At 43.8% G+C, this 403953-nt stretch overlaps 1 protein-coding gene across 8 annotated transcripts; it reads right to left on the bottom strand.

The window, feature by feature from the left end:
- Positions 1–7018: 7018 nt before the first annotated feature.
- Positions 7019–277572, bottom strand: fbrsl1 (fibrosin-like 1). 8 transcript variants are annotated; one of them, XM_070964090.1, is made up of 20 exons: positions 276398–277572; positions 201881–202105; positions 159523–159624; positions 155227–155262; positions 109131–109160; positions 95730–95759; positions 42195–42243; positions 23361–23778; positions 22551–22810; positions 21049–21209; positions 16957–17007; positions 16661–16756; positions 14830–14901; positions 14482–14511; positions 14128–14199; positions 13251–13383; positions 12472–12555; positions 11300–11383; positions 10214–10490; positions 7019–9514 (listed from the first exon to the last, which is right to left on the bottom strand). In XM_070964090.1, the coding sequence occupies exons 1-20, from the start codon at positions 276689–276691 to the stop codon at positions 8215–8217; spliced, it is 3804 nt and encodes a 1267-aa protein (XP_070820191.1). In that variant the 5' UTR covers positions 276692–277572; the 3' UTR covers positions 7019–8214. The 8 variants fall into 8 exon arrangements, with proteins under 8 accessions (XP_070820191.1, XP_070820184.1, XP_070820185.1 ...); XM_070964083.1 differs by lacking the exon at positions 21049–21209 and adding an exon at positions 20634–20884; XM_070964084.1 differs by lacking the exon at positions 21049–21209 and adding an exon at positions 20634–20884 and having other exon boundaries at positions 12478–12555.
- Between the last annotated feature and the right edge of the window lie 126381 nt (positions 277573–403953).

Raw genomic sequence — 403953 nt, 5'->3', positions numbered from 1 at the left:
GGAATCTGCGAAATCAATGTCAGGCAATTGTGTGCTTCGTGGAGCAGTTGAGTGCAACGTAATGAAGATTGACTGGATGGTGATTGCATCCTATATCACCCCACTAGACAAATATGAATACATACAAAACATGAGCCGTCACTGATTGTTGGGAAATATAAAATGTAAACCATTTGCCACTTCTACAACAAGCAGCATAGATTTTTGAATTAGTATTTAAACGTGCCTTTAAAAATGCGGTGAATGCTATAAGGATTTAAAGTGTGTTTTGGTCTATTTTTTTGCAACATCTCACTGAACAATGAGCTGTGTGTAATGCACAAAGGTATGTGCACTTTTTGAGTCATCGTATGCCAAATGACCTGCATGTGTGTAGATTAAAGGTCATTTCTGGCAGCAGTTTGGTCCTGTGCCCTGACTTCATTACCAGCAGCTCCAGCGTAGTCTCATCAGGATTCCAGCAGGGCAGAGAAGCCGTACCTCCAGCAGCCTTGCCAAAGGCGCTCATTTGTCAGAGAGGCATGGAGATCACAGGCCGACAAATCTCCCACGTCTCCCAGACTGTCAAGCTCTTTGCCTGCATATCAAAGACAAAAGAACAGAGCTGGAGAGCAGGAGAGCAGAGCAGCCATTCTATTTCGAGATGGTCTGCCGTTTAAACCCCCCGAGCGTGCCCTTTGAAAACGCCTATTAGCCTGGGTGAGAGAGATTACAAGCAAATAAAATTACATTCATTGTGATATTTGATTTCATAATACCCCCAGAATTATAATTACACCGCACTCACACTTTTCATTTAAAAACCATTCGGCGACAACAAAGAATCAGAGATGGGAATGAGCAGGTTGTGCATCTCGCGAGTGAGTGCACATTATCAGACCTGTTTCAAGAAGTAACAATAATGGGAGAAGAATGGAGGCACTAATAAGAATGTAATCAGGTGAGAGAGCCGGATTTAATGATATGGAACACAGGGCTTTATTTTCACCTGTCAGTCTTTTGGTGCAAACCCAGGAGTGCAGCTTTGGAAGAACATTCCTGCTCTCTGGTTTTATATTACTCACAGTGGCTGCAATGTGGAAGCACGTTTTATTTTTTAAAGGCCCACTTCTCATCAACCAATGCAAAGGGTTACATCCCCCATCAGATCTCAGTTGCAACCTGCGTGTCTGTCAGGGTTGCACCAAAAGCACAACGGTGTATTACATGGGGAATGCAGCCATATGCTGTCTGGCTTAAACCAACAAGTAGAAGAGAAGAGATAAGAGACATTCTTGGGCGGCACAGAAACGAGGCATGAGAAGGGCCAGCTTGATAGCAGTACTTGTTGTTCTGATGTGCTAAATAGCTGGCCTTCAACACCCCAATCAATCGCTGAGTGAGCCACTGTGTAGCCAAGGGTTGTGTGAGATAGCCAGATGGCTGAAGTCAATGGAGCTTTGCCTGGTCTCTTGTGTCACAAAGGGATGATCATGAATCTGGCCACACAGACTGGACAGGATACATAAAATAATGCAGGGTGAATGCTTTGTGAGGTTGATAAGCTCAAATGGACGTTCTTTCAAGATGTATCACTGATTAAGGCTCTGGGCTAATCAGCAAGTCATCCCCAAAACATTTAACAACATAGTTGGCCTTGGGTGCACGGCTATCATGCACATTTTTGTTTTGGCCTGCACGACTGGCTTGTCTGATGTGATAAGTATTACTGTAGATCCACTGTGTGTAATGATGCCTACCAACCATTGCGTGGTACTCCTGCCATTTGACACAGGAAAGCGGGAGGGAGCCAGTATGCCAATGTGCGCATACAAGAACGTCTGTGGGACAAGACAAGCATTTTGAACGTGCTCCAAGACCTCCAGAGGCCTGTGTTGACTAATCTGCAAACAATCCGCTCTGCAAGCCCCATTGCAAGTGGAAGAACAAGCCCCTTAAGCTGTGACATTAATGAACACAGAGAGATAAGATAGGGTTTGTTATCATGGTGCATGGAACTCCTGCCCAGATAGGAGATAAGAGCCTTTCAAAGCATGTTTGCTGCCAGACAAATTTCCAAAGAAGCATGGGAGGCAGGCAAAGCCAGGCCTGGAATGCTGAGAAACCCTGTCGAAGCCAGTCTCATGAAGAATATGATCCCTCTGCCCTTTTCCACCTTATGATAGCTGCCTTTGGTATTTTGGTGATTGAGGTTTATAACTCATCGATGACATAAATGCAGTGTTAAAGCGGTGGCCACTCTGTGCACAGAAGCGTGGACCTTCCTGCACTGAAAGAAGCAAAACAGAATTCAATATGCATCAAGAGAACAACCTCTCAGGGACTTTGAGTGTCCAAATACCAAACTGAATGAAATGGGAAGTGCGGATGTAGTCTGTATTAGAGCATTATTTTGATTGTTTCACATCTCACTCACACGGTCAGGGCCAGTGAACTGCCTTTAACAGTGTCTCCCTGTGTTTAATGATGCCACACGGACTGACAGAAATATCATGTTTCACATAAACATGGTATGAATCAACATATGACATTGTTTGTTGGCCAGCTTGGATTTATGCTTTATTGTCACTGAGTAACCTGGATGTTGTTGACATAACTTCACTGGCCCTGTATGACCTACATTTCATGAGGACAACATGGACTTTCCATTGAAAGATCCTCAGATATCAAGTATGGCTTTGTTTATGCCCACAACACTGCACACAGAAAAAAAGTCATTCTGGTATTGTGAAATCATAAAATCAAAGAATTCCTGCTCAAGTTGAATGAAAGAAATGAACTTGTCATCTTCCATATCATCAACGGGAGACTTAAAATTCAATAGCCTTTAGCTGAAATGGAGTAGGACAGTGAGAGATAATGTAAGTGGGAATGCAGCCTGTATTTGTCCATTATTAATCCTAGAACTTGCGGATCTGTTTGTGGGTTTGAAATATCATTCACTGTCTAATGTGTTTGAAGCCAGCTAAAGAATCATTTCATCACTGTTTTTTTACTGAGAAAATTGACCTTTTCAATGATTTCTCGAACAATTTCAAGATAGCTAAAACTTAGAAATTAGCTGTAAAGTCTTTCAATATAAGCCAAGACCTTTATTGAGTTAAAGCATTTCAGTTAGATGAGTTGGTTTTTGATTATGCTTCCTGAGTGAAATAGTGCGTTCACCTCATACTAACTGAAATGTGCCCCCCCTCGCATTTTATTCGTGACTGTGTAAACAGATTTATGTTCCTACAACATGAGTAATGCATGGCCAAGAAAGTGGGACTACATTTGTTGTGCAGATCCCTGAAGCTATCGTGGCATTCCCAGAACATTTGGAGTAAACAGTCCTAACAATGAAAGTAACTGTATCTGCTATCTACCTCTAACCAAAGCCTGCCCAAACCCTTATCAAGCAATTAAAAAAAAGCTCAATTAGTTGGTACTTAATCAAATTAAAGACAACAAAAAACACCCATTACTCACCAAAGCTGAAAACAGATGCCGTGCTGTTGCTGGTTGAGAGTGCTGGTGGTCGTATTCCAACTTGAGCCCTGGCTCTGCTGGAACACTGACAGTTTAATATTTAAGCTCTGTGTTTTCAGTGGAGGCCTTGCATGGTTTTATGTGGAAAGATAGGATGTTTTATTTTTAAATGTGTTATTAATTCATAGGCTGTAAAAACAACCTTTTTGTCAATTTCATAATTTCATATTGGAAAGGAAATCCTCACACATGGACGCCAAGAACTAGGTGTTGCGTTTCTGCCAGCATCAAAACTGAATAAATACTTATGAATATGCCCACACCACCAGAGGGGATGGACTAAATCGTAATTCTCATTCTGCGGCTTGGAAAAACTTCCGCCTTCCCGGATGCCAAGCGGCTCTGAGGCGATCCCAGTGATGAGCCAAGGAACGCTCTGCTAACTGAGCTCTGGAGAAATACGGTCACGGCAAGATCCATATTCAAATAAACTTCACTCTTGGCCCGTGCACACAAGCCATGTTGTCACCAGCTGGCAGTGCCTCTCACCGCCCCTTCAAATACTGAGCCACTTTTGATTAACGTCTCCACGGCTAATCATGTGCATTGGCTGTGCCAAATTGGACGAGCCACGTATGGCCTCCGTTTGCCTTGAAATCTCTTATTTTTTTAAACTTATTCGAGGCATTTGAGAGCCCCCCTTTGCACCACCCACCCCTCCCCCAAGTCTTCGCTTGTCTAGTGCCCATACAGAGAACAGAGAGGGTGGTGTGGCGGCACGGTGCCATCCTGTGGGTCCCTGAATGAGAGGACTATGGCTGCCAGATGCACCCAGCTGCATAAATGTTATTCATTTTTATGGCTTGTGTACATAATATGGCCAGTGTGGGAGATTGTGAGGTTCCACTAAAGGCTGGAAAAATCCTCAAAATTGAATCAAAGTGGAAAACTTATTTTGGCCGGTGGCTGTTCTGGACCTCCTCCTTTTCCATCTCCCTTAACTCCCTTCTACTCCTCCCTGTCTCACATCGTGCTCTCTGAGGTTCCTCTGAGTGATTTACAGGATATACTTTCTCCTAGGCTGCACTGGCTGGTCTTGCGCAGCCATCGTCGTGGTGGAGTGAGACAGCCGGAATCTTTGTCATAGGTCCAGAGGTGCAGAGACATTAGACAGCACTTTGTCACCACGGTCCGGAATTCACACCATTTGGCTGTTTCCAAGTCAGCTCCTTAACCGCTGACTGGCCTGGTTTCTGTCAGCTGCTGCTCTGTTGACATTGAGGGCTAAAAAAAGATGGCAACATGGAGGGATGTAGCTGCTAGCCTTTTTAGGTGGTCAGAACAACATGCAGTCTACAAAGAGTGCTGTGACAGGGATCCACAGCCAAAGCTCTTAACTTGGTGCTCTCTCCCTCAGCTCACAGTTCAGATATAGTTTAGTGTTTAAGAATGGCTCTCGTCAGGGTTTGCTAACCCCTGCAGAGATGGGCTTGAACTCAGAGCCGAGCCACGGTCTCCCAAATCACCAGGCCCAGCTGAGGCCCCAGCAATCCAAATGTGATCATGGCGGGGGCCTCCCGTCTCATTACCAATCTCCATTTCAAAACAGCCTTTAAATGGGAACTAATGCATTAGCTCTCGCTGGGGGAAAAGTCTAGGGAGACTACACAGCGACTCAAAAACGCTTTCATACATGTTTTATCAGCGGGGGAAGAGTGAGCAAGAGAGAAAAGGAGCTTGGACTGAACCATTCATTTGTTGCCCATCTTATTAGCTTGGCACTGTGTTATTAGCTGCCATTGTGCTATATGAAAGCCCCTTAGGCCTGTCCTACTGTTCACCGAATCTGGGGTGAGCTCTGTGCCAAGTACTTTTTGGAGGTATTTGAGACCATGAAAATTCAATCCCAAACCCTCAGCATTGAGGTTTCTCACAGATAAATGAAGAGGATTAGTGGAACAATAAAACAATGTCTTACCTCAGATACCACCGTATCCTATTAATTGGGATTATAGTGGAGAAATGTGTAAAAAAAACCCCCCGCACAATCTTATATCAGTCGCTTTTTTGTGACAAGCTGTTATAAGAAGCCCTGTCACTATAACAATGTTCCATCAAATAGGAAATGTGTTCCAAATTATGAACAAGTAAATACAGAAAATCATAAACAATCCAAGGAAGAAAAAAAAAAGGAAAAAAAGCCTGGACGCGTGAAGAATGGCTCTGGAAAAGAGCTGACAATTGCAGAAGCTGTAATAACCCACCTTGGGTTGGATATGCTAGGCAATGTGTCAATTGATTCCTATCTGATGATGGACTGTGTGCCGAAATAAATTGACCTTGCCAGACGATGAGTGAAATTGATGGAGCTTTTCATCTCCGGAGGGCCGTTCCACACTCAGCCGTAAAATGGATAGAGCACAGGACAGTGATTGAGTCGGGGGAAAATGTACGGTGTGTGTTTTTCTTCTACCAAAGCTTGCTTGGTAAATAATAGTTACAGGAAAAATCACTATGCGGTAACAAGTACAGAGGTTAAGTACCAGTTGTTGACTAGACGATTAGGACTAAAAGCACACGGGGCTAAAGTGAAGCTGGTCACTGACAGATGCTACCCGTCGGAGGAATATGTTGCTCAATTACTGGGAGCCTAAATTGAAAGTGATAGTGATTTAAGTCTTCCCAATACGCCAGGCCCATTCTGGCAAACAGTCTTTTCAAGGAGCCCTTTTAAAAACCCTGCTGGAGTGTGTGAGACACAGGAGCGCCATTGATTTTCAATAACATCCCCTAATGACCTGGCCACCGTTTGATCCACGCTGTCATTATGGGCTGATATCATGGGACAGGATTGGTGGGCCTCACGGCACACAGCAGCGAGATGAGTAGTCAGAGCATTATCAGGATGAATTGGCCGTCTCTGGACAGGCGGCAAGTGCAGCCGAGGTCTTGTCGATAACAGGATGGGGCGCCTCAGGGCTCCCTCCGCGGCCCACTCCAGAGCGCCTTCCGGCCTCATTAGAAAAGCAGATGAGTGGTGTGCATGAGGAGAGGAGGCGCATGAGAAGAAAGAGGAGCCTCTCCTCCACCATCCGATAGCCTGCCTCCCAGGCATTGCTCCTCTTAATGAGTCCAGACCGCGGGTCAATATGCCGCTGGGCTGCCAGTCAATACCGGTTACCTGCAACACAAACACTCAAAACCTGCTTTCATACAAAATCAATGTCCTATTAGTCCCTCCCTGTATTGCCGTGGCCCAATCTCATCGATCCCCTCTGAAGAGCTCTGCAGCCCATGTTTGACAGATTACGGTCAAATGATCTGATGGCTTAGGCTACTCTGCCAGCCAAGTCTGTTGCCTTTATGATTTTAAAGTAATAGCTTGATATCAGATGAGCAAATACTCTAAATGCTGAAAACTGAGGCACAAGCAATATCGGCAAACCCATCAGCCTCACATCAACATTCCACTCAGCAGGTCTGGCTTACAGACAGATTCAGTTTGTGCGGTCAACACTGACAACAGGATGAAAGACAAGCAACAAATGTATGACATTAGGTCCAAACTTTATTCCGTACATTTTAAACCATGAATGTTCATTTTCATTTTTTTGCACGCCTAAAACTCTACTTGTTTTGTATACAAGAGTCTAAGAAAAACAACTGCACAACACCACAAGGTTGACAGAGAAAGTCCTTTCACCGCCCACTAAAAAGTGTCCTTCTTTTCTGTCTGGGGCTGGTCCAGTTTGTGACTTGGAAGTCTTTTAAAAATTCCATCATTTTTTCATTGATAATATAAACATGTGTTAATCCAAGTTTCTCTCCATTTCACCAGTATCGTCTGCTCCCTCCATGTGATCTCTTCATTAGGGTGTTGTGTGCTGCTTTGCATAGATTGCAGATGATCCTTGTAGGGCCCCTTACAACACCCTTCTGTCATACTTCCCATCAATTGGCCAGGCTTGTCTGTTGCCTTGATATTCAACTAGGAAGTGATTCCCCATGTTTCATTTAATTTTGTTTTTCTAGAAATGGTTAAAAAGACTAATAAATTTACACAGTCATTTTGCAGAGAAGGAATATCAACAAGTTATTTACATCAGTTTTCTTTACAGAGACTGAACAAAGACCTCATAATATATATTTATCTGCATATCTCAAAGGCAAAACAAATGAACAAAACAAATTGGTAATGTAACATTGTACATTGTCATTGTTGAGGATATCCTGGTACCATGAGGTTAAATTACTGAAGGTTGAAACCAAAATCCAGTCTTTACAGTGGGTCATAATGGATATGTCTCACAATCAACTGGGATAAATATTGTAAAAGGCGTGACTAATGCACAAAATACATAAAATTCATAGAAATGATATCTATACATGGAACAAGGATAGGAAATGTACAAACTCATTTCAGGACCTCTCTTTTCGCACAAAGCTGAAAAAAGGTATTGGATTAATATATTAATAATTATCAAATATTTAAATTGGATATAAACATACACATTTTTGTGTTCTCTTTACCGACATTATTCAACCTCCAGTCCGCTAAAAATAAAGTCATGGCATGTGCTTAATCAGCCTTACACACCTTTACTTTGTACAATCATACCCTTTCCCTTAGGGAGATTTGCTCTTCTCTGATGAAGAGCAGTGCATTTTGTTCAGAAAAACATTTCAGATTGGGGGAGTGGGGCTTGTGAGTGCGTCTATTAAGATTTTGTGCACGTTTCTAAGAAGCTACCGAGCTTCTACCTCTTTGGGGTTGCGAGATGGGGAGTAGTCCCGTGGGTCCTGGGTGGTGGTGAGGGGGGTAGTCCTCCTGGGTGAGGCTGGCCTGGCACTGCCGGCTGGCACGAGGGGCGGAGGCGCACTGAGTGCAGCAGTAGGGGGTGTTCTGTTCAGAGGGCCATTGTGTCCTGTGGAGGGGCTGAGTCTAGGATATGGCATGCCACCTAGGTGGGGCATAAAGGGGGGCATGTGGGGTAGATGGCCCTCCATGGGGGACTGGTGCAGCTGATGGAGGCGCGCTCTGTCCAGCTCCTCCCTCAGGTGGAGGCGCTCTCGCTCCTCTGCTTGCTGTCTCATCCTCTCGTGCTCCCTGCGCACCTCCAACAGGTGCTCGTGGTGAGAGTAGTCATGAGCCTCCCTCTCACGGTAGGCTCGCTCCTGTTCGTACACACTCGGGAAACGATGTCCTTGCTCGGCCCGGAGCTGGAAGTCCATGCGTCGCTGCAGGTCCAGGCTGCGGTAGGCCTCTCTAAGTGGGTCCCACGGGAAGGCGGGGTGGGGCAGGCGCTCTCTTCCCGCCAGGGGGCTCACTCCCATGAAAGGAGCCATGCGAGCCCGGTCTAACACATTGAGGCTGCCCATCTGGGGCATGGCGCTCATGGAGAGGGGCAGGGAGTGCGCCATGGGGACACCGTGCAGGCCAGGTGCAGGGATGTCACTGCCACGAGGTGAGGGAAGAGGGTGCTGCTGGGACAAAGGTGGGTGGTGGTGGTGCGGGTTTCCAGGTTGGCTGATGTGAGGAGGAAGAGCTTGGGCTGGTGGTTGGGGGGCAGGCTCGGAACTCACCACCATGACCTCCTGTTCCTCCTTCCTCTCCTCCTTAATCTTCATGTCATTTTTAACCTTGTGGAGGAGCTCTGTAGGTGGAGGCTCTTTCCTTTCGCTGTCCTTGAGTGTAGGTGGGGGCCCACCTGCCATCTTCATGCCCTGCTCATTGATCACCGCCTTGGAGTACGGGGAAGGGGAACGTTGAGCGGGTTTGATGGAGTCTTCCGAGGATCTCCTCTCGAGCATCTCCTTGCCAGGCGAGCGGCTCTCCTTCACCTTCACATCAGCCAGTGTGGAAGACTCTCTGTGGCGCTCCAGCAGCTCCTTCTCCTCACGGATCCGGTCTACACTGCCACTGTGATGTCGACCCGAATCACTCGAGTTCTGGCTGTTCGAGCGAATCAGGCTGCTGATCTGGTAGCTGACTGGTGCAGAGGCTGGAGATGAACGGTTAGAGTGGCGATTGCGATCCACAGAATCCCTGGAATGACACAATAAAACAGTTCAGTCGGTGCCAGTTAAAACAAGCATCCTATGGATGGATTGTATTTAGCTATATGATTTACTTGGATTAGATTGTGTGTGATTCTCTTTCAAAAAATATTGGTTACCATGCTGTTTTCTCCGGATAATGTTTACTGCCTTTACATTTGACAGTGACCTGTACATTTTGTAAGAATATCAGCCGCAGAGATCCTTCCAGTTTTTGTCAGATGACTTATCTCACAGCAGCTTGCTGTCTGTTTGATTTCTATCTGTTTCATTATTGGATCAATGAATTCTATCTATTTCAGTTTTGGATACACGGATACTACATATGAACTGGAGAATTACCACTGTTTCCATTTTGTCCAAAGATAATTCGATCATCTTGTATATGTGCTAATGCTGGCTGGAAAAGGGATCACTACTGTGGCTGTGTCTTTAGAGTTGGCATCATGTGTTTGTGTGGTTATGCGGATAGTTTTGTTTTGTGTATGCAAATATTCACAATTTCTGTGCTTTACATTTGTTATGCGCAAGATACCTTACACACAACAAATGGAGAGAAGTTACCCTGTTGGGAGACTGACATAATGCTTTGGAAGAATACAGTGAAGTGTTGAGCTGTGATGAAACCGAGAGCTGATATCCTCAAAATAATACCTAAATGACAGGACATTAAAATATTCAAACTGACCTGTCTTTATCCTTCTCCTCTTTACCAATGGACGGGTCTCTTTTCTCTCGTTCCCTCTCCCTCTCCCTTTCTCTCTCTCTTTCCCGTTCTCTCTCTCTCTCTCTCTCATGGCTGTTGGCTGAGCTGCTCCTCTCAGCGTCTGCGGTTTTGGGCCACTGCGGCGGGGTGGGGAAGGACGGCGGGGTGCGTCGAAGTCTGTTCCAGGTGTCGTGGTGGGGGCTGCCAAACGTGGGCAGTCCTCCTGGTCCCTCCTTGGTGCCAAACATATTGTTGGACCCTGGAGGGAAAGGGGGAGACATGCATGGGACCCACTGTAAGTTAATTGGGCACAAAACCTTCTTGAGGACACGTAAGATGAGAAAGACTCAACAACAAAAGCTGCTTTTGTCTTTGTCTCTGGAGGTTCTCTCACTAAAGCTGTTTGAAAGAGTTAGAGGTTAATGGCTCCCCCCACCAGAGAAAAAAACTCTACTCATTTGCTTTTGGACTTAAGGGCTTCCCCCCTCCCTCCCTTTTTTGAGCTGGATGAACAGGGGAGACTCACTTGCCCTCTAGACTTGAGAGCTGTGAAAAGCCAAGGGAGACCTTCGCATTCCACAGCATGTCTATTCCAATCACATCCATTTTCACAACAGGGTGACCGATTTGGCGCACAAAAATAGGAGGGATGAAGAGAAAAACAGAAAGGCATAGAGAGAAGGATGCAGGGGGGAAGAGAAAGCCCTCCATGGTGGTGCAGAAGGGGCTTGTCAAATAATTAATTGATGAACTGCCACCAAACAGCGGACCTGAGAGTGCCTGTTGGCAGCAGCACAGCCAGATTAAAGCCAGGCTGTTGGGGACATGGTTGGTGGATGAGGTGGAGGCAGGGAGGAGGTTTGCTGTGGTGTGTTGTACTGCCTAGTTGGGCTTCCCTGGGCTATGGCTGTTTTGACACAGAAACTAGAGCTAAGTGTCTTGATTTTTTTTTCCTCCCCTCCTGGCTCTCCCTGTGGTCTAACGCTGCCCTGCTCTGTTCTGTTACTGGCCACAGGGGCCAGATTGAAGGGGGGAGCGGTGGAGGAGGAGAGGGGGGCCAGCGCTTACCAAGCGAGGGGTTGCCTAATCCTCCGAAGGCACTGCTTGAAAGGTTGCCGAGGCCGCCAAAGGAACTGGAGCGACTGAAAGGATCTGTAAAATGCCAAACAGGGATTAGCAAAAGGGGGGGCTGGCTAGCGGTGCTCACCCCAACACCAACCCGTTCCACTCGGCTTTTCTCTTACAAGCGAGCTGTGGTTTTTTTTTTTTAGCGCTGCCGCCCTAGCTCTCTGCCTGGTAATCCTACAGCAGCCAGGTCGCTCAGATGCTGGATTCACTGCTACTAACTGGAGTATCTCTGACCCTGCTGGGGCTAGTGGAACAGCACTGCTTGATGGGGAAATTAGTTTTGAGTTGCTGGAGCTGAGATGAAAATAGACTGCGGTAGGGCAGGGGTTACTCAAGGCTGTAAAAATTAGGCTAGACAGACCACGATGATTTAACTGGAGAAACTGCGTCTGATGGGCTCCACCGGCTCCGCAGACTCGAGCCTCCAAATTTATCGGAATAGCACAAATATTTACCCGGAGAAGTCAGTGAACAACATTCATCAACTGTTAATTTGAAGTCCCATTTTAATTCAGCAAAATCCATCAGGAAATGCAGAACTTATCAACAGATTAGGGTTTAAGGATTTTCAGCTCTGGGGCTTGTTAATATATCAGAAAAGACAACAATTGAGAAATCTCCTCTGCCTCATGCATGAATTCCCCGGACAGGAAAAAAATTGTTTGCTAAATCTTCCTCCTCACTGCACCATGTATTCATAAGCACAAAATGGATTGACTCAAGGGCTTATTCCATGAAATCAACTTACCACTCTGAACCCAAACAGTGTCTCAGATGGAAAATAAATGAATGCATCATGAAATAATCAAATGCACAAATAAATCCAACAACATGAACTCCCTTCCATTACTCCGAAGAATTAAAAATCAACTTTGCAAGCATATAGAAAATACTGTCATATATGCTGCACTGTGTATAGACTGACTACAGCGGTCAGCTGGACTCCATGTTAACCTTCGAATGAACCTGAGATGAACACTAGAAATATCTGAGCTTCAAATCACACCCTGGTGGCTGGTAATGTGCTTAAAACATGAGCGCAAAAGAGAGAGAGAGTGAGAGACAGAGGAGGAGATAAATGTATAAAAAAATTCGAGCATGGGGTTACTTACACTTACCTGCCAAATGGCTAGGAGGCAGGAAGCCGCTGGGGTGGGGGGCGGGGCCATACGGAGAGGGGGCCGGGTGGCCGGAGCCTATCAGAGGAGAGGGCATAGAGTTATTATTATCCAATTCTGACCCCTGTGGTTAGCCAGGACTTGAAATGTAAATGTGAGCAAATGAAGTTATTTTTCTGCAACAGCATCACAAACCTGTTGAATATTCATGCGGGCTAGAGGTGGCTGAGTAATGTCAATGAGCGAATTAGCAACTGACAATTTGCTTTTATTTCAGCTATTGCATGTTTGTGTTTGAATCTATAGTTGCTTGTTGAGGTTTCTCTTTCACAAAACACTGCTGCCATCATCCATATTCCATGAATTGTTAATGAAAGAACCAATTACAGGAGTGCCTCTGACACACCACCGCATAATTACCAGTCAAAGGCCGTTCGCCTCTCTGTTGCCCTCCAACGCAGGGCAAATCAGTCAATTACCTAACTGAGAGTCATCCATATTCATAGACATATCTGACTCCATTTACTGGCAAAACATTTGCTACAAAAGCACTATAATTAAGTGAACATTACATGAGAGGAGAGAAAAAATTATGCCATTTCATTACAGTAGTGGAGGAACAATTTGGAAATGTGGCTATAAATGCTCATTTGCATAAAGACAAAACTGGCACTGCACAGCTTTGAGAATGGGATCATTTGAGTGTTTTGAATGATCTGTCTTGCAGGGTGCAGTTCACCCCCCTGCGCTGGGCACTGGGAGACCCCACTGACCTGTGGAAGAGAAGAGGGGTCGTGCCAGGTCATGAGGGTACGGGAACCCTGGGAAGACTCCTGGAGCCGGGGGTCGACTGAACAGGTCCAGCTTCCCATTCATGTCTAGTTTGTGAGGATCCAGCTGCATTTGCTATGGGTTGAGAGAGGTGGAGAAAGGGAGAGGGAGACAGACAAAGAAAATTAGGTCGATAGACAACAGTACCAAACATTTCCAACGGCAGAGCGAGAGGGGTTTATCCTCGGCTAGACTGGGTGAGAGATCAGAGGAAGACAGATACATCGACAAAGGCTCCATGTCGCCAATTCTGGCCAACTGTGTTATAACAAATATACGTAAGCTGATTAGGGACACAAAATCCTTGGTAACGGGGTTCAGGGCCAAGGAAGAATAGACACCACTAGGCCACTGGCATTAGCAGAGGATCTCAATGGTGAGGCCACACCATCCTCTGTCAGTGAGAGGAGTTTGCAGACAAGGATTTGTTTTGTCTTGTCACATGTTGCATTTTGATCCACACAACTATGACTTGAACTACAAATTCATTCACCGAGTGCTATGAATGTTATGATCTGCTACTCATGGCCTCAAGGACTCATGTTTAAGGAAGTGTAACCTTCTCCGTGAACAAGAGGCGACAATTTTTGTTGGATTTCTTATCACTATTAACTTCTACAGCCTTCTGTTTCTTTTCTGTAATCTGCCTTTGCCTACCCACATGGACTCTGTGAATCCAGCAACATGATTATAGATTATTTTACTGGTAAAGATCTAACGATGACATAACCAGCCCAACCTACGCCATTACCAATACACCGTATCTGGTTTTACATGACAGCAAAATTCCTGTAAGACATCATTATCCATCTCACGCACCTTCATTTTCTGCTGGTGGTGGTAGATCTGCCATGCGATCTGGACATGCACTGCGCACCACTTGCCAGGTTTCTAAAAATTTAGAGAGAAACTGAGGTTAGCCTGCTGGCTTTGATATAGGGAGCTAAAAATGGATTCTGGCATTGAGATTTTCTGGCCAAACTACAAAGTGGGAACTCGTCAGAATTTTCAACCAGGCAACGGATGAAGAAAATCTAACCCTGACTTTAGCCCAATAGAGACCTCAAAGCTAACCTTAAATGCAGCCAAAACCCTGCAATTCCTTGATCAGGAATTAATGAAGAATTTGCAGTTTGAGACTTTGTGGCCTGGCCAGAGGGAGGAACTACTTACCCTAACAGATGTCCTGAACGGATCTGTTATCTGTATGGACAAACAGACAATCATTATCACCAACAACAAACATAAGTAGCCAAAATGTGCAGTTCTGCAGAGCTAAGGAATGGCCGGTGGTGTGTGGCTCAGCTCACGCTGGGACTTTCCATTCTAATAAAGAATGCATGTCCTTACTTCTGTGACCTTAGAGATGCATGAGGACACATGCTTTGCCTGAAAAGATGCTAATGCAAATACTTGCATTCGCATCTCTCTCAGATGAATACTATATGTGAGGCACGTGTGGCTTTCACCAGAAGGAACAGAACAGGGGCAGACAGGTTCGGATGCTATTGGCCGGCTTACCCGCGGATCCTTCTGCAGGAGCGTGTGAGGTACTGCTCCAGGACGTGCCGCTACGTCGATGGGATTAGATGCCTGACAGAGACAGAGACAAAGGGAAAGAGATGCGTGGTGATCAACCAGAGCTAGTTGCATTTACAGATTACAGGAAGAAAAAAACTACAGCATCCACAACACTTTGGGGGGTATTTTGGCCTCATATACCTCAGTATAAAAAGGAATAGCTTTGTGTAATTGGAATTTTGTACCTTGCATTATAATAACTCTTATATTCCTTGATGTCATGCCCTCACGATGTCCTCACATACAACGCAGATACACACTATTACAAATCAATGCTGGTGTGATGGAAACATGAGAAACTGTTTTAAAACCACTCAAAGATCCTCAAGCTAGTGATGCCAGCATCACTCCAATCTTATATTCTCCTTCACGAGCACTATAGCTCACAAATCCTCGACGACTGCTACTACATGGCTGACGTCAGTAGATAAAACTGCAGTGACGCTGCAGACGCTGCAGGCGCTGAGCCATGCCAGAGTAAAACATCTCTGATCTCTCCCATCTCCTGAGTAAGTCCTTGGAGTGCGAGTGCCTAGATCAGCCTTATTAATCCGTCCCTACTGTACATCAGTGATAGGAAGATCCTGCAGCATGACCTGGGTCACCAGGCCTTATAAACAAACACACATCCCGAGCCGTCCCCCACAAGATCCTCTCCAAGAATACTTAGTAGGGGCTTTGGAGGCAAAAGAGTGTTCCTTGAACCATCTGGAGGGGCCTTTGACAAAAGGGTCCGTCCATGACAGAGCCCCCTGGGAATAGGGCCAGAGGATTTAGGCCAGCTTTGATTGGTGGCTTACACCGGGTCACAGCCGCTGGGCATCTGCCAGACAGACTCACATCCTCCCACCCCCTTCACGTCCCTCACATCCCCAAAGGCCCTGCGTCTTCTCTCCTTCGCTCTCCTAAGCAGACAGACGTCACTTTCTTATCTTTGGCATGGCCTGTCACGGCTCGGGTCAGCACGCAGCTCTGACCCCAGTTCTGGTCCACTCAAGTCTGACAGAGTATAATAGATGGATTTATGGATTTAAATGGGATGGGGTGATGTTTATGTTTATGACTGTTTGGGATCGTGTTTCACATACTTAGTGTACGGACCTCAGAGGAATTTTGTGTGGTAAAATACTGAATGTACTGCAGTACTATAAGTGTTGTGTGTTGACTAAAATTTATTTTATTTCTTCTTCCTCTTCCTTTTGATAATTTCTTTTATGACACACATACAATGCATGCAGTGTCCTTCATCCAAACCAAAGATTACAGCACTGTGTCTGTGGTTACTAGTCACATAAATAAATGAACTGCATTAGCTATGGTGTGAGAGAACCAACAACAACTTGGCTCATTGCAGCATGTGACCTAGAGTCATTTTTCAGATCAAATTATCAGTACTATCTTGGTGCACTACAGAATTATTACTCTCTTAGTTTAAGTATTTATGTGTAGAAAGAACTGTATATATGTTTTATTTTATTATTTTAATTCTATACTTAAATGACCTTGATGCATTGATACACTGTAGTACACATCTGATTCTACTACTTCCAAGCAGAGCTATTCATTATTCCTTTCATTAGTTTCCTGTGGTGAGTGTGTGTATAGGCGATAGGCGACTCTTCTTGAGTACATTTTACAAAGAGCAAAAAAGTCAACTTGCAATGGGTTTTTTCAATTGTATCTATTTGTATGATGTATTTTGTGCTGCTGCCTCCGTAGTTTCTCTGCCTGTTTGTAGATCGTGGTTTGAGGGTATGGAGGTGGGGCTGACCTTGGGCTGGAAGGCTCCTTGCAGCGAGCTGAAGGGTCCTGAGTGTGGGAGCAGCGGGGGCATGCCTGGCATGGTGGGGGGATAGGAGGGGAAGAACTGGGGAGAAAAGAGGAGGATGGGAGACACAAAAAGACACAAAACAAATTCATACAGAGATACACGTACAGGACTCAAGCATACGCACACAAAACCACAGCCACAGTAAATGCTCTCATGGCAACATTCAAATATGTCAAATATTTGATTTGCCAAATGCAAATAGCAAATTTAAATTCAAATGACAAAAAGAAACTCACGTTTGAATGTCTGATGAATGGATTGTCCAGTTTGGGGGTGTATTTGTCGAACTGGAAGAGATAAGAGGGAAAAGAATTAGGACACAAAAGTCAACAAAATGATAAACTTTATCAAAATCCTTCACGAAAAAAACCTTCTTTTAAAATAACATCTCATTATTTTTACATCACAAAAACAAAACACATGATTAACATCTGCAACTGGTAATAAGCAGGGGTTTGATCCAGAATAATAAGCCCTGAAGTAAAGCAGCTGGCTTGCACCGGTCATGGGTTTACTTAAACTGCATGGTCAGATAGGCAGTTAAATTACTAACAATACGACCGCTTTAGCAGCCTGCCAAGATGAAGACAGCCTGCATGATTTTCCAATTGAGCATACAGACGTTGGGCGTGGAGGCCCAGCTTGGGAATCAGAGCGTTTTAAAACCAGACCAGTTGTTTCTATTCACTGGAAAATCTGTAGAAATGTGAATCTAATTGCTTTTGACTGCTATGGTTTTATTTCTTTTCTTTTTTTTTTTTAAAACAAGCCCTGATGGTATAGATGAGAGGGGAGTGCGTGGAGACATAAAGCTTGTTTTGGGTGATAGAAAACCAGGCTTCAAAAGAGATTTTGTTTAAAAAAACGGGCCAATTCTCTGCGCATAAAATCAAAGGACGAATACATGGAGCCTTGTGCGTCTGTCTTTTATGATTGAATCTGAATGGAGAAGATGACATTTGCGACGGTTAGGAGCTAATTCAGGACATCTCAGCATGAAACTGATATAACTCTGACATGCTGAACTGATGAGAGGAAACCTTTTCTGTGGTGGAGCTTCTGCCTACCAGAACGATCGGAGTTATAAAAACTATGTCTGAAAAAATGTTTCTGATCACGTCCTGAACACATGGGAATTTAGTGAGTAAGCTGAGAGGGAGCAGAGGGAGCAGAGGGAGGGAGAGAACGGAGAAAGTTGCCCCGTGTATGAATGGGGACTTTGTATGTGTGTTCGCAAGCCAATACTGGCCCTCTATTTTGAAACAGGCTAATTACAAGCGACAGTAACTTATTCCTATTCCGCAAATACACAAACCATTTGCAGGTACTTTTTGCGAGTGTTTTCACAAAGCTATCTTGGCAGGCGCAGACGTTTTGGGTTTACATAAAACAGGAAAATGAGTGGGTATGAATCAGTGTTTCTGTGTGCGCGCGTGTGCAGCGACACGGGTGGTTGAGGGGGGAGCTGGCTGCAGGGTCGGCTGAGCTGCTGGTGGAGATGCAGGGTTTGGGTCAGGGGCCCTACAGTGAAGCAGGGCCATTCACATCTGCGCACAAAATGGCCGCAGCGGCAGCGATGGTGTCGGCGGCCCTGTTTGTGGGCGATAATGGGCCCAAATCAAAGACAGACAGCCTACTGAGAGGAAACGCCGAACTAGCTTCCGAGCTCATTAAACAGCTCCTCTGCATTTTTGAAGGCGCTGCCTGTTTAATGTCTGACACTGGGAGAGGGAATTTGGCTGTTTTACGGCCTTGTAAAAAAAAAAAAAAAAAAAGGAACAAGAAAAAACAAAAACTCTTCCCCTTATAATTTATGATGCCTGTCACAGTTTTATAGTTAACAGCTTTGGCTAATTAAAGCTTAATATTTCATCTTATAACAATTAAGGATATTCCTTGTCCAAAGACATGGCAGGGGCAAGGGGGCGGGGTAGGAGAGACACTCAGTGCTGCCATTTGGCAAGCCAGCTGCTTGAGGGCGTTGAACAATAAACAAAAATAGAGGCTTCATAATTTCATTAATTGCAGCCATTAGCCATGTACTGTTACATAGCTGAGATGAGATGGTGTGTCTAGAGAGCAGGAGAAAATATGAGAGAGAGAGACAGACAGAGAGAGAGAGAGAGAGAGAGAGAGAGAGAGAGAGAGAGAGAGAGAGAGAGAGAGAGAGGCTGCACGACTGGGCCATACTTGGTTTGCCTTTTCATGACAGTACAGTAAAAACAACCACAACATCATCATTACTCTTGCCTCTCTAAGCAAGCACCAAAGAGAAGAAAAACAGCATTGTTACTGCGGGGAGGAAGGGAGGGGAAAAGGCATAAGTTAAGTAACAACACAGTTTCAATTAAAAGGAAAAAACACAGCAGAAGACATTAATGGCAGTCTCAAATTCCATTGTAACAACACAACAGATGGGGGTATGCACATCACGGGCTACATAATGCCAGCATTAGCGAGATGAGGAAAATCACCTCTTTCATCTTCAAAGACAGGACTGTGCACTGTATATAATTCCTTCCATGTCAGGAATGAACAGCAGGCCAGATAACGGCACGGACTCTATTCTTATCTGAGACTGTGCCGTAAATACCAGAGCTTTGATTCCTAATGTTCAGGAGGGGGATAATCTTGGAGCAGGGCCTTAATGGGACCACAGGCTTTTAATCAGAGGTCAAGATGGATCAGATCTATTAGACAAAACGCTGAAAAGCTACAAAGGTCTGAATCGAATGTTAGAGATTGCCGTGCATTTGGAATGACGGATGAATAGTCATAACTTTTTTTTCCTCCACACTAATCTGAGAGCTGCCAGTGTTTGACCCCACCACCCACCCCCTTCCCCCAGACTAATGGCAGTCAAAGCACGGAAGCAATTACAAACATTATCAAAACAGTTCTGCTGTGATGTCATCCCCCTTCATCTGCAATGAAGTCACTTGACCGACTGCAAGGCTTTGAAATTGTCATTGGCAAGTACAGTTGCCGTTGAGTTGTGCGCACGCACACACACACACACACACACACACACACACACACACACACACACACACACACACACACACACACACACACACACACACACACACACACACACACACACACACACACACACATATGGCAAGGAACTTGCACACAAACACACACAAGTCTGCAGGAATGCATTCACACACAGATCTGTTTGACGGCGCCTTTGTTGCTCTGAAGAGGCAAATGAAAACATTCAAAACCATTTAAAACACATCCATATGCAAACAATTGAAAAGCCTGCCTTCAGGCAAATCCCCGTTTTTTGATCCTCAGCAAACACTGAACAGCAAAATCTATGTTGAAGTTTAGAAGAAGGTGAATAATTTGAGAGAAATTTGGTTAACATTGGCCTGTTTTGCAGACGTGTCACGAGTCGGAAAACGGCCTCTATGAAAAGTGATGCATACTGTGGATGTACGGCTTTTGAAATAACTCCGCAATGGATGCAGAAGTTGCGAGGATTAAAGTATGTACGTGCTTGGTCAGGTTTGAGCAACCAGAGCAGTGACTAGCAACATATCTGGAAGAACTAGCAGATGTGCTAGTGTGTGTGTGTGTGTTTGTGTGTGTGAAAAGGGGGGGTTGGCAGCCAGTGGGCCATATCTGCCCAGTATTTGTCCTTATATTACTGATGTGATGCTCCCGCCTTCTCAGCTCTCACGCTTTAGCAGCAGAACAGTATACAGAAATCAAAAGAGCAAAATTCAAACTGAGCCAGTGTCACATTTTTTGAAGGGAGGGGTTCCTGCAGCTACAGGATGTATTTGGTGTATTTTGGGGTAAAGGGAAAAAAAAAAAAGAGGAACTGACTGAAGAGGAGATCGGGAAGGGCGACAGGTGGGTGGGTGGGAAGTTACGGGAGCTTTTTGTTACTTATCCTCACATTTCTGGCTTGGGTACGCACCATGGGGGGTGCGGTGGGCGGGGTGAGGATGGCGGCCGGGGGCAGACTGGCGGGGAAGGGCGTGAAGGTGTGCTGGTGGGTGTGTTGGTGCTGGTGCATGTGCTGGTGTTGGTGAAACTCGGCCCTCAGGAGCGACACGGGGGCCAGCGGCGAGGCGGACGGCCCCCGGCCCCGCTCTGAACTCTGAACCAGGAAGCGGTTGTTCAGCTCCTGCCTCAGGAGGTCATGCTCTGCAAGAAAGGAGAGCGGGGAAAACCAAAAAAAGACGAAAAAAAAGAAAAGAAAGAAAAAAAAAAGGGTTGGGGAGAGGGAAGGGGGGGACACAAGAAAAAAAGGCACGGACGCCCAGTCAGTCTTCACAACAAGGGTAGAAGAGAGGAAAGAAAATAGTCACCTGGCATTCTCTGTTTCTCCAGCTCATGCTGTGAGGGTTTTCTACGTGGGGACTCATTGGTGGTGGTAAGAGAGTTGCCTGTGACAATGTGCCAATCAGAATCCCCGAATGAGGCTGGCAATACATGATTGGTTGGTTGAATGATATCAACAGGCTGGTATCTAAAGACAAGAGAGAACCAAGAGTCATCCCAGCAGAAAACACACACACTCTTGCCCTCTATTAGAAAGTCAACGCACAACTGGCATATTTATTACATATTTTGGAGACACCCATCATCGCTGGAGACAATTGTTTCCTTGTATTGCAGCATGAAATCGCTTGTTTTGATTAAATCACTGAAGATATTACCAAATCTTTACAAATCACACGCTGTTGGCAGGAGGAAACAGAATTCTGGTTGCATCAGATTGCTGACTGAGTGCACCATTTTTCAACACGTGACTGCTACAGTGCTGCTTTCAGTACGCTGAAGATATCTCCAGCTGTGATGGCTGTCCAGTTGTTAGCTGACATTTTCCAGTGGGGCATCCAAGTGACCTCATCACCCTTTTAAAATCTAAGCTACTATGAATACAGTCCATGTTATGTTCTCCACCAGTGAAAATAAGACCTGACATTAAAGCTTGCGAGTTGTGGGAGAGGCAGCGTAGTATTGCTTTTTCTAATTGAATTAGATTTATTTCCAGTCTGTGCTGCACCACGGTGATTGGCTTGTGTTTCAGATTATTGAAGGGTATTCGTGGCATTTGTAGCTGCAGCACTAACTGGACTGCATTAATGATATTTACAGACTTAAGCAATATGCTGACTTTTAGGAGAGAGCTCTTTAATTGGCTTCTGTGCTTCATTATCTCATGCTGCTTTTAACATGCCAAATGATCATTTACTATTTACTATACATACTCACGCCCTTATTTACCTAAATGTTTTCCTTTAGCAATAAAGTACATCAGTAACTATGCAGTAAATCAGGAAAGGAGGAAATAAACCATTCAGCTAATGCATCTTTAGGAGTACGCTTAAATATATACTTGGATATACAGTACTATGCAGTATCAAAGAAAATACAACACAAATGTAATAAATCAACACTTACCAGATCAGCAAATCACACCTGAACACTAGTGATATTAGTTGAAACATTTTCAACTAATTATTCCAGGTTCTGCAGTTAGCATGCACTGCTACTGCAGCATTCGATGCTCATTTAAATATTTTTTTCTTATAACTGTAACGATTAGAGTAGAACTGTGCAGCCAAGTCTAGTATAACTGAACATAAAACACAGCCTGGAATATAAAATCAGTCAGTATGCAAACTGTTACACAGCCTGCAGCTGAATGTGTTAGTACAATACATACTACCACTGTTTGCAATCATTTTGAATAACTAACTACAAAAAGGACACTTAAAGTTTGTGCCTCTACAAGCTACAGTGTATACTAAGAGCTTGTGTCTGCACTGAAGCTAACATTAGCAAGTGAGGTGCGCGGCTTTACCTGGGTAAGGGGTGCCGGCGGGGTGCCCAGGCACCACTAAACTGTTGGTCGGTAAGGTCGGTGGTGGAGGCAGTGTGGCTGGGGTTGCAAACATGGCCGGATGGCGATGGGCCGGGCTCCGTAGAGAGGAATAGTGCGAGGTAGAGAGATTAGCTATGGACAGAGGCAAGGCGGGGGCTGAGGATGGGAGCCCGCTGAGGTGGTGGTGAGGGGATGGAGGCAAGTGCTGTTTGGGAAGAGCCACTGGACTGCTGCTGTGGCTGAAGATTTAATGGCAGACAAGATATAATTCTCCATTAAAAGAATAATGATTTGATAGTACAAATGAACAGAGTGCATTTTATACTTATTCATAGAGTGTTCAGTCAGAAGGCAGCAGCATGACACATTCAGGGAGAGTACTTTGTGCTTTCTATGCAATAACTGTGTGTAGATTTGTTGTATTTATGTGTTCACTTGCTTTGTTTCTGGCTCAGCTCTGCTTGACACTTTGCTTTGACATCATAAGAATGATTTTCCAATAAAACTTCTTACACCGAAATAAAAAAGGTGAAGGCAGACTCTGAGAGGATGAGGTGAAGTGGGAGAGAGTTGAAGTGCTCTATGTACCAGAGCATTGCTCAATTAAAAACAGTAAATCTGACAGCTGGTTATTGCAAGTTTGTGTGGCGGAAAATCAATAGCCGTGTGAAAACAGTCAATAGTGTGTCGAGTAACGTACTGTACAGTACCATGTCGCACTGGACTACATTACATTCATTTGGAAATTGCAATTTATTTTATTGCAAAAAGGCCCATGCAACAACCTACCTGATGTCGTGGAGGCTGTTGTACAATGGGTGATGCACCTGGTGGCTGATTACTGGCCGTGCGTGGTGCTGCGGGGGCGGAAGGACGCGGGGCTCCTGGTGCGAGTGTGGGTGAGGAGGGTGGGGCTGGGGGTGGGGTGGCGCCCTCAACAGGGGAGGGGTGGGGACAGGGGGTGGAGGATGCTGTTCCTTCTTGACACTGAGAGGAGGCGGGGTGGGGAGGCGCGACCTAGGGGCCTCGAGGGGGGCCGCCGCTGCAGCGGGGGCAGGGGAGCCCGTCGGTGCCGAAGCCGGGGTGGGGCTTGGCACGGGAGGTGTGAAGGGCACCTCACTGTTGCTCTGCTCCTGGCTGCGCTGAAGCCCGGATACTTTGGCTGAGCTACAAGTCTTGGACTCGGGACTCTCATTCGTTGGCACACCTGAGAAGAAAATGAAACAGCACAATGTTAGAGGAAAAATGTGTCTGAAAAAGCTCATCTGACAGTTTAAATTACGTTGAGGCCATCTCAGATGTCAAGCTGTTTCCTGATTTGATTCAAAAACACATGATGCCCAAATCAGATAACAGGAGTCGCTGTTTGCCACTGTGTCTTTCAGAGGAGTGTACATGATCAATGGAATGTTAGACAGGGCCCCCTTTCCTCCTTTATAGTGTTGTCCCAGTGTCTTCTGCCCAAGGTTCCCCTTGTTTCCCTCTCCCTGGCTTCCTTTAAGTGTTTAATCAGGTCATTTTCATGCTTGACTATAATCAGATGATCCAATTTCTTCCCGCAATCCAGTCAGTATGAATAAATCACAGCTAATTAAAGTTAAATGTCGGCCCCTATTCAGGGCTTTGCTGAGCACACACTCTGGCATGAAATAATTATGTTTCAATTGTGCTGTGAAGGGAGATCGTGGCCCCTTATCTTGGCCCCTCTGCCGCTGCGCCTTTCTATCCTCCCTTCCTGATCTTTCAGGGGATTTGGGAAACCACAGCAAAGCACTCTGAACTCGACCACTTTGTCTTTACCATTCATCAGGGGTCTTTTCAACAGACGAGAAGCTTTTATAATCGGCATTCCACTGAACAACGACTTTTCATACTTAGGCTGTTGCAATTTAATGACTGTAATTATATGCTGTTGTAGCAGGAAAATGAAAGTGGCAGAAAATGCAGCATCTCGACACCTTTCACATACAAAGACTCTCAAAGCACTTATGAATCTTAATGAAAAAGAAACGACATTTGACGATCTCCTGCTTCTCTCAGAGTTCAAAGGAAAGCAAAATGGGCCACAAAGAAATCGAGTTTGAGGAGATGGCAGCGCTGAAACTACAACAGCTAAAACACTACTATAGCCCCTCAACTCATTAAAGCCGCTCACGGTCTAATTTGTTTTAAGCACAGAAACATCACACGCATAGAAAAATCAGAGCAGGAAAGTGTTCACACGTGGAAAGAGAAAGATAGAGACGGAGGAAGAGAGAAGACAGCCTGGTGGAGATGAGGCTCTCTAAGCGGCTCTAATCTACGGCTCTGATGCAGCAGTACTTCAGTCAGAAGGCTTACTAGCGCCTCAATTAAAAAAGCTCCATGGGCACTCTCAACGGTACCAAAAAAATGAGAAGAGCCGGGAGCTGCTGTCAAGCCAGTGAGAACTCGACATGCAGCCCTCTAATGGAATATCCAGTCCCTATTAACAGCCTGCTTAATCTTTCAAGGATCCTAACACCCATAAAAAGACCAATAAAAAGGCAGGGCAGAGCTTTTATTTTTTTATTTGTCGAGCTCCCCCTCCCTCACTCCTTGCGTTTTATGGGAGAACTGGGGCTGGCTAAGGTATCACGATTTTCTAATGAATTCCGGGGTCCAAGCGTATATAGACCTCCCGATTTATAGGGGTCTGGGATTTGGATTAAACTGTCAAGCTCTCGCTCCTGCAAGCGAAAGAGAAAGAGGAAGACTGAAGGCAAAGACAGAGATACGGGTGCAGACAGACAAACAGGCAAAGAAGCAAATATCCACAGTTGAAATGTCGCCGCTGGGTGATGTTGCCGTGGCAACCTGTTCTCCCAGACACAATGCGAGGCAAGTGATACTGAAGAAAGTCTCACTACGACCACTAGAAGACAGAGAGGGGTTTCTAATACTAATGCTGGGAAGCCAGGGCCACAGTGAGCGCTGGGTTATCTTAATGATGATTCTAATGGGCTCTAATGGAGGCAGGGAGGTATCAGCTCAGACCAACCCATCCCTCATTAAAATCTCTGCAAGCTAAGACACGCACGCACACGCACAAACGCACACAACGTTTGCACAGCTTTTCAAGAGTAAAATTCAAGCACCTTCAAGATACCTAAACCAAAACTTTCCAGATTCGCAAAGCCTGTATTGTCTAAAGTGTCACCATTAAATTGAACTGCAAAAAAAGGAGTTTCCAGAATTCTTTTATTCCCACAGCAATCAATGGATATTGTCATTCTGTCGCTATTACAAGTAGCTCATATCAACTGTGATTGTATTTTTTGATCATGGTTATTCAATGCGTCCTAATTTCAAGGTCAGGAGACAACAAACAAATATGACGACAAGATTTCTGGATTACATGAGTGATTGTGCAGATGAAACACCAGATTATGTTGATATCAAGCATCTTTCATGGACTGTATTTGAATTCAAGCCTATTCCTTTCCTTAAAAACATTTAAGGAATGAAGCACTTTCCAAACTTTGTGCAAACCCTGAGCACTCAACAGACCACTATAGGCCCAGCGTCTTCATTAAAGTGCAGGGCAGCACGGAGTGAGAAAAATCAGACCAGTGGGTATATAATTTCAATTACGTGTTTGCTTCAGAGCTGATGGCATCATGCCAGGATGTGTTCCTGTTATATACGTACAAAAGCAGATTGATTGTGTGACAGCCCTTTAAACTGCAGGTGCTCCAGCTTCTTCAGCAACAAACAGCAAACAATTGATGGCAGAAAACACTGTTACTCTGAACACACTTACCTAATAAATTACATTTCTTTTCCAGCAGCAGCCTTTCTGAGTGGAAACTAACACGCAGTGTTAACAAGATGACAGGAATGCCTCTCTGACACATGTCACCTAAGGGCTATACGGAGCAAAATCACGGCTGTTTCTCAATAAACAGCGTCCCCTCGCCGCAGAACCGCACAACTGTCAAGCATTTCAACAAACTGCCAAATTCTGCAATGTTTTGTTCTTCTTTTCCTCGGGACATGGAACACGCTTTGCCTGCAATCACGTACTGGGGGAAGCAGTAGGCAAGCCACAGGCAGTCATGTGAAGCAAATGCCATACAAAAAATGTGCTGTCCTGAAGCCCTGTCCCGCAAACCTGAGCAGATGGTTTGCGGGGTTAGTGCACCGGGGGGACAGGGACATTCCCTAGGGGGGTGTTGGCAGGTCTGCTCACCAGATGACATCTCATCCCAGTATTGATCTTTTTATAGTTGTTCCTGTGGCCCTGCTCGCTCAGGGGAATTGGGCCTTGCCCAGAGCACACGTGCATGGGTGTGCAGTGATACAGGTTTGGTGGTTGGAGGGGTGGACAGAAGAGGGTAACATGGACTAAGGTAGCAGACGGAAAAACAGTCTGCTGGGATTGGCTGGTCATGACTGATGTGTCCAGCGGGGAGTCTGGGGTGTGCACAGTGTCGCTACACAGCTGTTCCCGCTTCCAATATCCTTCACTTGTGACCCTGTTTGCCCCTGTGGAACATCTGGAGAGCTGGCACCGATCTGGTCCTATGTGGCTTTTACGCAGCCAGATGGCTCAGTTTGAAATGGCTTGGACCAGCCCGGAATGGCTTGGCCCTGAGCTGGACTAGTTTGGGCTGATTGTCATTATCCAAGAGACGTCAATGAAGGATGACGTGGCTCCTCGCTGTGACCGGGGTATCCCTCTAAAGCACGGCCTGACACATGTCATGTCAAGACCAGAATGTAGAAGCCCTGAAGGACAGAGAGCTTTTAAAAGCCATTCACTTTGAAGCTTTTTTTTTTCCAACCACTTCATTTTAAACACACACCTGGCTTCCTGCAAATGGACCCAACGACCTCATGAGTGAGACGGGGGCCGTAGAGGATATTCTCATTCTGCTTCCAACTAAAACCCTCAATAAACTAGTGCTGTGAATGTAAATAAGTGTGTTACATAAATTACCTGCTCACTGCTGACACAATGCCAGTGCATACAACAGCCAGGGAAATATAACCTGTATGCAAAAAGCCTTTTCAGATTAGATATGAGGGTATGCAAATTCTCGCTGTGACGAGGGGGGTCGGGGCTAAGAGAAGCTTAAGGCCACTGGGTGTTCTCATTTACCAGGCAAACACGGCGGTTCACTCCCTTCATGGCTTTGCCAAAGCATAAACAGTCAGGGAACTGATAAAATAAGGACATGAACAGACAGATATTTAAATAAAGCGGCATATCGGCTGAGAGACGTTGGAAGATGCATAAGGTATGTGAGACTGTACGCTGCCTTGATCTGCCTCCCGCTGGCTCTGGCTGACAGAATATTCTGCTGCTCTTGACGGTTGAGCTCACAATGATTTGGTTTTTGTACCTCTCTAGACAAGCAATCTGCACAGAGCCAAGGCTTAGCTCACGAGTGAGTGACTGTGGAAGATGGCTATAACAGATATTGGCAGAAGGCAGGAAACCGCAGTCTTGCCAATCAACACTTCATTGCCGTGAGGTATTCAGTCATAAAAAAAAAAGGTGGGGTGATTTCAACAAAATGATTTTGTATGAGAGGAACAGAAGGGCTGAGCAGTGTTGAATCATTGTGCTAATAATAAAATCATAGGAGAAATTTGCAATGGCTTGCTTTCCCTCACACTATTTAATCTGCCTCGAGCATCTCCAAGCTGGTAACGAGGGGAGCCAAGGCAACATTTTTGCAAATCACTCATAGATGTTAATGGGGGAGTGGACGAGGAGAAAGCTGGCCAAGAGAGCTAAAGAGTGGGGACAGCTGGCACGTTTCAATTTGTCTCTGTCTCTTCGCTGCAGCTGACAAAAGGAGTGGATGGCAGCAGAATGGGGATGGGTGTTAAGCTGTAACACGTTTACAGTCAAAACCCAGGCATAAATTGAGAACCTAATGTTCATTTCAGAGAGCTGGCAGCTCAAGCTGCGAGAATGAATCAGTTTTTCCTGTGCATATCGGATCCCAATTCAAACACCAGCCATATGGTGCAGGACACATATGCCGTTCACCTCTCATGGCACATATGGCAATGTTGTGGATGGGACGTGGAGCACATCTTCAAATCGGAAAGAAAGAGAGAGACACGCGGAGGAATATTGACCGTCTACATTCTTTTCTCATACACGGTCCAGCGGTGCTCCACCAGCAATGTTAAACCTTCATTAACCCCTGGCTATAATGTGCTGCAGAGAAGTGAGATGCCTCCACAGTTCTTCCCTGAACCTCCATCACGGCCCATCCCCCTGTCGGGCTGCTTCTAGCAGAGCTCATGTGCTCTGGGACTGCCATCAGTCTCGGCTTCTTATGAACACAGCTGGGTCATCTAAGGTCAGTGCCACTGGGCTCTCCTAAATAAAAGGGTGGACATCTTGGAACTTTCAACAGAAAAGCTCAAGTCTAATGGCTCCTCTGACACGGCCCACCCTGCCAGCCTGGAATCTGACCCCTTCCACTGTCACTGACCCATCACCGACCCTGGTGACCAGTCTTACCCTGAGGCAGCAGCGGACAGACTGCCAACAGGCAGGGAGAGGGAGGGCTGATCTGAACTTTAGGGATGAGTTTTGTAGTGAAAAGAATGGGAGCCTTCAGGAGTTATTTGTGCAATGCTGCGAGCACTAGCCTTATCATTTCATTAATTAGCATGACACGCCTGCCTGATGGACTTGAACGCCACAGCAGCAGCTGTCTCAATTGATTACGGCGGTGGACGTGGTGCTGCAATTATCGAGGTGACTGGAGACAACGCCTGCCACATCTAATAAAGGACTTAACTCCTGCTTCCCACATCACAGCACAGTGGTGGGAGGACAGTGGCAGCCTCCCTGTGTCTCCCATACCTTTAAGACCTTTTCAGAGTCTCTCCACGGGCTGCTGTGGAGCTCAGTGTGGGCTGTAGTTCTTGAGCAGCGTGTCAGCTTTACTTAAGCTCGCATAACGCCTGAACAGCATCACTTTGGTGCCCCACAGGAAAGCATCCTCTATTAGCCCACCAACTGGCTCACAATCCACGGAGAATGGAAGGACAGGCGGTAGGGAAGAAAGAGAGAGGGAGAAAGAATGAGATGTAAGAAACACAAAGACAGGGTAGCCAGGAAGCAGAAATGGAGGGAGTGAGCGCTTAACAATGTAAACAGAGGCACTGCTTTCCAGCCTCATTTCATGTATGAACATGCATGAAGCCCACAAGCCTCTAAGTGGATATAATATTATCTTTCAGTGCCGTACTGATTACTTCTCAATGGAAGGGAAATGGCTGGGTGAAAATCCTTCAACAAATCCTAAGTGGCATGACAGTGGGCTGAAAGAGCCTGCATGTTTTTCTTTTCCTCCTCCTCCATCTCCATTTTCACTCCCCACTCTGAGAGTAAAGCAACAATTGGGAGCTGACAGCTCCAAACTGTTCGCCATAGCTCATTCACTGTTTTGACATATGCAGCCGTTGTTATTTAGTGCCATAAAAGGGGTGGAATCTTTGCAGACATATCATATTTCCTCAAGTGTTTTCCAGATACACGGGTCTGTCGGTACCACGAGCTGTGGCTTAGACTTACAAGTTGCCTGAGCAACTCACCTGCTTCATGCAAATATGGCAGCCATTGTCATGATGTCAAATAATATCCTCTGACAGCCAAGAATGCTGAGGCAGCTCGCTTTTCCAAGAGGCGGCGTTCTATAGGTGACAGCGGTTAAAAACAAATATCTCTTTATCAACAACTGCCAGAGAGCTGGATCGTCAATCAAGCACCACATTTCTTCTGCTTGTCGTGTTTACTTGTTGAAGCATCCTGTTATTACAGTCTGGGGCCGCTGAGCTGCACTAGGCAGATCAAAGTTTATGGTTCGCAGTCATTCAAAAGATTACATTACAGCATGCCACAGGGCACAACAAATAAAAAGCTAAAAACAAGCAATGTTACCAGCTCGCAACCACAGCTACACCAAAAATGCATTTCAAAATGTATTCATGTTTCATGTTGATGACACTTTTCAGATCCACTGTTGAAAACATTCTCTGTTAGGGCTTTAAGTACGAATTTTTGTTATTGAGTTATTTAATGTCGATATCTTTATAACGTTGAAAATAGTGAAAAAGGCCCGTTATAATTTCACGGAGCTCGGTTGAAAAACCAAAGATGTTCAATTTACAGTTACATAAAACACTAAATCCTCACTTTGGAGATGCAAGAACCAGCGGACATTTGCAGTGTTTCACCAAATAAATAACTCACCCGATGAACTGAAATTCACTGAATTGATCAAAACCAGCGCTGATGAATGTTTTTATGTTTTTTTATGTGCACGCTTATCAAAACCACTAAAAATCTCTTTTGAATTTTCTTACCATTTTATATAGATTGTAGCAAATTCATCTTTAAATCTCAGTCTAGAGAGCATGTGAGATTTCCCTTTCAGGGAGGATGGATGGGGTCTAGTAAGTTCTATTTGTCTAAAGATAGCACCCCAGTGTGCATTAAAGTGCTTGCGCTTAAGTTTCACATACTATCTACAGGCTCCCGAGGGAAACACGTGGTATAGACACACTGATGTAATCAATGCCTCTTCTATAGGAGGATCCTGCTGCTGAGCTGCTCCTGGGGTGCTGCTGGGTAATTAGGCTTACAGATGGAGACCCAGCAGCTGTTGAAGACTAGACTAGAGCTGCCATATTCCCCCACTAATGGCTACACGCCAAAAGAGCTGTGTTCTTATGAGTTACAAGCCTTTTTTCTGCAGCAGTCGGAGCTTGTGATATCTGAAAGTAGACTTAGAAAAAATATCTTGCACTAGTTTTTTTTTTTTTTTAGGAGGTTGGGATGAATTACATGTCAAGGCTGGTGACACACTTAAGAGGGTCGAGGTAGACGTGTTTGAAATAGCTTTCATACAGAGCTTAGTTAGACAAACACACACCTCGTCAAGCTCACTCCCCTCCCTCTCCCAACCACCATGTTCTCTGCCGCCACAGGAGAAGAGTGACAATCGAGGGTGTATCAGGTTTGCAAACGTTTGCTGTCCTTGCTTGCACCGCATTCATCATTCTTGATTAGAGTGAGAAGACATGACAGGGAAAGAGGGATAAAGTGACCCAGACTGGGGCAGAGAGAGGGGCTGGTTAATAAGGCAGAGGAGAGAAGGAGCAGAGGGCAGGAAGTTGTGTCAGGTAAACTAATGGAGGCGAGGCCCGGATCCTGACCTCTGGGACTGCTGCTGACCTAAGCCCACCACTGTCTGCCCCCATCTCCTCTAAGCCCAGCCCACACCTCTTCGAGACATAGTGGGTAAGGAACATTAACAACAGCCTGCACATTTTCAGGCCTGCAATGAGCTACCGCATTTCACTGAGGCGCTCCAAGTGAAGAATTGATTTGTTTGGAGTGTGAAGGCGGCGTGTCAGTTTGGGGAAATGTGTGAATGCGAGTATGTCTGCGAGTGGAGGGGGATGCACGGTGAAACAGGAGCGAAATTGGACTCTGAAACGAGCCAAATCACTTGTGAGATGAAACAGACTACACCAGAAAAAAAAACAAACAAAACAAAACAAAAAAAAAAACAAAACACAAGGCCCCGGAAAAGTGTCGCGCAAGACGGGCTGGCACCAAAGCAAGAAACGGCAACAAAACAAAACAAACACACTTTTCTTTCTGCTCGACATGTTTCAGACTGCAGATGACAAAACAACACTGAAAGAGTTCGAGAAATCAAAATCAAACCGCCGAGTGTGTCTGACTGTTTCATGAATCCGTGTCGAAGCGGAGGCTCCACACCACATCAAACCCTGTAAATTCTCCTGAAAGCCTCCTCTCTCCCTTTAGCAGCCAGCGCTTAGATTATTGTGTGCAGCTAAAAGGTAAGTGCTGGGAGTGTCACACTTGAGAGTGTGTTTTAAGCACCATAAAGTATCAAGACCCAGATGGCTCATCCTCCCTGAAAAACATGTCCACTCTACCTCGGCTCCAGTAGCACCTGCTACCAGGATTAGGTCAGTGCTACGCCAACCCGGCACACTAATACAGTGTACCGCAGCTGATAAGGAGCCCTGGGCACTTCAGCACTTGCCACACACTTAACAGTTGAAGAGTCAATACCTGTATCATTAGTGATAGCAATAACCGTATATAGATCTTTTCCAAAAACACAGGGAGCCACAATTTCGATGTAATTTGTCACTGTTAGGCTTCAACAGATGTGGTCTTTCGAAGGTCGATATCAATGCTGATGGTTTTGGACTGAAGGGGACTGGTTTTGGTTACCCTCCCTGATATGTTGCGTTAAAAATAAAGAAGCTTAGACATATTTTGGAACACTGAAACTGACCCCACTCCTAGTACTAATAGCAATATTAATGACAAAGTGCATTGATATACTACAATATACAACCCTGATTCCAAAAACAAGACAGAATATGGTCATTTGCTAATTTTTCTGACAACACATACTCAGTTTAAAACAGTATAAAGACAATATATTTAATGTTTGACCTGTAAATCTGTGTTTATCCTGAATCTGATGGCAGCAACACGTTTCAAACATTGGGAAAGGAGCAGCTAAAGACTGGGAAAGCTGAGGAACGCTCTAAAAAAACCCCTGTTTGGAATGTTTCACAGGTAACAGGTTCATTGGTAACAGGTGAGAGTATCATGGTTGGGTATGAAAGGGGCATCCTGGAAAGAACAGACATTCACAAGTAAGGATGGAGCGAGGTTCACCACTTTGTGAACACATGATTTTATACAGGATATGACTAAATGGGCTCAGGAACACTAAAACTAAGTGCACTGTAGAGGTGAAAACAAATATCTTATGAATAGACCATATATCAGTCTAACCCTGGCTGATACTGCTGATAGTGCTCTGTACACACTTCTGCGTGGGTTGTGTGGCATTGGAGCGATTTCCCTCACTACTTCCCAAAGCAAACAGCAGTGAAATCCCAGTCCTGCTGCTCACCCCTCAACACAGCAGCACTAACCCAACAGCCAGGGAGGTTGGAGCCCATGCTCTGCTGAATGGGGTATTACAGTCAGTCAGAGGCCATTAGGGGCCCCACCACCAGGGCCCAGTGCAGGGAATTCACCGGTAGCCAAAAACAACAGCCAAACAGATGACCGCTTGAATATTGGAGCAGACCACACTGTGCATGTTCTTTTTTTTTTTTCAAACCTTCCCTGAAATGGCCAAAATGCAGGCCCCTGTGTCTCAGCGAATTACCGCCTGTCTGTTAACAAACACTGGGACGATTAATGGGACTCATGGCCAGTGAAATACAGAGCAGCACCAAACCAAGCCCTGTCTCAGCAGTGTGTGTCGGGTTACTGCTTTCACCATGCGTTGACTTCAAGGCTAATAACTAGGCTCTGAGACAAACCCCTCCAAACTCAGCCCTCTGTCAAACACACTGACATACTGTACTAGTCCAAACCTGTGGTCTTGCCTCTAGACAGAGTGACTCTGATAAGCCACTGACAGAAACACGGATAATAATATGCTACCACTGGAAAGGTATGGAGCTCACAAATACTGTACAAACAGGAGAAGGGGACCACCCATCTGGAAATACTTGGAAAATACTTTATATGGCTGGCTGACATTTCTGTTTGATTTGGGATCTTGTTTCCTGGGTTCATCTCCTTTCTCCCAGGAATCCTCTCTGGCACATTCTTCCAATGCATGAATGTCCTTGTCCGTCATGGAATCTGAGGCATTTTACATCCGTTCTGTTCCTGGCGATGGCTTTCCCATCTTTATAAGCCTGTGTGAACTGCTTCCCAAAATGTCCAATCCATTACAAGCATGTTTGTAATATCCATCTAGGCTGATGACTGTCCCCTTGCCAGCGATTGTACATTATCCAAGCGTCGTGTTTGGCCACAATCGCCTACCATCTGGCTTTGTCAATGAGCGTTACAGCCTCATCTGCAAACAACATTGGCTCTGAACCGCTCAACACAGATGAGCTTAAAACGCACATAGCAGGGAACTGGGATCTTCAAACAAACGCAGGGCGGGGGAAAACCCACTCTCGCTGGCAGAATGACTGGAGCTTGGAATAAAGGATTAAAAACAAGAAAACCTGCAAGTGATCACAGGCGACACGCTTTACATTTCAGGCCTGACAGTCGTGATAAGACGCTGGTCATGTATTCTCCCAAGTAAACAATGAAAATGCCTTCCACGCTGCAGCTGGCTGCATCTCCATTGGAGGAGGAGGAGGAGGAGGATTAAGATTAGACAGAAGATGTGATGAGAGCTACTGCTCTCTAGAGTTATCCTTTCTAAATTCTTCCCTTTATCCCCTCTTAAAACAACAACAAAAAAAACAAAAAAAACAAGGAGCCTACATATATTTTAGCCAATGGTGCTTCCCCGTTGAGATGGGAGTCAACCTGTGTTTCACAAGCTGGTCAGCTAACTGCAGGGGGATGCAGCTTATCCGCCAAAAAGCTTTTCCCTTGTCGGGGAGTCTCTGATTTCCTCACTTACTGGTGATGCATCAGCTCCATACACAGACCCTGGCTTGGAGGGGGGCAGTGAGTGAACTGGACCACAGTACGACCACTGCTCAGACAGTTAGTGTTCAGCATGCAGATTTGCTGTCAATGGGATGTCTTTGTTTGTAAAAGAGGTTTATCAAATGATCCTTTTCCTTGAATGCTTTAACTGTAGAAATGTTTCAGAACAGCATTCTACTGTCAAACTCTGCACATGCATCATTCTGCACAGCGAAGCTCAAACATCCAGCTGTAGGCTCAAGAAGAAAAACAATTTTTTGAGCGGAGGGAGACTTTAACCTTTTAAATAACAGTAAACCTGGAGAAGTGTTGGTTTCAACACTTCTCCAGGCTGCAAGCTTGGAATTGATGGCTGCACCAATAGATATGACAGCTGAGGTGTAAATGTCACCTCAGGGTCAAAGCCAGAGTTAAAAGTCTCATGTGCTGATGGAATAATAGCTGAACAGAATCGTGGCACTAAGCTTAAATTTGATCATTTAACCTGAACTGAAGAGACAGCAGTGAAAAGCCTCAGGGGCACACTGGCCTCTGTTGTGTATGGGAGATGGCTTTGAGGCTGCACACTAATGTTCAGTACTGAAATGATTCAATATATTCACTTTGACTTATACAGTGACGCTCTGAACAGTAAGATGGGAAGCACAGCTCACAGATGACACACCCCTGGCCTTACACATTGAAGACGCATTGTGAAAGTGCAGCAGCCAAAATGCTGCTCATGCCCCTGACAACTCCCCCATGGCCTTTAGTGATTTTGTAATTGCTCCCTCTCCACAGCTAAAGCTGAATCCATATTCAGTCAATGAACAGAGAGCCACACAATGGAGCCTAATCACACAGCTTTCAATGTGACTCCCATTTTCTGTCACAATAGCTGATCACCACCCATGGGCTCGCTGGCATAGATGACAGGGACTGATAGCACTGACTGACAGGTGTCAAGCGGCCTGACATGTAATGCCAAACATTGACAAAAGGGAGAAATACACTGACTATCCAGCAGAGCTTCTGCCTCATGATTGAAGCTCAACCAGCAGTGACCCAATACTCTAAACAGGGACTAAGTTAATATTTCATGCACACTGGGCTCTCCGCACAGAGCAGACACTTTTCTAATGGACATAATAGTGCTCTAAAGGGGCCACCGAGTGCACACGGGGATAGCATGACATATTAGCAATGACTTTACAAGGCAGCTAATTGCTGTGCATAGACAATCAGGAGTGTTGTTTTTTTCTTTTAAACAGGCACTTGTAAGAGCTGCTGCAGTTTGACATCACTTCCTGAATCATGCAAAACCAAACAATTCCCTTCAGTTAGCTTTTCAAGGTGCTGGGCCTTAGAGGGATTGTGGGTAATGTGGCTTAGTCCCTTTGACTGCCTGCCACTCTACATAAATAATACAGGACGATGTAATCGTACTTTAAAACGCTATAAATATTGAAGAAGAATTAAAATAATTTATGGAACACCGCAGTGTAACAGGATGTGTGTGAGTGTATGTGTGTGGGAGTGTTTTGTCTCCTTTCACTCCTCTCGCTGCGAACGGTGAAACGATGGGCAGCGGCGGTGCAAGCTGGGAATTCTGTAATTGCTTTTTCTGTCCCCGAAGCAGGCCTTCCTGCTTTAAATCAAAAAAGGCAATCTCTGTCAGTAATGGCTCAATTAATAATTAAACACGTGTCTTATCTCCGCTGAGCTCCCCCTATTTATTTTCATCTCTCCGACAGGGATGGCTGCACAAACAGCATTAGCACTATCAATAAAGGGAGCATTAATATCAGCCCCTTTCTCCAAAAACAAATCACCCAGCTCATAAACTGGTCTATGTCTGTGAACAGTAATAACCCAAAGATTAATAAAGAAACAAGCCATAGTGTTTGGTTCTCTCCCTGAACTGAGAACGTTAGCTAACCCATCCACCTTCTGCTTGGGGTTTGTACCTTTTAATATTTTAATTAAATCAAGGGAACACATGAGCTGCTGTTCCAGCTCAGTAACAAGTGAGATGGTGCAAGAAGCAAGAGGGATGTTTTCTTTTACGCATCCAAAACTACCAACCACCAGCTCCATTTTGCACATAGTGTGACTCTCAAATATGAGTGCCCAAAACCCCAAAACACCAGAGCCTGACCATAAGTGCTATGTCAATACAGGAACATTGGCCTTCTTGATAAAGAAAGCACATCTTGCAAGCTGCCTGGACTTTGTCAAACAAATCGCAGTAGGCACTGGAGGTGAGCTTCACCAGGCTTAGATTCCACAGCGGTGATGGCTGCCCTCAATTCCAGCGCCTGCTAATCTGGCTGTGTGAAGCTTCTGCAGCCCTTGTGATTTTCCAAAAACATGTCTGCCCTCCAGTCATCCAGCCTGCCTGCTAGCCAGTCAGCCAGCCAGCCACACACTCCATCTTCCTCCACTCCATCCTGATTCAGCGACGGCGAAAAGCTGATTTGTTGGTCAGAGGGTCAACCTCCATTCATTATTTAATGGGTGAGAGGCTGCAAACAGTCAGGCCGGCCACCGAGGTTAGTGATACATTACACTGACCTGGCCAGAGGAGAACTGCCTGGCTGAATACAAACATGCTCTCTCATCTACTTCACTATGCCTGAGTTGCCCTCAATCCCCCCCGCCCCTGACCTTGCTGCTCCCTCTCCAATCACCACCCGTCCTCCCTTCTCTGGCATTCAGAATCTGGCAGGTGAGACTGTCTTTCATTTTCCTGAAGCTTGCAGTGCAGGAGCAGGCCTGTAGCCATGGCTGGCCCAGGTAACGGAGGATGAGGAGGAGGAAGTGGAGGAGGAGGAGGAGGAGAAGGAGGCCATAGCTCTTTTATTGACATGCAGCAAACAGCAGTGGCGGAACAAAGGCCACTCAGCACCTATTGAGAGAGCAGGCCTGCAGACAGGGTGGTTGATTAGTGATTCGACACGGGGACCCTGGATTGTGTAGCACATAATGAGAGCTTAGGGAGCAAGCCATGAGCCGATGGGGGAAGGAGGTACGGCGGAGGCGGGCTGAGGATAGAAGAGGGGAGGGGTGGGGTTCTACCATAAGGAATTGATTTCCCACAATAGCAGATTGATATATGAGTAAAAGAGCTCCACAGAAAAAAAAGCAACGGTATGGGCAGATCCTAAATCCTTAAGCTACAGCATTGGTAATGTGTTTATATATAAACAGTTAGAGGATAAGCCCTAAATCCACTGCCAAGCTAAATGGTTTATGCATCTTTTTTTGTTTGTTTACTTCTGTGTCAATTAAGCAAATTGGTCCAACATCCCTGACGAGCAAGAGAACTAAAGTGAGTGCATTTTGCATTCATGTCCAAAAGCTTCTATCTCCCTGAACACCACAGTAACCCTGTCTTCACCTTTCATGCGGCCTCAGAGAGATGTTAACAGAGTCAGATGTGCATGATGGGAGTTGTGTGTGTGCTTTTTTGCTCTTCTTCGTCTGCACGCTCTCTCCTTCCTTTGTTCCACTGGTCTAATCCAGTATGTGTGGGCCGGTAAGTTTAATGGAAACAATTTATTAAGTCCGGCTTAAAATGCCATCTGCAGCTAAGCCTCCCAAAGCCGCTAAGCTCCTGGTTTCGCCCCGGAGCTTGCTGTGTTCACGCTTACTGTAATGCTCTGTTTAAAATGAGCACAACGGGTCAAAATTAATCAGGATTACAAGGCCACAAATCCACTTCAGAAATGGGTTTTCTACCAATCTTTCTCCTGCTATCCCAAGATGCCCCAGGTTTGTCTGGTGGACTGCGCACCACACGGCTTTATCCTAACACCATGGCAGGTAGCACCTAGCTAGGACAACCGGACCTCAGAGACACAAAGGGGCAGGGAAAGACCTTGCCCAGACAATACCCTCTGCTCTAAAACCCACAAATGCAACATTCAACAGAGTTACAGCAGATTCCAAAGTGTTTTTCTCAGATATTTCTAGCTGGTGACAGCTAGGTGATAACTCCCCACCACTTCCACAGGCACAGCATTGTGAAATGTTATAAGAAAGCCTAGCAGTGAAGTGTTTATCTGTGCTCTGTGGAGGTGCCCCGTACATGCTCAGCAGCTACATTTAGCTTCTCATTCGCCTTCAAGCAAGTGACAACAGTAAACTCTGACCTGCAATTCAATAAGAGTAGCCCTGAGTGGAGGACAAGTCTTCATAGCGCTTTTACTTAAACATGCCATCCTCCAGGAAATCAATAATTTGCAGGAGGCTTAAGACAGGAAATAAACAAAAAACCAATAACTGTTAGATAATGCTTGCCCTTTGCTGTGCCTTCCTACCTCACAACCACCAACACAGACAGACATTGTGGAGAACTTGTGCTAGCTCTTGGGTAACAGCATCCAAAAGGAATTGCACAGTGTGTGGTATTACAGATACAATTAACTTGTGCTATTATCGGTGCTGCTGGCTTGAATCTATAATAGGGTGTCAACAGACAAGCAACGCAGAGATGACGAAAAGCAAAATATGAGAGAAAGAAGGCAAGGGTGTCTGGGTTTTGCCCAAAGCCATGTTCAGTATGCATAATTACAGCGCTCTGCCTTCGCTGATTACAATGTTGGTCTTTCCTCTCCTCTATTAATCCTGAACCGTTTCATTAACATGACAGACTGCGGGCCTGTGTGCAATTTGGTCTTAACCTCAACTGTTTGTACCCATAACTGCTCACCAAAATAAAGTTCAGAGAGGAGCACAATGTTGAAAAGCAAGGAAGTGGTGAAAGAAACAACAGTCATTACCTAGAGAGATGTACAAGCCCAACATCATCAGAGCATTATAAATTTATGTGTGCCATGTTTGTGTGCGTGTGTGTGTGCATGTGTGTGTGCATGTGTGTGTGTGTGTGCATTTGTCTCGCGAGTGTCTCGCAGCCAACAACTCAACAGGCCTGGTGATCAGAGGAAAGCGGGCTTTTCATTGGTCCCACAGGACCGTGAGCGAGACCGGTAATGGGACACATACGCCACATTTTAAACCAGAGGAAAACAGCCTGTGGGCTGCTCTGTATTACACATACACACATTACACACAGAGAAGCAAGTCCAGGCCAAAAACAAACATGTCCTAGAACCCATTACAGCACAAAACATCAACACTGGAATGGGAGAAGAGAGCCGGCTGGTGGCAGCTCTGCAATTGTAGCACGATAGCATGATAACGTCTTCCTCGTCATCATCAAATCACTTCATCACACTACTGATTTCTTTGCTGTTTCACCCTTTCTAACCCTTCATTCTAATCCGGTGCCCTTCTTCTACATTACTGCTTCTTCCAAACAGGATCTGCTTGATCTGTGTGACAATCAGGAGAGACGCTGATTGGATTATCTGGATGTAATTCCACGGTCCTAATCCTCAGCCCTGTGTGCACATTAGCAAGATCTACAGAGGCCTTCATTCGCCATCTGACATAAAAGGGGTGTTGGAGAGTGTGGATGCGTGTAAAAGGCAACAGCTATGTCTGTGCATGTGCCGATGCTAGTTCTCCACGGCAGAGTGTGTTTATCTGCAGCCATGTTCTGTACGGGCATGCAAAGAGAATAAGTCAACACCCTGACAGCTGACAACAGCAGTAGTCCAGCTGCCTGGTGCAGAATAGATGGAGTTGGACGTGGTCTAGTTGTTTCCTAAAGCATGCAAGTCTGGAAGTCATTGTCATTGTGAACGCTAGTTTCACGAGGCCGACGACGGTCACAGGTCATCTACATCACACTGCCGGCAGGCCTGCTTTCTCTCCTCCTTGTCAGCCAGGCTTTTCCACTAAGCAGTCAAAGCTACTGTGCTAAACCAAGCAACACCTTCATATGTTGTTGAGAGGGAATCCAGCGCTCACAGTGCAGGCTCGACGTGGAGGTAAACAAAAACCTCTAATTTGTGATTGTCAAAAGACAGGAGCTAGAGTTACACTGATGCTGCAAATTTCATTCCGCTGTGGCTAAAATTCAGAAGAGCGGTGAACCAAATTAAAACCAAGACGAAAAACAAAACAAAAGTGGTGAAAAGCTGTTTTTACAACGACCACAGGACAATGATCTCTAGCTTTGCCATACTAACACATAATCTATGTGAAGCTGAGTTTGACCATGAGACTCAACCTCGGAAAGTTTTCAACACGTTTTCAACAAATATTGGACAAATAAAAAGCTAAGAAAAGCCAAATATGTCCAAGTGACATCCTAGTTTACACTAACATGGCGTCTATCATGATGACATTCTCAACAGTCCACTTGAGGCAAGCTGATCTGTTTGTCCTGTCTGCCTTGCAGACAACAACCCCCAACCCCCCAATATTCCTCTTATGGCCACAGTTTACACTGTTGTGCACTTGCACCTCCTTCCTCCTCTGCTTGTGTTAATGGTCGTGCTTCCTGGCTCCTGCCCTGGGGGGACGTGGTCTGCATGCTGCTATCTGTCACTAGTAGGCTGATTGCACCTACTTCCCCTTCCCCAGCTCCCTGCATCCACAACTTGTCACCTTTCTCCCTGCTCTGACCTGGCAGGCATCATTGCATTTAGTGAATAAACAGGTGCAGCTGACATTCCATCTGCACACGGTATACACTGACACATGTATGTGATTGGACATGGACACACAAAAGCACAAAAACACGTGAAATCATGCATAAACATGCAGAAGCAAAGGCCTTATAATCCACATATGTGCATATGTGAACGCACACACAGAATTTGTGTTGTCTGGGGGGCTGACAAAGCTCTTTCTCTCTTTCCTTTGGCATCCATTATGGTCCAGGCCTGCTGTCAGAGAGCTTGTATTGCCTGAGGGAAGTTCCCATTTGTGGGAGCATGTGGCAGAGAGGCTCTAAATCCCCTCTAATGAACCAATATGTAGGAGGGCTAAGCCTTTGGCGGGGTCGTCCAAGAAATGCTATTCCACACCCCAGCAAAAATGTATGCATATGTAGTCACCAGACCTTGTTAATGTCTGCTGACATTTAAATCTGAATGGAAGCTGCAGGATTAGAGCAGAGGAGATTTGGACTCATTCGCAACACCCAGTTGTTGTTATGAGTATGAATGAGGCAGAGGCTGAAAGAAAACAGAGCGGGCTCTTACCTTTGGGTGTGGTAGGGGAAAAGAGCTTCTCTGATCCTACATCAGACACCTGGAAAAACAAGAAGGCAGAGCTTTAGTGGGTTTGTCTGATGAGCTGAATCAGCGGCAACGTCAATCCCAATAAAAGAAAAAAAAAAAAAAAAAGACTCACATAATTTAAAATTATTGACCAAAACTAATGCAAGCACTGACGCACATTTGTCTGCCCAGTAAAAGGTTTATTCAGCAACAAATGTGGCCACAAGTGCCTGGAATAAAAGTCCAGCTGCCACACACAGCATCACACAGTCCATCAAAAGACTCAAACGAGCCAATGAGAAGAGCTCCCTCTGCACCTGATGGTCCCTGTCTGGTTTTTCCTGTTGAGGTAACATTAGGTGGCACTGTTGTGCCACCTGACAACCCTCACAAGAAAGGCTGTCAAAGACGGAGGAAGTCAGTAAGGTGGCTATGCAGCATTAGAACACAAAGGCTCCTGCGTACATGCTGCCGCTCAGAAATCACATTTTGTTCTGCAATATTTTGAATCAAGCCAAATATTTCATGAATAGAATGCGGTTCCACTCTAAAAGCAACATCCTTATTGCACAAATCCAATATCAAAGACAATATCAGCACATACTGTAAGTAAATACATGCAAATGATGACGTTAACACTGCATGTTTTGTTTTTGTGTTATTTTTAACACTTGTGTGTATGTGGTTTGTGTATCTTGGCCAGGGCTCCCTTGAAAAGATATTTTGTGATCTTAATGGGCCTTAACTGGTTGAATAAAGGTTTAATAAAAAAAAACAAAACAAAAAACAGTTGTTATTGAGGTTGAGCCACATGAGGCAGAAAGGCATTTTTCACTGTGAAGTGATAGTGGAGACTTCTAGACTAAACACTGCAGGATATTCTCCTCTGCTTTAGATGGATGTGTAGATTCTGGCAAGCACCACCTAAATCAAAACACACCATACATTTTTACAAAAATACATGTTTGCGTGCCAGATGGGAAATTTTTAAACACTATCATAGTCATAGTCTATGACAGAAAAGCAGTAAATCCATAGAAAATCTGGTACTGCGCAAAACGGCTGGATGATATTATTAACAATGAAAATCCTCCTCAGCCTGTAATATCAGCCCATATAGGGGCTTTGTTTGAAGCCATGGTTTCACTTTGCGTTAGATCCTCTCATCTGGGTTGTGCACACTTGTAAAAAGCTGCAAGAGCTGAACATATGTTCCAACCAAAGGGCCCGAGTGTCCTTAACTGCCATGCTTGTATTTCATGCGGCACAAAGGGAGCATATGTAAAGAATGAACAGTGAATCAGAGTGAGTGCAAGAGAGACGGAGACAAATAGAGAAAGCAAATGATTTTGTAAACACAGATGGCTGTCCTTGGCATCCGTGTTAGTTCTTTCACAAGTGTTTTGAGGGCGTCCTCTTCTTCCAAGACCTCCCAATTTCTCCTTCACTGCCACTGTGTTACTGTTCTCCACAGTGTTTGTCTGTCTCCGCCTGATGTCTCGTCTCAGCGCTAACCACAACAGTGTTGAGGGAAAGCCCTGATTCCTTCAACAATTTCCTTTATTCACACGGCGGCCATATAAAGCACAGGTAGGAACCATGACGAAAGACAGCAAAGCAGATGTAAAGTAAAAACATGACAATAAATCTGTTGATAATTGTGGAGGGATATCGGCGAAGTCAAGTCAAATTCTGCAGCGACTACGCTGCAAGGTTGATCAACAATGGTGATACATGATATCAACGAGTCAGCCGCTCTATGGAATCTTTGCCCTGAGGGGTCTCTCAATCAATACAGGAACAAAAGATGTAGTTTGATGACCTTGTGAAGCAACATGGGGCTTGTTGTCTTAATTGCTAAACATCCACCATTGACAATGAAAATCTATGTGATGTGACTCAGGCAGAAATATTTACAATGAGGAGATGTATTAAATTTTGATTCACTGTCACATTTACTGACTTCCTTCCTCACTATTTGAAGTATCACCTGGTGTACTGCGTGATTCCCCGCAAGGTATAGCAACTGGAGAGGTATATGATGCCGCTGACAGGTGATAAAATTAAACACACAGCCACCTTGAATAAAAGCACGTGTATTCACGCATCAGCTTCTGATGATACATTTGCTCTCAGAGTCAGTATTAACAGACTTGAGGTTTGAATTTGAATCATGCAAACAACATGATTCCTCACCAGTGTCACTTGTAGCGATGGCCTTCAGCTACTGCGACGATGTGAGATTGAACAACTACAGTACTTACACAAAGACTGGCCAACCAGTGTGTTTGAGGAAGTTCAATAACCTGATGCAAATGCAAGAAGAGGTCAATAACACCTCTTCAGTTTTGTCTTGATAAGCAGGACATTTAAAGGAGGGCCAACACTCAGCTGAATGGAGTTGTTTCCTGTTTCCTCTTACAGCAGACTATAGAGGCAAGACGGAGTTTTGTGCATTGCCCTCTTTCAGTCTCCCAGAACCAGGGCGCCAGGCTACAACACAGGCTCTTTGTTAGCTTTGGACGACATTAAACGCTTCAGTACCAAGCCTCAGCGCTGCAGCAGCACAACCTCAGCCTTGAATCACGGCCCCGGAGGCCCTGGAAGAAAAATATGGGCTCAGAATGAAATGAAGCTTGTCAAATGGACACGGGAGCTGGCTCAGGGACTTGCTTAGTGTGGCACGGGGTCACAAAAGCAAAAAAGACAGGGTAGGTCATGTCATAACTCACTGTAACTGTTAAAACAATTCTTATGACCAGAGTGGTTATCCAGAGAGCAAGGCAGACATAACGTTCCCGAGAAGGAGAACAGAAAATGCTGTGTTTACCATTCGCCAAGACGACCTACTTCCCTTTATTCCTATTCTGGCTATTCTGAGAGCACAGTGAGCCGTTTTATATTCCTAACGTATTCCAAGTAACATCAACAACCAATATTTAGGTTTTAATGCTGTGTTTTGCACCTGCCAAGTCCGCATGAGTCAGTTGTATAATCCACAATTACAAGGCCGGCTTACAAAAACACTTCTTAAAAAGGCATGTCAAAGCAGAGCCCTGATTTGGCTAGCTGTTGTTTTTGTAGAACTTTCTGGGTTTCGCTGGTCAAGTTGACATTTTTTCACGGGGCTGTGCTGCCGGCAGTCTGAGCTGCCTGCGGTTGTGGTGTGCAGAGGTCATGTATAACAAATTCTTCACACTCTCTTTGTTGAGGCAGCTCCGGCTGCCATTAAAAACAGAGAGGGAAAGACGAGACAGAGGGAAAATATATAGAGAGAAAAAGAGACAGACAAAGAAAAAAAAGAGGAGCAAAGGCCAGGTTTTCCAAAGGAAATAGGGAAATTTAACCATTTAAAAAAAAAAAAGAAAAAAGAAAAAAAAAAGGGGAAATTCAAGCCACATTGCCTGGAAGCCAAAAGCCCTTGGAGCGGGCCGCAGGAAGCCTGACCTTTGAGGGGGCCGTCTGCTATCTGAGCCTGGGGCTTCAGGGGCCTGGCCTCCTCTCTGGAGGGCCGTCAGCAGGCCTCAGCTTTCCTTCCCTATTCTATTCATTAGCCATGCTTTATGATTCAGCTTCCTCTGAGCCACACAAGAGCTCCCTGAGGAAAGAGACTGCTGGAGAGAGAGAGAAAAAAGGGAGTGAGACTGAGGGAGGGGGAAAAAAGCAAGAGGGAGGTCATAGGGCCCAGCCGGGGCCCAGCTCTCAGCAGCTGTGAAATCCTTCCGTTTCCTCGGCAGGCGTAAAAGGAATGAGGGGGAGAAAGAAAAAGGAGGAGGCCGGGGAGGGAGCTGGGCCAGTAAACCCACCATCAGAGTGCTAACTCCCCGAAGAGCCACACGCAGAACCATAATTCCCAGATTTAGGGAATGCCAAATTACAAATTACACTGCTGTTTGTTTTAAAAAGTCCCCAACTTCCCTGAACACCGATGACTTATTGGCTGCATAAATCTCCAGATAATAGCAGAGCCGCAGAGGGAGAGCAGAGAGGCAGAAACCCTCGCTAGCAATAAGTGAGACATTTACTGCAAGGCGAAATTGCATTTGCTGTCACAGCAAAGAAGCAAGGGGGGAAAAAAAATCTTTGCAAATTTTCCATGTCCACATCGCTTTTACTTAACAACACAGCAAGCTAATTAATTTAGTAAATCTCAGACAAGCTTAATTGCACTTTTTTTCAACGCTTCCCTGCTTAATTTAAGCACAATGGGCCGACTGAACGAGGCGATGCAGGCAGCAAGGGAGGGCGGTATAATCAACTGAATGACCTTCAGGCATAAATTTATGAAAGGCATTGATCAGTTAAGGCTGTGATTTCACCGAGACAGGAAGGTCAGCAATTACCCAGATTCAATTAACCTCATTTAGTAAAGACTGCTGAGAGACCAATTTCTCTCCCCATAACCCCACACCCACCAGGCCCCCTGCTTTATATCAAACAATCCCCAGGCCGTCCATCTACCTTTGATCTGAGAGCTCCTATTGCGTGGCCTGCATTCCTTGGAGCTGAGCAAATTATCTCCAAAAGGGAAGAAATCTTGCAGCCAGAGGTTAGGTAAACCCAGACTAAATAAAACCAAATCAGGTTTCCCCTATCCCATCAGAGCAGGTAAAGCCATTCCCCTCCCTGGTGGAGATAATTTTTACACAGGCTGGCAGTGCTATCACAACAACTGTAGCGAGAAAACAAAGAAACCTGTCAAAAGGCTTTGTTGTGGGCTCATGCCTGCAAAGACTGTAATTACAATTTAGCTCTCAGTCATTTGGCGCATGTAAGTTCTTGACAGACTGCTGTAGGCCGAGTGGTAAGGTGGCTAATCTTAACACTTAAATACCACAAACCGAAAACGAGCCAACAAATTTCCTAAATGACATTTTGCTCCTTGAAAAGAAACTAAAAGCACCGGCAGCTCAATATCAAAACCAATTTAACGGGCAGACCAAAGGATAATCAATCATACAAAATGACACATACAAGCAGATGAAAATCAACTCAACTCCCCTCCGTACAGCTGCAGCTCGAAGCATGCTGTCCTACACTATGATCATGGGCAATAAAGCAAAAGAAACACACTGAGCACATTGTTGTGCATGCGTCACCAGTGGGTCAAATGGCCTGTTTAAGAGTACACGGCTACTCTGAGCTGTACTGATGCGACAGGACGTGGCACTAAGAGACTTATCAGGTGGCATGAAAGAAAGATAAAAAAAACCTAGAGAGAGTGAGAAAGAGGAGAAGGGAAGCGGGCGAGAGGGCACATATCTTGGCATGGGCGATCGGGCTCTCAATTACCCTGGCCGAACCTGTCTGTCCACAGATCCACACTCAACACACACACACACGCACCCACAAACACAGTTAATTTGCTTCCCTGCGTGGTGGTTCATCACTGTCACCTTCTTCCTTCACTGCCCTCTCGTCCAATTTTACATTTACTGTCACCTGAAGTCCAATGTTCCCTCTCTTTTCAGGGTTGATGCGACATATTTTTTTCTTTCAAGCAAAAATCTTTCAGCCAGCTCCACTGTGATGAAGGCAATGCCGTTTGTTCTGGTCATAATTATTGTTGAATTGACTAAAGCAACAGTGGTTGTCTTAAGGAAACCCTTGAATGATTCCAATGTCACATTCTGATTTATGATTTGTGTTTTCTGTGCAGAAAAGACAGTTTTAAGCTCACACAATGATCCTGAACACTGACATAAAGAAGCTTATCAGTACTGACATGGTAAAAACACCTATCAGTCAAGCTTTAGCAGGGGCTTGATTTTCCTCTATTCATGTGGGAGTAGCTCGGTGCTTTGATAAACGCTTCTATCAGCACCCACTCAGGGCCCTCAACTACTGCCACCCTTTCATCCCAGACATCCGCTGCTACTTTAAGAATAAATGCTGCATTAGCCGTGAACAGTGGGCCTACAGCTCCCAGGCTGCAATGGGAGACACCAAATTAATTATCTCCCCTGCATTTGTCCTCGCACCGTTCCAGAAACTTAATGACCTCCCGAGCGGTCGTTTATTATAAGCCGCAGCAGTGCTACGCATTCCCAGGGCAGGGAACAGGCAGCATCTACCTTAGCTCCAATTCCCACCCACCACTGCCACCACCGCCTGCTTGTCAGAACAGGTGTGGGCCAGCAAGACTGCAAACCCCCAGCGAGCATGATGGGATATACAGCATGAACGGAAAAGAGAGAAGAAACCTCCCACGCAACTGTCAACCAACAGTTACTCGCCTCAACTGGAGCATCATTAAGATGATAATGAATTCCATAGTGACCGTGTAGAATGGAGTGGTCTCTCCTTGCACGCACCCAAAACACACACAAACCTCTTAATACTTAGCCCCGAGTGCCATTTTCATAGGCACGTATAATGCGTGCGTGTATGTGTGTGTGTACGACAGAGGCTGACAACTCCTGCTCTCTCTCCCCCTAGCAACAGACGCAGGGAAATGAATGCCGAGAGAGGAGCAGGGGGGCTTGAGCTTTGTGTAAAATATTACCCTTCGTCTCGCTTACCGCACCCCACACCACCTCTCCCCCCTCCCCTGGCTGTGCAGCAGTTGCTAGCCCTTATCACGGCTGCCTGTCAGTTTAGTATACAAATTAGCAGTCTATCAGGGGAATGCAGGGGCCTGTTTCATCAGTAGGGAGAAGGGCAGAGGCACGCATTGCATTAAAGTCTCTCGCTGCTGCAGACAGAGAGGGTCACAAATCAACGCCTCAGCAGGCCCACAGCCAGCACTAACCAGATAAGGAGAAATGAAGGAAAAAGGACAAGGCATATTTCACCGGAGAGGATCCAGACCGCCTCAAACTCCCTGCTAGGGCTGTGATGAAGGATGGAGGTGAGCTGGCACGCGGGGTGTAAAGATGGAGGAGGTCAAAAATCACAATTTCAACCTCACAGATTACAGTTACAAAAAGGACAGGAGAAACAGGTATGGAATAATAAAAAAAAAAAAAAAGTTAAGAAATACCATTTAGAAAATGTCAACTACAGAGCCAGAGCAAGTGCTATTAGTTGATTATCAACTAAATTTTGCAGGAAATTAGGGCCGGCGCATTCCCACTTTCTCCTGTGAAGTGAACCTGTGCATGTTAATACCAGCAGAGACAAAATGACTGCGAAGGGCTCTCATTAAGTGGCATAATGCAATGAGGCACAGTCTAAATTGTAGCAATAAACGGCGACAGACAAATCATCTCAACCATCGCAATCCATTTAACTCAATTAATGCAACACCAGATCTGAGCTCAGTGGTTTAAAAGCATGCGTGGCTCTCATCCCTTGTCAGGCTTCGGGGAGGTGGGGGGCACCAGGAGAGGGAGTTAATAGTATCTCTTTTAGGGTGAGATAACGGTCAGTTGTGGCACAAACATTGTACTTTGATTAAGTCCTGTCTGAGACCATGGAAATGGGGAAAGAGGGAGAAAGACAGAGATAAAGGAAGCGGGAGAGGGAAAAACAGAAGCTGGAGATGGCAGTGGCTCTGTTCGGCAGGGCACAGCTGACTCTGGAAAGGGTGTGGCCTCCTTTATTTTTTAATGTCAAAATGTGTGCTGGTAGCGATAAGAACCGCAGGTAATCTCCCTGTGGAATCAGGGGGCTGTTCGTCATTACTCTCTGGCCCTGATATAGATCAGAGCACCGGTGGCTTCTTCTGGCTCTCCAGGCTTCCGAGATGGCAGATAGCCCTTTAAGACATGGCTCGCTGCTCCCTGATTGGCTGGTCAACAGCCACAACCAAATCCCGGCTCCCTCGGGGCTGCCGCGAGGAGGTATGATAGGACGGGTCACGGAAACTCACTGTCCCCATATCCACATCATCCTTTTGTTGTAAAGCCTTTACCCCATTGTCAGTGTGGGTGGTGGAAAGTAAAAAAAGCCTTTCAGGATGTTATTGTCTGAGAGGCAGGATAACAGACAGGCGGATTATTTCAAAAACAGCTTTCTCCAGAGCTCTCACAATGCGGCACCGTTGTTGCTGTGGAGAGGATCCTGGAGGAGATAATAATAATATTCCTAGTCAGAGCCTTTGCTGCAGTAGAGCTGCCTTCTAACAGAGAGATACACATCATTCTGACTGGCCCGCCGTGACATAATCGCCCTGCGGAGAGCTGCAGGCAAGCTTGGTAGGCAAACCACCTCTCACTGCAGCTTGTTAAGAGAAAGGTGGCTTTAAGCACAGCTCAATAGAAACTCCGATTGAACTTGTTTTCTCTTCACTCCATCTGAACAATGTCTAGGTGAGTCATAGCCCACCTCGGGCTACACAAGTTGCATTCTTCCTTTCTTCCTCTCTCTTAAGCTTGTACTGCGCTTTTGACTTGGATGAATTTGCTAAGAGGGGGAAAAAAAAACAAAACAAACTCGACAGGATCTTAAATAATGCAGCGATAAAAAAGCTGTGACCCTTTCTCTTGCCTCAACCCACACACAACGAATATCTTCTGCAGTGAAAGACAGCACACAAAGAGACGAAAAGGCAGAGCTGGCACCACATGGAAATGTGTGGTAGGCATTGGTTTGCTCCTCTGGGCACGGACACCTTTAATGAGAGGAAAAAATGCGCAGCAAGAGGCAGATCTCACCCGTACTATGCCAGTGATTTTTGAGTAATATGAATCACCTCCCCTCTAACACAAATAAATATTGTTCTAATGCTAGTGGGAGTTAAGGGCTGACTGTGGGTTCAGGCAACGATGGGTGATCCAGGCAGAACACCAGCCTCCACACCGGTCATTCTGCATCCCACAGACTCCTGAACCCTACACCATGCACACACTAGATGCCCGTGATCCCTGACCTTTCAGCTTGGCTCTCTGCTGAGCTCACAGTTTATCGGTGCGATGGGGGGTGTGAAGTCGTTGATGCCGGTTTAAGTAACAGCGTCTCTCCTAAACTACAACAGCAGGTGAAATGAGGCAAAGGGAATTCAGGAATTCATCTCAGCATCTTTCTCATATGTCTGCTGGAACCACAAAAGTCAGCCAGGCTCTCAGGATCAATAGAGCCACTTGCCCTGCAGAATGGGGGTGGGGGCAGGAGGTGGCAAGTGGGGGAGTGGAAAAAGAAATGGAGCAGGGGAGACTGGCAGCCATTGCCAAATGTCTCCTTGGTCTCACGCCACCACCCGTTGCCACTTTAAGGCACACTATCCACAGTGCTAGCACAAACAAACACGGTATGCACTATATAAAGGAGCGTCAGACCTCCAAAGCCCCCAGGTCATGTTGGAAAGGGATGTGGCACGTTAAGTGGAATTTACTTTTGATGCAGACATCAGGCCTCAGGTTTCTGGCAGCTGCAACCCAAACTTCTCCCCGAGGCCTCACTGCAGGGTTGGACAGGACACCCAATGCCCAGGAAGTCACCTTTAGAAATACCTCCACTGCTCAGCTGCCCTTATAAAAGGGGGAGACTGGCAGTGGTGGCTGTTGGAGGTCACTGTTTCCAGCATAAGGAGCTGTTTACAATGGACAGACTTTCATTTCATTACCAAACACAGAGGTGAGATTGCTATTGGAAGAAAAGCGGACATGTTTTTTTTTCTTTTTTTTTCTACCCGCTGGATATAAGCTGCTGCTGAGCTCCGCTCTGTTCGTGGGTTGAGTGTGTTGTGTTCTGAGGTTACAGAAGGAATTTAATATAGAACGTGGACCCCAGCTGTCCACAGCACGCCCACTGCTTCGTCACACCAGTGCATCCTTTAGACTTCGATGTCGCCCTTTCATTGACATCTTTATTTCTCTACTTCAATACACGACAGGGTTTTGACTCTAAACTGAGCTACGACCCCCCTCCCACCCACACACACACCTCTATGGTGACATGGCATAGAGCTCTTCTGTCACTGACTGTCCAGATGTGTGGCTTAATGTGGGATGGATGGGAGTGTATAAATAATCATGATGACATATCAGTGGGATATGCCAGGAGGTTTGCTCTGTACGGGAGGAGGTGATGGAGGGGGTGCTGAGCTAACTGTGCACCTCTAGGGAGTCCAGCACAAGCTAGTTTAACGCCAACACGACAACTGCAGAGACCTTGTGAGAGAGCTTATGGCTTTAGACTTCACACTTACTGTGTAACATCATTCTAGCGCACCACACTGTGACCTGACCTTGACAGCGGCCATGTTACTAGTGGTTTTCAGTTACAATGATCAGTCACTGGTGCAACTGCATGGGAAATAGCTATGAACTGCATCGACTTCTAGTGTCATGCACAGTGACACTATGACAGCTCGTCTATACTTGACTGCTGGTCAGCTTTATGTACCTTAAGGTGAGTTCAGATCATCACGGCACACTCACAGCAAGCGACATTTCCAATAACTGCACAATAGTAACAAACTAATGTGTTGTACAGTAATTGTCTATTCTGTGAGCTCAGCTTCTTTCATGAGCCTTGGTGAACTCTGTGCAAACCCACCGGCTGTTATCTCTGATAATAACATAACACCTGAGGAGGAATTTGATCTGGCATCCCTCTGAACACAAATCCCTGGACAGAAGAGAAGGGCGGGGTGAGGAGGATATATTTGATGTGTTTGCATTGCTAGAGCAGATTTATGAGTAATCACAGCAGAGAGGACGATTAAAAGTTGTTGGCCATGCCAAGTGTACGCACAGGATCATTTGCTCTGGATTAAAATATAATGAAGCAAGTGAACGCAACTTTGTCTTACATGCAACTCCGTAAATAATTCAAGTGGAAAGAAAAAACAACAGGCAGAGAATATTCCCCGGAGCACTAATACCCTTTTCTGGGCTTGTTCGTGATGGCAACAATGAATATCTTAGCGCTTGTTAAAAGCTTTGTTTTCCTTGGGAGTATGGGCGGACTAAATGAGAAAAAAGGACGCCAAGTCACATGCAGGGGCCACTCATTTTCACTTCCAGTATGTTGCACTGGTGACAATGTTGGAGTGTGCCCATAATGTATTGGATTGATTTTCTTTTTTTCTTTTCAGAGTAGTGAGGTTAAACAGCTCATTATCACAGCACTGGATCGCCTTAACAAACCAGTTTCCTGTCAATAAAACAAACCTGATAATTACACCCTTAAACTACCTCCTAAATGTTGAGTTGTGTGCATTTCTAAAAGGATGCTGGCTCCAGCCTCTGATTGTCTAAGTCGTGTTGATAAGAGGTTTAATTAGCCATGTCATTTAAAAACTTGTGCTTGTCTTTCTATGGCAACCTCAATTTCCTTGAATTTCATTTCAACATCTGCACGTCCAGAAACATTCAGCCTGGCTCAGGTGGCTCCTGTCTGTATTTGAATAAGAGATATGCAAACAAATGAAGTCAAGGCAGCAGCTTGTGTGCTCAAGCAGCCTTTTCTCACATTTGAGAGAATCTTTGGATTAGCTGGTCCAGGCTCCAGGGCCTTTATACTGCATGCTATTCATCCAGCAGAAAAAAAAAAAAAAAAAAAAAGAGTGTTTGCATTTCATATCTGTCAGTGGTAAAGATGTGTGTGGTTGGACAGTAGAGGCCACGGTACACAGAATTCCAATGAAGAAGGTGAGCATTATAGCCAGTAGAAGTCAGCTGACCTGTTACGTTGTGTTCACAGCAGAAACTGTCATGAGTATCTTTTCCTTACACTTTTTATGTCAGTACAATTAAGGATTTAGTTGAGATAAGAGGGTTTAATCCAGTGTTTAAAGCTGTGAGACTTGCACAGTAGGTTGATGAAGGATGTGGGGTGTTAGCTCAAGTCATGCCTTATTCAGTCTATTCTTGCTAGTTCCCAGCATACTGGTTGGAGCACAGTCAGTGAAGGAGTCAAAGCCACTGATAGAGGAACAGGGGCTCACATTTTACCAGCCCTGTTCACTCTTACTATTGTTACTGTTTTTTAAACATGCTCAGGTGCACTGCAGCAGGGGCCGCCCAGCTGGCCTTGCGAACCTGCATGGCATCCCACCCCATGCCACACACCAACGTGTAACTGGAGACAGAGTACGCCTCGCTGCACCCCTGTAATGGCTCTCTGAATACTCTGATCCCCGCCTAGGCCGTCACCCACATCCAAGATTGACAGGACCTTGGCGGGATGCCAGAGTGGGGAGGCAAGAACTTCTGGTACAGTGCCCTTGCACCTACCACAGATCAATACCTCCATACACAATTAGAGTAGCTGAAACAGATGTGCTTACAGGCTTCAGCACTCTACCTACACAACTGACATATTCTACTTTCAGCTGTTGGTGCTAGCATAGCAGTGCTCCCACAGTGCTGGGTCACAGTAGGTGGATGCAGGGTGCATGTGTGGGCCAGTGTGGTGGTGATGGGCCAGTGGAAACAGCTCCCCGGTCTCCCTCTACCTCCTGCTGGGAAACACTTCAACCTGCTTCTCTGACAGTTACACTTGTTCTGTCAGCTCAGCCCACACCCCGTCACTAACAGGTGGCCTGTCCCTCACAGCAAAGTCATTTGCCTTGCACAGCAGTAGTCATGGGTAGCCTCAGCCAAGCAGCATTCAGGTTTCCAGCATTACAACTCAGGCCAAAGAGAGAGGCAGTGGCAGAATGCAGAGGAAAGGGCTGGGGGGAGGAAAGAAGAAAAACCTCCTCCGATCAAATAAATGCCACTGTAAGCACAAGTGACAAGTCTTGTTTGGGGTTGTCCCCGCTCAGGGCCTGAAAGGCCAGCACTGCCTCATCTCCTCAGCTATGTCTGCAAGCAACAGGGGTGGGTGAGAGGGGGAGGAAGAAATGTCTGATTGGTGCCATAGCCAAGAGTGAGAGCAGCCCAATTATATTTCCTATCTCTCAAGCGTGGGCCAGCCCCCTCTGGTAGAGCGAAGCCTCTGCCATCTCTCCTCTCCTCACCTCACCTCTCAAGACGCTGCAGATAGATAAATAAATGACAACCCCGCTGGGGCTTGGCCCAGCCGCCCAGAATACATTGCAGAGGCTGGCTGCCTGCCTGTCCGTTTGCCTTCACCTGGCATTACTGCAGATAGACATTTTTCACATTATTATTGTTGCATTGTCTCCGTTGCCCTGTTCACTCGCTGAGTTGTGGTTGATGATGGCGGCAGAGGACCTGAGGAGATTGGAAGGAAATGTCTCTTGTCAAAGTCAGCATAGCCTAGCTTAGCAGAAATTTAACAAGTTCCCTGGGCTCTCTCCATTCACTCTCTGACGGAGCACGGAGCCAGGACATGGCCTGCTGACAGCCCTGGGCATGTCACTGTCACTGACACTTGATAGGCCAGAGAGAGGAGAGGAGAGACGAGAGGCAACAGGGCTCAAGTCCACAAGGCTCACGCTTAACGACACAGCTCCATATTGTGACTTTGCTCTAGCTGTAAAAAACCCATTGTTTGGAAATCTGACTTTATCTAACCTGACACAAATGTATACGGGCCTTAATCATATATAGACAAGTTCCCTGCATTACTCTGCAAATTACTGTCTTTGGGCTGTCACTGTAAAATGCTCACAACTTGACAGAAAGCCAAATATCCCAGGATGTTTGTGTTTTTGCAGTAATTATCAGGTAGAAGCCGGCAGAGAAATACTCGAGCTTAAACTGCATGTGTACCAGCATTTTTCCCCCCACACTCTCACCACTCCCCGACAGTTAAACCCAAAACCAGATGTTGCGGATCAGTGGGGATAAAAAACAAGGCGAATAAAAGTGGAGGACGGAATGGTACGCATTAACTATAATCAAAAAGAAACAAAAAGGAGACCATGATGCTTTAATTACTTCTCACATATAATTTGGTTTTGTGGGGGCAAGCCACGCACTGCCAGGAAAAGAAAGATGAAAAGCAACTTAAATTACATGGAGAGAAAGTGCAGAGGGTTTTTTTTTGTTTTTTTTTTTTACACATGATCCATCTATTCTCTACAACTGTAGACAAGGCTGATGACTAGCCCCAAAACCTTGCTGTAAATTGTCCATGGAAACAGAACTTAGATGCAGCCACGCTGGATCCAAGTTGTTCCGCATGGCCATGACTTGAAGAAAGGTGTTGAAACACAGTGACAGCAGACGGACAAAAAAAGTCTCAACTGTTTCTCCTTATAAAAAAAAGTCTCTTTTATGAGCACATACGGTCTGTGAGCATCCACATTATAATAATAGCTTTCTGTTGTTTTGCTTAAGTATTCATCATCTGAAATTCCCTTAAATAGTGTGATTTTAATAATTTGTCATGCCGTTCTGCCAAGTAGCTGAGGATATGCGTTATGTTTGGTCACTGGAGAGGGACTGGATGAGGCCTGAGCGAGGTGCTCTATGAATCTACTTCATAGCCGTCCTCTGTTTGCAGAGTCTCTCTTGACTCGCTGGTGTTGCCACAGTGCTAAATTGCACAGCTGTTCCACAATCTGTGGCGGTGTTAATTACCCAAATGTGAGCGGCAGCTCGTCAGTTCCTCACTAACGAAGGGGCCTGCTTTCCAGCAAGGGTGCCGTATGTTTGGCATGTAGGCCCATTTCCACCCAACGCTCCCCAGGCTGTGCACGGACCACCCGACACATCCGCATCCTGGAGAAGACGCATCTAATTAAAGCTCCCGACTCAAATCTGCTTACTAAGGGGGAAAAACACGCGGGCTGGATTAAAAAGATGGGGAGAGGGGTGGAGTGGGATGTGGGGCTTTAATGCACTGCGAGTGAAAGGGCTTAGGAGGAAATATGAGAACTTTCAATAGTAAGATCCCAGGCAAGGCTGGAAGGAAACACTGTGTGAATGTGAGCCGATCAGTCAGCGTTTGTCAGTCTGATCCCTTAGCACTCCCAAAGCCCCAGGCAGAGACAGACAAGCAGGTTGTTTTCTAGAAAAGTGGCTTCTTAACTCTGCTGGTTGGCCCCACTTCCAAGGACATGCACATCAATTCTCAACTATTCGAACACGGACTGACAGAACTCAACAGCCTCTGCACTTAATGATCCAGCCAAAACTGAATACAAGTATGAATGCAACTTGGGTGATGTTTAACAGCAGCTGCATATAGAAATTTGCCTTTTATCCCTCTCACAGTCACACAGGATGACAGTGCATGACAATGAAACCCTCTCCAGTCAGACACTGAAAACTGTTAATGCATCGCATTGCACACTATATCACCCCACTTCTTGCGTGCAATGTTCAAAACAAAGGTGTTAAGATCTCCCCTCATGAATCATACTTGCTGGCTAAAAGCCTAGCTGCAGTGTACCACCCACCTCTGGTTATACATGGAACACCACAGCCTGAAGTAGCACTGGGAGACTACATAATGAATGCATGAAGCTAGGTGTCATGGGGACTCGTATGGTGCACAAAACGATGGGGCAATTAGGCCCACACGACACCTCGGGATGGCGTGATGAAGGACTCCTGGGCTCGTCTCCTCCGCCTCTGTTCCTCTATCATTAAGGATTGAGCAGCCACATCTGGCTAATGGCACGCCTGGGGTTCCTGCTCAAACACTGTGCCACGCCGTGCACATTTAATTACGCCTCATAAAGGTAACAAAAGACACGACCTGCACTTGGGGAAGCACTGTTTGGAAATCGTGAGGGGAGACAGAGAGAGAGAGATGAGGGGAAGACGAGGAACTGGCCAGCTGCCAGAATTACAGGTTGACCTAGGTCGGCAGCTTCAAAAGAGGGGGAATTCACTCAAGTGTCTCCACCTCTCCTTGAGATGGGTCCCAATGAGCAGGCTGAGAGCAGGAGATGCTCAGTAGCTGAGAATCAAAGGACCTCTAGTTTGTCTCCGCTTCTTCTATTAGATCATGAACTGCACTAGGCACTGCTGTCAATGGATAATTGCAGAAGGACTGGGGGGATTAAAGGGAGAGTGCTTTTGAAATATGTATAGGATTTAGAAGCTGTTTGAAGTAAGGATGGACTTCTTTGTCAACAATAACAACATCATAGGAGAAAGCCTGTAACAGCGCTGTGGCCTAGCGCTGTGACCCGCTCCACTTCCACCATGCCTCTCAGGCACCGTGTTGCTCAGCAGCCTCCGCAAAGAGCTCGCCACATTCAGCCGAGAGCATGAAACACACATTACCCACTGACTGAGTGACTGGCTGACATATGACTTTCGGTAGCACCTGGAGGTATTCAAAAGACCTTGGATGGCTGCTTTGTGCAGCACACAGTTGACATTTGGAGCTGAGAGAGATTTTTTTTTTTAAGAGAAAAAACATGAACAGAGGCACAAGCCTCAGGTCTCTCTCTCTCTCAGTGAGCAGATGCCCACATTTAGGAAATACCATCACCTATGAAGAGATGAGGGACAAAGAGCCGCGGCTCATTGTCGAAGCAGTCCATTGTCTGGCAGTTTGAGAGCTGGCTAACGCCACAGGAAAGGTCACTGGTCACTTCCATTTGGACCTGCACATAAATCCCCCGCTGTCCGGCACAGTTAATAACACAGCCAGCTCAGCCATGCAATAAAATGGGGAGAAAAAATGTATTTTGTTTTGACAACACCTCCCTGTCCCTTTACAGCCACAAGCCTTGTGCAGCCGTTTGCGTTATTTATAACTTAAATGTTAAAACCAGAGACATCTCTGCAGATTGCATTAAAAGACAAGCCTGCCAAACGCCTCGCTCCACAGCGGCTTCCTCTTCTGAGTCTCCCTCTGCTTTTGGTGTAGAGAGTGTTTTATGGCAAGTCCCTTGTCAGGATTAAGACGTAGATCCAAGTGCCACAGGGACAAGCATAAATTCTCCATCTCCCACTGTGGACCCACAAGTGGTGGAGCTCGGGGAGTGTCCTTGAAGTATGAATAACATCACATGCTATGTGTCATCTGTTATACAGTAATGACATGTCCTCGGAACAATCCACATCTCCTGTGGCCCATAAGTCTGTGAATGAGAGAACTACTTGCTTCCCTGGCAGTGAATTTTGTGAAAGGCAACATACATTACAACAAATGCAGTTCATGTATCCTTCTAGTTTTACGATGATCACTGTATTTGCACCAAGAAATTAATGCTACATGTAACGTGCACCATGGGTGAAGCTGTGTCCGTGGACAGACAGAAATCAGATTCAGCACCGGGGAAACATTCATCACTTTTAATGCTGTGGAGAGGCTATATTCAAGGACCAGGGCTGAACCTGCTCCCTGTCCAGTAAATCAGAGGGGAACACCAGGTGGACGCGGGGACAAAAAATGTCTAGAGTACTATTCTAGCACTGCTGACCTGAAGTGGTCAGCGGAATGAACGGTACGTTGTTTTGTGATTCTACAACACAGCTCACTTCCATATTTCTTGGAGTTTCTTGCAGAGGGCAGCTTAAGTCTCAGAGTCTAAGCCAATTTGGATTAGCTCCACATTTTAGACAGGTTCCAGTTGGGATTTACAATACTTTCAGAAGATGTTCCTCCCTAAGCACAGATTTAACCCTAAATGCATCAACAGTATATTTAACTGACATTTTTTCCTTATTTCCCCTATTTTATTTCACAGATTGTTGCATATTATAAGCTCAACAACACTCCCTTCAAAATAACTCAGCAGCCTGAAGCATTACTTTACAATACGGACTGATAATATTCGGAGGTTTTAGGCACTGTCGTCACTACTGAGAACATGGTGTTGCATCCAAATGCTTGGCTGTTTTCTTGACTGTCTTTTTAGTTTTTTTTTCTCCTTCATTTCTGAGTTCATGCACAGATCCAGAATAAATCTCCATTTCTTCTTCTATCTCGTACCCAGGCTTCAGGGGGCACAAGGCATTAGTCTCATGATGCTGGGTTTGTCATGTCTTCCCCAGCTGTGATCTGCCTGAACTCTTACATTACAAATAGCTGGAGGATTTTTCACCCTCTTATCACATTTGCCAAGCAGGCCTGTCTCTTATCAGCTTTCCGCTAGAGATAAATGGGCTTTTGAAGATAGGAGTAAGAGAGGTTTTTGCAAGCTAATTCCAGAGCCCCATCTGCAGTAGATTACAGATAGGTGCTGGGGAGCAGAGAAAGATACATATTTTAGTATGTAGGTGGTGGAAGTATCAGGTTGAGGAGTGATTGGTGTTACAATGTCATATACTCTACAAGCCAAAGACATGCAGAACTAACAGGCAATAAGAAGAGATAATGGACTGAGAATATTTTATTGAGACTTCATCACTGACCGCATCAGTTACACTGCTGATTTTGCGCCAGCCCTGATGAGAACAAAATGACATTTCCAACATAGCTAATCTGGAGCCGCAGCACGGTAAAAGACTGGTGATTGGCAAGCATAACAATGAGCGCAAAGACACATTTCTCTGTGTGCCTTATCAGGGGAAAAGGTTTGGGACGTTTAGCAAATAGAGACGGGAATAATTCAAAAATTACTCAGCCACATTTCCCACCCAAATGGAAGTCAATTTTGGTATTAAAGCTATCTCCATCTATCTCACTGATAAGATTTCTGCAATGTATAAATCAAATGTAATATATTGAGCAAAGGATAGACTGAATCACAGCAATAACGTGCCCTGAAAAACACACTATTCAGTCAATGGAGCAAGAGACTATAATAAATAAACCGTATTCTACAACATACTTTAAAACAGAACAAGCGCTTTCAACCAGCGACTGCTTTAAATACTGTGAAATAGATGAGCTTCCACTGAATCCAAAAGAGAAAAGTGCCAGTGATTGTGACATGAGAAGACACAGAAAATGCCACCGTGTTTGGACATTTCTGCTCTTCACAGACACGCTGTTCAGCCCAGTAGGAATATTAAATATAGCACAGATTAACGGAGGATAGTGTCACTATTGAACACAACATTTGGAGGTCCCTATGGAAATATTACAGTAATACCCAGGGAGAGCGTAAAGTAGGGCAAATCACTATAAGCTCACAATTGCGACGCGCGTCTGAGCCCCTATAGGATTATTATGGGAGCGTTTTAGCGCGTTCCTCTTAAAGGCATGAGCGAACTGATTTCTGGGAGAGCCGTGACAAAGTGGCAGACTTGTGTCATAAGAGTCATAAGTGTTGAACTAATATTAACAGGCGACATGTGATCCAGCCTGACCTTGATGCCTGAGATTCTTGGGCGCGATGGGATAGGAAAACCTAATTAAACAGCTCCTCCCGTGGTTGTGTAAGTCAGACACGGGACAGACTCATCTTGTGTTAATGTCCTGCGTGGTGGATTTAAGAGTGCGTGATGATAGTGTATAGAAGCAATTACAAGACGCCGACCTGTAAAACGGCAGATGATTTGAGTTTTAATAAAAGGGGATATAAGCAACCAGTGTGGTAAATTAAAATCTACCTCAGATTTGTTCTGCTCGCGTATTAAAAACCACAGTGCAACAGAATGTTGATAATATTTTCAGCCATTATCTGTTCTTTTTTCCAAAACACCCGCTGGTCTTTACGTTAACTTCATCCATTTCTACCGATCAGCGTGATGGGACGTCCACGCAGAATTATGGCAAAGCTTGCAAATGTGACTTAAAGCTATTTTGAAATTAAAAACGGGTAAAGTAAGTTTGGATGTTATTCAAGCCTCCGCTACATCGTCGCGTAGCCGACAGTACGTGCGGGGCGCCTCGCTGGAAAGGAAAATGCGCTTGCCACCGGCGGGGACGAGCTAAAGAGAAAAATCCGAACAACAATGAACATCTTATTAAAATGATTCCTTTTCGCGTGTTTTTTAATCGTCGTGGGCGAATATTACACCTGAAAAAGCATTGAAAGCAACAAAAGCATTGGAGGAATTTCGTGAAACCTTACCGAGTCCAAATGCGCTGAGAACGGTCGCGGAGGATATCCAAATCCACCACACTGGAACACGCATTCATAAAGATATTTAAGAGAGCCTTGTTGGGGTTAAATCCAATTGTTTTTTGGAACAAAAAAAGATTGTTCAAAGGTTACACGATGAGAAAACTCTCAACACAATAACCTGCCGGAACAATAAATCTTCACTAAGGCGATTTTCCCTCCGTCTCTCGAAAGAAAAAGCAGCAGAGCTTGAGGAAACAGCAGGAAAATTCAGTTTCTCTTACTTCATTAAAGTTCTGCCGACAATAATTCGGGATCCTTCGGAGAACACACTGGATCTTTGTCAAGCCAGAGCCGCTCATACGATTCCAAGTCGGGTGGTGAAAGCGCCGATGACAGATCGTCCACAATAGATTCCCCAAAGTATTTGTCGATCTCAAGCAGAAAACGCGACGAAATACATATCCAAGAGCCGTGCGGATGCTTTGTCGTTCATTAGAGAGATCATTTGACGGTTATCCACAAGATCCCGGCGCTTTTAGCACGACGGGAAGTCCGAAAAAACGCAGTGCGCTCCGCTCCTGTCCGACCTACTCTCCGTGCGCAACAGAGAGAGAGACTGGGCTGCGCTGCGCGTCAGCCAGGGTGTGTGTGTGTGTGCGTGTGTGTGTGTGTGTGTGTGGCAGCAGCTGTTGAAAATGAGGACAGGACTAGACCAGAGCAATCAATGTACGAGGGCTTGATCTGATTTGTTAACACTATTCCCGATAATGGACCCAGGATTTTTTTTATTTTTTTTTCATCCATTTCTACCCCTTTGTACTCTTCGAGCGTGTTAGTCTGTTCTATTTTTCGGTAGGCTGAACTGCATTTCTAGGAGAACTGATTCTTCATGCATCCCCTTTTACACAGATTATACATCACCTCAGCATGTAAAAATAGGCTATTTTTACACTGCATGTTTCAGTACAGTGTGTGTGTGGTGCCGTACAGTATGTTCAATAATAGAACTGAAAATGTTCTTCAATTGCCTGCCTGACTGAGGTAGTTTCATTAAACCTCTCAGAAATGTATTGTGCAATAGAGCATTACACTTTGATAGCCAAATGAGGAATACGTCACAGTAGGATTGAATCGCCTGTATCACACGCAGGATCTTTCAAAGGAAAAGAAAAATAGATTATTTGGAGCATTTCTTTTTGTTCAATTCTTACATTTTAATTTGTGAAGGTGCTAACTAAGTGGAAATGCTTCAACCGTGCACGCAGAGAAGTTAAGTGGGCAAAAAGAATCTAAAAAATCTGAAATCCCCCTATTGACCCCTACAGTCTGCAAGGACTCCCTAAAACTCTCAGTAGCCTGGGGAGTATGGATTGGCATCAGTCCTGACCAAGCAAGGCAATCCATCTGCTCCTTCTCCACAGTGAAGATGTTATTCTTAAAATGTACTTTAGAGGAGAACTCTTGGAGGCTAAAGAGGAGGAGGATGGAGCTTTGACGTCTCCTACAAAGTCAGCCCTGTGGTTATCCTGTTCACTCTTATGACCTGCTTAACTTAGCCATGATTGAAGTCAGGTTGAAAGAGGCTTATGCTTGCACAATGCCAAGGCAGAGTGAGGGGCTCCTTTACAACTCCACCTCCCTGTGGAGTTTTCTGGAGACAATGGGAAGATTGGTGTTTACTTTCTGCCATGCTGTGTTATACTCCACAGATACCCCTGAGAGAATGGTAGCTCTGTTATGTGAAACAAATCCTTTCTATAAAGAATGATAAAAACAGTATTTTGGATGGGTAAACAGTGCTCTATGATACCCACCCCAAACTGGGCATTTTCACATTTTTGCCTGGAGGTTAGGCACTGTCTCGCATGCAACAACAATAAGAGTTATGGCCTACTCTGCGGGTTTGTGTCAGGAATGCAAGACTTGTAATTATTTCCCAGCTGACTGTGATTAAGGGTCATCCCCAAGCCTTCAGACTTCCCTTAAAAACATAGGGCACATACACACACAAACACGTCGACCCTCCAACCCACACACACACACAGGTCAGAGTAAAAGGCCCAGGAGCATTTGGAATTGGACAGGGAAAAGTTGGACGCCACTAAATTGGACTTTGGTCAATCAAACAACTGGCTGTGATTTTGTTTGTCCTCGAAAATAACAGCTTACCCAAAGCAGCTGAAAAGAGGGAGAACATACATGACGCTAAACCCTGGGACACATTCCAGGACAAGGTATGGAACAGAAAAGCAGATGTTGGACCAGCAGGGCATCCTGGGAAAATGGCCTCATAGAAGCGAGGAAAGGAGACAATAAATGTTTGAGCCACAAAGGCACCGTCGCCCTGAAGAGTCATATTGTATCTACGTTCCCCATCGCTCTTCCATCCTGACAGAGAAAAACTGGAACAAACATGCAGTTTGCTGCACTGTAGCTGCGCTGTAAGGACAGTATGCAGTCTTTTCTTTCAAAGGAAAACTTCAATAGCACTTTTCTAGTTATCAAAGGAGAAAATATGCCTTTTAATGGCTCCAAAAGTGTCTTATTTTCAGGCCATGTCCCGCTATCAACAAAGCAATGAGAGATACATCTACGATGCACTGGGGTTTTGCTCAGCGTTGCAACATTCATGAAATGTCACGATGTGCTGTGGTCATTTTTATGCTTCAAATATATACCGTTCATGCAGCTTGCGGCGTCTCATTGAGGACGACCACCAGAAGACATTCTCAAAAACGAGTGTCCTCTTGTATTCTTTCTGTAGACAGCTGAAATGGACACATGAGCGAAGCTCTAGTAGGATTCTTAAGGAGTCTTAAGCTAGCAAGGCCACATATAGCTCCCAAGGTAAAGTAGGGGGCTAACCACTACATCACCTCTGGGAGAAAGGTTGGGTGTATTTTCTGTCCTTCAGCACTTTAACAGCCAGCTTTTCAGCTTCACATCCATTCAGCAGTGGGCCGCCAGCCTCGGCTAGGAGAACAGTTAATCTCAGGTAAGCCAGCGCTGACTGAGTGGATCAAGAGGCCTGGTCCAAATATCTGCCTTGTGGAAACAGCATCTGGCATACAATACCCCCCTCCTCAACAGCTTCCTAAAATAGGTGCGTGTACAGTAAAAGCTGTTGTGTAAAGACAGAAGCCAGGAGTGTAGGCACAAATATGTTGAGTCCAGATCGGATGTTGACGGGAAGTGTTAATATCGACCGCAATGAGCAAATTTAACATGAAGTTATTCGCCAAATATTTCTTGGAGGATGGTGTTCTGCTGCGAACAGTCCATCACCCTGTTTATGAAACTGAGACTTTATCAAGAGGCGAAAGATATCACAGCCCGAAGACACTGGCAGATAAACCACAAATTAGCTCAGTGTCTGATGGCAGAATTCAAGGAGCAGGGATTTAGTGTATGCTTCTAATGTAACTAAATCTATATTTTATTTACAGCATCTATGTTTATTTCTTGGAGGGATGCCTCATATGATAATACAGCATTTAAAGGCTCAGATGATTTGGCCTATATCATAATTTCTAGTTTTTTTTGTTCTATTACACAGCAGCGCTGGACACTTCCTCTAACTAGAGCTAGAAAACTACACTGTAAGTTTTAATCACAGCTATGTCTACTTTGAATCCTCACCATTACTAGTAATGATGGTGGAGAGGCACAACATAGGCTGTCACCACCAAAATGGAACACAGTCATGTTTTATTCCATTTTATTTCTGCAGCTGTACATTGTAATTTCTTTCTGGAGAGTGCCTTGCAGAATCCATGATTTATTCATTACGGGGGCTCGAGTAGCATAGACCAACTATGTGAGAATGAGCACCTTATTCAATGACTCCCATCTTTCAATACGGACAACATTTCTAGGTCATCCATTTGGAGCATGGGTGTACTCCAGAATACAAGTAGTGCTACTGAGAACAGAGGCCAGAGGATGTCAGACACTTTGAATGACTCTCAGGAGACCCAAATAAAAGTAAAGGACTTTACAGTAATAGAGGAGCTCTAGAGATGTACAAGCGACTGAAAAGCACAGAAACTCTACAGGACTACATGTAGGAACAAATAGATTTTCACTTATATGCAGTCTGAAACACTTTGAAATCACATTTCTGACTCTATTGCATATATGAGGCTTGTCAGGCAGCTCCTTTTTAAGCATCTCCAAAGTTGTGCTCATCAAGCCCTCGTGGCAAATGTTTCTGGAGGTTGCTGTTCGACATGAAAAGTCGTCCTGATTGATCGAGGCGATGTAGAACAAAAAGCGCCCTCCGCCAGGCACATTAAAAATGAATTTTCTCTGGGATTCAAAGGGCTGCGCTGCTAGGGCAGAGAGAGATGAGAGCTGGTAACTCTGCTAGTTTGCCTCGGGAGCCCCTCAAGCAGATAGTCCCAGCTGATCCATCCATCAGCCTTCAAGCCCACAGAGGTGAGTGACTGTTTGAAGGCTCTGCCGGCTACCTTATCCTGAGGCTTAACAATCCAATATTGGTTGTTGCCAAAGATAATTACTCTCCATTGATGGTAGAATACCCAGGGCTAGCTGCAGCCATTTGCATTGCCCAACACCACAAATCGATCAGGGAGGAAAAGCAGTTGGGAGCTGATAACAGTGTTGCGTTAGACTAGCATTTCTAGGAGGGATGTTATGCTCTCTCTGGCTTTTATTCTCCTAAACCCCCACCCTCTTATGGCCTTCCTCCCCCCACTCCCTCCTCTTTCAATGAACAAGGTAAAGAATGGCTCCCACTGATAGAATCAGCAAGGACACTGCTGTCTTTATTCTCCCTCCAAAAGCACGCACATGTCACCTTGACATTCTTTATCTTCTTCACAGTGCTGGCAGGAGAAAATGTGCAAACTAGATCCTGCATTTGATACATGATTGTTTATGGACCCACAGCTTTCATTTTCCATCCTCCTGAGCCGTTTGGAAGATTGACAGAAGCAAAAACTACATTTTGCTGCTCTTGTCTAGAAAACATGAAAACAGAAGGCGCAGCCTTGTGTGGTCTTGTTGCTGATTTGTCTCCACCAGGGTATAATTTACAAGAAGAAAAAAAAGATGGAAATTGGAGAAGTGAGATTAGCAAGTAATTTATGGGCACTTAGCAGGGTGCCTGCAGTAACAGCCTCTGATATGCCTCACTGCAGCGTTGCATTTTGAGAGGACAGTCATGTCACTTGCTCCAGAGTTACAGAGCCCACATGCCGGACAACCAAACCTCACCAAATCATGTGAGAGCACCACAAGTGTTCACAGTAATCAGAGCCGTCACACGTCTAAACCACTGCTTGGGATGAGAAATGGAAAATGACAAACAAGTAGTTCTAGTCCCTTGTAATGAAATTTCCACTCCTTTAATAAGATAAAAGTGAATTGTGCTCTGACTCAGAAAGTATGAAAGACGTTTGGAGATGAATTTTTCACGCACATTGATAATTTAATACAGACTGCTACGACTTTATTAACATTCCATGACTTCTCTTGCTCTCCGAGAATAATAATCTTATAATCTGTGGCACTTTGGAGGGAACCACCATTACCACCTGATCAGGTGGTCAAAGGTTGTTGTTGTCAAATAAAATACTAAAAGTTTGAAGGCAACACTGTACATGAATCTGATATCATACTAACATAGAAAAGGCATGAATTACAGCTTTTCAAATTGTTTTTGAAGAGAACAATTGACCACAATGTCTGACCACCCGTGATGGAATATGAACAAGCTCTTGACCACATGGCAAACATGCAGAAAATGACTAGCAAGTAGACACTGAGCTGTTGGGGGCAAATGGATAATGTGTGAGCCAACGAGAACTCATACAAAGCGATAAGGCGGAGCAAGGAGAGCGATGGCGTCCAGGTGCTGGCTAAAAACAACACACACAACCAGACAAGCTGTTTCTAATGCACGTCTGACATTCACGGCCAAGTGCCACAGATAACGGACACTCTCAAGATAAGTATTTGACTCTCCATTCCTCTTGTATTAGAAAACAACAGATAATCAAGAGCAAACAAAAACTGCAGTAGTTCAGGTGCAACAAGCGTTAAGGAGGAGAAAATGACAGAATATTTGTTACCATGAGAAACACAGAGTTGCCGGCAGAGACTGGAGTGAGATTAAATATGGGGTTACCAGAGCAAAGACCTAATCCATTCAGAGACAAATGCAGGGTCTCTGAAGCACATTTGTTGTGCGGCCTGAGGTTTAACAACTGGCATTATAACTCCATTTCTCATCATTACCTCCCTGTACGATAGTACTGCAGAGATAGGGTCAGCCAGGGAAAAGAGCAGAGAGTGGGAGTGAGACGGAGTGCGAATAAGAGAGATGATGGAAACCACACAGGGCGCACAGCACATACAGTATAAATTCCTGTATATATATCCTGCGAATTCCAGCTTCAGATTGAGATCGGGCGTGCGTAACTTTGTCCCCATGTGTAAGAAAAAAAAGGAATTGAAAGAGTGTGTGTGCAAGACTGTTCATGGTCCATGCTGGAGGTGTGCACAGTTGTGCGCATGCAACATCTCCATGGTCACCATATGTTGCCGCATTTCTCGGTGGAGGATTGAATGTGGGCACAAGTGCTCCCAGCAGTAAGTCAGCGTAGTGTCAGATATGGAAATCCACCAGTATTCATGAATGATACAAGGCCTGCTCTCTAGCCTCACACGTCAAAGGATTTGCCAGGGTGGATGAGGCAGATGCTTTGACAGATTTAAGGGAGCTGGGGGAGGGTCTTTTGGCTTCCCACTGCGTTGCACACTAACTCTCTAGTGTTACAGAAGTGTATAATAAGACCCCTTGAGGAAAAGTGTTAAGGGAAAAAAAAGCACGCAGGCTTAAAAAAGGACAAAAACAACAAAATCTGATTGCATTCGAGGCCTTATTAACATATCCTTTCACCAGCAGAGGATGCCACTGGTTTTAATTCAGTAAGACACAGCTGCTGGGGCCCCGCAATTTCTATTTTGACTCTATGATTTAATCAATTATGGCTCTAAAACTATGGCTTAATTAACTTCATGCACAGGCGGCTGCTTTTCACAGGAGCCATTCAGGAAAACAGGAAAACAAAATGGCTGCCGGCTTCCCTCATGCTCAAAATAGAAGCTAAAATGGTGGTGGGTAGATTAACTACGCCCCGTGCAGTTTTATTGATTCACAGTTTTCTCTCATAGGGGATATAGAACAGGAACATTGTGCTCTTCTTTCTTTGTGTGCGGCCTATTCCTTCCTCAAAAAAAGGATATGCTGCAGCTTTTCCGGATAGCTGTGACCTTGGCCCATTTTCAGACTTCGAAAGGAGTGTTTCTAATAAAGCAGCTCAAAGACAAGGACGGTTGATAAAGTTAGGGGGTCTTACAAAGTGATTACAAAATGTTGTTTTCAACTTATTATAGCGTGTATGGACTGTTGCCCAATAATGCCGCTTCAATGACTTTCTCATGATAGAATCCATGATGCTGTCTAGTTTCTGAATGTGGCATAGACGACACAAAGAGAAGCTGAGTAATCTAATATTAACTCAAGTCAGGCCAGGAAACAGGCCTCCATCAAATAGGAAAATCGTCAAAAAAGTCCCCCTCACAAAACACAAGTCAACAGTAAGTAAATGAGTTTAAATTAAATTAGGAATATCACATTATCATCCAAATAAAAATTCCAACGGTAGATTTCAAATTGAATTATGGACTAAGACGCCAGCTGTTTACACAAATCTCCTCACTGAACTGGTGGCAAACTTCATAGCTGCTCAAACCAGCAGTCCACTTGGAAACCTTGAGGTCAACAAAACACCAGTCAAGTAATTGCAGTCAGGTGAACTGTGGACACCAACGCCACCAAACCAAGGGCCGAAGATGGAACCAGTGTGACGACTTCAAAGGGGTTAGGCTGCAGTGTCGGGTGTTCGACACCGCACACATGAACTTTTTTCACTTGAGTCAACTGACAAATCAAGCTTATGAATCCCTCTTTTCATCATGCCACTCTTCATACACTACCCTTGTTGTACTCTTGTTTGGCATTTCACTGAAGAATACCCCCTTTTGTACTGGAAGCATGAGGAGTATTCAGGAATAACATCCAGCTAATGACAAATTAATGATGAAGAGACGAAGTAAATTACTGAAATTAGATTTCAACCGTTTACAGCACATCAACAGTAAATTGCCTTGATTCAATCACATCTCATTATTATATAAAGTACAGTCCAAATGAGGCCATGCCTAGGGCCATATTATTACTCAACATTGAGTTCGTATGTCAGGACAAGGCAAGACACCCATTTGGCAAGAGTTTCTGTGAAGACCGCATCTATAGTGCATTATGGGAACATTCATAATGTATTATAAGGCATTCAAGATCTATGATGCATCTGTAACATTGCATGGTCCACCATAACGTTTCATTGTTGGGGGTAATTAAAGTGTGATGCATTTAAAAGAATCCATGCTGCATCATAAACCACTATTATGTAAGTTGCCAAAATGTTAAGAAATAAAAAACTGTCTTCTTTTGGAATCAAACTGCCGTTTCGTTTACTATTGCTTTGGTGGGGGCGGCCCACCGCCCCATGGAGCCCTCCTAGCCCGTGAAAGAAGCTAAATATTTTATCTTTATTATGTTGTAATTTTTAAGCACAGTTGACTGCTGAGGTGAGTATAGGTAGTCATAGCGTGTTATAAGCCCCATCAGTCAACCTCGAGTTTATAACTAGTCAAGTCACTTGTGTAACGTTTCATGACTATTAATACAGTGCATCAGAATGCACTATGAGTGTTTATGAATGTAGTCATGAAGCACTATGGATGTGTTATAATTCACGATGGATGCCCATATAATGCGCAATAGATGTGGTCTCATAGAAAGTGTTGCTACACATTGTACTGCTAGCCCAGTTATCAGACCTCAGCCAGTGTGGAAAAAAAGTCTCTGTAAATGAGTTAAGACATTAACACCAGTCAGGTGGTTTCCATTTTAGGCCATAATTGGGTCTGTCAGTACCCTAAATCCGATATTCTAAGCCAGAAGACCCTTACCCTCCAAACTAATGGCTTCCACGTCAGAGGTGAAGGTTCTCAACCTGAATATCTTAACCTATAAAGAACCTTAGAGGGAAATGTCTTTTCAGCAGTTCTCGGTAAAAGCCCATTTTCTCTCTAGAATCATACACCCAATTGATAAGTTTTAATTCATTTTGATGAAGATTTCAGCTAATCTGTGGGGCCTTTGTGTATGTAATATGGATTAGGCTCTTTAGCTCTGGGAGCTCAGTCATGATGCCAGAAAAGCCTCTTTGCATCACAGCTCCCTCATTCATCTGGCCACAGGCCTGCTGTGACTTCTAACCCTGTCCTCCCTCGGGACATACCCCAAACGACCACTCCTTCCATTACCCCAAGTGAGCTGCCCTGGACCTCCTCATGCTAGACCGCAGCAGGGATGGGGGGGTGATAGAAGACCGGCGCAAGGGCAAGGGCCTTCCTCGCTAATTACACCAATACAGCTCCTGGGACAGAAGCCGAGAGCCTTTGACATCAGCTTCATATTGGTCTTTTGTTCCTTTGTTCCATTGCGCCTTTGTAAACTCGCTGCAGGGGCGTCGATCATAACTTCCTGCTTCCCTGAGCTTCATTTCATGCCCTGAAAAGTGAGTGGATGCAAAAGCCCAAGAATTCCACTGTGCTTGGTGTTCAAACATGAAATGAATGCAATTTATTTGAGCTTATTATTTCCTTTCCCTCACACATAGGCAGAAGATGATAATGCATCTCTGTCCAGCAAGACTGAGCAGGTTATCTAAATTCAATAACACAGAAGTCCCCAAACTAAGTGCATGCGTGCTGCGCTGCATTAGAGCGAAGTGACGTACACAGCAAGGGCGGAAAGTGCAAGAGCACATACTTCTTTACATAGAATAGGTCACTAAAATCACTATGAAAGACTAAAGAGAGAGATCGAACCACAACAACTGCATTAAAAGTACAAAATCTTTGGTTGGATTTTGTGTGGGAGTATTTAAGAGAGGCAGCTGGGACCTAATTTTTCCTCCAACTTAAAGCTCTACTACTCTCTGCCTAAAAGCCTGTTTAACTCGACAAAGGCATTTAAAGTTCTGGGATTTCTGAAAAGGCTTGATTCATTAAACAAAACCTTCAAACATCAGGATGTCTCATGGCTCATCATGAGACATCTATCAGGGAAGCCTTTTGGTTTGCAAATGCATTCTGATTGGCAAAATCACTTAAACAGCACAGACAGTGTACTTATTACAGACTGCGGATGTTCACAGAGGTAAGCTGTTTACTACCTCCAAAGTCTACAAAATCTGGACTTCCTGCCCTCCAACAGTATGTATTTCAGCAATAAAAAACGGTTGTTTATATAGCAATCAAGCCACAAGTTGGAAAGCAGGAGAAAGATTGTAGAAGGGGCAGGGAAAAAACTCGACACAAAACCACTCGATCCCTCTTTAATAGAAAGCAGAGCGATGGCAGCTGACTGGGGTTCCATCGTAAAGACAAACAAGCATTAACTGGCCTGTTTTAAAGGCAACAACAGAGGGTTTTTATTTAATGTCTTAAAGCTTTAATTGGCGCCTCTGTTATTTCCTCTTCAAGGGACTGAGGGTAACAGTAAACCCAGTGTCAAGGAGGAGGGCCTCACTGGCTGTGGCGACCCAGCAACTGGCTGCCCTCATTGGGCCTCTACATATGTGATCTTTACCAATTGAGCTCAAGAGGCTATGCTCCCCTGGCCCCCAGCTGCCAACAAGGCAGGCCTCTCAGCTTGGGCTCTGGAGCCTAATCGGCCTGGAAGGGCCCTGTCAACCGCTCACCCTCCGGGTCACATATGGAAGTGACTAGAGCTGTTCTAAGTCACCTGGGGATTTTCATAAATCTCTAGACTGTTTCCTTAAGCTAATAATTGAGGAGAGCCACCTCTCCCCGTGAGTTCTGTCCCGCGATATTATGGCACCAATTTTGCACTTTCCACTTACTGTCTCTCTCTCCCCGCCAAACAGGAAGTACATATCTATGGTAACAGCGGTAACTAAATTGCTCTCTAAACAGCCCCAGGTTTAGGTCCCCTGGAGATTTCATTTTAGAGCTGTAGGGGAGGGCTAGCTATTGAGTTCCAGAAAACGTAGACCATCACCTCATGCAGAGGTTCAAAGATGAATGTCAAAGCAGAGCTACTTCTCCCGGGCTTTGGTTTGATACATCACAAAAACCTTTCAGTCAATGAACCTTATGTACAATAACTGTGTCTTGCATGTCTTCCCGTGTTAATGTGCTGAGGGTGGAATCTAGTCGACAGACTGTGGAGCCAGAAAATCTGATACTCTCTTTGAGGAGAACAAGTGCTCCTTTATGCAACGGTTTACAGCTCCATATGTATTTTCGATTCAGATTTATTTAGTGAGGGGCTCAGCAAGACCCCTGAGGGATCCATAAGCCTTAGTGCTCGATCTCCACCTCTCGTTAGATTTACGTCCTTTAACAACACAAACAAAAGTCTTGTTTCTTTCCTAGGAGGCCAGCTGTGAATCAGAGCAGCTTCTAGCAGCTCCACACGCAAACCAGGAAGAGGGAAAGAAAGAGAAAAGCTAGCCAAATTCATACTGTCTGGACTAAAGAAAGCAGGGGGAGGTACAAGAGTTGGAGGATTCACTGCGACATGCGTAGATAGTTTTATGGCGGCGATACATGCAAGCCAGTACGTAATCATTTTCAGAGAGGACACAACTGAGGCAGTTTGGCCAAGTGAGGCTAAGTGGAACTGATGGAGCAAAGCTTAGGAACTCGCCCAGACTGAAGACACATTGAGGTCTACGGTGAATACTGAGCTCCAGCCCGGGCTCACATACAACATGATCTGAGCTTTACACAGTCAAAGCCCTCCATCCTTCCTTGCATTGTCTTGTCTGACACGTTGAAGGATGTGAGGGAGTCGGGTGCAGACAAAGGCCTCTCCCGGCTGGCCCATTAGGTGGAGAGAGCGATGTCCAGAGCATTGGAGCATGTCCCTTGCTCTCAGGTGGGGGCTGTTTTATTAATGAGCCAATCGAATGAGTGTAGGCTGGGGGCTGGTCACTGCTGACTGTAGGAAGCACCTTGGGCGGCCAGCCTGGTGAGTGAGTGTGGCTGGGAGTCAGAGGACTGATCCCTGCAGGGGCCCCAGCCAGTAATGTACTCCCTGGCGGGCCTCGGTGGAGGCACATTTGACAAATGGACTCCTTTAGCTAGAGCTGTGCCGGGGGGATCTGGGTTCTGGTGTTGGCTCATGGCTGGTTTACCTGCCCACCGCCATGCTCGCTTCTTCATCTGCACTGCCTCCCCTGAGCTCCGACAGCTACTGACTGATAATGAGGCCATGTACACATGAATGGATGAGCCAGGCTTCCAAAGACACACAAACGTGCAAGCACACATACATACACACAGACACTGAGCCTGACTGTGCTGAGATAGGCAGGGCTCGCAGGCTTATGTTGTTAGTAGCATGGAATTGTGTAGTTGGAACTGCTACTATGACGTCTGTGATGGATTACAGTGGAAAACTGGCAAACAAAACCTTGCACTATCTTTGGAAAAATAGGGTAACAAAATGGAGCTTAACGTAATATGCAGCGATTAGCACTGGTCATTAGTCAACATTTGGACAAATGTTTGATTAAGCAAAATAACTTACAATAACAACAATTTAAAAAGATTTGATTTGGCTTTTGGAAAACATGTTAATATTTTGTTTTGACAGACACATTAATTTACTCTTGAATTCCATGTGTCATATCTAAATCAGACAGAGACAGGAAGTCGGTGCTTTGGCATTTGCAGCACACTCCCTTTCCACAGATTAAACTTTTGTTGACATTTATCTAGCACAAAAAATCAAATCTTTAACGGACTTTCTTTTTTTTTTGGGCAAACAATCTCTTGTTTTCTAGTGTGGTGGCAGATGCTGAGGTGGGAGACAAGCATTGCGACAGATCTGGATGTGTGTAAACAAGGAGCTCAGTGCATTTGTGTTTTCCTCATGTGGTGCAGGATTGTGACAAATTCCAGAGCAAGTCTCTAGTGAGTCCCACTGCTTTGGTGTCAGCACCGAACGGCTGTCTGCGCGTGATGGAGCCGAGAAGCGCTGAGCACCGCGGCCTCCCTTGGGATGCGTGCCGAACAAGATGTCGCCTGTCAAGCGGGGAACATTTGAAAATAAATAACATCAATGATGATTTCAGTTTACTTGTCACGAGCGTGTGCGCTTTTTAGAAGTGATGCCATCACTCTGCTGGGGATGCAATCGCTCCCCCCCCCCTTCTGAGACAGGCCTCGGCTGCTAGACGCACTCCATTTCCTCTTCTGATTCAACATCAATCTGTTGGAAGGCTCCAGATATCAGTCTTAACAAGCTGCTGGGTGAGACATGTGCAGTGATCATCCTAATAACAATGCTGAATTACTCATTAGCCCATCTCCAGATCTTTGAAAATATCTGGCAAATATATGGCAAAGACATACATTACACTGGATAACCTTGATGCATAGGATAAAAATATCCTTACATGTGCGCTATTACACACAATTAGACCGGAGCATTTTCGACTACTTGCAGCAATATGAATGACATTGAATTGTTAAGGAAAATTCATAGTCCCGATACAGCAATCTAAAATGTCAAATGACAAGAGACTGATTGCGGAACAATTCCAAGGCTAATTTACTAGCCTTGACTGGAACTCAGTTTGTTCAATAACTCAAAGCGGGAAGACAGGTGAGACCATTCATCAGATACCCAAGAGTGTGTGTATGTGTATGCATGGCTATGCACTCATTTGGCCTCAGCACGTTGGAACAAAGCCCAGCAGAGGAGCCTGAACCGATTGGAGTCTCAAAAAAGACCAAAGAGCACTTGTAACACAAAGAGTTTCATCTCAGCTCCTTAAGGAGAACCATCTGTTGTAAGGCAGCCTTTCTCTTGCTCGCTCTCTCTCTCTGCAGCTCTACAGTCGATCGTAGGTCAAGAGCAGGAAAACAAATGTGCACTGTGCACATGTGTCTGTCTGTCTGCCATTCCTCCAGCCAGAGATTACATATCAGAATGTTCTTTTGGCAGCGCCGCAAAAGGGAGAGGGGGAGAAAAAAGGTCCCCAAGGTATGGAGAAAAGATCTGACTTCCTTAGAAAGGCATCATAAATTGTTTGCAGTGTGTTCATCTCTTAAAGACCGGGGCTCATCTCAAGTGTATGGAGACTGTGAGGAGGGGAGGTGTTGGAGAAAATGCAGAGGGACTGGATGAGGTGAAGGAAAATGTGGGGAACTGAAGGATGGGGAGTTTAAGCATCTGGGTTTGGCGGTCAGATAGAGACTGCTTCTTGTTGTTTGGACGCATGATCTGCACTGTTAAGGCCAGCAATCCCACCTGCCAACGACCGCTCTGGCAACACACACACACACACAACAGACAGGAAGAGCTGAGGGAGCTCAGGTTTATCTGTGACTGTAGCTGTGCATGTACTGACGGGCAGTACAGACACGCATTTCCACCGTTAGCGTGTTAGTGTCTGCCATGGGCTTTCATCACCCCACGACCCACTCCGCGCCGTCCTATTTCCTAGCTGGCCTGCACAAAGTGAATCAACCTCTTGCTGTGCACCTCAGAGCCACAGGCTTCTAATGCCTCCACGTGTTTCCCTCTCCCTCAGCACATACGGTATCTGCCTTTGATTTGAGGCTGGTCTGAGGGCCGATCGATCATAGTTTAAAGGCCCCTAATCAGGAACAGGAGAGATGAGGATGAATAAAATCATACATCATGGCTCTCTGGCTGCTGGCCTCCTGCTATTCTGTCTGTCTTGCTTTCTCTCTCTTGCCCCTGTCACTCACATGGCTGTGTTTGATGTCTAAAAACAGCAAGAACTCACAACTCTGCACTGAGGGAGAAGAGGTGGGGGGTCAAAAATGAAGCACCCACAACTCACCAACAAAAAAAAAAAGTACAAAATAACAAGCATGAAAGAAAAGATGAAAGGAAAATCTACAAATGGCTCTCATGCAAAAGATGGGGTCACTTTCGAACACAATCTGTAACAAATATGTCACCTTGCTTTGGCCTCATATAGTGCCATCAATGGCAGCTACCAAATGTAACATAACCTGCGAGGCGGACCCGCTCCCCAAGGTAGAGATGGACCATGATCCATGGCAAGCAGGCCAGGGCTTAAGACATTGGTTACCAAAATAAAAATGGATAAAAGGAGAAAGAAAAGAGAGTATTAGTGGGAATATGGAGCAGAAACCCAGAAGCCCTCCTGTCATTTGTGACCTGGCTGAGCTTTTTATCTATGCCTTCTCAGATGGAGTCATGTCGAGAGTGGAGAGCGGGAGGGAGGGTTAATGAGCGGCATTGACTACTATCAGCCTCAACAGTGCCCAGGCCTGTGGCCTTTATAAAAGAATCATATCCTTTCACCCTAATTAAAAGGAAGTGCTTTTACCTGGAGGGTGACCCCTCTGAACCGTCTTCCTCTCTCTCTTTAACAACCAACCCCCCCCCCCATCACTTTTAATCTGTCCATCTGGTGATTTCTTTTCCCCTCTGTCTAAATCTCAAGAGAACAGTGGGCTGGAACCGGTGTAATTTATATTTCCAGCCAAAAATGGAGAAAAGCAGTGGCTGCAAAGAACATAGTCATAGCTAGGTGGAGTAGATGGGGCTTTTGGATGCGTCTATGTCATCCCCTCCCTTGTCTTGTCACCAATCCTTCCAATCGTTCTCACTGGTTGTGGGATTAATTGACTCTGTTCTGTGGTACTGGGGACTCATTGCTAAATTGGAAGACCGTCCTATTGGATTGCCAAAGAGAGCAGAGCAGTGAGGCCCTGTTTCCCTGAATTCCCCTTCCTCATGCTCCATCTCTCCAAACATCCTCCTCTCCTCCCTTCATAGTACGATGCAACAAAATAGCCAGAGCAGGCATTATTAATGAACTAGAATGGGCGAGGAGGGAGGAGCTCATTTCTTATTTATGAGACGCTAACCAACTGGCAACCTCCCTGACAGTCCTATTAATGATCTTTAGTGGCCCTCAGGCCATTCCATCTCCCTCTCTCTTTCCCACTACCTGTCTCCTTCCCCTGCTCACGTCCTGCGAACCTGTCTGCCTCTCTTTGCGAACCCCCATTTCGGCCTTCGTCTCTTATCGTGGCAGGACTGAAGCAGAGAGGGGAGTGGAGGGGTGGGGATGGGAGGTGGTGCAGGCCTGTAATTTGTGCAGGGGATTTAGACATTACAGGGGGAAAAAGGGCTCTCCTGGGACCAGGCAGTTGATCAGCCGTGGCCTCAGTGGAGCAAGCCAGACAAATAACAAATGACAGCTCTGTGATTAAATCAAACCTTCTACTTTAAGTGTTGAAGTATCTGCCTGTCACTAACAATCTAGGGCTTGTTAAAGCCCCCCCCCCACTTAAGAGCCCTGCCTCCCTCCTGCCGCGGAGTCCCATCAAGCTCCCATCCCCTCCTCATCCTCAAAACTACCCCCCCCTTCGCTCTACCTTCTTCTACCCCAGAAACACATCAATCAAACAGCTCCCTCCGGACACCCTCCCACCCCCTCCCTCCACACTCCTGGCTAGCCATCTACTCTCAGGAGAATGTACAAAATGACACACACACACACACACACACACACACACACACACACACACACACACACACACACACACACACACACACACACACACACACAACCCTGTATGTGAAAAATCTCCACATACAGATAAAGTAAGTGGTTTGACATTAAGAAATTCATGCAAAATGGATTTGATGTCTAATGCAGTGGAATAACATCGTGGAATTTTCACAATATATTTGAATGTACAGTCAAGCTTTACTGCACCACAGAGAGCCATACAATGTGAACCAATACAGTATGGTTATAGTTCAATAGCAGCATCTTCTATTAGCTCATAATGGCTTTTTTATTGACAAACCAATGTGAATATTCATCGGTCTAAGTGCTCATTAGGGACAACCGGCAAAACAAGGCTTGATTCAAAACCTTCGCCTATAATTATTGGGGTACATTTCAGTAATTTTTAATGACACTGTACTGATGAGCTGCTGTATCTTCACTTGCCTGGCTGACTTTCCTGTTTTTATACTCTTCACTTTAGGGTGCAGTGCCACTTAAAGCAAAATAGCTTGTACACGTGCATGTCTGTATACAGCATCTGCTCATTCTCAAACCTTTTCAGAATCTTTCAAATGTCTAGAAATAAAGTATTAATGTTGAAAACGACACCAATAAGACAACTCTACTTTACATGACGTGGCAACAAAAACAAAACGTCGCTGAAAACAAGTGCTGCCTTGGTTTGCTGATTTGAATACGTCCACCTTTAACTGTGAATTGCCTCATCATCCACCTGATGTCAGGTGATCAATTCTACACTGATTGTCTGTGGAAAACACTTAACAAACTGATTCTGGTATTGTTTTTTATGTTTTATTTAGTTCAGCATCCTGGGAATGCTTTATTCTTCCAAAAATACAAATCTTGATTTAATTCAAAGGCTCTGAATATTTTGGCAAAATATTACACAACATATAAATTTCAGCGTCCCAGGATCCCAACCATCACATATTCACATCAAATCAGCCTTAACAGCAACAGACAGCAGCCTCCATTTTCACTTCACTTTGGTTTCAAATCTCCTTCAAACCTAACAGATAAAAAAAACAAATGCGAAAAACAGGCTAAACGCTTTGAAGTGGCCAGCAGGTTTCAGGACACTCACGGAGCATCACTAGCACTGTGTTGGTTTTTGGTTCCTTTATTCAGAGTCCACATCCTCCCCGTCGTTTTAGTGCACAGTCTGTTGGGGTGAGTCAAAACACTCTCTGATGACATTAAAACACTGCATGATGCTCGGCTTTCCTACCTTTTTTCCCTCTCTGGAGCTTTTTCACACAACATTAACATCATTGCGCCTTGCGGCCACAAAAGCTGCCTGCACGACAGACCAACACGCTGGGAGTCAAACTGGGGCCATTTGGGGGAGGGGCCGGGGCAGCACAACATTTATGATTTTCATCAGACCCAGCTTTGCCATTCCTCCTGGACTGACTCTATCAGCAGATTTTATTGTCTGCTTGGGTAAATGGAGACAGCATTAACCCCTGTGGTGGGCTCATATATCCTTAACCGAAAAGCCAACAGTCCAGGAATAGCAAACATTTACAACAATGTCATTCGACGAACGAATGAGGAACAGGAAGAGCTCGGCTAGGGAAGTTAGCTGACCTTATAAAATGTCTGGCTGCTTAGCTGCTCTGCTGCCTGTTGGGCAGGCTGGTGATGTCTGAACAGTGACATGATTTAAGGCTAAATTAGTATTCATCACACCAGTCACAAGCCATTAATCTAATATCCCCAACATGAAATGATATGCAAATTGTTACCCATTGTAATGCTGCACCATGCGTCAGTGCTTCAAAATGGCCACTGCTGCAACTACATCACACGTTCTGCATGATGAAAAAATATAGGTGCCCTGCCTTGTCTCCACATAAAAATGTAGCCGATCTTCAACTCGCCTATAATATATGAAATTTGTTTTGGCCGAGGCCAATATGTTCAGCATCAAGAGCCAGGCTATATAATGTAGCTGCCCAGAAGCAATGTGTCAATTACAAAGGTAAAACACTGGTAAAATGTTTGCACATACAAGTGGTATGACAGTTAAGGTGATGCTGTGTGTGAAGGATGAGTGTTAAGTGTAACGCTCATCAGATTCTGGGTGGAATATACCAAGTGAAGTACACTAACTGCCCATATCTGCAGTCTTTACCATGATTTTGAGACCAAATGTAGTCCCTATGGTCTGACTACTGTGTGAATACTGGCATATTTTTATATGTGCAGCATAGTGTATGTTGACTGACAGTTGATGGTTCAGAGGAAAATTATTTCTGATGAGCACAGACTTGATTTATCCAAAACTAAATAAATTTCTGAAAATATTAACAGCTGGAAAGTGTGATTTGTGCGGCAGGTTTCAAAATGTGCTAAACTAAACCTGTTTAATGAACAGCCACGGAACAATGGAAACATTTCAGATGAAACTGGACCACCACATGTCAATCATCTGCACCTGCTCCACAGCCCTGATACCTGTGCAAATTACAGCACCTGTGTGCACAGAGCAGCCTCTCACTAACCACCGTCACTGTCTGTCACTCACAGCATGACAGCACAGAAACCTCTGTGCCAAAGGGGTGAAGTATAGAATTTTGTCATATTATAGACATTAATGAATGAAGAGCAAATGTGGAAACACATTACTATTATGTGATTTTACTTTTCAAATTCACCATAACATTAATGTACTGTAAATAAGTGTACCATTTACTTTATGGTAAAACATAACGATGTGACGATGTGGTCATCACAGTAGCGACTGCCTGCTATGCAGGTGTCCTCCTTTTTTGGGTCATGCTGATAGCCACCCTGTATGTCTATATATCTACCCATCTGCACCACAATGTCTTACTGTTGGGCAGAATTGGCTAGCTACCAGCCCCTGACGCAGTATTAGTACTGGGCACTTCACCAGAATTCAGTACAGGATTTAGTCCAGTGCATGTTTGATACACTCATCAACTTGTTTATACGGTTGCCAGACATTTAGTGTTTCACTAAATTGTCCAGAATGTTTGCCTGTCCAGTTGATGTCTATTCAAAATCATTTTGTAAATCATATCCAAATCATCCTGATATATTCCACCAGGTTGGCCTTTGTCGCTCTCACAGGTTAAAACATTTCAAGTAGACATATTCCTCACTGGGTGCTTATATTTTATTAATCCTTTACTGCAAACAGAAAAATACATATGTGGAAAAACTCATTTCCAGATACTTTAAGTTAAATACCGGAAGAAGGTTTACACATCTGTTCATGTTTAAGTGTTATTATTGGTATTCTTCTTTGTGACTTCATATTATCACTACATTCACTAAGCCAAGTAATACATGTATGCTTTTTGCTATTGATTCGATTGACTGATGTGCTTAAGCTGAGGGCACATGCCTACAGCTGAAAGCATAAAAGAATGCATGGTCTCCTGAGGTTACAGATGAAGTCAACATCAACTTCAATAATTATTATGGACAGACAGTGTGTTGTTGATTTCCATTTATCTAGGTTTGAGCACATCATCCACAGATGGACACGTCCAGGTTCACCAAGACGTAAATCTAGCAAAACAAACAACATACCTAGAGAATGTTTTTTTTACACCTCACCGCAGTGAAAGGACACCAGAGGACAATTGTTTCTGGCGGTGTGCCCGGCTTTGAGGCTGAGGCCAGGGTCTGAGCTGTGTCAGGGAATATGCCTGGTGACAGATGCTCGGGAGACACGGGCCACGGTGGAGGTCCAGGGAGAGCAATTAGCACAAACGAAGCAACTACGTCGTTAGCTGGTCTTTATTAGCCTCAGTGATCAGTTCAGAGGCCATTAGTCTCCTGTGATCAGAGTTCCCCGGTTGGCTCGTCCACATTACTGGCGTTTGTGATCGCGCGTGTACAGAGTTTCAAGGTGGTGAGACCCATGTAGTGCTTTCCGGTCATGAAAATTAGAAATGAGCTAGCTGCTGATGCGTATATCTGTTATCATGGATGTGAGGCTGTTTGGTGATTACACGTCAAAAGACAAAACAGTAAAGGGTGGCCAACAGAACTGAGAAGAAATAAATTCAGGATTTGTATCTTTAGTAGTTACTCTTCTAAAGATAAAGATGTGGCAAACTGCATTAGCATAATTACCAGATTGACTGCATAAAAATACTATTTTCATCTCTTTCTACTGATTCATTGTTATTATCCTGTGTTTCTGTGGATGGATTTTAGAACGCCATGCTTTAAATTCTGTTAAAAAGACTTTTTCAATTCAATTTTAGACACAACAATGTCAAATTTGCAGCAGTGGGAATGTTTTCTATCAGCCGCTTTAATCTGTCAACACTGGTCCTGGCAGTAGCTTTAAAAATCCAAAGATGGTCAAGGGTGATGTGTGTGTCCATGTGTCTGAAGAGATGAGAGGGAGTCACAGTGAATGTCATAATGTGAACGACTGCTAAAGTAACCAGCAGTCACTGCCGTGCGCTCATATGGTTCTGCTTTGTGTTATTTATTTTCACAACTATTTGAAGTACCTTGTCTGCTGAAACATGCCTAATGTGGTGGGAATCATAGCACAGAATGTCTCGCTCTGCGCGTCATGTGACATCACTGGCTGGTGGGGGGCTACGGGACATCTTCTTGTACACCTCTCATCTCTGTCCTGTGTTGCATGCTGGGAAAGAGCTGCCCTACGTGTTGTTCCTCTTCTTTGCCCGGGCCCTGAGAGACTTCCCTGCTAATGTTCCCCTCCTGTTTTACAGCACTACTTCCTGGAACAGCCCCCCTACTAGTCATCAGATGCTACATTAAGGGAGCACTCTGAAGTCTTCCTCTACCACTAAGGGCCCCTGATAAATAACTTATGGGGGAGAGGATTCAAAACATCTCTCCTATTACTAGCCTCGATTCATTTTTTACAGTCCCTCGAGCCTCCCATCTGTCCTGCACTTCAAACGCATCTGAATGCTCTGAGATACTTTCCCTATTCTATCCTATGGGATCCCTGTGAAGGTAGAGAGGGAGGGGAGGCAGGGATGAGAGGGGGGCTGGGTAAAAAGAAAAGGAATATGACAGAGCCAGGAGCTTTGAGCAGCAGAATGTGCCGAAAGCATCTCTGCCATCACCTTCCTTTCTGACTATTCTCCACGGAAGGGAAGAAAGAAAGCATTTGAAGGAGAAGGAGAGGCAGGAGGAGGGAGGGGAAGATCTGCGGTTGAAGCGTCATTGTCCAGCTCAGAGCTGCCACTCTCCGTCAAATTATAACACGTCCAACAACTCAGCTTTTTCTCATTCGCAATTACAAATTAGTCCATTAGGCTGTCGGCTGGCTGTCCCTCTTCTCTGTGCTGGAAGGCGATGTGTGTGCGTGTGTGTGTATGTGCGTGTATAAACCCATAAGGGTGGGCAGATGGGAGGGAACCTTCCCTGGCTGGGAGATGGCAGTTTTAAGTCACATAACGAGGCAAACAAGCAAACCAACAGTTGTAAGCTGATGTGATGTCGACAGTAATTGTCTTTGATGGGCTCGGGTGGATTGGGGGCGCAGCGGGTTGGCCTTCCAGTGGTAGTTATGGAATATAAAATGGGGCTGCCTGTTTTCTGAAGGTACGAAAAAATACAGGCACCCATTTTTGCGAGGCCATCACCACAGTCTTTTAGTCAACCACCCTATCAGCTTAAATGGATTTTAAATTAGCAGTGAGAGCATGGCTAACAACATATCTCAGCTGAAAGGAGCCCACTCTGCGGAGAGAAAAGCATACATGTCACATGTATGGATTTTGATGGAGTCAAGATTGCTTTCACTGATCCCTTTTATTGAGACCATGATTTTTTTTTCCTTCCTCCAGCTTTTGAATCAGGCCTATTCACATTTCAAGCAAATTCAATTTGAGCTCCGGATCAAAGATGTGCATGAGACCCATTTAGTGTCAGGTAATACCAACCGGGAGTGACTTATTCAAAAGGTGACAATCTAACCAATCAACATCACTGTAAATCACATAAAAATGTAATTATTATGCCTTTTCCCTAAATGAATCCTCATGACTTTTATCCAACCTGTGCATTTTTAAAGCCTCAAGGTGGCACCTCTGAAAGGGAATTCATTACTGAACAACCCTTGTCTTTCCACTATCCACTATACTTTCTCCTTCTCCAGTGAACCTAATAGGACCTCTCTTATTTAACTATATTCTGAATTACTATTCATGCAATCTGGGCTTTAACTTGCAAGCTTATTCACAAGAAAGTCCAACTCTATCTCCCTTCTGGCCACTACTGCAGCCAGTTGCTAAATGTCAATGCCTAGATGACTATTTCTGCCTTCAACAGCACACCGTGGGTCGAGGTGGAGAGCACAACTACAGTGTCTTGAATTCATAAGGCTGGTCTCATTTAATCACTAAGAGAGTGAAACTAATGAAATCATGCAGGAATTAAGTTGTTTAAGGGCTAAACTCTGGTTCTTGGTGGACGATAATGAGCATGCTATGTGGGAATCTCCCCCCCCCCCCCCGGTCTGCAACCACCTCAGTCTATGCTGAGCTACTAACACAGCTTTAATCATCCAGCCGGTCAAAACAAAAAAAAAAAAAAAAACAAAAAAAACACAAGCAACTCTTTCAAAGGACAAATACAGTGTGGGGGATTTTGGTGAGCCAGGGTGAACTTAACAAGCAGGGATCTTACAGATTTAAAGGTACTGCTAAAAATTTATTGAGGCATGTTTGGACGGGGGCCACGGTGAACAGCTTGGCCAGCTGAGCAACATCACAGTGGGATGCCTAATAAGCTCTGCGCAATTTTTCACCCCATATTTTATCAATAAAAAAGCAGTTTAAACAGCCTCCCTCCGAACCGCAGCCGCTGCACTGCCTGCCATCTGGAGCCCTCTTTCATTTTATAATCCAACTGTCATTAAAATGCTTCTTGGCAGTTTACAGCTCGTTCCCCCTGTGCAGATGTGGAAGCGATCTTCAGACGGGGCCCTCTGATCAAAGTGTTCGCTGCTGTCAGACATAACACTTACCACCCTCAGGCTACCTTCCAGTCCTATCTGGACTTAATGCCTCCCATTATTTATTTATTTTCACATTTATCAGGTGCACCACTCCCTGCAGCAGTTGCCCAGAGGTTACAGAAGCAGGTTTGGGACTGAAAGGTTGCAGGTTACGAGTGCTGTTAAGGTGCGGGTAAGCAAAGCATGTAACCTCCCTAAATGAACTGGTGGTGTTCACATTAGCGGGGAGTAGACGGCTGTAAAAGGGTAAGAAGAATGCCAAGTCGCTCAATCTGTCCCCTACTGCAGTGGTATTATGTTTGGGGGCCGGGCTGAAAAGACTTTAGAGCCATACACAATCACACTGATTGAGATCAACTTTCAACTCAAAAGCAGTTGTTTATTTTCAATACTTGGTCCATCAGTTCAAGAAGAACTATATTATGCTCGCAATCATACAAAGAAATCTCCCGTACTGTGTCACCAAATGGCACTAATTACGCCCATTATGATGAGACTATTCCAGTCCTGCTTATGACCAGTCATACCAGGAATACCAGTGAAGTACAAACACAACACTGTGACAATGTGCATGAGTAAGGTACAAAACCTCACTTAACATAATGACAAGATGACAAGAAGTATCACTTTACTTCATTACAAGATATAAATGTGAGCTTTGTAACCTAATAACATGAGCGTTTCTGGCAGCAGACACAAAGGTGATGGCAGTAGGTCACCCCGCTGGCAGTGTCTCTGTATCATATCACGCTGCCATATTCACGGTGTGCACATGCATGACTAGCAGGCTGCCCAGCGACCCGCGGCCTCCTAACTGATGTGGCGCGGTGTGCTCGGCGTTAATGCTCCGACCGGGTGTTGATTGAGCTCCCCTAAAGCCAGTGACGCATGTTGCCTTTGTTTGGCAGCCGTCCCGGTGTAAGAACTGGGGCCATATTCCGCCTGTCAGTGCCATGTGTTCGCTCTCCTCAGAGCACAGCGGCTGATGCCACTCAACCACCACCCCCCCTACCTCCCACCCCCTGGCATCTCTATGGGCACCCCAGGCCTAGCAGGTCTGCACTAATGAAGTCAAATTAATTTAATGGATGCCCATGCCGCCTGCGTCTGTAGTGCTTGGCAGGGGGACAGTTTTAATGCCGGTCTCTGTCTGTGGCTCTAAACCTCATACATATCCAAGAGCTGCTGTACCTCTGTGCCCAAAACTGACAAGCATATCGGCTTCAGTTGTGCCAATGTGCCCTGCATGACTCAGAATTGATCTTCAGTACCCATAAAAACTAAAGTGGCAGGGAGAGTTCTACAGTTAACTTCAGAGAGGGGCCAGGTGTGTCCACTAATTAAAGCTTACTGAAAAGGCGAGGGGAAAATAACTAGCAAATGAACATGATTGACAGCCATCTTTAATACCTGCGTCTCCCTTCCCCGAGCCTAAAAATCCCCCCGTTAACTTTTATGGAGCACCCTTTGATACAATAATTATTTTTTTTCCTGTAATCTTTCAAGCCATGTACCTTTTCCCTTAGCTGCTCCAGATCAAAGCAGGCTGGTTTTGTGCATAAGGGACTGCAGTGGCTGGGGCTTAATTGAAGGCAGCTGGCCCCTGTGTGTGTTTGGGCCTGATCTCAGCGTGCTCTCCGGGGTTCTCGGCTTTCCACATCACATACACATTCGCCCACGGAAAGTTCCCTTCAGAGCCCAAGCGACGCAAGGGCCTGCAGGGCTTGAGGTCTGGCAGTCGCCAGCCCATCCACAGGCATCTGAGTGTTTAGATTGACTTGGAGATGCTCAAGTGGTTAGCAAAAGAAAGATGGAATATGTTTCTCTCAGTGGGTGGGAGAGAGGCTCAGACTCAGAGCTCACTTCCTTTACTGTCCATCATCACCATTATGAGGGCTGCAGATGATCCTTCCCATAATGAGGCAAGGTCGTGAAACTGGCTTCAGTAGGAAATATTTGGTAAATGAAGAGAAAATACAGACTCTCATGAAATAACAATGACCTATGAGTTCATGATTAATGTGTGTTGATTTTCCTTGTAAAATTTTGACAAAAAAATATGGCTAGTGTACTACTTAGCTGACTGGCCTCTTTGTCTGAGAAGGGAATTGATGCTCTCTAAACATTCTTTTCACAGCCACAGTGGAGCTAAGCTCCATTTACTGATGTATTCCTGGCCTAAGAGGAAGCAACACTTCTTCAGGGAAACATTATCCACGATGGCACTGATTCCTAATAACAACAGGGAATTCTATATTTATCCTTGATTGCATATGCCATTTGTTGTGGAGGAAAAGCGAGTCCTCTTGCATTAGGAAGTCTTGTGCAGACAAGCCAAGGCTGGGACAGACACGAGTCTTGGTGCGCCAGCTCTAAACGCACACAAAGTCTGTCTTGCATTTCTAGCCAGGAGAAATGTGTAAGTAATTACAGTCCAACTATGTTTATTGAATAAAAACCCACTTAGACATTATGTTTATGCACGATCAGAAACACTCAAATCTTACATCCACGTACACAGAAACATTTGTGTCTTTTTTCTCTTTCCACAGAACATCTGCACTCAATATGGAGTCAATTTTACTTTTATTACTCATGTGGAAAATGTATATTGTGCTTGGATTGTTATTCAAACACAGAGCAATTGAAAAACAATGAATTCTGTGCAACGCTGCTTTGGAGCACGGTGGACACAGTGAACACAAGGTTAGCCAGTGTAGCTGCCTGTTAAACCACTGCATTGAGATGACTGTGTTGGGCTCTACTCGTGCGGACGTGCATTAACTACTGGAAGACTGCATCAGTCAAAACATATCACACATAAACTGACTTCATGTTATTTCCATTCAACAGGTTTTATATTTGATATCTTGTTATGTTAGTAATTACTTGGAAAGGTCAATGAAGTTATGCAAAAAAAAAAAAGCTGCGGCCCTCTCAATGTGACACAGTAATCTTATTTTATTGGAAATATTGATAGATTGCAAGAAATAAAGCACATGTGTACTTTCATTTGGATTACTAAAAATGATTTGTTAACAGCAGGACCATCAAACAAAGATGTGGCCTCAAATTAACGCAGTGTGCTGAACATGTGCAGTTCTTTTCCCCGGTGCTACGAATGCTCCACACAGTGCCGGACAGATGTGTGTGGCACCACAGCCGGGGTAATACTTCACCACTTGTCCTGCTTGATATGGCGTGCCATGCTTTCTCTGTCACTGTATCATTGAACTGACGAGATCTCAGGCAGAAAATTGTGCAACCGAGCGTTTCACCGGGCCATCGCTGAAAAGTCTCCTATTACAGAACCAGGGCTCTCAGGTGGGGGAAAAAAACAGTGTTTGAGGAAAACCACCTCTAAAAATGGATCTGGTTGAGGTGGAGGGAAAACACATACCAAAACCTGGTGTTCATCGAGGCAACAATAACTCCTCCAATAACAATGATCACGAGCTGTTGAACATGGCTGAACGATGACAAGATTTTCTCGGAGAGTTAGCAGAGCGCTGGTGTTTCAAAGACAGCGGGGCAGGGTGTGCGTTACGGTTTTAACAGAACAAAGGGGCGACTATTTGTTCTATTAACACTCTCTGCCAACACAAACAGCTTCACGGAGAGGAGGCAGTAAGTGAAAGAAGATTACAGTCTTGATGCCATGTTATGTTTTCACACCTCCCCTGTTCTGAGTGGCTAGCGCGGCTTTGCTTGCCACAACCCTTCTATTTTCATCCGCAGTGCCAACATCAGCGCTAACCTTTAAGAAAGAATCTGGCTATTGGGTGCCACATCAATGACGCCACAGCCGTGTTGACTGTCCCTGCATGGCTGCATGACGTGCATTGCTAGTGACAAGCCGTCTTTGCTGATGTCAGTGCGCTGTGTCTGCTGGCTGGCCCTGCAGAAGCTTCAAGTTTTTCTCTGTCATCGCGCCTCCTCTTCCCAACATGCACTGGGGCTGGGTTTCACCGCTGAGTGTGCCCTTACACTCACTTCCCTCCAAGCTTGTACACAAAAACAGACACACACACACACACACCATACCGCTCAGACTAAGGGCGTCCTTCTTCACTTCAGAGACAAATCCAAATGTGCTCCCTGATCACCGCATACTTGTGCGCTGAATGCACAACAGATGTATCGCTCGACAACCACGAAATGGAAAAAAAAAAAAAAAAAAAAAAAAAAAGCCTGCAGAGCGCACATGATTTGGAGCTGAACAGGAATGCATGTTGCAAACAGCTCCATATAAATTAAAGAGATAAATGTTTCCAGGTTCATGGTAATAGCTACATGTGAGGAACATCAGGAGATGTTTATTTCTGGCCAGCCTACAAAGCTGGAAGTCATCATTATTTTCTTCTAAAAAGTTGATTATGGCATAACTCTAATCTTAACCTTAACCCTTCAACTTACTGGAGGCCTTACATCCAAACATCACTGGAAATTAGGGTGGAATGGTTAATCTATCAAGTTCCCCCCTCCCTGTTTTGTTTTACTTCCAGCCTCAGCCAGAAAGTGAAAACTGAAGTGAACAGAGGAAGGAAGAGGGAGGGAGAGAGAAAGACAAAAGCAAGAGGAGAAAAATGACATCTCCATATTAAGGCCTGTGTTGCCGGTGTCAGGTCTAATTTCACAGTGCCTGTGGGGAGCTGAATGCAACCAGTCAGCTCTGGTCTCATCTCGTTCCTCCTCCATTTTGAATCAGGGCCGGCGAATCCCAAGCTGGGGGGAAAGGAATATTACTGGCAAATTGGTTTTAGATTAAAGGAGGTGGCGAGGCATTCTGCTTTCTCAGCTCTTTCCCAGGTGCACTTAATCTAATTTCATTAAAGAGATGAGGACGGATGATCACTTGTGTCGACGCATTAAGCCGGTCCATTTTTCCCGTCCATAAAGAAACGTTAAGGTTGTCAGCGGCCTGGTGGGTGGCCTGTTTGTTATTGAATATGATGACTCTCAGAGACCAATCTGGATCTCGCAAAGCAGCGGGGGTTGGGTAGGGGTATGTAGGAGGGGCAACATGCCTACATGAATATATATCACTGTTGCCATTTTCCTTTTTCAAGATGGCGGCAGAGGGGATGTCTGGTAATGAGAGATAGAGCGCAGGCGGTAAATAAAAAGAGAAAAGACCAGAGGAGGTTGAGATTTAGAGAAAAAAAACGAGAGGTGAGGGGAGCGGTGGTGTTAACGGATATGTTTGAAATCCCCACAGCACGCTTGTTTTTCGATGCACTGCTAACTTCACAGGGCGTACCCCCCCCCCCCCCCAAATACATCAGCTGGGAGGATACCATTAGCTGACGAGCCATTACTGATAAGCCGGTAGAGACGCTCCAATGCGGTGATATTGCATTCATTCTGCACACAGCAGGAAGATAAGGGGGTAGAAGAGGAATTAATGTGTCAATCAGAGCCAGTGCTCTGCCCTGGCAGATGAGTACACCGGAGCCATAAAAGAGCTCATAGACAGGATGTGGTAATGGTCCTTGGAGACTCCCCCGGAGACAGATACACTTTCTGCTGAGTGACTGCTCGGCAAATAGGACCAAATAGAATTAGCCGACCCGGGTGTCCTCCACTGTGGCTATGGTGATGCGGCGGTGGCGGCGGTAACGCACCTGACACGAGGCCACTGTGTTGAGGGCTGCAGAGAATATAAGCGGCTCATGCTAACGTTTGGCACACAGACAGACGGCCACTGTATTATTTGCACAGGAGAAAGAACACAGAGGAAATTGAAGGAGCCAGCGAGGATCGTAAAGTGGGGCCTAACGGAGATAGGATGACACTTCAGGAGAGTGTGCGAACAAACTGAGAAGGGATAAATCCCACTCTATTTCTTTCTCAGGCCCTCCAATGACAGACAATGACCGTCTTGACTTGGAGTATCTCAGACATGTCAGAGATTGACAGGTTTGGCTGGCTGACAGATTAAAGGTGGGGCGGGGAGACGTTCGTTCCAACATCGTTTTGCAGTTGAAAGGACACTTTGAACGTGTTTTGTGTTGGAAACTGATTATGAAACTGATTTTTCAGTTGCTTGCCGTAAAGTCATCTGAGCAGCTTTAAGCATGTTACAGCAATCAGTAAGTAATAAACCAAAAAGAGGATACAATACTTTATTCAAAATGAGCCAAATAAAAATACATAGCTGGATTTGATATTAAATATTAGATCTCGTTCACAGTCATCAATGCTGTCCTTGTGATATGTTGTTATCACAGATGTCACCACTATCACAAGCACAACCATTCATTCAGCACAATTTGTTGTGAAGCACCAAACAGCTAACACGTGTTCGGGGGCACGTAAGTACATTTTAATCAACTGACAGTCACACAGAGACATTAAGTGGCTCAAAGTATTTGGTTCAAGAGGAATAAAGAATGAATGACGTTCCCAGTTCCATAACACGGCCTCAGACTTGAATACAAATAGCCCCTGCACTGCCAAGCGAGTTATCCGATGTGGTTTCATGAGCATCGAATTTAGCAAGGCTACGCACAAACATGTTGCTCTAATAACAGCGACGGCAGGGAAAACAGCATTTTCCATAAGGAATCCTTAATTATGTGGGTTTTAGCCCTGGGGTGCAGACATTAGAAAGGCAATTCAAGGTCAAGGCTGTTATTGTTTTTAAAAGAACGCTGAATACTAAACATCATGTAATCTCAGACATCAGACGACAGGCCTCCGAAGAAGAAACGCCAGTGATGAGAACGTAACACCCAGCTTGTGATTGCTTGTTTCTTCCAGCCTGGGCCAATCTACATAAAGATCCCCCTCACAGCAGCCTCGCGCTGAACTGGGGGTGACCTGGCAATCTCCGAAAAATTCAAGTCTGACACGTTCTGGAAACACATCCCTGCATGCTATTTGAAGCATTGCTTTGATACGAGCAGGCTTCACAAGGTGCAGCAATCTAAACTGACTTTGCTGTGACAGCAACTCGTCAGTTTTATTCAAATACAGTGTAACTGATTGCACCCTGGGGGCACACCTGGAAGCAATATTCTAATTAAGTTAATCTGTGAAATCCTGACAATGTGGGTGTTCAGGTGGCTGGTAATCTGATGTGAAAGGACTCTTTGTTATCGTTGGAAAGATACGGGAGGAGCTGGCACCTGTTTCAGCAAAACGCTGCAGAAAATTATCGCTGTTGAGTTATCCTGAGTGCGGGCAATTACAAATGACAGTGTTTGTCTTTCTCCTCATGAAACCCAATTTTTACGCCATTTTTTTTCCTCCTGCTTTTGGTGACGGCCTGTCAAAGCATTTCTTTTCCCCCGTCTTCTTCTTTTTCGTCAGCAATTTGCCACGGATGATTCGCAGCTCTCATCAGCGTGATTATGATAATACGAGTGTCTGAAGAGATGAAAAGGTCAGTCCTGCTTTAGCCTTTATCCAGATGTTCTTTTCTTCTTTGGCTCCTGGCAAACCCGTGTACACCAACAGTGCATTTTTAAAGATTCCACAACACCGAAACTTGTTTTGAAATATGCTGCCATTCACTTCCGTTTCCTGTTGGCCCCAAATAAAAGCTTGTCTTGTCAACATGTCTGGTCATGGGCATGGAACATCTTCAGAACAATGGAAAATATCAGCACTTACCTTTCAGCCTCTTTTCTGACTTTGATAATAAGCATTCAACTAGGACGTCCACGCTGCATGTGACGATGCTGATAAGTCGCCATGTTGGACGTGGCACAGGTTCTTATTGCTCTATGTGATGACAAGTTGACTGAAAAACTTCCAGTTTTAGCTTTAAAAGATTTAGAGGATGGCTTTTCTGAAGTCTGCTCTGATTTTACACTCATATTTGGATTTTTGTGCTCCAACATCGCTGTTCCATCACTTGCTGGCTGCTGATACAAAGCTAATATTAGCTTTCAACTCTTCAGGAGGAATATTCAGGGATACGCGTCGTCTCTTTGTTAGTGATATTACACATATCAAAACAAGCCCTGTTTGAGATGTGTCACAGGCCTGTCTTTGTTACTTCTTCAGTGGCCTTTCAAGAGATTTGTTCAAGTTTCCAAGTCAGTCTTAAAACAACGCTGACGTGCCCAAATGTACACTGAAAGCGACCAAGAATTAGAACTTCAGAAGTGAGAGTGAAAACGAAGAAGTGAAACCAAAGCTTAAAGAGACATGAAAAAGCAAGTGAAGGATCTAGGAGTGAAAATCAATACTGTTACACAAGCAAGGCAACATAAGTGATTAGGCGACTACAGCCTTGGATGCAACTTTCATGCAGGCGATTATTCATTTGCAGGATTACTCTGTTGCCTCCTCACATTAATGATTTATGGATCATGTTTAGATTATAATATATATATTTTAATAGACTGCATTCAGTATCCATTTTTATGAACCAGTAATACGTTTACGAATTCCGTTTCACAAGCTAAAAAAACACTTTATGACTATAGATGAAAAGAGAAAAGTCTGTTCAAGCCAAGCTGCAGTCTGGCTCTTGACAGCAATAATTGGTACAAAATTCAACAGACAGTTGAAAACTTGGCAGCGATGTGTAACAGTCTACCATATCTTGAACTGTATCCCAGTCCACCTAAACTGGCTGACACAAGTGGTGCCAAACGCCAAATACGGAACAGACAGAGGCTGACACTTAACCAACAACACGCCGCTGAGTTTCTACACAGCATCGCTTGTTTTTCTTTTGGTCGTGTTGCTTAGTATCGTGGTATCAAACTTTTATAGATTAAATGTAAAAATTTGTGACACTACATAGAACTGTTACAAGTCTCAAGTAGCTGACAGAGCAGGAAGGAAAAGGAAACACTGAGAGCTTCCCTCCGACTCTGCTTCCCTCTCTACCCCCCACAGTGATGCCAGGGAGCCGTATGGAGACTGACAGGCCTGCTACGTCTCTCTGTCGTGTCAACTAGCTAGCGCCCTCGGTTCCTTCTCGCTTCAATGAAGAGATAAAAGCCTATTGACTTGCCAGGCTACAGTTAATGCAAATTGGGCCTGCTATCAATGTATTATTTATAGGGAGAGCAGCAGACATTTCCACAGAACTGGGAGCTAAGCTTACAGGAGATTAGGCATGCTATCTCATTCATTTACCAGGGAGTAATTGCTAAACTGTGGAGGAATTAGAATGCGCAAGGTTCCCCAAAGGCGTTTCATCTTGTAACCAGGTGGCTGCCATCAGACAACCACCTCCAAGTCTGGGATAAACAAATACACAAAAGTGAAACTGATAGACTACATCTGTCAAACTGTCAAACGGTTAAAACTTGATGATGTCACTGCTAAAACTGTTTTTTTCAAGCACACCAAGCTGCTGATAGCTCTAGCTCCACTGTTCAGGTTTTCACATTTGAGACTTTTGAAGGAAAGTGGAGCCACTGTTAGCAACACCAACGAACACTCTTTCAGGAAGAAACGGACAATTTGTGAACCAAAGTGGAATTCACTTTGTTAAACGTTCCTTTTTGACTTCAGCGGCTCAACGGTGGCTCCGCTTTTTTTCATTTGTGAGAAGAAGGAATGCATTTCTGTGACTTGAACATGATCGTCGTCATAAAACTCCCAGATGTTAAACTAAAATGACTACATAAGAGGCACAAAGTGTCGCTATGATATTGCCATGTCGTACATTAGACAAACAAGAGGACAGTGGTGATATGTGCCATGCCATAAGATTAAATGCACGCACACTAAAGCTTGTTGCATGTAGCATATGCTATGGTCTAGACTCGAAGGCATATTTAAAACATATGCAGGCACAGCTCTCCACACATTACACATGTCATATCTTTTTACACCGCAACAGAAAACAAACACTGCAAAGCAGCTCCTTCCTGTACTGCGTTTTCTTTATCATTCTTGCTCTGGAAGATGTTAGTGATGAACAGTGATGAGACCGGCAGAGTACCCCTTTAACCCCTCACCCTTTTTTTTTTTTTTTTTTTCTTGCTAACAACATGCTATGACTGTCTCGGTCCTTTAGTTGAGAGCTCAAATTTATTATTCACAACTCTCAGCGACTTCATGTGGTGGGTGAATAAACACAGGAAATGCAGTCTTACCTTGTCGTCAATGTCACTCTCGCTGTCACACTGTAACAGAAAAGAGACAGACACACAAAGTATAAGGAATAATTCATTTGGCTCCCCCCAGTAGCCCATAATCAGTGCAGATGTTATTTTTGTGTGCAACCTCTCATTCACTGACAGCTTTCAGTGCAAACGGCAGAGGATGAAGAAGGAAAGGAGAGTGCGGTAATCTGAGAGAGTTTTTCACGTTTCAAAAGCAGCACAGCCGCACAGACTGCCATTCTAGTGTTTCTATTGCAAATTCAATGCTATAAATTTAAAAAAGATGAAAAAGTGAATAATGCCATACACTGGGTTCTATTATAAAGAGCCTGTTCAATGACTTTGCATTCAGCTGCAGCTTGTCATTTAGCCTTTTAAGAGTGCTTTAAAATTGGACGATAGTATCTCAAGGACAGAGGGAGCTTAGGCTCTCTGAATACTCAAGCACAGCACCTATTAAGTTTGGTATTTCAAATCCACCTTGTGACAAACCCGTCTTTAATTTGTATGTCAGACTTCTACAGGGATAAAGGAACTAAATAACAAAAGACGTTTTACTCTGAAATATGTCTCGTCTATCACAGCCAAAGGCCAAATCACCGTCTGTTTAGTCAAGAAGTGAAATGGGTTTTTTCTTCAACACTTCAAATTTCACCAGTCAAGGCAATTCACCATTAAAATGTGAAATGATCAGGCTCAAATGTCTTGAGAAGAGTTTTAGCTTTGAAAAAAACAAAACAAAACAAAACAAGAAAAAGAGGAAAAAAGTCGGACCTTGTAACTGACAGAGGGCCGCAGCCTTTCATTCCTGACATGCTCACAGGCACAAAACTCTTGATTAAACTCCGACGAAAGCTGGAATTTCTATTCGCTTTTACCCTAAAAAGAATGTGTGAAGTTAAAATTTAGCCAATAACCCTTACATGAGATGCTTGATCTGTGTTCAGATGCTTTGTTCAATCCTGTCGCTAAAATACTGTAACAAATTTCTTTGGTAAACATAAGCACATTCCTCATCTTAAAGCCGACCCACAAAGTCCTCGCTTGCGTTTCTCACATTCAGCTGCCTTGAAGTGTTCTTGGTTGGTAACTCTCTCCCCCTGGACAATAGATAGTGAAGTTGTGGAAACAGGAGTGGCCGAGCTGCAGGCCAGTCCCGCTGGACCTCACAGCAGGATACATGAGGAGCAGAGCAATTCAAGCGAGAGAGCCACATAGAGAGGGAGAGGGCCCCCAGTGAAAAACTGCCATCAATCTGTCAATTAAGTTCCTGTGGCAACATATTTAAGTGGAGCCTCTTTATTTTGTCTGACTCCCTTTCAGAGCTGGGCACAATGAGGAGGGAGCTGGGTCAATGGAGGCACAGCGGCCCTTTGTTGCGAGTGCGGTGGGTCCAAATGTATAATTAAGTAACGAGAGTAATCAGTGCAAGGGCTCAGTGGCCAAGATCTCTCAGAAGGTGGGGGGAGAAGGGGGGTGGGAGGGCGGTTAAGGGGATGGCTTCCATGCACCGTGATCCCACTCTGACAAGGAATACAGCAGGAGACCTTGCTGACAGAAGCCTTAAGTGAAAAACATTGTGGCGCAACCCCTGAGGAGGGTTTATTGTTCTGTTTGCATCTCTATCTGCAGAATAAAAACTCCGAGAAACGCCTGAGCTCCTTTTGTTCACACTGAAGCATTCTTACACAAGTCACAGAACAAGAACGCAGACCTGCTGGAGCATAAATACAGTAAAAGGATAGGGTGAATCTGAGGCTTTGTTCTCACTGAAGTGACGGTTGTTCATCATTCCAAAGCATGTCAGAGGCATCAAGAAAGTAAGTGCGAAAGCAAAGGAGGGGTGCCTCACAATGCTGCAGAAAATGTCCCTGACTGGATGCAAAACTGGTCTGACACCCATACTCTGCCTGTGGAAATATGTTTGGAAGTGTTGTTATTTATATTAAGTGTTGTTGTTTATATATATGTGTGTGCATGTGTTGATTACTTGCTCTAAAATAATATAAAATAGCCCATACTAGGTAATAGCCACTATGAACAAAATGAGGGAATGAAACTCTTTAGTATAAATCCATAAGTACATACCGCCATGCGAATGGCAAATGACATCTAGGGGCTACATTTTGATGTCTGGCATGTCTGCGTTTCTCTTGGGGAATGTTTGCAAACCTTAATTTCTGGGCTTTTGCTTGTCAAGAGACCTTCATTACAGAGTGCAGGGCATTAAGAAGGGAAAGTGGCTTAGGCTTCTTGTCAATCAAGTCCCCATTCAGACTAAGCGTTTGGGACAAATTAATTGTCAGCCATTTCTGTTCGGGGCACATCACAACCTGTAATCACCACCCATTTGTTCCCCTACCACTGTGACATTTTATCTGAAAGGAATCACATTCAAACCGTGTTTTCCTCCATCTTGATCCATCTGTGCATTAAAAAAAAAAAAAAGGTGAATTGATCCAATCTGCAACTTCACCATACCCCAGGAAACCAGTGCAAATGCATTCTTAGCATGCAGCTGAACAGATGACTTCCACCTCACAGCGGCTGTGAGTCCCTCTCTATTACTGAGGATGAGTTTAAACCCTAGGTGACGGAGATGAACAACTGGCTCGGCCTATTCCCTGGGTGCATGCTTGGCCTTGTTGTTGCAGCAGTAGCCATGACACTAGAGATGAGGCCTCACAAGGCTGGAGCTGGCGAGGAGGAAAAATAATATCAAAAGAGCACAGCATGGTGCTTATCCTTTTACAAGAAGCATGCACTGCAGCAGAGCGTAAAGAGGAATACTAGCTACGGCTCAGACAGAGACAGAGAGAGACACAGCACAGCAGGGGAGAGAGAGGCAGGTGGAAAAGGGGAACAAAACAACAGTAAGAACAGGCAGGGGGGATGCTATAGAGATGAAGGGATGGACGGATGGAGGTAGTGTTAGCACAGTTTTTGTCAGTATTGTATGTGATTGTCCTGTTGAGCTATTACACGTGGTTGAGTCAAAGAAAAGAATAACACGAACCAATAAAAGCTGAAGATTGGCTCATGTTTCTGAGTGTGTGGGTGTGAGAAGAGGACCACCTCATTTAGCACCCGATGCCTCTTTTAGTATCTACGCCGGTTAAAAGGTTTTCAGCTAAGCTACACAAGAAAACCAAATGGTGAAAATGCAAATCCACAACCCCAAACAGAAAGCTCCCATAACAGCACGTCTGGTGGTCAGTGGGGACTTTGTTAAAATCGGAGAGATATGCAGCTCACTAAGCTGTCTGACAGGAGCCAAGCCCCTAGTGGTTTGTGTCTTTCATAGATGTTCACAAACCAAACAACCCCCCCACCCCCCAAAAAAAAGGGAAAAAAATGGAGAACAAAAAAAAAAAAAACCTGGCTGGCTCTTCAGAGCAGGGAGCAAGCAGCAACATCTGCACCTGGCAACCGCCAGCTATACGAAAGGTAACGGGGGACCAGCTTCAGTGGATGGCTCATCCACAACCCTCCCTCCCAGCATCCCACCTCCTCTCCAACCCTCCCTCCCCTCAGCCAGCACATCAGACGGATGCGTTTGACATTTACACAGCTTTCAACACTTCAGAGACGGGAGATTTATTCCGCCAGCGGCCCTGGCTGGAGCCAGGCCTCGACCTGGGCTGGCCCCCATGACGACCCTGTAGCTCAGCCCTGAAATGAGGCAGGGCCGAGGAGAAGAGGAGCAAGAGGGGAAAAAACAGAGAGAGGGAAGCAGGGATGGATGTCTCGATTCTCCTGGACATTTTCTCTGGCAGATTCCGATAGACGTGCAAAGGGAAGACAATAAGCGTTGCGCATCCCGGAGCACATTAAAACGACTGGCCAAATTAATCACACAGTTCCACTTGTCACACTTGGAGGACAGTCTGCCATGAATTCTGCCTCAGAGATAGAGAGAAGAACAGAGGAGGAACTTGCCCAGCTCCACAAATGCTGGCACAGTGTCAACGACTGTCTGCCTGAATACTGATCGCAACCCTGTACACTGAAAAAAAGGCAAGATGGTGGATTGTTCAATTTACAAATATGCAGTCAGTCGAAGTTGGCCAATAGTGGATTTTTAAAGGCTGATACAGCAACGATAATTCAAAGCTGATTAATTGGCCGGCATCAAACGCCTTTTAAAACCTTATCTGTTAATGTTTATGGTTCATGAAAGTACTATTGGAGTTAAGGGAACAGTATTACACTACATTTCTTCCCAGAGAGACATGGATCAGCTTTGTTTCTCCTGACCGGCAAGTTTTTACAAGTTAGGAAAATTCAGCAGTCACTCACAATCATTTGGAGATGTGCGAGGACAAATGAGTGTTTCATTTCAGGTGACAGCAGCAGTTTAAATGACACACCTTTTCTCAACATTTGATTTTTTTCTTAATAGATATCTGCTGCTCCCCCAGCCAAGGGCATTGACTGATTTCTGCTTTGCTTTGAGTGATGCTCCAAAGTCTTCACGGTGGTCGCACTCAATTTGAGATGTGTGAGGAAAAAGGAGTGTTTCATTTCATTTATGTTGAGTGGCACTCCAAAAGCTCTGTGGTGCTAGGCTAAGCTTCAAGAAGTTGGGAAAATAAGATAATAAAAAAATAACATTTTTCTTGCTATTACACAGATAGTGAAATGAATGGAGTCAAAGATTGCAGAAATGATGATGTAGAGCTTTATGACTCAATAGCCTGAGACCTACTTGAATGAAAGCTGAATAGGTTGACTGAACCTACACGAAAACAGTGCACATACGATACATAAGGATGTCCTCTTCCTTTAACGGACTGATTGAATGTGCTGAACAGAACATATATTCTGAGAATTTAGAATATTGAACAAAAAATAAAGCATTGTCAGTAAACATGATTTTAATGGGTGTATTTGCTGCAAGAAATCTAGAAAAAAATAAGAGCTGCCTGAGCTGCTGGCATTTAAGTGTCACAGTCGGTTCCTTTTCAAAATAAATAATCAAAAGGATGTATAAAAGCCACAAAAGAGAATAAGGATAAAAGCACTTGTGCGCTGACAATTCAATTTGTGAAGAAAGTTTGCCTGGCTGGATCAAAGTCAGTGCAAGAAGCAACGCCACCAGATTATGTTGTAAAGTACGCGAGGAAAAGCGCTTGATAAGTGAGAAGAAAAACATGCTGCATATAAAAACTGAGGAAGCACCAAAGAGACTCTGCCTGAACAGTGAAACAGCAGCGACACTTGATCCCTTGTCCAGGCGAATAAGGTGACAAGCCAACAATGCACTGACGAGTGAAATGGCTTCAGTTTAGCAGACATCTCTCTGGGGACGTATACTGAGATACCCCTGATTGTAAGGGAGAGAGCACAGCCAAACCCAGATCTCCTGGAGTGCGAGCACACAGAGGGGGTAATGGTCCATTTTGATAGTCGAGGACCAAAGCAGTGTCGGATACTGGTGGAACAACACCAATTTCCTCCCGCAATTTCCCTCCTGCGGGTGCTGGGATGAGGTATGGGGACGCAGGTGCTGTGACCACTCTGATGGGGCGTGGAAGCAGAGCCCCGCGTCTCGCTGAGGGACCTCCTGCCAGGCCCGAAACATCGGGGGAATAACTGAAGGTCTCTTTGGCCTTGTGGCGAAGGGTAAAGCCTTACTTCAACTCAGCTTTAATTTATCAACAGATGTTTTCTCACCCTTCCCTGAAACAAACTTAGAAAGCCATGAATGGCTACTTGATGGGTACTTAATGAGCTTACTTACATGCAAACATGTAGGTGCGGAACGTGGGTGGTGGTGCCTCATATTACTATATGAGGCTTTACACGGCTGAGCATCTCTGCATTTAACTCTCTCGACTGCAGAGAGAGAGAAAAAAATCAAGTGATTGCTCTTGACCCAAACAAGCTGTATCTGAAAGCACCACCTAGCAAAGTGATTTGATCACAGGATCAAATCTATACAGCCATTTGACCCTTGACCTCCCCAGCAGGCAGCCAGGGAAGTCAGCTGATTACCCTGGGTCAGCCTAGGATCTCTGGATTAGGAAAGTATTGATCCCAGTGAAGACGTAAGGTCCCGAGGGAATGAGATTGAGAGAAAAAGCTCTGCCGGGTAGAAATGATATCGACCAGCAGAAGAGGCCTATACAGGCTCTCACGTAAAACCATATTTGAGCTTGGGACCTCGGAGTTGGCTGTGCAAACAGAAAGACGGCTTCAGCAAAAGCTCCTTTCACAGAGGCCCATTGGAAGAGGACAGAGAGAGAATGAGCGAAGGAGGATTGAAGAAGACAAGCTCAGAGAAATGCTCTTTGCATTAGCCAGACACACAGAGGCCTCTAGTTCAGAGCTGACACACTTAAGGGAAGAGTCAGCGGGGGCCATGTAAATCAAGCCGGGGTGAGGAAAGATATAGTCCTGACCTGGGGCCAAACTAAGCAGACTTTAACATTACCCAGAGTCCATGTAAACAGCACTGAGACCTGGCAGCGCTCTATTTCACTTCCATGCAAAGTATGTGGTGCGGTCGAGGAGGAAAGGGGGGCGGAATGCATGGACAGATTGATGGTGATAGTAGTGGGGATAAACTTGAAGAGCTGTCCCCCTTCTTCACTAAATTAAAGGACCGCCTTGTCCTTTCCAAAAAGAAATCCCTCAACCTTTGCTTTCAGCACTCGCTGGGGGAGTGACACAGCCGGCTGGGCTGCTGGTGTGATCCTTGGAGTAGTTTGGCGAGGGAAAAACAGACAGTAATGGCAGATGTATGAGGGAACAGGGAGCATTTATTCAGCTCAGAGAGAAAGAAGAAAACTGCCAGAAACCTGAAGGGACAGGGAATACGCAACTGTGTTATGAATATAGCCGTGGAAGAAAAATGGGGACGTAGGTAAGAGAGAACGAGAGAAAAACACTGATTTATGTTTTTTTGGGGGTATTTTTTTTGCACCTCGTCTTTCATAAGACTCCCTTCGGCTTCGTCTTGTCTCTGCTGACCGTGCGACTGTAACCAGCTCGCTATCTTGCCTTCAGAGGTGAACGCGCGCACATACATCCACGCATGTACAGCCCTCACCACCTCCCAGTGTTTTGACATGGCCCCGGGCCCCGTGCTGCTGAGCTGCAGCGGCAGACACTGGGCATTGGAAATTTAAGTCGGGGCGTAGGAGAAATTAGGCGAGGAGGCAAGGAAATGGGATGTTGACTTGAACTGGCCCCGGGGGCAGCTGAGAGTCTCCCTGTGCAGCTCCGCTGGCTGCCTGACAGTTTGATGGAGCGAGTGGAGGCTTCCCCGCGGCCCGAGCCGCCGTCTCTAACACTGATGTAGCTCAGTGAGGAACAGATTGAGCCTCCAGGCATCGCTCTGTACTGCTACTCCCCTCCTCTCTCACTCTTCCTCACTCTCTGTACTGCTACTACTCGCTCTCTCTCTCTCTCACTAATCCTGCCAAGCCAACACACAGAAACACAGTATCTACGTGCTATACGCATTCGCACAGAATCACGTACTGTATGCACACATTAAGACACTTAGATACACAGAAATAACAGCAACACCCACAGCGAGCCTGGCTCCCTCCTTCCTTCTTGTCCCCACGACAGTAATGTGATGAGCACTACAGATGCTGTTTACTGAGCTCTGGCCAACGCACAGGGAGAAGGAGGAGGAGAGTGAGGGTGGGATGGAGGAAGAGGCAGAAGGAGGAAGAGTAAGGGGGCTGGCAGGCCTTAGCCATAATGAAAAGAATCTGGCGGCGGCCCACTGTGTGCTGGTCATGAGAAGCATGTGCCGCCGGGGGGCTCTACTGCTAATTTCAGGGGGCAGCCAAGCGTTTCACGCTAGACTTGTCATCGGGCCAGAGGGGGCATTCATACTGGGTGACAGCAATTGCGAGAGGGCGAGCAGGGGGTTTGGGGAGGGGGACTGAAGAGAGAGGGAGAAAGCTCCGGCTCCCTTCCCCCTCTCTGTACCTCCTGTCCCCGCGTCTGCAATGATCAAACGTTATTGTAGGCAGGGTACAGAATTACAAATGAGTGTCCCGTGGAAACGGCTGGAACTGGATTCAGCTGCTCTCCTCTCTCTCTTCAGGTGGCCACGAGGGACACACCTCATCCTCCAACCCCTGCTGTCCAAACAGGATTTATAGTTGCATCTTACACGATGATAATAATCGTTTCAGAAGGAGGCGGTTTATAAGCCCACGCATTAGGACACAGAGGGACTGCTTGTGTGTCTGGCTGCACTCGACCTCGGGATGGGCAGTGTGGATAAAATCTAGAGATGTAAATGTTACTTCACATCACAGTAGCAATTCGTATGTTGTGATAAAGTAAATATTCTGTAAACTCAAGTGTGAAAAACAAGCAGACAGGACTGCCCAATTCTGGATTGGTCAGCAGCTTAAATAGCTTCTTCCTCTGTCTGCACCCACAAACGATAAAGGGATGGATAACCTCAGCAGAAACACTATGACATGATCGCTGATGGCTGACAAACTCTGATCGTCCTACAGTATATATCATCCTATCGGTGTGGTCCCACACTGTCCTTGGTTTCTAGCAGCTCCCTCCATCTTCAGGACTGGCCGTGTGTTAAAGGTGAAATGACCGACGGACACATCTTTAATCAGTGCCATCGACTGGCCTGAGGATTTGGTGCGCACTTGGGGTTTATCTCTCAACTCAGCTCGATAAAATGAGCACAAAGTCACTTAACATTAAAGAGTTGAGATGAGAGGGGGAAACAGAGGGGAAAAACACCCTGTCAGTCCAACCCAGACATGATGGATCCCATGAAATGAGGGAGAGGTAGGGTAGGGTTAGGTAGGGGGGGAGCAGGCGCTACCATGGAGTTGATGCTAACAGCTGGCAGCCTCCCCCTGAAAAAAGAAGCGGCTGGCTCTAGTCTGGCAGCCAGGAGAGGCAAGCGAGGGACGAGCAGGGATGAAAGGAGGAGTGTGAGAGATGGAGTCAGTGATGAAAGGTGGGTGGTTGATGGTAGATGAGTGGATGTGGGATAGGGTGGGTGGGGGGGGGGGGGGTTTAACCAGCTCGCAAGGAGAAACTTCTGTTCATTGCCTCTGAAACAAGCCGTCACATGAGAGAAAAAGGAAGGGATGGGAAACGGAGACAGAGAGCAACGTAGAGTGAAGGAGGCGAGAGGAAGGGAGGAGGCAGCCACATTGCACATCTTCAGGCTGTGAATAATTTAGAGGAGCACTGGGGAGACGAGACAAAGATGAACACAAAACACTGGCAGCGTTTGACCTAGAGCTGCAGCTACATCAGTGCACATCACAGAGTGGAGAGCTCTCTCTCGCTCTCCCTCTTCCTCCCTCCCTCTCTCTCTCTTTCCTCTCTTTTGCTCTTCATCTGCCTCCCTCTGTGTCAGGGAGGAAACAGCTGTACGCTATTCTTGTTTTGCCTCACATTCTATGAAACTCAACAGAATGGCTGACAACTCCGTTTCATAAGGATCGCTCATACTCCAGAAGAGAGTCAGAAGAGCGTCGCACAAAATGGATGCGAGTACATGCAGGCCATACGAGGCTGTAAAGGCGGATCCATGTCCCCTGGCACGTACACGACGACTGCTACCATCACATCATTTTAGAAAAAACGTTTTCAAAGCATCAAATTCAGAGTTCAAACTTGATTGTAGCCACCTTGTTGTCAACTTTTACATTCTGCTAACGCTGAAACAATTTGCTCATGTTAATAATTTCTTATCATTATTGGTTTTGGATTGTTGATCATTTTAGGGCTCGAACAAATTGCGACAGACATTTTTCTGTCAATTCTCACAATAAATGATAGATTGATTACGAGATAAGTAGATTATTCAGTAATTAAAATAACCATCAGTTCTACGTTCTTGGCAATTAAAACATCTGAGCTCAAAAAACTGTTCCCCAAACATTGTGCCCGCTGCATTTTAAGAGCCGTAATCGCAAAACTACTTACAAGATATAAATTATTCACATCATCAATCCTATTTTTAATGAATATATAATCAATGTAATATTTACCACCCATAAACGGACATTTCCAGAGAAAAATGTCTTGCAGAATGCTCACATCACACCCTCGGACTTGTGAGAGCGGGGCAGTGCTGCGAGCGGCCAAGCAGTGCAAACTGCCGACAGCCGCAGTAAATAACAGCTGCCCTGCGATTAGGCACAGAAGAGGTTAAACAGAGCTCGTTCGCGCCGCCTTTGTCAAGGTGCCATGAATCACCTCACCTGCTGAAGTGTGTGTGTGATGAAAGGACCACTGGGCATCTGTGGTGGGAGTGACAGTTGGGCGGACAGAGGGCGGTCTCATCAACCCAGAAGGGAGGGGCCATTTATTACTGTAATTAAGGAAACGTGGGAGTGGAGGAGCAGCGATTGTAAATGCTTACTGATATGCACAGGGAGTAAAACCCCTCATTTTGTAGGAATAGTATGAGTGGATAAATAGCCATTAAAAAGAAAAGAGGACTAAAGATATCAACCAAACAATACATGAGGTTACTCGGCTCCCTCTCTTTATTTTCTCACCCCATGCCTACCTCCGACACCCTCTCACACCCTCTCCCGCTGTCTCCTGCTCGGTCTGCGTGGCTGATATTAATGGGACGTCCCTTGTTTGTAAATGTGCCAAGTTGCGTGCACCGCTGCAGGCTGTCTATTATAGCAGGCCTCTGGGGCAGCTTTTCCATATGGCGTCACATATGGCACTCAGCAGCATCAATTAATGTTGTTATAATACTGATTTTTATGAGCTCGGGTTTCACTCCTTTCCTCTCGTCTCTAGCCTTCCAACTCCTCCCCTGTCTCCCCCCCCCCCCCCCCCCCCCCCCCCACTGTCGCTGATACTTTGATTCTTCAAACTGCCTCTCTCCGTTTCCTCAAACCTTCGACAACCTGGCTTCTGAGCGGCAGAGGATGTGGAAAGTTTTCCGTGCCAAATTCTGAGAGCTCCTACCAGCACTACTGAATGCCGCTCAAAGACCTTGAACACGACTTTGTTCCTGCTGCACTGCAGAAGAAGGGTAACACTATTGCCAATGTGTCAGAATCTTTGCATCTTTTCTGAAGCTGAGAGACTTCGCTCAATGAAATATGAAAGAGTGTAAGAGCGACGAAGACGGCAATTATACAGACTGAGTTAGATAATATCACGTATCTGCAACCAAACACAGCATTTCCAGCACCTATTGTAGTTTTGGTCACATTAGGGCAGCATCAGAGCCCGTTAGTGTGTTAAATTAAGCCTGTATTTATGCACAAAGCAATAGGCAGATGGATGTAAGAACAGAATCTGAGGGGCCTTTTTGTTCCCTGGTGCCTTTGGTGGTGGATCTGACAGGAAGGGAACAAGAGCGAAGCAAAAAGCCCCGCTTAAAAAGCTCCCAGCCACACCAGCCTTGTCAGCGACGCCACAATTAGAGACTAGATCACTGGCGCTTCCCAGCGAGAAACATCTCACCACCACTCCTCAATGGAACTCTTTCGTTTGAGGAACACACTCAAAGTGGGGTTTTAAAACGTTTCGGATGGCTAATCACTCTCAGGATGAAAGGCCCCGGCGTGTTCGTTTGTCTCAGCGTGGGGAGCTTCCCTTGCCGTTTCTCTGTCTCTGATTCTGATTGTTTTTGTTCGTTTCTTTTTCAGCAGGCAGGCGAGGCAGGCGAGCTGGCAGGCAGCGCTGTTTGAAGGTGCAGTCAGACCCGAGTGCAGGCCTGATGCTTTGTAGTGATATTTCCAGCAGCACAATCTCATTACTTTTTGACGTGGGAGATGCGTGCAGGGGCGGATTGTCATTTCATGCTGTCAAAAGTTACGTGAGGGAACGGAGACGGGAATGGAACTTCAATGACCTGCATGCCTCTGGCTCATCAAGACTGAATATATTAAACCAAATAACACAGATAAAATCCAATGAACCAGATCCTTGAAGACGCTTGTAAACTTAAAGTCCAGTCCCCAGGGGTACTGAAGGAATCTCTCTCCTTATCTGCAATCTTCATAATTGGATCTATTTCATAGCCTCCTAAACTACACTAACCTACACATCCCCTGAACCTAATTAACCTACATACAGCAGTGCACATGCACTAAGACAGCACACGTACAGACTAAGACAAACAGATCTTTGTATCTTGACAGGGAAAGTCCTCACGGCAGCGGCACACACCTCTCAAAGCTGGTGAGAGCTCCTGGACGTTTTCACATGGGACAATCATTGGCAGCTTCCCCCTCAAAAAAAACTGGGGGGTGTCCCTCGAAGTTGATTTCACACAGAGTTCTTTCAATGCCGAGAAAAACTTTGCTCTGTTTAAGAAGCTGCCAGGCACTGATTGAAGCGCCTGGTTACTATGCGCACCCCAGCCTGTTGCTGGGGTGACTGTCCCAAAGTGCTTCCTGGGTAATTTTCGAGGTCACTGGTTTGTGCACGCCTATGTGCTGCAGATGGGCCCACCCTCATTCAGGGCCCAGCAGGAACTCTTTCATTAGGCCCAGTGAATGGCCTCATTCATCCCCTTCACCTCAATTGGTCACGCTGCGTCTCTGCAGAGGGTCCAGGACAAACTTTTCTCTCTTTCCACTCCCTGATCCTCCACGCACCACCCACCTTAGTCATGCTTCACTTTTGTTCAGGGGCATGTGGTGGCTGGGGCTTCAGGGCTCATCTTTGGCTGCAAAGTGCCAAAACCGCCAAATAGGTGGAACATAACAGACGACTGACATTTCTGTCTTTGTTTAGCTGGATGAATGCTCCACAGAAAGCTGTGCATGACACGTTACTGACCAGTAGACCAAGGTGAATGTAGACATAGACTGCATTTTTTCATATTTGAAAAATGCCATCTTCCTTTTTGAATCTGGCAACATCAATCCAACACATGCAAATAAAAAGAATAATAATTTATATTCAGTATACTTTCAAGGTGCCATATTTTGTACAGATCTTTATGACTTATTAGTGCATTAATCCCATGTTCCATATTTGTCTTTCTATCTCAGTGTTGCACATAAGGCCCCAAGGAGCTGTTCCAGCAGTACTCCAGCAGAGCCATTTCATCTCTACGTTGCCTCTCTCTCCACTTGCTCCTGTAACTGCTATGCTCAGCCATGCTAGTAGGTCCTCTCCTCCCTGCCTCCGTTTGGCCCTCAAGTGAGTCTCAGGTCTGGCCTAGTGAGAAGTGACTAATTGTCTTGAGTTGTTAGTGTGCCTGGAATGAGATCCACTTCAATTGGCGACAGGGTGCACAATAATTTTGTTTCTCCCTTCCTCCTCCCCTCTCTCTCTCTCTTTCTCCTTCTTGCCGCAGATTTACCCCCTCTGCTTCTCAAGCTACTGAGCTGTAAAATTGAGTGGACGGCAGGCAGGATAAAGAATGAGACCTGGCATCGTGGATGCACTAACCTTGAGGAGGGCCACTGCTGCTGGCTGCACCTAAAAAGATGGAGAGAGAACGTCAGCCATATTGGACTGAGGAAGGTTAAAATGAGTGGGGAGGAAAGACCAAAGGTAGAGAGAAAGGTGGAGACCCTTGCTGATGATACAATATGACAGCTTGGCAAAGCAGATCTCAATCATGACAAGGATGGGCACACACACTAGAGACAGATGATAGAGTGTCAAAGACAAGAGAGAGAGAAAGGAGAAAGTATTAGCTATCATTTAAACTGATCTGTCCTCTTAAAGTCCTTGCTCTTTCCCAGCTCCTTCTTTTTTTTTATAGCAAGTCCATGCAATGTCTAGCCCAATTAATCCCTCGGCTGCTGCAGTGTATGTACAGCTAGTGTACTTATCAACCTTTGCAATTAGACAAATCTCACTGAAAGCCTAAAATGTCTTGACAAAATGAACATATTTTGTGAAAACAGCTAATCCTAAAAATGACCCCGGAGCATATTTCCTAGCAGTTCTAACAAAACTGTCCTTCATAATGAAATCAATCTGTATAGCTACTCTTGGAACAAATCTGAGCAATCAATTACTATGAATCACAAATAGCTGCAGTTTAGATGTGAACAAATGGAGCCTCGGTCGCTTACAGATGATATTAGTGCTCTGAGCTGCTCTCTCTCCACGAGAGATTAAGCAGGTTTGTACTCTCCTAGGCGGGCAGCGCTCCCCCCTCCGGGGTGCTGCACTATCATTTGCAGGAAAATTACTTCAGTAATGAAGAATCCAGGCCCATAAATCCTCATGGCCTCACCTTCCTTCGCCTCCCAAGTCTCGCTGAACAGCTAGTAAAAATTCCCTTTAAAAAATTCATAGTGCAATTTTGCTCAAATCCCTCCCAGCAAGCACAATTATGGAACTTTCATCTCAATTGATTTATGTCCTGAGCTAAGAGAGGGGGGGCACGGGTTGGAGAGGGGTGGGGGGTTCTAAAGGGGGAGAAAAAAAAACAAGTGGTAAATCATTGTTTTTAAAGGGGAGGGCGTAAGGCCTTTTGTCACTTTCACGGCGTGTGTGTTGTAGTGCAGACGATAGAGCGGCGCACGGATGAGGGGAGGAGGAAGAGGGAAGGGAGCGTCTGAAGGGTTTGAGAGCAGGAGTGAAATGGCAAAAAGGAAGAGGAGGAGGAGGAGGAGGAGGAGGAGGAGGAGGAGGAGGAGGAGGAGGGAGATGGGGGCGAAAGGAGCGGTATTCCACTTGATTAATAACACTAATCAAATTATACAGTGTTCCACTGTGCCCTGAAATCTGGGGCCATAATGTCCTCTAATGGCGAGGTTCATGGAGCTAAACTTCAGAGGGAAAACACGGTGCTGACTGCTGCATGCCTTAATGAAGGCAGTAAAACATCCATTTCCAGAAGCCATGAAATGAAAGGCAAGATTGTAGATGTGCACCCAGTGGCTCTCCCACTGCAAAAAAAAAAAGAAAAAAAAAAGGGGCTGTTAACACAAAAGACAGTGTCGGAGAAAGAGAGAGAGAGAGACAGACAGAAAGACACAGGACCTTAAGAAGAGAAATGAGGACAGAATAATACAAGAGAAGAGATTTAAAGGGCAAGAACACCAAGAGTAAGGGGATATAAAAAGAAAAGGGATGATGAAGTGAGGATTGAAAGACAGATTGGTAGATGCTCTCAGTGCTTTATTTCCAGAGAAGTTCTCTTCTGGCATGAAGACAATGCTGATTATGGATGAGCCAGGCTGCTTTACTATGTCTGTTATACTTAGTGCTGCTGACAGCGGCCACAATTCATCTCTATTTAGTTGCTGATGCACCTAACCACAGCATCCTCCCCCTCATCTATCTCAATACCACTCCATTAGAATATTCCCTCTGTCCATCCAGGCATGCATTCTGTTGATCCATCCATCCATCCGCATTTCCATTCGTCCCTCGGTCCACGTATGCATTTGTCTCTCTATCCGTCCTTCTGTCAATCTGTCCGTGCATCCATTGGTCCAAGCATCCATGTGTACATTCATCCATTTGTATATCCATCAATCTGTCCATCCATCTAACCATCTATCAAGCCATCCAATCTTCTGTAAATAAAATCCCGCTCTGAAATATCTGACACATACGACAATATCGCCCTGACCTTAGCTGTCAGCTACTTGCTGCAGGTAAGAGGTTAGCTTGTTATTTCTAGGCATTACGCCAAAAGACGGTTTGACTTTTGGCAGCCGTACGCTATATATCTGACAAAACGTAAGCACAACATGTAAAGATCACTATGACTCTAGTCACAAAGCGTCGCCCTGCAGAGAAATGGTCTGCTGCACTAAAACTAAATGAGACTCCAGATACTTAAATTTATACGAAAGCATTATGGTCTGCATTTAATCTACTAAATTGCACATGCTACAAACAATCAAATCAGCCTTTGCATCTTGAGTACAGCAAATGTTCGTAGTCCTTGGGGCAAAATTTCATCTGGAGAGCAAGGGGAAAAAAACAAAAAAAAAAAAGCCAAAACAAAGCTGAGAAACACAGATTGCTATTGTTATTATTATCATAATTACAGTTGTGCTTATCATGCAAGCAGCCTCAATCACGATGAAATACAATTTCATTTGATGAAGCTTCCTGTTTTGACTGGCTTGAGTTTGGGAACCACACACTTGGCTGGCATGCCAAAAACTCAATCAGGCACAATTACATAGCCATCAGATAGAAATGTAATTGATTTGAAAGCTGACATGAGATATAACTACATTACAGTGGAGGCACAGTGGGGAGGCTCCTTGGGGACAGGGCCTACGGGGAGCTCATTACCGCCAAGCTTTGAATTATTGAGCGCCAAGGCAGTGACATTGAGGAACAGAGGCGGGCGATTGGCTGTTACAACTCGGCAAGTGTTTATCTCAACTTACAGCAACCCAAGACATCTGAAGGAGTGATCTGCCCGTGCATGAATATTGCAGGGGAAGAAGTTGTAATGGTTCATAATTGAAAGGGTTCAGACCAAGGTAGAGTCTGCAGGTGCATATCATGCCTGCTCTTTCCACATTGTATTTGTCATGAGTTAAAATGAGGCTAATACGATATGATGTCCTGTTTGCGGGTCTTTTTTATTGTAATAATGTTGCCCTGTCTTTGGGTCTCATATTTAGCACTTTGGTTAGCATTTGGCTTGTGGGAGCATCACGTGTAATGCCTCGCTCTGCAAGGACAGCTGTGTTGTTAAAGCATGGTGCTTTACCAAATCGGCTTCCACTTCAGTAAAATCTCCTTGGTTGGTTTTTGTGTTGTCTAGTTTGGTTGTTATGGAGCTTGCTGGCTAGATTCATAGCAAGCAGACACGGTCCTATCTGTGTGTTAATATATCTGTGTCTCAATTTTACCCACAATTCCATTGTGTTATCAGACACATTTCCAGGATTTCCACTTCTAAGCTTTACAGACACAACGAGCTTAAATTAGGTGTCAACCTCCCTTGGGCTTGGGTGTAAAGAAGCATGTCTGCCTGACCCTAACGACCAGCCTATGGGTCTTCCCTGAAGTGCTGAGAGGGGACTGTTGAGAGGATAAAGATATAAGTCACTGCAGAGGGGCCACACTGTCCCTCAGGAAACTGGTGAGTGCCTTCCTCTGGGAGAGCTATGCCCCCTAGGCTTCTGCCACTGATCTCTCTCTGTCTCTCATATTCTTTCTATCAGTCTTCTCTCTCTTCACACAGCCCTCCTGTGAGCTTTCTCACAAAAATGAGAACTCAATTAATTCAGGCGAAATGAGGACGAAGGAGGAGGAGGCCCAGGGAGCCCAGGGAGACAGAGAACAAGCAAGAGAAGCCTGACGGAGCAGCTTGTCGATGTGCGGCCTGGAAACAGCAAACAGAGCATGGGGTGACTGTGCATGTGCATTAAGTCTTTAGCCAAGTTAATCCTGTCTGCAGTTTAAACATGGCTGATGAACGAATGCTCCTTGTTACAGGAGGGGATGCTGGGTAAATAGGCAGGTCAGAGACGGGCGGACAAAAGAAAAAGAAAGGCCTGAGAGACAGAGTTGATGGAAGACATGCTGACACTGGATCCTCTGCATGTTGTTTATTTACATGGACGCTGAGAGGGTCTCACAGGCTGATCAGTGATGACTTGAACTGACATTCTATCGACTATGACACAATCGTGACAGACAATGCAGATGTAAAAGTACAGTGGCTGCACTACATTACATTCTCTTACAATGACATGTGCTATTACCACTGTTACTATTATTATAACAAAATACCTTAGCCTCTTATTAGCCTTGGGGAATGAACAAACTGCGCTGAGAAAAAGGTTGCATGTAGGTCAGTTTATGAATGTGACCTGTGACCTATGACCTTGAGAAAAAGGTCCTCGTGCTAAAGAGTGCTTAAGTGTAGTCAGATAGCCAACAGTCATCAATCTTGAGTGAGCCCGGTCACACTGCTTAATGCTATATTAGGGTGCTACAAGCCTCCACACAGCTCAGCTAATTTTCTCATGGCCTTGCAGAAAAACTGGCAGAAAACCAGCTGTTAGCAGGGGCTGTCGCCAGGTTTGAGGTCACTAGCGCATGCACACAAGCACACACAGGCGCAGGCACGCAGGCACGCACACGCACACGCACACACACACACACACACACACACACACACACACACACACACACACACACACACACACGCACACAGCGTGATGATCTACGCACATGTGAAATGTGTGATATGAGGTGGTGCACTGCAGTATTTCCAGCAGCTACACATGCTAAGTAGGCTAAAACAAATTGACATTGCAGGCACTTTTTTTCATCCGGATTGCTGTGTTGTGTTTGTCACTAAGAACTAAAAAAAAGGCCCAAAACAAAATAACAAATAAAATCAAATGACCCATTTTTACCGTTAGACTACTTGTAAGCTGTGAGATGTTATCTCCAGCGCAATGGTGTTATAAAAGTAACCACTTCCCCTTGACAGAGTGTAAATCTCATGGTATTCTGTGATATTTTTATGTTCAATTCTGACAGCAGTGCATATATTACAATGTTTTACCAGTCCCAGCTCTAGGACAAGGCTAGTAAAATAGGCGAGTCAGATACTTCCAAATTTTCTTATGATAAATACCTTGCAGGTAAGGAGCCAGGGGCGAATGTGGCAAATGTGTTTCCAAGAAAATCAGTCTGCCACTAGTACTTAGAGTGATTGAATAGCCTGTAAACAGAAGCAGCAGACTAGCTTGACACTCTCTGGGAGATACTAATATAGTTGTGCTTCCAGGAGCTGAAGGGAAGGAAGGAGGTGGGGCACTGAAGTTCATGAACTAAATAGCGAGTGCAGGAGCTTTTAAAATTACCCTGTCTGTACACTTGGCCTGGTCTCTGAACTGAAACTGCAGAGTAAAAGCACAAGACTGTTGAGCAAAGTACGTCAAGTCAGTCATAAGACACCCTTGGTCAATGGCTGATAGTGTTCCTCGCATTAGGCCAAATTAAAATTAGATCTATTTTAAACAGTTTCATTTAAAAAAAGCCATATGATGACACTTTGCCTCATTTATACTTCAAATCTTCTCCTCTGCAAACCCCTGAAGAGAATAACTTCTCCTTTGTTCATGGTGCTTGTAAAAGGACCTTTTTGCTAGCAAGTTGGCATCTTTCCCCTCTACAAAATTTATCACAGTCAAGAGATCTTTTTTTTCCAGATCCATGTCCAATCAAGAAAGTGTGGAGAGTGCAGACAGTCTTGTTGATGTTGCAGGTCGAATTAGAGGCAAGATGAGCATGGAAATGAATTAACCACACAATTCAGCACTTCAGTTGAAGGCATGTCCTTGTGTCTTCACCACACATCAGCTGACATTGATACTACATTGGGCCTCAGGATATTACACTAATAATAACCTAAAAAGAAGGATTGGTACTTCCCTGGCTGACTTTGAGGCCTGGTTCTAATGAACAGTCACATATCTTTTCACTGCAAAGCAAACAAACAGACATGTTTATTGTTTGGTCAAAGATATATCCAGTGTCTTCCAAAGGCCTGGCAGCAAAATGTGTGCCGACAAAACATGTATGAGACACATTTTAAAAGTTGTTTCGCTCTTGATGTCAGCTCTCGGGTGAATAATTGCTATTTTTTGAGACAGTGTTAATTTCTGCAGAACTCAAACAGGAAGGAGAGGCAGTGAGAGTTCAGAGTCTGCAGCTACAGCAGTTTCGTTGGTGGTGAGCCGTTGTGAAAATGTGAGAAAACCACAACCTATGTGCCTATTGTGCAAACATAAAAAACCACAAAGGGTGCTGTGAGTTGCTAAAAGAGCAGGTTATCTATATATGGGTAAAGCCACAACCCAACACAAACTGAAGCCTAGTCCTGTGAAATAAACACAGCTTCTCACAGTGGCACATATACAGTGGAAAAACTAAATGAGCAGAGAAACATAATGAATGCAGATGCCTCCAGAGTGCCTGAAAAGTCACTAATAAGTAAGGCCTTCATAATCACCAGACTTCAACTCGACTGAACACTTTGTCAAGGAGCACTGATGCTGTTCTGGAGGATTGTGGTGACATAACATCCTGCTGAGACACTTTCTGTGAAATGAAATCACTCCTTTATCCCCAAAAGCCCCAAAACAAACAATTTGAGAGACAACAGACATGCACATCATGTGTCTGACAACAAAGCTCTTCGCCCATTCTGTAGCTACACACCTGAATCCCCAGACACCTGCACCACAGCTCCTCTGACCCGAACATGAAACCGGGACAAGAAACACTATGCAACCATTTGGTTTTGTTTGTCCTCCTGGGGCCGTCTTGGCTCTCGGAAACCCTACCCAGGCATTCGCTCTAATCCCCAGAGAATGAAATGCCAGGCAAGCAGCATACAGATAAAGCACCAGGTGATTGCATATCTGTGACAGACCACCATGGAAGTCTCCAAATGTGGTCCCTGTGACACTGCTAATTTGACCGCCCTTCTCCTGTTCTGCACTTGGCCTCAAGGGTAGCCCCATATCAACTTACATCTAGCTGTTTACCATCGAATAACAAGAGCTGCATCAACTTCAACTGATTCAATTGAGCAGAATTGCACACAGTTCATTGGCTTTTGGCTGGCGCTGGCGGAGTAGATGACTGCGGTGTGGAGCCGGAGAGTATCAGTTGACCCAGACTAATTATTCATAAGGCCTTGTTGTGATGGCTGCTGCTCCGGTGAGGTCAGGCAGGAGCAGCTATGGGGAAAACAAAACCATTTCCGACTAAAACGGAGCTGACACCGCTGGGTCTACAGGAACGTATGAAAGAAAATCTGATGCCCCAAAAGGAAAAAAAAATATTACTAAGAGCAGTGAGCTCTCTCTGCGTGCCGCTGTGAGCGGAGAGCAGCGTGACAGCTATACATTCCCAACTGAAGGCTGTGTTTGATGCAATGGAGGGTATGATTTGAGAAAGGCGCTCATGCATGGTGGAAAGGAGAATGGTGCATCTCCTTAAATAATAGTACACTCTGTGTCCTCACAACCACAGGCAGGCATTGCCTTGAAATTTGTAATTACAGTAATTGTGATTTCGACAAATGGGCCTTCAATACGCTCTTCAACGGTAAAAATACAGGTTGCGTTACCCCGACGGAGTCTACTAAAAGCATCCATCGACAAAGCTTTAATTTTCGAGCCTCTTGGATAGAAGGTATTTAAAATGTCCGCGTGTATTCAAAAATATTCCAAAAAATGCTAGTTAGAAGAGTCTTTGACTGAGGCATAAACTCAATGGCAAGCCCATGCAAAGGAAACCGAGAGAACGCTTTTAAGCTATAAGCTCAGATGAACTGCTTTCTCACCTCTATTTACAACCAAAATGAAACACAGAAATGTGTACCCACAAGTACATACACAAAAGGCCCACTTATGAGCAAGCAGAATAGTGTGGCAATTAGCGGCTAGAGGGGAAGAATGCTGGATCGGTTACAGTTGTTGAATGTTAATTACAGCGTTTTACGGCGTTGAGGAGATAACGAGTTAGCGCCTGGTGACAGCAGCGACACGTCCTTTAACGACAGCCGTGGAAATTTATGAAACTTGAGATCAGGGACAATGAGGCGTTACTGGCTTGTCAGATGCTCTCCTGCTCACCCTCCCTTTGTCCTAATGAAGGCAGACACTCGTTTCTTTCTCTTCTCTGCTTGTTCCAGCGCTCTTACCCTGGAATGATTATTGTTCATCGAGGAAAGGTAAAAATCAGCGACTGGGATTCTGTCCTTGTTCACTCTAAATGCCTTATCATCTCACATCACATTGCCTAATCAGCTTCTGTTCAAGTTATAGGGTAGGAAAAAATAGCCAGAAAACATGCGGACACATAAAGGTCAAAGATAAACATGGGGGTCGTATTACAGATAATTCCCTGTCTGAGGCGGGAAACGTAGCTGGTAGCCAGACAAATGCGAGTGGCCATTCATTCCCCTCTATCTAAACAGCGAGGGATCAAGAGCTTGGCGAAATCCGTGGGGTTAATATGGGTATGTTGTGAAACCTGGTTTGGAATTTAGGTTAATGGAATCATTGATGGGGCTCAGCTCTAATGCCAGCTACGCTTAAGAGGATCCATACCTCCTGATTTAGACAAATCCTTGGACATTCTTCAAAGTTTCCCCCACTGACCTGGCAAGACTTTTTGAAACAGACACACACATAAGTCTGAGGATTTCTCTGAGTCTACACAGACACTGCTAACAAGAATCCCCCCCCGCTGTATCAACAGCGTCAATGGATTTTATAGAATATTACATCAGTTATAATGCCAGAGACGGGAAATATTAAGACTAATAAACAAATAAAGAGAGCCTGTTTTCTTTTTGGTGGGAAATTACTCTGAAACATGTGAGCAAGAATGTGATTCTTGAAACTGTAGCTCATGTCTAGACTTGGACCTGGCAAAAAATATAACGACATGACTCTGAGCTCACCATGCCTAGCCCTAGACAAGTGATTTCTATCTGCATCAAAGCATCATGACTTACCTCTAATATACGGAGCATATTACAAATTAAGAACGTTTATGAGAATGTAAATGTACTCCCATATGCACAGTGAAGCTGCTGACCTGCTACTAATACTTGTGGGAAAAACAGTCATCCATATGGGCTGCAGCCTGGATGAGGAGGAGTGACTGGCCTACTGGAGAGAGCAAAAGACGATTTTTTTTTTTAAACCATGGAAGACGAGGCGCCTCGGATGGTGCTCAGATGTCAATAAAAACAGGTGTTAACCAGCTTAGCTAAGATGTTAAGAGCTTGGATAATCCTAGCCTGGATCCAAGAAGAATCCAGCTCTGGAATACTAATGCTTAGGATGCACCGTTAAATCACATAGAGTCGATTAGGAGGTTGGGTTTGAGTGGTACTGCGGCTACAGCTTGTTAAAGCTCAATTTGCATCTGCTGGCAATTACCAAGGACTGAAGAAGAAGAGATGCTCACATATGGAGAATGCTTGGTTGTGCAAGGTGCTATCCAGGTCTGCAACTGATTCTCTTTAGAAACCAACTACAGCTGTTACTTTAACAACTACAATTGTAAACAACTACCATTATATGCCATATAGAAGTATTAAGTGTAGTTTTGGTGAAATGGAAGTTTTCACTAAATTGACATGTATGATTCCAGTGAATAATTTCGAGCTTCATCACATGGTGCAACAACAATCACCTGAAGCTCAAGATCAGCAGAACCAATGAACTTGTGGTGGACTACAATGCTTCAAATATCAACGTTTCTGCAAAGAGGCTACAAATTGTAAAATGTGGAAGCTTCACACACATCTTCAATCCGGCAGCACAGAAGCTCTCCACAATAAGTGTCACCAATTCAGTTCATTTGTGAAATTTTGTCAGAATTAGCTCAAGAATTCTTGAGTTATGGTCAAAAAAGTGCTTTGTCTCGTCACAGTGACCTTTGACCACCAAAATCTAATCAGGTCATTCACTTGGACAAGTCAACGTTTGTGCCAAACTTCTCTGAAGGTGTTCATGAGATGTGATGTTGAAGAGAATGGGACAGACGGACAGAGAGCCAGCACGGGAACATAATGCCTGGAGGCAAAAACAAAACACCAGTCATTTGCAAATGAACCTAGTTTTTGGAGCATTCCACAACTTTCCCAGTCTTGTTTGACCCTTGCTGGCATCAAATTTAGAATAAGCATATATTTAAAAGCAGTCCAATCAAAGCCCCCTACAGGCAAGAAGAGTAAAAGCAGCACATTTCACCATGCCAGTAGGTGCCACCCTCAGGTAAGCATTGCTAAACATGAGACGGTTAATTACAAGCCAGTTTCATGAGGCGCTTTACACATTAAGTAACTCATCTGTTCTCGACAAAAGCAACAGGACTTTCTTGAAAGTTCTCTAAAAGTGATAAATAGTTTCAAAGAACCGCAGCTGCAGAACTGCAAAAAACCTTTTTAAGACACAGAGGGGAAGAAACATACATTAAAGCACTGAATTTGTGAAAGTGCTAATTTTCTGCAAAAACGATCTCAACACAAGCTGTGGCACTTAAAGTAAATCTGCAATCACACCGTAAGCACAAAGAGGAGCACATGGAGGAATGTACACCTAGAAGAATCAGCCAAAAAATACCTTACAAATATAACTCCAGAGTGAGAAAGCACCCCACCTCACCCTGAAACCAGCCGTGTCCTGAAAGCTTTGTCAGTCTCAAAGATGACACCTCCATTTAGACAAAATACAAATATCATAAATATCAAATATCACTCATCTTTGTTTCACTTAATTGACTTTGAATATACCACCTCACCTGCTCCATACATTCATACACTCTCCTACATACCACCCCATAATCAAATCAGCAGCTGGTGTCAGGACGGCGTGCAGTTTGGGGTATTCTCATTTACAAACACCACCTGCCAGTTCTCACTCCTCTTCACTTGCCGGATGACATTAGCGCAAGCGTGAAATGTGATTTTGCGTTGAGCAAACCTCTGCATTGAGCACATCTGAGTCTGGCCACCTGGAAAGCAGGCGTGAATAATCTACGGTCACCTAAGTCGGAGGGAGTTGTCATGCATAAGACACTAGCCAGACAGCGGCAGCAACACAGTCCTGCAGGATAAACGGTGGTAAGTCCAGTCAATTTCAACCCCGCTTATGTGGGGGGAATGACTCTGTTTGGTTAATTCTGTTATTTCCTAACTTCAGTGTATTTCCTGTCAGTCTCGACCATTCAAGTTAACTCCTACACTGGTCACATACAGCCTTAAACACAGAGAGCACTAACATAAGCTGCAAGTCTCCTGCTGTCCCCTTAAAACTAGGATAGATCAGCATTCATGTATTTCCCCCTGCTGACCACCACAAAGCTGTGACAAGATCCTTGTTAATCGGCCAAATTCAGCTGGTGATGCAAAGCCACAAAGCACTGAGTTTCCAAATCCAAGAAGATCAATCATAAGACAATTTATGCTCGTTGGTCAGGTTTGGTTAATACGACGCCGCTTCACGTCTTCGACATGATCGCACATAATGCAATCAGATTTCCATTGACATAGTACCTGAGTTGTGATTAGATTTTCCTGTCAGGGGAAAAAGACACAACGATATTCACTGCTCAGCACTCTACGCCTGCTATACAGCTGGGGAACTTATCTAGCGTATGCCACGTATACTGTAACATGGAAGACCAGACCAATCACCTATAAATTGCCAGTGTCTTGCCTTTTGATGAATGTCAACAAAGCAGTTAGCAGGGAGGAAATTAGAAAAAGAGAGAGAGGACAGGAGAGGAGAGAAAGGGGTGGGGGGGGTGGGAGAACACACAATTATAAAAGCTTCATTTCTTCAGAGAACCATAAAGTCTCGTCCCAGAAGGGCAGCTGAGCACAAATCAATTTCTTTCAGTCGATTACAAGCACTGAGGTTCTAACCTTCATTTGTGAGTCTAATACTCCAACAGTTATGTAGAACACATACCAATTAAGCAATTCTGCTGGAATAAGAGGGCCGTGAACTGACGCGATTATGGAGGCCGGGCCCCTGGGGAGGTCGGGTTATCGGCTCAGGAGCAGGGAAGACGAGGGGTGCAGGGCAGGAGAGAACAGGGGAGAAAGACGGCGAGGGGAGAGGAGAGAAGGAAGCCAAGGAAAAAGTCATTTATTAAGTCTAATACTCTGTGAAATGTTCCCATGGTAATAAGGCAAAGATTGCGTTAATATCAGGGAGCCATGCGGAAAAGGTCACTCGATAGCTGCACCGCCCACCGGGGTCGTGCTGATGGGAGCTGCTCAAACACATCTGATAATGCTCTCAGCGTCGTCACTCGGCGCCAGAGGTCGAGAGGATGGGAGCTTCGGAAAAGATGCCATTTGTAGAAAATTGCACCGATGCACCGCTGTGCTCTGACACAATTCTGACTGCTGGCTTTTTATGTGCAGACAGCTGTACGGCGAGTGAACGGAAAAAGCGTGATGACACCCAGTCAAAGATTATCAGGCATGAACGTATAGCTCTGCGGCGCATTATGCTTTCCACTAAGTTTTGATTTCGCAATCATTCATCTCCACAGTGACGTGAATGCGCAGCAAAGGCAGCCAGCATCCTCTTTCTGCTTTTCAATATCTGTTTGCACACAGGCTCGTGAAAGGAAACGCATTAGAGGCGCTCTCCATCTTTCTATTGTCACAAGCTAAATCTGAAGCCATTTTCCTCTTGATTTAAAGAGCCTGGATGCATCTCTCCAGATATGTGGAGATCAACGCATTGTCATTCACTGCTGAGGCGCACCTTAACCACCGCCCTCGCTGCCAGAAGATTTATGGTAATTGATAGCATGTGATAGGATGCAGCCCATAAACCCATGTGAGGTATGTGTTTCTATGGTAACCCTTCCCTCTATTCGCTAGCCCTATGAGCCTTGGTGTTTTACTTTCTTCCCTGCATTGTAGGCGCTGTCTATTTGGATGCCAATGGTAAGAATGAGATGCAGATTTGTGGCAAAGCAGAGACACAGATGTTTCCTCATTGCCTTTTAATCTCTTATTCCCTCAGCGCCTGGCAAGAAACACTCCCCCTTTAGAATGCTAATTGGACGAGATGAATAATAAACAAAACGAAAACAGACCGATGTTTATAAGGAGCATTTTAACACTTTGGAATGATCATACTTTATGGCTATTATTAGCACCGAGACAAAAGCAAGTGCTGCTTCTCCTGGGAATAATAAAGGACTGAGCTTTAACTTGTCTAATCAGTGGGAGACCTATCAGGGTCTGGCAGAGGACGACAATGCTTTTCTCATTAAGGCAGAGCAGTTCACAGTCTAACACAAAATTTCCCTTTGCACTGATTCTCTCCCTGTTCCCCAAAGTCTGCATTTATACAACACAGCAGCCATCTGAGAGCGCACAGTGCATTCATAGCCTTGACATTCCAAAGCTGACGTATGATTTGACGCTTCTTCATCCACATCTTCTCTCCATATGTGTGCCACATGTGCAATAAAAGCACACTGAACTCAAACTGCAGCTGGGTAGATTGATTGCTTGTAAATTTAAGATCGTCATTTCATTAAGTGCTGCCTGGCCCCGTGTCGTATGGTGAACACTTTTCCTCTGTCTCCCATCCAGCCAAACATCAACCGCCATATCAGTAGGTGCTCTGTGTGTTTGTTGACAGCACTGAGATAAATGTGGATATTTCGACACGGTGTGATATCAGAAAACCGGCTATTTGCATGAAAAGCCTGTCCCTCTTTCTCCCCGGAGAGCTTTATTACAGGAGGATATTTCAAACGCTATCAAATGTGCCAAACATTTACTTTGATAACTCCATCAGATGGCTCCCTGGGTTTAATGGTAGCAATCTGAGAGTGCTGAGGCACACGCCTAAAGCACAGACAATAATGGCGGGGAGAAATACGAGGAAGGGATGAATAAAATCTCTTTAAAAAGTTCATAAATAATGCACCTTGCGCACTAGAGAGTTGTTGCCTATTTAACTATGCATGCCTCTTCCTGGTTTCTGTGCTGGCGGAGACACAAACACAGCATGTATTGTGGGTCAACATGACAGCGCAGGAGGAGGACAACCTAGGGCTCCATCAATCCTCTCAGCCTTGTCTTCCCACCCACGTGGAGCAACCCCTCCCCGCGGCAAATCTCCAGCCACAGGATGAACGCTCCACCTTCTGTATTTTCTCGTCGCGCTGAAAAACATAATGACAAAAGGGAAATCTAGCGAATGACCGACCGCTTGCCAAAATGAGGGAGAAGATTTGAGAAAATGGGAGAAAAACAAAGTGCAGGACTAATTATCCAATTAATGTGCAATTAAGCCCATGCGGCCTAATGGTCTGTGTTGGATTTGGTAATAGCTCTACCAGACTGAGGAGCCTATTAAACTCACTGCAGACTGTTGTGCGGAGCAGACAGACTCAAACACTATCTCAATGAAGGGGCCTGATAGCAGGATGTTACAATTACAGCAGCTGTCTACATTACGTATGACTCAATACAAAACATGTACATACTATACTGCATTTTGGTCTCTGGCATGCTGACTGCAAATCTGAGGGAAAAAAAAAAATCAAACCCCCCTGACATAAAATTCAACAAAGCATTTCATTAAGATTTTCATTATCTGCCATAGCAGAGTTTGCTAATAAATGCTAATTATATTCAAGCTAATATTTAATCACCCACAATTTCTCCAGTCAACTCAGTTTGAGGGAATACTAATTCTAATGAACGCATTCACAGCGCAGTTTATGAACTTGGCAAAATGAGAGAGGAAACGTGGATGATGTTTAAAAATGCTTTTTCAACTATGAGCGTTATTTGCTTTGACTAATTTCCTACCCTAATGAGATCCTCTTGGAGGGATATTTTGGTGCAATTAATAATGCACATAGAATAATTAGTCGCATAAATATTTATCATGTTGTGTTTCTGTCTAGTATAGGGTGTGGTGAGTACAGGCAAACCTATTGACTGTGCACTGTAGAAATGTTAGATTATATGCTTGCTGTCGTTATACTGTAGCACATGTGATTTATCAAAATAAGGTACACATTTAGATGAACTTACGCAATCATTTTTAGCTACAATTCAGTTTCACTTCAACTGTTCTATGTGTTTAAACTAGGAGCGATCTCATCACCAAAAATGAGTGAACGTTACATAAATACAGTGTATTCACTGTATTTCTCCACTGTTTGTTTTTTCTATATTTGCTATCTTTTTTGATCTGACAGGTCAAGCCAAGAACACATCATATGATTTAAAACTGACTATAACCCCCGACTTAAGCCATGGAGGTGGATGATGTCATCTTTATGGACATCTGGCACAAAATCTGAACTTCTTCCTCGCCGTCCATCTAGAGCGCAGCTCTGCAGACATGCCTTCACTGCTGCCACTGGTGGGAAAAGGCTATATAAACAAGACAGCACTTTTCAAACATATTGCTGCAATGTAGCATCTCTCACAAGTACACTAGTCCTGCGCCATTGTTGATTTGGCATGTTTTACACCGACTATAATGACAGGCATTCCCTGTTGGTTGATGTAAGGCATGGTCTTAGTCACCAAGAGGACTGCCTTCCATCTGGCCACTCATTATTTTCAATGCAAATCCTACATATACTGAGGATATCTACAAGTTCCTCTAGTGTTAAGGCCATTATTGAAAATAAACCTGCTCCGTGTTCACTTCTCTGACGAATACGTTGCAGTATTTCTGGGTATCACATCTGTGCAAAACTGCTGCATGCAGCTGTAACCTCACAGAGACAGTTCTTCCACAGACAAGCAGGAATTCATCTCAGAGGTGGTTCAACTGAACATGCCATCCCTTCTGGTTACAGACCAAACATACAGTATGTGCAACAACAATTAGTGGCTTCACTGTCACGCTGCATTAAAAAACAAACTTCAGTAAGGGTTCCATATACTGGCCATCAACTTGGACATACAGCTCGAATTGTGGCCATCACTCCAGCGAAACAGACCAGCAGGAAAAAGTACAAGGTACATCTGGGACAAGGGTGAACTCTCTTTGCCCCTGAACACCAACACAAAAAGTAAATACTGCTAGAGAAAACTCCAACATGAAAATGTAAACAAATAAGAGTATAATGTGTAGCCAAACCCAGATAAGACACTCATATACGCAAAACATTACTCAACATACCTGGGCTGATTACGAGCCTTCCCAATTTTTATCACTAGGCTGGGTCAACTGTGCAAATACACTTAGAGCAGCCAGGCTTTGGTGCAATCATCTTCCCCTTGGCCCACTTTTGGCTCACTCTGGCTAATCCTCCAGGACCCAGCAGGCCTGGCTGTGACTCAGCATGACCCATCAGCTAGAGCTGCCTCCTCAGCCCGCGGAGGCCAATGTCAACAGGACGGAGTAGAGGTGGAAAGACAATCAGGGTTGGGAAGGGATTTAATCCAGGTTCAGAGCCAGCGTAATGGAGTGTCTGTGTCTGGGTGAGCGATGGATTGTGAGGCACTGGAGTCCCCTGAGCCTCAAGCTCTCTGACTGCAGCCATTTGAGGTTGATCTTTATCTTGTTCACCTCAAAACCAGACAGAAAATGGCAGTCATTTCTCTCTCTCTTTCCCTCTCTCCCTCCCAGTCCCAGGTATGTAAACAATCAGACACACTTTGTCTGGCCATGTTTCATTGATTTCTTGTCTCGCTGCCTCTAATCAGCCCTTCACCGGTTTAATTATCTGTAACTTGTGGTATTTGGCCTGCTTGGATTACACCCCCATAGGTCAAGTCAGCCTTCTGTGAGGACTTTTTATCTTTAAGTTGCATTCAGCCAAACATCCAACACAGAAAGTGAACTTTTATCCAATATGTACGGCAAAAACACTGCTCGTAAATGTCAAATTGGAATGAGTTAATGGCGCGTTTAAGTGCCCCAAAAGGAGGAACCCGCAGCGGAAAAGGAGGTGAAAGACCTCTGAACCCACTGTGACTGACATATTTCTTGTAATAATGTTCCCTGAGGTTAAAAGGGAGCTGCTTGACATAGCTGTGCTCTGCTGGAGCAGGGCTAGACCAATAAAGGTGACTGGGTCACAAAATGCCCCACAAAAGCCAGCAGCTTGTGTTAGTTATCAGACTGTTTTAAATACCTCTCTCAATGTGAATCCAATTACCGGCAGCCTTTGTTTGTTCAGACAAAAGCAGCTATGTTCAAGGCCTGTCTCTCTCTGATTTTAATCAATTCTCTGGGGAAGTGTGTGCAGGAGATACAGATCAGGACTTGCCATGCGTCAGTGAAAGATGTGTGTGTGTGTGTGTGTGTGTGTGTGTGTGTGTGTGTGTGTGTGTGTGTGTGTGTGTGTGTGTGTGTGTGTGTGTGTGTGTGTGTGTGTGTGTGTGTTGGACGCTTGTGCACAGGCTTGTTTGTGAGAATGTCAGAATAACTGAGTGATAGAAACTGTCAAAGAATGAGAAAGCATAAAAGCTTTTCATAACAGGGTTCATCTCAAAAGAAAACCGATTCCCTGCCAAACTCCTTAACTTTTTAATTAAGTTCCATCTAGTTTTTGCTGCGGCTTGGAGCTCCAGTTCGGAGTCAAACACAGAGGCAACGGCTGCAAGAGACAACATTCCTATTAGATAATTATGACAGATCATATTGTTATCATAATCCCAGCGTCTGCCTCTCATACCTAGAGGGGTTCGTGTGTTACTTGGCTTCTTGGCAGATGCTCTCGTATGCTGCAGCATCAGTGCAGCGGGGGACGATCCACCTGCTCCATGAGGGGACTTTGCAGCGAGACAGCCCGTGAATGATAGCTGTCTTCACGTCAACTTTCACAGGATAAATTAGAGGCAGCGGCATTGTAGCAAAATAACGAAGTCAGAAGGTCGGACTCATTTCTTTCCATTCCCTCTCAGAGAAAGAATCTGAAAGAAATGACCCCCCCCCCCCCCCCCCCCCCCCCCACACACACACACACACAACAATGCACGCTTATTTTTTTTTGTTGTTGTTCCAAGGGGCCGTGTCAACCCTAATGAATTCCAAAATGTTAAGATTTGCATTTCAATTTGGTAACCTCCCTCTCAAAGGCGATAAAGTCCTCCGCTCTAAATCACATTAAGCATACAGCTATCTTTTGTGAGGCCCTGCAACAATGTCACTGCGGTTCTGCCTCTCCATCATTATGCCCGCTGCTTTTTGTCGGCCTGTTCACAAGCTAAATAAATAGCTACACAAAACATCTGGAGCTACAAAAGAGGCCTTAAGTGGGACTCTTAAAAAGAACCGCCAGGGCAGACTCAGGCCTGCTTTAACCCTTCTTACTGAGCTTGAACCACTGCAGCTTCAGAGAAAACACAACTTTGAATATTTCTTGGGGTCTGTTTGCAATTTGTGAGAGAAATGCAGCCTCAAAGACACTCATGACTTTTCTCTCTTATTTTGCTTATGTCATGTTTAATCAAGGAGTAAATCACACTCTGGCTTTACACAAACATATTGTAACTGACAAACAGTCTCTATGGACGTTCGTGTTTGTCTTTACATTTGCAGCACTGCACTCCATCTGGTCACAGTGTGGGCAGTCAATCTTTGCAGAACATCAGCAGGGTGTGATGAGTGTCCATAAAAACTTTTGTCTGCTCTCTGTTGCTATTTCTGTGGAAATGCATACAAACTGTTGCCCTGTTATTTACCTCTACTTGACTCCCTGCACTTTTCATACTCACTTATAGTTCACTCTGTATATCTCAGCTGTGAGCTAGTAAGGTCTCTTCAGGACTCTAAAACAATGTCAATAAAAACTGTTCTCAACTATTAAATTCACATGGCTTTGGTCAGCGGTGCAGGCTATTGATTTGGTGACTTTTCAAACTGCCTCTGGTTCTGACTATATACAGTTTAAGCATCGAAATCTAATCCTGATGGCGTCTGTGAACTTAATGGTGCGTGGCCCATTCAGCCTCAGCCTAGAGGTCAAGCGCACATTTTATGGGGTCACCGTCCGTCGATTTACAACCTAAATTTCCCGTGGCAGCGGCCGTTACTTTGTGCAACCAGACCAGGAGGCTGTGAGAAATGTGTGCTTTCTGTTGGTCAGATTGTGACCTGGTTCTCAGAGCCAAAGAGGAGGAAGAGAGGAATATGGGTTGTGTAAACATGCCGTCAGCTCCAAGGGCACACGGCACAATAACTTATGGAATGTCTTGCATCTCCATCTACACAGGAGGATAAGTCATGTTGAGAGGAGGTGCTGGTGTAATTTGTTATGGGTGTGCTGCTTGCGTAAGCCATGCTTCACATGGAAGAGTCCTGCAGAGATCAAGTAAGAAAAACACGCCATCCAGCAGACTGATCAGTGTTGATGGTCATGTTCCAGTGCGTTCTCTGAAGACATGATTTGAAGCTCCGAATTAGGACAACAAAGGCAATCTGTAGCAGATTACCACAGAGCACTGCAGTTAATGTCTGTCCTTTTTTATGCCGCACAACATTAAATGAGTGGGAAGCAGAAAACAAGAAGCATGGAAAAGTTAAACCCCTCTACAAAAGCCTGCCTCTAATAAGCTGTTTGCGTAGGAGTGTGAAATGTTTTCAACCCTGACCCTCTATGCCTCATTTTTACATCTCTGAGATGCAGAAATCTGAAGTGAAAACAACTTCCAGTCACTTCAGCTCAGCTTTTGTGCTGTAAACCCCATGGAATAGATTCTGAACAGAAAAAAGGAATGCAGTAATACTTTCACGAGCCTTTAGGAAAATGGTCAAAGTTCAAAAATGTGTATGCACAAGGGCAGCAACAGAATTCTGGATCCAATTCATAACTTCATCTTCAGTAAAACAAGACCACAAGTACCTACTTTCTCCAGATTAGACATCACTTTTCAAACAGGCATGCACAGATGAAGGAGAAAAACATAATAAAGTACAGACCAGACTGCAGATAGGAAATCTCTCTGCATGAGGCACAGACATCATCTTTCATGTCCAAAACAAAAGGTCAAAGTCTCATGCAACCCACGTTTAGATCCAACAGCTAATCGCCTCACTTCTCCACCCCATCTGAGAGAATTACAGTGGCTGTTAAGTGTGCATAATGAATGCCGTAAAGCTGGCCTATAAAGCAAGCTTTTGGCCAGCCCCTGGCAGTGAGTGGGAGCAGGTCTAAGCACAGATCTGACTCTGCACACCCTCATGTACAGAATGATTGCTGATGGGTTTCTGCGAGGCAGGGAGGGGCGAGGCGGGGAAGCTTCCACATCATTAATGAGTGCTAATATTTCAAAGGAGGACGCAGGGCCCGAGCACTGACCGTTATATTAAAAATCAAACGGTGTGACCTTGTTAAGATGGATGCCTGGTTGCTCAGTCCCCTTGGTGCAGCTGAGCTGCAGACGGTGCACCGCATTAAAGGTGGCTCTTTGCTTTTTAAAGCATCAGCTACGGCCGCAGATATACGGGGTGCACAGGGAGCATTACGAGTGGCATTTAATTAAAGAAAAGTAAGCTGTGGGATTTTATAGACTGGCCGGGGATTGCTTGATCTGGTAAGTAAGTGGAAATGAAGGATGCTTGAAAGGCGGCATAAATCTAACACAGTGCTAACCTAACCTTCCTATCATTGTAAAAGTCAGGGCGAGGACACTTTAAGCCCCGTCTGCTGCAGAGAATGTTATCTCATTCAGCTTCTTTCAGTTTTAAATGAGTTCGTGGTATAATAAAATGAAAAAGGGCAGAAGCCCCCAATGCATACAGTAAATTACACTGTTAGCTTATTGCTAATCATGTAACAAAATCATGAAACTGATCAAAATAGTTGATGATAACACAGCAAATGTTTATTGCTGTGATAGACAGAAAAACCCATTTCACAAGAGAATCTATGCAAGAAGAATGAGGTTCTGATCCACCTTAACAAAGCCTGGTTACTTTCAGTCATGGCTGGTCCAGGTCAGACGAGTGATTTATAGGCTGGTAATTAGCCCCAGATGACAATGATGAATGCGCTACACTAACACCTTTGTAGGCTGCCTTGTTAGGTAACATCTGAGAAACCTGACAAAGCTATCATTTTACAGAAAGCTCTTAATTAGCCTGGCACAATTACGAATGGACCACAAACAGACACCCAGCTGTTTTGATGCACTGCAGTGGGAGGAGGTACAGAGCAATGTGAAGGAATGAAGGCTTGGCTGACAGTGCTTAGTGCAGATGTGCTGTGAGACCAAAGCGGCAAGACAAATAGCTCAAGGACGTTTTTCGTTCCTGCGCTCTCTGGGAGTCAAAGAAGCCATTTTTCTCAGGGATAATCAAAGATCGGTTGGGTCAAAAGGTGGGAGATAGAGGAGAGGGAGGGAGGAACAAGTAGGTGCAAAATAAATGTTCCTCTGTTGCAAAGACAGAATGGGGGAAATAACTTATCCCACAGCTGCACTGCAATCCCATGGCACTAAGCTAACAGTTGTCCAAACTTTAAGCATTTGGAGCACTATCTTACACAGATAGTGTTTTATCAGAAGGTAAATATGATGTCTGTCCAGCCCTGGACAAGGAACAAGAAATGACATATACTGGATTGCCTCCCTATCCATCAAAGGCCATCTGGCAAACACGGCGTTGGCAGTTGCACTGCAAAGTGCCATAAAGGAGACACTTCCTCCTCTTTGAGGCCCCAGGTCCTTGTTTGACACATGGCATCCTGTGCAGAGAGCAAGCCCTGCTCTAAAATCAAAGAACACACTTCCACAATGGCCGCCGCTGTCTCGCCTGCCGTGTCACCGAGGTCAACAACGAGGCCGTCTCCTCACCGCCACACGTTTATTTTCCTTTTCCAGCTTTGTTTAAATCCCAAATTAGAGTTCCCGTGCGGGAAGCCAGCGAAGAGGAGGAGGTCTCAATTTATCCCGTTCCCTAAATATTTGGATGGCTGGTAATTTGCTTTTGTGATATGAAATTATTTACTTTCGAGTTAAGAATCAAATAATGGCTTCCATTTGTCTGGGGGCTGTGAAATGGGGCTGCTGTGTTTGTCTGAGTATGTCAATGTCTTCATACGTGTGCATGTGGGTGTCTGGCAGCGTGTGAATATGCGGATGGAGTCAGGGGGAGGGCAATGTGACCTGCAACTCTGTGAACGGGCCTGAAACAGACACAACATGGAGCGAATGGAAAAACACTAAGAGGGGCTTCTGAATAGGTGAGTCTTCAACTGCTGCTGCAGCAGCTGCTATAATCTCTTCACTGCAACTTCTGATTTACTAAACCTATGTCAAATGTGATGGCACTTGACACAATAAAATCAATCCATGAATCCAATGAGTGTCCATGTCAAAGCAACTGTTCCCCTGAAAGACGCTAAAAGAAGGATTAACTACAGATTAATGTTCTCTTAAGGTCACATTTGATGCAGTACATCCAATGCATTTGCATTACCTCTAAATTCTGTGATGGAATCCAGTAATTTTCATCAATAATGAGCTACAGCTTTGTCAAGCTATACAATTACGATGGCGTCTGTGTACAGTGATGGCTCTTTCTGTGGAGCGCTCTGGGGAATACTGCAACGATATACAAATAATCAAAAAATGGTGCTTGCATTATGTTTGACAAGCATTTAAAGCCATATGTTGGCCACAGAAATGTAAATGTATGGTAATACGGCTATTCATGACCCACCATACATGCATGCTAGAGCCTGTGATTGTCATGGGTAATAAAACTGCTGCTGTTTGATCTCAAGATGAAGAGATAAATCCATGTGCAAGCCCACGTCCAGCCATCCATATGTGCAAGGCTAAGAGGCCATAAACAGACTTCCTCATAATGTGTTTCTGCTTTATCAGACAGCTACATAAAACAGACACGCACAAGAGAAATGGCTGAGAGAGAAACTGTGACACATGACAAAGGTTATTAGGTGGACTCAATTATGTGGTGTCGAGTCACAAATCCACGCTGTGTCCATTAGTCTCCTGAGCTACCAGGACACCCTTGGTAAGGATTAACTTAGAGGTCATCAGGCACTTTGAAATTCACTCAACATACCGCCTGTACACAACCCAGACGTATTTCCCTTGAGTGTGTTCCAGTTGAAATTCATCTTCATCTCTTCCTGTGTGAGGTATGCTTATAAAGATATAACCTACAACAGCCTCTATATGCTGCCATCGCCAACTTCATCTCTTTGTGCTGTGGGACAAACTATCGATGAGCTGTTGCAGGCTGTTAAATTAAACTGAACCCCATTCACAGGAGAGGGATTGCTCCGCCAACGAAAAATGACACATCCCAGGACTAGTTCAATAAGTCGCATCTGTGAATTAAACCACCACAAGGCACAATTTTAAAACACAATCCCAAACTTGTATGTGAAAGTTCAAGGCTGGGAATTATGGGAAGTCATGCGCACAGTTTATGTCGTGATAACAGAGCAGGTAGAAGTACTTTATTGATTCAAGGGGCTTCCCAGTGTGGAACATTTCTTAACAGTGAACACTAAACACTACAGCTAAATCAATAGCAGGTTAAATGGGGAAAAACAATAGAAATTACATAGATGGTAACAGAATATATTACCAAGATAAAAACAAACAAACATATGAAATAGTTAATAAGGTGAAACGAGGCCATCTAGATGACAACTCTCTTATTAAATATTGTTGGCTGCTTATGAAGACGCTGAGGAGTGTTCACACATTCATCTGCCAAATCTTCATTTAAAAACCGCACATACAGACACGATTATATGATATCACAGCTAATCTGGAAGCCAATCATGGTTGAATACGTGGACGCTACAAAAACACTCAGTCCACACGCACAGCTGTACAGTGATACAGAGTGGAGCCACTGGCTGCATGGCCTGCCATCCCATTACTCATGGAATTAGCTTAAATTAGCAACAGCCAATATGACCTGCTATCTGCGATGTTTATCGTAGGCAAGCCTGTGGATTTTGCCAACCGCAGTGTGGTGAAGGAGAGCAGCGGTGCAGGCTGAGGTGGAGAGAACACAGCAGAATGCAGTGAAGGAAGGATCACATTTTGATCAGCTGTATTTCAGCCAATGCCGATCTGTTCAAGTATGAACTGAAATTACTGACTGAAAAAGTACCACATACATGAGGAACACTGGCAGGCCTCTCAGTGGAAGACTCAAACTCGACTCATATATATGAATATTTTAGTCTTACATGGTCTTCGGTCAAATATAAGACATGAAGACAAACAGATTTTTTCTGACTGTTGGCACCACCACAGTGTTTCAACCATCATATACTTCACTCTGAAATTCCATCTGTCCAGAGATTAACACGCACGTAAACACCAAGCGATGGATTTACTCCTTCCTGCCACGGTTTTTTAAATCTCACTCCCATTATTGCTGATAATTTGTGGCTGCCTAATGCCAGACAGAAACATACCTGTTCTTACGCACACACACACACCAACAGCTCAATGTCAACCGCGCGAGCATGCTGGGAGAAAATGCACAACGCAGACATGTTGGAGCAAGAAAACCACATGGAATAAACAGCAAGAAACCTGCAAGTCCTGTCACAAGCAGTCACAACACAGAGCTGAGAGAGAGAGAGAGAGAGAGAGAGAGAGAGAGAGAGAGAGAGAGAGAGAGAGAGAGAGAGAGAGAGAGAGAGGTAGAGTGGGTGCGTGTGGGGGTTATTAGATGGAGGGAGGCTCCCGTCTCTAACCTGCCCGGTGGCAGTAGCTGAACTGTCATCGCCTGGCCCTGTCATTTGGAAACTTTGCTGTTTAGAGGTGACAGCCGCCCACGGACACACGCTGTACACACTCCACAGCTCTGTGCACACACACACCCTCACACAACGCATGCACACAAACACACACAGAGAATGAAGAAAGGTTTGCAGTGGTGAGTGGGCACTGTTTGACACTTCCATGTTTGACACCTCCACATCCCTCCGCATGTCGTGGCCTCCGCAGGCTTTTCTCGCTGTGTTGATGTGTCCCTCGTCCATTTTAGAGGACGATGGATCTGTATGAGAGTGTGTGTGTGTGTGTGTGTGTGTGTGTGTGTGTGTGTGTGTGTGTGTGTGTGTGAGTGTGTGTGCGTGTGAGAGAGTGTGTGTGTGCAAGCAAAGGATGACAGACCTGTTAGTGTACGTTAACGACAAGATGTGTTTACTTTGCAATTCAGCTACTTTATTTATTGACTATTCATTGCAAAGACGTTTGGCCTCAAGTGTTTGCTATGAATAATAAATGGAAATGTCAACACAGTTTATCCATCCAAACTGATTTTTGTAGAGTTGAACTTTCTCTAATAATGTAAGACACTTCTACATTTGTTGCAAGTGCTTCCAGAGCCCCTTGGAGATATCTGTTGGACATTGTTGTAACCATTAGGTGAACATTTGTGTGACACTTAACTGCCTAATTACAGGTGTCCTGGTGTGTGTGTGTGTGTGTGTGTGTGTGTGTGTGTGTGTGTGTGTGTGTGTGTGTGTGTGTGTGGAAGACTGCATGTGTTTGGGGCGTGTTGAAGGAGACAGACGAGGTGGAAGGGGTGATGTGGAGAACAGCAGGGTTTCTCATCAGTAAGCTGTAAATGGTCCCACCAACAACAACCCCCTCCAGCCCCCACCCAGCTAACACACCCACCCACCCACACACGCACGCACACACACAGGTCCACATTTATTCGCACTGTGGTAATTGCTGCGCCGGCTCATTTGAGCTTGTCATTTCTCCCGATAAGACTGCAGTATTAAAAATGACAAAAGATTGATACACACTCTCTTTCACACACACACACACACACACACACACACACATCACACACGCGTCGCACACCGCATCTCCCAGCGTCCACGAGGCAGGCGAGGGTGGGGCTGTTATTGCAGATTCTACAGGCGAGATAGAGGGGAAATGTGATTTCACACTTTTTGTTTTTCAGAGCTGGAACAACGAGATGTTGCATAAAACAAAAGAAAAAAGTTTTGGCTGAGAGATGTTTGGGTGCAAACAATGCTGTGAAACTGAAAATAATTATTGCCTTGCTTGGAGGAGATAAATGTAAAACAAAACACACTCTGCCTAACAGCCTAAAACAATGTAATATCTATCTATCTATCCATCTATCTATCCTTGTTACACATTCAGCCTTAATGGTCTACAGCGACTAGTTACAAAAACTTTCATCGGCAAACATCAACAACACAATCAGCCGAACACTTTGGGGATAAGAGCAGCAGGCGTCATAATGTCACAGCTCATTCATAACCAGGCATATCATCATCACCAATGTGCTGAAAATGAATCAAATAGTCATTCTTACATTGAATATCAACAAAGGGGGACAAGAGAGATGCCAGAGTTAATTGGGAGCGGTGTATGGACAGAATAGCAATACCGTGTTTGGGCGGGCAGAGCGGAGGAACAAGCTGATGTCTGGTCTCCAAATGGAGGGAAGCAGCGCGTTCACAGTTCATTACCACTTCCCTTCTCACACTAATCAGAACGCAAAGCACTACAACGTGTCAACAAGGAAGTGTTCTCATTTTTATCTGAGAATATATAGACGCCGTGTGTGCGCGTGCGTGTGTGTGTTTGTGTGGAGAGGCGTGGGCTTTGACCGTGTTATATTTGTACATGTACGTGTGTAACTGTGTGTGAGGGTGCGGACTGTATGTGGTTAGGAGCTTGTGTCGGCGTTGCATGTGTGCAGCAGTGTACAGCTGTTTGTTGTGTACCTGCGAAATCTATCTATACTATCACGTCATTCACACCACTGAATGACATTTAACCAAGCAACTAAAAATTGTCCTGTCAAGCAGAGAGCTTTAGAACAGGTTAGTTCATTAGAGAAACCAACTGAAAAACTGAAAAAGACATTAGATCTTCGAGGGCAAAAATGAGGAAAGGCTGACAGTGAATCTGCAGGAAATACAGATTAATCCTTGGCAATAAAGATAGGTTTTGCAGTTGAACTATAAGGTTTTCTTGTTCCGGCATCATCCTCTAGGAGAACATATGTATCTGGACCCTTACGACACAATCAGCCTCCATCCAGAGCGCTGATTGGCTGAGAGCTTTCAGTCGACCACACTTCACACAGGCAGCAGGAGGAGCCCAGGGAGGACACAACTCATTTGTGCCTTTCTCTGGGCTAACTCAAGTTATTAGCTGGAATCAAATGATCCAACACGTCTTGTGCCAAAGGCAGGCCCAGCACACAGAAGCTCAGTGTGTGTGTGTGACATGAGAGAAGTGTGTGTGTGTGTGTGTGTGTGTGTGGGGGGGGGGGGGGGGGGGGGCTGAAAGAAAGAGAGCTACAAAACTCCATTAGAGGAATCTAAAGGCATCAAGCATAATGGATGGGCCACGATCCATGCCTGAGAAACTGTGACGCTCAAAATTAAAAGTATTTTTCAACTCAGATTGTGCCCTCAAAGCATCTTCATATGGCGCTCGTGAGACAGCCACTTCCTTTTACGATGGCGGCTGATTAATTCTAACTGACCCTGCGACTGATTAGTGCTTGTTGTATCTTGGTATGAAGTCATTCTCTGAAGGCCCACTTATAGGCTAGTGAGACACAGCACAATATATCATACGTAGAATCAAAGCCCAGGACATTTTACTGCAATCTCACACACAGGCCAAAAACAGGATGGCAAGCAGTGCAAAAGTACAGTTTCAATTTGGAAAACAGACCTGGGGAAAAACAGCGAAGAGAATCCACAGCTGTGTGAGACAGTGCTGTGAGCGGTAGCCATTACCTAAGCAAAACACAAGAATCTGAAGGTATTATCTGAGAAAACCACACACTGTCCACTCTGAAATCACACTGAGTCTATAGAAATGCTCCCAACAACAATGCCAAAATGCTGATGCTGTAAGTAGGTATAATGATGAGCATTTTAGTGCAGTGTGTTAGCATGCTAACACTGGCTGATTAGCACTAAACAACAACAAGAAGAAAAACACAGCTGAGTTGGGTTTTGTCATTTGTTTCGCTGGTATTTGGCAAATATGAATTTTCACCTGATGATGGTGCTAAAGGAAAAGACAGCCATTAGGATACATTGTCTGAGAACAATGCATGTCTATCAAAATTACATGGTAGTCCGACCGACAGCCAGATGTTGTCATCCTGAGAGATACGGCTAAATGGATGGACTGAAGAAATTTTGGTGGTCAAAGGTCACTGTGAACACAAACAACTAATTTTTGACTGTAACTCAGGAGTTTCTTCACTAATAACAACAAGATTTTGCAGAATTGTCTCACAGGATAAAATGATGAAGTGATGACATTTTATATCCAAAAGGTCAAAGGTCAACTTCACTGTGACTGTGTAAAACTCTTTTCTGGCCGTTATTCAACACCATAACTCAGGAACAGAAGGAGAGATTGTGACCATATTTCACATTTGGTCAGATGCTGAATTCTTCAAACTGTGCTGATTGTACAGATCTTCTGTGCTGCCGGGCTGAAGATGCGAGCGAAGCATCCACATTTTACAGTTTGTAGCTTCTTTGCAGCAACATTGATATTTGAAGCATTGTAGTCAACCACAAACTGCTGGTTCTGCTGACATTGAGCTTCAGGTGATCGTTGTTGCACCATGTGATGAAGCTCTCCAGCAGTCCTCTGTACTCCTCTGGAAAAATAGTCTCTAAATGAAGACAGCATGTTACCTTTTATTAAATTCCCTCAAAGTCTTCACTATATATATTATTTGAGACTCTGGACAGACATGGATGAAAACACAACTTGACTGGTTGGTGGAGGGACCCAACTGCAAGGCAGGGATTCTTGGATTTCATTTTTTTTGCCACAGGGGGTCCACGTTTTAAGTTAATATGGTTAACTTGTTAGTAACAGTTGCTTACATTCATTTGGAGTCTTGTTTCTGGCCATCTGGCTATAATAAGTCAAACATATACCATCTTTTAGCTCTGTGTTTGGTCTCCACCAACTCTGAGGGAAAGGTTCTTTAGCTGCTAAATGCTCCACTATGTTCACCAGCTAGCTGCTAACTTTATCTGCTTGAGGTTGGTGCTCAGTAAGGCATGTACAGTGCACAGTTTTTAGAACTTTTTTTGCTGAAAACAGTGGCCTCCTGCGGGCAAAAAAAAATGATGCTATGAGAGTGAACCCAAACAATGAGCTGAAACATGCAGTAAAGGTCCTTAAAGTCGACTGGAGCTGCAGATTCAGCTAATTCTCTGCAGGTTCACTGCGTGACATATATTTTGTGACTACAAAAACGCAGACTGTGAAGTTCATGCATTCCAATCTGGTGTTAATGTAATTGTGCCTGTCCTGACAGGGGGCAGATTCCTGCACCTGGAATCAAAGCCACCTTCAAATTTGTTCCTTGTCATTTGTGCCTCTTGCCTTCTGTTTCCACATTCTACTATGTCAGCTACTATGGCAAGGCAACTAATTTGCCCTCCAAGGTTGTTATTCCACCACCTCCCCCACCCCCTATGGTGGTTTGGGCTGTATCCTCGTGCAGGGCTGGCCCTCATTACTCTCTGCTGAGTCTTTTGGCCCTAAGGCTGCAGTCTCTTGTCCTCCATTCCCCAGTCCTGGTCTCCCTGTCATGCTGTGGGCTCCAGCCTTATCTCCCTGGTCCACAAAGCTCCTGTGGATGTGTGCCTCTATCCACTCACAGCACGTTGTTCCCAATCATCTCCTTCCCACGTCGGTGAAGGCAGAACATTGCACCGACTTGCCCCCACAATTAGGACAGAAAGACAGCATGTGGTACGAAGCCGCTGGGACTGTGAGGGGTTAAGGCAAACGGCAGTTCTACACAAGCAGCAGCTAACAGGGTTACTTTAGCTTCAGTAAGTCTGCTTTATTTTGATTTATTTCCATGTTAAATATGAATTGATTCTAATTATGAAACACAAGACTTAAATGTTAATATTCTAAGTACCCTCTTTCAAAACATATTTTTGCCTGCTTTCTCTGCATGCCGTACTGTGCATGGAGCGATCAACAGATATTTAGAAGCAGAGATGATCACAACAGACTAAATGTGGGGAATTCTTCTGAATGAAGTGAACTATCATACATTCAGTGCACCTACTGAGAGCAGCTGAATTTGATATCTTTTCGGATAATGATAAATGTTTTGAAATATGCAAGTGCAAAGACATGCCATAGTGCTTGAGTTTGTACACACATGAATGGAAAATTGAGAGAAAATCAATATCTTGCTGCATGTGACGACCGAACATCATTGTAACAACAGTGAAAAGCTTGCAGCAAAGTCATATTTGTGATGAACACAGTGCCACAGATTTAATATGGACACATACAGTAAATAGACAAATAAATTCCCTCACAAGTTAATCTGCATTTTGCTAGGTCATTTCCGATTTGGCATTCAGCCCCCTCGATCCAATTTAAAGAGAATGTCTAGTGTCAGAGAGAAGGGGAATTTATTCCGAGCCAATAAAAAACAGGCGGTTGGTGAAAATCACCATCGGCAAGTCATTAAAAGTGGGAGAGGAGCTGGGTGTGTGGAAATGGCTCATCGGCTCCCCGGGTGCTACTCACAACAAGAGACCTGGACACGTAGACCAAGGCCCTGATGAATTGAGCCATAAAGGTGATTGGCTCAAATGAAAGTCTGCGCCTCTGAGGCAAAAACACATCCGTTTGATTTGAATACATCACCGTGCCGAAAAGGACAGCATGCTCAACCTGGAAGAAAATGATACATGGGCATAAACAACAGATTTGCACAGTGGCTCAGCGTGAATTCCACATCAAACCTGGCTGGCAAGTGAGACAAACCAAGCCTGTGGGATACATAAGCCTTCATTACCGCGCTGCTACTGGTTGTCAGGTTACGGATGCAAGGCCTCGGGTGCAATGTGTGATTTTGGAGCAGTGGCTGCCTGCTAATTACCAACCTAGGCAACACGCAGCCATTAAAAACGCAACCCCGAGTGTCTGCTGAGCTAATTTGTCTAATTACATCTTTGTAACTTATGAAAAGACCTAACATTACCCTGAAGGCTTGCTTTTGGAGTGGGAGCTGCGTAGATGGTAAATGAAAACTTTGCTGTCTTACTACAGCCATACAAGTGCCTCGATGGCTGCAAGGCACTGGGAGTAAAGGAAGGAGTGTGAGGGGGAGGTAGCGGAACCCCTGTTGGGTGATGCTGTAACTATTTCTATATCCCCGAGATTCCTCTCCCATGGGAGAGCCACCCACATTCTGCCGACAAGCCTCTTGATTATTTTTCTCATCATTAATGTGGCATTTTTTCAGAATTTATCAGCAAAACCAATATTTGGTGCCAGTTATGAGACGCGTAGGCTCCCAGTCAGTGTAATAGATTGTGACTGAGCCGTCACAGCAATGAGGGCCTATGGCAGCTCTGCTAACAAGCCTCTCTAAAGGGAGGAGGGAAGGGGAGTTGGGCGGACCCTTCCTGACATGTGTCAATTTACTGAAATTTGAAAGCCTTAAACAAAAAAAATGTTCCAATTATCGTGATTGTGAAATGGGAATATGTTTCTGAGTTGAGTGCCGTGTTTGGGAACAATTTTCAGTCAAAGCATCTGGGTCACATCTCGCGTACGTGGTTGAGCAAGTCAAATCGCTGTGTTTGTTAGTTAATAACTTAGACACTCCATCATATCACCTCAGCTTGAATGACAGCAGTGAAATGGAGCACATTAAATCAGGGATGATCAGAGATAAAGAGAATAATCATGGCAGATGAAGTCAGAAAAAGAACAAACAGGATGACGCCGTCCTCCGCCTTCCTTCCTTCTTCCTCTTCTTAACAAGAAGAGCGGCTGGTTGACTGCGATAGCATCTCTGAGTTTCAGCATAGCAGCTCCCAGGAGCCGTGCAGCTTGGCTATTTTGGGGCCAGATCTCCTGCCTACGTGGGGCCAGGCTCATCTTTCGTCCCCTGGAGTACCCACTCCTCTCCAAAGTCCCACATGGCTGACCTTAGTGCCAGTGATTCACCACCATGCAGTCAAACGGAGGATACAACTGTCAAGGTGGCACACGTAACAGTGACGTGTATGTGTGTGTGTATGTGTGTGTTTGCCTTTAAAAGGCTTAGAGATAGTTACAGTTAGATAAGATTCAAAAAGTGGTGACCTGGTTTGCTCTGACCAAATCTGAAAGGGAAAATAATCATAACTGAACAATCTCTGTCTCAAATTTGCAATCAGAAGATAAAGCAATGCCAGTGCGGTTTGTAAAGCGTCAGTTTTGACTCAACCCACTCATTTGTGGAGAGCGTGGTGCACTCCGGGCCAGCCGGAGATGTGTCAACTGAAACCTAGACACAACCTCAGAGATCTGATGAGGCCCGCTATCTCTTCTAGTTTTTACTCGCCTTGCCTCAGCTCTTTCTCACTGCCTCTCATGCTCTCTTTTTTCTAATCAGGTGAGATTTTATCAGGCCCCCCCTGTCAGTAACCGCTATCGGTTGTGAAATTTCACAAGGCAAAACGTGTGGGAACCACAGTATCAGTTGTGCTCATCTCGCCCAGCACCTTTACAGACGCGCGGGCGGTTTCTGAAAAGGCGAGAAAAGCTTCACAAAGAGCATATCGGAGGCCGGTTTAACACAAACTGACAGTGGAAACATTTCATACGACGTTCAACCTCTTCTCTTTGCTTCCTCCCTTTTATGTGCTTGTTTTCTTTGTGCAAACCTCTGCCAGACTGTACTGGCTCATTGCAAGATCGATTTACAACATCGAGAAACAACATTTGGGAAGAGGTCTCCATTTGCATGAATCTGCCAAACAGATATGAAGAAATGTGAGAAGCAATAGTCTGCTGGCTTAGAAATCCCCATCAAGCAGACCATTCTTAGCCATGAATACAAGCACCTGAAGGACAAAAAATGAAGCTGAATGATGGCCTCTCCCTGTGGGCCCACATTATGTGTACTATAGCACCATTCAGTGCAAGTGTATTCTTCCACAAGCTAAACTGATGCTCTACATTCAACATCACCATCAAAGTTGATTCTTTGCGCTTACAATTGAGCTAGCTTATTGAGTTTCAGGGTTCCGATAAATACATCACGAGCTCAGAGCACAGATGCACACTAACCAAACTAATCCCCTGGGTCCGACTGAGATGCACTCTCCCATTGAGCAGAAAGGCAATCCATCTGAGAAGTGAGGCTGGGATCAAAAACAAAAAGGAGTGAGTGAAACTTATTCGCTTGTGAAAGATTAAAAAAACAACCTTGTCCTCTGTAAGTGGAAAACATTCTTAACAGACAAATGAGTCATGCAGGTGGAGGTTCTCTCAATAGCAGAACTGCTTGCGTTACGCTGCATCAGTCACTTTTAACAGCGCTGACATTACACATGACCAAGAGACGAGTGATAAAGTTAGAGCAACAGCATACTGTTTGATAAGAGCAAACAGTATGCTGTTGTAGCAGTGCTGGGAGAAGTAAACAGCACTCTTGATACTTTTCTAATTCATGACTTAATCAAAGAATAAAAACCACTCTTTTAGAAGTAGTAGTGAAATGACCCAGCAAAACGTTAGCTGTAATTTTGACATCAGATTGAACCTGAAACAGATTTTTTGGGAAGCCTCTAATTGTTCATTTACTGAGCCATCTCTTGGGCATTTTATGCCATGTATTTTATGCTAGTATTACACACTGACAGCATGTCCTGCTAACTTTAATGCCTCATCCACGCATACATGGCTATCTTTCAAAATGTAGCTTTTTCTATGTGTTTTGTCTACACAAAAATGCAGATCGCTGAAAATGGAGGTTTTGAAAGACTCCGTCCAGGGTAAAGATATTCAGAAACCTGCAGTGTTGACATGTGGGGAGGGAAAACCCCCTGAATCTTCTGACTTGTGATGATGCGGTCAAATGGAATTTTTTTTAAGAACAAAGTGGGAAGAACCCCGTCTTAAAGAACACCCATGCACGTGTGGAATCGTGAAGGCTGACTGATCGATTCACTGGAAGGCCTGGACCAGTAACAATGTTTGGTTTCCTCATTCGAATGATTTTAAGGTAAGGGATCATTTGCAACTTAGATTTTCAAGTACTAATTTCAAATAGGTGATCTGTTCCTGTCCTCCTGATCCCTAGAGGTGCTGCCAACTCTTTTCTTTCCTCATTCCAAATGCATTAGCATAGCTAGCAGTGTGGGGGCGTCGGTGGCTCCATCAGTAATGTCATGGGCACTTTAACATGATGAAGCACGCCGTGGCCCCGCTGGCATGAATAATTCACATTACCACGCACCCAGAGAGACAGAGAGAGAGAGAGAGAGAGAGGAATTGACTTTGCAACAATGAATTGTGGGAACAGATGTGTGATTTTTAAGGCGCACAGGCCTCTGTTTTGGGTGAGCGAGCAATTTTAATTCAATTTGATATTTCTCTTTTAAAGTGAGGCGAGACCTTGAGCTAGGCCAGGGAAAACGAATAAGGGGGGATCAGAAGAGGGAGCCATGGTTATGGGGTGGGAGGGAAGAGGGGTGGAGGTCCTCCTCACCATCCATCACAGTGGCACTTCAATGATTGTCAAATAAGTAGCCCTGTCCAAACCCATCTTTTATCATTATGTATGAATGAATCTATCTGGGGATCACATCATCCAGCACATGGGAGGGCTCCATCTCATATACATGATAGGGAGACGATATGGAAATGGGATACATGATAGCAGAATGGCTTGGATGGGGAGATGGATTCACATCACTGGCTAGGAGAATGGACCACTATTTGATCTGAGCACTCTGTCTATTCTGTCACTCTTGGAAATAGAAAATGTACAAGCTACTGCTCTCATTACAATAGACACAGTCTCTCCGAACTTAATGCAACACCGTATTTCTTGTCTACTAATACCTACAGAATAGCTCCTCAAGTGGCACCGACAAAACTCTGTCTTTGCAAACCATGTTCCATTAAAAGTCTTGGAAATACTTAACATAATATTTTCCACGCTTCCATGCTTCTGATGCCTAGTGCCTCCAGGACCTTGGCTCCAAAGCTGGTGCGAGAACTTTAATGTAAATAATTCAGCAAAGGTGGGTGAAAACTCGTGGCACTGGATTAAGGAGGCTGTGCTTCCAAAAGCTGCTCTCAATCCATTTCCAAATTGTCACAGGGCCTTCTAAGAGGCAAAACAAACCCACCTTAATCTCTGCTAATCACACTTAAGCATGAATGTTTCATGTGGAAATGCCTGGTTACAATTTAGAGGCTTTTTCCTCATTCCTGGGGTAACCCTGTTAAAATCCAGAAATCCTTTTGGCCACAACAAAGACAAAATGTGATGTAGAGACATCAGATGCGGTGCACTGCACACAGCATGTAAGTAGGAGGAAGCAGAAGCCCACATTACAGACACCATGTTTGTTGACTACATGAAACACTGCAGATAATGAATTCAGGCTGCCAAATTTCAAGATGTGCCGAAAGATAAAGCTGTTATAAACAAGGAAAAAAACAACAACGATAACATCAGTGATTGGTTGTGATTAACATCAGCCTTCTTACTTGTGTCTCAGAAATTCAAATTACAAGCCTGATGTAGGCAATGGCGGGGACACAACCTAATATTATTATTATTCGAGACGGAGCATAACCCAACGGCGGGATGATTACATTTGACTTGCAATGATTTTCCCCCCTGCATGAGAAAACAACAGCTTGGAAAAACTAATAGACGTATTCCCCAAAGTAGCTTTGTTGCTCCTGCCTTGCTTTAAATAAATCTCATCGCCGCAGCGAAAAATGTTTTGATTTCTCCTGCATTTAGAAAGCGGAGATAAAAGTCCAACCCATCTGTCCCTCAACTTTGCGGGGTGCAGTGCAGAGGAGAGAAGGATTTATCACACACAGCACGGTAAAGTGCATCTGCATCCGCCACACTGCTCCCACTCGCATCATTATCCTCATCGCCTATCACTTCCCCAGCTGAGCCCCCTTTTGGAAACAGGGGCTGACACATCGACGGCGGATAAACACCTTTAAAAGGATCTGACGCCCCGTAATGGAAGAAAAAACACTTCCGTATTGTTCGGGACCCTTGGCACTGTGCTGGGTTTATGGAGGAGTAAGCCATTGTCTGGTGTCACCTAATTGGATCAAGTTTGTGTGGACAACAGATGTGTATTGCTGGCAGAGGTAAACACTGGACCAGAAGATGCCAGGGTTGAAATTGCTTTGAAAATCGTTTCTGCCTACATAGATCAAGAGAGAATAGCAGAGAAAAATACAGTATAAAGGAACATTTGTGGCTCCGTCTGAAAAGTAATAAACACTTTCCCTTCGGTGTGGATTCCAAAAGGTCCCTATTTAATTTGGTTCATCCAGGGGCCCATGCATCTGTGTGAAAGGGGCTGCGTGGCGCACAAGGCTTCAGATCGAGGCTGAGGCAGTGAGCATGGCGGCGCTCGTGGCACAAGTGATGATCCTTGGCAAAGGACGAATTATACCTTGGAAAGCGAGTATTGCTGATCTAATTAAGAGCTGGCCAAGGGTGTGCACAGGGTCTGACAGATTTCAGCCCTGAGTCTTCTCTGCTTGCAGTGAGCTGCCACAAAAGTGAGAAACACTGGCATAAACAGAGTGAGATGAAAAGAGACGCAGAGAGACAAGGAAGTGCTATTTCCAATCAAGCGTGTGCCTCCACTCCGACACAGCTCGATTTAACCTTGAAGAGTAATGAGATCTGACTTGCTTAAATGTTAGCATTCTTAAATCATCAGGAAGTGCCTCCAAGGAGCCGATAATCACTGTGCCAAATTGCTGCGCTCGCTAATTTCATTTCTCCCTAGCATTTGCTTGCAGTTAGTGTCGATTATTCAAGAACAGGCATTTAATGTTGCCAGGTCCCAGGGGTGTTACATTAAAATGTAATAACTTGCAACATAAATGAAAACAAAAACCATTACTTTCTTCCCCCCACAAATTTCCTCCCTCCTCCGTTTTCCTCCGCCACCTCGCTCCCTTCCTCCCTCCTCAATCTCTCTCCACTCCCTCCCTCCATGGTGGGAGTTCGAATCTAATTCTCAGCCCATCTGGCAGGCGTAATGAAGGCGGGCCGGGCTTGCGGTGCCCTGCTGCCATGGCTCGGTGGAGCAGGAGGCTAGCTGGCAGATTGGGCCGGGATGAGTGGAGGGGAGTCGGGGAACCTGCTGAGTGAGTAAGCCGGCCCAGTTAATCTCCCATGTGCCCTGGTGTGATCGGGGCCAAGGCCAACCACATACTGAGGGCACAGTGGATGGGGTCTGGAGTGTGGATTGTCGTGGGCAGAAGACCGGTGGGTGAGTCTGGCATTCATTTACATTTCCTGGCATTTAGCTGACTCCTCTCTCCAAAACGACTTTCGCTGAGTGAAACAGTGAAATAACCTTCACGTTGAAGACCGCCAAAAACATAAACCTTCACCAGTCAGTGAGAGGGTCCCAGTGAGAGGGAGTTTTGTAACGTGAACCCACCCAGCAGCCATAAAACGGAGTGAAACACATGAAACAACTGCATTCGGATGTGACACTGAAAACACTGAATACACATATGCTCCTCATTAACACTTTAATCTGCCGCTTCTGTAAGATTTGTGTGATGGTGAAGAGAAGGTGAATGATAGCTTCACAATCACAGGACAGCTCAACAGTCAGAGGTAGACTCAACCCCAACAGGTGAAGCCTCAGAGGAAACAAAAGACAAACAGTGTCTAAGCACCATCTGGCACAGACAGGAGAGCGTGAGGATTTACATATGGTCAAACAGCAAATAACAACTGTGAGTTAGCGCTGCACAAAACATTTAGATGTGTATCTTTTACTTAAATCTATTTGATACACAAACTCATTTGTTCTCTCTGTTTTGCTTTCCCCTTTGCTGTACATGGAATCTGCGGTGCTGTTGAGATATATTTCCACTGTCCCTCTCAGGACTGCTGCAACCTCATGCTGCAAGCCAGGAACAGCTACTGGGAGAGTGCCACTGCTCGACACTGGAAAGCCCATGCAATTATGATTAAGCTCCTTTATCTAAACACAAACTCCTCCAATCGCAGCGATCTGCTTGCCGTGTGTGAAGGCACGTAGGGGGGAAGCAGCAAGGCGGCCAAAACCATGCTGAGAGACCTGCATTTGCAAACACTGGGCTGTATGTGCGTGTTTACCAATATTCTTTACCAAGCCATGCTGCTATGACCTTAAGAAGCCTGCTTTCTTTTTTTTTTTGCAATCCAGCCAACACTGAAATGTTGAGAATGCTACAGGAAACCTGTGCCTGCCTGGTGCCTGTTTGCCCAAAAGGCAAAATCACAGCATAGGCAGGGCATCACAGAGGCATAGCAGCCCAAACTGAAGCCTCTCAGTGTCGGTGAGGCATAAAAGAGAGAAAGAGAAAGAACAAAAATCAGACGGGCAGACAGAAAAAACTCATTTACAACAACATAGCAGCAAGCCAGGCAGACAAAAACAATAGGTTTCCCTAAGCTGTGCTCTGGCCTCTGGAGAAACCACAACACTGTCATTAACAGTTACTCTCCTCATAAACACACCAGCATCAGCTGGAGGTATAATTGCCCCTGCTTCTCCTGTAATCTTATACCTTACCTGCTGTTACTGTCAGACACCTTCTCCACTGAGAGAGACAGAGAGACAGCGATAGAGACAGAGAGAGACATGGGGGAGGAAGAGGGGCTATGGTGCATGTGTGTGTGTGTGGTGAAGTTCGAGGCTGGATAAGCGTTGCTTGTGTACTGTCAGATACAAGGTAAGGGAAGTAGAAAGAGGGGTGTAGAGAGAGAAAGGAAAAGCAGAAAACACATGCCAGAAAATCAAATGAGTGTATGTTGCTCACTGAAATCCCAGGAGCAAGGCTCAGGGGCTCCGATGGAGGGGAATCGTGTTCTTTTCATTGAGTGATTAGAAGACGAGTGGCAGAACATGACCTACTTAGTGCAACTTTTTTGTAGAGGTTTTGGAAAAGGTACTCATGCGGGTAGAGTTAGAGAGGTGGGTGGGGGCTTTAACCCGAATAGATTCATAGAAACATTAAAGACAGGAGGAATAATTGCCAGCGGGTGTTTGTGAATATGGAATAAAGTCTCTTCATCTCATGACCTCTCCAACTCAAACAAGGGCTCGCAGTTATCCTGTGTGCTCTGGCTTTGCGGCCAAAAAAGCACAGATGGATGCGTTTGATCCTACAGATATGCAAGGTTAAAATGCAAAACAAGACATGAATTAAACATCATCCGACACCCTCTAAAGGCTACAAGAGGAGGTTTTAGTATCTTTAAAATTAGCCCAGAAAGTGTGGTGGGAGGTGTGAACGTTGAGAGAGCCCAAAACGACGACAGAGAGCGAGAGAGAGAAAAAAGAGGATGAGAATCTCGCTTTCTCAAAATCTGTGGCTGAAAATGGCAAAGCGTCGTTTCTTTTCTCTTCCCTATTACAATCCCATACTGGAAATCCACCGGGGCCATGAAAAAGGAACACTTTAGCTTTGCTGTAGAAATGGGCCTGCCTCTGGCTCCTCTTAATTTCAGGCTTTGTTTGTGCAGCGTCGGGGAGCTTGTGTGTTTGTGGGAGACCCGCAGGCCTTTTGTCTCATCAGTAGAGGTGGTTTCTGCTTGGCGCCTGAAGCGATCTGTTGGCGTACGCCTTTTGTTCTACCTCTCCATGAGAGATTTGGTCACAGGTCGCGGATTACAGGCAACACAGCCATCATAGGTGCACCGCTGTTTGTTTCCCCTACAACAACTAGTAGCGCTCAACAGAGAGGCAGGCGCTGAATCCCTGTATTAGTCAGAGAAAGTCAAGTGTGTTATGAAGAAGAAAGAGTGAAGAACAACCAAGACATGTGCTGGGATATGAAAAGTCTTGCAAAATATGCTCTCTTTTTTTCATTAGGGTCTGCCCAAACTAAAATGGCTTCCTCTGGATTCCTTGGGGGACGCTGGCAATGCTGCAATGCCTGCTTCTTTAAATGACACAGACTAATATTACACTTGTGGCGCTGAATTAATAAGCTGGAGCATGATAAATCTCTTTGATTTATTATGTTCCCTCCAGTGTATAATCAAGTTGAATGAGAGAGGGGGAGCGAGGCAGACAGAGGGAGACTGGAAGAGACGGAGACATAGCTGGGTCTGAATTGAGACGCAGCAGACGAGGCCCCTTCCTCTGCACAGCTGAACGGACAGGCTTACATAGCTTTGAATGAGATGTGTGAAACAGTCAGCCACCGAAAGCAGTGGGTGCTGTGTTTAGCAGAAGGAAAACGATTAAAATACCAAAAAGTTCAATGTGCAGCGCGCCGTGAAATATGACATATGGAACTGCCAAAACACAACTAGCAGACGTTCTTTCCCCCCAAAATGGTCTAATTCTTCTGGAAGCATGATTTCCCCATAAGGGAGGTTTATGAGAATATGACACCTCTATGGAAGTCTCATCCCACAATCCACAGGAGGTTTTCTCTCCCTCCTGCTTGCTTCTGGTGGGCTGCCATCATATTCATTCTCTGTTCCCAGATAGATGTTTGTAATTGGAGCTCTAATTTATGATCGGGCCTTGGTGCAGGATAATGATATGGAGCATTGTAATTTGCTGATGCAAATTGTACGTTATAATGGGGAGCCATAAAAGCCCCAGCAACATCTCGGAGACTTGCCAAACACCCTGAGCGTTCATTACAGCCCTCATTAAAACATCCACGTCGGCATCGGGAGCTCTTACAAATGGAAGGAGCATGTAATTGCTGCTTGATTGTGGTATATGTAACATATGATAAAGTGGAATTACCACTTTATTTGTCTACAGTGTCCGTGAAACTTAATGGGGAGAAAGCCTGCAGTAAACAAATCCTCAGAGCATTATTTGATTGTTACATTATAGGGCTATTTGTTTAAAGTGGGGCAAATGTGAGTTTGGGGACAGTGCATCCAGGACAAACTAAGAGTGATGATTATCAAGGCTGGGCTTAGGGGGATAAAACTAATGCTTTTACCCATGAGAGGCTGTGTTTCATTTGGACTAACTCCAACATGGGTGATAGCATAGAGCTTCGTCTGGGAATACATTAACTGGATTTAATATAAGAAAAGATCAGTATTGTTCTTTTTCATTACCAGGCACCAAAGTCATCACCATACATTTGCTTTAAGGATGGTGGAACTAGATTGAAAAAGGTTAGAATGAACCATTGAAGTCAGCCCTGATGAAGAAATATTTTGTACTAATGCCAATTTGGGCCTTTGGAGAACAGCTCCTGGCCTTTTCAAATCGTTGATCTCAATTCAGTCCTTATGAACGGGGTATGTGGAACGCGGTGGAGCTGAACGTCCCAGCTTTTAAGCAGCCTTATGAGCAAAGCCAAGTGGCAAAAGCAATTAAGAGTTCATTTAGAACAACTGAACTATGCTGGGGCTGTTTTTTTCTGAGGCCCGGTCAACACTAATTCACAGTGTTGCCTTTTTATTCAAATGACCTCTCCCAGAGTCCCCTTTGTGTTGCTGTGTTCTAATGCACCTCCAGTAGAACAAAACCTGAGCTGCATTGCTGAAAATGAAGTTTCCCTCCTCAACTCTGAATGATAGCAGGCCTCTACCGCCGGAGCTGTGTGTGCTCAGCCACTGGAAAAGGATTTTCAACCGTGCCATTCAGCCGGGGCCCCAGAAGCCTGCAGCCTTTATCTGCACAACCGTTGATTGATGTGTTGTGGGCCCTGCTGTGGTTAACAGCAATTTTTATCTGTTGCCAGCGGCAACAGCCCAGGTCCCTGGTGCGCGGAGAGCAGCAGGGCCCAGGATCTGAAGCCGGACCGCACACGGGGATAAACAAATAGGTTTTTCAAGGCGTACAGCCCTCATAGAGAGGCCCCTGACAGGCAGCGCCCCACCCCAAGGCCAGGACAATGTCAGGGCCCCAGCCCACTCCTGCTGGGCTCTTGGTTTCCTTCACTAATTTTCACCATGTGCAGAGCCGGTGGTACGGAGACACCTGCACAGTAAGCAGAACACAAGAGACTGATAAAAGGCAGACAGAGTGATATACAGCCAGAGAGAGAGAGAGAAGAGAGAGAGAGAGAGAGAGAGAGAGAGAGAGAGAGAGTCACAGAGATGCTAACAAAGAGGCAGCTAAGAGATTCATGCAGTATACTGTCGGGGAAGAAGCCACGACGTCCTGTTCAAGCTCTGAGTGCCGACACTGGTGTAGAGACCAAAAAAAAATCTCCCACAAATTATTCTTAAATATAATTTACACTCAATTTCCTTTCAATCGCTGTGTTTAGCATTTAATCCAGTGAATCTGTGTCGTTTTGTTAAATAAAGCGTGAAGCTTTTAATGGCTTCTATTATAATTAAGTGACATAATCCTTGTATTCGATAGAGATCTTGTAAAAAGCCTCGTCACTCAGACAGGGAAGTGTATTTGCCACAATGTGGAGGTCGTGAATGCCAAATCAATTAAAACGAGGCTGTTTAAGAATGCACAAATGGCTGAGACTGCTCTGTTTAGAGTGTAGACTCATTTAGCGTTAAATATGATTATGACAACCCGAGCAGGGAAATGAAGAACGGGTGTGTCTGAAAGCTCCGAGCACTCTCACTCAACCCAAACACTTCAGCTAAGGTTTTACTCCCTGACATCGCAGAGATAAACCCTCCCAAAACAGACTAGTCAGATTATACTGTCACAGACAAAGCTCTGTGCTTTTATCGTGCGTGAAAACATGAGCCGTGGCTCGGCCTTGGGGTGGTTTTAAAAGATGGGGGGTGGGAGACTGAAGCACAATCACTTCATCTGAAAGGAAAGGGAGGTGTGTCTTTTCTCTTAGCTAAAACGTCTCCTCCTCTATACAGTATATGCAGCCCAGGGGTAGCGAGTGGATGGGCAGATAGTTGCAGTGAGATTCTTTGACATTTTCCCTGTCTCTCGCAGCCCGTATCTCCCCGGCACAGAGGGGGATGTTGGGTTCTTTATCAAGGAGCCCCTCAGAGGGGATGATAAATCGCCAGAGCCCAGGCCCATCTCCAGTGGAACAACAAGCAGGTAGCAGCGCAGGAAACAAGGGACAGATATTGTCTCCCAAACATAGCAGAGGCTATAATGAAGCCAGCACAAAGCAGACAGGAGAGAGTCGGCCTGATAAACAATTCCATTTCCAGTCTTCCACAGAGAGCGAGATAGCGAGTCTCAGTCCTGCTGCTCCATATCGCTGCTGGACTCAACGGTCCAGAGATTAGCCCTCGGCCCTGACTGGGGAATGAAGGGCGGGTGGGGGGCGGACAGGTGGTGGGTAGGGATTTCACGTCTAGTGATGTCACCACGTGGAAAAACACATTATGTCTACATGAATACGTCACTCGAGGTAGTTTGTTGTTAACCCTACCAATTAAAATAAGCTTGTTTGTTTGTAGAGAGACACAGGATAAGAGTCGCCCCCCCCACCGCTGGGAACTGAACCATGGACATTGTGATTATATGGTATCCACCTTAACCATAAGGCTACCCAATTAACTGTTAAACACAAATACTGGAACGAGTTTGCCATGACTGTATGTGCTGTATATGGAGAACGTTGAGGCTTTTAGTGTTCACCTTCGCAAGAATTAACATCAGCAAGAATCTTTAGAAATGCCCGCCATCTTATGTTCATGCCTTTTTACTGCAATCCTTTCCCATTAAAACCAAAATGATCAGCTTTAGCTTCATTTTCACAGAGATCTGCACCAGCTTGCAGAAAAGTCTTTGCAATCCACTATCAATGCTGGAAATCTTGCATTCAATTAGCAGCAAGTTAGCAAATTTGTAGCTGTCACTCAGTGATGAAATGTTGGTTAGTTGTTTTTGTTAACTTTTTTCAGATTTTTGTTAGATTTGTCTTTTAACAAAGAATGAAATGGAGGAAATGAGATGAGACAAAGTCAGACACACTGACAAGGAGACGTGTCATATTCTGTTGTGCAGAATGCGTGCAGACCATCGACTGCATGTGCCGCATTTTCGATGAGCAAAAACACATTTGGATGAATTAAACCTGCAGAATTGGTCTAACAGAATAAATGCATTTGCTGTGTCCAAAACACTAATGGTTCCAAATTCCTCTTTTCATGAGCCTGGCACTGATGCCCAGAAACTTCCTTTACATTCTTGTGTAAACCATTCAAATGAGGCCATTTCAGCCTGGCAGGCAACATAAGAAGAGAGGCATATGGACGCATAAACAAGAAGAGGCGTTATCTCCCATAGAAGTAGAAAACAAACTGTCAGGAGAGATTGCCTTTTTGTGCCTCTTAGAGCCTTGTGACAGATAACCAGCCCCCATCCACCAGCTTGATTTTTTGAGTGTTTGTGGAGAGGCAAAGCAGCAGATTGCGATCAGTGCCACGGGCCAACCAGTAGATGTGTCCATGCTATTGGTGGCCGGTGGCACTGCCTGTGCCGGTGTGCCCACCTCGTTGACCCTCTCACACCCCCTCCCCCCTCACAAACAGCCCTCCGCCCACATACATAGCCTCTCTCTTCCTCCTCTTCCAGCCATAACACTCTATTCAGCCTCTGGCCTTCTCCTCGTCCAACTCCTCCTCCCATACCCACTCAGCCTCTGCCTGGCAGTTCCCTAGAGCCCCCCGACCCAACTCCCCATGCCCACCCCCACCCCCTCCCGATTTGAAACCATCATACTGTAAAGCCTGAAGCACTTACAGATAAGGAGACCCCAGAAATCAAGCTGGCCCGGCAGCAGAGCAGATTGAGAGTCAGAGCTCAGGACCCAGGAGGTGCCCAGAGGCTACAAACGCTGCAGATAGCACCATTGGATAGCCAGAGAGGGGAGGCAGACAACGTAAAACTTCCTGCCCTCGTTACTGGACTTTCCTTCGCTTAAACAATGCCCCCGCCCCCTCACACTACCACCACCGAGCCCCCTCCACTTCCTTCTCTGCCCTCTCTCTCTGAAACCTCCTCCTTTCAGATAAAGAGAAGGCCTCATTCCCTGCTGACTCAAACTGACAGCTCGAGCCAAAGGGCTTCACAAGCTTTTTTGGAAGGTCTTGTTTGTTTTCATCCATCTGTGAGTATGCGGCCGCTGGGGAATCGGAATGTGACATGTTCTATTAAAATAAAAAAAAAGCAAAAAAAAAAAAAAAAGATTGCACAGAGATCAAGGTCTTTTGAAGTTAAGCTTTGTTCAGCGCTTTAACTGCAGTCCTTTGAGGCAGATTAACGATGACAAACCATTTATAGTTGTTTTGTTTGTCGGGATGATTGCTTCCAAGCTGCAATAAGAACTGCCATATGCCACTCATCAGCTAAAAGTAGCACACTTTAAAGAATGTTCCTCTTATGAATTCCCCTTTAAGCAAAGGACATAAAGGACGGCCACTGTCTCTATTACCCAGAGACTAGACACATCATTGAAACAATGGGAGGGGAAGAGTACAAATTTACGGCACGGAAACGCACTGGGGCAAGGCAACAGATGCTTTCAAGGGATAAAAATAGTCCTGCTCTGACAATTTGAGAACTAGTGTATGTTTGAAAGCACTGGGTTGATGTTTTCCAAGGCACTGCTAAATATTCCTCCCTGGCACATTTACCTTGAGCAACAGCAACAAATTTCCAACAATCATAAGACACGTTTAACTGCTATGGATCATCCCGAAGGTGTGAACGTACATGCATTTCTGCGGTGGTAAGAAATAGTATTTATTGCATAGGTATGGAGGCCATTAAAAGGCTTTTAGGCATATTGTCATATATGTATGTGAGCAAAAGGATCCTCCACTGACAGTCGCTGGAGGAAGACATAAAACTCTGACAGCCAAATTGCAGCACCGGCGAGCAGCGCTGATCGATGCCAATAAAACGAGGCTCTTTTCGCCAAGGTAGCGCAGGACACCTTCCCACAATTTAATCAGTCAGTCAGCCAGAATTAATGTTCCTAATATCATGATTTCTCCATTACTCTATTTAACATAATTAAAATGTCGAGCGCCGGGGCCATAAAGCGGGTCGTTGGAGATTGTAATTCTGCCGTAAAGCTATGAAGCATGAAAATGCCACTTACCGAGTAGCCACGGCCTGACAGCGAGTGAGTGGAACTCTGTAGGGAGAGAGAGGAGAACAGGGATGACCTTTAAGAAGCGTTTCACTCGCTGACACAGACATGATGAAGCAGCGCCGCTTTAATATCAATATTCACGTTAACCTTTTACCCACCCCGCCATGTACCCCGTGCCCACACACATCACTTCCATGCATTCTGGCCTCCACCGCGGGCGTAGCATCGCTTTAAAAACAACCACGCACGTCCTGCTGACAGACTTAATTGCTGTCAGTTGTCAGAGAAATATGCTGAGGAAAACCTTAATCAGTTGGGAAAATTATAATTAAAATGTGCACGATTGTCATTGTCTGGCAGTAGAAATGCATTTTAAGCACGGTGTGACTTGTACTTAAAAAATATTTGGAGACTCTGGGATACGTAGGATACTCAGGTACCCTGCTTGCCAAAGGTGTTGGCTTCTCTTTTTTTTTCCACCTTATAACTATCCAAATATTTGCTTTGCACTCAAAGCAAACAGTATTGAATAAGAGTAGCATCAACAGGCATTTTTAGATAACGAGGCAGATATTTCAATATATATATATAACCTGCAAATATAGTGCATATTGAGATCATTTCCAAAATGGGTTAGAGTGTTTACAGACAAAAACACACATTGACTACAAAAACACTGAAAACTGTAACAGCCTAACTTTGTGCATCAGGACTTAGACTACAAACTGCCCTTCAGCAGATGTTGTGTTTGGATGTTGCATTAACTTGGGGGATCTGTTTTTAAAGTGGTGTCTGTCACATTTTGGAGCCAAATCAAACGTTCTTCATTATGTTACATCAGCCCCTTTTATACTCTGGATAAATATCTCTTCACGCATTAAGGGAGATGTTTTGGCCCATCAAACTCCTCCTGTGTTTCCTAATGCGGTCCACTAAATGCTGAACAAGAGCAGGATGGAGACAGAAAGAGCTGGGTTTTGTTCTGTTCTCTGGCTCTGTCTGTCAGCGCCCAGCACGAATACCAATCCCCAAATCCCTCCCTCCACTTCCACTTTTCACTTCTTTTATTCCTCTGTCTAGATTGGCAATTTCTCCCCCCCTAGTCTCTGGAGGGGACTTTTCTGCTAGACCAATTTCATCCATAGGTCCACCTTCAATCCAAACGACCTCCCCCACACCTTCACCACCACTGCCTCCCTTGTTTTGCACCCTCCCAAAACCCCTCATCCATTCTCCCGCACCTGCTCTTGGCTTCAGCCCTCATCAACGCCTGTGTGCCCCTGTGATTCGCAGGACGGCTCCTGTGGTGACGATTAGGGAGGAGTCCCGCCGCGAACCGGAAAGCAGGCTCTGCAGGAATCAAAAAGGCTATTCCCGCTCTGCTCAACCTCTCTGCTCCCTTCACTACCACGACCAGAGAGGAGGCCAGAGGAGAGGGGAGGAAGAACTGAACAGAAGGCAAAGTCTGTGGATACAAAAGTGTGTTCCAGTGAGAACGTGCTCTGTCGTCTGTGTTAGCGCATGTTCTGAGTGCACTTAAATATGTGTGTATATGCATGTGTTTGTGTGTGCGAGGGCATATGTGCATAGGTGGTGGGAGGCCAAGGCCATTTGGAATTAGCCTTACTGTGTAGAGTTCATTCAACTTGGAGCATTCTGAGTAGAAAGAGAGGCTTATTTAAATGATAATGAGGGACAATCCATTGGATTTAGTGCCAGTGAAGGGAGAAAAAGAGGGGAGGGAACGGGGGATCCATTAAAACGCCAGCGGTTCATAAGCCATAGGGTCGGCATCCAGCTAAACACTCTCTCTTAAAAGCCATTATACATGGCTCTCAATGGATTTCTGCAGCGCTTAGGACTTCAAAAGGATTTAAGAACCCGCCCCAGAGAGGGAGTGTGGGGGAGGGAGGATGATGAGTGTGTGTGTGTGTGTGTGTGTGTGTGTGTGTGTGTGTGTGTGTGTGTGTGTGTGTGTGTGTGTGTGTGTGTGTGTGTGTGTGTGTGTGTGTGGTTATGGTGGTTGGTGGCGAGAGGGATGGGGCGGATGCTGGCGGCATTTAAGGGTTAACTAAACAGCCCCGGAGAAGAGAAATGTTGCTAAATCCGCCCCCTAATCCTCTCCCCATTTCCATGCCCCCTCCTCCACTCTCCTGCAGAAAAAAGAAAAACATGGCGACAAGAGGGGAGGCTCCGGTGCATCTTCTCCCAACCCAAACTATTGGTTTTGGGCGTTGCAGGGGGGCCAAGGGGAGGGCCAATCGGAGTTCGTTGGAGCATGATGGGGAAGGGGATGCGAGCATGTGTGCCCTCTGTGGCAGGAGGATCAGGTAGCTGGGTGGGTTTGGGTGCATGTGGGTAGGTGTGGGTGGATACAGGAGGGTGTTAGAGACCCTGACAGCACCACCACAACTGCCGCCCTCTCCTCCGCAGGACACAGATGCAGTGGAAACCACCCCCTCCGCTACCTCATATTTCCCTAATCCCTGTGTGGCTTAGTGCCGGGGCCCCGCTGCACTGCAGGCACAATTACCTAGTCAAAATAAACAGATAAAGACCCAACCATGGCAGTGAACAAACAGCATCCCCTGCAAATTTTTTTTTTTTACCCCCCGCTCCCAAATTGATGCATGACTGTTTTTACAGGCGGGCGCGTCCACATGTCGCATTTGTCTCTATTTCCTTTGGCGGTAAGACAAGAGAAATCCATTTTACTCGTTGCAGACGAAGCATCATTAGTTAAGAGCTCTTAAAGCTGGGGAGCCACTTTGATGTGGTGGAGCGTGTTTTGCGAAAATTAGCAGCGCTCTCAATGCGGTGGCGGAGATTTCATGGAGCTGAGAAAATAAGAAATATAGGGGAGACTGTGAAACGGCGTTGGTGACGAATCTCACTGTGTGTGTGATGTCCAGGCCTTTACTGAGTGCAATGCAACAGCCAGCAGAGGGGAGGGCAGACAGACAGACAGACAGACAGACAGACAGACAGACAGACAGACAGACAGACAGACAGACAGACAGACAGACAGACAGACAGAAAGGTAAAGACAGGCAGAGGGGGAGAGATGGAGAGATATGGATGCCGTGGCTACAACGATCAGCATCTGTGCACCATCTATTTGGCAGCAGATTAGAGAGACATGCCACATCTAACACCGTCGGCGATTACAGCGTGCAATTTTCAACAGCGCGCTCCCCCACCACCACCATCCCTGCAACCACCACCACTTCCACCCTCACTCTACTACCCCTCCTCATTCATGCCACCCCCCCTTCTCGGTGCTTGTCGTATATCCCTGTCAGAGCTGTCAACCGGCTTCGGTCTTTTATCTGACAAGCCCGCCTCTTCCTCCTGACTTTTTCATTAAAAGACAGCCTTTTACACAAATACAAGAGAAACAGTACGCGGCAGAGGGGGGACAGCGCACAAGAGAAACAGCAGCGAGGCTTAGAGAAAAGAGGATGAAGATGGGAAAAATTAGGCTGGGTAATTTTTTTTTTTTTTTTTATAAGGCTGGATTTTCAATTGGAATGCTGAATAGCTTAAAACAATGTATTTAATAAGTTCATTAACATCTTTTTCTTTCCATCATTTTCCGCCTGCTGGAAAAAAGAAGCCGCATATTTTCCTTCCTCCTCTTTCTCTCTCTCACTCTCCTCCTGCTTTCGTCAGCTAAATGAGCAGTCTGATTGAATTTAGTTAGGTTTGGGAGGCCTGCTTGACAGGCATTAGTTAGGAAGCATATTTCTACATTCATTTAAAATGAGCCGCTTGGGATTTTGCATAAATTCTCATTACTTGCCCTGTATCTAAATTGCATTATTTCATCCCTTATGCTGAACCAGTGCCTGGCCTCCATTTTCCTTTGCCACCTACTCATCCTCTAAATGGGCTGGCATATGGACGTCGGCGCAGCGATAATTGGAACAGTTTCTTTAACTCATTCCATTCTGGGGTCGACAAGGTTAGCCCACACCTGGCTGAACTAGCGTTAGGTCATGTCTACAGTTAAACGCGCCATGCTTTAAATAATGCCAGGCCAACTAGGTGATGCTGTGTTACCAACATAATCATTTCCTGTCTACGTGCTGCCAGCCAGCCAGTCTTTTCCCCAAACGCACCGGGGATTTATGAGGTGATAGCTGGAAACAGCAGGAGCTATTGCACCAGCTGCCCTCTGATCTCAGCCTAAATGTTGCTGCTGAACGCCTGCTCTCTATATCCCACCTCAGGGGTCCCCTGCCTTGGCCTGTGAAAGTGGATAGCCTGGTTCTCTGTAGGAGGTCTCGTCCAAGGACTCACCTCGCTGAGCTGCTCCTTGGAGTTGCTCCTGTGCGGTCGGCTGAGCTCCTGCACCGTCTCGTCCTCGCTGACTTTGACCGGACGTAGCGCCAAAGGTTTGATCTGCAGGAGAAACAAGAAAAGAGGACATCTACTAATCATGTATTTACCTCATGAAACAAACAACGATGTTCACAATTAAGCACTATACCCTAACAGGCAGTGATTTATGGTTACTTCTCAGACATTTGAGAGACAGAGAGTATAATAATAAAAGCAGCTCTGGTATAACTGTAAATCACTGCACAGTGGCTTATTACTTTTAGAAAATGTCAAGGAGAAAGATGTAAATTGTTATATATTAAAAGACCAGTGTGACAGTGTTGTATTGCCAGTTTAATCAAAATGACTTTACATCACTGAACCTTTTCCAAAGCCTTATTTTGATTTTTGTATATTTGTACATCTTTCATTTTTCTCTTTTTTCTTTCAGTGTTGAAAACCATCTTGGCGAGAGCAAAATGTGTTTCATAGCGTTGCTGAACACAATGTCTGCTATTATCTTTGCCATAGTTTGGTTATCATTACATTGTGATGTGAATGAAAGGTGGGAATGATTAAAAAATCTCCTCACATGATGTGTTCAGGTTCTACTACATAAATCTATTCAGAAGTTACCAAAATATCTTAGTTTTATTATGTTATGCAACAAACTGTGGACATTTCTATTGTCCGTGTCATCTGAGAATGTTTCTCACACAGCACACACTGGCTTATGAACAGCTGTAGTTTACCACCAGCTCACATGAATGCACTAAATCAGCAAGCTTTTCAATACAGCGTGAACCCATACAACAAGATAACATTAATAAACCTTTAATAAAACTGAGAATAATGTCAGTTGTGGTGCATTGCCTAAGTTGATTTCAGACCATACTGAAAGAAAGAAAAAAAAAAGCCACACAGTGATATCAATGAAAAGAACAGCAGAAATGTCTATGTACAAACTCAAAAACAGTACAGTTGTTTGGGTCGTTAATGAGTAGAATCCAAATGATCTATAATTGAATAACTGTATGCTATTATAAAAACTGAATAATTCCATCTTCCTCCATCCTCCAACATATTGTTTCAAATATGGGTAATCTCTTGGATTCCTGTTAAAACAAGAGCAGCAGCTGAAGTGGTGCTTTTTAGATTGCGCATTGATCTTTGAAGCAATCAAAACCTCTGACGCATTAACAAGTCCGTGTTAATTGGGGAAATGATAAAGGCTTCAAACCTGACACAGCCACTGAGGACCAGAACTATTCATTTTATATCTATCAAAAGGGTCAGACCAGAAACAAAAGTAGGACAACAATGCTTGAACAAGGGGACTCAAATGAAAGCTCCAGGAGGTATCTTATTTCCTGTCACTCACTGGGATCTATAACCAAGTCCACATGTTAGGCAGCTATGCATAACAATTCAACGTAACTACAATGGCTTCAACTGACTTTCAATGGGCCATGGTGCTGCTATTCTGAGGGAAAAGCAAAGTCGGTGTGGTGTCTCAAAGCTCAGTGTTCGTTTGTGCTTTGGCTACATGCAAAGCAGAACTGGCTGTAGCAAAAACACCTGCAACCCCAAACCTCAACCCACTGTTGTTTGCCCTACCTGGCAGCAACAGGAACCCAGCAGCAACAATGTCGTAAACCCAATTGTGACTGTAGACTACAGTACTGATGCGGGTACACGATATTACTGCAAATTCAGTTGACTGATTTAAAGGACAGATCATTCTAAATTCTAATATTAGTCTAGAATTCGGTCAATCAGTATTGTCCAATTTCCTTCCTGACCATTTTTTGCACATACAATAAGGTAATCACAGGACATGAACACATACAATCAAGCATCAGGTAGGCAACATTAGCTTAAATTTGTATTATGTGCTAACCTTAGCCTTGGTCTACATACAATATTGAAAAAACATAACGTCGCTTTACAGGTAGAATTAGCATAATGTCAGGATTCACTGCTGAATTCTGTCTGAAATCCCCGTCCACTCCACTCCTTTACATACAGAAACAGCTCCTCAAGGTCAATAAAAAAGGGAACACTCAATACTGTACATACCTTCACCTTCATCAAAATGACCAACACAGAATTACCAGGATCAAATATTGTCACAAACATGTGCAAATGCCAGCATCTGCATTCAGCCACCCAGATCATACATCATGGTAACCCTAACACAAACATGGATGGCTTATTTTATTGCCATCAAGACCTGCAGTTGGCACGCACCCAAAGTCCCAGCCAGATGGGAGGTTGGCGAGCTCAGCAAGAAAGACTGTGCCGGTGGAGCACCAGCCAATCGCAATGTCCCGTGCTGCTTCCCTACATTGGAGTACAGTGGCGATGGCCGCGGGGTGTAATCCATTTGACTAGCAGTTTGTGTGGAGCAGCTCCCCTGGTGGCGTGCGTGCTGGCTGGCCCCGTTCTCCTGATCTCCACTGTAATTTAAGCAGATCACTGCTACAATTAACCTTTCCCGGTAAATATCAATTATGGCCCCCGGCTGGGCTAGAATTAAAAGGGTCATCAGCTAATCTGACAGGTCCTGTACGCTGCCACCTGGCTGGGAGAGAGGGAGGGAGGCAAGGCGGCAGAGAGAGTGTTTGTCTACCCTCATGCCCACCAGCTCACATGCCAAGTAGACACAATTCCCTTTTAATTACCCTGCCGCCGCCAGGGCAAGCATGCTGATTGGCCAAGGGGCATTAGCAGCGCACTGAGGTCAACAGTGACAGGACAGGGGTGGGGTGGGGTGAGTGTGGCAAAGAAAAGGAGGGAGCTGCCACCAAGCAAAAGCAATCAGGGTGTAGAGATGGAAGGAAGAGAAACCTGCAGGTGGGCCTAATCAGGTTTGACTTCCACCTCTTCCCGCCTCTCCCTCTGCCTCCCTCGCTCTCTCTCGACTAGCTGTCAGCCTAATCACTCCTTGAATCTCAAAATAGATGGTGGCCTTTTTGATTTCCTTCTCTCAAGGAGAGCACAAAGAGAGCAATCCTCCTTGGCAGGCAGGCGGGCGTGGAGGCTGAGACAGAGCGTCAAGGTACAGTCGGCATCAAGTGCGCCCGTTGATTACTTTGTTTACCCAGCACCAGTGTTGCTGACAAATTCCTGAAGGCGCCCAAAGTGTTTGCGTCTCCTCCGGGGCCAGCGGCTACATTACCCAGTCAGCAGTCAACTTGGCTATTGATCAGAGCACAGTGTCTAATTAGCCGCCTAGGTTAATGATGCAGCGTGCAAAGACTGTTCCCCGAGCCACTGTTCAACGGGACAGGAGAGCAATTGATCTAGGCAGGAATTCACCAAGTCTGACAAAAGATTGGCAACCCTGACTGCCTGTGATTAAGGCAGGGACTAATTTCCTGTCTGGGGAGGTGCGTAATTGGCCCTAAGCGCCCGACTGTACAGCTTTCATGTGTTGTTATTTTCTTTTTTGTGTACTCATTAATGTTAAAGGACAAGTTCAAGAGCTTGAGGGTGGGGCCAATGGTCTGTGCTGAGATGTGATCAGTTGCAAGTGGTGACACAGTTCAAGGTCATAATGTCTTTGCACTATGCTTGAGGTAATGCCTTTGTAATGCATTCTGGGAAGCCCAGAGGGAGCAGCTCTTGGCCACCTGGAGGTTTTACAGACTATTTGAATTTTTTGTGTGTGTGGATTAAGTTTGTTTACATTGAAGGTTTGACCCATGCAGCACTGGGACAAGGTTAATCAGGCTGACACACCAAGAGAATGTAGTTAATCTGCATGTGTGCGGGGGGCAGTTTGGCTTAAGACGATAGACAGATGAGATGCAGAAAAAACATAGCTAAGTAAGGGTCTGTGTTTTACATGAATAATGTACTGGAAATTAGCTCCATTAGTCTCGGTATTGAACATGTCTGCAGTCCCTCTCTGGAGGCTGCCGCTCTGTGCTCTTTAATTATCTTCAAAGGGCCCTCCAGCATCTTAATTTCCCCCCAAGTTGAGTAGTGCCGACTTGGGTCCGCTCATTTTTACTACTCTAACCCTGGGTGAAGTCACAAAGCCTCCCTGCTTAGAACCGGCTAGTCAAGGCATCGATGGAGACAGTAGTGGTTCACGTCAGTTCACATAAGGCTTGGCTAACTTTCCCGTTCCTTTCACTCTTCCTCACTCTCCTTGCAGTGTCAATCAATCTGCAGCCTGTCAGCAGGGAGCTGGCTAGATGTTGGCGGGTGGTGCTTTGTTGTCCTGCTCCTTTGATCCTCCCTCCGTCACCTTGCAGGGGGCTTTAGGGGGGCATCGGATGGCTGCGTGGTCTCCCACCTTTTTCCTTCTTGAACAAGAGTAGCTGTTAGTCCTGACCTCGCTTTTCCTCTCCTTGCTCCAGCTCCTCTCACTCTGCCTCGTCTTCCCTATCCTGCCGTCACCTGTCAACAGCGCTCAGGGAGGCTGTGCCTCAGCCTTGTCCCAGTGTCAATCCTCATTACCCTAGGATCTTGGACCTTGCCCCCCGCCCGCCCCTTTCTTTCTAGCCACCTTGATGCTGCTCCGCTATACCATACTTCAATCTGCTCTTCTGGCTCCCCATACACAGAGCAGGGAGGAGACGAGGGGCAATACAGAGTAGGGAGGGCTGAAGAGGACGGATACAGATCCTTCCTCTAATTTGCTCTGAAAAGTGTCCTGCGCAAAGGACCCTCACCCCCATTAACCCAGCGACAGGCTGCTACCGCTGCTCAGGGAGGAATCAGCACTGTGTGTATGTATGTGTGTGTGTATCTGAGGGGGCCCGGTGGTGCAGCAGGCAAAGGCATCTCGGCACTCAGTGCCGGGCTCCGGCACCGGCTCAATCTATCGGCTCATTATCCCCCCCACCCAGGCTGGGGTGCAGACAAGTGCACTTTAGGGCCACAGGCCAAATTGATTCATCTGCCTTCATTTTCTTCAGGCTCAGAAGTGGCAGCTGCTCGGAGGCAGGGGGAAGGAGCTCGAAGATGGTGAAAGACAGAGACGGGAGACAGGGAAGGAGAGAAAGAGAGAGTCAGGAATAGAGTGAGATGAAGGAGGGAGGAATCATGAGAAAGAGGTGTTCCTGGCTTTGTTCCTCATCCATGTCTCATTTCACTTTTCCTCCTCCTCCCTCTTCTCTGTCTCTCTCTCACTTTACAGAACAACCAACACCTCCCTCCCTTGAAACTGCTATCAAGACATGCACTCACTCCCCCACCAAGTCCCAAGTTGGAAATTAGCCCAAGGACAAGCCAGTGGATTTACTACAGGGAGAGCAAATGGATTTTTGCTTTTATTTTGACGAGTCCCAGTGTATCCATTATGCCTTTTAATCATACATTATTCATAGCGTTCGCCTTATAATAAATGACCACATAAAAGAGGTACACATATTATACAAGGCCTAAAATGCCCCCATAACTCTTCTCCTAGTGCACTCAGAACTACATCACATTTGTAAGCTGGTTCACAAATATGAGCCTGTGAAATCACAGTAAGATGGCATTTCTATTTCAAGCAATGACACCAGGACACGACAACAGTCGACAGATTAAAAGCAGCTTTGTGTACAAATGAGGTATAGCCCAAACAAATTAGAGGGTGTGACCTATTAGCCATTCGGCATGTGTCCTGCGCGCAAAATTGCAGTGTACTATTTTGCACTGTGTAAAGCCAACTGGGGTGGCCACTGCGACCGCCCAACACTATAACAAAGCAGTCAACCTGAAAGCGAAGCCGCTTACTCGGCCTGATTCCCAGCCAGCGGGGACCTCAGGAGAGCCTGAGAGTCCCACAAGGCCCTGTCTGGAACAGATGAACTGGGGAGAGGAGCACTCCCCGCGGGGCTCCGAGTCTCTCCAATCACTCTCACCATATGCCTCCTGGGGGAAAGGGAGAACAAGGCGAAAGTGGAGGAAGGGGGGCAGGGGAGGTGCACCTGCTCCCAAATACGAACCCATCCCTCAACACCTGTCCCGGGGGTTCACTGACAACCACAACCACCAGACACGCACACACCTCACCTGTCAGCCACGATCATAGGAACAGTATCTGCCCTGCACTGATAAGCACAAGGCCTTACAGCAGAAACACTCCAGCCCCTTTCTCTCCCTCCTGACTCCCACTCCAAGGCAAGCTTTTCTCAGAGCTACCAACAACAATTAGACCGATGATGTCAAAATGCTAATGATGTTATTGGAAGGAAAGCAAGCGAGCAATGCTGTGGATCTGTGTTTTGCTCTTCATTGCTGGAGCCAACATTATGCAGATCTTACTCCTCTCTTGTTGCTCTGCAAGAAACGCACAGCTTTGATTTCTGTGTACACTATTAGCGTTGAAAGCAGTGAGAGCATTTTTCAAAAGATTTATGCATGCTAACAAGGAAAAAATTCAAATGCTGTACACTTTGGAGATTGTAAATTTTCTAACTTGACATGACTATTAGCAAGACAAAGTTCACTTCAGCTTTCAAAAAAAAGAGAGGGCGCATTCAAAGCAGCAGTAAAATTACTTCAGGTTGTGGAACATGCCGATGGAAATGCCACATTAGCACTTAGTGGTCAGCAAAGCCTTTTGGGTAAGAGAGCGAATGATACACTCGTTCATTTTCAAGTGTGGGCTGCTGTATCTCTCAGTGCTGTAATAATCTCAACAGACCTTTCAGTCACCAAGAATATTTTCAAGGTAATGGGGAGGTATAGAAAGAATATACATATGTGTGTGTGTGTGTGTGTGTGTGTGTGTGTGTGTGTCTATATACACAGTATATGTATAGAGAGAGAGCTGCTGCAGAAAACGAGTGCTTCAGTGTTAACTTTAAAAACCCTGAAAATGCAATCAAACAATTTCATGTATTGAATACATACTGTGTTCATTTCAGTTCACTTGCTTATGCATGATTGCGTTTTGCATAGACCAAAAACCACATTCTTTCATAATTAATGTTGTTTACACACAACTTCATGACCTCATTGGCATTCCATATGCATGTCTCTCAAACAAAGAAGTGCCACTGATGAACGCTGATAATAAATGCTGCCGAATAAAAACTGGGATTAACGCCTTGCGGCTGTCTGCCTCCGCCACCTAGCCAAGCTGCAGTTTACATGCATGTCTGTCCAGACTCATGCTGAAGACTTTGAGGGAATTTAATAAAAGGTATGAACTGTGATATCTAGAATTAACCTATTTTTATTGTTTTTCAAACAAAACAAAACCACACAGAACATGGACATCACAACCAGAAAACACATACATATGTATGACCACCCCTCATATATATTGGAAATACCTTACTGAGCTAATCATCATCTTCATCTTCATTCATCATCTTCATTACTGTTATCATAAAGTTATTACTCAAATGTCACAATGTAAGAAAAAATATTGAGCAGATATTGCTGTGATTTACTGCATTTCTATTACTTACATACATCAGCAGTGTCCGTCCCAGTCAAGCCATCGTTTGTCTCTTGATGTCAGACACATATCATAATAATAACAGCCTGTGATACAATGGAGGCCAGCTCTCACAACACATGATAATAACATTAAAAATACAACAACCTTGTCAGCTTCTCCCTCTTTAGCCATGCAACTGTATTCATATAGGGGGTCCATATTTTCATTTTCAATTACATCTTTGTTGTTCAATTTAGAACTTAATTGTTCATAATTGGCAGTCTCAGTCATTTCACTCAGCCATTCTTTGTTGTTTTCCAGTGTCTGAGCACAATCCTACAACCTGAGCACAACCGATACTCCTCCTTTGTTATCATACCTAATAGAGCTCAGGGCTGTGTAGTAACTCTGTTCCAAGTACTTTGTTGAGAAATGTTTCCCCATAAATTGACATGAGTGTGTCTCTGCTCTTATCACGTCTCCAACACATCTCAGAATCCAATAGTCTTAATCTAGCCATTTTACAGAGAGTCCAATAACCAATATGAATAATCCTATATGTTACTAACCGAGCCTGTACGTCCCCAGATTTCTTACACCAGGACCTGACGATTTCCTTCCACGTCTCGTTAGTTATCTTCCCTTCTATATATACCTCCCAGGTTCTCTTGAGATCATCAAGTTTCATGAAGTGTATTTTCTGGTGAAGTGGAAGTTATCACTCTATTGACATGTCGGATTCCAGTTAATAATTTCCAGTGAGAAACATGCTGTCTTCACCTAGAGACTATTTTCCAGAGGAGTACAGAGAACTGACAGAAAACTTCATCATATGGTGCAACAACTATCACCTGAAGCTCAATATCAGCAGAACCAATGAGCTTGTGGGGGACTACAATGCTTCAAAGATGGATGAGTCATGGTCAAAAATGTTTTGTGTGGTCAAAGTGAACTTTGACCACCAGATCTGAATCAATGTATCCCTCAACCCAAGTGGACATTTGTCAAATTTCAAGAAATTCCCTGAAGGGGACACAGCCAGATGGGCGTATGTATGGACGGATAGACACACAACCTGAAAATGGTCATGGCTGTCACTGGCACGGTTGCGCAATAGTTAAATGTCGGTACTTTACTAGTTTAGGTCCAAATGAGTGACCAAATGAGTGTGTGTGGTGCTCCCTATCATCACCACCACTCTAATCGTTTTACAGTAATTACAAAGATGAGTCATTGTGAAATACTTCCACCAAATAAATAACGATGCAGTCTTTCAAAAAACAACACAACACATGATCACTAAAGCATTACAACGGAACTAGGCCTTTTTTTTCACGACTGTAGCCATATTTTAACCAAACTGATCGCATCTCTCAGACGTCTGAAAGTGCGAGATAAAATTTGCCTCCTGCATGCAGTGTTATGCACTGCTCACACCGTGACCGTAATAACTGCAGGGATGCTGCATCAATCACAGACCCTGCAACAGTTTCACATGGAAAGGATTTATCAGTTACGACTCTCAACTCCATAACCCTTAAATGGACAGAGATAACGCTGGCATAAACACTCTTATCAGCTGACAAGAGTCTGCTGGTGAGACAGATCAGTGGTCCAGACAGATTTCGAAATGACAGAATGTCTGACTACACACAGAGATTCGAACTCACAAGTTAGCTAAATATCAGAGAAAATACTGCTCTCTGCAAATAATAAGCAAATCCACATGTAGGTCATATAACACATCACATCACATATGCATTCGGGTCATTACTAAATAAGTGTGACCATTGCTTAATCAGGATAGTTGTATAAATGATAAAGAATATTTTTCTTGTTCATTTTCATACTTTTCACCACCAATTCACGCTCATCATTGACCACCGTGTACCACTGCTCCATGTGCTGAAGACTGCAGCCGTGCTCAACTGCTGTAACACCATTAATTATTTTTTTAACACTTGAAAATGATCTTATTAGCAGTCGAAAAAAAAATTGGGGAAGTGCAACATTCACACTCTCTTCTGCGACTGCACTTGATAACTTTGTCACCCTCACACGTACGTTCAGAAATGTTTAATTTCCTCTAATGTAATCTGAAATAATTATCAGCTGGAGCCGACGCACACGCTGCAAAAAGGCCCCTTTTAACAAGTCCACCGAATACACACACCTTAAAACTAGCTGTCATTCACCATGACATAATTAAAACACTGAAGATGAGATTGTGAAGGAAAGGAAATGAGCAAGTGATTAAAAAAAATGCTAGACGAAGAACTGTCTGAAACTTCCAATCAGTCTAACTTTAGACCGTGTTCTTCAATCAGGTAAGAAAAAGGCTCTTTAATGGAACGTCAGAGTGAAATTGTGCTGTGTTAACTTAATTAATATGCTATTGCTTTAGTACTGACCAATGAGCAACTGACCTATGACCAACAGCAACTGAAACAGAGTCTTTCTTCTAAAAAAAATAGAAAAAATTATATAAAAACTAGCTATAATGAATGTGGTTTCAATTATTATGGTGGTTAGCACAAGTATAACAATTGAGATCCAACCAACAATTAATTTATTGTTTATTCTGATCCCATTAGCTGCTATCTTGGCAACAAGCTCTCTTCCTGGGGTCCATATGGCCAATAAAAGACAGAACTGTGTCAGTTTATGAGGGCTTTTAAATCTGCTATTGCTGGAAACATTCATTGGCAAACAGGAAATGATGCGTTTTACACCTGTACCAACAGAAGCAGCATTTAGAACAAAAGGCAGAAATGGGTTGTTAGAGCCAGACACTGGAAACTGAAACTGATAAGAAAACAATACTAAAATACCAGAGAAACAATCACATAACCATATTATGGCTGATAGGTGTTTGTTTTAGCATAAACACGTTTTTAGAAGGATCCGTTCAGTTTGATATGCACTGTGCAGGACATTTTACATGGGAAAAACAAATGTCAACACTCTGATGGAAAAACTATGTAATGGCAAATCTAGTTTTAAATGATCTTTGCCATGTTCTTTCATGAAATTCCCTTTAATTAAAAAAGTGAAAAACGACCACTTCCATCGTCTAATGATGCCACGTTGCTTTCCATGCTGGCAAGAAAAGAATCCTAGGTTATACACTGAATCGGTGTTAAAATTTAGGATTTGTGGCACAGAATGGAAAAGAAAAATTCCACATAGGTACAATCATGCATGTATGGACAGCTTTGATCCTAAAATATTCATATCCACTCATATTGATTAAACTTGCTCGAGCTAATCTGTAAGACTTAGTGAGGAGCTGAGGCGTGTCATCAGAGGAGAGGGAGAGTTTAGAAGAAAGAGACAGAGAGAGGGAGGTTTTTTGGAGAGATGAGGTCTCGGCAAGGAGTCAGGAGGTAGTTTGCAGTCAGAGAGTGAGAAAGAGAGACCGGGAGAGACAGCCAGAGTGCTCTGGGCTTTTTAATAGGAGGCAGATGCAACACATGTAATGAATCAGCTTCGGCTCGACGCGGCTTCCCTCTGATGTCTGAGCACCCGTCCTGCCCTTGAAAAACTTCTGGGACGTTATCTCATGCCTGCACAGCACACACTGCCAGCGATTTTCGGAGGAAGTGTTATGTGTTGGATGAAGGAGGGGAGGGAGAGGTAGGGAGTTGAAACGTGTGTGTGTGTGTGTGTGTGTGTGTGTGTGTGTGTGTGTGTGTGTGTGTCTACTAGCATTCTCATATGCATTTATCTCTGCATGTATGTGCTGGAATATAACAATATATGTGCTAAAATACTTGAATACTTGTGTTTGGATTGGCATATGCTCAAACGCTTACATATATCTGAGTATGTACTATTATGTCTGCATCTATATATATTGTACATCATTGTCCATTAATCTGTTGATTATTTTGTTGAAGAATCGATTAGTTTTTTGGTCCACAAATTGTCAGAAAGCGGTGAAAAACATCAACCAGTGTTTCTGTCACCAAGCTGTGACAGAAAACAGATAAAATAATAAGTCAATAATATATCGATAAGTTCCACACAGGACATGATCCCCAGTCTCCAAGGTCAAGGTCCTGTGCTTGACCCATTCATCCACCATGAGCTGCTCCATGTGCTGGAGCTACATGACTTCTGATGTTGTCGGAACAACAAGACAACGATATCAGATACACCACTGGATGTTGAGACGCTGCTGTTAGCATGTCATATAGCACAAACGCTAGCATATGAACCTATATGCTGGATGTTAACAACCTCTCTTACAGTCTTCGGCTTAGGAAGTGATGAAATCTGACCTTGATTAAGGTGCTGGTGTTGAGGTGAAAAAGTCTGGTTCACATCAAATGCCACCCAGTTTAAGAAGGAATAACCAATGATGCCATTATCTCCTCCCTCCCATGTGGCTCAAAGCTACAAACTTTTTTCAATCACCCAAACAACAATGACACAGGCCTGCTTCTTCTTCTGTCATTTTGGCATGTTTTGGCAGAAAAAGCACAGGTGTAATTGATAACATTAACAATGATTATATTCTTTTTATGTGTTTCAGTTCCCGGGCTCTGGAATTGAGCATACTGGCTTATAAGAATGGCTCACAGGGACACTTAATGGATCAGAGCCATTATTCATATTTTTAATTCCTGCTTTGAAAAGTCAAAATATCTGCTGTGAAAAACATGTATTGAAATGGGTGTTGTTTTTTTGACTTAAACTCTGTAAACAACATAATTTTGCAGCACAGCTTTGAGGGAAAATGATCAAAACTGAATAATGCCACCACCTTTTACAGTCAAACATTTTAGCTGCCTGAAGGATGAGAAAACTTAAGACGTAATGTCAGAAATATGATGATTTAGTTTCTTTCATTTTCACATTTTCATGATGTATGTTGTTTTTTGCATATTGTACTTCCATTTAAAAAATGAAATTAATAAAAACAGGAGGGAGAAAATAATCAAATGCAAAGATGAATACATTTCTAACAACCATCTGTCATCGTTGTGAACATTTTTGTCCTATCTAATTTTGTAATTCTCCTTTTTCCACCATGTTGTTGATAATATTTTATACCTCAGTTGAGGAATGCAACGTAAAAAATGTGGCTGTGACTACAAATCAGGTGGTTTACATATGCAAGTGGATGTAACAATCAACTCAATCATAGTAATGAGCACAAGGGGGGAAAAAAAAAGTCTTGGCACACTCCTCCTCACAACCCCTTCGAGCCAAGTCCTTTTTTCCGAGCAAAGGATCATTGCTTTTTGACTTGCAGCAAATTGGTAGATTGGTAGCGCATCACACTGCCGTCACACTGGCTTTTATCTATCTCCATATGCAGGCCTGCATAAGGAATGTTTTAAATCCCTATAAGCCCAGATGTAGAGAGCATGCAGCTCGTGCACCTGACAGGCAAAAAATATGAAGGCTGCTGAGAATAATGTGAGGTCAGGAGAGGCAGTGAGACCACAGAGAGGGAAAATTCAGGAAGAAGGCTAGACCCACAGAGGAGACTGAAAGTAGACAGTTTGTACATGTCAGATATGGAAGAAGCCAGGCGAGGATGGCTGGAACCTTCAGAAGAGGAGAGGGGAAGGAAGGAGAGAAGGGAAGAGGAGAAGAGAAACTACCCAGGGGGGCTCCTCCCTGTCATTCGGCTGTGACACCTGCCTCTCTGCTGTCATTTCCATCACTCCTGCTTGGACCAGAGGAGATGGGTTGGTGGAGGAGATCGAGGAGGAGGAAGGAAGAACAGGAGGAGGCAGGGAAGGAAGAATGAGAGGATTCTAAACCGCTGCGTTGGTATGGAAATGAGGTCTTGGAAAAAAAAAAGAAAAAAGAAGAAAGGATGAAAAGCAGATGGAATCAGCCGCTGACATGACAGCATCCAGCCCCGAGAGCGCAGATCTACTGCTTGTACAATTACATGGCTGCATTTGCATCTATATGATCCCTCAAAACGCTGTCATGTGCTGGGATTTGAGCCTCGCTATCTGCGAACGTGTGTGTGCGTGTGTTTATGCGAGCACATTCACAACATTAGATGATCTGACAGGCGCCACTTGTCATGATGTACACTACATGAAATGAGGATGCAGTAGGTAGAAGAGGATCATGTCCATTGTGTTAATAGGGATAATAGTGATTTAATAAGCTTACGGGCGGATTCACTGTGCATTCTAATTGGCAAGGCCCCTCGGATGAAGCTGCCTCCTGTATCCCCTCATGACTGGGAACACATGGAACGGTCCAGAGGATCAGCAAAGTCTAAATCTGTGCCACTTTAAAGTGTAGGAAGTTAACGTGACTTAATGAAACGCTGGCTTAATCTCAGATGGGATGAGTGGGACAGTTCTTGCCAATAGCTGTTTTGGTTAAATCATACAGTGTCTTGTCATACCTGAATGATACTGTGCCATTAGAAATAAATGATGTGTTAAATAACTATTGTTGCCTTTACAGGAATATAAACATGTCTCAGGGATAGGGTCTCTAAAAACTGAATTATTTGTTTGATTTGTTTGGCTTTTGTTATTTCCACTGGGTAGAAAAAACGGTTCCAAAGAGAATATTTGGCGACCGCTGGAGTGGAAAAATTGAAGGTATTTCCTCTGTATTTATACATTACATCTGTTTTGTGTCTAGCTGTTCCATTTGGATAGCCCTGGATGATTGATTTTTAAGCTCTCTGTTGTCCTGCAGATTTTGTGTTGTTCGACAATAACCTCGACATGGAAAGATATTCTTATATCCACCTTTATTTTGAATACCCAAATGTGTTACGCTAACTGCTCCCCACTTTTTCTGTAACACAGCACAGGCCTACCTCTAAATGATGCTAAGGATATCCTGTTTTGGGCATGATGAAAACCAAAGATGACCCATATTCACAACTCGCTGTCTCACTGTTGTGTTTGTTCCCTGTTTGTGCTTGTCGGGCCCCCCCCCCGCAGCAGCGAACACTCAGAAGTTACAGTATGCAGTCTGACACTCTGCCACTTCCAGAACCCAAGAAAACACAATGTGTCATTTCTGCCTCCTTCATGTATGCAGGTTTTGTTTGGGCTTGTGTGTGTGTGTGTGTGTGTGTGTGTTGGGGATATTACGTATGTGCGCATGAGCCACTGTCACAGCACCGCTTGATGGCAGTAAAGCATACACACAAACGTACACATGTGCAGCAGCAGCTGTAGGAAAGCACGTCTCCAGCATGGAAAGGATAGCATCTGAACTACCTTGCAGAACAGGAGGAGGAGGAGGAGGAGGGAGGTGAGCGGTGAATGTGGAAATGACAGGAGGATATTGGGAAGCTAATTGTCTTTAGGAGCAGCCCGGGCGACCTTGGCAGGGTGAGAAGTCAGGGGCTTTGGCCTCCCAGGGCACAGCGCTGCCAGGGTAATTGTGCCACGATCTTGACCTCGCATTGCTTAAACCCAGCCTGCATTCTTCCCCTCTCCATCCCTCTCTCTTTCTTTAACTCTCCCTTTCCCTCACTGCAGCTGTAGAGGAGCTGGGATCTGCTCTCCTCTCTAATGATGTCAGCTCCCCAGAGAAGGTGTCTGTCTGCTGCATCTCAACAGCTAGCCTTCAAAGTCTCAGCCCGACCCAGGAGGTGGAGCAGGCCTGGAGGATGGTGGAGGAGGATCTGTCCACTAGACGGTACAACCACAACCCAAACAACCAGCATGACCAGCACTGCTGAAGAGGGCCACAAAGGTCCTGATCCTCTTACTCTGCTACTGTCAATGGAGCCCTCAAATAGTCAGAACACAAGAGTAGGGAGGTAGCAGGAGGCAGGGTGAATTCATCATCATCAAGTCAAAGAAGAATGTGTGCATATTAAAGATCACAAACTTAACAACAGTATTTAAAATAATCAGAATTTGAAACCCTCAGCAACTCATTTGTTTCACTAAAGTGTGCTGATATCCATCTTGCTAGTGATTCTGATACAGCTTCACTAGATGGTGTAGTGGGCACAGCTTTACATGCAGTTGGACCATGCAATACTGAGAATTCTGGGGAAAAAAAAATAAATAAAAATTAAGTGCATGACTATATGACCTCATAGTATTTTCACATAGGCTTCTGAGTACCCTTACTGTCTGCCTGTCTGCATCCCCCAAACAGTTGGGAAACTGGACTGGTTGTGGAATGCTCCAAAAACCTGTTTGGAACATTCTACTGGTAAACATGTTCATTGCTAACAGGTGAGAGGATCATGATTGGGTATGAAAGGGGCATCTTAAAAGATTACAAATCGAGGATGGAGTGAGGTTCATCACTTTGTGAAACATGATTGTATAAAGGATATTTTTACATGGACTTCATGAAACCGTTGTCAGTGAACACAGTGTGTTTGCTAATGACTGAATTCTGTTTTTATACATGTTTTTACAACTTTTTCTACCCAGGGTTGTACAGTACATTCCATGTTTACATACACACATCCAGTACTTACTGTCACGATATTGGTTTGTTTCCCATCTTGCTTTTCTGTTTACGATTTGACTGCACTCCACTCTCTTCAGTCTTCTCCTGGACAGCTGTTTTATAATTTAGCATGGTTTGGATTTTTGTTTTACAAATAAAAAAAGTAATAGTGAGGCACATAGCAACTTCTCTCAGGATTCATTTCCATTGCTATGCTGATGACACAACTGTATTCATCTGTTAAATTCAATAAATATTCCAACCTCCTTGAATTTATACATGTACACATCAGTCAATACATGTCAGTAACTGTGTTTTAAAGGTCTTTGGTCTGGTTTGACTTAAACAAGGCAAGAAGAAGATCAGCAGAGGTAGAACAAAGGAGATCCTCAAATGTAAATGGGAATGTTTTTGGACCAAAACAAATGCCTCTAGAAACATCATCCATTATGCAGACTTCAGCCGTCATGTACATATGGCTCCTGTGAACATGTATGGATGATTGTGTCTCAGATGGAGGAGCGTGATTGATCTGCCCCAGGGCTTGTCTGCTGCTGCTGAACTCGGATTATCTTTTATTCAAATCACAGCTAACTGCACCTGCTGGCTGGCCGGGCCTCTATCTACAGAGACCACATTTGGCCTTAAATCAATACCGAAGCAGTGGTGAAAGGAACGGATGGAGCGAGGGAGGGAGCAACAGATGAGGAAGTCTGATTCTGCTTGACATTTACCTGGGCTGTGCTCTGTCAACAATCAAGCAAAACCTGGGTCAGGTACCCCCAACCCTGGATTGTTGCTTAACACTTCACAGCCTTAATACTGGCACTAGTCACACTATGGATATGTATCTTTATTAGTCTATTGATGATGATTATGCACTGATGATGCATCAGAACACTCCAGAAAATGTGTTATTATGGGTATACTTTTCAACAACTGTATTGCCCCAGGTATGACACAGATGCTCTCTCATGACTTCTTGTTTGTTTGTCGATACTTATCAACTTTTGGAGACACCCAGCAATCACCTTTGAGATTATAAACACTTAACCACACATCTATGTATGGAATTTCATCAAAGGGAGCAAGACAGTGGGGCCAATTGCATAAACCCATAGGCCAGCAGCAGCAGTGTGAAGAAAACAGCTCCCATAAGACACACACACACACACACACACACACACACACACACACACACACACACACACACACACACACACACACACACACACACACACACACACACACACACACACACACACACACACACACACACACACACACACACACACACACCAGGCTGTGATTTCTATCGCACTGCTGTTCAGTGAATTTCTGCTTGAACCATTGTCACAGAGACAGGAGATATAGTAAAATTGCCTGTCTACTTGACCTTCCAGGGTTGGAAAGGCTTTTTATCCGACACTCTCTTTCATTCTTTCTCCATCCTTTCATATTGCAGCAGCTACAAGGCCAGAGACCACGTCTGCCTTGCATTTCACTCTTGAGCAAAGTTACTTTGACTGTGACATCTTGTGGCAATCATCTGCAAGGCTGTTTTCCAGGCCACCATATAGGCACAAATGCCTGCAATTGTGTTCCGTTTAGCAAAACAATGCCTGAGTGTTCACTGAAGATGCATCTGTATGATTACTGTAAGTGAATGTTTGCCTCAGGTGCTGCAAGAGTGTACAGCCTGCGCAGGTGCTTTCTATTGAGGACACTGGGGGTATTTCCTGCCTATCTAATGAACCACTATAGACCTGTGCTGAATCATTAACGAAAATGCACCTTTTCAATTTAGTCATATAAACAATACTGAATGGTATAGGATTCAAAATGAAGATGTCGTGCATGTTCTGGATGTATGCTAATGGTGCACACCGACTGTTTACTGGTTTAGTGTTGAGCTTTGTGTAACCCTGCATATATAAAGGAAGTGGTGCAAAGTGGAATAGACATCTTCACCTCATCTTTGTGCTGAAGAGCAGCAGTGGTGTCGGCAGGCAGTGTATTAAAACAAGATCGGATAATTGGCAAAATAAAGCGAGTCATGCTTGCTAACATAGTACTTGGTACTGTATACACACCGACTGTGAACACGCCACAGAATACAGCTCGGATTAGAGTGAATTTGATTAAGTGACACTGTAGAGCACCTTGCAGGCCAGCTTCATCGTCTACATGGGTCTTACCTTAACATTTACAACATTCTCTCTTCAAGGACAAATGTCTGGATTCACTTTGACCATCTGGTGAAGTGCCACATAGTGAAGTGCTAAATGGAAAAGCAAGGCCAGTTAAGGTCCATTCAATGTTATACAGCATCTCAAACATTTCTAACTAGCAGAGTGGAGAGCTGTATATCCAGACATAAACCTAATAGTTTTCAATGGTGTACACTTAGCTGTTGTTTAGTGTTTTCCTTCTTGCCAGTCGGCCCGCTGATCTTACACTTGCTCACTGCGTTCCTTTATAACCAAAGACCTTCCTTTTCAGTGAAGCATTTTCTTCAGAAAACAGACCATATATATTACTGTATGTGTGATTGTATGTGGATATGCATATGTGTGTTCATGTGTATGAACTATTTTTGTTGTTTTATTGTGTTTTTTTCATGTAAAGCACATTGCACTGCTATTGTATGAGACGCTGCTATACAAATAAAATGTGTGCAATGTCTGGCATAATGTTGGTGCTGCCAGGAGACCATGTGACATGGAAGTATTGTACTCCACATTGTTAAAGAAGAATATTACATCTGCATTATGTTACTGGAGTGACTTGAGAAATTTGAAATATGAAAGCTTTGATACATTATGAGCGTCCAATGAGCAAGCTATTTGTGAGTCCGTGCGGTTTTTACTCATAAGCCCTTCCTTTCCTGTAACTGGACAGTGCAAACCTAAACAAACCAAATGGAATAATGCTGTGAAATAAAACTTCCACTACAGTTTGGCCCAATGAAAACAAACTGCTGATCTCCTTCCTACCCTTTGTCCCACTGCTCTATCTCCAAAGCCCTGAGCGAATATTACAAATTACCCCCTTGTGCAAACACTCCTGATAAATGGAGCTGGGAGACCAGGCCTTAGAGAGCTAACAAAGCAAACATGACATGCCGCATTGCTATACATCTTCATCCCCAGTGTGTTTTTACAGGGATGTGAACGCCTGGTCGTCCGGGTCAGATCGATGGCACGCTGAGGCCTGCTTAGCAGCATTAACAGTGCAGTGAGAGGCAAAATGTCAAGAGATTGGCCTCTCTGGTCTCTGACGTGTTGGTCCATGCAGAGCAGATTCCCTGTCCAGTATATATCAGCATGTGGCTTTGCGGTTTGGTTTTGATTTTGGTCTTGTCAGGTGATTTGTTGATATAAATAAAAAAATAAAAAGAATACCAGCCTTATCTAGTTTGGCTTTATGTACATTGCATTTATGATTTCGTGTCAGCAAAGTATGATTAAATATTTTTTCATGTCAAGTAGTATTCATATCATCTCACAAGTGAAATCCACCCTTTTGAACTACAGGCTCCTCTGGCAAAAACAGACCGGACATAAAGGGAGGAGCAGTGCAAAGAGCCATAACAGACATAAGCGAGTCACTCTGCTCACGCATCTGATGCATGATGCGACAGCTGGAATGTGATGCAAGTATGAAAATGAATAAGGTGTAAACCAATGCATTCACAAGCTAAACCCAGTGGACAAACACTGTCAGCACATGTCTGTATTCTGTTTGAGTGCTATTATAAAAGATTACAGGAGAGTGAGGATTGAGGTAACCATGAATTCACCGTTCTGCTAAAACAAAGTGCTGAGCAATATCAGAGAGGAGTAGCTTTTTGTGAAAAACAACTGTAAGCAGAGTAAGGAGACCTTCCACTGCTCCACCACATCAGCAGGCAACACAAATATTTGCTTCTGCTTATGTCTGTTTCTCCCAGAAAATTACAACCCTATGCAGCAGATTGGCTCTAGGCATTCGCCAAGATGTTGGCTCACTTCAACTTAGTAAGGAAAACTTAAGGAAAATCAGCTGTTAGCTATTTGAGTTAGCTGTAGTTATAACACGTGAGCAGTGACATCAGTTCGGTCATGTCATGACAAGATCATCTGACAACATCAACGTACAGCAAAGGCAAGTTTTAAACCTTTGGCCATCACAGTAAATCTATGACGATGTGACACTAACACAAATGTGACATTGTGAAATGCTATTAAATCTCTCCAGATAAATGAATTCATATCATACTGTGTGGTCTTTAGATGCTTTGTTGTGATTTATCATTTGAACATTTTTTAATTGTCAGTCAACTAATCCGCTATACAGGCAAGCAGGTAAGATTATGACATATACAGTGAGTGGGCATATGACAGTGAGTCAGTCAGTAACATTACAATTACACGCACTACGGTTACCAGTGTATATGCTGTGCAGGGGACACTGGATTCATTCCTGTGAGGCTACCAAACAGGTTATAAACAGAAAGGATGTGATAGTGATCATTTTATCATAGTCCTGTTTAAGGTTACGGTCTAATCTCTGTTAGGATGTTTACCTCTATCTCCATCTATCTGACAGACATCTACTTGTGTGACCACCATGACCAGCTGACGCCATAAAAACAATGACTTCAATAAATACAGTCTGCTGTGTTCTGGCTTGATCTTATCTAGTCTGGTATGGACCCACACGCCTTGGTCTGATGGACCTTATCTGATCTGGTCTATACTGGTTTCCCCACATGAGATGCTGCAGATTGCATCACGTACGAGGTGACCAACTTCTGCATCTGTTTGGCCCCAAGTTCACAAAATAATGACAGTAGCTGTGATTTACTACAGATGCCAACAGTGTTTCCAAAGTTGGTGGGTGCAAAGCTTCACATAAGTATCCATTTAATGTAATCATGGTTAGTGAGTTTTGAGTTCTAAATTTAACAATCTTATCATATCTGTGAACAATTGACCTCTTGTGTCTCTTGTAAATTCATACCGAGCATTCTTGAGTCTCCTCTGGCCTGGGCTGACTTTCTGGTGGAGCATGTGATGAGTGACAGCATGGGGCCTGCCAATGTCAACTCCATGAGATAACACTAACAGCAGTATAAGAGCGGTTCAGAGTGTGAGGAAGGATACATCATACCTTTAAGATGTGGAGAAAGAGGCTTTTCCAAGCTTACAGAGAGGCTTCTGTAGGCTTATAGCTGCCAGCTGAGTGCTTTCTTCTAGAGTACTACTGGTAAGTCAACAGTTAACAGAAAAATAAACAAAAAGGTAGACTAAATCTTTTACAACGCATAAATAAACACACACTAGTTTGCCGGAGACAATCTAAACGTAAAAACCTGGTTACGGTTCTACAAATAGTCCAGATCCTTTCAGATATGGCAGCAGCCACTCAGGGGATTTCCGTGCTTATTGAACAGCTATTTCTGGTATGTGGTGTGCTTTGTAAATGCATGACATGCTTGCTTTGTTTTACCAAAAACAGTTCCTACGTGTTTCCTCTGCCATACACTATCTCCTCATCACATGCTACGCTTTTTGATAGTGGAGAGGCTTTGTGTTATCTTGACTGCTGTTCCATTTGTATTACGACCATAATTATCTGCGTGTATCTGATACGCATTGTAATCAGCTTTATCTGGGTGACAGGCATTTTTCCCTCTCTCTTGTGATTTAACTTGTTAAACAAGAAAAGCAACTCCTACCCAGCATGGTGGCAAACACGCATGCTTGGCTTGTCAGATACAGAGCAGGACTCCAGATTGTCCGCTAGTAGCACTGGTGCTCCCTGCTGAAGATTTTAGGCGCGCCAGCACAACATTTAGGAGCACCACTTAAATAGACGTGCAGTGTAACATTCCTTTTTTTTCCCATCTTTACTGTATTATTGATAAATGCTTTGGTAATAACTAGACAATTTACAGAAATAACAATGTCCTGTTTGTGTGTTACAGTGTGCTGTAATTTTAAATCAAAACGTTGCAAAGTGAAGAAATGCTTTGAGACGAAGTCATTTTTCATCACTTGTGTGCTGTTTGGACAATAAAATGTGTAATTTGGTTAGAGGATGGGGTCTCGTGTGTAGAGTAACAGAGGCGCGTTTGAGAAGTGGATCAGATGATTGATCACAGAATGTTTGGTTTTCTGTTTTTTTTTATTGCTGTGGCAGACCGTCATGGCAAAAGTTACCAGCAGAAACGCTGCTCCAAGTGTTTCATGTGATATATGATAATGAATTTAAAAAAACAAAACAAAACAAAAAAACCCCAGTGAATTATTTACAATTCACACTAGTAGCAAGAGTCACACTGTCTCCAAAAATGGTTGCAAAATGTGACTGTTTGCAGTGTGAAGCCCTGCAGAGACAAAGGAAGACCACACGTTATGAAATTAACAGGACTAAAAAAAAAAAAAAAAATTTACTTGAATGTAAATTCAGGGCCAGCACAGGGCAAGAGAGGACTCAACTATTTTCACATAAAGCTAGCATGCAGGCACAGTGTGAAACAAAGTGAAAACACCTGCTGATGTGGTTCTGGTGGTAATCCGAGAGTTGATCTAAGTCATGGGGACTTTGCATCAGAAGGAAAGGTAAGCTCCCCAGAGCTTCCAGGCTCCTAAATAACGAAACACACTTTTGCTTTCGTTGAAACAGCAGATGAGCACACGCATAAATCCAAAGAGCTCAGCTCCATCAGCAGTCAAGATGACCCCTTTCATCATGCCATGCACCATGCATCCACTCCTAATAAAATGAGAAACGGCTGCTGATGCTCTGGTACGCTCACTTGCAGTTTTGAACACAAGTGTCCTTACACATATGCATATTCATTTGCATATGCATTTGTGAATACATACAATACATGCACGTCTGCACATTTGCACATGCATGTATGCAATCACTCCAAATCACATACATCAAAAGCACACACACATGCAGTCAATATCCCGAGTCAGGCATCTGGAAAATATCTAAGCTCGTAAAAGGCCTGTATAAGGGCAGCTACACACCAACTGTGTAGGCATGTCAGGGAGACTAAAGAACAGCAGGGAGCCAGAAGGATGAGGTGAGAGGTGTAGCGAGCGCCATGTTGAAAGAAATCAGTACTACCTGGGGAGAGAGAGCTGGTACAATATGTCCTACCACTTAGCTCCCATGATGTTATTTCTGTAATACTTATTGCCTTCTTTACGGACACTGTGTTAACTGAGCTGATGCTAAACACTAAAAATAATTTTTAGATGATGCTAAATCTTAATCTTGATTTTTACAAATGAGCAAATGAAAATCATTCACCAGTTATGAGCAAACAAACTACAACTGTGGCGTCACGGACCAAACTTTTTTTTAAATTTTTTTTTTAAAGGACTGTGCAACAAACATATTCCCTGTTTTATGGAGCTTCATCTATGCTGCAAAATGCTTTACGAAGGTACAGGTCTGCAAAATATAACCTAAATCACAGCACAGCATTGCAGAGTTATCACTTCAGGTTAAGACAAGAGAAAAGAACAGCAGCGTACAGTTGACTACATGTATGTATGCTTTAAAAGGGCTGTTGATCCACATCGACCTTACCAAATCATCACTGATGACTGCTTGAGGATATCATTACTACTTTTATGATACTTCCAATGCTGTCAATATATCATAGCAGTTTCAGTGCCATCCTAAACCTGGAGGTGATGGTGCTCATATGCTGTGCAGATATCTGAAAACATGGCCTCATTCAGCAAATGAAATGGACAAACACAGAAACATATTCCTGAACCAAGATAGTGGTGACATCCAATGAAGGTAAAAAGAATCTGCTGTAGCTTATAACACACCCTCTACTGTTGCAAATGACCACACCCACACTCCACCGGTGGGGGTTTAGGTGGGGCCTATCTTTTGAAATGACTGATGTCTGGGGGACGAAAGGTGTCAAGGGGGACTTTGGTAAATGGCAGCATGTGGCAAGGTCGCCTCTCCATTTGTCTGCCACTGGGATGGCAAAGGGGCGATGCATAGCAGGGCTATAGCTCTGTGACTGCCTGACAACCTCCTGCGGCTCTGCAAGCAATGGGAGCCCTCCATCTTGTGTCACTACGGGGATGTCTAGGACTGGCGTGATGCAGAGCAAAGCGCCCTCCCCTCCCTTTCAGCGCCTCTCTCCACCTCCCGGCAGCATCCATCACAGCATTCCCCAGTGGGGCGTGGGTAACGGATCGACTTTCCTCCGGAGCGCTAATCAATCCGACTCTCGCTGCTTCTCCCTGGGAACATTTATGGCCTGCCATAAAGCAGGCCTTTGGGGCATTACGGCACCCAGTAATCCTGCTAAGTGAGCAATATTTCCCATCTCTGGGGCTGCAGTTAGACGGGCTCAGGCCATAAATAGCTGAGTTAATCTGTGGCCATGACTTCTCGGCCAACCCTCAGCAGTCACAACCCCACTGGGGCCAGGTGGGAGCCACCCGGCGGCCAAGGTAAAACAACTTGTGAGACGAAATGATGAGATGGCCTTCTCCAGTGAAGTTGCCTCCCCCTTTTTTCTGTGGCTGTCTGTAGTTTGCTCTAGCGGAAAGAGCCACTAACAGAGCAAACATCTATCATTACAGGGCCCAGTTTGTACTGATTCACCACTGTAGTGGACTGCAAGTTCATGAAGTATCTATGAAGAAAACACTTTGTCACTGCGCACTCCAGAGGCTGGAGTTCATAAGCAGCTAGCTACCAACAACAGAATGGATTAAACTAAAGCAGAGAATTAAAAAAGGATAGACAAGGCAAGAGTAGGAGTTAATGGCATAAGCTGATCAATGCTGATCAACTGACCTGATTTCTACAACTGTCTTAGAATATACAGTTATAATAACTTTATGAGATACGAAGTGAAAGCCAACGACCAAAAAACCTAACACGCATGTTAAAAATAAGCCACAAAAGGAAAACACTAAAGCCAAGAATCCGGCTGTATTCTTTCAGACTTCCTGCCAAGGTCAGTGAGTTCTCCTCAAAGGGGAGCCACTTCCCCATTTTATGCCCAGCTGAGTTAAAACGGATATGTCGATGTGCTAGTATTTCTTCAGAACATCTTAAAACAGGCCGTTTTCTCTCAGGGCACCAGTGGGAGTTCCATATAGTAAAACATAGAAGACAGAAGGCAAAGCTAGCCTTAGGTTGAGCGTTGCCAGAGGGCTACAGAAACCACCGGCCCTTCACCAATAACTGCTGCTGCTAGGGTTGATCCCATTTTATTTTATTCCGCCCATCATGCATCAAAATGTCTCCCTGAGGTACCTCAGCTTTGAGCAGAGGCCTCCGTCTCTTTTTTGCTGGAAGGCCAAGGCTCTCCATCACACCACGAGTGCAGGAGTCAAGGTCTTCAACCCTCGGCCCTCAGCAGCCCTGCTCGGCTCAGCCAACCCCCCAGGCTGCCTGCTTGTCAGTCAGAAAAGCTTGCTGACTTTTTTAGTCTTTGGTTCAGGTCAGAAGCCCGACATTGTTTTCCCATTCAGAGCTAGGCAGAAACATGACAGGTGTCCATGGAAACAACATTTGTACAGATGTTTCCGGTTCTTTGAAGATTTCAGAGTATTTTTTTTAACAAGTAAGGTCAGTTTTCACCGTGCTGCCATATCTCTCGGGAGGAAAAGGAAGGATAGAAGCATGATTTAATTGAACAGAAGACAGATGATGGATATTGCAGAAAGAAAATATCCATCTATTAATGATATTTAACATCAACCTCAAGCAGTGCTATAATGTATTAGATACAAATAAAGACAGGTTAATCAATGATGATTGAAAAGAAAGGGATGAAATACAAAATATGCAATTTAATTCAATGCAGAATGGCAGGGGCTGAGATCAATACATGTAAAATACAAAGAACCTAAGGCAGCTTACCCTTTCGAGAAGAATGCTATGGAAACAATCATACCTCACATTTTTTGTTGACGAGGGTCTTTGCTGCACATACTTCACTTCAAACAGTGAACACATGTTTTGAATACTGGCCAATTATTGAAACCTTCAAAAGAATTTAAGACTATCTTTCAGTTTCAAGACCATCTTTCATCACCTGTTATTTTTCCAGAGAATCCAATTCCTGCCTTGTCAAACTGTGATACCATGGAGTGTGAGGCATAGACTCTGAAAGCCTCTGACATGTTCTTTGATTCCTCCATTTGCTGTTTTTCATCTTATCTTCTCATGTCATATTTATAGTAGCAGCTAGCATGCAGCCGTTTGTGGTTAACCTCTGCTGATGAATCTTGTCAAGAGTATTGTTCTTCTCTCCCGGCTTTAAAGCAGTCTATGGAGGCCCCCTCTCTGTTTGAGACCTGGGCATCATCCAAGAGGACTCTGTCAGAGCCCAGCTCCAGCTCGGTGAGTTTCTGGGATGGTGATGGGCCCTGAGTGATACTGCGTTCTGAGTCCCACAAGTCACTGCTGTTGTTGCTGCCGATGGTCCTGGCCAAGCCTGAGTAATGCTCTGGGACTCCCAAATCATTTCCACTTGGAGCAGGAATGAACCCCAGCTACAATTGGATTCGTATGGTCTGGACGGCTGACAAGAACCCCTCTCATCATCTAGATGTATGGTAGCTCCCCCATCAGGCAGAGGACTCTGGTGCTCTTTTGTATTTGAAGAAGATTGGACTGTTCCCCTGAAGAGATGTTATCACTGCAAGGCTCAGTAACCATGAACCTGTGATCCACTCTTACCCTGTGAGCAGGGATTTCAACTCCCTTACAGCTAAAAGAGGAATAAGGAGCATTAACTTTGTACAGGGGACTATGCCACAGAGGGGGAATTGGAAAGAAGGAGGAGGAAGAGAGATGATATTCTTAGCACTGTCAATGCTGCTGCACTCATAAAACCTTTGCTTTATCTCTCCCAACAATCAGTCTAATTATGTTCATTGGAGGAGTCCAATTAATCCTCCATTGTCAGCCGGTGGCTAAGTGTTTCTCAACCCCTCACACTGCCACACACAGACACAGTGGAATCTGCAATTAACACTACCCAAATTTATTTAGCGCCACTTGCCTCAGCTTCTGACTCCCTCCAATTATGCCTAATCAATTCCACTAGGAGGTGGCGGGGGAGCGGGGCACTGGGGAGGTCACTGTCATTTGCTGCGACAAACCCCTCTGCGCCACCCAAAGGCCAGACATGTCAGTGAGGTTGTCATGTGGCAAGACATGCAAGCGATCCTCACTGAATAGCTAACTAATACCCCAGCTACCCTGCCCATGGTGCCTCCTCTTGCTCCATTGTTGGTTTTAATTGAAAGACTTGCGATATAGATTAAAGGTGGCAGCACTTGGCTTTCAAAGCCCTCTGGACAAACATGCCAGGACCTGTCCAAGCCTGGACACAGACTGCAATGTGCCACTAGAGCCTGCCTGATGAAACTAGTCCTGTCTCATCTATGAACATTGTTCTAAGTACATAGTGGGTTCAAGCAAAGGCTACACATGAAGACGAAGTAAGAAAAACAAAGGTACTGCAACGAGTACTAATGGAAATGTTTACAGGTAAGTGCATAAGTGTCTTTGGAGAATACATTTTAGCAATTTCAAAATCGCCTAGCATTTGGACACAACAATTTTCTTCTTTACTTAATCACCAACTTTGGCAATAATTTCTGCTTCAACTGAAAATGCTTGTGAAGAGCCAGTGGCAAAATATACATTTATGTCTCCTACATTTCTCTTTACGCCATCTGCTTAACCTAAATACTGTACCTGTCGCAGGAAATATAAACACCCAGTTCCCCCACCAAAATAAGCAAACATGAATCAATAATGCCATATTACACTGAACTATGACCCACTGTTTATGTTATTTCTCTCTCCACTTAATGTATAAATGTGGACAGAATGAACAGTGAGTAGTATGGTACAATCATACACAAAGAGACAGTTTCAAAATGACCCAAATGGAACAGTCTGAAATGTAGTGCCTCATTGGACTGAATCTGACTGTGGAGATTTTCTTGTTATTGTGCTCACCTTCCGTACATCCTGTATGGTACATAAGAGACATGTGCTTCCGCGTCTTTGCAGCATGTGGGTTAGCATATTCAGTAGCTGTATGTTCATGTCTCATGTGTCATCTGTATGTATATATACATGCACCATTTTTGCAGCATGTCAATGTATGAAATTTTATTTGGTCACTCATGCAAACATTTCCACATTGTGTCTGTGTGAGTGTGCATGTGTTCACTGCCCAAGGCTAGCAGGCAGGTTGGCCTCCCTCAAGGTAGCTTTTTGCCCCAGTGCTGTCAAACCAAAGCCCCGCAGTGAGCAAAGACACTGGGAAGTCAAGCCCACTGACTGGAATAACCATGTTACAAACCCGCCGTAAAACGCCACTAATATTTAATGCCTTGCTGTCAGGTCTGAAGGGCACAGGCACATGGAGGGACTGTGCAGCCAAGTGTGTGTTCCTCTGCAAGGCTCACTGAATCTGACTGAGCAGAGAGAAAGTCTGAACAAGGGTGTGTGCGTCTGTGTGTTTACATGTGTGCTTCTAGCTGGCAAAAAAAAAAAAAAAAATCTTGATTTGCCAGATATGCAAACCTCACAACCTGCTTTTTTTTAGCTCACAGCATTAATATTTTCACTGAGCCATGTCAGCTTCTGCAGACACAGAGCAATGCTTCCTCACCACAGAACAGCCGGTGGCAAGTCCCGTACTAATCCATGGGGTGTATCAGGTGATGGAGGCATCACCGGACCTGATAACATCGCAATGTCTCTGGCAGGATAAGGTTGAAGAGGCACCTAGTGGGTGAGGCCAGGCTAATGGCAGCAGATATCAGATCATGGCCTGTCACTTCATAAACCCTGGGCTTGTGTAATCCCCTGATAATAGACACATTTAGAGCCAACGATGCTGGTGAAACTGTCAACATGCCAGGCATTGTTTAATCTAATGAAAATCAATGTCAGAGGTGACGTGTGTGTACGCAGTGTCTGTATGTGAGATAGATGCTGTGTGTACTGTATACGTGCGTGCATGCATATCGATGTGCAAGTGTATACCTGCATCTGTGAGAACATGCAGGTCCATATGTATCTGCATCACGTGTGTGCAGGTTTTAGTATATGTGTCTACAAGTGTTGCTTTTGTGTGTGTGTGTGTGTGTGTGTGTGCCTACGTGCGTGCGTGGGTGTATGTGTGCATGCCCGTCTTGACCTGAGTGCCTGGCTGTGGTAATCCTCCAGTGTAGCGTATTACTTTCATGCCGACAGCAGTTTAAGCACAGAGCCCCCTGCACCGGTGCAGTCCAAACACAGGCACCTTGGGATGCCTTCCACTTAAAACAAGCAGTGGGAGCGCATTAACATTTCAAGGTATTATTTCAAACGTTGGGGGAAATTGCTGCTGAATATTTCATGTGCTCCAGTACCAATCGCATGTATCCCTCTGTGACTGCAGCAGTGTCGGAGGTCGGGGGTTGGCAGTTTAGGGGATGCTGGTGAAAACGAGACCCGTGGCAGGTGACCTGGGCATTCGAAGTGAGATTGTTGTGTACAATGCTGCTCTACATCAGTGTCAGAAGAGACTCCACTTTGAAGAGCAATTATACCACTATTACCAGCTCATTAATTAAACTGAGAGCGGCCAGGCTAATTCAGCCTTGTGACCCTGTAGAACGTGCTCACAGCTCGCTGCACCACTCACATATTATCCAATCAGTAGTGCAACAACACCCTGCTAATTGGTGATGCTGTTATGTGTACGGCTCAGTGTCCAGATCGAGTCTGGCCTTTGACTTCAATAACACGTCACGCCTTACAATTACTTTCTGATATTTCCCACTGTGTGCTAACCAAGACAGTCAAAATACTGCAAAATGCTTTTGAAAGACTCTTTGGAGTATCAGTCTGAGTCAAACAAAAGTTTCATTTCAATATGAATAATGTAGCCTTTGAAAAACTGACAGCTGCTACTACACACTAGAGGTCTTCACAGGTCTACCTGAACCTGACCCGACCCGGGGCCCATACGGGTTCAGATCCATGTTTTATATGGTCAATCCGGTCCGGGTTGGGTCCCATCCTATTACTGCAGGTCCCGGTCTGTTTAACACATGTAATACCCACGGGGATCTGAGAAGACCCAGCTGTGATCAGGCAACACTGATCACGATAGGAGCACTGTGTGTGTGTGTGTGTGTGTGTGTGTGTGTGTGTGTGTGTGTGTGTGTGTGTGTGTGTGTGTGTGTTGCACATCAATGACAAGAGCCACAACAGACTCTTCTTTAAGAGCTCAGATTGAGAGTGATGCTAACGTTAGCAGCCGTGGCAATGAGCGAGCGTCAATGAACAGTCAAAGTTATCCTTATTATACTTGAATTAACAAAACTGCAAAGCTGATTCTAAATGAGTTGCATTTGTCATCCGTCACCGTGACAGTATCTGGACTTTAAAGCTGAAATAATGTGTGGATAAGCCATGCCATTTCAATCAGCGAGAGAGCAATAACAGAAAGCCTGGATGTATTTTAGGTGCTTGCCAGCTTTCAAATTATAAACAGGTCTGGTTCAGGTCCAAGTAGTACATTTATGGGTGTTTTTGTGTTCCGGCGTGAATTTATGGACAATGAGACCTCTACTGCACACATAAAATAATAACATAACACAAGTCCTGAGCTATGTTACACAAACTATTTTCTGAATATCCAAATTTTGAGCCTGATAATAAATAGATTAGATCAACTGTGCTGCCCCACTAAGTGAACCTGTGACTTAAAACTGAACATACTGCACGCTTCATACCCATATGTACTGAGAGTTCCACCCCTTGGGCCATCTCCTCCCCTCAGGGCCTTGGGACAAACCCTGACCCTCTTCTCTACAAGGGGTCAACCAGGAGAACCATACCCCCTTCTGGATCCAGTTCCTCAGGGACAGCTAGGGGGCGTGTCAACTCCCAGTCTGCCACTTCAAACCCCCCACCCCCACCCCCCGCCTCGGGGTGTACATGCTCTAATGTGCAAAAGCAATCATTCTTACCTGCCCCCACACCCCCACCTCCTCTCTCTTTGTTTTGCAAATAACCTCTCCCACATCATTTTACATACACACTCCAACCACTGAGCTCTGGGGACAGTCCAGGAAGTAATTGTGGCTTTTGTGCTTGTAGCACCCCCCTCCCACCCCAAAAGGAGCCGCACCCCCTTGTCAGCTGTCATCATATAACTGCCTGCAGACCCAGGGGCCTAATGACAGGATCTATAGTACATGAAAACACAATTATAGCCCTTGGTTCAATTGCTACTGTGTGAATGGCCTTTAAAAGAGGAAAAAGGAACCAAACACATGCTGCCTGCTCAAAGGCATATAAGTCTGAACAATGTCCCCTAAATCACTACCCATTAAAATGTACGGAGCGTCATTCTGACGCTGAAATTTTTATATGCCTGTTTAAGCTACTCCCCCTACATGATATGCTTATTACAGCACATGCTTGGCGCGAGGAGATTTTTGACTGATATGGATACATCTGACCTTGTGTAGCAGCGCGACTTGCTGTTTTAATGAGCTATGAGCGACGGCGCTGGTACATGCAACCCACATGAGGTGTTCCAGCGGCATTTCATTATCTCTGACGATGTTGTTTTCATAGCAATATTTTGCAGCCACATTAAGCATGCATTACAAGGCGCTGCAGGAAACATGTTGATGGAACCTGCATAAGATCCACCGCCTGGGCTCAATATTGCAAACCCTGACATACTTTACATTAAGCAGTCAAAATGGCAGAAGAGGAGAGGAAAGGTCTCCCACCATATTTTTCAAATGGGAACAGTGACCCCCAATGGATGATGCGATGCAATCGCAAAGGGTTAACGCAGCATCATCCACCACCGCCTCATGCAAATGGGTGCAATGTCTCTCTAATGCAGCAGGGGTCAGTGTTGTATCATGGCAAAACTCAGGAGTGAGAAAGAAAGTGAAAGCTGTGGCTGCAAAGATCACATCTGTCTCAGTGACACGACTAATCCCATTTAATCCGTCTCAGTTAATGTCCAGCTTTGCTAGTTGCCAACCCCCCCAGGCACAGGGCTATGACAACAGGAGCAGGGGCCTCAACAGATCCCATTAATGTAGTGACCCTAATGGACTAAAGTGACAAAGATGACACTTAGTGTCTAAAACATACAGATGCCACCAAGCAGGCAAGCACTTATACAGACACACACAATAATCTACACACACAAAGAAGCTCCTGTGCTTAAACATACAGATGTACATATGTGTATATACAAGAGAAACCATAAACCTCACTGAAAAACACACACAGACACGACATGTAAATGAGATGCACACACGTTGGAACACACATGCAAAAACACATTCTTCAAGCAAAACAACAATTAAACAGAATCTAATTAAACAGGTGCTAATTGAAGCATTAATTAACTAAACCAAATTGATACAGCTTTGACAAGGGGAGAATGAGGCATTTGTAAATAACTGTGGAGAACAATACAAGAGGAGCACAGCAGCCTGGTGCAGGATCGCATCAGGGCACTGCCTGGCCCCTCTATTGTCTTCCCCCCTCTCAGGCCTGTCAAAACACACAGGCCTCCAAACAAAAGACCTCTCACAACTACAGGAGGCTTCTCTTTTCAGTAAAGGCTCTAGGCTGCCACCCACTTCCATTCTACCTAACAAACACCAGATCCCTTCATCCTTAAAGCCTCCCATGTAGCCTCCCACAGCACAGTGCACCAAACGGCTGTCAGCCTCTGGACACAGAGCCAGTCAGGAAACCTGACCCTGACAGTGCCGAGGTACAGTCCTGCTTCTGGGGTTGAACTGATACATGATTTCAAAGGCCAATACATGATCTTGTACTGAGGTTAGAATTTTGCTCTGATATTCAGGATTATACATCAAGTGTTCCTCTTGAAACCAAAAAGCTACAAGAATTCAGTGTGTTGCCAGATTTTTTGATAACAGTTAAAACAGCAGAAACACTAACAGCACATTCATCTCTCACAGATCACATTTGTGACTCACTGTGTCTATCTGAGGCTTGAATGAAAGGCAAGCACAGATTGTTTTTGATTTGTTTCCATTTTAGTAAATGTCCCACTGCAACAGTGATTCAACACACTTCATGACAGCTTTCAGATCTGCAGACACCTGCTGCCCTTTTGATGTTTCCAGGGATGATTTCTCTGGTACACAGGAAGTAAACAAGGAAAAGAACGCCACCTATAGAACTTTTATATATACAAGGAAACATAATGTCATATTAATAATCACGCTGCACAAAAGACAAGCGGTCGTTTCAAAAACACCACAGCACCGGAACAATCTCACACTTCAAAATGTCAAATGAAAGGATGAAAAGCTTACTGCACTGTGATGCAAAGACATATCAAGTACTATTTCTAAGGAAAAAAATCTGATATCAGCCACTATCGGCCGGCTTCTTCTTCATATCGGTCTGAAGTGACATGAAAGGCAGCACAATCTGAGGATCTGGGCTGAGCGACCTCATTTCTAACACTTTGTTCTCTGTTCCCCTGAACTGTGGTGCTCAGTGTCTGTTAAAGGTTCCTCTGGTTCAAAGCCACAGCGCGCCTCGTATGACACCTCAAGTCAGAAGAACATTCTGAAAGGACTTTTATTGTTAAAAGCCATTTTGATGCAGGTGTACAAACTGCGCACGTCCTCAGACACACACACAGTTATGGCTTTATGACCTACTGTGCGTGATAGTCTTTCTTTTTATATCTGTTTAAGACCTCTGTGATTGGCCTGATTGTTAAAAGCATTTCCCAATAAATCTGACTTCACACGACTTGCAGCTCATGACTTGTGCTTATAGAAAGCTCTTGCAGGCTCCAGAGATTTCCTGGGACACACATTTCTGAACCGCTCCCTAAACATTACTGTAATATAAAACACAATGATACTGTAAATCATAAAGCACAAGGTGTAATAAAGTGTCTCTCCCTGCTGTCTGCTCTAGTTAAACATCTACCAGGGGCAATACATCTGTTGCTATAGCTACAGATTCTCCAGTAGGTGCAAAACTGGAATATGATGTAGCCTGGGAGGTCCCACTTTAATAAATTACATAAAAAAGAAAGTAATCACAACTAGCCAGCTACCAGGCACAGAGAAATAATAATGCCCTAACAAATTTATTATGGCTAACACCTGCCTCCTGAGTCCAAAACCTAATGACTGCACTGAACAAAATTCTGCACCGAAATGTAAGTCCAAAATTTGAAACTGCTCTAAAATAATGCTCTTACCTCTTACAGCAATATCAAATAGGCAGACTGAGTATATCCGGGAGGAGTCTCTCCTTGCCTAGTCCAATCCCAGCATGCAATAGTCCCACCTCCAACAGAGCATGACTTTAGATCCCTGCTAATTTAATGTTCCCAGAGCTAATTGTCCCCAGAGTCGTTGCTCTGAAGCAGCCCTGCTGTATCTCAATGACTATGGCTTGTTAAAAGTGATAGGACGTGTGTGTGTGTGTGTGTGTGTGTGTGTGTGTGTGTGTGTGTGTGTGTGTGTGTGCGCGCGTGTGCGTGGATCTGCAGTACACCAACCAGGCCAAGCACCTTACATGGCCTGACATTAATCACTGTGCACTGTCCCATGCAATATTCACCTGGCTAAGCACAGCGGGCGCAGGGGTTGTCTGGGTTCGGCCGGTCTTTGTCATTCTCTTCCCTTTATTTCCACTTCTATTTCGGTCTCTCTCTGCTTGTCTAAGCTGCGGCTGTGGTCGTGAGCGACGAGGAGGAGAAACCCTGAGAGGGCTAAATATTTCTGGAGGTAATCTATTGTTGTTCCCATTGAATTCTGAGATTGCTCCTGTTGATCACTGCTGCATTTACAGTGTAAACAGGGAGCTTTTAATGCATCAATCTGTCCATCTGCGGAGCCTGGATCCATCTCGACAGAGCAGTCATAAGTTAAGAAGGAATACCTGCCACCTCTGAGTTTACCGGCTCACCAAATCCCACCCTCTGGGCCCAGTTCAGATTGGGACCTTGTTCCAACTCCAAACAGTCCCCTGGGACGTGAAATCCTTCTATGCCCTCCCCTACTTCCATTGCAACACCGGTGGGACTGTTCCCTCATCCTTTCCCAGCCTTCCTCTGGCATGCCAGGCAAAGTCAACAGGACCAGCCCCAGTGGAAACCCATGGGGACAAGTTTGGCTCCTCACACTAAATTCTCTGTGGTCAGGCCGTCTGCTGAGCAAAAATAGACAGCATTTAGGAAACTTAAAAACACACAGAGAGAAAGGTGCACACTCCCAGACCCTTATTCATAGAGGAAAATCATCTCAGGGAAGGTGAGATACATGTGTACCAAAAATCTGATATTTTGGATTTCAAAAATTCTCTTTTCAAAAGATATTCTTCGAATACAAACACGACTGTTTGCACTTGCGTTTGACAATTTGAGCAAACACTTCATGCACTTCGTGTTTGTAAGCCAGAAATGAATAGAGCTGTATTACTAATATTTCAGCATTTATTATAGTGATATATTAGCTCAGCGCTAAACATTCTCTGTCTGATCTCTGTTCTAATTAGCCAGCCTTACTGTTCTCTGCTGGGAAAATATTTCTTATTTATGTCATTTTCATGCTACCACTGTATACGCTGTGCTGGAGACTCGTCAAATGTTCCTGTTACTCTTTGGTTGCCATTGAAGTTAATGAAGACATAAATAACTCATTTCAAACATTCCTAATTTGTAGTTTTTCTGTATATTTAAAGCAAGTCCATCTAAAATAAGACGTCTTTGATTTAAAAAAATTGCCTTTTACTTGAGTCATGATTAGCACTGGCTTGTTAAAAGCACATGACAAAAATAATATGGTCTTCATAAGGTTAGTGGTTCAAGTCCCTGGTACGCTGAGTAGTACTTTTGTAGGGTAAGTAATTGTCTTCATTACATAAACCACTGCTGTTGCGGTGCCCTGCAGCAAGGCTAAAGTGGTCTGATGGACATATATGAGAGTGTGCTGGAAAAAAAGGACCTTTTCCTCAATTAAAAAACATGATAATATTGAAATTATGAAGCACAGAGAAAAGAACAAGTTGAGCTTGAAAGCCTACTCGAGCTGCAGTCAATGCTTATGCAGTCCACTTTGCCTTTTCTGTGCATTTTCTAGTGCTTCATATAATATGCTACACAATCACAAAGGGTTTCAAGTCAAGAAAGGCCTTTTTGAAACAGAAAATGCACTCTGCTTAAAAGGCAGCGATCATATTTCATCCACTATCTGGAATTTCTACTGTCAGCAGTCAATTTATCAGTGTGCGTGTGTGTGTGTGTGTGTGTGTGTGTGTGTGTGTGTGTGTGTGTGTGACATCTATTTTCCTTTTCAATAATCAGGTGCCTAATTTTTTGAATGAAACCATTTGTACTGTCATTCATCTCTCTCTCTCTCTCGCACAGGTATGTGTGTTCATCTGCTAACTTGTCTTTGATGTGCTGAGGACAATTACCTGCCGTGTGATCATGCATACATGTTCAACTTACAAGCAGCTAATTAATTGATCTGTCAAGGTCTATTACAAGTCATGTTCCTCCACTCGTCTGTCTTTTCTCCTCTGCCTGCACTCTCACATGCGATGCGGCTGCAGACGCCGCTGCAGCGTACCTCATCATCCACTCATCTAATAATGCTCTTAGTTAAATTGCAGCGTTAACCTGGTAACAGGAGTGAAGGCCTACCATTTACAAGCTTTCCAACTCCATAATTACATCAAGGAATTCACATTTTAGGGCTGATCTCATTACAAGTGCAACATCAGATGGTGTTTCAGTTCCTCGATCAACCACAACATCATAAGCAGATGATCATAAAGTGAACAAAAGGTTTGAGTCACAGGATTTGAAAAAAGTCACATGCAACTTTGCATTGTGGTGGTACTGATGTTGTTTTAATATACCCAGCACAATCGGACTTCTGCTGCAACAACAAGAAATAGACATTTTTGACTTAAGATAAGTCAGCAATACTAAACCGCAGCTCAGCGACGAGCCCAGAATGACTCAGGTGGAGAGGATTCACCTTGATCTCCAGTTTAAATGGGCTGGAAGCAGGGTTAGCCGGGAGAGATATTGTCTGCCGGGCGTCTCCTGAGCCGAGCTGCAACCGCTCAGCGTCGCTGCTCCCCAGATAACAGCCAGCCTACCGTTATCAGTCATCCTGATCGCCCGCCTGTTACTACTGCCCCATTGCCGATGGGCAGCGGTGCTCTTGTGTCTATCGCAGCTCTTAGGCTACCCCTGAACTGTGTTCAGTGCACTGTTAATGCCCTGGCTAATCTGATCTGTCTCCAGCTGGCTTACTGCTCATAAACACACGTAGATATAAAGAAGGGGAAGTAATCCTGAAGCAACTACAGTATGACAGGGGCATACAGGAGCCCGGCTTCATGTCCACAGGCTGGCCTCATAGCGAGGGGTTCCCCTGAGGGTGAGGAGGGCTGGAGTACAGTGTCCAGAGACATCTTCCTGTATGACATTGTTAGTAGGGAGTGTGCAGCGCAGGGCAAAGCACTGCACTAATGGACAGGGATGGTGATGTGATGTGCATGTGTAGCTATCAGCGTGTTGTTTGAGCAAGTCAGCATTATGTGTTATTCATGATCCCCATTTGAAGCATATTGAAGGTCAGAGCCTTGTTGGTGCTTGCTGGGTATCTTCCAGCAGGGAATGACTGATAAAAACAACCACGCAGGTCAGACTGCTGTATTGGTTTATGAACATTGGCCTTGATAGAAATAATGAGCTACAAGGTTAATGGCCTGTTGTATGAGTAAGGGAGCTAACTTACTGTGTTTTTGGTGGTGCAATGAATTTACCTGGAGCTTCAGCTGACAAGGAGGTGAGATGACAAAGATTGATCCTTTAAGGGTTTACTCATGCATTTAAAAGAATTTTAACAGTATGATTGTCAGTGCTGTTTCTTAATCAAGCTTGCCAGAAATAAAATCAAATAAACTCGTGTAACATTTGCTTCACTTTGGCACATCATTTTGGTACAGTCTCCTGGGCCCAATTCAAACAACAGAAGTACTGGCCTTCAAAAACAACACACACACACACACACACACGCACGCACGCACACACACACACACACACACACACACACACACACACACACACACACACACACACACACACACACACACACACACACACACACACACACACACACACACACACACACACACACACACACACACACACGATGCTCGATCACACCTGAAGTCCTGTTGAGTCCTCTAATTAGATCAAGTGCTGCATCCCTGTGACAAACTCTGCTCTAACACCGCCTCACCTATCCTCCAGCGAGCGTCTGGCACCCCGGGGTGCCCCGAGGAGACAACACATCACCTCGCCTGTGGATCATAGCGTGCGACATACACTCCGGATGCCTCCTCTGGCTGGAGACCCAGAAAAATGGGAAGAAATATGGATGGGGAAAACTAAGCAGGACACATGAGACACACGAGCTGCTCATTTTGGAGGAGAGCATCCTAAAAGTATCCACATAGTGCATATTAGTGTATTCTATCAATTGGATCAGTCACGCTGTGTAAACATCTGCTTCAAAGCCCAGATGGCTGCTCTGTGCTGCCCTTTTCTCACAGTTACGACAAAACTTTTTATTTATGTGTTCATCCATCTGCTTAGTGTTTGTAAGATAAAAGGATCTTCAGTACGTTCTCATTGAGGCAAGTAGGAGCAAATGTGTACATGGTATTCTTCAGTTAACTTGCCAGCAACGAGAACTGTGAATACTCAACAACCACATGACTGCGATAGAATCCGTGGGCGTTGTTGCCAAGGACGTTTTCTGTGGCAGATAAAATCCACAGAGGGCTGCTCATCGAAGCCCCATCCTTCTGAAAGCGGATGTGTTTTATATGCACAGGATCGCATCTATCAGAGACACTTAGCGCATGAAAATATCACAGCGGTTGAGGATAAAGTCAGAACAGAAAACTCGATTTATTGCTCTCTCCTTTGCTTTTCGACTGCGTGCGTTTGCTCTTACGTCGTCGCTCCAGAGCCACAAAAACAAAATGAAGCGTTGACGTTAAACTTTCACTGCTGCTGTGATCATTGCAAACCACGCAGGGAAACAGGGCTGCACTTCCTTGATATGTTCAGGACGGAACACATAAACACACGAAAAGTGGTAAACAGCAGCAAGTGAGCAAGCATTCAATCCAGAGAGACTGGACTCAAAAACAGTGAATCCATCAACACCTTCGTCCCACAGCACAATAACCAGAGGAATGTGCCTGTATTTGTAAGGATAAACAGGAATGAAGGCGATCGCTCCCACAAAATGTTTTCATGGGGCAGGTTGGCCCGCAGGCTCGGCAACATGTTGGTTTGGTGGTGCTGTAATGTAAGTTTTCTTACCACACATGCACAAATTCCTATTTGGCAACAAGTTATAAATAATATGGTGGAAGCAGTTGGGTGTGGGATAAAAAGCAGTGGGAGTGGGCATGTGTGGTCTAAAGAAACAGGCCTGCTCAAACACAAACTCCACTTAGAACTAAAGCAGTGAGGATCCATTAAGCTTTCTAAATGTTTATGAAAAGGTGCAGATCGACTGTTTCATATTTCATAGTGTTATCCAGAATTTAATTAGTTATGCAACACGATCATGCCACCACTCTCATCCGCACTGTGATTACGACTGAAAATGGGTGTTTCCCACAACATGTGAACACAGCATAATAGCTAGTTCGCAAAACAGTAATAATGCAGCAGGGAACTGGGAGTTTTCGTTGTGTATCAAAGGCTTTAATTCTCAGCTTGCAGGGCAGGTTAAGAGATATTTTAGCTGCTTGATCTCAGACGAGACAGTCAAACATTGCTCCAGCCAGATACTGAGATTAAAGCAAGCAGCTGGTACAAGAAAAGGGGGAGAGGATTGGAAAGTTTAGAATTTAAGGAAGGGCAACGGGGAACCTCCCGGCAAAGGTAACCAGCGGCACTGTATGCTGAGATAATGAGATCAGTCCAGCTGGAAAGGGAGACATCGCCAATTATCTGTGGACCAATGAGGTGTTTTTTTTAGACTTGAGAAAATACACGGGGTCATTGTGTCTTAACCACTCCAGTAAGCCATAGACAAACTCTCCCTGTAAGCTGCTGCAAGGTGCATTCATGGCAACGGCTCGCTGACACATAAGCCTCTGCTGATAAACACCACATCACTGTAGTTTCAGCGTCGACTGTCACATCTGTGAGAAAATAAACATTTTGCTCCGCTTTGCTCAAAATACACTCAGATTTGTGGTTTGGCTGCGGGCAGTAAATTCACTACAAACTGACGGTAGGTGCATTATTGATGTACCTCCAAGACGTTCTTTCAAATTGCACCAAGGATGCACAAATGACAAATAAAAACACGTAAGATGTAGCTATGCACTTATTCAATATGCAGTAATATCACTTGGGAAGCGCAGGAGACACAGGATCAAGTGTTTCAAATTAAAAATACGACTTTTTTAGGGATTGCTTGTTATGCATTCCAGGGACAAACAAATATCTCACTGCTGATGGGTAGAAACATTAAAAAATAAGAAAAAAAAAAGAAAATGAAAAAAGCTTTAGATCTCCTGTGGTTCGGAGCTGCTTTCATAATCTCTTATATTAATCTCCTTGGGAGCGTGAGTAGTAACTCTTTAGATGCAGTTACTGGAAAGCATGAAATCCAGCTTCGGTCTTCACAGGACAGCAGCAGTTTGTTGATATTATGGAGTTATTATCTGGACTGGAATGTAGATCGGGTTCAGTAATTGCAGCCAATTGCACTTACGCTCTGGATAAGAGCATCAGCTAAATACATATTTCTAACTGTCTCTTAGCAAACTAAATATCACAGCCAAACTCATTTTCAGCCATGTTAACTTCCTCAGGAAATCTTATCTAAGAGAGATATTTTTGTCTGTGGAGGAGGCCTCCGGGCTACATAGCCTCATTATTTAGTTTGGCTTCCTGACTACATTTCCCCTCTTATCCTCAACAGCACTATGGTGGATCTTGGCCTCGGACAGGAGCATAAAAACATCCGCCCATTTAAACAAACTGTTAACACGTAGATGGGCTATCTCACTGGGACAGACTCGGAGTCTGTGGGCTCAGCAGTGTGCTTCGAGCCGGGGATATTGGCAGTTCTCTATCTGCATAAACAAACAGAAAACCACTTCTGCAGTCATGAAGGAAAACAAGAAAAGGATGGCAGGGTAAACCCACCTGAGGGCAGCAGGGCTCATCGCGGCTCATGTATACAAGTCACATATATCGCCCTTCAATGGGGTCCAAACGCTGTTTGACTGACACGGCACAATTCTTCCCCTATACACTGTTTGAACTACTTCTCTCTTTTCTTTCACCAAGCGAACAACATAAAACACCATGATCTCAAACAAGGACAAATCTTCCATCGTGCACCTACAGTGCAGTCTGTGCATCAATGTCCTCACCTCTAAGCTGCTCAGATGTCCCGCAGTGTCATCGCTGTGCCAAACATCCTGCAGTTTCCATTCAAAACTGCTTTTGCTTAAAAAAGCAAACAAGTTGCACTCGCCTTCAAGCAAACACGTTTGCAATTAGACTCATGTATGTGGTATCAAAAAGTGATTGCATGATAAGTGGTTGTCCATAGTGACGGTCAGCAGCATCATGGGAAAACACCACAGTTTTCACTTGCAACACTCAGGCAGGAAAAGTTCCTCGCCGACAATCCAAAAACACAGCAAGCATAAAATCAGCATGTTAAATGTCACTACTAATGCAGAAGCCAAAATGCAGAAGATGAGTCCCTCAATGACTGTCACCCACTGAAATACAGGAAGATAAAACCATCAAAAAGTCACTTCAGACAGCAGCAGGAGGAAGGAAGTTAATGCCAAAGTCACCACCAACCACAATGTGACAAACATCATTACTGACTACAAAAGCCTGGACTTAAAGGATAACAATGAAATGAGGCAAATGTTCCCAAACATAAATAGACGCACCATTTTCAAAACAACTGGGACAATAAAAAGTCAGATTCAGACCGCTCGAACTGGGATAAAACTCCTCATGACAGCCTTCAGCAGATGGTGCTCACAAAAGAAGCGAGAGCTATAAGAAGATGCTGAACAGCGAGATGTGATTTGATGATGCACTGACAGAAAGGACCGAAGTGATGACAAGCTCAGCGATGTGGGACAAAGTCCCTGCCAGCACAAGAAGAAGCAAGGTCACTTTTGACATGCTGGAAAGGAAACTACCTGTTAGATGGATGGAAAGTATATATCCGTCCTGATTTTTAGTTAGAGAAGAGATCACAGCAAAGAAGTGGAACCAGATGCTACCTGAGCAGCTGATTGGCTCCTCTGCCTTTATGGCCAAGACAGCAGACATATCCTACATTTGCATATTTCTTTACAAATTAAAGCCGTGGCGGCAGACGCACTGACCATTTTGTTCTTCTTGGAGTACGTCTTCTTCAGCAGCCTCTCGTTCATCCTCTCCTGCTCCCGCTGGGCGTGATGGAGGAAGCCATTTTCCAGGGGATCCACCACGGGCTGGACGTTCTCCTCTTCCTCCACCGCCTCCTCGTCTTCCCTCTTCTGCCGCTTCGCTACCTTTTTCTCCTTCCAGCGCTCTTTCTTCTCCTGTGTCTTCACCACTCCAGACTTCTTCTGTGGGGAGAAAAACAGTGTTAGGAAAAATGCTGGAAATGGAAAAAATGAGAATGTGTGCCTGATATGAACAGTTTGGGTGGTCCATGGGGACATAAATAAAACCCTGCTACAGTACACCAAGGCAGTTTTAGAAAATGCCATATAATCTGTTTCACACAGCCATGACATGCATCCTTCTTTGAAATTTTTACTTTGCATACGTGCTCTGCAGTGACACAGATAACACTCAATGCCACGCAGACAAGGGAGATTTACTGCCTTTCATGTCTCAAGGATTCCCTTAAAATCCTTGAAGCAATTGTACACGAGGTATTGACAAGTGTATGAAAAAGGACACTTCAAGCTGCCTTTGAACGAGAACGAGGCAGACAGATATCTAGACGGATAGACAGAGCGGTGGGAGACGGATGCGGAAAAGGACGGCGGGAGGGTGTGCCGCAGCTGGCGAGCAGTCCAGCGCGCAGCCACTTTCACTGGTGGCTTATACAGAGCAAGCAAACACTCGAGCAGAGAGCGCCGACGCTCACTCTCTCTCTCTCTAAAGTCATCTTTAATCCTGTCAACAGCAGAACAATGCCTTACTGGAGCCCATAATCACTTTATGGCTCAGATATAATGAGCTTATGATATGAAGTGCTGCTTTAACACACACTGGAGAAAATACAGTTGCTCTACACTTACACTATGACCAAGCAATTTCCCCCTTTAACTAATCATTCCTTTCATGCTTCCGTTACGGCCTGTATGGAATTGGTGTTTGTTTATTGGAATTCAAACACCATTTGTTGCTGCCTGGGATCTTAACTCAATGGCTTTTCGTTGGCCCCTCCCAAAGCTCACCTCCTGACTAGTATTTCACACACAGACCAAAACGACATCAGGTTACTAATACTAGTGACCGCTGTTTGCTTCATTCCAGCTGCTGTGAGGACACAAAACACTAACAATTAATGATTTCGAGTACCAGGAGAGCATGTTTGCATGTGCAAGCGCCCATAATTCCCTGTGTTATGGCACATCACATTGCCTTAGGCAGCTTTCATGTCATATTGGAGTTACCATAATTAACAATGTGACATAAATGCCAGTCTGTTGTAATAAAGATTCAATATTTTTAATAACGAATGATTCAACAACGGAACACTGATGCCTAACGTCAGCCAGAGTGTCACTGAATGTAATTAAACCCTCACCTTAAAAAACCTTAAAACCTCAAATTACACTCCTGGGCATTCATGGAGTATAACTTTATGTCAGTTTTAAGGTTTTAGGCCCTACAAATGATCAGCAGGAGAATTACTTTGTGCTGGGGTTTTTTTTCTATCAAGAGAATTAAGACACCAAATCTAGCACAACCTGCACAACCCAGACATGACACAAGCAATCTGTGTCCGACTTCAGAACACCACTGCACTGCATTAAAATCATGCCAAAAGGAAAACTATAGCATGGCTGGACATCAGTCACTTTGTGACTTTCATGCGCGGTACTGTACAATATAACTGGCTGGCACCGTCTTGATGTGAAATCCTGAAAGTGGTAAAAATCTTTCCCAGTGCTACCTTCCATCCATCCTCCCATCTTACATGACATGACATGAACACAGCATTAGTCAGAGCTGAGCTCAGACTGAGCTCTACATGCACTGGCAGTGTGGGCAAAGTTAAGGACGTGGCAAACATAATACGGTGAGCAGGCACATCTGCCTGACGCACATCTGCCACTGTGTGGAAAACACTGCCATCAGCCTGCCAGCCTGCCTGCTTGTGTGTCTAGTGATTGAATTGTATCCTCCTCCTGGGCTTCTGCTACCTCTTACTTCCAGATCTCATCAGGCCCGAATGGAGCAGTGACTCGCTGCTGCTTGGTAAAGCCTGTCGGTGGAGATCGCTGTGCGTTTGAACAGCACAGGACGACATGCCGCTGCTTGAAGCGGCGTGGAGTTTAAGGCCGAGGGCCGCAAGCTCACATTTCAACATCTGTTCACAGCCAGCAGCGCCCAGGCCGACTGCAGTCAGCTCAGCGCTCCATATGAATAATCAAATTATTGGCTCCAAGGGTGGGAGGTTAGCAGATGGCTCGAGCATTAGCCCCATAACTGCTAATGAATGACACCTTCCGTGACAAAAGGTGTTCATGTGTTAGGCTCTGCAAGAAACTGCCCATGGAAAGGAGGAAGGCTTCATGACAAAAAGCAAAGTCCGGGGAAAACTGAACTAAAAGTTCAATAGTGATGGCAACAATCCTAAAAACACCCACACAAACACCTCTGTTTTTGTTCTAGTCCAGGAGTCTTTGCATGAATTATTTTGTGCTGCGCTGCACGTGTTTGCAGCTGAATTGTTTCTTTTATTACTTGCTGGAGCAACCTCCTAGGAGACGCTGTTAGGAAACACATGCAGGCTTTCTAGTTATGAGATTTTTTTCCTCTTTAGTTCAGAGGGAAAAAAAATACCTTCACACTTAACAACCCTGGGTAGGAAGATTTGTGGGAAGACTAATTTTGTTTATTGTGATTTATTGTGAAAGGAAAAACAGTTACCTCCTGACTGTGCAGTATACTTAACACAGCAGGCTCAATCAGAATATGGATCAACTGGATGTAACTGGCCTCAATTTAAACCAGAGCAGCCAGTGAAGACATTAAGACCTCTATCAAGCTATCAACTTAAAATGCCCTTCACCATTCATGGCCACTGTGTGAAGCTCAGAATAGTGACAATGTTTCCCACAACACTGAATTTTGCATCACATCCTCTGTGATACTGTATTCTTTTTACAGCGTGACGTGTGACACCGCTTTGACAGAGGGATTTAATGTCATCAGACATCAGCTCAAAGCAGCCCCTCTCACCTCACAAGGCAGCGCATTAATTTCTCATGAGGGACCAGACGGTATTAGCAGGCCGCTTGTCGTGCAATTCATTACCTGGAGAACCATCTTTAAAGAGCTGTTACGAAGACAAAGCAGCTAAACTCTGACAACAAAGGATGCTGAGAAACGAGACCGGGGCTTTTTCCTCCTTTAAGGCAGAGCTGAAGCTGCAGTTCATCTGTCAATGTCCATCAATAAATGGCAAGTCGGGGAGACACGCTGCAATTTAAAATTTCCCATCTCCTTAAGTTATTAATAGAAGCATGCCTTTGTGAACTAACCAGCAGCGAGTGGTGTGATCAATTAAGCATCAACTTGCAGAAACATGAAGTTTAATTAGCATTCTGGAGGATTTCCCTGTGGTTATCGTCTGCTTCGCTCAGCCAAGGTACAAAACGCAGAGATTTACATAAGGATGATATTTGACAGTTTGACACCTTCATCTTTAATTGGATATAATATCTGAAAAGAGGATTACTGTGGGTTTTTTTTTTTTTTTTTTGGAAGCTGAGGTCTTGAATTGTACAAGACAAATCTAACCTGTGGTGCCACAACTCCAATTACAAATTGGGTGAAATCACCAATAAACTATTTTAATGCATCACCTTTCAAATCAGCGGCATGCACAGACCCTGAAAGGGTCAGGGGAAGAGCTCTCTTTAAAGCCACTTTTGTGAGTGGCCTTAATTGGCTTGGAGCATGTGTTGCCTGCTAAGTTCTCCTACTCACATCCTTTTCATGTCTTCACCCTGTGAAAAGCACGGCTAATGGTGCAGCATTGTGGTTGAAAAACGATTTCTGAAAGGGCAAAACTCTGGGTCATCTCAGTATCTCAGGCCAAGTGCAAAATCCAGTCAAGCCAGTCCAGCAAGTTCAAATCCATGTGAATCATGTGACCTTTCATTCCTGTCATCCTCTCTCTGTGTTTCCCCAAAATGTTTAAACTGTTTTATAAAGCACAACCGTTAGTCGTGTCATGAAAGTGGCCCGCAGGGAAACGTATAAAAATCAGCTGTTTGTGACTCATGTGCAGTGACAGGTTGTGGAGCAGCCTCTAGGGTGGCACTGGGTGTAGCTGCCACTCGAACAGAGCTACAGTATGTCAACACATTTTTGAGACTTCAACACAAACGCCTCAAATAATAAGATTTCATAAACATCATTAAATAAAAATAAGGGTTTCAGATCCTCCGCATTGCTCACTCAAGTTCAATTCAGCATCAGCATTACACTGTTTAACTTCCAGATAACACTGCCTCCAGGCTTTGACGTGGGCTCACTCAGGCAGTGGGTTTTCTTAAACACCTTTAATTCCTCTCTCGTGTTTCAGGGAATCGAAGTGTTCAATGAACAACTGCATCTCCTCACATTTGAGCAATAAATAAACTAAGTACAAGCTAGTAACCTCATTTCAGGACAGCACTTATCTTATCTAAGAAAATCAGATGAGAAGCCATCCATACAGCGCATACCTCTGTGTTCCCCTTATCTGACCCCATGTTTAAATGTCAAGACAAAGGAATGGTGGCATGCAGAGTTCACATCAGTTGAAGAGAACGAACGTAGCACAGACTACTGAGGTTCTAATAATGATAATACAATCTGAATATATTTCATCTGGATAGTACCTTTCATGCAAGAAAGTGCTTTACAACAAGGAAATCACAAATGTTTTGCATAAAGAGACAGAAAACAGAGCAAGAAAATGAGACGGGGAAAGGTTAGTGAAACAGATGTGGGTCTAGGTGTAAAAATGTGTGTCATGCTTCTCGGTTTCTTTTGCAGGTGCCAGGATTTCGGCTGCCGTTAATTGTAACATCTACGCTGGAGCACCACGGAGCGATTAGACTTTGTTTAGCACATTTGCACCTGCTCTCATTGCTGTCTCATGTCTACTGTGTTCCATCAGGAATAAACTGATTCCAATCTGTGTCGTTTCTATTTATTCACAGTCCACCACTCTGACAATAGATCTATAATAGCTGCAGGAGAAGAAGGGTAATCCATCACTGTGCGTCTGCCAGCAATGGCTTAGTTGTGATATAATTTCCATATGCCAATGGCCTAAAGTGGGGTTTTGCTTTTATAAAACGGTTACTAAATTATTTCTCCACATAATGGAGCAGCCTTATCACACTCTGTATTATTAAAAACTCATTTACAAATGAAAAGAGTAAAATACTGATGCAAATAATTGCAAAGTAAAAGCTTTGCAGGCTGTAAAAATGGCACATGTGTATTCAGACTCAGTTTAGTTCAGGAATAGGCCTTTTGAAAGGGAAATGCAGGATGTTATCTGTTTGCCCTCAGTGCCACTGCAACCTGCACGGTCAACAAAACACAACCAGTCAGTCTTTCTTCATCGTTTCCCAGGTGCCTCTTTTACTTCACTGGTCCACAAATAAGAGAACTGTCATTTCTGCAGACCTCCATTAGACAAAGTGGTGAATCTCCGTGACATTGTCCATGAAGAAGCAGTAGCTTATGATATGATGAGCGGGGGGGGGGGGGGGGGGGGGGGGGGGGGGGGGATGAAGAGGATGGACAGAGAAATAGTGCAAGTGAGTGGATGGGGTGCGGTGGGGGCTCAGCCTGGAACAAGAGAGACCGCTCGACTGGTCTGACCCGACCACGTTACCCTGGCAACAGTACGGGTGAGCTTTGTTGCTGTTCCAGGCTGCATGGGGGCTGGAGCATGTATATGTGTGTGAGACGGTGTGCGTGTGTGTGAGAGTATGGGTGCATAAAATCCAACACAGGTTTCCATGCCGGCAACAATAAAGTGCATGGCTGTACGCCGCTATGCTGGGGCCTTGAGATCCACCGTGGAAGCACATTCAGCTCCCAAAGGAAGGTTTATGCATTCTGCTCAGAGGAATGTCAGCAACCCTGAAGTTGCCTGCAAAGGGTAAGGGGGGGGGGGGGGGGGTCTTCATGAGGCATGCATAAACCAGAAGGCAAAGGAGTCTTACAAATGGAGCCTGGAGTGCAGAAGAATAGACAGGGTGTGTAAAGAGAGAGGGAGATAAAGAGAGATGGTGGTGTCTAATGCACATCATCATGCTTTCTCCACTGCGCTCTCTTCTTTCTGAGGCCAGTAATTATTCAGACACAAAGAGCTCTGCAGGGTACACCTCCCTCGACATAAAGCAGTGCCACAAGAGACGACAGGGCCCTCTTAAAATTCACCGCTGTACAACTATGTGCTGCTCAGCACAGGAGCTGTGGCATAACTGTCAATTAAACACAGAGGGTGCATTCAGATGTAACACGAGCAGGAGTGGGCACATGATCTTCTGTGTGTTATTCTGTGTTGATACTCCGAATGTCCATCTTACAGTGTGCATTAAACATTAAAGGTCCCCTGGGGAGCAATGGTTTCACAGGGTGCCCCTGTTTCGTTGGTATCACGCGTGCACATGAAGATGAACAGGCACGTACGTAAGCACACGTGCAGCATCCTGGTGTTGTCCAACGCTACTCCACTTGCGGACAACCGACAGAGCAATCTGTCAAAGATTCTGGCTGCAAGCGAGCACACACAGAACTAAACCACGGACGATTTAAAGTAATACCAATGACAGCGTGGCAAATGCTTTCTGTGGAATGAAACGCATGCAACGTGTCGATTAGACCTCAGGGATGCACACACAGTGTCCTAAAGTATCCTAAAAAGACATCTGAATTTCCTAAAAACAACAACAACAACAGCAACAAAAAAAACATCTTTGATGATGACCTCATGCTGCCTTTCTCTGCCTGTCTCTTCAAATCTATACATCAGAACCAGAACCAGAACTGATTGGCTATTGATTATCATTGTCCTGCCCTAATAACAATAATATTAATGATAGAGAATTATTGAGAAAATAATGTACAGTTTTGTAGGACGAGCATTATACGGTGTGCAGGGAAGGAATCTGACATGCTGAGGTAAACTGTGTTTCTGAGTTATATTTAGCATCTGGTAATGAAACAGGTGGTGTTTTCGGGATGCGAAAGGTATCCAAGGAGGTCAAAATTCAAATAAGCTCACCTCTTTCATCTTTCCAAACGATATAACACGGTAAACCGCAGCAGAGCAGAGTCATTTGTTGCACCACTTCAGCAGTGTTTAGCTCCTTTTAAACTGGCTGAGGTGTGCCTGTGTAGATTTATTGCTCGGTTGTTGGACTGATTCTGTACGCATTACCGCAGCTCTCGGCATGTCAGATAAATCACTCTGACTTGTCATGATTTAGACGGGATTGATTTAATCACGCAGCGCTTGCTAGCTTTTATAGTCCTGCACATGTGAAGCTCTGCAGAGACAGCGGAGCATGCACCTTCCGTCTAATGCTGCTGTCAGCTACATCAAATACACCTTTGATTAACTTAGCGCATACGCTCATTTACCTGGCCTCCCTGTGTCTCTATGTAATCAGAAGGTTATTGCCTCAAAGAGAGAAAGGAGAGCGCGCTGTGTGCCAAGACGCTTATCAGGCAGCGAACAAGAGAAAGCACATTTCTACAGTGATCGATGTTGCATAATTTGCTCGCACAAGGATTAAATGAACCGCATCCTTTTTACCTTTTGTTAATCAATGTGGTGTATTTTTCCTGTTCATTTGACTTCACGCTTAAGAGGCCTAATCCTTTGTGAGCACGAGGTAGTTTTCTGGGAGTGTTGCTGTACGCGCTGTTATGTGAGAGCGGGGGAATGAACAGGAGATGTGAGGTGTTAATCCCTGGCAGGTCAGCCTGCTGCTACACACGCCCGGCTAACGGGAGCCAACCTTCCAGCAGGCCTCCTCTCTCGCTTTGTCACTTCCTTCTCTCTCTGCTTCAAACGCTGTCATTTCCCTCCATTGCTGTGCTTGCTCTCTCCGTTTTGCAGCGGTGCACATAATGCTGAATTTGAATCATGTGGGAATAACTGTCAGGATGATTTGCGGGTGAAAGCATCAACATGAAAGCAGTGACACTTCTCTGAAGCTGTGAGATTTTCTGTAGACTTTGCTCTGTCACAATAATTATTCTCACATCTCATTAACCAAACACTTGAGTGCTTCATGAGATATTAGTCTGTGTTTTGCTCCAAACATTGTTGTCAACAAAGGACCAAGCATCTGATGCCAATCCAAGAGATAAACTAACACTTTCAGTTTGGTCTTGAGTGCTCATGCAGACACAAAGTTAGCAACTAACTGCTTTCAACACAGGCTGATAAACATTCAAGACCTTAAGAAGCACTTCATAAAAATCTAAAAATGTACATGGCATGAGTCATGAGTTAATACAACATGCCTTCCCAGAAATAGCCACAGGTGAAACAAGGTCTAGGTGAAGACTATGTTTATTACAGTACGAAGTCTAACGTTCACACCATATTCAGAAACGATACCAATTCAAAGCTGTAATTCAGAAGGCCACAGCAAATACAGCAGGAAGAAAAGTGGAGTAAAGAGGTGACATCTGCTCACATGGTCTTGCCTGGGTTGAAAACCAAGCTGTTCCTCTGAGTGCTCCCCCTAAAGGCCTGGAGAACTTCCATCATGTTGACTGCATATGCAGCAGTTCTCTGTTGCATTTGTTTTTGCATGGTTTCTGTATTTGCAGCATGTTTGCTGTTAATGTATTTGTTTTGGCTTTCTGCAGCGCGCTCTGTCAGCTGCAGCACATTTCCGCCGTTTGTTTAGGATTATGTGTGTGTCTCTGTGCTGGCGTTGTTTCTGCGGCGGCAGCGTGTTTCTCACAGTGGAAATGCTGCAGTGCGTTTGCCTCTGCTGGCCACCGTACATAAGGCTCTTAAAAACTAGTTCCATGGGTAAAAGTTGTGCTTTTCCATCCAAATGGGCTACTTTTAAGACAAAAGTAGAAAGATGTCTTACTGATGAATCTGTGGCAGCGAGCAGGTAGTACTTTGTTAGATGGAAATCAGCTGCACTCAGAATTGGAAACAGGAAAGGCTGCAGGACAGCAGGAACAGGGATCTCCAGTATTTGGATGTTTTTATGGTTTTGGAGCCTGTTGGGTGGTTTTCCAGTGGCTGTTGGCCTGGAGATTTTCTCTTGACCTGGCAATGCTGCTGTAGTACGTGTGCAGGTGGTGATAGTCCCCCCTCCTCTCTCTCCCTTTCATTCCCCTCCCTCTCTATTATTACTCTCTGCACCCACTGGATTGTATTTTTTTAAGCTAGTGAAATGGAACTGTTTTATGACCCTTTAAGTGATCTTATGGCTGTGTAAACTGCTGCTTGTTTGCATGTACTGTATGTAAATATGCACAGTTAACGCGCGCGTGTACAGGTTTGTGTTAATGCGTGCACGCTGCTACTTCACGTATAGCAAAGTATGTTACAGTCAGAGTGTGTGTGTAAGCGTGCACACGTGCAGCTAAGCAAATCCTAAATTGTGTGCTTTGCGATGAGTGTGTTTGCGTGATTGTGAGCGTTGGTGTTGCACACATGTGGGAGGGCTGAATTGGCTCCTGGAGTGACACCATCTGGCTGGCGGGTGATGAGGGGAGAAGAATGGGGGGAATGCAGCGATAACAGGGCGGTGCAGCACAACAATAAACACCAGCTTTAAATCTGTTTAACGGCTCCGACAAGCACCCGAGAAACAAGTGCGCAGAGACACACAGTCCACACAGCAAGAATAAAAAGGCACAAGAGGCGAGATAAAGGAAGGCAGGGGGAGTCTAATCAGGATTCCTTCACATTTCCACACACAGAGTGCGTTGTGGCGGCATGTGACCTCTTTGTGTGGTGCAAATGCTGTCTCAGATATTTATAGCTACCACCAGGGGCTTACAGTACATGTGGTAACTATGTATCTTTCTTTCACTACACTTGTAGTACTTGTAAGAGTTTATTAGTGATCGTTGTTTTTCTTTTACTCACTTCAAGACGACATGATAGTCATTAAATACTGAGTGTAGTACTACACCACTATAGCCAATTTAATGGAATATGCTGATTTATTACTGCCAAATCAATGTTTGGATTTTTTTTTCTAATGAGATTCTTAACAGCGTGTTAATGCACCACTACTCAGTTATATATACACATTAACAACTTGTACTGCAACATTTACTATTTGAGATACATGTGGAAAATGCTTGTGACTAACGTGCCACCTATGCTGACGTCGCCAGCCTCTTTTTGAAAATGTAACCCCGGTGATGACTTCTGCCATGTTGACATTACATCAGACGAGTCTCAAGTGTCGTGGCTGTCTTTGGCTAAGTGTCGGCTGAGTTGAGCAGTTTATTTTAGCTGTCAAACTCACTTCTCCACTGCCGGCAACTGTGCTGCTGCTGCAGCTGATGCATCTCTCGTCCAACTGCCATCCCAGCATGCACCTGTGGGCTCTGATGCTTTGTGACTCCTCACAGCTGTGCGTATTGATCTCTGCTAGTTTCAGCTGTGGCGTACTTTGGGTGTCAGGCTTTCAATGAAAAAGGCTAATTTTTGTTTGTGAGTTATTGGACTGTGGATAATACAAAAGGCAGACTTTTTTTTTTTTTTTTACAGCGTAACCAGTTTTTGGACAATTGCCGGTCCTGCCAAACATCCTCAGCAAAGTGAGAATGGTGATTATCCCAAACCGTCCGATTCTTAAAGTAGAGACCACAACATATCACAGGTCTCACCTCCCACAGGCTTTTCCACAGACTATTAAGTTGACTGTCTGACAGGAAATAGGCTTTCAGCAGAGGCCAATGTGGCCTGTGAACCTCCCACCCATTGTCACAGGAAGCTCCCTGCTTTCTGCTGCTCAGCCCAAACACTGCAGCCCAAAATACAGCCGGGTGTCATTCCTCGGAATTCTCCTTTCCTCACACACACACATGCAAGGAGAGGAAGTGTTGCCTCGGCAACAGCTATTCCCATTGGTGGAGCAGAATAACAAATAAACTCCTATGAATGTGTAATGTTGGTCTCACACTGTCAACATATCAGCTCAGCATATTTCCGTACCAACTGTTGAGTACGTTTTGCATGGGCAAAACTACTAAAAGCACACCAGGGATGTTAACGGCAAGCCTGTTCAAGAACAATAAACCCAACACCGACAAACACATTTTTCTGTCTGCGTTACTGAACGCTCCCCATCTGACAGCCACTCTCTCTGTCTTTTGACTACAAAGTCAAATCAAAACACAAATTACAAAAGCGACTTTCCTTCCCACCGCTGACTAACGGAGAAGATGGCAGAGGTCTTTTGACGTCAGCCGAATTTCTGAGCGCGTCCTGCTGCGAGCTGAACCGGTGCGAGGAGTCGACTTTGTTCACACAGCAGGAGGCTGACAGGGCAGAGGAATCCCAGCCGGAGCCGACAGACGAGGGAGGAGAAAGCTCAGATCTGCCTGCAGCCTCATATCGCTGCAAGTCAGAGCAACACTTATCTCCAAAAAAGTAATACCCTTTCTTCAACACATCCACACATATTCTCTCAATCCATTTCTCCGCCTGGTCATGATGAATCTTCCTGAACCTACACACACTTAAGCAGAGCTGAAGGTTTCAGCAAAAAGCACGAAAACTAAAAAATTCAAGTTACAAGATTTTTCCAGCCTAACCCTAAGGTAAACCCCTGCACCGTCAAAAAACTGTGTCTGCCCTCAAGGAACAATGTGGGGATTAAAAAGAAATGTGTGACTGGTATAAATAATACAGCGAACACCATGCAAAGCCTTTTAAGTCTCTAAACCGAGCCATTATGAAACTTTTCAATATTTCAGAGTTGGTGGCTGTGGGTTGAAGAGGCAGTACTGTGACCTGAAGACTGATGAACTCAGCCTGCAAACGGACGAGTTGCATGTGCTTCTAAAGCGAGACGGACTTTGTGTAGTGTCAGTGGTTTGTGGGACCTGCTGTTTAAATCAAGCTGACGTGAAATTCGATCTATATATAGATCTATTATGTTACCCCCAAAGTATCTAGTGCACTTGCACAAAACACTGTTTTCACTGTGTCATTTGAAGAAGAGATCCACGTGTCTGCCACGCATAACCATAAATCTGTGCAATCTGCCCGGTCAGCAGAAGACAGACATGACAGGGCTGTAAAAACTTGGATTATTACCCCTTTAGCTCTCTGAGCTACAGGAAATATTGACTTCTTGAGTAATCTATCACCCCCCGTTGTGTCATTTCCCTCAGAAACCCCTTGTTAAAACAGCCACAACCTGTCATCTGAACGGGTGCGAAACATTTGAATATTCAGACTGTTACCAAAAGAGAAATCATGGTGATTTTGTTTGACAGGGAGGAAAACGAGCTGCCACGGAGAGAATGAGGCATCGTGTCAGAGGCAACAAAAACAAGCGCTCCTGTTGCTGGTGCTAAAAGCCGCCCCAGAGGGCTCCCGAACCACTGAGTCAGCCCTGAACTGACGCTGTCACACTGTTTGCTAAATGAATGAGCCTGACATGCTGTTTGCATACGCACTCACACACAAACACACACACACATATGTGTGGTGTTTACATGAACCTCCTTTTGTGTGTGTGTGTGCGCTTCCAACCAGTTCCATGTCTATTAACAGTTTGCAGTTATTTCACTCATTCATTTTTTGTGTGCATGCATGCACACACGCGGACATGCACACACGCGGACATGCACACACGCGGGCATGCATGTGTGCAAAGAACGATCTCTGCATTATCTCAACAGTTCACGTTCTTGCTTTTCCTTTCAGTTTAGCTTAAAAGTCTTGTTTTTCGTTGAAATACACTGTGTGGATTGTGCACTTGCTTCACTTCCACTTAAATCCTCCTCTCACTCCACACACCCATGCACACACACGAACACACAGTGCAGTGGCCTCATTCTTTCCCACACAATACAAAAAGTGAAAAAGCACTCACATGCACACACACAACAGAGCTCTCTTTTCCTCATTGTTTCTCACTGTCACGCACATGCACACACACACACACACACACACACACACACACACACACACACACACACGTCCACACGTCCACTTAACACACTGGACTCTCTCTCGCACCTCTATCTCTGCCTTCCTCAGCTGTCAACCTGGCATTTCTCCCACATCACCTCCTACTCCACCCCTTGACTGCTTCAGGTGGTCGACCTTGCCACCTCAGTGTGTGCATGTGTGTGTGTCACATGTAACTGCAGACAAAGGCCATGCTGCAGAGCACGCTCTTGTTCTTTTATCAAAGAAGAGTTGGAGGCATGAAGCAGGGCTGTGATTGTGATTTAAAATGTGTTGATCAAGGGTCTTTACCAAGAATTAGCATACAATTATACATGTGTGTCATATATGTATATACATACAGTCATGTGAAAAAATTAGGACACCCCATTACATATTCAGTTATTCATTAAGAAATGTTCACATATCGATGTCTAATCTTGTTTTTATAAATCTCTGGAAAAGAAAGTGATCTAATTGCAGGTAAACAACCAAAAATAACACTGTTTTACTCATTAAGCAAAAGACATCACCATAAATGCATATTCTAACTGAGGAAAAAGTTAGGACACCCTACCCCCTAATGCCTAGTGTTACCCCCTTTGGGTGAAATAACTTCAGTGAGACGTGTCTTGTAACCCTCTACCAGCCTCTGACATCAGTCTGAGGAAAGTTTTCCCCACTCCTCAATGCAGAATGCTTTAACCTGTGTGATGTTTCAGGGGTTTCTTGAATGCACGGCCGTTTCACCCCACAGTATTTCAATGGGATTAAGACCCGGGCTTTGACTGGGCCATTCCAGGACTCTCCACTTCTTAGTTTTCAGCCAGTCCTTGGTGGATTTACTGGTATGTTTAGGGTCATTGTCATGTTGCAGGGTTCAGTTCTGCTTCAGTTTCAATTTTCTTACTGATGGCCTCACATGTTCTTCAAGCACCCTCTGATACACTGTAGAATTCACGGTAGATTCTATGATGGTGAGCTGGCCAGGTCCTGTTGCAGCAAAGCATCCCCAAACCATGACACTTCCACCTCCATGCTTCACAGTTGGTATGAGGTTCTTTCCCTGGAACGCAGTATTTGGTGTGTGACAAACATGTCCTCTGTTCTAGTGTCCAAATAATTCAATTTTACACTCATCTGTCCAAAGAACATTATTCTTGAAGGCCTGTACTTTGTCTATGTTCTCTCTGGCAAACTTCAGTCTGGCCTTAATGTTTCTCTTAGACAGCAAAGGCTTCCTCCTTGCACACCTCTCTTGAAAGTTAAACTTGTGCAGTCTCTTTCTGATTGTAGAGGCATGCACTTTCACATCAACAGTCGCCAGTGGCAGCTGTAGGTCCTGTGATGAGATTTTAGGGTTTTTGGAGACTTCTTTAAGCATCTTGCGGTCTGCTCTCGGGGTGAACTTGCTTGGACGGCCAGACCTGGGCATGTTGGCAGTTGTTTTGAATGTCCTCCATTTGTACACTATTTTCCGGACAGCAGATTGGCTGATTTCAAAATCTTTTGAGATCTTTTTAAATCCCTTACCAGACTCATACGCTGCAACAATCTTCTTTCTGAAGGCCTCAGACAGGTCTTTTGATCTCACCATGGTGTTCACTCAGCAAACTGAATGACTCAGGTTTAAAATGGGGCAAGTCTCCTTCAAAATGCTGAGTGACAATGTTGTAATCATGTGCACCTGATGTGATACACCTGTGTGTGATTTCAGCCAATTTAAGAGGGAAAAAATGTGGGGGTGTCCTAATTTACATTTACAGAAAGTTTTAAAAATACAAGTTTTACTTGTTTAGTTATATTACTTGAATCTCTCAGTATTGTTAAAATAGATATTAAATATCCATATGTTTAAATTTGTCAAAAAACACGTTTTCATAGGGTGTCCTAATTTTTTCACATGACTGTATATAATACATATAATTGTTTCTGTTTGGCAATAATTCAACAAAATGATTTAGAATTAAGGTTATATAACTTTAGCAAACTTTAATTTAAATGATAATGCTAACAGCTCTATATCCATCTGCGCAAATGTTAGCTTCACAGACCAACAAGCTGAATTGTTTCACTACTACTGAAATTCAGGGCTTTTAGAGCCGCACTAATCGTTTTTTGTCAACAATGAATGAAAGTGCATCAGATAAACATATTGTACCCAGCCCCAAACGTTAGCGGCTGGCTGGCTAGCATTGTGGAGCATTTAGTTGCTAAAGAGGCAGGAGACCAAAACAGAGCAAAATGAAGAGTGAATATTAATGTTAATAATAATATTGTTCACCAGTTGAGCAGAAACACACTCCGGTCTGCTGGATTCAAGTGCAACCAAGTGCAAGTCTCATGCACTGGATGTGAGACACAGGCATTTCAACCCGTTCACACACACACGCCACACCTTGTACTTCCCACGCAGAGAAATTACCAGGATGCCGTCCACCAAGTTGTGTTGATATTTTTTATAACAGTGGAACAGGTTGATGAATCAAGTGAGTTTCCCGTAGAGTTCAGAAGGCGCTTCCCACACACCAGTTAATCAAATAAAAAAAATATAGCTACCAAACAGCCAATCTGAAATTAGCATTGTTGTATCCGGGTAAGATTTAGATATTCCCACTACAACAACGTTACATTCTGATTCCAACGACGACAATGACACATTGATTCACCAATCGCTGAAGAAGCTACAGAAGACCTACAATAAACAACACTAACCATTATATCTCTCTCTCGCACACACATACACACCTGCACTAAGAAATGCTGAATTCAATAAATATTTTTATATGTATGAATGTATGTATCATTTATCAGATCAGACCCCCGTCCCCACTCCAACCTCCACCCCCGCCGCCAAAATCTCACTCTGAGTTCAGTTCAAAACTTGAGAGCCTTGCAAGTGTTTTGGTTCCACTGCCCCAAAAAAATCTGTTTGCTGTATTACGATGGTTAACATATCCAATGTGCCTAAAGGTTTAACTGGGAGATTAAGAAACGACTGATTTGATGAATTAACTGTGGCAGGTAGAGAGCATATTTACCCACAATGGAGAAGATTCTCACTTGTAATCTGATCAACTCATTTTGATTAGTGACAGCTTTGAGATGTTACAGCGTCAGGGATTCTAATTCTACCACACCCTACAGCTTGTTAAGACATTGTTAATACTGTGCATCCCAGTCCAACTCACACCTGCGATGTGGATATTGTAAAAAACGAGTTAGCATTCATCCCTGGGTTGGAGTGATGATTAAGGAGAGAAAAACACACAGTAACCTTTGTATGCAAGTGAATTGCTTTAGTTCAGAAGGCAATTCCAACATGATGATTGCTTTGTCTTCTAGTTCAAATGACAAATTGCAAATTGGTAAATTCTGATCCTGTTTATTTTGGCACAAGAGCAGCAGCAGAAGATGAAAATACCATGTTAAGAATAACATGTCAGGAGATAAATATAGTGTAATGTGCACAGCATCTGGCACTATGGCTGCGCTGCGAGTCATGTCCTGTTGTCCTTGAACCGCATATATCAGTATGTAGCGCTATCACTGTGCCTCTGCACCAATGTCACCAAGACAAATCCCTGTGCATCTAATATACCGAACAATTCAATTGACTCACATGCTGACTTTAAAGTGAGGCAGGGAAGTGCACTTTAAGAATACCAGAAGGCACAGGGGCAACACGGGGCATTACAGGACTGATATATTTATCCTGCCTCCATCAACCACAAACACACACACACACACACACACACACACACACACACACACACACACACACACACACACACACACACACACACACACACACACACACACACACAAGCAGAAACGCATGCATACACAAGCCGTCCTCTTATCCCTCATACACCCAGTGCAGATCCTTGACCAGGGCGCTTGTTTGAAAAACCAGAGGTCAAACCGTAAAGCAATTACCCCGGCAACTCATCAACCAAGGGCTGACAGCAATACAATTACCTTCAGGCTGCAGCGGCCTGCAGCAGACAAGTGAGCGGAGAGAGAGGGCTGTGTTTAACTCTGGATGTAACAGTGCTGGCTGTATAATTGCACCTTGCCCAGTGCACTTTAATCCTGTGTTTAACAGGTACAGAGCAGTGCTGAAGGGAAGATAGAGAGCGAGAGACAGAGAGACAGAGAGAGAGAGAGAGAGAGAGAGAGAGAGGTCTATTAGGTGTTACCGGAGGCCTTGGCATCAGGCCACTTCACCAGGAGGAAGATAGAGAGATATGAAAATGGTGTCAGGAGAAAAGAGACCACTGAGCGATCTCCCTGCAGTCAAGGCTGGCAATACAGCAGCCTGACAACTCACTCCTGAGGGATGTAAATAATTACTGGAGAGGATGGAAAGGGAGAGCGAGGGAGGGTCACTACAGTGCTGGCTGCAAGCACATTTTCTGTGTTTCTCAAGAACATTTACTGTAGGCTGAACCTGAAAGATTTATCACATAATGTGGCTATGAAACATATTCGCCCACCGTGAATTTTTTCCATACTGCTGCTAATTTTATATGGATGGAATTCTAATGTAGATTTTCTTAAAGGGATATCGGTATGCCGCTGGTTTAAGGTGGTTAATCATCATCTTGTTGCACATTCACATACAACCAAAACATGTCTTTCCTGTTTTCCAGTTGAGTGTTATTTCAAAATGAGGCAAGAAATGCAAAAGTGCTGCTGATCCTGCTGCAGATGCACCGTTGCCCTGCGAAGTCATAAAAATAACAGTAATAAACAGTAGCTCTGCAGAATGTTTGCACTGCAGATGGTCTGATTATAACGAGATCTTCACCAAGGTTCTCGCACATCGATTTTTTTCCTGTTTCAATTTTCCCTTACTTTTCACCTGTGGCAGTCCACACACACATGCTGTCCAAGCAGCTCATTGGGATAAAAGAATTAGTGTGTTGACCACAGATAAATAAAGGGACAATTTACAGTGTCACATTGTCACTTTGTCATACTTTAACAGCTTGTAATCCACATGTGTAGATCTGCAGATCCTCTACATTTGCATATGTGCACATAAATTACTTGATATTACAAGGCTCAATGAATTAATAGAGTGAAACTGTACAGTACATAAGCCCCCAGATCTGAATGAAATTAATTCCAATCTGTGCATATGCTTATGCTGTATGTTCTGCCGTTACTTCACACAGGGCATAAATGTTGCTATTCATATATTTAATTTTCATTATTTCCCTTCTAATATCCTCTAATAAGTCCTAAAATCACAGCCCTGTTATGTTTAATCCCCCTCATCCGTTTAACTTTCATTTACATTCTTTCCTTCTTCACTATCCGAGTTATTTAAATGATTTTGGTGCTCCAATGACCCATTTTCCCAATAGGGATCATTAAAGTTTCATCTTCATCTATGTGAAAGCCTCTCCCTTCACTGTGGAGCAGAAAGTGAGCACTTTTAAAGTTTCTTTAAAGCACAAAGTTCCAATTACAGACAAATCTAGCAGTTACAAATATGAAATGGTGACTTTTTTTTTTCATGGAATTTTACCCCGTTTTTCTCCTGATTGGGATAGTAGAGAACAGACTGAATACTGGATCTGTCACGAACGTGTGGCATATCAGGCATGAACAGGCTTGTCTGTAAGTTGTATTTGATGGTGTAAAGTTCTCCATTTATGAACCTGAACAGATTCAAGAGGAAGCTTGACCATGCAAAACCTCATGCCAGGGCCCAGACTATACGCTGGAAGAAGCAATAAGGAACAAGTTAGCAGCAGCGAACGGGAATCATGGGAATGAATTAAAGCCGATGTCTGGTTGAAGTGGCACATTTAAACCTCAGCTGTTGGCAGAAGCTCCATACTCGAGTCTAAAGCCTGCTCCTCCACAAGCTGCCTCCCTGTAGGAACCAGCCTGTCAGTCATGCAGTGGGGCATGTAAAAGCACAGCGTCGGTGGCCCAGTCTGAGGAGTCCAGTGGGTCTGAATGATGTCTCATCAGTTACTGTAGTGTCAGAGCAGCCGTGCGAGACCAAGGTGTTGGCGGGTTACCACGGCACCTGCTCAGGTGCTGCGCTCTCGGGTGTGGCGAGACGGGACCGAGATGGGTAACGTGCCTCCGAGCCAAGACAGTAGAGGACAGGCTGCGGTGGAAATAGGTCTGTGAACAGGACCTAATGTTTTGGAAGCTGTACGGCTGACAGCAGCTTGCGGCACACGGATGAAGAAATAAAACCTGACCGCTCAAGTTTCTTTTCTCGGGATCCAGTTGTTATCCACCTTACTTTAGATGCTACACCGCCTGCCAGGTATGCCGCTGCGTGTGCTTGTGAGTACGCACGTATATATGGTACACGTGTGCCTGCGTCAGGCCTGCTTCCACTCAGAGAGAGCAGACAGCAGCAGTGGCTGCGCCTCTCGTCTCCCTGCCTTCCCTGTAATGAGGAGTGATCCATTCGCCTCCCATGGAGGAAGGACATGTTTATACAGCTCCTGCTCACAGGCAGCGAGAGGAGAAAAACAGATTACAGAAGCACTCTGGTCAAATGTCAACACAACACCGCACAAGTAGCAAAGAGACACATCAAACGCCGCAGCAAGAGTGTGAACAGACGGCTAGCGCTTAGTGAATCAGCTAAAAACAAACAAACCTTTGAGTTTACAAACACAGGAATTTCCTCCGTGTTGACCCTTGCTCAGCGTCGGGAGAGGATCTGGATTTCCTGCCCTGTGGCACTTTAAAATGGGGAGCTGCGTCGAGCCCCACGAACGGTGGAAATGAACCAGCTGCCAACTCATCAAGCAGCCCCCATGAAGCCCTGCGTGACCGAGGAGCAGGTTTGTTGCAGGGGCAGCGATTCATTACAGGAGCCCCCCTCTGTGAAAATTAAGAGTTGAACCAGAGTGGAGGGCTAACTGTGATTCATCTTGCTCAACTGCTAGCCCGATGAAATCATCACAGTGAATAGGCACTCCTGCACAGCGGGACATCAGGGGATCTGTATGCTGGAGGCAAAGAGCAGTAATTGGCAACCATAAGCAGGACGGGAGATTCGGCCCACCACTTCATAACCCGGGTCAGAGTGAAACACGCTGCCTGGCCGTCAATAAGTACATGTGGCATTTGCAACATGTGTGACTGCAACGCCGGTGAATAGCCACTAATGCTAACTGTCCTCAGTCAACGCTGGTCCTGCGGCACACATCTACTGCTGCGGAAGGAAGTTCCTCCATGAGATCCTGCAGAGCACCAAGAGAGAAGTATATGAGGACAGGACAGGAAAGGAAGAGGGGAGCAAGTGAAGACAGAGCAGAGGTGTACTAGAGTCAGCCCAGCCAAAGGTGGAGTGTCTGGGCAGATGCCAGATCACAGACAAACTAGGCACAGTGACAGATCTATTCCCCCTGCTGCCTCCAGCCAGCTGTCACCGCAGATAAACACAATGGGCTCCTCTCTCCAACAACAGCACGCCGTAATCTGGAATTGACAGCTGACTCTGCCTCACAACTCGGAGGGAGCCGAGGGAAAGACGCTGTGAGTCAATTAACTGAAAGAAATGAATTTTCATTTGGATGGCTCTGAATGCGGGATGAGTAGACAGAAGAGAATGGAGGATGAGCGACAGCAGGAACCTCAGCTCAGGTGCAGGCGAAAAGACTGACTGCAGAGAGGACAGAATAAGTGCAACTTTCACAGTATGGTGTTACAAAGCCAGGCTTTGCTTTTAAATGCTTGAGATGTAAAGCTTACTGCGAGCAAGAGCGAGCATATGGGTATTGACAAAATCCCTCAAAATACTAAGATGAAATCCCTTAACTCCTCTGCAGCTCACATATTTGCCTGCACGTGTATTGTCTGATCCGGCTCGGCTCTCAGGCCCAGCACAATCCACATGAGATGGCCCCCACCCAAAAACTCCTTCACCACTGGGGTGTGACACCCATCCGGTGACACATTCCCTCCATCAACACGAGCTGCCAGGAGTTTGATGCTTTGCATGAAAACACTGCCCGCGCAATCACTTTATATGGAGGAAAATGCGTCCTTAGCCTCCAAAAGGCTCGCGCTGCCAGGTTTCGCTTCAGTCTTTCCACGGGGCATTATGCACAGAGCAGTGGATCAGCGTGCTTGCTGTGACTGTCTGTTTACGTTTTCACAGGGAAAGTTGGCAGCCGCAGTGTGTCTGGGCCTGCCAATACAAGCCTAGGCCTCAGCTGACCCGGATTTGTGTCTCTTTACACAACAAAACTTTTTACAGCCTCTATAAAAAGGAATATCACACACACACTTAAGTTCAAAGAGTATCAAATGAAGTGAAACATATATCTTCACTGACTCTCTGGGGAACTGCTCTTACCCTCATGCATTCAGCCTCTCCCAGCCTCCTTCGACCTGGTTAATGACTTCAGGGCATTGACTTTTAAGAGGTCTATTCCCCTCATGTCCGGCAACTTAATATTCAACTGCCTTATAAAACCGGCGCTGCCAATCCTGTCCCCATTTTTCAGCCGACTAGCACCTCATTTTATCCCTATTACATTCTGCTGGAGTGATGTAACCCCGCCTCCCATCCCCGGAGTCCCTCTCACAGCCAAGGAAGTCATCCATTCATAGCAATCTGCTGCATGTATCATAAATACCTGGATAGTTGACCCCTGCCAGACCTATTGCTGCAGATTCAGGCCCACAAATCAATGCTGCACAGCTGGATCTAGATCAAGTCAAAGCTGCCATGCACCATTATCGTGTAGTGAAGCCAGAGAAGTCAGTTTTCCATATGTAGCTGCTGTCTCCGCAGGCCTGGGTCAAATCATTGGAGTGTTTGTTAAGGACCGCTTGGAGTGCATGATGGGTAGGCTCTGCCACACATGGAGCAATAAATCTAACAGTATATTGAATGTGCTCATGATCTGAACCATCCTGATGTGGTAAAGCCAAAGTTTACAGATTGTTAAGGCTGACTTCAAAACATTAATATATATAACTGATATTTATGTGTAATATATTTTAGCTTTTTAAAGACAAGAAACTCTTGATGGGCTGAGAGTAAATTTTAATATGCAATAGGCTGAATTACAAACAACTAGAGGTCAACCAGAAGTGGATTTTTGAAGGGTACTGTGAAAAAAACTGATGCTGTTATAAATGAACAATCTTTGACTATTAGAAACTGGATAAGTGTTGAACTGAACATTAAACTCAAAGTAAATAAGAAATACATTTGGAACCGAAGCTCAAACTAAGTATACAAACTCTAGATGGGAGCGATTTGGATGTGTTGAGGTATTAGTATTTTCCCTCAAAGTCAGTACTTCCAGTTGAGAAGCCTGATATTATAATGGAGGAAACAGATCTTGTCTGCAGTCTCTCCAGAAAAGCGTCCGACCTCTACAAACAACATAACAAACTTTGTACAGCGCAGGTCTGCTGATGCATAACTGCTCATTACACACATCAGTGTGAACTCTTAAATACACACCCATCATCTTCTGTATAATAAACAATTAGTGCACTTGATGTTCATTAAATTCATCCATCTCCATCCATCCATTCTCGCTGCTCTGAGCCCAGAAATCACAGGCGGCCTCTCTGCCAATGATGAGTCTGTGTGTCAATTTACAAATCTTTACGAAATTGAATCATGACTGTGTATCAAACAGAACAACAGAGAATTTAAATGTCAATATCTTTGTTCAGTTGAAATGTATTTGGCCCTGTTTAAGCCCCAGCCGAGCACTGCAAACACTGACTATATTAAGGTGATATTTGAGCCAGCGCTGTTTTTCTGTGATGTTTTTTTTTTCCATTCTGCACGCTGAAAAATGTGTTAGAGAAGCTTTATACTGAATACATACAGTAAACAAAAGACTGATCCGCCGCTGAGGATATCGGGATGCACAACAGCCGTGTAACAAAGGCAGCATCTCAACAGCGAAAAGTGCAAATGTGTAATATTGATCGCGCACTGCCGACGTAAGATGTGCGAAAGGATGACCTTCCTAAAAGTTAAGAGCGAAAACACAAACTCCCTCTTCACCACAGCTAAATCCTGCTGATAATTCAGAGCTCATACAAATCACCATGTCGACAAACTTCCTTTTCTTGGCTTGTAAAAAAAAAAAATAATGACAATAATAATCACATCCATCCTGATAGTTCATTCCCACTTGCCAACCAACCCCCAAACAAAAACAACTTAACCTTCCTCTCGTCTTTTCATGGATTGGACGCAGTTGACATTACTGTGACATTTACCTCAAGTCAAAACACGGCAGCTTTCTGACTGTCCTTTAAGCAAGCGCTCCTCTATCCTCCAGACTCGCTCTCTTTAAATGTTACCTGCTTTTTCTGGGGGAGGTTATACACACAATAGCTTTTTATCATTTCCTCTGAGTGTTGATGTGTGGACAGGCTGCATCACTTAAAGCTGGGAGTCTCTGTGAGCCTTGTTAAACCTGACTTTAAGAGGCATACTGCATGACTGGATCCTATTTGGACTGAGCAAGAACCATAAAAAGCACATAAAATCCAGTAGTAGATGCACATGAGATTTACTGAGGTCGTGAGGGATGAATTGGCTTCACGAAATATCTGAGAAACATTGGCCACATTATTAACAAAAGGGTAAATGCAGGCCAAACAATTATAAATCTTCATCTACAGTGTGTTCCTTTCAGCTTGTTTCGTGCCAGACCAGAATCCAGTATCATGTTTTCTTTATTCAAGTGCAGCGACTTGACTTATTCTGTGTTATTTTCCGGTAACAGGTTCATTTTTATTGGAAACTAGTTGAAATATTCATACTGAGCTGTCACTTCTTTTACAGAAAATAAGGCTTTGAGAACTCAATTAAAGACAGAAATGGCATGATATGTTTTTTCCATTATAAAATCCAAGCAAAGATGCCCTGAAATCATCAGAATCTAAATAACTTCCATGACAGGTCCAGAGAGAAAAGGAGTGTGTCTGGATGAATGTAAATATTGACTTGGATCTGAAGCCTTACAGAATCAAATCTGATTTCTGTAAATATAGCGGAGATGCGTGTTTATTTCAGGTGTAAATGCAATCCATCTGAGTCATGACCCAATCAGGACTGAAGATGATATCGATGGCAGGTGGGGGGGGGCGGCGCACGGTGAGGGGGGGCAGACACAGGCTTTGGCTGGCTGCTCTGCACATAATGAGGTCTGATCCAGGAAGAGAATCAATGGTGATGTGACAACAGGGGTTAAAGGTCAACATGACCCCCGCTCCATCATGAGACGTGTGCTCTTGTTTGTGTGTGAGCATACGGCCGTGTGTGCGCGTGTGTGTGTGCAAGTGTGTCTACTGGTATGCTACTATTCTTGTCATTTGTCAAGCGGTCGAAAAGGTAATTACTGTTTCGAAACATTGACTCATTACAATATAGAGACAAATGACTTGTCTGTTCTACCTGAATCATTGACAGCATAATAACAGACCATCTGCCCCCCCGAAGCACTAAATAGTATACATTCATCATACCGTGCAGAGGGAGTGTATGTAATTACACGACACTGGCTGTATGTTATTGTGCTAACAAATGAAATAGATTGTGATGTCTCTATTACTGGAGGCAGCCACAGCGAGTGAGCTCGCAGGACGGCCTCTGACATCGACAGGAAGCCAAACAGCACACAGCTGGCCCTCCTCCAATGATATTGGAATCTCTGCATGTCAGGATGAACTGGTATCATGCACTGAAACTGCATTTAAAAACAACGTTCAAAAGTGTGATTGGAGTAAAAATACATCAAAGCGTAGCGCTGAGCAAAACTGCGCAAGACACAACGAAGAGAAAACTATCTCTGTCAGCACGCTGCACGCTGTCACAGACCTGTCCCCCTGCCATCACTCCACGTGAATGTGCTGCTTGTCTGAAACGCCGTGGCTGTGTTGCCGAAGTTGCACGTCGGGTGAGGAAAAACGACTGCCAAGCAGAAAAGGTGCTGAATGCAATAACATGATGTATAAAAATCCACGTGCGGAGCTCGCCATTCTTCAGCTCCAAGAAAAATATGGCAGGAATGCGGGCACACAGTGCTGTTGTGTGGGAGTGTGGTATGCATGCGTGTGTGTGCTTGTGTGCGCGCACAATTGCGTCGACGTATCTTCACGTGTGCTACATGCATATGTCAGCTTTCTGTCTGCCTTCATCTCCATCTTGCCTGCCAATCTGTCAGTCAGTGTATGTGTAGAAAGAGCCCAGCACTTCTCTGTGTGGGTTGCAGGCATCTGTCTGTCAATAGCTCTTGCTTTCTCTCTGTATTTTTATGTTTGTCTGTCTGCCAAGCTGCCAGTCAGAAGTGTTTGCAGAGAGGCAGAAGCCATCTTTCTCAGCTGAAGGGCTCCCCACAGAGAGAACTGAGGAGCCCATCTATCTCAGTGGGTATTTGTGATTGCCAGCGGAGTGATAAGATGCCCCCGGGGCTGCGCTCTGTGCTCCGGCAGGCAGGGATCTTACACTGCACTGATGAGTGCTGTCTAGAAGCTTTATCTGGGACAAAAGCGGCCTTGTTAAAGCTCAACACCAGCGTTTAAACTAGCCGTGGAGAAACAGAGAGAGGAACTGTAGAGGAGAGGGAGGAGAAATGTCTCTGGCTGAATATAATTACCTAGTTCAAACGACGCTGAATATGGTAAGTAGTACTTATCTCTTCTTCGACCTTCCCGGCCTGCACATTCCACTGTCATGGAAACTTAATGGAGAGAAAGCTGGGAAATCACACTGTTCTATGAGGTAATGTGCTCCATCTGTAATGTACAGTACATGCTGGAAGAAGTGCAGTCCAGACAGAGACAAAATAGTGGTAAAATAATATCAACTTCAGGATGTCACACATTCTCTCTAAAGGCACAAATAATTATAGCGGGAAATGCGGTGTGAGGAGTCACAAAGAGGGCAAGATGTGCTCTGCTGCCTGGCAGCTGAGTGACTTTAATCAAATGACTGGTTCAGTGCCGGTTCACACGTCCATTAGCTGCCTGAGTCGAGTACTGCACAAGTACATTTCTGGCACTGAAAGGCGCCTCAGAAGAACATGTTCGCTGCATGCATGTAGCAGAGGAATAGTGTGGGTCGAAATGAGAACAGCCATATTATCTGCTCATCCTCACAACAGTCAAAACAGAGAGTATATGTGAACTTAACGCACAGCGGGTCAGCAGACGTATGTGTCAGGGTTCATCAAAGCACTGTAGATGAGAGGAAGTTTTCCGACACTGCAGCTGTGTGGCCACTTGGTATTCTCCGCAATGCCTGAACCTCACTACATATCTCAGAATATATCTAACACATCATTTCCTTCGCAGTGTCGAGATTCAAACACTTCTGTGGCACCAAATCATGTCAAAAACGCTAACAGGCTGAATGCAAGCCAAGACACTCCATACTTCATTTAACCTTTACTTAAGCAGGAAAAATCCCATTGAGATTAAAAAAAAACCCTCTTCTGCGAGTGAGACCTGAAATACTTGGCTACATGCCCTGCAGCTAGTCCAACAATGAAAATATTTTCCTTTTCTGCAAAAGGATCTTATCTAAAAATAACAGCAATAAAGCAACAGCACAAATACTTAAACGATGAGGTTTTCAAACGCAAGGCCATGAAACAAGGGGATTTACACAAGCACTCATCAGTAATATAATCTGCAGATTTAGCCAATGATAGGCCGTGAGTTGTATGCAAGGTCTGCGCTCCCTTGGGTTTAGGGTGAATAAAAACTCTGCAAGCCCTCATTTTGACAACTCGAGCGTCACAAATGTACTCGTCTTGGCAAAGTGGAGCGCTTCAGTGCAGCGCAGAGACGCTGCAGAACACGATGAAGTGAATTTTAGACTTGTGGATCCTCGGCGCTGTCATTTGGGTTTAGAAAACATATGCTGCATGAGCTGTTTGCTGTAATTTATACAGCACTGTGGTCTGTTACATAGACATGGAAAACAATCTGTATAACAATGACCATCAAGGTGAGGTTACATAATGACAGCAATTTTATTTATGAGTCGCTGTGCCTTAATAATGAGTCTATTCCTCGTTGTTTTAATTGTATCTTTGGATGGCTTTATTTCTTGGAGCAGGTCAATGACCCACTAACCCCTGATCCCACAGGTTGTCACCCGTCAGTGATGCTCGGTTATTTTTTCTACCGCTCTTCACAAACCAAGCTCTTGCTCTGGAAAGCAAGCAATACAAGCAAATCAGAAACCTTAAAGTGGAAGCAGACAACTTTCCAACCAGCCGTAGTGTTTCCACCTGATATGTCTGTCAACGCTGTTTCCTCGGAGCCCAGCATCTACCAAAATACAGCACACACTGCATTTGTTTCCAAATTTCTGCAAAGAAACGACCACTTTAGAAAAAAGAAAGAAGTAGGTTCACTGAGGAGCTGAAAGCGAGGCTTACGGTGGTCCAAACATCGACGCAATCAATATGTCTCACCTAATGTCATTTGCCAGTTTAAATACATCACTTCCTGTGCTGCACCTGTTCAGAGCAGCAAATGCAGAAGCTTTCCTGAACGTGCTGATTCTTACAGAGCACAACGTGCACATTTGTTCGTATGGAAAGGCAAGAGACGCCTTTAATTCTTGTTTGAGTGTTCTATGGAAAAGCATGACCTGGAAATAGGAGATGAGATGCTTTTTATAGACGGCGCAAAGCCAACAGGCATATTCAATAAAAAGGAAAGAATGAACGGATGTCGGTCAGGACCGACACAGAAAATGTCTCATGTTTTATATGAGAAATACACCTCTGCACTGATGGGCCAGTCACATCTACAGCATGACAGACTGACAGCAGCACGTGTCACATGTATATTTCATATCTACTGAGTGGCTTGAGCTGAGGTTAACTGACTTTTTTCTGTCACTGACTGAATCTTTTTTAACGATGACGGTAAAACCTGAAGGCTGTCTGGCATTTTCACAGATTAGAACACTGGTGGCAATCTACTCCCAGTGTTAGGTAATGCACAGGCAACCCAACCAAATAACCTCATGTGGACCACCTGTAGGTGGTAAGTGTGCACATTTAACAGCTTATGCTCACATGCATGACCTCCAATCTTGTTGGCTTTTGCCATGGCATTGCTAGGCTATATTGCTAGATAGCCTAGCTATTGCAAAATGTACACAGCAGCTGAGTGCCCCAAGTTTCTTTAGAAAGGATGGAGTGCGTCTGAGACCACTACGAAAGGGTGCAGCTGCGCCCCTGGTGGAGCGAATGCTTGCAAGATGGGGAAATTCCACATTCAGAGAGCCTTGCAGACGTCCAATCACTTCCCTTTGACAGGTGTCGGTGAGGTGCATCTTTTCTCTCGATGCTCTCATAAATGCATACGCCTTGTTCAGTTTAAAGTTATTGTGAGCAACCTGTTGTTGAAAATTAAATGCTATTAAAGAGGCTTTGTCCCATTCTAATTAAAAAATGAAAATGACAGCTAATAAGAGATTAGAACTGGATGTTTACGACCCCGTCTGTCAAAATGATGGACAATGAGGGGCATTCAAGCCGTCATCAGTGTCTGATGACTTACAGTTATTGTTATAGCACAGTGTATATCTGGCTGTGTGTGTTGTGTTGCGTGTGCATGCGCTCACAGGCAGCTGGCAGGTTAATGAGCTCAGTAACAGGTCTGCTCACTGCCATTCACCCCTTATTAATCGGAGAGTCGCCATTTGTCCACACAGCTCAGTGGGCCCCAAAATGCAAAAAGCCAATCACAGGTAGTCTAAATACTGACATGCAGCCAACAAAAGCTTCTCCAGACAACACGCTGACAACAGAGGCTCAAGGCTCAGAGCAGCGATGGTCAACTGGCGGCGCTTGGGCCACACTCGGTCCGCCGAAGCTTCCCATCCGGCCTCAGGGTATTAATGAATGCTGCACACCACTGGAAGAGGCCCAGTCTGCACTGAGAGTGAGCGTTAAGTAGCTTGCCAATCCCTGGCAATGAGCAAAAATCGTACCGTAGCTCGACCCATTTGGATTATTCCTCGTTGGCTATTCTCTGAAGCCGACGGCAGCACGCTAGCCGGGAAGTAACTGACTGAGTTTGTCTATTAGATACAAGATGTATCACTTTGGTTCATTTTCATTATTGAGTCTCAAACTGAGTCTTTTTGCTAGCTTCTGGAATCCCGAAGCAGACTTTTCAGTTGAGAGAAGGACTCATTGACATTAGCAGTTGAACTGTGGGTTTTCTATTAAGCGCTGAGTGTCTCCTTGGTGAAGGTCTGAGAGCATTCTACTGATCTTTATGAATTTTCCATATTTTTTGGAGTCTGTTCACACTGATATATCAAGCTCGTGAAAATAACATTAATTTTGTAAGGAAGTGAAAATATTAAGCTATAATAGGCTATTTTTTTATTTGAAAGTCCATGGGGACTATAGGAGCCAGTGTCTGAACAATTCTGGAGGATCTCTGTCTTAGAGGATGTACTGTATGCTCTAACACTGGGTACAGTAATTATTAACTGTATTAATTGTGCAGACACGTTTCAATACTGACTTATTGTGAAAGGAAAGTGGATAAAGCGTAGCCTGTAATCAAGAACACAGCACACATTGTTCTTTACAAATTGCACATAGCGTTGAACACATTGTCCAATTTCCAAGTAGAGATCAATAAACTTCATCTTAACACGAAACCTATACAAATCCAGATAGAACCATCTATCTGAGCCTAAGTGGCCCCACATGGCTGTGGAACATGAGCATATTTTCCTGCGCACTGACAGCAAAGAAAGCACACAAAGCCCGACGCCGAAAGTGAGACGAGCCATACTGCATCAGCGCCGCGGTCGGCCCATTCTGAACGACTATCATCAGTTTTTACCGCTGATTACATCATTGAAGTTGGGGAGATTACACTGTTGTTTATGCTCCCATCGCGGCACTACAAATGAGAGCCTTGCAAGCTTCCAGCTGTGTACCTAATAATGCAGTCTGTTTAGGATGCTCATCTCCTCCATCAGCCAGCCTCTTACATGTTTCAGCGGTTAACAGCACACGGCTGGCAGTTTACATCAGGCACATAATAGGGGAAGTGGAGCCAATATGTTAACTGATGGTTCAGATATTGGCAGAGTGAAAAGCTTGGCACAGTAGACATGCCTTAAGAGTTGTCTCCTTCCAGGTTGAGGTGCACTGTGGGTCTTTTCTTTGTGTTGATATCAAGCAAAGTGGATTGCCATGACAGCAGATCATGCAGACAGAGTGGAAGCAGTATAATCGGAGCAAAAGGCTGTGTAACTAAAAAGATTGTCTACAGGAAACACAATAGGCCTCCAGTACCCGAGAGTACATTAGCTGAAAATAGGCCACAGGCGTTTTAGTCCATAAAAGAAGAAGAGAAATGAAAATCTTCCTGCAGCAAGGCAATAACACAGCTTTTAATGACAACAAAAGGAATCAACAAAGCACAAAGCTCTCTTTCTGAGTGTGCTCTAATCAGCGTCTCGTTGACATTGTTTAGATCACACGAGAACACTGGGATGCTTTATTTGACACAACTTAAAAAGCACGGTATTTTGGATTTAATATAATTTAATTACAGTGCTGCCAGCACAGAGCTGGCATAACAGCTCCCCGTCTTGGCAAAAAACAGACAGTAGCTTAATGTGATTAATTGGTGCTTTTCGTATTTCTATATGGGAACTGTCATTCAGCAATCAGGATGGGAAATTGAGTCAATGGTAGAGTGGCATTGCTCAAAAAGCTGCCATTAGGGACTGGATTAATAGCCCTCAATTGATGTGATTTGCTCTAAAAAAAAAAAATCATACTCCTTCTCAGAGTCATAGGTTAGTCTCCTATGTCTGCTGTAAATAAACATTGAAAAATCCCCCAGTAAAAGGCCTTTACTAAGGCTCAGGACGTCACATCAACACTGTCCTCATGGTCCTCACACGCTCCTTTATCCATCCATATTCATATACTAATGTTTATTTGTTGGAACACATTTCATTTCTAAGAAGACAGGACTGACGAGCTCCGCTGATAAAGCCGCAGAGAAACCGAGATGTTGCCGGTGTCACGCTGAGGATCTACACGGCCTGCTCACGGCAAGGCAAGAGTCAAACAAATCGCCCCACACCCTAAATATGTAGCGGATGTCTTCACACAAATCCTCCCTTTGAAGATTTGCTACAGCTCGGCTGGTGAACATGCCCTTGTCTCCAGCAGCCTGGTGTTTCCGGCTTTCCGTGCCTGCCTGAGCTCGGCAGTGCGAACAGAGGCACAGCGACAGCTTAAAGTTAGCTAGATCCCTGTCAGCCCTGTCACTACACACCTCTCTGTGACCAGGCTGCTGCTGCTCCCGCTCTGCCTCTCCCATAACAACATCTTTACAACTTCACGATGCTGAATGTCATTGCACCGGGCAGCTGCAGCTTGTTTTGGCCTCTTTGTGAATAGTGCTGCACATAAAATTGATTTAAGACTGTGCATAAAAATAACAAATGATTGCAATGGGGCAAAGTTTACTCAGATAGTAGAAGACATATTAGGTTAAAAAAAAAAAGTAAGCCAGTAAACTCCACAAAGACGGACTAAAAGGAATAGTAAAAATGTAGTAAAATATGCCTATTTTAGAAGATTGATACCACTCACATACTGTATCTGTCCATCAAGAATGGATGCCTAGTTTAGCATCTCAGCTAGCCCACTCAAAAGTAAACCAAGAAATCTGCCTACTAGCACCTTTAAAGCTCACTAATTAACATGTATATATTTTCTACGCTTTGCTTTCGCACACACAGAGCCAGGCTAGCCCCTGTTCCCAGTCTTTATGCTATGCTAACCTGGTTTCTAAGCTTGGCCAAGTTTCACCTTTGACAGATATAAGAGGGGTATCAATCTACTCATCTCATTCTTGGCAAGAAAGCAAATAAGTGTATTCCCCAAAATGTTGAACTATTCCTGTTCCAGGAATTCACTATTGTGGAATAAGACATCATATCAAAACTGAACGACTTAATAGTGGCAGCTTCCTTAATCTCTTTTAGGTCCATGCTGACTTTCTGATAAGCTGTTTAAAGACTGTGGAACAGTATAAACTGGATTAGTTTGACTAACAGTAACATGCTGTAATCTTTTAACAATTACTTTTCTTTTTTCTTTTTTTAAATTTCCATTCAATTGTAAATACAACTCTGAAATCACAGCTGGAAGGCAGAGTGATTCATGAAGCCGTGAAGAACAGATCAACTGCCCTACAAAACAGCTGCGGCTCCCTCGACATGTAGTCTGCCTTCTGTCGGCTGAGTTTCCTGAACAGACCTTTCAATTCCCCTTTCCCTCTGCAAGCTGGGTAATGAAAGGCCGTGGCAGGCCAGAGGTAGTTGTGGGGTTCATACATTCCTCTTCCTCTCTTCCCACACACTGAAAAGCACGGCAAGCTTGATCCTCTTTGAAAAAACAAAAAAACAAAAAAAAAAGCACCACGCTCCCAGCAGCCACATTCATCAACAGGAATGTTTGGTTTCAGACTGAAGGGTCTGGTGCTACAGTGGAAGCAATGCTGTTTCCCTTGTGGTGAGAAAATGAGTTTTTTCTTACATTGTTGCTGATGCACAGCAAGCTGCTGCTGGGTTCATAACCCACTGACTCATGGAAGATGGGCTTGACAGGGGGCGACAGACAGAATACTCTTAGATATGTTTGATGTATTTCATTGAATTATCAAAGCCAGTGTGAATTACATAAAACAAAGCAGAGCCTCGCAGAGAGGCGTCATCATCTCTTAGATATCAAAGAAAACAAATCGTGTTTGCCCCACATATCCTCATGCTGTTTGGGGATTTTTAATATGAAATCACGCCCCTGCAAGCCTGAAAGCTTCATACGCGCTACGTGGGCGTGATTCTGGGAACAATGCAATCTGTCCATTGATCCTGCAACTAGCAAGTTTACAGAGCAACCTACATGTTCTCTGTGGCGATCTTAACCGTTTGATGCGGGTCATGAGGCTTTCATGATGCTCCTGCAGCACCGAGAACTGACAGGCTTTCTCTAGAACAAGAAAAAGGCAGGAAATTGGGCGGCATCACCTTTGAAGGTCTGAGATGTAAACTCAAACCAACAAACTGCATGTGATGTAACGGCTGTTCAGCACAGAGAGGGTAGAGCCTGGCAAAAAAAGGTTCAAAGCATACCGCCTCTAAAATCACACATTCTCCTCTGGTTATCAATAAAGGGATGTCAAAAAATGGAATTGAAGCATCTGAGGATAAGATATCTTGTCCAATTTTAATGGTGAAAGCCAAAAGCAGAAATGATGTGCGAGCGGTGCTGTGTACGTCGCTCCCTGTGCCTGGAGCTCTTGGTGTTCTCAGTGCGGTGTGGAGCCTCAGCTGTGAGATGTTTCAACAAGCTCTGCATCCTCCTCTCAAAGAGGCCTCAATCACGGTTACAACAATGGCAGCCGAAAGTCATCCCCACCCCTACAATAGCCCTCTTTGAAAGGAGGCTGCCATTAATTGGCGCACAGCACATTCCACCCTGGCAATTACACTCTTGTCTCTTGTCTCTTGCACCGCCTGGTTCAAAGAGCCGGGAAACGGAAGTCCTTCTGGTGCTAAAAGCAGAGCAATATCCTGACAATGTCTGGCCTCGACTGGCAAAAGGCTGCAATATTTATCACAGGAGGGAGAGGCAGCCGTTCAGTGCCAGAGAGATGGTAACCTCCCAGTATGAGAACGTATTGGAGGAGGGAGCGAGGATATCACCAGGCTGTGGTCTGGAGAAATGGGCTCCAGCTGCTAAAGCCACTCCTAGAGGGTCGACATCTGGGCTATTTGGATGGGGTGAAGCAAGAAACGAAACAAAAAGGCGATCAAAGAAAGAGATGAGCAAAAATGTAATATACACACCAATGATATAACACTGCAAGGTTGAAAACTGGCCAGTTCTCACCAGTGCTTCGAAGTTTTCGCCCTCTCACATTCAGGCTGCTCTACTGCTTGCCTGCAGGGCATCTGCCTTTCCCTCCCACTGAAATTCCCCAGCAAACTAAATAAAAAGAAATACCAGAGAATTTGTTCACAGTGGTTGTCTTTTGCCTCTGGCTACAACATCCTCTGCAGCTACAGGTCAGCATGGGGTCAATGCTACTGAATGACAGCTGACATGATCACCGGGAGCAAAAACGTTTCTTTATTCAGAGAGCACTTTCCCGTATTGACTATGGACATGAGCTAAATAGGCTAAATAGCATGAACGTATGGACTGTATCCTTTCCAAACGAGAAGGTTAATCTGTCCTTTTCATTACTTCTCCCTGACTGTTATTTCTTTATCTACACTATTCTGTCTTATCTAACAACAGAATACTTGGGCCCGGAATCAAACCTCTTGAGCGTGTGATAAATCCACAGAGAATTATAAACTGACCTTGCAGTTCCCCTCAGCTCCACGGAGGCGTTTTACCATCTTTCAGTGAACTCTTTTGGTTTCACGGCCCACAGCATTACTGTTTTGGTTCACCCTGTCTACTCTAATCAGTGTCATTTCCAGACAGCTGTTTTCAGTGAAAAAGCTCTGATAAACCCACTGTAAACTACCTGTCCAGCACCAAACGCAGACAGACAAACAGCTGGCGAGTGAACACAGCACAGCATTCAGACAGATATTGCCCTCAGGAGTTGGCAGAGACAAAAAAAAAGAACTAAAAAGGGAGTAAGTATTGCAGTTTTGTTTACTAGGTCACCAGAAATATGACTCCAACATTGTGTGAATATGTTGAAAGTGTAAACTTTTTTACATTTCTGCATATAGATCCCCTAAATCCTACACACTGGACCTTTAAGTCATACCTTTTTGGAAATTAATGAGGACAAGGTTAAAAAAAAGCTTATATAAGTTATCGAAAAAGATCTTTTTTGGTGTCTGTGCTGTGTCAGCTAAATGCGCTTGATCGGCTAATACCGTGGCTTTGGATGTAGGCAGCTCTCTGCTGCTGTAAAATACCAGACATCTTCTGATGTTTCCTGCCTTTGTTACAGACAGGACAAAGAGGTGATCATGGAAAAATGTGCTTTGCAGATCACTTGGGTCTTTTCAACCCACTGTAAACTCTGTTCCGTTTCCTCTGCCATTCAAATCTCTAAGCCTTACCACATGTACTCTCATACCATGCAAACCACGAAAGGCTTCTCTCATACTTGTCCAGCTCCAGCTAATTCAATCTGGTCCTAATCTGTGCAGGGTGCAGCTCCTGTGCCCTAGCAGCTTGCCATGTACCATTAAATTGAGGAACAAGCATCTTGTTGATCTGCCTAATGTCAGAGTCCAGTGGTTCACTGCTAATTCCTATCATTAGTGCATATTGATGGCGTGCAGCTCAGGGAGAGCTCCGTCCAAAACAAGCAGCTAGGGATCAGAGCGGAGGAAATGAGGAAGGACTGATGGTCACTTCCTGCATCGTTCACTCTGCTCCCAAGGCAGCTGACAGCGGCTTCCTGTGGGTTTCTGTCAGGCGCTGGGAGACAGGGACAAACAGACAGAAAAGGAGAGAGAGAGAGAGAGAGAGAGAGAGAGAGAGAGAGAGAGAGAGAGAGAGAGAGAGAGAGAGAGAGAGAGAGAGAGAGAGAGATGGCTGCTCCTGGGTGTTAAGCAGTCCAAATCCACTAACAACACACCAAAACTGACTTTTAGGTGTTGTTGTCCTGTCAATCTGCAGCTGGTGTCTGTATTCAACCAAAGACTGTTTGATCATGAAAGAAGCACCGCTCTGTAAAACCACCATGACTGTGAATGAACTGTGTTTTGGCAGGGGCTAACAGGGAGTCTTCTCCAGTGAAAGGATCTGCCTCATCATGTCAGACGCTCCACATGAAACTAAGTTTATCACCGTCATTATTCTGAATCAGGACCTCCAGAATCTGGAGCAAGCAGCTTGGGAAAAACAAAGTGTGCAACATAAAGTTTCCATCAACTCCACCATTGAGCAAATCCCCAGCAGTTTCTAGTTGGTCAGACTTTGAACTTGAATGCTATTGAATTGGCTTCATGGTGTGGCATGATCAGGTACAGCAGCAAGCAAAGCTGTGACAACCACGGTGCAGTCATAACAGTAGAACTACCAGAGGAAATGACTTAAAAAAGGGTTCTGCAGCAAACCTCAAAATGCAGCAGACCTGATCTGTTCAAAACAACTCAGAATTGTCTATCAAGGATGGAAACAGAAGGGCAGAGAAGCCACATGCAGCTGGCATGTAAACTGTGAGAAAACTAGGCAGCTAGCCAGGTTGCAGTTTGCAGCTTTAGCCTCTCTGGTGCTAGCGTGGCTCATGTGGTTATTCATCAAAAAGCAATTAGAAGTGATTATGTCTGCACAAAGTTTAGACTGTCTGTGGAGAAAATAAATTCAGATCCGCTAAACTCTCCATACAGAATATTTTCTCTTTTATTCAGTGCACTCATTTTTATTCGGTGAAATGAGATGAAAGACGGGAAACAGAGGCGATGACACATCCAAAGCTCATATTCAAACACTTAACTACTCTAAATGCTTGGTCTATTAAGCCATCAACATACCGCTGAGTATTTTCTCTTGTCATCTCACGAACTGAACTCTAAGCCGAATGATTCTACCTCTCCTCACACCCTCTTTTCCGATTTTGTCTCAGTTTCAACAATCCAATGCAATATCATATCTTATTCACATCAAGGGACATGATATCCTGGGCAACGCATCTTTGCTAAAGGAGATGAGAGCCTTTCCCAATGTAAGCAATCAAGGCTCATGTTTAAAATTTAATGTGGTGGAGTTAAATATAGAGCGCAGGGAGGAAACCATCTCAAAGAGCATGCTAAGCAGACCTGAACCTGTGGCTATTCTCCCCACACAATGCAGACAGATTTGAATGAAAGTTATTTTTGGTTATTGTGGGCTTTTTGCACTAACCTCATATGTTCCATGACATGTGAAAAACAAACCATGTTAAACATAAATCCTGTGCATGCGATAACAGGTGGGGAAAAAACACTATTAACTATTTTGCTGTGGATTTATTCATTGATCTAAGTCATTATTTCCTTCTGAATCTAAACACTGTTCACCGGAATTTCTACAATCCACAGCTAACAACAGGATTTAAGTGTCTCCCCTCAAAGAAGAGACGCTTCTCTGTGGTCTCCCACATTGAGCCTCTCTTTTGTTACCACAGCTGCAGAAAACTAACTGGCAGATCCGATGATTATCAGCTGAAATGAGAGTGATAAGAAATTGAAGCAGATAAGATCTTATCAAAACATACTGTACATGCATTTCTTGAGGCAATATGCCAGAGAGGGCAAAGTCATTCCTCATTAGTCTCCCTGTCAAAGCCACTCGCAGCAATGGTATGCTGTAAAACACAGCGCTGAATGCAGAGCGCTGCTTCAATGGATGCATCAGTCACATGTTGGAGTGGTGTTATACAAAGTAGGCGTTTAATGATATATTAAGTGTTTTATTCTGCAAAACCAGTGATGCCAATATCTAATAATTACATGGTATATAATATATATGCATACATGCATAGAACATCTACTACTACTGCTGTTAATACAACCATAGTTATGATCCAAAGCATTTACTATGCTGACTACTGACTGCTGTGCTACATGTTGCTGCAGCTGTACTACTGCACACTGAGGGTGTCATGAAACTGTGCGACTTCTTCCAATCTAATAATTTTGTTCATTAAGGTGGCACGTTGCAAAAATGTTGATACTGAATGAATCATGTAATACATTGACTGACAATGTGATTCATTCGTTTTCCAGCTCAATATCTGACCTTGCAATATCCACTCTCAGTGATTACTGCATTATTCAACTTTTTATGGTTATGTTAGAGCATTCACAGCTTGGTTGAGATTAGAGAGATGAATAAGTAAGTAAGTAAAGCTTTATTTATATAGCACTTCTTAAAACACACAGGCACAAAGTGCTTCACACACACAAAGAGATAAAAATGAATAAACAATTACAGTAAAAATATGATATAAAACACAGCACAATGAGAGACCAGACAACAGAAATAACGAAAAACAAAGGCCAGAATGGAGATCTATAAAAAGGCTTGCCTATAAAAATGTTTTTTTTAGAAGCTGCTCGAAACCTTTGCTTTTGCACTTGGAGCGGGGGATGGATAAAAGGCTGAGATTAGAGGACCGGAGTGGTCGGTAAGTGGAAGACGGAACAAAGAGAAACCTTGCCCCCAGTTACATTTCTGTAACATGCAGAGCCTTATTAGTAATCATCAAGATTTTGTAGTTTATTCTGAATTTTACAGAGAGCCAGTGGAGGGAAATAAGAGCAGGGCTAATGTGGAACATCAGCTCGTTCTAGTTAATAGCCTTGCAGCTGCTTTCTGAACTAACTGTAAAAGGCTCAGAGCAGCTTGACAGAGACATGTGTAGAGGGAATTACAACAACCAAGACGGGAGAAAATCAAAGAGTCAACTGAAAAAAACAGGACAGAGAAGACTTTGTAACATGTCATAAGGTCACAAACTAATAAAACATGATAGCACGATTCTTAGCAGTGCATGTGTGATCAAAGTGAAATGGACCAATAAACTGATCAACTGCAGAGGAAAGTTATCAGGACCAATTAAATACATTTCTGGTTTGTCAGGGTTTTAGCTGGAGGAAGTTCAGAGACGTCCATTCTTTAGGTAGGTTTGGCTAAGGAATAGATGTGTGTATCATCGGCATAATGGTGATGTGACGCATTCTGACAGTAGCTGCATTGTTTGATACAGAAAAAGTCCACAGTAACTTCAATTACGAAACACAAAGTGTTTATTAATTCTAAGGAAACCACGACCCTTTCCTGACCTGAACCAAAGCACAGTTGGTGCCTAAACCTAACCACAGATGGGTGGAGGAAAAATGTAACGCTTCACTCAGCAGCAGTGGCTGCCTTTGAGAGCCACCAGTTGCAGCCAGCGGTTCTAACTTGTCAAACAAATCTGCATATTGCAACTTTCAAAGTGACACGAACAGCAACAGAGCACAAACTAGTGGGTTTTTGGGTCCTCAATCCCAGAACAGCCTTTTGTTTTCATACAACAACACCATGGCTGCATCCCAGAGAGAAGGAAGGATGATTCACTGTCCTGGAGGTAGTGAAGTACTAAAGCCAGTCAGCTGCAGCCAGAGGACTGGAACATAGCCTCAAACTGAATTGAACTATATTTTGGGTTTGTCATCATTTCCGACATTGCCCTATACTGCAATACTGCCTCTGAAATGTCTGCAGTGCTGTTGTGATGTTGATTTTCAGTGTATGAGGAGCCGTTCCCATGTTGTCTTCCAATAATCATTTTTTGTGCAAAAGAAATTGTCAGAAGTCAAATATCTCCCCTCTGTGTCACACTCTACTGCAGCATCTTCTTTCACTTGGAAATATGTCAAACCCTTGAACCACAATGGAATGCCATTACCTTGAGGCATACATAAAACCAATATCATAAGGATTACACACTCAGATTTGGAACTTCAGCAGTTTTCATTCCTATCTTGATGTTATCTGAAATACCCATTTCTTTCCAGCACATGAAGTCTGTAACAACTATGCATGAAGTTCAACCCAATGCTGCAAACCACTACAGCCCTTAACAGCTTCAAAAAAGACAATGCCAGCAATCAGGCCAATACAACAACCTGGCATAGGTGGGTCAAGAGGTCATGGACATTTCTGTGAGTGACAGCTGTAGAAGCTCAGCTGGACGAGGCCATATGCTGCAGTGCAACCAGCAGCAGCTCGCTCCATCTCACTGTATCTGTGGAGCCCCAGAAAAGCCAGGCCTTAGGAATAGCCCACTGTGACTCACCCAGTTAATGGCTGTAAAGGTTTTATTATCCCAACCCAGCCTGCTCCGAGACAAGATCAGAGCCGCCACAGGAGTCCCCGGGGACTACTCCTTACCCCCTCCTCTCCACCTTCCCCTCCGCCACCCACAACCATGATAAATGACTTCACACTTTCCACCCAACAGCTGTCTTCTTTTTCTTCCTCTTCTTCTTCTCCTCTATGAGGCTTACTGGAGCTGATATTTTACCTGGAAGATTGAGATTTGTATAGACACAGTATACTGTGCTATACACGTGGCGCTGGAACTAAGAGCAAGGATCACTCAGAAATGAAGAAGAACTGGTAAACAACCATTTCCTTCCTGGAATGGACTGGTGATGGAATGGTGTTCACGTCAGACAGATTTCAGTCGTCTGTTTGACAAAAGCTGAATTTGATCCGATTCAGAAGACGAGTGCTCAGTTCTGTGACCTGAAGTCCATGTTTTTGCACTTAAGCATGCAGATTATCCAGTTTGATCCATTGCTCTTCCTCAACAACACTATTTCAGCCACACAATTCAACACTTCTTTCCATCATTACCAGAGTTAATTAAGCCTCTCAAGAGTTTCTGAGCCCTTGTCCCTGTGCCGCCCTCTTTAGCCCTGTCCTTTTATATCACAAAGTATGATCCTGTTCTTATTTCTAAGTGACTCATAAGTTTCCAAAGAGAAAAGACAAGCACCTACACCTGTTCACTCAGTGAAAAAGATATGACGGTATCTTTTCCTTTCCAGTGACTGTCAAGACTGTGTTCTTGGTCAAGTACCAAAAAAGCCTCTGGTCTTTAGGTAAGGTTAAACACTGTCTACAAATACACTGTGTATATTATAAGAGTCATTTTAAACCATTTTACAATAACTAAATGGCATTCTGGTGGCACGGTGGAATGGTGGCAACACTGTGCCTCACAGAAAGAAGGTCCCGGTTCGATTCCCGCTGTGGGTGCTGGGGGCGTGTCCTCCACCATGCATTCGGTGCCTGCTGCTGGAGGAAAAAGGGCCTTTCTGTGTGGAGTTAGCATGTTCTCTCCGTGCTTACCTGGGATATCCTCCATAAAAAACCCCCACTAAAAACAAGCAAGAAGATCACCACCTTGTGACAACATGGAACTGGTCCCCGGGCGCCGGTCGGATGGCAGCCCACCGCTCCAGGTTTCCTTCCGCAGAGGAAGGAATGACCAAGGATGGGTAAAAAGTGGAGAAAGAATTTCACATATGCATGGCGTGTGCAGTTTCCCCCCCTAACTCCACATGTTGTGTTAATTGTAACTAATGAAGGATTTTCACTGTGCACCAGGGTTTCAGCGCCTGTCAACGTGTCCTGCAAGATTTCAATGTCTTGGATAAATGGGAGAAATTTCGGTCAAATGTTACCTGTGTTTATGGACCCTATTTCCTCATGTTTTTGCGTGTAAGTGACAAATGGGGACACCAATTTTTGGAATTGGTTCAGGCTCGAGTGAGAGCGCAGCAGCCAGCTGCCAGCAGCTGCAGAACTTGCTGCAATGCTTGCTGTCCGTCAAAGCACGTCCACTATAAGTGCTTGTTTTTGCCACTGACAGGCTCTGGCTGTTATTCCAAGAGTCTGACAACATTATGGAAAGGATCCCTACAGAGTCTACTAATCACATCCAGGCCAGAGAATGTGTGGTATTTTTCCTCAATTTTGGCTTGAAAACTGGCTGTGACAATTAATCGACTATCAGCCGCCAAATATTTTTTCATTATCATTGACAAATCGACTAATCAACTAATTGTTTCAACACTAATGTGTATGAATGGTGGCAGCTTTGCGATTCCATGGTTTAATGTGCATGCGCTGATAATTCAATTATTACAAAACATCAGCTGAATATTAAATTGTAATTTGACTGCCGGCAATGTTGGTGACACACAGCTTTAACTCCGACTGAGGCTACTGTTGCACCTGCTCTAATTCCCCCTGGACAAAGGCATCTGCTAAATATCTAAGGCAGCAAGGTCTTTCATTTTACATAAATGACTGCAGCAGACCTGGATCTGCGAGCTGTTCAGTTTAACCCAAGCCTTGGAGTTTCTATTTCAGGAAAGGGAACACAAAACACAGCAACACCAATTGTACATCAGCACAACAGCATTTGTCACTGCAGGTGATTACAGTCCTGTAGCTGAAGTGTGCTGGGTCTTATAAACAGATCAATGACACAAGACAAACTCTGCCTTGTTAAACCGATACAACAGTACTAATAACAACACATAATTAAGTATGACAGACAAATAGTAAAGGGGGAAGATGGAAATGGTCCTGCACAACACGTTCTGCTCTCTCTGACAGAATACCAGTATTTCCTGTTGCCAGTTCACTCAATGCTGACTCATTCAGTAGAAAACAGAGTCCCATAATTCCTTTTAATGCTTACCTACACAAGCTCTGGAGAAAGACTGTAATTTTCCAACAGCCCAGTGAGCATGCTGCGTTGTGCACAAACAGCTCCTCCGTTATTTTTTCTAGAGTTAACCATTTTATAGAGATAGAAAATGCATCACTGGTGAGGCTAATAACTGACTTTGTATAAACTGCAAATGGGCCAATCACTCTATGCCACCAACATGATTCAGTTACTCGTGCCTATACATATACTGACAATTGAAATGAGTGTATCAAGCATGGGAATTCGCTACATCTCACAAAACTGTACACAAGAGACTCAGTTGTGTACAAAAACACAAAAATACGCAAAAAGGAAAAGAGAAATACAAAATTTTACATCTGACCAAAGGCTGAATGCCTTAAAGAACAGTGAATCTCAGCACGTGCACTACACTACACAACTAGAAAAAAGAGCATTCAACTTATAAGATGCAATCTGTCGAATAGGAAAGAGAAGGTAGTTATGAGCTGACTGGAGTTACCCACATCCCAGATTTAACACTTAATAAATCTGGTGCGGGTGTTGTTTGTATCTATGTGATAATGCTGTCACTGGAGGCCTGTGCAGAGGTAAAGGTAATTCAGAGGAGAAACATGATCAAATACATCCTGGGATGACGATGAAATATGGTACAAGGGAGGACATGGCATTAAAAACAGCGTAATACAAGACAACAAACACTTTCTTTGTAAATCTGATAACAAAACAACACGTTCTGTTGAGACCGTGCCAGGAAAGTGTTGACTGAACACTGGTTATTTTTGAGAGTGTAGGTTGTCTTACGGAGCCTCTACAAAAACAACAATATAAATTTCACAATGTGCTTCTTGCAGGTCTATTGTAAAAGACTGTGCTATCCTGTACTGTACAGGTGTTCGTGGCATTGCATTCACCCCCTCTAGCTATTAAGTGTGTGGGATAGATGCGCAGTCTTAGATAACCAGACCAAAATACCATTTGAAGTGCTGGATTCAGCCAAAAAGGGGAAATCTGCACAATTTCACAACTACAACTACAGAAATAAAGACTGTGGGGCAAAGCATAAGCAACTTCTAAATGTTTCCCCAAATATGGATATGATAACAGCCTTGGATCCTTTGAACTATAATATAAAGACAAACTTGCTCCACTATGTTTCAAGCACACAGAGTTATTCCCAACAAGGAGGATGGTAGAAATGAAAAGAGCAGGGTAAAAAATATTATTTAGATCCAGCCGGAGTAAAGCTGCCTTTGGTTTATAAAAAGGTCAACTCAGCAGGTAGGGGATTAGCAGAATCACTGAGCAGGACCAGCTGAGCCTCTGAACCTGACGAGGGATGGCTAACTCATTCAAGGCACGACATTAAATATGCATTTCACTAACTCAGCAGTGGGCAAAAGGAGTCAAAAGCAAAGGCCGATATATTTATATTTCAAGGCTTGCTTTTGATAGTCCACAGGCAGTGCAGTGATTCAGCAGGTTTGGGTGGGTTGGTAGCCTCTGCTGTGCAAGACTAAATATGTAAACTGAAAATAAAAACTCAGCGAAGTGAACTGCATTGTGTGATTCAATGGAAACATGTCCGCCTACATGTCCAAAAAAACAGTCTGCTCACCGAAACAAGAAAGCCTGCCAATAATGGATGAGAGGAAGTGAAGGTAAGGGGGGGACAGAGTCACAAGCTTTCATTAAATAGCTTTTGAAAATAGCACTCTCACAGAGAAGCTGAAAACAAGTAGAGGTCTGCGAGGCGGCATTTGTTCTTGGCCAACAGATCCATTTTTCAAAAGGAGCATGCACTACAGGAAAAAACATGGTTCGCAATCTCAACATTTTCCACTGCTCCCCCTCTCTCAATTACTACATTCCGAAGAGGCTTCCTCAGAGCCCATCATATTGAGCACGGCAGAGCTTTATTGTACATGGCACATCCTGGAATGGAGCCATTGTGGGTTGCCGAGCGTATTCTCATTCCGTCCCGCTAAGAGGAAATCTTCAGGGCCGAGGCAGCCGAGCACAATCTCGGCTATCTCCCGGGGCACTGCAGCGGGGCGAGGAGGTCGTGCTGCGTGTTAATTGAACCCATCGCAAGTGTTATTGAGGCAAAGAGAGTGAAGGAGCGAAACGAGAGGAAGGGTGTGCATGACATAGCAAAGGAGGTAGGGCACATGTCTGGAGTGGAGGAGGGGAGAAACCTTCGCTGAGACACTGACCTACGTGATCCCGCTCATGCTCCCTGGGGAACGCCGTGTCATTAAGCCAAAGACACCCAGCATGTGTGATCACAGTAATTAAATAGAAGCAATTGGTCATGGGTCAATGAACACTTCACAGCCACATGTGGACACAAAAAGGGGAAAGCCAACATGAACACAGACACAGACACAGGTCATTAAAAAGGCTTCCATCTTGTCTGGATAGTAGTACTGAAACTGGTAATTAATTAGCCGATCCACACAAAATTGAAAAAATGATGATGGCTGCTTTATCTTTACAGTCATTTATCAAACAACAATGCCTCACATTTGCTGGTTGCAGCTTTGGAACTGTGAGCATTTATGCTTTATCTGTTTTAGATAATTGGAAGTTGAATATTCATTAGTTTGCACTGTTAGTTGAGAAGTAAAGGATTAATCAAAGGACATTAACTTGATCAATCAAGAATGGAAACAATTAGCGCTGCAGTTTCTGCAGCTGCATAAATGCAATTTTGCAATTTAATCAAACAGTATGTTACAGCTGAAAGAGTCATTGTTTTGTGTCAAATACCACTGGCATTTGAAAGAGTGCAACTTTTAAATATTTTAATTACAACTGAGTACTACACTGCAACAACTGACCTCTGCTGATTTCACCGGCTGTAACTCCAACTGGCATCGGTACCTTAGCTCAACTGTTGCTAATTTAAGCAATGTTTTTGTCAAAGAATATCTTCATAGGAGACAAACAAATCTTCATAGTATTCTACAACATTTTGAGGATTGGGTCATGTAAGGAATCATTAGCACAGCATAGATTAAAGAAGCCATCGTTAGCACTGACACTGCTTTTATGTTTTTTGTGGTATTTTTGCCTGTTGTGCTGGACACAGAAACTGTAGCTAAGTGGTCCTACTTTGGAAAAAAACATCACCAGGCTCTGAGTGGGAACCCCTCTTCAGAGCACTCGACCTTAAGACAGACTAGCAGACATATATGGAGGAGGTCAGGTAAGCAAATGCATCTGTTTGGTATGTACCGGCCTCGTGAAGCACAAGACAGTCCCTCTGAGCTCCCAGACACTATCCTCAGCCTATAAACAATGTGTCAGGGAAACAGAAAAGCTGTGTTCCACCCCGTCTTACTCACTGCAGCCAGCAGCGGCAGCGCTTGAGTGATGCTCTCCTGGCTCCGACAAAAGACTTTAAAGCCAGTATGAAAATCACCCCGACCCCCCTGCTCCGTGTTTGCCAACAAAAGCTAATTGTGGCAGCCATAAATACTTACAGATACCAGCTAAACAAAAGAGCTTTGGTTTCTGTCTGCCGCCCCACTGAAAATCTATGCTGTGAGAGTGTCAAAGTGCATTCAGTTCCAGGCGAGTTTCTTCTTCAGTGTTTTAACCTGGAAGACTGGGTGGTACACAAACCACTTTTCTGACGACCCAAAAAAGCTGAAGGCTATAATGTGACTGCAAATTTAGAGTTCTCAAATGCGCTGTGATCATACAGCAATACAACAATGGACTTTCATGCAAGGCAGCATGGGGTTCTGGACAATAGAGCGCAGTGTATTCCATTAAAACGACAAACGCCACTGCTGTCCTCTTGGTCCTAAATCGCCAGGCCTGCAGAACAAAACAAGCCTTTCAGAGGATAACTCTGCAAAATTGATTATTGCTTTCTCTTTCAAGTGGCGCTGCTGCTATGTGACTTGCACATGACTTGGCAGGAAAAGGACAGCTGGCTCTCCATTCTAGGCCCTATTCACATGACTGGTGTCCCACAAAGGAGGCAGGCTGTAGGGCTGCAGGCTGGGCTAGACTTCACTCACAGGGCTGGACCGAGGATTACAGCGCAACTGGATGATCCAAAGTTTTAAGGGAGAACGGTTAACAAGACGAAGAGAGAAAACGACTAAGAAAATAAATAAGGAGCATCTCTTCGAGCTGACAAACTGGGTGAATTTTCACAAAGGAATGGCTGCAGAAAAATGGCCAACATCCAATAAATGGTTTCAGCTTTCAAGAGTTGCAGGAAGTGATATGTAACCCTCTTTACAACCGCCCTCTAAAAATTAAATCAGAGTTTTATGCCTCCTCTTAATATTGCTGTTTGCTCGGAAGACAAAGCATAGCCTTGAGCCTTTGGTGAACCAGACTATATTAACATCTCAGTTCGAGCCAGCACTTCAGACTCACACCCGCTCATTATTGCCATCCAGGCAAGATCATTACAGGTGATGTGATATTTCACTTCTCCCTTGTCTCAAATCATGTGCTAACAGCCTCTTTAAAGCAATGGAGAGCTTTATTGAGTATCTCCTTGAAAGGACCTATTGAGGGATAAAGAATGCACATCTTTGCCGCCTTCCGTGAGCTACAGCTGGCTTCACAGACCACTAAGCTCGGGTTCACAAATCAAGCCCGAGTCAACTGCATGTTTGGAGCGAGCTAAACAAGAGAGCAGTGTTCCCGCTGTCCTATAAAATAACACAGGCTTCACATTGACCTCTATAGGTTGGTGACTAATCAGACCCACCAACAAGAAAAAAAAAAAATTCAAACATCTGCTATCACTGGAACGAGAACACATCCGCTTGTTGCACACATTTGATATTTATATTCCTGCGTTCTCTTCTTAATTCCCAAAATAATTGCAGTTCTTGTTGTTGAGCAGCATGTTGCTGCTTAGCCATGGGAGGCGGGAAATGAGTTGGAAGCCAGTCCTTTTAATTATCCTTCATATGCTTCCTGCGCTCAGCAGATGTTGGGCTGTGGGGCAGGCAGCCGAGCAGCAGGGCTCCCTAAAGCTGTGTTTCCACTGCATGGTAAGGCTCGACTCGAATCGCTTTTTTTGGTTGCATGCAAAGTTGTGGACAGTACCTGGTATGGTTTTTTTTTGGTGTTACCTCTGCAGCCTTTTGCCTGCAATGAGCCTTTTCTGAAACAAACTTTGTCCCCTTGCTGTGGCAAACAGCCATCCCTTCAATATCCTCCATCGCTCCTGTGTTTGTGTCACACTGGAGATGATGTCACGGCAGTTTCTCGAGGCGTCGCTATGACGACCAGCTAAGAATCCCTCCTACAATGAGGAGCTACTATCTGCAGTGGAAAACGAAATCAAGAAAAGTTGAGCAGAGCCGAGTCGTATCATGCAGTGGAAACACGGGTTCAGACACAGAGCAGGACTTTGATGCTCACTCCCCTGCTCCTCTAGCTGGGTGGCATGCTGTAGTTTAAAGTATATTGTATAGTATAAGGATATTAAATTACAAATTGCAGCAGTGTTGGAAGACAGTAAAAAACTAGTGAGCAAACCATTAAACTTAATGTGGTAAAAACACTGTCTTTTTTTACACTGCTGAACTGGTTATTTCAGATTCATAAAAAGGAAATATTTCCTGTCCTCACTGTGGCTTTGTCATCTTCTCGGGGCCTTTTTGTGTTCTCTGTGTACTCATCTCCTCCTACATGCAGCTCTCACCTCTCTTTGTTTGACACTGTCCACAGCCTCTGAGTCACCCTTGGCCCTCAGCGCAAGTCTACCTCCTCATCGCTAATGAGCTCCTTGAGCCTTCTGATGGTGGCATCCAGTGTGGAGATATCAAGTATGGGAAAAGGTGAGCGGAGCAAATTGCATAAGAATATAGAGCAGGGGCGTCTAGAGTGAATTGTATATATTCAAATATCCAGTGTGACAGTATAACAGGATGGGTTACCCCGCAGCAATAGACAGATAATGGACATGTAACTTAGCACAATTACTACAGTAAATCAAATACAGAAATGTCTAGTCCCCATTTAGTCCAAGATACTTTTTCCACAAGATGCACTGCATTTTTTTTTCCTTTTAAGGAGACATTACAGTCCAATATGGCAAACACACTGACATATGCTATGAGAGCTCCTCAATGCACCCGCTCAAGTCTGACAAGCCGTTGTGACCTCAACTCTAGCAACCGAATCCAAACACGATCTCGCAGCACAGCCAAGTTCTGACATCCCCTCTAAAAGCTGACTCTAATTTCCATTCAAGTTGTAGAAAATGAGGCTTGCGTTGGCAGCATTTATATCCCCATGGGGGCGCCGCTTCCAAACATTAGCAACTTACCAGCGACTGAGAGGCGCACCAATTTTATCTGCAACAGCTCAGCTGCCAAGTAGGCTACTCGTGGCGGAGATGGTAAACGAAGCTGTCCTGACATCCACACTTTAGCTTGTGTGCTCTGTGTGCTTTGGCAAAACCTTTTCAGCTGGAGGAAAAATATCTCCAGACGTTGGAGAATGCTGAAATGCTGCCAGTTGTGAAGTTCATCGGTAACGAATGCATCATTCCAGATAAGCCTTGAAAATGACGAAGAAATACCACAGGCCGCGCCTCCCGCACTGCTCACGAACTGTTAATCCATTCTCACTGGGCAGGTTTTACTCGTTGACCCACTGATAGCGAGCTGGTTTCATCTCCTGACATGTCCAATTTAAGACAGTAGTCTTTAAAATGTGAAGCTTTACAGTCTTCTGGATGCAGCCTATTTTTTTCTTATTGTCTCATGTATTTATCTGGAGATTCTATCTGAGGATTGTCACATAATGTCCGGTTCATAATCAGAGTGAACAAATGGCTGAAGGCAACTAACGCTAACGTTTCTGTGCTGTTTCATAATTAGACTGAGAACTGAGCAGAATGTGGGTTAATGTTTCTATCAGCCAATCTACTGAATAATACACTCCTATTAGCAGAAGAATGCTCCTCTCTTCTGCATGCATGAAGTGTACTCAGCAGAAGGTTTCAGTGGTGACAGATCAGTTTAATCTAGCTTTAAAATCAGACAAGTTCTTTCTTACTTTCTGAGTGAAGGGGCATCAGATAAGAAGAACTGATTGATTCAGAGTCTTTGAAAGGCTGCTTTGACTGAGCTGCTGCAGGCTCCCGATGACAAATTGAGACACGTGTTTTATCCACCCTGCTGTGAATACATGACACAGTCGTCGCTAACGATCTGACGGCGTCTCAAAAGCCATCGGGCTTAGCTTAATCTGAGAACAAACATCACCCCAAGTGCAGGAACATCAAATGCAGCGAAGCAACTCCACCGCAGAGCGGAATGGGGGAAGAGCGAGCGACTCAAAGGCACAATCCGAACACGCATACTGTATCTTTACTGCGAAGCCAACGCGCTGGCATTTGGCTGAGATGCTTTAACTGCTCTGCTGACATGTGTTGCTATGTAATAATTAATCCTAATCAGGCCATTTTTTTAAAAACCCATTCACAAACTGACACCATCTCCGCTGCTTTGACTCAATGCTTGCTTACGGTTTCCAGAGGGTGACGCAGACAGGCAAAGGTGCCACTTGTATTTGACACCTGCTTTGTTGAGGACTGCGTGTGTGTGTGTGTGTGTGTGTGTGTGTGTGTGTGTGTGTGTGTGTGTGTGTGTGTGTGTGCGCGCGTGTGCACGTGTAGCCACAGAGTCAGCCAGGCAAGCAGTCGTAGCTCCCTGGAGCAGTGGGGAAGTTAGGCAGCAGTATGTAGGTAAATCAGTCTATTACTAACACTCCGCCTGCCTGGAGCGAGTCTCCTGGGACGCCGCTGACAATACACACGCCTGCTGCCTGCTGGAGCATTCATCCATGGCTAAACATACATACACACATAACACAGTCAGTACATGCATGCACATATGCTTAGAAATATACAGTGGGGAGCAGGCATACACAACACAGATCATTCCCACATTTGACAGAATAGAATAGCGGCTCTGAAATGATCTGAGCGACGACAACAGACATAACGAAGAAAAAAAAATCCCTTTGTTCTTAAATCTGAGGATCTGATGCTTTTCTGCGCAAATGTACATATTTTCTCTATTTTCTGAGATTTTATAGACAACAGATTAATCAATAATGAAAAGAACTGTCCGTTCCAATCCTAGTATGGAACATGATGGAAAGAACAGCTAAACTTCAGAGAATAAAGGGCTGGACAATTAAAACTGCATAGAAAACACTGAGGCCTCATGCATGAATGCATGCTTTGGTGTCTTTATGCATGTCAGCCTGCAGGTGACCATCCTCCACTGTACCTGACACTGTAACATTATCTGCTGCGTAATTTTCTCTTGGCCATGTTCATGACTCAAGTCCACTTTGACCAACTCTTTCTGTCTGTCACAGAGCAGCCACGCTCTGACACGTCATTCGCAGTTGTACTGAAATGAATTATTCCAGGTCCCCTGATAAGACTACTGGCACGGCAAAAAATTTGTTACAGTTTGTTTTCGTCTGGTGATTTCTAACAGCAGAACTTGAAGCTCTGCGCTGTGAAATTCTACGTTTGACTTTTTTCCCCACACATGGAGCGGAACGTGCTGCCTTACGTAATGACTGAGGGGCATACGCTAATAATAAAACCTCATGAACAGGTGGCATTGAGCCAGTTGAAATGACAGATTTATGACAGGTTTGCACAGTTAAGAGACATCAGTGAGTCTTTCGTGGAACATTCATACAAGCAGGCGTCACAGGAAAAAGAAAGATTTGGATCGACGCACAAAAATATTCTTGCATGCTGCCCATTGTACCCGCTGTGTGTCCCGCATGAGCGCATGAGTTTGTCCGACTGCTGTGCTAGCAGGGAGAAATCAAACATGAACAGGAAAATGCTAAAACAGCAACCCTGGCAGCGGCTGCCAGTATGAAGTCCCAAGCAAAGTGCACACAAAGTTGTAATTACACTGAGTGGGGAGCAATTAGATGGATCAGGGCTAGCCCATTTAAATCACACTTTGGACCATTCATTATGCTGGGAGCCATAAACAGAGGCTCTGTCGGATGTCCTGGAAACCACCGTAGAGCCTCATGAACTGCATGGTCATCAGATCTGCCTCTGACCCCCTTTTTCTGGCGCCTGTAATCAAATGAGGCACTGTGTGAATCATGCAATGTGATACACACTGTGCAGCCCGAACAGGAGCCAGCAGTTACAAGCTGGAAATATATTACCATAAAAATAATGGGAATCCATACTGTAGCAAAGATCATGATTAGAGGCTCAGGCTGCTCCTGTGAGGCCACTGACACTGTGAGCAGCACCACAATCCAGTCCCACTGCTGAGCACTACAGGGACGTGGTGACATTACCTGCAATGTCACTTAAAAAATAAAGCTTTTCATTAAGCAACATGAGAAGAGATGAAAATAACACATATAATTTGCTCCACTAAAGCAATTTCTATTTTCCAGGGTCCAGGCAGCGAGCGCGCCTCACGACTCTCTCCCTTCAGCCTAATGCTGAATGACAGATAGTAAAAGCGGAGGAACCCTGAAGAGTCAATTTGGAGCTGGAGAGGCATTTCAAACCCCGCTGCTAAAATGTAAGAGAGAGAGGCAAGGAAAAAAAAAAAAAAACGTTCAATCAGACACCAGACTCGGCTCTGAGAGCTCTTCCCTCAGAAAAGCAAAGCAGCTTTCCCTGAGATGGTGTTCAGAGGCTGAGGATGATGATATGCCTGACAGAACTGCTGTTGAATGAGACCGCCACTGAGGCCTTTTTTTAGATTGATGACAAAGATTGAATTTGAATAGTGTGTGTGCATAAATGTAAATGCATTTGCACATTTATTCATTCATTCATGTGTTTATGTATTCATGGGTCTTTGAACATAAACACATTTTTGGCACTGTACGCCTGTGTGCATGCTTTGAATTTGCATTTATTTATGCACATGCATTTGGAGGTTAAACCAGTGGTTGATCTGCGAGTGCATCGTTTCTGTCATTTTTAATGCGACCACCCCAAACACTGTCTGCTTTTAACTTTTCAAAGGTGAGGATCTGCTGCTTTTTACACCTTTTGAGAAGTTCTGACAAGTTTTACTGGCCCAGTCCTTTTCTCAGCAGATAAAAACTCCAATCCCATTCCTCTATTTACATAAATGTTGTTAAAATATGCAGCTGAAACACTGAAAAAAGAGCTCCAGACCACTAAATCTGGCACATCTTGTCTCTCACGTTTTGTAGATTTTAACTGGTGAAAGCACTGGTGAGTTGCAACCTGAGTGTTTTTCACACCACTCTTTAAATAAGAAAGCAAAGGGACAGTTAATGGATTTTTGAGGGGTTTTGCAAATCCGTGTCTCTTGCCAACCTCTCTTTCTGCACTCAGAAAAAATAAATTAAATTAATCACATTTACACACTCTAATGTTACTTGGATATGCAGTGAAATGCTGCACTGCAGAGCCACGGCTGTGGTAAAGGTGAGAATGGCTGCACAGCACAATAGAGTACGGAATGTGTTAGAGTTTGATTGGCTTTATTACGGCTGACCCATTAAAATATGTCCGCATTGGCCCTGATACAGATCCCGAGAATCAGCTTGGAGTATCGTTAATGTTCTTACATTTTATAGACAACCAGATTTATAAATCAATCAAGAAAACCATCAGCAGGCTAACTGTTAGTTTAGCCCTGTGTGAATGATATGTGCACAGGTGCACAGACGGCTGCGTGGATGTGTGTGTGCGTGCATGCATCGCCGTTTGCAGCTTCCTGTGCTTGAGTGTTCCTTCTGGAAATGAATGCAAAGGCAGAATCACTGCTGAACGAATGTGCAGCACCTCGTTCACAACCGCCACACTAAGCTGTAACCCAACGCTTGACACCGGCGTTCACCCCGAGCAGCATGGGCAACACAGGAAATCTCCACCCCCGCCCTCCACCGTTCCCCCTCCCCTGAGCTGCTCAGTTACAGCACGGCAGAGCTCTCCTGGGCCCCTGCTGTAGCAGCTAGCAGTGGACTGTAACACTCAAATCCCAATGGAGCGTGTGCACCCAGTGGCATCGGTAAACACAAACACTTGCGGACATGTTCATGCGTGTACGCACAAAAAGTCAACACGTAAGCAATGAGCACATGTGCACACACCCGCCCTGACTGTTTCAAACACACGGAACAGTAAAGTGCATTGCTGTCTGTGTGTGTGTGTGTGTGTGTGTGTGTGTGTGTGTGTGTGTGTGTGTGTGTGTGTGTGTGTAATCCTACTGCATTGAAATTCTCAGCCCACACAGTGCACACACACACACACACACACACACACACACACACACACACACACACACACACACACACACACACACACACACACACACACACACACACACACACACACACTTTGACTTTCTAAACCAAAACACATGTGGAGGGTAATGCGATTACATGGCTCTTTGACAAGAAAACACTTCCTTGCTCGGCTAAAGCGCCAGCAGTGACGCAGGAGAAGAAGGAGAAAAACAACAACAAACAGAAAAGAAATGCCGCACCAAGGTCAGACAAGTATTCGTCACCTAGATTAAACAAGTCAAGCTGGAGAGTGAGGGGGTAATGGTGGTGGCGGTGGCGGTGAAGAAAATATTCCAGCCATTTTATCCCTGCTGCCGCCATCCAAACTCACTCTGTCAGCCTCTGAGTCACATTATTTATAAGGCCGGGAGACAAACTATTGACCTCGCCTTTTTTCTCCATAGCATCAGCTGACTCTGACACTGACAAGGACGCTCGAGGGAAGAGCGCAAGATGGGAGTGTGGGGGAGAGAGTGCATGTGAAGAGGGGGAAGAGGGAAAAGTGGCAAAGGTGAGAGAGAGGGAGAGAGGGAGCGGGGAAAGGACGAGGATGAGGAGGGGAACATCTTGTTAAGATTTCAACTAGAGTTTCTGGCTCCTCTCAGCAGATTTTGTTGAAAATATTGATGTCGTACAACCAGAGTGGCTGGGATCGTGTTTCTTCCTGCTTTCTCTGGGGGTGATTAGAGATTTCTAATAATGCCACCAAGGATCGGGTTTGCGTAATGAACTAGTGGATGAACTCAAAGAAAACACGAGTCCTTGATCCTGTTGGATTCTCAGTGTAATTCACCTCTGATGTCCAGCAAAAAGGGTACTTTCATGGTACATCGCGGAGCCACTGATCCATCCACAGAGGGATAACATCCTAGATGTTAAATCCGCTAAATCTTTGCAGCTGGCTTTATCTATTTTAAGCAGCTTTATTCACAAAATATTAGTTTCAAAAAGCCGGCTGGGTATTGTAATTTCACAGTATGTACCACTGTTGATACTGTTCAACATGAAATGATGCTGAGAAATATCAACATGTTTTTTCATGAGCCTTATCATTTAACAAAAGAGGCTGTCAAAGCACACGCAGCTGTTCAAGAACTTTTCCTGAATAACATACAGTCTCCAAACAGCAGAGGCATTAGTTAAATGAGCAAATATTTAACTAAAGAATGAGTAAACAAGACTGGGAATCTGACCAGGCATTATGCCATATTGGAATTATTCCAAAATGATTCCTGATAGATATTTCCTGTTATTTTTATGGGTTTTTAGCCTGAGTGATTTCAAAGGCACCCAAGCAACAAAGCATGCTGAGTAGACATGTTTGTTGTGTAGGTATACTGACCAAGCTGATTTTGAACTGACCACTTTTTAGCTGTCAGTCAACCAGACAGACAGACACAAGCCTGTCACCAGTTCAACCACTGAAGCCACAAACCCACATTACCAGCATGGGTCTGGAATCTGATCCCCAGCCAGATGAGCTCTTCCTCCAAAATAGCACTGCTAACAACCGACAGCGCTCCAGACCGTGGGAAACAAAAGCAACAGCTACAACAATAACGACATTCGAGTCGGTACAGCCTCACTCATGAGCACAAAAGAGGTGAAATAATGACATGAAGCGATTATCATGATGATGTCGAAATGAAAGTGTGCAGTAAAGCCACAACTGAACATAGAACCTAAGCCTTAAATTACCCAGAACCACCCATGCCATGAAGCAAACTTGAGTGTCAGCCTGTTGTGATGATTCAGTGACAGAGCTGAGCAAACTTTAACTGAGCTGCTTTCTATCCAGTTGATACCATCACATATTAAAGACACACTGAAACTGAACTCACCGCTGTCCCAGAGGCGGGTCAGTGGACAGAACGGTCCCAGCCACGCAGACTATGGAGTCTTCAGCTGAAATGTTTCACTCGGTAAACATCTTAAAGCCTCAATAGTTGGAACAAGCCAATAGAAAACATATACAGACAGCGTGGAACAAACAAGGTCATCTCTAAACTAATGACTCTTTAAAGCCAATCTTCACCGAGCACAGTAACGGTCTACCAGGAAGCTTCAAGGACATCACTTTCTCTTCTTAACTACCAACAAGCGCAGAGCAAAATTGAAAGACCAGATCAGCATCAGTTCTGTACGAGTAACCTGCAGTGTACCAATGTGACGTTTAATTATACCACCATCCCACAATCATGTAATATTCCCACAGTTCTTACCACAGAGGCTGACTGCAACACATTTCATGTCACACACTCCTGGGTTTGTGTGTTGAGGTGTATTCTACCTGTTCTGTCTCGGCTGCATGTTAATGACTGGTTGGTGTAAAGCAAACTGCCCTTCAGGGATAATAAAGATTTACACAGGGCTGTTCTGTACTATCAGCACTGCTCTTCATCTCCTGTATATCTGAGGAGGCGATCGCAGCAGTGACATAAAGCAATATGACCCTCTCACCGCATCACATCCAGCAGCCATCAGTCCACAGACACCCTGAGACAGCAACAGAGGCTGCTCTCAGTACGTTCAACGTCATCTTCTAGATTCTTAAAACACACACAGGCTTTTAGAAAAGTTTTCATTGGTTTTATCTGATGACGCTGTCTGACTTTTTAATGTGGCCTTCACCTCAACATGGACGATTTGTCCAATTAATACTCATATCTCTGCTGCTCCATATTTTCCTTCTTCTCATCTGTATCCTGTTCTCTGCGGCTGTCATGGCCCAATTTCCCCACAAGGATCATTAAAGCTCCATCTAATCTAATGGGCTTTTATTTTTATCATTTCATTCTCTGTAAATCACTGTGTGACAGTTTTGAAAGGCGCTACACAAATTGTTATTGATACGATTATCAGGGCTCAAGTGAAATTTCACACATTGATGCATGTAGTTATCTTGCTGGATTGAAGCTTTGGATAACTGACACTATTTGTTGCCTTTAAATGTGACAATTTACATACCAAAGCAGGAAATGTTTCATTGTCTTTGTCTGTTTGAAACAGCATTTACATGTGTCACAGGCTTGAGAAACTGAAACGGATAACCTGCCTGGCTGTATTATGATATCATAATGGGAATCAATGGAGATTTCATTCAGATTGAGGGATTCCCACTGACAAAAAGTGGTAACCAATTACACAGTAATGATGCAAGCAAACACAACAGACCAAATCAATTGCAGGTAACGAGACATCCTTACAGCCTGCTAGCAGTGGGGTTTAATGTTTGCAGCATCCATCAGACCAACACTTTGCATCCACTGCCCAGATTGCTGTGTAATTTGGTGTGGATATTTGTGGCACCAAGAGGACGATTCATTTTATGATCATTAGCAATATCATCAGCACAACTTTTCCCCAAGACCGACCCTTTGGTCCATAGCCAGATATCTCAAAAACTAATGGCCAGACATTCAGAATAATAATGTAGATGCTCATCATCCCCCGAAGATGAATCATCATGTAGGAAGTCTAATTGAGATTAAGATTTATTATACAAGGCAAGTGTATAAATCACAGCAAGACTGGTTACATTAAGTATTATCAAAAAAGCCTCTTAAAGGTACCTTATAGATGTATTGTGGTCGTTCACTTTCAACTCAACGAAGGATGTCAGTTGTATCTATCTTCAATAACAATGAATGAAACAAAATTTAATGGCACTGAATAAGCCCCAGTTGTTTATGGGCAGTAACTGTAGCATAAGCATACAGGATATTCCACTCATCCGGCGTAGACCAAGGATGGATTTTACAAAAATCCCATTTGAATTATCTGTTTTTGAGCAACTTGTTCAACATGAGTTCAGAGATGGAAGCTCAAAGCACCGTGCTCCGGTGAGATGCCTTTCATTTTGTACTTTTTTTTACAGTTAAGAGCAGGCTTTAAAGAAGTAAGAGAGGTCTAAAGGTCACCAAAAGCAGACTGTAACCTGGAGAAGGCCTGGTTTGCAGTATCCGATACAAAAAAGATGGTATCGTTGGCATAACAATGAAATAAATATTAGTGATGTAGTCAGTAGCGGGGGGGCAACGACTGATCCTTGTGGGGCACCTTTACCAACCATGTAGGGACTTGATTTGAAACCATCACAACAATCTGAATTCTATTAAAATCTATGTCTATACAATACATCTGTAAACTCTAATCAGCTGCTCCAAGAAAGCTGGAAAGACTTGACCCAAAAGTATTTATTGTGACAATACATACCTAAAATTTTTGCCATTATACAAATCATGGTTCCTTTTGGCGTGACTAGGGAAATCCACTATCAAAGATACTTTATAAACAGCTTGGAATTCATGCTTATATTTTGTTGGACAATGAAATACAGATGACAAATAATAAACAAGCACACTGTAATTATTCAGCCTTGACAGAGGTTTGATTGTCCGCAGAGTGACTCCTAGCTATTATTATGATGCTTCTCATTATTGGTTTCATTATTACTGGCTCTGCATCTGCATATTGCATTGGCCCACCATATCTCCTCTGCTGGTATTTCTATACAGGTGCAATTCTCTGTTATGCCCCTACGTGCGTGGGCTGATGCCAGCGTTCCCCCTGCCTGTCCTGCATACCAATTAGAGGCTGATTAACAGCAGCGCAAGGAGACATTTCATATATTGGGGAATGGTTGTTTTTCTGGAGCTGAGGGTGTCCTCATGGAGAAGGTCTATTACATGCCCAAACATTCACACAGATACTGTACAAACACACTTGGTCCCAGGTTACAAGTATTTAGAAACTTTTTCGATTTGGAACTAAAGATGTAAACACATTTTTTGTTTCCATACTTGTTAATACAGATCATGCGTCAAATATGCTTGGAGAGAGGTTTCCAGCTGGGTTTGAGGGGTGTTGTTACCCTTTAGCAGCTCTGTGAGGCTGCATTAAAGCACAGCTGTGCTAAATGCTAACACTACCAGGGCAACATGCTCAGGCTTTTTTGCATGTTAGCATACTTACATTTCCTCATTAGCACAAAATACACAAAGTACAGTAAAGCCATTAGAATCCATCCCAGGCCATAGATATCTGCACTAAATTTCATGGCAATCAGCTCAAAGCCAAAAAATAACAACTTGATGGTGGTGCTAAAGGTAAAGTCCGGGATCACCAAAATCATTGAGATCTGGGTGCTGCAATATCCAATGCCAATTAGTTATAGACTCCACTTCCCAAGAACCTTGACTTTGCCGAAGAAGACAAATTTGTTCAATGTCCCTCCTTTCATTATCCAGACTTACTAGAAAGCTTTATTCTAGTTTGTAGTAGAATCCAATTTAGTACGTTCTGGTAGGCACAGTAAGTAATAAGAGCCAGGCAGGAAAAATTTTTCCTTCTCTCTCTTCCCCCTCTACTAGCGACACTGCACTACAGAGAGGAACCGGGGGGAAGTGAGGAGGATCAACAGTTCATCTTTTTTGAATAAATGTCTTCAGGCATCCAATCCCATTGAAGCTCGAGCTCAAAGACTGTAGCTCAGCATTGCATATACGCAGGTTCAGTCAGAGTCACCATTAACCAAGCCTCCATTAATGACTTGCCGGCGGAAGGAAATTCTTTTCACAGCACTTTTTTTTCTTTTATACACATGTGGTATATGAGCATCAACATATACTTGAGAGGCTACATGTTTGTCTGCCTCTTTGTGTGTGTGTATGTATGTGTGTGTGTGTGTGTGTGTGTGTGTGTGTGTGTGTCTGTGTCTGTGTGAACCACATTACAGCCAGGATGTCTGTTTTTAGCCGCTCGTTGTAGGCTGATTAACTTTGACAGGCTGCCTCTCAGACCCACCGCAAACACAAGCAGTAAAGAAACCAGGCAGCATTTCCACCACAGGAGAGTCTGCTCATGCAGCCTCGGCTGGTTCCTGTCCAGATTTTGGTCATTCTAAGAATTAATCCACTAAAGCTAAACTGAAATCACTATATTTACTACAACTGCCCAACTGCTTGAATCAGGATTTCCTTATTTTACATAGCTTCCAGAAACACACACACACAAAGATACTGTGATGCCGTGCTAAATTCCTGCCCGATGAATCAGTAAACTGTTTGTATTTTTCATACCAAGTAGAACTGAACGCAAATGAGGCAACTTTGCATGCTCATGGGTGGCCAAAAACTGTTGACGATAAAAGCAGACACCATTTAACGTGACGCCAGTTTTACCAACCCAGCCGCTCTGTGACGATTTATACCAAAGAGCAAGACATAAAAGGTCTGAGGCCTGAGAGTCGAGCATTTTGTGTCACTACTTGTTAATGTTGCCCAATGTTTTCATGTGTTCAAAATGTTCTTTTCAAGGGAACGAAGAAGGGGAATAGGATTTGTCATCAGTCTTCTAACAAAGTCACTACAAGAGTTGGTGTTGGAGCCTGGGCAAAACAGATGGAGCAGCAGGTGAGCTAACAGTAGCAGTGGTCTGGTCTCTTTCTGAACAAAGTGGAAAGTATAATATGATGGTGCAGCGAACAGCAGCGTCCTGTTCGGACATTGTTGAGACATGAAAAGGCTGAAGTGTAGCAGAGGTGGCTTAAAGTCTGCACTGATGGCAGTGCAAGACGAACTGTATCCTGTAACTGAAAACATTTTGCTGGACTGACCACTATTCATGTGCCAACGTCTGGAAAATATGGGCCAGTATGTTATATGAGCAGTAAAAGACTGCGGCCGCAAGAAAAACTGATGAAAAGGCCAAAAGTAACAGGGTCTATGTACCTTCAGTGGACAGAAGAAAAGAGGCAAGCTTAATGCAAAGTTGTGTGGAATCTGTTCAAATGCCACATAAGGATCCAATTTCATGAAGGGCTTCCCACAGCCAGCTGGTGAACTGAACAGTGCAGCACAGACAATCTTTAGTGAAAGGTCAACAGAAGTCCAAAAAACCCATTAGAACAAACTATGATTTCAGGGTTCTTTTTCCATTAAGAACAAGAAGAAAGACACAAAGAAAGGGAACTAGAAAGTTACAGAAACGAGTGCCGACAACTGCCCAAACTCCACACTGTTGACTCGACAGCAGTGCCTCGCAGGTTAAATAAGCAGAGCCAGCACTCTAACAGGTTGCTTTTGTGAGCACGTGCTTTTCTCTCCCCCTCTGTCTTTCACCCTCACTTTCCTCAGCTCTGACAAGCTTTCACTTGTGCTGCTTTTGAACAGAAACACCATTGTGCCTTCTACTGCAAACAATGCCTGCAGTTTTTGCTGAAGGTCCAAAAAACACACATTAGCTCACTTTGCCCCTTTTGTCTGCTGGAGATTCCTGTCTTGGATCTGGTTGCAAGGCCAATAAGTAAGACTGGAGCTGTTAAAGACAGCACAGAGCATGTCACAATGTCAAGTGGGGAGCTTGCTGCTGAAGTGCTCTTAGGAACCCTGAATCCCTCCCAGCTTCTGCAGGTGTTAGCCCACACTTTGACCTTTCTGTCAACAACCTGAGGCAGGGCAAAAGGATACACCTTCACCCTAACAAGGTCAACAAGATTAACATTTTCGTCTTACTACCCCTCAAATAAATCAATAAATCAACACAATATGATGACACAACAATGTGTTCAAAAACAATATATGGGCATGCCTCTTCTCATAACTAAAGTGCTGCAGGGAGGCATGCTGTACCTTTGCATGCCTCCCTGCAGCAGTATATCTCTATTCAACGACAGCACAGACACAACTGAGCCTGCCCTTGGTTTTAACATTCCTGCCTGCAGCTACAGAGGCTTGGAGAGGCCTCCAGAGATATGTGACCCTCAGTTACATTTATAGGCTTCAGAACTGATAAAGGCAATGCCACAGGCTACCAAAATGACTGGCAGCTACTAGAAATACGGGCTTGTTCCGCCAGTCATAAAATACAGCTTTATGCCATATCAGTCAACAGAAGCGGAGAGAATGATGGGGAGAGGCAGGTGCAACACACAAATCAAGAGTTTCGTGCTCAAAGCACTGATTGGCTTCTTCTGTGTTATCTGAGCGGGTTTATAAAGGGAAAAAAGTCACATGATGGAGTCATAAATGTAGAGCTTTCCTTTTGCGCTGCTCTCCTCGTAAAATTCTGATCAAATCTTTCAACCATTATTTTCCTCTGCAGAGAGCATGTGATGACGATGCTCGCTGTCTGACTTCATAACTTTCTCATTAACTGACTGATTTACGAACTAGCGAGCAGACTGGCTGATTGGTGTCTTCCTGAGCGACTGATTGATAAGCTGGCTTTGCACGCTTCCTGATTGGCTGACTTACTCATTACATGTATGACAAATTAACAAGTTACTCTGTTCTGGGTGGCACCACCTTTCACATACATGTATACACACACGGTGACACCCACCACCCCTTTGGTGTAGCCTGTCAGTGTGTGTATCCATTTTCCACCTCTTGTATTATTGTGCAAATTGAAACGCCAAGGAGAGCAATTCACACACATACACAGAGGCCTCATGGTGTGTGTGAGAGTTAGTGTGTGCGATGGGTAGGGGGGGGAGGGGGGCAGGTTGCCTCCATCTCCCTCTCAGCGTCTTGGCAGGCGGCAAGGAGAAATATGATTATCCAGTGGGGGAATTGTTTCATCAACACCTGGAGCAGATAAATGAAAATAGGAGGATTTATGTACTGAGAACAAGCTTGCCACTGCTGCCAGGAAGCAATTAAGCAGGAAGCTAGAATACAACCCCCCATACTCGCTTCACACCAGTGGCACATTTGGAGAACTGATAGTGAGCCTTGGGGAAGGCCGACTGGAAGACAGGGAAGGTATTCATTCCCACAAAGTGTCCCATTAATGGCTGATAACAAAGTGTCTGTGAAGTGTTGGGATCTCATTTGACTCCATGTTGGGGGAGATGCGATGGACGCTCATCTCCTCTGTAGCTGCAGATAGGCAACGCTCGTCCCGCCTCCATGCTGTGACCCGGTGGAAATTTTAAATGTGGTTCAATCTTCTTAAATGGTGTCGTTTAATTCTAAGAAAGAACGCTTCTACATTCACTGAGAGGGTGATGACCAATGACAGTGCAGAGAGCAGTATGCTTATGAACTATGTAGGGCGTTAGATGTGTGAGACAGACACGATAATGAGACACTAGCATATAAAAGCTAACATTCGTTGTATAACAGCGAGTGGCATGTTGCAGACAGTGCTTCGTTGTTCAGTTTAAGGTCGGACATCAGCTCATTATCCACATATAGTGAAATCGTTGATGAAATATTATGGGATGTTTTTTTGTTTTTTTTTTAGTGCAGCCGTTGTGCTTCCTGAGCTGCGGGCGTCGGATCACAGCACACAGCGAGCACAGAGGTGAGTGGGTGTGTGTACGTATGAGAGAGTGAGTGTGTCGGTAAACTCAAGTGTCGGTTATACTCTGGAAGTGTGCGTGTGTGTGTGCTGTAGCAGTATGAACTGTATGGGAAATGCTGATGTTTCAGCTAGATTGCGTGTTTATTTAAAGCGGCAGTAGAGGCTTCAGTCTAAAACTGGCGAGCTAACTATCTAAAGCCAGACACCCTGTAGTCATGAACAGCACCGGGGCTGCTAACTTGCTAACTGATATATTTTGGCATGTATCTGGTGACATCTAAAAATGTGGTTTGTATTCAAAATGAATGTGGATGTGTTCCTTTAACAGATATCATCAGACCACCAGACCAGACGAGCTGCACTCTCGGTACACAGGTATCATTCAACCTGTGTTTCTCACCAGATAAGGATGAGATAAAATCTTATGCAAGTTTGAAAAAAAAAAACTTATTGGTTTTGGCGAGACGAGCTCACCTGAAAAATTGACTGAAAAGTTCGATAGAATCTGATGACTATAAGAGAACACAGTGTCAACAAGACTACAATAGTTCAGGTTTTCTTTGACTAAGATAAGACTACCATGCCCAGGCTGCTTTTTTTTTACTCAATTGAAACTTGACTAAAGAACAGGATGAGGTTAACTAAATGTGACTAAGACTAAGGCTTAGAAAAAAAGCAACAGTCAGTGTGCCACATAACAAGCCAGACGCTGAAAAACAGTTGCCCTCTTCGTGTTTTTTTTTTCTTTTCAAATCAATCATCAAAATCATCTTATGGTCTCCCGTCCACACAGCAGAGCAGCTCTATGTGGTGCTGGTATCACCCTCAATGCAAGGAAACACTGGTATCCCCTCTGAGGCTGAACAGTTCATTAATAATAATGACCTCTTGTCAGGCTATAAAGGATATCCGACAAAACAAAGCTTTCAGTGGCTGAGCGTTTAAAACAGCAGATGGGTAACGAATTTCAGCCACAGATTCAAGAAACGAGCGCAGTTCGCTTTGAGTGGTATTCTTGCAGCTTTCACAATGAGTGAACATTTAGTCTGGGCATGATGTGAAGCTACGGGCCGCCAAGCGACACAATGACCACAAAAATCCAACAGAGAGCGAAGATGATGTTCATGCCAGACCTCTCAGAGAGCTGACGCATGTGCCACACATCAACCTTTAATGAGGATTAGACATTAGGGGCAAGTACAGACTCAGTGCACTCCCTCTGAACCTGGCTGAAAGTCAGACTGGAGCCCTGGCCTGAACCTGTTATGCTTTTAAATAATAAGACATTATACGGTGGACATTATGTTGAGTGCAGGTTTCCTTGATTCACAACACCAAAAACTGAATTCAATAAGCCACATAACTGTTTTTTCTTTTACTGCAACAATCAATTGCCTCCATCAATCACCAGCTGTATCAGTAGAAATGATTCCTTGCAAAGCTAATGCGATAAAAACATGTGGGGTTGAACCGCTAATATATAATATCCTGTGCCAATATTCAATATATTACAACTTCACATCCAGGATCCCACTCATCACTCTTACTACTTAACACAACCAGATTCAAACTTGCATCAAATGTTCTCTGTAGAGTGTAAAACAAACTGCATGATGACAGTGACTGGCCCGTATCCACCTCTAAATTGCAGACCATATCTGCAAATCATAATATTAGCGTGGCTATGAATAGCGCGGCGTTTGAACTGCACCCGGCTAAAGGAGCTGCTACGCTACAAAGCCGAGAGATGTGGAATGCAAACAGTAGCTTGGCAGAGTTCTGTTTATGCTCTCTCCCTCTCATACGCTGCCTGTTTTTTTTTATTGACTCAACAACTGCCCTTGTGCTCAGGCCCCAAATGTGTGTTTGTGTAATTTTGATCTCATTCCACGCCTTGGGTAAAGCCCTCCTGGCTCTATGGTGCCTGTCCTGGTTTCAGACGCACTGACAAAGTGGCCTCTCTGAAATGAGCTCTGTGGCCTGTTTGCAAGAAGGGAGCAGATGCATTTTACTACCTTTGATCTACGGGTAAACAAACTGCAGACTAAAGAGACAAAGAGGGAGAAGGCGTCGGTGCCCGAACAGCGTGGACTGTCTGCACAGCACACGAGGACAGAGGAGTGAGGACATGGACGGGGGCAGAGAGTAGAGGACACAAAGTCTGATAATACTTTTCTTTGGCAGATCTGCAGCCAGATCTCACTGCAGGTGACGGAGGGTGTCTTGCCCTTGCAGGTTTTACTGTGGAGGCAATGTTACACATGCCTTATTATATATCCCATTATATTTCAAACACATTCTCCCTCCCTCCCTCACTCTGCTGAGCACACAGCCGGCCGCAACACTGACTTTCATGGACACTAGGAGGGTTCATAATGTGACGAGTGTCTGAGCCGGCAACAGGTCGAGCCTGTTAAAAACGGATGCATACATGCAGATCACGTGTGGGCAGACTGACACAAATCTGCTTCCTGAACAGAGGTTTGACCAATGCGGAGACCTGAACACAATGCTCGTGTTTATGGAAGCACTCAGCGCACTATATTCACATTAAGTCAAAAATTTACATTTGTCATGCCAAGTAAATAGATAATAAAGAATCCAGACGGGTTTAGTGTTTCCCCTATAATTTAATCTTGGCAGGGTCAAAGCCTCTGAAACAGCATGCAGACCGCAAGACATTCTCCACTGAAACCCAGAGTGAAATCATCGCTGCAACTGCTTCTAATGCTCTGAGAAAAATAAGAGTAAGGAGCTTAAAACAATGGATTTGGATCTTTTTTTTTGGCTTGATCTTAATACAATTCTCACATATATGGTTTGCTATAATCATTCCTTCTCTGTCTCCATTTAAACTATGAGGTGATACTTCCTTGAGTTAGCCAATAATGATGATATGATGATATACGTTTATGTTATGACCACCAGTTCATGCAGATGTCCCAGAATACCCATGAGCCTTGCATCAGAATCAAAACTGTAGCAAAAAGAAGCTTTGTCATTGCAGTTGCACACATACTACAGCACCTTCGTAGCTGAATTCATCTAAAATTGACCGAGAATCCAGATTGCACATCATATTATCAGTTTTCCCATAAGGTTACTATTTAGCCTTCACCCTCTGCTGGAGTAGCTCAGTGACTGGATTACTTTTTCTTTACAAAAGAGTGTGCATGCCATTGACCACACACTTTCTAAGATAGCTGTTCACTAATGATTCAACAAGGAGAGTTTCAAGTTTCCACTTCGTAACTCTATTGCTGCCGTTTCATTCCGGAAAATAAAGAAACAAATACATTTGTTTAGAGAGACATGTGGAGTACATTTTTGCACAGGGCTGTCCAGGATGTCCCGCAGTGTAGCCCCTGTATGGTGAGACTGCATCACGGCCAGCATGGAGACGAGGGGCGAGTACAGATACATCCTCCTCTGTCAGTGCACTGATGGCATGAGGGTAATATAATAACATACACTGGAAGAAATCAGAATCTATCCTTTAATATTCACGACACTACTGTGTGAGACCAGCTGAAATGTCTCTTTCAAAGACAAATCGTACATTTTCTGGTTAGAATGAATGCCCTGTAAGAATCAAACCACTTAAAAGGATCTCACCCTGCACTGCAGCTATCACAAAGTGGATAACATTAACCAGCTGATTTACTCACTGGACTGAGAGGGCGATAATCAGCATGATACAGTGATGTACTGTAGGTGAAAGGAGGTTACTTTATCAACAATGACAAACTCCTCCAGCGGCCAAACAAAGCCATTCAGATTCCATCAGCAAAGTGTGGATGGCCGACAAGGTGCTTCATTTCAACTGAGGAAAACTGAGTGTGGCAGCTCAGCCCAGAGTTGTCAGGCAAATGTCATCCAGACAGTGAATAGAGCAGAAGTGGCAGCGGGAAAGAGAGAAATTCCACATTGCATAACCACCCTCTTATCTAAGCTCTATTATCTTGGCCACAGTTTGTTATACGGCTGCCAAAGCTATCACACAAAAACTGAAGCAGTCCTTTTTTGGCTTTGCCTGAACCCACACATAAACACACAGACGCATATAAAGGGCTAAATGCTGCAAATACAATCAACATATCAACAAACAATGAGCTGTAATAAATTGCAGACTAACATATCACTGTATCTTATTCCAGACGGGGAGCTGAGTGCTGAGCAATTATTGTCAGCATCACTTGGCCTATAAAGACTATTCCCCTCAGAGCTGGTGTTGGTAGCAAGCGTCGGTAACAGAAGAGCATGTCAACAACTGTTAACGCTAATTGCTTTCACACCAAGAGCGATCTATGAAGAAAACATGCGGCAAGACTGCGCGCGATGTCACGACTGCATGACTCATGCCTTTTAAAACGAGGCACTCCTTGAAAACATGACCACATGGGCTGAGGGCCGATCTGCACGCTGTTTTGATGACTTGAAATTTATTCCTCCCAGGGCCTATAAAAGTCTTAAACTGTGTTATGTAAAGTCAGATCTTCAATACAGTTACATATTGCATTCCGCTCTCAGATGTAGAGGTTTTAAAAGCGCGGTTCTGTCCTAATTTGCCTAATTTTGTCAGATGTTTTTTAATGCTGAACGTGTATTTTATTCTACCTGTCCTTAAACTTGTTGAAATTTGACTTCATTCAATGACTTTGAGTGCGACAAGAAAATATTAAGATATTATTGCAATGCCGAGCCCTGCCTCAAACCAGTGTGTGCGGCAAATTGAATGCCAGCGACACACAAGGACTGCAAGTATCGCCAGAAGATTTTTTTTTATTTTTTTTCCCCTTTTTTGATAAGTAACATGGCCAAGCAAATGACTTTACTGTTAAGTATTCACCTTGGCTTGCAGGAGAGCATTGTTAAGATCAGTGTTATTACTTTGCCCCACGTGCACTCGACTCAGGCGGACCAGTCAACGGACCTTTGTGCTGAATGAGTCTGCAAGGCTGGAAAAAATGACCTGGAAAAGGGATTCAAGTGATGTGAAGGTTGAAGCAAGCCAGGCTTTCTTTCTCTGTCAGCGAAGGACACGGCTGAAAAGGAAAACAGCCATTACTTAATGAGCCACTTAAAGAGTGCCCTCTCTATTTAGGTTTCATTATTTTTATTGTAAATCCTTCACAGCCCTCGTCTGCTAGTCATTCATAGGGAGCTTCTGCAGCCAAGTTCGGCATTATATATTAACCAAAATCACAGGGCTGGAAAATACCTTGGCTGAATGACAAATATGATTACTATATAGTTATCTCCAAATAATTTCTTTTTCTCAAACTGCTCAAATGAAATGTCTTTTGTTAACATTGTTTAATAACATGCATTAATCAAGCAGTCGAGGAATCAGAGAGGGGTTGTGAAAGGCAAAGAGGGGGGACAAATCAGCAGTGGATAATTACCGGGGAACCTTCTAACAGTGCAGCTCCTAATCCATCGCAGGCTCGGAGACAGCATCTTAATCACAGCATAATTACATCCTGTCATTCACCGCAATGAAAACACCGAGACAGGAAGATGGAAGACAGCTCGGGACGACAAGCAGGAAATGGATATATGTGCCTACAACAAGCTACCCACGTGCTTTCATATGCCACTTATCATGTGTCAGCTATGTTGTTCTGTCTGCAAATTTCCGCAATTCCTCACTAGTCATGCTACCTGAAAACAAAGAGACTCGTTCTGAGGTTTTGTCGTGCTGGTGCATTAAGACTGTGGAGTGATACCTCAAAATAGACAAGTGACAGCTCTTCAAAAAGGGCCCTTCAGGGCCAGTATGCATTTATGCCACTACCCTCCAGAAAATGTACCCGTTCTGCAGGCTGAAAGAAGCAGAAATTAAGAAAACACACACACAGATGCATCTCTTTTCTGCCTGGCGCCTGCTGAGGATGGTTATAGACTAAAATGTCTGTACCACTGACTTTGAAAACTGTCAATAACCAAAAGCTGGGATCAAATGCACGAATTTTTTTACCCCCTATTTTTGTTCACTTATGCTGTCTTTGCTGAATTTTAATACCACAGGGCTCTTATGCTGCTGCTCGTGTTTAGATATTCCATCAAAAATTGCAGTCGCATCAGCGCTCGTCTACGAATTCTAAAGCCTGAAGTTGAAAAATTTGATATGATAACAGCCCGAATGCCTTTGCATGTTAGAGTACACTCTACATTCACATCCTCAGAGTAGAGTTGATACAATTAGCTGCTCAATCAATAAGTCCATCACTGGTTCCAGCCTCTCAAATATGAGCATTTGCTTGGTGATCCAAACCGAATAAACTTGGATTTTGAATTATTTGAAGACATCAACTTGGGCTCTGGGAAACTGTGATGTGTCACACTTTACTAACATTTTACAGGCCGAACAATCAATCAAGTATTCAGGAAATACTGAGCACCAGTAATAAAAATAATAGCTTGCTAATCATCCTACAATGTGTGTTACAGCTGTTGTCTGAGCAGGCCTCCAACTCCTCTTTAAAGTTTGACTTCTTGGAAATCTGTGAACTGACGCATTTGCTTCAGTTGCCTTTTACACGGTGTCACGGAAATTCTTCAAACAAGCGTATATTTGTAGTCACAGACGAGGCAGAGAAAGTGATTGCCATGCCTCCAGATTCACATGAACACACTTCCCCAGCACACGAGAACCGTCCTTTGGTGGATATATTTAGGTCAGCGGTTGATGGCTCGGACAGATGCACTGTGGAGGTTCAAGCCTGTGTCTGAGTGTGGGAGAGAGAGCAGGCTTGTGAACGTGACCGTGCATTTATCAGCCATGCTGTCGCCTACAGTGTGTGACAGTAAGAGAGAGCCTGGGCCGGGGGGACATCCCACTGGCATTAAGAAAGCTCTCTCCGTGGGATGTGTCAGCCAATGAGCAGCGGAGCCTCAGGGGGCTGCCTTGTTAATTAAAGCCAGAGTTGTTTGTCAGTGCCGGCATATGATGCACAGCGCTATCACCGTCAGGGGAGAGACAAAACTCGAAGCAAGATAGCTGCAACCCCTGCAACAAATCTCCTGCCTCACCATGGAAGCAAGACGCCTTACTACAGCAACAACTGCCGTGGCTTCGAAAGTGAGGATCAGCGCTACACACCCGACAATCAGAGTCCACACCTCCAGAGCAGAAGCGCACAGCTGATCACGTGGAAAAAAACGGGAAAAGATGGGATTTGCAAACTACCAAACATTTCTGTATCGCCCATTAAAGCACCAGCTCAAGCTCAGAAGACATCAAAAGCGACTCTGCACAGGCGCTACCAGGGTGTTTATTAATTAACTGTCTTTGGCAAGTATTGTTCTGACTTGAAGTGTCATCACTTGACAGAGGAAAGCTCCTGAGTGTCAGCTGTACTAATGACTGCTAATAAGGAACACATGGTGCTATCTGGGAGCTAACAATGAGATGGCCAGTAATGAATGTGGTGGAACTCGAGCTCTAGAGGTGCGAGTGTGGTTATTTATTATGAGGATAGAAAAAATAGTTATTTCTACAGGGTGCTCAGTTTGGGGCCTTCATCAGAGCCCTTGATGAAACACAAAGGCACTTACTTGTGGCTGACTTGGATCCACACACCAGCTTGGAAAATGTGGGTGGAGAAAGTGAAGCAGCAACTCACAGCTTCCCCAACAACTACTGTCAAGCTCCCCTCAGGCAAGGGACTTCATTTCCCCATATTGCTATGGTGGAGCTGCTCAGTGGCCAACGGCAGAGGATGAGAAGTATACAGGAACTGCGCAAAAGAGGGCCATCAAGGAAAAAAGCAAGCAGCACAGACTGGAGTTCTCATCAAGAGCTTCTATATATGAAAGCCATTTTTGTCCCAGCGTCTGGCCTTTCGGCTTCCGGCCCTTGACATTGTTGTAATATCGCTAAATCAACTAAACCTAAATCCCCATTTGAATGAATTTAGAAACTCATGCTGCGGAACGAAAAACCCAAACAAATCTGTAAATTCGTGTTAAAGCAGATGAACAGAAGGATTGTGGATTAACGAGAGGGGATTTGCCACTCCGACGTCACTCACAGAGCAAATGGAGCAAATCAAACATCTTATTAATACAGTGACAGAAGGATAATTGTGTCATTTTATTATCTGCTCGCTTGTTCGATACCCACAGGGAGACTTCTGGAGGGTTTAAGCCGCAGTGGGTAATTGTTTTATGGCACCGCTGTCAGGTGAAAACCTTCTATCTCCAGGAGGTCAGCTTTCGGGCATTTGAGGGTTTTAATCATTCTCATATTTATTCTAAGGATTTTTAGGCAGTATCTCTAGAAGTAGCAATTGATGACTTGAATTTTCATTCCAGGAAAGAAATATTAAAACCACCCTTACCGGACATACTAGGTTTTCCTTTTCGCCTTGCAAAAGCCCACAATAGTGCATTGACTGTGCTCCCTCTCTTTGAATCATCACTGAATCACCCCTAACATTTCTCTAATCACAATGAGGCCCCCGTGACAAAACAGCATGGCTGTGTTTGCACAGTCGATTTGCACAGGTAAGTAAACGTCTTTCCTATGAGAAACGGGGGGATTCAAAGCAAATAAACACGCCGTAATCAAATGCAGCCATGGCTACAAATTGCTTTCGGCTGTAGTGAACCAGGTTACGGGAGAGGGCGAGACCACCGTACAGCCTAAGCCTTCATCAAGGGAGCTTGATCCTATCAGCGCGGAGCAGGAATACCAACAACACCACCCAGCTGATTGTGTTCAAAGTCAAAAGTGCTCTGGGGGACTCTCATAACCTCAGGCGCTTGCAAACAGCAACTGTGCACACGTCACTGCCTGAAATTGGACAATCCAAATGATGGTGACAGCAACCAAAAGGTGACAGGGATTTTATGAAACATCCTGAAGTGCTTGAGAGAACAGTGACAGGCTTAGATAGAGATTAAAAGGAACAAGATAGAGTAAATATTGGTATGAGCCATGTGGGCTCGTTGAACCCGTGGAGGATGGGATATTGATGTTGGCAGAATGCTAATGAGACAGCAGCCTGACTGGAAACCTGACATAAACAGTAGCATGCTGGCCATCAGTCACTTCGAAGAGGTCAGGAGGACCGCACACACCCTCTGCCAAGCCTTACTGGAACATGATGCAATAGGTCAGAGCTATTCCCTGGCCAAACGCTGCTGTGTCCTCCTCATAATTGATGAGCAATTAGCACAGGTGGCATAGGTCACGAGCTCCACTCAAGCATACAGTAAGTAGGTGAACACATGAGTCACAACCGATCATGTGACGCTTCCAGTGGGAACAGAGTTCAAGAGACTGCATTCCACCCACAGTGATGCGACTCGTCAACCGAAAGCAAATGTTATTATTGCTGTCACTTACAGTAAACAGAGTATGCAGGGAAATCAAAGGGAAGAGCACAAAAAAAAAAATCTGTGCATATCCCCTCATGTATTTGTACCAGATCCACCAACATCATTTAATAAGCGCAGTCCATTTGCATGCAAATCAGACCAATTACCAACAAGTAGCTGGCATGTGAGTATCATTTCACATAGAGCTGTATCATACCTCATTTGCTTAGCCTTGAAACATAAGCTCCTATGTAGAACACATTGTTTCCTCTGTGTTCATTCAACATTGATTTAGCACTTGAGTCAGTGCACTATTACTGCTCTGGAATGTGTAAAACAAAAAAATTGGATAATTATTTAACTTGATTTCCCAGTCAAACACAAAGAGGCAGCATTTTTTTAGTACGCGAAAGCATCAAAAGAAAAGCTCTTTAGGAACACAACCTGCTCTGCAACAACAAAACAGACGGCGGAGAGGACAAACGCGAAACTCGTGAACTAACATTACCTCCAACTGCATCAAACGCACACACACACGCACATGACATCATTCCTAGAAGTCAATCGGGCAGGGCATCGCTTTGACAGCAGAGGAGACACCAGCGTGCAAGCAGAAGATGCCAGTGAGAGGCACTTTGCTGCTGTGACATCCTCAAAGTCTCTCACAGTCAGCAGCTGTCAGAAGTGGCAGCCACGCAGCACAAAGGGCGGAAAAACTCCCACAAAACACATCACAGCACGCTGCGCTCATACAAATCAACGAGGATGGGCGCAGACACACATCTGATGCACTTTTGATGACATGTAACAAGTTTATCTTAGGGAAGCAGCGCTGTGGCCTCACTGTGGCACGAAAACGGGCGTTTATCCTACAACCTCCTACTTTATGGTGTCATAACAGGAGTTTATGAGGTTTATTATTTCCACAGTTGTCTGTAGTGGCTGTTATTCATCTTATATTAATTACACTTGCTTCACACTGACACTCTTCCTCTTATTCCTCCCTCTGCTTTCAGGGGCCAAGCTAAATGGAGCAGCAGTATAGCCACCAATGGCCCGCACAGGTTAAACCTGTCAACAGATGGCAGGTGGTGAACTGATGATCAGCTCAAAGTGAGTGACTCTTCCACTCTACATACGAGGGTGGTTTATATTACATGCAGTTATTTTGCTGCAAATCTGCATTCAATACTGACTAAGCACTGTGTAGGAGGCAAGAGTCAATCACGACTGATTAATACCACTGCTAAGCCTGCACGGGAAGTTGTCATTGAAATGAGGTGGCCTGTGGTATGATCCATGGGCTTTCAAATGAGGTCATCATCTTAAAATACACTGACCTCAGTGGGCATGTAATATGTTTGCTATGTGTATTAAAGCTACTGATTTATATTTCAACTACAGAAGTGCTAGCATTCTCAGAATGAGCCATGAAAAAAAGAAGCAAAAAAACAGGCCTGCCTGCTTTGTCAGTCAGCATAAAGTCCCTCAGGGAGCAATGTTTTATTTGTCATTTGCAACGTAATGAGATAAAAGAGATAAGAGGGTGTCACAGGAGAACCTGCTTTCTTCCTGAAAGCCTTCCTCCGACACCACACTACCACACGGCAGTGACAGAAAGTTATCAGCACACAGTGTATTGGCCCATGACAGCTGAGGGGCGCAATAAATAAAGGATTAAATAAATAAAGAGTAAAATGTCAAGTGCACGGGTGACTCATTGTGCATCAGAATACAAAACAATAAGACATTAGTGACACAGCAGCAGCACCTGTTTGTTTTCCTCAACACACCATATGCTGCCAATGATTAACATCTCACTCACAAAGCCTTGAACTTGTAATATTCTGCACACAGAGCTGTGTGCTGCAGTGGATGTCAGACACTTTCATGTCAAGGACTCCACACAGACACCCGCTCAGCTCCACCAGCAGGTACCACAACAGGCTGCTCGTGATTTAGCACTGAGATGACACCCAAACCAAGAAGTGATCAGGACACCTTGGGATGGGGGGGTCCGGGAGGGAGGGGGGCTCTGCTCTACACTATCAGCTGATTAGAAGAGTCATCCTTATCCAGTCTGTAATTGGCATCATCTTAAGTAAATTAGAGACAAATTAGACTAGTCGTCACGTTACTGGGGGGGCTCAAGGACCCCACTTTGAGAACCACTCCACTGATGAAGAATGCAGCACACACGCGCGCACGCACGGACGCACGCACACGCACACACACAGGTAATGATCCGGTTCCTCCTTACCTCCAGACGGTCCAGGCTGATGAAACTGGTGATAGCAAATCCATCAATAATATCCTCCTCCTGCGAGCTGGACTCCCGTCTCTTCCGCCGGGGGGGACGCGGAGCTCTGGCGGCGGCTGCGGGGTGCGGCGCCTTTTTACCGGGCAGGGAGGCGGCGTCCCTCCCCGGACTGTGTCCCTCCCTGTCGGAGCAGGAGGAGTTGGGGTCGGGGCTGCGGGCGTCTGCCTCCCGCAACCTCCGCACCCTCTCCCGCTTGGACCGGCATCTCCGACCCTGCTTCAATTTCCCATCCATGTCGTTGGAGGAAGCTTGCGGCGTCAGAACAGAGAAATGTAACTCCACACAGCCTGAACGCTCGCTGCACCGCGTTAATAACAAATCACACTCACTGGACTGAGAACTGTAGGCTGCGCTATAACGTGCGGATTGCGCTGTGTGTGTGTAAATAACAACGCAAATAAATCCTTCTAACACTCAATGACCTTGAGTACAAACCTCCCCAATCTCCATTACGATAAGCAAATGTTCAAGTATCCCACTCAGGCGGCAGAGAGGGCGCAAAGCGACGCGGATCCACACGTTTATTTTGTCACGAATCTGCACTATGTCGACGCGGTCTCCGTTAAAGCAGGTGCAAAACGGTGTAATAGTTCAAATCCACGCATTACACTCGCTTTGTAACTTTTGTTGCATCGGAATAATAACAAGCAACGTTGGAGCCTAACCTCGCTGCATACCGCAGACAGCGCAGGGAAATCATGTCGCTGCCCGTTGTTGTTTTCCACCACCCCGATCCATGATCCAAGGCTGTCAAACACGGAGCTCGGGATACTATCCGTCCGAAACAAAACGCCTGGCGAACAAGTACGTGTCGATCGTTGCTGTCGGGTGAGCGAATAATCCCAAACGCGTTGAGTTTTAAGCCATATTCCTCTCTGCGCTTCAGGGGCAAAGGATCCCAAGTCTGAGAGCTACTTATGCGCAATATTTCCTAAATGATCCGAACCGTCCGAATAAGACAAGCATCCAGTGTGCGACCAAACTCCATGAGGCGATGAAGCGGTCTATTCCAGTTCAGATCATGTAGAGTTTCCTATAAATCCACTCCAGTCCGTCCCTTGGCTGCTCAGTTGCTCACTGGCTCGTGGTATTTTCTATTCGCATAAGAAGGCTTTGATAAGTGTCCTTAAAGCGACAGGAGTGATTAAAATCTCCTCCCCCCCTTCTCATTCCCTTCATCCGAAATTAAGAGACACAGTCAAGCTTCAGAGGACCCACATGACTGACGTATTTCCGCCACCTCTGGCTCACAATTTACCCTAGTAAGAAGGATGGTGTTGGAAAAAAAAAAAAAAAAGGAGGGGGTGGGGGTGGTGGTGGTGGGGATCATCCTCTCTCACTGTTGGGCACACTTTGTCACACAAGACACTATTTTAGTCTGTCTGTCTGCCTTAGTTGATGCCACATCATGTATCCCTCTGACAGTTTGTGCTGTCACTGATAGAAAATGCAGGGCGCGCACACACACACACACACACACACACACACACACACACACACACACACACACACACACACACACACACACACACACACACACACATCTATCAGGACTTGACAACTTCTCCATTTGGACCATGTTGGCCCTGGCCATCATCCCCCCACTCGCTGAGTTCACCAGCAGACAACTCAAAGCAGAAAGTTACATCTCACTGTCAGACTGTACAGTAAATAGTTGTTGTTGTTGTTTTGCAGTATACATGTAAACATGGGTTGCCACACTCTGCCCTGTGCCAAAGCCTTTTAAAACCTCCAGCGTGAGCTTGGTGTCTTTCCCAATCCACACTGTGGGGACTTCCAGGGGTCCCTCTGGGAGCTCCAGGGAGTCCTCTGCAAAGTAACACACAGCTTCATTTATCTGCTTTCCATCAGCAGAAAGGAGGGAAATGACATAATCTCTGTATTGTGTAACAATTACTTCCATTATAGGCTTCACTGCACCTACTGTATTATAACTCCACCTACACTTACAGAGACACTTCTCCAAGTCTTCATAAACCTAAAAAAAAGTGTTCTGAATGGGGCCATGATGTGGTGAGGTGTACACTGCATTGCTTTGGGAGGTCTTTAATGTGCAAAAGTGTGGAGACCACTACGCTGGAATACATTCATACTGTATGCTGCAGTATGTGACTCAGTATTTTTTGTGGAAGGAAAATACGCAATTATTAAATGATTGGAGACGTGTCTACTGTAAATGATACAACACTCACTTCTCCTGTCTGTCATCTTTAAAATACTCTTATTCAACCTATTCGATGCAGCATCAGTCCCACATTAAAACAAAACCCCAGACACTAGTATTCAAACTGATTATCATACTGCCTACTCCACTGATTACAGGTCAAGTAAAATTTCATAAGGAGCTTATAAAATACGATATCAAGTGACAGATGTCAGGTAAGTGGTGCCTCCTTTGTAAATACCTGGTTAGTATTTGCATAATGCTTTGCTTAGCTGGACCTTTGCTTTCTCTCTCCAAGCTTGAATAATGGAAGTTTGCAATTTTTTTATGAGTATTCCCACTCAGATTATTCCAACTTTCTGAGCGAATATGGAATAAACTGTCGTGCTGTGTGTAGTTTACTGAGTAGAACATACTGTAGCAGAACCTCAGGGCCACCTTTGCTCGACAACATACTGTACGCATTCTCAATGCATTTTGGATTGAAATATGCTGCAAAAACACAACTGGAAATGACAGAAGCGATGAAAAAGTGTGACATACAATTAAGATGAAGTGGTTTTACACCTTCAGTGCACTGAGCCAGCAGCTCATCCTGTTGGCTGTCTGATAAGAAGACGTCCATGAACGACACTGTGACTATTTGCAGCTCTCATTAGCAGATGGGGACATGTGGGGAGAGACGCTGATGATGAACACTTAATATCAGAGGCTTGCTGGTAATGATCTCACACAAATTTGTGTGAACTGAGGAAACATTACAGTCTTCAGCCAGTGTGAAATGTTGCATGTAAGAAACCTCTAGCTCATTATCTGATCTTCACAGCGCAGGAAGCATTGAAAGCAAAGCTGCGAAAGCCAGACTGAAATATTTAGGCAGTTAGTACAGCGGTTCAGGTGTGGGAATTTTCTTTTATGGCGAGAATCTTCAGTGAAACTGCAAGGCAATGCATCAAAATGCAAAACGAAAGTACTTTTATGTAAATGCAGTGTGCTGCGGGGTAAATTATCCAGAGCACTGTGGGTGATTAAACCAGAGACTGCACTGAGTGAGTGAGTATGATGAAGTTTTTATGACACACTGCTGCGTCAGGTTACATTGTGTAAGCTATACGCAAATATCAAAATGTTATACTTAGCTGCTGCTTACAACTGGTTGCAGTTTGAGGTCTGTGGCTAAGAGCGCCCTCGTGTACTTTTCATCCAAGCAGCAAATTTGGCAGCAAGTGTATTCTACCTGTATGTTTCTTTGGAGAACAATAACCAGGTGAGTAGCACATCAATCTCTGAGCAAATGCACCTTTCGGGAACTTGAGACACTATCATTTTCATGTTGCTTTAACCTCTGTAACCACTGTGAATAAACCCTTCTCTGTTTGAGCAGCTTTGCAAGAACTAATTCAGTAAGGAGATTAAAAAAGGGGGAACAGGTATGGTGAGAGGGCCGTGGAGGAGAGGGAAGAGATTACCTCTGTTTCTTCCATGCTACTATTTGCTGTGAGCTTAATCCATAGCTACAGACTCTGAGCTCCCACATCGCAGTCATTCAAACACTAGTCTCTTTGAAACGCTTAGCCCCGGCTGTGCTGGAAGCTACGGGGAGGGAGCCTGTCATGCTTTTATGATGTTTAAACAGTAGAATTGTTTTTCTTTGCCTCCGCCGCCATGATAAGGATTCATTTCATGTTGCTGGGGTCAAGGTGCTTCTTGCTTAAAGTAGTTTTCCACTGAGAAAGTTTCAAGAGTGAGCTTTCTTGTGTCGAGATGGGATTGAGAGGTGAGGGATCTGAATCAAGCGGTGAAAAAAATAAAAATAAAAAATCTCTCCTAAAGTACACACCGAATCCTCTGTAAGAATATAGCACCGCAGAAATCAATAAGCATTTCACACTACTTTTCACACAATTTCACACTAGAACACTGGACAGCTGTAAGACGCAAATCCGAACTCTGTTGTCAAGACAATAAATTCTGTCGGTCTTACAAAATCCGTTGTGCACAGTCAGTATATCAGGACTGCATTCATAAACTGTGGAAGCCATGTCACAGCTTTCCAAAGGCATGAGACAGTTCAACAGGCAGACTTTGCAGTATCTGTGCATGGTGCGTTCATGGTATGTATGGTAAGCCCAGTCTCCTGCACTGAAGCCAGACGTGCTATACGACCACCACCGCCCAGACACTGGATGTACATCAAAAGGTGCAGAATCATCCTATGTAGACTCATGCTGTTGTGTGTAGCCATGTTAGTGGTATGACTCTGGGGATGGCATTGTCAGTCTGTCAGTCTGCCACCTTGATCCAGACTGAAATATCTCAACAGAAATTCATGATTCCCAGAGGATGTATCCTACAGATGTTAGTGATTCCATGACTTTTCCTGTGGTGTCACAGGCAGGTTGACACTCCTGGCAAACATGAGTTAATCAGGAATGACTGATGATCCCTGCCCTTTTCTCTAGCACCATCATGATGTAGACATGTTATTTTTATGCGTCAAAAACTGTATGATGGCTTACAGTGAAATTTGCTGCAGACATTCATGTCCCCCTCAGGATGAAATGTAATCACTCTGGTGATCCCTTAACTTTTCATCTAGTTCATCATCAGGCCCAAATTTTAATTGGTCCAATATTTTTGGTTTATGACCAAAAATCTGCAAAACTAATGACATTCCCACCAGCCTTAGCTATAATTTATTAAGTGCTAATTAGCATATGTTTGCATGCTTACACCCTAGACTAAGACGGTTATCGTGCCAAGTTAGCATTTAGCTCAAAGTGCCACTGTGAATATGTTCACCCCTGCAGAGCCACAGACACGGCTGCAGACTCTTGGTCTTCATCTTGTGAGAAAAGTCTCAAATTTGCCGTTTTCCTGACAAATTATCCCAGTGTTTTCACAAAAATGATTTGAGCACACTAATGTATTGAATCCATCAGAAACAGTAGCAGCAAATGCAACCAGCTGTTTTAAATATGGAGCTGCTCGGCTCTCACTGAGACATCTCAATTTGCTGCCCTGGCTGTCACTGAGGAATTACTATGAGGGAAAACATAAGTCCACGGCTTTATGCCTATAGGGCTTTCGGCTGCCTCTGTGACACATCATGGAGTAATTCACTAGTTTGGTGGCAATTTACAGGCAGACTCAACAAGAAACCCGCCCGGGGGCCTCGAGCAACAAGCTCTCTCTCGGGAAAGCGTGGCCAGCTATAGGATTGCCTGGGCCGGGGCCTGCAAACCGCCGCATGAAAAATTAACCTGCTCACTCCACAGACAGAGCTTACACATCCTCCCTGCCTGAGAGCCTCCTCTTCATCTCTTGCCCTTTATTCTCTCCCACCCTCTCTCTCTTTCTCAGCTTTTCTTCCTTCCCTCCTCTCTTCATCTCTCTTGTTTCCTCTCCCTGCATGGTATCTGCACAGCTCCTGGTACTTAGATCTATCGCAGAGCCGGCGCTCCGTATCTTTGCTTCAAAGACAACAGCTGTTTGTTTCATGTTGAAAACAGACAATTATTTATAGACCGGCATACTTAACATCAGATATTGCATGTGTAATGTAAACATGCACATAGCCACTGCCATCAAGTCGTAATGAATCATTCCGGAGTAGTTTATCACTGAAAGTCAAATGGAAGTCACCAACTTAAATAAGTGAGGTAACAACACGGGATTACTCGAGAAACAAGATAGCAAACGCAGCGAAGTGTCAATAATTTAACGGAGTAGGCTGTAAATCTAAGTGCCTTTGGATATTTCATACCACTGGGGAGCAAAGTTTAATCAAACAGAAAGATTGGCCCCAGAGCTGTGTGGGAGAGAGCGCTGAATTTATTGGCAGCCCTTGAACAGGCAGTATGGTTTTTATTACAGGCATCATTCAGGGCGAAATTAGCAATGTGACCTGCTATTTTAGTGAAATAAATTGAGCTAAGAGATTGATGTGGATAAATGTCACATTAAATGTCAACATAAAAAGCTAGGTTTTTTGAACCATTGTAAGCCACGAGGGGAAACAGCCATGACCCAAAACACTGGCACCCTTGCACATCTAACAAAAAATAACTAAATAAATAGATAAAAACCACAGCTGTCTTTAAAATAAGATGAAACTGACAGAATTATTTCGTCTCTACCGTTCCTTTTTTCACTGTTAATAGCACAGTAAATCCTTTTGAATAATACACAGACATGACATTGACAGAATTACTGATACCCCAGATTTGTCTGTCTTCAAAGAGAATCCTGCGCCTCTCCACCGGCAGATTGGCCCACTCTTATTTCACAAACTGCTCCATTTCTCTCAGAAGGGGGCCTTCTGGCAACTGCTGTTTTCAGATCTCTCCACAGGTGTTCAATGGGAATTAGATCTGGACTCAGCGCTGGCCACCTGAGAACAGTCCAGCCTTTTCTTTTGAACCATTCCTGGCTGCATTTTGATGCGTGCTTTGGGTCATTGTCCTGCTGGAGGACCCATGACCATCGGCAGAGACACGGCCTTGTGACACTGGGTGGAACCCTGCGTTCTAAAATACCTTAGTAATCTCCTGATTCCATGATGTCATGCACAGATTCAAGGCACCCAGTACAGAGGCAGCAAAGCATCACCAGAACTTCAGCGAACCTCCTTCATGTTGGACTGCTGGCACAGTGTTACTTTCTTTGAAGGCTTCATTAGAGTTTATGCAATTTACCAAGAAGCTTTAATTTGTCCACAAGACATTCTCTCAGGAGGATTTTGGATTATGAATCTCTCCTTAAGTGGTGAGGCTGCCCTGGGTCTCCTACCATTAAAGCATCTTTCACTGAGTTGGCAACAGGTTGTACCTTGCGCACACAGAGTTACAAAAAAACAGCAGAATGAATACTTTGCTCCATTCAAGCAGAACTGGTTGAAGGAGTAATTATCGTAGGCACTTGAACTCATCACAGGTGGGTTCAAGGTGAATTACCTACTTGAAATTATTTCTTACAACTTCCATAAAGGTGCCATTTATGGATTTCTGTAGATCGAGCAATTATTCTGTTTCAACTTTTGTGATTGTGTTGTGTCTGGATACCAAAAGATGTTTTAGCCTCACAATTTTCTCAAAGAAATGGTGTTCAATTTGAAAAAAACTTGCAAAGGTGCCAATATTTTTGCCAACGGCTATATGTCTCTGTCATCTCACTCCCCCCCCCCCCTCTTTTTTTCCTTTTTTTTTGCAGAATTCCCACTTTTCATATTTCAGTTCTGGCCATTGCTCAACATTTTGAGAGGAATGCCATAATGGTTTTTATTGATCCTTGATGTCTGGTGCCCTCCCTCATGCTAAAGTAACAATGCTCTCTGCCTCTCAACAGATGTTGTGACAGCAGAGCTTTAATAAAAGACCCAAAGTCGGTTGATATTTCCCAGGAATCGTGCTTCGATTTCCATCTGTTGGAGGGATAAAGGGAGGCTATCATGAGTGTGATGACTGTACTCACTGCACACTCCAACAGCACCAACAGTTCGCCACTATTTTCCTCTCATATCTTGTATTCAGGGTGCAGGGAAAACAAAAATAGACAAATCATTTCAAGCTATAAATTGCAGAGTTAGATGAGAATATCTATAACACTCTCTTATCTGTCTGTTGAAATGGCTTAGCTTAGCAAGAAGACTGGAAATTGGGGGGAAACAGCAAGCCAAGAAAAAGTCTGACAAATAACCAATATCCACAAATTGTAGTTTTTGTCGTGTTTTACACTTTATGTTGTGTACAGATCAAACAAACATGATAAGATGTGTTATTTAGTGAGCTTTAGAGGGGCTGGTGGGTACAGTTTTGGCCATCTAAATGTCACCTAGAAAGTGAATTAGAGCTTATTCCAAACTATTTCTTCCACTATGCAGTTCTGTAGTTTTCATCCTGAAACCGCTGGTGCACCAAACACTTAACACACAGGTGAGAATCTGCAAGTCTTTTCATCAAACAGCTTAGTTAATTAAAAGCTTATTTGCTCAAAGGTCAGTGCATTACTTGAAGCAAAATGGAGTGGATTATGTAACATATAAATTTTTAAAGTACTTTGTAATATATTTTGCATGATTTGCATGACAGGGCATGCCAGTGATTAGACTGGAGTGTGACCTATGGCTCAGCAGAGGAGGGAAGGCAAAGAAAAAAGGTTGAATTACTTGCTTAGGGATCAGTATCAAAGTCTAATAAAAAGATTTAAGGAGAGACTGTAACTGTCGCAGCTTTTCTGTTCACGTCTGACCCTGATTTGAATTCACAGAACTTGGTAAATAAGTTGAGTATGGGCGAAGATTGGCGGGGTGTGAGTGGCGCCTCGTCGTTCTGCTTTGCGACAGACAGAAAAGTATTCCCACTGGTCACGCTGCAATTAGCACTCGAGCCACTAAACCCCAGAAGCTGCAGTGATCACTTGTGCCAAATCCCCAAACAATCACCTCTCCAACCTCCCCCAAACGCTCGCACAAAGCCCGTTCTCCCCCTCTCGCTTTTGCTCGGGTCTCACTCGGGGCTTTCTCCAACATGGGGCCATGTGGTAATGTACCCAGTAACTGTTCACAAGTGGCAGATTTTTCAACCTCGAAGGCCGTGTCACACAATGCCACATTAGCAGAGGTGATGTTTTCTCAGTGGCACTCAACGGGCTGACACAATGTGACAAAACCGTCACAGGGGAGGGCTTCCCCACCCAGGACCTCGCTTGTTAGAATGCGTGAATAAGTGAGCGAGCGACACAGATAGAGAGTAACAGAGAGAGAGAGGGAGACAGACTTCTCTCAGCTTGTTTTCCACGCATATCTGCAGCTACGCAGCATAATGAGCACAATGTTAACAGAGAGGGTAAACATAGAAGGCAGCATAAACAAGCTGACGACAGGCAGCAGTGAGGACTGTCTGCGTCTGTGTAATGAGAGAGCTGCACAGATGAGCCTGGATCCATCCTCGTGGTCTGAAGTGCGTGTGGTTGGAGAGCCGCGGCCACTTCATAGAGGACGTTATGAGAAATCATGATAGATCTTTCATTTCATTCAGCCAGAGGAGAGAGTTCGCTGGCCAGTTTTTATCACGGGTGCTGCTTCACATTCCTGACCGCTAAGCAGTTGTTCAATAGCTGTGTATGCTGAAGGAAAATACATCTAGTTTTATATTCTAGCTACATTTTAATATGAGCCTATAAATAAAGAATGTCAAAGTAATCATAAATATTCAATAACAGATGTATGTAAAGGAACATCCACATGTTCCATATATGAGATCCGCTGTCCAATAAAACTCCTTTCAGTCACAAGTTATGGACATTAAACCCTAAATATGAGTTATAAACAATTAACCGATGGCATGTCAGCAGTACTTGTTGAGGGAAACTCATTCTTTCATGTCTGCTGTGTTTTCTCTTTGACGCTGTCAAGGACCTTGTGAAGTGGTGGATGAATTTTTAGTTAGGACATAAATCTTGTCACAGATGGTACATCGTTTCTCTTTGATGCCAATCACTGGCGCTGTGCAGAGTGTACAACAAGATGTGATTGTTTGGCGTCCCTACAGAGAACCGACCCCCCCCCCCCCAACAACAACCAAAAAAACTTGCCATAGTGTTCTGTCCCTTTGAGCATTGCTGATACGCATTATCTCAAGTGTTAATACAGTGCATACATTCAAAGAGCAACTGAGAGTGTTGCTGAATAACAAACGAGTGGGAAGAATAGAAAATCAACGACGGGCAGATTGAAAGTTAAAAGGCTGTAAAATGAGCGTGTGTTCAAATAGAGAGAGAGGGCTGTGAGCGGGCGTATTATACTCAGCTTCTTATAACGCTCCCCTGGCTTTCACAAGGCTCTTGATTAGCAAACAGCAGCCCCCGAGATAAAACACACTCATAGACACAGACTGGATTTGCATGTAAAGAGACTTGGAGCTTTTCATGCATGCATCTACTCCTGGCAAATGAGAGAACATGATGCTTTAGATGCTGCTGCTTCTTGCAGGGAGGTTTCTTCTTTTGTTGTGTGTCCTTACGGGTCAACTTCTCCTCTTCCTCTTACTTCAAGCCACCACTAACAAGTAACTTTAACTGGGACAATTTGTGTGTATACAAGGTATTGATATACTGCATGTAGTTTAAATGTGTCTTCATGATGTGACCTTGCAGGTTAACTTTGTGGGGAACTGGTGTCCTTCACATGCTTGTTATAGACATGTTGCATTAACAACACTAGCGTCTTTTTTTGTGCTGACAATTTCAGGTCACGTTGGATCCCGCATACATTTGCCACACAAGCGATAAGCGTATATTAAATTAACAATTGAGTGATTAAGAATGTGCTTTATAAGCTTGTGAAACGAAGGTTTGCACAAGCAGCATTTGCATTCATACATAATGCACCTCCTAAACGTTTTCATGCAAGGCCAGACACATTCACCGGTCTCATGCAAACTGGAACAACAGGACATCACGTACAAGGCAAACAGACACCGCAAGACACACAGTGCGGCAGCTGCACACGTCGCTCCACTCCACAGCCTTTTGCATGCTCAGACAAGATGTTTATATAGTAAAACAGAGGAGATGATTAAAAAGTACCTCAAGAAGATTCGTACAAACTGTGAGACATTGAGAGCGAACGCATGTATGGATAATTTGGTTTAGAAATGAAGACACGCTGAGGCAATCCAGTGTAGTACTTTCATGTCAGAAAAGCAATCTCGTCTTGAGTTCACCCCTTGTAATGACTTGGCTAAATATAATTTATGACGCGGATCATAAGTTATTCACTGACTTGTTGATTAATTATGTAGGCTTGAAATGTAATATCTCTGATTATGTGTGACAGCAGATTTTCATCGTTGCAGATGGAGGGAGTTTCTAACAGCGGGTTTATGCTAAGCAGCTTTCTTTTGTAAATTGATACACATTTGAGCAAATGTGAAAAAGTGTTTATCCTCTTGCTTGATTGTATAACACTGGAGGATTTTCTTCTGCAATATTATGCATGCATCCATTAAAAATCATTACTTTTAGGTCATCATTTAATCCCTCTAAAATATAGAGGCTCCGGTCTGTAGAAGCTAAGCTGATTTTGTTCTACTCTCATTTTTAAGAGTAAATGCCACTTCTTTGCAAATGATTGAATCTCATGTTTGAATAGAGCTGAATTTATAGCCCTGGAGCAAAGAACAGTCATTCTCTAATGATACCAAATACAGGGAAGGATATGGTCAAAACCTTTCATCCATTTTTCATGCTTGTTTAACTTTTCCTGCACACCACACCAAATCCATTTTCCGCACGAATTTTGAGGAGCCTTAGCTCAAGATTGGTGCAGGCAGCTGGTTAAATATGTATCGAGTTAGCGGCGGGCAACCTGCTGAAATGGCAATGTACCTCACCTCCAGTTGAACAGAGTGAGAGCAAGAATGATAGATCCTGCAGTGAATCAGGACCTCAGCTTCAGCAGCCGTGCAGAAAAGGCTGGTGTGACACTTCTCGTCATGCACTGGATTGTGGAAGAAAATGCACTGAAGTCGCACAACATCGCACTGATGAGATCCAGGCATGGCAGCCAGAGCAGCCAGGCTGCACATGCTAGCAATTTACGATTATTCAATCTCATTGCAGCAAAATTTACAAACGTAAGCATGATAAAACTGGGAAAGCTGATCATGTCTTCATGAGTTTGAATATGTCGAGTGCTCTGCAAGAAGAAAGCATACCTTTTTGTTCCTGTGCAGTCTGCTTCCATGATCATGTGGAGTGGCAAAGTTGAGCTTTGTCCAGTGATAAGCAGTCTGTCAGCTGGAGGAGGCACACCTGAAAATACAAAGTTTTCTTTTTCAGACATGGTTTTTCAACTCCTAAGTCTAACTGAGTGTCAAAGTTGAGTTCCCTAAATCCAAAAAGGCATTGTGTGTGTATTTCCTTAATCCAATGATATGTATGGTCCCTGAATGCAATGAAATTTGTGCATTTCCTGAATTAAACAAGGCATAATGGCATCAACCCAACAAGAAAAATATGCATTTCCTGAATTCAACAACACATTGTCTGTGTTCCCTCAATACAGCCGACCTTACACTCCTAAATCTGGCATGATATGTACATATGCTGCCTACCTCCAACACAGAATCGAGTGTGCGTTCCCTATATCGAATTGTGATCGTGTGTGTTCCCTAAATCCAACCAGAAAAAAACGTGCATATCCTAAATCCACCAAGCCATGGTGTGTGTCGCCTAAATCCAACAAGGCATCTTTTGTGTGTATCCTAAACCCATTTGCTCTATCATGTGATACCTTGTCTAACACACAAACACACATACGGAGCACGTCATCCACAGTGTGCCTCGTCTGTTGCTGTTTAGTGAGTCACTGTGTCTGCAGTGCTATCTCCCAGCTGATCTGCAGCTAATCTCTCAGAGGTCTCCGGTGGGAGGAAACGATGACGGGAGGAAGAGAAAGGCAGAGAAATAGAGTTACTCTCTCCTCTGCAGCCCGATGAGCTTCCCTAAGCTAAGGCTCCCCAGGGAGTGCTCATATGTCCAAAGTCCAAGCGAAACTTCACCGACTCAAGTGATTATGGTGTAGTGTGTGTTTACGTGCTCAGGCTCATGTTCAATGTTTGCTTACAAACTGAAATATACTCCAAGCTTTTTCATATTTCAGCCTCAATATCTTGCAGACTACCCACAGAGCTGTGGGGAGTTAATGGGCTTCATTAAATCTGACTGATTTAAAGCATCTGCTGTAAAATCTGCAGAATATGAGGAATCACAAGTTAGCAAATCCACGTTTTAGTTTCCTCCAGGCTTGAAGTTGAGATCCTTTTCTGCTTTCACGTACACGCTGTCTTCGTGATTGAAGTTGACTGAGACAGAAAAATCAATAACCGGTCTGCTTTTAGTGAGTGTGTTTCACAGAAAGACGACTGATTTTCAGCTGCTCAGATACAGAAAAGACCTGCAGTCTGGCTGTGGGTCCGTCAAACACAGAAATCCTCAAAGTAAGTCAAGTACAATCCAACAGATTGGGGACAGGGCTCTGTTTCTGGTGATGCCTCCATTTGGTGGGCTTCCAGGTGGCGCCCAGGCTGACGGTGCTGGGCCGTTCCGCTGCAGGCTCTGCTCGCTGATTTCCTCTCTCTCCTGAGATGCGGTTCATCTGCCACAGAGAAGACGGAGAAATCGTTTTCTCCACTTTCTCCCCCCCCCCACGACTTTAAAAGAAGCTCCTGTTTGTCTGTGATACAGCGAGCAAGATGAAGATCAAACTTTCATCCAAGAGAAAACAGGTAGACACACATTCATAGACGGAGCAAATGCTTTCACGCTTCCTGTCCCAGCAATGCATACTTTGCACCGCTGTGCCTAAAGGAGTTCTTAGAATTTGTACAAGATGAGAGGCAGAGGAGAGAAAGGGGGAGACAAACTGCCTGGGAGAGAGAGAGGCAGAGAGATACTGGATGTATTCTCTACCTTGCTTCACTTCTCCCTGGCACCCAGAGGCTTCTCCAAAGCTTTTAGTAAAAAAACAAGCGGCTGTGTGATGGATCAAACAGCAGCAGCAGCCACTTCCCAGCCTACCCAGCAGACTACTGCCTTTGATATTTCAGTCACTATCAGTCCCCGCGTTGTGTCTGTTTTATACACCGCCGGCTAAATGAAGCTTTTCCTTTTCGTCCATTTTTCCTCCCCTCACCCACCTCCCTCAGTTACCCCCCGTCCCTGTCTACAGTTTGTTCCAGGCTTCCCTCTCTCTGACTCAGAGCGACGCTCGCCGTGTCCTGGTGCTTAGGCCCTGGCTAAAGTTGAATGATGCATTTGCCATTGTAATTACTGCCAACCCTGTGGGCAGAAGGCGGGCTTTCAGTCACTTTAAGTCTGTCTGAATGTGAAGAAGCAGAGACGTGTCATTGAACCCACTCACTCCCTCCGACCCGCTTTCCCATCGGGTCAAGCCTGTTGTGACACGCATGGGCTTCATTGCCCACGGCTCAGGATGCACTCCGCGACCTTTGATTTTCATTATCAGATTAAGGGCCGTAGTCTCTTGCCAATCAAGATTTTTTCCCCCAGTGCAACCTTTGACTATTACAGCTTGAGTCTTGACATCCTCTTGTAATTTGCTAAAGATCAACAGAAGACACATCTGATGCGCAGGAGCCAACTGGAGCAGAGTAGCACAGGGAAGGAAAAATGATTGAGGCATTTGTCCAGCCTTCATGTTTGTCTTGGTTGGGAGCTCATATTTTCATTGGACTGGGAGGTGGCGTGGTGTTGAAATTCAGAGATTTGGTGTGAAACTCGTCTCTCAATCTTGTCGTGAAGTGTGAATCTGTTTAGCCTGTGCATTTTGAGCAGTGTGTTCAAAACCTAAATGAAAAGAGCCAAATAAACATAAAGACAGAAATTTAGCATTGGGTTGTTAGTTATATTCAGAGATCAGAGCAATAGGAACAAAATGATCCCACCATCGTGCCTGCTCTCATGTAACACCTTAGCGTATGCTAGAGCTGTAACTCAGCTTGAAACTGTGCAGAAATTTGAAGCCAAGCCACTAAAAACAAACACTTTTTCCTACAACACTCTGATTTTAGCTTCTTTGGACTGGTTGCCATTTTCTCTTAGAATCCCTTTTAACCCCTCACTCACCACAAACAAGGCTTAACATGGCCAGGTGCTGGATTACATCAGTGGGCTTTTAAGTCCCCACCGTCCCAACAGACCAAGCGAGAGCCATGCCAGAGTCCTGCTAAAATCAAGCGGTGGCTCAGCTTTTGATGCACCTCGGTTTTGGAGCAGATTAACATGAAGTATTCAGTTTGCTGGCAGTATTTAAATCCCCCAAACACATTTTGTAAAGTTTTCCTCCTGACGAGCGATAGACATCTTGTTGTTTGTGTAATATCACTCTGAATGTTACCATCAGTGTTTATATTACCTCTTCATCATTTTCATCTTGTTTTTTATCAGTTTGAAATGATTAGTCTGTTGGACTGTTTGGCAGTTTTATCCTTTTATTGATCCTTTTTATTACGTTATGTCTGAATTATTGTGGATTTTACTCCTTTTATTTTGTTGTTATCTTTCCATGTATCTTCATAGTGCTGTTTGTTTTCCGAGTGTTTGGGTTTTCCCTCCAGAATCATATATTTTCATGTTCAAAAGATGTGTGCATGTAGGATCCCATGCAAGCATTTGCTTTAAATATTACCCTTATTTTAATACATTATTTACCCAGGGATTTTGAACATGCTGAGCAGGCATACCAACTGTATATAAGGTGCATACATCTTTACGTGCAATGCCCTACGCTCACTGACTCACACAGCTGGAAGCTGTCCGACACAAACACCACCAGTCGCCTCTGATCCCCTTATTTTGTTTAACTGACACCGAGCGAGGCACAACTACTGGACTGTCACAGCTGGGACTTCCTTATAAATTACAGGATAGTGTACGACCTGTGTGCTGACACACTGTGAGCACACAGCGTTATTTAGTGATACTCAAGACTTGATGTTTTTATTTACTTTGGTTATAAATCTCACAGCTACTGGGGGCTGGATCCCTGCATTTGTAATGTAGCAAATTATTGTTTTGTTCTTTGAATCCCATTCGTTTTCTCTAATAAGCATTGATTTTAAGAGTGGTATATTGACTTGTTCCTGGAGGACGCAAAGACAACGCATACATGGTTCCTCAGCTGGCATCTTACGGAGAAAATTATGCGCAAGTAATTGATCGTTTCCATACAAATGGGTCTTTGATTAAATATTGAACTGCACGGTGATATTGAAAGAGAGTAATCACAGCCCTGACGTTCCTGACAGGAGACAAGTGGCATCAATGTCATGGGGACTGACGAATCAGATGTGATTCACGCAGCACAAGTGGCGTGCTGAATAGGCAATAAGCTTGTATAAACCTAATTACAGCAAATGTCTCTCCATCAATGATCCCCCTTCACATAAATAGATTAGCTACAAGGTAACAATTGGAGAATAATGACCCGCTGAAATTTGCCTTGTATTGTCAGAACCTCTTGCTCTTTTTATTGCTCGCTCTCTCGACTCTCTTTGAGTCAGGAGGCACATTTGCACTCAGGGTCAGCCTTTCCACATCCTGCATTTCCAGAGAGCTAAATGAGACTCTCGCTGTGGCCCCTGCCATTCTATTGATCCCCCTCTCTAGCTCTCCGAGTGGAGTTTATGCACTAAATTTAGTTTAGTGCTAAGGGCCCTCATTAATAATAGATCCATCAGTAGGGGGTGAAGCGACCATCACTGATTGATTTCAAAGAGAGAGAGAGAGAGAGAGAGAGAGAGAGAGAGAGAGAGAGAGAGAGAGAGAGAGAGAGAGAGAGAGAGAGAGAGACAAAAGAGAAGAACAGGTTTATTTACGTGAGTCAAATCTCCTTAGTGGTCTGAGTCAGCTGTCCTAAAAGCCACATCCTACAATGTAGGTATAAGTTCCACACACACACACACACACACACACACACACACACACACACACACACACACACACACACACACACACACACACACACACACACACACACACACACACACACACACACGCGTATCAGCAGTGCTGTCATCCATCAGCATTTGGAGAGTAGGAACAGAGACGGGCATAAAAGCAGCAAAATGAGATGAACAGCGAACTGAGGTCTGTGAGATGCTGCATGGCCAACAGGGTTATGTAACGCTACATGGAAACACACCATGTTTGAATCTACAATTTGCTAACAGATGGGATGCAGCTCCAGTCGTTAAACAGGCATATTTCCATCCTACAGCAATCACATGGTTCCAGCAAACCTGTTGACCATCAGTCGCAAACAGGCGACGCGTGACGGAGTGGCAGAACACCCGAGCAAGGACAAGAGGAAATACGCATGCATGGTATGAAAATGTACACATGAAAAATTTAAATATAGGAAAAAAACATGTGACAGATGCTATAAATATGGAAATATCAATTTATTTTTAAGCATACAGATATACTGTATGTACAGAAAATATCTAGTGCACATATCTTGTGAGCCACTCAAGCAGTCCCATACCGTACGCATATTAAGCTCATATAACCAGTATCAAGTATGACAGCCCAGATCATATAGGAGAAAACATATTCGTCGTCCATCAACAATATATCACACATAACCAAAACATGCAGTGTTGGATGGATGAATGTATGTGACCTACAACAGGATGACAACAATGACAATAATACTAACAATATCAATGGAATCCAAAATCAAAATTCCATTCAGAAACAGCCCAAAGGTGATGAGTTAAATGCTCGACTGAATCACATCTATAATTTAAACACAGGCAGTGCTATAGGCTGATGTTAGATTTCTAATAAAAGGTCAAGTGCAGTAAAGGCTGTGGGTAAAGTACAGCCTAATATATATAGCTACAATTACAGACATTAATCAAATCCAGTCGAAAGATATCAACCAAATCCTCCATCCTGATAAGTGGGTTTAGGTGGGACAGCTAGTTTTCAGAGGGGATCTTATTTGGATTGGATCTGACTGCCTTGCCACAGGGTGCAGCTGTAATGACAGGCCTTTCAGCAGCCACACAACCACACTGAGCATGGCTCATCACAGACAGCAGCCCTACAGGGGAATTATGTGGACCGACCTGGCACCATAGCACTAGATTTTCCAGCAGACTGCCTCTTGGGTTGTGTTGACAGTGAGTAAGCCTTGAATTTACTCTGCCAGTCAATAAATCCCCCTCTCACCAAACCAATGGGAATTGATGGATCATTGGAGGTGCTCTTTTCTTCCTGTATGTTGCACTTGTTTTATGTGATGTGCAGCTGTGGTGACTGTGCTGTGTGGGTGTGCGTGCACGTGAGATTGATGCAAACATGCATACGTTTGGAAATGCACAGCACACAGCATGCATATGCATGCAGCTTTCAGTTTCAGATAAATAATGTGCATATACTGAGATACATAGAAATAAACATACAGTGGGTATAGCAAAGATATCTGCACATAGCGCTTGCAGAGAATGCCACTTCTGTGGTTGGTATTTGTTTTTGAAATGAAGCACCACTTTGATTCCCATGAAACCATCAGCCATCGCAAAGGTGTCCCCCGCGACGTGTGTGTGTGTGTACGCCTGTGTGTATGTGTGTTTGTGCATCCGTGTTGGAGAAAGCTCACGGATCAAAGTGTCAAACCAATCCCCAGTGCAGCGCAGCGAGAGGCGAGAGGTGTTTGTGCTTCCTAATCAGCCTCCTGCGCAAAAAGCCACTGGCTTTGTCTCATGTCCCCTCTGCTTCTGGAGATAATATGACACATACAGTTGTGCTGGTTTAATTCATAATAATGGGCTGACTTGTCAGGATTATTAATCAAAGGAACTCCCGGAAACTGGAGGCTTCTGTGAGCCTTGTGGGGAGTCGCACATTCAAGAGCCGCATATCTGATTAAAGTACTGCCGGCAGTATGAGCCGAGGCCCCCGAGATCAGATAGTTAAGCAATTATGCCTGCTTGAACACTACGAAGTAATTGAGAGACTGGTGCATGTTCCAGCTGTTCTGTCTTTGAGTGTGACAGGCGTCAGCACAGCCAGCACTTGACCTCGCAGATCTGAAACAGCTTGCTTACCCACCATTTAGCAACACATCACGCCACCCACTGCAGTTTCCCTTTGAAAAGAGAAGGATTGGGTAAGAGGAGAGAGGAGAGGGTCGTACAGTACAGAAGTCAGCTGATGTGTGTAGAATATGGATCTTAAAGTGTATTTTCTTATAAGCTGTTGACAGCATAGTATGAGAGCAATAAAATGTATTTCAGGATAGGAGACAGAGCTGCAAGCAAACTGACAATGCTTATTTACTATTTGGTAAATTATACATATAATACAAAAATCACACTGAGGTACTATTTACTCTAACATGACAGTTACTTTGTTATGTTGGGTTTTGTTGGCATACAGTATATCAAAAGGACTGAGATGCTACATGAGCGGTTACCCAAAATGCCCCAAAACACTTCGGCTATAGCTAAAGCCAGGTGTTAAAATATTCATTGCATAAAATATTCGGTGCTCATATTAGCCTGGAGTGGCAGAGTTACATGTAACACTCCAAACTGACTAATTTAAAAGAGTAACTATTCTTCGTTCCAGACTCCCTGCGGAGTGCATTCATGCTGAATGATTCGACAGTACATGATCTACATCCGACGCCAACGTTCAGTGCCAGTTCAGGAAATAGTGTGATGTTCATATAAGCGAAGCAAAAAGTAAGGATATGAACATGCCTTAGGCAGCAGAGGCTGTGCTTTTTGTCAACATCCTGTTTAGTGAGTGGGTTGCCCACCCCCTCCCCCCATGAGGTTATTCCAGTTCTTGTATTGATGATGCTGTAGTTTCTCCTGTGTACACACTTGCCTTCTCTCTGCAGTTTGCAGCATGTACTGTGAGTCACCTTTGTGACAGTTGTGCCGACAAATTTAACTGGTAGCATCATTTTTTTTCCTCCTTTCCTTATTTGACCTGTTCTGTCACATCCAATGACTTTTTGACAATTTATCCCCATCTTTGTCAACATTTAGCTGTAACTCCATCGTGCTGGCAGACAAAAACAAAGCTAAACCAAATACATTCCAGGAGACTTTTATGCAAGCGGCACCCCGACATCCTGTTTCAGCAGGAAACACATTAACCACATTAAGATGTTGTCTTTGTGATTTTATTTCTGTTAGATGCACAACCTGTAACGTGTTATTCTGTTACCTAACATGATCTTAAACTCATGCTTATCCTCTCTATTACAATTCATCTCATTTTAATTTCATCTCACATGCGTGGTATATCGTGTAATTACATTCTGATTCTAATTTATGTGTAACTGCACAGTTGAGATTGCTGCCTAATTCTTAAACATGGCAAAATTGGTATTTTGGATAAATTCCTATGTATTATAGAGATAGAGGAATTCTTTGGATTCCACTGACAATTAGAGGCAGTCCCAGCCCATGCTGTTGAAATAAGAGCATCCCCACTGAGATCTTAGAACAATGCACCAAAATTTCCATTTTTCTAATTTGGATTCTGACTCATAATCTTTAACTGATAAATCGTATACGGGCCGTTACTCTCGTTTCATTGCGTCATCTGTCTCTACACTGACGGCTAATGAACCAATGCAAACCCCACATGTCCCTGGGTTGGGGGTGGGTGGGCGGGGGTTGTCTCTGCAGAAGAACTGCAACAGGGCTGGCTGGTCTTGTCAGCTGGTTGTGTTCAAGTGTCAGCTCGGCTCTCTGGATCAGCTTGCTTTTCAATGGCACCACCTCCCCTCTAATCCCTGCCTGTCATTCCTCTGCATTCACAGCTCAGGCCCTCCCCTGCACAAGCCCAAAGCATAACAGACTTCTCAGTGTATTCACACGTCTCTCTGCCTCTCTCCTTCTCTCTCTCTCTCTTCCACTCAGTTCAATTCAGTTCATTTCATTTAAATTCTATTTAAGTATGCTTCAATTGCTGCATATTTGAACAGAAACCTGTGCTACCAAAGCAAGCGGTCTTGTAAACAAAAGGCTACTAAACAACCTCAATGATAAAATTAACAAATTAATTCAATGATCAATCCCACTATTAATCCTAGTGTTTCTTATTATGTCATGTTCCTTTCTTCCTTTCTCATTTAACTTAAAAGTCTGAATTTACTCCTGAATGTGATTTAATGTCATGCCAATAAAAGCTCAAAGCAGCTCTGGTTGCAGCAAAATGATATCATTTGACTCCACTTCTCTCCCTCTCTGTCTCTCTCCCTCTCTCTACTATGGTAATGTGCATTCCTGCCTCAGTTCAGCTACCATGACAACTCCTGGGTTTTTCTCCTCATGCAGGATTGTGGGACCGCAGGGACTTTACAGAGTACGTCCTGTACTGTAAAAGACAGCACGGACACCTCAACCGAGGGAAAAGGCTACTCACGCGTCAGACGCGGAGGCCATTATGGAATAAGTGCAGCGGTGTCTTGTCATGCAATATGGTGAAACGCTCAGAGTGTCATGGGTTGATCTCTGTCATGCTGGCGGAGTGGAAGGTTCATCAGTGCAGCGTCAGGGTTTTTGGATGTTCTGAAAACTGTCAGTGTCGTATATGTACAGATCTTCTTGAAAGACTATTTATTGCACTTTACTGCACCTCAAACGCACACACTGGTAAACTAGATCCTTCCTCCGTCTTACCATGAGTCAAACTCATGGAAGGCTTGTTGCTCTGAAGGAATGTTGGACCCTTCCTGTACCACAATTACTGTCTAATGGATGAAATAAAGCTCCTCTCAAAGCTTAATGTTTTTCCAATAATGCTGGTTTGATACTTATGACAGTTCTTGGTCAGAAGAGACATTAGTGATTGCATAAATGCACGTATAATATTGTGTAGTTTAATTAGACCAGCCAGCATGCTGTAACGCTGCGTGGTGGACATGCTACTTGTTATCATAGAGTAGGGTATTCTTACCGTTCAGTGTGCCTTCAAAGTGCACGCCGCCTTAATGAACGCTATGAGTGTACAGACAAGGTAGCAGCTTAATTAGGCTATAGACTGAAACGAAGGTAAACATCAGCAGGAAAATATGGTAACATGCAGATTTTAGCAGTTATGTTATTAACCATGTTCACCACCTTAATTTAACGTGTTAGCATGAGCAGAGGCTAATTAACACTCAGCACATTCATTCTCTGAGTGGTTGATCAGAGCGACTGGCCAACCCGCTGACACAGTCATCTATAGAGTCACACTGCCACTGAAAAGTCGCAGTTTGGTTAAAATTTGTTGTTTCTTGCATACTGAAAAGGACATCACAACGTATGTGAACACACTGAAAATTGCTCATGCAGACCACGGTGTAAAAACAGCATGTAAAGTTTGTATTGCTGGCAGTGCTGTATGCTGAATGCTCAATAAATCCATTGGTTTGTATTCCCAGCTGCTCTGGCGGCTCCATTAGCCATTTAAGAGCTTGTGCAGTGTTGGCTGATGGCTGATTCTGTCAATGTTGCTTTAGATAGCTGTGTCAGTATGGCAAGGTGACTGTGGCTGAAAGCAGAATGGGATTGACCTTTGAACCTCCAGCTACTCAGCTGTGATAAAATGCTGACACAATGGACTTCCACACCCCCTGAGTGTGTCTCTCTGTCTCTGTGCCTTCCTCTCTGTCTTCTCACTCTCTCTCTCTCTCTCTCTCTCTCTCTCCAAAGTCCAACCCCATGTATTATCTACTCACTTTAAAAGCCAGCTAATTAAATCACACATCATAAATACACCACTCCTGACTTCTGTGCTTCTGCACGTGTTGATGCGTATGTATCTACAAAATCCACCCAGCAGCACTGGAGAAATGCCTACTGTTGCTTTCCAAAGACGTGAAGCAGTTAATCTAAACTTTGCGTCTAAGTACAAATGCACTCGCAACCTGAATATTTGAATATCTTTAACCTGAATATTTGCAGCTTGCGCGCTGCAATTTGAATAAGGCAACTGGAAATTCTTGGCGGGGCGATTTCTCTGTGATTAACAGCAGTGCAGATGGTTTACAGCTGCCTTTTACCGAGGGAATTAACTCTTAATATTTACAATGAGGCCAACGCAGAGCCCTTGGCAGCTGTTCTGCAGTCCCCACTGCCAGAAACAAGTATGAAACCCTGGGCTATTCTCAGGGCACAGATCACACCCCTGCCTGCTGTCCAACCTTATATATATATATCAATGGTGTACTGGGTGGACTGCTGTGATCAGATGTGCTTTTAGCTGTTTAGTTACAAAGCACAGCTGTGAGCAACAGTGAAAGCAAGAGATTACAGGTGTTGCTGCTGTAACTACCTAATTAGAATTAAATCTTACAGAATGGAAGTGTCAAACTTGGTGCATATGTGGAAGAGAGAGTGAGAAATGGGGTATTTCGCTCTTAAAAGAAGCTGAAGAGATGAAGAGACGTTAAAGTAAACATCGCTTCCCTCCACTCATCATTCATTTTTTATCACCATCCTCTCTCCACATATTGACATAATGTGCAGCCTAATGATGAGATATGCTCAGTGTAGAGACATCTGGGCAGCCCCGCAGCACACTAAATGTGAAGTGGATTGCTGCAGAGATTTGTCAGTAAACGCTTCTGGAATGAACACATTGATAATATACTGTTGCTTCTCATAAAAGACTTACTACTTACTGTCAGAGTCTGTAAAATCATTAAAATCAAGCATCCAACTCTCCAAGCTGGCAAAAGTGGCTACAGCTGTGTTCAAAAAGCCACCCTGTTTCATCACAGCCTAATGCTGAGCTCACACTGTGGAGCTTTGTTTTCGGGGGCAGAACAAACTCAAGCAAAAAGCGTTCCTTACTGCAGTTTTATGTGAGTGTGCTGCTGAAGACATCAAGGAGTTAACAAGAGGCTGCAGCCATGCTAGCGGCTCTGGGAGGCTGTAGACACAGAGGTGCTAACGTCAGCACACTAATGTGCTCATAATGACAATGCTAACATGCTGATGTTTAGAGGGTACAACATTTACCATCTTCTCCATCTGTCTTAGCATGCTAGCATTTGTTTATTAAACACAAAGTACAGCTGATGCTGATGGGAATGTCATTAGCTTTCAGGTTCATCTCAGGAAATAACCTATCAAACATTCTTGACCTGACAATGGCGATAGAGAAAAAGCCAGAGGATCCCCAGTGATGACAATTCATTTTGAGGGCAATGCTGATGTCTGTACCAAATTTTACGGCAATCCATGCAATAGTTTTTGAGATGTGTTGGTTTGAACTCCAAACCACAAAAGCCAGCCACTAGAGGAAAAGTCAGAGGATCACCAAAGTCATCATGATTCATCCTTTCAGGACCACAAATGTCTGTATAACATTTAATGGCAATCCACAGAATAGTTGTCAAGATGTGTCACTAATACTTTAACCTCATGGTGGGGCTGGAGGAAAAGTCAGGGGATCATCAAAGTCAGTAAGCTACATCTTGTGGCGACGCTGATTGCCCTCAGAGGACGGTGTGAATTTCATGGTAATCCATCCAATAGTAGTTGAGATATTTCACACACCACAAGCATGTTTATGTGCCTTCCCTTCACGCTCATCTTCCCCCACTGAACAAAGCAGTGAATAAGCAGAAGCTCTCTAAGGAGACAGGATGTACCATTACTCCGAGGTATTCCAACCCCCTGCTCGACTTCCACCTCATTTGCAGTGTGAAGTACATCTAACCGTGACTCCAGCATCTAAAACATTTGAACATTAAATAAAACAGTCATAAAATGATCCTGGAGGAGTTTTTATTGCACGCAGTCCAACTACTACATCCTGCAGTTTGCTGCTGCGGTTGAGCAACATCCCAGTGTGGGCTTTTCTTCACACCACAATGGGAACATAGAATAACATACACAAATGCAGCAGGAATGACCGCAGACCAGAATGCCCTTATTTTAATCTAGTAGCACACAGCATCCCAATGTACACAGCGCTGATCACCGCTGGTTCTGAAAAATAGCACACTGTGGGCGTATTATAGCCACACTGGACCCATTGTGTATGAGCTGCATAAAACGTCAGCTTGAGATCCATTAAAATGCAGGCCGGCCTGCTGACCAGCCTGCTCTTAATTCACAGCAAAAAGGGAACATGAGGTTAAACGTGCAGTGCGAAGGCATGCGTGTCTCTCTCGCTGCTCTTCTCGTGCTTCCCCACGTTCAAAGGCGGAGTCCGGAAAACAGCTACTGCTGACAACTCACCAACACTTCATTAGAGCTGCAACGATTAGTCATTCAATTGATTAGTCAATCCAAAGAAAATGAATTGCCAGCTATTGTGATAATTGATCACCTACTGCTTCCAGCTTCTTAAATGTCAGGATTTGCTGCTTTTCTTTGTCATTTATGAACATCACGTTAGGCTGTGGGAAATTGTGATGTGCATTTTTCACAATCTTACAAAACAAGTGATGAATCGATTACTTGTGCAAATAAATGGCAGATAAATCACTAATGAAAATGATTGTTAGTTGTAGCCCTGGACCTCATCGTTCATGCCTTTGGGCTGGTGTAATTGGAGTGTGTGTGTGTGTGTGTGTGTGTGTGTGTGTGTGTGTGTGTGTGTGTGTGTGTGTGTGTGTGTGTGTGTGTGTGTGTGTGTGTGTGTGTGTGTGTGTGTGTGTGTGTGTGTGTGCACTGAATGCATCGTCATTGCATTGCAACCATATGGCTTCATGTTAAAGGTACACTATGCAGGAACTACGCAACACTCAAACCTGTCCCCTCCTGGCTGACTCAGCCCCGGACCACACAGCCCGGTGCACCACCTGCAGCATCACATCCCTGCATAATAAAGTGAGTGATGAGGCATCTTGCAAATATCTTGTAAAATAATATATTTATCGTGTGTTGATGGCATTGTTTGTCTACATGAGCCAACAATGCCATGAACAGCTGCCTTTAATTAGCCAGCAAGTTTAGCAGTCTTCACTCTGGCTCGCTCATAGGCCTAGTAGCAATTAACACAGTAACATAATTACAATGCCTCATAATATGTCGAGTTACAAAGAGCAGTCAACACGCCAACAGCAACATTAGCTAATTGTGTCAGCACGGTAGCTACCTTTTTATAAAGTCCTAACCTCACCTATCTGTTATTGGCTGGGGGCTACACAGCAGGGTCTCTGCAGATCAATACACCACCACACACTGCTGGTGGGTCATGAGTGATTGAGAGGGATTACTTTTGTATGAATCTATACCTTGTTTTTTTTTTTAAGGAAAATCCTGCACAGTAGTAGTAGAGTGTGCATGTGCACATGTGATGCATTGTGTTGTTTATAACACAATTTAGTGCTGTAACAGACTGTCTAAATGTATGAGAAAAATTTTTTTTAATGGTTTCTATGACATTTATTTCTTGTTTTAAGACAGAGCATCTTTTTGTATTTGAGAAAGCATTGCAGTATAAAGTATAAAGGTCAGAGCTAAATATTTTGACCGGTGCAGAAGTCAGTTTTAGGTAGGAATAAGGCTGGTTATTAAACGCATGATTCCAGGAACCATTAGTTTAAGCTTTCTTTGGGTTAGACAGCAAGCAGCTACTGTAATAAATCTAACCAGAAAATGGGCCAGCTAAAGTGTAACAGATCAGATCAGAAGAGTTGCAGGCCAGTATAAAGACGGTATGTGGCTTTGTTTTACATCAGCAATACATCTTATTTTTTGGGGGGGAGCAAAGCAAAAGAAAGATGGATGAAATAAATATTTACAACTTAGTTGTAACTAAGACCCCATCTGTTCATATATCCCAATTTTTATGTTTTAAGACATTTCGACTTTTTAAAGAACTGTACAAAGACAAACAATTCTGCAGTGACATGTTTTCCTTTTTCACAAACATTTATAAACTGAGACATTGTCACAAATCGTTGTTAGACATAAATAACCTCCATCAACATTGCCCAAGACTAGAATAAAGGAACAGACTTCAAAAATGTAAACCTATCCCCTAGTGCTTGCCTCTCAATGGCGTTAGCTGGCGAGCATGGTAGCTATCAGCATTTGTACTACTGTCCTTCATGAAGCCATCAATAAAATCCTCAGTCTTGAGGTTTCTTATCAGCATCACGTTATATGACATTTTCTTATATCCTGTCTTCTTTGCCTACTGTCACTGAACAATGACAGCAGAACCTGATTGGTCCTTGTGTGCATTCAAAGTGCCACTAACTGTGGAAGTGTGTGTACATGTGCATGCTTGCATTTCATTGTGTGTATCTGAGTGTGTTCTCTTATAAATGGCTCACAGGATGGAGCATGTAGGTGTTCATTCTCCTAATCTATTGCACTCCTATGTTATTATCAGGGACATCCTCATGGTCTTCCTCCTAAAACATCCTCCCACAGCCACTCACACAAAACATCTGACAACACTGTGCAGATTACCGGTCTTTCATCCAACTTATCCTTTGCTAAGTTGTTTGTGTAAATTGCAGCAAACACACTGAAGTGTGACAAAGTCCTTCCAGGGAGGGAGCAGATAAAAAAGTTTCACATTAAACTGTGACATGTAAATCATTGTTGAATACTGTTTTAGGTTTTATGGACAATAAAGCCATCATTCCAGCCCCCAATTTATGAACTGTCAAAGAACATTAGTCCTCAAGCGAATGGAGTGTTTTAATGGCAGAAAAATTGAGAGAGAGTGGGCTAGAGTTTCCAGATAAGCCCTTAGAGTGTGTGAGAAAGACCTCTTCCTTATCTCCCACTCTTTTATTCATACACTGCTGTATTTCCGCAGCTCGTCATAGAGACAAGCTGAGACTGCAGAGAGAAATGGGGGACTTTGAAACGTCACTTGTGAGATGGAGAGAGGAGAAACTGAGGTCAGTAGTTCTTTCTCCTCTCTGCCTGTGCTTCCTATCAATTTCTTGGCGTGATGGTTCATGAGAAACAGTATTACCAAAGCTGCATGTAAAATGTAGCCTTTTACATGCTCAGTCCCCACTGATATGGTGGAATATGTAATGTGAAGTGATCTTGCAGTCATTTTGACCTGCACTTATTTCACGGTAACTCTGCCTCAAGCCGTGTGAGCTATCAGAGGGCACGGAACTGAGCGACCAATAGCTGTCAGACTTTCAGTCAATGGCAGACGCTGGAAGGAATGAAATTCAGCATACCTCCGTAGCGCCACAGCCCTGCGTTCAGCTGCACGCTAAGCGCCAGCTCAATGTGACATGTAGAGTCTTCTGCCCAGTAATCAGCTGGAGACCTCCAGCCTGCAGAGTTCTGGCACTCCGAGGCCGCGAATGAGAAAGAGAGCCATGAGGAATCTTCCTCAGCTCAGTCAGAGCAGAGTGGTGATGATAGCGATAATGATGATGATTGAGATGATGAATCAGAGGGCTTCAAGAGCCCAAGCGACAGCGAGGAGTTTAGCACATCTATTATTCCTGGCAATCAGAACACCAGCTTGCACTGTTCCATCTCCTTCTGATACTGTGGTGAGTCTCTTCTTCCCTCGCTCTCAAGCCCACTTCCTTTATGCGACTTCTGAAAACTGGGAACCTGGACTGCTCGAGGGCTGCAATCCATCCATCCATTGTCTATACCCAACTATCCCTTTCGGGGTTGCAGGTGGGCTGGAGCTTATCCCAGCTGTCACTGGGCAAAAGGTGGGGTACACCCTGAACCGGTTTCCAGTCGATTGCAGGGCAACACACAAGACAAACAACCATTCACGCTCACACTCACAAGTAAGGACAATTTAGAGTCACCAATTAACCTAATGAGCATGTTTTTGGTCTGTGGGAGGAAGCGGGAGTGCCCGGAGAGAACCCACACATGCACGGGAAGAACATGCAAACTTCACACAGAAAGGCCCTGCCCGACCCAGGGATGGAACCGGCGACCTTCTTGCTGTGAGGCACGCGCACTACCTGTGTGCCACCGTGCCACACAGGGCTGCAATCTTAAGGTGCATTTGCCCTCAAACATTGTCCGGCAGCTAATCAGGATTTCGGTATTCAGTTCTAATTCATGACAAGAGCGAGGCAAACTGTCATATAGCTAAATATTTTGAGTAAAGTACAGTTTTGGTCACGCTGAGCTGAACATTAGATATGTGGAGAAAATGAGTCAGTAGTCAAAAAAAATCCCAGCAAGAACAAACTTGAATACTCTTATTTCAGGCATGATGAGCATGAGAGCATCATCATGCACACACCAAACAGCAAAAAAACAAAAGGGGAAAAAAAAAGCAATCCATGTGGTGAATTCAAAATAATGCAAATAAGGTCTAAAATGAAAATGGGAAAAGCAACAACACAAGCAGATTACACAGATAGCATGAAATATTAGGAATGTATAAATTTCATTCATAACTTGCCACATGTAGCACCAGTGGTGAGCAGCAGCAGTGGCAGCATGACAACTTCCTCCAGACAACAGAGACAAGAGCAGCAGCACAAGTCTGCATGATGATCTTTGAGATGACATTTGAAATTTGAAATAGGTGACATTAATATTGAACTGTGCTGCTTCTCACTAAAGAGTATTGTTACTTATTCATAGTGAATCTAGCTACCTGCCTGCTGCAGCTCCATGCTGTGAAACACGCGCTGTGAGTACATACTGGATCAAACAGATATGAAAATGATTTTAGCTCCTCTTTCCTGGCATTACAGCTACCTTTCGAACTCATTTTGACTGTTTTTTTAATGTAACATGGCCCTTCATGGTCTGACACATGCTGCGGTTCTGTTGGATTAGTTTTTATCACCTTAACACATTGTGATGCTTTTGAATTCCGTTCCTATATCATTTTTCCTTTTTATTACATTCCCTCAGTTGCCTCTCTGCCTTTATTTTCATTCTCTTTTATCTGTTCTTGACATTTTACTGAATGTAATGTTATTGGAAAGCACTTTTATTACGAAGCGCTTTGAAAGATGGGAAAGTACTTATCGCGTCGAAAAAGTTGTGTTACAGTCAATCTTGTCCAAATGCAACCAATGTAATAAAAATAGAGAAGCCTTTCCAAAGCTAGGCATTAAATATGCTGCTCGACGTTAGCCTGAGCCTTGTGGACTCATATCCAAACTCTGGAACTGTTACGGTCTATTGAACTGTGTTGTAAATGGATGCAGACACTTGTTTGTCTTTTGTAGCGTTCTTATCGCATTCATGATGTGGAGCTGTCACCAGCTCATGCTTGAGTGGGCCTCGTGTGGTTGAAAGTGTCTGATTTCTCAACAAAAGGCCGAGCCATCGCTTCAAACGAAGATCTCACCAATTTATTTCTGACATTCCCATCATTGGAAGCAGATTCCCAATCAGGAGGCCATTGGTTCGATTCCTCCAGTCTGGTTCCAAAATGTAATTGTAGAAAATGAAACGGTCATTTTCCTCAGCAGCTTCTGTGGAGATGTCCTTAATCCAGTTAGAGACCCTGTCCCCCCTCAACATGCTGGTATTGGTAGCTTGCAGGCACCAGTGTGTGAATAGATGTTTTTTTCTGCAGGTAAATAGACCAAACAGGCCTCCTTGAAATGCGGAGCTGGAGAAAGCATAGCAGTAAACACAAAATATTCTGCCCCAACCTCCTCTGAGATAACAATCTACAGAAGAATACTTAACCCGAGCGCTGCAGGCATCATTCACAGCTACTTCTGCAGTGTTTTGCCTTTTGAAGAGTCCTTTGTAAATTCTTTCGACGAGCACCATGAATAAATGCTAACCCTCACATGCACACATCATACAGGTTATACATAGGGTACGGTTCAGCTGTCTCTTTTAACTGAAAGATCTTGTATTTATTCTGTTTCGCTCTGTTATTCTCTTTTTTCAACAACAACACAATTGCAAGAGACCTCTCAAAACAGCAGAAGCAAAGAGCTGTCAAGGTTTCCCAGATTTTTCTACACCCTGTTATCTCACCATCACAACTTAATTATCTTGTAATCTCAAGATAACAAGCTCTTTTTTCGTGATCACATATTAATTATCTTGTCATCCCTAGATAACAAACTTTGTTTTCTTGCTAAAAAAAAAAACGGGTACTGCTCCACAGAAACGCAGAGCTTTATTGTTTTTAGCTTAAACTGGCAGCACGCTGGTTTCTAAAGCCCTGAAGTTGGTCAGATATTGTAACACCCACATTTCAATAGAGCTGGGCCAGCCACACTGTCAATCAATTCCTCATTACTTCTAAAAACAATAATTAGATTACTAATTACTCATCATAAAGATGAGATATATTCAGAATAAGCACAAGTGGTATTTTAACAAATGGACTGATTGATTGATTGATTGCTTGCACATTATAGTTAGCTTGAGTCCAGGGTTTCACAGTGGGAAGCTGTGGAGTTCCACCTCATCGTTTACCTGTGAATGAGCAAATGCTGAATGCTAGCTAAGGCTAGTTGGTACTTCTCCTCATTTGCCTCCTTTGACTGCTCGGGCAAGCTAACACCAGCAAGCAGCTGATGTCTGCAGACGGACAGCGAATTAGTTTGCAATCTGCTCTGCTTTATGTCTGCTGAAACTGATCAACGACGGAGCAGGGGATTTCCCCTGACTGGACCAGCAAATGAGGGGAGCTAAAGTTCTACTACTGGGCGAAGCTTGCTAACTAGCTAACTAACTAGCTATTGAACTACGGACATAACAAAGCTTTTCATGAGTCAACAGGTGCAGACGTAAGAGAAAAAGAAATGCATTTAATTACTTTTTTGCATCTGAAATTCTTAAGAGTGGAACTGAGTGAGAGGAGTTGAGAAGAAAAGAGCAGGAAAGAAAACAGGACTGACCTGGAGTAGATCCAGTAAAATACAACAAGATAATAATGTATGAGCTTGCTGTCTATCCTACTATTCACCTGATATTCAATTCAAAGTATTGAAGACTTGGCATTGTAGGGGATCCTTGATGCAGTTAGAGCAGTCCAGATTATTATGGCATGGATTCAAATGGAGTAGATTTGTCATTCTGTGAACTCCAGCAGAGCACGACAAAAACAGGTCTCAAGATTAGTAACACTGTTTATGCCAAACTTCTACACTACCTACATGATGTCACTTAAAAATAGTAACATGAGGTAATTTTTTGCCTCTTTTAAGGGGGCAGGAGTGAAAATGAGTCATCCTCAACATTTGCTGTATAATGGTTTCAGAATGATGAAGTCCTTAGGAGAACAAAATAGGATGTAGGCTCTATAGGATGACTTTTTTCCCTGGAAACTACCATATTTTTCCCAAATGATGTTAAGATTTTAAGGCATTCTATCATCTCAAATAGTTTTAAAAATAGTGCATACAGCTAAAAAAAACAAAAAAAACATGAAAAACACAAGTTGTCGTTCCCAGATGTCAAGATTTTATTTTCATGCTTTTTGTCAGTGTTAACAAGTTCAGTATTGTCATTTTACAGACAGATTTCAGGGGCTCAGTGTATCGAATATCTTTGATAGAGCAAGAATGACACCTTTTGCATATTTAATATTGCGAGTCACCGGATGAGACAGCTTTCTGCTCATGATCCTGTGTTGACAGAGCTCTGTGCATAATTGGCTGATTGATCAACTCGTTGATACTTCATTAACTGCAAAGCATCGCTCTCTTTGAGTGACACAGACAGGCATCCAGATATCTATAAGAGGACACAGTTTCAGCAGGGACAGAGCTGTCCCTCGTCTCCCTGCTATGCGAACACCTCACTACAAATGACTCTGGCTGTGAGGGCAAACGGCTCTCTGCCTGTCGCTGCCGCCTCTCTGAAAACCACCCCCTTCAGAGGGGCCATTCCTAGGAGGGGCCCCCATGCACAAGCTGCTGAGGCTGCAACAATGAAGCAGCAGGACCTCTGACAGCAGCAGCCAGCGGCCATTATCTCAGTGCATTGTGTGATCACGTCTGAGAGGACTGAGAGAGTTTGTGTATGTTTTGGTGTGTATTTTACCTTGGTGAGCACTTAGAAAAATGTCTTTGCATGTGTGCAACTGTCCTTCTTTATGTTCTTGTGGTTGTGTTCATGTTTGTGTTCATTTGAAGTGTCCGGCTGACCGTCTTGTCCTTACAAAAGACCAGCTCCCAGGCCTTTTACCTCCTATAGAAACGGCCTAAATGGGCACTTACAGCTGCCTTGCTGGTGCATAGGAACTTGATTAATGGTGTTTAGATAGACTGCCTTTGTGGGTTTGCTCCACTAAATCATATGGCAGAGCAGGGTTTATTAAGCAAACTAGACAAAAATAGTCTAACAGCCCCATTGCACATCCACGCACACAACAATATGTTCTTCGTGTTAATCTGCACCAGGGCCAAAACTGAAAATGCAGGTTTAATGGGTGTCATTAAAAATGAAGTAGGGATGCATAGTTTCAAGTTACCTCAAATAAAGACATTTCCATCAGCAGCTCAGTTGATGCCCTTAAAGGATTTCTTTGCACAGATGTCCTGAAATTTAAACTTTTTTTTCAATCTTTTCGAGCCTCCTACGTGAAAAAATTGCTTGCAGTGCAGTTATACAGCATCTGATAAACTAATCAAAGTAAGACAAATCAAAGACATGAGCCTTTGGAATCCTTTCTCCCTCTGGGTTTCGGTGCATCTCGAGTTGTCAGCAATACATTTGAAATTACAAGCCAGTGATTCAGCTCTACACAGACAGACGTTGTTATAAGTCTGAAGCCATAATCCATCAAATATGAACTGCACTGTGTCCATTACTTTTTCAGCAATAGTGTCCGTTCTCGACTTAGGCAATAAGTCATGACTGACAGCGAGTTCACTGATAAGAAGCTTTGAGATCCAGTGTTCTTTTGCTCAGCGGGAATAGTAAAGTTCAGACTAGAGTTCATATGAGGACGTATCTGGAGTGTTGTGCAGCTACTGTGCTACACATACTCAGTAGTGCAAACATTCAGTTGAGGGCTTTCATTCTCTCTAGGACCTGAATACTACCAATAGGCCCTGAAATGTTTGTATACTTGTGAGTACATCTGCCCACATGAAACATTGGGACTAATTAAGACTACAATCTAATGCTTGGTTCATCAATCACACGCCTGTTTTCAACAATTGCGTGTGTTTCTGAATCCAAACCACTCATAAATGTTACATGCTCTAAGTGGATCTTAACTGTCATTAATCAATATAATGGTAACAGTATCCACAACTGCACCGCCTCAGAAATTTCCCTGCCTGTTGAGAAGTATGAAATAAGACACTAATAAGAATATCTATAGGAGACCGTAGAGCAGCTGAATGTATCTTCAGAGAAAGCTGTGCTCAAAGTTACTAGAAAGCAGGTGCATCTACACCTGTGGCCAACCATTGGGACATGTAAACCACAGAGCATGTCTCTGGGATCACTGGGGATGTGTTGGTGGCATTGTTCCAAGTGCACAGAGAGAATAGAGAAATCTTGCTCAGTGCTGAAGCTACTCGCTGAGCTGAAGGGGCAGGACCCTGTCAGACTGTGGGTTTACCACGAGGAAAGTTCTGAGTCACTGCTGACTCAGGTATAAATTGTGTTTCCAGAGAGCAGAGCAGAGCTCCTCCTCTGGTTTGATGAACACCCCCAAAGTGTGGAAATTTCTCTCTACTAATGATTTACATGCAAATGTGTTTGAATCATGAATGAGGCTCAGTGTTGTGCAGCTCTCAGAGGTGCCAGATGAAATCATCACCGAAATAGCATAAAAGTGCATTTGTAAAAACATGCAAACTAGGAACTGCTTAATGAGAGCCAGTGAACGCTTATATTTGCAGAGGGATGTCAATGGTTAACTGGCAATTGGTTAACCACCGAGAATATTTTTGACCCATTACGCAAGTCTGTCTTTCGGTCAATTTGCATACACACACATACACACAGTGTGACGCACGACGGGCTGAGGCCCAGTTGGTGCGCTTCAAGATTGATACCCACATGCTGCCAATCAGTGAGGTAGAGGGCAACAGATTACCAGGGAGTACGCCATGCCATCGAAAGGAAAGCTCCATCACATCTACTCACTTCATCAGTGCTGACCGAGAGCAGGGTTTCTGTTACCTCGCAATAATCATCGTTTTTTTACCAGGAAAATCTTTTGAAGTCAAACATATTGAAGCGTCTCTGATCATAATGTCCAGTGAAATTGGTTCCAGAGTTAGATGTGAAAACATTCCAGCTGTACACGCTGCTCCCCCGCTGCTTCTCTGATGTCCGTCCCCTTTCTCGCTCCTCTCATGATTTAGTGAATTTAGGGTTTAACAGCTCTAGCATGGGAAAATAGTGTCCATAAACCCTAACAATATTTGACCATAATTTCCCCCATTTGTCCAGGATGTTAAAATCTTACAGGACATGTGGACCAAAACTCTTACTGGGGGATGCAGTGCAGCGTGCACCTCAGCTAAACATTAACCAGTTTGTTCCCGGTTAACGGATGTCAGACGAAATTAACTAAAACTAAAACTAAAACTTCCATCCCTACTTAAAAGACTACTCAAAATTGCATTAGTATGTGATCCTTATTAAGCTACCATGTCCTTCATAGACAAGCTAGCCAGATATGACATTTCCTGTTGATTCTATTTTTTTTTTATATCATTTCATACCCAACTTTCATTTGATGTGAATTTGTTCTTTGGTTCTCTGATTCCTTGAATCTATTGTCAAGATAAATTCCTGGACACATACTATAATTCTCAACTAAAATTACCTGACTGTGATTCTGATAGTGTAATTTAGATAATGTTCATTATTCCATCAACAATAGCAGTGTAAAGTGTATAATTACCCTTTTGTCACAATGTCCCTGGAGTTGTGAATCATTTTTCTTATGGCAGATTCTTGGCACTTGATACCTGTTCTGCAAGTGGTGCACAATGCCAGCCGTGACAAAGATGGAGATACAAAGTTATTCCAGGACACTGAGAATATGTAGGCCTATTATACTGTGGAGCAATAGGCCGACTGCTCCACTCATCTCCTTTCGCTTCCATTATTCTCCACTGATAAATGACTCTCACAGCTGCCCTTGATAAGAGCCTTCCCTGCCAATTCATCAGCCCACAATTCAAGGCTTTACACTTGCAGCAGAAAGATCTACAGTTGCAGTGTTAGTGACTCATGGCTTCCTATCAAGGAAAGGCCTAACAACACATGTGGCAGCCACATTGTTTAGCAGGGTGTCAATATACCAGCTGCATGTAAACAGGTGCACACACTCAGATAGATAGATCTATGTTCATTCTTAACTATTGTTTTTGTATTAAACATATCATATAAACTGACTGTTGCAGTATTTTAGTAAGTTTTTTCTAGCCAAACTAGCAGCAAGGCTATGTTAGTTGGTCTGTCAACCACTTTGGTCCAGATCGACATATCACAACAACTATTTGGTGGACTGCCATGGAATTTTGTTCAGACAATCATGGTCCCTGCAGGAGGAATCCTAATGATGCTGGCCCTTTTTATCCAGCCCCACCATGAGGTCAGCGTTTTAATTTGTCTTTTACTTTGGTTTAGGACCAAATATCTGCTGAGACCAATGGCATTTCCATCAACTACAAGTTTTACTTGACAATGCTTGCATGCTAACACCCTAAACTAAGCGAACCTGCTAAATATTACCTTCTAACCACTGGTGTATTTGCATTCAAATGGTGGATGTCCTGGTCACAAGAAGTGCACCTTAGTCCGCTCACTCAAGAGGTCATCCTTTAAACTTTCAGTTCTTTTTTCTTTCCAGAGGAAAAGGTGTTTTATGTGCATCAAAGTAAAGCTGCTGTTTTTACAAGATGAATCCATGATGAGCATCACCCAGCATTTTAAGGAGCCCTGGCACTAACTTTCATGCTTTCCAAGAAAACCTTTTAATGTACAAACACCTTAACTGCAAGGGGAAAGGAGCCTTCCCCTATTTATGACTCCAAATGCAAGTACACACAATGAGTGAAGTACATTGTAGGGGTGGGAATGTGCAGGGTGGGACAACTTATTTAAGCTTGGCTTGCTTCCAGAGGCACAGCAAAGGAGCAAACTCCTTGCAGTCTGATGCACTGGTAATCCAGGATGGAAGGCACGTCAGCGACAGTCTGTGTCTGCGCTGTCACTTCCCATCGCTCAGACAATGTATCACTCCATTCATAGCACAACCGGGCTTTGATGTGCCTGAATACACGCAGTAACACTGTCCTCTTTTAAGCCGGTAAGTGGGTGGATGTTGCTGACTCTTAATCTGTGTATCTACATGGTTCCCTTCTCTATGATCAAACTCGCAAACTTCAAATTAGAGCCGCAGGGCCCCTAAGTGTATTTGGCGAGGGAAGGGCATGGGTTTCATGAAGCATAATTACCGTTCATAACCTGAGGGCTTGCACGGTTTCTTTTCAACATTGCTTATGTAAATATTATCTTAAGGCCCTTGGTAAATTAAACAGTTCCACTCTCTGGCATAGCCTTGTGCAGATGTGTGAAGAACCAGGAAAGAAAGCCTCAAGGAGCCAGATTATTGTACAACAAAGATACGCTGACTGTGGACAGAAAGAAAAGATACTCCATTGTTGTACTTGGGTATGACAGTGCTAATGCTTTGAGACTGGAAGCCCTATATTTTAGGGCTAAAACATAATGAACTTCAAGTAATGCTTTTCTCCCACAGCATTTTCAAAATGAAGTCTTCCTGTTCACTGATAACAAAGAGAGATATTTGTGCCTTCCTTGTTTGGCTCTGTGCTTGCAAAGTCATCTGCATGCTATTTTGAGAACACAAACAAGATCTAAATTATGGCCTTTCCAAATTTCTAAACCCATTGTAGAGTAATGTGAATGCTTCTTTTCCCCTGAGTTATGCAAATCATTTCAGTGCATGAGGTGGAGGTTTCTAGATTGTAGCCAGTATTAGAATCAACCAAGCTTGCAGATGATGCAAAATGCATTACTGTGTTTCGATGGAACATTTAGAGAGGGTCATTATGTGTTTTTGTGCTTTTTTATACTGAAAATACAGACTCGCTGTGTTGTCTGGCCAAACGCCAGAGGAAGATCAATAGCCTTCCTGTTCCTCTTATTCTGACTCAAGCATCTGGGATGTATGAAGATTGAATTAATGAGCACTACATGCAACACTCTCCCCCTGCCCACCATTGATTTGAGCTCATCAAAACCTCATTGTGTGAAAGTGTGGTTAGCTTCGAATGGTCTCAACTGGCTTCAGTCAATTAGGCTGCGAATAAGGCTTCCTGCGGCTGACGCCTCTTCTTGTTAAGATGACAGTGATGACAGGGGACATCGAATAAGGGATATTGATGAAAAATGCGTTGATTAATATGTCAACAGCAGGCTGATAAATGATGAATGCTCAGTGTTGTTGATGCGAGGCATGAGTCTATTGTGAGAAATGCAATGAAGCACCACAATTTGATTTAACATCAGCACAGCAGAAGCTGCAACATGTGACAATAGCGCATATTTAATCAGATTTTTGATTTTCCACCATTACTGAAACTGGTTTCATCCTGCTCAAATAGAACCACTGTATTCTTAGCTTATTCAAAATCACTTTGTTTGGGCAGGATTACATAAGAAAGACTGAATATTACAGAAGAATATATAGAATATATATAGAATATATTACAGAAGAAATGTAGAAAAACCTCTCAGCATCACAATCCAAAGAACCACATAAGAAAGCCTGCAAATTGACCACATTACTGTACTTGAATTAGTACCTCTCTGCAACAGTTTCAACACAAATGGAACATTATATTGAAGGCAGGATTTATAGCAGGGCTGTTGCAGTTTATTAGCAGTGGTCACTTTATTAGCTACGGCTATGTAAGAAATTAACGAGACAGCATAATAGCAGCTAACGGCTCAAAAAAAGGAGGCAAAATGAAATCCAGGTTCTTTACATCGTCTACCCATTTTTCTGACTGAACAGTGTTCAGCTCTGACATATATTGCCTGACCGTTTTGTAGAGTGCTTCATGAGAGCATTACCCTTACATTAAGGGGAATTCTTTGATGATTCATTCTCACAAATTACAATTTTGTGCTCTTGACTTAAAGGGACAATCAAGCAAAAAGAAATGATGAATTCTACATTTCCGGAGATTTTCTAGCTGAGACAACTTTGACATAATCAGGAGTTATTTTCCAATACTGATAAAATCCCCTCAAAAGGCCCCACAGAAGGCATGAGTATAACTGTTTTCACATAATAAGTAAGCAACCTTTAAGTGTAAAACCGAGGGAGTTCCCCTTTAATAACGCGTGTGCACAGATTGACAGAACAAAAACAATCTGTTATTCTGTAAAAAACATAAAAGATGTAATAGATAACAACACAGTGTTTAACAGCCGGAATCACAGAGTGTCCCACTTGGATTGTTTGTGACTTGACATTTTGTTACACAGAGGCAGGTGTACTTTAAGCAGCCAAAGCCTTTCATGGAAGAATAAACAAGGAAAGCAGAAACAACAGCTAATGTAGCATCAAAACTGTATGTGGAGGGGTGTGTCGAGGGTACAAGCACACATGGAATGAATACAATAAATGAAACATAGCCGCTAACCTGCTGCCGCTGGTGTTTCACAGGATGAGCCAAAAGAACTTGTAATTCCCGTTCCTATCTGCTACAACAACAATGTTAATTCAAGTGCACAATGACAAGTGGTAAGTGACATTTGGCAAGCAACAAACAACCCAATTGTGGTCAAATAAATTCCAAATTATACCTTTTTAAGGTGTGAGGAAGAAGGTCTGACCTCGAATTTGCCTTCAAAGCAGCTTCAGCAATTAGAGACAGAGAAAAAAGCTGAACAAGGGAAGCAACATATACATAAAAACACAAAGCAATTGAGAGAGCGCCCGGGGAAAGCACTCCCGCCCTTCTCCAGTGAGGATATAGCCACATTTGTCTCCAAACAAAACAATAAAACCAGCCAGCCAGTAGTTGTTAATTTCCTCTTTGCTTCAATTGACTCAATAAGCTTTTTTTCCCCCCTTGGAGACAGCAGCCGCTACTCTACAGGTGAAAGCAGGGAAAAGAGAGAGGAGGAAATAGAGAGAGGAAGAAAAGAAAGAGATAGAGTGCCAGCGGCAGAAAAGCAATTGAGGACTTGACTTCCACAAAACCCTGGAAGAACTTAATCTAGACTGCCGTGGGAGTTTTTCATTAGCTTGGCAATCTGTTCCTGCGGTGAAGATGTAAGCTAAGTTATATTTTATAACAGGGAGCTCTGAGACTCTGAGTCACACTGAGAATAAATATGGGAACATTTCACTGGGCCAACAGCTCGCCTAAAACCTTAACATCCTCCAGACTTTATAGACCATCTTAACTCTGTTTTATCTGCAACTTTCACCAGACTTTAACCTTTATTTAACATATTCCGATCGCATATTTTAACCGCAATGAGCAACTGTCATCAGATCCTTTCCTTGAGACTGAGTCTGCTCTGTGGCGCGCTATGCACTTGAGTGACAGGTTGCAACAGGATCGACTGTTTATCATGGAGTCATCTGATCCAGGGTGGAACCAGATTTCATACTATCTCACTGCCTGTAAGGAGGCATAGGCCAGACCACTCACCTCCCTGCAAGGAATGCTGGGTGTTTGCTGCATTGGGTTGATGCGCTCGAAAAGTTCAGGTTCATGGTGAAAATGCGGCTGCCTGTGACTCCACCATCCCGCGGCTAAACACCTCAGTTGTCTGCCATCTGGAGGAGCCCACTCCCCAGCAATCTAGCGCAGGAGCAGGAGGAAAGGGATATTCCTGTCACTCCCTGCAACAGTGAATGCTGAGAATCTGGTTCCTGTCAACCTTGCTTCCACACCTCACGCCTCCTCGGCCAGTCCTGGTGCAACAATGCAATGACTTCATAGTCAAAGCAGTTAGATCTAATCATGCTTACCAAGAACTGGTGAGGTCCAGGTGACTGTGTTGCACTGAATGAAGCGTGTCTTCTTGGACTGAATTATTTTCAACAGCCTACGATTTCAGGTAGCGGAGGTGGACTGGCGGCTGTTCCCATTGAGAATTTTGAATGTTCCCCTTACTCACTTGGAAACCTTTGCTCATTTGAAACACCTGGTTTGATGATAAATGGCAACTTTGTGTTTTAATCTACAGACCCTCTAAATGTAGCTGTGGTTTCATTAAGAAATTCTCTGATCTTTCAGGTTTTATTATGCTTCGCTTTGAAGAAATCTAAGTGAAGAAAGCAATTTTCCTAATCTTTTATCTTGCTTGGCAGAAATAAAGTGCAGGATGCCCCCAAAACCTTCCCCAGCTAAATGAAAACAAATCAGAAATAATTCTCTTTGGTCCCTGGAAGCATATCCCTATTTTACAGAAACATCTTGGATCCCTGTGTACAAATAACAAGCCTGCTGCCAGAAACCTGGCCGTAATATTTAACAGTGACCTTTCACTTGAAAAACAAACTGCAAACATTGTTCAATCATGCTTTTATCAATTAAGGAACATCTAAAAAATCAGGTCTTTTCTGCCTTGGCCTGATCTTGAGAAGGTCATCCACGCTTTATTCATTCTGGTGTGTTGTTAAATGCCACATTTCCAGCATTCTGCCAAATGAGGTAATCACACATACTAGCTCCAACCTCCTTCCACATCAGCATTATGAGTCAAAACCTGCACTACAGTGGCATCATGACCTGCTTACGTTTAATATGTCTTTTAAGCATGACTCATAATACAGACCCTGTTTTCTATGGAGGGAAGTGTGAACTCTCATGATAACAGAGCCAGTGGAGGCCAAGTGCAGAATTCTAATCAGCTCTTTCTAACAGAAAAGTCATCCTGCACCGTGGCATACTCCTGATCCTTGGCAACTTTTAATTAGTGTTTGTCCTTCAAGCCTGTGCTCCTCACAGCTATTAAGGCCCTTAAGCCCTTTGCAAATTAATTATAAAAGACTAGGCAGTCATAGTAATTCAATTTGGCCCTGGGCACCAGGCCTGGTCTTTGCCCTAACTCCAGTGTGCCTTTCTATGGGGACAAAGGGTGTCGCGGGAGGTGAGCAAGGGCCAAACAAGTGTTTGAAAATGAATAATCTGTCCCCATATGTTCAAATGAACCACATCTACTTTGAATAACGGACATTTTAGCCATGTGCCGGATGTGCTCCACTTCTGGGACTGGCTGTATTTGCTCGTGGGAAGGTGTGGTTATGGATGTCAAAAAATATTGAGAGATGGATAAAGGCATTTGTTGACTTTGCTCTGTTAATGGGATTTGTTGACATCAAGCATTATACAGAATAGAATTACCAGACTCATTCTTTATGGAGTCTGCACACCAAATTAAACAAGATTAACAGTCGACAGCTAGCAGCTTTGTGAGGCTGTACTTAGCATGGTGGTGCATTGAGCTAAACACAACTGACAGGATGCTAGCATGCTCAATATGACAATGAAAACATTCAACATGCTTAGGTATAAGTTCACCTTCTTAGTCTGTTAGTGTGCTAACATTTGCTAATTAACACGAAACAAAAATTATTGCTGAGGTCATAAACCAAAGTATTGGACAAATGAACAATTTTTACCTGGTGATGGCACCACATGGCAATCACCAAAGTAACTACAATGTAACCTGAGCATGCAATAAATGTCTGTACCATATTTCATGACATTTGTTCATCAAATTGTTGTCAAGAAAGGCATTCATGGCTAAAAATCATTAGACAAGCAATTCTATCTGAATCTGTCATCTGAAAAATGTGTTATGCAAAATTATGCTTATTTTTTTAAATGACTTTTTGATTACTCATAAATTACTTGGTATTTCTAAATAAATGCAGTTTGGAAGCAGTGATGATTCTTTCACTTCTGAGGGCAGACATTTTTTGGAGAATTTCACAAGCAGAGCTTCAAGATCTACTTTATGTGACTGCAGACAAGCTTGATACAAAACTAAAAATACTTGAAGCACAAATCAAAAAGGACCAGACCAATTACTGCGATCTAGCTGATCTTGAGCAGCAGCTGGCAGCATGGCAGATGCGTGCGTACACACACACACACACACACACACACACACACACACACACACACACACACACACACACACACACACACACACACACACACACACACACACACACACACACACACACACACACACACACACACACACCACCACCACGGCATGTCGCCTCAAGGAAGCATCGTCTTTTTCTTTTCTTCTCCTACATCTAAAGCTCTTCCATAAATACAGAGTTCACCTCTTATGAGAATTTTGGCGGACAGAGACATTCTAGAAAATATTTACAATAAAAACAAGAAACAATGAAGGTAGAGAGGGCACAAAAAACAGTTCAATATTCCTATGCACCATACACTATACATTCATATATAATAGAGAAGTGCTACTGTAGGGTTGTGTCTAGTCTAGAAGCCTCATTTTGGGATCAACCATCATTGAGCAACGCCCGCAGGAGCTGAACTGCACACACAGGAACACAGTGGCTACCATAGGAAGGTAAGTGTTAAAGTAGGCCAATTAGACTGTGGGGATTGGCTGGTCTGAGCTCGAGTTGTGGAAAGGAGGCCAGGACGCGAGATGATGAGCAGCGATTCTCCTCCACTCTGCTGGCAAAGCCCGCCTGGCATATCTGTAACGTCAGAACCACGGACCTGGAAATTTCACCGCCCCACAGAGTCCTGTTCTAGATATGTCACTTAATAATGTGCAGTGCCTGAGAGGTCCCCTGTAGCAGAATGCCTGTTTCCCCTTTGTTTATATCACAGACTGTAAAAGATCTGCAGAGGGAGGGGGTAACTGATCAATACTAGTGATTTTACTGAAGGGTTTCTTTGCTGCTGACATTTCTAGCTTCCAGCTCAGCTTCCAGCCTCAGATTCTGAGGTCACAAACTCATGCTGCCAGCTGCCGACACCTCAAGTGATGAATCAACAGTATTCTGTTCCATAGACCTAATGTTATATAATGTTATAATCCGTATGTTATAATACGGAATGGAGGAAAGAGAAGTCGTGCACTTACTATTAGACATCTTCTTTACAAAACAATGCATCTGTTGTGTTTAAATGCGAAGGTGTCAATGATTGTGTCACTGTCCCGCGCCCTACAGTACCAGGCACCTGGTTTAAGAGTCTCCACTGCTGTTCCTCAAGCAGTTTTTCAGCAACACAGATAAGAAAAACTGCACTCACAGCCTACTGATATGACAAGAAGTGTCAGAGATATGCGTATCAGTTTGAACAAGTCTACGTATGCATCCTTGTACGGCCTCAAGAGGGATAGTAACTCCCGATAGTAGACCACTGTTCCTCTTCTTTGCAGCAGAGATCAGTAGAGCTGATTCTGTAACGGCAGGCGATAGGCAGTGTATGTTATTTATCTAGAAAAGATGTATGTTTGGGACACACTTCTTAGAGCATCATCTGTCTCGTTGTCCGTTAACAACCTGTCTATAACGGGACAGAAAGAGTGTATTTTCAGATCACCCATGCTGTCTAAGCATGCTCTTTCTAATAGGGCATCCACAACAAAACCCTCCAGATGTCAAGCTGTTTGGGTCTGCCTTCTCTCGTGTAATGAAGTCTGTGTTGCAATTCCTGTGTTTGTGCACAGGCCTTCTGCTTGCTTTTGGATGCCTTTCCATTTGTCCTCTGTGTGCTTTTCTGAGATGGCAGTGATTACACACTTGGCCAGATCATCTGCCGCTACAAGATCAAAACTGGGGGACTGCAGCTGATCTAACATGAATTTGGTTGTTCTGAATACATCCTCAAAAAAGAATGAGATGCAAAACAAACTTCTTGTCAATTATTCCTCCGACTAGCCAATGATGTCAAGCAGCATAGTCCGGATTGCCAGACCAAAAGACTCAATTCCTGAACTGCACTGTTACAGCCCTGACAAAAAAAGGTCTCTTAGTTCAGTGAAAGAAAGACACTTGAATTCAGAGGGCGTACAGTTGTAATCTTCTGTAGCCTGAACCAAGATGACGTAACTGTTTCCTGCTTCCAACATTGCCAAGCACATTACAGATTCACTCTTTTCCCTTTTTCTACTTTACGATAAATAAAAGAATAATTCCTTTCTTGACATTTTGGGAGTTCATTTTATTTCTTTGTTGGACGAGCTCATCACTTACTTCTTCTCTTATGATACAGTCGTATGTCAACGGGAATATATTTGGCATTTGATGGATTGCGCCCTAATTTCTTGTCCAATTTTGCATCAAACAGTTCCAGACATGCAGAAGTTCTTTTTTTGTTTTAAACTGTATGTCTCCATAAAAGACTTTTGTCCCACACTTCCATGATAACTCTTCAGAGATGACGATGCTTTTCAAGCGTTGTTGAGCCCACTGTTGGTAAATGCTGGCAACAACTGAAATCTGTGTCCCCATTTAAAAAAATTCCAACAAGCAAACCAAAAACACACGTGCTGTTTCAGGACATGAACAGTAAACAAAAGGAACTGAACATTTACTGATGTGGAACCAGCTGATAACAGCATGACATTACAGAGGTGCAAAGCAACAACCTGCAACTGAGAGCAGCTGTGCTCAAAACTGTTTCTCACAGGCCTCGCCAAAGAGAAGCAGGTCAAGCCATCACAGAGGTTAGTGTGACACATGTGGTCAATAATTTGTATGGGGCTCAACGAATGTTCTAAAAATGTTCTAAAAATTGAAATGAAAGCAAATGAAGTGCAAAAAAAAAAGAAATGAAATAAAGTGGTAACACTGTCGCCTCACAGCTAGAATGTCCTGGGTTCAATTCCCACCTGGGGCGCTGTGGGTGTGTCTTCCACCATGCCTTCGGTGCCTGCTGCTCAAGGAAAGGGGCCTTTCTGTGTGGAGTTTGCATGTTCTCCCCGTGCTCACCTGGGGTTTCCTCCATAAAAAACCCAGACTAAAAACATGCAAGAAGATCACCACCTGACCAGTGGTGACAACAAGGAGCTGGGTCCCCGGGCGCCGCTGTTGGCTGGCAGCCCACTGCTCCTGGTCTGCCGCTGAGGAAGGACTACCAGGATGGGTCAAACGTGGAGGAATTAATTTCCCATAAGCATGGCATGTGCATGTAATGCATGTGGTTGTGTGGAGTGATTAATAAAGTAAGTCTCTTCTTCTGACTGGCCTTTGACAGGAAAGAGGTTCCCCGCCCCTGCTCTAACAGGCTCTTTAAAACGGTACAATACTGACTCGCAGGAGAACCTAGAACTGCTTCTACTGACCAGGAGTCCTTCATCTGTCCCCAAACAATCTCTACTGTGAACAAAAGAAAAATATATCAGAAGTGCCAGAGCTTGAAAATACAACCTTCCAACCTGCCAGAAACAGGGGATAAAACTGGCTGACGCAAGTGAGTTGTCAGTGATCACTATGAAGATAATGAGAAATAGCAACTAGCTTGTATTTTACAAAAACAGGAAAAGAAAACAGCGTGTTGTGTGAGGGTGGATTTATGTACAGACATCTAAAACAAACTGTTTCATTGTCAAGACAAGCAACATTAAATGCTTGGCCGAAAGAAAACTGATGATTGGAGAAATGCATTGTTGTACTCTGTCGTCAGCCCCATCACTATAACAGCTACATGGATGATGGAATGCAAATAAGTACACGCTCTGCAGTGCTTTGATCATGAGATAAAGTCTGGAATCTGTTAACCCAGACAGATAAAAAAGAACATTTCATACTGTGCAGCAGGCACAAACAGAGCATTTTATGTCACCTCTTTCTTTTATGTGCACAACAGGTACGAGGCAGATGAAGGCTCGAACAGCTTTCGTGTCGTGTTGCTCTCACTGATGGAAAAGGTCAGATTGGGACAATGTATGCATGTTCAGGTATTTGTGTAAATCTGCTGGTGTTGCATAAAGCACGGCACTATTTCCAATGATTATCTCAGCCCCTGAGTGTCAACCATGAATAATTTGTAGAGCAAACTACACTGACAAAGGACATGGAGGAAAGTAGATCTCCATATAATCCATTATCATTACACAATAGATACAGCGTGTCCTCAGAACGGTCGTGTATGCAGAAAGAAGAGCCGAAGGCAAAAAGAATAGAAATCTTTTCGTTTTTTTTTAATCACCAAGAAAGCAGTGCAGTGTGAGTGTGTTGTGTGTGTCTGTTTCAGCCCCGTGAGGAGAGGCGGTTGTTTGATTGCAAAGCACAGATATGTGTATACAGCAGGGCCTGGAGGTCAGCGCGGTAAACAATACTCCCCGTGATAAATCCTCCTGTCTGCTCTCTGTGTGTGCCTCGCTCTTTTGATTTATTCCTTCAGAGAGCATGAGGAGAAGGCAAAGAGAACACACAGATAAATAATTCACAGGGACATTAACATCAAAGAGGGCCGCGGGGAAACAAAAACACGGCCATTTGGGTCGATGTGCCGTTTTGGATTAAACCAGACAGAGCATTGTGTGTGCCTGCGCGGCCCTTCGTGTGGCCTTGCCGAGAGAGGGCCTTGGTGCAAGGCAGGTGGACGTTGAAGCATGCACGCTAACGCACACACGCGCTGGATCACCTGCTCCGTTTCACTGCTGGAGATGAGACCACAGATCAGGGAGGAGAGCGGGACTAATTGATGCTGACGTTTTTTTGTATTACTTCAGTCGCGACCGCTAATCCCCCGAGGAAGACGGCACACTCTCAGACCCACAACTGTTGTGCTGGTGAGAGGCTAAATAAGGAGAATTAGTCCCCAGTTGATTGTCTTGGTGGTATACATGCCCACAGGGACATGTCTTGTTGGTGAATAGCTCTGTGTGGTGGCAATGTCTCATCAAGTGCTGTCATAACATTCCCATCCAGACCAGCAGAAGGGTCCTCGCTAATTGCCAGAGGCTGCGGCGCCTTTCTCCTTGAAACATTCCTTCCACAAGTGTCTTTTCGAGCCTTCCTTTAGTGCGAGATCAGCCTCTGGCCCTGTATGGAAATGAGGGCTAATTATGGAAAAAAGCCCACAAGGCTAATTTGATTCCAGTGAACAATAAAGGTTAACTGAGCCAAAACGACACGGTGTTTATTTTTCAGCCGCTGGAGATCAGCATGCAAGATTTGTGGTGAAAAACATGTGATGGGTGACAGATGAACACATCAGTGACGCCTCAGTCAGTGATTATTCCTTGTTAGTCAATCAGAAGTCTTTTAATCCCGAGCAAATAAATTCAACAGATTCTAACGCTGAAAAAAACAAGCAGTGGAGGCAGCTGTAGAGAGGCCGGTCTATCTTTCACTGACACACATCCAACTACAGTAAATACAAAGGGCAATGCTGACTCAATGTTTGCAGGCATTCAAACATGACTTGCAAAATGCTGGTTCAGTGTTTATTAACAATTTGTAAGCATGCCCTTGACTGCTTTCTGTGCCGCTATTTCTCAAAGCAGGCACATACAGTATGTGCTTTAAAAAATATGTTACCAACGAGCCACTGAGATAATAGCTGCTGACCCACAGAGACCAATAGGATTAGAAGTAATGAGTCTGGGAACTGACTCTACAGATTTGTTTATTTAGCTGTGGAAAAAGAAAAAAGTACCGCACACACACACACACACACACACACACACACACACACACACACACACACACACACAGACACAGTGCCTGGTTGGCAGTTTGTATTGTAGGCAGTGTTTGGTCCAGATACAGCCCAAGCAGCAGCTGGTCTCAGTTTAAAGCTGTGACACAGGCTGAGTTCTCTGGGTGACCTTGGAAAGTCCCCGGGGACATTCATTTATTTATCCACAGTGAGGCTGCTCTTCCCTGGCTGGATGGCTGGCACGTGTACCTGCTCATCAGACTCTCTTGATTGCCTGATGTCCCATGTAGGGCTCGATGAAATCTGCTTTCATTTTTTCCAGATTGTGTTGTATTTTATTTTACAAAGAGTGTGTAATTACGTGGTGGGGGGGGGGGTGGGGGGGAATCAACAATTCAATAAGAAACTATTCAAATATTAATGAATATCAATGAATTTGTTGTTACACAACTTTTTTCTTCTGCAGGACAGCCTCCGTGTGTAGCTGGAACTGCTGATGTGGCTGCACTTCATGTGTGTGTGAGACACCAAAACATAGCAGCATAGTTTGGTTTTTGTTTGTGTGCATTCAACTTAGATGCTTTGGAAAAATGGACTGAAACCACATTTTCTGCAATATTCCACATTTTACAGTTGATTCTGTTTTTATCATCAAACTCCATAATTTCTGTTTGCTGCACTGCAGAAATCACAGGGTCCTACCTATGTGTATTCATGTCTGTAAACACTGCACCTCTCCATCTGTAAAGATTACATATTGGCTGTGTGTACAGTACAACTTGTTTTTGAAGGCTTGAAAATAAATACTTTATAGCCTGCTAGAGGAGCCTCAGTCAGCACTCATTCATTCAGATGGGAGGGTGTTGTTGCAGCTCCATGTGAGATATTGGAATATGATCCAGAAGTTCAAAGGTTTATCGGATGCTTCGGTGTGTAAGGGAGAATTTTACAAGAGTGGAATTATCTTTCATTGTGACAATCGCAAGGTGAGCAGTAGAACAACAGCGTTGCAAATTGAGACGGTTTTAATGTTTTTGCAGAGCCTCCATGAGTTTTTTTTTCTAGAATCATCTGCATTGGCATTTTGTACAGAGCTGTTGCCCTTCTGAACATGGCCTAAGGATGCCAGTGACTTATGGTCAGTCTGTTATTGTGTCCAGTTACTTGAAAAAATACTGTTCAGACTGCCACAGAACATCTATGGTCTCCACAAGATGATTTCATGACTACCTGACATTTCACCCAGCACCACCAGCAGTTTTATGCGAAGACTAAATGCATGATTTGCATGTACTCCGCTGTGAATAGCAATCATTGTCCCCATGCGCTTGGTTGTATGTTTCTGACGAGCAGACCCAAATTCCACTTTTATACAAAATCTAAGGTGTAGCATACAAAAAAGCAACACCAAAAAAACAACAACAAAAACATTTGAACGTGATTTGAATGAACATGACTGCTCCTCAGAGGGTGAAACCTTTTCTGAGCAGATCAAATGTTTTCCTCTAGCACCACCACCACAAGTTGGTGGTTTGCTGATGAGCGTACTGGTACTCCTAAGGTGGTAAAGCCTTCCCCTTGTCATTGATGCTACCAATTTGTATACTATTTTTATGCAGAAAAACCCTAAAAACCGAGCTGGGCTATTCTTCTCGGGGTGAAGAAACCACTGAAAGAGCAGTCAGATGATGACAGGACAATAAAATGTGAACAAATAGTCATGCACTCGTGTGGAGCCTTGGATTAAGGGCTTACCATAGACAATCAATATAGTATTGATCAGTTCTGCAATCATACACAATACGCAATATCCATTCAGACACTGTGTGTATACGAGACATATTAATTTTTAATTTTTAATTGTTATTGAACATGTGTAGAGTACTTGTAAAGTGATCATCGGTCTAACTGAAGCGCTCTCTGTGCTGTAGTTGACAGCATGTTTGTCGGTGTTTGTGTTCACCTGCTGCCTGTTCTGTCTCTCTTTCAGTCTGAGTCTATGCAGAGAATTGAAGGCAGGTGTGATTGACTTCCCTATAGTTGGAGAATGCATACAATTAATGTCCCCACTTCAGCCTGCTTGACTGACAGCTCTGTAATGTCGGGTAGAGGGGAAGGAAGGTGTTACAGTGTTCAGTCCACACCATCATGCCAGGCCACACTGTCTTTCCGAAGGATGGACAAAATCACAGTGTTGAAACCAGAAGGATGTTTAGACCTAAACAACACGCAAGATATCTCCAAACACATGTCAGTGAGGAACAAGGTGACAACATGTTGCGATGCAATACCCCAAATATCTTTCCTTTTTGTTCGGCTGCATGTGGAACAGCCAAACTGGACTCAGCCTTGATGCCATGGATGAATTTGTTTGAAAAAGTTTCTGAAGTAGAATCGACGAAAGTTGTTTGTCTTGTTGTTTTCTTCACTTGGATGTTGACGTGAACTGAAAAAACATGGCAGGTGATGTGGACAGGAAGTAGTGCTCACTACTAAAAGAAATATAATATTCAAGTATTCACCAAATAGTACCTTCCATACTTAAATCAGATAAGAAAACTGACATCATTTGTGTTTTAATGTTTAAGCAGAATTGTGGGCATATGATCACATCATATTATAGTTTTTCAAAATTATGTTGTCCAAATTAAGGATTTCATTGTTAGTTATTGTTTATTACTATGATAATTTAATGCATAATCAGCACATTTCACAGAAGGCATTTTGACATGACATATCAACTGTTCCAAAACTGTGATAAAATCAACATTGTTCCCCTTCACTGAGTTTGGACAGTAAAGTCAATATGTGCACACTAAAGATGGACAGCTCTCTTTCTAAACTGGGTGGTTGGGACTGATGAAGTATCAGATGACAACTTCTGGAGTTCAGCTCCACCAGCACTGACACAATGACTCACTCAGTGAGCTTGTAAACATCTTTGTTTGAGGTATTACGTTGGAATGGGTTTCATTTGACCGCTCAGCTGTGAATCAGAAACTGTCCCCACATCCTATTAAAATCACCACAGCTGCTGAAAGTTTTCTCATCATGACTATCTGTCTAGCAGCTCCCAGATTAGTCTGGAAATGACATCACCATGACAATGTCTGCTGTTCAGCTCAGCAGAGACTTGTTCAGACTGTCAAATGAATACAGAGACGAACAATTTCACTGAACGAGCAAAAAAACACTCAGTTCTAATTTTGTCCTTTTAAAACAAGCCTTAAGATGAGTGTCTCACTTTGTCTCTGACTATATGCATGTTGTCAGATGTGCTAGCTTTATGTATCTTAAGTTGGTCGTCGTGTATTCTCCTTTGCTGTAACCTGTTTGCTGATGCTGCTGTTAAAGAGATTACAGTATTGTACCTTATGTGCAGCAACAGACTGTGTGAGTGGCTCCAATGGACAAGAATGGTATGCACTTCAGATCTTCAGTGCGAGCAATGCATGGTATCATTTCTCAGTAAATATCGTGATTATAAGGATTAACAGATTCTGCCTTTCTGTTTTAGGATTACTTATGTTTGCTATTGTACTGTGGTTTGAGAACAAGCTGAGAATACTGATGGCATTATGGGTGACAGATTTACAAGGATAATCTCCTCTAAGGGTTTAACAACAATTTGTAGAATGACTTATCTCTTTATCCCACTGCATTAAAGTCTATAGGAGGAATTACCAACATGATGAATGCTGATGATCGATGATCATGAACTTTAGAGTGGTTACTAAAAGCTGGATAATGATTAAGACAAACATTCTGAAAAGCAAAGACAGTTTTTTTTAATACAGTAGAACTCAGATTTCAAATTCTGCTGGAATATCTTCCTCTGTTAGTGGCCATTTCTGATATTGGGATCTACTATATTTCCATTATCAGTGGTCCAAAGCAAGCGACAACAGTATGGCGGCGTAATTTGAAGCTGTTTAGAGATCAGGGGCCATTAATCATACAGATTCCAAGCACAAAGAGTTGCTCTTAATGACGAAATTCTGAGAAAATTCTTAGAAGGCGTTTTCTAAGGATTTCCCCTTCCACTTAAGACCTGATGAAGTTATTCGCAAAACACCTGCGCCCTTAAGAGAGCTTCAAAAATGAAAACCAGTTTGGGGTAGTGAGGAGGACTTTTAAGAGGCTTAAGAGTTTCTTAAGCAGAGGAGAGAATGGTGGAAAGAGAAAGAGGTAGATATATTCTCCAATCGCTGACCGGCGTGAATGAAACGCTATGAATTAGATTATCCAGGGATAACGTTTGTGGCCGATTTCATTCAAGATGCACTCACATCTATAATGCTAGAATGCTGGAAAGATATTTGGCAGCTGGAAAAAATGCAGCAGTGCAGCAGCGATGACTTGGGTCTGTCACAACCTTCACCAGCAGAGTGATCACACAAACAATTACACACAACCCCATATGGTGGCACAGTTCATCTCATCTCCACTGGATGTCTCACAGAAGACCTTTCATGGACATTGTGGGCCTCCCCGGTGTTGTTGGTGTAATTGAAGGGAGAGTTTTATTTGTGGTTATGACAGATAACAGCTACTTATAAAAACTGGCCAAAAATCATGAAAACTGATGAAAGCTAAGCCATTTTCCCTGGTGAACGTGCCTTTCAAATAGATCATGTGCTAAAATTACCAACATGGTCATGTCTTTTTATCAACCAATCACACCTTTAAAAGTGTGTCATACCTAGCAACAGGGTCAACCACACCTCCTCACGAAGGTAAATGTTTCAGTTTGTTCTTCATCATCACTTCTACGCAAGGATTCCTTGCTAGAAATGTTTAGACTAAGTTAGGAGCTCTCTGAGAGAAGTGCAGCTGAAAACAAGGCGGAATACATTATCACTGTGGGAGGCCTGGCTTCAATCATGACCTATCAAACCACTTTTCCTTCCTTTTTTACGAGAGCGATCGGTCTTTAGTCACAGCGAGGCTCTGGTCTGCGGAGAACAGTTTCTGAATGTAGGAAAAGGTTCAGTAATATTTGAACTGGAGCCAAATAGAATTTGGCAGCAAATCACTGGGAGAATGAAAAGGAGCCAGTTCCTGACACCTCAAGAGGATATGGCCATCTCTACAAGCTTCATGTTGTGCTGGCAATCATTGCCAGCACAACCAACTGTGTGTTATATTGCAGTTTGAATAAAATATATTGGGGGCTTAAATCAAAGTCAAGCTGACCAAAATATTGTTGCAAAGAGAGGCCTGTAAGAGTCTGAATAGGATCCGCTCATGTAATTGAAGTAGTACAGACACACTTGCAGCTGATGCCAAGGACTTTTGATCTGGTTATTGCAGGGGGTGAAGCAGCACAAATAATGAAATCTCTGACACCAGAACTGCTCTGCAACACCTGAACACCAGGGACTCTTCCTTTTTAGACCATCTTTTGATCCGACATCCATTCATGGCTGGGGAGTAGCTGTTGGTTTAACATGTGTACCATCTTAGTGTTGAAAGTGTAACAAAGGTTAGCATGTTTCTCGTTAGCAGTAAGCATGGTTGAGACTGAAAGAATGTCTTTAGTTTTGGAAGTATTTAGTCAGCGCTAGATAAAAATGAAAGGATAACCAGTAAAGTTCATCCTCAGGTGAGATATGAGTGTTTGGACCAAATTTCACCATAATTCATCCAACTTTTGTTGGGACATTTGAGTAAAAACCAAAAATGTCAACCTCATGGTGGTTCTAGAGGTAAAATCAGGGGATCCCCAGTGTGAGTATGATTCACCCTCTGGGGATCAAGAATGTCTGAACAAAATTTCATGGCAATCCATCCAACAGCTGTTGAGATCTCCAGGGATTGTCATTATACGATGAAACGAGGCTAACATTGTGGAAACTGGGTTGTAGAATGATTTCATTTAGGGAGTAGCAAAACATGTGTCCTCAGCTGTATTTCAAGTATTCTCAACAATTGCTACTATTCATTTTTGAGGATGTGGATATGCTGTCAGATCATGGATATGCTAGCTATAGGAGTAGTGTGCGTTGTCATGGTGGCTTTCTCAAAAATACAGTTTGGTTGAAATTTGACATTAAAGGCTTAAAAACATTCTGTCAAAGCCAAAATGAGGGGCAGTGAATGTGCATATCAAACTAAAGTTTGACCCCGAGTCATTTTACAACAAGCCAAAGGTCTCTCCTTGCACAGTTGAGAGCTGCTGTTCTTTCCCGAACCGCTGAGGTTGACCGATTCCAAAATATTCAGGGGAGAGGAGCCGATTGGTGAACTGTGGGATTTTGGCGCAGCAGAAAGCGAGTCTCATTTTGTTTTGTACTGCACAAATTATGATAACTTACGAGAATTAATGTTCCATGAAACCATGAGACATTCTGGTGCACAGATGAGCAAAAACTGCAATGGCTGGTTAATTTAGATGTGTTTAAGTTTGCCAACTTTGTCTCAAAAGCCTGGGAAAGCAGGCAAAATAGATTTTTGCTTCATGAATATTTATTCTGATTTTTCCAGCTGTATGGATGTATGGTGTCTTGTAACTCTTGTGATGGGCTGGCACAGTAACACGCATGACACAATAAAAAAATCATTCATTCACTGTATAACTTTTCCTTCCATTTCATGGCAGAGGCTCATTTTGCATCTCATCTGAATCTTCCTGCCTGGAACTAAATGTGCTGTGTGTTGGCCAAGTGAGAGCAAACAAAATATGTATTCCAGACAGATTCTTCCCTTGATACAACACTAATTAGTCCTCAAAGTGACCCAGAAGGAGATATCAGAAAACTTCTAAAATGTGTAAAATAAGTTATATGAGAGGGAAAAAAGGCTTTCTGCATGCAGCTGCTACTACTTAGCTCAGAACTAAAGACTTCACTTGAGGAATAAGGTGAGAACCAAAATTTTCTCTCTCTCTCTGTCTCCTGTTTTCTCTCTTGTCTCTTATTGTCTCACTTAGCCCTGAATTGCCATCTGGCACAACGCAGGTCTGTGGGACTCTGCTGTGCGTATTCTGCTGTGTATTCTCAAAATAAGTTGAGAGTTAATTGAATAAATAAATAAATAATTCCAAGGAACAGAAGAACAGGTTTCCATGACTGCTAAAATAGCATAATAACATTGAGTATAAATTTTAATCTGGAATTTAATGATCTGTTTTCTTGTTATCATTATTTACTCGAGTGCCTCTCTCTCCCCCTCTGACTCTCGCTTCCACGTATACACAAATACACAAACAGCACAGCACACTCTATGATTGCCCGCTCATAAAACTCACAGTCTGTGTCGTAAATGGTAATGATGGCAGAAAATGGCCATTCATACGTAGTTTCGGCTCCCTTCACTCTGCGGCCCTCTGCTTCCTTCTGTGTGTTTATGTGGCTCAAGATTCCCATCCTGGGCACCTGTATTACACTGAGCCAGCGAGATGCTTGTCTGGCCAGAGATGGCGTCTTAAAATGATCTGCTGCTGCTGTTACCATGACAACCTGGGAGGGGAAAAAAAAAAACAAAAAACGAAGCCCAACCTGGTTCAAAATGCCTCCCTCGTATTTTTAACCTGCCCAGCGAACCTCATCAGCAGTTCAATGAAAGCTGCTCCTTCAACAAGCCAGCGCAGCTTTCCCCCTGTTTGCTGGCAAACATGTTGTCTGAATGCATTGGTGAATTTCCCACTGGACAACAAAGTATTTTGTCAGAGCATCTATTTTCCAACAACTAAGTGAGAATTCAGTCTGTGGAGGCATTTGGCAGAATGACACTACAAGCAACACTCCACATGTGCACATTGATATGATCTATTCTTATGCCTTCATGCTCAATGCATGCTGACACCCTCTACAAATACGATATCTACGGTAACTTTGTAACCTCCACTGCAGTAGTAAAGTCATGAAAATGCACTCAAGAATTGGCAGTGAACAGCAACATACTGAGGAAAAGATGACTGAGCTGTACAGAGCAGGTATGCTGTGCAGGCAGACAGCGTGCACCCACCTCCGGACAGGTGGTATTACTGTATGCCTACCTAAAGACACGCAGAGGGAGGCTGCAGACAGTCACGCTGCAGTCTTTCTCTATAAAAGTTCCAGAAGCGCATGGGACGAAATGAAGGAGGCTCGTTAAAACACGTGTTGCCAGCCAATCGGGCATGAATGACCCCAAACATGAACGGAACACACTGAGGTATTCAAGGCACAGTGCGGTGATACGGATGGTGACAACACCGACAACAATTCCCATTCCCATCATTACCATGACTACTGTTCAAAAAATGCCACGGTTTACTGTTCAGTGTTGGCAAACATGGTGTGAGAGGCTCTGACTATATTTCAGCTCTAATAGAAGCATTTCGGGGAGGTCTGTTGAGATTCGTGATGATACTGTTTTCCCTCATATTTTTGACCACAATAATCAGAGCAGAACAACATCATATGTTTCGTGTGTATAATCTGAATCTGTAAAATAACAACAATAATAATTTAAGGGAGTATGACTACACATCCCTGGGAGGGGAGGGGTGGCGGCTATTGGATAGAAGCCACAGTACCCACCTACCAACACACCGCTACACTGCTGATTGCACTCATTGTTTTTGTTAAAGGCAGTGGACTGAGAAGAAACTCTTGTCTTGTCAAGTCTTTACAAACTGGAGAATGAGCAGCTCAGCCTTTCTGCACTTGTTTTGTGTTGAGCAGCAGGGTCTTGAGGGACAGCACATGATGCTGATGTTAATGTACAGTTACAAAGCTCTAACACACATTCGCTAGAGGGCATATCAGACGCATACACCTGCCTGGATGGTTGCTTCTCATCATTCATTCCGGTTCTTGTGCCTCGCTCATCTCACCCACATGGTACGAGGCTGAAATGAAACTGTTCACTGGACCATCTACTCTACAACTAAAGCATGACTGTGAGGATGGACACAATTCACAAAATAGACTGAGATAATGATGCATTCTCTCAGCGGTGGAACTGTTCACAGTAGAAGTGAAACAGACGTGACATTGTCAAGAAAAATGTTCTGTCTTCTCATTTGTTCGATCTTTCCAAGGCAAAAAACAGCGAACATCACCTAAACATAAAATCGTTAGTTCACACAATGAGCTGATTGAGTGAATGCATCAACAGAGAATTCCACATACATTTGCTGTACTTACTGCCTAAACTGCTTCTATTTCTCACTTGCTGCTTTATTCAATAGTCCATGACATCTTTACTCAGATTCTCCCCCTTGGCCCCAAAGCCACATGAAATCCTTTAGTCGGCTCTGAATATGTTATGACCTTTCCTGCAGGTCCTTGTAGAATACCACAGACACGGAGGCTGCTGCAAGGCTTTGGCTGTGATCAATACTAATCAATTTGTCAGTCTGTTAGCTAATGACAAGCTAAGAACCCACTGCTTGGAAAAAATGTGGCTTCCAGACCTCTTTAATTTGTCATAATAGGAGGGCAGAGGAAGCAAACCTGATTATCTGGCTCTTGGTCTCTGATTCCTCATGTGTGGCAGATACAATTTGAAGCCAAGGAGGGTTATTTCAGGAGGCCCACTGCCTTTTTCTGTGTTATGCTGTCAGGTGAATTCGATTTGAGAATTGGACCGTGGCTAATCACGTTTTTACGCCAGTCAAGCTCTGATGTGTGTGTGTGTGTGTGTGTGTGTGTGTGTGTGTGTGTGTGTGTGTGTGTGTGTGTGTGTGTGTGTGTGTGTGTGTGTGTGTGTGTGTGTGTGTGTGTGTCCCTGAACACCTACAGAAAATAAAACAACACCATAAACAGCATATTTGAAACGGTGATCAAGCTTACAATGTGTAATGTAAAAATAATCTGTGTCCATCAAAGCGCTGGAGCTGCCACTGAGGTCTGCTATTCTATTCGTCACTCAAAAAACACTGATTCATGCAGGGAAATGATTCATTCTGAAACATGTTGTCATAGATTACAAGCTGAGATAGGTGTGCAAAAATACTACCAAAGCCTTGTTGGCTGGTTTGATGAATTCTAAAGGCAGCAGCAATCCTTCAGACCTGGTCAGTAGCCCTTGACTAGGTCCGGCCCTTTCAGTTCGAGATGAATAACTGGATGGAGGATGTATGGGTTTGTGCCGGGTTTCTCCGCCTGTCACTTCACCCTTCAACACCCAGCAGCTCCCTGCACCACTGCTATAGAGCTGCAGAACAGAGGGCCCATTAATCAAACCCCAAAGGTCAGGAGCTAAACCCAATTTACCCGCATGCTCTCCTTGTCGCTCACAAGAGTAATGAATATGTTGGTTGTGAACCAGGAGGAGCCCAGCAGAGAAACTGTTCAGAGGGATTTAGTCTTTCTGAAAAATGTAACATGGTTCATCTGCGGCCAACTCTTTCCCAGGAGGGAGAGAGGCAGCGCTGTTCTGCAGTTAGCTTTCCATATTCTTTTCTTTTGCCTTTGTGTTCCTCATAAAGCAGAGGAGATGAAAGTGAATATAGAGTAAATATAACCCCCCTCTGGTTTGGTTTGAAGTTACAGAAACATAAAACTGCTCCGTGAAGTCTGGAGGCTTAAATATTCATCAAAAGCAGACAGAATGCAACAAGCTGCACGCTTTGTTGTTACATGATATCAGGAAAAGAAGCCGGCATGCGTAATATGAATGTCTATTACTGTACATATGATACTGTGATATATATAATGACACCAAGCAGCTAGTCACAGTGCACAAGGAAAACATGCCCTTTAGTTTAGCAGCACGCTTTTATCTACAGTTAGAGCCTGACTGCAGTCATGTCTGCAGATCACCGCGGAACACTTAAGAAAGTGCAAATAAATATTTGAGCCAAGCACACCAGCGTGACAATGACCCTATCAAACAACACAATGTCCTGTTCCTACAGCCTCCCTGCACCAACCTGTCTCCTTAAAACGAGGGGAAGAATTGCTGCTGTTGGCAGGCTTCTCACTTTTACATTGCATAAGCTGTATCAACATTTATTTTATTTAGCCAAACAAAATGAGCTGCTTGCTATTAGCTAGTAAATGTGCATCACAAGCCAAAGATATTTCTACAGAGTTTAATGCAAATCTGTAACCTTTTGATATTTGAAAAGTCTTTGCTGTTTGGTACGGTACAGGCAGATAGCAGTCAGGAGCGGATCAATAACTCGCGCTGGCAGATGGTAAACAGTAGTTGGAATCACTCAGTTTTACTTTAAGTATGTCACATTAATATTTGAATCACCTTAATAGGGATCTCCAGACATTCAAAGCTGAGCAGCAGCTGGTTGTGAAGCTCCAGCGTCAGCTAACATTAGCGTAGCATCCAAGCTGTCTGACGTGACCGTGCAGCAGGTTTCCATCATTACAAAGAGTGGAAAACTACCTCGCAGTCATTTGAATCATCATCAGATGAACTTTGAAGCTGACTTCAGAGAAAATACTGATGAAAACATTACAGTAATATATTATAGTGATATGTGAAATATAATGTATCTCATATGATATCTTGTCTTATTTAATATTATTTTGTTGAACTCTGTGAGTGTTCAGTTTCCTTGGATGGAGCAGTATCCCCTCATGAAATGGGCCCATCTGACCCCATCACTATCTCAGATGCTGTCTTCTACCGTCCATTTTGTGTCTTACACTGTCTTTCTTGTATCATACAGTAGAGGCATTGTCCTAATTTTAAAAAGCACCCTTCCGAACACCGACAGCTTACTGTTATTATTGAGTCAATAATTCTCCAAACATAATTCAGCCTTTTAAACTGGCCCACTCTCTTCTTCTCATCCTCCTGCCCGTCCTTCAGCTGTCTGCCTGTTTGTCATGCGTCTGCACAGAGTGTCCTGTCACTACCGTCAACTTCCTCTCAGCACTGAGAATCCAATGACTTTCCCCTCATCCATAATTGAGAGGCCATGCTAGGTGCCTGGAGAGCTGAAATGAATTAGCTGGAGGTATTAATAGCCATCTAAAAATACAGCTGCAGGTCTATTTCCAGGGGTCCTCAGAGGGAAGGTGTTCCTGCTATTAGCTGTGTTTGAAATTGCTGGAAAGTGCAACCCTTGTTGGAGACCCTGCGTGAAGAGACAAATTGCGTGAAGGCTTGAATGTCATGTGTCACGTGTATGGAGGGATCAGCAGTGAAAAGCATTAATCAGAGATAAATGCTTTTGTACAACCTGTAGCAAAAAAGGTGAAATTATAGTAATAAAGAAATTAAATGAAAAAAACTCCCAGTATCACTGTGACGCCTAAATTTATTCCTCTTTTTCAATTCTGTTCCACTCTAGACTCACTTTAATTAAATCAACTCACCTTTCTCCACTCATAATTCTACAATCTACTGCACCATCAAATGCCACCCACTCAGTCTAATAGAAACAAAGGAAGATAATCAGGATAATGTGGGTGACTTGCAGTCTAACGAGGCACACACTTTTCAGCTCTAATGATCTAAATGAACTCGTCACTGTCCCTCTCCTCCGTGTCTGAATGCCTCTGCTGACCTGCTGTAATTACACCTTTCATTAGCCATTAGCAGGGATAGCCTCCTTGCCCCGGTGGATTGATCGGGCGCTCGCAGAGGTGCCGTTAATGACAGTGCAGAGGACGACAGGACCGTATCCAGCCGTCTGATAAGGGCAGGTACTCCAGGGATGGGGAATGATGGGGATGATAATAGTACTGAACATGATTGCGGTGAACATTCTAACTATCTCGGGTAACACTTCATATGAAGATTATATCTATAATATAAATCTACGGCCTCACTTTACAGGCATTAATAAAGACTTCGTTTATCATTTTACCTTTATCTATCCAGGGATAGCTTTTTTTCTCCTCTAAATCACTGCTCTGAATTGCTACAATCCCTGCATACTCACTTCAAGTAGTAATAAAACAAGTGATAATAATGAAGTTTCGCCATAGAGCTCTGTTTGAAGGAGCAGCAGGACTGGCCTGTGAGTTTTTAGCAGTTTTAGCTGAATAATATTAAAAGCATCTTGATGTCATTTCAAATTAAAAATCATTTTTGATATAAACACTGGATCTATTAAGGAGAGAGACCTAACATTAGCTAGAACCCACTCCTTTGTACAATGCAAGTGTGCAGGACTAACGACTACGTGCTAACTCTAATTGAGTAGTAATACAGGGCTCAAATGTCAGTAAACCATTGCCTTGGAAACATCCACTTAAAACTGTCCCCAAATCCTTCTCTCCTCTTTTGGAATACTAAAAACATACAAAAGCTGTAATTTCATTATACTGTAGTTTATATTTCCTTACACAAAAAGACAGCATTCAGATTGCAATCCCATTTCAAACACCTTGATTTAAGCAGTAGATCAACAAAATAAAGCAGGTCCTATAAAAGTGTAAACCCTCTAAAAGCCTGAAGTAAATGTGATTATATCTGACTGATATAAGTGCTTCCAGCAGCTTTTGGACTGCACAAACTACAAGACGACACTGCCTGCCTCTGCCTCTGCATGAGGAGTCTTTAACACGCTAAAAGAAGGACCGTGATTTCTGCTCCGCTGAGACGTGAAGCATTGCATTATTATCCCGTAAACCACCGTAAACTTTCAAACACAGTATAAACAGTTTTCATGGGGAATTTTCTGACCTCAATGAGGGGTTCCCTGCCAAAAAGAAAGCGTTTGGGAAACCGGTAAACTCAGGACTCAGACAGACTTGGGAGAAAACCTCCCACAACTATCACGAGCAATATTTCAAGAGATTTTCCATTCTCAACTGGAGTTTGAGAGATTTTATGAGGTTAGTTCATAAAGCTGTGCACACAGCTCCCAATTAATTCCCCGACCACTGCAAAACTGCAGCTAGTATGACTCTAAAAGGCACTGCGAGATGCAGTCCAAGCAAAGCAAGAATATCTGTAGCACTGAGAGCTGTCATATCACATCACCTTGGAAGTCATCATATCCACAGTGTGTCATGAGTCATGAGTGTTGCAATGCAACATGAGACAGTTGTGGGTGTCGTCAACCATGCTTATGAGCATTACGATCAGCAGTGAATAAAAAGACAAGGAGGACATCATCAGACAAGCATCCACCATTATGACAGATGAAATGATAGTGATCTGAGTGCACTGTTAATTTTGGAACCTGGGACCTGACTGGGATTTACTTTCAGTCTTACCATGAAAATGTGCATTTTAGTCATTTGTTGATTCTTTATTAAATCATTTCAGTCCAGTTTTCAGAGGCTGCATTCAGTCAGTTAAGCTTAAGATGAGCAGATAAAACACAGGATCATATTAAGGCATGTTCTTTCAGCAATCCTTAGAGGAAGATTTACTGTATCTCAATAATCCTGCACTCATTCCTGCCACCAAAAGTAACGTTAACGTCCACATCCCTTCAAAATGTGACGTTGGCTTGCATTTTGTCCTAATGTCTACATGCTAACCAAGATGTTTTGTGGTTTTTCCCAGCAGTTTTGCTGTTGCTACACACACCTGTTACTAGCAACTTAGATATTTCTTTGTACATTTATCTGTTTTTTCCACATATTGTGTAGTTTTTATTCACTGCTGATAACTGATGGCCGATGTTGATCCTGTCAATGAATGAATTATGAATGGGAAACACTCTCATTAGCTGAATTTCCATCAAGGTGTTTTTATGTGCATTTTTAAATATCGAATTCGAAAAACTTAATGGAAATGGCAGAATTTAAAAAAAAAAACTGTTGCAAAAAAGTTTTTACGCTTGCTTGGGGTGGTTTTTGCCTTTTTCGAAGAAGTGTTAATGTGATAAACGGGAGACAGAAACACCTTTGCTGAATAAGTTCTGACGTAGAAAACAAAACTTACATGACTGATCAGCTGTTTCTGCTACAAAACCAAAACACAAAGAAGCTCTTTCCATTGTCAACATCTTCCCAGATATTCCCATTCTCCACTTTTCTCTCAGGTTGCTAAGGCGACTTGTGTTGTTTCCGGTTTTCAACATTCTTCTTCTTCTACTTCTACTTATTATAGCTATGTGCAATGTAGCTTATACCGCCAACTCTTCGCTCAACACCAAACCAGCTTACGGAAACATGCCAAATTTGCATTTTCTTTGTTTTTTCTTTTTTTTCGACATTTCAAAATTTTGCATAAAATATATAGTTGGAAACACAGCAAGTGACTCTCAGTTTAATCACCAAAGGCAAATTTAATTTGCATCTGATGAATATTCACATAAAAAGGCACATTCATGGTCTCCCTGGTGTAATTGTCATTACAAATCACGCAGCCTACAATAAATTGAGATCAATACCCCTTGTGCACGAAGACAGTGGAAGCAAAAAGAAGTGTTAAGGCCCATTTATACCCTCCGGATCCGGACGAAATCCGTCCGTCCGTCCCACACGTTGCCTCCGTAGGGGGCCTTCATACCTCCGTCCGTTTTCAGTGTTTTGTCAGTGTGTCCTCTAGGGGGCAATGTCGAGTCGTAAATTACAGAGCCGTTGTCATGGCAGCCGATGTCTTGTCAACGCTTCTGTCAGCATATACCGGCATCAGTAATGGCGTCAGTAGAGGAGGTTATTATAATGACAGTACTGAGAAATAGGAAAAAAAGAAAAAATCAGAGGTCTGCGAGGCGGTGGCATGTAAGGCCACTGAATGAAGAACTCACTCGTGTTGCCCATGCGGGAAATGAATGAAGAAAGGCATTTCTCCTACTTTCGGATGTCCGCCGCAACTTTCTACCAGTTGGTTCACCGGTTCTCTTCTTCATCGGTTTTTAGTTTGACTCATTTTGCTCATTTTGACTCTACACTGCCCCCACGACTTCCGGTGGTTTCGAGTGGTTTCGTCCGGAGAGCTCCGGATGGCTAAGCTCAGAGCCGACGGACAAACTGACGGATGAAACAGCCTCCGGATACGGACGAAAGCGTCCGTATCCGTTATTTACGGAGGGTATAAATGGGCCTTTAGGGTGGGGATTCTCTGACATAATGGGCTAAAACACAAACATCAAGGGTTTGACCCTGGATCATGACCTTGGTCACATAAAATCTGTTTCTCTGTATCTCTTCTTCTCATCACCGCTGTCACTTTACACTCGACTATAAAAGTTATAAACCAGACAGGCCTTGAGGTTAGCTTAACAATCAACCTATCCTGTTGTGTTTCATAAAGACGTGATCATAATATGCTCCACACCGCTCCAGTTACCCGTCTTGAACACTACCAACATGTAAACACTCAAAGAAAATCAGAAATAGCTGCAGGGGGATCAGCTTCTCTCTCTGCGCTGAGCAATTCTTTATCCTGCCAAAATTCATCCGCCATGCCTTCCTTCTCCCTTAACTAAATCCGTCAGCTCCCTTACAATGTACTGACAGGCCCCCTCATTCAGCATCATTCGATTATCAATTCTCATTTCGCAAGCTGCGGCTAAGCTCGTTTCAGATTTAGATCCCAGCCTTCAAGCAGCCATAGATCACCTGTCACTTGTCAGAGCTCCGTGGCACATAAGGACAGAAAACCGTCAGTGGCTTTGGGCAGTCTGCCAGCGACGGCAGAGAAATGACTTCATTTTATATGCTGGAATTGGGAGTTATAATGGAGGCGACAGAAACAAAATAACTTCTGCATGTCCCCACTGTGTGCGCTTCTGAATGTTGGCGGGTGGGTGTCGGGCAGACCCCTGGCAATAACAAATTTTCTATTTCCTGTGCAAAATGTCTGCACATCAAAACGTTGGGAAATCCCATCAACCGCTATCTGCGTGCTCCAACTCTTTCTACATTTGCATTCGACAGCGACAGATAGGCCGCCATGTAACTGTTGAAAATTTGAGTGCTAATGCTGAGGAAACTGTAGAGTCTCTTGGTTGGCAATCAGATGTGAGTGCAAGTGTGTGAATTCAGTGATTGCCAGACTTTCTTTGCCACAAGGGATATCTCACTTATAGGATTAGCATAGTCATGCAACTGAGTAGACATACACTATTATCACCATTATGAAGCACTTAAGGATAAGTAAAACACAACAAGCGCCACTTCTGGTTTCCCTCGACTGAATGAAAAGCACAGAAAGCCTTCCCTTTGCTCTCTCTCTCCAGCATCGGTGCAGATGAGGAGCTGTGAATTCATTTCTGTGGCAGCCTGAGAGTGGATTGAAGAGCTTCTCTCATCCCCTGTCAGTCATCCATCCTGATGGGCACGTCGCTCTCCTCTGGCCTCTCTCCCTCCCTCTCTTTCCCACCTGACAGACAGCTCCTCTGTTCTATTACCCCCAGCTGTAATTTCATGTCAGTTGACAGGAAAAAGACCTATTTACAAATTTAACACCCGGTCTTGACACCTAAGCTGCAGCTGTCAACCGCAGCGAACCTGCAGACAGAAAGAACGACAAGGAAATGTTCCGCCATTGATTTTCTGGAGGCTTAATTGAAACATTTATACAAATCTGAGCCAGCTTGCACTTTGCTGAATAAATACTGCTTGTTTTCTGCCCTGTGAACAAATCTGTGAGCTACAAACATAAATTTGCAGCAAGTGTCCCACTGAGAGACGGAGAGACTATTATAGTCTTTCTAAATGCAGTATCTGTTTGGCTTTGTGTGCAATCCCGCCCCTAATGTAAAAAAGAGTGCCCCCCTTTATTTATTCATCTCTTTATGCGACCATGTTTTCATTTATTGGCACTGGAGGCAGACAGCAGGATATTGATTGTGTGCATTCCTCCAGGGGTTTGAGTGAAAAGGGGATCCATCACCTCTCCACAGCCCACCCACATGAAGGCCTCCTTTGGACAAGCCTTTCTCTCCAGGGTGGGCTCTTCTGGGTGAACAAAAGCTCTCTGGACTGAGAACTGGGGAGAAAAAAAAAAAAAAGGACTTAAAACAAACAAAAAAAACCCCAATCCTTAATCCAAACGTAATCTCAACCCCAATACGGCTAAAAGCAACATTCAATGTGAAACATGCTTCAATAGGGAATTAGAAAAATTGCCATTTCCTTGAAAGGCACTGAATTATGATTCGCTTGGAGTGTTTGTCAGGATCGAAGGAAGAGGCAAGTGTGGGGCAAAGCCAGAGGAAAAACATGTCAAACCCGTAATCCATTTCTTCCATTGATATACGTATGTACGGCTGGCTTAACAGAGATTTAAATAATTCAAAGTGCTTGGACTGCCAAAGCTCCATAATCAGCTTGCGAGCTCAAGGAAGCAGCACCATACAGTGTACAGTACCGTACAGGGAGACTGACTGCTCAGCCCACATGCATAATTAAGCAGAGGTGGGGGTTCGGCTTTAGGGGGAGAGCCCCATTTAATGACAGATCTGAGGTCGACACTTGTGCAGCATTTCTACACGGACGAGTCTGTTTACATGACCGGCTGCATAATGATCTGAGAAGCGTGGATGTGCAGGGGCTGTGCTGTGGAGTGCCTCGTCAATGCTGTGGTGTGTTGTCAGCAAATATGCAGCCCAAAATAAGGCTGAGTATCTCAGTCAGGATTTATGGCTCCATATGGTTCGCATTAGGGGAAAGTTACTAGATTATCACAGATGGAGTTGTTTAAAGCCTTATTAGTCAATGGGACATGGCTTACTGTATTGGTCCTCACTGCTCTCATTCTGCAATTTAAGGTTTTCATTTTCTACAGCACACAGCAGACTGCACTCAGCCCACAACAAACCTTGACATTCATCAGACGCAGGCAGCTCAATTTCTTTCTGAGGTTAGGGTAAATTGATGAGAAGGATGTGGGCAGTCTTACCTGCTAAACAACAGCATGTTAACATTGTCCCTGAGAGGATGCAGCCATGCTGACATTAGCATTTAGCTCAAAGTACTACTACAAGTACAGTTTCACAAGCCACTAGCATGGCTGTCGACTCTTGATCTATCTTTGCAATGTCAGCATCCCTCCAGACGCCACATATGTGACTTTTTATTCACTGATGCATTCCAGCATTTTTAAAAACATTCAGATCTGACTGAACCTGTCCAATCCAGCCTTGACACAGAAAACCCAGTCAGGCAGTCAAACAGTGAGCCAGTCAGTAGGCCAGTGAGTGTATGACCTTATCCTGTGTCCTCCCATTGGCATGCCCCTGTCCTCCCCTCTCAGTGCAGGGACCCAGATGGCATGAGGCGGCAGTGACCAGGGCGAAGGCCTGTCTGTCTGCCAGACTGACAGCAGCTCAGTGCCAGAGGCTCATTATCAAGCAGCAGCCACAGCAACAGCAACAGCAACGACAACAACAGCCATGCAGCCTCCAGACGGGTGCATGCAGCTGACCACACGCAACGCAAAACACAAACCCATCTGTAACCACTCCATGTCTTTAATAAATGGCAAAAGGGCCCGTTTTCTAGAGTCTGTTGCCGGGCAGAAAACAACTGAAAAAATTCCACTTGAACATGAAGACTCATTGAGGAGAGCTGGAAATTACAAGAATGTAGTAATCAAAGTCTGCAATGAGAAACTAACCATTGTGTGCACAGTTAATTTGTCTGGCAGATGAATAAACTGAACAGGAATCTGTCCTCAGCAACACTTACTCATACATCTGGCTCAGTGACAGCAGGACCTTGAAAGACAGACTCAACATATTGTGACATATTCTGGGAAAAATGAACACGAACAACAATAAATAAGAGGAAAACGAAAGCATTGTTCTGCAGAACCAAACAGCTAAATCTGCTCGTTGCAGCACTGACTGTGGTTTTTGCTGCTGTTACTTAACCATCCTCTACAGCTTTTGATTTCCAACTGTGGAATGTGAACAAATCATTACAGCCGCTCAATCATCACTCTTGGCACTGAAGCACAGTGGCAGATTACTTATGTGGCAAATTAGAAGAAGCTATGAGGCTTAACATTCAGTTAAAACACTTGTAACCCATCTGTACAAATTATTTTTGAGCATCTGAGGGTTTTTATGTCATCTTGGTTCGTTCTGTTGACTTCTTATTCTGCCAGAACATCATGCAAACCACTCTCTGCATGGAAATGATATGGCCGTGTATATGCAAGTCCTGAAGTGCCCTAATTTCTGTATTTTGGGGATGAAGATACATGAACAATATGTCACTTTCCGAATAAGAAGAAAAGAAGTTGAATATTACCATCACACAATTATTGTACACCATTTGCTGTCTTCCAGATTGCCCCTTTTCTCACTGCATAAATAAATGCGTATGGACACGTCTACTTGCAGAGACATGCAACCAACTTCCAAGTTTCCAAGAGACGACAGGATGTCTGATAGAATGCAAACAGATGGCGCAGTACATACAGTGAGGAGTACACACAGAAACACGTATTCTGAGCTAGACCGAGCAGCATGAAAAGCTAAAAATAATTTCGTATCACAAAATGCTTTTCAGAGCCGAGTCCTCGTTCTACAAAGATTTCTCAGAGACAAAGCTATTTCTGAGGCGGAAATAATCTCATTGGTCGAGTTCTACGGTAATTGCTGGAAAAAGAGAACCACAGTGTCAGAATTTCAGACAGCCGAGCATGACGGCACGTCATCGCGACATGACAGTCATTTAAGACTTTGATGAGAGCTTCACGGTGATGAATACATGTTTTAAGAAGGCGTGCTTTGACTGCAGCCTCCAGTGCAGTGAAAGACTTTCTGAACGTACTGCAGAAAAAAAATACATTTTAATGGGCGCTTTTCTGCGATAATTCTATAATTATTCATTTTACAGGAATACATGTAGCCGATTAGTGCCTTTCAAATGACACCATTATTGAAATGAAGATGAAGTCACAAAATGCTGACATCAGATTGTTAATATGCATCTATAAAAATTCAAAGAATAAGGCTGACAACAAATTAATCCTCCTTACTAAGCAGGATTGGTATTTTCTTTTATTTCTCTGAACCACAGACCTCCGCGGATGTGAAAAATGATTTGGTCACACCGGGATTTGACTCTGTTCTGACACCTGCGTTGGCAAAAAACATGGATTCCCTGAGCTCCGACACTAACAAATATGTTATCTCTCCTCTCCTGTTAGCACAAAACATGCAGCTAGCTTGTCATTTTCAGCAGGCGCGGATCATCGCTTTCACCGTTTGAAATGACAAATGGAGGTGGTGGCAGATCATATCAGCTGTCGCTAATTCTCGTTAATTCCTTGAGTAGCGTGACAACAGGGAGCATCGAGATCAAGACGCTTGTGAAATATAAGGTGGGCCTTTTATTTCAATGTGTCAGATGCATGTTTAATCAACATTTAGGCAAATGCAAGTATCAGAACAGCAGATACACAATTTTAAAAGACTCCCATCAAGATAGGGCCAATAACAACCTTGATCAGTGGAGACATCCTTACAAAAACTACTGAAACTATACATCTGTGACCTGATTTACGTCTTCAGTTGTGTGAGTGCCACAGACTGAGTGGCAGGTTTGAAAGTATCCAGTCAGGATCTAAGCATGGCTGGCTTTAGTCTTTTCATAAGAGCTGTTATCAATAAAAAATACATAGATGCCGAACTTATCCTTTAATCCCTATCCCTCTGAAAAATCATCTTCTGGCTCCTCCCACTGAAGCTAAACTCAACCAATGAACCGTTTTTCCATGTGCAGATGGGCACACAGGCCCTTTGTAGCCTCATCCATGTGTTCCTTCATTGTGCCATATAATATAAGCCCAGTGTTTGTTGACTGCATGTTGTAAGCTGGCACATTACAGATTGTAGACTGAGCGTGAGTCACAGACAAATCCTGGCGAGCTTGTTGCTTCTCAGAGCCTGTATGATGTCAGCGCGCAAGCAGCCAATCAGCTGGGCCCTCTCTCTGAAAAAACCCCAACCCAAATTAGAGTGCAGACACATTCCTCCAATACAGGATTCACATGCACAAGCAAAGCCTATGCAATAAACCCAAAGCATGTCGCCATTCACAAACTCATGCATAAACAATCTCTCACCCGAGTGCAATTCAGAAAATACTGAAGGCGAGCATGATCGAGAGAAATTGTTGACACGTGTACTAAGAATACACACACCGGAAAACATGTACACACACACACACACACGCACACACACACATCCTGCCAACAGACAAGACACAGCTGTGGACCCAGAGCAGCGCTCCAGCCAGCGAAGCATCAAGCCTGCTACTGACTGACAGGACCTAAGGGCTTTCCTGCCCTACAATAACATATTTTCATAATCATCCTTCCTGCGGCTAATAATAACCTTTTGGGGGAATTGTGGCTCAATAATGAGGGTAGCAAAATGCACCTCAACTCTTCCACTTGGAGAGCCTGGTTGGCACAGGCCTTGAAGTTATAAGTGGAAACACAGGATTGGGAAGCAGGCTGCAAGCTGCAGGCAGACCAAACCCCTAATCCTCACTCACTTTAATAAATGTTCAACATATCAACCTTAACATGTTATTCCTTCTGAAGAGTACTTGTGGTACTTGCGCTTCCTCTTATTTTTTCTATAAAAATACACTCATTTTAGCTACTGCGGGCAACAGACAACCTTGCTGATTCACTCTCATAAGTATTAGTAGACAGGGGCCTCAATCAGTGTGTGCAATGGACAGTCCAGAATTCCAGCAAACTATTGACTAATTGAACAGTCAAAATCTGTTTTTCAGCTGACATGTTCAGATTCATAAAGCGAGGCCCTGTACTCTAACTGGGTCATGCATGGAGGGAGCAAAGTCTCTGAGCAGAGTTGCAATCAACACAGATCTTTTGACATTAAAACATGGGTCCTAGACCTTGAGACAAACTGAAGTACAATTAAATGCACCTCTTTGCGTTAATCTGACAGCAAATTCACATGATGTAAAGCTCACTTTTGTTATGACACTTCTGGACAGAATGCTGTCAGATTGATACAGAGGCTGTGACTGCATACGGTTACTCATGTAGTCATAGAGAGACAGAGAGAGAGAGAAATGCATGTATCTTCTTCAAGATCACTGTAAGAATGGGTCATCTCACTCGTGATCTCTTATGTGCAAAGAAAATAAAATCAGTTTAACAAACCGCTAAGAAAGAGCCAGTGTGAAGTTGTTCAGGAGATTTTCTCCTTGGGGTGCGACAGGTGCAGATTATCACCGTGACAACCACGGTGATAAGTTGCTTGTACTTTTCATTTTCACTCATATCAACTGTTTGGATGAATCAATGAATATCCAGCCAAACGCTTTAAACACAGCATGAGCTAATAGAAATTAAACAGGAGTCCTCTGTTAATGTCCTGTCATTCAATGCTTGTGCACCATCACATGTTGAAAACAGGCAGTAGAATTGGCTCTATGATAACGTTCAATGATGAAAATGACACAAAAAATGTCACGTGTAAAAGACATCTATGTCTGAATCACTAACTGCTTGATGAAGCCACCAATGATCCATATTCCATGTCTGAAAATGGCTTTTGAGGTGAGGTTTCCTGCTTTTTACTGTCAGCCAGATCCTTATTCGTCTTGTCTTGTGATTACACGTCAGTTGTGTAAAGTAGCATCTCTGCTCTAAACTGTAATTTCTTATGTCAGCAGAGGCAGTCTTTATTTCAGGCAAGGTGGCCTGCCTCCAACATACAAGGGAGGAAACCCTGATATATAGGAAGTGATAGTAGAGGGACAGACATGTCACAGCATGTCTCAGGGTCCTGGGGTTGCGGATAGTCAAAAATATAACATCCTACAGTGCCAGGTGTCAGGTTTCAGACTCAAATGGATTCAGTTCCTCAGCTCATCTACACACTATACTCCAAAATGACAGAACAACAAAACAGGATTTTGGAGTGTTTTGTAAATTTATCAAAAAGACTAAAATATCCTGTTTACTTTCCCTTACATTCAGACCCTTTGCTATGACACTCCCAACTGAGCTCTGGCGCATCCTACTTCTGTCAGCGGTGCTCGAGCTGCTTCTACAACTTGATTGGAGTCCACATGTGTCTAATTGAATTCGCTGGACATCATTAGGAAAAGCATGGAGCAGTCTCACAGCTGATGGCCTGTGTCACAGTGCATTAATTGTAAGCACTAGGAAAGTATTTTATAACCACTATTGAAGACATTTTACAAGTTACAGCTCATAAACCGATTACAAAGGGTGGCTTTTCAGTCAAACTGAGCAATCAGGGCCAAAAGGCCTTGGTCAGACTGGAAACCAAGAAACAAATGGTCACCGAATGAGCTCCCTCATCAGTGCAGCACTCCACCAATCAGGGCTGCATGGTAGGTGGCTACAACTACCTTGTTTACCAACTCTGGTTTGGTCAACAGATGAGTTGGTGAGTGAGGAAAATTCACCCCTGTACAGTTGTCACGAAGAGGGAAATAAGCTTGAGCAAACCAGTTTTTGGTACCAGGGTGTAATGTTTATTTCTGTTGCAAAGTTTGAAAGCATTTTAATATGGAGGTCTATGGGGATGGATTTGACTTTTGGTGTCAGCCTGAAGTGGCCCTTTCGAAGAGAACTGCTGTTTTTGCCACTTCAACTTTCAGCCCCAGAGGCTGCTGCTTGTTCAGGACAGAGGAAAATACTTGTGGGTCATTTCATTCAGTTAGCAACCTTCTTAAGCAAAACAGACAATTCAACCACAACCATGAAACTGTGCGTGCTGCTCACTGTCACAAGCCTTCAGTCAACCCAACAAAAAAACCACCAGAGAATGGAAATCTGCGTGGATTTTTGCTGATGAGGTTTAACTTGTTGGGGCTAGAGTTTATTCAATCTGGCCCTCTAATTTTTTCCATTATACTAATCAGTTCTAAGTAGGGATGCACATTTTTAATTTTTTTTATGACCGTTAACCAACGCCCTTTAACGATTAATAACCGTTAACCGATAAGATTTAAATGCCCTTGCATGCTGCCATTCCGACATTCCGTCATTTCGACATACTGCCATTCCAACATAAAACCATTTAGACATATCACCATCCCGAAATACCGCTATTCCGACACACAAACGTCCCACCATTCCGACAAGGCTTTCCGTGTAAGGAAAAGTTGGAATCAGAGAGTCACTGACTCGGCGCTGTTCGGTCCGAACTGCAGATTTACAATGACGGAAAATAGTTAGATTACTCATCTAAAATGTAAAAAAAAGCTACAAGATTTAGATAATTAACAGTACTGTAGGCTTCAATCGTCTCCTATTGCTTTTTAAATTATGTCGAGAGCAAGCGCGCTGGTGATTTCTTTAATTGTGTGTTCTGATTCACGCTTCTGAAATCAGATTTTTAAACAGTTCTGATGGAGCTCAATGTTTATCTGGATGATGCGGCTTCATTCCGAACCATTTTACTGTAAACCTGGACGACCCGCGGCGTGTCTGGAGATAAAAAAAATAATATTCAATGTAACGTGTGTTTTGTGCGTAATTGCGCACAATAAGCTGGTGCTTCGGAAGTTGCATTTGGTCGTGTTTGGCCTCCAGTGCCTTGCATGCAGGTGTGCTGTGGTTGAAGTGCCTGACGAGCCGCCCCGCTGCAACAAAAACACGATGCACAAACACATTAAATCCGTCATTTACCGCCAGCTGCAGTGTATGTGCAAAACAGGGGATCGAATCCCAGCTGACCCGTCCGGGAGAGTTGGCTGCCACGATGTTGCACGCATTGTCGTGGACGCATGCGGACACTTTCCCACTAAGTCTCCACTGCATCAACCAGTTTAGCTGTGAGGTTATCAGCTGTGTGTCTACCTGGCATGCTCTGCGTTAACAGGACGGCAGAATTAACTTTCCAGTACTCATCGATATAGTGACATGTAATTGTCACGTAGCTCTCTGTTGTGAGCGCGGTCCAGCAGTCCGTTGTAATAGCCACGAACTTACGAACTCGACACGCCCCCATGAGTTGATTGACTTACGTAGCTAAAAAACAAAATTGACCGTTAGTATTAATCGGTTAACATTCCTGTTATCGGTTAACGGTTAAACAGTTAACCGTGTGCATCCCTAGTTCTAAGTCTTGACAAATAAATATCTCCTTCAATAATTAGCTAGCTTTGTAATGAGACATGTCACTTTCTCACCATTCAGTAGAGTATGAGTCAGTGTCGTGTGTGGATCTGAATTTCAGGGCAAACTGTAAGTACTATGAGCAGGTACAACATGACAATTATATAATATACACAGCACAGTAACAATTAATATAGAGCCAGTACTGGCCCTGATCCAACTGTATTGGAAAACTGGACACCGCAGGACCACAGCAACATAATCAACAATATTTTGGCCAAACTCAATTAATATTGTGAAGAATGACAGTCACACAGGGTCAAGGTTGAATTCTGTTGGAGTTACAGAACATTGATGACTCGCCTCCTCCCTGCATTCATTATGCATGAAGTCCTCATGGCGCTTTCATGACAGCCTCTTTCATCCCCACAGAGACCGGAGAACTTTGAACTCTCCCCTCCCCGTAGCTTTAATAGTTCTGACAGTAACAAAAGCATACCGTTTCTTTGGACTACACGTGATGCTGGCTCTTCTGGCAGTTTACAGAACATGCTACCGTGTGTGTAAATGTGTGTTCAGCAGGTCTTCATTAATGGAAGCCCTGAGGATCTGTTTTGTGTTATGCATGAGAGTAAAATTGACCTATGAATATATTATCCTCTATGTTAAAGGCATGCCTTGCCTAGTAGCTGTAAATGCCAAAGCACACACACACACAACAGCTTCTTTATGGGGGAATTTATAGATGACAGAATTCAGTCTGCTCTTGAAAAATGGGCGTGTGGAGCTAAGTGTGGCTTTCCAGGGAGCGATTCCTTGAGTCTGCGGTCCTTATGTCGATGGTTGTTAACGGCTCCCTCTATTGCAAAGTCAACATCCCGCTTCAGCCTGTGAGTGAAATACCTCCGCCGTCGACGTCGTAAGTCTGTCGGAGGAAGCTTGAAATATGGCTCTCTTAAGACCACCTAGGAGTTCAACCTAGCATAAGTGCTGATGTTTGTGTTACAGCCGGGGACTGCTGCAGCCATTCGTTCAATCATAGCACCACCCTCTTCTTCTTCTTCTTCTGCCTCCTCCTCTTCCTTATCAGCTTCTCTCTGTCTTTGTCCCGCTCTGCTCACAGTGTGGACACTAGACCGACATGAGACCCGGCTTTTGCAGCAACAGCTGATGAATCCATAAAGAGATTTCTACCCCACAAAAACCCACCAACATATAAAAGCTGCAGTATTGATTGCACCCTGGTTGGATTCCTCCTTGTTTTCCACCCACTGGAGCATGCCTGGAATATGAAGTCATGAAAAGCTCTTTGTGCTTGTGCAGGAATGATCACTAATACACGTGTATGGTCTTATATTTTTCGGCGACTTTCACTCAACTTAACAAAGGTTTCCCACCCGACGGTTTTCGCTTGTCATCTTTGCTCCCGCTTTGATGTTGGACCTGCATGAACTGTTGCACAGACATGCCGATCATAAAAGATGGAAGAGGAGCAAAAGTTTGTTGTCTTCCTCTTGTAAGGGACATTGTGCTGTGGTCTGCACCATCGAGTGTTTGATCTGGCATCACTTTCAATCCTGCAACTTTTCATATAACTACTCTGAAAAGGTGATCACAGTCTTCTGTCCATGGAAAATGTCCTGTGCTTAGGGCAGCATGAGGTCCTTTGGTTAATGTACTTTATAGTTAAACCTGTGTTGTCTTTGAGGACAGACACAGTGTGTGTTTAACAAGAAAGTTAGTAATAGCTGATTATTTCTGCAAATATATATTTTTAGATTTTACCACAGTTAATCAAAAAATGGTAAGACATACTTTTCACTGCATCTTATCCTTTGGGAATGTGTAAAAGCCTTTTGGCAAGCCACCGAGCTACGTTGGATAATACAATTATTCATAATAAACAAACTGCCTCACACTGTATGTATCATATCAGATGTTGAATAAAATTAAAAAATTATAAAAGGATTAACCATCTTTTTAAGGCATTTATTTGAGGTTTATTATTGCAGGGTTTTTTTTTTATTATTTTATCTGGATTGATTTTGAATTTTAAAAACTAGTGAAAAATGTGATAGCAACAATAAAAACAAGTGTAGAATGAAATCATAAAAATTCAACTTCAGCTTTCAGCTTGTCACACTTGCTTTCTTAATATCTCAAGGGATTCAAAGTGCACATGTTCTGGCAACAAACATCACTTAATGATCTCTTTAAGGCAATCTGCTGCTTTGAAAAGAATCCAGTTCCAATGGAATTACAAGTAAGTGGAAATGCGTGACATTTTTTATACTTCAATTACTGTGGATGCCTCTGAGAGGCCAATGAATAAGTGTGTTGTGCTTGAAAAAGCCACAGTGAGGAAGCTCTTCACCACAGTGAACATTCAGACAAGTGGAAAGTGCTTGACACATGCCATTACTGTTTTCTTTTGTTGTTGTGTCAGCGAGGCGCCCTCAGCTGCCATCACATCACAGGCCGTCTCTGTGACTAGTAAACACTCCGACCTTTTGACCCCTGGTGGAAGCCCACCCGCCAGCTCCGACATCCTTCACCTGCTGTACTGCTATTTCACGCACTTGGAAGGTCACTGTCTGTCCTGATAGGTGCATATGTTTGCATGTGGTTGTTTCCCCATTAATTTTGTCCTAGTCAGGGTGAGATGTCCTGTACAAGGTCCATTCCTTGATGTTTGGATCAGTTCTACAACACCAGTACTCTGACATGCAGATTCACATTTAACAAACATACTGTATACGTGCACACATTCAGTTAATTTAGTCCATTATGAGACATTAAGACAATGTCAAAAGCTATCCTACAAAAACACAAAAGGCTAAAATTTAATATTGGATCATGTCTTCTGAACACCCCTGAGTCTGAATCACACTATCAAAGAATTCAAATTAGAGCAGAAATGATCCTATTAATTAACTTCATCCTGTCAAAGTATCAGGCTGAGAGAATATCTCATTTTCAGCTCAGCATGACATTGAAAAAGAATACTCCTAATGAGTGAGCCCTTTTTGTCTGTCTGATAGCTCAACAAATGTGTCTCTATAAACATATTTATCTCTGCACTTGCTGGACAAGAAAGGTCACAGCTGCCGTACATGCTGGTCAGTCAAAAGGAAGGATTAGTGTGTATTCCTCATTAATGCCTCGCAGGGGTCGCTGGGCTAATTGCCGTTTTGGGGAGGTCCATTTAGCCAGAGAGAATCAGCCGATGATGCATGATATTTTCCACAAAAACACCTGGGAGATACTCGCGTCTCCAGCAGTTCCACTTGAGTTACCTCGCGAGGGAACATCGATAGCTGCAGAGGAATAGAAAACCGTTCCTAACTCCTTTACTTTATTCATTTTGATCCAGCATGGATTTCTATTGCATTGTAGAAACAGTATTTGTTGAATTTAATAACCTATACTTTCAATGGTAATAGAAATTTTAGGTGCTGACTTTAAAGGATCTATACAGCATTCACTGCCATAAGATGTTGCGCTCGCACCAGCATCTCGGATCAAAACAAAGAAATGCATTGGCCTCTGCGTAAGGACTTAATTACCTGCCACTTGAACACCGTACATCAGCTCTTCCACCAGCAAGTTTATGTCAAGGCAAGTTAGTGATTATAGTAACCACTTTGGAGTATCATGCCATGGCTGATTAATATCATATCTGAGATTACTATTACATTATAACTTATAATTACATTATAGCTACAGATTGCCTCAACCAGTGAAATTGTGGGAGGTTCTAGACCTCAGTTTCAGCTTTTCTCTCCTCAAAGCCACCAGACTCCAATGACAGAAACGGTACTTTTACTTCACAGATCAATGCAAAATGCATTTCCTTCAAACTCAACAGAAACAAAATAAAGCAGCAAAATTGTCTTTACTCGTCTCTCCACTGCTCCAACAATCACCAACTCTGGCTTGGTTGAAAAAATCCCTTAATTCACCAGGTTAGATGTGAAAATATTTTGGGGCTTTGCAAAGTGTTGTGTCAGGGGGACCGACCAGACTGGGAAAACTGAGCCACTACTCGTTGACAGACAGCTGCTGAGCGCCGGGGAGCTCTGGAAGAGAGAGCTGAGGGCAGAGCCGGAGTTTTAGGAGAAATAAACAGCCTGACTCACACAGGATTGTGCTCTGATCTGGAGCCGTTTGACAGCACGGGGAGAGCTCGGAGTTTATCTTTAAAATATTTGGTATTAAAAAGTGGATTCATCTTCACTTTCACTTCTCAACCTGTCTGAAGCAGCAAGCCAATGAGGTGCCAACCTCCACTGTGGGGTGTCATTATGAAATTAGTCTTTCTTCGTCCATGCTGACTGCTTCATGACCTTACAAAGAGGAGAGAGGAAAGAGAAGAGCAACTGGAGGGAAGTAACACTGACCTGGAAACCAAAACAAAGAGCAGAGAAGCTCGGATGACAAACATGAAGGGAGTGTGACAGTCTCTGCTCAAGTTGCCATTACTCCACTACATCGTCACATAGCAAATAGATGTTTTCTGCTATATCATTGCTCAAAACCTCATATATACAACCTTAAACGTGCAGACGAGCCTTTCAACCTCCAATAATTGACATTTTTGGGGGGAGCAGAAACAAGCAGTGAAACACTCACCCTCCTTAAGCTCTGTTTTTGGTCTCCACCAACTCCTGAGGGAAATGTCTGGCTCTTTAGCTGCTATGTGTTCACCAGCTATCTGCATCTGTCTGCTGTTCAACGGCAGGTGAGCTGTAAGAGCAGTGAGAGTGAACCAAAACATTTAGGTCTCAGGCCAGACAGCTAAACAACGAGCGAACGTGCTCTAAAGCTCTTTAAAGCTGAGCAGGGCAGCAGATGCAGACAGCAATTTCCTGTAAGCTGATCACAATGAGTGACACCTTTCACATTGTCATTTGAGACATTGTTATTATGAAAATATTGATTGTAGCACACATAAAAACAAACACACTCATACATCCAGGGTATACATACACTGCCTGCAGGTCTGTTCAACGTGATGTTCCAGCAAACACTAAAGTGCACAGCTGTCAAGTTCTGTTAGCTACTATGTAGAAGACGTCGACATAAATATAAAAAACAATCTTTTAATTCATGAACACAGCCAACAGTATTGCAGATGGTGTGAACAGAAGCCACTACTCTGCAATTACACAGGAGTTATAAAGTACACTGTGCAGCAACACAGAAGCAAAACGATTAGTGACAATCTTGTATTGACTAAGCAAACTGTTCTTTTGTTTGATTTGCTCAGCAATTGATGATTTTGGGACAAAGTCTATCCTAAAGTGGAAGAATAACTAGATCCCAAGCTTTGGTTAACACCACTTTAAGTGGTTCAAAGTAGTTTTAGAGGGAGTGTGTTTAAGATAGCTTGCAGACTCTTTCACTGCTAAATGCTTGAGATCCATGTCGGTTAATAGGATGTTGCTGCGACCTGAATCAAAAGCAACACAATCATAGTAATCTGTAGCTCACATCTCATCTCTTTCTCTCACACACACACACACACACACACACACACACACACACACACACACACACACACAGAGTATTGAAAAGGACAGCATTCATCAGAGCTGTTTCAAGGGCTTTGTAAAGTCTGTCAAATCTGAATATTCACCACTTAAAAAACACATCTTATGCAAATTAGTTTCAAAGCCAGGCCTTTCAACATATTGGGTCATATGTGAATTCAATGTTGTCTGACAGCAAGAACATCCTTGACACAACCTCGGGGAGTGCACCTTTATGTGTCAATAAGCAGGCCAAACAGACACACAGCAGGCAGGATGGACACACATACCAGGTCTGTGCACAAATCTTTCAGTTTAAGGACTGAGAATATCAATATGAATAACAAATGACACGTGATAATCCACCTCAGCTGGTGCACGCCATCTTTCCTTTCTTGTGCTTTGGTAGTCTGAAACCTTGTAAAATGTCTGTCCTGTTGATGCGGAATCCAACCCACTCATCATGCTTCTGTCCTTCGATGAAAAGTTTCAACTTTAATGGTTTTTGCAAGTTGTCTTCCTCCCCCACCACAGGTCCAATGACAGGGGTGCCAGGAGAGTCGGAGGAGAAATGTAGGCTGGCAGCTCCTCTGAGTCACTCTCTGTGTTTGTGATGGTCCAACGTGCCGACTGATAAGTGATTAATTCTCAAATCATGTCTTGTTTTGTAGGGAAGTCATCACAAAGAAATGCCAGTGAACAAACGATGGCTTTTTAAAAAAAAACGCCAGAGTATGGACAGCTTCCACCAACAGATCTTCCCTGTTGCTCACAGTGGCAGCAACAATCCACCTTCATGCTTCTTCCTATTCCCTCTTCAGCCACCCTCCCTCCCCCCCTCCCCTCCCCAGTCTCTGTGGTCTGTTTAATGAGCTCACTCTGAGCTGTGTTTAAGCTCATTAACCTTTGTGGGTGGTGAGTCCCACTGAGAGGGAAAGCCATTGATACACAGACACAGATATATAAATGGAGGTTTTTTACACTTCAAACACTTTGATTTAAACTTATTAACATTCGGCAAATTCTACTTAAAAATAAGTAACAGCTTAAAATGTGAAGACTCGAATCCTTCATAACTCGAAAATGCAAATGATTTGAGAAGCTTCCTCATTTGTTGAAAGAAAAAACGATTTCAAACAATTTGATGTGGTGAAAATGAAAATGACTGACATTATCGGTTAATAATGGTGCTACCTCTGGATGCTGCACACAAAGACTTCATTTTCCCTTACATTTACTTTTAGGCTTGAACTCAAGCAGATGTCTGTTTATAGAGATGAACTTAGATGACATCGTGCTAAAAGACTGAGGCTAAAGCTTCACGTCCCCAGCAAAATGTCAGCCTCATCAGTTGTAAATAAGGAGCAGCATTATTCATGTGCTGCAGTGCAGAGCTAGTTAGTCCAAATATGATAAGAAAAATGGAAGATCACTGCTCTCTTTGCTTACATTCTTTTCAAAAAGCATGTTTTCACTTGCATAAGAGAAAAAGGCTTCAAAGATGAGAACTAACTGTGTTTGGGGAAAGTGCCACCATCTTGGATAAAGAGCTCGGCTCCACCAGTTTTGGCATGTGTAGACATCTAAATCGCCTTGCCTAACTATGGCTGTTAAAATATAACTGGACAATTGGTGTTTGGGCGAGGGGGCCAGAGAAGTGCCCAGCAGAGTGTTTCCAGACAAATATCAAAGTCAAGAGGAAGTGGCGAAGAGGAGTGAGAATCGTGTCAATCTCAGGGTGTAACATCCTCATACTTGGTCAAATAAAAAGGGGAAGTCAGCCCTCAGACAGCCTTTATCTGTCATTCCACAGGATGACGGAAGGAGAGAGACTTTCCTCAGCTTCAGAAAGAAGTGCAAACCACTTCCTCAAAAATAACACAAGGCACAAGCTGAGCATGCACTGTTCTACCGCCTCCGATCACTCGGTCTCTGCAGTTTTCTGCTCAATTTGGTCATTTTGTTACACAAACAATCTCGCATTTCAACACATTTATCCGATTTTTCGCTCTCTCTGAGTGACTTTGAGTAAACACACATTCATGCAGACACTTCCACAAACAGATTATCTGTGTGAACACTCACACAATAGTAGTAAAAAGCATGAGAAGTGCATTAGCTGCAGCTCTGACATCACATGCTCCATTACCAGCTGGCATTATGCCCTGTTTTATAGCCTCATTCTATCCTCCCACCACACCAGGCCAAGTATAAATAGGAACCTCTTTTCACTTCTTACCTCTGACCTCTAATAAAGCTGCTGAATATGGCTCATTTCTCACCCCTTTCTATAAAAATGTCTACTTCGGCTTTTCAAGGCAAACATTAAAAGGAAAAAATATTCTCCTTCAGCCACATTCCCACTTGTTCCTTGATTTTGGTCGAATTTGCACAGGTTAGATTGACAAATTTGTAATCGAAATCCTCACTTTGATTTACTCTTGCTCTTTTTCCTTTTACCTATTGTCCACACTTTGTCTTCCTTGTCTTGTCTCTTTAGTATCACATGAACAGGGACTAAAACATCGCTCCATTGGTACAGTGAGGTAAATAAGTTGCATGCAGTACGTATCAAATGAGTAGACAAATATCCCTCCCATCTCTCTCTGAACTCTCCCGTGGGACTTGTGGTTATGATGCTTACATGTTTCTTCAAGAAAGCCCGGTTGTTTCCATCCCTCTGTCTCTTTCTGATTGTCTTTTACAGCCACTGCTCCCTGGGGAGGAAGCCGTCATATTGTTTCTCCCTCCAGCAGATGCTCTCCTCCTGCCGTAATCTGTCTGCCGCTGAGCCAATATTATTAGCCGCTGATTTTTACAGGGGGTGGGGTGGGGTGCATATTCACATCTTCACAGCTCAGTTCACTTATTCAGTGGCAGAAAAGGTTAAGAGCTAGTGAGACCAGAGGAGAGGATTAGTGCTCTGAGAATTGCTTTTTATTACTGTTAAGGTCACAGCCATATTTAAAATCCATGAGAGAGCAGCATTGGTGGATCTGCGGCCAGATGGGAGAGCTCGCCTCAGCGCCGCGCTGCAGAATCAGCTCTGACTTTGATTTCATTAAAGAGACACTGTGAGGCTTCTTATGAATACAAGATAACCACGTCAGAGCGGGAGATAACCGCGACAATGGTATCGGCGATCACTGGAAATCAAAGTGTATCCACATGGAGAGGAGCAAAGAGCCTGTTTGTGCCATGTGATATAATGGTCTGAAAAGGATTACATCATCGTTTGGGATGTAGGTGGGGGGGCTGGAGAGAGAAGACTTGGACTGCCACCTGGTGTCCGTCTCACTCACTACACACTCCTCTGATCAGAAACCACCAGTGTTGAAACAAAGCTCCCTGTGGGTGCTGCTGAATGAGAACATTTGTTCCCTCAGACGTGCTGCATGAATTACCAGCAGCACCACTCCTCTATGCTAGATGAAACAGGAAAGTGTCCGCACACAGGGGGACGAGTGGCAGTCAGAGTTTTCCATATGAGAGCATGCTAAATGGTGCTTGCTTGCACCCATACATCTCCACTCTGGCTTAAGTGTTGCCATTGCTAAGATGCCATTAGACAGCTGTGTGGTATTTGCAGAGCTGCAGCATAGTGACGCAGAGCTCGTCATTACTTGAGAATTAGGACTCCTCTCTCAAGTCGGGCCATCTCTGAGGAGCCTGCAGCGCACAGCCACGAGGGAGCCACTAGGCCTTGTCTGGTGATGAGACGGCAACACGTTGTCAAATATTCCCAGAAAAGAGAGAGTGTTTGTGTTTGTTTGCAGCCAAATTGGGAGCAAATCTCAGAAGAGCCTCTTAATGGCACTTACAAACTAATAGCAAAATGGCTTAAAAGCCTCGACTGCTACCTCAGTTTGAGTCTGCAAGAGGCACTCTGCCATAGCAGCAGGAGGCCTGTTTCTCTCCTACCTACTAATCATTTGGTTCCCGAGGCAATTTAGACTGCCACTGCCACATCTCAAAGAAACACACGAGTGGTATATTTGATCAGTTCCAAATCATTCTTCAGACGCATTATGGCACATTAGTGAGGTGAAAATCACAGTTGACTGAGAATACAGTGTTTCCCCTAGAATTTTTTTCAGGCCCAGTGGCAACCTAAACAGACGAGACACGTGGGATGGTGTATTGGCGCAGTTGGATTAAGTCAGGTGGCACAGCAAGCAGTCTGCAATTCTGCAATTATTATATTTGCATTCAAATTTTTGTTCACCCAGACTGTATTCAAGATCACAAGGAGAGGGTGACTTAATAAGGTGCATTTATTGGATACAAATGGAACATGCTTGATTACACATTGGCACTTCAACCACACACTGTGCATTGTTCTGTGCTGCACTTGATTTTTCTCGGTTTAGAGTTCACCAAGGCATTGTGGTAGGGGAATTTCCTACACATAAATGAGTGTAGGAGTTTTTTATTCGTTTTATTATAACAGAGTTACATACACTTGACAATGCCTGGGGAAAAATGACCCCTTAGTCAGTGGTGGCTCCTGACAAATTTCTCAGGGGGGCAACTTTTGCGATGGTGGCGAACATGACCCGTTCAATTAGTAAAATAATAATAAATAAGTCAGATGGCTAACTTTACAGTGTTACATTCTATTGTTTAATTTGGTTTTCCTATTCCCCCATGAATTGTACATACTGTACAGTATTTCTGCAAAGCTATATCAAGTTAAATGTCTCAAAGACAATAAATTAGGTTCCACAATAAAACACTTCTACCGTGGCCATCAAAAGATACATTGTCATCTTCTAGTTTGCCCATGAAATCACTGTTAGCACAGTCTACAATTTATGGGCACCATGGATGCCATAGCAATAATCAAATCAAATTATACTATCATCAAAACTATAATTAATCAAATCTTAACAGAACATGTTCAGTATATACAGTATTTGGCTGGCAATATGCAATCAGTACAACTATTTACAATTCAACATTTGGAGAGCACAACATAACACAACTCACCATTTAATAACGCACTCACTCATCACTCGAAGACTGAACGGTAATTCCCTTAATGAAATGATAGAGTTGCAGTTGCTAGCCATGTCGATCTTGCAGTCTCCCGAGTCCCGACAGTGCGCACGCTGTGAGTATCATTTTTTTTTCGTGCACTGTGGGTATAGTCCGAGCACACATCAGTGCGTATGAAGAGTCTGCTGCAAAATGTTTAAATCTGGACAGTCGGGTCCCAAATCCTTCACCCTTTTCTAGTCCACATCCAACCGATGAAAAAAATGGAGTTTCACGTAGAGAAACAATCGAGTTTTCCTCACCACAGTCACCATGCTTTGTTCACATTCTCCACTAAATATAATATAAGCTAAACAACAAATTGGAAACTTACCATGTGGGGTGTGGTACAACCAAGGGCTGTATTTATGGTTATTAAGCCATTCGGGATCCCAGCCAGATGTTCTGTGTTTAGCTGTATTTATTTATTTATTTATTTATTTGGCTGGGTTACCAGTCAGGCCGGGCCCGTGGTCACCCATCGGATCGCGGCCGGCAGTCGGAGCGGGTCCTGTATAATGGTAGGGGAAACACTGGAATAACATCATGTTGGGGGGCAAACCATGCTGAGAAACACTTGTTGAGCCTCTGCTGAGGTTTCAAATAGACTTTCTATACTCATCTTAATGTTTGGCTTTGCTTGTCTTTCAGGACACATTGATGCATTTAAACAAATTTACATCTTGTAGCAATCAAGTTGTCTAGATGCAGAGAAAGTGAAGAAAATGGAAATGCCAACACTCCATTCACATTCATTGACAGATAAGACTAAGGTCACATGTTGCAGCAGCACAAGAGACAGAAAAAGTGAGAACTTTGTGTGAATAAAAGGGCATTATGGAGCACTGCTGAGCCACTTCAAATGGTGATATGCATGTGGGGTACAGACATATTGGGGCTACTGAACCTGTAGCAATACTGAGGCCAATAACATGTTATATTTCTGGGCTCCACAGTCCTGCATTGAGCCTCGTCTCAAATTTAAAAGCAAAATTGTCTCTTGAAAACACATGAGTGGTTTTGAAGTGATTTTCATCACTTTTAGATTTTTCGAAGCGCTCACTGGTTGAGAGATCCCAGCAGCAGCATAAACTATGTCGTCCTGGACCTGCCATGCTGCTCATTCTCAAAGAAAATGTGGCAGAACTAATAACTCCAAATATTAGTTCAATCACTCACAGCGGCTAAGTGCCAGCTCTGCCAGCTCCGAACACTCCACAGGCAGAGATATTTCATCCTTGCTTTGTGATTTCACAGCCACCTCGCAAATGCTGCTTATGATCTCATTTCAGTTGCTAATGTATTCCCGTTTTTTCCGACTCGCTTTGTTCTCGGGGTGGAAAGTGTTTAGTGTGCCAAAGTAATGATTTCTGAAAAGTGGTGTTTACAGGCTTGAATGGGAGCAACGAAAGCAGAGTGAGGGGAGGCCTCGGAGCTGTATGTAAATTTAATTAGGTTTTCAATCTCAGCTGGTGATTTCTGCCCCCTTTTTCAGCCTGGACATCCTAATAAAGACGACTGCCATGCAATTCATGCTTTACAGCAGACATAGCCACAAATTAAGGAAATCATTAGTATAATATATACCCTGTTCAGATGAATTTGCTGCAGAGTGACTATTATTCCTTCACAGCCTATAGGATCTGTATCTACACACCCATGATTTTATGGATTCATTGGGTAAAAGCTTGCAAAATTAATATGTCTCACACAAAGGAGAGAGCCCCATCTCAATAAGACAAGGAGAGGACAAATGAGGATCATCATTTGCATAGACAAACTCATTTAAATAGCTGATTCAACATCACAGTATGAGATGCTTTTTGTTTTCCTTTACCACTGTGGTTAAAAAGCCAAACAAAGAGAAAAGTTCAGAAGAGTACACTCAGTCATGTAGCATGAAGTGAGGCAACGCGGACATTGTTATTCAGGTCAACACTGCACTATGTTACTGAATGAGCACATTTTAATAGCGCAGGATCCCCGAGGCAACAAACTCCATTCACATTCCAAACACGGCGGTTTCATTTACTGACCTTGAAGAGTCTTGTTTATACAAATTGAAATTAAACGGCAAAGAGGAAGAAAATCATTCCCTGGTTTAATTTACCGTCATGAAGTAAACAGATCACACAGGGAGAATATTACTTTGCCCACAACTGAGATAATGAGCATCGTTCCACTGACAGGACTGCTTACATATTCTGTGCGTGGTCGTGCCAAAGGACCCCGACCCCTTGAACAAAAGAAGAAAAACGACATCTCCCATCTGCAAACTAGTGGAAAATGTGCACTGGAGTGTTATGATTTGTAGTCTTTGGGTTTTAATGTCTATAAAAGTTCCTGTAATGGAGCTGGTTGGGCGGCGGGCACAGGCGAGAGATGGGGTGGTCAGTGTCTCCAGAGCTGGCTGTAAAAGCCTGGGTCCCAAGGGTCCTCTATATGTCACCCAGCTCTGCATCTCTTCACCCTCTGCCACACACACAGGCCAACCTTTTGAAATGTCAGTGCGATAAAACCCGATGGATTCAATGTGCTGGACCTGGTGGTGTCAAACGCCATTAGTTTTAATCCTATTTGTGGTGAAATCGCTCTTGAAAGGTAAAGGGATCTATAACTGTCTGGGGCCCGGGGCTAGACCATTGTAAATCTCTCTGTGTGCTGATGACTCCTCTCCGCAGGTTTATAGGGTTGGAATGAGAGTGTCTACATGCTGTGTGGAGACGTCGTGTCCCAGCAAACTCTTGGCTAAGTAATGGGGCTGTAGTGGATTGTGGGAGCCCATGCATCTCACTGCACAGGGGTGTATTCCAGTGGCTGAGAAAAGAGCTGTCCTTTCCACTCTGCCGCTCCCTGTTTGCGAGGGCCAGCGGAGCACAGAGATTCATTGGCGCTGTGATAACTATATGCTCTGCTTTGCTGTGGCCTCTTTAAACTTAAATTGCTGCTGTTCACTCCTCTTTGCTCCATGACATGAGATGTGGGGAGGAATAAAGAGCAACATTGTGCAACAGCAAACGTTGACTGTGGGGGGACAGAAATAAATGAATGTAATACAAGGGGGAAATGTATGCAGGGATAAAATGGTAAAATACGACGGGATACAAAGGTTGTGTGTTTACAAATCCTGTGGTGGAATGAGGTGATTTGCAGAGTTAAGTGTTTCTTCTACCACATTTCCAAAAGGCAGACCTGCCCTGGAGGTGCAAATAATCTATTGGGATCAATTAAACCAATTTTCACACGCTATATTTTCAACTGGAGAAGCACAACACTTTAGTCATCGCACATGCAGACTGTTTACTTAACACACTAGCCTGTGCACTGCAACAAACACTAAAAAAGCAAAATGTCTGTGGGGCTTGGAAATATTTTTGGACTCACACCAGGCTGGTGCTCACAAACTGACTCAGTACAGAAGGAGGCACCGCTCTCTGCCTGAAAGTAGACTATTTGTTATTTAATTTGGCTCAACTAAGGAGGAAGGATGATGAAAAAAAGATGCGAAAGTTTGGAATAAAACAGCAATTGTTCTGGTTGTGTTCACCAGCTGGGGGTGCACCAGCGAAGCTTAAAATCAAACATAGACTAGTTTGAAAGTAATTTCTAACTGAAATCTGACATGTAGCACAGTGTTTATTTCCCACACGGTAATAAACACTGCATTAAGATAGAGCTTTTCATGTTTCACCATTTGGATTTTACGCTAGAGGAGTAAAGATGAACCTGAAGTACTTTTACCTCCAAACTGTACTCAGCTGATTTATTTCAGTGCATTTATTCACTGTAAACTTGATGTCACATTAAGCTGCAGTTCACTGTTTAATGCTTCACTTTCCTCTGAACAGAAACTCTCAGTCCATCTGTGTGTTTATGTCCATCAGCTGTTAGCTTTGTTAGCTCTATTAGCTCTACCACCTGTAAACTATTACTGTAGTTACGTTAGCTGTTAGCTCCATTAACCAAGCACAATGCAGGACTCTGCTGCCCATCGGCTGCTAACAGCTAACTAGCGCTCCTGCCGATTTCATGATGGATTTGCTGTTCACAATGTAGCATTCACAGCCACACGCCTACTATGTAAAGCCCAAAAAGTAGGGTGCCTCCCCTGTCGATAGTGAGTTTACTGCCTCCATTCAGGTTTTAATGTGTCATATTTTTCATAGGTCAGTGTGAAATGGTTAGCCTTGAGCCCTGCTAATCACAGATCATCAAAGAGTTTCATCAGACAACACATGCAGAGGTGACTTCTGACAACTTCAAATCAATGACATTGAGTACGGACTGTGAAATTAACTATGGTCCTAAGTGTTTTTCTTCCTACTAGTGCAGCAAATTGTTTTTCTCTGTCTTGATTCAGTGAACTGGCACTCATTTGTATGAAAATATTCTCACTGCAGTAGCATATTTGAGAAAATAAGACTATTAGGAGCCAATAACAGACAAATGACTTAATAACTTGTTAATGGAGATCCAAAGCGATAGCCTTGAGGTGGATCTTCAACAGACGTACCATGTACTGAGTGAAATGAACCAAAATAAAAACATAGTTTCTAATCATCACCTGGCAAGTGACATTTACTTGAAGTTAGACAGTCTTCCTTACGTCGGCCAAGGATCATATATTTATCCAAACTAGTCCAACAAGGTACTGAATCGAAACTTATGATTATCCAGCTTACTTACAAGCAGTGTCAGCAGTGTCTAGTCTGCAGCAACCACAAACAGTCTCTGGTCATACTGTAATGTATGTCTGACCCACTTCCTCTCTGAGACAGAGAAGGATGCTGGGAGCTGCTTTCCACTTCCTGATTCTATGATGAATGTGGTTTCCGGTGTGAGACTGAAACTGTGGGTTTATGACTGTTGATTCAGAGCAGGCACAATGGTCTACATTTAAAAAATGCATACTGGTGACTACAGCAGTGCACGATAAAAAGGTTGTGTGCTAACAATGTGCATATCCACGTCACTGTTTGAGTAACGTCACCCTGACCTTTGTTCTCCCTGCTGCTGTTTGCTCGTGTTGTTGTTGATCAAGTTAGTAGAATTCAGGGTAGATTTCTTTGAATAAAACCCTTGCCCAAACACTTTAAATGCAAATGTAAAATGTGTTTGCTAGCAACATGGAGCAGTTTTAGGCGTCATGCTTCACCTCTCCTTCCTGCACACCCGACGCCGCTTTGGCTGCACCCACTATCGCCCCTGCTGCTGAACACTATCCAAACAGCACACTGCACAACTCAAGGAGGACCACAGCTGCTGACTGCGTTGTGCGGCCGACCTCATCGTGCCAGCGGATCATGAGTGGCCGCTTGTTTGTGTTTCCGTGCCATCTCTCCGTGGTCATGACTGCATTTGAACCGCGGAAAAAGCGGCGTCAGGAAGAACAACTCAAGCATGTCTCTCTTTCCCACTCCCTGATGTCCAATAAAGTTCTGTTTCGCTGCACAGATGCTGCACAGCCACTTAGGCTTCCAGGAAATCATCACTGACTGGGTAGGACAATATCCTGTGGCTGTGGGTGAGCCTCTCCCTGTGTTTGCGTGGTTGCCAATGCTATGTATGTGTCCATGTGTGTTAGCAGGGTAATACAAGCCAAACATGAAGCACGGATGTGAGGACACACCGCAGACACAGGCCGCAAGAGTACACTGCGGTGTCATGGTAATGTAACTAAACCCCTCTAATTCAAAATATCAAGGGAAAGCCTCTGAACACCAGATGGTCCCTCTGCAGCCTCGTATCACTACAGCGAGTTTCCAGTTTTTGGACTCTTAATGCGATTCTGTGCAAGTGGGCTTTTCTGGCAGGCGTGCATGTACAGCCAGACCAGAAAATGCACAAGAGGGAATTTCCACCATCCCGAAATGTTCATCTAGGCCTGTGTTGGCACACGCACAACACAGCAAAAGCTCGACAAAGCACATGAACTCGGCAGCTACAGCCCAGGATGAGCCCAGCCATATTTGCATTGTGAGCGAGCCATAACTAGCCCTCTCCCAAGGCAGAATGAAACGTCCTCACACCTCGCTGGCATGTAAATCAATTGTGAAATAATGCTTTTTTTTCCCCCCAGTGAGCTAAACGAACAGCTATTAACTGTAGCACAGAGAGGAGCGCACGGCATCACAAAACTAATCTCATTTAAACCTAAGTCATTCAGATTGCAGTGTCAAATGTATTCAAATTCAACATCAGACACGCAGACAGATCTTGCCACCGTTGTACATGACACTGAATAAAACATTTCCACTGCTGCATGCTTGGTTGTGGGTGGAAGGAGCGGGGGCCGGGTGTGCTGGAAGGTGGAGGTGTATCACAGGGGTGCAGCAGATACATCCAGGGCAATCTAATGAGGCTGGGAATGAAATTGTTTCATCCACAGCCTTGCTGTCTGTCATCTGCAAGACTCTCACGCAGACAAACAAACAGAACAGGAGAGATCATTTACTCGCCGCCTACGTATTGTTTGTTTGGTTTGTTGTAAAGACTTGTGACATTTGGTGATTCTGTTCAACTCAGCTCCATCTGTTAGAATTTCAATTGAAGTGGAATTTATGTGGCTCTGCAAAGCTCAATGAGCACAGCAGAGTGAAGGTAGCTTTTCTTTGTACATGGCCACCGAAATTAAAAAGACATCGTTATGTGCTGACTGAACGTCATGCGAACGCAGTCTGAATCTTTCATTTTGTATTCACTTAATATTATCCTGAAACCCTTTTATATCCAAGCAGAGAACAAATTAAGTGTGCAGAAGCTATCTTTTAACCATGGATATTCAATGAAAAGAGCTCTAACCTTAATGTTATAGTTAAAAATATAAAATCTAATGCTGTAGCAACTGATTATTATGTTCTTGATGATGATTCGGTCTGTGACCAGTGACTAATCATTTTAGCTCTGAAGCTGATCAGCATCAGCTTTTAAAGCAAACACAGACCTCTAACGTAGAGGCTGGATGATGGGATGGAACCACACAGCTGACCAAAGCTCTACAGCTGACCAGCTTCCCTTAGTTGTAAATGCACTATAATATTATAATGTCCACTGAATAAAGACTGAGATTGTAAATTGCGCTTTCTGTTGACCACCATTTTTAAGGAAACACTGACCTCAAGTGGTACTTTGGTAACACAACACCAAATGCACGACTGCACTTGTTGTCTCCTTAACAAAATATTTCTTTTATTTTTGAAATTGAAAGTTGATGATACGCTGCACGGTGGCGCAGCAGGTAGTGCGGGTGCCTCACAGCAAGAAGGTTGCCGGTTCGATCCCCGGGTCAGGCGGGGCCTTTCTGTGTGAAGTTTGCATGTTCTTCCCGTGCATGCGTGGGTTCTCTCCGGGTACTCCGGCTTCCTCCCACAGACCAAAAACATGCTCATTAGGTTAATTGATGACTCTAAATTGTCCGTAGGTGTGAGTGTGAGTGTGAATGTTTGTCTGTCTTTGCATGTGGCCCTGCAATCGGCTGGCGACCGGTTCAGGGTGTACCCCGCCTCTCGCCCATTGTAGCTGGGATAGGCTCCAGCCCCCCGCAACCCCGAAAGGGATAGGCGGTATAGATAATGGATGGATGGAAGTTGATGATCAGCCCCCTGAGATGCAGCATCCCACTTTTAAGTAGGCCCCCAACATAAAAATGGACAATGAAACTAAAAATAAATAAGTGTAATGATAATAAAATGAAATACATGACAGAACACAATCAATATAACATAAGCAAAAAACAAATTAAAGGGCTCTCCCACAATCCCAGAGCACACTGCACCACACACAGATCCAATCCCATTCAGATAACTGAATCTGCCAATTACCATTACTGATCCAATACCTGTGTTTAATTATTCAGTTGTATGCCTCACCGTGTGGAAGAGACTGGGGTCATTCTTTTACATGAAAGGCAACATGAGGCCTGACTTAAACACTGCACCAGTCGCTTGGTAAAAGTCTTCAAAAGTTTAGTGCTGACAGACACACAGACATAGCAGTGAACTGAACTGAGCAGCCCCATTGTCAGAGATATATGATCCAGCTATTTGAGTCAGTATTGGACCAATATCCAGTGGATCTGAGTGAGGTTCAAGTCTGATGGTGATTTAAATCTGAAAGCACTCAGACTTCACTAATGCATTCACTGTTACGAGCTGTGATGGCAGCTCTGTTGAACAAAATGAACTTATATCTGCTGTCACTGATATGAGCAGTGTAGTTTCCTCCTGACTTGGCCCAGTGAAACTGTGTCCAACAAGTATGCTTAGATGTGAGAGTACAGATAAGTTTGCAAGCACTTGAACAATTTGACTTTTTTTTTTATTATTATTATTACTTTGGTCTATACTGAACCCCCTCAAATGGCTCAATAGCCCTCCCTCAAATGGCACAATAGCAAATCAAGCTTGGATTACACAGGTCTAGTATCTGCCACACCTTGCTAAGCCAAAGTGATGCCATTTTGGTTACACTGCATCAGTGAAAGTAAAGTTGTGGACATTGAGAGAAAAAGGCAAGGACACTGGGTATGTGAATCTTACACTGTATGTGAGTCATTCCTCTCTCGCCCCAGACAGATTTTTAAAGCAAGTTATGTCAAATACATTTATGAGGTGAAAAACAATAAAAAAAACAAAGACAAAATCCCCCTCAGGTCAGCAGGGGGCAGCATCTATCCATCCTGTGTATCAGTCACCCTAACCTCAGCCACTTCACTGTTCTCTGCTGCTGTATGAGCTCTCCCATCATCATGCAACAATGGGCAGACTGCTGAGCATGGCTGCCTTCAGGCACTGTCTGAAATATTGCATTAAACTTGCGATCCACTTGAATGACCTAACAAGCTATGACTGGGAAAATCTGGATTTCCTATGATAGCTGACTTGGTGAGACATTACATTTAGGTGGTAGTCAGCATGGAAGCAAAAAACAGCTAGAAAAGACTCTTCTGCAGCAGGATTTATTTGATTCTGACTCCCAATAAAACACTATTTGTATGCGTGACTGTTAAACCTGCCACCTGCAGCTGAAGAGAAGCACTTGAACGCACCATATGACAGCTAATGGGCTTCCAGCATGTCTTCCATGTGGTCGTCCTTGCTCTCCTTTCCAGCTCCCTTCCTCTTCTCACTATAAAACCCCTGATCTAATTATGTGCACAATTGATCAGTGGAACCATTTCCGCTCTGTCTTCATTAATGGCTAATTAAAAGACACCTATAAAACCAGTGAGACTACTGTGGCCCCCAAAGAAAGGACAGGCTTACTGCCTCCTCTAGGGCAGGCTGGGGGTGTGTAATTACATAGAGGCAACGACGCAAAGTGCAAAAAATACCAAAATATTTGGCACTAAAACTCCCTTGAGTATAACTGTGTATGTAAAAAACAGTATCTTTAAAATATCTTAATTACTGCATGTCTGTTTGTTACAAGACTACTTAGATTTCTATGTATAACCAGCCTCTTTTTGCAGATACTTGATTTAAGAAAACAAGATGTTGATTAAAGTCTCTTTTAATTTACTTTGATTGAATAACGCTGGCAACACTGACACTAAACATTGAAATTTTTTTAACTCACAGCAGCTCGCGAGGTAATTCAAGTTGTGTGTTCTGAAGCGCCTCACGGTTTTGATATTACCTCATGCTGGGGGATAGTGCTCAGCCATTTATCTCCCTGATCGGAATGGAAAGCAAGAGGAGAGTTAAAAACAACTGTCAATGCTCATCAGCCGTGGTCTTAACGCAGCGGAAAATCCTGTGCCTGTAAGTTTTGCACAGGTTGAAATCACCTCAGTCTAAGAGACTGCCTGGAGGTTAAGAGAAGGCGCCATTGAAACAAGTCTATTTCCGCATGCTTCTGGAGGTGCAAGTGTACTGTCCACAGGGCTACGTGTTCCTGTGTGGAGGACTGCAGCGATCTGGGCCGTGGACATGCAGTAGTTCACGTGGAGCCTGGGGTCAGATCACACTCAGAGGAGGAGAGGTGAATTCATCAGCCTCCGCAGAGTCTGTAAGGCACTCTGGCCTTATCCATCACCACGCAGCCCTGCTGCTTTACTGGAAGATGACGAGGGTGGAGGACATGGAGGACAGAAGCACAGCCTCACTCCACTATAAAAAGCCTAAGGTTTGTGTTTTCAACTACTGTGGCTGCCCAAACCTAAGATTTAGAAACAATCATCAACATCCTAACATTTGACCAATTTCAGGCTTACACTCTGACAGTAAGTGAGACATATTAATAACATACCTCCAGGTGTGTTAGAAGCCTCTAAGGCAAGTTGAGCCTGGTTATACTCCACGTTTTACAGACTGGACCTAAAAGTGAAGTTGATGAGTAAAATCCTCCCACGCTGCAGTCAGACACTCAATTTACTGCAAAGTAAAAGCAAGTTTTCTAGCTGTGGTGAAGGAAAGACCGCCATCTTTTCAGAGGTGCACAATGTTGACGAGTTGATACGATGTCTAAAGTGATGCACCTTGAGTTCCCTTTTCCACCTTTCCACCCTTACCTTTCTCCATTTTGGAGCCATCTTTGGTGTTAAGTGGCAAATGCTGTGGTGTTTTTGGATGTTTTTCCAGAACCAAATGTGTTTGATTTTTGATTTTATTAAGAACCAGGTCCATTGGTTGTTACATTAATATTCATGACCCCCTGAGGATGATTTACTAATGATTTTGGAGACCTTTTGCCTCTATTGAATAGACTGCATTAATGTAGCACTTTTATCCAAAGCACACAAATTTCCTCTCAGGGTTAGGGTGGATGGAGAGAACCAAGGATCAAACCCCTGGTGTTCCATCAGACTCTCTGTAAACAGATGAATCCTGATGTTTTTAGTGAACCGCTGGCCTTTCCTCTGTACACAAGCAAAATACATATTCAAGACGGCTGATTGTGGTGAAACCTTGTCAGAAGCTTTGTGCTCACAAGGGGATAAACTTGTTTGACTTTAATCAAGCATTTGTGTTTACCTTCACACACAGGACAAACATTATGTTCTTAGGTACACGACTCGAAGGGCTCTGCAAGACAGTGCACATTCCTTCCTTCTGTATGATGTTGCAGCCTATCAGCACCGATTTGAACTTTAAAACGATAAAAATGAGTTTAGTCCTTTCATAGGCCGACTTTATGTTGTACACTGTGCAGCTGACACAAATACTGTCGAAGCTTTTTTTTTTAAATTTAATGAGCTAGCTAATTAGCAATACAACAATACAACATATAGTGCCAGATAACATTGCACAATTTCCCAATGCAAAAAAAGGAAAATCTGGTGCTCTTCTTTGTTGGTTTGAGAACAGAATATATTGTGATTCTGGCTGCTCACTCAAAGCTCTGGTCTCTGTACACTTGAATAATTTCAAATATACAGTAATATTATGGTGACTTTGTGCCAGGGAGCTAAAAAAAAAATGTATTTATTTCCCCTGTAAGCATCCGCAGAGACAGACCAGCCTGGCTCTAATAGACTCCACAGCCTTTTCCATGTGACTCTTCTCACCACAGGTAAGACTGATAGCCAACATCTGACCAGTCCCACCTCCTTCAGTCATACAGGAAGTGGACCACATGTCTCGGCGGGGCCCACCGTCATATTAGTTGTCATTCGCAGCAGGGTTGGTGCTGGGAACAGGCAAGAGAGCTGTGGGGTTATTAAGGGACTCAGCTTGGCATCACTGAACTCTTTGGCTCCATGCTGGAAAAGGGCTTACACTGAGCTGATGGGTTTGGGGAGAGGGGTGAAAGAGGGGGCGACTGGGGAGGCGGGTAGGTGTGAAACAAACACAATGTGTGTGTATTTGCTGTCTGGTTTAGCTCTATGTGGACTGTCAATTGACAGACTACTAGTTTTACGATGACAATGTTTGTAGTGAGGACATTTTGCCTGGTAATGATTTTAAGGTAGTGCTAACAATAGGCTATAGGAATGGTATGTGAGTTTGCTGCTGTTGCAATGTGGTCGATTTTTAACTGCTTTTCATTGTACTGACTGTGCACAGTGGCAATAAAGTTGAATCTAATCTAATGCTTTTTTATATTTAGCTGGCTTGTTTCATACCATACCATCATACCATCTTATTCTTATGTGTTAGCCAACCAGCATTTGCTAATTAACAATAGCACCAAGCACAGCTGAGGCTGATGGAAATGTCACTCATTTTGAAGGTAGTAATTGTAAATGATAAATAGCTCTTTTCTATCTGAAACAACATAGCAATTTACAATAGGCCTCTTGCTCACAAATTCATAAACACACTCACCAGTGGCAACGAGGCTGGCCTGCACATTGGGAGTGACTCGGGGTTCAGTGTCTTGCTTGAGACACTTCAAGACAGGAGAGGCCAGAGATTGCACGACCAAATCAGAGATACATGGACAACCCAACCTACTTCCTGACCTGCCGCCACCCATCAAAGAAGTATTGGCATCAAATTTGACCAGATGTAACCCTAACCCTAAAGGAAAAGATCACCAGGTCGACGGGCATTGCCATCAACAGAGCCACACAGCGAGCATGGCTAAAGTTAAAGCTAAATCTGGCAAAAACGTATGCTTAGCCGATGGCTAAGGTGGGGAAGTTAAATTAACAGAAAAGATAATCAATAAATCAAGAATGAGAACCAGGAAACCAAAATGGCTTGAGCCAACTCATGCCAGAGAAGTAACGGATGTCACACCAGAATGTTTGTCAGATTAGTAACTTGAGAATGATAATTAAAACTGTAACAGTAATGTGTCAACTGAGTCTGCAGAAAACAGTCTGTCATGTTATTGTACCATGTCACCTCCAACTCTGAGTACTGTGCAGCTGCTGGATTAGGTGTTCTGTATGTGTGACTTTGGGGGTGTGTGGTGTGAGTGTCCTGTGCCTGTCATGCATGTGTTAACTGTGAAACATAAGAAAAAAGGATTAAAAAACAGACGTGATTATTGGCCTCAAACAGGAATGTAAATGAGGTATAGGCCTACCTAAGTAACCTGCCCCTTAATAAAGGTTAACTAGTAAATGTAATGTCATTCATTCTCAGAGTTAGAAAAGGGGAAGGATTAGGCATCTGAACGACAATCATTTGTGTATTATATAAATAAAACAATCCGTGTACCACAGTACATGTTATCAAGTAGATTTACATACGGCAAGCAACAGACACACACACCCACGCAGCAGAGGAGGCTTTCCTGTAACAACAAAACCAGCAGAGCTTGTGTTGCAGTGTGAAGTGTGGAGATAATGTTAGCTCTGGCTCTGTGTGACGACACAAAAAGCAACATGAAAAACCTGTTTCCCACATCCAAGCTACTACTCTGGGTATTTAGCTGGCTTCAAATGAGGCTTCAATGTTCACAGTTTCTCTTAACTGTCCCTCAATATTAAATACTGCAACATTGCTCCTGCGTGTGGGTCTACAATAGATGTCAGAACTTACAGGCTGCAGTTTGTAGTCGCCATCGATTCATCCTTGAGCTTCAGTTTTGAAGTGAATCCTGCTATTGGCCCTTAAAGCAGTCTGAAGTAAAAAGACTAGCGCACGCAAAATGATATAACTGCTAGCCTAAGAGTTCAGATGATGGGAATAAATGAGGACTTTTCTTGCAGCCAACAACAGAGAAATCGGCATGCATTGCTCAACGTTAGCTGCCACATCTTTGTGTTACTGGACTCACAGTTACAGTGTTGGATGTAACTCCAGTTCTCTGAGTACATGCGGGCTCTACCTGCATGTTACCACAGCCACAGTAAAGCAGTAAACTAGTATGCAGGCCACCCCTAGCGCGTGTGGGAGTATGATCACAGACCCTCTGATCTGAAGGAGGCAAATGCCAGATCACACTTTCTTTTCTATATGTCTTTCACATCCTGTCACTTTTTATCTTGCTGTCTCCAGAGACAAGGTGTGTGTTGACTATGGTGACATCTGACCAGAGAAAGCCTATGGCTCCTACTGTGGTGCAAATAAACACATACAAAGGCTTACCCAGGTGAGTTTCAGCTGTGCACCCCCTTGTCTCAACTCGTGAGGCTGCACTCTGAGCATATTTCCAGTGGCCAAAGTGAGAGAGAGAGAGAAAGCTGTCAAGGTCTTGACAGCGATGTCAGATGGAGGGTAGGAGGAAGCACTGAAGGAGCACTAAGGAGTCAGCTAAGGAAAGAGGCATCGCAACTCTGTCTGGCACACACAAACCCAAGATTCCTTTATTAGCATTGGAAAGATTCTTTTTGCACCAAATCTGCGTCAGACGTATGAGTAAAGAAAACAGAATAAGAAAGCAGACTAACATAGCAGTGAATGTTTAAATAGGTACAAAAATATAATTTCTGAAAGCAGAATATAAACATACAATAATGCTACAAAATAAGGTATGTCCAAGGACGGTCACAGAGGGACATTCATTTGATTGCTCATAGTTAAATAATTCATTTAACAGTACTGCATATAAAGCACATAGTAAGGCACTGCAACCAGACACATAACTGTGTGCCTGACACAGTCCAGGAGACATGTACATGCTGTGGAAGCAATGAGTCTGTACCATCAATATGGTAAAAAAAAAACAGCAGTGAGCAGAGAAAGCCCAAAGCAGCAATAACAACCAGTATGAGACTAACAGCAGTTTATTAGTGCTGTCAGCAATGGTAATCTGTAATGGTGCAGTGAGAGTGAGGATGGATGGGAGTGTGGGTGACAGTTATGATGGTGGAAATGTTAAGGAAGGTGACGGCTCTGGGGAAAAGCTTTCTTTTCTGCAGCCATATCAGAGTCTGCACTGCCTTCTATAATGCAGGAGAATACAGAGACATGCATTTGCTGATGGTTTTCTGGAGGCTGGGAATGCTGTAAATATCCCCTAATGGTGGAAGTTATGATCCAGCAATTTGTTAAGCGATTCTGATAACAGTGAGGAGTGCTTTTCTGCACGCAGCCATGCAGCTTACAGTAAGTGGCATACTGCTATGGGCAAAGGTTCTTAAGGAGCTTCTGCAGGAGCAGTGCTCTCTTGAGTAATCTCAGGAAGAAAAGTCCTCCAGTAAAGTCCTTGCTGTGCTTTTTGAACAAGAGAGGCTGTAAGAGACCATGGCAAGTCTTAAAGTGGAGGGACCTGAAGCTTGGGAGCCACTCCACCGTGTGGGTGATGCAGATGAGGTGTTTCTGTCAAGATGTTGACCTGTTGGAAGAAAGTGATTGTCGTCTCCAAGTGGCTGTGATCACTTGTCCAGAAATGGACTTGCAACATGTTGCCTTTTGACACTGTGAAAAAATGTTGACGGTTTCCAGAATTTTACCCAGTATGACTGCTTCAAGTCCAATTATGCTCAATGTTATATGATGTCTTAATGAATATGTGATAACACTGCAGCATTTCTTGATACTAAGCGTGTTTAACAGTGTTGTCTCAGCATTGGCCCCTTGGTCATGTTGAGATCTCATAGGGATGCATCAACACCACTTTTCTTCAGACCAAGTAAAAGAACATACATTTGTGTACTTGCTGATACTAAGTACCGATATTACAGTTCCAACTAGGGCTGGGCGATAAAACAATAACGATATGTCTCGCGATAGACACGTAATCAAGATCAATAAAAAATGCGCTCGAAAAAACATTCAATAATTTTTTTTCTTCGTCAGAAGTAGGGCTGGGCCGATAGAACACTAGCGATATGTCTCACGATAGACACATCATCAATATCAATATAAAATGCGTTCAATAAAACATTCGATCATTTTTTTTTTTTCTCTTCGTCGGAAGAAATCTGAAGTTGCGAAGCGAGGTTGGTTGCATGAACAAAGGCACTCGCTCTCAGGTAACTGAGCAACGTAGGGAGCAATCGCTAATCAGTGAGAGAGACACGCTAACACGCCAATCATGTAACAGTATCAAGTTCGGTTGCGCCGTGTCGTTGTCACGTGTTTGTTGCTCCGCGAGGAGTGAGATGAGAAATAGAAAGTGAGCGCTGCAGCGAGTGAAGAAATCGTCGATAGAACAGGGAAAGTCAGCTCGCCAGTATTTTGGATTTTAAAAGTCGGACCGTAGTCAGACCAATGTGGTCTGTAACTTATGCAAGACTGTTGTCCCCACCAAACCGGTAATACCACAAACTTGTTTAACCACCTTAGCCGCGCTCACTCTTTGGAGCGCAGCCGTATTCGCCAACGTCCGCCAACCGCAGCACCACCGCACAAGCAGCAGACCACCATGCAGAGGTATCTGCTTCAGTGCCTGATTACAAATCATCTAAAAGGCACGAAGACGTAACGGAGGCAGCGGCATATCATATAGCTAAAGACATGCTTCACTGAGCACTGAGGAGAAGCCAGGTTATAAACATCTCTTACACATGCTTTTTTTTTTTCTTAAACACACTTGCAATAAAAATATAATTGAATAGTTCATGTAGGTTTAGAGTAAGAAGAGTGACTAAAGTTGTTCATATGTCTAGGCTGGTTTTATAGTTCAGTCAAGTCTACCTCAGTTTCTGCTATGTTTCTAAAACACTGCACATATTTGAAAACATTTTATTCAGCAGAAGGTGAATCAGTTTGTGAACTTTCTGCACTAAACCTGCAGAAAAAAAGTTCTCAGGTTTCTCTCTGTTTACATTTTTACACTTTTTTTACATTTATTATTTGAGTGTTTTCCATGGTTGTGTTGACATTTCCTTTCTGCCTTGATAGCTGAGGGGATTATAATCAGAGGAAGGTTAAATTTAAAATAAAAATGTTTAAATTGAATTCATTTTTCTCCTGATCCTTATTTTAAATAGGTCATAAAAAATATCAATAATTATCGATATCGACCAATATAAAACACTTATATCTTGATACAGTTTTCAGCCATATCGCCCAGCCCTAGTTCCAACATGCACAGCACACACACGTACTTCTGTCCTTGTGAGGACAAAATGCATTATCTAGCCCCTTTCCAACCAATCGCAAGTACATGCCTCCCCCTAACCCTAAAACGTAACCTAAATCTAAACACACTCCTTCTTTACCTTCAAACAGCCCTTTAAAGTTGTGAGGACCAGCCTATATGTCCTCACATTCAAAAAAATGTCCTCATGCTGTTGGTTAGAGAAAGTTGCACTGGTGGGTTTCCATGGCAGTGAAACATCTTTTGACTGCCTCGTCTGTTCCTTTTTGTCAAACGTCTCTGAAGCACAGTCACAGCAGGAATCACATCTGATGCCAAAGCATCAGAAGGGCTCACATCTTGGGTTAATTCTGCAACTAGAGCCAGAACAGTCTTTTCCAGAAGTGTCCACTGGTGAGCAGTGACATTGTTGGGGAGGGAGCTCATATTAGGACACAAATATTCCCAGAGCTGCTTCTGCTCAACAGGAGACCATTCGGTAATATGGTTTCTGTGATGTGGTGATGGCTGTGATGGAGCTAGCATTAGCAAACTCCTTGAGTCCTCCTGTGTTGTGTTGGTTTCTTAAATGTTTTACTAAATTGCTTGTCAAAAGAGCTATTTTTCACCCCTCCTCTCTTGGCAGATTTAGCAGTGTAGTTTGCAGTCTGCCTTACTTTTGTCATCATCGCTGCTCAACGAACAACAGGGTCCCACCACGTTGCCATAAAATGGTATCAGTTGCTGCAGTATAGGGGTGGTTTTATGATTACAATTGCATGAGCACAGTTTTGGACCCAATACCTGATACCAGTATGTGCATCATGCATCCCTACCAGCTCATATTTTCTTTGATCTTAGCTACATGTTAAATACTTTGCATTAGCAGGTATAGATTATGCGAAGCTCAAAGAATCGAGATGCCATCAGGTAATACTGCACTCACCCACTCACGTACCCACTGTGAAGGCAACATTGTACCCCTGTCCTCTGCATTCATTTGTAAGTATACCCTTCTTCTCTAACTAACAGACGATAGTTTCCTTCTCTCAAAATTTGGTTCAGGGTTTTCTTTCTTTTTCTTGGTCATCTCTGCGCTGGGCCCAGGCTGTAGAGCCATTTCAAACTTGTACTGATTTGAATTTGCATCCTGATCTCTCAGATGGAGCTAAACATACCAATGAATGGATAACAAAGGAAAACCACGCCCTTACAGAAATTATTATGCTTTAATTTTAATTGGACAAATGAAGGGTCTGGGGTCCTTTATGAGACTCTGTATCAGTGAAAGGCAGGGGCTCTGCAGAACTGCAGGGATATAATTTACGGTTCAGATAAGTAGTGACAGAGTAATGACTGTTCCACGGATTGAAGATGAGTGCTCATGAACAGGAGGACAGGAACATGCTGCTAATCTCTGCACAGACTTAATGCTCTGGTAAATGCTAGACCTTCACATTATTGATCTGTGTTGACATGAAAAGACATAATATTAACTCAAAGTGCCACCCTTGGTATTGGCTCAATGCCTCGAGAATAACAAAACTGACAAGGTTTTTCAAAATACAGAATGATTTGAAGTTTGAGCACACTCCAGTGGATATTACATTTACTAAGCATAGAGATTCATCTGTAGAGTATTTTGACAGCAGAGAAGTGCAATACAAGTACAATGGCATCAGCAAATTGAAAACCTCTGCTGTCATGTGCTATTCAGGTGAGAAAGAAAATGCTTCGCTGCCACAAAAATGCCAGCCTCTCTTTGGGAATAAAACAGGAGAGATTTTGGTGTTTCATGTAAGCGGCTTTGCAAATCAATGCAGAGTGAAAACAAAACACCACTTATACCTTTTCACTCCATGCATAATGAAAGGCCATGAAAGCCATAAACCAAAATATTCAAGGACAACTTGTAATAAATATTAGTAACTCTCAATATAACATGAATGCCTGGCCACAATAATAACCTTGTAGAAACTCAGTCTAAAGGCATCATGTAATAACTTGCCTATAATATAGTGAAAATGTTGACATTCTAACTTCTTATGTATAATGTAAAGGGGAAAAGAAAGATGGATATTCTAACATCACACAGCAAACATCCAGCAAAGCGAATCCAAATCAGTTTCTGTTTAAACTCTGGATATTCCTCATGACTAATTTCCCTGACATTTAAACAGAAGCTTAAACTTAGACCAGCTGACTAGTCTATAAGAAAACACTCAGAAAACAGTCAAAACATGGCACAATTTAATCAATAAGGTTAAACTTGGTCCGAAAAATTATGTATAAGACCCATTTGAAACCATGAATTCACTTTATTCAATAACCACAGTATTTTAAATGCCACTGAAATGTGTGGCACCAGGAATTATGAATATTATCATGTAATTTATGTGTGAATTAATGAAAATAATAATCATAAGTTTAACTGACGAGTATTTCTGTTGCCAACTAGCAAGGGTAGCTATATTTAATTGACTAGTCGACGCACATCCCCAGTTTTAACAACTATGCACTCCAGCAATTAAGATTTATGACTGCTACAGACACAGGCGGTAAATTCTTAGTAAAGTGGATAAACTGAGTTAGCATTACTGTCTGAAACATCAGCAGTGAAAGACAGCTATAGACACTCACATCCTTGAGCAAACCTTCTTTTCATGTACAGCAACAATCTTTTCCAACAACACTTTGATGCCTGGCTTTTATGTGTCTAGCCTTGGTTTTTATATCTGTTATCTCGGTTGTACTGTTGAATTCTGTTTCACTCGGTTGCAAAGCACCTTGTATTCTATTATCCAAAACTGCTGTTTTTATTGTTATTATCATTTAGCTGTGTACTATCCGAATGTTAGCAGATCTGAAAAATTCCTCATCGTCTCCACATGAGCCAAACGTTCACTACAAAGAGCACTGATGCAACTGAGAGACATTCTTCCAAGTGCACACACACACTGAGACATGATTAGATGTACAAACCCTTTAACTGAAAGCGGAGCTTTTAACTACATATCTCACCTCATGAACCCAAATGCCATAACAACAAATATAGCTTGTCCTTTTTATCACGATATCTTAAATATGACTCTTTAATATGATACAAATATGGTTTTGTGCTCGAAAGTAAACTGTAAATCAACCAAGTATTGATGGGTGTGTTTGAGCTGCATTATTTCCAAAGGCTATGGGAATGTCATTCGCATGTCATTATTTCTTGCACATATTGTATATTGATTATATTGTCCAGAAGGTGAGTCACCTACTGTACATCTACCTTTGAACATACTGACTCTACTGTCATTGCAGAGCCTACGGCCCATAATCTGTAACACTGCAGGCCAATAAAAGGAATAAGATATGCAAGATACCCTTTACAGCTCTATATTAATGATTATGTTTGATTACAAATCAACATAAAAACAAGAGAGTACTCGGTCTCAATGTGTACAGCCTCACAAATTCACACAAGATCTTTTTATTTATTTTTTTTTGCAATTCAAGTGCAATGAAAAGGGCTGAATTATTTGAAGCATATGAGAGTGAATAGAAGCCGAGGTTACCCGAGTGTTGTGGAGCTGAGCTTAGCCTGCAGATACGTCTTTTCACCCAGGCACAGTGCGCATTTTACCCACAAACTCAAAAGGATGTCAATACCTCTATGACGTAAAGGCTGCCCTCTCTGCCATCTCGCTAGTTGAGCTACACATGTGCACTGACACAACCACAGGACTGGATACCTTCCACTCATACACAGGAGCAGTCTAGAAACAGGAACACTGCCAAATGTATTGGGATTTTCTTTTCTCTTAAAATTTTAACAGATTGAGTATTTGAAAATGCAGCTAAATAATTGACTGGTTGAGCTGCAAAGCTACTGCGTTATGTTACTCATTACAAAAAAGTTTAAGAGGGTTTCACCTCTTTAACTGCAATCACTGCAGCAGAAAAGAAACCATTAAACACTGATGAAAAGTAACTGGATTTAAGGCAGTTAAACATTGAATATAAGTATTTCTTTAGGCCAATAAGAAATACACTGAAGATCTATAAAATTGTCTTGGACTCCTTTTTAGGATACGGCACAGTGTCCATACATTCCTTCATACATATGTATGTATGTACACGTGTCTGCTGCATGCATGTCTCATTGTGTCTCAACCCCACCACCCACTTCCTTTGCTGACACCAGGGAAACAGGTGATATCTGTCCTTGGAAACCAGGATGCCCAAGTATACTGGCCTCCCATGGTGCACTGCTCAGCCATGCGTGAGGCCATGAAGGACACAGGGAGTCGGGTGCGGTCAAGGTGGGGGAGGGTGAAGCAGTCAGGTGTAACAGGATTTTTCTGCAACCCAACCGACCATCCCTCAACCCATGCTTTCACCTCTGGCCCGGATCACTCACCCCTCCACCCACGTGTCTCCCACCCATCTCCCTCTCTGCCCTCCTGCGCTGACCTCGACAGCCCTCACGTCTGGACACCTGAGGCTGAGCCGGCGGGAGGCAGGAGAAAAACCAGCCGCTCTATTTTAATGGTCTAGCAATAGTGAGATGGAGATGGAAAACTGTTCTCTCTTCTTTTCTGTCCTTGCCTCTCCTCCACTATGAGCTCAGAGTTTTGTGGTGATTGAATTCCAATGCAAATGGATTTACAATTGCAAGGCCGGCGCCGTTGCTGAAGCCTACTCTAGACCCTGAAATCACTCTCCAACCACTGTTTCCCCCTTTCTTTGTCTCTTTCAGTTTTTTTTTTTTCCTTTCCCCTTTCCTATCCCTGTAACACATAATGACACGCTGATGCACTCTGGGTAATGTGCAGAGGAGATGGAACAAGCCCTGCAGCACACCCTTGAGATTCCAAATCAAATAGCATCTTAACCCTTACACAAATTGATTCCTTAACCCTCAGCCAGCATGGCTTGAACCTTGAATTATGTCATAGATAGGCAGGAAATCATGTGAGAAGACCTCGTTTTCATCTTGAAAGAGAACCCGCCGCTCCTTCCCTCAGACACACCAGATAGAGAGATTGTTTCTCTTAGCTTGAAATATTCCTGATAGTCAGCCCCAAAACAGTACAGGAAATCGGATTTCATTTCTCACTCACACACCCGTCTGCTACCTCTAATCCAGTGACGGCCTCCATAGTCAGCCCCCCCAACAGGCCAAGAAAAACACAATTTTCCCACCACATCAGTAAGCTGGGGTTTATTCAGCAGCATGGTGGTCCGTGTGGACTGGCTTCCTGCCCTGCCTATGACAGAGTTTTATTAGTGAGAAGGGATAGTGAGGCACACTGAGACAAGGAGATGGATGCTGCCATGCGGATCAAGAGCGACAACAGATTATCGCTGCAACCACAGAGAAGCCACACTGTTGAAACTTTTGCTAACTCCAAATGTATAAATCTACTGGGGAAATTTAAAATTTGTGTGTTGTTCTATTGTAAAGCTGACGCAATTTGTCAATTCATGGATGAGTCCATAGACATAAAATAATTTGGAGAACAGAGAAAATTTTTTTCTGCTTTCCTCTGTCCTATGTCACTGTAAACTTACCACATTTGGGACTTAATTGGACAAAACAAGACATTTCAGAATATTACCTTGGGCTTTATCAGATTATGATGGTCATATTTCACCATTTTCAGAAAGGATTTCAATCTGTTGATGGAAAAAATAATACAGATCAATCCATAAAGAAAACAATCATTTGTTGGAACCTTAAACTATTATGTAATGTCAATAAGAGACATACTTTTACACCTTCCTCACTTTATCCACAAAGTCCTGCAAGAATCTGATCTATATTTAAGGATTTTCAGGACCATCTGTGGAAGAAGGCGAAGTGTTCTTTTGGAAGAAGTGGAACAAAAGATCCCACCCAATATATATATGCACAGAGTAAAACTGCCTGGGAAGGCAACAAAGGCAGCATTCATACTGGATTATACTATGACAGCGAGAAATGGGGGGGTTGTGTTTTTTAATGGCATACTTAATCACTATTTCACTTGGCTGAGCAGAATGGTATGTAAAGGTCAGCATACATTTGCTTTTACCACCTGAAGCAATATTGGTTCAGCATGAACCTGGCGATTGCCCCAAACGGATATTAATGAATAGTAAATCAGACACGTTTTTTTTTCCCCGATATGTATTTTAAGTACTCAACCAATGACATTCACAAAAAGAATTTTCTTTATTTTCATGCAGATGAATAAAGACCAACATTCCCAAAGGGGAAGCCAGCAACCACAGGACACTCAGGGGAGACACGATGCCTCTTCAATTGAGCTGGAACTGATGGCTCTTTCATTTTGTGTCCAAATTAAGTGATTAGTGTCAATTCAAGCAGAAGAAAGTATTTTCACTAAGCTGCACAGTCTGCTTATATTAGTACAGTACACACAGGCAACCAGAATTCATGTTATGGGCAACAGTGAGTATAGTAGTGTTAATTCCCATGTGTTGGTTTGACAAAAATCAGAGTTATCCTTGTTAATGGTACCTTTTACAGACAGTAGAGAGCACTACTATGACATGCATGTCAGGACTGTGCAGTCCACAGCTGGGGAAGCACTGACTGTACTGGAAGCCAGATTTACTCATTGAGCACCGTCATGGATGTAATCATTCTGAAATAGAAATGTACCAATGTCTTAGATGTGTGTGCAATAAGCTCAGATGATGAGGTCGATCTCTGACAACCAGCACATACTGTAACCCAAAACAGGCCTTGTGCATGCTGTCAAACTACACTTTTTTTTTTTTCATATGCAAGTTCACTTCTTCCTATTCATGTCCTGTCACATTGAGGATTTTTAATAAGCAGATGATCATACTAATTTCCACAAAAGTCTTTAATCTCTGCACTAGATACGGTAGCGTAACAAACAGGAAATTACAAAAGACAATTACTTGTAACACCTCCTGCTTTTCCTTTCAAACCACACAATCTCCAAACCTTTTCCGATGTACTTTAAGACTATAAAACACAGAGCTGCTCTCCTGTGTCTGACTGCGCCAATCTGCTAATCCAAAAATAAGCAATGAGGTAAAGCATGTGTTGGATGAAGCCTGCTTGGTGAAGCCTAGCAGCTTCTGTCACTCAAAGCAGCCATGCCCATAATTATGCATAACTTGAAGACGATGAGCAACATATATTCACCTGTGTTCAGTTGTCATGAATGGGGAATTTAACCATAGAGACCATAACCATTTTTGTTTTGGTACCAGGCTGTAAACATTTTGATGCTCATACTTAAGATATTCACCACTATATACAGTAAATAAACCATCATACAGCAAACAAGTAAATTCGCTCAGCCATCACAACAACAACAACAACAACAAAAACAACAACAACAACAAATAGAATTACAACTAAGAGGCATGCAGGCACAGAAATGTTCAGAGCAGCAGCGTACTAGCTGACAACAACAACACCAAGACATGCCCAATGTCCAACAAACAAGGGAGGACCAACACAGACAGCAGCATCAGCACCGTTAGCATTAGCTTACGGACTGGAAAGCAATTATTGAACAGATATTTCACACTAACCTCTGAAATAACTGGAACTGCTTCCCTTTGGTGGCGCCTCTGATGTCAGATGGTTGTCTTGACGATGATGATGATGATGCTACTTGCAGCTGCTTTTCCAGGTTTGGGTCAGTCAGTCCTGAGCAGAACACAGCTGCTCTCAGTAGCAGGCTGTTGCTTTGCAGCTGTGTGGCTTCATGTGGGAGGCTGTCAGGAAAATGCGCTGATTCCACATTAAACAGCAAATATGTTCAGTTCCTTTTGTTTGCTGCTCATGTCCTGAAACATCTTTGCCAAATGCCTGAAAGAATTTCTACGCTCAGCAGCATATTCAGATACCACAGCAGCTTTTGTTCTTGCACAGCAGGAAAATGCACAGTGTTTCCTCTTTGTAGTTGCCACACTTCAAATGATTTCACATTTGAAAGCAGAGAGCTGAGAAGCTGCTGCCGCTTGATGTTGAGCTCTCAGAGCTTCTTGGTAATGTCCACCATGAAGGCCAAATCACAGACACTTGCTCTCACTACGTTTCTACGTCAGGTATTCCAGACAAACTGACGCAGTTTTATTTTGTCTGGTGCTAGCAGCTCCACAACAGCAACAAAGCGCTGCTTCACAAATTCCCCTTCTGAAAGAGGTTTCAGCGTCTTTGCTGCTCACCACTAAACTTGCCTGCACAGCACCGTCTCTGTCAGAATGTGGTTTTCTTGAAGCTGCTTGTTGGGCATCCACACTCCGCCGAGAAGAACTTCAGTTTTATCAAAGCACATTTGTCCTCACGGCTCATCCACTTTAGCATGTTTGTAGCTGCAATGTCGCTCAAGATTAGCCATTTTCATCACTGCGAGCACGTCCCCACAAACTAAACTTTAGACACACTAGCTTGCTTTTTATTTCAACAAACGTTTAATAGACGTTTGTCCACTTCTCTTGGAAAACGCGACACTTTACCCCTACGTACGTTTGGTTGACAGGCGCCATTATGCATTCACGTGATATGAGCAGCTAGGTGTGTGTTGCGTTCAGGAACCACTCGGAAAAACATGGCGATCCACTCGCCTATGTTACTATATTTCTGTATTTTTCTTATGTGGAATTGTGACAAGGGGACTTTACTTTTGGATTATGTGAGTACTTTTTTCATTACTGAATATGTGATCTGTGCATGCATACCAAAAATTATTCTAAGTTACTTTGGCTGGAATATTACATGGTTCTTAGTTAAATGACATATAGCAACATGTTTTGAATTTTAATTTAAAAAAAAAAAAAAAAAAACAACACCATAACATTAACAATAAATATATATATTAGCTGCTTGAATGTATTGTGACATTTATTTTGCGATTTTTTCAGAAAAGCTGGTGGATTCAGGAGTCAGCGGGGGTTACATTGGCTGCACTGTCAACTTCAGTTCCCCTTTCTTTGCCGAGCAGCATCCTGGTGGCCAAACATCCTGTCTCACACTGCCAGGCTGCTGTGAAGGGTCCATTTTGTTTGTCACCATCTGTCCACACATGTTAAGCATGTTGTCTTTCATTTGGAAGCCAAAGCATCATGTCTGTGCGTGCACTTATGTGTGCCAGTATGAGAGCACGTGCGTGTGTGTGTGTGCTTCTGTGTCTACATATGAACCTGTATGCTATTGATTTTCCATACAGGTGTTCCTGCACATGCACAGACCTGTTCCCCTGGGCAGTGACCTGTCAGTTCCTGATGCTGTCTGAGAGATTGTGTTCTGCTTTTAGACTCCTCAATCTATCTGACACAGCAGCCTGCGAGCCGGCCATTCACACCCCCGCTCTCTCGCCAGCAGCTGCTCAAAGCGTTCCCTGACTGCAGGGCCACCAAGAGAATAATGTGTGAAATGCATGTCATTTCCTATGACGAAGATTTACATCAAAACAGGGAAAACAGTCACTGCAGGAGCATGAGGAATAATAACAATAATAAAAAGGACAGAATCTGAAGGCACTCATTGATATTCTAATTATATTACAAAGCTACCACTGTAGAAGTTACACTATTACTGCAATTGTAAGAGGTTGAAAGCTGCATTTTTCTTCCCACCTCGTAGGAATTGTTTGGAGAAATGCAGTGTTGTTTTTGTTTCAGTTGTCAGTTGATATGAGTCAAGATCTGGCAGCCAGCTGATTGAAAAACATGAGTTTGGTTTTTCAATATTACGATTCAGTTCTGCTTCAGTTCTGACTCGGTGAAGAAGAGGATGCAACAGCTCTACACAGCGCATAAGTACCATGTTGTGTGTGTGGTGAATGGTGTACGGCAGAAACCTAAAGTTAAAAATTGGTATTTTAAGAATAGACAATGGACCAAAATGTCTGTGCATCCTGCTTCACAGTTTTCATCCTTACGTGTTTTCACACAAAGTGTGTATTCACATTCCTGTACACACTGAACTGTGCACTGTCATTAATAATGCGCCCACAGAGACCACAGGGGGTAAATAATATCTATTTTTCATGTCACACACATAATAGATCCCATGAACCAGAATGATATGTTTCCCCCCAAAAGCAAAAGACAGGAAAATCATGCTTTGGAGTTGGTATCGATTAGATGTGCCTGGATTTCCCCATTTCATCACTTTCTATGATTACCCCTGTGATTTATAGTCTCTTAGCAATGTGGTATATTTTACTTGAGTGACTGGAACACCTTGCGTGAGGAATGGGAAACTGGTCTGCACACACTCACAGAGAAAGAGGCAAACCAGGTGAATGTGAAGGCGGGATTCATAATTTTAAAAAGCAGAAATATAATGTGTTGAAGGAGACAACCTATTAAGCTTAATAAGTAATTAATGTGGGACTGAAAAGGATGGAGTAGGTATTTGTGATGGTAAATCTGTGTTGAGTACTAAACCAATAATGTCCCTTCAAACACCAAAAGATAGGAATTTAGGCAACAGTTAATTATGTAAAAAATGGAGAAAAAAATATCCTGTCTCGCTCTACTTAGAGGAAGCTCTAACACCATTTTCACAAGTCTTCTTTTAGTTGTCCAAAGATTGTTCATTTACTGTTTCAGAGGCTTTTCCACCGCGCCAAGAAACCAACTGCACAATCAACCCAACATCTCAGGAACCGTGTCCATATTGGATGCCAGTGCTGGACGTGGGATGCTCTGTAGGCATCCAGCTTGTCAGCAAAACGATCAAGATACACCCCCCCACCCCCCACCCCCCTTCTTAGGAAGATCTGTGCTGCTGAAAATATACCCCAAGACCAACAAAATATTTTAGGGGAGACATGTCTACAGATACAGTTTTTACTATAGGATGACCCAGAGATTCCATCACATTGCAGCTGCAACATGTTTTTGTTCCGTCCTCCAAGTTGTATCTGTGTTAATTGTAAGTGGATTTTCTATGCCATGGGTTTTTTCTATTGAGAAATAGAGAATATGACCACAATACTGGGTCACCCACTACTGAAATATTGTTTTTGTCCTTAAAACAAACAACCACAGACGCCTCAGTCAGCTGCAACACAGTAGTTGACATCACTTTGTCTTCTGGCCAGATGAAAAATGTTCGTATGATACATGATGTCCGCCAAGTCACAGGTACAAGAAATGACATGTGACTGTTCCAGTGATTTATTTTGTTCAGCTGAAAGATATTTATTTTCTGAAAATAACAAAAACAATTCCTCTGCAGAAAGCAAACACTACTAAAAGTGGACGATGACATATTGTTTTGTATAGAAAAATATGTCTGTCAGAAGGACATCTGATGGATTTTCCATTAGCAATAAATACAATGAATGGCACGAGGTAAAATTACTTAAAAAATTCTCACGATTATCATATCCATACAACCCTTTGAGTTATGTAGATGGGTGCAGAGATCACTTAATAGACACCTACAAACGATGTACCACTTAAACACTAAAATCATCTTTGGAAAAACAGAAAATAACTTACAAGTCCCCAAGCTTCTCCTTTACACAGCATGGTCTGTATGACATACTTGGTGAATTTCTGATTTAAAATACAACGAGTACATTCACTACTCTCTATACTTGAAATTGTGTTTTCAGCTAGTTTAGACTCTTTTTGTTTACAGTTCACAGCTTGTGGAAAGCTTGTATTCAATAAAAGATGTGCAAACGTTGAGTCAGAAAGCTGTTATCGACCGGAGAGTGGCGGAGCTTATGTAATATAAACAATATGTGACGTCCCTTCCTGCAAATCTTCTGTCTTGTGGTCAAAGCTCAATTTGTCATCAATATACATGTCCAGGTATTTGTATTTGTCAAGCAGCTCCACAGCTTGGTCCTTGACAACATTGGCATCTGAAATCAATCAACACGTCCCGATGCTAAGCTGCAAAAATGAATTCTCACACCGCTGAACAAAGTCCACCAGCAGGACCGCGGCTGCTCATTTATCCTGTGGGAGTATATTTGGAGAGTGGTATGGATAGTCTGCTGTCTATCATCTGCAGGGGTGTAGTGCAGGGATCCAAAACTAAACTCCATTTAATCACATTTTTAGGCTCCAATAAATCTTTAAGATGTAAATACATCTTTAAAGACATTATAAAAAAGTACAAGTTACTTGAAAGATACTGACATGAGCTACAGCCGACTGGAAACACAGGATATTTCTTTTACAACAGACAGCATTTTTGCCCATCTTTTGACTCACCTACATCACTGATTTTATTGCTTTATTTGCTCCATTTGTTTTTGAGGTCATGTTACTCTTGTACTCTCTCTCTCTCTCTCTCTCTGTGTGTGTGTGTGTGTGTGTGTGTGTGTGTGTGTGTGTGTGTGTGTGTGTGAGCACAGAGCTGTGTAAGCATAGCAAGCACATAAGCATGTGTGAGCATCAGTGCTGAGTGAAAAAGGGGGATGAAAGTGCATGACGTGCAGATACGTGAAGAGAATACTGGAAAGGCAGAGGTAAGGGCGAAGTCCAGAAGTTCAAGGAGAAAACAGATCAGAAAGGTTAGCTTCATTTCTCCTCTCAGAAATCCCCTGTGTGTCTGTAGCAATGGTTAGACAGCACAGCAACAACAAAAGACATTCCAGATAAAGACAGACATTTAACAGCAGAGTGCCCTGTGATGCAAAATGGAGCGTTCAGGTGACCAACAATCAGTAGCTGGTGTCACACTTTGAAAACGCACAAAACAAGAACAAACACACTCATCCGATGTACAACAGACACATGGTGCAGCGCCAGAAGCTGTAAATAAGATGATTGGATGGGTTTATTGCACAATAATGCTATGCTTCTAAGATACTTTACCTACTCTTGCTTTAAGGAAGAATTTGACATTTTGGAGCAGCAGAACCCTGTTTTCCAAAATGTTCCACTGAATAGGGTTGTTAGGCCCTTTTAGCCAGAACGTCCAGTCACGCACAGTAAAAGGTGTCTTTGTATTTGTTGCAGTCAAAAGAAAACCTATCAAACGATTACCCACTTCTCTGTCTGTTGAGGTTGACAATAGCTCTGGAATCGGAGTGCATCACCGTGGCCTTGCTTTACTTTCTTCCTCTGTGACCCTAAACGTAAAAGACAGCGGAGGCTCTTAACTTGATTTTAAGAGAAGAGTGCTGCACTCAGCTGCTGCTGCGAGCTGTGAACTGGTTGTGATAGCTGCCCATGATAAGCTGAGTAAGTGACAGCACTCTTCTTTTTGTAGTGGGAGCAATAAGTGGGAACACTCTCCACCGCGGTCCTCAGTCACTTGATGAAGGTAAAATACTTCATATCGCTTACCTGTCTGTGAGGATTTATCAAGACGTGTTTTTGTAGAAGGGACCTAATTATATCAGAGAGAATTACACCCGCCCTTTCCCCATTTCTGCCAGCTGACATCACAAATCATTGTTGTGAGAATGTCTCCATCCCTGTCCAGCATATTTCCAAATTTAGTGTTTGATTTTTTTCAGATAAAAATGAAGGAGTTCTTTGAGGGGTTAAGATATTTCTCTTTTAAATCGAAAGAAGCCATTTTAACCCCCCATTGGTGGATGTGGAAAAATGCAGTGTCACGGGCTGTTTTCATTAGCTCATGAAAAGCTTGGAGATACATGGTTTTCATAAGACAAACAGACAAACGAACAGGCATCAAGTTACATAGGTCTGCTTGTCTCCTGCGTCATATATGACGGACATAAAAAAGAGAATGAGAAGTGACATAACTACAGCAGAAGCAGCTTCGCTCAAGAAAGAGATAAAAGGAGACGAGCAACAATTCTGCTCTCCTCACATCTTTGTGTGAATTGATTCATTTTCTAATGTCTGCGGTCATTATCTCCTGGCTCATTGTCTGAAGGCAACAACCTCTAGAAGGATAGTGATGTTTTTATGCCGAAGACGTCATTGTCAAGACTTGCGTGCGTTAAAACATTCCTTGGCGGGCAATAGGATGAGTTTCCATGGATATATTTTCCTCTGGATTGTTGCTGATGGTGTCTGTTTCTCCCATCCGTGAGTGGTGTTGACCCCCTAGTGTGCTGAGTGGACACCTGCCGTCCACAGCTGAATCTGCACTCTGGAGCTTTTAGCCTTTATCTCCGTCTTTCCCTGTAATATTTAGCAGCTTGGAGCTTTTAGTTTACAACCCCTCATCCAGCTAAACCCATAAAACAAACCAATCAAAAGCCCAGCACAACACTGAGGCTTAGAGAAATCCAATGGCTTTCCTAGGCTATTGATCTTGCCCTCCAGAGCCAAGGCCTTTCTATTGCTCGGAGGCTTTACAAGAGAGATAGAGACACATCGACGCTGGTAAGAAATGACATTGATTTGAATAGAGCTGCTTACCTCTTTAAGGGGCATAAATTAACTGGTGATTATTAGCCCATGAAAGGTTGTGAAGCTCTGTGTGGGCCTCTAGCAATCTGGACTTGGCCAATTTGAGACCTTCTTAAGTCTGAGGGAAATGAAATATGGCTGTCTGTCAAAACATGTCATTGGCACAGGTCAGAATTTAGTCAGCCTGAAGAAAAGCTATGAAGACCAACTGGCTGTCCATCCATAACTTATGCATCCTGGGTACACAGCGCTGCATGCCAAGTGACATATGGACAGCCAGTAAACACGCTCCGGATGTTTCCTTGTGATAACAGCAAATTGGAACTGCAGAAAGCATGCTGTATTCTTATTCACAGCAGCCTCCATGGCGAATACCCATTTGCATGAAATTAATATGTGGATGGGAGAAGAAAATGGCTGAGCACTCAAGTTAAACTCATTAGCAAGCCCAGCAGGGGCATTTGTTCCACAGTTATCAAGGAATCCTAGGCTGCTTTTCATTATGCATTCTTTCCTAATGCTTCCAGTCTCTATTTGGTTGGAGAGCATTTAGAGATGGGGAGGGCAAAGAAAGAAATTACACTGCCTTCAAGCATCATGCGTCAAGTGTTTGGTACATTGAGGAAAAGACTGTGCTTTGTTTTCTGGACAAGAGGAATTGATTCAGGGTTGTAAATTACAAATTGTGAGATTTAAAATTGTCTGAGAACAATTATTGCATGGTGTCATTGTGATTACTTTACAATGTGTAATTAGAGATTTGTTGTTGTCAAATTATGTCCCAAACAGAAGCTCAGGCAAGAAATGTATGAAATAAAGTCTGACTGCTGTTAGGTTTCTTCCTGCTTCTAATGATGATACATACATTTTCTGGAGACCTGAGCTAACTCTCTGTTCCATTCTGACAGAGAGTGGGGGATGTGTTTATCCAAGTGTAAATGGATCTTGGTTTCAGTTTGACAAATGTCTTGGCAGACAGCATGCGCACGCTCCTGACACATTCCTGTAAGGACAATGTCACTGTGAGAAAAGGCAAAGTGATAGGCAAAGACAAGCAGACTGTGATACTCAGGGGATCGATCAAGGGCAACACTGTCTATATTTGGTTTTGGCGGCACTCTCGTCCACAGATCAATAGTTATTTGTTTATGATGCCATGAAAACAGCATTTCAACTTAGTGGTTCCTGTGGCCAAGGATACAGTTCATCCATTTAAACAGTTATATTCACTAATGCAAATCTAATTAAATGTGTGCTGTCTCCTGAAAGTTTAGTTTCTATAGATCACTATATGTTAATGAAAAGGGTTTAGTGGAGAGTGCCTTGCAGCTCTAAATCTCGAAAACAGCATTCTTATGTGGCAAATAAAACAGGGCAGGAATACTTAAATGTGTACCTGGTGCCTGTATATATTCATTGACAGAGCACAGGGCCCAGTCACATCACCACTGAAAATAAAGACATCGGTCACATCCAACGGAGAACCAGAGAGTTCAAAACAGAAGAAGTTACAATAGCTTGTTAGCTGTGTCGCACCATCCACGTAAGCTTTGCTGTGATGCTTGTTGGTGTCTACAAAACCATGTGACGGTTGTGTTTTTCTAAACTGACCAGCGTTCAGTAGGTGACCTTTGCTGTTTCCAGATGATGAAGCTCTGCTGGCTTCATTAACATTTCGCTGTTAAAGCGCTGACCCTCTTGCCAAGTGTAAAGCAGTTGGCAGAAGGGTCAGCACTTTTAATATGACGCCATAATAACAAGCATTGCATAAGTTGAAATAAGTCAACGTTGACTTCGAGTGGTCTCCTGCAATGTCCTGTGTTTATTTAAGCCATCCATCCACCCACTCCACCTTCCTCCATATGCAGACTTTATTTCTATTTTTACTACAAAACCCTCCATCATAATTACTACAGCCACTAGAGGTCACCCCTAACAATACAGTACAAGTAAACATTGTTTGTGATAACATACTTGCACAGACAATCTGTGTGGCTGTTTGGTGAAGACAAACTGATCAGTAGGTATGGGGGAAAATGTTCAAGGCAGAGCTGCTGCTCGTCTGCATGCAAATGATTAAGATGCCTCCTGGGTGCCTTAATGTTGAGATAATCTGGGCACATCCAATTGGAAGGCGACCTCAGGGAAGACTGCAAACTCACTGGAGATTTAATATGTCTCTAGTATCATGGGGAAAACCATGGGAACCACCAGAAAGAGATGCAGAAAAAGAATGTCAATACTGTTTGATTGGGTAGTGTAGCTGCAGTTATTACCCACACCTGCATAAACAACAAAAAATGGATGGATGGAAGTCATGCTTCCACGCTCTGTGATTAAAGCTGCAGCTGTATGAGCTCACAGCTCCTGCACATGAGTGAAAATGAATCTCTGCTCTTATAGCAATTGACTAGTGTGACTTTATTATGTCTTATTTATGCTTTGAATATTGTAAATAGTTCCCTCAAAGGTCATATTCCTTGGGTTGTTGATGTTATTTTCTCTAAACAGTCAGTTAATCAACAGTGGCCACAGCAGGGACAACATAACAGGTTTCATGAGAATATAAGTTAATCTGCTTAAAAGAGACTGCGGCGACATCAAGGTTGCCAGCGATAAAAAGGGCCTGGGTGAAATTCAATTGGATGAGATGAGTTGCGACAGTTGATATAGAGAGCTGCTGCGCTGATGAAATGGATTCATTGTGACAGCTGAAGATAATGAGCTTTACTCAATCAGCTTGAGAGGGCATCCAACTGCTGTTTCAATTGCTACCTTGGTGACGTTCGGGGATCTATCGGGGACAGACGTTACAGACAGGCAGAGTGATGTTGTCCAGCTGTGTTATGTAGAGAGGCCTGACACAGCGTACTGAAGGATTTCTCCTCAGAAACACAGCTCACACTGCTCAGCCCCCCAAGGGGACATTTTAATCCTGTAATTGAGTAACTTTTATGTTCTTGGGGTACATTTGTTGTGAGTGAAGTAAAGCTGCGCTCGTCAATACCTTCATATTGACAGTGGATGAAATGATGACGTGAAAGTGGTCGCTATATGGAGGCTGTTATATCATTCAGCTCATTATTTTAGTTTTGCAGCCCGCAATTTTACTGCTTCGATTTTACTCTCATGCCTGTCATCAGCCCAGTTTCCAACAGCAGCAGGTGGCTGTTTTCAGCTAAAAAGCTATAAAAATCCACTGCGCAGCACCTAATGGGAGACAGACAAATTTAGCGACTTGCTAGTGAACATAGCGGAACATTTGGTAGTTAAAGTAAAAAAATGTAACAATTTAGCTTTAATTTCATTTTTAACAGGTATCAGCTTTATGTATCTATTGTTATTGTTGTATTAAATCACTAAGAGACAATTAAATCAGTTGTCATACAATTTAATCTGAGATTCATTTCTCAAACCTACATGTGAAATTACCTTACAGCCAAAATGCCGCTCAGCCTCAATATTGATGTGCTGAGCTGATTTCCGTCTTGCTTGTTATACATAACACTTACTGGCTTGCTACAAATTCATGGCAGTCATGTGACTGAGGGATGATCCTTGTTTATTGCATTTTGTCTTTGGCACAGGATGTATAATCAAATTAATAACGGTGTCTCGTTGTGGTGATGCTCAATATATATATGTGCAGTATCAATGAAGTGGATCAGAATGTCAATCTCCTAGTACATATACCGTCCATTAAATAGTACTTGCATTTGCTATGAATTTACTTTTTAAGTAATAAAAAACCTGGTGGTTTTGAATCTCTTTTTCTAAGGCTAATGCATTCTATGCGGGATAACTGTTACAGCCACCGCCAGCAAGGGCACTTTGACGTGTGCACTGTTCTCTGTGTCTTGTAAAGGTTGTGATGATGGAATTATGAGCAATCTGCTTTTTCACTGTCAAACACATTAGCAGCAAAATCCTGAAATATAAATGTTAATACCATCGTTTTGTAGGAAATGTGCATTTGTAAAGGACTTAAAAGCAGCTGGTTCAGTAGGAGTCAGTTCAGTATTGCTTATTCTGATTTTGCAACACAGCAGAGCTTCAGGGTAATTCATGTTAGTTCCACATCCACTGCTATTTTTGTCCCAAGTGTGTTCTCGCAGTCTGCGGTGCTAAATACATTCATGAAAAGATACATTATAAACATTAGGATTAGACTTCTTTATGTGCTATGGAAAACGGTAAAAGTAATTTGAGTACAGAGGCAAGAGCTCGTTTATGGTCCTGGGTATACTTAGTGACAATTTACAACGTCGAAAGCCTGTTCCATGTGAAGAACAAGCAGTTGATGCCAACATGTAGGACATTTATAATGGTGCATGGTGCAAAACTCAGTCAGCTTTGCGGAGTGTGGGTGCACAGGATTAGCTGCAAATACAATACCTATCAAAATATCCCTGCGTCACAGTGTTCTGACAATTTCCTTATAGAGGAGACAGTACAGAGCAGATCTGTCACAAAGGCTTCGCCAAAAAGGAAACTGATGTCCTTGTGTGGGAGGTGCAGCATCTCCCCAAGCGAACACAGTATACAGCACCTTAAGTTACCTCGGGAGAAGATAACACATGGGGTTACCTCACTTGTCTGGTTCAAGAAGATCCACTGTCCACAGAAAGGCAAGGTGTAATGACATTAAGGGATGAGCCAGGTTGCTGCAGACCACAGGCGCATTTTTTCTGCAAAGACACCCACCATCTCTGACATGTATATCCACATCAATGCATTCACATTTATCTGTATACAGCTAGCATGTAAGCCTCTTTCCTTTTTCATCATACCTGGTCTGAGCAGCATGTAGCTTAAACTGAACGTTATCAATAGTAGCACTATTCAGTATTCAGTTGCAATATAGCATTTTAAACATAAATACATACTGTATGGACAGATGATGACGTAACAGGAAACAGACAACAGGAGCGAGACACCCGGGCAGAAAGAGCTGTGGCTGCATCACTGGTAGTCATTTTGTGTCTCACCTCTGGCCCGGCCTCTCCTTACCGCTAATGTTCTTTTTTCATGCGAGCAATCATTCTGAGAGTAGATCTAATTATTTTCAAATGGTGGTTATCTCCCCATGATACATGAAACTCTTATCTAGAGAACTACACACCAAAAGTAATCAAGCTTTAATTCTAGGGAAACATTTTAAGGTAATCTAATTCTAGCTAAGCTATTCATGCTGAGATAAATGCTACATTTGCTAAATGGGGAAAAGTATCACAAATTAAGAGGCATTTCTTTTGGGTTTGAAAACCGTGCATTATTTACTGCTCTGCTTTTAAAGTACTCTGTTTGCTTATGGCGTGGCAGCAAACAATTACCCACTAAACATCCTGCACTCTTCCACAGAGAAGTGGCAGGGCCTTGGCACTGACCTGCACCGCTAAGGGATCATTTGAGGTTTTCTGCATTTTTCAGGGTCTGCACAATGTAATACAAACAGGAAAGAGTGTGCATGTGTGTAAAATATAGACGACACTGTTAATGATTCAACTTGATGTCATGTTTAAGGCAGGCATTGCAGTGATCCACAGTGCTTTATTATGCATGAGTAAGCTTATTATGAATGTGTTTTTGATGTCTTTGTGTTCTGGTGTGACGAACTACAGTAAGACTGTTATCAACGCACACTGCAGCAGCTTTTAGAGGGCAGCAATTCATGGAAATTGAGTTTGTGGCAAGCTATAAATACCATGCTGTGTTGATAGTGTAGCACTATATGATTTTAGTCAAATGGCAAATGAACTCCAAAAATGTCTGTGGCAAAATACTAACCTTATTTTCTGGGTTTGTAAAGTCATTTATACTCATGTTCTCTATTAAAGCCCGAGTTTGGCCACTCAAGCTTTGTGCAATAAAAAGCAGGCTGTGGGCTGAATGGAAAGAAGAAGGGTAGCGAAGTGAACCAGGCACAAACAGTGAAACAGAGATTTTTGGTTGAGGCAAAGCCAGTCTGAGCCTTCCCCCAGAGGACAGTGTGAAATTCAACGTACACAAACCAGGGACTCATTCATCTCCACTTCAATCGGACCACCTCATAAAAAAAAAGATCAGTTGATGTTCCAGTAAATAACATTTGCAAACCAAATTTAGTGAAATCATGGATTGAATGAAATAGACTTCAGGTCCCTCACTCCTGTGACTGACCATCAAGCTGGTGCATTCCTCCACATAAACTCTTCTTTAGGAGACTCATGAACACTCAGCTCCACATGTCCTACCAATCTGTGTTGGCCAGCACTCTGTTCTTTGCAGTAGAGTGCTGGGGTGGAAACATCAAGGGCAAGGATGCAGACAGGATTAGCAAACTGGTGAAAAAGACATGGCTCTGTTGGAGAGCTGAGCCAGGACACCCTGGAGGATGTGAACTGAACTGAACTCCATCATAGACAACATATGATGCACGTTTGCACACCAAGCACAGCTGCTAATCCACAGATTAGCTTCTCCATTTTCAACATCTCTCACATTTACAGGACACATTTTATGTGTCTTATTTTTACTTTTGTTCATCCAGTTCCTTTCTCATACCAACATCAAACAGTTCAGGTCGTGCGGACACACCAAAGGCATGTCGATATCTGACCCGGTTGATTCAATTCATCCGAACTGTTTCCTTTGTTTGAACAGGTATGAATGATTCCATTGGAAGTCAGGTGTGCATGAAATGAAACAATCACACTAAGACAGCTTGAGCACCTCGGGTCTCTTCTAAATGTGCTGAGGTGTGGTCATGGTCTATCAGCAGTGCCACAATCGAAAAGTGTCCGATGTTACACCACCACTCTTGTTCTAGTTGAATTATTCTGACTCCTATTCTTTGCTGCTACTGCAGCAGTTATGCCACTTTAAAATGGCATGTCACTTGTGTTTAACAAGCGTTTATCTAAGAGCTACCAGTACATACTGATTCTTATTGACATATGCCGTCGTTGATTATAGTATGTTGCTGCTTTGGGGAACATAAATGGTTTGTCACTTGTGTTCTTCTGGCATACAAATGCTGTGCAACTCTTGTTTTAGTGTCATGTGCTGATTTTTAGTGATATACCACTTTGACTTGTATATTGCTGCTGATTTGGCCGAACACGGCAAATGAAATCATCATGCCCCATGTTATATCACTGTTGCACTAGCCAGTTCATGGTGATGCTTAATGATGTATGTTGCCTCTGGCAACTGCCCAATACACAACATCCCACTGCTGTTCAGCCAACATAGATCCCTTCCCATATTTCAGAAATAAATTACTAAAATTACATTTTCACATAAGGCCTTTTGACATATAGTTAGCATTAATGGCCAGACAGTCAAAGCTATGGCTGCTGTTCGCTGTAGAGGATTAATATATAGCGACATAGTTATGAGTACCATAAGGCTGTAGAAAATAAGCAGCATACCAGAAGCCAACAGTGCCACAGCACATATGTCACTAAAAGAAGAATTGCAGAATTTCCATTGGATCTTGGCATCATTATAGTGTGTATACTAAACCAACTGTAGGACTATTGATAAATCCTGATTGATCCCAAAAAAGTTGGTATACTGCATAAAATATAAATAAAAACATAACACAGTCATTTACAACTGCACTTTGTTTACTGACAACAGTTTTATGAAGTGTTCCTGAGTCCATGTATTAATATCCTTTATCCAATCATGTGTTCACAAAGTAGTGAGTAGCTCCATCCTCGCTTGCGAACAACTGAAATCAATGACATTGATGAGGTCAAACATTGCACATATTCTCTTTGTACCACTTTCAATATAGATTTAAAAAATATATGTGAGCAAATTATCACATTGTTTTATTGACATTTTACACAGTGTCTCAACTTTTTTTTAGAACGGTGGTTGTACTTCAATGAAACAAAAGTATCCCATCTTTCCTTGTAGAAAAGTGGAAAAAATAAATAGGAAAAGAAAAAGAAATCCTTCCAGCACAGCTAAGTGCAATGTGATTTGTTATCAGCCACCACAGAGCTTTCTTAAACAGGTTTTTTTTTTTGCTGCTATGACAGAATACGAGGTCACCAAAACGATTGTACAAGGTAGTACAAACTGCCATGGAAAGGTGTAGTTTCATGCCAGCTTGAATATAGGGGAGAATAAAAGTGTTTGGTGTTTTTCAGTTGGTCCTTTCTTGCACGTGCAGTAGTAAAGGGTAGTACACAGGCCCACGCAATGCTTAAGAACTGAAATGAATTGAACTGAACTGATTTTGTCCTTAATTTTTTACACATATCTGCAAAATTCCAGTCCTATCAACTGCAGATTAAGCAAAACTCCAGCGACACCTGCGGTGCGGTGACAGCTAAAGTGAAGTTGAATCTTTGACCTACATCCTTTGGACGAAGCCTAGAAACAAGACAAGCAATGTCGGGAGGAGGAGAAGGTGCAACAAAAACATTTACTCCAGGAGAAAGCAGGGAATAATTACCTGTGTGTGGCTTGAAATGGAACAGCTGAACAGTGCACAGATTAGAGTGCATCCTCCACTGCCCATTAATCAGACACATTGGAATTAACTTTCAATTGACTTTCTTACCCTTCCGAATAAAACAGATGCCATGGCTGAAAAATGGAATAAGCATGCAATCTGTAGTTCAAACATGGTTTGTCACACCAGTTGAAGAAAAGCAACAACAAAGAGCTTCAATTTTCTTCTGGGTTTCAAAGTAATAAGAGACAATCTGAAGCCCCTTTCTGTCCACGAGGACTCTCCATCACAATGGACTGCATTACATAAGTCATTCCCAGGGATGATGATTTGTGATTTTTGTAAATTCTGAAGATGCATAATCCTGTTTTGTCCTTTCCTATTATTCAAGTCATACTTCTCAGACAAGTCAGACAATCTTTCACTTTAAATTTTCATTGGCAAAAGCAAGAAAGACTTTGTATTTAAAGATGCTTTAATGGACAATGGCATTCATTTCAATGGGGCTAAAAGCAATTTTTAGTCAAGCGTTCATGTGATGATTCTCTTATTGGATTCTGTTAGATTATTACCACGCCTGGAAATGTGCTACTCTTTTGTCCTCCTTTTATTACCTTCAATGGCCATTTCTTTCTTATTGCTGTGAGCACAGGGGGGTATTTAAAGCAATGGTTTGACATTTTGGAAAATATGCTTTCTTTCTGGGAGTAAAATAACACAATCAGTATCACCCTCATATCTGTCCAGTGAATGTGGCCATGTCAGCAGCTGGTTAGCTTAGCTTAACATAGAAACAGCTAGCCCGGCTCTGTCAAAAAGTGACAAATTGTCCTTAGCATCCTTCACTGCTCCTGGGCAAGAAATAGTGTCGCACATTAACCCTGTAAAATTGTGATTTATTGTTTTTCAGGACTGATAACGGCAGAAAATGGCACAGTGAAATTTATCACAGTGTCTAGAAGTAGGAGCTACTTTCAGTTAACAACTGTAGCTGGTGAGCTATCTGCTAATGCTAGGCAGCCTTGGCATGCTAACACTAGTCAGTCACAGTCTACAGGCTTCGTCCTGTTTTCTCTTTGCGGTGCAGTTTACTCCCTCCTAGAATTCTGCTCTCAGGATTGTGCATCAATATAATCAACAGAACTGTCAGTTAGCGCAATAAGTTCACAGAGTATATTTAACAGAGGTAGGCTACTCAACACAAAAAAAAATTGTGAAGACTTAAGCTTTCAGTATGAAAGATGGTGTGTAACCCACCCTGTGGCCATGTGTTTGTAAGTTTTGGAGGTGCAAGGAAGCAGATTTTGTTAGCTTTGCATACAGCGAGGCTAGCTGTTTCCTCCTTTTCCCAGTCTTTATGGTAACTTAAGCTAATCAGGTGCTGGCTGTACCCTCACATTTAGCATGCAGACATGAGATCTATTCATGTAACACTCAGCAAGAAAGTGAATAAGAGCATCTCCCTGTGTGTGTGTGTGTGTGTGTGTGTGTGTGTGTGTGTGTGTGTGTGTGTGTGTGTGTGTGTGTGTGTGTGTGTGTAAGATGTCTAATTTTTATTTCCAGTAAGCAACACGGAATGTACAAGCTCTAATCTCTTCTGATCCTGGCGTGATGTCCGCTTGATGGACCACCATCCTGCTCCACTCACTGGTTACCATCATGGATCACTATCTGGCTGCATTCTCATTATGGGTACTGTCATGGACCACTATCTGACTATGGTGCAAAAACATGGATGACAAATCAGAGCCACAAACACATGAAATTAGCTCCAGTGTGTGTTGTGATTCTATATGTGATGTTGATCTACTTTTACTGAGATAGAAAAGACAAATTCCTGCCCACTGATGAAAATAAAAAAAAGACATGGAATTGTGACATGGCTGCATCATGTTCTGATGAATGCAGCTTCAGGAAGGATGAACCATAATTTCATCCTACTGCTCGCTTTAACATTACACTCTGACTGGCCTCTGGGGGGACAGTTGTTTAAAAGACGCCCCTCCACACACACCCAATCCCCAACCCCCAACCCCTATTTCTCTCTATCTCTTTCTATCCTCTAATCAGCCAACAGGGAGCGTGTGTGTGTGTGTGTGTGTGTGTGTGTGTGTGTGTGTGTGTGTAGAGGGATTTTGAATGGAGAGCTGTGCAAAGAGGAGCGATGACCCACAGTCCTCTGCACCCGCTTCGACCTCAGCTGCTGCAATCCCCTGTGGCTACCCCTCCCTCTACACACCTCAACCACTGCACGGCCTGACATTCATTCTCCAACCCCCCTCCTTCCTTACACCCACCCACATGCCCTCCTCACTGGCAGAGCCACATAATTATTTTCTCGGGGAGACATACTGCTTGCGTGAGCCTCTATCTTTAATTACAATAGAGCAAAAGCGGGCTTTAACAGGGGTGACCAGGCGTGCAGCTTTGATGTCTTTTCCTGGCCCTCCACTTTTCTCTTTTTCCCCCTTGGCAAATGGTGGAATGCTTACATGTCAACCCCATTGTGACCACACACAGCATCATATTCTTTCCAGCAGTGATGGGGTGTAAAGCTTGGTATCTCAGTACAAAGCAGATTGCGAATGCTTGGATCTGGGGCTGGCTTTTAGGTGGTGACGTTAGCCTCACAATGGTCAGTGTGTTGTTCTGCTCCGAAAGTAAATTCCTGTCTGGCCATCTGCATGCTTTGAACCCCACTGCCAACTACGACTTTGTTCTTTCGGAGGCAACACTGGCAGGGATTAGTATTTTTGTGAGGAGAGTGTGGGCATCAGTGTGCTTGTACTGTACGTTTTGAGGAGTGTCTTCACTTAATGAATGAGGGGTGCATGTATAAAATTGTATTGTGGTGAGATTATGAGTTTTTAAAGACGGATGCAGACATTGTTTTCAGATCAAAGCTGCCATGAAGAAAGCGGGATATTCAGTGCACATTCATGCAAAATGCTTACAAATATTCAGCATTTTGCTTAGAGTGTTTTCCTTTCAGCACATAGAGCAGCAATTAGACCAAAATTTAAAGTGAAGCAGCACATAATTCATTCATTTTGTGTGTGTGTGTGTGTGTGTGTGTGTGTGCTGCTCTATTTCTGCAGATGCTGG

The sequence above is a fragment of the Chaetodon trifascialis genome, chromosome 6 (assembly GCF_039877785.1).
Source record: "Chaetodon trifascialis isolate fChaTrf1 chromosome 6, fChaTrf1.hap1, whole genome shotgun sequence".
Classification (NCBI taxonomy): Eukaryota; Metazoa; Chordata; class Actinopteri; order Chaetodontiformes; family Chaetodontidae; genus Chaetodon; species Chaetodon trifascialis.
This window is presented reverse-complemented; position numbering and strand designations above follow the sequence as displayed.

Excerpts from the sequence above, each read along its gene's own strand:
- fbrsl1 (XM_070964083.1), bottom strand. The coding sequence starts at position 276,691 with ATGGATGGGAAATTGAAGCAGGGTCGGAGATGCCGGTCCAAGCGGGAG. Across the intron at positions 14,902-16,660 it reads AAGGAGCCTTCCAGCCCAAG|GCATCTAATCCCATCGACGT; the intron begins GTCAGCCCCACC and ends TGTCTCTGTCAG. Across the intron at positions 14,512-14,829 it reads TCCTGCAGAAGGATCCGCGG|ATAACAGATCCGTTCAGGAC; the intron begins GTAAGCCGGCCA and ends TTGTCCATACAG.